The sequence below is a fragment of the Perissodus microlepis genome, chromosome 6 (genome assembly GCF_051167445.1).
Source record: "Perissodus microlepis isolate ML-2025 ecotype Zambia chromosome 6, ASM5116744v1, whole genome shotgun sequence".
NCBI lineage: Eukaryota > Metazoa > Chordata > Actinopteri > Cichliformes > Cichlidae > Perissodus > Perissodus microlepis.
The window spans coordinates 17,508,868-18,085,583 of NC_140466.1; the positions used below are offsets into that span (position 1 = coordinate 17,508,868).

The window sequence follows — 576,716 nt, forward strand, 5'->3', positions numbered from 1 at the left end:
CTTGTTATTCGGCATCCTTTGTCAAATATATTGCTCCTCTGCACATGTCCTCTCTGACTTTGTCTCCAAACTGCTCAACTTGAGTTGTCCTTCTGATCTACTCACTTCCATTGAAATTCTTAACCTCTTTAGCTCCACCCATCTCTTTTTTTGTCAGCACCATCATCTCCAAACCATACATCATAGCATGTCTCACATTTCCCATTTATTCTTGCTGCTATTGTTCTTTCACAACTCACCCCTGACACAAATACACTCTCTCTTGTACACTATCCATGGTTTTGGCTGGTTGATCCCGGGTATTTAAACTGGAGTCCACGGAGACTCCATGGAGATATGCCTGACCTCATCAGTCAACCTATCCATTGCCACTACAAACCACTACAACCCAGAAGAAGCTTGTAGGACCTTATTCCCGATTTAATCCCAGCCCCACCATGAACCTATCTGTCACTGCTACTGCTCTTGTTTTGTTCATCCATCAGCTCCTCAAAGTACTCCTTCCATCGTCCTAGCACACTCATTAGCAGCTCTGTCCTTAATCACGCTAACCAGCTTCTTTGCCAGTCAACCTGTACAAGTTCTCTATTCTTTAGTGTCCAGCCTTGCATACAACTCACTATAAACTGTGTCCTTTGCTTTTGTTCCAGTACTGCTGCCCCCCTTTTTCTTTGTCATCCTCTTCCTTCAAATGCATTCTTATACCTTTTCCTTCCACCACCAAAGTCTCATTGTCTACTCTCCTCAGTCCAGGGGATACACGAAATAACCTTTTTGTACAATTATTCACAAATTACTAATTCCGTACTAATTCTGGAGCATTAAATCCCAACCTAACAAACCTCTCACAACCAGGCAACCCAAAAGTTATTTTCATCAGATGCCTAAAAGAGCCTCGGCTAAGTTAAGCTACTATTAAAAAATCCTTTGGGATTTAACTTAAGCTTAATTGTTTTAGCCCTTGATATTACAAATTGCACAATTAACTCCAGATTTATTTTTTTTTTTTAATTTATTTATAGCTTTAAAAACAAAAATAACTTTCACCTCTGGGCCTCAAGGTGCAGCTATAGAAATGACAAAAATATTAGACCAGCACTTTTTGACTTTTTAGCGCTGGGGATGCACGTGCACTTACTTCCTACGTCTCTGGCTGCGTTCCAGTTGACGGGCTCGCCTCCCGATCCGCAGATCTCACAGCGCCTGGATAGGTTACTGCACCACGGCCGTGCCTGTGGAGGCGGTGTGGGACACCGCCGTTCTGCACGGCACGAATCAGCAGCAGCTGTCATGTGAATCAGCTGTACGAACAAGGAAGGGGATAAACAACAACACGACCCGAGTCTTTCTAAATCAAGGTAAAACAAAACAAAATAAAACCCTGTACACTTTAATGCGGACATGATGTGAAATACCGGCGAAAATTGTGCAGAGGAAGCTAGCTTTGCGCCAGTTTGTGTGAAAGCAGGGTGCATTTCGTGACTCCTGTGCAGAATTAGCCGAGCTATCAACAGCTAAGCGTTAGCACTGCCACAAACATAAGTTGGCACGCTCTCATGCCACTGGACTTCTCGCGGTGTATGTTTTGGCTTTGTTTGTTGGTCTGTTGCTAAACTTGCATAACAAATAACAGTAGAGAAGTGCAAGATGAAATGTTCTGCACTACATAAAGTGGCGAAGGAGGTAGCTACAGGCCTGTGTGCAGCCTTCTTGTGAGGGGCATTTAAATCCCATTGACTCGTGCAGTAAGAAGTTAGCTAACGCGATAGGTGGCTTAACTTAACACTTAGTAATGCTTTTCCCTCTCTAACTGTTAGCACCAAATACTGTTGAGCCGCAATGTCCCACGAACACACATTAAATTAAAGCCGGCAAAGCCGGTGGGTATCATTTAAATATAAGCGAGCTAGTCAGCCGAGCTAGCAAGCTGCGCTGTTTGTTCAGCCATTATTTGGCATCCTAACAAAACGTAGGCTAGTTGGCTAGTTAGCTTGTTGGCAGACAACAAAGATCAGCAAAGCCAGAAGCGTTCATGCAGTGTTATTAATACGTAAGTACAATTCTGCTGTGATTTAATGGAGATATTTATTTATTTATCCCAATATATATATTATGCCAGACGGAGGTTATGCAGGGTTTTAAAACGATTGTTTTAACACCCTGACAAAGAGTAAGGATGTAAACATTGTGCTTAAGCATTTTTTAACTCCCCTCCCAGAAAACTTGCTCCAGCCTGTGATTGCCTATTACATAATTAGGTTGCATACCACTAATTGGGTCGCATGTAATGTGGATTGCAGTGAAGTAGCCTTATAAAGAAATATAAGGCCAAACAAACACAACAGCTTCACCCGTTGATCCTTTGTCTGGATACACAGGAACCTCAGAGTTGGGAGTGGGATGGGTGGAAGGGACAAAAATCTGAAAAGGGTTGTTGGCATGAGCAAAAGGATCAATAGATCACATCCACAGTTGTCGAATCTCTATCTCCATCTAGTGGCGAACCTGTCAGTTACACGCAAGTCAGTCACCCTGCTAATGAGCACAAGATCTTCTAGTAATGCGATTTGTATTTTTTGCAATCGTCAGAAAAACTAAAGAATTTCTAACATTATAACTATAGTGAAGCTGTTTGAAATTTTAAATCATTGTGATGAGTGTGGAAAAAGTGAAATGGGAGGTGAACAATTGTTAAATGGAATTTTGCATTGTATTTTGCATTTGTAACAAGACTTGGTGCTGGGGGTGCAAAACCATCTGTCCCCTTGTTGCACCACTCTTGAAATTCACTCTAAATAACTAATACCCTGCATTTTCACTAACCATAGACAGTATAGTATTTTGACAGTATTTTGACAGATACAGATACTTTTAATGTGAATTTTAAAATTCATACAAAATTCACATTAATGTTGGAACATCATCAATATTTTCTGTTTTTCTTTCTCCTCAGGATTTACCTGGTAAGGTGGCAGGATGGCGGGAGCAGAGGTGCATACCGCTGCAAACCCCACCTGCAAGATTATGACCTTCAGGCCCACTATGGAAGAGTTCAAGGACTTCAACAAGTATCTGGTTTATATGGAGTCTCAGGGTGCACATCGGGCAGGCCTGGCTAAGGTAAGTAGTGAGTTGAATCAGACCTTGGACAGTTATTTTTTTTAAACTTATCATATTGTTACCTTATCTTAGTGAGTGAGTTTACATTTTTATACGTAGTTTGAACCAAAGATGGATTTAGTCAATCAAAAGAAGGAAAGGAAGAATGATGTATAGTGTGACATGTAAATGCACAAGGAACTGACTTTTTCTTTTGAATAAATTTCCTACATCGTTGTTTTTGATTCCTCTGTTTATCCTTCAGGTAATTCCTCCTAAAGGCTGGAAGCCCCGTCGCACCTATGATGACATAGATGATTTGGTCATCGATGCTCCAATTCAGCAGATGGTGGCTGGCCAATCAGGGCTCTTCATTCAATACAACATCCAGAAAAAACCTCTGACGGTGCAGGAGTTCAGACGATTGGCCAACAGTGATATGTGAGTTTTAACTAGCTGGTTTACATGCTTCGTTAACTCTAATAATCAGGAGGAAGAGTTCTTAATTTCACACAAATGTTTCATTTTGATGTTGTCACAGCCAAAACCCAATTTCTTCAGAGTTTATGAGTATTTACAAACCTTTGTAAAAGGCCTGTAAGGTTTTGTCTTATACTAATAAAGAGAAATTGACCACAATCTGGTAAAACAGTATTAAACATGACCATTAACAAAATATAATAAAGGAGAATAGCTCAAATATGATAGAATAGAATGAAATGAATGAAAGCTTAATAAGGTTAAAATTACATAAAAAGGAGGTCAAGTAAACAGAAAGAGCAGTAAATAAACATGAATCCAACAAAGAAGCTCAATATGTAAAAAATTACGCACATACCATAGAAAGCAATGTAAAAAGCTTAATATACAAAAAGCCATAAATAAAAATAAAAATAAAAAATACAATAAAAGTGAATTTTTAAAAAAGGTAAATGTTTAAATTAAAGACTATGTAAAAACTGAATAGAGAAGTAAGCATCATGTAAAGAAGCTCACAGTCAGTAAAGTAAAATAAAAATAGGATACTAAATCTAGCAAAAAAACACAAGCATAGCAAATATTATTAAAACAAAGTTAAGAGTAGAAATAAGTTGCTTTGGTGTTAGTGTCAGTAGCTCTGATTCTGCGTCTCCGGTTTAGACCACAGCAAAGTACTTGTACAAGGATCGTTGTCTAATGTTAAATGGAATTTCTTTCTTTTTCTCACAGGTACTGTACGCCTCGCTACCTGAATTATGAAGACCTTGAGAGGAAGTATTGGAAGAACCTCACTTTTGTTTCACCCATATATGGTGCTGATGTCAGTGGCAGCCTCTACGATGAGGTAGATGGATCTTTCTTCTCTCTGTTTTTGCTTCTTTTTCTTTCTTTTTTTTTTAAAATGCATGCTGATGCTAAAGCCAACCTTTCTAGTTTAGCTTTCTCTTATTACATTCCCTGCTGAGTTTTTACAATTCGTTTTATCATAAGCAAAATAATAGTCAAATTAAATTGACTGACGATCAGGTTCATGGCCTGTTCCTTTGTTATTTCATGACGAATGAAGCAGATAATATTTGAACTTGATGAGTGTGGAACATGTATTTAGTGACTTGTGAAACAAGTGTCAAAGTCTACCTTCATGAATGGAAATGCAGAGAGTTACAACAAGGTGCAAATCACTGGTTACACTCAAAAGCAAGAAGTCTGGATTAAACTTTGACAGAAAACATCTAAAATAGCCAGAACAGTCCTGGAAAAATCATTTGGACACATGAAATGAAAATAAACTTTTACCACAATGATGGATAGAGAAGAGTATTGAGAAAGGAAGAAACCGATTCAGGCAAATACTGCAAAGCTGATTAGACAGCACTTCACAGTCCACGTGGATAATGACAAAACATACTGCAAAAGCAATGGAAAAAAATGGGACGTCATTCAATGCCCAAGAAAGTCAATTAACCCCAGCACAATAGAACAGCTTTTCACTTATTAAATATACAACTGAATGCAGAAATACCCAGAAACAGGTAGTAAAGGCTCAGCAGAGCACCTCAGTGGAGGAAGCACACTATTTGGTGACATCTGTCAGATCGAGATTTCAGGCAATGATTGACTCCAAAGGATTTTTGGCCAAGTGTTAAAACCAATCCTTATATTTAATAATGGTTAGTTTTTTTTCACCGATTAGTTCTGAGCCTTTAAAAATGAGGGACTATGTATACAAATAGCTGCAATTCCTAGTTTGGTAATGCAAATAGTTTTGTTAAATAAAAGCTGAAAGTCTGCACTTTGATCATATCTCGATTGCTTGATTTAAAATCCACTGTGGTGGAGTACAAAGGAAAAATTGACATTTTAAACGTGTCACTGTCTAACAACTTACACTTTACTGTATATCAATATTGGAACTGTTTGACATTTCTACAAGCACACAAATACACCAGAATAATGAAAGTAATCAGAAGGATTTTCTACACAGGGACTTCAATAGTCATTACAAATCCTCCAGTTTTGCACTGCATTGTTGACCCCCAGTAAAATCAGTGAATAGTGCGGTTTCTATTAATATAGAGTGATTGGAAGCCTGAGTAGCATTTCTTCATTGCCTCTTGAACAACTGAAGGTCAAAACATGTCGAGCAGCACTTTAGCAGCACAGCGCACTTGTCTCTTTGTGTAGCTGAGCTGATAGTGATTGGATTTAAAATGCCATCATCAACTGCGGTACCAATCTGTAACCCAGGTCTAAAGCCTGTTTCTCATTTTCTAGGATGTGGATGAGTGGAACATTGCCCACCTGAACTCTATCCTGGATGTTATAGAGGAGGACTGCGGTGTTTCCATTCAGGGTGTCAACACTCCATATCTATACTTTGGTATGTGGAAGACTACCTTCTCCTGGCACACCGAGGATATGGACCTTTACAGCATCAACTACCTTCACTTTGGAGAGCCCAAATCTTGGTGAGTAAGGAACAGTGATTAGTAGGAGATGGAATCATTTTTGTGTTTTCTATTAGTCACTGAGTTATAATCTGACTCCTACAACAAGAAGGTCTAATCTAACAATGTTTCACAGATTGTATCAGTCCTTTTTCTCTTTTCTATTAACCAGGCAGACAAATTAGACAAAAATTAGAAATCTGAAGCTAAAGGTGACTACAGCCCTTTAAAAGCATTATATCGAAGTCCTTAAATAATAAATGCAATCAAGGTTCAGAGCACAGAAGGCGTTGATCATTAAAGAATAGTCAAATTGGGTTTTTTTTCCAGTCGATCTTTGTTCCTACCTCCACTTATGGCCAAGGGCTGTGTCTTGTGAGACGAAAGGATGGCCTCATGGTTACACTGAGCTTCCTTTGAGTGGTGGCTGGGTTACTTTCGAGACAGGGTAAGGACACTTGGTCATTCAGGAGGAACTTGGAGTCTTTACTCTTCCACACTGGAAAGCAGCCAGTTGAGGAGAAAGCATCTAATTAGGATACATCCCAAATGCTTTCCAGGCGAGGTGTTTCAGGCACTTCCTACCTGGAAGAGGCCCTGGGGCAGACCCAGGACTGGTTGGAGAGATGATATCTCTCAACTGTCTTGGAAGCATCTCAGCATCCTTCTGGATGAGCTGGAGGCTGTCCAGATAGAACGGGGTCTTGGCTTCTCTGCTTAGACTGCTTGCTCCATGAACCCAAACCCAGATAAGTGGTTGAAGGTGGATGGTAGATGGTTTGGAAAGCCAAATTCTAGTTTTCAGTAGAGGAACCAAGTGCAAAAAGAATAGAGAATTCTGCTGTGCAATAATACAATACATTGAACACTTTAACTCTGTTAACAAGTCTCTCCTTTAAGCTAGAGGACACTATTATAAATACTATTCACAAAAAAAGCGGAAAGTTTTCGTCTTAGCTTCAAATCATGTTAAAGGAGTTTGGTCCCACTGAAAAGTGGCTGGTTTGCAGATAATTGTCTATACTTTTTTTTTTGCAAGGTAAAGAGTTAACTCAAGTTTTGTGGATTTGTGAATAATCAAAGAAACAATTTTATGTGACATGTTTAAACAAATACAGGGCATAGTGGGGACTATTTTAAGGCTGAGAAAGTATAGAGGAGGTGCGTATCCTTTACATTTCTATCAGAGCTGGAAAATAGCTTTTATCATGTCCAAAGTGGATTTAAATAGCAAGTATTTACAGTGTTACAGGTTTAATTTGATTTACATGCCAATTCAAATGCATAGAGACCCCAGAGGATTCTTCCTGTGGTTGTTTTTGGCACACAAAGAAATAAATGAGTGTTGAGTCTCTAAGTAGTGGTGAGAGCTGTAAAGGAACAACAGATGAAGCAATTAGGCTACATGTGCAGGCAGGGAATGTGCGGCAGCTGTGCTATTCTCCACGGGTGCAAGCATTTAAATTGACTTCTCGGAAGCTGTCTTTCCTGTATGTACAACAGACCAAGGTGAAATTTGGCATTTTAGCAAGTCAATCAATACGGTACACAGTTAGCACAAACACTTAACACAGATCAAAACCATAAACTCTTAGTAGTAGTAGTAGTTTGTTAAGCCTGAGATTTCTCATTGTCTTTGAATTGAACGGAACTGCATTAGTACGGACAATTAGAGCTCCAAATCGTCCGTGTTGGAGGGTTTTGTCTCATACTTTGAAAGTGTGGCATCCCAGCAAGCATCATTGATTTTTTTTCTTACAGATTAATTGGGGTCTGGGGATATAATTACTGGAATTTTCTCTGTTGTTACTCTTTCATTGAGCCAGCTTAATGAACAGATTTTTATTTTTTTCAAACTATCTTCTTCATTTTAGAGAACGTACTTTATTGACCACAGTGAGAGGTATCATGATCCATCACAGAGTGCCTGTTGCACAGGTCTGATTGGTATTTGTGAAAGGAATTATCAGAGCTTTAGTCATTAGGAGGTTAGGACTAGAGTAATAAAGGTAAAGAAGAAGTGGAAATGCAGGTAGATCAGAATGAAGTTTGCTTTTCATTTCTTTGTCAGCTTGGTTGTTCCATTTCTCTCTCTTGCCCTGGAGGGAGTTTTGCTCATTAGAGCAGTGAGCCCTGCAACCCCACAGGGATCAGTGTCACAGCCAGACAGCCAGACACACAGAAACAGTCATACACACTCAGAAAGAGCAGCCTGGTGTACCAAATACCCACACACATGCATACCCTTATCATCTAGTACTCTCTCATACACACACACACTCACTGACGTAGACTCTTTCATCTCACTGATGTGTTGACATCTTGTCCCTGGAGGGGAGCAGCTTAAAAGATGCACTTCTCTCACCTCTTCTCAATCCTGTATACCCTCCCCCTCCTCTCCCAAACTCCCCGTGTCACCTCTACCTGAGGTTTGCTTCCTTTTCTCACCCTGTCTCTCACTGCCGTGTTAAACTGACAGGTGGTATGATGATAGAAATTCCACACACCTGAGGGCGGATGGTACTAGTCAAATGGAATGCCTAGTCAAACCTAGAGGGAATCTTGTCACGCTTCATGGATTTCTTGCAGGGAAGTTTGAGAAGATTATATATTCAGGTTGCATCAGCAGCATGAACGAGAAGACACAGAATAAGGTCATCTTGAAATTCTGCAAACTCATAACTCAGCAGCAATCACCGATGGTTACTGTGTCCTTATCGGACACATAACTGGGCTTGAATTTTGAAATATTATAGTGGCCAAGATTTAATATAATATGAAGACCAAACCTTAAATGGTCACATATGCTGGAAAAATATGGGTAATTGTAAAGGAGTGTGAGCACAGCTGGGGAATTAATGATAGGATCATGCTGTATGTTGTTAAGATTACATATAAAATAACAGTGCAGTGTATTAAAAGCTTGATCCACCTTTCTGAAGTTTTTCACTTGTCCACCACTTGATGGCAGTCTTGAAACTGCAAATGCTCATTGAAAGTTTGTTTGCAACTGTCAACACATGGTGCCCCGTAGACATAATTAACAGAGCATGTTCATACACAGTCAAAAATAACTCTCTGCTCCATATCTCTGTCTTTAACAGGTATGCCATTCCCCCCGAGCATGGGAAGAGACTGGAGCGCCTGGCTACAGGTAAAAGATTAAAAGGAGTTGGGTTGGGTAATTTAACAAATATTGAATCGTGATCGCAGCATACAGAGGCAGGTCTGCATTAAACAACAACATCCAATTCATAATTAATCGGAGTGCGCTCGAGAGAACAACCTAGATGTAGCATGCTAATGAACTCTGGCTGCAAAGAGATGTAACCTGACAAATCCATAAACACATAAGCCCATGTAAAGTAGATGTAAAATGCAGTTGAAATGCCGATTGGCTCGCTCAGTAAGTTGAAAAACAACTAATTTGAGAAGAAAGACAAATACATATAGTTCAGGGTTCTCCAGCCTCCTTTAAACTGAAAGCTGTATTACAAAATGAAAGCTGCTGATAGATACTCATGTCCTACATTTGTTTTTTTGTGTTTATTCATGTGTCACATCAAGACATTCAAACAAATCTCTGAACCAATCCAACCAATCAAATGCACTTTTTTTGTATCAGCACCTAGTTTTAATGAAAAACCACACAATATTTGGTTTAGCCATATGTCCATGTCTATACATTTCGGTTTCAGTATGGCATTTAAATGACTTAATATTAGTTTCCAATTAATTATTACTGATGGTTTTTGTTATGTTTTTCTTTGTCTGCATATCTCACTTTATCTATTTAATAAATCGTTGAGAGTACTGATGTTGCTTGGGGTCTCAGCGACTTATAAAGCTGGATTGTATCCTGGATTGTATTGTATGTATTAAGGTCACCCTTACAAATCAGATGTGCTCAAATTTAATCTGTTAGTCTTTTTTTTTTTTTTCTGCTGAAATGGTGTCTGAATAATTAAACTTGAAGTCATTGTCTAGTTTACCATCTTTACTTTGTCAGACTATATAGACCACTGTAAACAAAGCACTGGTTGTTGCAATGATCTTCTTTTTTGACTGGATGAACAGAGATGAACAGACACAGAGATCTTTTTGTTTTATTGTTCCGTTAAAGCCTGCCATCCCCAAGACACCTCGATACAGCATTTTCATGGACGTTAGTAAAACTAAACAAAACTGTCTTTTAGTAGAATGTATTGCATGTGTTTGTTTTGCAGCTAGAACAGCTTTTCTAAGACAAACTGTGTCATTTAGTATTTGCACATTACAGCCATGGTTTGCACATGAAACTGCAAATCCAAAAGTGGTTTATGACCCAAAATAATTTTGTTACAGACAGCCATTTCCAATTTCTTATATATGAGAGTCCAGTCCACTATGCTAAATTGTAAAAAAAAGAAGAACATAAATAATTGCAGTTCTTTCTCTAGGATAGATGGTACTGACGTGACTGCACAATGCATCAATGAATTGACAGATATAAAATTAATTGCTGACTGTTGTTTAAGTTTAAGTACAATGTTTTAGGGTTTTTTCTGGCTGTAGTTGAATTCTTTCTAAACAGAATACTGCTGTATTTCTTTCACCATTTATCAGGGAAAGTAATTATGTTTAAGATAAGCTAATAATTGAAATAATCTTTGGTTTCCATTATGGAAAAAAATGTCACTCTACTCGATAAATATTAAAAATGTAGCAGTCGATAATAAGCCAGTTCTCACACAGCTTTTCGATTTGGCTTTTTCATTCACCTGTTTTTGTTTTGTTTTTTCTCTCTGACAGATTAAGTCTCTCTAATGGTTTTTTTGTGTATGTGTGTATGTGTGTGTTTCTGTCAGGTTTTTTTCCCAGTAGCATCAAGGGGTGTGAAGCTTTCCTTCGTCATAAGATGACTCTAATCTCCCCTTCTGTACTGAAGAAGTATGGTATTCCCTTTGATAAGGTAGGTTCTCTGTCCCTTTGAAGAATTACTCTCAGTCTTAGTTCCTTTATTTACCACCTGTTTGAAAACAGCTTTTGCTGCTTCTAAAATAGGCAGTGTTAATTTGTATTGGTTGCAGAAATCCTCAGTGGTTTATTTTAAACTTGTCATTTCTTTTCTGTGTTATTATTTTTTTGAAAACCACGAGGACATTTAAAGGTCAATCACTCACATACACACATATAAACCAATCTTTTGCTCCTCTTTCTTTCCTTCTTATATGACAAATTGCCAGATTACTCAGGAAGCCGGAGAGTTTATGATCACCTTTCCTTACGGTTACCATGCTGGGTTCAATCATGGATTCAACTGCGCAGAGTCAACCAACTTTGCCACTTTACGTTGGATAGACTATGGAAAGGTTGCTACACAGGTAAGAGTGCACTTAATTCAGTATAATCATAATTTAGATCTCAAATATATGGATTTAAGATCTAAATTATTTACATTTTAAATAGCATCCCAACTTTTTTGGCAATGTTGTTGTAAAGTTTTGGCCAAAGATCATCACAAAAAATGAATATCTTGCCGTTTAGCCTTGAGTCTATTGTGGAGTCTTATGCTGAAAGAAATCTCTTTAATATAAATCTAAACTAGAGATCTCTTTTTTTTTTTCCCTCCTGTAGTGCACGTGTAGCAAAGACATGGTAAAGATATCAATGGAGCCTTTTGTGAAGCGTTTTCAGCCTGACAGATATGCTAACTGGATGCTGGGTAAAGATTCAACGTCAATTGACCACACACTTGCCACTCCCAGTACAACACCAGAGCTGCAGAGCTGGTTGCAGAGGCGCCGCAAGACCAATTCTGGAAACAAAGGGTACTTTGTTTATATTCATGCAATGTTTATTCTCTTTTCTTTAGTTATTTTCACACCTTCACTGAAAACCTGAACTTTTCTAGATATTAACAACAGGAGGTACACGTGAGTTTCTAACGTTCCAGCTCAGTAGTAGAAAGTCCGTGTAATGTCTGATTGTACATATGTCAGATAACATTCACAGCGAGAAAGTCGGTGGCGTGTGTCCTGTCTGCTGCAAATACTATCCATGCTACACGCTTGTCTTAGCCAAATGGGCTATTTTCAGTAGTGATAATGTGGCTGACAATTTCAGACAATGTCCCTACATTCTTCGCCCAATATTGTCCTCTTGAATTCATGCGTAAACAGCTTGTGGCACATTATTACATCGAGTAGGGTTAATGGTGGTAGTGGGCAGTTCATTTGGAGTAGGAAAGAGAGAGTGCATATATACATTGGATTGTGATAATTTAACGACTGGTAGCTTTGGTGCAGTCATTGGTGATCTAGTATTTGCCCTCTCAAAAGGCACATCTTTCTACATTCGCTTTTAATGCTTTCATTGCTTTTCAGTTTCATTCAGGGTTTTGAGTTTTAATCTTCTTTGATCTCTTCACCTTCTGACAGCAGCCACTCTCGTATGCGCTCCAAGCGCCTCAGGACCACAGAAGAGCCCGTTGACTTGGATGGCACCTCAGCGCTGAAAAGCAAGAGGAAAAGTTCGGCAGGTCCTCCCAGCCCGAAGGTACGAAGGTCTGAGGCTGGGACAACCGGCAAAAAAGAGCAGAAAGAGAAGAAAAAGGAAGCTGAGTCAAAGCACAACCAGAGTCAAAACTCTGTTCAGCTCTCTGGTAAGAAACTGACAGATGATAAAGAAGATATTTGAGATATTACTTAATTTTTTTTTTTATGTACATAGCTGTCTGTGTTCCTGGTTTCTTATATTTGTAAACTCCTTCATGTGAGGTCTGTAAAAACTTCATATTTTAGCCAGCCATTCTTTTATTCTCAACAGGTCCTTGCAGACAGATGTGTGTGGTCAAGGTAAATCGTGTAGAGAGTAAAAGTTTGGGGGTTTCTAAAGACCACTCTCATGACTCTCACGATAGCCCCCCTGCCTCACCTTTGAAGGATGACCTTAAGGCAGAAACAGACACTCATATTGACCCACAATACCTCTCAGGGCCAGGTCTCACAAGCAGAACTGCTGAAAGTCTCAGACAAAGGCCCGAGGCTACTCAGGCAGATCCAGGAATTAACGAGCCAAGGTGTCCCACTTCTGAACAAAGAGACCTCTCATCTCGTAAAGACTGCTCAATCAGGATGCCTCCTGTGGAAGCCAGTGAACACAACTCAACTTCCCACACAAGCACTGCTGATGAGACTGTGGTGAACTTGTGTTCCCCTGTTTCTAAAGCTCACACATCTGCTTCAGTATGTAGAGAAGACACTTTAAGTGAAATATTCAACACTGATTGCAGCATGGACACAGGTACAGAGAGTTACTCTAACAACAGCTTTAAAGCAGAGAGAACGGACGCAGTTGTTGATTCGAAGCCTATCAATCCACACTCCACTACAGAAGCACTTTATGATCTAAAAAGTGAGCCAGTAGAGGGGGGTAGCTGCACATCATGTAGCTCCCCTTCTACACACAATCGCATTTTAAAAAGCAACACTGAGGAAAATCTCCCCCCCCCTCTCCTGCAGAGGAATGCAGTGGATATGCCACAACTCACTCCGGAGCCTGCAGATAAGGTTGGAATTTGCCCTTTGCCACCTGTACTGACCCAAGAGATGCCCTCGCTTACGCCTGCTGATGATGGCCTGACTGATTTTTCAAAATCTCGATCGTGTAGTCACCAGATTGCACCTGTGCTTCAAAGGGAGATGCCAACTGGCTCTTCATCCTCACATGGAGCCAGACAAGAAGAGAAAGAGGCTGATTTAGTGATGTCAGCAGGACTTCATACAGGAGAACATGCCAACAACTGGCATTTAAATTCCCCATATAGTTGTGAAGGGGCAGCGGTGTCTGGTTCAGAAGGAAAAACGGCTCATTTAACTGCCAGTGGTATGCACAAAATAACATCTGGTGGTGTCCATGAAATGATGATAATGCCTGCAGTTGCTGCTGACAAGGATCACGCAAAGCTGGAAAATCTTACTGGACCGAACAATGCCTCCCTTGGGCAGCTTGTTCAGAGCACTGCACCTCAAAGAGAGCAGAAACCCAACTTACAAGAGTTTGCAAATAAAGATAATTCCAAAGATCCATTTCAAAGAGAAGGCGGATTCAGTACCTCGAACAAAAACATCCCAGCCCCCGCCCCTCCATTATGCACTCAAAGTGACAGCCACTCAGCATTACAACTACAGCATCACACTACATACTCCTCTTCCTTTTGTACACCCCAGCACCCATACACAGAGCCTAAAACATTTTCCAGTAGTATCTGGAAAAACTTTAATTCCCAAAATCCTGCAGTCCTCATCCAAAGTCTGCATCCAGAGCTCCCTTCTGACTTTACCCACGACCCTCTACCTTACACCATGTGGACTGAACCTCAGTGCAAAGAGGTCACTGACCTGGAAAACCCTGAGCAAGAACTACGTGAGTCCGAAAACCAGGAAGGAGAAAGTGGGCCTCTCACCTGGGCTCAACTCGAGCCCACTTCTCTAGTTTCAGTTGGTGCTATGGAGCCTTTGGGGCTTTGTGGAGAGTACGAGTTGCAAAGAGATGATGGGGCTGACGCGCTGTCCCTGTGCAGGGAGCTGGGGAGACAAAGGGAAGCTGAGGAGAGACTCCATTCGGATACTGCTGTTTCACCTCTCGGAACGGGAGATGGAGAACAGGATAGGGTGTCTGATATGGAAGAAGGAGGATCTGATGACGATGAGGCAGAGCAGCACAGTGCCAAGAGAGAGAGCAGTAGTGACTCCTCTGATGACGACGATGATGATGAAGAAGAAGAAGAAATAAATGATACAAATAATTATGAGTGCAATGAATCAGGCCTGGAACCTGGGGAGGTTTGTGCTGTGAGTGTTTTTTTTTTTTTTTAAATAGTCAATTATAATAGTTTACACATTACAGAAACTAAAAAAAAAAGTTTAACACCTTCAATCAATCCCTGTCCATGCCAGTGTCCTGCCCTGTCAATGAAGAGGACCACTAAGAGCTGGCGTCACCCACTCAGGAAACCCACCGCAAGGGCTGTACCAACTGCTGTCAAACAACAGGTTGCCAGTGACGACGGTGGGCACACTGAAAAAACACACGCATATATACAGTTAACACAGTTCGATGAAAGGTATTGCTATGGTTGAGCCTTAAAAAAGACATTTAGACAGCGACACATGCACACAGTATAAGCCAAGAGTCAAGCTTATTTCAATAAAAAACCCAGGGACATTTCCTGTTGTGGTTAGTACTGCATGGTGGGTGGCACCGGGCCAGAACCCATGATCGTTAGACTTCTTTTTGGTTGCACTGGAGCGAACAAGAATGCAATCATCACAACATTTAGATGTTAATCCGTTCTGTAGTCCAAAAACAATAACCCATACTTTGTAAAAGTTTGTATTTCTAACACAATATACTCAGAAGTAATAGAACTGACTCTGTTAGCAGCATGAACAACAGTCTTGACAAATATAAAGTACACTCAGGTAAAGGTTGTGTTTTCCCACAGTGAGCCATTCCACCCTGTGGTCCATACTTCCCCTCCTCATTTTTCAAATTTTATGTCCCTCCGAAATGATTCTTTTGACGTCAATGCACACATAAACCAAACACATTTAATTCTCGGGCCTACCACAGTAAAATGATCTAGTGATAGATATTCTATTTGTTTTCATGGTTTTAATGGGGTTTTGGGTGGGGGGAGGGGGGCCTCCATTAACAACCACTAATGTGCATATACACACACAGTCACATTTATCATCTCTGTAGTTGTGAGAAAGGATGAATAATTCAGCAGCCGTTGTAGTTGTTTATCCGTGAGTAAGAAATGACCATGGCTGTGAGAAGCCTGTTTTATGATCATGAGAGTGCTTAATTATTTTTGGGCAATTTTGGAAACTGACAGGCGTCTATTCCGTGAAAATGTTTTTCAAGTCACTGGAGGAAATTGTCACCACAGCAGCTGGATTAGCTCTGACTTCAGCAGCGATTCTGTGCAGAAAATGCTGCAGAATTCACTTTGTGAGAGCAATTTTGTGTTTTGTGTTGCGTTTTTTGATATTCTGGCCAGATGATTATTTCACATTCAGAAAAGGCTTAATTAACAAACTGCCAGGCAAGAGATTCGTGGTTGGAATTGCATGAATCATTGTCCGCGCCCCAGTAAAAGAAACCACCGTTTGAATAGATGAGTGATTACAGAGTAAGTAAGGCTTTATTTTGTCTCCATTTAGAGCCACCTGAAGCAAGCTTGGCAGAAGAAGAGGGGCAGGAAATGGAAGCGTGGGCAAAGCCGCTTGTCTACCTGTGGCAGAACAAAAAGAGCTGCTTCTCAACAGAGAGGGAGTACAATGCTCATGCAGCCACCATGCAGCCGTACTGTGCAGTGTGCACACTCTTCATGCCCTACTGTCAGGTAAAGGGGAGGTCAGCACAAATTGGGAGATGATTGTCTTTAAAAAATGCACAGTTCCACTGGTGTAAATTGAGTGCGCACTGCAACTTTTGTTGCAATGCGCACTCAATTTACACCAATGAGGTTGTTTCAGTATTGCACTGGTCAGTGATTCTTATCCTGTGTTGAGCTCATATGTCTGTGATTTTTTTGTTTTGTTTTAATCCAACCGCTTTACTGATAATTACAGTTTTTCAGCACATTTCCAGCTCTAAATGTAGTTAAAGTTCAGTCTGGAGAGAGTTTTTCGTCTGTCAGAGGTTTTTATACATGAAAATTACAGTCTCTTTCTCCCCTAGGCGGAAGACAAAGCAGAGGACAATAAGCCTATGGTAGCTAAAGACACCTTCCAATCTTCATCTCCAATGGCGGGTCCCTCACCTCATGGTGGAGGGTTTAGGAGAAGCAAGCCCCTGATCCCAGAGATCTGCTTTTCTTTTCGGGAGGAGAATTGCCCCCCTACTCCCACTAACCCACTGCTGCAGGAAGACGGCACCTCCCCTCTGCTCTACTGCCAGAGCTGTTGCTTGCAAGTCCATGCAAGTATGTATGCACAAGGCAACAGTAGCACATATATTTGAGTTTTTGTGTGTGAGAGGAGGGGGGTAGAAGATACAAACTGATGTGTATAGTTTTTAAACTTCATGCCATCTGTTTACCACTTACCACCAGGCGACATTCTTCGTTTTCACATGTTGTGCTTGTGTTACTGATGTCATTGTTAGAGGGTCAATGGGTTTAAATCCTGACTCATTTCTTCTGTATGTTCCACCCTCTCTCTGTTTCCCTTTCTCCACCCTTTCTTTGTGGTTTGGAGTATTTTATTTCCCTCGTCAGACTGGGGGTGAATCCTCTGTTTCCGCCACACACAGTTCCTGTTCAAAATCCCCAAGCCAGTAACAAGCTCTCACACATTTTCTTAAAAAAGGGAAGAAAAAATCCCTGGAGCTTTTCTTTTCCAGGCTACTCAGACACGATACATTGTGCATTGTCGTAATCCCTCATTCACACGGATCTCTGTCCCAATCATGCACATTTCGATATCTTAAGCCTCCAGCCGGCCTTACGCACGCGCGCGCACGCACGCAAGCAAGCACGCAAGCGCAGCTACTTTTAAAAGACTTAGACAGCAGTATGCCCAGCTTTCAGTCAGTTCGAGTCACTCTTACTAACGTTCACTTTGCCATATTTTTAGTCTGCTTGGTCTAGGATGTTGTGCATTTATTGTGTGTATGTCTGTAAGTCTGGTGGGGTGGGAGTTAGAGATGAAGTGTATGTCATTTGACACTGATGAAAAAGCCACAAGTTCGGTTTCGAGCCCCAACAATAAGTACATGTTGATGTAGCTTTCTGCCCGTTCTGTTATTTGAACTCTGGAAAGGAAACAGAGGTGGGCTTAGATTTTATTTTTGGTTTTCTGATGGATAATGCAGGAAAAGAATAGTGACATGCACACATATACAGACTTTAAGTGTGTTTTTTCAAATAAAAATTCCCAACCTACGTGTCTAAAGCCTCTAGCTCATGGATTGTAATCAGCTGCCAGCTTTGAATAAGATCACGTTTGTTTTACTAAATGAAATTCCAGTGTTTTTCTGTTCAAGGCCATTTTTTATTTTGGAAAAACATTTGGATGCGAGGACTCAGACCAAAAAGCAAAGTTGCTGCTGTGAAGTGTCTAAAATGACAGCGTGCTACGACACACGTTAATATGAGATAAACCCACACAGACGGACGCCTTCGTAAACAACGATGCATTGTACACCAACTCTCTCTTTTGTTGTGACATTGTTTTTCCTTAATAACATAAAATTATCTTGCCATTTACTGTCAAGTCTGCTGTTTCTCTCCCAGCCCATTGACACAACAGTTTAATAGCATTTGAGGAGTCAGTGAGTATTTTTGCTACAGATTTTTGATCCATACCTTCTTACTTTAGGTTGTTACGGTGTTGCTGCAGATGACATCAGTGAACAATGGTCATGTGATCGCTGTACCGAGGGAAACTTTCCAGCAGTAAGACAATTTTATACCTTTGATTCAAGTATGACTGTGGTGTATCAGGAGAATAGCAGTGCTATCCTGAAATTTTTAATGTGAACTAGTGTTAAAATGATTATACGTTATAGCTAATGATGATGGCTCACCCAAAGATCTGACCCTAGTCAGAACAGTCAGTAATATCTTAAAAATATAGATGACCATATTCATATGTGGTAGTTGACACACTGCAGTGTGATCACTGTATACAATAAAGACATAACTATTTTTTTTCTTCTTTCTGACTATTTAATAAGCAGAAATATCTTCCTCTGTGGCACGTGTATAGATTTTGGTGACTAGAAGAAAAATATCTGCATTTTGTCTTTCTCACTCATTTTTCTCTTTTCCCAGGAATGCTGTCTCTGCAACCTCAGAGGTGGCGCTCTAAAGAAAACCCAAAACGACAAGTGAGACGAGCTTTTGTTCTGCGATTAGCTCTGCACACTTATCCCTCATCTCTAGAGCTCAGCCAAATGAATTGTCTGGGTATCTTAATCATCACAATGTATTAATTTGTTTGTATGTATATGTGTGTATAGATGGGCTCACGTGATGTGTGCAGTAGCATTGCCAGAGGCGAGGTTCAGCAATGAATCCAAGAGGAGTCCCATCGACACCAGCAGGATCCCCATGCAGCGATATAAACTGGTGAGAACACACACCCGCACACCACACACACTCCTTGAGGACTGTCCTGGTCTAATTAATGAAGTGTTCACAGTTCTAATTAACAATGTGAGACGAACATGCCCGCAATCAAAGCTAGATAATTAACCACTGGTGGGTGGGAGTGGGTTTTTTTTTTGTGTGTGTGTGTGTGTGTGTGTGTATGTGTGTGTGCTGATGTTTGTCTATATGTGTGCAGGTGTATGTCTGCCTCCCTGAGTGCATGTGCATGTGCTTGTGCATTTATTAAGTGTGTATGTGTTTGTTTAATGAGGGAGCTGCAGTGCGTCTCAGCAGACCTGACATGTTGCCACTATACTTAGCTTTCTGCTGCAGGCACTGTGATAAGTCAGCAGAAAGCAAAGTGTTGGAGAAGCACATCCTCACATAAGATGGATCACAGAGATGTGATAAGTTCAATTCTTCTTAGAAGCATATGTAATAAATCACAGTTTAGGACTCAAAACAGCTCATGACAAAAGATACATTAATAAATCAGTTTATTGTTCAAAATGGGTTGCGTCAGCTGAAAGTAACAATGATGTAAATACATCATTAATATATATGAGCTGAGATTACAAAGTTATACAACAAAAATTAAAAGCCATGCTCAATTTAACACTGGCCGTTGTCCCTTCCAAAGTTGTGTTTGAATGCAGTGATGCACCACTTCCAGCCCTGCTGCTGTTTTTAGAAGTCTTGTTTTGAGCTTTTGTTACAGCACAGCACAGCTGCGATGGCCTGAGGATGTTACAGTAAAAATCCATGCCTACACAGTCACAAAGAAGGAAGAATATACAACACCGTGAACGGTATTTAAAAGGAAGATGAATCAGGTCTCAGGGGTTTCTAGCTCATAGCCAGAGAACTAGATCTCATTTGTCCCCCGACATAAAATGAAGTTAATTTTTGTCCATAGTGAAACTGCAAATGCACAGATGAACTGGACAGATCTGGGCTTCTAAGAAGGGTTGTGAAAAAGGTAGTATAGGCCTCGGATACAAAGGCCTAGAGACCTGTCAGCAACCATCTGGCAACCTCTGGTCATGAGGGAAAAAGAGGTATTCCCTGATAACGTTGCACGTGGTTGCTGCAGGCTGCTGGCAGATACATTGAAATTGATTCCTAAAGTCACGGCCATGCAGGCCTAGAAACGGGTCGGTGACCCCCTGCTAACCACCAGTCACTTGGGAAAGGTGTGTTTTCTATACCTGGCGGGTGAGTGGTTGCTGGAGGTTGCAGTGAGGGCAAATGCTAGTGACCAAAGCAATCCCAAGGAAGTTTTGGTGCAGCATACTCTTTACAACCAGTTTCACCTTGAGACAGCCAGCAATCACTTGCTAACCAATTGGGGAATGCACCCTTTTCCCCCGGTGACCAGAGGTTGAGAGACGGTCACTGACCAGTCTTATGTGACTGAGGCTTTACTTTCACTGTTAAGAGAAAACCTGTTGGCCCAATGATCTCAAACTATAACGTTGGCAGATAAAGTCCTTTGGCTCTTATCATCTGCCCTTTCTTTCCAAATTAAAGAAATGGTAAGAAGACTTTTCAGTGTAACACAATGATATCCAGTTTGAGTTTAGTTATCAGTCCCTCAGAAAACGACATCTGAGTGAATAGACTTCAGTTATAACTAAAATGTCATACTTCATCACAGGGAACCAGCCAATTTAGGTTTATATATGACTGCTTACCCAAAAATAGTTCAAGGAATATTGCTGCACTGAATGGGATGCTAACTCTGTGGACACAGTGACATTACCCATAGGGTATTTACAGGGATATGGTTCATATCTTCTCACACCACATTGAAATTAAGCTCATTTGGATATGAAAGCACAAACCACAAAGTCAGTTTCCATATCCACAGGCTGAAATCTGAACAAAATGAAAATTATAGTCCAGACGGGAAGAGGCAGGGTGCTCATAAAAGCCTCTGACATGACCTGTGTGATGGCCAAAATGTAAGTATAGGAAGGACCTAAATTCCTTTTAGAGGAAGTGGCACTTCCTTGCTTTAGATGTTAAATGCTTTCTTTATCACAGTGCCAATCAATGCTGGATACCTCCCATGGGTCTTTGTAGCTATAAGTCTTAAAGTGGATTATTTGAGAATTTGTTATATGTTAAAGTGTTTCCTACGTAACACAATGACACTAAATCTTTAGATTTAGTTTTCAAGTTTTCATTAATTAGCGCAGTCACAGAAGTACCCATACTTCATTAGGTGGTAAAACATGAAAAACTGCACAGTATGCATGAATAACCAATATGTCCTTCACATGTACACCAGTAGAAAGTGTGCGCCTGTGATGCAGACTTTCTCTCAAAGTTTCGAGGATGGCGTACAGACTACCTTTCTGTTTTGTCTGCGTTGTCATTTGTAGATTCACTCCCCGAGCCACGTGTTCTGAAGTTCGCATTGGACCCGTTGCCCCTGCAGCAGCTCAGTACATTCATAATTTACTATCATACAACACACACACACCGATGTGCACACATACACATTTATAATTTACTGTGGGAATGTTCTTAACGCATGGCTCAACACAGGCACCCGAATACACCCTGCAGAAGTCAGAGGGGAGAAATTGGCGAAGTTCACACACGCATTAAAACATACAATTATTCTTACATGTTTATATTACTTTGTGATCTAATTGGCATTATTTTATTTTGTCCCCCCCCCCCCCCGGCAATATATGTACATAAGTGCTCATTTGCAGAAATACGAGCACAGCATGCCAGCTAGAATCTTGTTATGCTGGCCTCAATAAGTGGACTAGACAGTCGGGCCAGTTCATCTGTGCAGTGCTGTCCATAATGTAGGAGGTATGGGAAAAGGCTTTACGAAATGTAGGCCAAGTTAGTCACCGAGAAAAGCACTGACTGCTTCTCCCTCAGCTCAGGAACAGAAAGGACAAGAAACTTCATTATTAGGGGGGTGGGGGGGGGAGGATAAACTTAGGATTTTCATCCCGTTTTAAAACCAGCATTTATATAGCCTTTTGGTTTTTTACACAAGCGGAAAAGAGGGTAGTCTCTCACTATACACAATACCTACTGATCCCCAACTGATATCTGCATTAAGAGGGCTAAGCTGATAATTGTAAAGACGAAGCCAGCCCTGCTGTAGAGGTTAAATTTAATTAATGCTGAGCCAACTAATTAGATCAGTTATTGATTTGTTCAAATAAATGAACAAAGGGCAGTGGCTTAGCTGATAAGGACAGAGACTTTAAGAAAGGTTCGTACTTGCGCAGCGTCACCTTCTTATTCACCTCTCAGATGCCTTGCTCTTGTTTCTGGGCATCATCACATCCTATTATATAGAAATATACACGGGGGAATTAAACTGTCATAAGGTGCTTTTGATATTGTATTTTCTTAATATTTCAACACGTGCTGTTTAAACAATATGTAAACAACAATATTATGCACAAGATATAGCAGTGATATGGTAATTTAGAACCTTTTATAGAAATAGATATTAAAAAACCAGCTAATTCCCACTTAAACTCACTGAGGCACTGGAACGTGTCTGCGTATAGACGTATTACATGTCGATATTATAGCATGGATTTCCGGGGAATTAGATTAATGAATAAATTACTTTCAGTAAGATGTGAAACCAAGCTGCAAAGACAGAAGCCAGGGCAGGGAAGTGAAGCGAAGAAGAGAGCGTAGATGGGTGTTTTATTAAGAGCAGACTAGAGAAAATGGAGTGAGATGGAAGGCATGCAAAGGGGGTGAAAGAGGAAGAGGGAGCGAGTGGGGTTATAATGGGAGGCATGTCGTCATATTTTCCCTTTCGTTGGAGAGGACAGACAAGAGAGATGCCACAGTAGAGGGAACTGACTTGATGGGCTGTTTAGTGCAGAAACCCGAGAGATAGTCTTTCACAAAATTTCGCTTCAAGTGTGTTTGTGCATGGATGCATGGCAGTGTTTGTGTGTAGGATGTGTATGTGTATTATGCTTGCCAGTGTGCAGTTGTGTACTCTTCACAGAGCTTAAACGAGGAAAGAAAATACCACAACATACAGATTGAAGCACTTTTTATTTGTGGAAAGTGTAAATGATGTCATCTGATTGGCTTAAGTTGAGGGTTTCTTTGTATTGCAGCAGTCCAATAACATGTTTCTGTTGACTATTAAACTGGGGTCTCTCATTTTATTTTCTGCTATCAATGACTTGTTTACACTACCGTATCCAATAACAGCAGATTTCACAGATATAATTTTTTTTGGAGCACATATTGGCTTTAAATTATGTTAGAGGTTCACGGCACAGCTGAGCGGTGATTCACTTAGCGGTCTATTGTCACTAATTTGCTGTTTTTCCTAGCCAACCTTTAAAGTCTGGAGTGGAAATGCAAATGTTAAATTACTTTATTTTATTTTTTTTGCTTTAGTGAATAAGGTCAGGTTTCCTCCACAGCAATAAAGGCAGTCACTGGGAGTAGGTGTATTGTGCAGTAGTTTGCATTTGAAATTTAAAAAGGAGAACATCCAACTGAAGGGCTTCCATTTACAGTGTGAATTTTTATTTATTTATTACCCTTGGGGTAAAATGATTTACCCTTTGTGTAAATAATATCTTCAGTCTGCCCTTTTTGTTATACAGAGCAAATCAGCCACTCTAATTGTGTGTAGGATGTTGCTGTCCATCACAACTTCCTCCTTTCATCTCTGGAAGCACAGTATTTCATGTTTTCTATCAGTGTCTTTTGATTTTCTATATAAAAACAACAACCACAAATGTACTAATTAACCAAAAAGTTTGATCAGTGTTCATCGTTCATCAAACTGATGCCAGCAGTGCCAAGATCCAAAAGTGGTGTCGTGGAGATATCCGATATGACGGTCCAGTATCAGTCAGCAGCTGCTGTTGGAAACTACTGCTATATAGATAATATGTTACTTGTCCTGGGTACTGATCAAGAAATCTTTGTTAATATAAAGCAACACAGAGCTGTTTTGGTCTTTTCATTCATTTCTTCAAAGTAACTTTGGTCAGGATGGTGATAAAGCAACAGGAAGATGGAGTAAGTCTGGTGCCAGACTGCCACTGACTGGCTGTTACATCCAGTCTGTCATGGATAATACAGCATTTTACTGATACACTGGTGAAAATCGCAAATCTATTGCTGTCTGTTGCAAATCTGTCGCTGTCTACATATACAGAAATGAACTACTTAAATTCACAGTCCAGCTAGAACATCAGTTTTGACACTGTTTCAGTAATTCTTTCACAAATAGTGACATCAATTTGCAAAATGATATAAACATACTCAGTGGCATTGCTTTTATATAAGAATATAACTAGAAAATAAATCAGCTGGCAACCAGTTGAGTTGAGTCCCCATCTGCAATTATAAATTAGATGGTAGTTTTTTGGAATCCTTTGCTAATCTGTCTGAGAGTGATTGCAGTCAGTCTGAGCTGTACTGGGATTGTTGCCTCCCACAATGTGACCTGTGCAATTATCTTGTGTTGTCTACAAGTTGAGGGTGTTGGATCCTTGACCTCTGGGCAACAAGTTTTTCACAACATGTACTTGCAATCAGTTTCCAACAGCAAAAAAATTCAATGCAATCACTGCAACCACCAAGTTTTCTTGGTCACGATGAGCTTGGCCATCCTATTCATACTTTAGTGTTATTAAACTGTTAGCAACATGCTTTTAAAAAGACCATATATTCTAAAAGCCAAGAGTGGCGGCCCAGCTGTTGTTTTTATGTGTCTTTAGAACGCAAGCCATAACGATATAGAGGACAAATACTCCTGTTGTAACGATAAGGCTAGAGATTTTATTTATTCGTTGTGTATATGTGACATCGTTTTGGATAATTTCCAGTAAGGCTTGAAAACATTTTGGTAAAGACGTACTTAAAGAACATGCTTATTGTTTACATAAAAATGTTTTTTGAAGAACACTTTGACAGCATTTTAAATCTAGTTATATTAAAACAAAAGAAGCTGGATACAGTCTAAAAACACCTTTGGTTTGTCTAAAAGCAGCTGCTGATCGTTCTAGACCACTGGCCATTTTTTGGTTCTTGGCGTCTCTCAATTGTTTTTATAATTCCTTTGCAGTAATAACATTTTCCCAGCTTTTCGTGTGCAACCTAAGTTAATTCAGGCCTATTGACAGTTTGGTCTGGTCCTTATGTGTTTACAGAAGTGCATCTATTGTCGTAAACGCTGTGCGGGAAAGCGGCACTCAGGGGCTTGTATCCAGTGCTCATGTGGCCGGTGTCCCACCTCCTTTCATGTGACCTGTGCCCATGCTGCCGGTGTTATCATGGAGCCCGATGATTGGCCGTATGTTGTGTCAATCACCTGCCATAGACACCAGTCGCGGAGTTCGTCAGCTGTAAGTTATAGGACAGGTGTTTGCTACAGCTGATCTGAACAAGTGCCCGGAATAAATAGACATATTATTGTTTTTGACACGCTTGAAATAACTGACTCAATTACAAGCACTTAATAATTTGTGTTAATGTAATTAAGGAAGTGGCGCAAATGACTACTCGCCAGATAATTGAAAACAGCTTGTTAAAGGGGCCCCTTTATGTTATGCCTTTGTCTCTGTTTATCTGTTGCAAATACTACAGCTGAACTGCCTGAATCACCTTGTTTGTAGTCGAGTCTTTCTTCCATGACTTATACAGGGCACTGTGTAACAACACATCGGCGTGATGCGTGCACAGTGGCTTGTTTGCACTCAAACAAAGAATGAACAACTACTATTTCCTTGCTAGAGCCTTTTTCTGCCAACTCTAACTCTATATTCTATTAATGAAGCACACCAAATGTTCTGTTGTTGGCTGCAAGAATGAACATAAGCATGTTCATTTACTCTTGGCATAAAAGAAGATGAAGATCCAATGGATTACTTTTATTTTTGATGTGAATGTCTCTGCAACACCAGAAAATCCTTACACTTTATACTGTGTTAGCGTGGGATCGGCGTCAGTCTCCTCCTTCTCTAATGTACATGTTCTGTATTTTAATACAAACAAGCTCATAATAAATCATTCAATATTTTGTTTCAGTTGAAACAAATAAAGCGTAAGATAGTAACACAAATGCGACCCATTAGGACTAATGTCCCCACTTTACAAACTGCTGCTCTGCACTGCTCAATTTGTGATGTCTGATTAAAATCTCTATTAACACGTTAAAGATGAAAGCTGTCATGCGACTTTTGGCCATTTACCTGTATAATTGTCACTCAAAAATGTGTAAAGCGTGTTAGAACATCTAAGGACATAAACATATTCTCATTTGACCCCAAATAAAATTGAACTTGTGGAATTCCCACAAAATGGGGATGCTGTGTAAAATGTAAATAAAAACAGAATGAAGTGATTAAAAACAAATTAATAAGTTTATATTTCGTTCACAATAGAATAAAGAAAACATATGAAATGTTAAAACGTAAGACATGGTAATATTTCATGAAAAATAGCAGCTCATTTTGAATTTGACAGCAGCACTCTAAACAATCTCTTAAAACTGGGGCAAGGGGCAACAAAAGGTTGGAAAAGAAGGAGCTGGATGAACAATTTGCAACTAATTACATTAATTGGCAGCTGGTTAGCCGCATGATGGGGAATAAAAAGAGCATTGCTAAAAACGATGTCTATAATTTGTGGAACAATTTCAGAATAATCCTCTATAGTTCATAATACCAAAATATTTAGAGAATCTGGAGAAATCTCTGTGGACAATGGACAGGGCTGAAAAATCAGATTATGTTGGATGCTGCTGATGTTTGGTCCCTCAGATGGCACTTCATTTAAAACAAATGTTTCTGTCATGGAAACACTGCTGTCAGAAATCATTGTCTGTGAACACAGTCATTGGGCCATCTATAAATGCACGCTAAAGCTCTATCATGCAAGAAGAAGCCGTATGTGAACATGAGCCACATGACATTTGGTAAATCATTCTGGTTATAGTCACATTTTAAACGGCGTTCCAGCAGCATTTTTTGTTTTTTGGGGGGAATTGCGGTAGTAAATTTAGTTTCACGTTAAGTATTTACTGCAGTCACTTGTAGGTTCAAGTTCAGCTCGTTGCTTTGTTCACTTGCATCATCTATAATAATGCTGGTAACTGAATTAAACGTATAAACTGAAACATTGTCCATGACAGTGCGGTTAGTAGTGCAACATTATGCTAGAAAAGGAGGAGAAAAGTGTGCAGTAAGTCTGGTTTTTTTTTTTTTTTTTTTTTTTCGTTGTTGTTTTTTTTTGGGGGGGGGGTGGGTTGTTTTTTGTTTTGTTTTTAGTTTTAGGGATTTTTTTTATTTTTATGGATAAACCAGCTCAAGACACAACAGATCATTATTATTGAGTTCAGTTATTTAACAGTTATTCTACTGGAACAGCCGTACAGAATTAACTGCTCGTTTAGAAGACTAATTGCTGTTTTTAGAAAGTTCCTGCTTTCAGTGAGCGCAGCATACATTTGCACTGTGCCACAGTGGTGTGAGTGAATGCCAGTATCTAAAATGTCAAGGATGTAATTTCACAAATGAGTTCTTTGTGCTGGTACTGAAGAAAAGTTTTCTTTGGGGTCTTGTTAGAGCTGATGCCCAACTTACACTTAAACTTACACTAATTTAAGGTTTGTCTTCACTATGCTGCAACTAACTTGCATGGTGCAATTTCTTCCCTTCTAAATGCAAAGATAACAACCATACTCTGTTCGTACTGAGCTTAATTAAAAGTAAAAGTTGTACCTCGGTACAAGAAGCTGTCAAGATGACTTGAGAGACAGATCTATAAACCTGATTGTATTAAAAGCAGAGATTTGGGTATCAGAGCCTTTTATAATGCAAATAAATCTAACAGAACATTTCAGTTGTCACTAATTATATAACATTGCTGCACTCCAGTGGAATTTAGTTTGACTTTACTTTGTATTGCCATACATTAGTCTAATTGCTACTCTCTGTCTACACTAGAAGCAGCAAGCAAACCAAGCTTCTATCTCACTTGGCCAGACAGTGATCTCCAAACACAAGAACCTGCGCTACTACAGCTCCAAGGTCACGCAGATCACCTCCCAGATGTTCTACGAGGTCATGTTCGATGATGGCTCTTTCTCTAATGACACGTACCCCGAGGACATAGTGGTGAGGATATGTTTAATTAGACGCACACTCAAGAGGTCACTGCGTAGTTGTATGAGGTCAAACCAGTTGTTTAAATCCCCCTCGTTAGAAAGGAACTTCTTTTTCTCCTTTGAAAATATGCTCTAGTGTTTCTCATTGTAAATCTTTCAGCGGGTTTCTGAAAGGGCCTTTCAGAGAAAAATACAATATCACACACCAGGGGTTTCCATGGGAGTATGGAAACTGACAGCTAAACGTGTGTTTCTATATTTAAGAGCACATTAAAATTAAGAGCATTCAGTCCTGAGCCTCAGCTAGCTACCAAAGATATTGTACATTACACCAAAATAACTAAAATTCCATTTGAATGTGTATGTTTTGAAGCCTTGTGCTTGTTTTGTTAAAAAGCTATGTACACCTTAAAGCTTGTTGATTGTCTAGTGTTGAAGCCCCTTACATAGAAGACAAGAAAACAAGCTTCTCGGGATATTCAGCGTGTCACGGTCCTGCTGTCTGAACACTGAAACAAAACCATTTGCTCTTTACATTACCATAATGTCTCAACCATTTTGGGCTGAGAAGTTTTGTATGCAGCTTTGAGTTTAGATCTCAACAGCACTCGACTGTCAAATTCTCGACTATAGCAAAAGCTGTTGTCAGTCCACTTGAGTTTTTTCTAGCAGGTAAATATATCGAAGGGAATTACTCTCTTTAGCAGTTATCCTGACACCCACTTTGAATGACTTCTTCTGTCTTTTTGAAATCGTTTTGAAACACTCAGGCACTTACAGACCATCTACTACTCTCTTGTATTTCAGAGCAGAGATTGTGTGAACCTGGGTGCTCCTGAAGTGGGGGAAGCTGTTCAAGTAAAATGGCCTGATGGGCTGTTCTACAGTGCCAAATACCTGGGATCCAACGTCTCCTACATGTACCAGGTACCTGAACATGCGATCCATCTGTAAACTACTCAGTCACGACAGCAGTGAGTGAGCATGGGAGAGAAAAACAAATGGCCACGTTGTGCTGAATAGACTTTCAGGCATAGTTGTAAGTCAAAGCGGCATAGCAGTAAATTTGTTGAACTCCCTCAACGCTGACGTTGTCAACGTCCCCTGGTCTACGCGTGGACAGAAAAGACAGGGGGATTGAGGGAAGCGCTGAAGTCACGATGACTCAAGAGGAGATTGAAGATGACGGGAGGGTAAAAGACAGACGTAGGAAGCAAAAGCTGTTTGGACATAGAGATAGAAAATGGGGAGAGGGGGAAAAAAGACGGAGAGTGAGCAAGTGAAAAGTGGAGGAGGAAGAGAAGGAGGTGACAATCTGCATTATTCAAACTCACTGAAATATTAACTAAGCTAAGACTCATGCAGCTTCCATTTAAGCTTTATTTAGGCGAGCTGGGCGTTAACCATTACTTATGCACAAATGCACCTGTGACGCAAAGACGGTTTAATATAGGTCAGATTAAGATGGGAAAAAAATGGCTAGACAAGAACTTTCCATTGTCAAGGTGTATTTTAGAGATGAAGCCCCTGCTTTTTTCCAAGAACTCCAGCGTTAATGTTTCAAGAGCAGAGGTAACATGAAGATGGTCTTTATTTGATCTTTTTTTATTAGAGCTAAGGGGTAGAACGGCACACTTGTGCATTCTGGCAAAAATGTTGTTAAAGTGAGGGGAAAGAAATTCTTTGTGGCCTCTTATAGTCTGTAATAATGGTAGCCTGAAAAACACACAGAAAAAAGCCCGTGTTATATAAATGCCTGTGTAGGTTCTCAGCTATCCAGGTCATGGTACTCTAAGGAGCTTGGATAGAAAGCGACTGGACTCCCACTGTGAATGACCATCATTGAGCAGAGAGGGTGGCTTATGACACCAAGTTCAATTTTAAATTCAATTTCATTTATATAGCACCAGTTGCCTGAGGGTGCTTTTTATTATAAGGTAAAGACCTACAATAATACAAAGAAAAGAGAAAATCTCAAAAATCATATGACTCCCTTTGAGCTAGCGCTTTGTTGACAGTGGGAAGGAAAAACTCATTTTAACAGGAAGAAAATTCCAGCAGAAACAGCCTCTCTGAGATGCGGCCATCTGCCACAACCAAAAGCCACTAGCATCTGCTCTCTTTTGGATTTTCTATTAGGTGTTTTTAGTACCTGCTTGGCCAGGGTTCCAACTGAGCTGAGCTGGAATCCAAACTCGGACTCCTTCACAAGAATGAAAACCGCCATTTTTGAAGCTCGGCAATGAGGGAAATGCTATTTTGACACCTGGGCTCATGTGACAAGGCGTATGATTAATAGTAGGGTTTAAATACCGGGGAGACTCCAGCATTTGGTTTTAGATCTGAAGAAGCCTCTTGGATGAGAGGTGTAATGTCTTCAAGAAACTTTAAGAAGCTCAGTTGCCTTCTTTCCCAGCTCCTTAGACTGTTCTGCATTATTAATGCAACAAACCTACAGATACCACCATATGTAACTGCTGTATCAAAGATGATTAAGTAAAAAATATTTAGAACACAGTTAAATGTAAATAGGACGGGGTTTTTTTGGCTTTTTTTAAGCGAAAATGTGCAGTAAATTTGTTGGTAAGATTTTGAGTGTGCATGTGCATGGATAGTATCTAAACTGTATAAATGCAACACATTTATTTAAAACCTCTCGGATAGCTGCTGATTGGTTTCACCTTATCTCAGGTGGAGTTTGAAGACGGCTCTCAGGTGCTGGCCAAAAGAGAAGATGTCTACACCTTAGACGAAGACCTCCCCAAAAAGGTGAAGCGCAGACTTGTAAGTATTAGATTTACAAGATTTACACATAAACTTTAAAAGCATAAGTTTCAAACTTCATTGGCATAAACAAACAGAATATTCTCATGCCATGTGGAACATTTTGCTATTACTCATTGGTGCTTTCTGATGTCTTGTTTTCTAGTCAACGGCCTCGAGCATGCGTTTCCAGGATGCTTTCTTCACCACGCAGGGGGAGAGGAAACGACAGAGAACGCCAAATTCACGCTTCCAGAAAGACTATGTGGCCCTGCCAGGCCTCCGTACAACTGCCAAAAGCACATGGGAGCAACGCAGCCACAAAGGAAAATGAAGTCATGGAGAAGCATCAATGGCAAATGAATGCACTGAGTTAACAGTGGATGTAGAGGGGAGCTTGTTTGTGTGTGTGTGTGTGTGTGTGTGTGTGTGTGTGTGTGTGTGTGTGTGTGAGCTTGTAAGTTTTGGGGATTTGGGGATTGCTATTTACATCTTAACTCTTGCCCACACAAGTTTCCTGTGAAAAGTTCTGAGGAAATGATGTAAAGGGGGGTTGAATGAGGTGATGTGTATTAGGTGGATGTTGACTTGCGTGTGCTTCTACATTTTACATCAGTGACTGGATGGTGTAACAGGCAGGGGAGGAATTTTGATTGGACTCTTACAGAATGGGTTAACAGAGGGCATTGTTGCCTCAGTTGCCTAATGCTCACAACCGTCAGGGAAATTAATTGTGACTTATAATGGTCACATCACCCTTTTTTGGAATAACATTTTTTGCTTTGTACATGAAAACTTCAAAAAGCGATTTTTCTAATTAGCGCACATACGGTAGCCTTTTGGGTGATCTTTTAAGTTTTGATTTTCAATGTTTATGTTCTTTGCCTGTAGTATTTTCCTCATGTCTTACTGCATGTTCAGCATCGTCTCTTAACTGCTTCTGCCGGGCCGAGTCCAATTACGCAAGAATGGCTTCCTCTCTGCCCATTTTTTAAAAATTCCCTTACAGATAAAAAATAAATAAATAAATATGTGAATTGTGTAATTTCAAGTTTAAAAGCATTAAGAAAAATGACCACGTGCTCATAACTTCCTGTGGGGAAAAACAGACAGGAAGCCATAGCTTTGTGTTGGACTTTTCGTCCAATTAACGTGAAATGCTACTGTTGCCCTCTTGAATGAAACACATTGTTGAAATTATTTAAAATTTGTATTTATTTTTGGCTTGCTATAGTTAAGCTATTGCTAACTGCTGTAAGGAAAACAATAAAACATTACATATGTTTTTCTATTCAGTTTTCAGTTATTTTAACTCCAAAAGAAATGATAATTTAGGAGCCACTGAAAAGCTTTTCAAAGCTATTATGAACACAAATACTGAAACAATACCTGGGTGTTTAATAGTATATGCATTAGAGTATACAATGTAAGGTTTTAAAACTAGTGATAGATTACGGGTTTGTGGGCATTGCCACTAGGTACTGACATTAAATCATCTACAGTTGGGGAAAAATAAAAAGCCCACCCCATGATTCATATGTGTGTAGAAGCACCTTTAGCAACAATAACCTGCAGCAGTTGTTTCCTGTATCACTTTATCAGTCTCTCACATTGTTGTTGAGGAATTCTGGTCCACTCTTCTTTACAGTGTTGCTTCACTTCATTGAGGTTTGTGTGCATTTGTCTATGACAGCTCTGTTAAGGTTCCACCACAGCATTTCATTTGGGTTGAGCTCTGGATTTTGACTGCGTCACTGCAACACCTTGATTCTTTTCTTTCAACTCTGTTATAGATTTGCCGCTGTGCTTGGCATCCTCCCCTATTGCATGACCCACTTCTGGCCAGACTATCAGACAGCTGGCCTCACATTTGATTCTAGAATACTTTGGTATACAGAGGAGTTTATGGTTAATTCGGAGACTGCAGGGTGCCCAGGTCGTGTGACTGCAAAACAAGCCAGATGCAACTTTGCAAACATAAGCTGTGCTGCCATGTTCTTCTTAAAGAGAAGAAGCTTTGTCCTGGCATCCCTTCCAAAAAAGCCATACTTCTTTAATCTTTTATACTGCTAACTGAGGGCTGTACACTCTGAGATGTACTTCTGGTGTTTTTTGCAATTTTTCTGAGCATTGCACAGTCTGACCTTGGGGTTTATTCCCAGGAAGACTGGCGAGTGCCTCGAATGTTTTCCATTTGGAAATAATCTTTTTCCTAGTAGAATGATCGTCTTGAAATTGTTTGGAAATGGCATTATAACCTGTCCCAGATTGATCCGCAAACTTCTGCTTTGCAGAGGTGCTCACACTTGCTGACAGTCAATTAAGTGCTGCTACTTGCCCTTTTAATTCCAGCACATGACTGCAAAGAACCATGTGAAACTTTCTTTTTCACACAACTGCAGAGTAGATGAAAAGAGGCTGATGTCAGGAAGTCGTCACATGATCAATTATTGTCTTCAGTAATATCACTGAATTTATTTCAAACCATTATTTTTGTCATACTCTCACCTCTTGGCACAGTGGTTTAAATTTGTTATGCTTTCAAAGATATAACAGTAAATTATGTTTAAATATTAAACTTTTCTGATGTGTTCAGGTTTTCATAAATGCTTTTAGAAACCAAAGCTTCAAGTGCAAGTCAGAAGTACCGGTTATATATTTTTAATCTGGGATACTCTGAACTATGGGGTCAGCCCTTGCAGGTACATACTGTATAAGGGCGCCTCACGCTGAACGATAAGGAGCAGAGTGTTCCCAGCAGCTTGGCAGAGCAAACGGGAAGTGAAATCCAGGCGGTATCTTAACTGGCTTCAAAAAGCTTTGTACTCCCAATGGAAACCACGTCACAGCCAGCTTCAGATGGCTCTTTGTGATACTGAAGCCAAAGCAAGAAGACAAGTCAGCTTTGATGAAAAATGCCAAAAAAGAGAGAGCTAAACATCCTTTTAACACCGTTCTTTTGTGTGGACATAATACCCAATCACGCTACCCCTGCTGTTCTTTCAAGTCCTGTAGGACTTTTTTTCTAAACCTTGACAAAAACATACCCGAGCAGGCCTTTTAGCTGCTGGTAAATATTCAAAGTTATGCACTGGGTGCTGTGCTATTGAAAAGGTTTACTCCTTTTACCAGGGTAGATTTTGTTAGTCTAATGTTTTGGCCAGCTATATTAGAATTTTTGGATCCTTCTTGAGAATAAAGAAGAAAAGTTAAACTGAAGGTTTGAACAGAGAATTCAAATCTAATTGAAGATACATTTCTTATTTGCATAGTTTGAGTTGTGCCAGTTATCGTTGTCGTTGTCACTATAAAGCTTTAAAAAAAAATTAGTGCATCATATGTCAATCTATCACACTTAATGAGTCGATTATTTATTATTCTAACTAATCTGTCAGAACTCACAGGTCAGCTCAAACTTTAAGCTATAACCACAGCTGGACTGGCCATTGGGCCCACTGGGCATTTGCCCGGTGGGCTGATGGTGATTTTTCATTTTTATGTTTGTTTGTTTTTGTAACGTATAAACAATGAAAGGTGGTGGATTAGCCAACAATAAAAGACACAAAGCTGGAGTTATTCTGTGTCTTTGCTGCACAGCTGCCTCTCCTCTCATTCTCTCCCCTCCCTCTCCTGTTGCTACTCCAATCATGAAACTGATCAATGATCAGCTGATCGTCTCTCTTGTCTGTTTATCGCCCACTTTGCACCAGAAAGAGGAAACCAGCGGATGTCGCGCTAAACAACAGCAGCACGTTTAAGCTTGATCAGCTGTTGTTTGAATTTATTTAATATTACTTTCTAATATCAGCTGATGTTTGCTGGAGCCACAGCTGTAAAAGCTGCTGGTCATGATATCGGTTTGGATATCTGGTGAGAGGGAAGCATGAAGATGATACACTGTATACAAATCATACATATATACCAACAAGACAGTGTACATCACTGTCACAACAGCGTTTGTTTTCGTTCAAAGGCTTTATGGTTTTTTCTATAATACCTGGTGGTCTAGTCAATACCCGGGCCGATTTTTTGTCCCAGTCCAGCCCTGGCTATAATTATTTAGCAATTTCAGTAACATGCATTAATAAAATTTATGCACTCAGTGCTTTCTCTTTACAATACGTTTCACAGTCAGTCAGAAAGTGCTGAATTACTTTTCCTCTATTATCACACTATCAAGTGTGACAGGATAATGGGCAGGGTTATTTAGGTAAGCCAGACCTCTATTTGCACTTGCTTAACCTCTCACAAAGATGGAAGTTTATTTTAGCTAGACGGCTTGGTTTGAGTATTTCATAAATTGCTGGGATTTTCCCACACAACTGTCTCCAGGGTTTACAGAGAATGGTCAGAGGAAGATGAAAGACAAAATAAATGGCTGTTCTCTTGGTGAAAAATGCCTTGCTGGTGTTAGAGGCCAGAGGAGAATGACCTTTGAGCTCATAGGAAGGCAACAATAACTTAAAATAAATGCCCAAGGTAGGCAGAAGCACATCTGCAAATGCACAACATGTTTTGGTTACAGCAGCAAAGACCACATGTGGTGCCACTCCTGTCAGCCAAGAACAGGAAACTGACCTACAACTCACACCAGCTCATCAAAGTTGGACAATAGATGATAAAAAGAATATTCCCAGGTCTACAAAGTTTCTGTCTTGAAATTCAGATACTGGGGTCCGAATTTGCATGGTGCAACAAACAACATGAAAGTATGGATCCTTTCTTGTATCTTGTATCCATCCAGTTCAGGCTGGTAGTTGGGGTGTAACGGGATGGGGCATATTTTCTTTTGCCTATCAGTTGAACAATGTTTAAACAACACAGAAAAAATTAAGGCAGTTCTGAAGGCAAAACCCAGTACAAAAGAGGCTAAACAGAGAGCATGGGGATAAGTGTAATGATGTAAAAGGCCAAATAAGGGGAAGTGAGATGATAGTTCATAGCAAATGCAAACATTAAAACATTGGTGATTTAGCAAAAGACAGCTCTCAAATGTTCCCTCAGAAAAAAAAGGCTAATTTATTTTCTGTGCCTATACTGAAGTACCACGAGCCAGACATGAATAAGCATCAGCTTCAGCTTTTTCCACTTATTGCCTGAATCTGTTTTCTAATATGACTTTAACAAGACTAAAAGAATAGCACAAAGTCCCGTGAGGCTGCAGTGCTCATTGCACATCCAAACACATTATTGCTGATAAACTGCTGGATCTAAAGCAAGGAGATGAAAAAAAAGAGAGAAAAAAGGAGAAATAATGTTGCTATTCTGAACATTTTTCCATTAGCCAGGGAGTAAAATGTTTTTGGTATGACCAGAGGGTGACATGAAAGGCTGTCTGTCTGTACAATGACCATATTAGTACACCAGACTCAGCTCTGCAGTCAGAATAAGTTAAGCTGCTGTAAAATATTGTGATTTAATTACTATATTATTATTATCTTGGTTTTAGAAACGCCTCAACAGTGGCTTATGGCTGATAAGGGCTTTGTGCCATTCACATAATAAGAAACACATTAGTTTAAAGAGGAAATAAGAAAGGAATCATTTCAAAGAAGCAGTTAATTAACCAGCAGTAAATGAAGCTTTCACAACAACCACAGTAACTACCACATCACAGTTGGCCTAGCAAAATATAACATCTCAAAAGGAATCAAATAAATCAAAGTTAGTGAAAGAGAATCGTTACAAGAGCAGAGCAAATGACAACACTAGTCTTGGATCAGTATTTTTCATCAGTCACAGGTTGCATAACTCACAGGGAAATCCCCCCCCCCCCCCACACACACACACACACAGACACAGGAATATTCCACAGGGTGGAATATTGGAGTGAGGGGGTGCTGTCCAGTGGTTATTTCAGTTACTGCTGCCTTCCTCTCACTTTTGGCATCAACGAGGCATTTTGGCCCAGAGAACTGCTGCTTGCCAGATATTTTGCCTTTTTCGGCTTTTTTCTTTATGAACCCCAGAGAGATGCTTGTCCAGGAAAATCGTGGGTGGGTAGATCAGCAATTCCTGTAATACTCAGGCCAGGCCATCTGGCACCACTTAAATCACCTTTCTTCCCCATTCTGAAGCATGGTTTGAACTTCAACAGGTGGTCTAAACCATGTCTTCATGCCTAAATGAACAGATGTATTGCCATGTGATTGGCTGATTGTAGATTTTTGTTGGCAAACAGTAGAGCAAGTGTACCTAATAAAGTGGTGTATTAACATGAAATGTAATTGTCTCCACGTACGATGATATTATTGTTTTGACTGCTGCCAGCGTAAAGATGTTTTGAAGGGAAAAACTATGGAAAATCACGTTTGTTATGAGCTGTAAAGGCACCTTTGTTTGCCCTTTTGTGGAGATTGAGTTGCTATTAGCGTTGCTGTTTTGCTGAAAATGTGTACAAGAAAATACTCACCTGCATCTATTTCCTGCATGCTTTTGCTGGAGCCCATTTGAAGGTGCTCACATTTATAAAAAATAATAATCGTTTTACTGTTTGTTAATTTAGTTTTTATGACTTAGCTTGCTAAGTCTTGTCGGTGGAGTTTGTCTGAATTTGGTTTTCTGTTGCTCCTGGAATAACAGCCTGTAAGCAATATTTTATTTTCTTGTAGCCCATAGACAGTACAGACAACAGTTCTCAACAGTTACACAGTGTATTATTAATTTTTTATACAGACATCTCATAAAATCTACACATTATGCATAAATTACTGAAAAGAATGGGACTTAACACTGCATACTCACATTGCTCAAAATAATTAAAGGAACACGTTCAAAGCACATCAGCCTTCAATGGGGAAAAAAATCATGCTGGATATCTACACTGATATGGGCTGGGTACATCGTTAGATGGAAATGAAAATGGAGGATCTCCTACCTGACTGAGCTCCTGGGCAGTCTGAGGTCCAACCTGGCTGGTGGTTGAACCGAAACATAACATCCCACAGCCACAGGTTTTCTATTGGATTTATGACAGGCGAGAGAGGGGGCTGGTCAGTGGTACCAAGGCACTGACTGTCAGCACCACCATGGGTTCTGTTAATGTGTCTGAGGATTTCATCCCAATACCTAATGCCTAGCCTATAGAGGTCTGTGTGTCCCATCATGAATATGCCTCCCCATCCCATCACATCAATCGATCATGCTGAACATTATTCACAGTCATGTGTCACATGTGCTCAGGGTGAACTTGCTGTAAACAGCACAGGACAACATTCAGGGTGCCAGGCACAGGCCTCACTAGAGGACATCGGATCCTTAGGTCACCCTCATGAACTTCCTATTGCACTGTTGTGTCTGCACTTTCTTGTGTCCGTATTGTTTTGTTAAGTCTGCTGTTGCACTGTTTTTTGCAATTTTTGCACACTTTATGTAGTCCTGTGTTGATCGTCTGTTATATGCAACACCATGGTCTTGGAGGAACACTGTCTTGTTTCCCTGTGTGAGGTACCACTGAACCACTGATTGAAATGACAATAAAACCACTTGACTTGACTTGAAGTCTGATTGTTTGGTCAAACACATTCCCACTTGTGGCCTGCTGGAGATCTTCGTGTCATTTTTCACTAAAATCACCATCCTGCAGTAGCTACGTAAATCTATAAATAATATCAATCCCTGTTTCAGGTCTCGGCAGTTCTGACTAGATTCTGTATGTAAGTGGTTAATTAAAATTTCCATGTACATAGACACCAACAGGTGTCTGTGAAGGTTCTCAGTCATCCAGGTCATCGTAGTCAAAGGAGCTTGCAAAGAAAAGCGTCTGGACTTCTTTAAGTTGCTTGAAGACGTTTCACCTCTCATCCGAGAAGCTTCTTGAGTTCTAAGGTCAAATGGTGGAGAGTCCCAGATTTAAACCCAGTGGGAGTATCCCCCCACAGAGGGACAAAAGGACCCCCTGATGATCCTCTAATCGCCTGAGCCAAGGTGTGAAACTGGGTGTGGGTCTCAATCAGCCAGGGTTTTGGGTGAGCTCATTTTGAAACCTGGCCCCACCTTATCATGCGAATTCCTGAGGTCAGATGGCCCAGGATGTGAGTGGGCGTTAGGGCGTCTGGGGAGGGATCTCAAAACTGGATTATAGATGGCAGACAGTTGGTGTTGTAAACCACTGCCTCTGTTCAAAGATGGTCGTTCACAGTGGACATAGATGGCTTCTTTCACTCCTCTTTCAAACCATCTGTCCTCTCTGTCCAAAATGTGAACATTGGCATCCTCGTAGACACCAACAGATTTGCTGTTTTTGCTGATTTATCACAGATAACCTTCATTTGTAGCTCAAATTTTGAATTCAAAGGTTGACTCAACATTTAAAAATGACAGCGGTAACAGTCATTTTCACTTGAGTTTATTTGTAACAAATGAAACTTGTGTCGATAAAGAACAGAAATCCATACAGACCTGTTTTTCAGTTTTCACGCGCTCCGAGAACCAATGTAAGAAAATAAAAAGCACTTGTTGACTCGGAGCAGAAAACGGAAACAAAAAGGTTTACATGTACAGACCAATTGGAGGTAACTGATCCCAATAACACATCATATTTTCATTTTTTATACAATTTATAAACTCCAGTTTAATCCATCTACATGATACATCAGGGTAAAATAGAACACTTCGTTTTGTGAAACTTCTCTTTTGTGGTACAACAAATCCACAATGTGATGTATTGCACATACTGCTGTGCCATAAAAACTGTGACTTGTGGTGCATCCTTTTATTATATCGCTCTGTATATCTGATAAATCTCTATTCATTCTTTGCCGTTATCATCAGTTAATTCATTTACTTTTATGTAGTCATCTATTTATGCATTTCAATTACTCTCTGTGTTTTGTGTTATTTACATATACACAACCGTGTGAGCATTGCAGGGTCCATCTTTGCTGAGTTCAAGTAAGACTCCTTTTTTTGAGGGGGGGAGGCCGGGGCTATCGGAGTTAACAGGATACTAAATATTAGTGCATAGTACAAAGAGAGAAAGTGCAAGTCTTCCCGTAACAGGTGCGACCAAAGGGGCATCTCGAAAGTGGTACCATGCATACAAACAACAACAAGGTTACTTTAAGATGGTGGAAAACTGTCAACAATCCCTCATATGGCCGAGAGTTAATGGGCTTACAAAAAAATGAGTATATACTGTAGGTTCTGTGTCAGCGGAGTCATAGCACCTGAACTTCTCTCAGCCTTCGTTTTTGAAAGAAAAGGAAAAATGCGGAACAGCAGAATGAGGAACACAGATGACCTACTGTGACTGATTTTAGGTAAATGGCTTCAGCTGGGATACTTAAGCATACTCTTACGGGCTGATGCTCCTCCTTTCGAACAGACTGACAAAGAGCCATTCAGCTTTTACAGATTTCTATACAGCCGAGCAAGTATGACTTGTTCGAGCCAGCTCAAAGTCTGCACCAAAATTTCACGGCGGGTCAAAGAAAAGTGTCCGTAATGACAGTATATCCACAAAGCCTGTGTAAGGAAAAGATGGAAAGCTTGACGTAGAACCTTTAAAAAAAAACGATCAGTCTGTCTTGCTAATAACCTACTTTAAAACCACATTTTTTCTGCAGTCGAGTCTCTTGTAACATATGCTTATTTTCTTTTGAATGAAAAGAGATATGATGATGCAGTTGCTGGGTTTAAAATGTGAGTACAACTGTCCAGCCTACACAAACCCTTCCATTCAAAATTTCACAGCCAAAAACAACAAAACAACAACAAAGAACAAAAAAAAAAAAAAGAACAAAACAAAACAAATCCCATAAAATACTTTTTCACATACTGTAACATAACAAAAACACACACACACATTCGGTTCACACAAGCATACATAAAATACACAAAAACCCTTTAAAGTAACTTTATCAAAATAGGCGTGTAATATAAGGCACTAGAAATCTAAAATTAAAATACTTATTAGATGCAGTTTGTAATATGACTTCGATCATTCGTTGCTCGCCGTGACACAAAGAAGGATGACATCATCTACTGGACATGTGACTTGATTTAAAAAAAAATCGACTTCCTAAGAGGTCAGAGGTTATTTCTCTAACACTTTTATATGGTGGAGGGAACATCAAGTGTAACATCCTTGTGTCTGGAAAATGATGCACCATCATCAGTATTATCGTCGTCATCATCACCGTCATCATCATCATGGCATATAACTGCAGTTAGTGACTTGACACAAAAATATATAATACATCTACTTATTGCACACTGAATCAGACACAGAGAAAAGTCAACGGTGAGCATTCCAGTAAGAAAATTGTTCTCCTTTTCCCATCCCTTTCCTGCTCGCTCGTCTCGCTTTCTGCTTAGGAAATCTTAATGAAGCTTATTTGGACACCTAATATTTCGTCTGCTCTCTGCGCTTACTAGCTTCAGTCGTGGTCCGCCCAGCTTTCTTTCGGGCTACGCGCAGAACAACGTGGCGGGATTATTCTCGGGACTTTCTGGTAGCAGCAGTGCTAATACTGTACCCCGGCGGGCCCTCGGGAATTGAGAAATTACCGTCTTCGTGTCTTTAAACGTCGCAAGTGAGACAGTAATGAGGCTGAGAGTCCTGTGTGCATGCGAAACGTGTGGGTGGAGAATACAGGAGAGTGACACTCGATTTTTTTTCATAGAACTGTGAACATTTTCCACACTAGATTTGATTGTACACTTTAAAACAGTACCGTATCACTTTAACAAAAGAAAAAGAAAATGGCTACAGCTCATTGGATTACACAGAAAAAAAATGCAACTTTGCCCATGTATGGTCAACGGTGACAAAATCATAAACCTATAAGAATGGAAAAACAGAACGTGCCATATGGAATATCCAGTTTTTAAAAAACAATATAGTCACATATTTTTTCTAGAAAACTAAATTAATGTTTTACTTTGCAGTATGCATTTTTAGACCTCAGTAAACCTTCCCTCATCTTAAATCGTGAAGCATAAGGTTGAACTGGTGGTGTTTATTACTGTATGGTAGAAATGTCTTCTTTTTCATTCACAGGAAACAAGAGTCTGTTTCCAAAATAAGACAGAAAAAAAACAACCCACACTTCTTGTGTCTTTTTTTTTTTAAAGTTGCGTGTTCTTGGTCTTTTTAATACTGTGTGCTCTGTGTTTTCAGGCTCCTGTTGGCAATTCTCTGGTGCTTGATATCCCAGTTCTTTCTTGTCCACGAGGTTTCCATAAAATGGATTTGTAGCTTCCTTCTGAACTGTCCTCGAGATAGAAAAATCGAAATTTCCTGTGACAGAAAAAAATGCTGTAGCTGGGTCCCGTATTTAGGTTGGTGATGCTACACTGGTGGTGGAGTTCCGCACCCAAACAACAAAAAACGCAATCTGGGTGCTCGGAAAAGCACTGAAACGAATAATAATAAAAAAAAAAAAATCTATATTTGATCAAGTATTCTGATTGGAACAGTGGTTGAAGTTGCTGCTTCAGACTGACCAATGGGTGTGTTTGGGCTGAGGGTGGCAGGAAAACACCCTTGTCAAGCAGGTTGCTATGGCTCAGTTAGAGGTGCTGTTTCTGGGTACGGATAAGCCGATGGTCCCCCTTCACTCTGCATGCAGTGGCAAAGTCTTCATACCTGCACATCGCAACCTAGTGCATTTATTCTGGCTGTGCATAACATGAGAAAAATGCACTCGGTTGAACGTGCGCATGATCGACAGCCACTGGGTTTATGTTGCATAGTGATCAAAGCTTCCCAGGTACTCCAGACTGGCGCGGTAGCAGAACTGGTACTGGTCCTAGAGGGAAGCAGAAGAATTGTGAAGAAGAGAAGAAAGACTAAACGAACATTCAAGTGTTCTTTGAAGACGTGAAGTGGTATAGAAAGCTCACCTCTGTCTGAACGGTGGCTGGTCTCTGGGTGCGCAGCATCTTGACAGTCTGGAAGATATCCACCACTCCCTCGTACCTCATCCTCTCTAGCACGATGCTGAGGGTGATGAACACACCGGTCCTTCCTACACCAGCACTGTTGGAGCACAGGTGGAAACGTATTCAGAGCTGGAAATACATCTCCTTATGTATGCATCATGCACTAGCTCAGTTTGCTACTAGTCGTGCCAAACCGTTATTCTGAATATTTGCTCACACGTGGTGCAGCAAGCGGTGGTGGTGCTTTATTAGCGTATCAGCAAGAAAAAAAGTCCAGTGCTGTGAAAAACTATTTCCCTCTTCCTGATTTCATATTTTTTCCAATATCGGTCACAGCTAGGTGTTTCAACCATCAAAGAAGTTTTAATATTAGACAAAGAAAACCAAGTAAATACAAAATGGACTTTAAAAAAAAAAAGTTTTTGCCCAGTCTCTTTCTTACTTTTGAATCATGAACTCTGACCTTAACTAAGGCAAGTGAGGCTTACAGTTGTTTAGATGTTTTTCTGGGTTCTTTAGTGACCTCTAGGTCATCAGCATGGTAATTCTGGTAGCCCTGTCATTCCTAGGATGGTTCACTACTGCTCTGAGTTTTCTCCATTTATGGCCTTCACTGTGGTTCCCTGGAGTCCCAAAGCCTTAGAAATGGCTTTGTAATCCTTTTCAGACTGATAGATGTTAGTGACTTTATATCTCAGCTGTTTCTTTAGATCGTGACATCATCTGTTGTTGTTTTTGTTTTTTTTTTAGATCTTTTAGCAACATCACTTTGTCCGAAAGGCTCTATTCAAGTGATTTCTTGATTCAACTGGTCTGGGAGTAATAAGGCCAGAGTGTGGTATTGAAATTTAACTCAACTTAGCTTCCCAAAAAACGGATTTTTTCACAGTTAATCTATCATTTAACTACTTTTTCACATAGAAGCAGGAAGGTTTGTTTTTTTCCCTTATTAAATGAAATCATTATTTAAAAACTGCATTTTTCATTTATCTTTGTCTGATATTAAAGCACTGTATATATTTAACAGAGAAGTGGAATAAATTTAACGTAAAAGATTCCCCAAGTCTTTACTCAAGTAGAAACAAAATGTTCCAAGAATCTCTCACAGGTCATCTGATACATTTGTAGGTATTCTTTTTTATCGAGTCTGCACAACTTAATGAACAATATGTGAAATGTTGAGGTATTTGTAGGCAGCCTAGACCTTACCTGCAGTGCACAGTAATTGGCCCGTCCTGGCCAAACTGTTCTTTAGTTTTATGCACTTGGCCAATAAAATCAATAAATCCTTCTCCTGACTTTGGCACTCCTTGCTCGGGCCAGTCTGTGAACTGGAACTGACGAACTGTCCGTGACTGGCCATCCTGGGTGAAAGAAAATATGGTAATTTGAAACTCAGAAAATTCTGGAAGCCAGTACAAATTAGCCTGTCTTGCTCACAGGCTGACGACTCACCCTGGCATCAGTGACTTTGAACTCTCTCAAGATGTACTGGGGCATGTTGTACTCAGCCATGGGATCCACCACAAAGTACTGGTACCTGGCTGAGCGCTCTGCAGGCCAGTACTGGTGACACTTCTCCTGTAGAGTACAAAGGCTTCTCTTCAGAGCGCTGCATCATATTTAAAGTACTCAGTGTGTGAGGAGAACCATTTCTAGGCAATTTATAACGAAAATGTCACCATAACTTGTGATATTCATTATTCATTTCAAGACCATCTCAATGCAGATGAGATATTATGTTCACTGAATTAATACTGAAAGTCATATCACTCTCACTGTGCCATGCATAATGCTTCATAACGCCCAAACATTTATTATATTTAATTCATTATATTAAATTTTTGATAGATCCCCCCCCCCCAAAATTGCAAATTCTTAATCACGAAACATTCGCTTTTTTTCCCCTGTTGCAGGCATCAAAAGCTATTCTGCTGCCCATTTTAAGAGGACATTGTTATTCACAGTTCAGTCCTCTCCTGATGTAAACTTCTGCAACAACAACACATGGAGCTGCTGATTATGCTGCTATTCAGTCAGCCCTTCAATATATTCTTTTACTGAAAATAATTAGCTCAAATGACAATATATTGTGTGATGCTGCACGTTATAGTACACGCTTAGGCACTTAATCAATGTTGTTGTTTTTATCTTTAACCATTCTATCGCGTGTGAAAATCAATATTTGTAATTACCACCTTTATTCTTCAACACAGCCAGAAGACTCCTAGGCAAGCTTTGTTGTTATTTCTTTAAGTAGTCTTCAGGAATGGATCTCTGGGACTCTTTGGCATATCTCAGTCTTTTCTTTCTCTTTTCCTCCTTAAGAGGAACTTCTTGACAGCAACCCTTTCACTGAGACCATCCTGATGAAGCTTCAGGTAACAGTGGGTGGGTCGACTGAAGGGCCAGATGCGTCTCTCAGGCCCTGTGTCAGGTCTTTGCTGCATTTTTTCCCCCTATTTCTCCAGGACATGACTGTCAGGTACTAACAGATTTTCAGTTAATAGCCCTTTGAAAGTCGCCTTGTTAGTGCAAAAAAAGCTATTTTATGATAATGGGCTGTGTAATTTTTTAGAAATTGGAACAAATTGTGTTTTTGTGATGGGTTGTTAGTAGCAAAGTGCCTAAAGCTACAATTTAAAATTGCTTCTTTGCTAAGCTGCTTTGTGTAGACCCAACACTGGTTCATCTCTTGAGTTCAGTTCCTTTTTATCCTTGAACGGTTCATAGGTCAATGTTAAGTAGCTCAACATTCCTCTGAAATGGTCAAGCACTGGACTGAAAATGAGTAGAAAAGCTGCCAATGTCCAAAGGAAAAAAACCCAACATGTAGCTCAAGACTTTTGCACAGTACTGTGATACGCTAATTAAAAAGACATTCAACCAGTAGAGCTATATGTTTTTATCCTGTAAGACCAATGCATGTATTACATTTGAGTGTGTTTGAGTGCATTTATCCGTACCCGTCCCATTTCTCTCAGTTTGGTTAGCATGACAACAATGGTTGAGTTATGTTCCCACAGCATCCTCCAGTAGTCCTCTGTGGTCTCAGCCAGTGGGCCCTGGGTTGCTATATAGGCCTTCTGCTGCCTATAAACGCAAGGATAAGTATAAATGAAAATAAATTTCTCCCCATGCGTGAGAACATTATAAAGTGACTGATGTTAAACTGACCTGTATCCATCAATGAAGCTGGCATTGATGTAGTCGGATCCTTCCACTCCTCTGATTGGCTGCAGACACACACGCGTGGTCTCGTAGGGCATGATGTTCACCAGCCGGTTTTTGAACTTGTTGCACGGCAGATTGGCACTCACAAACCGTGATGTGTGGGCCTTGGCACTGGCCAGACGCTGAAATATAAGAAATAAAGGAAATATGCTGTAATATTGTGCAGATGAAAATTACAGAAAAAAAATTACAAGCAGCACTGATGAGAGCACTAAAATGATGGCGAAATAAAAAAGAACGGATAAGCAAGGAAGTAAAAGAAAAAAAGAGTACTCTTTTAAAAAGCACAAGGCTTGGTTTTTTATTGGACAAGTGGAATTAGAAAACCATCTTTAATCTGCAGGCCTCAGGATATTTAGTCAGACATCTTCAACTGAATCAACAAAGCAGGGCCGATATAGGGGACGAGGGCAGCGGTAGGGAATGGAAGAGGGAGAGGAAGGAGAAAATCAAAAGTCAGGGGGCAGGAAACCACAAGGCCCCACACTGTCTCAACACACACATGTGAACCACAGTTGATCCAGTCAAAAAAAAAAAGAAAAAGAAAAACTGGAACACACACATTCATATGTAGATATGTGCAGACAGGCAGCCGTAAGTACATGCCGTACACTCGCTCACACTCGACCATTGGATGACACGGTTTAAAAAGAAACACAGAGAAACAGAGAATAGGCAGAGGGAAACCGCAGACTCAGGGGGAAACAATGGGGTCTCATGAACCCAACGTCTACCATCAGCAGCTACCGGAGTGCTGTGGGAGAAACAGCAGTACCTTATTTTCTTACAGACAGACTGAGCTGGAAAATCCCCACTAACCACAAGTTCACCAGTTCATTCTGGGTACTCTGAACCCAGTTTCCAGCATCAACAATAGTAATTCTTCATGTCATTTGGTTTGAATTTGACGCGGTCTTATCAATAAAGCCTGGCAAAAACAAAGCTTTTCACCGCTTCGATACATGCCAATATTTTTCACCAAGGAGAAAATCATGCCCTCCTGGCAAGCTCCGAGAACTCCACCAATAAACTCTCTGTGAAAGGAAACAAAAACATGGCGTATTAAGGTGTTGGATTACCAAAAGCAGCCAGAAAACATTCACCTCTCCCTTTTCCTCACACGCTTGCTTCAACTTTGTGATTTTATTTGAGGGACATGACGCCTCTCTTACACGAGAAGTTCCAACCTTATGGTGTTTTGTTGACGGAGGTGGAAAGTAATCTTTCAGACGGTGGGCTGTGATATACCACGCGAGTTCAAGTGAGATGAAATATGGTGAGTGGGACAACCCCGCCATGTGTTTCACATCAATCTAAGGCTGTGAAAACAATACAGCGAGCGCTCAGTTCATTGTCATTCTGAGGGGAGCGCTCCTATTAGAGGGAGGGAGGAAAGCTGGGGCATAGGATGAGGGAGATTGCTCAGAGTCACTTTGTGTTTACCTTGCCCTCTGATTGTCTGAGCAGACACAAGCCATTCCTGGGAAAAATTAAGCCACCTGCTTTCAATGTATACCTGTAAAGCTACAACCGATTCTCTCTTTTTCACCCAGCCAGGCCAGTCAGCTCTGCAGAGAACTCATCTGGCATGAGGTAAACAACACAGTAAACAAAATAACAACTAGAATATAATGAAAATAACACTTCCCAGCACCACTTTGAATCCCTTATGTTCTCACTGCGATTGTTTATGATGCCTACATTTGCTGTTCTCACTTTATATTCTAATCGGCTCCCTAAAGTTTTGAAAAAGCTGCTATACCTTCCTTCCCCCTAAGATTTTATTACAAACTTCAACTTTCTGGCCTACATTATTTGGTCTTTACGTGCATGCCTATCAAACTTCCCAAACTGCGATGCTTTCAGAAACCCTCAGAAAAGCTAACTCTCTTACCTTAGATTCAAAAGGTGCAATCCCATAATCCCCTTCAAATCCAACCATCTATATGAATCTCTCAGAGGGGGATTGAAACTGTAAGAACCACTAATAGCCCTGGGAAAGATGCTCAGGGGCTATCAAAGTCAAAGCTTCCTGAATTAAACATTCTGTATGTCATTTTAGACAACGTTCTTCCCAAGCTTTGGTGGTAAGAACCATCTTCCTATGAAAACCCTCAGCATGGGACCTGAAGTGCAACTTTGTTTTTTGGTCAATTATGACTTTCAAGGTCAAGAATTAAATATGAAATATGAACGTTTGCTCTATTCTTTATATGGACAGAATGGCCAGTAGGTAAAGTCTTCAGACAGTGATTTATCCCGCTGGATATCTCTGAGCAGGCCCTAAAGATCTGCAGTGCTTCAACGATGCTTTCACTGGCTCTTACTGTTAACCTTTTAGGTGGCAAAGGGCATGAAAAAGACAACTCGGCCTTACAGAAACCAGTGAAGTGTTACATTATTATCATGAATCGGTTTTATGAACCACCATAAATCTGTAGGGCTTAATTTTATAGCCTTCGGGGGAACAAAGTGAATCCTCCTCACCTTGAACTCCAGCTCCATGCCGGTGACATTTTCTCCTGGTTCAATCTGCGTCAGCCTCTGGATGTAGGAGTACAGGTTCCTCGCAGGGACTTCGGTGTTCCCGCAGGTCACCGCCTCCAGCAGTGCATCGTGAATGAAGATGTACTGGTCTTCCGTCTGCACCATGTAGTTCCTCTCGGAGCGCATCAGCGTGACATGACCGTAGATGTCGATGGTCTTCTCATGCTTGATTCGCTCTGTCATGGCATCAATCACAATGAAACAGCCAGTGCGGCCCACTCCAGCACTGGAAATAGGAAAAGAGAACCAGATAGTGAGGTTATTTTCTCACATAAACTGCAGTGTGTGCTCTGTGTCCTAATACCTGGTGCAAATCTGGCCCCGCGGAGCTCAAACATAACATGCTTTGCCTAAATCAGCTAACTATCATCGAGATCCCAGCCAGCAATATTTCCGTCAAAGCAGGTAAAAATTGACATCAGCGATGAGTCAGCAACACTGTCTCGCTGGCATTAAGAAGATATCCTCCCTATCGACACACAATCCGGAAATATAATACCGTTATCTGCCCACCCAAACACTTCACATTTTTGCTGTGCTAGTAAACGGTGAGACAACCTGACCAAGCAAGTTTGTGCAAGTGAATAGAAAATTCTTTATGTGGTTAAATGAATATCGGTGTGCATGCGCGGGAGCGTTGTCGAGGTGGAATGAGATTTGGTCTGTTGTTTGATACAGAGGTTGGTTGAAATGTAAAAGCACATTATGATGGAGTCTTGCCAGGATAATTAAATTTGACTGATAATCCTGTTAGATACTCCATCTGACTGCTACGGAAGATTAGGAAGAGCTGCTCTCCTGCCAACCTTTTCCGCTGCGTCCCGCCCCCGTCGCTCTGCCTCTTTTTCTTCTCGATAAGTACCCTCTCACGCCAGCCCCGACACTTTTTCACACTCACATTTGTCCTTTTCTTCTTCTTCTTGGAAACCATTTTCTCTCCATCTTTCCTTTTCTTTAATTCATCATTTTCATTCACTGTGTCCTGGATTTGACCTCACCTTCTTTTTTCTCACTCTGCACACATCTCCTCCTCTAACTCCCAGTCCCTCGCTACCTTTCCCTCTCCATCATTGTCTCAGCCTTACCCCCTTCCCCTCCTTCATTCTCCTCCGCATCTATACCTCACTAATTTTTCCTCCTGAGAGTTTCTGCTCCATATTCCCACTGCCCTGCTCTATCTTCTTTTCTCTGCGATTGCCGGTAAGAGCAAACAGAAGCTTCATTCGAGCTCTGGAGCTAAACGCTGTGCCAAGCCCGTAATGACAAGCTCCCAGAGTCTCTTCTCCAACCAACACATTGGCCTCCTGCTGCTCAGACAGAAGCTCATTTGAATATAAACTTGTGAACCCAGATGTACCCCCAGCCTAAATGGTATATTGTCAACTGTGAAAGCTAATTATGGAAAATAGGGTCAGCATGGTAGCTGATGATGGAGACGACGGAGGTTGTTGTGGGAGGAATGTGGGTGTCTAAGCCAGCCAGGATGTTTGGGGTTTGCATAATCGCAGGTCAATCTTATTTTACTTCAGCGCCTCTGAACTATTTTATACAAGCACCCTTGGACTCTTGTTGATTTTCACCGACTGCCAGGCTTTTGAAAATGTTGTTAACTCATAAATGCCAAAATAACGCATAAGTGTTTCATGCAGACTCACAAACACACAGTCACGGAGCAGACCTGTTTCCTTTATGGTCGTGGATGGATATCATAAATAATTCTGGTTCAGTGAATAATAAGAATGGATGAGACAAACTGAAAATACACAGACAGATACCTGCAATGGACAACCATGGGTCCCGCATCTGGAGGATTGCAGGCCTTGACCCGGCGAAGGAAGGCCAGGAAGGGGGTGGGATGTTCAGGCACCCCGTGGTCTGGCCAGGCTGTAAACTGGAAGTGACGGACTTCACGCTTCTCATTTGAGCCGCTCTGGTTGAGCAGATTAGACATGGGGTTAAATATAAAGACTTAGTTATTCTGTAATTTTTGTAAATGTCCACAAATCCCATTAAAAAAACGTAAACAAGCATGTCATGAGCTGCCCAGGCTATCAGGTTTAGTCTAGTTTATTTTAAAAGAAAGGGCACTATAGTTTTTGGCAAACACTGCTCAAATATAAAGAAAGTGTATTAGTTGGCACTCTCTTCAGCCACTGATTAATACGCTGATGTGGTTTGATCACTCCTTACAGCAGCAGGATGGTTTATAGTGTGAGCTCTCAGAGCTAGCTCTAAAAATATGCTGTCCAACCATGCTGGGAATGAAATTTTGTTTATAGACCTGCAACGAAGTATGTATAAATATTTGAACAGATCAATTATGCACACTCCATTATACATGCCATGTTTCAGTACCTTGTAAAGAGCGAAGGTCCTGACAGAGTAGGTGGCCAGCTCCACCGTGTCAAGCAGAGTGACCTGGATCAGGCCGTAGGTCTCTGTGCCACGTGTTGGCCAGTACTGATCGCACTTCACCTAAAATGGAAGAGGGGAGAAGCTGTGAGAGACGAAGAGGTTGAATATTTCTTTGCAAAGATTTTGGTGAAAGAAAAGAGAAAGAAAAGAGCTGACGTGACTTCGAGTGCATGTGTAGAGGGAACAGAAAAAAAAAGAAAAGAAGGGGGAGAGGAGTGCTAAAGCAGATCAGTGAGAGAATTTGAGAGAATCAGACAGTAATGTACATACAGAGACAATCCAGCATATGAAAAGGGGTTTTAGTAAGTGTGTGTCTGTGTCGGGTGGGGTGGGCGTTTGATCATGCTAGTTAACTGCTATAGGTTGGTGGGCTCTCTCAAAGATCCACACCAGTGCTCAGAAAAGCCAAGAGATACCGAAAACTCATCCTTCACATATTCGATGCTGTACGTTGCTAATACATCGCAGCCTCACAAATCCCTACATAACCAATCGTAGCACACACAAAATCCCAGCATCCCTATCAAGTAAAACACTTTGATTTCCCCTGCACCTGGCAGTCATATTTGTAGTTCTTCGATTCGGCTTCGGAGACCACAGAGGAGGGAGGAAAAAAAAATCCCAGAGGAGATGAGGGGGGGCTTGGCAGAATCAGGCCAAACCAAACGTTATGTGCTGATCCCTCCAGTCCTCACATCAAAGACTGCAGGGAGCTCAGCTCAGCTTGCTCTGCATTCCACTGCTCCAGACTGGGGATTATGCGTTTTGGCCCGTGATGTTCAGGCTGTAATTACAGCTTTTCAACTGTTGTTTTCCCACCAGACCTTGAGAGACTGTGGGGACAGGAACGGTTGCCTGTGTAAGGAGGAGGGGGGGCTCACACTGACAGAGCATAAACAGGATCGCAAAAAAAATAAAATCCCTGGTGTGAAGACTATATTATCCATTGATTTATGAGGCTAGCAGCATAACTGTGCCCTGTTCTAGCGTGGTTTGATTGGTGCTAAAAGGAAGGATGCTGGCATCATTCCCACAGTGGGACCATCTGTGATCATCTGTGCGCTTAATGCGTAAACACATAATGGTATAATGTTGAGAGGTGTTAAATGAGATTAAATAATTTTCTCCAACAAGCAGCCCACTACTCACTCAAACAGTACGTGCAGAGCTAGTGGGCTGATAATAAACAGCTAAATATCTTCAAATTGAATGTTTTCATTTCATAACGCTGTTTATTGAATTTTGACAATTTACAGCTTCACAAGCTCAACACAAACTTGCTCTGCAGTGGAAAAAAAACATAAAAAACCCAACCGAAAAACAACCAAAAAATAAACCTTATGACAATGTAGCCAGAAAATAAGGACTACATAATGTACTACACAGTCACAAGACAGGAAGTGGAGGAAAATGCCCATTGTGGGTGCGATCATGCAAACCATAAACACTTATGTGCACTCTTTATGAACTGTATTAAAAGTAAAAAATAACATTTTTAACTAGTTAACTATGTGGTCAGTTTACAATACAATTTTTGCATTATCATCCGATGCATTATTTGCTATTGCTTGGAGAAAAAAAAGAGGAGGTGGGGAGGGAGCAGAAAAACTATAACAAAACGGGGGATAAAGGTAAGGAGAAAACCATGAGAAGTGAGTTTGCACTTATAAAGGGATTTTAGCAAAGGAGAGAAAGAGAGATCTTGCCTTAGAGAAGAAATAAGAGGGCATCTGAGGGTCAAACAGACACAACAGAGACAGTTGGAAAAAGTTGAAAAGGAAACAGCGTTTTAACACAAGGCACAGGTTAATAGGAAAAGAAGCACAAATGGGAAGAAAGGATAATTTTCTGAAAAGGTCTTTGGACATAATTGGTTAACACTTCAGTCATGATTTATACCTCAAGCCATTCATGTTCATTTTACTCTGACATGACATTCTCATTACACTGAATTTTTACTCAAGTGCACATTCTGTTAACAATAGCAAATGCCTCGAAGCCAGATTATTTTCTAATTCATTACTTACCCCAATTTAGCTGTACTTGTAATTCCTCCAGGTCTGGTTCATCAATCCACGCTATTATTTTTGCCTTCTACTCTGATACACTACATGCCCATTCTGACTTCCCAAGAACATTTAGCTTGATCGTCATTCACTAAATGTTGTATTCCAGCGATTCCTCGCGTGTCCTCTTCTAGCCTATTCTGTTCACTCCACCTACAATCTATTGTCCTCGCGCATTCAAATAAAATAAAATAAAACTCGTGTCTTTTTCTAGTCTCTCTGTATCTCCTCACAACATGCCACAACACCTTAGCTGTAATTTAGCTGTTTTGCATTTCTCACTCATTATGTCACTCTAACCATCAGTTATATATACACTCCTCCATCATGACAGCTTATGCATTAGTCGCACGTTGCACATAACTTGCTTTCTAATGTAAAGGAAAAAATACTGACGATACCGATGATGAAAAATGTTTGTCCGTCAGCATGCCTGCTAATGCTGAAAAATATTTAGGAGCTCACTAACAATATTTCAGTACTTGCCTAACAACTAAATAGTAACAGTAATTACCAACAAAACGACTCTTTTCCCCACAAACTTTAAAAGTTAATTCAGCCACAGAACATTAGCTTCCAGTTCGGAGTGACTGGACAGCATTGCATATGGTATAAAACAGCAGCTTTTGTTGGCCTACACAATCTCACTAACAAAAAGAGAAAATATATGAGGTAGCCTTTTGATGTTATTTAGTATTTTTAATTATGTGATTAATTTAAGTTTCAATGATTATGATTTTGTGGATACCAATTTAGACACAATTTTCATTTGACGCTATCCAATGAAAACACCAGCCAATATTACTGTATTATTATCAGCTTATTGCCACAATAATTTAATAATAGTAGAAGTTTTAAGCCAAAACATTTTCTTGTTACCACCTTAACACGTGGCGACCAAAATATTTCTACAACGCTACCAAATAGTTCTACCTCACTGGCATCCTTGGTTAATAAATGTAAATATTAAGTTTACAGAGATATACAAATTGTTAATACCTTTGTATTACTTGCTTAATATCTTGGTTATTATATTATTGTCTGATTATGTTGTTATTATGAAACTATTACCCTACTATAAGAACATTACTGAGCTGTAATGGAAACTGCTATAATATATTTATTGTTGCAGATGAACTCTATGTATCATATTCTTTTCAGCTTGTGAAAAAGTAGATGCTTCATAATCAAAGGCAAATAGATAACCTCATTAATTTTAACCAAACGTGTAACTTTTCTCCTATTTTATGCAGTGGACCTCACAATAGAGCTTACCCAGTTCTTATACTACATTTGATACATTTAATCCAATAATAAAACCACAATTTTTCTCATCTAGCCTTATGCTTCATCATGTCCTGCTCTAGTCTTTGGCTTCGTCTGTAATATTGTATTTGTACTCATTCTCTGTGATGCTCTCTGTATTCAGCTCTGCAGTCGTGCACACTCCCACCTTATTCCATTTTCTTACCCGTGATTTCTCTTCCAGCTTGGTCATCATGATGATGTTGGCTGTGTGCTGCTCCCAGACCATCCTCCAGAAGTCCCCGAAGGTCTCGGGAAGGGCGCCCTGAGTGGCAATATAGGCATTCTGACGGCGGTAGCCATCAATATAGTTAGCGTTGATGTAGTCACTGCCCGGGACACCTGAGTAATAAGAGAAAAAGTGGATGTTATTTAAGGTGGAGAAAAGAATAGAAACACATGTGTGCAAGTTGAATTGGAGAATGGATTAGATGGGAAAAGCAAATAAGGGAAAAGACAGAAAAACAGATGGGAGCAAAAGATACAGGCGGTGATGAAACACTCAATTCTAAGTCTGTATGCTGAGAGTATGGGAATGATGCATGGCACTGATTGCATCAAATTACTGTCTGCAGATGAACCTGATTCTTATTCTGTTCCATGTTGAAATAATCCAAGTCTACTACTATAAAGGCAGGTTTATGTGCAAGTAATAAAGGGTGAGGATCATCTGAGGTCATGGCAGGGAGATTAATGTTTTCACAGGGCCCAGAGGCCTTTGGTGTTGGATTGTTCAGCCGTCTTGTTTTATAATACATGCTAAGACGATCACGGGCCTAATCTGAGTATACTCTGGATGTGTCGCTTTGAATGGCAATATGACTGTAAGGCCGTCTCTGTGTAAGACTCGGCTGACACTGCTTGTCCTGGAAGGGATTGTGTGTGTGTGTGTGAGAGAGATGTGAAAGACTGTCTGTGTGTGTTTGATTTAGGATCAGGCCTGCTCATCTAGGGCCTAATACCATAATCCCAAAAATCACTGAGTCACAGCTCAAACATGCACACATACGCCAAAAACACCAAAGTACACACACACACATACACTCAGGCACACATGCGTACGTTCAGCTGTGACCCGATTCTGCCGAAATGGGACCTAAAACTCCTTTTGAGCCTTTAGATGGCAGTTTACGTTTAAACAGATTGAAATCAATGAAAAAACAGCGGGATGCTGACAGGAAGAAACTCCTGCAGCCGAGTCTCCTCCCGCAGCTTATTTTACGAGCACGAATCAGTCCCATACAGTTGTAAAATCCCACGCCAACATCGCAAACACACACACACACACACACAGCAGACACACACACACTCAAATGACAGAGGAGCAAGAGGAATGCTTATACAACTTACTTTAAATGGGATGTGGACAGACGGTAAGAAGAGCTTCTAACATATGTTTATCAACCCCAGTCTTTAAAAGACAGCTTGCCTAAATTCTTTGATGCGCTACAACTTTACTGCAATGGACTACAACAGAAGCAATCTGCAGATAAAACACACACTCGCACTTTCCAGTCACTTGGTGGGAATGCTGGCTTGGCAGAAGGTCTGCGTTCAGCAACGCGTGGAAGCGGCTGCGAGGAGAGTATATGTTTGTGCTCGTCCACATCTGGGCATATATGTTTTTTTTGTGTGTGTTTAATGCGTGCATGAAAGCGCTCGTGTGTGTGTGTTTGGACATGCTCAACAGTATTTGCATTTTCTTAGCTGGAAGAAAGACAGACAGCCAGGGCTCCAGGACAGGCGGGGGCGGAGGGGCTGCTCACACATGCTCTGCCCAGATAAGGCTCATCTGTTTGGGCTTGGCCTCCCACTGCCTCCCTCTCTCCACATTGGAGCTGCCAGTTTCTCTGCCTCGGGTCTTTCCCAGCTGAGGTGGGTGAGTGCGCTTCAAAATGCACACTGAGTACAGAACTATTTGTTTCTTCTCATTTTAAACCATTCAGAAAGCCCAAATCCAGGAAAATGGGCACACCATGAATAAATCGGTAAACAGTCTAAATAAAGCACGATTGCACGCTATCTCCTCAGATATTAAATTGGTCAGGCCGGGTCCAAACCAGTCATATGATGTGGTAAAACAGTGGGGTAAGACACAGCAGTTGGTTAGATGGGAAAAAACGATTGTTTTCATTGTGTTTACGTAGGCTCAGCACTTGGTTTGTGATGCATGGGAACAGCCGGTGCAGAACAGCTTCGAACTATTAACATCCCATCTTTTACGGATAGAAGCTCTCACGCAAAAGTTCACACAGTCATATACACACATGCACAGTATGACATAACGCACTACTTTGCCTCCACACCCAAACTCAAGAATCACAACTTCATGCCCAATTTAAAGCCTAGCCCAAACCATAACTCTGCAACCAAATCGTAAACCTTAAATGGCCCTGAGAAAGTGACCAGAGTGGCCTCATTTCCTGAAACCATTACTGTAGCCATATAAAGATGGAGGTAACAGGTCATGCACACCCACACACGCACACAAACACAGCGGAAGTGTGTCCTACCCTCGATGCTGGAGAGTATAACTCTGGAGTGATCGTAGGCAATGACGTTCGCGTAGCGGTTCTTTGGTTTGTTGACCTCCAAGTTGGAGTTCTCCCACGTGAACTGTTGACCAGGATCGACTGACTGCAAGACACGCAAGCAAAGGTCAAACAAAGAACAAACATCAACGAGAAGCTGTTGCAGTTATATCGTTTCATGTGGCTTACCACAGTTGTTCTGTGCTCAATCATGTTTTTGTTACCAGAAATATTTTGGCATTATTAAAGCAAGTGGGTTTCAGACAGCGAGACTAGCATGCAGTCTGTCAAAAACATTAGATTAAGATAAATGGCCGTGGCACGAATGATTCACAGGACTTGCAATGAGGAAAAAACAATCTTGCTACATACCACTTTTAATCCCCGTATGATTGTAAGGTACGATATGCAGATTATGCGTGCACAGCTTTGGCTGATTCTCTAAAATCACACATAAGCACCCAAGCATTAGCACTTAAAATTTACTGCTGGCATCGATATCGCTATCTCTTAAACTGAACCTCAATGTGCAAGAAATTGGCATTCAGAACAGGAAGATTTTAACAGTTCCAAGAATCTGAGCTCACAGGCACCGGGCAGGATCGTTGCAGCGAAACCCACTGTTAAAACCAACAAAAAACTGAAAATTAAGAAGGTATTATTGATACTGTATAGGAACGTGGGCAACCATGATATCCCTTTTCAAGAAAGACTTTCCACTTTTAAAACTAGCTAAAAGAGAAAGACGATAAAAGTGCAACCAATAACCCTGGGAGAGAGGGGATGGTTGTGTTAGACCAACACATTAAGTTCCTAGAGGGTAATTACAGCAACCATTGCTGTTAGCTGGGAGAGGCAGACATGAGGTCATTATAGGGCTGTCGATGGAGAGGGACGAAGAGGAGAGAGCCAGAGCAATTTAGCAATTCTGAATATTTTACGACACATAATTATGGTTTGGTTGAGGAAAAAGTGGACAGGAGCGGTACTGGATATGTGCACGTATCTGTGTGTGTGTGTTTAAGACTGCTTTCCATGAGCAGCCGACATCATGTGTGCCTGATTATTACACCGCAATCATTTCTGGCCTCTCTCTCGCTCTCTCTCTCAGTCCCTCTTCCATCCATCTCTCTTGTTCCTTCGTTAAAGCTTCAGTACCGAACAAAGCACACAGTCATGCAGAGAGAATGTGAGGCTCAACAGAGTGGTTCCAGCTCACACCACAATTGCATACAGCTTCTCCCTCAATGTCTCCTCCATCCTCCTTTATCCTCTCTCCCAACACTCTCCGCCCCCCAAAAAAACATTCTTGCTCTGTTTTTCTACTTTTTGCATAATGTGTCCTTGTCTTTCTCTATATACGTACTATATATCTGTCACACACAATTTGTCTCTCTTTTGCGGCAACCAATTAGGGCCTTATGCCGTCTCCTCCACCCAGAAGCCTAAACACATTTTTTTATGCAGGGAAAAGAAAACATTTTTACTCTTTTAACAGCTCTCCGTGGAGCTCATTGTAGCGCTATTTGCAACACAGCCATAATATTTCTGCTAATGTCTTTTTTTTGAGGGCCACAGTTCAGCACGACAAGTTCAGCCACACTGTTATCTCCAAGCAAATGGCTTTTCTGTTATTGTTCCACATTAACTCTTCTGTAAGTTGAAGGAAACTAATCAAGAAGTGTCTATTTTACAGAGAACATTTGCCTCTTGCATCTCTTGGCGAGTCTGCTCTCCGTGGCTGCCGCTTTATTTCTATCTCCCCTTTTCTCCACCAGAGTGTAGAAATGAGGGCTTGATAACCATCTGGCTGTAAGCAAACTCTCTTTGAGCTTGCAATTTCAATTTTCCTCTTATATTTGTATAGATAACAACAAGACAGCAGAGAGAGGGAGATGCACTCGATTTTGTATCGTTCGACGGAGACGAATCCAAACGTAACTTAACTGTATAGTCAATGTGAGGCTTTAAATCTACTCGCGCTCGCTATCAGAACTGGAACTGAGCAAGAGCAAGAAACGGCAGGTCAATGATAAATATGCGAGTGTGTGTGTGTGTGCTTATGTGCATCAGATAATCAGCATTCGTACCTCGTACTCTTGAGAGAACTTGAGATTGTCATTTGCCTTGAGGCGCTCAATGTGATCTGCCAGCTCAGAGATGGGGACGGGCGGGTGACTTGCCATGCCTGCCGAGCACAGAAACAGAAAAAGAGGCGGTTTTGATACACACACAATTGAACTCCTTTGGAGGAAAATGTTAAGAGTTAGGATTCTCAAAGGAGGTGTTGTTTAGTGCTCGGTCCATGGACAGTGGAGGAAGCAAATGGAAGTGTTGTCTTTTTTTTTTTTTTTTTGGTTAAGTGACCGTTTTCTCTCCAGGCAGACAGAAGGAACAATGTGCATGTTCATAAAGTTACTGAGGCACAATAACGCGTCTTCAGAGGATACGCACACTGCTGGTGAAGATTAAAAAAAGGCTATGACACAGGCAATAAAAAATTTAGCATGATTTTAATTTTGTTTTTTTTCAGTGGAAGTATTCCGGAGGCGTTTGATGAAATGTCAAGCAGCTTCATCCTATACGGGATGGATGGTTAGTTAGCATGGATATGGAGAAGGAAAAGAGTAGAAAAAAATAGAAAGACAGAAAAAGAAAGAGAAAGAAAGAAAGAGGGGGACAAGGACCAACTAACTTGACAGACGCCGATAACCGCGGTACACTGATACACGGTAGGCTGAAAAGGGAAACAACACCACAGTTAATCTCATCAACACTGGCCACATATAGCATATTTTGCGTGTGGATATTTCTCCCCAATCTACCTGGAGTCTGGAAGTTGATTCTGCGTAGCTCCACAGGATCAGTGGGATGGTGGGAGGACATCGCTTTGCTGCAGGGAAAACTGCCCTTTCTTCCTTCAGCCTCGGCTCTTTTCCTGGAAGAACAAACATAATTTACCTCAACCTGATCTACTTAAAATACACTTAAAATGATGGACATAAACCAGCCGATGGAGTGCAGCTGTCACTCTTCCCATACATATCTTTATCCAACACACTGAATAAAGTGAGCTTGGGGGGATTACAAATGTACAATTCAGCCAGTATACTTCTAGTTAATATATTGTCAATAAAGGCACACGGCAATAATCCTGACTCTTCTGGGTTCAATTTTCTAAATGATTCTTTGCAAGGAAATTGTCCCCGTAGGACAGAGGAAATGGTAATAAGCAGTGTTTGTTTACCTGTCAGGTTTGCTGGATCCACGTAGGCAGACGTGTAGATAAAAGCAGAGACAAGGATGAATAACATTAGTGTCCAATCAACAAACATCAGGGACTAAAGCATTGCTGAACTCATCATTCTCTTCCTCTCATTTAAATGGATAGGAATAGTAATATGATCTTAAATATGCAAAACAGCACCTCCTGTAGCTATAAAAATCAACAGTAAATCTAAACACAAAAGCTTCTTCACACAAGGACACTGCATACATATCAACACCTAGCAACTCTGGCCTGGAATGGTACAGCTTAAGAACAAGTGTGAAATGAATAGCTAGAAATCACCAGGAGTTACACTCTAGGGCTGTACTGAGTATTAGATTGTTACCATCAAGGTTAATAATTTTGCTGAGCAGCATCAGTCACACTAATTATTCATGTGCATTAACTAACCTCTAGCTAGAAGATTGGCTGGCGAGCTTATCGTGAATAGTGCTAATGGGTGATAATGTTATCTTTCACTTTTCTCTCATGCTAGCTAACACTGCTCCCTATATTTGGCTTTAAATGGGCGTTACTGTGCAAATACTTAAGCCACTGTTCATTTATTTGCAGTTTTCTTCAAAAATGGGAAATTGGTGCAACAATTTATTGAAAGTATATAAACTCAGTATATAAGACAAAAACAGACTTTGCTTCTAATGAGCTTGAAAGTCATTATTTGGTGTTGCCATCTTTTTTCCTCAACACAGTGGGAAATCTCTTAGGCAGCTTTCTTGTAGTTTCATTAAGTAGTCGTCAGGAATAGTTCTCCAGGCTTCTTGAAGGGCTTTCAAGTCTCTTGTTTGGATGTTGGCTTTATTTTTGTTCCATTCTCTGTCAAGAGGATCCCGCGCTGCTTCAATATTGTCAATAATGTTGACGTTCGGGCTCTGGGGAGGCCAATCCATGACTCATAGTGCTCTGTTGTCTGTTTTTCTCTCCAGGTTTGTTTTTGTTGCACTGGCAGTGTGTTTGGGTGTCATTGTCACGCTGATGGTAGTTTTCATGATTCCATCAATTTTGACATCACCAGCGGAAATGAAGCTCCAAACCATGACAGAGGCTGTTTATAATGAAAGATGGCTGAAAACAGTCATTCCTGTCACTCCAGAAGACCTGTTGCCACTGATTTTAGGTCCAGTTCTTTTCTCCACTTTTCCTTCCTTACGAGTGGCTTCTTGACAGCCACTCTTCAACTGAAGCCATTTCTCATAAGGCTTCAGCAAACAGTAGATGGATCGCCTGAAGGACCAGATGCATCTCTGAGGCCCTGGAAATGTTCTTATTTCTTAAAGACATCATTTCAGATGTTTTTTAAACTTGTACACTTCTCCAGTTTTCTCAGTGTTTTTAAGGGCAGATCGTACACCATTATGAGATATGCAAAATGTTCAGCTAATAGCTCTTTGGGAATCACCTTAGAGGTGAATGACCTTCAGAAAGCCTGAAGAAGCATTGCTCATGACTTTTGCACAGTACTGATGATGACAGAAAAAAATACATATCTATGAAAACCTCAAATTTAAGCTTAGCTATTATTAGTATAAATAATTATAAATATTTCACCATACATTTACCCACTGGTTTAACCTTTAAAGCAACAAGGAAATGCTGATTTTTTTTATTCATTTAGAAATATAAATGATGTTCACACAAAATGATAGATCTGACAACTGATGTAAACTATAATAATCTGTATGCACATCTCTGAAAGAAAACTGATAATGTCTGCTGATTAGGATCTTTTTCTGTCACACACTGCTTGATAACTTGTAGGAAATATTCATGAAATGAACAAAAAAGATACATTAAGTGATGGAAATGGATAAACCCCTGCAGAATAACTGTTGTCCCAACTATAAAGACTTATGTGAACCTTTAAATTCTTTTCTCCATATTCAGCAAAACTCAAAATCTCTTTTGTTTACAGCTTTCTTTGGCTCAGCATTCAAATGTATTACTGAACAGCGTTTATTTCTGTTTTCCTCCATCGTGCTGATCTTACCTCTTGAAGAGGAGAATGGCAATGACGATGCAGACAATGAAGATCACAGCCAGCACAGGCCCCACCACCCACAAAAGACCCTCCTCCTCATCAACAATTGGTTGAGGATCCACATATGATGATGTCACAGGATCAGAGTAAGGGCTGGTTGAATACATAGTCTGCAAGAGGCCAAGGGTTTAAGCAGTTACACGTATAAATTAAACACCAGTGTACTCAGACGGTAGATTTGTTCGGGCGTGTTTGCATCTGCACTCACATTCTCGGAGAGGTCGAGCAGTGCCAGCACAAAGAAAACATAGTCTTGTCCGTTCTGCAGGGGACGGTTGCGAAAGTCGCCGTAGTTTCGGCCGTCCCCTAATGTGAATTCAATGGGCAGAGTCTTGAAGTGAGCTGTGACATAAGCCCTGGGATCTGACTGGCTAGCCTGTCTGCGGATGCGAAGGGCTCGGCTGACGCTGGTTCTGTTGATCTCTCTGAGGAGCTATGAGGAAAAACAAAACAGAGAAAATGAGCAGGCAGGTTCAGAGTTTAGAGGAGATGGGGAAAATTGACAGAAAGGAAACAAAGAAACAAAAAAAATGTCTGACACAAATACGTGACAAAAAAATAGGACAACAACCTGCAAATGCTGGTTGCACCAAGTTCAAACAAAGGGCATGACCAGATCATCAGTCTGCTTCAAACTCCCCCCTCCCATCCCAACCCACATACAAAAAACCCTTCAGAAAAAAAGGTCAGTTTTGACAATTTTACCCCACACAAAACCCTCATTATTGTAGAAACAATGGACTGTACAGTGCAATATCACCTTAGCCCAAATTTGTTCATCAACTGAATTGCTGCCACATTTATCCACTGACACAGTAGGCGCCATAAAACTCTATTGACTCAATTGCTTTCAGAGCAGAATAATGAGGTAGTGAAGTCTTTAGAAAAAGGCAGGAAGTGGAATTAGATGGGAAATGGCATGTGAAAGCATTGTTTAGAGTGAGCAAGCAATGGATGGTTAGGCCGTTTGCCTTCACGTAACAAGGCACAGTCTGATAAGTCTGATACAACAGACAAAAAATCTGCATCGCATTTAACAGTTATTACCCCCATCACCCTGATTAACATAATCATTCCCCCCCAGCATCGGTATTACCTTATAACAACCGTGACCATTATTTAGCTTGTTATTTTTCCTGCCTGCTGCACGTCTCACCTCATCCAGGTTCATTTGGTCAGGGTCCTCCCAAGGATTCAAGAATTTTCCCCCTCTCTGCTTCTTCAGCGGCACCACTACCACAAAATAACCCCTGAAACACAGCATGCAACTGGGATCAGGCCTGAGGAAGCACACTCCAAACTGCAGTTTTACAAGATTTCAGTTTCTTAAGAACCGTCAGTGTTCTGACATTTAACAGAATACTTTAAAAGGATTTCAGACACAAAAGTATGGAGGCATTTGATGTTACACTTTATTTATTCTTGATATGTATGGAACATGATGGACACACCTGTCTATATAAAGACCCATAATTCACAAAAACAAGCCATTAAGTTAAGAAACTCTAAAGCCAGCAATTATAATATTGTTTTAAAGCACAGAAAACGATAGGGGCATAAAACTTTCTAACGCTATCAGTGGTACCACGGGCACAAAGGCCATGTACAATTTTGGAATAAAAGACTGAAATCATAAGGATGGTCAAGTGGAATAACTGAGCAGGAATAGTCTTGGTCTGGAAAGTGACTTAAAACCACAAGATCATTAAACAGAACTTCAAAAGTGCTCTTCAAAGATGAAGGAAACTCCCTGGAAGTAGAACTCCATTAAACTGGCCTTCATGGTAGAGAAGCAAGACAGAAGTCACTTCTGAAAAATGCGTATCAGAGCCTACTTGGAGTTTGCCAAATGGTGCACTGTGAAGTCAGATCTCCAAGCATCTGGCAAACACAATGCACTGACTCATATCATCTCTATAGTAAAGCATAGTGGAGGCAACATTATGACATTGCTTCTCTGTAGAAGGAAAAAGGAGAGAGGACAGAACTGTAGGGAAGACGAATGCAGCCAAATTCAAAAGTACAAATGTGTTGTTCACAAGAGCAGTCGTAACTTTAATTGCATAAAAGGGCTAAATAAATGACCTGGACCTAAATTGTAGCCATTTAAATTTTTTCATAGATTTTTTATCCATTTAATTCTTTCAAAATTAATTTTATGAAAAGTTAAAAAAAATTGTAGTTACTTTCTGAGCATAAGAAAAAGTGGTTGGCAATTTCTATTACAAACAGACTCAGGCTGTTTCGAGTGCTTAGCTAAGCTAAGTGGCTGCTGGTGACAGAAAAGTGCTATTGATCCTCTCATCTAACTCTGGGTGTTATCTCTACTTTAAAAGAGTATGCAGTATCTGACCATCAATATGATATACATTATACTAATATACATTAGTATGTTGCTGTAGTTGTAGCTGCTGTGAAACAGTATAGTACGTTGAAAGTGTGTGGCATCTGCTGGGAGAGAACTACTAATACAGTACGTGGCCTCATGTTGAATCTGACAATAAGAATTTGTAAAGAGGGAATAGTATCCAAATCGATACGTATTTAAATCCAGTTTGTGTTTTTGGATTATTTTGACATTTTGAGTGACCATCTTGTATACAATAAAAGAGTGAAAAAACCCCACCCCAAAACACTACTGAAGTGACAGACAAAGACAGACTCCTGGAAAATAGCTGTGAGAAGCAGTATACATATTTAAACATGTATGGCTATTTGGACTTTGTATCTATATTTATTATTGGTGCAAAAAAGCAGATAAAATGTTCAGTAGTGGGGATTCGTTTGGCCTGTTGAGGGAGTTCTCAGACTTGCTGTCAGCTCCGAGACATAGTAAAATGACCTCACAGGGTCCGTAGATAAATTGATACAAAGTAATAATTTAAAGCTTTCACAGTTGGTATTTAGGATAACAAATCCACTCTGTCTACATGCTTTAAGTCTTTCCTACCTGACTTTAGCTGTGGTCTGTACAGTCGGTAGCTGCACAGTCACCATGCCATCTGCATTAGTCTTTCCCACTACAATAGGTTTGGTTTTCAGGATGTCTGGAGCGGTGGTAGTAGTGACACGGTGCTGCAGGCCCCCAGCGCTGTTGGCTCGGTTGGTTAGCAGAAAAGAGTACTGAGTGTCTGGCTCCAAACCAGTGATCAGCTTCTGAGTTTGTTTGCCATCCACTTCCACAGACTGGCCCTTCCCATACAGGATCTGAAAACACCACAAATGCACATAGAGGTCTAAATAGGAAGCCTAGTTTTGCCTTACACTTAGCTGATTAGAATAAAATTATGCTTATATTGTGCAGTTCCTCCAATGGAAGTAGAAACCACAAAGGATGGATTGCACTTACAATGAAGAAAATCAAGTTATGATGCTATTTTGGTATAAAAAAATACCAGTTCATGAATATTTGTTTACCACAGACGTGAGAGGTTTTGATGTCCTATGAATTTTCTCTTCATATTTAATCTGTAAATATGTATCACATGTCTGTGTATTTACATTTAACTACGTTATGACTCCAAGATGGAGTGAAAAGATTTTGACATAAATTGTGGCAATTGTGAGATAAAAGTAACAGTATCTTCCTTTGTCTGTTAGGGAGCCAGACTTCATCATCTTTTCTTGACAGGAAGAGTGAAGTTTCATAGATAATGAGTGGTTGGAAATATGATACCTCATAATTAATCTGCCATATACAACTGCAAAACATGCAATTCTGAATTTAATCTCAGGCTTTTATCAAGGTCCTGCTTTTTCAGCTTATAAACGTTAAACTGCATGAGGCACGGCTACTTTTTATACCTACTAACAAACAAATATACATCTCCTTACAGTGAATGGCTGGACAGGGTTCTTATCACGGATCTCCCAGGACAGCAGGACAGAGTTCTTCATGGATGCTTTTACTCTGAAGTTGGTGGCAAAAACTACGGGATAGAAAAAGAAAAAAGAAAAAAAAGAAAGGAGTATTAATGTGGCCCAGCATTCGCAGTTACGGTCTCTACTGTCCAGTCCTACTGGTCTTACCTGCGTATCATGCTGCGTAGCCTCATGCTAGCTATTTGCTCTTATTAACACACAGGACTGTGATTCCTGCCCAAGACCCAAAACTCTTACCTTGCTTTAGGAAAAAGATGTTGGGTCTAAGGCTACAGTGACAAGACAACGAAAAAGGACACTTAGGATGCAGCCACAAGATGTCTCATGTTCATGTGGGACTTTGCTTGATTTACTCTCAAATGTGCTTCTTTGGAAGTGTGTCTAGCATCCTGAGCCTGGTGAAGATGGGTTGTTAGAATGTGAGTGTGAGCCTACCTTGGTCTAGCCGTTGGGTCCTAAATTGGACACTGGGGCTGTAAGGCCCAGGACCGACAGCTGTGAACGCACACACCCTGACATCATACACAGTATCGGCACTCAGACCCTCCAACAAAACACTCGACCTTTGAGTGGGCACCACAACCTCTGTAGCGTTTCCCCGACTGTTTATATCCTTGTATAGCACCGAGTATTTCAAAATTTTCCCATTTTGCTCAATCAGCGGGACTGTTTTCCACGCCAGCCGAAGCGAGGTGGCAGACGCCTCTTCTGAGATAATATTTTCTGGATATCCACTCGGGACGTCTTCTGGAGTAGTCACCTCTTTTACAGCCTCTTCTCCATAGCCCATCTTGTTGCGGGCTGACAGTCTGAACACATAGTTAGCACCCTTGTGGATATCCTGGGCAGTGTAGCGGTTTTCCTTGGGGGGAAACTCAACCACTGTAAAAGGGAGAACGTCAACGCGGCCGAAGGTGAGGCGGTACCCCAGGAGCGGGGTGGCTGGACTGGGAGGGGGGTACCACTGAAGCAGGGCCGTACCCGAGTCAGTGGCACTCACTAGCAGTTTGGGCTTCTCGGGCACTACGAGGGAAAGGAAAGAAACAGGAGAGAGGGAGAGAATAATGAAAAGATAATTAGACGGTAATTACAAAGCACATTATTCATTACCTCGAGCAAAACCGCACAATATGATTAATACAGCACCCGTGGCTTCTTGTGGCACAGCAAGGTGTGAGACCATTTCAATGGGCAATAATTATCATTAGTGATGCCAAACTCTCAAAGACAATCAACTACGCGTGTCGTTTATTTCAACCTCTGTGTCTTTGCGTATGGTTGGGTCTGTGCAGACACACTTACATGGCGGGGCGGTGCACACAGTAACAGGTTTGCTGCGAGCGCCATCGCCCTTGGCAGTGTAAGCCCCTACTGATACAGAGTAGGCAGTATCTGCCTTCAGGTCCCCAAGCACCACTTCCTGCAGAACAACAAAAAGCATTGTCAGCGGCAAAAGGCCACTAATTTTTGTTTGTCCTCGGGATAATGAGCAGTCACTACTCAACAAAAAGAGACTCAAGGAGGGTGCGGTTAAAGCAACACAAAGAGGTACAGCAAAAGCGTACAGTCGTTTTGCCTGACAGTGTGACTGTGCAGTTATTCAGCTCACTTCTGCACAAACAATATCAAGACATGTACGGATACTCTTGTTTAAATCATTTTTTTTAACTCAAAATATCGTTTACCTACAAAGACATTAAAAACTGATTTGTCTCCATATAAACACATATATTTTGTTAATTTCTTAGTATGTGTGTAAATCGTATATATAATAAGAATATTTTGGTGATACAAAAAAATGACTCATATTATCAGTCATCTGTGGGTTTTTTTTTTTAGGTCCCTTTATTAAATATATTCTCTTTTCTTTGTTCCTGGTGAACACGCAATACAGAAATAGAAATGTGTTCTTGCACGATGTTTAAAGACTTAATTTTAAAGCTCCAGTCTCATAAATATGACTCATCTACTTTTTTTTCTTTTTCTAACATCAAATAATATGCACAAATAAATGTTTACTCACATATACTGTTGAGTCATCGTATTCCCACTGAATGATGAAGCAGCAGGAGGAAAAAAAAGAAGAGAGAAACACATTATGAGTAATAGTCAAAAGGACTTTTTTTTTTTTTTTTTTTTATCTGCATTTAACAAAATCTCCAGTTTAATTTAAATAAAACGTAATAACACACATTAAGGCTGTTTAACCTTATCAGATTGTAAATCTTATTTTAGGAATTCTGTGAGTCAGGCTGTGTTCACATTATTTGGGAGTTGCGATGGGAAAAATTCTCACACTTACCAGAAAACTAAATAAGAAGAAACAAATGCTAGCTCCACTTACTTGAAAGAGTAAGAGTCAGAAAATAGTTTACACTTACTGAAAAAAGCGCATTTTTAATGTTGAGTTTAGATGTTAAAGATGCAAAGTACGATACTTAACACTGTGGTATTTTCTCTACCAACGGACTTTGGCTGACATGAGATGCTGGCACATGACATGAGTTACTAGCTGTTATTACTACTTGGACATTAGTGGACTTACATAACATGTGATGAGAATAATGATTTTTTTCTCACGTCTGTTCGCTAAGTGTTTAGCTACGGGTTGTGGACTGTTGACTTAGCACGATCAGGAGAAAACACTGATTCTCAAATACAAGTAAGCCCACAGCTGGGTGAAGAGATTTAGACAGACAACAGAGAGGGTGCATTTAAGCAAAATTTAATTTGGATCCTTTTTAGTTGATGTCTCTATAACTGTTGATTCTTTAAAATTGTGGTGAGGGTTTGAAGGTTTTTTGGTTTCTAAAGGGTAGAAAAAGTCTGACATTCGCCGACCTGCACAAAGATGGACTAGCTTGTTTCCCGTATTTATGCAAAACTAAGTGTACTGGTTGCAGGTATGAGATATTATACAGACAGATATGAGAGTTAGCTTCTTATTTAGCAAATGTGTAGTCACTAATTCTGTTGTCATAGTGTTGTTTCCTGCCATTTTAGTAATATTGGATCCCTGTTTTGTTTTTATTGTTCCAGTAAAGCTCAGCTTTAGTTTCACTATTTTATTTAAGTTCTAGCTCTCATTTAGTTTTCTGAATACCTGTGAAGTTGCTGTTCTAGTGTTAGTTTTTTGTGTGCTTGGTTCATATTTAATTTGAGTTAAAATTTGTAATTTTTTTCCTTTCTAACATGTTTAGTTTCTTCAGTTCTATAGTAATGTCGTGGCTCACCAGTGCTACCTGGTCTGATGTCTTCTTAGGTTTTAATTGTCTTCTAGTCATTTCCTGCTTTGTTGGGTTAATTTTACTTCCTTGGCCTCTGTCTTGTTGTCCTTCTTTGCTCTTCTTTTTTTTTTTAAACTAACAGTTTAAAAAACGCATTTCCTGTTTTACTTTAAAAGGTTGGTCCTCTCATGTGTTCTTTTTCCTCCCTACTTGATTGTCCTCACCTGTGCTGATTATACACATCTGAGTCCTCACTGACCTTTCTTCTAGTCGCCCTTTGCTGTTTCTTATGGTTCTCTTTGTGTTTCTGAACTTGTGTTAATTTATTTTGGACTTAAACAAAAAGCCTATATTGTCCTATATTTGGGTCCTAACTCCAGCACAACACCTTCTATGACAGATGGTGTTTGCACAATTGAAATAAGATACTTTAATGTCTTAATGGCCACATCGTGGTTTTTGACATCTGTATAATATGTCCAAGTAAACCCACGTGCTGCTGAACTGAGCTGACTATGCTAATAATCAGCATTACCATGTAATATAATTTATCTCATAATGTTTTATATTGCATTTATAGATTACTTATTTACAGATTACCCATTAAAGTAATATCCTCGGGTTACCTGTGAGTCGTCTATGAGGATGTCCTTGATGAATGGCTGACCCTGAGGTTCTCCGTAGTTCATCCTCACATAATGGACTTGGTAGCCTCGGATCAGACCGTGCTGTCTTTCAGGTGCAGGGGCTCGCCATTTCACCCTAACAGCCGAGGCGTTCACAGTTTCTGCCTCCACCCCTCGTGGAGGACCACTTGGAACTACAAATGCATTTTTGGATAGAAGTCAAGGGTCACAGATGATGGGCAGTTAAACCTCTCAGTTAAAGGCCTTCACTTTAGTGAAGTTTCTTTCTAGTAAAAAAAAAAAATGCTTTCAGGGGCAAAAACAGCCAAAAGCTTAAAAAAAGGTGAAAAACTACAACCCTACAAAAAGTCTAAAACAGCTTTGATGTCAGGGAAAAAAAGTCAAAATAGTAAAAAAATGAGAGCGCTTGAGGAAAAACATGGAGGAAAAAAGCAGTGGAGGATAAGAAGCAAATGTAGAAAAGATAAGAATGGCAGATAGAAAAGGATTTGTTGCCAGGGGCAGATAAATAGTGGCAGGCAGTCAAAGAGAAAATACTGTTATCAAGAAAAACCTCTCCTGTACTGCCAAGAACTACACTTCTTTCCCCAAAAAGCAAAAATATACAAAAAGAAGGAAAAAACTGCAGCCACCTTTATCTATTTGACAGACCCACCCACAAGCACAAAGAGTGCTGGAATCAAAAATATAACAAATTACTCTAGATACAATAAGACACCGCACTGGTTTACATTAGATGTATCAAAATAATTGTAAAGGTACTGGAAATGATTTGGTAGGACAGATTACTGGTGAGAAAAGCCAAGGTGAGGAAAGATTGAGGTACACCGACAGCCTTGTTATTGTTAGAGGGGACTATTGCTCGCTTTCGACAGGAAAATCTCAGCATTCCTTTTAGTAAAAAGAGGGGCTTTTAGAAGAAAGGGAAAGGTGAGGAAAAAAGATGCCGGTTCAAAAAAATAAAAGAGGATAATGCCAGCTGCTGCAGGAAAAAAGGGGACTGCTGCTGACAAGAGAAAGCAGTGGTGAGGGGGGGTTGCAGGAGGAGATTCTGTATGTTGGCAGATTCTGGTGGTTACAAAGGAAAAATAAAGAGGAGGTTTTCACTGGAGGGTCTGACAGTGGTTCACAAATGCATTGTCCATTTAAATTGCAGCTCAAGAACAGAATAAATGAGTTTACTGGCCAGTAGAACAAGCTTGCTGTTAGTTTAGGGTGCTGCTTGGTTAGTAAGTTAGAGGTAGCGACTATTAGTAGGGAGGACCATCCTATTTTTATTTGTATCTTTTGTTGGGAACATACCATCTTCCTCAGTGCGGATAAGAAGCTGTAAACTTTCTGGTCCATCCCCAGCTTCCGTCTGTGCCCTCACGGTTATGCCGTACTCAGTCCATTTCTCTAGGTTTTCCAGGAGATACGGAGAACTTTCCGGAGAAATTCCATCAATTCTTTTTGATGTTTTGTTGCCCTCTGTAGTGGCATACTGGATGGAGTATCCTGTAATGATGCCGTTCTGAAACTCCACAGGTGGTGGTGCCCAACTTACCAGGACGCTGGTAGAACTGGGACTGGTGCATTTGATGTCCTGGGGAGGTGCTGAAGGAACTGATTGGCCAGTTTTGAGGAGGCACAATAGGGGTTGTTTGGGTAAATGTTATTTGGTTGTGTGTACAAGTTGTTATTGGTGGGTGGAGAGGTGAGTGGAGAAGTGAGGTTTGCCATGGGGGTGAAATTGAGCAGATGAGAGACAGAGAGCAAAAGACAAAGAAACACAAAATGAAAAAGAAACTCTGGAGAACTGAAGCTCTTTTGAAAAATGACCATAGAAATTAAAAGATGGTTGAACAGAGATACTGAAATGATGGGTGTCAACTTCTGTTTGGTAGCAATGTTTGATTAATGAAAACGAGTGAATGACAAAAACACTGACTAGAGCTTGAAACACACATACCTTCCCATAATTTGTCCTTACAGCCTACAAGCCTCTGTGGTCCATGTTGGACTTCTCATGTCTATCTGCCAACCTCGTCTTACCTTGTTTTACTGAGTCTCTTACGGACCTCAGATTGGTAGCCAACAAATGAAGTTTTTCTGGCAATCTTAAAAGAATTGCTTAGTACTGTATGCAAAATACATCAACTAAAGCTAAGTTCTTGAAATAATTATTGGTCTTTTATATATTTGTTGAAATATCAATTCTGAGGTCAGCTCCAGCTATGGTCTTGATTCATGATGGCCCCTTTTTGACAATGCAACAATGCCACATATGTGTCTAATTAAAATTGCAGCAGAGAAACCTACGTGATTTAGCATTACATGTATTTGCGTTTGCATTGTCAAAACTGGATCTTGTTTCTCTTTCGCTCTCACAAACACCTTCACACTTTCACACACTGCAGTCTGTGCAGGTAGACCTACGTGTCTGTGGTGTGTCAATGGACACTTCATTGGTATATGCCCCAATTCCATTTTTGCTTTTAGCAGCTAGCTGGAAGGTGTAGGTGGAAAAGGGCTTCAAGTTCTTGAGCAGGTAGGATGTGGCGGGCTCAAAGCTGACTTTTTTCTGAAGGGACAAAAAGACAAGAGTTAACTTTTTATAACTAGATCAATAATGATATCAAATTATTATCACTTTACACAATCGTATTTGAATTTGTTATTGTCTATCCACCTACCAATGTGTTCAGAATTTTAGGGACACTCATTAAGGGCATGGATGTCATGGTATCTTGGAGCTTTTAATGATTTCTTTCAACTTTTCATTTTTTCAGGTGCACTGATTTTACAGCATACATCTTTAGTGACTGTTTGCTGAACTGGCAGAATTAGCAGAGTTTGTTTGAAATGGTTGGTTTCCTGAGACAGAACTGGCTGAGCCACAAATTTTCAAGAGTTGAGGTTGGGGCTTTGGGAAGCCCTTCCAAAAACGTAACATCAAACATTTCAAAAACGGTTTTGATGTGTGTTTGGGATCATTGTTCTGTTCAAATACACAATTGTGTCCAAGTTTCAATCATCTAGCTGTTGATTTGAGGTAAAGTTAAAGAATCTGGAGGTCCTCCTTCTTCATCATTCAATTCTTGCAGTGTACCAGTACCACTGGCAGCAAAACAGCCCCAGAACATGATTACCACCGCTATACTTGACAGCTGGTAATGTGTTCTGGATTTGAAAGCCTCCCCTTTAATCAAACCAAACATACCTCTTATGCTAGTGGCCAAACAGCTCAATCTTTGTCTTGCCTGACCATAAAACTTTTCTCTACAAAGCATGTGGCTTCTCCACGTGGGTGACAGTTTGGGTCTCCTTCCTGAATTTGGCAATGACAACACATCCGAATAACTTGTAATTATGTCCAGTTATTTGAACTGATCTTAGAATCTGCAGTTTACAAATGGCTCCAACAGATCTTCCCAAATTGTTCGAATCTACAATTCCCCTTTTTATAGCTCTTTACTCGATTTTCCCATTGTTTTAAAAAATTGGTCAATCCAACAACTGCTGTGAAACTAATCCATGTTATGCGGGCAAAGAGAAACTACCAGTTGTAATCAGTCACGATCACCAATGATTAAAAGAATCAAGATTCAAATTGAGCCTGTTTGCATACCCCGTTGAGCCTGTGTGGACTCGAGAAATAAATAAATCATTAAATTCAAACTTGTGCACTCAATTCATGTTTTTTAAAGTCATTAAAGTTTTCTTTTCTGTACAATCATACCACCCTGAAAACTGAACAGTTCAAAGAAAACATTCAAAGTCCAAAATGATCATGACATTCATACCAATGAGAGGTTTAGGTAAACTTCTGACCACAACTTTACCTATAAAATTATAAATCTATGAAAACAGCCCATTTAGTGACAAATTTTTTTTATCTCCCCATCTTTACCTCTTCTGTGTTGTCGGCTCGTCGGTAAACAAGTTCATATCCTGTAATCTGGTTATCTGGGCCACCCTGGGTCGTTGGAGCCACCCAGGACAACAGGATACTGGTTTCAGACTTTGCCTCACCCTTAAAATCTAATGGTTGAGAAGGAACTAAAGGGGAAGAGGATTGTTTAAAGAACACTAAGACTACATAATCTTAACCATTATATGCCATTTGCTTCTCTTATTTTACCTCCAGTCTTGGCTATAATCTGCAGGTCCTGGGACAAGGGGCCATCTCCTACAGAGGTAAAGGCCAGCACTCGGATGTAATAAGTCTTGTTAGGAGTCAAATCCTGGATGGTGATGAAGCTGGATCCACGCACCATCTGCTTCTCCCACTGCACAACACCGGTGCACAACACAATGCATGAATGCAAGCAGGCACACAGATACACTCTCATACCTTATACATCTTGGCAACACAAGTTATCATCTGTTATGCATAAATAGTAACAATAACATTAAGCCAAACCACGCACACAGGAATACACACCTGGTTGACTGGCAGCGAATTGTCAGAGGTGTAGTACACTCTGTAACCAACCACCTGTCCATTAGGTTCCTCAGGCTCATCCCAGTGGATCATTGCTGTTGTGGCGCTCAGCATCCGACCTATGACCTACAAATAAAAAGAGTAAAATTAAACACCAAGTGCAAAAGTGACACAAATGTGGAGAAAGTTTAAACCTGGATTCTGCTAATAGGCAACAGGGGAGAATTTATGTGGTTGCCAAACGGAGAGTGATTGCATTTAAGTCTAGGGGGAAAAGACCCTTCATCTACAGAAGGTGTACGTTGACATGTCACTATTGCGCGTGTGAAAGTGCCATCGCACTACCACCACCATGTTTGACTATTGGTAAGTTCTTTGTATTGAAATGCTGTGTTAGTTTTACACCAGCTGTAAGAAGATTCAGGTCTTCAAAAATCCAACTTTTGTCTCATCAGTCCACAGAATACTTTTCCAAAAGTCTAGGAGACCAATAAGATGCTTTTTGGCAACTGGGAAACGTTTGTGTTCTTTTTGGTCAGCAGTGTTTTTTCCTTGGAACCCCTCCATGGATGCTTCGCCCCCCCCCAATCTCTTTCCTAATGTTGAATCTTGAAGACTGACCTTAACTGAGACAAGTGAGCTGGCAGTTCTTTAGATGTTATTCTGGGTTCTTTTGCGCCCTCCTGGATAAGTCATCGATGTACTCTTGGAGTAATTTCGGTAGGCTGGCCAATCCTGGGAAGGTTCACCACTGTTCCAAGTTTTCTCAATTTGTAAATAATGGTTTACATCAGGGTTCAATGGGGTCCTAAAGCCTTAAAATGGCTTTATAACATCTTCCAGACTGATAGATGTCAGTGTCTTTGTTTGTCAGCTATTACTGAGTTGTTTGTAGATTGTGGCACGATGTGTTACTTTAAAAAAAGATCTTTTGGTCTACTTCATTTTGTCAGACAGGTGTCAGATATGTAAGGGGTTTCTTGATTCAGCAGTCCTAGAAGTAATCAGGTCTGGATGTGGCTAATTCAACTGAACTCTTTGCAAAAACATGATTAATCACAATTAATTAATAATTGAAAAAGGAGGACTGATTACTTTTTTGATGCAGAACCTCGGAAGTTTGGCATGTGTTTTCCATAAAGAAATGAAACCATTGTGTAAAAACTGCATTTTGTATTTACTTATCTTTGTCTAATATTAAAAGTTGTTTGATGATTGGAGAGATGTAAACATGACAAATATGCAAAAACAAAACAAAAATAAAACTAAGAAATCAAGAAGGGGGGGAAACTTTGTCACAGCACTGGAAAACAGCACACACTGAAATGCATTAAAATAGAGGATAAATGCATCCACATATTGAACCAGAAATACCAATTTTTATTTATATGCCTAACTAGTCAAGTTGCATATTACATCCATATCTCTCTACATGTAAAATGAAATGTTATGATATGTAAAATGTATAACATGTGAGGTGAAGCCTTAGAAAATTAGGTGATCACCAATTTGGTCTCCACATTTTTGTATTCCATAGTTTGCAATAATTAGTGCAATAAATCCTGGTATATGGCCCTTTGAACAAATTCTAATCATTCCAGTATGTATGCTTGTACCAAATTTGAAATTCCCTCAAAGCTTTTATGAGAATAGAACAGGATGGACAGACAGCTCCAGCAACGGCTGTCTCAGAGTCAAAAATAGCCTCGATCCATATTTGGAAAGAACATTTGTATCACTGTAAAAACTGCTTTCCACTTTGTCAAATAAAGGCATCATCCTGACCTGGCGAGGAGGCGAGGAGGGGGCCTGCTCAGCTGTGCGAGCCTCCACCACCTCGCTGGAGGGGCCCTGACCAATGGTGTTGACAGCTGCCACCCGAAAGTCATAGTGAGAGTAAGGGCTCAGGCCGCCCACACTATAGCGTGTTGTAGCAATGCCATCAATCTCTTTATAGGGGTCCTCTGAGCCTTTGGCGCGATGCTAGATGAAACAAGAGATGAAAAGGGGAAGAAGAAGAAGTACAGACTGAATTCAAGCTGCAATAAACAACTTTGTATTGAGTTAACAGCTACAGCTGTGTCTGTATACATAAATACATCAAAACTATGTAAAACCATTACTTGAATCTACTTATCTAGATTTACATTGAAATGTACAGAGTGAAATTTGGGCAATTCATGTTTCATGCAGGAGTCCTGCAATTTAGAAAGTGAGTATTTCAATACTACTGTTAACCATAATACTGTTAATTCATTCTCTTTTATGAATTTACCACTGTCAGTAGGGAGTATTCACAGGACACCAGATTTACTTTGAACACTTCGAGGGAGGTTATTAGTATTGGGAGAAACAGGGATTCCTGCCTTTGCAGCCATACTAAGTAGGCTTGAGGCCAACATAATAACAGTTTATATTGATAAATCCTAGTGCTCTAAGACTCTGGGTATGCAGAGAATGCAATAATTTATAAATAGCATTTTTTATTTACAACAGAACATAGAAAACATGACATTTTCTAAATCCTTTAACGATATTATTTATTCTAGATAACGAGTCTTTACGCTTTTACATTGAAGAACATTATTGCGAAATTGTTCCACGATTTGTATTTTTAATAAAATGATAAAATGCCTCAATTCAAACATTTGATATGCTTTCTGTGCATTGTTCTGAAAATATTGGTTTATGAGATCTGGAATTCACTGGATTGTGTTTTTATGTATACATCATTATACATCCCAGGTTTCTTGGAATTCGAGTTGTATAATGCGTGTCTCAGCAATTTGTGTACATATAGTGCTGTGAGGTAGGTAATGTTTACGTGCTTACAAGTCTGTCATACCTGTATGATATAGTAGGAGACGGGTTCAGGGTTTCCAGAATCCCAGGTGAGAGTGATGCTTGTTGCAGTTCTCTCTGTCACCACAGGGATGCCAGGAGCCTTTGGCAAAGCTGAAGTGTGGAAAAAAGACGAGACATATTTTATTGTTTATTGTAATAGACAGCTGGACAGAGACATGTTTAGGACTCTAGTGCATCACCTCTTTTTTAAGCGCCCCAAGCAACGTTTTCTCAGTGTTTCTTGGTAGGATTTAAGCTGCTCAGCAGATCAGGGCCTTCTTTGTCATATATATTTTTTAAAATTAATTCTCTAAATATTTCTAAATATTCACGCAATGAATTTAAGACCACTTAACAGCATTTTACTGCAAAAGCTGTGCTAGTTTAATGTATAGACATGGCTTGGTATTGTCTTGCTGACAGAAGTAAGATAAGACAAGTTTACTGGTAGCCCACAGGATGCAGTTCTTGATTTTTTTAAAAGAAGAATTTCATATTATTGACTGAGTCTTACAATCTTACATGAGTTCAGGCCCAGAACTCATACAGTGTAACTCGTGCAGCTCTTTCTGGATTTTTGTCTTACATTTTTCATGTTTATTTATTCATTGCATGGTGAAGTCTTACAGTAGAAACCATGACAAACATTGTTCATTGAGCTCAAAGAGAGATTTTCACAAACCCATTAGGTCAGTTTTTAATGTAGTGCCACTTGAGGCCATGAAGATCATAGTAATTCAATATTGTTCTAGGTCTTGTCCTTAGAGTACATAGATTTACCACCAGCTCTTTAAATTTCAACATTTCTTTTTAATTTTTGTGATGACAATCCCCATTTTTCCTTCTGAAAGACTTTAAAAGTCTCTATGGATGCTCTTTTCATACAGTATATAATTACGTTAGCTACCTGTTACCCATTTGCCTAAATAGCTGAAAGATACTCCAACAGGCGTTATTCCTAAGAACTTTCTTAAAACACAAATTTTCTTTCTTACCCCTGTTCCAACTTTTCTGAGAGTTACAGGTACTCAATTCAAAATTAGCACATTCTTCACAAAGTAACTATAACAGTAAAATCTCAGCTTCAGTATTTAACACGTTTTTCACTCAATACTGAGTTTAGATTTGCACATCACTACACTGCCTTTTGATTTACATTTGCTTAAAGCAGCTCCCCAAGGAATAGAGTTGTATTTGAAACCAAATTAACCCTCTTGAAATAATTAAGTATCCAAACTGATACAGCTGTTACAGCAATAAGAAGAGCCTTTTCCAATCTAAACCATAACAAAACAAATCTAACTAAATCTATGCTTTGTCATAAGTCCATGTTACGGCCCTAGCAGGGCCTCCTCCTGAAGTTGCCTGTGTGGGCGTGTCCTACCATCTCTCCTGCCTTAGGTGCCACCTTTTTCTATCGTACAGCTGACTCATGTCAGCAATTAAAGGTATTTAAGGGCAGAGAAAGGTGAGCTCTGGCGCCAGAGTGCCATGTGAGTGGTTGCAGCTAGTGAGCTGTGTGTTTGCACTAAGTTATCTGTGTGAGTGTTTGGAGGTTGCAGCTAGTGACATTGTTTTTTTGTGATTGTTTGCTCCTGCTTGGTGGAGAGGAGTGTTTGGTTACTAACCTTTTTTCTGGCTTCCAAGATAATAGTTTCTTCTTAATTTTAATTAACTGTAAAACATGTAGTTGTCTTTGTATCTGCTTCAAATGTATTCAGTGACTATTTGTCTGCGTCCATATAGTACAGAACTGCATCTTTAGTGTGTTCATTAGATGCACTCATTACTTTCCTCTTCAATACATATTTTTAACATCTGTATATAAAGGAGCTCTCATAGAAATAAGTTTCTTTACTGTCTTACTTTTTAATTCTTTTGTAATAAAAATACATGTTAAACAGAGAGAAAGAGAGAGCACTGCAGTTCTGCCTTATTACAAAGTCATAAGCAAAAAAGTTATCCTTTCCACTACTCACCTTTAACTATAATCTGTGCCACTGCCTCAATCACACCTAGCGTTGACATGGCAACGCACGTGTAATTGTTGGACTGGCGTACGTCAGTCAGTTCTAGTACATTGCGGCCAATGGGCATGTCGTCCTCTGGCGTCAGGTCTTCTGCTCCCAGCATCCATTTCACATATGGCATGGGTGAGCCTACCGCCACGCAGGTGATGTTGACGTTCCCTCCTGGCATGATTTCGCTATCCGCCGGAGGAATGGAAAAGCGAGGGGGGACACGGCGCACTGGACCGAATGGCAAAGAAGGCAAGAGAAGAGAAACAATTACGATTTAATGATTGTGCAGAGCGGCGGAGAACAATCAGGAGGTTTGAGCTCTGAGATAAAGTTTTATGACATTCAAGTTAGAGTACAAGCATTTGAACAGTCTGGTACACTACCATTAGGGTGCATGTGATATCAAGATGTTTTATTAATGTGAACTTTAAAATTTTATGAACACAAAAGACAGAAAAAAGGAGAACAAAAATCACAACACACACACAAACACACACATGCATTCACATGGAAAAACAGCACATGGTATATTACTCTGGAGTAAAATGTACAGGCGGGTTTAGACTTTCAGTATTGCACACAGCCCACAGCTGAGCCACACAAACAGAAAGTGTCAGTTTAATGGAAGAAAAAAGGCAAAAAACAACAACTCAGGAAAGACTCGAGAGAACCACTCGGTCGTTACAGTACCAACCTTCTCGCAGCTCTGCAGTGGGAGATATGACATGGCGGGAGGAGGAAGAAAAGACAGGAAAATGCAAAATATCAGAAAGAGAATACAAGACAAAGAGGGATATGTTAGACAAAAAGAGCTTTGCAAGGTGGCAAAAGACAGAAAGGACAAGAGAACGAGCAAGGAAGGGCAAGAACGTGTGAGGGGAGGACAGGAAAGAAAACGAGGCCATACATGGCCAACGTTGGTGAAAGCGTTCCTGTTTAAGGCAGGCTCCTCTGCCAGCTGTCTCCATAGACTGCCTGTCAAACACTCACTGAGCAGCTCTGCAAGATTTCCCTGGCCCTGCAAGCACTGTTAGACACACATCACTGACTGTATGCTGTTTGTGTTTATGTGTATGCGCATGTGGATTTTATATATGACATAGGTGTGTATCCTAATGTGTGTGAATTCAGTGTTTGCTTTGTATCCCCATGAGCCATGTTGGAGTCAGAAAAAAAAAGAAAAAAAAAAAGATGCTCCACTGTTTAAGACCTTTTTTAAGGGGTGGGTTGAAGGCAGACAACAGAGCAAAAGGCCCCAGGAATAAAAATGTCTCCGAGATTAAAACATTTCGTGGGTATGCGTGTGAACGTGCGTGTGCTGAAGGAGCAGAGGGGAAGACAGCGCCTGAGGAGGTGAGATGCCTGTCAGATTCGGAGAGAAATACAAGTTTTAACCAGACAATGATTTGGTTTTTCTCTGAGGTCTAAAGGCTAAGAAGGCAGGGCAAAGAGATAAATGACTCGAGTGAAACATTTAGAGCGCCTTAAGAGCGCTCATTCTTAAACCATCCAGTTTCATTGCTCGATAGCTAAAAACTATAAAATATAGTCTATTTAAAAGCATTGTATCATGTTAATAAATTAGATATATTCCTAATATAGGTCTATCTACTGATACGTGTGTGTAAATTTCATCTCATCCACACATAATCATTAGAATTGTTGCATCATCATAAAAAAAGTGTTCAAACTCTTACCTCTTACATAAAGGTTAGCTGGGGTGGAATAACGTGTCCCATCCCTGTTGGTAGCAACACACTCATACTTCCCCTGGTCTGACTCCTCACTCATCTCTATCTGGAGGGCACCTGGATGCATGGAGGGATGGAGAGGAAGAGCAAAAGATAAAGAGAGGACAGAGAGTCACACAGACAGACAGAAGAAAGAGCAATCACACAGAAGTGGAAGACATTAGGAAATTTGATATAGTAAGTATATACATTAACATATAAATGGTAAAAAAAAAAACTGCAGAAAGAATAAGAATAAATGAGTCTGTGGGCATTTTCAGGAAACAAACAGGCTGAACTCATTCTGAGGAAAGTAGGGGTACAAACAGAGCCAAATCTATAGAGCAACTTTAACAAGTTTCTACCACTTTCAGCAAGAATCTGCCCAAAACAAGGGTCAGCTTCCTGATTTCAAAATATGAAAAAAAGAAAAAAGAAAAAAAGAGAAAAACAACCCAAAAGACCAAAACAAAACCTACAAAAACGGAGAATGCGGTCTTCATGCAAAGCAAATGAAACAAACAGCTAGAATGCGCAGAAATCCGTCACTGTATTTTGAGAAGAAAAAAAAAAATGCTGAAAATTGAGATGCAGTTACATTAAGCAACAAATCATGTTTCATTTTCCAAGGATAACGTCTGACAAAAGATATTGCCATGGCAATAAGATTTCCCCAACCCTTTCGGATCCACCAATGGGATCAGGAGTGTGATGTCAATTTAAAACACACCCAATAAGGAGGTAAAGACATCAACCGACCTCCGTCAAGGCCAACAGATGGGAAAAAAAAAGAACGACATACGCAAAGCCTTGGGAAGGGACCGATGTTTTCTCGCTCCCTGAAAATAGAAAAACTGTCAAAAAAGGAGTCAACCAGAGGTTCTTTAAAGATGGTGTGGTAAGGCAAAAAAGCGCCCATAAAAACTTTATCAAAAAAGTGGTTGTTTGGGGCTTTTTATCGGTAATGAGAGAGGTAAAGAGAGAGGTAATGGTAAAAACCATGAAAGTATGTGTGTTTCTGTGTGTGTGCGTGTGCGCGTGGAGATTTGAGAATTTATGTGTGCGTGTGAGCGCACTCATGTTTGCAAGTGTGTGTCTGAGTCTTTGCCATCTGGACTTTTCAGCCTGAGCGAATAACAGCTGGGAGGAAAAACAAAACTGGGACGTTTGATTGGGCAAATAGAGATAAGGTAGAAGGAGAGGCCAGGCCAAGCTTAGGTCAAGACCTCTGAGAAAAAAAAAGAAAAAAAAAAAAGAAATTCAGGTCACAAAAATTTAAAAAGCAACAAACAAACAAACAGAGGTAGAAGTGAGTACGCTTTTTCACCTCAAACTAAGCAACAAAGAAAGAAAACCAAGTTGTAAACATATCATGCGTTTGATTGGAAACACGGTCGATGTGAACGGTGGTTAAACTGATGGGTACAAAAGAGAGATCACAACATGACGAGGAAGGAAGCAATGGACTTCTTTGTTACAGAGTGAACGCTGAGGCTGAGATGGAAAAATTAAAGTGTGAAGAGGGGATGAAGGATGAGAAGAGGGGAGGTGACAGTCATAGTATAATGAGTTGCTTGCTCAACTCCAATTCCTCCTCTTGCACCTACTGCAGATCTGAAGCAGTTGGATGAGTTTTACCAATGTCACAGAGTCTTGAGTCTTTTGGACTAAACCCCATATTGATTAACCCACCCGGGGCTGCTTTTCAGATCTGTGAGACAAGTAGGAACCAGGGGTTGAAAAGGAATCAGGCCACTGTGTCATGTTGGTCCTCCCAGCAGTCTTACCTCGTATGGGCGTGCCACCTGAGTGGGCAATGAATGCACGAGATTAGAGAAGGAGAAGAAGAAGAAAATGTTAGTACCACAGAAGGAGAAGGGGATAAGGGAGGGAGGGACTGGGGGAAGGGGGTGGGGGGTGGGGGGGGAGTAACTTGGCAAGGAGAAGAATCAAATTAGAGAGAAAGACTCAAAATATAGATCCTTACAGAGCGAGAGGAAGAAGAGGCATAAAGGAAATAGAATAAACTAAGACAGAATAAGCCTGAGAAGAGGAAAAACTGACCTGAGATAGAGCGATAGACAGTGACAGAGCTATAAGGAGATGGGTTATTGATTGGACTTTATTGACTTGTAGCAGGGGTGGATGTGGCTATAGGAGAAGGGTGTCTGCACTACACTCATCTGGGTGTCTAAAAAGTGTACTGGCGAACTCTAAGTCCATTAACTACTATGAGCTTTTAACTGCTCTTGTCCTCTAAATGGCTCGAAACCAGGTTTAATCCTGCTAGTTGCAAAGTGTGTTAAAACCTCTATTAGATAATGTGATATTTGCCCCATGCAAGGCAAGAACCCGCTATTTTAGTTCGTGGCTTCTGAGTTCATCTGAGCAGTGACTTACTAGTAATTTCACTCTCAGCCAGTCACATCACAGGTCTCTATTCTCTGAAACAGCTGTGCCAATTACAGTGATGCATGATGACAACAGCTCCAAAAACAGCAAGAGGCTGATTAAAAAATGTTATTATTGTCTGGGTGGTGCCGAAAGGCACATCCTAAACACACAACACATCAAATTTGCAGCCAAAGGCAGATGGTGTGGGTTTTTATTCAAGTTGTGGAATAATACCAGAAACAAACAATAAAAACGTGGCAGAAGCCTTTGATGTGCCCTAATCTCTCAGAACTACCTTAAATGATAAATGCTGACATGCAGCTTTGCACAAAATAAACATTTTTTATGGTGATTTAAAAGACTCAACTGTCTGGAGAGCGATTAATTAAGGTGATGTATTTGCATAAATCATAAATACATATTTTCATACTCTGTCATACTTCATTTGCTCTCGCTGATGAAATCACAACAGCGTGGTACTCAGATAACTTTTCCCAGCACGTCTATACATATTTTCCACCAAAAATGCAGACACCCCGCGCGGCGCTGACTTATTTGAATGAACTCACACCTGTTTGTGTGACGTGCGCACAGTGTGGTCGCACGGCGAAGTAAAGTCATTTAAAGGTCAGGAAATTACCAAACCGATGAAGAGCAAGCTTTTGTGCCACCACATAAATAGGGCTTATCACATCAGAGCGCTTTCAGCAGGGCATCAACTGTCAGCCGAGAAATGCTCAACTGAAATCAGACGCATGTGTCGAGCTGATGTCTCTTAGGCTCATCTTAAGGTATCTAAATTGAAAATGTATTTTAAAAAAAGTATAGCAAAGTATTTTAAGGTAATACTACCTAAGAAAAATGAAAGCTAAAGCCAGCCTCTACTTTCCCCCCCCTCAGTCTTATAATGAAATTTTAAAATTTATAAACTAACATGACAAAAAACATCAGTTTTAATCAGATTAAACTATATGTCAGAAAGTAGACTTGCAATTTAACAGATACAACTCTGCCTTTAAAGGTGTAACATGAGGAAAAACTAAGGTCTGAGTCCTCACATTACAGGAAAATTTAAGCTGTAGTAATCGCATATTTGGCCCACTGTGCATTTATATGCCAAAGAAGGTTTTCTAAATCAAGTAAATGATTCAAATGTCTAAAACATTTCACGTGATTATTGGAAAATCAGTGGAAATTACAGCATTTAATCACTAAATTTTCAACTATCCATAAACTGAGCAGACGAGATTGTTTCTTCTTCTTTTTAAAACAGTTAATCCTTACTAAGCTCTTTTTAACACTAATGCAGTCTAACATCTGACCACTACTTTTACACCACAGCAGCTAGACTTATATGTTTTCATATATGCCTATCACAATGCACAGCTAATGTCTAGAAGGCTGAAACGTGGTCTCGATTGATTTCTTTATCCTGGCTCCACCAGTGGCCATCTAGAGCTCATAGCTATTGACTGGTAACTTTATACAGCAGACTGGAGATAGTAAGTGGATGAGTGAAAGGCAGGGTGAGTGAGTGAGTGAGGGAAAGAATATTTGAATTAGCAAAGGAGTGGAAAAGTAAATAGGTGAGTGTGAGGAGAAAAAATATTATTCTCTGGGCGTGGAAGGGCTGCAGGTGCACAGATGAGGGTGAGGTCAGCTACATCTAGGTTGACAGAGTGTGTGTGTGTCTTTCTATGTGCATGTCTGTGTGTGTGTGTGTTTGTACGTCCTCTTTGTGGCATCTACCTTTAGCCAGTACAATGTACAGGTGCTTTGAGAGACAAGTGCGTGTATTACAGTGGGTGTGTGCACATCTATGCTTCGTGCTGTGTAAAAACTGTTAGTATGCCATGCATTTTAATAACACTGCAATAGTTGTAAAAGTGAGCAGCAGCAAAATCAGTAGCAACATTAGTGAACAGTATATAGAAAAGTGGACAGTGAGGGTGTGGGCCTTGGAACAGAAGCACTTACCAAAGGACTCTGTAGTTAAAAAGATACAAAGAGAAAAGAAACAGCATAGACATTGCATTACAATCGGACCATTAGTTACACAGAGGAGTTGACTTAGTAGAAACACCTTGAAAACTCCACAAAAAAAAGTAATGGATATGGAAATTTATACTTTAAAGAATCATACAAGTCACGCTATTTTTCATCATAATAATAACCATTAAAAAAGCTAACATGGCTAATTACCAAGTATTTTACATTTTAAGTTGTAACAATTTTTCTACATCCTTTAAATGTTTTTTTTTTTATTTCTTTATAAATTAAGATAAGAAAGAATCCAGTGCAGGGTCTTAGGGGTTGAGCCAGATAATAATATTAATAATAATAATAATAATAATAAAAAAAGCAGGGACACAAACAAATAGGTTGGTATGTCCACACAGAAGCCAGAGACTTGGGTGTCCAATCACAAGAAAGGGGGTTTTAGGTCCAGAGTCGGTCCCTGAAAGCAGAAGGAGGACTGAGGAGGGAGCGGACTTACACACTACTGTGGCTCAAGAAAAAAACAAAAATATTAAAAAAAAATATTGACTGAAATGGATTAATGATTTGATTGGAACAGAATAAACTGTCCTCGTATTATTCAATTTTGGTTTTTGAAATTCTGTTATCAGATTTTCTCAGATAACACGAATACATGCTCTTGGGCTCAGTGTCACATCCACCCAGGACGCTCTTTCCGACAAATCAGGAAAAACAAAATGTTATTCAAGTAAGTCACAGCAGTGAGCTCTATGTTAGAGAGGCCATTCAGTCAGTACATGCCACCACCACTTGGTTTTGCTAAATCTTGTCTGTAGATACAGTTTTTGAGTTTTTACTAGAGATGTAGCCCACTGATGTCTCTCAGGGGCATTTTTAGTATTCTTTTACAGAAACTTTAACTGTCTGTGATGGTGACTTGCACAGGAAGACCTCAGAGTTAGGAGAAAAGTCGGGAGTCCACTTTTAAAAAGGCTTAGAAGAGTTTAGAAGGGTTGGCAACCGTATACAGTCAACTCATAACAACAGCAGCAACAGCAGCAGCAGCAGCAGAAAGAGAGGCAGCTGAGAAATACAGCCAGTATCCATAGCAGGAGTGTGGAGTAAGAAAAAGGGTTAACAAGGGCAAGAAAAACAGAAACTTTGTAGGAACGGGAAATAAATAATGGGTTTAAGGGGCAGATATTAAGAAGGGGACATAAAACGAAATGGTGGAGGAAAAACCCTTAAGGTGGAAATAAAATCTGGGATTGAAGAGAAGGCAAAAGAATGGAGGGATAAAAGCACTGGTTACCTGAGCGGAGCTGCTTGATTCTTCCATTGTTATTGGACGTGTTGACCGGGAGGAAATCCTTGAACCAGGTAATTTCTGGGTCAGGGTTGCCGCTAGCGGCGCATAGCATAGTGGCAGTCCGAGAACGCTCCACCACTTTCAGCTGGGGGCCCATGTCAATGGTGGGAAACCCTGAGGGCAGCTGATCCTCTGGAAGGATTAGGTACACAAGTAAAATATTTAACCTAGTAAGACAGAGAAGCAGTTTTCTTCTAACATCTTCCTGCAGTCTTTTCACCCTCACTTACACGTTTGTCATGTTTTGATTGTACTGAATAGATTTGAGTCCATCGTTCCATGAGACAGGTTGTCTCTGATTTTTGTCCGGTTCTTCTGTAATTTGGAATACCTTGACTATTTCTCCCAGTTTCCTCAACTCCTTAAAAAACACCCTCCCACTGAGAGCCACTTTGTTTGTCCTCAGCTGTCCAGTTTGCTCAATTTTTCCAGCTCACACTGCAGACCACACAGAGATATGCCTAGTTTGTACTAATAACTCTTTGGGAATGACCTTGTTGGTGCAAAAATAAAATTTTATGCCTGTAAAATTGTGTTATCTTTGGCATTTTTTGTGGATTCAGCTAAAGAAATTGGAACAAATTATGTGTTTTTGTTACAGGCTGTTAGGCAAAAAGCCTAAAGATACATTTTAAAACTGTTTCTTTCCTAAGTTGTCTGTTATGTGTAGACACAACACTGATTCATCCCTTGAGTTAGGCATCATTTTATGCTTAAATGAGATCAGTGTTAAGTGGCTCAAGAAACAGACAAACAAACAATCCTCTTAAAATTGTCAGGTACAAGGACGTGAAGTGAAAAAGCAGCCAATCATCCCCCTTACTTAAGTCTTTGGGAGTAGATCTCGCCAAGAATTCAGCATGAAGACAAATAACTGTGTTTCCCCAAATGTCAAACTAATACTTGAGATTGTCCCGCCTGTCTGCGAGCAGTGCAATTTAGGCTATTAAGAAAGCTCTCACACAGTGATCAGTCTGTGCTCAATATAAGAAATTCCTGAGGCCTGAAGACACACAGCTTAAGCACCGAAATGACATCGGGGAGGTTCAAATGCTAGTCCAGTCTCAGAGGAACTTTCAGGGGAAAACTTGCGAGCTAAATGGTAAAAGACTCTAATTTGGATTCAGTTTAAGTCAAAATATGTTTCATCAGCCTTGAGTCCAGAGGCAAGACTTTTGAAGAATCCAATAGTGAGGTCAAATAGCATAAGTAACATTTCATCCTACCTGACAAATTCACTAATGCTTTAGGCAACAGCTTTTTGAACAGGAATCAGGTGAGCTACAGTTTCTGTAGCGCCGCGTTTTGTACAGCATGAGCAGGTTGCATAAAGTCAAATGTGTGAGCCCTATAAAGACTTATCTACTGGGACTTGCACTCTTTTGGGATGGAAAATCAAATGTAATTTCATTAAATCAATTAAATCAAACATAGAGAGTCATTTCACTGTGAGAGAGGAAATCAAAGGCAGCGAACCAACTTCATTCAACTGAAGTAGGAGATTTAAGAGAAGGGGGGGACAATGGCTTCGAGGAAGTAGGGGATCAAAGACGAGTGAACCCAGCTCACTAAAAACTGAAAGGATACGGTATCCCTCCTTTGAATCAAAAAGCTACAGAGCAAACCAGGTTTTTAAAACTTTGTTCAAGGCTACACAATGAATGCCACATTTGTGAGTCATCTATAATACAGGGAATAAAATCGTTAAATAAAGTCAGACGAACAAGGAATATTTATATAGAAGTTTATTTTAAGCCCTCAACCCTCCACAATCCCACACACACAAACACTCACATACATATATTTTTTGTTTTACCCAGAATCCCTTGTGACTTTATCCCTCTACGCCAAACAGAACCTCATTAATGGGAAATCCTAGCGCTGAACCTCGCCAAGGAGATGCTAATTCTGGTACCAGCCCATCGAACCATGGCTGATAGGTCGTGAGACGCCGGTTTCATGAGTGCGTGTGTGGCCTTTTAACAGCTCCGGTTTCAATCAATCACCACGGCCGACAAATGGAAACACGGACATAATAAACCAAGAGAACAAGATGAGAAGGTGTTTGTGTGTACGAGCGTGCCAGCGTGCACGGGTGGCGAAGAGGGCGAAAGTGTGAAGAAGAAAAAAGAGAGAAGGAGAATAGACCAGAATAGATTCAAACAGACTGGGAAAAAGAAAGAGTGACAGAAAGGAAAACACAGCGAGAGAGAAAGAGAGAACGAGAGAGAGAAATAGAGAGGGAGAGAGAGCACAAGGGACCTATACAGCATAACAATCATGATTCTCTCTGCTTTCATTATGCAAACGCTTACTTCAAAGCCAGCCCCTTGTAGGCAGGAATAATGCATTCTATTTCATCTACCTGGGGTGGGACACTGCACTGAACATTGAGGATGCACAGTCAGAATGCTACTCCCTGAGAACGTGCATCTTTTTCTGCCCCTTCCCTACAACCACTTAGCATGTGCGCAAAGAAAAAAAAGTAAAAGGAAATGTACCACTGCTGGTTGAAGCGTTTAAAGCCTTGCAAAACACACAAGTATGTTCATGTAATAGCTGAAAATATCTGCACACACATAGAAATACACACCACAAAGACAAACACATACACACAAATTTAAAGTTGACAAGGTGGAAAGTGATGTAAATGAAAGGTTGAGGGAGGTTTCAATTGGCTAAAGCACACACTCAAGTTAACGTGCGCACACAATCAGCATTCCGCCATCCATGATGGCGACAGGTGTAAGCAACACCGCAGTGTGTTTGGGTCAAAGCCGCTGCAGCATGTGTATTTGAGACTGGGCTGCTGAATGGTAACAGCTAAGAACCCCCTGAGGTCAGGGTAGATTAGTAACCCTACACTCCCTTGTTGGCGTGGCCTTGCACACATCACATTGTTTCATTTGGATGTGCTCCCTACTTCACCATTTCCACTGAGAGCCACCCAGATAATTTCACAGCTCATAGAAAAAGCCCCGCTCTCGCAATCATGGGAACCACTGCGCGAACACTGTCCCCTTTATATAAGACCTCCAAAATGAATTCTGCACACATTGCTTTCTGGGTTTGTCATCTGTAAATTTGGAAGTCAAGCCTGGTTTTATAATCATGGGAAGAATGAGCTGGCTGCTGTATCAGAACCCAGAGTGCACCTGCAAACAAGCCTGTTTCTGCCATTCACAACTGCTGCACAGCATAAACAGTGAATGCTTATAAAACAGCTGACTTTAGATTTTCTAATAAAATGTTGTGTTTCTGACGTGTTAACCTCTTCCTTCTGTCTGTGATGGGTTTGTCAGGTGTGCCTGCAACACTCTAGCACTGTTACAAGTCATTTATTGTTGCAAAAAGCACCACATGACAACAAGAAGTTGTCACTGAACACAAACAGAAGAAAGTAAATAAGTTGGAACTACAAAACTCCATCATTAACTTTATTTTTTTGGGCTCAAGTACCTAAAATAACGCACAAGCTTTGTCTTCAACCACTAGTTATACAATACCTGATTGTGCCACAGATACTAAAGCACATAATTGCTCTCAGCTTCATTATTATTTCAACCACTGCCAATCACAGCCATTTACTGGAAGCCCAGATTTCAATTAGCCTGGTTCTAATCCTCAGTAATTAAGCCAGCTGACCTTAACACCGGATCCCTCCTGTCAGAGAGTCAGTCAGTCAGTCAGTCACTGGAGCTGTGTCTTTAGAGAGCCAGAGGGGAGGCATGGAGACATGACTGACAAGACTGCATGTGTGTTTGAGTGCTTTTGTTTAAGTGTGTGTGTGTGTGTGTATTTGTGTGGGTACATTTGGACTGACAGTCTATCGGGGACTATTAGCTGCTCCCAGGTGGCCTTTTATTCATCCACAACACAATGAGTCCTCAGAGGAACAGAAAGAGGCTAATCACTACATAAAGGCTGACTGTTTTAGATTGAGGATACGTTTGTATGTCTCTATGTGAGTGTGTGTGTGTGCTTGAGTGGTTATGGTCTTGATAAGGAAAAAAAAACCTGGAAATGAGTGTATTCATCCATCAAGAGTAAAACAAAAATCAAAAATAGACGCAGACACACACAAAAGTAAGCATGCCTGCTTGCACTCAAATGGACAAGTGCACAAACACGCACAAAGACGACCATGTGAGACAGGAAAAATTCTGGATGGATGGAGCGGAACAGCACAGAAGATGCAAAGAGTGGTCTGATGTGAATAATTTAGAGGCAGCTGTGTAGTAGACCTAAGAGCATGAGGAGAGACAGAATGAGCGAGAGTTTAGGAAAAGGAGGAATGTTTGAAAAGATAAAGAGAGGAAAGGGAAAGAGTAAAAGTAGGAGGGATGGACTTGGAAACAAACAAAAACAAGTATAAGAGAAACAGAAAGAACTGCAAACTATGCTATCACCCATCAGACAGACAAGAGGGACACAGAGAGAAAGAGAAAGACAGAAGGGGAGAGAAAGCATGAGAAGACAGAACAATAGGCTGAATGTCCGTTCCCCATGAGCATGTACTGTAAAGACAGGCAATGTGATTATCCACACTTGAGCAACTTCACTCACTAAGACACTCTTGAGCTTCAAACAACTGGTACATAATGTTCTCCTAATGGACTGTACTAACACTAACATCACTATCTGCATTAATGGACTCTTGCGAACACTAAACCGTCTACTGCAGCGGATCCAGGCTCACACTTGAATATATAGCCGCATGCGAAGAATCCCCCAAGCCTCCAATTTCCATCCATTCAGTCAGCCATCCATTAGTTACACCCACTTTATCCTGTTATTCTGGGTTACAAACAGGAATAGTCATTTGCAAATCATTGTCACTAAATTATCAGAGGAGCAGTTAACCATTGCAACTATTTCTTTTTAAATAGTGCTTCAGTTAGTTAAGAAAACCTGCAAAAAACAATGATTGTTTAAAAAAAAAAAAAAAAAAAAAAAAAAAAAAAAATATATATATATATATATATATATATATATATATATATATATATATATATATATATATATATATATATATATATATATATATATATATATATATATATATATATATATATATATATATATATATACACACACCTTACAATACCTTACAATATAAAGTGCATTGAGGCAACTCACCTTTATTTTATAAAGGTGAGGTGATGTATATACTGTATACGTATATACAAATATACTACATGGACAAAACAGGCACACTACTTAATCTTTGCATGTACATATTGTCAGCCTTATTGCCACAGGTGTACAAAATCAAGCACATGGGCATGGAACCTGCCTTTATAAAGAGATTGCAACAGACTGGCGACCTGTCCAGTGTGAACCCCGCCTCTTGCTCTCTGGCAGCTGGGGGGACTGGAGCCTCTCCCAGCTACCAGGTTGGATGAATGGATGGAGAATTTTTTGGCATAGAAGTATTACTAGGAACAAAAGGATGGGGTTTTAAACAGGGCCAATCCATCCAGTAAAAAGCCACTGAAAAGCTGTTGAAAAGATGACTTTTGCAGTAGTCTAAATGACACTGACATTTAGTTAAAAAAATGAAACCCTTGTTTCTTTAGGTTATTGAAGAAATTTGGTTGAAAAGTGAAAAGAGCATTTCCTTTCATCTTTTGAAAGATGAGGAGCAGGAGATTCAGACCCACACGCCTCTCACTGTGAGGCAAACTTCTTAACACACACACACACACACACACACACACACACACACACACACACACACACACACACACACACACACACACACACACACGTATGTAAATTGCATAATATACTTCAGCATTCCCCTTCCCGCAATCCTGAAATGGATAAGCAGAAGAGAATGGATGGATGGATGAACTACTAGTCTGCATACCTAGAGTGGATGGCATGTTGCTGCCTGATCAATTCACAATCAAATGAAATGGCACAGCTAGGTGTGATGCAGACGCTTACTAGACTACTACTAAATTCGGTCGTTTTTAGAGGTCTTTCTAAACTCCTGAAAAGACAAATGCTTTTGTTTTTCGTCAACAAAAATTCTCATGTTACCCTCAGAGTGAACCCTCAAAGGATAGCCAGGAAAATCCCATTTGTTATAAAATGAAGTGTGTCATAAACAATTTATTAGCTGTTTATGTACAGATTATAAACGCCACCTAAGATGTGAGACAGCTGGATGGAAAAACTGTGTGGGGGTGTTCACACTGACCTCGTAACACAGTGAGTCTGGCAGTGGCAGTAATCTCTCCTGCAGAGCTGGAGGCGTGACATTCATAAACTGCCTCGTCTCTGGGGGTCCTCAGCGGCTGGATCCTCAGGACTGAGCCGGATCCATCATCAAACTCTATAACCTGTTAGTGGGGGAATATGTTAAAGCAGCTAAAATTTCTATTTCTATAATAGATTGGAGAATGTGCAAGGTCAAAGATTTCCTTAATGAAGGAGTGCATGACGTGCAGTTCCCAAAATTCAGTGGCAGCATATTTGTTTGGATCATTTGTATTTGCAAAGGAAAAGGTTTTTAAGGCTTTCCCCCCATTTTTTTTTTTTTTTACTATGGAAAGCTGAATCCAAAGTATGACATCGTTGAAAACACAGCTTAAAACACATCTCAGGTTTGGAGAAAAGCAAAGACCTTACACTTGAATATCTCTCATGTTCTTTTTCACATGTAATGACCGGATTTTTCAGATCTGCTGGACTGCACATTATAACTGCTGTTGCATAAGTCTAATACATGCATGTAATTGATCTGGATTCTGAATTCTGGGAATGTTTCCACTGACTGAAATCCAATAAAAATAAATCCCACAACAAGTCCTAACCTACAGGACGTCAATGGGAAATATACAGCAGGTAGCCCAAATGTTATATAGTCTGGATTAAAAAATAAAATATCTCCTCAAGTGATTTAATCATGAACAGGAAGATACTGAGGTGAACTTGAACCTGGAAGGAAACTCCACTTATTAAAGTGGAAAAGCACCCTGAGCTGAGGGTGACACTGGCTGAGCAGGACCAAGGCTGATTCAACATCTCCATCTAAGAGTGACTTGTGGGGTGGGGAAATAAAGCAAAGGTTAGAGCCTACGGGAAACCAATAAGGCTGATCATATAAGAATCTCATATAGTGTAGCCCCAGGCATCAACTGACATATGAAAAAGTTGAAGCATTCCAGACATCTGTATGGCAGTATAAAAAAACAGTTCAAATTGACAGTTTTTGTTGTTGTATGCAAACAGATGCACTGGATTATATATATGGATTATATATATATATTAATTGAAATACCTGGCGTCAGAGAGGTGAAGGGGTGAGTGCAGGAAGAGCGGGTGGAGACGAGTTTTGGGGATGATTTGTGACAGAGGGATAACAGCATGAGTGAATTGGAAGGATTACAAGATGCTGGTGAGACCTGCTGTGATGTATGTTTGACAAAAAGACAGGAGGTCGAGCCAGAGGTGGCAGAGTTGAAGATGCAAAGATTTTCAATGGGAGTGACTAGAATGGACAAAGTTAGAAATGATGAATATATCAGAGGGACAGCTATGTAGAGGAAGGATTTTGGTGAATATTAGACACACGGTGTTGAAGATGGAGCTCTCAGGCAGGAGGAAAAGAGGTAAACCACAGAGAAGCTTCATGGATGTAGTGAAGGAGGACGCTAGAGATGGGGTGAGATGGAGGCAGATGGTCTGCCATGGTGAACATCCCAAAGCAGTCTTTTTACTAAAATAAATAAATAAATCGTGGGCTGTGGGAAAAATTATAAAGAAAACAAGACAGGAAAATGCTAACAAGAACTGACAGTAGCAGCAGTCATCTTGCCTCAGTGCTCTGTGTGGCCACTCCCTGCAAACACAGCTGCTTCCACGCAGCCAATAAATCTCTGTTGTTGGACACTAATCTATTTTCTTTCACAGCACTTCACCACGGGAAAAAGTTAGTTAATGTTACAGGAGACACAACGTTTCAAATCCCATTAGTATCTCAGCTTCTTTACCTCAAATCGCTGGTTGCTGACTTTTTTGCCTTTCTTGTTCCAGACAATCTTGGGCTGTGGATCTCCTGCGGCCTGGCACACAAAGGACGCGACTCCCCCCTGGACTCCTGTCTGGTCCTCTGGGGTTCGTGTGAATCTAGGGGGTGCTGTATGAAAAAAACATAAATCAAACATCAGGTTCACACTGACCGTGTTACTCTGTGTGGATGCACATCCACATGCCGCAAAGCGAAACGATAAGTTGTGACATACAGTTACAATCTTGATAGAATTTCCACCACTACTATTTACAGGCACTCCTATAAATATTCTCTAATAGATTATTATGTTTTTCCGTTCTCTGCTGTGTTGCTTCGCACCCAAATATCCCTTCATATAAAACCACAAACTTCTGCTTACACATCAGTAACAGTTAAAGTGTGATTGTGATCTGTGCTGCACTTACACAGAGTGGGAAAGAGGGACACCAGCTGTGTATGTGTTATGCAGTTTAAGTAGGAAAAATTAAGGACAATGATGCAGCCTGGAAACGATTTCAACAATCCAAATGTGTGTGTGTGCGTGTGGTATAATGTCAGCTACTTCTTGAAGTAGCTCTACACCTTCAGCACATCTTTCTGTTGGATGTTCACGAGGTTGGCTTTGTCTGTGTGTCTGTGTGTGTCCTTTTTTCTCTGTACATGTGTGTGTGTGTGTATGTTCCGCCATGTTTTTCCCTCTGTCCCTGTACCACCAAAGAAGCTTAATATTTATATGCCATAAAGGATTTATGAAGACTTACTCCTGACATGACCACTAAAGCCCCTCGTTCCAGGGACGCCAACAATATCATAACCGCAGCCTCCGCTGGATTGTGACATCATGACATCAAATAGATTCGGCACGTCAGTCACGGCACGTCACCACCAGCTTGCCTAATGGCATTCCAGCCAAACCAGAAAATCCCTACTTAAGGGCTTACCGCCAACCGCCCTGACAAAGGGAGAGAAATTGCTTTTTGCTGTTTAAAAGGAGGGAGGGAGTAAGGGAGAAAAGCTAAGCTCTTCAGAAAAGGGAAGGAAACAGAGAGCGAGAGAGAGTGAGTGTGTGTGTGAAAGAGTGGGAAGAAATGAACAGAGGAGTGAATGAGATAAAAGGAACGAGTGAGAGAGACAGATGGAGAGCAGTAGAGGGAGCGAGCAAGACACCGAGGGGTGAGACGGAGCGCGAGCGAGCCAGATGTACTGGCAAACATAGCCGGAGAGCCCCAAGCTGCCCAATCACCTCTACACCTCACTGGCTCGCAGCCAAATCTACCTCAATGACTGACTAAAACAATGTGTGTGTGTGCGCGTCTGTGTCAGAGAGCCAGAAAAAGGTAACGTGTGCATGTTTCCGGGTTCTTCTTCATCCTCCGTGCCACATTACATGCAAACCGCATGTTTCGGGTTACGATTAGGCTACTAAATGCTTATCGACAGGCTTGCTGTGACTGCCAAAAAAAAATTGACAACCTATTAGTCGTGTATTTATTTCAGTCAGCTGCGAGGCAAGAAATACCTTCATCAGGCCAAGCTTTTAAAATAAGAAAACTTGCAGATCCTCCTGGTAAACATGTATGTAAAACAAAAATATAAGCAAAAAAAAAGTATCTTAGTATCTTAGTTGACAAATCAGTCAAGCAGAAAAGCAGTCTGCAGATTAACAGAGAACAGAAATAATGACCTGCCTGCAGCTATAACATGTAAAGTATGTGCAACACTTTTTGCGTGTGTCATTATAATGCATGTGTGTGTGTGATGCATGAGCGAGTAGATGGGTGTGTCCCTCTGAGAGAGAGAGAGAGAGAGAGAGAGAGAGAGAGAGAGCATGAGAGAAAGAGAAAGAATGAAGAGCAGGAGAATCTCTCTCTTAATCCTCTTGCTAATCTCTTCCCCACAAAACAAATGAAAAGTGTAAAGCCAGCAGGGCCATACTAACGGTAGATCTTTCCAATTGCTTTTTTTTTTTTTTTTTTTTAATCTATCCCCCTCTTCTTTTTTACCCACCCTAACCCTGATCATTCTCTTCATATATCTCGTGTTTAATTGTCTTACGTTATGCTTTGCCTCTCTATCTCTCTACCCCATCCCAGTTTTTTTAACCACTGAATCCCTTCTTTCTCCCGCTTCACAGCTGCTCTCCTTCCTCCATCTTTCATCCTCCTCCTTGTTACTCTTTCCCCATCTCCTCCCTCCATCTCTGGGGTGTTACATAAGTCTTCCTGTCACATTGACTGACTTTATGAAGGGAGGTGGGGTTCCAACCGTATGCTCCACACTTCTCCCAACTCTCTCCTCGCAATTCCCCATCTCTTCTCTCCTCCCCTCTCTTTATTGGCTCTCATCCTTATTCTCTTTTCTTTGATTTCCCTTTCAGTTACTTCACTGTATTTTCTCTGAATTCATCTTCACTGTTCTCCTCCTCTGGTTTCCTCCCTCTGGGTGTCTTAACTGGTCTGTCTTTTGCCTTGATCATCAGGGTTTTTTTGTGACTGTGCCACTTGGTGGGATTAAGCATTGACATCTGGGCCAAAGGAGAGAAGCTGAAACTCAAAAGGAAACTTAAATATTTGTACATGTTTTCAGGAGGGACAGAATATGTACAGGTTGATTGTTTTGCTGATGTAGATGGACTCGGAAAAATGAAGAACAATTACAGTGAGAAGGTGCTCATGAATGTTACCATATGTTACCACATTTCCTCACACCATCCTTCAATGTGATCCAAGATGGAAGTGAAGGAAAACTACTAAGTGGTCCACAGAGAGAGATTTAGAGGGAATTAGACGGTGCCAATCTTTCCACTCTGGTGTGAGTGTGTGTGGGGGGGTGGAAGAAGGGTGGCCTACATAGCAATCCATATAGTGGGACCTAATCTACACAACAGATTGCAGAAATTATTCGGTCAGCTCCTGTCCCTGCACCACTTCTGAGTCATGGCTAAAGATCTACGGTAAACAAAAAGATAATCTTCAGATCTTCCCTGTAATTAAAAATAAAAGAAACATAAGAATTTGGTTACCACCAAGTAGCACTGAAGATCTATAACCTGAATAATTTTGACTTCTTCACACATGCTTTCACATTTAGACATTCTCTTTTCCGTCCAATTTTTAGTTTTAATTTTGTAAATGGTGACAAATATTATGCCGTTTTGGAATTAACCGCAATGGGGTGATGGGGGATCAGAGAAGAAGCACTTTGAAAAGACAAATAGCCAGACTAAAGGAAGCTAATGGCACCGTGTAGGAGACTATGGGGGCATATTATAGCTGGCAGATGCTGTCTTAACCTAGAGGGAGGGAGAGAGAGAGAGATCGGGTTTGTAAGAACAGATGCTAGAACAAACCTTCAGGGAGCATGATTTACGGATATAGTGTACTAGGATTGGGAATGTGATTAGATATAAGAATGGAGAGCTGATGTTTGGTAGGGAAAACAGATGGAAAGTAGTGGAACTTTAAAGGTTTGATAAATAAAAGTCTACTTTTAATGCGCAGAGAAATTCATGAATATGTGCCGAGTAATGAACTACGACTGAAATGTATATTTTATTCTCAAGACTCATGCATTTGATTACAGAAACCTAGGACGACTTTTTCATTCATTTGATTACATTTTCTACTAAAAGTAACCCTTAAATAGCAATATATTTTGGACAGGCTAAGGGCTCTGAACTCATTCCTACACATCTTTTAAAATGCTGCAAATTATGTGCCCTCATGTCTCATCTTGTGTGCCCGCAATCACTTAACTGATCCAATACGAAAAAGCCATAAAGCAGACAGGCGGATCCGAACAAATCAAATCAACAAAAAGCAATGGATTGAGCAACACGAAATGGGACTATTCTGCCTGATACTGCAGATATCAATTGGAAAAGAAAAACTAATATAAACAATATAAAAATATAGCGGGAGTAAGCTGAGTTTTCATTAGTGAAAGACTAAGGTTTCAGCTAAAAGGAGCAGACACTGAGGTCAGCTTTTCCTATGTGCTGGCTAATGTTTGGAAATGAGGATCAAATTGGTTTTAACCTTTATGATCACATCAAAATCAGGGGCATCTTCATCTACGTACTCATAGATAATCCTGGGTGTGGACGTGTAATCATGCGTATGAACAGGTTATGTGAGTACTTGTGTTGGAAGTTTTGATCATGTCTAAAAACGCTGACTAGATCTTACCAAGCATCTGTGCTGCACCTGAGATTCATTAGTATGTTAGGGATAGAGAAAAGATCTAAATGTGGCTGGCTGATCAGTACCCAAAAGAGGACTGAATCAGGCTTGTCAGACAAGTTGAGGAACGAGGCCAATATAGAAGACTGAGCCAGGGCCATGATAGTCAGGCGAGAATGGGTGGGCAGCTGGCCAGAACCATAACTTAAAACACATTAACATCAAACGGACACATTAAGAGCAAATTATCAGCTGCTCGCTTTCTCCTGGTAATGAAATTGGATTGCTTGGGCCAATAAACACAGAAACACAGAGCTATCATCCTTCTGCAGAATACAGAAGCATTAATTGGAAATTATTTGGCAAAATGAGCAATTTCAACTTAGCAAAATTAAATTTTACACAATAAAGTGCCGTAACATTTGGAACTATTTCACATTAAAATATGATGTTATTCAGGTTGCACAAAGTTTAAGTGTCTATTTGAACCAAGCCAAAACAAACATCTTTCTTTAAACTCAAAGCCCTGCAGTTTTTTGGGTGAATTTATTATTTGACTTATTTGACATAGATTAGGAGTTTTTGAGCAACTGTCAGCTGATGTTAACAAGCATTAATGAAACATTGTGATTTTTACACTAATGCAGGGAAAGACAAAATGCACTTTTATTGCTGATAGTTAACGCACATCCAATTAGCATGACACTTACCCACCCAAGCTGCCGCAGGGTTTGGCTAGTGCCGAGTTAATCAGGGTTAATTTGTTAGAAACACAAGGGGAGGAATTAATCAAACAGGATCTCTTTTTATACACAGGTCATTAGAAGCACATGGGCTTCCCACTGGGTATACTACTTTACTGGGTCAGAGCTGGCTTCCCATAAAGAGGAACAGAGGGTTTTTTCAGTGCTGGTCGCACTGCATTAGTTACAGACCACTGGTCAGTTACGTTACAGCAAAGCTAACATTATCCAGGCCTCAACACAGATGAGTGCACCTGCTAAGCTAATGCTAAGACAAGGTAGTCAGATTCTGTTACTCACAGATGAGCGCACAGCTATGCTAGCTGCTAATAGCTACAGTGCCTGTGATAGCACAAAACTGAGAAGCTTCATATTTCTTCAGTTTCACATGCACTGTCCTGCTCTCAGCCTATCACCTTACTCAGGGTTGGACATTAATAACAATAAAGAACAAATTGAGGGATCACAAATAGTCAATTTAACAATAATTTAACAGGCTAATTTCCCAGAAAGTTAATAGTAAGGCCCTTAATCCTAGCGTGAGCTAGTTAAAATAAAGTAACACAACTTTGATTGCCATTTTAGTTTCGTGTGTTAATGACTTTGGAAATTGTTTGTGATGTGGCCCATTTCTGTCACCTTCTGCTGCACAGATCAAAGATTTAAAATGAGCAGATGAGCATGAGGTGACACATCATCACTGAAAATGAATTTTAATACAATATAATGAATTATTTCAGAAAACATACCATGAATTATTTGGATAATGACTAAAATTACTTAAGTTGATGGATGGCATTTTCATTTAATAATGAGCTGCACACATTTCTTATAACCAATCCTTTCCCACTATCGGAGCAGATTTCTGAAAACTGTTAACCCTTCTACTCTCCATGTGTCCATAATTTCATAAATCCTTTACTTGCCTAAAAAAAATGTTTATATTGCCTTTTTCATTTTTAAGATACAGGAGCAGAGGACCTAATGTAAACAGATCGCCTATTGGTCTATACTAATTTTCATTTTTTAAAAATGTATTATATATAAATGTAGGTATTAGTAAAGAATTGAAGTCAGTTCTAAAGCAAAGACTTTATCCATTAATAACCTGTTTTACACTTTGCTTCCTTTGATAGCTCTGAAGTAGAGTGGAGGACTGGAGGGGCATGTACTTTTTTGATTTCATGTGGAGACCAACAGTGTCAACTCAAAAGCAATGAAAGATCTTTTTTTTTTTTTTCTTTTTACAAAAGCTCAAATGTAAAACTAAACCATTGTGATTGTACAGAGAAGGGTTACACACAACGAAGATAAAATTAAAAAGATATATTATGTGTTAGATCTGCCTGTTCAGTTTATACAAAACAACTGCTGGATCTTGCTTAATACTGAATAGGGAGCTGTTATATTTATTTCTACAAAAATCTTTGTATACAGTACAAAAAAGTGTCATTGAAGGCAATGAATTCACACAAAAACTGTATGTTAATAACAAACTACAGAGAGTTTCACAAGCGTGATCATACCAACTTAATTTCTTGGACCTCACCCAATAATGAATGACATCACTCATTCATATGTCAGCTACATACCTAAATAGGTACAAAGTTTAAATACATACATAAAGTTTGGGGCTATACTTTGAACAGTTGGACACTGTTATTGATCGTGCGCCAGTCATTTGAAAATCTGAGCCTACAGAGGAATTCAGCAACTGTCTGCATCATGGCCCAAACTGCGTTGGGCAGGTGCTGACACTGTGACATTTTTAATGGACGTTATAACCAGTCATGTCAACCAGGTTCGGGGCTTTACTCTCCTCTTTCAGTGAGCAAAGCGATACAAATCACAAAAGAAACAAGATCCCTTAAAGTAAATTGCTTGTATATCTTTCACGCACTTAACAAATTCTTTGGGCTCAACCCGCTGACCCTGACCTTTAGGCTAACCTGACCTCTGTGACCCTGTTTCTTCACCCTGATCCAATGAATCCTAACTATGGCTGCATCCACACGTATTGGAATTTTCCATGTTAGTTTTCTAAAATATCTCTGACCATTTCCATGAAAATGAAAATGCAAAAAACGATGTCAGTTGTCATCAAGTGCATGCCAAAGCAACAGGTGGCAAAATAACCTCAACTGTGTCGAAATGTCAGCGATTCGGGAGCCTGAAAAAATACTGAACACGCAGTCTGCCAATAAAAAAGGAGAGAAAGGCACAAACATTTGATGTTGGAAAACAAAATCTTCACTCTGGTTTTTCAAAATCTCCTTTCATAGTGACCTAAAATAAAATTTATGTGGATGAAATGTCAAAACGGATAGGAAAAGCTACATTTACTTATTTTCTTTATGTGTGCATGTGTGTGTGAAAGTAAGAAAAGCTAGCTCCACTGTCACTGTAGCATTCTGAGCCAACCATCTCTCACTTTAAGCTCGTCCAAAAGGCCAAGTAAATGCTGGCAATGGCAATGTGTTCAGAGGGTGACAGGTCAATCGGTCACCACATGAGCAAGTTCTTTGTTTCTAGTGTTGTGCGCTTGTCTAATATGAATGAAAAGATTATTTTTTCTAGTAAAAAACAACAAGAACAAAAAGACTTAGGAGTTTATTGAATCTCCTGTGTTTTTTCCCTTTATACAAAAACCTTTCAAAATAGATAAATCGGAGCTGCCCAGTTTTTACAACACATTAATGAAGTGACGAAGCTGAGGGAAAGTTTCACATTACTGAAATCTTCCTCAGGCAAAATGTTAAAAAACTCTTGCTTGGTTTCAAAATGTACAGTCCCCTTACGAAAGCACATGGCTGCGACTCGATAATGCCATCCCTACTGTAAGCCTCTGAAACATGAGCTGTTTCTTTGTGTTGTGTTTCACATACTGCGGGCTGGAGTTTTCACTGATACATCCAAGCCACATGGGGAAGCATGGCAACCCGGTGGTTTTTGGGGGCAAATGCAGGCCAGCAGAAAGAAACCCTGTTGTTGTTTTGTTCCCGCTCACCCTGAATGATACGCAGAGAGATGGAGTTCTTGTATCTCGATGCGTACGTGTGGCAGTGGCCTAGATTGTGACAGGATCAGGGCATTACTCTTAATCCACCAGATAGATGTCATATACATGCACGCGCACAGAAACACAGAGAAAGAAAAGTGTGTGGGGGGAGAGGTGGAGAGTAAAAGAGGGTGAATTAAAAAAATAAAAACGTGAAATCACATAGGCAAGCTCAGTGCACTGCTTGCGCAGTCGTACCAGCGCTTGTGTGCAGAATGCACATATGGTGAAGTCATGCAAGGTTTCCAGCTATGCACATGGGATACTGTTCCATTTGATTGCGTAATAATACTCTAGTGTAACTATACGAGTAACTTGGGTGTCGAGCAAGGGCGTCGATGTCGTCGGGATTTCTAGAATTTAGTAACATTTTATGCCACATATACATAAAAAAATCAAATGTGGCCTCTTTTTCTAGAAAACCCTATTATCCTTCAAATGTGTTTCATTCCTTCAGCATTAAGTTTAAGGAGAGATAAGCACAACTGAAAGCAATTTTTAGAAGGAATTTAACATTTCAAAACATGTCACATTTTGAAGACCAAAGATGTCAGTGTGTCCCAGCACCCCTGTTTGAATCCTCAGTATTCAAATCTCAGAGTCCCTACTGTTGATATTAAAAGAAGCTCTGAATGTCATACACAATGAGATAAAAAGGGGAAGAAACATCCCACCGCCCCCTTTCAAGCCCTCTGTCCCTTCTTTCTCACCAGATTACATGGATGTGCTGAGAGGAGGCAGAGAGCGAGCGCGAAAAGAGCAATGGAGAAAGTCACAACGAATGAGATGAGGGCAGGAGAAAAGAAAAACAGACAGAGAAGGCAAAGTATGAATCCTTTCCCCCCTTGTCGCATCTGTGCTGCTCCCCGAACTCTCATAGAGGAACTGTGGGAGCATCATTGTTTTGATGGATGACTGGGCCTTAACTGGCCGACCCTGGAACTTACACGTGGGACAAGAGGGCAGGAGGCTGAAAGGAAAACAAGAGTGGTTTGCGGATATGTGTGCGTGTGTGTGCTATAACTGTGCCCTGGGTGACTGTGTACTTTTAAAACATTGCAGGATGGAAATGGCTGACTGAAGCCTGCACTTGTGTGTCATTACAGCAGCTTTGTGCAAATGTATGCCTGCTTTAGAAGGTGATGTTGAAAAATGTGCTCTATTCTATAACCACAAGCTTGCTACACTACATTCTCCTTCCAACAAACAGCTATGCATGCTTCATGTATTATATACTTATGCAACAAGCATTTCAAAACAAATACACACAATGAAATTTCCACTAGATACCATTTTGACTGAAAAAGTATAACTCCTGGATGTTTAAAAGACTCCTAACGTTTGACTAGCAGCCTTTTCCTCTTACATTATTCCCTTTCTGAGTATCAAGTCTTTTAGTACTCCCACATTCCTCTTATGCCTTAATGTCTTTTATGCTTAGTCTCAACTCAGACCGGAGCATTTCATCATCTCTGCTATAAGATCCTCATTGCTAATTGTCAACCTGAATAGTCAGACCTGGCCATGTCTCTCTCTCAAAAAGTCTGGATATGTTTCCAAGCACATCAACTTAACACGACGTTTTTGGTTTCCAAAATCTCCAGAGCCACATTTGTCCCTCTCAACAGCTCCCGGCGGTCTGTCAATCTATACAGTCTCCAGTTATTTAAAAAAGTGTAGCCTAAACACCAATAAATGAAAACAGAGAAAACAAAAATTTGTCACCTAAAAATTGTGTCATAATCTAATCTATTACCTTGTGTGTTTGCCACTTAATTCGGTAGAACCTCAATAGCTGTGTTTAGCATCGATGTATACATATTAACGGCTCTTTTAGTTTCCAAATCCAAAAAAAAAGAGGAGAAAAATGGAGAATTCAACCGTGTGTGGATATGCGACTGGATTGTACTCCAAATTTAACTGAAACTGGCCTTTTTAAGCTTTTGTTATTAGCCTGCGATATTTTCTATTTATTATCAGAGAAAGCTGCTTTAATTTTTGTTTCATTGGCACAAACAGAACTGACCTTCCTCCATATCACAAACATTCCGTTTTGTTGATAATGAAAAAATTTACAACACTGAAATGTAGCTTTTTTGTCTCCACAGTTTCATAAATGCAGATGAAAATGCTCATTTAAAATACCAAAAATTTTGTGAACAATTACTGGAGACAAGAAACACCTGGTAAAGATTTTAATTCTTTACACGTATTAATAATGTTGGTGGGCTATTTTACACTTAACATGCATTGACATGTTCTTCATAAGATCAAAAATGTGTCTCAATACAGATTTTTGTACAGATTTGATCTTGTAAATTAATTCAGTTAAACAAGCTAAGCTTAAACTATTGGTAAATTAGCTCATGCTTAAGAAAATGAATCACCAACTATAATGTAATCATTAGAGCACAAATTAAAAAAAAAAAAAAATCAAAATTTTAAAATTCCAAAACGGACTATTAATTTCAGTTTTAATTTAGCCAGTGGTTACACATAATAAGCATTTTGATGACATCAACTTAGGCTGTGGGAAAATCCATCTTTTCATAAACAAACAAACAAAAAAGAAATAAATAAATGAATAAATTCTTTTTTGTTCAGTAACAATAAAAGTAACGATTTGCAGTAATTGCAGGTATAGTTTCGGCCAGGATGTGACTATACCCAGTATGCTAATCTGCATGTAAATTTCCTTGACAAATATATCGGATGAGGATTGGATGATGTGATGAGCCACAGGGATCACACATGGATACACACAAACACACACACACACACACACACACATGCACATGGTATAATCACAATTACACAAGCAGTAGGGAAATTATCTGATTTGCCATATGTGGTCTGTCTATCCATGCCAAGTAATACTGGGATGGACAAAAACATCTGGCCTTGTATCAAACCTGCTACCAAACATACACTCATGCACAGATGTACAAACTCACACAAACACACGAACACACACACACACATATAGTAGGGATGTGATATCTGGAATAGTGGTCTATGAAACACAAACAGCTATATATAACATATACAATTAGCTTTAGCAATGACACAATGAATCACAATGTACAATAAATTACAGCAACAGTTTATAAAAAAGCATTTTATTATATTTTTTACACTTTACATACTTTGGAGGTTTGTTGTCATGTGCATCTTGAAGAACTTCAAGTAATCTCAGAGTAGCTAAATGTTAATGAGATCAGGGCTCTGTTGAGTCCAGGGCATCTACTGCAGATCTGTTTGTTCTGCTTTCATGACTCTGGCTGTTTGTTTGGTTTGATTTCATCAGAATAAACCAAATTAAATTCAGACTCCTCAATGTACACAAATCCAAACATATAAAGGTCACAAACCTCTGCACAATATTATATACGTGCGTGTGTGTGTGTGTGTGGCTGTGTCTGCACTAGTGCAGAGTGTGAAAGCACTCACTGTCAGCATCAGCGAGGAAGAGGAAGCTGAGGAGGAGCAGGCCTGGACAGGAGTGCATCATGGGATATGTCGACACATGCATGCTGTATCAGCCGTGAGCTCACTGCCTCACTGTACAACAGGACAATAGAAACAGGCTCTCACAACCTGGGGAGGGAATCAGGGAGTCAGAGAAAGAAAGAAATGGAAACACAGTTATTAGTCCAATTTTTAGAGAATTTCAGACATTATATCAACTGTGGCTACACACACACACACACACACACACACACACACACGGGCACACACAGACTTGAAGTGTGTGAGTTCCCTCTGGGCCTCACACTCCAGTTATGCAGCTGCCTCTCCCCTTCTCGCTTCATTAAGACCATACACTCATTGCCAGAGGTGTGTTTTGATGTGTGTGCACTTGTGTGTGTGCTTGAGAGAGAGAGCGTTGACTAAGTAGCTGATGAATTTCAACTTATGGCAAACATTTGGCATTAAAAAAAATCAGCAACTTCTGAAGTTCAGTTATGCTTTTCTTTCTTTTTTTCTTCTTTTTTTCAAATCTCCCAAGCAAGCAATGGTCTGAGTTTTTCTGCTTTATTTTTTTGCCCATTATATAATCTACAAAGCTTTTAAGTACTACAAAGTACTTCAGTAATGGATTTCTTCCAAATGTGCGTCATATCGTCATGATTTCAAATTGATAAAAAAGGAATGACTGGCTTTAAGATGGAGGGGTGGAAGGCTAGAGCAAGGGATTGATGGATGATGGGCAGATTAAAGTGGGAGGAGACTGACTAGTGTTATCTGCTGGCTATGTTGCACACAGTGTTGGATCAACATACAGCTCAATGTCTCTATCCCTTCATCTTAAGCCTCCTTCCTTCCTTACACTCTGTCAGGTCCTTTCCTGCTTTTAAAGTCTTTACTCTCCAAAACGTTCCCTCGTCACTTCCTCATATCCTTTCTCTTTAACTTACGTTCCTTCCCTTTTCCTGTCATTTGTTGTTACTCTCTCCATTGCATCATTCTTTCTCCTTTCCATCAGTCGATTTTTTTTGTATTATTCCTAACTCTCTGTCCCTCTAACTGTCTGTCTGTCTGTCTGTCTGTCTTTGTGCCATCTGCAGTGCCTGGTGTGAGTGTTTGGCATTAGAAGAGACAGGCGTCAGTCTGTGTGTCAGAAATCTCACAGCTCAAATCACATGACACAATGAGACATGGCAGATCACTGCTGCTGTCCAGAAGCTGACAGTGTTGAATGAGAGACACTGAAAGTGAGCAGAGGCAGGAGAGGGATGCGTCCGGGCCTGTGCTGTAACGTACATGCGAGCATATGCGCGGGTTCATGCTGCTTTACGTGAATTCCTGTGTTCGCTAACTCTGACTGCAAGTACCTGTAACTGAACTGTTTCTGTGTGTGCATCTACATATGCATCTGTGCGTGCCTGCAGCTGTGTCACTGAGAGGGTATGTGCATGTGTTTGTGTGCCTTCCAAAACTGGACAGATTCATCAGCGACGGCAGCAGTCTTAATCCCCTCCACTCGTGAACAAGCCATCTGATTAAAAAAAAGACAAGGGGGGTGGGGTGGAAGAACACTGGAACCCAGAGCTCTTTGCATCCCTGCAGCTAAGGCAGCAAACAACTAAAACCCTCGCTGGATTTTCCACTTGGTTTGGTTTGGAACAATTGCTTTGGGATAACCTAGATCTCTCCCTGCACAAATTAAGTCCTGCACTGATTTACACTACTCTAGTACAGTATGGCCAGGCACAATACTTATTGTGTTTCTTGAGGATCTACCCAAAAGAAAAACATGTTTTTTTGTGTGTGTTCTTACTAACTAATTCACAAGTTATTTTGTTATTAGCTGTAAAAACTGCTCTCAATTACACAAACTCTACTTATTGTAGTAACTACAGGGTGACTGCTATTGTCATTCTAAATGCATACTCATAACAGACAGAGCATTCTTCACAGAGCATTCATATGCACATTTGTGTAATTAAGTCTAATTTGCAGAAAATTCAATATTGGTAAGAATGGATCTTTTTTTTTTATGTGTGTGTGTGTGCTGTGTATGCCCACTAATCACTGCAGCTTATTCACTGTCACTGGAAAAGCCTGCATTATTTAGTAACTCACTTCACAGCGTGTCACGTTAATTAAAGAGCTAACTCGGGGTGGTTTAGGGGGTGGCAGTGATGGAGGTAGTGATAAATAAAAAGATATGAGAAAAGGTGTGTGGAGAGAGGAGAAATATAATAACGTGTAATGGAAAAAAGACAAAAAGAAGCCCAAAATACAAACTTACACACACACACACACACACACACACACACACACACACACACACACACACACACACACACAGCCAGGTAGTCACCAGATTGTCATCTGCTGGCTGTTGTTGCTAGTATTACTGACAGCCTAACAGAAAGCCTCCCTCTATGCCCGAGCTTCTGCTGCTGCTGTAGATCACAGTCGGCCCTAAGCCATTCACTTACATTAGTCCCTATCACTCAATTATACACTGTCTGTCTGCCTGGGCCTGCAGCTATCTGTTACACTTATCGCTGGAATAGCTTCTGACAGAACAAAGACTAACTGAAGAGTGGGAGACCGGCTTATGCTTCTACATCCGGGACAGACAGACGGACGTAGAAAAGTGAACAGGATTAGAAAATATGTCCGGAGCCTTGTTTCAGTAATAATAATAATAATAATAATAATAATAATAATAATAATAATAATCAAGAAAACAGAAAAAACAAGGTTAAATTCATTTAAGTGCTATTTATAGTATTTATTTTAATCTATTGCATTCTTCCAGTTGTTACAGTCAATTTATAACAGAAACAATTCATTAAGAGATCAAAAGGTGAGAGCTGAGGAAGTGCGAGTCAAAAGGAAAAAAAACAAATTAAAAGAAAGTGAAAATCTGATCCAAAAACAGAAAGAAAAGGAAAAGAAAGTGTGGGCGGATGATGAGAGAGAGGAAGGGAGACTACAAAGCGAGAGCCTAGTACAGCTGGAAGGGATGTTGAGAAAGATAGAGACAAAGACAAAAGACAGATCCTAAAAAGCATAGCTTAAGGCAAACCGTGTGCCATGGAAGAGAACACTGAGAATCCTAATTTGATTTGATATTCCAAAAGCTGAGCCACCAAATGCAATTAGACATACTAATTAACTTATTCTATTTGCCCTGTTGAAATGGTGGCAGACTGACAGAAATGTCAATGAAGAGACAATTTGTGTTTGTTGCATCATAGCGCCGCACGAGAAAAAACAAGATAAGCTAAGTGGCAACAACAAGGTTTTTGTTGCACTCCTCAGCGGTGAGCTCAAGTTTTCTCAAAGACCATATTTTGATTATCTCGGGCTGCTTTCACACATGCAGTAAGTTTTATGGATCAGCTCATACGAACTCTGGAGTGAAAGCTGTCAGCTCATCTCTGGTGCTTTTATTTTATGAAGAAAGTCATCTTACACAGCAAAATCTCCAGTGTTAAATTAACACTAGAGAGTGTCTATATGGGTCCACACCTCTGAGTGTTAAATACAACACTGTTGAGTGTTAAATTAACACTTTTGACAGTGTTATATGTTTAAAAGTAACCTAGTCAGTTTTGAAGATTAACAATGGCTAACACTGAGCAGTGCTGATTTTCTAACACTGGAAAATAACTCAAAATGTTAGAAATATTCCAGTGTTACGTGGCTTTTTTTCTTCTTCTCAAGATGACTAACTTAATTCCTAAAGGACTTCAATTCTCAGCTTTTCCTCCTTCTCAGTGTAGGTGGTTTTGACGGCAACATGTCGTTTGATTATTTAACAGCTCCTTAAACTAATACCACGGCTTAACGGCGAAGTGGAAGATGCTGCCTTGTCACTAACACACGATCTGAAAGCACTCACTGAGATAACGGATAGATAACAAGCAGTATAAGATAAGAAAAAGAAAAAAAAGGAGCAAATTGTCAAACTGTCTCCTAGCACAACAAAGAAAACACAGCTGGATATGGCTTGAAGGGAGAGTGTTTGTTTGATGTATATGACTACTGAGCATGTGCGTGCACATAAACTCATACGCATGCTGATTACCAGTTATCCGTCATCTTCCCAAGTGTACACAAACAAACTCAAACAGACTCCAGAAGTAAGCCCTCAGCATTTTTTTAAGAGAAATTATGATCTTTAAAGGCACAAAACTTAACGTTGCGCTGGCACATTTTAATTGCCTCTGCAGAGGATAACTCACCCACCTTTGAGCGTTCAAGAGCAGCCGCTGTATGCAGGTAGATACATCATATGCCCGTGTGTTATTATTTGTCAGTGTGAGAAAAACACAAGACAAGAGACACAGAGAAAGTGGTCTGCCGAGCCACCTCGCTGGCCTTTTCAAAAGTGACTCAGAGGGTGGTATCGTGTGGGTGCTGAGACGCACGTAAACTGTATACATCAGCTGCATATCCCAAAGATCCAAATGCTTATATTCAATTATTGTTTTTCATTACTGATGACATTTTCTCAAAAAATTAAGGCCATCTGTGCCTCAACTTTTTTCAATGTTTTCCACATTAGCCATGCACGACAGAAAAACCACATACATTTGTGAACTTGCTGCACCTCTTGCACCAACATTTTAAGCCTGTAAATCTAAATTGGAGCAATACACATGAAACCTGACTGCTGCGTGACTTATTGACCTCACCGAGTATAATGACGGAGAAGTGAAGAGCAATAGATTTTAGATGATGAATTGAAATCACATGTATTTGTGATATTAATCTCCACATTTTCAAAATAAGCAAGCTTTACATCTCCATTTGTTTAAGAGGACATATGATTTACTTGCTCTTAAAGATACAAAGAGACGCCCCAATTTCCTCAGTTCACACCATAACACACGTCAAGCACTTTAATGTGAGTGCAATGTGGAACAGTGAGCTGCTGCACATATAGCTATATATAGCTATGAGAACAAATGACCAAATACCAGTTTTCACTGGGAAATGGAGCCCCCCCAAAACTCTGAAAAGTCATTTGAGCTGGCTTTCAGGACACTGGCAGCAACAAGAAATCAATAAGACAAACTGAGAGGGGAGGAAGAGAAAATGTGATTGATTGAGATGAGGATTTAGGCTATCTGGCTGTACTCAACTTATCACTTCCCCCGGTTCACCAAACACTCTGTCCTCCTCCCCTCACGACATGCCTCTTATCCTTTCTTTCTGCCTCCCTTTATATCTTTCTTCAGCCTGGCTGCTTCTCTCTCTGCCTCCCCTTTTCGTTTTTTCTCTCTCCCTTCGCTACCCTGAACTTTCATCCAATCCCAAACTCTCAAGCAAACTATCATTTTCTTTTTTGCCTTTGTAAGACGGTTTCACCAACATCTTACCTCTCTTAAGGAGCACTGCAATGTCAATCAAGTGTCTTATCAGGTGGGCGAGAGGGGATTTTGGATTTTCTTGAATAAAAATAAGAGCAAATTTCATACTCAAAGAGGCAAAGAGTACCTATTTCAGATTGCGAGACGGGCTTCTATTTCATTTCAGAACACATTTTTATTTTAATTTGCAGACATTACCCTTTTTTCCTTCCTCCTCAGTTCTGTTTCCTTGATGTTAGAATAAAAGCTTTTGAGTTGGTTCTCCCTTTTCAGCAGCTCCTTGCGTGAAACCAGTCTGTTCTTAACACCTGAAAGATGAAAATCCATACTGCTGCGACATTGCTGAATAATGTGGAGACCTCGAGAACGGCAAACTTGCCTGACTGGCTCAATACTGTTTAATAGCCATTTATGTATTATGGTAAACACTGTTATCACTGATGTAACAGATGACAACTCAAAGACAACATGGTTGCAATTATTTATTTCAGTCGCTCTGAAGCTGATGAATAGTTTGTTTCTATTTTTTGGGGGGGGTTTTTTGTGCCTCGGCACAATAATACATCCCACAAGCTTCACCGACTGCCTGTGGACTGTTGCCTTCAGGCAGGCGATTTGATTGCTTTAATAGCCGTTAGAGTGCTGAGCCAAAGCGAGTGCTTTTCTGATTGTCAGTCTCACAAAAACTGCAACTATTGCTCTCCACCGCTGACCATTTATGTCACCTCTTTCTGACGAAAATACCCCGGACTGCATACAGTCTATTAGCAGGCAAGATAGTGTCATCATTTAGCCGGTGGGTGGTTCCAGTTTTCCCATTATGATTATACATTTCACCAAATAACAGGGAGGAAAAAAAGGGGGGAAACTGTGCACTAAGCAGACTGCTGAATATGGCCAGTTCACGGGTTAAGCCAGCTGTGACTAACAGACCCACTCTTGAGTTTCTATTGGACCATCTCTGGCAGCCACCCATGATATCGAGAGAGCAAGAGGGAAAGAGAAGTAGACAGAGAGGAGTGGAGTGAAGTTCAGTGGATTAGCAAGAGGTGGGGGGATGACAACATGTAATTACCTATTTATCCAGCCTTTAGTGGAAGCCTCATCGAAGGCTAATTGAGCGGTGCATTAGTAAGAGGGCTGTAAAGATAGCAGCAGGGAGGGATGGAGGGAGGAACTGGGAAGAAGATGAGAGATGAGCACCAGCTGAGGGCCATGAAGGTTAAAGAGAGGGATTTCAGTGGCACACAAACCAAGAGCTGGAAAGAGACAGAGAAAGTACAGCAATGCGGTTACTTCGGTGTGGTAATTTTATGTCTGTGCCCGTGTAACTGGAGCTCAGATGCCTTATTTTAAGTAGCGGCAACACAGTGGAAACATTTTCAGCCATGTTTTACACGTATCCTGTTTTCATTAAATGTCTTTTTTTTTTAAAAAGCGCAGCAGGAGCTGTAAAAAAGAAAAAATATTGTGATTTAAAATTGACATTAGAGCAAAAACTATAAGCCAACTAACTCATTAGACAACTGAAAGAACTGGCAACGTCCCAGCAATGTAGCAACTTACCAGGACACTGCACCACCGTCACCTCGGTTATAGTGGAAACTGCGCACACCATCTCTGAATTACACCACTTCTCATTTTCTCAATCAAGTCTGGTAAACAACAACAAAATTGTGCCGCAGTGCACTGGACAGTGATAAATCTGCAATGAGCCTCAGAAACAGTCAAAACAGCACTCGTGTACAGTACTTCAAAATCTAGTTATGTCATATTTTTCGTATTCTCGTGCTTCCAAGTGTGCTTCCTCCGGCGGCATTCACTGTACAGCGGAAAGCCTTTATCGCTGGAGGTAAAGTGTCACATCAGAGGCAGTCATCTCTGTAATGTGTTTTAGTATATGGATGGACGGAGAGAGGATAGATCTATGGATCGATGGGCCCGCAGTATGGTTATGGTGTGACTGCTGCTGCAGCCCTGTGACATGCTACACATGTCTAGCAGAACTGGATACACATCAGGGGGAACATGAGTGCTAACACAGGCACACATCCACAAACACACATACAAATATCTATCTAGCTGCCAGGGTGACCTCTAAAAGCAGGAATATGGCAGTAATAATTTACAGCCCTTTGAACGGCTCTCACATCAAATAAAATATGGATTTCCTCCAGAAGTGGGCTAACCCTTCTGTAACTGGACCTTTTATCTACAGCTATAACCTATCTCCCAAATCCTCTTCTTTTATATACTATCTAACCTGGGTGCTCAATAGGTTCATCAGCCTGAGAGCTCACTCAGCGCAGTCCTTTGGATTCTGCTAACTTCCCCTGAGAGTCCATTGAATGCACTTACAGTACCTGTGGTCTCAAAACATGCAACCATTCACAGAAACAGCCACTCAACAACTGAGCGAACCTCCTGTTTTCTTTTGACACTGAGGAGGACGAGAAGGAGGAGGAGGAGGTGGCGGCAGTGGAACCACGCAGCAGCTCATAAACTCTACTTCACACATTCACTGAATTCCACGGTGCACCACAAGTCAAGAGATGGCCTTCCTATTGTGAGAGAAAACCACTTTCTTCGTCAATGAGAGGAGTGACTGCTGACAAGATAAAAGTGAGCTCCATTTGAATGTAAAAAGTCATGCTTTTTCCACTGTTCCCTCCGGCTGATTTCATGCAAAGTGGGCAAATTAAATCAATCTAATCTCTCCTTTTCAACTATTCATCTGCACAAGCTCAGGGAAAACTTTGAAGAAGGCTGAAACCTACTGATTACTGGAAAAACACAGACACACAAATATTCCTAGCAACAACGAAACAGAGACAAAGGGGATTTTTAAAAAGTCGTACAGAGTAACTACCCTCAAGGTCAAAGGGAGTCCAAAAATACATTTCTAGATCAATCTTCTCCAATGTCATGTTACAATGTCTGAACGAGAAGGATGGGGTTACCAAAGCTTTTTTCCTCAGATTGATTTTGGCCAGCAGAGTAGTGGGAGTACATGGGTACGACTCAAAATAACATGTAGGGAAAAGCAACGATGTGAACACCATGCGTGGATTTTTAAATGTGTTTTTTTAGCACGTGGCAGCATCTTGAAGGATTCTTTCCAACTATATAATCAACCATAACTATTATAATTAGGAAGGAAACGTGCCAGAATCTTGATTATGTCTTGCATATGCTGCTGCCAATTTAAAGAAGGTAAAGAAGAGCAGAAAGACCAAGTTGTACACATGCAAAATTGCTTAATGAGAATTAAGAAATAGCTTTGCTTCGAGCTGTGACACATGCAACATCACACACTTGTCACATGTGTCAGTTCCATTGGTTTTCTGCAGGAAAATTCAAACATGCTGGGTAACTTTCCACAACACAAGCTGCTGAGACTACAGTTTACACAAAACCTCATATTTTCCATTGGTGGTTACTTTATATGGATATGAAGTTACATAGTTTGAAAGGACAGAGGTCTGACAAATGGAGAGATGGGAGAGCAAAAAAAGACAGGAGAAAGAAGATCTGATCGCTACGATTTAAAAAGAAAGACGGGAGAGCGAGACAGAGAGAGCCTGGCTATATATCCTTTGGCTCAATAATTAAGAGTGGGGACAATAAATATGTAATGGGGACTTTTTCCACCAAGTGCGGCTGCCTCTCCTTCTTGGAGATGGGACTGCGGGGAGACAGGCCCGGGAAGAGCAACTAAGCACATTGGCTATTAAAAATGGATGCAAGGAACCCTGACTGGCCCTGTCGACCAACCTCCCTGAATGTTGTGATGGGAGTTGCTGTGGTTACAGGGTTCCCAAATGGTCCTTGGTTGTCAGGGTGAATCAAATCAGACATCACAGCACCTCCGCCCTTCGTTGGGCTGCTGCCGCTGGGGGCACCGCAACACAATGATGTCACCAAGAAAGGAAGTTTGGACCTGCAGTGTGTGTGTGTGTGTGTGTGTGTGTGTGTGTGTGTGGTTTGAAAAGCAAGAAATCCAAGAGGCAGAGAGATTAACATGATTTCCCAACCAGCCCTTAAAAAGTTCTGCTTGTTAGTATCAGTGCTCCATTTGTCTCAAGTGGATCCAGGGTTTTATATAACAGCAGGCTTGCTTGTTTGAGTTCCTAGAGTAAGATTAATACAGTGGAGTGTTAAACAGATAAGGATCTTATTGCACCATGACTTCAAAATATGACTTGCGTCCCAGATCTATCAGTGATGCATGTTTATCCAAACTCATTGAGACTTTTCAGAGAAAGAAAAGAATATTTTGTTTTAGAGAGAGCGACAGGAGAGAGGGAGCAGTGGTGGAACTCGGAGACTTTCCTAAAAGAACTAGGATATTTGCTTATTGGCTTTCTGGTGGACATTTTGAGAAGATTGAAACCGCCCTCATATCTGACCATTAAATATGAAGTAACACCCAGCGGCCAGTTAGCTTAGCAATACGACTGGATGGAGGGGAAGAAGAAGGAGGGGCCTTAAGGGTGCTGTTAGCTCAATTTTGTTATCTTTCTTCAGAGACAGGTGAACTGTTTACTGTTGTTTTCACCTTTAGTGATAAACTAGCTTATCATGGGAGTCATAGTGAGCAGTAATAAAGTGCTTGAGTGTATTAATTAACATCACCTTTTAGATACAGACTGACTGTGTTGTTACACAAAGCAGGAAATCTGCACCCATGATGCACCCATAAAACAAGCAGCATCACTAAAAAAAAAAAATCAGTATGATGTAGCATAAGCAAAAATACTCAAGTAAAGGTCCTCAAAACTGTGCACACATCTATACAACACTAGAAAAAGTGTACTTAGATACTTTTAATAATTGTTTTGGAGGCAAAATTAGAAAAAGACATGCAGAGGGTTGGTGTGACAGAGGAGGATGCTGGGGATAAGAATACAGGGAGGAAGATGAGCTGCTGTAGTGACCCCTAAATGGAGCAGCTGCTTGTATGTGAGAGTGGATAAAAACTGCAAGATGTGAGCTCAAACAAGAGCAAGAATCTATGATGTGTGTGATGCTGTGCATGTATAAAATATGGAGAATATATGCATGTGCTTCCTTCTGTGTGTTTATGTGTGTGTGAGTGTTGGCCTGTGAGGAGAAAAGACCTGTATGGTGGTGTACACTTTATAATGGCTAGTGACAGCAGTGCAGAGGTTGTCTTACAGCAGAGGAGAATAGGCACCATGAAGAGAATACTGCAGGTGCACAGATATGTGACCTGTAGTGCTTTCTCACAGGCATTAACACAGCAATAATCTTGGTTGTTTGGTGATAACGATGAAGGCAGCGATGGAAAATCTTGCATGTTGCAATCTTGCAGCTTCAGGCTTGTTAAATGGACCCTAACACCTTCACATGATAGGGAAAGATGAATGTGAAAAGCCTGCTGTCTGTCAAGGCATGTCCTAGTTTCTATGAGCCATTGATGCTCAGAATGACATACAACTGGAGAGGATTCAGAAGTCAGGGGTCAGGGAGAAAGCATTTGGCTGAATGAAACGAACACTCACAGAGTAAATATGTACAGTACATACTCTCTACTATATAAACTGTATAACAAAACCTTCTTTGCTTGTGATTGCTGGAGACACGCATCACTCGATGAATTAATTGCAGGGTTGGTTTACGTAAAACAGGGCTCATGGGGGATGCTGTTCAAGTGCTGAATCTGAGAGCACAATAATCTGACACTGGGTGCATTTTTTTTATTGCTAGCGCTAGTTTTTCAGGGCTAGAGCTGAAAGAAAACACCATATATGTATAATATTTTATGCTGCATGTTGTACCGTAAGTTAAGGGAGCAAGCTGTCTGATGTGACGGTTATATAAAGTTGTAGTCAGAAGATGTTGTAGAACCTTCAGCACTGCTTATTAAAAGATTTTGTACACTTTGGTTCCATATGAGCACAAAGCAGGTAGAAGTACATAAATACTTGAGCACATATTGCTCCTTTCACAATGTGGTTATAAACTACACACATCCAATGCATTCAGTCTCAACTAACTCTTCTTATTCAAATCACAAATTGAGGGTACAGAAGTTTTCCAAATATAGACTATTTGGCATTGGACCGACAGCATAATCAAGGTTTATTACAGAATGTGTTGTTTCCATATAAAATCAATGTTGTCCTTAAGATCCAAAGAGGAAGAGCTTCCCTCTAGAACAACGAGCATTCGGCACTGATTTCTGCCTAATGCGCTGGAGGGAAATCACTTTGAAATAGCCACCGATACCAAATTTCTCTACTGCTTAGATTGGTTGTGAAATTTTGAGTCCACACACAGAGCATAGACTTCAAGACTTTAAGGCGTTTTCCTTGAAAGGCTTTTCTTTAGAAGAAATCCTGTTTTATGTGCACTGGCTTCTTCCACTACAGTCCACCTTCATAAACACCCAGCTCATCTCATCTCCTTCTTTCACCCTCCTTGAAAACGCTACGGTGAAAAAATGAATCTCATATAACACAATGCTAACTTACACTGGATAAACACCAACGTATAGAAAACAACAACAACAACGCTCATATAATCATAAAGAGGCATAATGATCTAATCTGTCATTTCCTCAAAGGCTGATAGGCTCATACATCAGCACGTGAAAAGTAATTTATCATGGGGCAGCGGCAGATTATGGCAGTGTGCTGATGGATAGGAGCTGTGGATGGAGAGGATGGCTGAGTTGCCCTTGTCGAAGTTATGAAAAGGAGAGGTGCGGGTGGAGGGGGGATAGGATGCAACGAGACCTAAATGTGTTCTGAACAGACTCGTTTGTCACGCGTTGCCATCGAGGGACATCACGGCAGTCAACAGCTTCTGCACCTATACAGTAGTAACTGTGTGCGAGAGGGTCATCTAGTGCTCTGCTACATATGTGACTAGGGATGGGTATCGTTTAGGTTTTATCCGATACCGGTGCCAAACCGGTACTTTTGAAACGGTGCCGGTGCTTAAACGGTGCTCAAACCGGTGCTTAAAGAATGGAGAACACCAACTTTGTCCAAAAACCTCTCATGTTCAGCTGTTTTTTTGTAAAAAGATAACAATGTTAGCCTTTTCTGCAGCTATGGGGCATATATGGTATCACTCTTGGCTGGAAGCAGTGCTTAAACAATGGAAGAAACACAAACTTTATCCAAAAACCTCTCATGTTTAACTGTTTTCCACTTTTTCTTTGGTCATTTTAGCCTTTTTGGCCAGGGTGAAGGGAGTATCTGCCATCAAACAAGAAGACAGCCGCATGTAGCTATGATGATGTTTGCTAGTTCACCTTACATGCATTAATTTAATAACGTGGTTAGCCTACTCAACGTAAATTACACACGAACAACATTACGCTACTCACGCAGAGAAGAACGGCTGCTGCTGCCATCATCAGTCGTCATCATTTCTGCTACACTGGCAGGGCTACAGGCCAGGACTCTATTCTTCGGGTTTTTGGGGGATGTTGCTCCGGGTCCGATAACTGGCAACCCACCCGCAGTAGATGTGCACGGAGTGAGGTCTCGCAGCAAGCTATCAAATACGGCGCATTTCTCGGCTTTTAAAAAAAACGCTATGCGTCGCCAGGTGTTTCATCGGATTTGAGGTGTTACCTCCTTTGCACAGTATCACAGTATCAGCTTAAAGCACTTGTTGCAGGCTGCTGAGTTTGCATATTTTGCTGTGAAGTACAGCCATACATTTGACCGGTCCTCCTTGGGCATTTTTAATCTGTAGCTCTGCTCTAAAAGAACGTACGTACCTGGACCCGCCTACTATCCTCGGAAACGTAAAATGATTGGCTAGAATCTAAAGTGTATCACAGCTCAGGAAAAAAAAGCACCGAAATAAAGCACCGAAATGTGCGCTGCTTTTCGGTCTGGTTACTACCGTTTATGTTAGAACCGGTGCCATCATGGCACCGGATACCGGTACCCATCCCTATATGTGACACTGTGCAAGTGCACTTAATTACTACACTGACTGATCACTGGGGAATAAATTTTGCCCTTAACAAAGAAAAACACAATGCTTTATGTGATCTGCGAAATGTGTGCACGTATGTGCATAAGCATCCATTCAGCGATATGTGTTGTGGAATCCAAAGCATTTGACCCCAATCTCTGTCTCTGCATTATTTATAGTCTGAAGCCAGCTTCCCTTTGTTTGTTTTTCAAAGCTTGTATAAGGAGCTGAAGTGGTGGAAGAAAGTGAGGAAAAGGGAGGTGAGATGACAGTGAAATATTGCAGAAAGCAGCACTTTTCGGGTAAATCTGTTCTCTGAGTAAACACAAGAAATCACATCAAAAATATTCCAGCTAATTGATCACTTTGGACTTTCCTATAGTTTCCCAAAGGGATTTAAACAGTTCAGACCATATAGTTACTGCAGCCTTGCTGCAGAATAGGATTTAGGAGAGTTGTCGTCACAAACTGCACCAATGTACACTTGAAAATCCCTTCTCCCTTTATATCTGACACACACACACGTACAAACACTACAGTTCCCTTCCCTGGGCCTAGCCGGCAGGGCAACAGTGTGCATCCACAGAGACCTGCTGGGCCAAATCAATAGCAGCCAGCAGCCTTCCACAATGAGCGCCACCATTTTACTGGCTGCCACCCAGGGCATCAGAGAGGCAGCTAAATTGTCTGTGAGGAGAGTAGAACGGCATAGCTAGGCTGCTTAAAAATGAGCACACGTCACAACAGGAAAACAAAACAAAAAAGAAAAGAAAATATCTCTGTGATGCAGTTGTGTCTGTGCTAGGCAGCCAATTTGAGCAAGCTTAATGTATGCTGCTTGTGCAGATGGAGTTGTGTGCGCATGGGCGGGGAAGCCCATTTGGGGTAAGCAAGCTTATCATAACTCGCTCGCTTGTATGTGAGCATGTGTGAGAATGACAGAGTGCGTTTTGCCCGAGTGAGTTGATGACAATACAGACGTTTCTAGTTCTAATCAAAGAGGGATGTAGTTTTACAATTGTCTTTTGGATGATCGCTCTCTTTCATATCATCTAGCCGAAAAAGCTTGCCTACAAACACCGCATACCCATGCACACACTTTATCTGTTATTATGTCTCTGTTTTTACCCACAAACACACACACTCACCCCTGGCATGGCAGACTGGTTTCTAATCGGTGAATCAGCATATCAGCCAAGAAATGTCAGATTATGTTATAATCCCGCGTTTTAGTGCCTTTAACTCCATACACATATATATTTGCGTGTTTGTGCCATAGTTTTTACACTGGCCTATTATGTCTGCCTTTCTGTGAAAAGGGAGGCAACACAGATGCCGACACAGAGACTCGCACACACTTGGACATGCACACACCCGCTGGGGAGCACAGACAGTCTCAGGCTCAGGCGGTGACAGAGCTGTGCAGGAGGAAGGGGATCAATCTGTGACGTGACTGATTTCTGAACCCGACTCAAGTGTCCCTGTGTTGCTTTAAAAAAACCGCACTGCTGAAACAACTGAAGACCAGTTGTGCAATTAACCTATGTGATGATCAGCAGCTGCTTGTAGATATATATAAATTATCTTATCCAATGCTTTGAGAGTTGGAGTATCAACACAAATAGATGGTATTTATGTAGAGAGGTATGTTTCACAGCTTCTTATACACAAATGATTAAGAAAAACTCTGAATAAAACTGCTTCCCCATTCAACTTTGCCCTTTTATGAACAATCTCAGGACGCTCACATTTCTCAGCATTAGGCTGGATACCTTGGTAAGCAGTCGAAACGCGCCTAAAAAAAAAAAAAAAAAAATCACTCCATTGAAAAAAAAAACGCTCCACAGTTTATTGATGTTCGAGCTGAGACAGTGGCAGAGCCCCGTCTGTAACTCTAGAAGACAACCTTGTTATTTTCAATAAACCTATTACAGGAGCTTTTTATGAAAGGCCGCAGTAGGTTAGGTGTCTCTTTGCTTTGGCCGAGAGATTCAGAGTATGCAAAGGGAAAATGATGCCAATCTGTACACCAAGGGATGTATTAAATGACCAGTCTAATTTAATATCGAGATATTGAGAAACCTGCTAAGGCACTTCCTGTGTCTAAAGGGCATCCAGGAATGGAGTAGTTGGGGATCGCTGAGTAGGTGGTTTGGGATACATTAGAGAGGAAAGGCAATGATTTCATAGCACATGTTTATAAGAAGAATGATGAGCACAGTATGCAAACCTTTTCTGTTGGTTCAGTGTTGATCTATTTAAAGATAGCATCTCCTAATGTTGATATTGATATCAGTGTTATAGCTACTATATATATATTTAAGGTATCACATCTGATATGGCAAAATCTTAGGTCATGCCTGCAACATTTGCTCCCTGGTGTCTAAGGTCTTCTAAGGACAAAAAATGCCACGTAATTTCAAATGTTTGGTGCATGTAAAGAGATTATTCATCCCCATCCCCATGCACACACACACACCCAGACTTACACATGCTCCCACACACTCAACGAATCCACAATCTACATACTTTTAGAACACCAAAGGTGAGTCTTACTGTGGCTGTTACACACAGAAAACCCACACATCACATATCACGCATCATTTAATCCCAGGTGCCTTAGGGAGTCTGAGGGAAATAGCACGGCTGAACGTAATTCCTGAACATGAACAACAAGAAATAGGATTTGTGTTGGACTTTCAGCCCCCCAGAGAGAAGCCGAGAGAAAATGAAAGACAACAGGATGAAGAATGATCATGAGAACAAAAGAAAAAGCTCAACTCAAAAGACCTCTTCTGATTCAATTGGCATAAACAAACAACGAAGACAATCAAAGTTATTAATTATAAATCAACAGACAAGCAGCGATGAAGGCTAATCCTGGACAGGCAGGAGAATTAGGAGCTAAGAGAGACTAATAGAATTAATGAGCTGTGGGTGATTGGTGGAAACCAATTTTAGGTTCCTAGTTGCGGTTTGGACTTTTGTTTGAGAATGGAGAAGTTGTGAAAGTAGGTAAAGTACTGAAACCCTGTCATTGTGGTTAGAACAACAGACTCCGGAGGACAGAGCAAAGACTACGCCTTCATATATGTAATGACCTGGATAATTACTCACTGTAGAATGGAATAGTCATCTGTGAGATGTTCGTGTCCAGTGTGGACTTTGCTGCTCTATTTCTGATTTATATAAAACAGCAGTAACGTGTATCGGGTTGACATTAAAAACATATGATGGGAAACATCTGCTTGCAAGGGGAAAAAATGAGAAAAAAGTGTGTGACTTACAGAAAATGTAAAATGGACATAGCCACTGTCACCTCACAAATTGGTTTGTGCCATCCTGAAATCTTGACTTGAGCATTTTTTTAAACATGACATGACACTGTAGCCTCATGTGCTGGTAACATGTCAGTACCAATGATAGTCACACCCATGTTTACCCTACTTTAGTTTTTAGTTTGCTCCAGCCAGATGTGGCGCCTCCTGCTGGCCATTAGAAAGAATGTATGTTTAAGGCAATCCATCACTGACTTCACTTTTCAGACTCAGGGCCGTGCCCATCTTTTATTTACAATCAGTGGATAAATTCCAAGACAGAGCGGTGCCAACACTGTCTGACTGACAAGTAATCTCTGGGAAAATACCACAGCAGTAATGGATGACTGCCAAAGAAAAATAAAGGAAGAAAGAACAAATGTTTAGATGACAATCAGTCGTCAAAGTTATATATTCAAAAGTGGATCAAGCAGTGGTTGGAAGCCCTGTCTTTGCAGCTATATGTGGTGCAAAAACTCATAGCAGTGATTTCACAGACATCACCTGAGTTTTACCGCTGTGTCAACTGAATAATGGCTAAAGATAGAATAATGTTCTAATGCAAATGCGTGTCACTCAAGCACTGCTGTGAAGACAATTTCTGAGGAAATCTAAAAATGAATAAATGATTAAATAAATTCATAGCTCTAGAGGACCTAAGGCAAAGAGGGCAATAGGGAAAAAACAGAAGTAGATTCTCTGGCAGCAAAAAAACGAAGTGATGTGGAAGTCCTGCAGCCGTGCCACTAAGCCCCCACTGCAGATTAAACTGTACAGTAGTAAGCAGGGGAGGGAAGGAAAGGAGGGGAGAGACAGATAAAGAGAGAGCCAAAAAGGAGAAAGAACTGTAAAGAGAAAATAAAGCTTTGTGGTCTGGCACCAGTTTGCTATGTTAAACCATCATGCGCACCACAGGGATAGAAGATGAGGAAGAAAGAGCACAACACACACACACACACACACGGAGGAGACAATAAGTGAAGTAGAGGGCAGGGAAAAGAAGACAGAAAAAATAAATGTGAACCTGAAAAGAGTGCGTAAGAAACACGTAAGTCTTGACTGTGGCCGTTTGGCTCGAATTGTGCGCTCATGTGATTTTATGTGCGCAAGTGTGGTTGGAAAACAGAATTGTTGTGGTTGTGCCTGGCTCCTTCAGGGTGTCTCCCTGCCTCCCTGGGATTGGTACATGAAGGGGATCTGTAAAGGGATAACCCCAAACACAATCTCTTTCGCTGTCTTTCACACACTCTCTGAATCTCTCCTTTATTTTTCTTTATTCTTCTTTATTCCATACACTCCATATCTCATACCCCTTTCCTCCTGGAAAATCCAACACAGATACACAGCCTCCCTCTCTCTCTCGCTCACAGACACACACACACACACACATAGGGAATACACAATCCATGTAATAAATATGGAAATCTGATGCCAGTGCTTCTCTATTATGGAATAATAAGCAGAGCACTGCTAAAAATGTCCATGAGCAGAAAAAAAATCTTTGCTTGCTTTGATTTAAAAAAAAAAAAATCCAAGTAAAAAGGGGATACAACCAAACAGTTTTGTTTTTCAGTAATACAGAAGCACGAAAAGAAGAGACATGAAGAAGACGCCCACCTGAGTGGAGAACAGATGAAGCTAGGAAAGTCTTAAGTTAAATTTTTAATATCTTGCCATATGCTCATCTCCACAGGTGAAGACATCTTCGCTATTAATTAACAATTCACAGGCTGTATGTGGGTGTGATTGCGTGATGGACGGATAAACACAAAAATAACGAGGCAAAGTGAAGGATGAGTGAGCATGGAAAAGAAAAGGGGTGATGAAAAGACAAAAATTAGGTGTAACATGAACAATCAGATCAAGCAGAGAACAAACCAATTAAACAGAGACATGACACGTAGAGTATCGATTAGCCTCAGATGCTGGGAGGAGTGTGGGAAAGTGAAAGCAGGGGGCAATCTAGATATCAGACATAGAAAAAGAGGGGAAGGCTGAGACAGGGGGGTGAACCGATGGACAGATGATAGGGAAAGCCGATATAGATTGGAAGCTGTCCCCTCCAACTGCAAAGTAAATCAATAGCATCGCTGTGCTTCTTCCACTTGTCTCAGCTGCTCGTCCACCTATTCCACTCCTCTCGGCTCGTCATCTTATCACTGTTGCAAGCAGCGGCACAGCTGGATGCTGACTAACTGTAGCTGAAGCAAGTGCCTCCTGCTCATCCCTTTAGACTTACGGCTTCCTTTCACCACAAGCGTGTCTCTCAAAATAGCCTCTTCTAAAACATTTACAGATCATGAGTGAAGGGGAATATAATTGTAGGCACGCTTACTTTTTCACTCTTCCACCACACCAGGCAATAAATATAAGAAATATCTAGCCAGATATTTTTAACAAGAACCTTTTTTCCTTATAATAAGGCCAGCCTGTCATCTTCTTCCTCTGTATAACTTTTTTTTTCATGACTCTGTCTTTTGTTATCAGCAGAACAGCTTGACTTGGGCAGCAATCTGGCACTGTTGACCCGCTCATGTTTTCCTGGTTTAGACTGTGTAGGCTGGGGTGTGGGGACCAATAGCACAGCCACTATAATTACCAGCCCAACTCATGAGATCCCTGACCTTAACGTCACCCAACCTGGCCCAACATTTACTGCATGTATAGGCAATCATGTCACAGCTTAGTGCATATGTGTACACAGAAAAGTGCTGACAAGCATGCAAGATACACACACAAACACATGCACACACACACCTGGCTCTGCAGACACTGGCATCCATCACATCTTGTGAAACTTAATCTCTCCGCAAGGTGGAACAGCTGCAGAGCCACGCATGTACACGTGCACACGCACCCACATGTGTGCACAAACACACACAGCTCAGGAAAACAGCAGAAGATCAGCTGGAGTAAACTTGTTCATCTGCAGACTGGCATGTCACAGGGCACCTCTGACCCGACAGTAGCAGCCTGTGGTCGTAAAAGCGGTAGCAGTCACTGCTTAATGTGCCCGAAAAGTATCTGCAGAGAGCAGCGAAAGCAGGTCTTGTGATGCATGTATGTGTGTATTCCTTTTCTTTTTAACAGTTCAAATCAAACAGGCAGCTAATCGTAGGCATCACAGTGTTCATCAGTGTTTCGGGAAGGGAATTATTTGGTTTCAGCTTTCAGTTTTAAGATACACATTAGGAAGTGCTCACACTTATGTGTTAAAAAACCTTTCACAAGTTCTTTGCATAGCATATTAATGCGATGAACACCTGGTCATTAAATTAAATATAACTTGGATGCATCATTAAAAAAAAAGTATGTGTAGTTTTTTTTTTTCATAGCATGCGGGGTTAGAGAAACAACTGCATATGTGATATCAGTCAAGCACATGCAGACACCTCTCTTACTCACCTTCTCTATGTACATCTCTCTCTCACATCCTCAAACCTAATTGCTGTAAAAGCACTTGCATGATTGATTTGTAAGCTAGTGAGGTCTGTAATGCTGCCATAGACAGTGTTTGAGCAAGACTGCTGACTGCTGTCAAACACGCATACACAAAAACACACAGCCATCAGCACATTACAGCACATTAGAGTCTTTGAGTTATGGCATAAATACAGGAATATAGCAGCAAAACTGTATGCGGTCATTACATCTCTCACAGGTGAGAGCATATTGCAGACTTGATAACCTGGACATGCTTCACGAAGATCAGCTGTGTTTCGAATTACCTCTTATATGTGTCCAATGGACTGGATGCAGGCTGGCAGTGAAATCCACAGGCAGAAATTCGCCCTCTATAATCCACTGTAGCCTGCTAGAATCTAAAATGTTCACGCAATTTTGCATAAATTCGCAAGGATCCAACTCAATACAGGTTGAGGTGACTGACAGCCATTAACAAGTCCTGTTGCTTTGAGTCTACACCATTAGCAGTCCATCCAGTCTCCTCTGTGCCGGTGGCATCTGTCCAGTCATGGGAAAATACCTCTGAGCATGTTTAGAGGGGGAGCACCAAAACCCAGGCAGGCATCAACCCCGGTGGAAACCAAGCGGTTTACAGCCTCCTTAATCTCTAATCAGCATTAAAAACCTCATTTCATGGGCCGCCCTAAAGCGAAAAGAACTGTGGTCATCTCGCAGCAAAACAGACAGAAATGCAATTCTGATTAACAATCAGTGTAAATTTATATGGCTGTGACATAAAATAAAGAGCACAAAGATCAATGGGCAACAGTCATCTTGTCCTGTAAAGCCCCTATAGGAATAACACAGCGAGAGAATAGCCTCCCACAGAAAAGAACAGGCTCTAATAAACCGATCACAATTAATAAAATTGATCAGGACAAATTAAGATGAGCACTAACTCTCCATTGACTCTCCACGACAAGCTCCAAGTCCTAAATATAACAGAAATATCACAATGATTTCCCAAATGGTGCGAATTCAAAGCCAGGGCTTGCACCTGAAACACCCATAAAACAAGTACCTGCTCATGCTGGACAGGACGGATCCGCCAAAATAGTCTGATTATATCGCCGGTCATACGTGTTTAACGCCGGAGGACGGACGCGCACGCATGCACCCACACGCGCACACACCACGAGCGGAAAGATGCGAATGGACGCTTTGCAAAGGGAACGCTTAATGACAAGAAGTTAAGGCTCGGCTGTGCACAACAAAAACAACAACAAGAAAAAGCAACTACGGGCAAAATGACGAGAGGCGCGCTCACCATATCAGCGTCCTGCCAGGCGCCGTCGTTGGGAAAAACTCACAGTCTGAATAGATTGAAGCTCTCCGTCACTCGTCTCCCTGTGTAACATCCACCGTGGCTGCAGCCGCTTTGCCCAAATAATCCAGCGCCGTGCGTCTGCTCTCTCTCTCTCTTTCTTTCTCTCTCTCTTTCTCGCTCCAATAATTTCCTACCCGGTGTGTGTGACTCGGTAAGGTAGCTGCTTAAGTCCCCCGGTGTGGTGGCTGGAGTGAAGTTGGGGCATATTTAAAGCCGCAGGCGCCGCTCATAATGTTTGCGACGCTATTTCTGGGGAGTCCGTTGCATAGTTCCATACAGCGATTTGGAATCGCCAAAAGGCTTCAACTCCCGTTATCGTCACTCCCTCCCCCGGCAAGAGATGAGATCGTCCAGGCAAACGAGTGGCGAGAAAGGGCTGGTGGATAAGGAGCTCGGCAGTAGTCACATATTCAGTTTCGGTGTCTTATCAGATTGACAGGAGTGAAATAAGCAGTGAGCTGACTTTTAATGCAGTTTGTGCGTTACGTGTTATATCACAACAGAATGAAGAGCTATGGCATCCATCATCTCCTCTGCCTGGGGGGGGGAGTGATTATGTCAAACACTGGCAATGTCAGTGTTCTCAATTATTTTGGGAAAAATTAAAACTTCATGTTTAGATTTAATTTTTTTTTCTTCTTTTGTCAAAAGGCTGTCTGGGATAAAATGCAGAATTTTAGAGGGAGGGGTGCAATCACAGGAGCAATTTATCTGTGGACAAGTGGTGTTGATCTTATCTGCAGCTAGGAGCAGTTCCCAGATAAACTCCGGCTATTGCCTGAACATTTCATGGTATTAGGCCAACAGTCGTCAAATTGTGCTATTATACAGACACAGAAAAGGGAGTCCAACGGGGTGATTTCAAGGCATAGCAGAAACAAAATCATCTTCACCTTAATTTTGCCAAACAGATGAACTGCTCTGACTACAGCTTAGTTAACTGTATGATGAGTGCAAGATCAAATCCAAAATCTTACCAGATGGAACTGCTTACAGCAATTACATGCTTCTAACAAGATTATGCCAGTATGGATGTTAGTGATTTAGTTTGGTGTTAATTTAATGGACTGCTGTTTATTCATATGCCAGAATGGTCATAAAAGAAGTCATCCTCGCAGGCAACAACGTGTTCTGAGCAGCTTCAACAAGTCACTCTAATAAGGAGATCAAATCAATAATTATGTATAGGCCCATAACAGCGTGTGAGGCTAAACACAGTGTGGCTTACAGTGTTTCTACATTTCATTTTTATGATGAGCTACAGAGCAAGTTTTGTGTGAAAATAAATATAGATGGCGTGTAAAAAGCTAACAGTGTCAGGGCTGACAAAGATAAAGAAAGTCAGCAAAGTCAGCCGGCGAGACGGGCCTTAAGACAGGCGTGCGCCACTCACACACATAGGGAAACACTTAGATGTACACAGACTTATCTGTGTGTGCTGACCTAGAACACCAAACACAATCAGTCGTTCAGCAGATTCCCATCAGCACAATGTAAATGAGATGGAGAGCCGTAAACGTGCTTTTGTTGCAGAAACTCCTCAGCTCACTGGGTGAAAGAAAACACAACCTCAGGCAGGGCTGGGGCATACACGGACACACACCCACACAGATGCAAAGCTCTGTTTCTCTCGCAGATGCACACGGGAGAACGATGTGAATGCCCATACGTGCATGATGATGCACAGGCACATGCAAGGACACTCAAAAGATAACAACTCAGCACATAGGAGATAAGGGGTTTGCCATCAAGATAGCGTCACTGGCTAAAATAGAATTCAGAGCTCTGTTTTGATAAGCTTCAAGACACAGCACCACGTTTGCACAATACACATGTGCTAATGTGTCAGTTTGTTTCCTATACTATTCTTTGCAACTATTGTTGCTATTGTTTTGCTTCATTTCACCCCGCGCTCTCTATCAAGTCCATAGTACCCTCAAACAGCTCTTGATAAAATAGTCAGCTGATCCTCTAATAAATATGTATGGATTTGTGCGCTCAACGTTCAGTGTGTGTTTATGCATGGATGCTTTCTGTATGTGAAAACGCAAGATTGTGTACACACACACACACATGCACTGTGGTTCACATGCTCCCCACAGGCACTGTGCACACTTTGAGCCAATTTATTTATCAGCTTTAAAGCCATGCATGAACCATGCCTTTTACTGATTACTGTTTAAATGCAGTTATTAACCCCTATGAACATATCAGTGCTCCACTGTGGCAAAAGCTGGAACAATAATATTCTCTGCGAAACTGTTAAGAAGCAGATAGAACAAATTAAAATCCCATTTTCCAAAAATTGGGGACTGTGAAATGCAAATAAGAACAAAATTCAAAGTGAGGATAAGAACAATAATAGTTTAGTTTTCGACATTTCATATCTTGTCTCTGTACCATTTCCAATTAAATATGGGGCTTAAATGATGTGCAAATTGTTCCAATATGTTTTCATTTTCATTTTACGAAAAGTCCCGACAGTTCTGGGAAAGCTGGTCGTACTCCAGGCTGTAAGGGTGGCAATTTTTCTTTTTTAAATAAGTGATTGTAATACAAAGTGTCCTGCTCACTTATGGATTTACTCCTGTGGTGTAGAGATAGTAGCGAGGTCCATAAATATCGGGATGGTAGCACAATTTTTGTACGTTTCACTCTGTGCGACACCATGGGATTTAAAACAAAGTAATTAAAAAGAAGTGTGAGACTTTCAGCTTTAATTCAAGATGTTTAACAGAAATATTTATTTTGCCATTCAAGAATTAAAGCCATGTTTTCCTTTTAACATCATCCCTCCATTTTCACAAGCTTATTAATAATAAGTTCACTGACAAAAAGTCTCATGGTCAGGTGCGGCCTGCTGCCTCATTACTTCATGACAAATTAAGGCGATAAAGGTCTCGAGTTCATTATTATTGTGTAATTTGCATTTGGTAGCAGCTTAATGAGAAATCTCAATAAGCTGTACAAAGAATAGCAAGTGCAAGAGGGCGTAATTAGGCTGTAAAAATAACAACAACAACAAAAAACCTATCAGAAAGATAACAGGAGCTTTAGGACTGGTCAAAACAACAATGTGGTCCACACTTTAATAATTCCTTGACTACTTCGTTTCAAGTCCAAGCTAAAAAGGCAAAATGAGAAAAAGTATCAATCTAAAGCAGTCGATTGCATCACGCCACCTGCGGCATGTGGTGCTTTCATCTTCTAAAAGATAACATAAATGGGATTATTTCATTAATTATATTTAGAAAGCAGTCATCATTAATTCTGTTGCTGACACGCACGCTTGATGGGTTGAAAAGGTTTGCCAGAACACAGCCTGCGAGAGAAAGAAAACCACATAAATGAAGGTAAAAGGAGGCTACAAAGGAACAATAGAGTATGCTAAACAAAAAAGCATTTAATAAACACACAGCGTCGCAGCATACGGGCTCTTGTTTCATCACTTTGAGAGTTCAAGTCATGACTTATGAGAGGGGAACAGAGCAGAAGCCCATTAAAGCCATGACATTTCGAATAATTGCCTCCAATCTCAGCATCACAGAGAGTCACAGTACCACCCACTTGCACTACTCGCACAGACACACACTCACACATTCTTTAACCTTAATGATCTTAATGATTAATGTCCCCCTCCCAACACACTCGACTCCCACATACACACACACACACACACGTGCTGTACAGCATGTACATGCTATGCAAACTGTACGACTCTAGATACTGAGAAGAATAGTTTTCAGAGATTGAGATTTTGACACGTTTACATCATCAGGTTGACTTTTTCAATTTTTTAAAATTGCTTGATACATTTTAAAGGAGTGATCTGCAAGAAAATGTCTGATGATATATGCAAATTTATATTTAATTGATTTTTTTCTTTAATTTCATGGAGGTTCACTAAACACAGGAAAATGTTACAAGGTTCAGGCTTGAACTTGCTCAAGGAAAGCCTTCCACTTGTGTAGTGGATTCTTGGTCGCTCCTGTCTCTTTCTGTACTCCCAGATTCACTCTATGATGTTGAGATCAGAGCTCTGTGCTCAGGATATTTATTATCTGTTGCAGGAATCCCAGTCCTTGTAGCTTAAGATTGTGTTTTTATGACTCCAGCTGCGTGTTTTAGGTCATTTTTAGTACGGTGGGATTGCCAGATGGATCAGAAGCTAAACACTGACAAGTCAGTGACACGCACGGGCATCTTTCTCTTAGTGCACGTGAAAAATTAGTTTTGTATAATTTGCACATCTATGACTGCATAACACATCATTATCTCTTCCTTCCTTTAGGCACCAACTTGACATTTGCTAGTGCTCCCGTCATTTGTTTTCTGCACAGACATTAGAGGCTGCAGTTGCTAACCGTTAGCGACTTCGGCTGGTATTGGAGATGGCACCTTCTCTAGTTGCACCTGGACAATTACGACTATAATTTCATAGCGGGAGACACTAATGCAACTAATAAGGCAGGCATAAACAGTCAGGGGGATGTCAGGGGAAATGCTGTTGACTTGTTTATTGTAGTGTATGAAAGCTATATTCTTTTCTGCAGTCATATATCGGAATCACGCTAAAAGGATAAACAAGGATAACAACACATTTGTATTGTCCAATTCACTCTATACCTACCATTTTCTTTTATGAATTCTTTGCTATCAGTCTTAAAGGGATTGAGCATTTTTTTTCTTTTTTACTACTGTAAACATGTTGATTTAGCTCTGACGATGTCAATCCCCTCTGAAATAGCTGCTGGAAAAGGTATTTCAGAGCTTTCGCAACGGGAATTGATCGATTTCTGAAATGTGTTTTCATTTATATATAAATGTTAAAACCTCCATAACTAGAATTGATTTTTGCAAACACATTGCAGATGAGCTTAGGTGGTCTCAATGACATGTTACAGGCTCAGAATGTTGAGCAGAATTACAAAGAAGCATTCAGGCAACATGCTATGATACACATTGTAACCGTGCACCTGAGACAGATCTGTTTAACAAAGGCCACAAAGGTATGACACTTCAAAGTGTGCGTGCGTGCACATGTGCTTGACTGTGCACGGTGAGAAAGACTGAAAATGAAGGCGTGACAAAATAGGAAGAGCCACAGAGCGAGCAGCCTGGCAGTTCTAAAGAAGCTTTTATTGAACACTAAGAAGGGAGTATAGAATGATGAACACCCAGCCTGAGCTTTTCACATTGAGGAAATTGCATTTGGGAATATTGAACTGGCTGGCATGATGAAGTACACAACTCCTCCCCCACACGCGCACACAAATGCTCACATTTTTATGGTACAGTGTATTAGCAATACAGAAACAATCATGCTCACAGAGCTACATGCACACGTTGCACGCGTACACGTTGCACGCGCACACGCACACAGGATCTCATTTAGTCTGTGTGCATGGGTTGGATCAGCACTTCCCACTATTGAATGAGCGGAAATGAGAATCGGTGCAAACAGGGAGAGAGATAGAGTGAAGAGACAGCAAGAGAAGAGGAAGTGGTAGAGAAAGAGAGACAGAAAGCAGGATTGAGGAATAGATGAGCGAATCACGAAAAAAGGAAAAAGAGCAAGATATCCTTCATCAGCACCACTGTAGGAGCTAAAAGTGTTGCTGTTGATGTGGTGACAATTCATTCCAGAGTGAAACACATCAGAATTGTTTTTCACCCCCCCCAAAAAAAAGAAAAAGAAAAAAGAAAATCATTATTCTACTGTTAGGAACAGCTGGATTCAACAGGTTCTATACAAATGTCAAGCAGACAGACCATTACCCATGGATGCTGACTCAAAATGAGTGGCAAATGATCACAGTACTGATGGTTGTTGGCAAGGCTGCACTGTGTTAGGCTGTAGATTCTCAAGTTGGGTGTATAAACCCTGAAAATGTAAAACGAGGAGCAAAAGAAATTTGTGCTATATAAGGAGGCTGTACCTGCATATTCACACTCACACAATCAAGCTCCCTCCCGCACACACACACACACTCACACTGTCACACAAACTGCTGCCGCCGAACAGCTTATTTATGTTTACATAAATGCATTACTGTGAACTATAAAGAGAGCTGTCAGTTACTTGCTGTACACACTCGACAAGCAATTACTTCTATGCACGGAGGAACAAAAGCAGACAGCAAAATAAAATACTATCAGCACTTCACACGCACAGAGACTCACACTTGCATGAACGCACACGCTCGCGCGCATGCACGGGTCACAGAGAAGTGGCTGTCACTGTGATTGGTTCCTGCTGCCGAGGGCAAACCCACAATAGCCAATTATCTGTCATTATACACCACAGAAGCTCTTGCGGTCTGGATAACTCTGCATGTGTCTGTGTGTGCATGAGCGTCTGCGCGAGCGTGCATGTGTGTCATAGGGGGAGAGATTGGCAAATTGCTAGTTATATATTTCAGCATGCTGAAAGAAGAGAGGAGAAATGTGGAGGAGGAGAAAGAGGAGGAGGGTAAGAGGGGAGAGTTTGAGTAGACCAGGCAGAAATATGCAGAGTGAATATAAAAGGAAGCAAAGAAGAGATTGATTATTATATTTGACAGTAGTAGAGAAGATGGGATCACGGAGGAGCCACAGACCTCCGCTGAGCTGCATGCTGATGACAGATGTCTGGTGACCGACATGCCTGATGCGGCAGGGCTAAAGTTTAGATGGCCGCAGATTGAGGCTCTCAGTCAGCATATGACTGGTGCTTCATCATATATGAAGTGTGTGACTGAGCTCTGACTAGTGCGGACAGAAGGTACCATCGCAATATTAGGATGAGTACAGACCTGCCTAACTGGAAGCTCTATGCTTCAATCGCCATATCAAAGTGCCCTTGGGCAAGATCCTGAACCCCAAAACTGCCCTTGATATGTCACTGTGTGTGACAAAGCTTTGTATGTATTCAAGAAAGTGCTGTATGAAAGTGTGTGGTATTTGTTGAATGTGGCTTAAAGTGAAAAGCACTTTCAGTAGTCGATAAGACTAGAAAAGATAAATGCAGCCCATTTACCATTTACTTTGAAATTCATCAGAAACAGCACAAAGTATAAAGCTCATATGCACTCTGATTCACAGCAGTGCACAGAATCAGAGACTGTTACAAACTAACAAGGTGAGTGGTTGAGAGCTCTCATTTTCTGATAATGTGAGTTTGTGTCTATGTCTTCCACGCTCAGCATGACAACTTAAGTCAAGATTGGTTACAAAGTCCACCAGCCACCATTAAAGATGCAGCAATCAGCCTGCTGAAGACCAGAACTGAACACATTTTCAGTGAGCTAAGCTCAGACCGTGGTCGCTCTCACCTATATCCAATAACGCGCCAGTCTGTTTTATGCATATGCAATACACGCACAGTGGCGCAGGCAAACAGTCCCAATATGCTATCATGTGGTTTGAATGCAGCCATTGGCTATTAGCAAAGTTTTCACTGTTAGTGAGCAAGCCACACATTTAGCTTTAGTAAACTGTAGGTGAACGTCACCATCACCCAGCTCAACATGCCTCGTTTGAAGACGCTAAAGCTAAAGTCAACAGCTTCATTATGAGCCTGGGTATCAGCAGTGAAAGGACCAAAGCAGGTATAAGCAAAATTATGGAGACGAGAGAAAAAGGTTGATGTCCTGTTATCTGGTGAAGTATAAAACGTACTCTAAAATTATGTAAGTAACTGAGGCTTGTTTTGTTGCATAAATCGGCTGCACCTGCTTTTGTTTAGTAAGGTAAAATCATCAGATAAAAGTACAGCAGCTCATTTTCAGTTAATTATCTGTACCTCTTTCGAGAAGCAGAGAACTTTGTTTTCTGTTATTTTAGTAAGAGAAGAAAATTTCATTTTTGTTTGTACATGATGGCAGTTATAGTTCTTTGGAAGAAAAGCAGGTCAGGCTCTCAGAAAAATCAAAATCAACCATGAAAATTACAATGATTGTATGTCTAGCTGTTATAGATGTTAATCAGACCACAGTGACACAGAAAGCATTTATGTCTTTAGATATAGGGAAAATATTTTTTTCTACTAAGAATCAACAAAGTGACTAATTAGATGACAATCGTAATAGCCTGTACAGCTATAAAGGTAGTGATTAGGGACTTGAAGAAGACATATCTCGTTTTGACATTCCAGTTTAAAGGTAACCATGATCCTGTCTACCCAGAGGGTCAAATATTATCTGCTTGGCATTCATTGACTTTTTGTCAGACTTTAGCTGCATCACAGCTCATCATCTGAGGTTTTTTCTTTTTAGGGATGTAATAGAAACATATAAAGCTCTCAAATGTGTGCTTCACTGTAATTTTTCACTTTGGTCATTTAGTAGAAAGTAAAAACACACATTGTAAAATGCTTCAAGACCCAGACAGGAAATATCTGCAGCTTTATGTTCCCTCCATTCGAGCTCTATAGCTCCATAATTAATTGCTAAAGCTTCTCTACTGTTAAACCGAACTGTCCTCCTATTTAAGCTTGAATGGTGCTCAGTCATGATGCGTGAACCAAAGTCATCATACCATCCACCTCAAAATAAATCCATCTTACTGTACACTCTTAATACACACTCAATGTGTGTGTGCGAGTGCTTATGAAGTATGACACTGATCTGTCTCCGCCTGTTTTACAGCTATGCTTTGCTAATCCCCATCCTAATCCACTGCCTGTGTGTCTGCCTGTGTGTGTGTCTGTGCTGTCCTTTTATGATTGTGCATGTTATGCATGGTATTTAAGCTCGTGGCTTTCAGAGGGTCTCTCTTTCCCATGACTTCAACACTATATGTAACATCACAGATAGATAGCCCTCCAGTCATCCACTCCACTCCATCGAACCACTCAGCACAATGGCCTAGACACAATCGCTCCGCAGTCAATATCTCCATTACCATTTCTGTCAACAGAATAAACACAGTGGAAATTGAATGGTTATGGGTTATATTACTTTTAAATGAGCTGATGAAATGGGTGCAGTGGCGATGGGAGAGAGGGCCGAGAGTGGCTCAGATGAGGAGAGGTTAATATGTCATTTTAACTAAAAGATACATGAACAGACCAACAAATCAGTATTACTTTTCCTCTCAGTCATATCTTTTCTGTTTTGGTTTCATATTCTTATTCAAATGTAAGGATTTTTTTCATGCATCACTTTGAGTAGGAAAACCTGTTCAAGTGCCTGTGCACTTTTGCACAGACTATGTTATGCAAGTTTACACTAAGTTTAATTAATTTCATTATGACACACATGACTATAAACCAGTAATTCCTAGTCTGGTGTTCAGACTGTCCAGGTGGGTTTATGGCAATAAAGCATAAAAATATTTCTTGCACAAAACATTTTCCTCTTCCTATGTTTTCTGGTTAAATACTGGATTGTTTCAATTCTCAGTGCCTCTAAACAGATTCAGATACACAGAAAAAACAAACAAAACAGTCTGGTTTAAGTGGTCAGAACTGCATATGCAATCTGAGATAAGGGTTTGTACAAAAGACTCTTTGTTTGCATGGAGTCACTGACCAAAACACTTGGAAAATACTACTATATAGTCATAGATAGAAACTAATTTAGATCTTATTGTGGTGTTTTAGATATTTTGTTTAAACCCAACAGTAGAAACAGACAGGGAATGATGAGAAAAATAATGGAAAAAAAACAGAATTCAATCATTGAGAATCATGTTTCTTTAAAAAATGTAAGGTCATTTTAATCTGATCCCAGGAACACTTTTCAAAAAGCAGAGATGGGGTAAAAAACACTGAAAAAGTTGTGTAACTGTAACAATAAAAAATAAATAAACAAAAAAACCTACTTGATCACAATTCAGTAATGGTGCATCAGCTTAAAAGATCATCTCAGAGAAGCTCAGCCTTTCAAAATAAGAATTAAAGATGGGTGCATGGAAAAGCAGTTCAAAAATTTTAAATAAAACTATTAAGACTTGGAGACTTCAGTATATGCTGTACATAAAACAGTAACACAGACAATCAGCTAATGCAGGCTGTAAAAGCGCTTCTATTTCTCTCTCAAACACTCGCTCTCTTCTGGTGGGCCAAAAAAAGCTCTTGCATGGACTCCCTGCTTGTCAGTTTGTTAGTACAAGTTTTAGATAAATGGGGGTTTGTCCGGGACAATCAAACCTATCTGGTTATGTTAAAGCTTCCTGTTATGAGTGATTTATAGTGACTACCAATGAGCCACGTGGCATTTGCAAAAAATGACTCTAATAAAGTGCCTAGTAGAAAGTCAATGCAATAGATTTGGTTAAGTCAATAGGAATTAATCTCAGAAGTCAGTAACATCAGTGATATAAGCATCGATTGTGTGTCATATTTCCTGCAAACCTGTTGATGGTACAAACAAAACATAAAAAGGTGAAATTTAGGTGGATGGAAGCCAGAGGGAATTTGAACATGCACACACTGTTTGTAATTCATGTCAGCCAGCTGCCCTTCAGGCCAAGGCTGCCAAAGACACTGGGAATGATGTCACAATATTATTGAATGATTATGAGCTGGATAAATCTTGGACATGGCTGAAAAACAATATTTAGGTGGCTGTGATTTTTAAAATTTCAACTAAAACCAGATGAAATTCTGTTGTGGAAATCAGAGAATGGGGTCAATAGCTTTAGAAAATCCTTATGAACAAAAACTGTCCCTGCAATAACAAATACAAGTTAAAACTGCTATTCAAAGAAAATCCATGCATAAAAATGAAAAGGGCATGGTCTGGGCTCAAGTTCATTTAAGATAGAGACCAGGGTGAAGTAGAAAATGATTTTGTTCCCTGACAAATCATGACTTGAGATTCTTTTTGGAAATTATGAAGGCTGCGTCCTTCAGGCTAAAGAGGAGAGGGACCATACATTTTTTTCCAATGCGCAATTGAAAAGCCAGTATTTGTGATGCTGTGGATGTGCATTAGTGCTCTTGGCATGAGTAGCGTGCACATCTGTGAAGGCCCCTGTGCTGCCATCCATCCATAGAATCCATTGAATGAACTTTCATTAAAATGTCCTTAAAGGTAATGAAGAAAGAAACACGAAAAAGAGAAAGAATTACATTGCATAGAAAGCACTGAGTCTTCTCATTTTTTGAGAATCCTGCTTGATGATGAGTAGAGAGAGGAGTGAGAGCTTGATGAGTGGAACCCTTAGCAATGATAATCCCATTAGTACTGTACTGCATGTTAAGCTCTCCACTAATAACTCACATGTATGAGCATGAAGGGTGTGTATGCGCACGTATGGCCGAGTCCCGCTTGGACCATCCTAATTATCAGACGAGGCTCACGTGAGGGTAATTACCGCATCTGAGACAGTGGGAACAAGGCTATGACTGACCCAGAAATCCACAGGCTAATGAAGCGATAAGACACACACACACACACACACACACACACACACACACACACACACACACACACACACACACACACACACACTGTTTCTCTCTATGTGTTGGTATTACCTCACATAGAGACACAAGGACAGAGCAAAAGAAAGAGAGAAAGCCAAAAGACAGAAAGGGGAACAATGTTTCCCTCAGCCTGCATTAGAGAGAGCAGAGAGATTTGGGAGGAGCTGTCAAGAGACGCTCTGTCAGGCAGCTTCCAGCTCAGCCCTTTTCCTAGTATGAACTAATCTGGCTGCTCTCTGTTCTTTGTCATATCTGGCCATGGCTCCACAGCACTGTGGTCTGCTTCCACAGCCGCGGATTAAGCTCGGCTACCCGAGACTAAATTCTCTATTGAAGAATCATCTAGGTGTAATCCCTGTGTGAAGCCAGCCCTGTATGGTACAGCACATTATATCTCTCACAATGACTATTATTCACATCAGGCTGTGCACTCTGGAGATTCTGGAGACAAGCACAAGGGTGGTTTGCTGTACATAGGCAAGGGACCTTAAGGGTTTGTTATGTGAAGTGAGATTGGCTCACTTAAGGTGGGCCCTCCTGGGAAGAGATCAGCTAATTCTGGCAAGTTGTTTTTCCACACCTAGGTGATTAAAATATTAACATTTTAATACACTCTGTCACATATTTCTTTAGTAATCCTGTCTCCCATTTTCTACATTTGCATGAACATTTAACATTTGCATTTTTCCATTTCCCTTTCTGTTGAATGTGCAGGGAGAAAAAAAATCAAGAAAGAAATAAAGTAATAAGGGCAAATAAACCGAATGTGCCTATAAATCAAAAACAAACAGTTGAATAACAGAAATAATGACAAACTTTACAGACAATCAGATATTTATAGAAGGAACTAATATGTATAAGCCAAATTCCATCTATATGTGAATTAAATTGCATTAAGTAGTTAGTTAAATATAATGATAGCTTATCCCAGGTGTCCTAGGGTGAGGGTTGGGGAACAACATGATCACCCTTCCATCATAAGGGGTTATCACCAACCAAAGGAAGTCTATTGAGGTAAGAGGAGAATGTGCAAACTCATAAAAGAAAGAAGACAGAACCTTCTTTCTGTGAGGAGACAGTGGTAACCATCAAAAATCTGCTCTGACAGTGGAGGGTATGTGAATTCCCCTGGGTAATGTCAGACTGGACTACAGGTGAGAAAATACTTTATGATGTGACAATGACCTTTGACCTTGAAGATAAACATCAGCAGTTTATTATATTAGACAATGGTGTGGAATTGTCTTGAGTTATCCCCAAACTCAGCTCTGTAAGGTCATAGTGACCTTGATCTTTGACTACAAATTTCTAATCCGTTCATCCTTTGATTAAAGTCATGAAGAATGCTACAAAGTATGGAAGTAGTGATGTACAGATAAAAACATTTTGTATTCATCTACTGCTTGAGTAGTGAGCAGCTGAGTCAGTTTTTATTACCAGAGAAATCCCTCATGTCATGACACCTTACATACAGGAATACAGATTTTAAGATATTTTAACATGCTTCCCTACTCATATTTTAGACAAATCTCGTATATGGGAGTATGTTTGGTTTTGAATATCATATCTTAAATTATTCACTTACTCTTTATTTATTTTCAAAATCAAGAAATCTGGGATCAGAGATTGTGCACTCCATAAACCTACAGTGCATTTTAAAAAGGGCAAAGATTTAGTGGTTTATCCCAAACCAGAACTGTATTTGTATTGATAAGTGCACTGTAGCTGACAGAAATACCACTAATTTCTTTTGGTTGCTCCCTTATTTCCCAAGTGGTCGCCACAGCGGATGCATCCACATGTTTGATTTGGCACAGATTTTATGCCGGATGCCCTTCCTAACACAACCCTCTCAACTGTCTTGGGACTGGCACTAATAGGACACTAGCTGAGGCTGAGTTTATGTGTCCTTCTGGAATCAAACGGGGGAACTTTCATATGTACGGTAAACATGTTAACCACCACAACAGTTTATTTATAAAGCGCTTTCACAGACAAGCAATCACAAAGCGCTGTACAACAAGACAGAGTAAAATAAACAAGAAAATCAAGAGCTGTAATAGCAATACAAAATGGGAGACTTGGTGCCACAGGCTGTCTATTGCCCTAGTTTTTAATCTTATACAAGAAACAACTAACAAATTCTGAGCCTGTGATCGAATACTGCGAGGACAGGTTTGTTTAGTACAAAGTTTATATAAATACTATGGATCCTGGCCATTTAGTGCTCTGTATCTAAGTACAAGAATTTTAAAACAGATCTTAAAATCTACTGGTAAAGAAATAAAATAAAATAATAAATAAATAATAAATATTATATTATATATATTATAAACATTAATAGTCTGGCTGCAGCGTTTTGTGCCTGTTTGAGGCCCCCAAAACATGATTTATCTGAGTCAGTAAACAGGGAATTACAATAATCTAAGCATGATAACACAAACGCATGAACAATTATCTGTGGTTTGGCCAAACAGACCATATGTTACATTTTAAAATGTTCCTGATACGAAAGAAACAGGAACAATAAATAGAGAGGAATCAAATATTATGCCAATATTTCAAATACCGGACCTAGCAGATGAACAAATAGAAGCATGAGCCTGACTGATTTTCATATATAATAGAGGAGAAGCTATAATCATAGCCTCAGTCTTGCGCTGTTTAGAACAAAATAATAGCTTGAGAGCCAGACACTAATGTGGGTTAAAGAGGAGACTAGAGCGAACAGACAATTCAGCTGGTGAGGTTTTAAAGACATATCCAGCTAAACGTCATCTGCATAGAAATGTTAAGAAACATCAGAAAAATACTTAATGGTGCCAGCTAGGAGAAGAATGTAGAAAGAAAATAATAATGGACCCATTACTGAACCTTGTGGAACCCCCACAGGTTAGGGAGGCATAATCAGAGAAGAACTTGTTCACCCTAACAGAGAAAGTCTTGTCAGAGGAATATATAAATAGGAAGAAAACCAATGTAACACAGAGCCAGAGAGACCAGCCAGAAACTTAAGCCTATTAAGTAAAATTTTATGATCAACAGTATCAAAGGCTGAACTGAGGTCAAGTAGAATGAGTACAGTACAAATCCCTGCATTAGAAGCCACGAAAACACTGTTATAGAATTTCAAAAGCGCAGTCTCAGCGCAATGCTGCTTTTGAAAGCTAGACTGTAATAGGTTGGGAAAAATGTAATTAGCATAATAAAGGATCTGAATAGACTTTCTACAGCTTTTTCTAAGAATTCCCTAACAAATGGCAATTTCAAAATAAGACGAAAAATTACCAATGCAGAAAAAAGAAGAAACTAATCATGAATTCTTTCTTCATATGTTGTAATTGAAGATAAGATAACATTACTCAACCTTTAAATATACTCTCTAAATTATTGCTTCTCCACCAGATCAGTAAACATGAGCGCAACAAAACCGTGAACCTCAAACAAGGGTTAGGAATGCACAGGTTGTGGGTCAGTACTCAGAATCAGCATCAAACACAGAGAGAGATCAAGTACTTGAAAGTGTATCAAGTAATAAAAAGTTGATCTCGCTATTGTTATCCCTACAGATAACAATAGAAACACAAAAATGATAAAAGAGTTCACAATCATCTCTATGTCTATAGGTGGCTTTTGAGCGCCCCTTAAAACAAACCTGTAAACCATGTCTGAGTTTTATGCAGTTCAACCAACAAGATATGTTTCAGAACTCCCAAACTGTCTCTTACTTCACAAAAGGAAATGAAAAGGTTACAAAACATCTAAAAGTCAATCTTGGGGATCCCCACTTTGGTCTGACAAAGCCTCATAGAAGATGGTACCCTCAGGGTAATACTGTTGATACTGTCCTACTCTGGAGCCTTACATTTAAGTGCTTCAGACTAGTGTTGTACAATCTCTGTGCTCACAGAAGCAGAGGGCATTTCTTTTGCTTGTACCAGTTTGCTAAACAGCTTCATTGACGTGGCAGTTTAAGTGATAAGTATGACCCACTCATAGTGTTGGTCTGTGAGGCAGAACAGGTTACCCCAAGCCCACGCTCCAGCCATCACAGGATCCCTGTCTCTGTCGCTCCTACGCAGAAAGAAAATGTGTGTGCGCACATGATAGACTGTGTATTCGAGTGAGTTATCTTGATCAAATTCCCAATTACACAGATGAGTGTCTCTTCAATGCTGTGCTCTTTATACAGATACACAAACAAACAGACATAAACATCACACAAACACACCCACTCTCACATACAAAACAAGAAAAAGAAACACACGCAGGCCGGAGGCAACAAGCACTTCATTTCCTATTCCACCCCCTCTCCTCATCCTCAGCACCCCTTCTATTCCACTCTGGCCTCCCCAACACTCAACCCACAGTCACTATAGCAACCTCACACACAGAGGACTAATCATGCCATTGCAACATCTGTCAGACAACGGAGACACACGCCCTTAAAATGTGCATGCCACTGCATACACTAATGAAGCACACAAGCACAGAAACAGTTAAAGAAAGCAAACTTTATTACCTTTGCTCATGGTTCATCCTGTCACATGAAGTTTGAAAGTGGGAGCTGCAAGAGAAGATTATTGAAGAATATTGGTTTTCTAGGACCGGAAGAATGATCTGTTTGAAAACTTGCAATGATGCCACAGAGGTTTATGAAGGCCCTACTGTACAAAAGCCTTAGCCGCTTAAAATGAGCAAATAAAGTCTGCTCCAGAAACATTTCTGCTGGGTATGCTGCTCTGCTGCCACCTGTAGATTACACCTGGTACTCCACAATATAAACATATAAGTCTCAGGACTCTGGCCTCGCAACATCCACGGAAATTCACCATATTAAATATTAGAAAAAAAGGAACTAAGAAAAATGAGGTGTCTTAGATCTGCCGTATTCCACCTGCTGTTGAGCAGCAAAATCAATCCCCTTCCTTCAGCAAACAGTACATACGAGTCCCAGTGAAGCACTCATCGTGCTTCAGCATACTCTATGCACCATCTAGCCAGCTTTCAAGGAGTTTGATGATATCTATTTTGGTTTTTGTAAAGTTTGCTGAGGCTTGGTACCAAAATGAGTCACACACAAACTCAACTCAAACTCCAGCTATAGCCTCAGAAAAGGAAAGTGGCTCTCAGAGCAACACACAGCCTACGTGCAGCCTCTGCATCTTTTAGCAAAAAATAAAAGGGGGTGAGCGAATGCTTTATATTTAGAATGGTGACGCTATACAAACTTGAGCACTAACATGAGAGGAAAGCTCAGCGATGCGTTAGAGAGCCGCATATTCAATAATGTATCAGAGGCAGGATTTTAAAAACAGCTGGGGATCGCCGCTCTGTCTTGTCCTGTCTGTCAGTCTGTCTCTTTGCATGTCTTTCTCCCGGTCCGTCCACTGCGACGGCAGCAGATTTGCTACTCCTGTGGGGAGCTGATGTTTGGTTAAACTTTCATCCTATCAACGTCTTCACTTGATTTTTCTCTGGGCCTTATGATGAATCTCCCTCTGAGTTTTCTTTACTCTCTCAGAAGAAAGGTTCCATTCCTTTCTTTATCTTTGTGTGCTCCCTTGCTGTTTCTTCCTTAGTGGTCATGGTGCAGCCTTTTAGCAAAATAGATCATACACAAAACACCTGGGGAAAAGGGGGCTTCTGACGGTAAATGTTCATGTGTGTGCATGTGTCTGTCTGACGTTCACTGTGGTAATCATTGCCTACCTGTTTCAGTGCACAGACACACTGCGCTGCTTCATCCTTGAGGAATGAAAGAGTAAGAAATCTCCCCAGAATTCTCCTGCAAGAGAGAAGAGAGGATACTGTGAGAAAGCAAAGGGGTTGGGGAAGGAAAGAGAAGAGAAAGAAGGAGAAGGAAAGGAATTAAGAGCAGAGCTTTAGCTTTAAAGAAGTCACTGATCTTAAAGACAACTCTGACTTTCAGCTAAGTTCTCCATGTTCTTCTTGCACTCATTTGTTTATATCATTGCATTCAGATCAAAGCTTCCAATCTGAAACCCGAGTTCAGCTAGTGCAGCTCAGTCGTTCCAAAAGCAGTCTGGGTCAAATGGACAGCCGCGGCTCAACTTCTACACTGGGAGCTTTTAAGGCTTTTAAGGCTTCCATGCCAGCAAGATGTACAGGCTTGTGAGTGGAACAGGGGCTGAAATGCCCAAGTGGGAAAAGCATGCAGCACCTCGGTATGAAAAGTACACACTCGCAGATCAAAGGTCCATGTGAGAATACTAGCAAGGAGGCATGTTTAGTGTAACAGACCATACATACATGTGCACACACAGACCTGCACACAGATATACAGATGTCACTCTTCTATGTTTTGTGACACCAGTGACATCAAGATGTAGCAAAGAAGCAATCACTGGTGGAGGGAAATCGGTGTGGATCTGAAAGGATTACAGGGTTGTTTCCAGAACTGCTTGTGTTGATGATGATATTTGTCTTTTATTGAAGTTAAATATTTTGACCAAAAGTCCTCTATACACATGCTGTGAATCAGCCACTTAAAAAAAAGAACATTTTGAACATTTTCAACTTAAATCTATAATTATTCTTATTATTCTTATTATTTTTATTATTTTCTACAACTTCTGGTGTATCTGATGGGATGGCCACTGTAAGCACTGTGAGTTAGGCTAGCCTATAAATTTTGTATATCACCAAATAAATAATATAATGTGCAATAAATATATTAAAATCAAATTGAAAGAATGCAATAGAAAAGCCTATTAATAATATCAAGATGATTAGAATAAATCAGTCCCTGGCAAAAGATGCCATAACAAAGAGTCACCACTGGTCTGTGCTATTATACCACTCCTGTGTTTGTGCTGCTGACCGACTTACCAAACAAGGGCAAAGACGGTGATGGCAGCATACATTAACTGCAGAATCTGGTGATGTAAATATCAAGATTGATTTGTTTGCAAATCATAACCAGGTCATGCTGTGCGTTCCTTGGCCTGTAATCACCTGTTGTTTTTAGGTTATAAAGGTGAGATCTTCAATGATGCAAAATTCGAAGAATGTGATTCTTTGTCTGACTTTGACAATCTAAGCGTGTGATCTGAGCTCAGGCTTGTGTTCACTTACATATATGTGCACTATTGCAAATGAACGTGCATCACGTGTGGAGGCAAGCTAGCATTTTATTTTCAGTCGATGACACATTCCTCCCTCGATTCCCATCCACTCGCAACATGTTTCCTCTGTAATGATCTTACAGTGCTGGTGAAATGAGTTGTGCAGAGGATTATTATAAGCATCGGTTACCCTCTATTGCGGGAACTGGTTTCCCCCTCAATCATGTTGTTTTCCTGTTGGGTTTCAGTACTCCCTGGTTGGAAACCACCTTGTTAGTGAGAATGTGCTTCACCTGTGCTGGCCCAGCAGAAGTAATTAAAGCCTCAGCAGCTTTGTGCAGGAAAGGGAGAGTCTGGAAACTAGATCAGTGAGAAAGCTCGCGTTGGTGCAAGCAATTCAGTTTACAGATCTTGTACAGCGACATAGGACAAGTTATGTTTGTCCTGCATTGGTGGACACGGCGTTACTTTAGATTCTTCTGTGACTTTTATGCAATGAAGTGGCACCCACTGGTGAAAGCCTGTCTGCAAACCTTTTTTGCTGCTTTGAAACTCTGAGAGGACTCCCATGGGAACCCTTCAGAGCAGCCTTTGAAGCCCTTTTATGTTAATGGCTGAAAGTGATTATTCAGAGAGAGTCAAAATGTTGATAGTAATTTGAAGGGAATTCATCTCTAGGTGCTACGTCTGGACGTCACCTTAAAGGTTTCTGCTGGTGGTGGAAATGGTTCTGGGCATGGTAGCATATTATTTAGGTCACTGAAGTGCTTTCACATGGCCCTTTCACACCATGAACCAAACTATTTCTGCACTGATCTGCACAGCAATGGCCCAGATAATTTTTTGATGTCTAACCCTAACCAGGGCAGCTCAGTGGAACTCCGCTTACTTTGGTTTGGCTTCACTCAGCATGTATGAAACACTCTTCATAGGCTTCTGTCAGTCAGACTCAAAATCAAGGCAAGTGGGGGAAGCGGGGCAGCAGAGTGGGCATCAGATGTCTCTTAAGCCTATTTTAAATGCAGTGTCACAGTTAAGCCACGGACAACACTGACATGATTACCTACAAACTTTATCTGCAGACGCAACCATCCTCAAGCTGCACCATCTCTTTTTACAGTGTCAGTAAAGTGTGAAATGTTTCAAGATCATATGTTCACCAGAAGTGTCATTCCCTTTTAGAGAAATATATTTCAGCAGCATATTTCAGTTTGTAAACATGTTTACTCTTTCGAAGTGTATGTGCGGCACTGATCAAAATTGGCCCAGAACGTTAAGGAGGTTGTTGCAGGTCAAGCTGGCAACAGGGACTCTCAGAGTGGAATGGCACAGTCTTGCTTCAACAACTTCTCCAACTTGTTTACAACTTGTATACTTGTGTGTGCATGTGTGTGCATCTCTAGCGTTTAAGAGTTTACACAAAGGGAATAAACTGGGTGAGGATTAAATCTGACCCCACAAGGATGATCAAACATCTTGAGAGGATTCAAGATGCCTGCATAATTCAAATGAAACTTCAAAACTGACCTGCTGCTCTTGAACTTTTTAAGCTGAAAAGGTATACAGTATAATAATAATGAGTCAGCTACATTCAAAACCCAATTGTTCCTCCATCCATTGAACAACCTGTATAAGAAGAAGCAAGATGACAGGTAGGCAGTTCAGACACACACTCACTTTAATCCTAAACTTAAAATTACCACTTCTGAAAAATCAAAAGTAAGTACAGCTGTCTGGCGTTTCAAGTTGGATCGGATTACAAAGCTCCAGTGTTCCTTCACATCTCGGTTTATTATAGCAAATGCAGCTGGGTCTCTTGGGATTTGATTCAAAACAGTGAGTTAAAATTCCTCTATTGGCATTTTCAGACATTTATCCCCACCGTACATCCAGAACAATGAGTAAAATCTTTAAGCATTTGCTTTAAAGTGAGGATATTTTTAGTAAGAGCTGATCATTATTCAATAAAAATGCAGAAAAGGAAAAACATAATCTCTATCAACTGCAATTAATTCTTTTGTGACCATGGTTTTAAAAAAACAAAAAAACATGAATTTTCCCCAGGTCCACCAAGGTACAGTTTTTTAGCATCCCTGTGAACCTGCTACAGTTTTTGCATCTGTTTAGGGACTCTAAGTCACTTCTTCCTCTTTGTGAATCCCCAGACTGACTCACTGATGTTGACTGAAGGGTTCTGTGTTGGGCAAACAATCTATTACACGACTCGTCTCTTTTTCATGCCACTAAAATAATTCTTTATGACTCATTTTTAAGGTTGGGGACAAACAGATGCCTCTTTGGTGGTATTGGACGACAAATGAGATTTTGTCTATATTTCTTATTAATGAGAAGGTCACTAATTCTGACCAAGCCCCTTGCTCCATTTGCAGCAATGCAGTCCTAAAGCAGCAGAGAACCTCTACTGTGTTTCCTGGTTAAAGCATGATTCTTCAGCACTTTGCCAACGAAATTTGCACTTTGCCAACGAATAACAACACCTACGCCAGAATGCTGTTTAAAGACTTCAGTTCAGCGTTCAATACAATCCTCCCCTCACAACTCATCAGGAAATTGACAGACCTAGGCATCAGTTCCCTCATGTGTAAATGGTTACTGGACTTCCTGACCAACCGCCCCCAACATGTCCGGCTGGATAACCGCTGCTCATCTACAATCACAATGAACACTGGTGTACCACAAGGCTGTGTGATGAGCCCTTTCCTCTAGTCCCTCTTCACCCACAACTGCAGACTTGCTGATGGTTCCAACACCATCATTAAGTTTGCAGATGACACCACGGTGATTGGCCTCATCCATGACAACGATGAGGCCGCCTACAGGGAGGAGGTGGATCGTCTGGCTGAGTGGTGCGACACAAACAACCTGCTGCTCAACACAGAGAAGACCAAGGAGCTCATCGTGGACTACAGGAGGAATGCTGACCCACATCCACCCATCTACATTAAAAGGACGGCTGTGGAGAGTGTGAGCAGCTTCAAGTTCCTGGGTGTCCACATCTCCGAGGATCTCATCTGGACGACCGACTGCTCCAAGCTGGTCAAGAAGGCTCACCAGCGCCTCTTCTTCCTGAGGACTCCTGTCCTCAGACATTCTGGTGAACTTCTATCGCTGCACCATCGAGAGCATGCTGACCAACTGTATAACAGTCTGGTACGGGAACTGGAACGGAAGGCGTTGCAGAGGGTCGTGAAAACTGCCCAGCGCATTGCCGGAGCACCACTTCCTGCCATAAATGACATCTACAGGAAGCGGTGTCTGAAAAGGGCTGGGAAAATCATCAAAGACCCCAGTCACCCATCACATGGACTCTTCACCCTCCTGCCCTCTGGGAGGCGCTACAGGAGCCTCCGGACTAAGACCACCAGGTACCGGAACAGCTTCTTCCCCACAGCTGTCAGACTCCTGAACTCTGCCTCCTGACATCTGACCCACATTAAACTCATGGACTGAACATACACACACCCACAACCACTAGCACTTTATATAGCCTCTGTAGAAAGTAGCCACATATTTCTTTTCTCTTAACTGCACTACTGTATGATTCTGTATAACCAATCATTCTGTACAATACGATAATTATAATTCTACAACTGTTTATAACTTGCATATTTCTGTATAGCTTTATATTTCATATTTCTGTATAGTTTCATATTTATATCCTGTTCATAGCCTGTACATAGCTTGTATACCCACTACAGCCTGTACATACTTATAGCATATTCATAACATACCTTCATACCGTGTACATTGTAACATACCCATAATAGACCCATTTTTGTACCCTCATACCTATAACAGACCCATTTCTGTAATATATGTATATACCTATATTATTGCTAATATATATTTTGTAATATATCTATATCATGGCTAAAGCACTTCTGGATGGATGCAAACTGCATTTCGTTGCCTTGTACTTGTGACATGTGCAATGACAATAAAGATGAATTCTATTCTATTCTATTCTATTCTAAATTGCCTTCAGTTAGACCCAGTTTTTATATTTTCAAGTGTCACTTTTCTTTGTTTCCACATTTATAAATACTTCCATAAATACAACTTTAATAAGCACTGATTCAGTAAAGTCTACTTATGACCAGACTGTACACATTAGATGGATGTACCCACTTGTTTCTGCCAGTTCTTTGCTGATGGTGCTGCCGGGCATCTTTTAGATTCAGAGAACAGTAAGTCAGCTTTTTGTATTTTTCATCTGCCATACTCACTTTCATTGAACAACGCTTTCTGCCTGTCAGAGACCTTGCTGATGCAAGAAGCCCAGCTTAAGTTTTCTTCTTATATAAACTCTTTCCATACGCTTTAGATGAAACTGTCATTGGCTGTCATTTCAGCAAATGATCTGGTTCAAGCATTACATTGTGGGTTATAAGCACCCCTTCGCAATACTTGTTTAATTTTCCACTCGGCTCAATGCATACAAATGATTTCCTTTTCTTCTATAAAGTGCTCTGTTACTTCATTTTCTTCAACAGGATGCAGATATTGTAGTTTAGTATTTCACTCAAAAAATGGCTTGGAATTTAAGGTCAATTTCAAACTGTCACTTTAATAGAGACGATACAGAATAACCTTGGACAAATGACAAGTTATTGTGAAGCACACAGAGAAACAAAAAAAATGATATACAGCTGCCTTTATGTTAGATCACAGTAAAGGGGTTCCACATATAAAGCTTTTCATTATATGGTGAAAGGTTTTTTTTGTCCATTTTAACTGGATTTTCTGTGCTAATATTTATTTTTAATTAACAGAAGTGGTAGTGCCTGTGTACTTAAGCAGCAACCAACCTTTCTCAGTTCTACAGCATATTTTATTATATTTTTCTGCTTTTTAGATTTTCAGTTTTAGATTAATCATGTGACTTTTATAAACAGCCTGTGTAAAATTTTGTGACTAAAGCGTTCCATCAAAAGACCAGCAAGAGCTCAATCTACATTTCACGTGTCAGGCTGCACAGCCTGTGTGGACACTTTTATTGACTGAAACAGGAGCACGTCTTTCAATCAAATGCACCTGACAACCGAAAAAAAACCCCAACAACAACAACAAAAAAGCAGACAAACTAGGCTTTGTTTGTGGTTCCGTCTCACAACGTTCATCAACCTTCTTTCAGATCATCAGGCTTAGTATAAATTAGTGTCCAGTCCAAGCCTTCACACATAAGCCTAAGTTTGTCATCCGGACAACTTCAAAAGCGATCTGATCTTACGTGAACCCAACCAGACACCACTTAACGAAAAGCTTTAGGTTCAAAACAGTAGCTTTCATTAATAATGTAATTAATAGCTGTGTACTGCCACACAAACTAAAATAATTAGTTCATATGCTTCAAGAGGAATACATATACAAAAAGTTAAATCTTACTTCCACCTCCTACAACAAAAAACATCAATACAGGAAATTAATAAAGAAGATTATACTGCACAGATTTTGGTCCAGTTGTATTACAATGCGGGTATGAACAGACTGAAAAAAACAAGAAACAAAACAAAAACATACCTGACCTGGGGCCTGTACTACTGTGAAGTGAACTGAACATATGCTGGGTACCTTTCCCTTATCTGAATTCAGTTACACCAACACTGGCAATTGGTTTCCTCTGCGCATTCACACAAAAGAGGTGACGCTGGAAGCATCAGCCCAATCACATATATGAATAAGTGCACTGGCAGCCTACGCTATGGAAAACACATAATACAGACTGAAAGTAGCACTGCTGCTGCAGACAAAGTCTGTAAAGTCTGAGAGCACAAACACTGAACAGTATGACAAAAAAAAAACTGTAGCGATGTGTGTGTGGTTGAAAAGTTTTTGATTAGTGAGACTGGAAAAGACCTCAGATCAATAAAATCTAGCCTATTTGAAACCTCGAAAGAAGTCTGGCAAAAGTGCAAACTTTGTACTGCAAGTAAAAAACAACAACTTTATCTTAAAGACACAAGAGAATCTGACAGTAAATTAATGTTTAAAATACAGTTTTAGTTTTTTTTTTTTCAATTCAAGCATAGACTGTCTCCAATTTGATGTAAGGTCAGAAAGTACATCATATATTAATGCATACAAAAAGTAAAATAGTTTAAAAGTAATTGTTTGCAGCCACCAGGGAAAAAATAAAGAAATAAAGACGCGTCTACGAATCTATATTTATTACTGAAGCTCATCATGGAAACACAAAAACTTTAGCCAGTCCTACTATCCACCAGCAAAAGTTCAATCTTTCATGAATTTTGATCATATTTTGATTGAACTGACTGGCAAATAGGTGTTAATTCCACACATGTTGACCTCTAATGTGCTTCAGAGCAGTAACCAGGGTGATACAAGAAAGTTGAAACCTGGTGATCTTAAAAAAGACGCGAAAAAGAGAGAAAATCGTTCTTTTTTTTTTTTTTTTGCCTGTCCCATTTGGTTCTTAAGCGTCAGAATTGTTATCTGAAGACCAACAAGGATACCCAATGGATTTACTTTGCCAAATTGATCATCACGGCCTTGCCGTATTGGTCCATTTGATAGACCTTTGTTGTTATTATTTATTTTATTTTATTTTCAGTTGTTACAGACGGGACAGACATGACTCAGGGATAGGAAAGGGGGAAAGAAAGATGAAGGAAAAGAAAAACAGAAGGGAAGAGGGACAGTGAGAAAGGGCACTTAAAAAGAGAAAGAAGAGAAAAAATATCTCCTGGATCACCTGTTGAGAGAAAAAGAAGAGAAAACAAGCCAAAAAAAAAAACAAAAAAACATACTAAACACAACACCATCACATTAATCTAGCTAAGTGTAAACAGCAGTAAATACTAAATATTGAATGTTGTTGTGTAGCAAGCAGGACCGACAGCGCACAATGTTCTTGGAAGTAGCAGCCAGTAAAGGTGTAGTTTATGTCTATGAACAGTGAACACCCGTGTGCACACCTGTGTGGATCAGCGCACTTGTATTCAAAAGGTTTCCCCATGTAATGATCTGCTAGAGGGTGTAGAGAGCCATAGCCCTTTCCCCCAGGGCATGAAGCAGGCATGGAGGAGATCCAGGCTCCAGACATCCAGAGGCCCCAAGGAGGACCACCGGAGGGGCATCCGTGCCACCCTCCTGGGAAGAGCTGAGGAGAGCCCCAGATGAGGGGTCACCCAGTAGCCACGGAGCAGAAGCCAGAGGGGGCTGCAGTGGCGTGCCCGCCGGCTCTGCGGGCAGCCAGCTGTGCCAGCAGCCAGCTGTGCCAGAGTGAACCGAGCCGCAGGCCCAGAGGCCGGAGGCCTGAGGGCCCCCTTTGCCCTGGAAGAGGCCTGACCGAGCAACAGGCACCAGGCCCCGCCAAGTAGTCACCGGGAGTGAGCTGGTACATACCTGAGCGCCCAGCCCCGGACACCAAGAACCACCAACGCACCCCTGAGGGCATCAGTTACCGGCAGGGAGTGTGGTGAGGGGAGATAGGCCTTTGGAGGGCCTGGGAGTTCCCAGAGAGGTGGAGTGTAAGACCCGACCTGACATATAGACACAGACAAACAGGCACACACAGACACAAACATGCATTCCCACCCTCATGCACACATATACAAATACTCAGCACTCACCCAACGTAGGGATAGACATACATGGACACTGTACACACAATCACGCACAATTTTATCTCACACACAAAGAGATAAAATCTTGCTTCACAGTGCAGGCCTTTGATTGTTTAACACACCACATTATGTGTGATCTTTCTAGAAAGCAGTATAGACAAGGGATTAAGAATAGCTTGAACACAGTGGAGTGTTTAGCCATTAAAGATGAAGATATGTCCATTTAGGGAAAAGAGCTGGTACGGAACAAAGCACATCATAAATAGTGCAGGGTGTGATGGCGTGTTACTATAATCACACACTTTCCACTTACTGTACTACAGTAAATGCATTTCATTTCATATGACGGAATAAGCAGAAATAATGTAACGAGTAGCATAGTACCATATAAATTACTTTAATGGGGAGTAACAAATATTATATAACAGACTGTATTACCTGTAGGAAATGTGCAATACATGACTTTCTTTGGGTAATGATGGATTGACAGCGTCAACTTTTGTTGGGCGAGAACATGCCAGGCTTATGTTGACAGCCTGTTGTGCTGCATCTTGGAAAAAAGGTATTTAAATCTAAATGTATGAATGTGAGCTTAAGTGCAATCCTGTGTTTCAGAAGCTGTAACAGTAGGAACACTCCATTTATAGACTTCCATAAGACTAAGACGGCAGACTGAAAAGCTTTTACTTTTACAACTGCTACTATGGGTCAAGGCGACCACAAATGCTATTGACCTGCATCTGTATTTGACTTGTAAATGTCTTTTCCACCCCCTTTAAACTGTACACTAACAAAGAACCACCGGAACCATAAAACTGACAGTTAAATAATATAAGTAATATTATTGTTTACATATTGCTGATACTAATACTAATGTTGGCATTCAGTCTCTTGAGAGGCCAAACCTTGTGAAACTGCTTTCACTAAGCCTTCAACATTAAAGCATAAAAGCTTAAAATTAAGGCAGATATATTTTCACGCTTACTGCTAGGAAGAGCAGCTACAACAGAAGGTGGCTGTAAGCAATCGAGAACACAGCAAATTCCATGTAATGGCAGTGAAATGACACAGCTTACACAAAGGGTACAAACATCCCTGCTGTGAAATGGTGTCATGCCTTTGTGAAATAATCCTATATTTTCAAATTCAATTCAGTAATATAATGACGAAAAAAAAAGCACAATGGCTGTTCTCCTGAGAAGCAGTTGCTATTGTGTGCTTGGGGTGGCCCTGTAGTCATGGATATATGGTGACAATTGTGAATTATCATTTGCTAGGTGCAACAAATTACTCAGTGGTGTCCTACTTTTAAAGACATATTAGAGTCTACTGCGCTCGGGGCCAAGAGAGCGCTGACTGAGGGAGTGAAACAAGTGAAAGGAAGCGTCTACAAGCGTCTATCGGGTGAAGAAGAGAGAGGGTGATACGGAGAATTATAGCTAATGAGAAAGTGCAAATGGTATGTGAGAGGGAGGAGGAACTTCTGAAGTGCAGAAACTTTGACAGAGCTTTGCCCTATTCCATCTGCTCAGCTATCATATTTGAAAGGCAAAATTACATGGTACATCTAATTCCCCTGCACAGTTAAGATCAAATTGTCTCAGCGCTAACATCCTAATTCTTTCACTGACAAAGACAAAGGCTGCATTTTTTTTCATTTCACCGAGAACCTGCAAAGTTTTGGATTAGAAACAACCTGACATTTTTCTTTCCAAGGCGAGCGAGATGAAGTGCTAATTTAGGCAGAATAAATAGAAAGCGGTGGCAGGATGTCACAACTGTGGTGGTGGGTGAGACCGGCGTGACCTGACTCCTGGTTATTTCTTGTTTTTGACGAGGTCACAAATGTTAGGCAGATATTGGATTCCCACGAGTGCTGAATGGGAATGCTGAGGCAGAATTAGAATGACCACAGAATGACTGCCACGGGTATCCTAATGAAGCCTCTCAGTCCCTCTGTTTAGGTGACCCATTTTCTCTTCCTCTCTCTTTTTCTTCCTTCTCTCGCTAATACAGATGCCCCAAATTCTTCAGAGGGAAGAATATGCATAAATTTAATTAAAATTATTGGGTGAGATTCGTATAGCCTCCCTCTAAACCATTAGTTCTTGGGCTTGCTCGGACTATGGCAGGTGAGGAGTCTGATGGGGTCAGTCCTCCTTCTTGGGAGAAAATGTCACAGTGAAAATGGTAAATTACAATAACACAAATGAACTTTCACTTTAAAGGACAAGATGGGATTGAAAATGTGTGTTTTTTTATGTATGGATGGATGAATTGATTTTTCCTGATGGGTTTCTGCAAAACTTTTAGAAATAAGAAACAGATTTTGGAGGGTTTATGAAGTAAAAGTGTGAGGACTAGTCCAAATTGCAAACCATTGCAAGATAGATGGGGGTTTTGTTAAATATCTTGCAATTACAAAATTCCCGTGGGCAACTGATTATACAGTACTCAGACACCCAGTGTAAGTGAACACGGTTGTTAGTTCAATAAGAGATGCTCTATTTCCATGCTTGAGCTAGACTGTGCTCTACCAAGGGGCTTGGACAGCATGAAGAGGATGGTGTTTTTAACTAGTTTTATAATTTCCCCACCTTCTCAGATAAGAAATGATTCAATATCACTTTACAACTGCCTTTTTTTTTTTTAAATACATACACATACAAACAGGGGGAAATGAACAGGGAAAGAAAATCACATATTTAAAACATAAACAAACCAAAGGGAAAACACAGCTCGATTCACATACTTTACCTTTTCTCCTATAAGTATTTTTAGCAATGAAGTCCAGTAATACGACTACTTTTTCAGTTATGAGTACTGAAGGAACTGTATTTTAAAATTCAATAATTAAGCCACGGTTTGCTAGTACCTATTTTCTTATGATAACTTCTTCAGCACTTGTACTCACTTGTCTTATCCAGGAGCATACTATATTTTTGTCACACTTTCGATTACAGCCCACAGTGTATTGCACTAACCCTAGCCTCAGTGACTGAGGCTTAGTCATTACGGATACATACAGTAAGGTTTAGTACGAAATTACTGATAACTACCTAAATCATTTTCATGTTTCTGAAATGGTTAGTTTTTTTTTTCTTCATAAGATTTATTTTCATTTTTAAATTGAAAAACAAACAAACAAAAAAAGAAGAAACAAACAAAAAGCTCACAACTATGGCACACAGCAAACATCTACAACTAACCACAACATGGCAGGCCATTGTGACCACAGGAGCACTCCAAGGTGCACACTCTTGTATCCATGCCATTCAAGGATAACCTCAGACATCCCAAAACCAAACACAAAAAGTAATAACATAATGAAAATAACAATAATAATAACATAATAACATTGGTAATTACAGAAAGAATTAGGACAAAAAACAAAAAAAACCCCAAAAAACAAAAACAAGAACTCAAAAAAGTCAGCAAAACAAAAAGCACAGAGCACATCATACGAACCCCCTTCAGTCAATGAGCAGCCTAATTAAGTTTTGTATTACACTAGGCAGAGTAATACAAAATGCTACAAATCATAAATAATCATAAGTAATGCCACTCTGCACAGTTGTTGTTGTTGTTTTTTCTTTTTAAAAAAACCCAAACTTTCTCATCCCCGTCACTCGTCCATGATGTAACTATAATGATGGATGATGATGGTTCATGTCAATAAAGTTGTGCTTTAGGAGCTAGTTACCACTACAGTGAGCCTAAACAATTGTGAGAACAAAACCATTTAAAAAAATGTATTTATTTTTTAAGTAGTAGGGTTTTTTTTTTTTCAAATGCAACCTTTCAAACAGCTCACCAAGTAGCACCAAACTGTTTCTGTGCAGCTTGATAGTAATTCTGTCTGGTAGCTTAAACTGTATGTTACAGAAAGAAAAACAATATTAAGGTGTGTTAACTCCACTCTCAGATTTGGAGTAAGATAAGAGAAAGAAAGGACACGAGAGAACGCAAGTTTAAGAACTGCTCAGCAAGTGACATGTGGCTTTTTCCCAAACAGCAACACTGGCAATACCTGGGCCCAATGTGTCACTGCTCTAAAAGTCCTGGGAGCTCGGCTGCTGTGCACCTCTCCTTTATAAGGCACCCAATTAGACTGCATTTGCTGCTTCAGTTTTCAATTTATTGCATTACACAACACTGCATTTAACACTTCTCCACTCATATGTTCACTTACCCTGCTAACGTCACCCACCCTTGAGTGGAAAGATTATGCAATGGTTAGTATTGTCACCTCACAGGAAGAAGGTTACAGATTTGAATCTCCTGGTTGGCTGGGACGTTGCTATGTGGACCCGTGCCCAGATGGGTCACCTAGATTTCTCTGGCTTCCAGAGAAGCACAGTATGAATGTATGATTAAATGCAACTTACAGTCTAAATCACTTTGAGGGATCAAGTCGACTAGAAAAGCACTATATAAATACAAATAATAAAATATTTCTTAATTGCCATTTGCATCTCCCTTATTGACATCTCTGCAGTTTTAACTTTTTAAATTAAACATTTGATCATGTCATGTTCCTGGAGTTCTCTGGTATTTTCATGCACAGAACTGTCAATCATGTTGTATTGTTTAAATTGTCTATTTTACGGCAGTACTAGGTAGTGCAGTCCAGCGTAGTGCAGGCTAAATTTGTTAGCTTGCAGTGTTACCTTGCAGGTCTTTAAAGACGCCTACAAATAAAATGTATTATTATTATTGTTATTACAGTTGTTTCTGTTATCTAAGATAATTCTTTTTATCCCCCCACCCCCCCCCACCCCCGCCCACCGGCATAAGCTGTTTTTTCTCTGCACTGATGGCCTTCGCATCAGCAAGGAGGAGCAGATTTCACGTGTCACTGCTCCTGTAGCTGCACAATTCTGCTTGTGTGTATGTGCTTACATGTGTTTTTTTTTCTTCTTCTCAAGCATCTGCTGTCAACCAGTTGGTGAAAAACGAGGTGAATATAAGTCATCTGGTGAGAAGTAGTCACTAATAGGATCGAGCCTGCTCCTTCTTCGCAACATAAGCACACAGACACATAACTTCAGCACACATGGAGACTGTTGGAGACATTCACACTCGCAGACACCTCCACAGGAATGAGCTATGGCCTTATTACCCACCTCACTTCCTAGCAGCCGGTGTCCTCCCGTAAAAGCACAACAGTGTTCCTATCCTCTCTCCTACACATCATCCATCCATCCATCCATGCTCCCTCCTCTTTTCAACATTGCCCTAATGTTTTCCTGGGACTTTTTTTGCCTTCACATTCTGCTTTCTTTCTACTATTCTCCCTTCCTCCGCTCTTATTTTCTCTTTACCTCATTTACTCTTTTGCTCCACATCTCCCCTCCTACCTCTTTTCTTTGGCATCCCACCTCAAGCACCTGATTTCTACCCTGAATTAAAATAGCCTCTTCCGCACCTCTTTCTTCAGCATGGCACCTACCTGATTTAGTCAAAGCTCTTCTTTCCCTTTACACCTCCACTCTTGCCTCCCTGCTCCAATCTTAACCCGTTCCTTTCCTTTCCTTTCCATCATATACCTCTGTGGCTGATCTACTTACCTTTCTGCTCTCGATCACTCTTCCCTATTCCCTTGACTCCTCTCCTGCTTTCTCCTAGCCTCCTTCCTTCCCTGCCTCCCTCTTTTCTCACCCTATTTTTTTCCTCCCAGCCCTAACACCTGCTGCTGAAGATGTCTAGACCAGGAATGAAATGAGGATGGAGAGAGGGGCGAGGAGGTGGTGCATATGTGCACAAATAGGACGATAAAAGACAAGAAAAGCATGGAGAGAGAGGATAAGGGGCGAAAATGTTTGAGTAAAAACAGAAAATAGTTTGAAGAATGAGTAGATGTCATGAGGAATGCAGATATGTTGTAAATAGGTTCGCAAATTTAAACCGAACTGATTGTTGTCCATTTTTAGAAGAAAAAAAGATTTACTACTTCTCGGTGGTTTCTTTTCAGCTGTCACTTTCAGATTTTTCTTTTCATTCTAAATTGTTTGGCTTCTTCCAGACAACACAGCAGCAATCATTTTTTATGGTTCACTGCTTCACACCCACTGAACACCTCTGTCTACCCATCTGTAATTTCATTTTTGATCTGAGAAACCTACCCAAGTCACACATTGTATCAAAGCGAAGGAGCGTGATCTAAGAGGACTTTTCTCCGTTTCTTCCTTATGAACAACATGAATGAAATTTGTGCCATCAGTCCAGGCATATCACCACGCATAGAGTCCGTGTGGTGGGATTAGAAGAAAGGATGAAAAATAAAGAAAAATACAAAAAAAAAAAGGGCCTCGACTAAATGATGAAGGAAATGAGGACAAACAGATGCTGGATTACATCTTTATATGGCAGTTACACACTGAGAGAGAGTTTTGTTTGATGGCTCGCTTGTTTGTGTGGTTCAGAGTGTTATGTGTGTGTGCTTGACAGGAGGAGGTGTCCTGTCTGTAGCAGGATGTGATAATTAACCTTTCTCCTGCTGAGCGCTGCTATTAAAGCTAGGGCTGTAAATGAATCTTATCACGAAAACAACATATTACACAACTTCACTTGTTTAGAGCTGTTGTACATTCAGAGTGAAATTGTAAATTGGACTGGTTCATGCAGAGGCCATTCTGTCTACTCATGTCTATCTGTGTTTATCTTTATGTGAGCTTACTTACCTGTCACTTCAAATTCATGGCCAGACCCACTGGAGAAACCTTTTACTTTAAAATCAAATAGAATTATTCAAATTTCTGTATTATCTGTTGACATCCAAATTTATGATTTGGCTTTTCTTTCTTTTGTAACCTTTTTTTCCCCTCTTACCTGCTGCTTGGAGGGATGAAAACTACTAGATTTACTGGCAGCAGTTTCACAACATAACACAATCATGTGCTTAGATTTAAATTGCTGGGGTCAAAGTTAATATAGAAATGTTTTGATTAGTTTCAAAATTACTTTTTTCTGTAGAAAATAATTATTTTTATCAATGCGTACAACTTTAGTTAGGGGAATATGTCTGTGTAGGTTCTCAGTCATCCAGGTCATGGATGACTGAGCAGCTTGGAAAGAAAGCGACTAGACTTCTTTGAGTTTCGTGAAGACGTCTCGGATGAGAGGTCAAACATCTTCAAGAAACCAGTTGCTTTCTTTCCAAGCTCCTTCAACTTCTGTTAGTGGAGTTGAACAGTCCTTCTGGTCACAACACAAGAAAACTAAATACGAGGGTATTTTGGAAATAACAGGGTCACTACTCTTCCTCCCTTAGCAGGTTTAATGGCAGTAGACAGCAGTGGGTTTAAGTTAAAATGCTAGCTTGCATTTTGCCCTCTCTGATATTTCTGGTTTGCTAGTCTAGCTGGGAAGTGGATCTCTTTGCTTCCCTGAATCTGACTTAAACTTCCAGAGCTTTAAGTCACAGTATAAGTGACAGTGAAATATAACATGGGTTTTATAGATTGGTGCTCAGAAAACTACATAAATATGCATACAACTGAAACAAATCAAAGTCGCAAAGTGGCAAACCAGACTCTGGAGAGTCTCCAATGCTCTACAGAGCTCCTAATGCTCTGCCGAGTTTTTAACCCCCTCTAGCATTAACATCAGCATAAAACTGTGAACCAGGAGCTTGATGGCACGGGTTTCCATGGCAGCACAGCTCCTGCAGGTGTAATGTTTAGGTGGCGCTGTACATTTGTCCATATTGTGTATGTTCTCAAACACATGCATAATATTAACAACCTGTGCGTGAACTACTTTAATCAATATACCAACATGATTGTGCTCCTGAAAGACAGATCATTTTGAAACAAAATATTGATTGTCCACTGTCTCTGCCAACGTTTAGCTACAACTCTATGCAACTAAATGCAGGTGGAAATTAATGGATTGATTGGGTATAGTGGGCAATCCAGAGATGCATCTGGATTGCCCAGTATACCCAGAACTGTATATATGCATAACTGTCAGGTTCTTAGATGTAGTCTATTTTATATTTAATGCTAATACTAAATGATTTCAGTGTGCTAGAAAAAACATTATGCCTCCATAAATTCTACATTAATATGATGATTTTACAGTTGAATATTGCTGGGTACAAGTTTCTGTCTGAAGAATAAAAACACAAATGAGATTATGAAGAGATGAATTACTGATGACAGAGAAAAAAAAAAACAGGCGAAAACTTGATATGACAGCAGAGATACAAATCGAGAAATATGGAGAAAATAAATGAGGAAGGAGGAAAGAGACAAAAACACACTTCAAAAGCTTGGGTTAGGCATGACACATAAAACTTAGAGGTTAAGGTCTAAGCACTGGTTTTGACCCAGGACTGTGACCTTCCAAAATCATTGATTTGGCTCAAATATCTGGATCGCCTAACCCAATGTCACTGTAAATTAATTTTTTTATTGGATGTATCATTTAACACCAAGGCAAAGACTCATTTGGATCAAATTGATTGTAACCCGTTCGGGGGCATGTCTAGTAGCCATGTGAAGACGTGTTGTACAGGGCTCCTCAATGGACTAACTTTTTTCATAATTCCATTGCTCCAAAACTAACGAACTTTTAACAACAGTACGATAACACGCTCGTGTGCTGCTCTGAGGCACTTTTTACATCTTCAAGGCTACGGTGTACGAAATATGAGCAAAACTAGATCGGGGAAAGAGCAGGCCGCAAAAGCCTCGGACCATGCTGAGGACAGACCGGAGGCACCACCCCCTGACATGAGTGAGATTATGAGAACTATTGCTAGCTCTGAAAAGAGGATATTGGACCGTATTGATTCAAGCACGAAAGATTTAAATGATAAAATAGACACAATCAAAGAAGATCTGGAGAAGCAAGAGACCCGTTTGGAAAGTGTTGAGTTTCCTTTGAATACTTATTCAGACCGGACAGTGGAGTTGGAAAATGAGGTTAGCAAGCTGAAATCGGACGTTGCTAAGTTGACCAGCAAGTTGGACGACATCGAGGGGCGACAACGCCGGTGCAATGCACGCATTGTAGGGGTGAAGGAGGGCTTTGAAAACACCGGGAAACCTACGGCAGTTTTTGCTACAATGCTGAAAGACATACTGGGCCTCAACTTTACTCCGATGCTGGACCGCGCTCATCGAAGCTTGGGTCAACAGGGAAACTCCCCCAGGGCAATCGTGGTGAAGTTTCACTATTACCAAGAGAAGGAAGAGGTGTTCCGAAGGGCCGCCAAGTCGCAGCCGTTGCTGCTGCAGGACATGAAGATAAGCATTTTTCCTGATTTTACAGCAATGGTGGCAAAGAAACGAGCTGCTTTTATGGAGGCTAAACGTTTGCTCCGAGGCTGCGCTGGCGTTAAGTTTGGACTTTTGTTTCCAGCTGTTCTCCGCATTACTTCACCTACGGGACAGGACAATCGTTTCACCGACCCAGCGGCTGCAATAGACTTTATCAAAAAAGACTTACTACGGCCGTGAGAGGTACAGCCGAGTGAGAAAAGATAAGTTGGACTCCACATGTGCGATTGCTTGAACTCAAGGGACATAGTTATACGTCTGTGTTGGGGAGATGTCAAGTAAATAATTGGGCCATAGTCATAAAAGGCCGGAAGGTAGAATGATTTTGATTTAATTTATTATGAATACTCTGCCTTCCTTCTTCGTTCCGATTTTTGATATGTTCGAGATATTGCTGTTATTCTGGGGCATTTGATTAGAATAAACACGGGGAAAGTGGAAAATATAAGTTTTGGAGTTTTGTTTAGTTATTAAATGTTATATATTTGCCCAGTTGAGGGGCTGTTTGAGGGTTAACAGTACGTTTAGTCACTGTGCTATCCTAGCCTGGAGGGTTGCGATCTCAGGGATAATAGTAGATCAGCATGGGGTTTTGAGGCTCGTTTTATTTATTTATTTTTTTCCCTTTTTTTTTTTTTTTTTTTCCTTCTCCCCCTCTTTCTTTTTTGGGGGGGGTCCAGAGGTTGGGACATATTTTTTCTGCACCTGCATTTTGGTACCTGAATGGCAAGCTCGCAAAGTCATCTGCCTCTTCGTTTTATAAGCTGGAATGTTAAAGGTATAAATAATCCGGTTAAACGCACAAGGGTTTTTACTCATTTAAAATCATTGAGATCCGATGTTGTATATCTGCAGGAAACACACCTCCGATCAAGTGAACAAATTAAACTAAAAAAAAACATGGATAAGCCAAATATTTAGCTCAAAATTTGAGGATAGATCACGGGGTGTGGCTATTCTAATTAGGAAGGGGATTCCATTTATTCCACTATCAACTGTGGCGGATACCAGAGGGAGATATATTATTATACAGGGCAGGTTGTATGGGAAACAAGTAATTCTTGCTAATGTATATGGACCAAACTGGGACGACCCAAATTTTTATTGTACCTTTTTAAAACACCTGCCAGATTTAACAGAGTCCCATTTGATACTGGGTGGTGACTTTAACTGCGTACTTAATCCTCAACTTGACAGATCAAACCCAAAACCTGATAGCAAAATTTCAAAAGCGGGTAATGTTCTAAAATCCTTTATGCAATCTTATGCGTTTTTTGACCCCTGGAGGAACAAAAATCCTACATCTAAACAATTCTCATTTTTCTCACCAGTGCACCGGTCATACTCACGGATAGATTTTTTTGTTGTAGATAATAGAATTCTTCCCAAGGTTTTAGATTGCCAATACAACTCTATTGTTATCTCAGACCATAGTCCAGTACAATTAGATGTAAATTTTTATGAACGCTCAAGTCAAAAACCGGCCTGGCGACTTGATCCTTTACTCCTAACTAAAGACTCATTTAAAAAAATGGTCTCTGAGCAAATACAGTTTTTCTTAGAGACAAATCAAACCCAAGGGATGAAAATGACTGTTGTATGGGAGGCATTAAAGGCCTATCTTAGAGGCCAGATAATTTCATATGTATCATTTCAAAAAAAGAAATACTTACAACAAATGAACAACCTAGCCAACAGTATAAAAGAGATTGACTGCTTATATGCAGAAAATCCAACACCAGACCTATATAAGAGAAAATTATTACTAAATTCAGAATACAAAATTCGGTCCATTCAGCAAACAGAATGTTTATTTTTCAAATCAAGGCAAAAGTTCTATGAACATGGGGAAAGAGCCAGAAAACTTTTGGCACATCAAATTAAGCAATCCATATCAGCTAACACAATTTCTGAAATCTGTAAAACCTCTGGAGAAAAGACGTCCAATCCGAAAACCATTAATGACCAGTTTAAAATGTTCTATTCCAATCTTTATACCTCAGATCCGGTTGATGAAAAAAAGATTGCTGAAACGCTTGATAGATTACCGATTCCACAAATATCGGTAAATGACAGAACAGAAATTGATAGAGAGATAACCATTAGTGAAATTGTCGAAGTAATTAAATCAATGCAAAGTAATAAGGCACCGGGACCTGATGGTTTCCCTATTGAACTATATAAAATGTTTATAGACAAACTAGCACCAATACTCAAAGATGTATACCAGGAAATATTCTTTCAAGAGAAATTACCAGATACTATGAAACAAGCCATAATTTCTGTTTTGTACAAAAAGGGTAAGGATCCCTCACAATGCAGCTCCTACAGACCGGTGAGCCTCTTAAATTGTGATTACAAAATTCTCACAAAAATCTTAGCTAATAGAATCGATCTTACACTGCCAAAAATTATTAATCCTGATCAAACCGGCTTTATACCAGGGCGACAGTCATTTTATAATATGCGCCGCCTATTTAATATTTTATATGCATCAGAACCAAAAGAAAAGTCAGAAATAATAATTTCTCTTGATGCAGAAAAGGCCTTCGACCGTATAGAATGGCCATATCTTCATGCGGTCCTAAATAAATTTGAATTTGGCCCATTGTTTCGAAAATGGATTAAAATACTGTATTCCTCTCCAGTTGCAGCAGTGAGGACAAATAATGTAACCTCTGACATTTTTCAGCATGGTAGAGGCTGCAGGCAAGGCTGTAGTTTATCTCCCTATCTTTTCAATTTAGTAATTGAACCTTTAGCTATCGCTCTTAGGGAGGACGGTCAGGTTGCCGGAATCTCTAGGGACGGGACAGTACACAAAGTATCATTGTATGCAGACGATTTATTGCTGTATATATCTAACCCAACGGCATCAATCCCTAAATTGCTTAAGGTATTAGACCACTTCGGACGTATATCTGGATACAAATTGAACTATTCAAAAAGCCTACTGTTCCCTATTAATAACATAGAGCAAGATTTCTCTGCCTTCCCTTTTAAATTAGAAAAAGAAACGTTTAAATATTTGGGAATAAATATAACCCGTACAATGAACGAGTTGCGGATTCATAATTTTGACACTTTGTTAGAACAAACATGACAAGATTTTAAAAAATGGGCAACACTTCCAATCTCATTAGCAGGCAGAATAAATATAGTTAAAATGGCAGTCTTACCAAAATTTCTCTATGTTTTCCAAATGGTTCCTGTTTTTATAACCAAATCAAGTTTCAAAGATTTAGACAGATTAATAGCAACATTTATTTGGAAAAATTCAAATCCCAGAATAGCAAAAACATATTTGGAAGTACCAAAAGAGGCTGGTGGGCTAGGGTTGCCGAATTTTATCTTTTACTACTGGGCGGCTAATATCACCAAATTATTGCACTGGAAATATGTTTATGAGAACCGCGAGGGTGAGGCTTGGGTAAAAATGGAACTGATGTCGAATCCACTTCCCCTCCTAACCTCATCCCTAGCTCTAAATCAAAAACAGAAAATAACAAATCCAGTTGTAAGAACATCTATTAAAATATGGCTTCAATTCAGAAGGCACTTCTGTTTGCAACAGGTTAGTAATTTTTTCCCTGTTGCTTTTAACCCTTTTTTTTGCCATCCATTTCAGATAAAGCATTCCAAATTTGGCATAATAATGGTTTGAAGTTTTTTTACAATTTATTTTCAGGAGAAACTTTTAACACCTTTGACGCTCTGATGAGAGATTACAATATACCAACCTCACATATGTTTAGATACCTGCAAATACGAAGTTTTGCAAAAACATGGTTTCCTTCTTTCCCCTACCTACCTCCTAAAAATCAAGTGGATACCATTTTGGAAATGGATCCTTTTGGCAAAAGGAGAATCTCCGCCATATACAAACTGATACAGAGCTTAAGGCCTATTACTTGGGAAAAAACTAAAAATAATTGGGAAAAAGACATTGGGGTGGATTTATCTGATGATGAGTGGAGATCTTGTTTGAATCGTATACATACTTCCTCCCTTTGCATTCGCCATGGTTTAATTCAGTTTAAAATTCTTCATCGTCTTCATTATACAAGAGAGAGGCTTTCAAAATTTTTCCCAGAAGCCGATCCTGCCTGTCCCAGGTGTGGACATAATCCAGCAAATGAGGGTCACATGATGTGGTCTTGTCCGAACCTGGATAATTACTGGGGAAATGTATTTAAAGTATTATCTCATATCAGTGCGCAGAATTTAGTGCTTGATTTCCGCATTGGCATTTTTGGAGTTATGCCATCTCAATACAAAATTAGTAAATCTCAGGAAAATGCCATAGCATTTGCTACATTGCTTGCCCGTAGACTTATTCTATTCCACTGGAAGTCTGATAAGGCTCCTTCATACATACAATGGTTAAAGGAGGTGCTTTTCTTTTTACCACTGGAAAAACTTAGATACAGAGTTCTCTCATCACAACAAAAATTCTCTGCGACTTGGAACCCATTTATTGACTATATAAAAACGTGTTTTCCAGATGTGTGACATACGTTTTTTGTTTGTTTTTGTTTTGTTTCTGTTTACATGAGCCTCGGGTGGGGAGGGAGGGGGGGGGGGGGGTTTCTCTTTTTTTTTGTTTTTGTTTTTTGTATAATGGCAACGTTTTCATTATGTATTGTGACCATGATTTGTGAAAAAAATATATAAATTTAAAATAGAAGTTTAAAAAAATAAATAAATAAATAAAGATATATAAATGATATAAAAAAAAATTTAAAAAAAATTGATTGTAACCCTCAGAGATTTTTTTTCCTTAAAAAAAAACCAAAAGCTGTAAATAAAATATTTAACAGGTGTTGTGTGTAGGTACATGTACGATCACAAATTCAAAAATGACTTAATGCACGAAAAGCCATTCATTATTTCATGAAAACCTCATTAACTGCCAGGAGTCTCATTCTCTCAAGGACCACTTAAATTCTAATATACTGAAAGGTTAATATAGATATTTTTTTAGCCAATGAGGCAAAACATGTTGTCTACTTCACCTTTAATTATTTTTTTAATGCATGAAGTCATGGATAAATTCATTATGATTCAACTTCCCTTATCGTGCAGTGTAACCTTTTGTCTCAATAGACAAATTGTTTCCATTCAGTATCAGTTCTGATCAACTGAGAAAAACTAAATAATGGTTTTCCATTAGTATTACAGATCATTTAACCTTTTAAATGTATTTTAAACAATACAATTTACATCATTAACAATGATTCTAGCTGGTGAGTGCTTGGAGACAAGTCACCATCTTCCACAAATTATGTAACTAATTTGCTAGTGACCAAAGACCAAACCTTCTCTATCGCACAGAAAAGTCAAAATCCTGTTTCAGCATAATACTGAAAACTATTCCATGGATTTGTTACTTCTAGGCTGGACTATTGTAATTCCTTATTATGAGGTTTTTCTAAGATGAAAAAAACTTGAGTTAATCCAAAATACTGCAGCGAGTGTACTATCCGAGAGTAGAAAGAGAGATTATATTTGACTCATATTAACTTATTTTCATAGGTTCCCTGCAGACCGTGTCATTTTCAAACTGCAAGCTTACTTATGGTTCCTAGAGTTTCCTCATGTAGAATGAGAGGCTCCTCACCTGTGAAACCAGCTCCCATTTTGGGTTCAGGACACAAACACCCTTTGTTTTTAAGATTAAGTAAAAATGTTCCTTTTTGGATCAGATGACCTTAGCATAAACCATAGTTATGCTGCTGTGGGCTCAGGCTGGGGGGGACTTCCCATGATACACTGAGCACTTCTCTTTTCACTCAACATGCCATTATTGAATGTCACTAACTTTAGTCTACTCTCTCCTTTAGCTTGATGTTATGGTGTAGCTAAGCTCCTCCTTTTCTCTTGTCTTGGTAAATGGTTGATGCTTACTAGGCCCGATTTTGCTGTGGGTCATCCTTATGAATATAGTGCAATACCTTTCCTATTACATCATGATTAGGGAGGACAGGGTATTCAGCTGACCCAAAGCCGTTGATTTTGAACATAAAAGCAATGTTAAATAGAAATACTGTAAAAAAAAAACACCTTTATGAAAAATGCAAACAAATATCTATATAATTATGTCTACAATTAAAAGAAAAAATCATTTGCATGATGTCTATTAGTCTATCATCAAAGTAATCCTATCATAATTATTTACACGTCAGTGCATGTATGGCATATAATAGTTAATAGTTTAATTTTAAAGGTGCTAGGTTACTGAAAATACCGAAAACAAACACTGATTTAAGAAATACAGCAGTGTTATAATATGCTTCCTAGCAGGACAATGAATTATTAACACAGATGTTTATTATCTTACTTTTTAAACTAGAAGGGCTGACATAGCAGAGGGGTACATGTTTGTTCCAGTTTTGTTTTAGGAAACCCAGTATCAAATGTTCAAAACATTTGTTCCATAATAATCATATTTTATTACATTTTTTACATTTAATAGTGCGTAAGGAGCACTTTTTCCTTTTGAACTGTATTTTTTTTAAAATACATGTAAAGCACCAATACCTCATAACTGTACTTAAGTACAGTGCCTGGTGAATTTTTGCTTACAAAGATTTACGTGCACAAAAAAATGTAACAAACCTCAAGAGTATCAAGTGAGGGCCAATGTGGCAGATGGGCCAGCAGTAGAGTAACATATGACTTTGTGCCCCGAGTATCTTCAGTAGCAGCACGCCAGCCAAACCTTAGCCACTAATGAGGCTCCACACAAAGTCCCAGCAGAGCCCACTCAAAACACTGAACCAGACACAAACACAAGGAAGACACAGAGACTAAGATGTAGGCATATGCCCTCCCAAGCACACATACACACACACACACATGCTTTTTCACACTACCTCGGGTAACAATAAAACGCAAACACACACACACACACACACACACACACACACACACACACACACACACACACACACACACACACACACACAAATAATTGAGGTTTGTACCAAAGATTAACATTGCACCTTTGGTAAAAAACCTTCTTAAATTCTTTGTTGGACTGGCATCCCTCTCAGCTTGTCCTTCTGAAGTAGATGTGACATAGCCTGCCATGATTATTAGTATTTTATTCCACTGTTACTGACACGTTCCAGTGTTAAGCATTCAAAATCAAAGAATAAACCTTTAACAACCTTTTGTTCTTTTCACTGTTAAATCTAAAAATTCTTTCAACATCTTTCAAATTATGCTTTTTTTTTGGTAAAACGCTGCTTTGTCCATTTTCTGTAACTATGAATAACTTTCCAAAAATGATTTCTGCTTTATCACAGAGAAAGAATACCTTTGAACTGTAGTTTACCCAACACACGCTGCTTACTTTAGCTGAATATGAATGTACACGTGCACTCTGTACAGAACTCTGGACTGATGCATCGTGACTTTATTTTAGTTAACCTATTATTACCCATTTTTACCATGTTGTTCAACAGAGTGAAAAAAAGGAGAAATTGCACGATGTATGATTTACTTACTCCTCATGTTTCAGATTCTGTACAGATGCTCTAATTGCAATTTTCTTGGCTTACCAAACAGGAGCATCATTTACTTGCATCATTTTTCGGTATGGTTATGAGTTAGAGTTATGAGTATGGTTATAAGTTCAAAAGATAACAGAATATTAACCATTTTGTCTTTTTCACCTGTTCCATCATCTCTGCTTTCATCCTTTCACTGTTCAGACTGAGGCTGCTGGCTGAGCTCTGGATAGCTTTAGCTTTAGCAACTTTGCCTTTGTTAGCATCTTTAAAATGTTCATATTCAGCTGGATGATAGTCATTTCAGTGTCTTATTAAGTTTGTTATTACAAACATTTTCATGGTAGTCCCCCAATGGTTTATTTGCAAACATTCCATACTGTCTCCACTCAAAGTGAGGGGCTTCTACACTAACAACATGTTAGCATGTAGCTGTGGTGCTGCTGTTCCCGTGTTGCGCATACATGAAAAGGTAATGTGACCTTCCAGGCCAAGAACACTGGAAACTGTCTGATTCCAGTTGCATCCCAGTTGAGCGTTGCATCTCTAGTCTTCTGATTACTTTGCCATTTGTCTTTTTTTATCAGCGTTATCTGGCCTTTACAGCTTTTGTTGCTTTTGCTAGTTAGTTTATTAAAGTTACTTTTCCTATTCATGCTGCCTGAGTGCCTGTGCTTGGTGTCCTCTTACCAGAACTCCACATAACAGTGACATTGCAGATATTACAGAGACATCTTTTATGCCCAAACACAAGGTCAAACCCAGCTGTATGGCATTGAAGCACATTTAATTTTCTTTTGAAAGTATTGTGAGTCTGCTGATATTATTACAGAACATTGCAGCCTGAAAGTAATAAGTTTGAGATTTACTAAAGCTGAAACCTGTAGTCTACAAATAAACAACAATATTGGCATTGCCTTTTAAAAACTGTAAGGTATTTTTATTTTTTTATTTTTTATTTTTTTTGCTCTTGTTGATTTGCAGACGGGTTCAGATTCAGTCGTAAGATGCCTCAAAAGAGGACTTACTGTGTTTTATTATAGTTTGTGTACGGAATTGCCAAACAGCTTTTCATTATATGTTGATTTAAAAATATTTATTGCCTAATACAAGGATGAAAATATATCACACGTGCTATAAAATCCCAATGGAAAGTGTAATACTGGCTGCTGATTCTGCTCTGTACATTTCAGACCATGGCTATACCAGCTGAGTGCAGTGGGAGTGCTACCCAGAGTGTCTCTTTGTTATCTTAACACAATTTCATTGTGTTTCAGTGAGCAGAATACTGAGCCAAATAAATTTTGAGGACGCAGACTGTTCCGTGAAACACACACTGTGCCAAGTGCTGATGGCATGCTGTGTTTTATGGGTAGAAAATCAGACGAAGAAAAGTACTGAACAAGAAAAGGAAAACATGAAATGAGACACTCTTACCTTAAGAAGCACTTCAGCACTTCAAACTGCAAAGAAAAGGAGCGAAACAGGGGAGAGGCAGAAGGAGAGAGGAAGGGAGAAGAGGGGAGATGAGAGGGGGAAAAAAAGAGAGAATGAAATTAGATTACCATAGGGTGCAACAACTTTCCACTTTACAGGAAAACATCTGAGATAAAACTACAGACATTTTTTGAAGGAGTGATTTAATTTCACAAGCAGTGCTCTTGTGCATTTCTCTGCAATTTCCCTTGCCTTCGGCAACACATACAGTACTGAGCATTTATAGTTGACTGGCCTGCATGCATTTTGAAAAATAATTCTTTGTGAGGATGTAAAGAGTCATTTCAACAATTTCCAAGAAGTCCAGTAAAATTCATTTGGACGTAGTTATCAAAAGCACAATTACCTCTTGAGTTCAGTTTTGAGTATTTTTAATGACATCACTTAATCAGTGTTTTACACTGATAGATTACATGAAATTAAAAATACGATAAAATGACTGTGATTTTATTTAAAGTTTTAAATGTCGAGCAGGTGTGCTTTGACAGGTTTGACTAAGAATATGGAGAAGATTTACAAGAGGAAACAAAGTAAAACCATTTCTGCTGCTCCGAATGTCACTTGACAGTTGTTTTCTTCAAAAAATAGAAAATAAAAGAAGCTGCTCTTAAGTTTAGTTTTGATGGGGCTGCTCAAATGTAAACAGAATTTAAACAAAGAAAAAAATTGTAAGGCATTATAAATAAAAAAAAAAAAAACTCTGTACAGTATGTATTCTTCAAACCTGAGTTTAAAGCAGAAAATACTACTTTGCTAGGTATTGTTCTTCTCTCTTATCCGTTGCCAACTACTGACTTTCTCTACTTCACACTGTCACATTCTCCTGGCTGCAATTCATGAAGCTTTGGAGAGAGATAGCACACACATTCACACTGCTAAAACACACTGACATGCCTAAAAAAAAGAAGAAGAAAAAAAACCAAAATAAACAAAGACTGACCAAGAAAACTGCTTCCTAATTAAAAAACTGTAACAAGCAGATGCTAAAGTAAGAAATGCTGACATAGATATTATAAAGGTTGACCAAACTTTAAAAATCATGTCTGTGCCTTCTAGCTGAGTTCGCAACATTAAAATAGATTACTAAAATAGAACCCAGGTTTCATTTTACTCACTTAATATGAAGAGAAGTTGTGTAATGAATCGTTAGCCCAACTGTACAAAAGAGTATATATATATATATATATATATATATATATATATATATATATATATACAGTCACTTTATTACAGTAGGTGCTTTGAATGTGGCATGGCTGTTGCTGTGAGACCAGCTGATCTGAATATTTCAGAAACTGCTTTTCTACTGGGATTTTCCCACACTAACATCTCTGGGGTTTGCAGGAAAAACAGAAAATATCCAGTGAGCAGGAGTTCTTTGGGTGAAAATGCCTTGTAGATGCCAGAGGTCAGAGGAGAATGGCCAGACTGCTTTGAGCTCATAGGAAGACCACACTAATTCAAATAACCACAACAAAAGTATGCAGAAGATCATCTCTGCATCAAACATTGAAGCAGATAACCTAAGCATCAGAAGACCACACTGGGGGTCTGTCAGCTAAGAGCAAGAAGTTGAGCCTACAATTCACATGAATTCACCAAAATTGGGCAGTAGAAACCTGGAAAAATGTTACCTGGACTGATTTCTGTAGCAAAATTCAGATGTTAGGGTCAAAAAATGGCATCAACAACATGAAAGCATGCATTCATCCAGCCCTGTACCAAAGATTCAGGGTTATGGCAGTGGTGTAACCGTGTCAGGGATATTTTCTTTGCACACGTTGTGCCTTTTAGTACCAAATGAACAGCCATTGTTGCTGACCATGTATGACTATGTGCATTATCCTGCTGGTAGTAACGATCAAAACGGGGTACACTTCTTGAATAGGACACAGTTCACCATACTCAAATGGCCTCCAAAGACACCAGATCTCAATTCAGCAGGAGATTTGTATCATGGATGTGCAGCCAACAAATCAACAGCAACTGTGTGATGCTATCATGTCAGCATGGACCAACTGTTTCCAGCACGTTGCTGAATCTCTGTCACAGAGATTTAAGGACGTTCTGAAGGCAAAAGGGAGTCTAACCAGGTAGCAGCATGACATATTTAAAACACGGCCACTGAGTGAAGAGTAACAAAAAAAGAAGTGTGGCTGGAATGTAAACCAGAAGAAATAGTTCTTATACTTGCATATTATAGTTTTCAAAACCCGGTTTTATATTGAGTGCTTACCAGTGAAACAGAGTTAGCAAATCAAAGGCAATTTTACGTTGGTACTCATACTAATGTTGTTTTCCTTAAATTAAATTAAATATTCATAAGAACATTGACAACATACACACATATACATGATGGTGCACTCTGTAATTAACCTAAGACTAAGCTACATGACTCCATATCCATATAATTTAAAATCAATCTTACCAATGAGTGCATGCAGACATTCAAACCCACACACACACACTCACGATCAGAGTGTTTCATTAGTGAGGAGCAGATAGATAACCCTCCCTAAGGAGACATTGACCAAGGGGCCATTGATCTACTGAGCTAAGCCATTCTGTGTGTCTCTGTGTGTCTCTGTGTGTGTGTGTGTGTGTGTGTGTGTGTGTGTGTGTGTGTGTGTGTGTGTGTGTGCGTGCAGAAAGTGGCCTACTGATGGAGTCTTTAAGCTGTTAGAGTAAGCACAGTAAATCTAATCCAGTTGTGTTTAATGGAAAGAGAAAGAAACAGTCTGTTGACATGTTCATTAGAACCAATTACTCTGTCCAATCACTGCCATATCACTCACTCACCAGAGAGGGTAGAGACACAAAGAGAGAGAGAGACCATCAGCAATATTTATGTCTTGGCAGACGACCATGAGAAAAGATTGATAGTACTTGAATGATAAATAAAAAACATATTTATTCCACTTACTGAGTGACAACATGGTGCATTTTGAGGCATCTAATTTCATTTGATCCCATTCAAGCCTGGCAGGGTGCTGAAGTGTAAATCAATCTGGCTAAAACTGGAATCACTAAATTATACAGTCTTATTGATGATTCAATAAAGCTAGTTGGGCTCAGAGGTTGTATCATGACTTATGCTAATGATTCAATGTCACAAACATATTTCCCATAACAAGCTAACAACCACAGACGAAAACAAGAAAATGCTATTGCTGGTCACATATCACGGGCCTAAGTGTGTGTGTCTGTGTGTGTGTAAGAGAGAGCTTGAACGGTTTCCATCTACATGTGGGGGACTTATAATTAGCTTTCCAGCTTGTTCTCTTACATTGGATGTGAAGGTAATTGGCGCTTTTGGACACTCACTCTCAATCTCTGTCAATGCAAGTGTGCGTGTGTGTTTGTGTGTGTCTGAGTGTATGTGTGCGCTGTAGTGTCTAAATTCTGGAGGATGGCCAAACCATTACTGTGTGCTCAGCCTGCTCTAAAGCAGCTTGTGATTCATTAGTAATGAGTCCATTTGCAAACTAAATGAGTGTCTGAGTGTCCGAACGGCGACGTGTGCAATGATTGTGTCCACTTCATCTAGTCAACACTGTGCTGCTATTTTGTAGTAAAACACACATTCTCTCACACTACTGTACATTCAGAAGCATGTTGTAATGTTTCTGTATTTGTGCGCGCACGCGGGCGTGTGTGTGTTGAGCCAGGATGAGAAGCTCATGTGGAGATAATGAAGTCAGTCAGTTGTGCCATTAATTACTGTTTTACACCTGCATGTCTCAGCTAATTAGACATGCTGACACGCACACATGCTGTATACACATACATTCTCTTGTTTTCTCAACTTGCACACACACACACACACGCAAACGCACACACTTAATATAATTACACATGTCTGAGTGCACAGAAAACACATATTTTGTAACACTCACTCCCAAACACAAACTTCTAGACTTTTTTTTTTTTTTTCCACCGATGAGTCAAAAATACATTCTCATTTTCACTTTCTGGAAGGTGAGATGGCACTGCTAAACACAGCGTGGTTCGGGGATCTCTCTCTCCCCCCTTTCCCTCTTTTAGTCTCACTTACGAACAAATCTCTGTACACCTCCGTCTCCCTTTCTCACTGTCATTCTCTCGTCCTCACACTCTTCCTTCCTGCAAGCGTTCAGTTCCCACTGTCTCTTGGTACAGTGTATAGTCTATTCACTTCTTCGCATCCAGTCTTTAAACTTCGCCTCGGTGTGTGTGTGTGTGAGACAGAGACAGAGAGTGTGTCTCTCTCCTCCTAGCCCATTTCCTCAACAAAGGCCACAGCTGCTGCCGGTTTGCTGAATAAAAGATGACAGAGCCATAATATCAGGAGATTACCAGCTAACGAAACAATGATTTTGTCCAATTTAAATAGTGACATCAGTTGCATCACAACCACTTTGCGTGTCAACTGTGATATGATAATGTTTGCTACCAAATGAAAACAGCTTCATCTGCACACACGGAGACTCCGTGATTTCATCTCCTCCTTTTGTTCTCTCACTCCCGATCTCACTCTCTCTCTCCCCACACATTTGCTCTGGCTCTCTGGCACACACACACACACACACACACACACAGCAACACGAAGAGCATATGGCTATTTCTCTCCTCTTTGAAGGGTTGCTTTGAAGCTATGGCACCCGTATCGATTGGCGCTCAGATGAGCTCGCTTCACCAGAGCCCTGCGATTATCTGTCGCTTTATTTCAAACAGAGCGCAAGAGAGGGAGGCTTACACACCCATCACTCACTCACACTCTCACAGTCAGTTATACACTCATACATGAAGTGCACGCGCACACACACACACAAACACATACACACATACACAAACGGGGATAATGAGATGAGCTTACATGTTGAACCCCGATACTTAAGGCAAGCTGTGCTTCAGAACTGACAAGTGAGTGGTGAATGTTAAGAAAGTGAGGACATAGTGAGAGAAAAAAAGACTATAAAGTCTGGCAAAGTGATGAAACTTAAGAGAAAAAAATTCTTCCTACGGTTCTGCGCTGATTAAAAAAAAAAACACCTCTTTTTCCATAGGCATTATGCAAATCAGTTTGTCAGAATGAGCATTTACTGGAGTGCAGTCGGTGTAAAAAAGATTGTGCTTGGGGTCAATGCTTAACACTGATTGTCATCTTTTTAAAAAAAAAAACTGGAAAAAACACAGCTGAGGTCCGATAATAAAAGTGTGGTCACCATGGTCTGCTTTTAAAGTCTGTAGGGATTATACAAAGAGGGAATTTCTGCTACATGCCCATGGGAGCAACATAGGGAGTGAGCCAGGGTGATATGAAATGTTAATGGTCTGCTCAGGGCAGCAGAACTTCATAAAAGTCTTGATTTAGAAACAGAGGCTTTCAGGAACAACGAAAATTGCCGTAGCACACAGAGAGAGGCACACATGTGGCCATGGCTTGGGAGATGGAGGGAGTTGTCTACCAATTGGAAGGCTGGTGGCTCAATCCCCGACTCCTCTAGTCTGCATATTGAATTATCCTTGGGCAAGTACTGACTTCTTAGTTTCTTCTGGAGTGTGAGTTGGGCTAAAAGTGCTCAGGCATAGAGGAATAGGTGAATGAACCCTATAAGCGCTCAAACATTTATGTTTATATGCTCCTAAAAAAATTAAGGGAACAATTGAATCTTTATTTTTGGTGGGATTTTGAACTCTGCTCTCGACTCCGCTGACTACTCTTACATCATTTTGTTCTCAAAAGGTTACACAATGCACGCCGGTAAAGATTTTCAGGTTGAATATTTCATTCACAATCCAATGTATGATGTAAGTGTTCCCTTAATGTTTTTGAGCAGTATATTTGAGGGTGAGGTTTGAGTCAAGATTATCACTCTTGGATTGACACCAATACTCAAGCATTTAGCAGAGTCTTTTCACAACATCTCACATTTTCTTTAAGAATATCATTGAATTCTATTACATTCAAAGGGGGCATCCAAAATCTCATATTTCATGCATGATATTGCAAACAGTTACCAAACCACAAAACTTAAAGATATCCTCTAACCACACCGCTGAACTCTACACAACAAGTGCTCCCATTTGATTTTGTTCACATTCTTCATAGTAATGATTTTTTCTTTCTTTCGTTTTTTTTCTGCACCGCTCCAATTCTCTGAGATTAAATTTTTCATCTCAAATCTTTCACCCATTACCTGCACACGGTTAACTGTCACAGCATATCTGCCGGGGCACACTTAACAGAGTGGACGTTACACGCAGCTGTTTGGTAACAAACACAGTTTTCTTTCGGCTACACTGTATGTTAGAGTATGCACAGAATGGGACTGAGTATGGATATTGCACTTGGAAAACTAGGAAAAATAATGAAATGACTGATTAGTGCACAAAACACTTGCTGCCTGTCTGGTTATGCAGAGCGTGATGTGCATGTCTAAATGTGTAAGCATGCGAATATTTGTATGCGTGTGTGTGCAAGAACAAAGGGGGTCTCGAGAGGTTGCGAGGGGGATGTCTGGGTGAGTAAGTTTATTAGCTGAGGTGGAAGGTTTATGTGCATAAGTGCACCTCCGAGAACCTGAAAAAATGAAAATGTGGGTGTGTGTTTGTGTGTGTTCGTATGTGAGCAAGAGGCAGAGGGAGGGAACTGTGTGTGTGTATGTGTGTGTGCATTTATGTGTGTATTTGTATACTCGTTAGGTCGGTATCCAACCATTGCTATCAGCAGTAATCTTGACTCAGCATCAATAATGACCCCATTAGTCACAAACCCCTACTGGTGCACACTCATACACACAAACTTAAACGCACACATACACAGACTGCCAGATGGACACGTCCTCTTATTACTGTTTGTGTGTATGTGCATGTAAATCACATGTGACATTTTCTAAAGGGACACGAAAGCTATACAGACACAAAATTCAACGTATAACACTTGGTTCGTCTCATTTTTACCCATGAACCAAATGATGCTTGGAGAAATCAGTCGTTTTCACACCATCGACAATGCAGCCACACAGATTTTTAAAAAAACGTGTCATGTCATTTCAGCAGAGTTATGTCACTGAATTTCAGCAAGGTCGGAGTCTGTGGTAAAACTTATCCACCATTAGGTTTTAAGTCCTCAGTTCTTATTCAAATCTGACCTTGAACCTTTTTTCAATATGATTGTGGGATGTTTTTTAATCTATAGCAGTGTACATCTCATTAAATATGCATAAATGTGTCTTTTGTTTTGATAATATCTTTTATGTATGCACTTAATTGTATGCATGCACAAAAGAAAGTTTCCATTTGACTTTCACGCTGTAAGAAAGGACATGGAAAAAAAAACACAGGACAAAAAAGAAAACACCCTGAGTGTACTTGGAAGGACGTGCAGAATCATATTCAAATGTACAGCAATTTCACCCAGTTTGACACCTTGTTATCTTCTTCGTACTACGGTGCAAGTAGTTAAAGTACAGTTTCATGCATGTTAATAGAATCGTCGTTTGCTGGCATGAAAGAGAGAGAGAGAAGGATAATGTGAGAGAAAGTAAGGCAGAAGGAAAACACAAGGGCAGGAAGCTGAATAATAAATAACATAATGGCTGTATAATGATCTTAAATATAAAAACACAAATAGAGCCTGGCTAAACGCACACAGACAATCTGGTGAAAAGAGAGAGATCTGGAGAAAAGCTGCATTGCTGACAGTGTAAAGGTCAGAGGTCATGTGTCAAGAGTTAAGACCCAGTCAGCGAGACCGAACCTCGCAGGAGACCTCACCTCTGCCAGCCCTCCGCCTGCAAGGGTATGTGTGTGTGTGTGTATGCTGGAAGCGCATGCGTGTCACAGTCATACATATGCACATTTACATCACATTTCAGTTACGGATGTGTGTGTGTGTGTGCCAATCACAAAGCTCACAGTAGGTATGTGATCCTTCCTTTATATGTCGCATGTGTGCGCGTGACCCCATGCCCTACATCCTGACAGGAAGAGCCAGCAGGCTACGTGGGGAATGTTGGACCCCGAGGTGTCAATCACAGATTTAGATTGACAGACGAGTTAGCTAGCGCTGCTCTCACATTCACCCACACACTCTCCCTCTCAGGACTGCACTCTGTCACTCTCTCAGGCTGACTGTCTTTCACTCCCTCTTCCTGTCTCTGTCTCCTCTCCATCTCTTCATTTCTCCTTGTCTCTCTTTTTTTGTCTGTCTCACAGTCCACGTCTGTACACTCACATGCTGTTTTTCAGTTTGTGAACCCCCCTTCCTGCCCTACCACCACCACCACCACCACCATTCGCAGTCACTGCTTGTCTCTCAGCTTGCCTCTCCTCTTTTTCTATGACAGATGGGTGCCTCAGAGGATTTCTGTTTCTGTTTTCTCTCTATCGCAGTGCATGTCCTTTCTTTGGTTTTCTAGTTTTCTTCAAAGCACACGATGGTGGTCATTCATGCATGCACACATTTGTGATGAATGTGTGTCAAACATCTGTCTGTTTAAATGTGGCTTCATGACTGTAATTGTTTTGCTGTCTCTGAAAAAAATGCAAAAAAAAGGTATTTTAGACTTCTGACTGTGAAATACGTGCATGCTGTTAATGGTTTTAAATGTTAAAATGAGTTTTAAGATGTTAAAAAGAAACCTCAAATTACTGCTTAACAAGTAATGCTATTTGTTCAGTTATTCAAATTGGTGCTGGATTAAACCTCCTCGTATGTGGATGCCAAGTTTGGGTTGAAGTTTTTTTAGGTAACGTGTTTATAAGTGGAGTCAAATATAACATATTTGATTGAAACTAAGCAGAAAGTAAGTGTCTCTCTAACTATTATTCCACAGTTTTAAAGAAAGTGATCTGGATCTACGCGAAAATGTAACAGGTTTCCTTTTTTGCCTATCCTCCACGTCTCTAAACCATTTTCATCAGAGTGATAGTTTTTGAATCATCTTGCTAACAGACAAACGCAAATGGTATCAGTCGTACCGATGCCTCTGCACTGGAATTAAAGTAACAACAACGGCACACAGAGAGTGATCCAAGGACAATGTCCTGCTTCCTAATGTTCACATAAAGGATTTGGAGGTGTACCAAAAGTTAATGAGTACTTCAGTGCCCGAGTTCCACCTTTTCACCAAGATTTTTGAAATTTGGCTGTGTAGTTTATTCTTATCCTGCTGACAAGCAGGCAAACACACTGGACACTTTCTTATCTTGGAGAAGGAATAAAAAAGCAAGCAGGTCATAATCTTAAGGAATTGTGCTTTCAACCACTTTTAAGAAAGCACTGCTGGGCTAATGCAGCTCCAGTCTTGAGATGACATCACAGAAGAGAAAAAGTCCTTGAGCTCCAAGGACCATTAGATAACTATATTATCCAAGCTAGAAATATGGATAATTATATAATATTGTATAACTCAATCCTGTCTGGTTCTTTATATACAGACGAGATCTGAACACTTGGTATGCATTTTTTTAGTAAATCAAGTAATTCCATAATAAGTGAATTACTACTATTACTCCTTGGAAAATAGTTCTCAGTGTAAGCAGAGTGTAACAGGTCTAAATAGTGCAAACATCACTCCAAGTCAGTGAACACACTTTACAATAAATGCGTCCAGGTGTGATCGCAGATTAAGTCACCTGAAAACACAACTATTACCAGTGGTGCACAAATAATCATGTGTTTCCAATGTATTGAAGACTCAGTTCTACAGAGTGCTGTATGATCTGCAAATCTGTTGCACTGAGCTAATAGCTGTATAATAATCCTACTGCTTATCTCTACAAACATCCAGAAGGAGCAAATATCTTCTGATGTTTTACCTTTGCAGAGATGTCAAATCTGTCCTCAAAACAGGATAAATTGCCTGCCACTTCAGGCGTCAGTGGTGACTTCCTTGTTTGCATCTCATTTTCTCACTAGTACCTGTAGCCGCTCGCCCATTCCTCGCAGCCCGTTGTGCTGTTATGATGTAGTTATTTTTGGATTTGCAGGATAAGTTGCACTATATGAGAATTTTTTTCATGGCACACTTGTAATATATTTATATATCTGAAAAATAATTACTGTATGTTTAACTGAACTGATGTAATATCCCGCATGCTTCAGTTTAGGTGAGTAAAATGTTAGTATTTATGTTACTTAGCACTAATTAGCAGGTGTCCGTGTGATACACCTGCACAGTCTATGGATGAAGTGTAACCCTATAACTAAGCACTGTAGCTTTTCATTCACATATGATCGCCGCTTGAGAGCTCACAAGGTGATGGTAGGTGACGTCATCCTTAAAATAAAATGTATCTGTGAATATATGTTCTGTTTTTCACTATGGCACTCAGCCAGATCTTTAAAGATGTATCCGTGTTTCCTCTTTGGGGTCAGTATAGTGTGTAACTAGTCTATTAGTGGGTGAAAAACATTCACAGTGACCATTTAGCCTCAACTTTTGCCCCTCACAAGGCCCTCGGGGCTTGACTGTTGAGAGAGTTGGTTTTAAATAAAAATGAGACATGGGGAAATCTTTATGCTTATCAAAGAACACAAATTGGTTTCTGGTCAGCGTGCGAATGCATGTTTCTCCTGAAACTGACAGAATGAATTCCGGTGTCTGCGATGTGTTAATGTGAGAAAGTGAGAAAAGGAGGGAAAGTAACGGAGAACTGCGTTCAGTTACATCTGAGCACAGGGCTGATCTGTCAAAGTATATTCAGAGACTCTTTTAAAAAACATAGTGTAGCCTCTCCTTCTATTCTATACTCTGTTCACATTTTTCTTATTCTATCTCATTCTATGCTCCCCTGCATAATCTTCTCTGTCTCATCCTTTTCTTTGCCTTCATCCTCTGATTCCATTTCCCTCCCTTCTCGGCCTTCTTCATCTCCCTGTGTACTGCTCTATCTTCCATCTGCTCCCCCCCACCAACCCACCCGGCCCCCTCAGCCCCCCCCCTCGTCATCGCTTTCCTTTCGTCTCGACACCTGACAGAGAGAGGATCCAGCAGTAAATCTCCTAAAGCACAGTCATCCACCATTGTTCACACCACAAAGCTGGAGAGGTAGAGAGAGAGTGAAGAAAGATAGTGAGATGGGCGAGGGAGACATTGAACGGTAGTTTGTTGAGAGGGAGAACAAAAGATACAAGATAACAAAAAGACAAACAGACACAAAATGGCCTGAGACGCAGGCGGTGGTGAGGGGGAAACAGACACTGATGGAAGTGCTAAAAGAATGATGGAAGGGAAGAGACAGTGCGGGAGGGAGATAAAGACACAAGCTTTCACTTACTGTAACTCACACAGAGCAGACAGTAGTCCATCCTTACACACACACGCACACACACAGACACGCAGAGTGTGGCACTTAGCAAAATGATTAAAATTCCCTTTGGGTCAGAAGACATCCTTCCTGCCCAAGCAGAGAGGAATGTCTTGGACTAAGCTCCTTGGGCAAAAAGCTCAAACTTATGGAGGCCCACCACTCAGCTCTCGATGATTCACTTAAAGCTGCGAGTCTGCGCATGTATGTGTCAGCATGTACAGATTTGCGTACATGCATCTCTCGTCTGTGTGCTTTCATTTCTGTTTACGCACACAGATCTGTCCTTGTGCATGAGTCTACACTTGCATTCGTTTCTGTGTACTTGAGATTGTGTTTCTATGCGTGTAAGTGTGTGTGACAGCGGGCTGGGCAGAGTGTCCATAGCCGGTGGTTTATGGCTGCTGAGGTCTGATTACATTGGTGTGACTGGAGGGGTGAGCAGACTGGTAGTTCTATCTGTCTTCTGTGTGGCTGACTGAACAGACATACAGCGAATGGAGGCGACTCAGCCAGAGACACTTGGCCTGCCTCCCAGAGATCTTGCAGAGTTACAGCCACATAATGGATTCACACAAGAAAACACATCTGATTCATACTTGATTTGCAGGTTCTGTGTCTGTCTATGAATTTGATAATTATTTAAGTTGAAAGTGTTGACCCATAGTGACTGGGGAGTTCGACGCTTGTGTTTCACACATGCAAATCCACGCGTAACAATATTAAAATAACTACCTTTTCTTTAATGCTTCACACTTGAGTGGGTCCAGTGATCTCTCACAATCAAGTTGGGGTCAAGTTAGAGAAAATATTTTTATACAATAATAATTCATCATTCTGCTCTTACCTGACTGTGTTAGCAGGCAGGCAGCACTACCAGAAGCAGATAACCCCCGATTTATGACACTGAATCGTATGAATAAGATCTGAATATATTTACTGGTGAATAAAATTTCACAAGTCAGTTCTATGGGCAAGCACACAATATAATTCAAACAAGCAAATGAAAGAAACACTTGATTATCTTTCCTCTTCTGCACATGCAGAACATCTCTATTCTATTCTAGATGATACTGGCTTGTCATAGATATATGGTTATAAATGTTTAGTCGAATGATCATCTTACCTAATAATCTCTCATTTACTGAAACAGTTCTAATGTATAAAAGCAGCAAATAAGTGCTTTATTGAAGATGGAGATAGGAAATGCATGCAAATGTACACTAACTTTTAACTAACTTATTAAAAGTCAAAACAAACGCGCCTAATATTTTGTTTTCACAGATTTTTTTTTTTAACTTTTCAGAATTGCTCTCGCTACATTCAGTATATCATTTTTAATTAACAGCCAAATTTTTGTGCCAGCAACTGCTTAAGTAAACTCTTCTGTAGCAACTTGTATTACTGACTCAACAATGTGAGCCTCCACTCTCCTTTTAAGTCTTATGTTAGATTTTGGACCAGGGAGTTTGGTTCACTTTCACTTTAGAGCAGCCTGAATGTTAAATTCAGTGCAGTTAAATTTTAGTTAGGAAAAAAAAAAGACTGAAACATTCTCAGGATCGCAGCGAGCCAAGCTAAGCTGTAGTAATGACTGCTAAAGCAAAATGTTGGTAATGTTGTACAGGTACCTGGAACATTCCAACTATGATTTTAATTAAGTTTCAGAGTACTGATGTGAGGGTCGGTCTGTTTTAACTTTGCTTAAAATAAAGGCAAGAAGTTGAAATTCCCTGCAGCTGTTAGTTTCTTTTACATTTTTAGCGCATTATGATCTAAAAATATATATATTTTTGTGTTATTCTTAAAAAAAATTTCTATTCTATTCTATTCTGTTCTAATTAAGCCACTTCAAGTCAATTTAGTCCAAAGAGTCTGAGCTTTATATGGAATGAGGTACTGTTTGGAGGTGGCCTTGCTTAATGATACCCATGGTGGATTTATGTAATACACAGAGGGATAAGACAGAGGTAGCATGTTTTATCTTGCGACTATAAGTGTGCACTAGCAGACTGCTGAGAGAGGTAGAACTGACAGAAAGAGGAGAGAGGGGCTGGTAGAGATTGTGAAAAGGGGGCAGGGGGGTGGAGGGTTGGGGGAGTGTTGAACAGAACAGAAGGCTAGATGTTGTTACATTTACTGAAAAACAGCTAAAAACCCTCTGTGCTCCGGAACTTTGAAGAAGAGAGAGGAGAAGGGACAAAGATTGGGCCAATAGATAGGCGTGCATGAGAGAGCGAAGGTGAGAAATGAGAAGGAGGAAAGTAAATAGACATGAAACCAAGAGCAATTGAGATGGAGGGAGGGGGTGAAAGGTAGAAAGATGGACAGTGATGTATAGGTGTGCCGAGCGGTTGAAGCGCAGGTTTACTCCCAAGTGTGTGCAATGTATGAAATTAGAAAGAACAATGTGACGTAAAGTGATGAGGGAGACTCGGATGCCTGATGTTGTTTCTGTTCGCTTCCACTGCATCGGAAGGGAACACCTTCCACTAGTGTGTTTGTGTTTGACAGAGCGAGAGAGGAGAAAAAAAGACAAGTAGGCAGCAAGAGAGGGTAATAAAAGGAAGATAATGAGAAGGGAAACTTGTGTGTGCATGCGTTTTGCGTGTGTTAATGTGCAATCACATGTGCACGTGTGTATAAGTGAGTGCACGTGAGTGTGTATATTCGATTTCATGTGAATCCTAAATGTGGATGAAAACCAAGGCTTTAGGATTTTAATCAGCCCCATCTGAACGCTTTATGGCGAGTCTGAAAAGCTTTCATGTAGAGTTTCTCTCACGCTCACACACATACACACGTAGGCATACACAAACACACATAGCATTCCCTCATGCCTTCTGTTCTAAATTTACACCTAACACGAGCAGGAGAATGGGGGAAGAGGAGAAGCAAGGTAAGAGAGCGAAGAAAGAGAGTGGAGGAAGAGTGGTGGACGAAAGAAGTATGGGGGAGGGAAAAGGACACGAGCAAAGAGAAAGTACACAGGGGAGGTAAAAGAAGTGTAGACAGAAATAAGGGGGGAAGCAAATCTAAAAGGAGAGCAGAGGGGGGAAAAGAGAAAAGGAGAAGAGCCAAATTTGATTTAGACAGCGGCCAGGAGACATGGAGAAAGGGAGGGATGGAGAAGTTCGATAGACTCGGGGAGAGAGGAAGGGAGAAGGACAGCGGTATATTAGTCAAGGTGTCCAGTCTATGTATTGCCTGCTGTGCAATACCACCCCTCTGATTTACTCTGCCGGGTGACTGATGAGAGGGAGGAAGAGAAGGAGGGATACAGAGATGAAGGGATGAGAGTGGAGGGAGGTCTCGCGTCTCGCAACGAGCGTTTAGGCCAAATTAACGGCACCTCATAAATTAGACTAACAGCCAAATCGGAGGGGCTGGATGGGAGGGGCTGTGTTTGCGTGTGTGTGTGTGTGTGTGTGTGCAAGCGTGTTTTTGTATACACAACTAAGTATGCTTTGTGCATGTATAGTATGTGAATGATGACATGTCAAAAGGGAACAATTTGAACCAGTGCAAACAGATTACTCTGATAAAGCAGTGATATCCAGCCGCTTACTCATGCAAACACAATCTTCCCTTGATTACTGAACACACTGAAGCCTTTTCTCCTGCACGGTGCGCTCGTAAACTGAAACACTGTTACACATCGAGGATGCTGAATTTAAGTTGCCCACCTTTTTCACTAATAGTACGTTTTACCGTAAAGCAGAATTAATGTGAGATGCATTAGACTAAAAAAAACAAATTAACCGAATTACATGAATTACGTTTCGTTAATAAAATAGCAAGGACATATTAAATGTAAACGAAACTCAGTGCCTGTGCAAAATGTTCATAGACAATTCAGTTTGGTTTTATTTATATGGCACCATATTGTAAGGTAAAGATAATAATGTACAATAAAACAGAGAAACAGAGAAAACCCAACGATCAAGCGACCTCATTTGAGCAAACACTTGGCAACAGTAGGGAGGAAAAACTCCCTTTTAACAGGAAGAAACCTCTGACAGAACCAGGCTCAAGGAGGGGGTGGCCATCTGTCGCGACCGGTTGGGGGTGATGGGAGGAAGACATGTTGAAAAACACTCTGAGGGAGAGAGCCAGAGATTAATAATAACTAATGATTGAACGCAGAGTGGTGTGTAAGCACATAGTGAATACGTAAAGATGAATACATCAGTTAGATGTTCACCTTTTCATTTCGTATAACACCTTCGCTCCTAGCAGCTAAAGAATAAAAAATGCTTTCACAGGCTTGTTAAGGTACTCGATCAGGGGGAAGTCGAGTTCTGGGTTGAATGTTGAAAATTACGATGATTTCTCGAGAAATCAACATTAAAATCAACGTTAACCATTAACCCAGACTGTGCTCTCAGGTCTCTTCTGTGTCTAGTTATCTCCCCCCTGCCTACTTTTTCTTATATAGTAGTACGACATCACACTCCAACGTTGTTATGACTCCAGTGAATCAAATAAACACAACGGATACATTTAGTCCTTTTCAAAGCTGTTAGAAGTATATTTTATGGGTGATGGGGGTTACAGTTGGGGATGTTCACCTCATATAAGGCTTGGTGCAATTTTTACCCCCCGTTATATAATATATGTTTTATCCTACCTTTCAAGCTACACACAGCATAAATCCCACCTCGTATACGTTATTTATGTCACTCCCTTTACATTCTAAAGAAATGTTAACTCTGTCAGAAGTGCAAGCACTTGCCGATCGTTGTGTGATTACAGTACTGCTGGACAGAGTGAGATACTAATACAAAAACACACACACACGCACTTATGCACGCACACTAACCCACCCACACACCAATCTTGGCAGTGTAGAGTTGATGTTCAGAGTGATTAAAGTGGCATGCTTCTGAGTGTGTCACCTGGGTGCTGCTGTATCTTAAATCAGGACAGTGGGGCTCAGATTGGGTATTGACTGGCCTGCAGAAGTCTCCATCCATCACGCTGAGAAACGATAGCAGCGAGGCCGCCCTGATGTAGCCATATACCACTGATGTTGCTCGCTGGCTGGCTGAGGTGACGTAAGGTTAGGGTTATGGCACAGACCCTTATTTATACTGCGTGGTGCGCAGGCAGAGAAGTGAAGCACACGGCCAGATGTGGACTGACAGGCAGTGCGTCTGCCGTCAAGATACGGATAAGCACATGTTCACAAGCTAACGCGAAGGCAAGCGTACCTGTGACAAGCACAGGCTGACAGACACATGCTCAGACATGCAGCAGTTATAAGAGATAAGGCTTCCTGTTCTGTCTCCATCCTGTTGTCTCTCACTCTCAGTGACATAAACATACACGCACAGACGAGCACATGCACACACACATGCACAGACGTAACTCTCTGTCTTGAGGGTCTGAGCAGCATCTTTTGACTATGTGCCTAATGATAATAAATGAGCCATCATGGGTGGGGAGGGAGGCACTAAGTCATCCCCTTCATCGACAGGAGGAAGACTGGGAGCCCCAAGGTCACCCCACTGTCAGCATCACTCTCCCTAATGACTTCTCCTGCTCCAGCACATACACACATGCATGTGCACATACATCGGCACGCACAAAGTGCACCCCACCATGTTCACAGTCATATACCTCTCACCTACACATGTGCATATAAACAGAGATGTGCACACACAAAGAGTGTTATAGTAGCAGGAGTTGTATAGCAGAGCTGAATATCGCAAGGAAGGGTATTAAGCATGCAAGTCCGACATGAGGCTTTTATTTTGAAAATGTTATTTTTCTTTCATTACTTTCATTTGGGATTAAAAATATCATTTAACTTAAACAAAGTTAATGTTTTGATACTAGACGTACCTGGGACATAGTGTCAGGCAGGGCAATCATTTCAGCCCGTGAGTATATGTTAAAGGAGAGTCTGAAGAGTTTTAAAGATGTGAAAAGTTCATATGGTCACAAAACAGGCTAGATTAGAACATTTCTGAGAAGTCAGAAAAGGTCAGCTGAATTTGCAATATCAAGATGTGTGTTACTAATCTTGTAATCTTGTTAATTACCTAACACTAAGCCCCCCTACCCCTGATATTTATCTTCTGACCTTTTGGATTGTGAATCCCCAGGCTGCAAAACACTCCTCTAATTTTCTATAATTTCCTTAAAATGCACAAATATTCTTCTTTTTCTACTCAAAAACATTTTTAACAGTCTATCAGTCCATTACTGTGTTAAGTGAGGCACATTGTACCACTGCCCTCATGGTGCAATGTGTACAGAATATCACCAAGCAGCTTTCCCCTTTAGCAAAACAGCGCTCGATCAGATCAGGAAAGAGGAAGACAAGCAGTGGATAACTGAAACATGTCTCTATAACCTTCCTGACCCTCCTGACTTCCATCCCTCTCCCTAATGAGCTGCCATGCACTGTCATCTCTCAGAGGCACAGATCAGAATTCAAATCCATAGAGGGTGGCCAAGTGAATTCTTCCAGCCAAAAGAGACGAACTGAAGCATTCCAAACCAGCGAACGTTATTAGCGCTGTACTAAAAATGTAAATTTGTGGGAGAGATGAGGCATCAGTAGACACAATGGAGAAATGAATAGGAACGTATAACGCCTTCACTTTTAACCGTGGGAATTTTTTCACACACACGCACGCGCACATGCACATGCATGCATACATGCACGGGCACACGCTTACATACGTTGCAAGTTTAGGCTGGAGCTGTAGAAAGCTAATTTGCACCACATTGAAATGCATCTCAATTAAAGAGAAACACATCGAGGTGCCAGGGGAGGAGAGAGATGTGAGAGAACGGGAGGGAGGAACGGGGTGTGAAACAGATAGTGTGTGAGAGTATGAGAGTAATAGAAGGCTGGGTGGATTGGGGGGTGGGGGGTGGATGAGCTCAACTGGCAAGGGAAGAAGAGAGGGAGAGGAAAAACAGAGGAAGAGAGAGTATTTTCATCTCCTTCTCTTGGAAAAACATCTCATTTTGGGATGAATCAGATTTAGAAAGGGTGTTAGGAGGTTCAGGCGCAGCTAAAATCCTAACTAACTTCAGCCTCGTTATCACCACCTCTTTGGTTTGGTGCCAGTAAGCCAGGGCTGTCCCTGCAAAAACTGTGTGTGTCCGTGTGAGTATGACTGTGTTTGTACTCAGATATTTTTAAGCCCAAGGCCATGTTCTGTTTGACAGAATGGGTGGAGGATAAGCAAAAGACACAATGAGGTTTTACCTAAGTATGTAACCAAATGTGACTGTGGGCCTGCATCAATGAGTTTTTGGTGTTAAATTCTTCATTCCTCATTGTCATATTTGTCCACACTGAAAATTAGATAATGCGCATAAGTACATGTGTGTGTGCGCTGTTATGTGTGATTTAGTAAGTGTGCATCCGAGAGAACAAACAACATCCGGAGGAAAGGAAAAAAAGAAAAACATACCCAATCTGTCACATGGAAAAAATCAGGATTTGCTTTGTATGCCTCTACCATTTTGCATGGGTTGTCATGTTCTAAAAAACTGTGGTGATGCTCTCAGCCCACCATCTTAATAATGCCACCAAATACAAGCAGGGACATTTGTCTTGCTGTCAAGATACTTAACTTCTTCCTTTAACCTGGTGTTTGCCTCTGCTCAAAGACACTAGAACTTGCACATATCTCAAAATGAAAAGCACTGTGGGAAATGAAGTGCTTTTAATCTTCTTCTGTTTTAAGATGTAGTGCATTACCATCACAGCATCATAACCGTGATGTAATATACCTACCTCCTTCAGCGTGAGCGATAATCAACTGGTCAGCATTATAGCTATCATTAAGAAGAACCACAATAGGACTGCCATCATCATCATCATCATGACTGCCATCAGCGGCAGCATATCAGCACATCATCTGAGACTACATCTCATTTTCACCTGACGAAAAAAAAACTGATGGGGGTTATAAAGGCTAAATGTTTGGCTCGTTGCATGATTGCCTGTCCACGTCTACAATGAGGTTCAAATTCTCCACTGAAACATCTGTGTGAATCCCAGAACTGAAACTCATCTAAACAGAGTGCAGGAGGCAAATTGAGGAGGTACGACAGAGGACACTTTCCCACTGAAATGAATTTTCTTTGATACATTATTACTGTTACGGTAAATGTAGCTAGACAACACGAAATAAATTCTGATTATTGAATATCCGGCGGCAAGACGGTGGCCTTCGTGCGTTTTCACCTCGGCTTTTCGGCCAGTGCAGCGTAAGTGAACCCCAGCACTTTCCACTCATGTCACCTAAGTTACAAGCTGCCTTCATATGTGTTTAAATCTATGCTCTTGTTTGGTCAGTCCTCTTAGCCTCTTCTTGTTTATGCTTGCAGGTTGTATAGCTAAAATAAGCAGTGGCCTTCTTTCATATACACCTCAAGCTGGTGACAAGCATGTCAAAGCCAAAAGAACCAAGTGTGTTTCAGTGAAGACCCTGACAGCTAAATATATAAATATATAGGCTAAAAAGAAAAACTGCTTACATGGGTTTTCTTTTTTCCTTCAATACTTTGAGTTAGCATAATCTCTCCCCCTCTCTCTCCTTCTCTCTGTCCCTCTTTTCTTTATGCTCACTTATTCTTTCCTTGCACACACATGACTGAGCAGATCCGGCTCACACAAACAGCCACTAAGACCCACACACATCGGGGCACACACATTCTGGGTCGCATGCTTCACAATGACAGCCCCATACTGTACTCGGACAATAAACCACATCAGAAAACTACTCAGACAACCTCTGAAGGCACTTTGTCTTGTCTTCGGTGTCTTTATGGCCTCTCAATCTGGCCTTGATGACACCGCTTATGAGCCTTTAAGCAGCCCTCTGTTGTGCATGGCCTGACAGATAGAGTTGTCATTACATTAAGTAGGGACTCTCTATTAGTGCAAATGGTGGCACATAACCAGATAATCGGCTGTGGACAGCAAGTGTGGCTATGTGGGAGGTGAGATGCTAACGGATGGTGTGTGGGAGAGTAATGTTTTATGTTGGAGGAAGTGTGATATTTCCATTATAGACAAGCTTAATTGATAAACAGGACAATAAAAGCAGAAAATGGCCTCATAGATTTGTGCCTACAGCACAGGCAGTTGTACTGTAGGATGTCACTATATATATAATGAGTAGTAATGGCACTGACAATAATAGCATATTAAGTAGAGGCTTTAGAACACTATCAGATAATGTCATCATTGTAGGGAATAAAAAGACTAATAAAATCCCCCTCATAAAAAGGAGGGAAGCAGCGCTTTCCCTGAGGGATCCCTGCGTTCCTTTCTTCTCACACTCCTCACTCATCTCACCTAATCTGCCCCCCACCCCCCAACTCCCTCACCCGGCCGGCTGTATTTTACTCTCACCGCCGTCCGTGAGTGGAATACTGACACCACTTCTAATTGTCACAAATAGCCACGTTTAAGTCCCATGCATAATAAGCGAGAAGTTAAAATGTAGAGGGAGCAGCGGAGGAGCTGCGCTGCACACGCTCGTTTTCCGCTTTTGGCACAAAAAGACAATTCATAAAACACTTCTTGAAGTATCTGATGGTGATTATTAAAAGAATAAACCAAAAAGAAAAAGACAAAAGTACTCGGTGTTTCAACACACTGCCGATATGGACCATTACAGCGAACCAGAATGGGGCACTTTGGGATGTTTTCCGCAAAAAATGAGGAAGGGAAAAAAATCAAGCAACAATTCCGGTCAAAGTGTACTCACCACAATATCCAGATCAGCGCACGGTGTATGGAGAATCCCGAGGAGTTTCCCGTGTCTTTCTTCGCCCCAAGTTGAAGACAGCGATCAGATGCGGTCCCACAGTCCCGACTGAACTGCAAAGAGAAAAGGTAAGACCACATTGACAAAAAAGCACGTCAGCCAGATTCCCACATCTCGGGCGGCAATCGAGGTCAATCTCCCCCCACCTACCCACCCGAAAAGTAGATCAATAATTACACACGTATAGCTTTGTAATCCGGGGCTGTACCTCTTAAATGAGGCGGGATGACCACCAGAGAGTAAAAGAGACCGTTAAAGGACCGGGAAAGGCAGCGGCTGTCAGATTTGACTTCAAACTGATGCTGACGATGCGCACAGAGATAAGCTCCGGAGGGGTGAGAGAGAGAAAGAAAGAGAGAGCGAGAGAGGGAGAGAGAGAGAACGAGAGAGAGAGAGAGACGAGCCCACGGAAGTGAATTATAAAAATTCACCACTTGAAAGTTTCTCTAGTAGGTCGAAATATGAGCACAGAACATCTTTGCTCCAGAAATGATATCACAGGAGCCGATGGAAGGCTTAAAACATTATTTCCAATTCGACTCGGGCATGTTTAGGGTTGCACTAAAAATGCTACAAGAATAATAATAGTAATAATAATAATAATAATAGTAATAGTCAATATGCACGCTCTAACCACAAGGGGCTGATGGTCTTGCCAAACACACACACACACAGACACACACAGACACACACACACACACAGATTAGCAATAATTATACAGCCTGCCAATTATTTCCCTTACACAGAAAGTCTGACTTGGATAGGATAACACAAAAAGGGAAAACGAGAGAGAGATAAAGAGTAATAACTATATTTCATACACAATTCATGTTCTACAAGGTACAAATGTTGCTTTAGAGAAATCTGGGATCTTTCAGTAAACCTTTTGTACCTCAGTTGATGAAAGTTCTGGTGTCAAAAAAAGTTTTAAAAAAGTAAAACACAAATCACAAATGCACTGTTTCAAATATTTACATATACATTATGTAATCATGTGAAACAGACAGTACACCCTCTTTCTGTTCTAAGACTTTATCTCTCAGGACACAAAAGGGAAAAATTATCTGAGTCTTATCAGGTTATCACACGTTCCGTTTATTTAATCAACAAAAACTAAGCCAAAATTCAGAAGGGGGGACAGAGTGCATGCTATGGTTTGTAGAACCACCTTTAGCAGCAATAACTTGAAATAATGGGTTTCTGTATGACTTTATAAATCTCTCACATTGCTGTGGAGAAATTTTGGCCGACACGTCTTGACAACATTGCTTGAGTTTATTGAGGCTTGTGGACATTCATCTATGCACAGCTCTCATAGGGCCCTGCCACCGCTTGTCAATGAGGTCGAGTTCTGGACTTTGACTGGGCCATTGAAACACCTTGATGCTTTTGCAGTTGTCACTGATTTGCTGCTGTGCTTGGAACCATTGTCCTGTTTTGTGACCCACTTTCCGCCAAGTTTTATCTGTCAGGCAGATGGCCTCACATTTGTGGAGCTGTGCACTATGGCCAAGCATCTCCACTTTGGTCTCGTCTATCCAAAGGACATTGTTCCAGAAGTTTAGTGGTTTGTTCACATGCATCTTTGCAAACGTAAGCCATGCTGCTGCATTTTGTTTAGACAGAAGAGTCTTTCTCCTGGCAGCCTCTCCAAACAAACCATACGTGCATATTCTTTCTAATTGTACTGTCATGAACTTTGACATTTCACTTGCTAACTGAGACCTGTAGAGTCTGAGATGTAGCGTTTGGGTTTTTGCAATTTCTCTGAGCATTGCTGCGTAAGACCTTGGGGTGAATTTGCTGGGATGTCAACTCCTGGGAAGATTGTCAGCTATACTGAATGTTTTGTGAACAATCACTCTCACTGTAGAATGATGGACTTGAAATTGTTTGGAAATGGCCTTATAACCCTTCTCAGATCGATGGACAGCAACAATTTCTAGGATCATTGCTGATGTTTTTCATCCTTGGCATTGTGTTAACACACAGTCGAATGCTCCAGACCAGCAAACTACCCAAACATTGCAGGTGATCAGTTCAGATGATCAGTACAGCATCTGACTGCTGCTTACCCTCTTAAATCCACCAAAATCTATAACAGGGGCATTTCATTTTAACTTCATTTTGCCCTAATTTTCACTAAATAAATAATAACACAGTGTAATATATCATGTGTTGATGTTCATCAGAGGTTGTATTTACCCAGTTCTAAGACCAGCTGAGGGCCAGATGATTTTAAGACAGCTTGAGGGCCACAACTACACATTTTACATGAAGGAAATCCTGTGTGTACATGACAAATGCAAGAAAACAAACATATGGTGTCACAGCCACAATGTATATCAAATGCTATATATGCTTAAATTATTCACACCCATTATTCACACCTTCATATAAGCTTAAAGTGATTACTTCCAAAAATGCCCCATGTAAAAATGTGTTTCATTTATCTGACTGTCATCCCCACCCCACAGGTGATACTTTATATCTCCCTCCGGGCTTGACTGTTGTTCCACAGCCAAAGGCGGGATCCCCAGAGAACAAACAGATCTTTGTACTGTGGTCAAAAACGGCAGAATTATTACAGGGGTATAACAATGATAGCAGGATATAAAAGCTACAAAAATATGTGTAGGTGTATTATTTCATTTTCAAACAGATTCTTTTTTGGTGTGAGACAACAGTACCAACTACTGTTATGTATTTTATTGTACTAGCACTATTTTTTTATTTGACTTTTGAATTACACTTTCATATATTTTTTAAAAAAAAATGTGCCCGCAGATGATTTGTCTCCTGCTATATCTCGTGAACATTCTTTTTTTTTCTGTTTCTTTTTATAAGAATGCACTGTGACAGCTGCTAGTCACAGTAGTAGAGTGGCAATGTAAATAAGGATGAAATGAATAAAAAAAGAAAAAGGAGAGAGAGAGGATGGAGAGAAAATGGAAAGAAGAAGAGGAAGAGGAAGAGTTGGGTCCAGGATGAGATCCATGACCCTCTCATCCTACTTTTCCTGTCTAAAGAAAGAATGGGAGAGGAGAAATGAGGAGGAGGAGAATTATTCCAAGTGCTGATTCTTGTTCTTTTCATATCTCATTCCTGACTCACCACTTCATCTGTCCACCTACCCCAGCTCGCTTTTCCTGTTTCTCTCTCTGTCTTGATTCTGTGTGCCTCTCTACCACTCGCTCTCATCTGTCCTTCCTTCCTTGCGTTCTTACTCTCTTACAAGGAGCATCACTTGTTTGTTCATACACCCAAATGTCTGCAACATCCTGTTCTCTATTTACAGAGCATGTGGGATGAAATGTGCGTGTTTGTGTGTGTGTGTGTGTGTGTGTGCGCGCGCACATGTGTTTGTGTATGTGCGAGTCAGCTTTGTACTTGTATAACTCTCTGTATTCTTACGTATAGGTTCAGTATGTGGATACATTGTACTGTTGTTTTTATTTATCTTTGCCTTAACGGTATGGCCCATCCATCCATCCATCCATCCATCCATCCATCCATCCATCCATCCATCCATCCATCAACACCAATAGTAGAGTATGAAATACAATTAATAACAATTTGGTTCCTTTTATTCAAGCTCAATCCATTTAATTTCAATTCAGTCGTACTTTACTGTTCATTCAACATCCCCGAGGGTCTAGCGTGTGGATGCATACCTACATACATATGTGCAAGAAGATATGAGGCTCCATTAGAAGTATTTAAACTTTTGAGACTTCAGCTGTTTGAAATCTCAAGTCACAGTTGAACTTGTTAATAAAAGTGTTCTTTGAGCAGAAATTGTATCCGTGTCTCCACTTTACCTGTCTGACGGTGACATATTTCTATTGGTTGTCATGATGTTTTTGGCTTTGCTATTGCCAAATTGTGCTCACTGAGCCTGCACTTGTTCAGGAGCTGTCTCTGTTGTTTGCGTTTTTTTCATCCCGGGTAGTAGAGAGATGTTCAGCCAATTTATAATGTTTTTTGGGGCAGATAACATTGTGATCTGCTTTGCCTCTTAGTTTCTTCTTTCGACTATTCTACTTATAATATTTCTTTACATTACACTGTAATTTGGTTTCATTCCGATAGGTGTTTTTTTAAAAGCAGTATTGTGAGATGATTCAAAGGGGAGAAAGAGCTGAGATAAGGGACTCTCCTGGGCTCAGGTCTTGCGTTAGGAGGGGTTTTGAAAGTGATGTGTGTGTATAAGGTGATTAAAACATCCGAGTGCTCTCTTTTGAATGAAAACTGTCAGTGTGTGACTGCATTATTCTGCTTTTTTAAACATGTTTTTTGCATTGTACAATAAGCAGGAGTGTGAAAATGATTCTGTAATTAGAGCTCTGTAGGTTCCACAGCATATGTACAGATTTCTGTTTTTAATTAAATTAAACTTTACCAAGAGAGACAATAGTGTTAAGATATATTCCCTGTAAGTGAATCAAAGAGTCAAGTGATTGATTACATACTTGGCTAATCAATGAAGTCATCTTAATTTCTCCTTGAAAGGACACGCAATGGAAGTCGTACAGAAGGGCAGAAGTGCACATTAAAAGCTTTTACTTTTTGGATTTAGAGTCTAAGACTCCTTCTTTTCCTTGATAAAGCTGTGTTGGCTTCAGAGCGGTTTATTTAAGACACTCTGGGACTCAACTCTTCGGTAGATTTAGGTCTAAACCTGGATTTTGAAGGTGAAGAATCTTATTGCTATGCGTCTACTGTTGCACTCCAATCCATCAGTCCATCTTCTTTCTCTTTCATGAAATACCCAAATAATAAGCGGTAATTCGTTGCCCATGTTTCAGCTTTAGTTGAGTATGCAATGAGTGTGCGTGTGCTATATGTTTTGTATAAAAATAGGACAAGAGCAATTTCACCTTTTGGGTTACATAAACCAGTATGTGCGTTTTGTACATACAAAACACTCTTAAAACAATTTAATCTGCTCAGTGAAGAATAGTCTGTTATAGATTGTTTTTTTTCTATAAAGTAGCATAAATAGGGTCAAAATTTCAATTTTCTCCACAATACCTTTGAATAGGACTCATTGGAAGACTATTAAAGCTGTATAGAGACAAACTCCCCATCCCTCTGCCTTAATTATCCATCCCCTGGGCTTCCATCATTAAGGCAAGCCAGACACTGGGACATATTTGGCATTATATTTTTAATGCTACAACAACCGGCTCAGCAAAAACCCACCACAGATTATTCACAGTGTGTGTCTTGGCTCGGCTCCATATACTGTGACACATTATTATACTTTATTCCCCCTTTTCTTCCTTCTCCTTTTTCTTTCCTCCTCATCTCCTCCCCTTCCTCTACATTCACCTCCTCCCTTCCTCCATCTTCCCGTTCCCTCTTCAGATGCTTTTCTTGTCCTCCGTGGAATCCAAAAAGGAAAGAACAAAGCCCTGTCATACATGTTCTGTCGATTCACTTACAACGTCTGTATTGCTGTGCGCGTGTATCTGTGCTGTGCGAGTGGGGCTGACGGTGCATTGTATGTGTGCCAGTTGTTTGTGTACCTCTCCGTGTGCAGCAGGAAATTCAAAAACTAGGCCATATCGACCACCCAGGGGTTTGAAAGCTCAGGGGGTACCAAAGCAACATGGTTTAAGTAAGAAAAAAATGTTTCAAACGCCATAAAAGGGGAAAAGAGACAACGCATGTGCACATTCTCGCGCACGCGAGCAAATATGCGCACACACACACAGAGAAACGGGCACCCCTCCCATCTGATAGACCTCTGGCTTATGTTGTATTCACAGTAACATCAAGCATGTTATCACACACATATCGAGATAAGCACCTTTATATATTTATACGTTACCCTTCCAGCTTCAACTGGTGGCCAGCCATTTTTTGTATAGATTAGGGTCTCTCCTGCTGACAGCCTTTGAGGAATAAGCAGCAGATCCTGTCACTATTGATCCAATTCAGAGTGTGTGGGATATGAATGGGACCAAGCCTTTTGTGGTTGGATGGGTTAAGTAAAAAGTTTTCATGGTATAAAATTCTGGCGTATTTTTCTTCTTTTTTTGGCATTTGTTATTTTTTAAAATATGAAATATTTGCTGGGAGGAAATTTTGCTTTGGCAAACATTTAACCTCTCAGACAATTAGTCCAAACCTATAATGCCAGAGGTTGTTTATGTGTAAGAAGGTGAAGTGGGGGTGAGTTTTAAGAACATCTCTAGATGAATCTGAAAATCGATAATGCCATTAATATGAGCCCGTATCCTGTGCTGCCACTACAGTTCATCACCTCCCAACTGCTACTCCATTTAGATATTGATTATGTCATTTCACTGTTGACCTTAAGACCTTAGTCAGCAGAAAATAAAAGCCTAATGTGACCTTAGACTGTAAGGCCAAGTCAATCTGTTGGATATAGAAGATTAAAGTAAATATTTACAATACCGTCTTTCAGCTGAGGAAGAGGAGGGAGCACCTTAACACCATAAGTAATCCTGAAGATTGCAGACTGTACTTTCTTTTCACCAAAGATTAATAAGATTTATAGTATTTTGTTTCTTGTGTACTGAAATTTACTGCAAAGAACTTGATTAATAAATCCAAAAATACTGATTGCTTTCTTGATTTTCAACCATACATACGTTTCGGATCAAATCTGACCCATTTTAGCATTTGATTTGAAAATTAATTTTGATTCCCCAACTGTGTGTGTGTGTGTGTGTGTGTGTGTGTGTGTGTGTAGCACATGAAATATAACTAAATAATCTAACAATAAGCAAGTTAAAATTATTACAATTTATTAGAAGCTAACTGAGTTTAAACTAACTGAGATTCCAACAGAAATAAAGAGAGTATAAAGGCAACTGAGCTGCGATTTCAATGAGTGTGGTAAATACAGATACATGTCTAATTTCCACACATGCAAGGTTTCTTAACACAGCTTTCATTGCACATACTAGTTAGAAATATTTATTTTATGTTTTATATTTTAGGTGTAAACTAATGTAAGAGTAATAATTGTATATGTAGTTCTGAGGATTTCTGGTAACAATAGTGAGGAGAATATTCATTCAGGTCAGAAAGGCTATTTAAATGTTCTTAAGTGATATGTAGCTTAGAGTGGCAGCAATTTGTCTTCTGTACTTGTTATCATAAGCAACACAAGCCTTTAGTCTATATCTTTTAATGTTCCTAAAACTCCATGCACATGCTACAGTATTATTTTATGGAAGCCCGCTTCTGCCACTAAAAAAAATTTCAACTTATTAACTCAAAATTTTGAGAAAAGCAACTCAAAATTTCCAATCAGTAATGAATGACATCATTTCCTTCCTTCCTCAGCTACAACTGCTACAGCTAAGCTACTAGTATTACAGCCGGTCATGAATGCACAAATTGCTGAGTATTTTCAGGGTGGCTTCACAAATGATGAAATCCTTGTATTATAAGCTGAATCACATGGCGTTACAGTGTGCATTCCTCTGCACCATATCCTTCTCGGTAACGAGAAAGTGACATCGTTCACGTCATTCATTGGCAGCGCTAACTCGAAATTTTGAGTTACTTTTTTCAAAATTTTGAGACAATAAGTCAAAATTTCAAGGTGCTTTTCTCAAAATTTTGACTTATTAACTCAAAACTTAGAGAAAGATAACTCGAAATTTCGAATTATGGATACTTTTTTTTTTCATGGTGGAAACGGGTTTACATATTATTTGGCCTATTTTTTGCAGTGTGGCCATGAAATTAAAATTATATTATAGTTTTATAAGGTGACATTATATCATATATAATTCAGCTTTTGTGGATATAAATTAGGTGTTATTGTTGTGAAGTTAAAAGAATGATAAGAGTGCTTTTATAAGGTCTAAAGCTCTATAAATGCTAAGAAACGGGCAATTTTGACTTGTTGCTAAGTGGCTGCTATTCAACCTGACAATGTCATAACATCTGAGGTATGTAAGAAGCTTCAGGGCCCTAAGATGTACTTGGGTGCCAAACTTGGTTTCTCAACTCCTGATTGTGTAGGAGTTGGTGTCATAATCACAAGAATGACTGAACTCAATAGTAAAACACAAGTTTAACTCTTCTACCGACACAAGCAAGGAATATTGTCTGTATACAGGCGAGTATAATGCAGGTGAGCGTTTGCAGCACAGGAAGGGGCTGAGCAGCGTAGCGGCAGAGCTCTGTGACAGAGGAGATCACGGGTTAGTGATGTTTCAGTAAGTCTGGGGATTGAATTGTGTATTTTGGAATTGGCTCGAGTTCTTACTCGAGTCCTTTTATTGAATTGCTCATAGGGGAGTCAGGTGACTGTTCGGGAAGACTGAAGTGGCAGAGAGTGGTCATACTGGTGAGCTTTCCAAGGTGAGTATTGATGAGGGATTGCAAGGTTTTGGTCTGCAGGTAAGTCCAACTTGAAGCAGAGGGTTTTGAAGGATTTCTTCAAGTTGCAAGAAACTTGAATCCAGCCAAAGCCCACACACTGGAGAAAAACATGACAAGGGTGACAATGATGTGGCAAAGAGTAAAGGTTTCAGCTGGCTTTTCATCCAGAGGAGTGATGAGTATACAGGAAGCACGTCTTTAGACTAGATCAGATTGTAAGGGAGCCCCTCCCAAGGATGGAATATCCCGAAACTATAACTGAGAGCGACAGGTAGAGTGGGAGAAAAAAGCAGGAAAGTGGGAATTAAAAGAACAGGGACAGACACCCAGAGATTTCATGTATTGAGAAGATGGCCAGTTAGCTTAGATCAAAAAGATGCATCTTTAGCAATGATAAAATTATATTGTCTAAACAAACTATGACTCATTTTTCCTGGATTTTTTTTGTTTCCTTTGTTTTTTAAGTTGTAAAAAGATAATCAAAAATGTCACTCCAAGATGCAGGGGTATTCTAGGCCTTGTCCTGTAGAGTTGCGATCTTCTGCAGCTAGCTCTTCTTCCCCTGAATGAACACTGGGGAACTTCCCAGTATTAGGCAGGTGGTTTTAATGTTGTGTTTGGCTGTTATAGATAATATCTTTTTTGGTCCCAAAGACAAAACAAAGGCCAGTAATACTGAGTTTTAGCTATCTAGCTTCAAAATAAGTTGGTAGCTAGCTTATCTAAACAACGTGACAAAGTGCTTACTCAGAAATTAGTCCACCTCAGTGCTAAAGCATTTGTCCACTGCCTGTTCTGTGTCTTAACTTGAGGTCACAACACAAATCAAACTGACAGACATGTCACAGGACAAGATTCACGGGAGTAAATAATACATTTCATCAGCTGCTTCAGTTCCATGGCCCTCATATGGAAATTTATCACAGCAGACATTTTGACTTGTCACAGCAGGAAAAGCGCGGGTGGAATTAATAACACTACTGCTGACTCAGTTCCATTAAGGATCGCAGTACGGCATGGCAGTAAACCAGCATGCATGAATGCAGGATCTTCCTTAACTAAAATACTGTAAAATACACCTTCGACTTCCCTGCTATGACATGTCGACAAGTCTGCAAGTAAAGAAAAAAAAGCTGGCACGGTGTGACACTACCGTATCTTCCTGGGAGTCACCTAAAGAATATTTTTATCTGTTTTCACCCGCTTCTCTCATCATAATACCCGGTGAGAACAAATGTAAAGTTTGAGGGTGGTTTCATGTCACGGTGACTTATTAATTTATTTATTTAGGTTTTTACTTTTCCAGCAGATGCACAGTAGACAGAATGTGGTGTTTATGTAAAGTCTTGGTGCGAAGGCCCGGGTTTATGGTGGGTTTCAGAGCATGGTTTCTTCATACCACGAGCCTCCTTCTTTTATAGGAATAATTAATCATAATGTATGGGAAAAAATATAAAAACTGTTGGACTGAATAGGCTTTAATAAATATCCTTTTTTAATGCTCTCTTTGTTGAGTTTGCAGTGTTCTGGTGCTGATTTCTGAGCCAACCACAGGCCTCTCTCTAGTGTCCTTTCTCTGAATTTTGGTGCAATAGCTGACCCACTATGAGTATCGTCAATATAATGAAGTTATTATTTCCATTGATTTATCCCCCCCCCCAAAAAAAACAAAAAAACAAAAACCTTACAAACTTACCTTTTATTTAAAATTGCACGTTCCATTCTCATCGATCATTCATCACATACTATCTTCTTCAGGATCCTGTTCTCACTATTTTAATGCAAGGCCCTTAGAGTCATTTTCCGATGCACCAAGACAGCGCTTTAGCATAATTTTCCGGCACGAGGAAGAATATCAACCTGCAAACCTGTTTTTACTTTGACCTATCTCTTACCTTTTCTGTCACTGTATTGTTAGGTGTAAGCACTAAAATGAAGTGGTTAAATTGAAGAAAATAACATGGTTTGGTTTAAAACAAACTAGTTCATTAATTTGACCATGCAAAGATAAACAGGATCTGCAACGTTAATCTGCAACAAGCTTCTCCGGTAGATAATTTTTGATCATCTATTTCTTTGGCATCTATTTCAGCAGTTAAAGGAATCCTACTGAACTCTGTCAGACTGGATCTATTATCTTGAAAGCTTCCCATTCAGCCTTACATTGCATTACATTTTAAGCTATAGATCACTATATATAGCTGATTCTCACATGTGTAAAACTGAAATCTAAGACCCTAGTCAGACAAGCCTAGACAAGGGTCAGTGACCATCTAGCAACCACCATTCACTAGGAAAATGTAGCAACACATTGATGAATGGTTGCCAGAGGTTTCTGGCAGTCACGAGGTGAAACTATTTCCAAAGAGACATATGGTTCTGCACCAAAAATATCCTTGTGATTGCTTTGGTTGCTAGCAGAGTGCAGCTAGTCCTGTAGTTTTCATTGGAGACGTCTGTAAACACCTGTCAACCACTCTCCAAGTGGGAGTGAAACTGTGAAAAGTGTGACTACTATCTGCCAACAACCAAACCATTCAAAAGGTGTTTTTGTTTTTTGTGGAACACCCTCTTTGCAGCTAATTTCACTTTGTGACAACCAGCAGCCTCTCTACAATCGTGTGACTGAAGCCTAAGCTATTTTGTTCAACTCAGGAGTATTTCTACCATGTGTGTTTACAGCCGCAGGGGAAATGGCCTCGGTAAAAAAGAAAAAAAAAAAATCATAAACACCTTAAATTAAACTTTGTATCAATGCAGTCCTACTAGGAACAAAATGGAAATATTTATTCTGTTCTTCAAGTAATTTTATATTAAAATTATAATTATAAAATATTTTTTGCCTTCACTGCACTCATGCATTCTAGGCCATTACCTTAGTTCAATTTCAACACCTGCCATGTTGTTGAAACACAGTATAGGTTTGCAACACACTGAGATAGGTGTTCCATCTTGCTCGCCGACCCCTGCCAAATGATGAAAATGTGACATGAAACTTTCAGCTAAACAAGCCCAGAATGAGTGCTCGCAGAAATATTTTTTGTTTTGCAGAAGCAAAGCATCATATAAAAAATTGAAAGAATGGGGGGAAAAAGAAAATGTGCAGGAGAGCAAGCGCTTTGGAGGCTGTCTCTGTGGTTTAAGATGTTATGCATTAATTCTCTAAGGGGCCTTGAGGTCCCAGTTTCTAATGTTAATTGATATCCCCATTAAAGAGATAAGTAGGCTTGGGGAAAAGAAGAGAGCCAGAGAGCAGAGAAGTTACTGCAAGGTGTAGCCGAAAAGAGAACGGAGATGAAGAGGAAGATGAGATAGAAGATGACAGGAAGTTTAGGGGAAAAAGAGAGAGCAGGAAAACAATGCACCAGTCAGCTGCTGGGAGATGACCCCAGACGATTAGTTCTGGCGATGGCTGTGCAAGTGTCCAATAAATGAATAATACTTTGCATTGTGAGTTTATGTGTCTCTGCATGTGAGAAAGCGAGAGTGACATAAAGAAGAGAGCACAGAGAGGGAAAAAGAATGCGCTTATTGGCTGACAGAGCTGCTCTCACCTAGTTCGGGATGAGTCACAGTTCGCAGAGCTGTTAATTACGCCAACGGCTGAATCAAAACTCGGGGAATGAGAGCAGCTGTCTGCGCATTTACATATCACAGCCTACAAGGAGTGGAAGGGAAGGAGGGATGAAAGATAGAGAACAGAGGAAGGTAGAGAAAGTGGAAGATGGAAGGGGAGTTGATTCAGAGATAGAAAACTAATGGAGGAGTAAAAAGCTCTCAAAAAGAAAGTGAAAGGTAAAGAATTGGGACAGGGAGGAAGGTAGCGTAAGGAAGTGTGAGATGCAAAGAAAAAGTGACAGAACTCACTTGATTAGAGAAAAATGCAGTGACGATCACTTCATCTGCATCAGCCGTCATGGGACTTTGTCATTATTTTTGTTTTGGAGTCTTATGCTCTAAATGTCTTGTTTGTGCATGATGTACTCACTTTGCCAAAACATTTATGACTGGAACCTCTGTACCTGAATTAAACCCAAAGTTTTAGCATATACCTGGCATACAGTTTCCCGAGTGTTGCCAGAAATCTCCATTTTGTTAGCAACTACATTTGTTTTATTCTGTTTGCTTCTTTTCCCACTAGATTCGTAAAACTGACAGCCTTAAGGCTAGCACTGACCAGAATAAGACTTGCTTTGATTTCAAAGTCACAAACAAGGCAAGCCATTAGCATACAGCTGCCAACAGGCCAGCCTGCAGCTGCACTTAAAGCCTTTAGTTTCCTTCCAAAAATAAAGCAACAAAACAACGCAAGAAACACAAAACCAAGTGACTGCTTTGCATTGCTTTACCACTTGAATACCAAATACATAGCCTAATACAAACGACCTGGGTATGTGGTAATAATACGTACATCTACGCACCTACAAGTACTATATTGCAACCGTCTGAATTACTAACACTAAGAAAAAACTGGATTTAAATAAATAGTACAACCAGGAAGATACAGTATGTTTTATTTCTAATATTTATTAGTAGGAAAGGTTGAAAATGTCAAGCATACAGAGTATTAATTATTGTCAGTTAAATCAAATGAACCGGTTCCTTTATTCCTGCACAATGCGCACATGATGATGAACAATATGAGAAGCTTATGATGTTTTTGTTAATATTGGTTTGAAGCTATATCTCACACCTTGTCATTGTGGCATGATACTTTGTGATGCACGGTGCATAGCTTGACATATAGCTTATTGGTGTGTTTGTAATTCTGTATCCTGTTTGAAAGAGTAAAATACACGGTGTTGTTGCCAAGTACAGAATAGAAGCTTTCAAAGAAGGGCAAGGGCGTGAAAATGACTTTGAGATATTTCCTATGTTTTCAAGGAGAACTGTGAGTCAATGACAGCAGTTGTAATTTGCCGATTTAATTGAGATGATTTCCAACTCAAAATGAAAATGAAAATGCCATCCCTGGAAACACTTTACTATCAAGTTTATCATCTGCTTTCATCAAAGAGACTAGGTCACTGCTTTTTGGCCACGGTGTTTACCGGACGTGAGGAGAAGGCAGATGAGGGAGTTGTGTCAATCACAAAGACTTCGTTCATGACAAGCAGGTGGCTGTGGTGGTGGTGGTGGTGGTAGTGGTGGTGGAGGGTTGTGAGCAGGGTCTCGAGTGAACAGTCTCTCTCAGTCTTAGTCATCAGAAACTGCACTCAGCTGAGTTACAGAGAAAGAACCAGGCAGCTCTCTGTAATAACAGACCGGCAGCTTTGAATGTGTCCTTCATGTGACAACAGATTTACAGTAGCATCTTTTCATTCGCTTGTAACAACATAACAGTCACATAATCACAATCATCATTAACTGATCTATGTCTTAACATCTGTAAACCTTTAACACTGTGACAGAAGTATATTTAATCCACTCTTTTAAGATGCAAACCTACACGTAATATGTATTATAAAAACGCATCGTCATACATAAATGACAGAATTGGTTGATTGCTAATGACTCTTCAAATGACATTCATTCAGAAATTCATTATACTGGATGCAGTAATGAATGTAATGTCAGTATAATGTGTAATGTCAGTGATGTCGCTGAGCGGTTTTTCCTCCCACTTTAAGTTGCAAAGGCCTATTTTCTCAAATTGTTATATTGTTTTAAGTGTTCGTGTAATGAAATGATCAGTTGTGAATGTGTTGCTCATACAGCTAACGTGATTCATCCAGTCTTAAAACTAAACAAGGCTCAAGTTGTAGAACCATTCAAAATGAAAAAAAAAAAAAAATGGAAAAAGTAAAGTAGAATAAAATGGCCTGTATTTGTATATACTGTGGCAATCGTGGCTCAAGAGTTGGGCGTTCGTCTTGTAATCGGAAGGTTGCCGGTTCGAGCCCCGGCAGTCTCGGTCGTTGTGTCCTTGGCCAAGACGCTTCACCCGTTGCCTACTGGTGGTGGTCAGAGGGCCGCCAGGGCGGCTGTGGCTACACTGTAGCTTGCCATCACCAGTGTGTGAATGGGTGGATGATTGTGTATAGTGTAAAGCGCTTTGGGGTCCTTAGGACCAAGCAAAGCGCTATACAAATACAGACCATTTATTAGTCCCAAAGCGCTTTACACATTCAGTCATCCACCCAACTACATCACATATGACATCTGCACTGGGTTATACAAGTCACCTAGAAGCTACACCTCTGCTGAAAATGGAACAATCAGAAGCCAACAGCCAGTTTGGTTCATTCTACTTTTCCTGTCATTGCCGCTCACAGTTGGTTACTGGACACCAGCTTTTAGGGACCAAAAACTAACTCCCTGTGATTACAGCTCTTTCCAGTTGCTCTCTGATTGAAGTTTTAAAGAGGACTTCTTTGACTCCATGTCATGCCTCTGTCCAGACATGTGAAAAGCATATGGGAAATGCTTGTAAAAGAGGAAAATCCTACTGATCAATTAGGATTACTCAGCATATTGACATTATACCTCATCATACTGAATTTTTGGGTCTACCTTTACTGCATATCTCCAACTTTATAGTTTATAGTTAGTTATAAAATCTCACATCTGACACCAAATACATGAACAATAATTTATGTAGACCAACACACAAGCCTTGCTTATGCTTAATTAATAATAAACACCATGCAAGTATTCGAATCAGTAATGTTTTAAGCTTGTGTGTTTGGCTCACACTTACTGTAGATGTGGTGAAAAATCTGAAAGAATCAGTCTGTGGCAGTTTAGATTAGTGTAGAGACTCAAGAGACTGTTGTTGATAAATTCATTTAAACAATTTTAAAATGATGGGTTTGAATTTGCACACCTGGAAAAGTGGAAAAATCAGCTTAACAACCACACCTCTGCAGTACTGGGGTCACTACTCAATAAAAGTAACATGTTACACATTACTTGTTACTTTTCTTATAAGTAATGTACTGCTACAGGCGTTAGCAGTACATTACTTAATTACTCATTGGCGAAAGTCATTGGTTACACTTATCATGACTTTACCTTCACGCTGGTCCCTAACATGCTGTGAAATGCGCTGTCACATAATTACCAGTTAACAACTTAAATCTTGGGCTACAACACAAACCTGTAACCTAATGAAGATACACAACATCTGTCTTTTAATGTTAAAGTTTGAAAACAAAAGTGTATAAAACCAGCCCAAAGAGATGTCAAAGTGATCGCTATCATGATTCTATTTTAGAAACATGAAGAGGTAGAAATGGGGGCTTCAGTGCCACAAGTCTGACTGCTCATCATTGCTTTGGTTACCTGTTGAAGTTCAGTGTCTCACTGCTTGGATTAGGTCAGCAAACACTGAGCTTTAACATCACTCTGGGTTCTTTGCTAGCTTTGTCTTAGCATGCCATCTGCACAGATGCTTGCAAAGAGCCAAAGCTGCATTAGCAGTATATTGCAGTTGTTTCTGTCCTGGTCAAAGTTTGTACTTTACCATCATGCACTTGTCCTGCATAATATTACTACGTTACTGAAAAATACACAACTTTTGCTGTTGTGTAGCTTTTGTGTTGGTATGTGGGACTGGAGCCTATGTTTTTATTGTTAAGTGATGTTTATAAGACAATGCATTTCAGGTCATTTTATGGAGTAATACAAATAACTTTCACTGGAAAGTAATTCCTTGTATGAAAAGTCATTACTTGTAAGAGAAGCAACTTTTTAAAGTAATGACACCAGCACTGATTATAGTAATGTGTTATACTGGAATGTGGGACACCTAGCAATGCATCTGTGTTTACAAATTTCATCCATGAAAATTCAAATGTAAATTGTCCAGCAAGAATTTGCAAGAACAATGACTTGCACTTTAGTGCACATGGTCTTCAAAGGGAGCAAAAAACAAACACTCTGTGTATAGCTCTGGTCAGAAGTTTACATACACTCATCAGGAGCATGGATAAAGATAATTTGTGGCTTTTTTTGTTTGTTTGTTTGCTTGCTTTTGGTGCACAAGTTTAAATTCATGTTGGATTTTCTATGATCCAAATGGTCAAAAGTACGCACACAGGCTTAATATTTTATTCCCAGTAATATTTGGTTAAATGTCACTTATAGGGCTGCACCACGACCAGATGTCCGCAAATTTTTAAAAGGGTTGAGATTGGGCCTTTGGGAAGGCCATTCCACAAGCTTTACCCACTCCAAAACTAGTTGTGAAGTATATTTGTGTCACGGTTCTGGGTCTGTGACCCAGTATGTGTAATTCCAGTTTAAGTTATATTATTTGATTTGTTGTTTTTTATGGTTTTGGTTTTCTTCTTCTTCTTCTTCTTCTTCTTCTTCTTATTATTATTATTATTATTATTATTATTATTATTATTATTATTATTATTATTATTATTGTGTTTTACTTGTGTTATATTTATAGTTCCCATTTCTAGTTTTCTGTTGCTATGCCTTTCCTGTGTTCCACATTTAGTTACTCTTGTCTCTGTGTGTCATGTTCCCTCTGTTCCACTAGTCAGTCATGTCTCTGTGTCTCATTGTCAGGTCTGCGTCTTTGTGAATGTGTCATGTTCCTGTTTTATTTTGATAGTTCCTTGTCCTGTGTTCATTATATTCAGTTTTGCTTCCTCCCCGTCTCGTTATGTCAGATTAATCCCAGCTGTGTCTGATTCCCTTGTTATCCCTCTGTGTATTTAAGCCCTGTGTTTTCCTCTGTCCATTGTGTTGTACCATCATACTACTCTATGTAGCTATTTGCTATTTGAGTGTCTCTGTGTTTCTGGCTTCTCAGTCTTCCAGTTTCTAGTTTGAGTTATGTTTTTCTTGTATCTGGTGTTATTTCATACAGCAAAAATAAGGCTGGCTTTCTTAGTTTTTGAGTCCTGCATTTGGGTACTCATCGTGCCTGCCACACAGCCGTACTATGGCAGTTTGGAATTAGTATAAAACCTTTCTCCAGAAGGCATTTGGCTTGTCCATGTGGCCAGCTGCAAATTTTATTTGAGTTTGAAGGTGTCAATTTTTGAGCAGGGACTTCTTTCTTGGTGAATGGATATATAAAATTCGCTTCACTGTGAACAGTGACTCTGGTGTTCCAGTTAATGATAGGTTTGCATCTTGGTATTTCCTGGGTTGTTCTTGAACATCCTGCAACCAATTTCCTCTCATCTGAGAGTGACAGATAGGCTTTTCTTCCAGACATTGACAGTTGTTCTCAGTATTGTTCAGTCCAATGAGTAGCGTCAAGCAATTTTGTTTTTGTAGTCAGTCACGATCACTAAGTTAATATGCCTCAGCCTGGTCAACATTAGATATTGTAGAACTTCAGCAAATGAATAAAATAAATAATTAAAAGCCCGAAATTACCGCGACAGCCATGTCCATAATGAGTGTGTGTAAACATCTGACCAAAACTGTAGTTTCAGATTTGCATGTATACATAACTACTAGAAAGTTCAAGCAAGAAGAGAAGAAGAAGAAGATAGGAGACACAACTTTAGATGAGTAGCGCAGCATTCGCTAACATTTACAAAGCACCCACTTGTTTGGCTTAATGGATGAACAAAACCTTTGGGACTTTGAAGAAGAAGGCTTACTCTTTTTAGGCCTCACTGATCACAGTGATAGAGAATGGTTTTCCAGCCGTTTTGAGGTAGAGGAGAAAATACTCAGTATAATAAATGTAGGGAGTAAGTCTCTTGAAATTAATGCCCCCATAAGAGAATGAGTGATCACAATGTATGGAATGTAATTAATCAGTGCAACAAGGGTTATTGAAAAAAATGAAATTGACGAAAATGTTGTTAATCACACCTGTCCTAACTGCCTGAGCAGAAACGTTTGAAAGCTCTTTCAACAACAAGGCACCCGCAAACTTATAGAACAGTAATTAATACAACAAATATGATCAGCCATAACAATAAAACCCCCTCCTTAATATTGTGCAGCTACATGCCACAAAAAGCTGCATCTATCTACTTATCTATCTTAGAAAGTGCACCTGTTGTATGAGGGGTAAAAGTTTTCATGAGTATACTGACAAAAAACAGACATCCAAAGTCCATTTTGGCAGCTTGCAACATCTCCAACTTCACCATGCACCTAAACATCAACATCTGGGTCCCACTGACTCAGTGCGTCTGTCAAAGATTATCAATGTTTAAGTGAAAGAGCCTACATCGTTTTGTAGCCTGTGGCCAGTGCTTGCTTATTTTTCTTGTGCATTACCATTGGCACATTTCTCCCAGGTCGGACCTTCAACACAGGGTTCAGTATCAGTGGCAGGAGCATTCCAGAGGTGCACGAGGAGACACTCTTTAAGGGGAATTTTAGCAGTGAAGAAAACCAGCTTACTCCATTTACTATACGGGAAAATGAGCTTGATTAAAAGCCACAAACAGAAGTTGATGACACTCAGTGCTGCTGTTTGTTTTTTAGTTTTTTATTTGTGCTAGTAAATAAATAAAAAAAAAGATTAATGATCTGTGTTTACTTCTTACTTCTGTACGCCATAATAATCACATTGCAACTGTGTTGAAGCATTTCCTGCCAAATAATTTATGCACGTATCACTGCTGATGTGTGAAAGCACGTTTTTAACATCTCCAGTTTTGGTGTACTGTGCTGGCATTACTTTTCAAGGATTACAAGCATTACAAGCTTTTTATCTTAGCTACTGTCACTTCTGCAGCCACGATGTAGCTGAATTCATTGCTGAATATGCCTAACGCGGATTAGTTTAGCAGTCCTACATTACAGCTGCCATTAAATCTTCGATTAGTTAAATGGTCTTGGATTGCCAACAGCAAAGTTGTACTAAAATTATAATCCCATTGCATTGAAGAGGGAAAAGATAATATGAGCGCTGATATGCTTGTGAAAAATATGGTTAGCAGTATGACATATAATTCCTGCTCTATGCAGATAACTACAAAAATACAGAATCATGCAATGCTCTACTTTTAATAGTCTACTGATGTGATTTAATGTTTAATATTGTTTTCAGGCCTCAATTTTTATGCTCTGAGGAAATCCAAGAGGATTTGTTTTTCCCAAGTCTGGCACAGATTTACAAAACAATACATGACACAGTAATAGTTTGGCAGATAAAGTCAGAATGAGTGTGAACTCATGCTTCACACATCTTTGTCAAATAAGAAAATTGTTCTTTACACTACAAGTGATGCTGAATATTTAACCACATCAGACTTTAACCTCTCCTCTGTGCATTTTGAAAGTAGGTGACGTACCAGTAACATCTACTCTTTTTCTAAAGATCTGACTGTGGATTGAATGGAAGGAAATGTTTTAAACATTACATCACTAAAAGTGTGAAACACAGGCCAGACACCAGGATTTTGCTATCAAATAGTAAAGAATACATTTAAAATAACCAAATATAGTGTATAAACATGCAAATGTTTCGTGTGATTGCCAAGTTGAAGAAGCAAATCAACACACACATGCTGAGTGGGAAGAATGTGAAAGGCTTTCTCTTGAGGACAGCAAGTTTCACTCTGTTCACTATGTTCATGATTATTATTATCTTGTCATGATTAGTTACCCTCTCATCTTTTTTCAGATGTCACCAGTAATTTATTGCTATTGCAAAGCCGTTAGTAAAATTCTATTTGATATTTTGCCTTTAAATTTCTCCAAAAACCTGCAATGTAATAACATGATAGGAGGATTGTAGATATTTAATTAATGCCCTCTAATTAAAACCAGAAAGGATTCCCTCAGAATAGCAAAGGGTCACAGTCAAAGTCGAACTAAAGTGAACTCTGATCTGCAAGACTGTCTGGACATTGCACAACAATTGCAGACTTGAAATGTTCCTCTGAATGGGCTGTAATAGAAGGCAAAAGGGAATTCAGAAATTCATGGCAAACCTGGACCTTGAAGCAAGAAAACCACAACCAGTTTACCTTCAGTTGAGTTGATCCCATCTTCTCTCACTTCACTCATCTCAGTGCTCTCAATTTTATAAGCTAAAGATGCTACAATATTAAAGACATGCAACGAGTATGCATAGAAAGCATAAACAAAAGTTAAAGAGCTGCATGAGGTGACATGAGGAGTGTAAAGGAGGGGAGTGCAGTGTGCTCAGTACATTACTGCAGGTCCCCCAGCAGACTGAGCCTATAGCAGTAGAATTAAGGGATGGTAAATTGTCACCCGATTCAGCATTAACTAAAAGCAAAAAAGAAAGTTTTAGCCTAATCTTAAAATTAGAGGGGGAGAGACTGTCTCTTGCAAACCAAACTGAGCGCCGGTTTTGCAGGATAGGAGCCTGATAGCTGAAGGCTCATCCTACACTGTACCTTTGGATACAGCACAATTAAGCCTGCACTCTTAGAGCCAAAAGCTCAATGGGGATAATGAGGGTTTAAGATAAGATGGGGCAAGCAGTCTCTGTTTGTGAAATAGTCACAACCGCTAATCCACTGATTTGTGTTTCTGGGCACAAATGTAACATGTTCCTAAACATGAATTTTCCAATGTCATTTTCATGTCCCTGAACAAGATTTTTCATCTGTCCAGTCTCATTTGTACTGATTCGTGTCCATGTACACGAAATCAATATCTTCCACTGTAAAAAGGCAAAAAAGTTGGGATGGAGGGGTCAGTGGTGGAGCAAATCATTTCACCACTCACACCCGAGACAAGTTTGACCCGTACATGTTACAGATATTCACACATCATTTATATTATCTTATTTTTAGGTATTAAAAAGACATTTGATTAGGTTTAGGACTAAACATGACTTGGTTATGATAGGTATAAATACTGGGTAAGTTTATAACAAAAGACTACAACTGCTTTTTTTGTGGTTGCCATGGTGACACTGTCCCAATTTTGTCTAGCCAACATAGTATGCATGAACTATTTCCTGGTGTATTTGGTTAAAATTTGACTCGTGAAGCCATAACTACTGAGTTGAAGGAATGCAAGGCTCAACAGAGCCTAGAAAGAAGCCAGGGTTTATTTTTGTTTACCCCCATCAATAATAGGACATTTAGACATAGCAACAACATTATTATTATTATTAATTATTCGTCTATCATTCTAATAAACAAATGAGTAGTAGTCTTAGCTTTAGAGAGGATTGTTTTGATGTAAATAATTTAAGTAGTGTATTTGGAAAATCAGATGCTTTCATGGTGTCATCTTTAGATTTTCATTGGTGAATTGCACCACGAGTCAGACTTCTCTGATAATTGCTTTATTTCTCAGACAAGATGATCAAGCTGTGTGGGATTAACATTTACTGAGAGTAGCTGCTCTCTGAAAGAAGTAATGATTTCTTTCAATTTTTGTTAATTCTAGGATCATTTTAAAAAAATCAAAATAATTAGGTTTTTCAGGAAATACCACTAAACGGGAACAAGATCAAGGGTATGATTAAAACAGTCAGTGTTTTGTTTTGTTTTTTTAATTTTGAAAGAAGCCGCTCGGGTCTAATAATGAATAAAATTCAGGGTTGTGGCTCCTTTTGTCAACATAAACATGAATGTCATTTTATTTAAACTTTGCACTAAATTATATATATAAAAAAACAATCAGAATCAGTCAGACAGTTCAGATAAAAACTAGACAACAACAAATGTTGAAAAACACACATAGCTCTTTATAAGAGATGACAGATTCATCTGAGTCTGATTCTATGAATGTAGTTCATTTATTTTAAGAAATCAACTCTTTTTTATTGTTTTGGGAGATAACGTTGTGTCTCTCCTCTATAAATCAGGAAGACTGTCTCTAAACAAACCTTTCTGGTTAGAATCCTGTGTATAGCACCTGCTCTGGCTGCTGAACAGACCTCATACCTCTTGTGGTAAGACTCAGAAGTCTGTCATTGCTATTTACTTGATAGAGATGCCTCTTCGAACTAAGTCTAAAATGTGTCAGCCACAAGGATGTCACACCAAATGTTCTGTTGGTGGCTACAAGACCCCTTTTGCAGAAGAGGATATTTAGCCTTAACAGATATGGCCAAAGTTATTATCATCAGCTTATTTACATATTTGTCTTCTGTTGCCTGACAACAGTATGTTGGACTGAAACACAACCAGTGAAGGCTGCATGTTCTTGCCACAGCTCTGTGATGGTAAAATCCAATATAATCACCATACAGTGAAAGAAATGTTTAATGTTTACAAAGGTATAAATACATGCAAAGCTGTGCCTTGAAAAGTTTTATGTTTTTAAGTTAAGTTATGTTTTAAGCTGCTGTGCATCATTGCTGTTCTGCTGCTGCTGTCTGCATCTCAGTGGAGTACAGGGTGGGCCATTTATATGGATACACCGTAATAACATGGGAATGGTTGGTGATATTAAAGTCCTGTTTGTGGCACATTAGTATATGTGAGGGGGCAAACTCCTCAAGATGGGTGGTGACCATGGTGGCCATTTAGAAGTCGGCCATCTTGGATACAACTTTTGTTTTTTCAATAGGAAGAGGGCCATGTGACACATCAAACTTATTGGTAATGTCACAAGAAAAACAATGGTGTGCTTGGTTTCAACGTAACTTTATTCTTTCATGAGTTATTTACAAGTTTCTCTTTGTTCACAGCCATTGACATGTCGAAGAGGTTAACACGTGAGGAGCGGATCAAAATTGTGTTGATATCTGGTGAACGCAGTAACCGGGTCATTGCAGCAGATTTCAATGCAAGGCACCCTACGAGACCACCCATCTCCCATGCTACAGTTAGCAAACTGCTTGCTAAGTTCGTGAAACTGGTTCAGTGTTGGATTTGCCAAAATGTGGACGCAAGAAAACTGTCAGTAATGAAGAAACATCAGTGGCTGTCCTAGCTTCATTCAGCAAGAGCCCACAGCGTAGCACTCGCCGCATGTCACTGGAGAGTGGCATTAGTCGAACATCCCTTCGGCGGATATTAGCTGCTCACAAATGGCACCCTTGCAAACTCCAGCTACTGCAGCATCTCAACGAGGATGACCCAGATCGGACACTGATAGAAACACCGCAGTAGAAACGCCAGCACAGGCATCCAGTATCCGTAGTTTCAGGTGCTGCACATCTCGTATCTTCACACCATAGACAATTGCCTTCAGAAAGATAAAAGTCTAAGGGGGTCAGATCGGGAGACTTGGGGGCCATTCAACTGGCCCACGACGACCAATCCACTTTCCAGGAAACTGTTCATCTAGGAATGCTCGGACCTGGCACCCATAATGTGGTGGTTCACCATCTTGCTGGAAAAACTCAGGGAACGTGCCAGCTTCAGTGCATAAAGAGGGAAACACATCATCATGTAGCAATTTCAAATATCCAGTGGCCTTGAGGTTTCCATTGATGAAGAATGGACCCACTATCGTTGTACCCCATATACCACACCAAACCATCACTTTTGTTGTTCCAACAGTCTTGGAGGGATCCATCCAATGTGGGTTAGTGTCAGACCAATAGCGGTGGTTTTGTTTGTTAACTTCACCATTCACATAAAAGTTTGCCTCATCACTGAACAAAATCTTCTGCGTGAACTGAGGGTCCTTTTCCAATTTTTGTTTTGCCCATTCTGCAAATTCTGTGCGCCGATCTGGGTCATCCTCGTTGAGATGCTGCAGTAGCTGGAGTTTGCAAGGGTGCCATTTTTGAGCAGCTAATATCCGCCGAAGGGATGTTCAACTAATGCCACTCTCCAGTGACATGCGGCTAGTGCTACGCTGTGGGCTCTTGCTGAATGAAGCTAGGACAGCCACTGATGTTTCTTCATTAGTGACAGTTTTCTTGTGTCCACATTTTGGCAAATCCAACACTGAACCAGTTTCACGAAACTTAGCAAGCAGTTTGCTAACTGTAGCATGGGAGATGGGTGGTCTCGTAGGGTGCCTTGCATTGAAATCTGCTGCAATGACCCGGTTACTGCGTTCACCAGATATCAACACAATTTTGATCCGCTCCTCACGTGTTAACCTCTTCGACATGTCAATGGCTGTGAACAAAGAGAAACTTGTAAATAACTCATGAAAGAATAAAGTTACGTTGAAACCAAGCACACCATTGTTTTTCTTGTGACATTACCAATAAGTTTGATGTGTCACATGGCCCTCTTCCTATTGAAAAAACAAAAGTTGTATCCAAGATGGCCGACTTCTAAATGGCCACCATGGTCACCACCTATCTTGAGGAGTTTGCCCCCTCACATATACTAATGTGCCACAACAGGACTTTAATATCACCAACCATTCCCATGTTATTACGGTGTATCCATATAAATGGCCCACCCTGTAGAATAGTTGTATTTTTGAAAACCAAAAATTATAGCGCATAAAAGATGATCTCTGCCAAGGATAATAATGACGCCAACATTATAAACATGGCCTATTAGCCACATGTCTATTTTTGGTGTATATTATGTAGTTTTTGGTTTTAACTTCTAAAAATTAATGAACGCAAAAAAAAGTACTAAACTTAATGGGAAGAATTTCTAAAAGCAACTGCCATGATGCTGTGGTAAAGATGCCTTTGTAATGTGTTGCAGAAATATCTACTGTAGTTAGTAGCATGTACTTGTACCCTGTTTGTAGCTCAAGATGAGATACAGCGAGTCAATGCAGTGTCTGCCCTCAGTCTAACATGAGAGGAAGAACAAGCAGAGCAGAGCAGTCTTTGATTTTGATCTCTTGTTAATCTTTTTGAAGGACAGGCAATTAATGAATGAAACAAGACAGCAGGATTAGCAGAGCCAACAAGCTAGAGGGCTTATTTTTAGCATGTGTACTCCCTTGCACACTGGCTAACGGCATTAAACAATGTAAAATGCTTCAACTCTCCAGCAGATCATCAGTAGATCAAGTTTGTTGTTGTTTAATTGCTTCTGTGCTGTTGCTGTCTGAGTTTTTATGCACAGTAAAAATCAGTGAAAGTTGGGCTAAAAAGCAAAAGCAGCACCACTGAGGATCTCAAGTGATTGATCTGTGTTATCACTTTTTAAGAGTAAGTTATGCTATGTTTTGCATATTTTCGGTGTCTCCAACTTTCTTTTACTGGAATTGAGAATGCCTTCATTTCCAGCAGATCAGAAAGAGAAACTAAAAAAGTGCCAACAGAGAGAAAGTTAGCAGCTGTGCTTTAGCAGATATCATATGGAATAAAGCACATGCACAGAGAGCTGTAGGGGTGCCAGTATAACAGACACCATTATGAGGCCATAAGTGTCCAGATTAAATTTAAAAAAAAAAATGCATGTGAGTGGATTAGCAGAAATGACTGAAGAAATGGGAACCTCATTTGGAAAACAACAACCTTCTGCAGATGGGGGAGGACACCTGCTGTGTAGCAAATGTGATTTTAGCAGTAAAGATATGACGACTGTATGTGACAGCTCACCCATATAGAGTATGTAAAAACAAATGGCATTTAATGTTAGGACCAACCTTGTCCTCCATGCTAGGACTCATTAATGGCTTTCAATAAACAATTCAGTTACAAGTGTTGTTTCTTATTTGTAAATGAGATTGTGCACCTCAGCTTACACGTGTAAACTGTGTGTATTGTGGCCAGTTTGATATCACTGGTGGTGAAATATGGAATACAGAAAATTCTACTTTTAGCTATGTAACTTTTTTGTAAATGAAGGAAGGGCTTTTAGGTTTTTTACTGTTATAGTATGTGTGTTGCAGTTAGTAGTGTTTTGTTGATAAGTGTTAGGTGACCAATATCTCACTCATGCCATGTGCACGCACTGTTGCTAAGCTAAAGTTACATATTGAAGAACTCATGGCTATTGATCCCAACTCATTGGAGCTATTAATGCAACAGAAATGTTTGAAGATCTGTATGGAGACTTGTGTAAAAATATTTCAGTTTATTTCTGTGAAATATGATTTACAAATGTGTACTGAGATTTGTAAATTGGGAGTTCGCTTTGTAATCAGAAGGTTGCCGGTTCGAGCCCCGGCTTGGACAGTCTCGGTCGTTGTGTCCTTGGGCAAGACACTTCACCCGTTGCCTACTGGTGGTGGTCAGAGGGCCCGGTGGCGCCAGTGTCCGGCAGCCTCGCCTCTGTCAGTGCGCCCCAGAGTGCCTGTGGCTGCAATGTAGCTTGCCATCACCAGTGTGTGAATGTGTGTGTGGATGACTGGATGTGTAAAGCGCTTTGGGGTCCTTAGGGACTAGTAAAGCGCTATATAAATACAGGCCATTTACCTCTTCACCTTTATCTCTTTTAGTATGCACAGAGCTATGTCAACCAGCCACAATGTTACAACTACTAAAAGATGAAGATAGAAGTATTTATCATCTAGTTAATATGCAAAGTTTTGCACTATAACCTTGGTTCCTGGCATTCATGAGGCTGTACTGTCCACATATAGTACTCTTTCCATTTCTATTACTATAACTTGTGTGTAATTTTAATAGTTTTGGTCAGTAATGTTACTATAAGGTACAGTGTGAAGTTACAGTAATTATATCTGTTTTCAATTGTAAAAAGTAGATTTCCACAGTTTGCTGATGGCTTTAGATGTTATACACTTGTTAAAAATGTATTTAACATGTTGTTTGTAAACCTCAAAATTAGACAAGATATGTGTTATCTAACCCCACCTCTCGCCCTATGACAGCTGGGATAGGCTCCAGCGCCCCCCGCGACCCTGAAAAGGAGAAGCGGAAGCGAATGGATGGATGGATGGATGGATGGATGTGTTATCTAACAAACAAATTTACATAAAATTACAGAACCTATACTTATTTTACTTTTTGTTTAAAGTTTTTTTTCACTTCTTTAATGCCTGTAGATTGACATAATCTCCATAGGGATTATCAAATTGTTCTGATTCTGATTTACTTATTAAATAAAAATCACATAGTTATAAAACTATGCCATATTTTCTGATTTTGTTTTTGCAGTTTGTTTATGTGAGAAAACATTTTACGGTTATTGTATATTTATTGGAAAGCCATGCTATAAAAACATCTCAGGAAAATGGCCTCCAGACTTGTAGATCTCAGTCCTGATTGAACATCACTGTGGCACACACCACGGGTGTCCCCAGAGACTCCATCTATATGCCCCAGTGGGTTGCAATTGCCTTCGGCTGCACAAGGTGAACCCGCATAATATTAGATTAAGGTTATTGTACCAAGGCTAATAGGTGTATATGCAAATGGGCCCTTGCCTCTAACGCTACATCTAACAACTCTAACATCTCCAACATTTGCTGGAGGCTTAAGTATACTTGTTCATCTATGTCTCCACTCAGATGCTATAAAGCTATGCTACACCACAATGACATTATTTAGCCAATCATGTTTAATACTACAGGGATGTCTGCATGACCAGAGGGGTTCTTTCATGTTTGTAGTTTTGAAAGAGGACACTCTCTAACAATATTATTTCAGGCTACTTTCTAAGCTGTATGTACACTATATTGCATTACTGCCTCTACGGTGAAGGGTCTATAAGAAGTATAAAACACCACAAAACCCTAAAGATAATTAAGCAGCAGATGGTCTTTGAGGTAGTTCCAATGAGAAGAACTCCCAGCTCTTCTCCACTTACTATTAAAGACAGGATGTGGGCATCGGTGGGAGGACTGTGCATGAAACAAAGAGAGTAAGCAACAGCAAAGAAGTACTTGGTGGTTTGGAGGTAATGCTCCAGGAAAGTTTCTGAGTGGGAGAAAGTTGAGTTGTTGCCTAAAGAAATGCTCATTTTGCACCCATTAAAATCCTCCTCAGGGTCTGTGATCTTTAAGTCTACAGAGCTCCTCAAGGGGAGATAGAGCGAGAGAACTTAACAGTTAGGGAGCCCAGAGGCAAAGCAACAACCAGAAAACAGCGTAATTAAATTAATCCCATTATATGAGGATGTGTTACACTCAATGGCCGGAAAATCATTATTAATTGTTGTAACTGTTGCAGAGATTATTCTTCTATCTTGAATTTTTCTTTTCATTTGCCTTAGAAGAGGTCCAGTCAAAACTAATAGGAACATTGTATAAATTAGTAGAAAAACAAGTTAAAAAGAATTTAATGTGTGAATAAAATTATCAAGAATGTGATTTTTATCAAGAATGCCACCTGTACATAATGTTTTACATAATACTGATATACTGATAACTAGTTGAAATGTAATTTTAGCCATAAAGACTGCTGTCAACAAAGCCTTCTTATTCAGTCATGTACAATCATAGCTATAGGAACTATGTTATTAAGTAACGATAGGTTTCGATACCCCAGTGCCTCCACTCCCTTGACATTTAGTAAAGCAAGGACTAGATCCCAAGTATGGATAACCCCAGCAAGGGAGGAATGATTCTTAAGTGGTTTAATGAAAAATGCAATAAACAGAAGCACTATGAAAGTCCAGAAAATTAGCAGGCAAGTAGAGAACAGTATATAAACAGGGGAGGTAATTGGGGAATTATAGGTTCCCCATGTGAGGGGGCTGTGCCAGGTAAGGACAACTGAGGTGAGGACATATGTAGGTGGAAGGAATGATATACAGTACAAAGCTGAACTGTGACACCTACCACATTTTAAGAAGCACTGGGTACAAGGACTTTTGCAACAGGCTACTCTTGGTTTGTGCTCATGGAAGTGTTTGTATCTGTGACCCTTCAACGTCAAAATAAAACAGTGAAAGCACACATTTTCCTAAAACTACATTATCTTTAGCTATACCATCTTATCAGCAGGGTATGTATTTGAAAAGATGCAGAGATACTGGTAAAACCTGTAGCCAACATAAGTTTTTGTAATGTACCAATTTAAAAAAAATGTCTTTCTTTATACAGTGGCCTATTATTTTTTTCAGGGAGGAACACTGCAGAAAAAGTCAGCCACCTGTCAGACTATATATTTCTGTCCTCTTTTCTGTCCTCACTTCCCTGTTTCCTCCTTTGAGCTTCTGTGTTTCCCCACCCTTCTTAGCATAACAGCAGAATTGCTACTTTAATCCTCCTCACGCCTAGTGTCTCAGAAAGCACTCATTTTGTTAGCCAATATTATTCTAATGACACTTTATTTGAAATGTAATGTCAAACATGCATTTGTGTATTTCACAAAGTTACATGTGTGATCTGCCTTTGATATGCTGAAGTTGTCATCCAAGTAGAACACACACAGACACACACGCACATTTACAAGCGCAGATACAACACGCGCACTGACACGCGCGTCGTGCCAACGCTACGCAACAGCGAGGGCTGTTGTGAGGAGAGAAAGTGACTGATTACTTTTTTTATCAGAGGAATTTTAGAGAGAAAGAAAGCAGAAAATGAGAGCGCTGTCATCTTTCCTCTGCTCGTGACGGGATATAAATAGCAAGTAGGTTCTCTTAAAAGTCGAGATGAAAACATTTGCTTTGTTTCCAGTGCATAGCTGTAACACTTCTTTGAAACCTGAAGCAGGGAGAAGATGCTCCTTCATGTCTCCCTCAGTAAGCTGGAGAATAAGGAAAAACAAGAAGGCTCCTCTGAAATGCCTGACCTAATATTTGACAGATAGTCAAGAGATATGTATCCAGGGACCAAAAACAGATTTGCAGGAAAGATGAGCTCATATTGTATTTTATTGTACAATTTTATTAGGTTGCTGTGACTGAGCTGCTGTTGCAGAAAGGAAACTATTTCCTTTCTTCTTCTCCTACGAGACGAAATTTTAGTTAGCAATTATAATGCTTTGAGATTTTGATTGCGAGAAACCTTGTTTTGATTATTAATAATAATAATAATAATAATAATGCAACTAAGGAGCATTGAAAGATGCTGCTGTCCGGGTTATACCTTCCATACCTGTTTATAATTTACCTATATTTTGTCAGTCTTATTGCCCATGCTGTCATATTACTACACTGTTAATTGCAAAGCCGCCTGGGGCAAGTTTGTTAATTGTGATATTGGACTACATGCTTAAATAAAGCATGACTTGACACTTACAGTACTATCCAAACACAGGTTGTACTGTGTAAAAGTATGGGAAACCCTCTGAAGAGAAACAGTTGGTAGAGGATATAATGAGGCATTATATTAATGAGATCCACCAGAGTTTTCTTATCATGCTCCCTGTTGTGTAATTGACTAATCAACATCACCCAAAGTACACAGTCTTTGTTCTCTGGCTAATGCATTCTGATGGGTTCAAAGGCATGGAAAACAGAATGAGCAAGTTAAAGACCAAGCATATGTGTGTTTGTATGCAATTGTGTGTGTCGGGAAACCAATTACATTTCCAAGTTGTACTTCAAATGAGGCACATTGAAATACTGCCCTTCCCTGATTTGGCTCTTGCAGAAATGAGAGCAAACCTTGGCAATATGCATGTGAGCACATGCATATACACAAATATATTTTTGTCTACAGTAACTCATCTGTTCATTTTGGCGGACTCCATGAGTGGTTACATAAGGTCTTTTCCCGGTGATGGCAGCTGCTTTGCTTAGCAGGTGAGGATGTAACAAAAATATTGATTCTGGACAAACAAATAGCCACCGACTCACTGACTGGGCAGAACTTACAAGTAAACAGAATAAAAAATAGCAGTATTGATTCTAACAAACAAATAGCCACAAACTGACTGACATGGGCACAACCTGTGAGTAAACAAAATAGCACAACTCAAATAAGGAACGGAGGAGCGATATCGCAACGGTTTGTCATGTGTCGATTTAGATTTGCTGACTAATCCTCCTGCTGTTAGTTTCCACACTGGAAAGGCTCTAAGTACCCCACCTCTCTGCTGGGGTAATCTCAGTGCAAGTAAGCAGCATGAACATGAAGGGAGAAGGCCCTTGCTTCGAGAGTATATAAATTTCATAACATAAAATGCATGCATCCATTAATCCTTGGTAGTGAGTAATCCCAGAATGTTTATGTGCTGGGCTAATCTCCTTCTCTTCTGCTGAGGAACTGAGCACTAGGCTCCAACTTGCAGGTAAGCCTCATTCCCATACCTCGCCCAGAAGTGCTAATCCCAATTCCAGATACAGAGACTAGGGAAAGAAAGAGAGGGGGTTTGGCACTGTCTGTGTGTTTGTGTTAGTTTGCCTGTGTCGGACCAGTAGATACCACATTAAAACCATGATATAACTGTTGTTGACTAATGTCGCTGACTTCTTTCAGCAGGTCGAAATGTGGGTGTTACAGAAATTCTCTGTAAACAGAGTGTTGTTGATTATTTTGAAATTAAAAGCTAAACTTGGTGAACATCGGTACACTTTTGAATTGTTTTCTGTATAAGTAGTGATTAAATCACAATTTAATCCTTTAAAGCCTGAACCATCAAGCATTTAAAAGGAATGTTTATTGCATTATTGCATGTTTTTAATTTGTATCATATTTGATACAGCTGCCTTTTTTGCAATTTATTATTAAAAAAAAACAATAAATTTTATTATTACTATTACTATTATTATTATTATTATTGCTTAAAAATGTCTTTAAAACTCCCACGGATGATATACAAGTCACAATAACTCACAAAAAAGTTTTCTATCAAATATGATACACTTGACATTAAGGGGTTAAGTTTCTAAGATTATCATTTTAAACTGCCACAAAACCACAAGTTATTGACTTAAAGTTAAAAAATGTATTTTTGGATTAGATAATTACATGAAAGCATGATAATGTGTTGCAGTGGTTACCACTGGTGAGCCGGCACACTGGACTTCTCGGAAACTAACCAAGCGTAATATTCAACCAAAAAAATACATTTTTCTCTTCAAGAACGCAAGCAAATAACTGTAATTTTGCATTTTAATAAATAACAACACCAACAACAACAATGTGCTTCATTTTTGTATTTTGATTTTTTGTTTTTTTCAACTGCAAAGTTTATGGAAAAACAACAATAAATATATTTTAACATTAACATGTTTGATTTAAGTGCTTAGAAAAACTTATTTTGTTAATTGTCAATGCTGTTAATTCCAGAGTGCCTCTCTATGTTAAGCTTGTGATAGACTGGTGACCTGTCCAGGCCGATCTGTCCCTACCTCTTTCTAGTTAGTGGTTAAAAAATGGATGGATGGATGGAAAAATACACAAGGAAAAAAAAACAAAAGATTGCAACCAACATATTATACTTGATACACTTGCAATTTGTCTGTTCACAGGTATTTTCAAATATGAATCCTGACACCGAGAAGAGTTGTTTTCTTCCAGGTTTCATGATTTTTTACTTTATCAGTACACATGCTGATAAGAAAATCATATTTTTATCATTTTGTATTGTTTTATTTTCATTCAGCCATTCTGTAGGCTGTCAGGTTTAAATGGTTGTTCCAAAGCATGGGTGTGTTTGCCCCACTGCGAGTTTGCAAGTATGGCTAGATTCTTTTCACTCATATACTTGCATGCAAATTGTATACTTACTCGTGTCATTAGTTTGTATAACCACATTCTTTAATGCAAATCATTGCAAACCAGGTCTCCTGATGTGACATATTATTTAACATGTTTAATGATAACACAGTATTTTTATGTTAATTGTATTTTTTAACTGCCAATTTCAGCCAAAAGCCTGTAATTAAGCAAAACAAATCCTTCTCCCACTGGAATATTAATAAGTAATAATATTATGTTTGCAGCAGTGACAGGTACTTGACAGGTAAGGGGCTGTGCTTATATGTTTTGTATTGCCTTGTGATGAAATTGTCACAGTACTTACTGTATTTGTACTTACATTTAGACCTGACAGGTGGCAAGCAAATAGTAAATGCACGCTGATATACACAGGCGTGCGTGTGTGTGTGTGTGCAGATGACGAGGATTCCTTATCCGGCTGCAGAGACAGTGATGGAGACAGTGAAAGGACACAAGGACAGCATGAGTGCAGTTATGGATTTTGCATCCAAATGAGGGAGCAAGTTAATTTTGTATACTTGTAAGCTGAGTATAATTTACACTTTGAGCATCCTGATGTAACGTGTGTGGGAGCGTGCATGACGTGGACAGAGCTGCAGAAAGGGCCAGCTTTCCTTACTCTAGAGGCCTTGAGGCTGTCTGACCTATTTTTGCCTGGGAGTAGATGGTTCATCACAAGCAGACACCAGCCACTGCACCTGGACTGTGACTGTAGGTGTATGTGTATTCATGTGTGCCTGTGGAACGATGCACCATATGTAACTCAAGCATTACCGCACAGCTCTGTTAAGTTCTCAGTAGTGAATGCACTCTCATTCCCTTCTCCTATCCTCTTTCCCCACCCATCACCTTTTCATAAAGCAGCCCTTTCCAACCACACGCACTCACACACATGCATCCACACACTTTCTCAATCTCTCTCAGGTGCTGCCTGCTGTGATGTCCAGTGCTGAGTGCTGCTGTACTTGCGTTCACAGCAGGACCTTCACACATGTGCGCACTCACTCAAACCCACATACACACACATACACCCACACAGATCCTGTTACACTAAATGTGTTCACAGCAGGGTAAACTTGATTCAAACAGCCAGTGAGAAAGTCTAATGATTGATGATAAGACCGGAATATCCGCAGCCACAGCAAAAAACACACAAACAGGTTATCTGGGACCTCCAGGCACTAAGCTCCTTTCACAAAGGAAGAGTGTTTGGAATCATTAGCTCACACATACGGGGGCTGTATCACTCCCCCAACCACATTTACATGTATGTGTCACACCTGTGCTCATAATAATACCTATATGTGCCATCACATTCCCCTTTGCATATCAACTCTCACTTGTGCACTCTGGTGCTGCCTCTTTTTTCCTCTCCCCTTCTCTCTGGTACTTTGAGACAAGTTTTTGCTGAACTGCTGAGGAGGCAGGCAGGTAAGCAGGCACATCAGCAGTGGGGCAGAGGTGCTGTTAGTCTGATGAGCAGTAAAGCTGTCAACACCAGAATAGCTATGAGGAGCTGCATTTGCTCTTATGTTTACCAACCCTGCTTAATGCAGTCCTTTAAGCGACACTATCCTTAACATCTTTATGGATTTTGAATGGCAAAGCACGAAATCTCACAAGCATAGAAGGTGTGCCATACATCTCCTCCACTGGTAGGTCTGTAGCTTCAGCAGTCTAGGACTGGATTTGTGACATGATGAAGGTGTTGCTCCTGTACCAGAAGTGTGATTGGAGTCTTTCCCACTGACGTAAGCTAGAGAGGAGTATTCTCATAGAGAACAGTGATGTAATGGACTGTGAAGGTACTAGTCAGTCTCCTTTTTGCTTCCTCTCCCTCTCTGTCTCACTGTTTCTCCCTCCCTCCCTTCTCTGTTCCCATCTCTGTTTTTTTTTTCTTTTCCTTTTTGTCTTGGCAGGCTAGTCCTGCTATTCCTTTGGGATATGTGAAATCAAACCCAACAGCTCCCTCGCTTGGTGACAAAAGGGAATTACATCGAGATACGTCTGCCGTTACTTGCCTAGTCTCCATGTGCACACATAATAACGCGACACAGTGCTCCTCCCTCCCCCTTTTCCTTCTGATATTTCATTCGGTTGCCAGCCACCACTCGGTGTTACGCTGTACCTAGATCAGTCCTTAAATGGTTTGTCAGATACTTTCTAAACACAGACAGTTCTTTTGTCACATTAGCTGTCAAGATTGTGAAACATTAATTAGACTCAAGTTCCCACTAAGGAGTCCCATGCTAGTGCTTCTCCTCCTCTTCTCCTCCCCTTTTTTTTCTTCTGTCCTTGTTCTCTGTCTTCATCAAAGAAGAACAACCAGCTTTCTCTGCCCCCGGGAGACATCACAGTGAGACAGACAAACCTCCCAGTCCTCTCCTCTACTTGACCATCCCAGCGTGAGCAGAAAAAAACAAAATACACACACACACACACAGAGATAGAGAGAGAGGCACGCTCTCTCGCAGGCTTTGCTTTGTCTTGCCGAGTGGCCTCCTTGACTTTACCTGTCTAAAATTACAGAGAGTTCAGAGTGGCATAGAAACAGATGCACAAACATCTGTACCCACACTCACTTTGCAGTTGTTCTTTTCAATGAATTCACCACTAAGTCAACCTTCTTTCCACGAAAACTCCAAAAGCAAAAGGAGGAAACGACATGCATGCACACGCCCACACACAACAACAACAACAAATATATGCTTGCTGGTGCATGTTGGCATGCAGACACACACATGCATTATACATGAAAACAAACACACACCTATACAGTGCAACTAGAGATGTACTATACGTACACGCACGTGCACAAATACCAAAGTGCAATGGGGAGTTTGAGAGAGGAAGCCCACAACATAAATATCCAATTACTAAACACATCAAACGCACAGAGGATGAAATATTGATAACTTTGAGATATTTATGTAATCCACAATGGTGCCTTATATAAGTGTTCCATTTAGAAGGAGAAGCAGAAGTGTGCAGGGAGGTATTGTTTTTCTTTTTTTAACATCACAGAAAGAGAAAGAAACTCTGTTGTATGTTGGCAGACAATGGTGTGAGCATATGAGAGCACTGGCTGAAAGCAGTTGAAAATGAACTCCCTCTTCCTCCCTGCAGTTCTCTCTTACCCAAAGTGCTCACACTGAAGATACATGTGTGAGCACTTTGGGTGAGATGTCTTAACCACGAGTGTAAACCACATTCGAGTGAGCTCCAGTCAGAGATCCCCCTCTCAGAAATAAGACAACAATTGAAAATGAAAGCAAAATGAGTGATGACTTAATCACTAGTGGGCTCTACTCTGCTGTTGGGTGTAAATTTATGAGGGGGAGTGACTGGGATGTTTTATTTGGCAGTTCATATTGGGCTGTCAATCTTTGGGTGATAAAGCACGTTCCAAGCATATGGAGCTGACGGGGGAAGGTTTTGGGCTTCTGTCTTCGCTGCTCTGCTTTGAGCTGCAGATCATAGAGCGTTTGCAAAAGCATAAACAAGCAAGAAAATATGGATTCTCTAATTAATTGTAAATTGTCACCGCTTGAAGTGGGGATGCTGAGTGATGTGTGCATGTAGAGTGTGTGCTTGTGTTTTCATGAGTGAGAGAAAACGAGAGGGGGAAAAAACAGAGGGGAAGGCTGAATAATTTGACTTAACTTTCGTGCCTTATCAACAAGGCACTCTTCATGGTTTTTCCTTTGAAACTGCTGTTCCCCACTAAGGCCGAATAAATTAGAACTCTAAATAGGAATAATAATGAGAGCATACATTATTTCTGTTGTTGGTACTGGTTGATGTTGTTGTTGTTTGTGTTGGCAGGAAGGCTCAGATCTCCATATATGCAAAAAGAAAAAAAAAGGTAACTTCCCCACATGCTTTACAAGTTTGGAGGATCATTTTAATGGTGACCCAAAAAGATGTCCTAGATATTTGGTGAACATCCTTTTGAAAAATTCCTGAAACTACAGACAGCGAAACAGAGGGAAGAGACGGAGACAGAGAGAATGGAGAAAAGGCAGAGAAAAGATAGAAGAGCAAAAGATTTGATGAAATGGAACGCCTCCCTGTGTCGTGAATGACTTAGAAATTCAAACAATTCCCTGCAATGTCAGTCAAAAGCATTGTTCTGTTTAAACTACAAAATCTTTGTTTATCTCCAGATCTGTACTTGGTATGGTAAGTACTTCCAGACCGAGTGAAAAATCATACGGAAGATTAACTATGACTAACCTGTGATACACTAACCTATGATTCAAGCATGACGCCCTGCTCTGAATGAGCATCTAGTCTCGGTGTGGTCCTGCTGGCACTCCGCTTCAGGGAAGTCCCTGATGTAATGTGGAAAATATATTCACACAAGAAAGCAAATCAAAGCTTACATTCCCCAAACAGCTTGAGTCTTTTTAAGTTCAGTATATTGTTGTCTTTTGTATAACTGGTGTTTTTTTTACTACTTAAGATCAACTTTAACGTTACGTACTTGAACCGTTTATGACATTTAATTCAGATTTATTTGATACTAGTCATTTCACATGTTATCCATTTCTTTGTTGTTTAGTTTGTCTTCCATGGGCTGGGACAGATGATGCAGGAGTCAACTATATGCTTAGACTGTGTAGCTTAATGGTGTAATAAATGAAGTACTGTGAAAAATCATGGGCTCTTTTTTTGTCTTAATTTCACTTCATTGTTTTCAGTTATTCTACCTGCTTAAGGGCAAGTGCATTCCATTTTTAAAAAATATTTTCTTTGACCCTGACCACATATTTTGAAGAAGAGTAACTAAGTGCATCACTCCAGGAAATAAGGGAGGACAAATCCTTTCCCACAATGACATAAAATATTTGTAAAACACACACACACACACACACACACACACACACACACACACACACACACACACACACACACACACACACACACACACACACCACTAGCAGTAGGGATGGGTATCGAAAACCGGTTCTTGTTGAGAACCGGTTCCCACTGTTTCAATTCCTTGGAATTGTTTGCCATTTTTGCAAACGATTCCCTTATCGATTCCAGTCGCCCCGAATGACGTCACCACGTTGCGGAGCGTCATTTACCTGGCAGGAAACATGGCGGCTTAAACGCTCAAAAGTTTGGTTATACTTTACGAGAACGGATGACAACAGGGCAACTTGCAATACTCGCAAAGTAGATATTTCATTTAAGGGAGGAAACACTACGAATATGCAAAAGCATTTGCTCACAAAACACGCGATGACCTGAAATGAATGTCGTAATTTTAATTCCGCTCCGGACTCGTGAATCTCAACGCAGCAGCAGCGGTAACGTTTGCACGTCCTCTCCCGTTAATGCGGCAGGTAAATAATCAACTAACAGTGCATATTATGTTAGCGCGATCTGCCTTATCACAAAACCTGCCATTACTGTGCATTTAGGTGACCATGATGAGAGAGACAGAGTCTGGCTGGCTCAGATGCTGGCAGTTCTCGCTGCAGTTTACCGGTAGCGTCTCCTTTCAGGCCAGGATAGACGAATGTCACCGAGCAGTGACTAAGTTTGTGGTCAAAGGCTTGCACCTATTTGCCACAGCAGATGCCCCGATTTTCTGTAAGTGAATGTGTTTAATTGTAGGCAGGGACATTACTGGATATTCTTGTGTAATTGCTACAGAATAATTTATGTTATACTTTGTTATTGCTACAGAAGAATATTTATTTTATTATTTTACATTTACTATTTTTTTTTCCTGGGGACCCTGTGACACCCCATGGAAGAGCCATAGGCTGGATCTCTTAAGATCTCACTGCTGGGTTTGTAAGGCCATGTTACTCCTAAATTTCTATCTTGTTCAAAGAGAAGATATAAAACAAAGTTCTAAGCTAATCGACCTTAGTGTTCTCCTTTTTTAAAAAGAATCGATAAGAGAATCGATAAAGAATCGAATCGTTAAACAGAATCGAAACTGGAATCGGAATCGTGAAAATCTTATCAATACCCATCCCTAACTAGCAGACATAAAAAAGAAAGACACAAATTAAAAAAAATTGATCATGGATCGCCTACATGTGGCAAATGTCTCAAAACTAGTAAATTCATTGTTTTCCTTCTATGTGCATGACACTCATTAGGGAGTCTACAGTGCTGCTGTTGTTTTCTTGCATAAAAATGATACAGCCTAGAGTGGAGCTACATCTATCTGAAAATATGGACCTGACAATAATGACCTTATGTTCTGATCGGTCTTTTATAGAAGTGTCAATGACTCAAGCCTAAAACACTGTTTTCTTAAAGAAAAAGCTTCTTGAGCATTTTTGTTAATGTTTTTGATGCAAAATTAATATACATCTGTGAATGATTGAAATCTGTAAGTCTTTTCTGTTCAAATCAACAATATAGAACCACATAAAACTGCGTGCTATGTGCTTAAAGTGATTGTTTTCTAGTACTTCTGCTGCTAACAAATAGGTCATGTTAGTGTAGGTAAAGGCTAATGTTGGTTTCCTCACCTCCACTGCCCTTTCTTCATAGAGACCGCCTCTGAAATTCCAACACTGACATGCAAAATACAGACAGCAGCTCTTATGCACTCACAGCACTGCACAAGGTGCTGCTGCCCTCAGCCCTAAACACAGAGCAGCTTCAGAGGCCATGCACTTTCTAGAGTTTCCCTTTAGTAAGATGACAGGAATAAGATAAAATAATAGAATAAGGTCTATTTTATTCACCTTCGGGGAAATCCGTTGCATAAATAGGGACAGTGTCAACTATGGGTCACTGACCATTTACATTAATAAAGATCTAATTTCATTTTTTTGCCTTGTCATGGTCCCATGTTTTTGCATTGTTTTTCTTGTGGTTTAGTAAGACAAGTTTGTGTTCCTCTTGTTTCATGTGTGAGTTAGCTTTTGCTTGTTATCCTTTTCTACATTGTTTGGTTTCATTTTAGGTGATTGCTTTCACCCGTGTCTTGTCTGTATTTATTTGTCTTATTTTAAGCTGTCATCAAACTTATCAGACATATGTGTTAGGATGCATACAGTATGCATCTTGGTAATAATCCCCCTCTCCCAGACTTAGTCACAAGCTAAGTATGAGGTGCTACTGCCTGGTAGCACAAAGCACAGTGTGAAGCTCATGTGACTGTATTAACCTTTCAGACCAAATCTCCTGGAGTCTCGAATGAGAGCGAGCGAGATCAGAAAGTAAAAGTTGAAGAGACTTTAAAAGCATGAAACAAAGAAAGCAGAGAACAAAACAACTGAGTTATGTCTTGTTGCTCCTCTGAAGCAACCAAGTCTCAGTTTCTATCTCTGGTTTGTTTTGACACAGAGTGTCTTTAATATGCAGAAGTGCAGATTTGGCAGTGAATTGTCAAGAAAATCAAAATGAAGCAGGGAGCACTGTGCAGCACTACAAGTGGCTTCAAAAGCAACACAAAGAACTACAGAGAATTCCACTGACACATTCTTATAATAAAATTGATGTGTTGGTTTTTTTTTGGTTTTTTTTTTTTAAAAAAAACATGATTATATCCATATTTGGTTTCATAACTCAGAACAGACCAATAGACTGATGAGTCTGAAAGATAATAAACTTGTAGATGAAGGAATCTTGTTGGTTTGATGACAGAAATTTATCATTTTGCCATGCTGGTCCTGTGGTGAAAGAATCAGTGTAGCCTTTGGTGAGGATCAGATGATTCATTGAAAAGCAAGATACAGTAAAGCTTCCCAGAAGTCTTACTATTATTAGGCAGATCACAATGCAGCTACGGTATGAGCTATCAAAGGCACTACTTTTTCTTACAGAGGTCGAGGAATTTGGGGGGGGGGTGTGTGTGTGTGGTTGCGTCGGGGGTGGGGTAAAAAAAATGTTACATTCCAGTACACACTGACGTGGGGGTGAATGAATAGAGGTATTTATGTTTAGTGAATGGCTCTAGTCATGCTACCAAAGTTGAGATGATAGCGAAAATCTAGCATGACGATAAATTGTGCTAATGAAATTACTCAGCTTATTTTAAAGTGTAAAGATGGAAAGTGCTTACGATATAATCCATATAATCCAAACCACACTGAATATGCTCCATAGTGTGGTGTTTACACATTTGCCTGGAAAGCAAACGTTGCTGGTTCAATTCCAGCCAGAGATGCAAATCCCCTTTCGGGTTGTGTAAGCAAGGAGATCTGGTGTAAAACTGCTGTGGTGACCATTGTCACAGGGTCAAGAGAGCAGCAGAAGGTTTCTTCATCAAAATCTCATTGACTTGGATTTGCTGGGGTTTTTTTGGTCATGTTTCTGTCTTCTTAGGCAGTACATTGGTCTTATTTCTTCAGCTAAGATTACTATTTACTAATGATTGATCTCAGTTTGAAACTAACAAACTTCACAGGCATAGTGCTGTGTGCTGTTTTTTGAGCTACGACACTGACATCAGCATGCTACAATCAGAAAGTTTGACCGTTTTGCATTTAGAGTTTGCAAAGCACAGTTTGCAAGCATTTAATGCTTGAAAAAATTCAAGCATTAGCAAAATTTGATGGTCATCCGATAAATTAGTTGGTCACTGTAGATTATTTGTCTCTTTACTCAAAGACATAAATCTGAATCTCCTAATGTCAATAGAGAACATCAGAGGCACGCAAAGTCATTAGGATGCATGCATGAATAGAAAGACACAAATGGCTGTTGATCACCACAGTAAAGCTTTACATGCATCAAACCATCCAAAAAGTCCTGAGATATTGCTGTCTGTAACATAGAGGTGGACAACCTTAGCCCTAGATATATGGAGGTAGCATGTGATAAACTAGGTGTAGTAACAGAACAATGTTTGGTTACTTTATTCGGCTGTTGTACTTTTACAATATGGATATGCATGCTTGCTTCAATGACTGTATCCATATAAAAAACAAAACTATCCAAGTGGGTGTTTGGTGCTCTTGGAGTGCCTCTGTGATGCTAACCTAGACATGAATATAAATAAACTGCAGCAAAAAAAACCCACCTAGGGATTTTTCATTGCCTCTAGCCATACAACCCAATTAATGAAACACCTGCTTCCAATTTCCTTGGATTTCCACACTAATCATGCAATCAAGAGGCATCACTGTGCTGTTCGACATCCTAGCTGTGCACATCGGGCTGATAACAGAGAAGTGGGCATCTTAGTAGAAACAAATGCTTTATATAATAAAAAACCTGGTAACATAAGGGATTCTTTTCACTCAGTAAACTAACTCATTAAATATTTTTAAATATTGTGAAATTTTGTTTGTAGTCTTTTGGGCTCCAACTCAGCTCTGCTTTCTCTAGCACTGTTTCAGGCCTAAATGGTTGCATCACTCACACTCTCCTTATAATTGCTCCTCCAGAGTTCACTGTGTGTGTGACATGCCGTCCATGCTTCACCACAACCCTTGTAAGAGTCTCAAAACCATTTAGCACTGCGGTGCTACTTCATCTAACGACACCATAGGGACACCTGGTGGTACAGAGAAACCTTGAGGTGACAATATTTAACATGGCAATGTTTGTTTTCCACCCTCCCTCATTTCTTCGTCACCTGCTGGGATCACACTCCATTGGGTATTTGCCGTCCAACCATCCGGAGTCTCAGTGTATGTCTTGTGGTGGTGTACACACTCACACTTGGCATTTTGAGCAAGATTTCTAGAAACAAAAGACATTAAAAGGATCTTCCTGGAAATTACTGTGATTGCTTTGGAGTACACATTTGGAGTACACATTTGGAGTACACATGGAGTACTGCGCTTTGAAAGGATTCCTAGTGGTTTTAATAATACAAGGTAGGGAGGTAGTAGATAGGTGTGATTATGTATACAGTGATGTTCTGATGAACGAGTCACAACTGCTTACTGATTCCAAACCACTAGTTTAATTAACTATAATCTACAAAATGAATAAATAATAGTATGACAAAGTGAAGGAACAAGTATAAATAGATGTGTTTAGATTTGATTCACTGGCAATCTGAGATAATGCTACCACATATACTTTATATGTTCATTACATGTGAAAATGTCATGCATATTATATACAAAGATGTAGTAACTAGTCCTTAGGTATGTTAAATTATCAATATTCATCACTATCAATAAAAAAATTAAATGTCATTAAACGTACTATATTCCCGTTTGTTCACTGTGTCCTTAGGTCTGATGACGTCTATCCAGTCCTCCACTGAGGGCACCCACTATGGACGGACCTCACCACAGGAACCAGAGCTAACCTCTGCAGGGGTGGCACCAGCAGTACTGTCCCCTCCTAGCCTGAAGGAGGTGCAGCAAGCTGTGCAGGAAGCCTCAGAGCAGGTGGAGGGTCGTAGGACAGAGGAAGTGCTGAAACAGCTGCTGGAGAAGGTGGTGGAGGTCGCTCTGGGACGAGCGGATGGAGGGAGTGATGCAAAAGTGGATCCGGGCACAGTCCAGAAAGCAGCTGAGGAAGAAGCTGACTTTGAGGCAGAAGTGCTGGAGCAGAAAGTGGAGGATGAAAATATGGGCATCAGTAAAGAAGATGCTGGTGTTGAAGAGAAGCAGGATGAAGCAGGGGTGGATGCATCTGAAGATGTATCTGATAGAGGAGTTGTCATGGAAGAGCATGAAACAGCAGCTGGATCTGTGGAGAAAACCACAGCAGGTGTAGAAACTGGAGTCAGAGAAGCAGACACTGTGAGGGTTATTGATGAGACTCTAGGAACTGAATTCAGTGATGAGGTTGTAGAAGGAGTTGGAGCCACTTTAGACGAGACAGGAGAGGATTCAGGTGTAATGGCAAAAATTCAGGAGGACAACAAAGATCAGGCTGTGCTGTCAGAAGAAAAAGGTGCAACACTAACAGAAATACAGGAGACAAAGGAAACTCTGGATGTTGAGGAGGTAGCAGTACACAGAGAGCCTGAACTCAATCTTGGAGAGGCTGATGTGGAACAGATAGGAGATAAGGAAGAAACTCGGCTAGACAAAACAGCAGGTGAGACAATAGCGCTGCTTTTGGACAATTATCAGATAGAAGCCACACAAACTGCAGTCAGAGAGCCAATACTTGAGGAGGAAGATGTAAACATAGCTAAAGAGCCAGATGGACCAGAAGAAAAACAAGAACAAGGTCATTTAGTGGAGGAAGGAGCTTCAGTAGAGGTAGAATTAGGAGGTACAACTGTGGGGGAAGCAAAAGTAGATGACAGAGATGGAGAGAGTGTGATCAAGAGGAAATCAGTGGTGCTCGTGAATAAAAGAGATGGCCAAAAAGAAGAAGCAGAAGAGGAGCAGCTTGCTTCGGAGACTTCAATTGACAGTACAAAAAAGGATCAAGGTGAGGTGGAGTTGCAAAAATGTGGAAAATGCACAGGAACTGAAGTGTAACCTACACTAAGAAATAAGGCTTCAGTCTATAATCTTTCATCTTTTAGACAGAGTAAGTTTTATCTGTCATATTAACTTTAATCTTAGTTCATCTGTCTCTGTTAAATATCTGAAATGCAGAATATCTAGAACCAGCTCATAATTTGGGTCACAAAAACTTAAAACTGCAATGGTCTTTAAAATTGCATTTGCATAAGACTCAGCAGATTTGGTTGAGCATTGCATTGTGTGCATCATAACATACTTAAAGACCTTAAATTAGGACTATAACAGCTTTTAGTGCAACAAAAAAGGCTGGTTACTAGACTATGTCCGAAAACCCCTATAATGTAAATAAGAATATTTAACACTGGCTAGTCCTGTTCTGTTTGCTCAGAAACATCTGACATTTCTACTCTGAGTACATTGATACAAACATGAATCCTTTATCAGTTTAATCCTCCATTCCTGTACGGTCATTGGTCATTGAGACCTATGCAAAAAAGAAAAGACACTTTCTGCTACAAATGCATACAAATTACGACCCACCAGGGTCTTTTAGCTACGGCACATCTGTACTTTATTCTACATTCCACTGCTCCACTTGACAAAACCTTAGTCTAGGCCTCTACTCTTCATTTTCATGTGTGTGTCACATACCAAACCTCACTTCTAGATGTGGTGGGGATCTCTGGCCCAGAACCTGATGGTGGTGCTGAAACCACCATATTGCAGAGCTCTGAGAACCAGGCTTCCACTGTGGATTTATTCCTCATTGATGTGGAGACTGAAGAAAGAAACCTAGATGATGAGAAATTTAACAGCAATGAGATCATCACCCCGACCAATGACCTTTTCCTGTATGACCCAGCTGATGCCCATCCTACACTGGATAATTTTATGAATGATGATCTAGCCGAACACCCCAGGACTGAAGGAGAGGCATTGGGGGAGACCAATGAGCTAGTTAAAGATCCAGGTAAAAGCTAAACTTACAGTATAGATAACTATGTATTTTACACAGCCCAAAGACATGCATGGTAGATTGATTGGTGATTGCAATGTGGTCTTTGCGTTTGCCCTGGGACTGACCTCTCTAGGCTTTGTTGCACCTTTTTGTCTCTGTGTGTGTGTGTTTTTACAGCAGTCTTACAATAGCAGCTGTAACTTTTCCCTCCAAAAGTCATATATTAGATTTGCTGTAGTTCTCAAACACTTTTAGAAACACATCCTAGGCTATAAATAGTTTGGGAAATATTCAACAGGAGATTTTTTTTTTCACATTAAAAACTTGGGCAGAATAAAGAAGAAGAAAACAGATCATTATCATGATTCTGCCAGCAAAATATGCAGATGGCCAGCTTGATGTTTTTCCATTCCACTGAGCAATTGTGCAGGCTAACTATACCCTAACTGGTGGGGGAAGACCAGAAAGTTTGGACCCTCCTGTCACACAGGCTACAACATGCTGTTTTCTGCCTCTTGTATTTGCTTCATATTTTTTGTAGGAGCCAGTGCCATTAGACACATGCCAGTTTGGGCTGGCACAATTTTACTGGCAGATTGTTTAAAATGACGTAGCGGTAGCAAAAAACAAAAGGTCTTTTCTTCTATGAAAAACCATCATGTATAATTAGACTGCACATATTCATATAAGAGCTTCCTGTATGTACATTTGCTGGACACTTTGACATACTTGTGGCTGCCCATCAGCCACAAGTATGTCAAACTTTGTATTAAATCTAATGCTTCCACCTGCTCTGCCCTGCAATTTATCTCTCTCTGCCTTATTGTATCTGTTTAGAATCAACTGAATTAGGCTTGGAACCATGGAAAATCGGAGCTGTTACTGCTGCAGTTTTCCTGGTTTTGCAGACCGCCGTCATCATTATCTATATTGTCAAACGTCGTCACAAAAACAAGTAAGTTGCACCAGCTTCTGTGCACTTGATCTACAGGAACATTGATTCAAAACAGTTCTTTTATAGCCCCTGAGTTCCTCAAATTACAGCTCTAATCTTTGCTTGTTAGCAAAAATGCTTTGCTTGTTAATCTCTGGCCAGCAGTATTCCTTTAAAGCCTGCCTTCCATTATTATTCTTTGATTAGGTTAGACTACACATCAAACAGCCTCATTTTAAAGCACATTTCTTTTACAACACAAATTTGTACAATACCATTGCATGAATATCTGTCTGACTCTGTATTTGTAAAGCAGCACCTTTTTTAATTACTTTTGTGAACATGAATGCAACTAACATTTATTGCATTTGCACTAGTGTCAGCCACCTTCCACTTCTTTTTCTCTGATATCCGAAACAAACCATTTGATTGCTACCTGTAACAACAAAAGTGCTACAATCACAGATGGGACTCAGAGCAGAACTGGCACATGATTGCTTTAGATGTTGCCTGAACTCAAGGTAACATTTCAACACTGATACATGATGAAATCAGACCACTGTATCCAGTGTTGGGTCAGAATTTCCTCCTCTGTTCACAAAAGAGAATGGTCTTGCTTCAGTTATATACTTGGCTACTTTTTTATTTCTCTACATGACTCATTGCAACGTGCAGTTAATTTGTAGAAGGTCAAGAGTAAGCAAGAAGAGCAATAATAGTGATAAAGGGATATTGTTTATGTGTTTGTGTGCGTGCAGCAGCCTGCCCCGACAGCGTGCATGTGAGGAAGAGTGTGTTGAACCAGAGGCAACTACAGGAGATGACTACAGTGATGATACACTGCCTGCGGGCAATGGTGACCCTCAACAGTATGTTCTCACCAGTGTTTCTTGCAGTGTTATAGATGCGTACAGCACACATGAGAGTATCTGCAAAAATAAAGGAAAGGGACAACATTAAGAGTCATAAAATGCTGCCAGAATTGCGTCATTTTGCAATCTAACACAACCTAACACACAATCTTCCACAGGTGTTTATTTGACTTGAGATCTGCTGACTGCAAAGTCACATTCAAAACATTTAATATACAGTGTTCACATTCTTCTTTAAGCCTGGCCTTTTTCTCTCTTCCCAACCTTTTTGTTTTTTCTTACACTGCTCAAAAGAAAATTAAGGTAATGCTTCATTTTCACAGTATAACACAGAGCCAGTTAAACTTCAGGGACATCAATCTGTCTTGTTAGAAATCATAAACCATTGTGAATCCAATTCACTTGCTTTGGTGCAAATGAAAATGACAACAGGCGTACTGCAGAGGCAATAACAAGACTCCCTAAAAACAGAATGGTTTTCTTATCCCTCCCTCCTCCCTTTTTCCTAGTTTTTCTATTTGTTAGTGTCCATGTTACTGCTAGTAACATGAGACAGTACCAGCAGTCAATTCAGGACACATCCATGCTTTCCACCATAAGAAGGTTTACTGTGTCTCCCTGTACAGTCTCAGAACTGAGAAAGACCATTACACAAGAACAGCTTTGCAGAGCTTCGACCCAGTAGCATGACTGGTATCTGCTCTTTTGCATGATAGGAGCACTGCGAGAGCCCTACAAAATGATCTCCAGTGGGCTACTGACCAGACTCCATGGGCATGGCATGCATTAAGTGATCCCTTAACTTTTTTGAGCTGTGCATTTATACAAAGTGACATCTCTTAAACTATTTTAGGACTGACAAGCAAGCAGAAGGTGCAAACAACCTTCACAGATGTTGAATTAAAACGGAATCTTAACTTTAAACTTTAAAAATAATCTAATGCAACAAAGCTTAAATTTTATTGGCAGCCTTCGCTAGGCTTCATCACAGATTACAAGATACAAGATTTCACTGATTTCTTTCCTCAGCTACACTTACTTACTTTTCCATTGTGACCTGCCTAAATATCATGTACTGACCTGTATAGGAGGTCAGGAGCCACCAGTTGTGTGCTTCTCAGCTGATTCCCTCTTGGCGCTTTTATAGTGTAATAGCCCCGGGATTCTGCTCAAAATGTCACATGAGAATGTGAATCCCGTGAACCAAGAGCATTACTGGCTAATACCACTGCTTTTGCTAATCAGACCGGTGGGCTTGGATCAGTAATTAAGCTACAGTTGTGTGCTTGCAGTGAGAGACCATGTGAAAAATATGCATGTGGTGACAATCAACTGTAAACAAAAAATACTAAAAATTCAGAGATTTTAGAAATTGAGAGTCTGTGTATTTGTGTGTTGCTTCAGCGAGTGAATGTGTATAAGACACAAGTAGAAATGTGATGCCTGCCTTGCACAGACAATAACAAAGCAACACTGAATTATTAAACAGTCGACACAGTAATTTTGAAATGTGTCCTTGTTAAGAGTCTTTGCAGCAGCAGTGACAATCCAGTCGTCATCAGAAGAACCAAAATTCCTGTTAATAGAAAACAAAATTCGCTTTTTAAATACTTTTTTGGTTTTTAAACTCTTCTTTAGCAATAAATGTTTCCCCCCAAAAAAGTATTTCAAGAGTCAAGGTGGCTGTAAACAACTGTACCTGAACAAAAGATGCTGGGATTTACAAACTCTTTGGTATTGCATTGAACTTGGTGTCCATGAGGTTTCACTTGGAAGGACGGTATCTGTCTTTGATGCACAATTCAGTGGGTGCTTGGCTGAAATCATAGCCGCAGAAAAAAGATCGTACTTCATTATCCTTGGAACTTCAAGCAAACAGCTCGACAAAAAAACTGTTAGGTTTTGTATTGTTGATTGTCATTTATGCTTAGAAATATCTACTTATATATGCTTAGAGTTTTATAATTAGTTTTAGATTGGTAGAGGTTTGATCCTTAATAGTCTGCAAACTTTGTGTGCACACCTACATCCTGGGAGCATGGGAAGAGGTCGTACCTTGTCTTATTGTTTTATGGTAGGATAAACGTATCTATATCTGTTTTAGGCTAAGTGCCTTTTGTTTAGATGAACTGCTGGACTTCCAGACCAGCAGGTTTAGGGAAGTCTTTATGGAGTCACACTCTGACCCCACACACACACACACACACACACTTACACAACGCACAGGCAAGGTACTCTTTGTTTGTATGTAGACATCATATGTTAATGAACCTATGTATATTCATGTAACCTCAATAAAAGAGCAGTGTTACGGGGGAGCGGACGAGAGCAACTGGGGTCAAGCGAAGGAACGGCGTTTGTCCGGTTCTCTCCCGTGCACGAGAAACATGAAGAACTTTGCCTACTTCGTGTCTTGCTTGCTGTGTAATTATATTGTCTTCAACGTTCCAGCGAATAGGTTCAAGCTACAAACCTATCAAAAACAACAACAAAAAAACCTCCACAGTGCTCTAAGATTATTTTTCAGTGAGCTTTAAACTGTAACCAAATCCAGCTCCCACCTCCATCACCTTTAGCCTAGCTGTTTCGACCTAACAGGCCCCACTCTCTTATTAAGTCTTCCCATCCATATTGAATGTTTGCCTGCCACACTTAAATGCATGATGCACATCGCCTTGAAAATCAGAGACAAGAGGACAGAAATGTCTTAATATCCATTTGACAATAACCAACGTAAACCTCACCCGAGCCCAACACAAAACCCAAAGCAGCTGTGTGAACATTAAACTCATCAGGCATTCTGGGTAACGTGCAAATATTCAGCACCCAGGCAACAATGGAAGTGCTCTTAGGACAGCCGCATTGTTGCCCTTGAGGGGTAGTCTACTAGGACATATTAAAAATTTCAGCCAGGACGGTATCCCCTGCAATTATTCAATAATGTCAAGTGATCTGTTTGTATCTAGATGTGTCATTAGCTCCCAGGTATCTCATTTCAGCACAGTTCGTAAGCTTCTCCATCTGGTGTGGAAATCATTAAATAAACAGACCTTCCAGTGAGAATATTAGCATTCGCTTAGAGCGGCATACTTAACAGCAGTTTGACAACCATTACGAACAAGCCATTTGAAAGTGTGTTTCAATTTCATCGCTTGAAAGGTGCCTGTCTTTGTTTTTGCGTGAAGCAAAATAGATTTTCTCATTTGTGTGAAATTTATCCCATTTTCCTGCTAGCACTAACCTAATATTATACCATTGTACAACAATGAGAGCTGTTCCTGTTATCAGACGGCTGTATATTTTCTCCTTTTTTCCTGTTTCAACTGGTCTAATCACTGCCAACCGCTCTTTTGTCCTTTCCACCAGGATGGCTGCAGTTGACCCAGCTAATATGGCTTCAACCCTGGCCAAAATAAATGCCCAGCAAGGAGATAAGCATGCAATAGCTATGTCAGACCTCCCACCCAGCTCTACAGATGAGTGGGCCAATATTGGATCAGGACAAAACTCCTCACAAGACCTCAGGACTTCCTTTCTCTAGGGGGTCCAACTGTTTCCTCATTCATGCTATATCTAAATTAAGCTCAGTGAGCACACAGCCAGTGAATTACCTAAAAAGTTCACACCCTAACCAAACCCAGTAGTGACTGTCTCACATTCCCAAGTGTATTAACTGCTGTATAATCATCTTACACTTAGTGCATATGACTTTATTTGTGTTTTTGCATGTGTAAATTAAAAAAAAAGCCTAACAATTTTGGATTTTGGCATATATGACTGTGTGACTGAGTGAACAGAAACGTGTGTTTGAAAATACTGTGTACATGTGCAAGTGTGCAAATGTGATAAACCTTTTATGTATCTACTGCTGTCTTGTGGTTTGATGTCTATAAACACTTTAGGCTGCACTGGAATTGTTGAGCAACGGTTTTAAAAGTGGCCACATCGCTCATGCTGTATAAAGCTGCTGAACTGCCACGAGCAATCATCCCATTTTATCAGCAAGTCTGAAGTCTGAGAATGCTGGCTGTAACATGAAGTGCCTCATCTGAAAAGTCTTTAAAATGTAAAACGATTTTTTTAAAATGGATTTGATTTGTATTCTGCAGAAGTCTTAACTTGTGTATCATAAGTTTTGCTTTGAGTAGAACAAAATTAAGTGTCCAAAGAAGCAACTAGATCCATAAACTCCAGTGCCGGGTTCCACTGGCCACCACACACCACAACCATGCCCCTATCATATTTTTCTCTTCCCGTCATTCTTCTGCAAGTTTATCATCTGACCTTTTTTTTTCTTAGAACTGTGCAGGCTCTTTCAGAGGATTTCTAAAAAACACTCATCTGACCTTCATGTTCTTGAGTGTAACCGGTGGTTTGCACCTTGTTGTAAACCCTCCGTGTTTTATGTTTGTAGACATTAACAATGATATCACTAATATTTTGAGAGTGTTCTCATCTTGGTTAGATTTTTTAAAGCTGTTTTTCTTAACAGTTGAAATAATTCTGTCATCATCCATTTTAGGCATGGTCTTTCAGGCCTCTTGAGTTAGCTGTGTTGGCAAATGCATAAATCCTTTTTAGAATGCACCAGATTGTTGATTTGCTGTCGCTCTGTTAGATTTATTTAGATTTTTTTTCAGCTTACAGTTTTGTACAGACGCTAGGACACATTTCTCAATACTTAGGTCACTTTTGCAAAACTCCTCACACAGTGAGCACAACAGAAGTCTATGTGGGCTAAACTGAGGATCAGTTATCATTGTTTTGGCACAAAATGCATTCAATGACTACATCTCTCAAATTTCATGAATTATTTTCTCACTCAGACACAACAACTGCCAAAAATCTTTGTACGTACAGGACATTTTGCATGTACTTACATGCTGTTTTCAAAACTGTTAAACTTATGGTCAAAACAATAACATAATGCAAAACTGAATAAGACAGCAAAATTCAACAGCAATATTTTAGTGAAACATATTTTAAATCTAAAAATGCAGTTTAACCAGCCACAGCTGATTCTCATTGTAGATGAACATCTACACAGGTGTTACTCCTTCAATTTCATTACAAAAGGAGACAACTGCTGAATAGGTTTGTTTTGTGATGTAAACATGGACCCAGCCAGAAATGGAGAAGTGGCTGAAAGAGGAAGAAGAGTGGCTGGGAGGGGGCGAGGAATACGTATGCGTGGTGGAAGAAGAATAAGAGGAAGATCAAGAGCTGTAGTCTCAGATGAGATCAGAGCTACTGTAATTGATCATGTAGTAAATCATGGTCACTCAATGAGAGAGGCTGGTCAGAGAGTGCAGCCAAATCTGCAACGCTCTACAGTGGCATCTATTGCTAGAGTTTTCCGGCAAACCAACAGGTAACTTGTATTCTGCAAGGGCATTTGCACATTTCAGAAGTAAATAAGCTTTTTTTTAATTGTTGTTGCATTTCTGCTTAGGACTCAACGGTTACCTCACACAGGAGGGAGAGGAGGGATGTTCACTGATGTGCAGGAAACTGCCATTGTTGATATGGTCATCAGAAACAATGGGATTAAACTCACTGAAATTAGACAGTCTTGGCAGACAACGTTACTTTCGCAAATATTTACAGTGTAAGCATAACAACAATTTCTAGAGTCCTGAAAGAACATCAGGTCAGGATGAAACAGTTGTACACTGTGCCTTTTGAGAGGAACTCTGAACATGTCAAGCAACTCAGGAACCAGTATGTCCAGGTAAGATCACAATAAAATACAGATCTGTTTTTGAACAAAACCAAACACACACAAAGACAATTTTTACAAATTTACTACTGTAACAGCTTATGTTGCCTTGTGGATTTATGTTAGAGAGTCATGGAGATTGAAGGCAGGCAAACACACCACATTTTCATCTTTGTGGACGAGGCAGGTTTCAACTTGGCCAAAGCACGGCGACGAGGGAGGAATGTGATTGGGAAGACAGCCACAGTGAATGTCCCGGGCCAGAGGGGTGCCAACATCACAATGTGCGCAGCAATATCCACTGATGGACTGCTGTTACACAGACCACTAATTGGGCCATACAACACTGAACGGCTCCTTGCGTTCCTGCATGATCTCTATGGAAGGGTTGTGTTAGGTGAGGAAAGGGATGCGGAGAGAAGGAATCAGCCAACATTTATAATTGTATGAGACAATGTGGCATTTCATCACTCCCGTGCAGTCACCGAGTGGTTTGCAGCCCATCCCAGAATGGAGTCTCTTTTCCTCCCACCTTACTCTCCATTCCTCAACCCCATAGAGGAATTCTTTTCCTCATGGCGGTGGAAGGTTTACGACCATCATCCACATGATCAAATGTCCCTCCTGGATGCAATGAATGCTGGATGCCTGGAGATATCAGCAGAAGATTGCCAGGGATGGATCAGGCATGCCAGAAGATTCTTTCCTAGGTGTATTGCCCTAGATGACATAAGATGTGATGTGGATGAGAACCTGTGGCCAAATGGAGAAGACCGAGTAGATTAGCATTACTATTGTATGTGTATCAGTGGATGGTGTGTATACAAATTCTTGTATTTTGGGATTACTTAGTGCAAAAAAATAAAAATACATAAACAAATATTAACGAATTCTGCATGATGTCTGATTCATTCCAGTAACATATATTGAAACTATAAACAGAGATGTGTCCTTGTTTTACACAAGAAAACACTGTGTAATGCTACATGTTGTTAGTGTTTTTTATTTTTAGGTCATTGTTTTGTGGGTGACAAAGTGTGTTTGTCGGCTGTCAACCTTTGCTAGTGTTCTGGAAGAATGAGTTTATTTGAGACCTGAATAAAGTTTTTTGGTAGTTGTAGTGCATTTTGAATGTGAAATGAACTGCTTTGCCAAGCTGAAGGTCAGTTAGGGGAATTGTGTGAAGAGTTTTGCAAAAGTGACCTAAGTATTGAGAAATGTGTCCTAGCGGCTGTAAAAAACTGTAATAAGTACCTCCCTGTCTACAGAGAAAAGTGACAAAAATACAAACTTAAGACTTTGAATCAACTTCAGATATTATGTTTGCTTCATTTATCATGAAATAACAACAAGGGACCAGGCCTCGTGTCACCATGAAACCAATTGTCCAATTATTTTTAAGCCTTTGAAAACGAGGGACTGTGTATAAAATTGGCTGCATCTCCTAAAGTGCTAGTGTAAAAATACTGTAAAACTGCTGGAATTAAAGCTGACAGTCTGTACTTCAATCACGTCGTGATTGCTTAATTTGAAAATCGTCTTTTGGAGTGTACAGAAACAAAATGAAAACAAACAAAAACAAAACAAAATTATGGAACTAACTTCTACTTACGTCCATGATTTACATAAATGTAGAACTTGGCTAAAACCCCAGAAATTTTATCTTGTAAGACTTCAGCATGAATGTCATCAAATAGTTGTGTGAGTATCCACAGTCTGGCGTCATTTGGTCCATGATCACAAGGTTCATGAATGAGTTTTTGAAAAAACTCAAGTACCCTCAAGTGTACACGTGTGTACGGTGTGTGTGTGTGTGTGTGTGTGTGTCTGTGTGTTTCTCCTTGCACAAGCTCCACAAAGGCTTGCTCATGTGCTCAATAGCTATTTAAGACAGAGAAGGGCAACGGGCTGATTCTTGGGGGGGACTTCAGTTCTGCAAACAGAGGAGCAGCATGTACAGTCAGAGGTAGGGGAACAAATGATACTGATTCCTTTTTCACCAAATGAACTGTAGAATCCAAAAAGTCATACAACTCAGGGGTATGACTGACTGCTTTAGCGCCTTTACAAATTAAAAGTGTATATTGGACTAATGCGCTACATCTTTGCAGATGAAGTGAAGTTTTGTCTCATATGATGTTACAGAGCAGATTTCCACAGAACCCAGCAGGTGATGCACCGACTCGTTAAGTCGTGCATTCGAATATTTTTAATATGCTCAAACATGTGGAGCTATTCCCCCTTTTATATTGGTAACATTTCTTAGGTGCTGTTTTGTTGTTAAATAATTGCTCATAATAATTGCAAATTATTAGCCACTCCTTCATTCATTTCTAATCAACAAACTTCAAAAGGCACAAAAGGCAAGCAAATCTAACTGCAAAAAAAAGGAAGAAAAAAGAAAAAAGGTTCAAGCAAATCATTGCCTGCTGTCTATTGTTGAAAGCATTTCTGAACTTGTAAGAGTTGAAAGCTAATGGCTTTGTGAATTATAAATAATGACTTGTGCTGCCTGCAGGGATGTGTAAGAACTGAAGTTTTGGAATAATGTTAAGACAATTGGCTTTAACAAGAGAACACATACTGAGTAAGTTGTTCTGGAGCTTAATTTCAGTGGATGTGGCGTGTATGTGGGGATGTTTTTTTTTAATCTTCATCTTGCTAAATGTGTTCTGGGACGGTCACTGGTCCTTCACAACCGTGAACAAGACAAGTCCTTTAAAAAAGAAGGAGGCCTGTATAACAGCAATTCTCAACATGTAAAAGATTTCCACACACTTTGTTCTAACCTTGTTCTCACATCTAAATTACTGCATGGCCCTAAAAAACTCCTTACTTCACCTCATTCTCTACTTTATCAGCTTGTGGAGTGTGGGTTTGGTGGGGACCTTGTGTGCCACGCTCACCTTGGCCCAGTTCCCGAGGGAGTGTGTCACTCCCGAGGGGCTGCAGAGCGGCCAGTGCTGCCCATCCCCTACAGGGGTAGCAGGAGACGAGTGTGGCTCCAGCACAGGAAGAGGCCAGTGTGTGACCATTGAGGCCGACAGTCGGCGCCATGGACCTCAGTACCCTTATGCCGGGCGCGATGACAGAGAGAGGTGGCCGCTGAGATTCTTCAATCGCACTTGCCGGTGTAATGGGAATTTCACCGGCTACAACTGTGGGCGATGCAGACACGGGCTAACTGGACCAAACTGTGATCAGAGGATCTCTGTGGGTAAGAGAGCAGATGCTTTTTTACGACCTAAAAATTCACGACGACTTAAAATTTCTATCTTCTACCGTGTCCTTCACGATTTCACAGGTCTACATCAGCCTGGGGAATGAAGGCAGCATTTATTGCTAGGAGCAGGAAAAAGTGTTAATTTTTAATAGCACTTTCTTTTCTCTACTCTTCCTTCGTTTCCCCCACACTTTAACAACACTTCATTCTCTCTCTTCACCCCATTAACTTCTCCCCAGTAAGGAGAAACATCATGCAGATGAGCACAGCTGAGAAGCAGGCGTTTGTAAATGCTCTGGATCAAGCTAAGAGGACTGTCCACCCTGACCTCGTCATCTGTACAAGACGGTATATTGGAAAAAATGACATGATAATCAAGCTGAATACAATTAGAGGATTTTAAAGGGTTGATTTTTACCTTGTGATTCTCTGGTCAACAGTGATTCTCTGTAAAACACAGCATGTTTTGCCCAAGGACCTGCACGCTCAGACTAAGCTGAGTCTAGCAGTTGAAATAAATATATGTGCAGTATCTGTGGCTGAGCCACATGCTGTGTTTTTGAAATTATTTGTAAAATCAGAGAATTTCTCATGGCAGCTTTCTTTAAAAGCTGTAGAAAGTTGAGCAAATGATCACTTTTGGCATGAGTAAAGGGAATTACAGTCTTCTGAATCTGTGAATAACCTCCTTCTAAATCAGCTGAGGACTGCAATTGGTTAATTTTTGAAGCCATTCTTGACTGCAGCTCAAAGAAAATCTCTTAACCTCTGGCTCAGACAATTAAAATTCCCCTTGTTATTAATGGTCATGCTCAAGATTCTTAGTTACATGCCACATAATGCATTGCAGCTACAGAGAATAAAATATGTATTAATATCTATATATCCATACGTGAGTTATTCACCAGTACCATCCCCAAGTTCTGAAGCCGTGTTTGAATGGATCAGTGAAAACAAAATTGTGAAAAACACTTTGTAGAGCTACTAAGATTACAAAGCTTTATGCAACAGCAGAGCATTTAACACATGCATAGTTCATCTAAGGCCACACACTCTCATACTTCAAATCAATCAGGGTGAATTTGGAGGATTCAGGCAGGGCAATGTGGAGGAAAAAATACAACGTGACATTCATCCTTTATCTTTAGGTACCAGGAGTTGTTTGGGCCTGATGGCAACACCCCACAGTTTGAGAACATCACCATTTATAATTACTTTGTTTGGAGTCACTACTACTCTGTCAGTAAGACGTACCTGGGGCCAGGCCAGACCAGCTTTGGAGGTGTAGACTTCTCCCACGAGGGCCCAGGTTTTGTCACCTGGCATCGTTTTCATCTGCTGCAACTGGAGAGAGACATGCAGGTGAGCAGAGAGAAGGCAGGGAGAAAGAGGGGTGGTAGTGGAAAAGAGGAGAGACAGCAAGCTTCTGGGCTGATAAAGAAATGGATGAGGAGGTTAGGATAGGAGGAGTGGTGATGGAAAAAAAAAAAAGTAAGTAAGTAAGTTTATTTATTAAGCGCTTTTCATAGACAGGTAGTCACAAAGCGCTGCACACAGAGATTAAAATAAACAGTACGATAAATAGCAAAATGCACAATATACACAATATAGAGTTTAAATGTAAATTAAAAATATAAAAATGTTAAAAGCATTGGTCAACAGAAAGCTTGTTTAAACAGTAAAGTTTTTAACTGTTTTTTAAAGGATTCCACAGAGTCAACCAAACGTAGTTGTAGAGGTAGACTGTTCCACAGCCTTGGTGCCACAGACTGAAAGGCTCTGTCCCCTTTCGTCTTCAGACGTGTTCTGGGAGCAACCAACAAACTCTGAGACTGTGAGCGGAGACAGCGAACAGTAGTGTATTTTGTGAGAAGCTTGGATAAATAATCTGGGGCTTGGCCATTTAGTGCTCTGTACGTTAAAACAATAATTTTAAAACGAATTCTAAAATCTATTGGGAGCCAATGTAAAGAACATAAAATAGGAGTGATGTGAGCTCGCTTGCTAGAGCGAGTTAGTAGTCTGGCTGCTGCGTTTTGTATAGCTTGGAGGCGAGAAAGAGATGATTTATCCAAGCTGGTAAACAGGGAATTACAATAATCTAAACGCGATGACACAAATGCATGGACAATTTTTTCCAGTTCAGCTAAGGAGACCATATGTCGCAATTTAGAAATATTCCTTAAATGAAAGAAACAGGAACGAGACAGAGATTTTACGTGTGAGTCAAGGCCCAAAGAAGAGTCAAATATTACTCCAAGATTTCGAATATTTGGCTTAGCAGAAGAACAGAAAGGGACAAGAACCTGACTGATTTTAGAATATAGATCAGGAGGAGCTATGATCATGGTCTCTGTCTTGTTCATGTTTAAAACAAGGTAATTGTTAGAAAGCCAGTCAGAAACCTGAGTTAAGCACTGGACTAGGGTGGACAGCCTATCCAGCTGATGAGGCTTAAAGGACATATACAGCTGAATGTCATCGGCATAGAAATGATAAGACAGGTCACTAAAAGACTGAATAATGCCAGCTAGAGGAAGCATATAAAAAGAAAATAATAATGGACCCAATACTGAACCCTGTGGAACCCCGCAGGTTAGGGCAGCAGTGTTAGAGGAGAACCTATCAGTCCTAACAGAAAAAGTCCTGTCTGATAAGTAGGAAGAAAACCAGTCTAAGGCAGTTCCAGATACACCAGCCAGAACCTTCAGCCTGTTAAGTAGGATTTTGTGGTCGATGGTGTCAAAGGCAGCGCTAAGATCAAGCAAAATGATCACGGAACAATTTCCTGCATCAGATGCCATTAGTAGATCATTATAGACCCTTAAGAGAGCGGTCTCCGTAGAGTGCTGCTTTTGAAAGCCAGACTGAAAAGGGTCAAAAATCTGCAATCGGCATAGTAAGGACCTGAACTGATTTTCTACAATCTTTTCTAATAATTTACTTAAAAAAAGATCTGACACTGAGTGAAAAGCTAGCCTGAAGGAGAATGGGTTAATGCAAGGAGGAAATAAAAAAGGCAAAACAAAAGCAGGAATATATAGGAAGGGGACAAAAAATAGGGCGCATAAAGGACAAAAAGAAAAAGGACCAACCTGCATATTTTTCTAATAAACAATTCAAGAAAGCAGTTTGTTTACAGACAGTCCTTCCCTGAACACCTGCCTCCTTCCCCTGTTCGATCTTCACAGGACATGCTGGGCAACCCCACCTTTGCCCTGCCCTACTGGAACTTCGCCATTGGAGGCAGCGAATGCGACATCTGCACAGATGACCTGCTGGGAGCCAGGAGCACATTTGATATGAGCTCCATCAGCCCCAACTCTGTGTTCTCACAGTGGAGGGTCATCTGCGAGAGTGTGGATGACTACGACACTCTGGGCACCATCTGCAACAGTAAAGACAGTCACGGAAACACACGCTATACCTCGCCGTGCAGCCGAGCGCTGCTGATATACAGCATCGTCTCAGCTGCATCAGAAAAGAGGGCAAAGAGCTCATAAAGAGAGCATGTAGAACATAGGCTGCTATAAATAATAGCTCACAGCTGTTGTGCTAAATTCGATATTGCTCGCTATTACTTCAGTTTGTTTGAAACTGCTCTAGTTGTTAAACATCGCCTTCTCTGTTGCCGTGTGTAACTGAAGTACTACACACTGCATCTCTAAATACTGCGGTTTGAAAGATTTTTTTGTTTTTATTCAATCAGCCTAGTTTTTCAGTGTTAATTCCTGATTAGTCACAAGATTTAACCTAGAATAAGGGAATTCTTATTCAGTAATAAGATAACGCTGCGTAACCTAGACTTTAGGTGATCAGATTTGCAGGGATTGGCTCTCATTCCGTACTGGCACCAGATTACAAGCCTAATTCACTACCTTTCTTTCAGTGTTCAAATGCACCTAATTTATAAAGGATTTGGTTTTCATCTGGAATAGGCAAGTAATTGGGAATGTCAATCATCTTTCCCCGTGGAGCCTCAACAACAAACTTATAAAAAGAGGTCATAAGAAAAAAAAGTGTTTGGTAACAGGTTGAACACGTGAGTGGCCAACATGTGAGTGATCTATCTTGTTATTCCCCCCAGAGAGTCATGACAGGCCTGGTATTTCCTGCGTCAACAAGCAACATCTCCTTAAATGGGTTAAGGGGGTTGCCTCATTTGTGCATGTGCTTGTTGAAGACAGGAATCTAACAGTCTACTGGTTCCTTTGATCTGAGGGAATAATCTTCAAACAGACAGACAACTCGGTTATGTAGCCTTCTGTTTATGTGCTTGTGTGTAGGAGAGAAAGCCTGAAAAAAGAGAAAGAGATCATACATGCAAGAGAGACAAAAAAAGAAAAAAAAACTTCTGTTCAGTCACAAAGCTCCCACTCACTACTGTTGACTTTTATTGAATAATTAAAAAAGAAAACTGCCATCCTGTCATGTTTAAGGCTGATCAAACTAGTAGAGTCTCCCACACAGAGTTAGAAGGTGGTTAAATAATACATTTTCAATCAAGCCATATCTGTAGGGACCTCTGGCTTGTGCCTGATCTTAGGTCTTAGTGTGCCAGTAATCAGAAGTTATCTTTATTTTAAACTAATTATATTTCACTCAACCTAGTTTTATTGAGTCTTTTCTTCATCTCCAAGGCACAGAGAGCAGTCCCATCAGGAGGAACCCAGCAGGCAACGTGGCGCGGCCCATGGTGCAGAGGCTGCCGGAGCCCAAAGATGTGCTGGACTGTCTGGAGATCAACACCTTTGATACCCCTCCTTACTACTCCACCTCCTCCGAGAGCTTCAGGAACACCATCGAAGGTGATCCACATTCAACATGACTCATAGGTTAGAGCCAAAGCAGTAGTTGAGATTTAGCATCCTCCCATCAACCCAATCCAAGGAAATATTCAGTTTCACTTGGGCTCAGCTCAGAAAATAAAGCTGCTGAATACTGTGTGAGTGTATAGATGAAACACAAAGCCAGAAAAACACTCACTCAATCCTCCACCCACATGCACATATGGTTAGCTCCAACACAACATTTGTTGTTCCTAATTTTGGTAAATCAGAGCCTTCATTAAACGTTTTCCTTTTTTTTTTCTCCTTTTTGGTTCCATAATTTCAAGGCTACAGCGCCCCCCAGGGGATGTACGACCCAGTGATCCGCAGTCTTCACAATCTGGCCCACCTCTTCCTCAACGGGACGGGTGGACAGACTCACCTGTCGCCCAATGATCCCATCTTTGTCTTGCTTCACACCTTTACCGATGCAGTCTTTGACGAGTGGCTCCGCAGGCATCAACCGGGTACACCTTTGCGAATATTCAAACAACAAAATTCACTTTGGAGAATGAATAGATGGATTGACATATTCTTCACTCTCTCAGGTGACACTGTTTACCCCGATGAGAACGCTCCCATTGGACACAACCGCAGGTTCAACATGGTTCCTTTCTGGCCGCCTGTCACCAATGCTGAGATGTTTGTGCCTGCCCCAGAAAACCTGGGATACTCATATGAGGTCCAGTGGCCGGGTGAGAAGCAGAGAATGTGTAAGCATGTGCAGATCCACAAAATCCAGGAATTGCTCATAACCGTCCGCTCTTTTCCCTCATAGCTCGTACCTTCACCCTCTCTGAGATCATCAGCGTAGCCGTTATTGCTGCAGTGCTGGTTGTGGTGGTGGTTGGTATCGTCATAGCCTGCGCTATGCGTTCTCACTCTTACAATTCTGCCGAGGCCCTGGAGCCGCTGTTGGCAGAAACTTACCGACGCTACTCAGAGGAAAACCGCAGGCTGGACAAATCACAGTCCGTTGTCTAACATTTTTGATTATCTTGAGAGGACCCAACATTTGCATACATAAATTTGTCTTGTTTTCCTTTTTTTAATTATTCCTCCATTTCTTCTAATAAAGGTGAACTGGTTTTGAGCCCAGGCATAACTGTGTGTCTGCATTTATGAATTGAAAGGCGGAGAGGGTCTGGCGGATCTTTTGTTGAGCACATACAGCAGATTTTCGGACTGCAGCCAAGATTATAATAACTGCAAGAGCTAATATCCAGTGCTCAGATAAGTACACAGCAAGCATAGGAGCAGCTAACCCTCCAAAGCTACATGTCAGAGCTACACTATTTAGTGACTCCACCTCGCTGCCCATTTTCAGCTGACAAATATATGTTTATCCGTGCAGATGAAATGATCTCTTTCTATAGGAATATTCTTCTATTCCTTTTCATTTTTTTTTAAACTTTTAACTCACTCTGTTTTTGTGTGAACAAGCAGTATTTTATGAAAACACCACTGCAGGCCTTTTTGCCTCAGGCATAAATTTGCTTGTCTCAAGCCTCAGGCCAACTGGCAAATCACACCACTTAGACGTAATGTTACTACTCAAATTAAGCCCATGCAAATTTCCATGTGTTCAAAACAGCAGATGTACCGCCCTCAAGTGGATCTAAAGGATTACTGCGAAAGGAGGAAATCGTTTTTTTTTCTTCATTTACACTCGTATCCTAAATTTTTAACTGCATGTAGGGAATATCAAAGACAAAACTTAATATGACTTTAAGCGCACCGTGGAATTTTAAATCTTCATGACACCATAAAACTGCTAGACTGTCCACACCTATAAGCTATAAAAAAAAAAGCAGCGTCCAAGTACCCTCGAGTTGTAAGACTAGTTTGCCCTTTTGGCACAAATTTATTACTTTTATTTTTTTATAACTGTGGCTTTTTTGTGTGTGTGATTTACATACATAATATCGTTTGCCTTGAATAAATAAATAATCCTGTCCTGTCTGTCACAAAAGGCGGCCACCTGTCACTGCATGCCTAATTACCACGAAGGCGCACAGTATGCACAATTTATGATCCTACGTTGCAACTTTGGAGGCTTACAGCAAGTCTTCAAGCTCGTACCTACAGCAAGGGCGTCATGGAGGTGGAGGGTGGAGATGCTGTCTGATCTTTTTGATGTGAAGCTGCATTTTCAGCAGAAACTCCCCACCCCAAAACAAACACTTACTTAACGACAGTGTCCCCAAATTTGAGGATTTTTAAGCCGAGGGTGATCAACGGACATTTAAAAACGGACATGTTTTTTTTATTATTCAGAGTATCTAAAAAATTTCAGAAATAAGCTTTTGTGAACCGTGAGAAATTCAGTGGTTTATTGAATAAGCGTTAAAAAGATTTCTGTAAAAACTACACAGTAGACTACGGAACTTTCATCACTTGAAATTTACTTTATTTCTGGATTAATTTATTGCTAAATTAATCCAAGTACAGATGTGTGTAGATATGATATGTAGAGAAAACCGTTGTATTTTAACATCCGTATGTAAAATTAATAGCATTATTCATTAGCATTGTTCAGTCGGTTTTCAAACTCATAATCGGATGACGTCATCCAGTGTTTGCCTGCTGTTTCATGATTAGGTCTAACTATGTCTTGCTCTAGGCTATGTCACTGAATATAAGCCACACCACCGTGCACGCTTTTTTGTGTCTGTGTGCCAAATGTCAACTCAGCCCTGCTCATTCGCTCATTTAATGGGAATGACGTGGACTTAGTGGCACCTAACTCTTCCTTTTGGGATATTTTGGGACATCTTGCTTTATGGGAATCAAGATTTTAACACTCCGCACTGACTGGAGTGAATTTCAAAGGACCGGTATTTTTGCAGTGCATGCTGATATCTTGAAAAAGGACCTCATGGGAAAGGATGGAGAAGAAGACTTTTTGGACCCCTCATCAGTTGGCTGTACTTTCTGTATCATCAGGTTACACTGACAGCAAAAAGACACGGTCCCCTATGTTTATGAATATGGATCGATGTGACAGTCACACATAGAACAATCATTTGGCCACTGCTATCCTCCAGAGAGAGAGGCTCATTAGTGCTTTTCAAGCATGCTCTCATGAAAGTCATCTGCAGAAAAAAATGCATTGCAGTTTCTGCAGCCAAAGAAGTTACTGTGCTACATGGTGTATGACTAAGGGTAGGGAAAAAAAGTCCTGTTACCTGTGGCTGGACCTCTTCCCCTTAAAAATGTTTGTCATAAAATTTGAGGCTGGTTTTGAAAAAAAAAAACAAAAAAAAAAACAACCCGGCAGATAAGTCCTTTTGCTTCCTCTTAATGAAAAAGGAAGAAAAATAGATGTAATTTCACCTGCTTCCCTGTCAGTTATTTGTATGGAACTGGAAAGCCACAGGGGTCAAATGTTTGTGGATGTGAAAAAAAATACCAAATATGATGTTTATCATTCTTATATTACAGCAAAGATCCAAGTGAAATGCAAAAAAAAAGAAAAAAAAAAAAGCATTACACCGCTTCTCCATTTCTCCTTGGGCCAGCAGGGAAGCAATTGTTCATCTGGAGAAGGATAAAGCAGACCGCGATGGCTGGGTTTCAATAAAGCTTGCAATGTGAACAGATGGCTTTGATTAATGCCGAGGCTCCAGACAGGATCTCCCTAGATGCCTCCTATTTCCTAAATGAGACATTTGTGTGCAAATGTATTGTTTATCAAGTTGTCACCAGTAACTCTGGTAATTAAAGTGAAAGTACTGAGGATTTTTCTTTAAAAAAAAGTCACAGGTTTCCTCTTCCTCTGTGATTGTTGGACCTCAGGTTTAAAACGTCTTTGTCCAAACTTTAGACTGATCTTCTCAGCCTTCTATAAAATGTTGCCTTTTCTCTAATCTAGCTCATCCCCCTTCTTCTCTCCTCTGCTCACGACTCCTCCATAATTCAGAGCTGCCTGTCATTCCAAGCACGACACGCACTTCATCCTGTCACCTTGACTAAACGTGAGTGATGCCGCATATGTACTCATGGCAGACAAAGATGGAGAAAAAGTGCGAGAGAGGGATAAAGACAAAGAGCATAACCGCTACAGGAAAACACCTCCAAGGCGAAATTCAGTTCACTGGTTTGGAAACATGCAAAAAAATATGCAAAAAAATATGCAAAAAAATAAAATAAAATAAAGAAAAAAGAAAAGAAGACTCTTGCTTCTTCTATCCATTAAAAATGTGACTTTCAGCTCAGTTGTCCTTGTTTAACAGTTCAGAGATTTTCTCAGATACTGGTGTGTGGTGTGCATGTGTGAAATTTGAAAACTGAAAAAAAAAGAAGGTTTATCCTACTCACAAAATATAACTTGTTGGTATTCATTAATAAAAAAGATGGGAAAAAAACTCATCATATAAAACGTCTCTTTCACTGACATATTGCATCCGGAGATAAATCAGAAGGTAAGAAAAACAAGGTCCTGAACTTCAAAAGGTTTTGGATACAAAACTTTAACAAATAACATTTAATAAGATCACTTACAGAACATTTGGTTACACAATACCAGTGCGTGTGTACCATGTTTATATATCTTTGTGAGGACCAATACAAATGGTCAGGGTTAGGCATTCATTTTTGATGGTTAGGGTTAGGGTAAGCAGCTAGGGAAAACATTATGTTAATTAGATGTCCTCACTAAGATATGAAAACGAGTGTGTGCATCCATGTGTGTATGTAAGTGTGAAGTGACTTCTTATATTAATGAAATTAATTAAAGCGACGAAAACACAAGTATCACAGCCGTGTGAAGTCAGGTAAATAAATTTATATAAAACGGAGACGGTGTCTAATTTCACACTGAACTATTAACATCAACAATCAAGTCCTAAAAAAAACAGCTGCTAAAGTTGAAGACTATGAAAACACTGATTAATACTACACTGGTAAATAACGGTGGATACTCAGCAGCTGCTTCTAACAGATGCAGCAAAATGCATTTTTTCCTATTCTCTGTCCCGTTTAACATAACATGGTTATCATTGCTAATTATCAAGATGCCACTTAAGACATTCAACATTCATGAAATCATGACACATTTTTAATTATTCGAACACAACAATGAAAAGAAAAGTACAACAGTCTTTCAAAGCAGACATCCTATTGCCATACAAAAGATTGGCAGAAGCAGTTGGCATATTTTGAGTCTTGGTAGCTGTTTGTTTGTTAAAGTAATAACCAAAATCCAGCACTAGGCTGCTGTCAATTGAGGCTTCAATTATATATATCAGTATGAACACGTAACGTATTGATGAGTGTGTTTACATGAAAAATAATGCACAACAATGCTAAACTATCCATCCAAACATTTTCTTCCACTCATCTGGGTCAGGGTCTCAGGTGCTCCTTAGCTATTTCCTTCTCCAGCTCTTGTTGGGGCTTTCCTAAGCCACCTGAGGCATAAAATCTCTCTAGTGTGTCCTGCGTCCACCCTGGGGGTCTCCTGCCAGTTAGACATGCCACAAAAAGCACCACCTAGAGGGCATTCTAGGCCTTCTGGACTGGAGGAGTAGCGTCTCTACTCTGAGTCCTTCAAGAATGACTGAGCTTAGTGGTCAGACTGGACTCAGGCATCCAATCCCCAAAGCCCAAGACGGAGGCCTTGGCAGCCCAATACCCGGCTCCTTAACTGGATTTAACTGGACATGCTCTGCTATATTTTTAAATACTGAGTGTAAATACAACAAAGCTGTGTTTGCAGTTGGAGGTAGAGTTCACAAATTAAATGCAATTTAATTTAGACTTAAAATAAATACTCTTCTTATAATTATATGCCTTGTTTTGACATGTAGAGTGCCCTCTACAAGAGGAGAATCACTCTACAGCTTTATAGGAAACAACCACAGCCCTCCAGAGCTGTTTTAGGAAGATGTCATTAAATTGAGGTACAGTGGGCAGTTGTCTCATGAGAGCACGGTGAGGACGACAGTTCCTTTGGTCTTTTTCAGAATGTCCACAGCTTCAGCGTGGGTCACACCTTCCAGGCAGTGTCCATTAACAGCAATTATCTGATCGCCACGTTTCAGCCTGCCATCCTCAATGGCTGCACCCTGAAGTACAAAGTCAACAAGAGCTTTTAAACACTAATATGGCAACACATATGTTAGGAGAAAAGAATGAATGTGAGATTAAATGAATGTTTGTAATGATCACAAAGGAATTGGTTGCAACAGATGCTCAGAAATAGAATCAAGAAACAAAACAAAGGAAAGCAATCATGCAAAAACTGACATAATGCAGTTTACTACAGCATGGCACTAAGAGTTTACCACCTGTTACAAAACAAAAGCTATTTAACAAGTTATAACTGTGGCCTTTTTGCTTTGTTTCTTACATTGAGCATTGTAGTTAGGGACAAATTGCTATTTTTGGTGTTGAATGACAAAAAAGGCACTATAACTTAAAACCACACAAGAATCTCTGTCTCTTATGTGGCTTACATAGGTAGTCACAAAACAACAACGCATATAAAGTAAAACCACACACGGTGAAACTGCCTGCTGCCTGCTTTTTTACCCGAATTGCTGATGATCTGAGAAAGTTTTGTTTTGAACAGAGAAAACGCTATAAGAAGATGTGAGGGAGTGACTCAGTGAGTGACATACAGACTGCTGCTAAACTGTCTTTACTAACATTAAAACTCTTTGGTTTTCACAACAAAAGGAGACCTGGCAGATGCTTTCTCACCTTGTCAAAGACAGTTTTGATGTAGATAGGCAGGTCTCCGTGAGGGCTGCCAAAACCTCCTACAATGCTGAAGCCGAGACCTGAGAAGCCTCTCTCCAGAGTGATGGTCTTATACATGCGAGCGCTGTAAAGAATACGATGCGAAACAATGGATGTTGGCTTCTGAGCGCGCCGATGTGCATGCATTTAAAAATAAATGTTGCACCAACTGTTTAGCAAAGTTTGAGGCCTGCTTTTGTCTTTATTCATTAATTAAAGTGGAGAGAAGAACAACGAAATGACACTGTTAGCCGAACCTATTCTTACCAGAGGCTGTTGTGAAAGCAGGGCAGGCTGCTCGGCTGGCCTAATGACCATGCGCGCACATCGCTGTTACCCTGTGTGCTGCATCCCTGAGAAGCTGCTGCCACCTAGACAAACATAGATCCACACAAACAGCATGTTATGAGTGCAAAGTGTAAAGGTTTTAGCCATTTAGGACTACACGAAGAGGCCAAAGTAAGCAGGACAGCCTGAATCCAAGAAATAGCATAACATCTACAAATAGTGACAGTAACATGTAATTAAAAATATATCTCATTATTTTATGCGATTACTCTGGAGAACAGTGGGTTTCTCCTGACTGACATCAGCAAGACAGGAGTGCTTTTCTTCACAGCTTTCTTTTAGGAGTATGCAGAGCATCACTTTGAAAATGCCTATTTGTGCTGAGTAGGCAATCTGGCAGACCACTCTACATGAGGTGCCAGTTTCACTTCAATAAAAGACAATGAAAGAACAATGAAACCAACACAGGAGAAGTCATTATAACAGAACACGTGTAACATTTGAGCTAGTGTATAGTACATGTCTACTAAAAATACAAGCTTCTCAGACAAATCTGCAAAACTGATGCATTGCAAACAAACAAACATGTTTCTATCCTGTATTTATCCAGAAGAAGTTGTGCTAACAACAGATTAATCAGGATTTCTGCAAAAAGTTAATATTTCTATAGTTGGACAATGATCAAATATCTTATTGATGCAACAGCGGTCTTATGCCCATCCAAATATTACCAGAGTAGGAGTGATAAGTCTAAAACCTTTTGATGTTTATTTTAAACACAAAATACTTGCCAAAAACAAGCGACATGCGCTTCCATAGATACAAATATAGTTTTTTCCCTTACAGCAGAAGTCTTTTTAGAGGAGATGGTGTGAAATCAATGTCATAAACACTGTTGTCTTGAAATTAACATACACTGACTGTGCAAAATGCTGATAATGAAGGGCCTCCTTTTTGTTAAAGACTTCTTTTTTTTTAGTTGTCTGTATGTAAAATTATGTCTTGGGGAAATATGGAAGAAGATAAAAAGCCCTACGGGGAGCTGGCTGTGAACCATTACTGTGTTTCTCTGACAAAACAGAACTAAAACCTGCTGACGTTATCGCACAGAAACTTACTGCCTTTACAGGCATTACATATCAGTTACTGGATGTCTCACTGTGACAGTACCTGCAAAATGATGGTTCCAGTGGTGTTCTTGAGCAGGGCTTCAGCATGGACATGAGTCATTCCCTCAGTGGAAACATCATTGATACTGAGGATCCTGTCTCCCGTCTAGATGATGCACACACAAACACAAACACACATTTGTCCTAGACTTAACACTATCCCCCCTTTTCCTTTTTGCCTACAAAGTCTCCTTTTCTTTTCTGTCCATATCTTTTTTCTTCGGGATTTCATAAAGGTTTACTTTTGGTATGTCACTCCATTTTCAATGTTACATGTGTCTGTAATTTGATCATGGAGAAACATTTATGTCCTCTGCCCCTTGCATCCCGATCTATTCCAACCTTTATATTTGTTTTATGAGATGTATTTCAGGAAGAAAATGATGTAAAAATATCGACCTCTATTCCAATAAACATGTAACACAGTCAAGGCAGTCCATATATTTGTCTCAGTGTTGGAAAAGTTCATTTTGGTAACCTTTAGTTAACCAGGAAAAACGGCCTCTTCAGATTCTAAATGTCTCCTGCACTCTGCGATTACAGAAGAATACACAGTAAAACAACAGTCACCTCTTAAGAAAAAGGCATCTTGTGCCTCCTTCACCTTATTTTTTATGATTCCCTTAAATTTATCAAGGCATACCAGAGAGTCTAAGTTTACAGCTTTTTGCAGATGTTTCAGCCTCTAAGGGACACAGTAAGAGTAAGAAAGTGCAATTTTTCTTATTTAAGGCCCAGTCCACATGCGACTAGTCACAATGTGAAGCACACATGAGACACACATGCATGCGCGCACTGGTGTATATACATGGTCACTCCCCACCTGTAATTTCTGTGTTTTGGCAGCAAGTCCATTGGTATCCATGGTAGCAATAAAAAGAGGAAGGTTGCCATGGGGACTGCCCACTCCTCCAGCTACGCTGATGCCCAAGGAGTCGTATGGACCCTGGAGTGATTGCGCACAGACACACAAACACACACATTTGCAACCTTTCCAAATGGCAGATTCGAGCATAAAATAAACACCCAACGTTACAGGAGCATGATATCCAGTCAGGAAGCAGGTTGTTTTCAGTATATAACTAATTTATACTAATTTGTAACTTCTAAAAATAAGTAAAATTATCACTACTCAGTTTCTCCAGTACAGTATGGGGTCAAAAAAGACATTGCTTTTATTACTATAAGAGTGTTTTACCTTTTTTATTATCACTTTTCTGATGTCAGAGTCTTTGAATGCTGCAGAAGAGAATGACACATAAATATGGATAAAAAGATGCAAGAGTATATTTTCCATTCAAAGCAAATTGTTGGACTCAACATTGTAACTCAGACGATACTCGAGAACTTAGTTGACACTCACTGTAGCTCTCTATTTTGTTATCTGTCTCCCTCTGGTGGCCAAAAGAACCATCGCATACACTTGAGGGTGTAAGCGTGGAGCAGTCAGAGTCTTCGCTCTGGATAAAACACAACTTAAGGTACTCCTACGTTCACAGAGTAATATTGTTAAAATAGTGTATAAATGCAATAGTTGACCTACAAACTACAGACTGAACTATAATTTTACTAGGAATCATATCACTAAAGAAATACGTAGGCAAGAGAAACAGTTTACCTGACTCCGCAGTGTGTACTGCACCCCGGCTTTAAAACGAGCCACCTCCAGGTGGACTCCTCCACTGCAACTCTGAAAGCAAAGTGACACATCTCACATAATGACGCGGCCATAAAAATGCCTACCTATGTGCATTTGTTTATAAACTGTGAATACAGCAGACCTGCAGAAGCGTGTGTGCACGCTCCTGTGATGCTGCACGCACGTCTTCCCCATTGATTGACAGAATCTGGTCACCTAGCAACAACCTGCCATCCGAATCTGCTACACCTCCTCTGATGATATCTGACACAAAGATGCCAGTGTCATTACTGTTGGAAGAAAACAGAGGTCAAAAACTGTGCCTGCCCCAGGCTTATAAATAATGTGACCTGTGCACCGGCTGTTTTGCATAATGTCACACCTGATTGTGCAAAAACATAAAGCTGCGAGAAAATTGGCACCCAAGCTCTTTGGAAAATGATGCGTCTTGCGACTTCTTTGCAGTGAGACCCTATCTAACCTTTATGGTAATTATCGAATGCTGGAGAGATCTGTGAAGTAGTTACAGAACATGTCAAAGGAGTTTGCCATGAAAACAGTCAATCTACTAGGGTCTATAAAGGGTTTTTGGTTTTTTTAGAATATAATTTTTGGAATTATATTTAAAAGGAACAGGTATTCTGCAATTTAAACTAACTAACCAGCCTAACTACAGCTTACAAACAAAAGTTGATTAAGAATAAAATTGTGGTAAAAATAGGCAACAAGACTAATCACTCACTAATAAAGTCACATTTATTTATTTTTAACCTATTTCTCATCTTCAGAAGTTGCGAGGAGGAGTACTCCCACTTGCCATATGTTATATTTGAAGCCGATACATTAACAACTTCATCAGCCTCTTAGACTTCAGGCTCTTTCAGCAGGTGACATCACCTAGGTTGCGAACACGATGGTTCTGAACAAAATTTGATTTTGTCTTTGTTGTACTTGAAAGCACAGTGTTAGATAACACAGGCTCAAACCTGCTGTGAACATACCAAGTTGGAGGTTTCTAACTTGATAAAAGCATCCTGACTGTACCTCTTCCCCACAGTAGTGAAGCCCAGTCCTTCTCCAGGACGAGGCCTCAGCTCCAGGCTGAACACATCCCACAGGTCCTCCTCCCTGTAGGATTCCTGGTGCCTGAAGACGCACAGCTGGACACGCTGGGTGGTGAGCCGTAGCACGGCAATAGCTTCGTCATGACTGGCCTGCCGCATATCTATGCCATTTACCTAGAAGACAGTGACAGTGAGAGAAACAGGGGAACAGATAAAATACATTCTGTTTGCTCAGGAAGTACAGGAACAAGTCTTTCAGTGGATACAAATCAGGCTGTGCAGTAGTTAACACTGACAGAAAGAAGGTCTGAGGTGTGGCATTTGTACCTATGTCAGTTTCTCTCTCACAGTTCAGAAATGATTGTTAAATTAACTGGTGATTGCGTAATTATCTGTAAGTGTGGAGATGAGAGTGTGTGGTTGTTTTTCTATTTCTAGCAGCTTCCTTTTCCTTACGCAGCTTCACTTACCCTAACACTGCCATTAGGCTAAGCAGTCACATGATGGTGGTTATGAACTCGACAAGCTAACCCGTGGTCTACCAATGTAAGTAAGGGTGTGTTATACTGGCAGTAATATATGACCAATCAGAAATATCGAAGAGTCTGCTGGTAGAAAAGCAACTGATTTTACATAGTAAGATAAAACACACAATACAGACTGAAAGCAACAGAGCTGCTGCACTCAATACAGCGTTAGTGTGTGTGAGAAAAAGCACTGAATAGAAGTGCATCATTAAAAACACTTCGTGAATGTGTGTGCTTTAATGTCTAGACTGTTCGAAACTGAAAAGAATGCAGGAAAAATGCCAATTATGCAAGTGAACAGACGTATCAGTATGATAGCTCTATCATTAAATCACACGCAAATCTGATGGATTACAGATATTATTATAGCGTATAGTTATAAAAATACAAATGCTCTAGGTGCTCTGTTTTAGTATCATATATTAATCTTTATATAACAATAAAATTGGTGTAAAATTGGAAGGAGGAATAAAGCTGCATAGAAATAAAGACTGCAATGCTTGTTAGTCTACATGGAAATTCCAGGAATGCTGACACTATTTTCTTGGTGGTGACTTTATTGTGAACATAACCTAAACCGTAGCAGGTTAGGCCTGCAGCCATGGTGATGTGCCCAGGTAAAAACGTATACCTTTACTATGCACTTCGTATCCCTGAAGTTGCCTGGAGAAATCCTGCTTATCCTCTGTGTACTAACGCTTTAATTCTATGACAGCTGAGACCGGCTCAAGCCTCTCCGCAAATTCTAATTTGGATAAGTGGTTAGATAAATAGACGATTATTATTAGAATTTTGTATTTATTTATTTTATTTGCTCTATTTAACTAGGAGAGATGACAGAAGCTACCAGAGCTTTACAGTCTCTCAGTTCAACAAGTATCTCTGTAAGTGTTTCTCGAGTCGTACTGCAGTTTGTTTAGTAGTGATGCGTACAGGGCTGGAAGCCAGTTTTCCAATTCAGTGTTTGTGTGATGATCTCTCCAATGAGCTGTTATCAGGAAAATGACCTCTAAACAACAGCAAAGATGTTAAATATCCTTGCATAGATGTTATCTTTATAGTTATTCGTGCACAACATGCTGCACACTGAATATCAACATTTGTCTGTTTTTTGGTTTGTTTGTTTTTTAAAATAGTAGGTAGTGTAGTGGTATAAGAATCTAATTTATCCAGAATCCAGTTTTTGAGCAAGATGTTCATGTGTTTTGTAGGACAATCTGTTCTCTAACATTTGTATATATATATTTTTTTCATTTTGGAGTTTAGTACAAACTTCAAATTAAAGACTGATATTCTGAAGTGACTGAAAGCAGTCCCCTGGAGAAGGTTTTAGGGGGATCAGTAGCATCCAAGATGGTATTATTAGTGTAAAAGCATCACAGCCCAGTTTCATTTAGATAAGGAGCAAAAAGTAGTGGACCTTAAATAAAACCCTGAGGATAGGTCTTTATTTTTAACTCCTGGGAACCACATTTTCTATAAAAACAGGTTTTTGAGCTTGTAACCAGCAGTAAACCTTAAAACCCTCGCTTTTAAATCATGTGCGTAAACAATTTTTAAGGCAGATTTTTTTTTCAGGTTTTCTTTGTTTGTTTGTTTCATTTCTGTGACTTTCTGGTTTTCACTATAAACTGAAGCTTGATTCTGTTATATGTGGCAAAGCAATCTGAGTTTGAGTTCCGAAAAAATTAGTTTCTGAATTGGAAAAAAATAGTGCATAAATAAAAAAAGAACACAGATACATCACGGCTGCGTTCTTCATACTGAAAAATATTGCAAAAACAAACAGAAATAAAAATAAATGCTGTGCGGTTAGAAATAACTTATTCACATGCACTGCTGTTTGTTCTGGTGTTTGTGTGCACATGTATCACTGCTATACCTCTAATATCTGATCTCCAGCCTGCAGTCTACCATCTCTCTGTGCTGCTCCTCCATCGTTCACTTCATGGATTATTACTGCCCCCTGGTGTAAAAACCAGAAACCACTTCCATCATTACACAACTCCACAACTAAATATTGAAACAACAAACAAACAAACAAATGCACAACTTTTTGGCCTAATTCGAGTACAAACTTTGCTTCCATCTATGGATTTTTTTATTTGCAAACATAAATAAAAATTATATAAAGTCACCTTCATGTCACAAGGACAAATAATGAATAACGAAATCTTTATGTTAAAAATCATTTAGCTGTTCTCACCAGCAGAGTGTCACATCCACCTACAATGCTGAGACCCAGGCCTACGTTTCCTTTATAAATCTCTATGGTAGTTTCCTTTCCTGCAACAATTGGACAGCTGACAGGGTCGGAAGTTGTGGGAGCTGATCCTGGCCAATCAGACCCTTCCACTGGAGAGGTCTGCATGGGTTTTAGAGACGAAGAGGAGGAGGAGGCGACAGGAAGGCTTAGAGTGGACACTGGAGTGAGTGAGCGGGGACTGGAGAGTGATGTAGGGAGAGGGAGAGAAGAAGAGGAGGAGGAGAGACTCTTGGAACGGTTGATGGAGAGCTTGACAGTGACCCGGTGTTTGAGAATCAAACTGGACACCTGAATACAAAAAAGACAGCTGAGTCATAAATCATTAAATCAACTTGACCTTGAAGAGCATATATTTCACAGCCCGCATGTGTGCTTGCACCTTTTTTACTGACAGTCCAGCCACGGGTTCATCACCCACTGCTACGATTCTGTCTCCAACCTTTATCCTGCCATCCTGCATAAAGAGGCATGAATAAAATATGTAAGATAAGCAAAATGTATGAAAGTGAGTGTGTAGAAGAAAGATGGTGGGGGAGTGTGATTAAAAATCAAGCACACCCTCTGGACAAATATATGAATAACTGTTCCCTTAGGCCGGACATGAAAACGTATTAGTACATGATGACATCACTTGAAAAAATGGCAACCATCATCTGTTTCACATAATATTCATAATGCCAAGATGGCAGAACCATCACATCAGACTTGTACAAACCCTTTATAATTCAAATATGTTATGAGACGAATTCTGCCCTGGTGAAGGCCAAAATTGCAATCGATTCTACTTTTTGTGGGTAAAAAAGGAATAATACATATTTATTAATAACAGCATTTTTATTCATTAAAATTTTTTTTTTTTTTTTAAATTACAGAGTAAATTTGCTCAGAGAGAACCAAAAAGAAAACTGAAAATGATTAAATTACTTAAAAGGCTTACATAGTATAGATACTTATAAATAGTATAGATGATATGATCCTGTTGACGATGTCATACCTTGCTGGCAGTGCCGTGCTGGATCAGGGACGTGACCACCAGTCCTCCCTTAGAGTTGTCCTCTTCCAAGCAAAGGCCAAGACCTGCATAATCCTGGAATGAGAAGCAACTATGTAAGAAAACAAACTTAAACACAATAATACTCATATGTAAAAAAATGACTGTGCCAGTTTTAAGAGGTGTGCTTTAAGATGGGATTTTTTGGCTTTATTAGACAGACAGTGAAGAGTGACAGGAAACCAGAGGAAAAGGGTCAGAATCGGACCCGGGCCAGCCGCTCTCAGCCATGCAGCATGTGGTCGCCTCATCCAAATTTGCTAAACCGGCACACTTAAGATGGGATTTGAAAGTGTTAAGAGAGTCAGTGTTACAGATGTCTGGTGGGAGGGGATTCCAGAGGCGAGGAGCAAAGAAACTGAAGGTTGTAGATCCCAGTGTAGTCAAAAGGGCAGAAGGGACAGTGAGGAGTTCAGAGAGGTACTGCGGAGGGAGGTTATGGATTGCCTTAAAGGTGAGGAGCGGAATCTTGAAATCAATACGACATTTAACCGGGAGCCGGTGAAGCTGCTGAAGGACAGGCGTGACATGACTAATGCAGGGAGGTCTGGTGATGCTCCAAGCGGCAGAATTCTGAACCTGTTGAAGTTTATGAATGAACTTGAGAAGGGAGTTAGAGGATGGCAGTACTATTGGGTATGAGAGATGGATGGAGGCGAATATTGGTACGGAGATGGAAATATGAGACTAGTGAAACCAATAACAGCACGTCTGCAAAATGTGTTTTTGTGATTAAAGTTACATGTTGTTCATTTTATACAATTACACAGATACTCGTCTATCTATCAAGATTTTGATACAAAAGTACCTGCTATCAGGCTGCTTTTGATACACAAAAATGTGCAACTGCAGTACAGACAACTGACAGTGGTTAGCCAGAGACCTACTGGATGTATTGTACCTGAGGTAGAATAATGTGTTCAATGTCACTGGAGATTTGTCCACAGCCTCCAGTGTCAGTCTGGGAGTCGATCGTGTCCTCACAGTCTTTCCTGAGTCCCTGGACCGTTTCACCTAGAGCTGCTTTATTTCTGGTAAAACAACACCAATTATTCCAGAAGCAGGTTACAAAAACCTTTAGTATGTAAAACCAAAAAGCAATCATGTTACCTGATGAGAATGATCTTGACTTTACATGGAGCATTACTGATGATGGCAGAGGCATTCTGGTGACTCCGGCCGTACAAAATCTGACCGTTAATCTAGAAGAAACACAGCGTCATGTAGTTCCTATCCAACAACGCCTTTCCCCCTCTATTCACCTCTACATTAATCTTCCTTTCTGTCATCTCCTTCTAACCTCTCCTCCCCCGCCGACTCATCAGCTGCTCCTCTCCCACTACTGTCCTCCTCATCTCTATTACATGGTTGTTCATTACAAAAATCCGGCCCAGCACCAACTATCATTCAAATGGTAATTTGCATGATAAATCTACTGTGCAGGTACTCAACGCTCTCATCCATGTCTCCAACTCCCTTCTATTCTTCTCCTGCTTTAATTTTTGACTTCACTATTTTGTCTCTCTCCAATGGCTCAACCCATTCTTGGAGTCTTCAATCTCACACCATTAATCTGTTAATCCCTACTCACTCATTCTTCCATATTGTTCCCATAGCCTGTCTTTCTTACCTCTAGAAGCTCATCCCCGATCTGTATCCTCCCATCTAAACCAGCGGGGCCTAGAGGGTCTATAGCTGCCACATAGACACCCATACGGGCCCTAGAGTCATCCTTGTTGCCCGTGAGGCTGATTCCCAGGCCGTGAGCTGCAGGGTCCTTCTCTAGCTCAATCATTTGGAGCTTTCCAGACAGACTGCCATAACGCTGAAGCATCTTTTCTAGGACACAGTTAGCAGACAGAAAATTGTTAGGAGAATGATATGATTGTTAAGCCAAAAAAAGTGTGGCAAACTACATGTAATGAGTGACACATGGAGACATGGGGAAAAGCATTACACCCTGGAGGAGAATGTGTGTGGGCTGCTGCATTTTGCCTGGAAGGGACTTGTTGAGGGTGTTTCTGACTATATACAGCATGATAGTATGCACCTTGTGTGCACAACTGTGCAAGGAAAAATGAATATAGAGCCACGACTGTGATTTATATATGCATACAAAGTGTTTCAAACCACTTGTAGCATCATGGGGCAACGCTTTAATGAATGGATTCATATTTTCTTTGCTTGTGTGCATGTGTAAGACACACACAGTTTCCTTCTAATAGTTTTACACTATTTTACTAATCAACAGTATAAAGCACCCTGAAGCTCAAACACACTAGAGCCAGCTCCAGAGTGGGATCCTGGTAACCCTAATCCAGGCGAGGTAACATGTCTCATAGTTACGCTTGTAAGAAATAAAACAATAGATGCAATTTGAATACAGTTTTTTTTTTCTGCCAAAAAAGAGACAGAAAAAAAATTACTTAGAAACTAAAATGTATTCATACAGAGGAATGTTACTCTTTCAAATGATGCTATACTTGAATAATATTTCTAAAATGTTTTTTTTTAGGCTTTAATCTGTTCTTGGTACATTATTCATGCAAACTGGCTTGAAATGCAGGTGGTTTAAGTGTCATATGGCTTAAAGTATGTCCCAGAATTTGACAATTCAACTGGGAGTGTCAGAAAATGTTTATCAGTATTAAAATCTATAATGGATGAGGATGGTACATAGGCTTTTGAGGAGTCTTACTTCTGCCAGAGTCGTCAGCATCTTCAACTGCTCCTGTGACTGGTGTTGTGAAATTCGTAGGGCTTCTCTGATCCATTCTATTGGATGCTGGTGAAGGTACCTTGGGACAAATTTTGCATTATTGAACAAGCAGAGTTTGAGATGCCTCAGGGGTCCTTCAGGCATAAGTTGGACTACCCCTGAGGCTTGTTCAGTGCGCTTGATAAAGCACTGGGAAATAACTGATGAAGAGGATGAATTAATGAACGCTGTTTTAATGTCAGCTAAAAATAACATGAAAGATGACCAGAATCATGCATTATTTTGCAACTAACTTACAAGTGGATGGAAAAATAACTTCAAAAGAATGCGCTGACTCTATTTAGAGTCATGCATCTCCATCAAAGGCAAAAAACAAAGGGTTTAAACAAACAAGGTAGCTGCGAGGGACTACAAGGGTTCTATGTACAAAAATGCATGTTAAATAAGTTTCTGGAAGTTGGTTTGATGTAAATGCAAGAGTGCTTTTACAGTGTGGCACACTTGTGGTAACACACACACACACACACACACACACTGTGCACCAACCTTAAACGGGGTGGGAATGAAGGGGTTTGCAGGGGAAGGACTAAGGAACAGACCACCAAGGTTCTCTGCTTCCTAGTATCATGTGGGGAAACACAGACATAGCTCTATATCTATGAAAAAAGAAATCCCTGTCTCAAAAAAAACCTCTTTGAAGCTTCCCCATTCTTTTTTGGATTGCTGTGTAGGTGTTAATGACTCATCTATCTATATATAATATAGTGTGCACGAAACATTTTCTATACACTACAGCAACACACAGCCAAATATCAGTAACTGTGTAGGAACACAAAGTGAGAACTTCACAGCTTGTGTTCTCTCCCAGCGAAAACTAAAGATGTGGTCGCAACCTTTAAAAAACATGAAAAGTAGCTACTGCTCTTTAGCTCCAACGAGCAGTACTTCATATTCTAATGGACACGATTGTCTATACTAGAAAAGTAGTGGAAAGCACTATTATATCAAGGCTGGTGTAAATTTGAAATAAGATTTACGTATGCCATTGAAACAGGAAAAACCTTAATGCGAAGCTTAAAATAGGAAGTAGAGCGGTGTTACCCTGCTGCTGTGTGAGTTGGACAGCAGTGTTGGAGTTAGTCTTTCATGGTTGATGAGAGCAGGAGACTGTGGGCGAAACACAAGACGCAGAGTAGGCGTATTATTTTCTATAAAACTGTACACGTAATGCTGAATAATTACTTATTCTGTCAGTCAAATGCATTTTTACCTAATATGCATTGTATCCACAAGACATAATAATGCAACGCCCATGCACAACGCTGCTGCAACTTCTGGTGGGGCTTTCCAATAGAATATGCATTGCACCTTCGCTTTACTGAGTGTTGAGATTCAATGTGAAAGAATCTGAAGCCTCAGGAGACTCAAATTCATGCATGCATGCATGCCAGAATATACAGAGTCTGCAAGATGCATAAAGCTACCAAAAATCTGCAATTTTTGGTGCTGTACCTGAGATCCGTCTTGTCCAGACTGCACTAGAAAGGTCACAGTGTCTCCAGCTCTGCGGATGGCCTCCACTGCTTGCTCATGGCTGGCACTTCTCAGGTCCACACCACATACCTTAGCAACATCAACAAAAATGCACGTGAATACAATTTTCAGATCAGATCAGTGTAGATCTGTTTTTAAAGAACACATTGATCATCTAAAATCCAAGTTGCCTTAAAATAGCCATGCCCATTTATTTGCAATGCTGTCGGCTGTCTTTTTCAAAGAGACGGCTAGTGAAAAATTATATATCAAAATTTCTGACAGTTGACAATTTCTTTTATCTTGCAGTGCTGTACACACAGCTCAAACCTAATACAGCAGAATGGCATGTTTTCCCAGTCTTCACTTCACTTTGGTGAGTGTGTGCCCGCCGCTGCAGCTTCAGATTTCTGTTCTTGGCTGACAGGAGTGGAACCTGACATTAGTCTTCTGCTGCTGCAGCCCATCTGCCTCAACATGACATGTTGTGCATTCTGGTGCTATTGTGCTTACAATGTGTGTTTTTCTTTAAGGACAGAGAATTTTTATTTAAGCTACTGTTTTTCTGTCTTTCTGTTTCCTGCAATCAGTCTGACTGCTCTTTTCTGACCTCTCACATCAACAAAGCCTTTCAATCCACAGAAGTGCTCATTGAATGCTTTTTCAGAAAAAAAATTTCACACCATTCGCGATGAACTCTAGAGACTGTCATGCACAGAAATCCCAGGAGATCAGCAGTTTCAGAAATATTCAAACCAGCCCATCTGGCACCATCAATCAAGCCACAGTCAAAGTCAATTTGACTGTGTTTCCCCATCTGATGTGCCATGTGAACATTAACTGAAGCTCCTGACCTCCATTTGCATGATTTTATGCATTGTACTGCTGCTACATGATTACCTGATTGGATAACTGCATGAATAACCAAGTATGTTATGGCGGAGGGGGGGGTATAACTGCATTTTATTGTGCAGTCCTGTATTATATAATGACAGTGGAGCTGAACCTTCAATCTTTGACCAATAACAAATAACAGGCTGCTGCGAATAACATTTTATGGGCATTTAAACAACAAATTGGCCATTAGTGTGTCATATTACAATCAAATTGGCACCTTTTAATACAGCAGAGACCACAAACAATATTGAATTCCAGTACCGCATACACAGTATGTATTATATAAATGCATGCTCATGCAGTATGCACAATACCTTCTCTCTCTACCACACACAAGCACCACTGGGTACCCAAACACACACACACACACGCACCTCTTTCCTGCAATTTCTGATAACTGCGCCTCCTTCTCTGCTACACACCAACACACATGTCAGTTCCAGGCATTCGCATACCTCCAGTATCCTGTCTCCAGCCCGTAGGGTCCCATTACGTGCAGCCGGGCTGTCTGGGCTGATGTTCTTGATGAAGACTCCCCTCATCATCTCACCGCTGCTCAGTCTTCGGCCCATGCCTCTACCTCCCATTATGCTGATACCTAGGGACTGAACTGGTGCTCGCGTTAGTCGCACACTGAAACACAGAGTGTAACGCAAGAAACATTACTTGTTAGATTGTTCTAACATTACTTTACGTATTTTAAAAACAGTGCTGCATAATTTATCCAATGTGTATTTTTGCTTTTTTCAGTCTCTGCTGCTTAGTGTTGCAGATGGAGATTCAATGATTTAGTCAAATAAAACTTATAGGGAAACACAGAATAGTTGTTTTTTTTTAATGAATTTCTTTCTTCTTCTTTTTTATGCAGTGCAATTTTTGTATCAAAGCGGGACGCATTCTTTAATGCAATAAATGAAAGCTGAAAATGAAATTCTGTACTGTAGTCGCTTTCTCTAAACCCAAGAAATATGAGCATGTAGAGTCTGTTGTGCACCATTAGCACTGCTGTTATCATGACCTGAAGTTGCCTGAATAATCTGAATAATATCTCATGATAATTATTAGATGACAAATTCACTAACCTTTTAGGCTGGTCCCAAGACACTGTAGAAAGAAGCTCCTCCTCCTTTCCTTCTTCTGCACCATCCACCTTTATCTCCACTTCTGGCTTTGATGCCATTCCACCTGTATTAACATTGTCCCTTTTCTCTGCTGTAATGTCTCCATCTTTGCTCTTCAGAGGTAGAGATTTTGCTATCTGCCAGCTGGGGATGAACAAAAAGATTACTTTATATAACAGGTTTTAATGTATGTTTTTGAATGATTATTTTTGTGCTACAATGACTTAAAGTATCTAAATTTACAGGCACCTTTCTGAATATAAAATACAATAGGAGAAGAACAAAATGCCCAACAAAGAAAGAATCCAAATCTGTGGTATAATTGACACGTCTGGGACTATTATCCATGCAGATTTATACCTCTTAAACTACACACTGTGAATATTTATATACTCCATAATTCATTTTTTCACATCCATGTGCCCAGTGTATAGCTCCATACCTTTTAAAAAGAGACATATTTTTATTTACATACATTATACAACATTTTCTAATTGCAAATGTTTCTATTACATGTTGTTGTTATGTTTACTGTGACTGTATGCACACAAACACAGGCAACCAAATTATGTGACTTTTTGATAAGTGATCTATTGATATAACATGGATTTATAGAAAATGAATGAATTATTCAGTTTATTTATTCAGGAAAAATGCCAACTGTTAAGTTGTTATAACTTTCAGAAGTGAGAATCAACATTTTTGTGTTGTGTTATATAAATGTAAATGTTATTTGCTTTTAGTCTGCTTGGAGAAAAAAAACTTTAAGTTTAAGATAACTCCCAATCTAACAATCACAAATTAATAATCTAATAACATCACACAAGCAGAACTGGGGTGCACACTGGTGAGCTTGTTTTTAATCAATGACACACTGAGGCATTTGGCCAATTGTCACTTGTGTTTGAGGGCCTTGAGAAAATAAACTGATTTAGATGAGATCATGAGGTAGTGCCTCTATGTTTGCCATATATATATATATATATATATATATATATATATATATATATATATATATATATATATATATATATATATATATATATATATATATATATATATATACACATACATATGCACACACACATATACTGCAAAAGTGGAAGAAAAAGGTACAAAAGCAGAGAATTTTTCATGAATATGTTTAACAGTGGAGGGCTGTAATAAGCCCATGGATGTGAGTGATAGTGGTGCTATCTGCACAGCAGGAGCCTATAGCCAGTTAAGTTACAGAAGAGGGCAGAACAAATGGTTCCACCAGGGCTGAAAGAGGAGCGAGGAGAAGGGGGATAGACGCCAGGCAGGGAGGAGAGGGAAAATGAGGTGAAGAGAAAAACACCAGTGCAAGATGACTGAGAGTGCGAAAGAAATGAAAGACAGATGTAAGCACACACAGAGAAAGAAACAAAGACAACACATTGAAAGATAAGAGCGAAGAAAAGGCTGCAGAGAAAAATGGGAGTGAGGGAGGGAGGAGAAAGGCAGAGGTACGAAGACAGAGTGAAAGCAGGGACAGACAGAAGCGAAACAATTCATTTTCGCTGACAGTCAGCACTGAGATCCATAAGCGAACAGCTAAATATAACTCAGAGATTCAACAGTGAGAGAAGCTTTTGCCTTTACAACACAGAAGAATGGAGAAGAGAAAATACATGCTGGAGGAGACTCACACTGAGCTGGCTGCATTCTGAAAACAATTGTTTCCTCATGGATACGGTTAATTAAAGTGTCAGATCATAATTCAGATCATTAGCATGACTTAAGCAGCTGGGTAACTGAATGATGTGTTACAGTAATAAAACCATAGCTGCTACAGCAATCAAAAGCCTATGGTTAAAGTGTTAAAGAATGTATAGCTATTTCTTAGTCTGAAGTCCCTGCAGCAAATGTATCAACTTGTAATAAAACTGGAGCCTTGAAGTCTAATAAACCTTTAGACAGGTTTATCTTGCACTCTGGGAACTGGGAAGGGATTAGGTGACCGTAAATAATAGGCTAAGACCTCTGGCTCTTATATTACCTCGTGTCTGAGGCTGGGCTGATGGTTGGAACTGTGACCGGGTCTTTATGAGGAGTTCTGAAGGAAGCAGAAGATCTGATTGAAGTTCGATCTGGAGTTGTGGCTTTAAACTTGAGTGAGGAAGAAAGCTTGAGCATAGACAAAGCCGGGTGACTCGAGGATCCAGCTGGGTCCGCTGCTGGCTCCGGAGAAGCAGTCGCTAGAGTGGGTGAGGAAGAGGGGCTTTCTGTTGCAACTGATGCCAGAGGGGGCAAACACAGTCGAGTACGGTGTTCATCCACCTGGTGGGCTGGGACATAGGTTATACTGGGGGTAGGGGAATGTGGGAAAAGAAGTGTGGGAACGGGGTGAAAGCATTATAAACATTATTTACTTAAGTTTTATCAACACTGTTTTCTCAGCAGCACATTTGCTTTACTTCTTCACCAAAGAATGAGCAATGGGTTCTTAAGGAATGAAAAAACAGTCCCAGTAGTGAGAAATTTCTATAAATCATAAATTAAATATCAGTTGAATAAGACAATAATTGCATTTTATCCACTGAAGTAATGGCAAGTTTTTAAAATGACTCTTATTCACTGCCTTATCAAGATAAGATGAGTTTAGTAACATTTTCATTTCTATAAAGAGGATTTTTAAGCAACCTCCAGCTTAGCTAAGCATAAAGCTCATGCAGGGGGAAACAGTGTGTCCAAAATCCACACAAAAGATAACAGATAAAACAAAATGTGTCAATTAGTTAAGTTATTAAAAGAGATTAAGTTATAGATTTTTTTTGTTTTAAGTTTATAAAGAAGCTAGATGTGGTGACTTCCAGAAGTCTTTAGTTTATTTTCCAGCTTTAAGTCTTATGTGATTGCTCAGTGGTATCAAAGCAGGACACGCAAACCAGAGCCAATAAAACTGCAAAGAAATGTGCTACTCGCTGTTTCATCCTTTGCCAAACAGAAACTGACAAATCATGGCAGTCTTCATGAAATCACTCACTTCTCTCAGGATGCAAATTAACTGCTTCTGCTGTCAAGTAGCTTGGACTATTAGCCAGCTAGCTTGCCTACAATCATGGAGACATGTCTGAGTCAATTTAGGCTAAAGAATATAGGGGAGAGGGGCTGTTCTCAGAAATTTTGCTTCCTTGTAAGGTGTCCATTTTGTCAAAAAACACTGTACATCCATCATTTTGCCTGGAGACTATCCTGGTTGTCATAGGGAAAAAGTGGGGTACCTCCTGGACAGGTCATCAGTTTATCATAGATAGAGGCTAACGTGGAAAGACGGACAAGCATTCACACTTGCAATCACCTGTAGCTGATTCAGAATTTCCAATTAACCTAAACCCATGCATGGCTTTGGACTGTGGGAGGCAACTGGAGACAAGAAAACTCCCCACAAACAGGTCCTAGCTAGCCAGTGAATTCAAACCCCAGACCTGCTTGCTGTGAGGCAACAGCACTAACAACAAACCCCCCCCCACTATTATTCAGACAGTTTTACTTGTTGACAATTTAACATTGAACTGAAGACAAATTAAGCCATATTGATGGACAAATACCACATAATAGCTAAGCAACTAAAAACATACCCTTTTTGTATGTCATACATTAATATTTTTTCTCTTTTACAAACAACCTCTAATCCACAACAAAAACTGAAGTTGTCAGTCAAACGATATTTAGAGCTCTGAAAATACGGATGTGTCCCGTTCCATCTGAAAAATGGAAAAATCTTCTCAGCGTTTTTGTTTTACATAATCCCAGATCTGCCTAAGCCATGCTGTAAAAGATGTCAAGGACATCATTCAGCCCCCTCCTCCCACTTTTATTTTTCTTCTTTTTACACGGTGTGATGCTACTAGCAGACATGCTTTTTGAATCTGCTGAAAAAGCCAATTTCTATGTTTCATTCAGGGTGGTAGATTGAACACGGTAGTCTACACTAAGCTGTTGTGACTGAGCCATGTGGACAGCCTGTCTTGTCTGAAAGGAGGCAGTTTGATGGTGACAAGCCCTCACCCGTCTATGTGTCTTATTCTGAGGCTGCCAAAGCAACTCATCTGCCTCCACTCGCTCTTAGTTTATCTGAAGTGCTGTTTAGGAGTAGGCAGTGTGAGCACACGGTATGTGTATACTGATGAGTGTTTTTGTGTGTATATGATAGAGAAAGCCAAAACGCGTGTGTGTATTCGTCCGCGTGTGTATTGTGTGCGCATCTATGAGAGGCCCTTTAAAACGTTCTTTTATTCAGAAGCACACTGTTCAAGGTGAGATGAGTGATGAATTATTCAGAGATATTTCCCATAGCAGGAAAAGGTGTTTTTGGAGGTTAGACCATTGAAAGGCTGGTATGTGTGTTAATGTTTGTATGTGTGTGCCCATAAATGTAACACAGAGCGGAAGAGAGAGAGGGAGGGAGAGAGAAAGAGAGAGAGAGAGAGACTGGGAGAAAGTGAGTGGGTGTTCTGCAGGGCAGTGGGGTGGTGGGGGTGGAGCACATCTCCAATCAGCCAAACAAGCATTGCCAATGTGGAGCCATAACTGCTGATGTTAGAACAAGTAATAATTTATCCAATTTCCCCTTAGGCAATCTTTAAAATTTCATCACCTAATCTAATCTAACATGACTGCACTGCCTCAGTCAGCTATGACTGCAGTGTCAAAAAAAACAAGGTGGTAATGGAGATCCAAAGTGAGACGAGATCATTTATAGGTGATGATGCGGTCAAAGTCATGTGACTGCAGAGATGATGATATTGATGACATGCTTGTACACATTGCAGATGCAGGCTGTTACATTTGGGTAGATCTAACAAATATGCATGGTATTCAATTACTTTTTCAACAGTTGGTTGTTCTCAACATTCCCAAAAGACCACATTCTCTCCAAACTAATACCTTTGGTTTTCTTGTTTCTCAAAGAAAACTGTCTTTAAACTATGACAGCACGGAAAGTGCACATAAATGCAACGCAAATAATTGCATTAAGTAACTACTGTAACCCGCTAGGGTCTCTTCAGTTGGGAAAAACAATCACTTTATAGTTTTGGTAATTGCCTGAGGCCTTGAACCACAAGTTTTAAGTAAACAAACAGTTTTATTTTTTTTGTGGTGCCTGAAAAACTTTTGAAAATCCCCAAACCTAAATTGTGCATCTGCCTTGTTTAACGAATGTATTAAACCACCTATCACAAAACAAGAAAACACAAATAATTCAGAAAGTGTTTAAAACTAATAATTATATTGTTATTTATTTGGCAAATAACCAGCTGAACACACATTTTTATACCAAAATCTGAGAACACTGGACTTCAGTCAGAAATGTATCAATTCAAGCATCACATGTTTTCTCTTTAGAAATGCAAGTAAATAAATGTAATTTGGCATCTTAATCAAAAATAATATTGAATGGTGGATTAAGCTTTACAGAAACATTGAGGTAATTAAAAATACTGTTAATTACGGGCAGCTATGACATAAAACTTATATTGGATGGAGCATTGTTTATATCATTAATATACTCATGGGCATTAATAGGTGTTTGTTGATCAATGGTCATGACAATTTGCATATTAATGATCGAGGAACTGACCTCACAGCCCATTGTTCAGTCAGTAGGCTGGTTTCAGTTATTGTGCAAATGTACTGTTCATAAGGTTGGGGAAACCTGCAGTCAGCTGAGACTGAAGAAGTCATGAGTAACGAAACTTTCTCCGAATGAAAACGTGAAAACACTACGTCCAGATGAACAGAATGGGATTTACTTACCTGGATGATTGAGCATGTATCAAGATATATTTTAGACATTTTTGCAAACTGAAAATCAAAAAGTGAAAAATATTAAAGCATTCTGATCTTTAATTTAGAACTATGAATATTCCCTTTGGCAACAACTACAGCCTCAAGTGTTTTTGGGTAAGTCTTTAGTCAGCTAGTTTGCTACACAGCTTGATCTGGGCAGTTATCCCAATCTTCCTGACAGGGTTCTCAAGCTCTTTCAGTCATCTTCAATTTTCTACACAAATGCATATGTGGGCTGAGCCAGAACTTTGGTTTGATGATTCAACGACTGCCCTGTACTTGACCTGAAGCCATGCTAATGCTGCCTCGGCTGTATGCCTCCGTTCATTGTTGTGCAGAAAGGTAAGTCATTGCACCAAACTAAGATCACTTACACTTGGAGCCTCTCTGTTGTGTATGCATACACTACATACTCAATAACTGAGAATGATAAAACTATAAAACATATTTTAGACATTTTTGCAAATGGAAGATCAAAAACTAAAATCTTGCACAAACATTTTCTGATCTTTAATTTAGAAATATGAAGGAATCCCTCTGGCAGCAGTTTATAGCCTCAAGTATTTCAGATTTTAGGGTAAGTCTAAGTTGTACGCTGGATTGCTACACAGCTGGGTCTGGGCAGTTATCCCATTTTTTCTGGCAGATTTCTCAAGCAACTTCAGTCGTCTTGAACTTTGTCCACAGATATTGAAGTGGTTTTAGGCTAAACTTAAAGACTGTCCTTGACCTGACCTGAAACCACACTAGTGCTATCATGGCTGTCTGTTTCAGATCATTGTTGAGCAGAAAGATGAATCACTGCCCTAAACTCAAGTCACTTACATTTGGAACATCTCTGTATTTAGCTGAGAAGCACACGCAGCGTGTTGCCTTGTCACTGGTTTTAGACAGGTGATAAGTAATAAGCAGTGTCTAGTGCTCAACAGAGATGGTGCTTAGAAATGTGCAGGAGAATCATCCCAGAGAATCTTGTTCTTTTAGTCCTCTAAATACCCCTTGTGGGAGGTTGTATGCGTTTTAATCAAGAGTGGCTTCAATCTTGCTGCTGTATCATAAAAGCCTGTTCTCCACAAAGGACTTCTGAAGCTTTGTTTGAGTGACTTTGGGATTCCTTTTATCTGTATGACACTGACACAACTTTAGGATGAAGCAAAAATAATCTGCTGTACCTGACCACAATTTGGATGTGACGGTAAAGATTTCGTAAATGCAGAAAAATTCAAATGTAATTTAAAAAATGTACAGTTCTAAAAAAAATTTTTTGGTCATTGTAGTTTATGGTCATTATGATTTATGGCATTTTTTAAAATCAAAATTAAATCTACCAGACAAGTATGAAAAAACTGAAAAGGTTTTTTTTGTACTTTTTGTACATCCCAGAAAGATGATTCTGTTCATCTGGACGTATCAACTTTTTGATATTTCTTTACCTGGATGATTGAGCAAGCATCAAGACTTTTTTTGTGCCTTTTACACTGTGCAAAAATATTAAAACATCAAAATAAGCAATTCAAAAAATACAGTTATTGTAATTTGGAGTAAAATGAAATAAAAAGTAATCTCAAAAAGCTGTACTGAATGTAAAGTAAAAAAAAAAATAAGACAGCTAAATCAAGTAAAGCTAGCTGCCATGATTAGCTTTAGGCTTTAAAATAAAGTGTAAAAAAGTGTGAAAAACTAAACATGTAGTTATTGATTTTTTTCCTGTTTTTTTTTTATTATTTATAGACGTTATAAAACAACGATGTAGCTTCCAAACCTGACAAATGAAGCCTGTGTGAAAGTGTGTTAAACCTGCTACCTGAAGTCTACAAGATGACATCAGCTGTAGTTGCAATACACTTTCAGTCTTATTAAAGTCTGCAGGAAAACTGTAGAAGCTCATTTCTGTTAGTGAAAGAAATAAGCAGAACAGCAATGTCTGTATTTCTTAGGTTTTGTGTATACTTAAAAAAAAAAAAGAGTAGCACTGTCCACTCAGGTGTTTTTAGTTCTCATGGATGACCTGCACTGGGGACTGTGTGGGCATGTGTACTAGAGCATGTGCTTGACTATCGTAATGATCTGACAGTTTTGCTACATTAAGGTTGAGAAGCTACATCTTCCTCAATTTCAGAGGTTCTTTTGCGGGGACTTAGCCCAGTTTTAACTTGAATAGAGGTCTAATTAGCCATATTGAATATATTTTTGTGAGTGCTCTTTAAAATGAGATAATTTGGCATTTCACGAGAACAATGGCTCTTTGTTTTTATTAAAATGTCCCAGTAGGTCACTGTACCACAAAATACCTAACACCCCACCTGGAGCAAGAAACTGAGACAGCTTGATACAAGTAGTTCATTTTTTCATTTGCACCTGGGATATTTCTGCTTTTTTTGTCAAGAGACCTTCAGAAATGTAATTAATTTCTTAACATACTTACTCTACTCGAGCCACAATCGTCAAAATAATTTTGCAAGCACAATTACTAAGTATAAGAAATCCAAAGGTTCAAGCAGCACTTGAAACACTGTAAAGGATGTAAACAGTACTGCACAGCCAGTCAAACAGTGTTTGTTTAGGGATTAAGGATTATCGAGAAAAAAGGGGCTCTGTTATGTACAGTAAAAACAAAACAAAACCCTAGAGTGCTTTAGCACTTTTGTTGAGCTTGACTATGTTTTCTGGGGGGCTGCGGGGATGTGACTGTCTCCTTACCTCATTTCTGGACCTATGACGGAGTGCCTGCGGAGCATGGCCCTGGCCTTGGCGCTGGTCAGGTTGGAGGTAGATTCTCCATTGATGGCCAAGATGGCGTCCCCCACCCCGAGCCTGCCATCCTGGCTAACAGCCCCCCCCTGGACCACACTGCGCACCAGCATGCCTGAACCGTCCTTGATAGCACTCACTGTCATCCCTGCCAACACGCACATTAACACACACACACACACACACAAGCACACAAAAGCACAGGTGAACGGAGGGCTGGCTAAGGCTGCTTTGAATGCATGCCAAACAGAGAGACAGTCGCCCAAACAAACACCTGACAGTGGTATAATCAGCATAATCAAGACAGACACTAGGCAGATTAGCACACAAACATGGCTACAAATGCTTGACATTTACACAGCATCATCCCTCACAGTCACACCCACAAAAGGTGCACAAAGAGCGTCATGCGCACTCACATCCACAGAGGGCAGAGGGCACAGGTGACTGACGAGTAACACATGCCTGTCACATAAACACCCGACTTTGGCATTATCAGTTTGGACACTAGGAGGATTACACAAACACTTCATTAATACAAACAGACAGAAGCAGGTAAATCAGGCGTCCACACACACGCACGCCTCATGCACGCACATACACAAACCACAGAAAGGGAAGCCAGCCAGCCTGCAACGAATTAGGCAGTCTGGTCTATAGCTGCTGGCGTACTACGTTGCTATCTAACTACAATCCACAACACTATGGTCGTACATAATTTGAAATTCGTCAAAGAAATGACTTTGTGCTTATTTTTCATCATATAAATAGTTTATTGTCTTTTTCTTATTACATTCAAATTACAATACAATCATAGTGCATGGAATACAGTCAACAGAAGACATAGCTACCGATTTTGACAGGACAAACAGAAGACACATGTTTTAAAGACATTCAAAGAAATTATGGTGAATGTTTTAAATGTGCTCAATACTATGACACTGTAACCAGACAGATTTAAACATTACAAACTCTGCCAAAACAATGCTTAAAATACGTTACGGTTAAATCCAAATGAAATATTCTACATGGAAATCTAAACCTCTTCAAAAAGTAAGTCAAACAAATTCACACCAACTGGTTCACGCCAGGAATAAGCAACTACTAAATTAGCTGTTTATAGTCATGTTTTAGATGAGCAAGGCAAGAAAAAAACCCTTTTCACACCATCAAACCTTTTTCTTTGACAACCTGCTCTAAAGAATATCCAAACTCTAGCACGAAGCAGCCATATACGGTATGTGCATGTCTCACTTGGGTAAAAAGTCATAGTCATCGATCGCATTGCACATGGCACCTATTGGAAAAGTTGGTAAAGTAGCACAAAAAATGTTGCACTACATTACCATTGCTCATAAAAATAAGTCCATATTCAAGCCTTATGGGTAAACACTGTAACCCCGTCTATGCTGAGGCTTTTGCCTCAGATCAAACATATGTAAATTCACAAAACCAGAAACAAACTAAATATGCAAACCCTCAATACTTGGATATCCAGAAGACAGAACTTCAATAAATATCTCAGTAAGAGGATCTACAATATTTTTAAACAGGTAAAAACCAAAGAATACAGTGGTGCAACACACAGACACAGACTGTAGGTTATGACCTTGATATTCTCTAATTGTGAACATTTGCATAATTTCAAACTTTCACACACACACTCACACACATAGTGTGGTGCCTTATTAGCACGTTTGGAGAATACAAATGACTTTGTTTCCTTATACTTTGCATAGAGCAGAACTGCCTTGCACTCTTTGTTCGCCTCCTGTGTTTGAAGAGCCAAACATCAGACTTTCTCTTGGAGCAGTTAAGACAATGCAGTCTCAATACTGGAGTATAAAAAATATAATCATATATTAGGATCAACATTCAAATTAATATGTCATTTTTTAAAATTAATGTTACGTTTTCATTCTCTTTTATGTCACTTCATTGCTTCGTACCTCAAACACACACACACACATGTGGTACACACACGGATCATATTTTTCTCAGGAATGAGGAACACATTGCTTCATCATTCCTCTTCAGGGCAGTCGTCATCACCGCCTCCTATTAGTGTCATTATCGCCATGCCTGCGATGTACACACACCAAGACAGCACCACCATGAGAAAGACGGAGAACATACCAAGGCTACGATTGCCCCGCACAACAGTGATTGTCCTCTCAAAGCTGGTGCGGGGGGGCAGAGGTGGCGGCTGCTGCATGTCGTCATCGTCCATGTTGGTGAAGCGATGATGCAGCTGGTGTTCCAGAGAGAGAGAGAGAGACAAGGGGGCATGGGTGAGTGAGAGCATAAAAGTGTGTTTTCATGCTAGTGAACAATAATGCAGCACAGCTCCACTTTGAGTTCCACGCTAACAACGACAGTGTTAACAGATTTATATTCAACAACTTTTCAGTGTTCAAGTTTGGCACACTAGCAGTCTAACATCTTTTAAAACAACTAAATACAAAGTGAAGTGGAGGCTGATCGAAAGGTCAATAATTTTGCAGGCGTTTGGTGAATGTTTTGTCCTAGACACCAAATTGTTTGGGTGATTCATCCAGTAAATGGGTGAAAACTGACCTGCTGGTGGTGTTAATGACATAGTCACACAATCATCAAATCATCTGAATCTGTCATGATTGTTGGTGTCAGACAGGTATTTAGGAAACTGCTACTACTGGGGTTTTCCCACATAGCATCTCTGGGGTTTATAGATAATGGTCAGACAATGAGAAAATATATATATATATATATATATATATAAAATATAAGGAGATATAGGAGGAGTGGCAGTTCTCTGTGTGAAAATGCCTTTTCAATACCAGAGGTCATAGGAGAATGGCCACGCTCATAGGAAGGCCACAGCAACTCAAATAACCACCCATTACAACCAAAGTATGCAAAAGACAAGAATGGAGAACATTTTAAACCTTGGAGAAGATGGCCTTCTGCAGCAGAAGGCCACACTGAGTACCCCTCCTGTCAGCCAAGAACAGGAAACTGAGACTTCAGTTCACATAGGTTCACCAACAGAAGACTGGAAACATGTTTCCTGGTTTAATGAGTCTCGATTTTTGCTTTGACATTCAGATGGCAGGGTCAGAATTTGGCGTAAACATCACGAAAGGTCCACCCTGCCTTGATTAATTGAGATCTAACTGTATGGGGTATTTTTTAGTACCAATTAAGCATCATTTAAAACTCACATCCTTCCTTGAGTATTATCACTAATCATGTCCATCCCTTGATGATCACAGGGTAACCACCAACCAACCTGGTGCTGGAAAGGTTTACCTAATATAGTGTCCGTGAGTATCTGCAGCACCTTTAATGGGACTCAGTTCAGTAAAGACACTTAATATCACTAAGAACCGATGTCAACCTGACAGTGGTGTCAGAGAAGAAATGAAATGGACCCTTCACAGCCAACACCATCAACACTTCAACAAGGAATTGTGTTGCAAAGATAACCTGGCACTGAAATGTGAAATTATCATTACCACTACCAGCATTCTTGTATGTAATTATTACAGTAATTATTTCAAAGAGCTATTACTGTAACTCTCTGTGGTTGAGGCCTTTGGAGTTACTCTTAAATGTAAAACACGCATAAAGTTCGAGTTTTAATGTCCCCTCGGGCACTTCACAAAGAAAAACGGCAACAAAGACATCTTCTTTGAATCTTTACATAAAGTAAAAGCAGCACTGAAGTTCTGAGGCTACCTTTTGCAACAAGCCCATCTTTGATGAAAACACTGACACTTGCTCCAAGTCTCTTGTGTGTGTATGCGTGAGCCTGAGACAAAACTCTATGTCCTTGTGTTCGACCATGTGCCAAAGCTGTGCAAGCAGTAAGCACTTTTCATTGAGAGGCAATTGTTGGTAATTAAGCAAAGTAGAGTACAAAAGGCCAGCTCAATAGGACTGAGCTGAGGCCACAATGCAGGAACAACTTTGTGACACCGAGTACTTTTCTCTATCCCCAACCCAGTAATACTGATACAGCCAGGTCTAATCTCCCCACTATAGAATGTGAATGAAGCGAACACACACTGACATGGTAATCTCCTTCAGAGCAACTAAAATGGCTACCCACAGAATCTCAGGTTTGCATGGTAATGAGCAATGTTTCCTCTGTGACAGATTACAGATCCAGACCACCGCAGTTTCACTGTATGTGTCACTGCAAATATGCAAATACTATGCAAATACTGCAAGTATGCAAACACTTATTGACAAGCATCCTGAAAGGATTTTGCTTATGATTATACAAAATATTATTAAGATCAAGGACCAAATAACACATTTTAAACTTTATTTAAAATTTATTTAAAATCCAGACACAGAATAACCAGACAACCTGTTCTGCTTTCTGCTGACAAATAAATAAATGTGCAAATACCCCAAATATAGACAAACTCTACCTCTCTATTATTTTTCTACCCCATAAAGTGTGCAAAAAGCATTTATCAAGTAGTGTCCAATGGCAGAAATATAATTTTATGACTGGTGCTAATTTTGTTTAGCTGAACATACCGTGTTACACAGCTGACTGGTGCTGTTGTCCTCTGAGTTTGAAGCGGTGGTGTTGACGTTAGCCTCGGCTGCTTCAGCTACCAGGCTGACCTGAGTGTGGCTGTCATTGTCGTCGCAAGAAGCCCGTGTGCTCCTTTCTGAGATGGGAGTTAAGCCACCGCACAGTTCCAGCTGAGAATACAATATTCAAAAGTTGAAATTTAGGACTTTGAAAAAATAAAGGCAAAAGAAGCTGTGTTGCTTTGAAAGTAAATTTGGATCGAAGCAAACAGGCTAAAGGGGGTGACTATAAATTAGACACCCTGTACTCCTCTCCCCTTCTCTCCATCTGTAGAGTGGTCGAGCATTGTGTTTATCTCTCAGCAGCATTAAAAATTCAGAAGGCCTGTAACTAGATTCTCTGTTCCTTGTTACTAAGCCACAGTCCACAACAAAAAGGAGAAGACATAAAGTGCTTATTAAGAGAAAACATACATGCAAGTAATGATCTTGCATATCTCTGTAAATTATAATACATTTTATTATACATTGCCAAACTGATAAAGATTTAATGAAGTCATAACAGTAAAATAAAATATCTTTTGAACTGAAAGTATGTTTTGAACGTGCAATGTGTGATAATGAATATGACTCAGAATACAAGCACCTAACCATGCAGCAGCATCACAAACATTTGAGAACGTAAAGAGCTCAATGAATTTGAGTGTGGAACTGTAATGAGATGCCACCATTGCAACAAGGCAGTTTGTGAATTTTGTGCTCTCCTAACTATTCCACGATCAACTGGAAGTGGTATTACTGCAAAGTGGAACACTATATACAGTTACAGAGTTGCTTTGCCAGGTACTGAGACTCATATTATGTAAAAGTCGCCAAGGTTCAGCTGATTTAGAAATGTCAGACTTCCAAACCACCTTGTTCATTAACATCAGCACAAAAACTATGTGCTGGAAGCTTCATGGCATGGGTTTCCATGGTCAAGTGGCTCCTGTAGGTGTGATGCTTTTGTGTTTAATCTATGTAGGTACATCACAACCACAAACCTCCTAAAATCCTCTCTAAAAATGTAAATACACCATGCGTGGATGCAGCATGCAACGATTATGATTGGTACCTTCACTTAACGTATAATGGACCATCATACACAAACATACAGCCACCTGTGTAGGCTACACTAAAGACTCTGAATATAAATTAGCCATAATGTGTAGGTGGCCCAATACTTTTGTGTATATGCCATGTAAGATGTACCATACCATTTATTATGGAAGGCAACATCTTACATGGCACACTGTCTGGTAAACTTCCATATACTTGGACCATTATGATAAATAATGTATAATAAAGTACTGTTAGTATTTGCAGGATTAGCTGTAGGTGACGATCTAATAAGCCGTTTATTCATACACAGTTTACTTTTTACTTTATCACAGCATACAAGTTAGCTCCAATGCAATATTACTAAACATTTTTAGCAATCAAAATTTTAAAATCTTCCAATATTGCTGTCATTTTTATATCAAATGATAGGGTATCAAACATTATGCACAGTATATTTAAAAACAGGCTGACTACTTTGAGAGGCCCAACAGTAAAACCTTAGTTAGGCGTTTTACTTATTTTGCATATTTTTATTATGTTTGGTATATCATCCTGGGCACAAACACAACTTGTGCGCAAATATGTGGCAATCCTGAGAACAGACCATTTCTTTCCATGCAGTGTCATGTTGAACTGGACATTATAACCCAGGATTAAACTAAAAAAGCTTTAGTTTTGGCAGGTAGTATTTAACCTTGCTCCTGCTTTTAGCTTTATGTTTAAATCATATATGTAATCAGCTTGCTCAAAATGATCACACTTTTCTTTCACTAAGTTTGCAGTTTGTAGTCTTTTCAGTTGGTTTGCTTTTAAATATACTTAAGATTAAATAGCCTATATTTCATTAATCATTTACTGTTTTACAGGGCAAAGGGGTGTACTTGAATTTTTATGTATACTGTACAGTAATAAAAATCATAAATCCTCATGATTTATCTGCACATACCGGCAGAGGTTTGGCAACACCAATGTGGACAGGGCCATAGCCTGTGGACTTTAGGACATGCACAGCATAATCCAGGCTGGAGCCTTCTAGGTCAGTTTCATTGACAAACATGAGCCGGTCCCCAGGAAGGAGGCGACCGTCCTGATCGGCTACACCTCCAGGCACCAAAGACCGGATTACCAGAACTGTTTTAGAAGCATCTTCTGGATCCTAGAGTTAAACCGAAAGAAGAAAGATTTGCTCAAATATGCATAGAAAATTAAAGTTAAACTAGAAAAATGAGAAGATGAGGCATGAATGCAGGTAAACAAAGTGACGAGGGCTTAATTAACACATGAAAAGCAAAAGCATTGGTTTGCTTCACAGAAGGGAAACCAGCTACAGCTGCTTTTTCTTTATAGCTTGAAAGCTTTTGAAAGGATTGATTTTTTTGTTGTGTAAAAAGGTTTCATTATCTAACATTTAAATAGAAACCGTCAGGGCACTTCAATGTGTTGGTGATTTAGAGTACAAAAACACAAAATACAAAAATCTTCCCTACAGAATACAGAAGTCAACTCCTCCATTTTCTTAGTATTCACTGAGAAACTCGAACACTGATATTCTTAGACTGCAGCCTATTACAGCCAGTTCTATTTGTAGAAAGGCTCAGAGGCATGTCTCTGACCTGATAGTCCAGGATACTGAAGCCCAGGCCCGACTCTCCTTTCTCCAGCTCGACCACCTGAGCCTCTCTCTCCCACATGGCCAAAGGAGGTGACATGGGGGGCACGCCACGCTTGGTGATGTCCTCAGCTGTAGGACAGGGAATGACACAACCCTGGTCCAACTGGAACAAACAGAAAGAAGAGAGAGAGAGCAGAAAATGTAGAATGATTTACAGCAGTAGAGCACATCAGTTTCTTTTTACATGCTGATCTACTGTTATTCATGCTGTTTTCAAGCTAAAGGATTTCAATATTAAATCTACTCCTCTCAGTTTACCGCCTCTTCAGGCTGTCCCTACCTTATCATTGAACCCAGCCAGCAGCTCTTTCAGGCTGAGACAGACATCATCATCGTCTTCCTCATCACTGTTGGGAACTGAAGGGGGTATAATGCGAGCGCACACAAGGTATACGTGTACTGGCAGCTCCTTCAAAATACTGACCACCTCCTTGTGCGTCTCTCCGATAAGAGGAATTCCATTCACCTGCCAGCAAGATACATAAAAATTACACATTATTTCAAAAATACACGTTCTCGAAGTCAGGGATTGGTTGAGTCGTGTTTGTAGCTTTTAAAAAAATGTGCTCTTTACTGTGCTGTGTACCCAAGGTTAAAGATGCTGTGTGTGAAAATGTTTTCCCATAAAGCGCTGGCTGCAAATCATCTGACGTTTGTGTATATCCCTAACTGCGTTTCTCTGTGCATCTGTGTGAGCATACTTGGCTGAAATTTCTGTTTTGTGAATCAAGGAGAAATTGCTGGCTGCAGTACATCGAGTCACAGCAGAAACAATTAAAGCTGGAAGCAATAACCCAACCGGGTGAAGCTCATTTAAAAACAGAGATGAACAATGGCTTTGGCATCACTTAAGCCATGGGAAGGAGATCAAAGGGTCGAGCTGCGTCACAGATGTCTGTTTGTCCCCACAAAGATATGAAAGACAATCTGGAGTGTGTCTATAAAGCGAGTAAAGCAGCTATAATTCATCCAAGAGTTCATCCGACTCCTCATCATAATGAGTGATACATGTGAGTGAACCTGTCCCCTGAGAAGTGGATATGCCGTGTTTGGGTTTACATTTTCGTTTTAATTCCTAGATTCATTCCTTTTTTCTTTTTTTTAATCCGTTTGCCTTTCCCCCCAATTTGTTCCAGATTGCAGGTTTCCCCAAGTCGAAGTCTGAGTTAATTAACCCTGAGATGGGAAACTCAAAAGTTTCAGGCAGCTGATCAATCAACTCTGACTATGTTGATCCAGATTTATGTGGGTGTGTGAGTAATGAAAGACAAAAACAAAAAACCCTCATCAGTGAAGGTCTTATGCATGTTTTACCATGGCAACATGCAAAGAAAGAGTAGTAAATTTAGACTGTGACATTTATCTTAAGGAGAAAGGAGTTAATTAGTTATATTTATTAGATTCTAGCCAGTATAGGCCCGTCGTTTAAACATTTCTTCACTTTTCTTAATGGATGGCATTGCTGAAATCCTTCTTGACTACTGTAGATTACATTTAATACATGCTTTTTTTAATTGATGTATTTTGCAGTAACCTGATGAGGATAAAATGCAAGTGGCAGCAGCTGACAGTGAAAAACACTGTGGCACTGATACTAGTGTTAGTCTAGTGCCTGGCTGCACACGCTGCTGATTGGACAGGAGCCTGCCAGTCCAACCCAGCAATAAGGGGATCTACGTGGTTGCTGAAGTATTTGTTTTAGATTTGAAGAGCAGTATAATGTGAGCAGGTGGCCTTCAATGCCTTTTGATTTGGTTTATGTATGCTACAAGCAGAAACTCGATTGATACAGTTTAAGGTTGGATGCAGATACTAGTTACAGTTAATGTTCAAGGTGCTTGTTACTGCCTGAGGGTTTCACACACACACACACACACACACACACACACACACACACAAACACACACACACACACACACACACACACACACACACACACACACACACACACACACACACACTTTAGTTGTCCTTTTGTTTAGAGACATTCACAGCAAAATCTCCAGTGTTAAATTAACACTAGAGAGTGTCTATATGGGTCCACACCTCTGAGTGTTAAATACAACACTGTTGAGTGTTAAATTAACACTTTTGACAGTGTTATATGTTTAAAAGTAACCTAGTCAGTTTTGAAGATTAACAATGGCTAACACTGAGCAGTGCTGATTTTCTAACACTGGAATATTTCTAACATTTTGAGTTATTTTCCAGTGTTAGAAAATCAGCACTGCTCAGTGTTAGCCATTGTTAATCTTCAAAACTGACTAGGTTACTTTTAAACATATAACACTGTCAAAAGTGTTAATTTAACACTCAACAGTGTTGTATTTAACACTCAGAGGTGTGGACCCATATAGACACTCTCTAGTGTTAATTTAACACTGGAGATTTTGCTGTGTAGAGAAAAAGATGTGGTTTTGGGCAGAGAGTTGATTGTGTTCACTTTCTATTTTCTTTTGCTGATCTGGAAACACCTACAGGCCATGTTGTCCCTGTAGTTTGTTTCCAAGTCATTTTTTGATTCTTATATCTTGTGGTTGAGCAATAAATATCCTTAGTGAAACTGACAACATCTGGTTCTGTGTCGCTTCTCTCCAATCTAGCTGAGCCATAGCGACCATAAAAGAAGGTGGTGGTATTCCTAATTCAGAAAACACTTTTAAAAGTAATGCAATTCACTACACCCGGACTACACACCGTGACCTTATAAAACAGCTAGTGAGTGTATGTTATCATTACCACTTTATTAATCTTTAAAAGGGAAGTCAAACTCTAAAGATTAAGAATTTCTTTTGTTAGTGCTTGGGCCCAAACAAGCAACACTAATCTAGCATGTGTTTGCATGGCAGGAGAAAATCTGTGCAAACAAGTGGAAAACATTCAAACTCCACAGAAAATGACATATACCTCTCACTCCAGGTATAAAGTCCAATAGTGCATGTGCATAACTAAAGCTAAAAACACTACATTTACTGTGCTCTCTGTTCTGACTGGTGATTGGCTGGTCAGCCTCATGTATGTTTAATTACAAGCCCATCCATTTTATGTGCACTATGTCAACAGTAGCACATGTAAATGAGCGTGCACACTCACAGATGCACTCCAACATGTCATTAATGTAGCAGCTCTTCACAAAAAATTTGCCAACTTTGTGTCTTTGCAAAGTGGCAAACGACCTAATCAGACACTTGAATCACCTTCACCCAGCCGAACGTGGACATTTTAAAGAAATAACTGGCTAAAGCTATGCAGAGCTTAGAGACAATCACAAGCCAGAAGAAAAGCCAGAAAAAACATGGACGTAGCTTACGGGTTTGAAAAATTAAACCATTGGAGAAGGGCCTAAAGCCTGCATTCTATATGAGGGTCACTAAGTGGTGATAGATATGGTTTCAAAATACTTCCTGACCAACAGAAGTCAGTGGGAAAATGGTTGTCAAGATCAATCATTTGGTCATACTATATTTAAAAATGGAAGATTATCTGTGGTATGAAACCATATGATATGAAAACATATCAATGATGGAACCTTATATAATAAGTAGTCCAGAAATAACTCACAGCTGTGACAAATCAATCAGTTCCACACAGATCGTACTATAACCTGGTTTGCATAATCTCATATTGTTATCAAATGAGAAAATGATGAGTTCCACATACGGAGGCTGAAAGGGCCTGAAGTATCAGAGTTACCTCTAATATCTGGTCTCCTATGAAGATCTTGCCACTTTGGCCAATGGGCCCCTCGGGTAAGATGGAACACAGATAGTGATGCCCTGCCCGAGCCTCCAGACTGATGCCCAGACCGCTTGTCTCACTGAATCGCTCCAGCTGGCAAACCTGGTGGAGATTGTGGAAAATAAATGGCAAGAAAACAAAGAAAGCTACGTTTAAAGCTAAGTCTGACGGAGAAGACGTTTGAGCATTGTTACGTCAAAAAACTGTGATTTTCCAATGGTTGTTTTTCTGTGTACTGATGCACAAATATTCACAAATGTAAAAACACATGTTTATATATTAAATTTAGTCACGTGACAGTTAGTCAGCATTACAGTGACACTTACAACCACTTCATATCGCGGTCCCACTGCTTGCTGCCACCTCTTTCTCAGGTTTTCCTCCTCAGCTGGAGTCAGTTTCACATCTGTAAAATGTGCACACACAGAAAATCTGCCTCACCCCACATATGTAGAGATATATGAACCCGGGCACATACACACCAATTCAAATCACCTCAAGCCCCCAGATGAAACAATCAATAAATAATGGGATCCTATATGAAAGAATCCACTTGGCTGTATTATAGAGAGATGACAGCATCCTTCTACTTGTGGCAAGGCAGGATGTCAACATACACCCACAGCTCAGGCACATAGGATGTGCATATTCACATCCACCATCTTGTGATTTCTTGGCAAACCAATGTTTTCTCATTCATCTAATAAAGCCTCACAGCAATCAGGGCTTATTTAACTGTGCTCTCTAATCAAGCCCAAAAATTCTTGTCTAAATAAAGCCATATATACAGGCGGGGTGAGAGACAAATCATCTGGAATTAGCTGAATGAGTTGGATAAACACATGATTGCACAATACTATAAATAGACTCCCATCAAAGAGCACGCTTCACTGGCACATTGCTGTTCCCTGAGTCCAATCAGCATATCACACCAAGTCCCATGATCTAGTTCCAGACTGCAGTGCAGTACGGGAAGCGGAGCTTACCGTTTTTGGAATCGTGTCTGGGTCGTCTGCTGGCGTATGCTGCTCTCCTGGAGATTTCACGCAGAGAGCAAATGCCTGGGAGACGTTTGAGCACACGTGCAGGGATCCAAACAGACATAACACACAAACACACAAAAGAAAAGGTCTGTTTTTCCCCAGCAATCAAGCAAGCAAGTTCAACATCAGTACAGAGATTCAATATCATATTCCGATCCAATATTACAAAGTTAATTAGGTCACAGTTTAACTCAACTATGAAGGTAGCACCAGTGAATCAATGATCCTTTGAATTATAGATTAATAATTAACACGTTCTTGAGTTTCTCGGGTACAACAAAAATGATTCGACCGCAACACCACTGAGCCAATGTGTTTCCCCTTCACAAATCACCTGTCTCTTGAATCTTGTTGAGGCCCCATTTGTAGGGATTCCCTTCATGGAAGCTGTGGGAGTGTCGGAGGCGCTGCAGAGGAGGAACTGGAGGCAGGATGTTACTAAGACGGACGGCTTTTCTCAGCAACCTAAGTCTGACCAATGGACCTGTCCTCCTCAGCACTTCCATGGCACGCTGTTCACTGCAGCCCTGCAGGCTCACCCCATCGACCTGAGTCAGGTGACAAAAGATGTGGATGGAGTAGTATAGATGTACACAACTACAAGTAGATTTAATGGCAGTGTAGGTTAAAAGAGAGAGAGAGAGAAAGAGAAACTCACAGACAAGATGATGTCTCCAATGTGTATGCGTCCATCTTGATCAGCAGTGCTGCCTTTTACTATGCTCTTCACCATCACGCCAGCACTGTATACTGAGGAAAGAACAATATATGAAATATATAAAATCTGAAATGAAACTGAGAACTGATTGCATAAATGTAGCACTGTATTTTATTTTTTATTGGATAAAGATGAAACTTACCTGAGTTTAGGTCACCTACATAGCTAGAGATGCTGAATCCCAGGCCCCGATTGTTCTTAGTGAACTGCACACTGAACTCATAGTCATCATTCAAGTCACTGACCTGGAAAGAAGTCCAGAAGAAGAAAAAAAACATAATTACCACCTTGCAGTTGTATGCCTTCACCAACCAGTCAAGATGACATTTGCAACCACGTCTGTCCAGACTTATACAGCCTAATATATAGCGTGATATTTAAAGAAGTTTAATAGGTGGGCACCAAAGATTAGTGTCAAGATACGGTCACAACCTCATCTTCTGTTCCTAAGTTACAGCACAGCAGAAAGGAAAAGTGTTTTCAAAGAACATTTTTATATCAAAGTGACGTTCACTTGTGGTCCTTTGGTAATAAATTCTAATCTCATCATCATTTTACCCTATTGCACATGTGAGTGATATTTTGTCATATGAATTTTTGAGCTATAGCCAAATGACCTATTTTAAATTAGTTCATAATTGAATAATAAAAATTTGTGCATGACGTAAAGAAATTACAGATTTTACAAACACATTACAATCATCAATTTGGGATGGACATGAGAAGACACAGAGAAACTGCCTTTTGACCATTACATCTATTATATGCCTATTCAGGTCTTCCTTGAGTCCACGTACTAAAGGAAGAAGGGACAGAATATCCAAAAACATCAGCTTCGCTGGCACAGATGCATAAAGATATTTGGGCTTAAAGAATATTTGATTCTTATATTTGATTTTGATACCCCTCCCCTCCCACCCCTTCTCTTCCACAGGCACACATACACACACACATACACCCACCACGCCATCCAGGTTTTCCTGGTTGAAGACAGGGGAGGAACAGTGGTTGTCCTTAGGACCATCCCGGGCAATGAGCAATTTCACCCTGGTACCAGCATTTCGCAGCACCTAGGCCAGGCGAGCATAAATGAATAAGATGAACAGTTAAAAGCCACCTATTCTCAAACAGGGAAAACAGTGAAACCGCAAAAACAGATTAAGCAATGATTTAATCACCAATTTCACAAAGCGTTATTATAATTTGAAATTACTCACCTGTGCCACCTGCTCGCTGTTCATGCCCGCCAAATCCGTATCGCCAATGCGCAGGATCTGATCTCCGCTGTGCAGGCGCTTATCCTGATGAGCAAAAGAAACTTGTTTTGATAACAATGCTTGGCTAAAAAACATCATTCCAACACTGTGCTGATTGAACCATTTTATTTGTGTACAAATTAAATAAACGAGACATAATGGACTAATAATTCATTAATTGATCATAAGAGGATTCATTGTATTATCGAACAAGCTAGCATTCCCCTCTGCTTCCCGTCTTTCTAATCTTTTTATACCTTGCAGTTGTATGTGTTTGCATACAACTGCAAGGTGGTATTTATGGTTCTTTCTGTGCTTCTTTCCAGTTCAGTGACTTGAATTATGAGTAGGCTAACCAAAGCTTGACTCTCCATTTGATTAGTCTTTTCATCTAAGTAAGTCGCAGGCACACTTACCCTTCCAGCAGCTCCTCCAGGGAGAATGGTCTTGACCATGACCCCTGTGCTCCGTCCTCCTATGATGCCAAAACCAAGTCCTTTCCCATCATTGGTCAGCTCTATCATCTCCACATGACGCCTCTAACAGGGCAAAGGTTACAATAAGTGGGAGGGAGACAGAAAAGGGGAAGTGAATAAATAATTTCTCATTAAATGCTTGAAAAAGGAGAAGAGTATTAGGTGTTTCATTCAGTTATTTTTTACATACATAAGAGATACATAAATATTATATACAAGGCTTTCTGTACCTCGTATGCAAAAGCAGAAAGGTTTCTCCCCATGGACATGGTACGGGAGATCCGAGGTGGAGTGCAGTACTAAAAGAAATGCCGTGTGTTAAATAAAAGCAAACTGGAATTATATTAAGTGAACTGATAAGTCTTCTTATGATCAGATAAGACTCTCATTTGATGATAGCCAACTGGGCCTGACTTACAAAATGCAAAGAGATATTCTCTAATGTGAAATGTGACATTTCAAATAGTAATGTGCTCCTTTTTACAACAGAATAAAAGAAATCATTTGATTGATTCGTAGTCTGTGCATGTTGAAAATAAAAGACTCCCTAATACTAAACTACTCCTGACTGAATGACCTTTCTTTTATCGTGGCTATTTTTATATACCTGAGATTCAGTTGGAACATAGTTATCTGGGTAGATGTCTGAGAAGGACAGCTCCTGTGAGCCATGAGAGGAGATGCTGCCGTCCCTGGCAGAGCTGGGCCTTCTGTTCTCCACGGCCCATGTGTACGAGTCACTGTGGCTCAGCGTCTTTGTGCCCAGTGCTTCACCCTGGCATGGGCCACAGTTCATGGACACGGACTTGGAAATGCCCTTCCCCTGGTTACATTTACAGAACAGGAAGGAAGAGTTTAAATTGAATGCATGAAGCAACAGAAGAGAATGCATGCAGAAGAGATGGATTGGGTGGAGTGCATGGAGAGAGGATATATAAGAGAAGGATACGAGGGAAAGAAGGAAAAAAAGATGGGTGACAGGAAGATGGGTAACGGGGTTGACACAAATTGAAGAATGGAGACATGCAGTCAGAGAGGAACAGGATGATGGTAAGAGAGCGATGGAGGCAAATTAAAAAGCATAGAGCAATTGAGAAAGGAGGCCAATGTGAGACAATGGAGAAAGATGTGAGAAGGAGAAGAGGGAGAGAGAAGAATGGGTTGGGTGGGGTTAATGTGTGTTAACTGAAAGGGAAAAAATACAGAAAGATGTAAAATGGAGCAGAGAGGGAAAAGATTGCAGAGTGGAAACTTAAGGATCTGAGATAAAGGCTTATTTTCAATACCACATAACCACAAAAGTGTTCTCTTTTGTCTGCAACGTTTTCTGTTTCAGAGTTAAAAAGCAAGTTTCAGTGGGTGCCTATTTGTGATTTGTATTCTATCCTAACAATTTTGACACCTGTTGAAATGGCAGAAAGAGCGTTAAAGAGAGAACGCTATAAAAAAAACATACCAACAGGAAACTTTACCCTCACATTCCAAATGCTATGCATAAAAAAAGAAATGTGCAAAGAATCTCAACTAATAAAAACCATGTCAGCATCTGTCCTGTTAAAAATATCTAGAGATCTTTGACACACTCCAGTGCCGCGCTTCCCAGAATGCAAAGATGCCAGAACGCTACAAGCCCAAACCACATGGCAATCTAATATTCCCTGTGTGTTTAAACTTTGCCTATTAGAGGATGTCACAACTGGTAGACACCAAATGAGTACGCAGATACATGCGCCGCGGAAGTGCAGGATTGTATGCATAAAAACTCTTGGATGAGTGGCATCCAGATGTATACCTCACAACTCAAACACACACACACACACAAACAGACACACACATCAGCTCAAAACTTATGACAATGTTACAGACGACTTCTGTAAACTCTTCAACCTGATATATCCACTTCTTCCCTCCTCCTCCCCTCTCTCCCTCTTTCTCAGGGCTTTAGTGGTAAGCTTAGGTAAGCTGATTACTCATCCAGTCTGGTTCCTGCATTCAGTATTTTGGGAATGATTCCGGGCTCCTTCCTCACCATTCAAATGTACCAAACGCCCACACATTCTGGCTTTTCGCTATACCTTCGCCGCAGGCTTCTGTTGAGCTTGCTGTAAGCTCAGTATATGAAGGAACAGTGGGCTCTGCAGGACAGTCTTCAGCAGGGATAGCTTCTCCTGAGTGGGGGCCTCTCCTCTTTCCTTCAATTTGGCTTGCAGTCTCTCCACCGCCGCCAAGGCACACTGGGTATCTGCGAAGAAATTGTAGATTATTTGTGTCATTCAGAAACAGGATTTATCCCATTTGGCTTTGCATTAGTTTTCGCATGCTGTGGCAGCTGCTGAGACCGTGACACAAAGCCAGGTATTTGATATTAAGCTATTAAATGTCAACACTTACTAGTACCGGTGGGAAAGTAAAAGAGTAAACAATAAAAACAACTGTGCTTTCGAGGTTCGAGTGCTTGTCTGAAAAGAAAAATCTATGAACCAAGGCTGCCTGTTTGAGTTATTTTGATTTAAAATCTGTGGCTTGATATGGAGGCAGAAACTGAATTAAAGTGGTTACACACGCACACACAAACAACAAAAACCTATACTTCATCATACTAAAGGAGGCGTTCGACTTTACCGCAGAGCGAACGATGAAGCGTTTCATCAGGTCATACTGCCCTTGTTTATTTAGCTGAGTAGAAGCTGATGACCACAAGCCACAACTGCAGTAATTGTACTTGGCAGAAGGTTAAAACCCCGTAACTCTTCACCGCAAAGTTTTGACTACTGACCAGATTGTGAGTTCTTTCGCCACCTGCACGTGTAACTGTTCCCTTAATGTCTGGCTGAGGCAGACATGCCTGACACCTTAATTGTAAGAGCTTAATGACGGCAGCGGTGTGCAGTCTGACAGCGGTAACTGAGAGTGCTCTACATCTTCAGCTGTTTGAATTCACTTACCTATGATTTCCATCGTTGCCTCACAGATCGGTACGAGTGAAGATTTCCTCCCGCTTCTTCCCTCAGTTAAATGTCATACTTGTCTGTTTGACAACTGCAAGATGAATAAAAACAAAGGTGATTGTGCAGATTTTTTTAATGTGTTCCTTTTCACATTTTTTATGAAACTGAAAGGGATGAAAACATAGTTTAGACAATTATGAATCCTGTAACAATGTAATATTACTTCATTGTGTCTTTTTACACCTGTTTAGCACCATGTATCATTTTTACCCTACGTCTTGTAGGCCCGTGCCATGCTTGCTTGCAAGCGCCTTGCTTGTCACCTAATGCTCTTTAGCGGGATTTAAATCTTTTCCAAAAGGCTTTATCAACCAATGATGCTAATTAACAGCGACACATAGCCTCCATCATTCTGACTTGAGGAGGGGAGGAGGGGAGGAGGGGGGCAGTCTGTATGGCTTACAGCATGATACCAGTGGCATGATTTGATTTGCAAAACGATCGACTAGAAATGACAACGACTCATCTTAAATCTAATTAGAAGCCATTGATAGGCAAGAGGGGTATGCGCAGTAATACATACCCTTCACGGCAGGGTAATTAAATCTTTAGCTTGTCCCTGCTGATATTAAAGCAATGCTGACAGCTTCCAAATATTACTAAAATATATTAGAGATTAATGGTTTACAGTAGAATTACACGTCCCCATTAGCATTTCACCTGATGTTTAATCGAATACACTGGTAATTTCTATTTATTTATTTTTTAAAATTTCTTATCCATAGCACTGAAACGCCATGTGCAGAAAGGTTCATCTCACCTCCATTACAGCGCCTGTGGACGATCAACAGGTCCCCACTGAGCTCCAAGCACAGCACATACACCACTTTCGAGAGTACACGGGACAGATTTGCCTTTGCCGAGTAGAAAAAAATTAGTCTGTCCTAATGGAATAAGTCATAACAGCTTATTGAGAGACGGGAAAATGTCAAGAAGCGAGCTCTGGGCTTTATTTTCCTGCATTGTGTCCGCAGCTTGTGAGCGCTCCGTGCAGTGCGCATGTCACACCCTCTGATCTTCAGGCGCAGAGGGCTCATCCCTACTGATAAAGAGCTAGCCATCAGTAATCCCGTAGCCACAGGTGGGAAGTAATTAAATTAGCCACTCAGTATAAATGTGAGTATTTATGTTTTCTGCTACTTTCTACGCTATTAGCTTTATTCGACTTTCTTTGACAGATTTAGCTTCTAGTTACCCCTAAGATGAAGATTTTACACAAGCTAACACGTTTTAATTTTTGGTTTAATTATAAAGTCATGATTGACATTATATGACATAACAGGATTTTCAAATACAACACTGTGGTTTCCAACTTTTTTGGCATCGCAGAAACAAAGCGGTGTGTGGCCTCAGTTACATTTTGGATGTATGTGAGGCTGTTTTTAAAAAGCCTTTACATTATTTCAATTTTTAACAGATCCAATTGGAGATCTCGCCAAAAATGACCGGAAACGGCGTTTTCCTCCTTTTGACTTCCTGTCATCATATCAAGACCCTCAGTATCTGTCTGCTGTCCCTGTAGGCTACGTGAAACTGTTTATGGGGAACTTGAAATCGTTATCACACGCTTATTAATAACATCATGATGTTACATACAGTACATTTGTTAGAAGAATCAAACCACAGGCTTTCCCCCAAACCTAGTATCTACTTTAATACTTTAACCACGCTTTCATCTCGTAGCTGTTCTGTCGCGCTTTTCATTCATATAGAAATGTTACGATAATGCGTTATGTTAATTTAATGTTACCTTAATTTATTAATGGATTTACATTATTATGCTACTACTTTTCCTTTTGCAAAGAATCTTCTGTTGTTACTTTCAGCACATTTCAGTAGGGCACATGCTTTTTAGAGTAAATCCTTTTGAGAAAATGAGGGTTGACGTTGTTGTAAACCAGTTTACGTTTATGTGGGCCTATACGCCTTGTGGTGAAGTAGGCCGTGGACATTAACCATATTTGATTCAATTAAGAAATGTTTTTAAAAATTAAATAAATTTACAAATTTATTTGGAGTTTAATAAGTTTTAATAAGTTTTTGCTGTGCCAAAAATTTCAGGTTTTCCGCTACAGGGAAAACCCGTTCGGATTGATCTGTAAAACAGCCCCCCAACTCATAGCCTGACTTTCTGTAGGCATATGGATAACTTCTGCAGGTCACCGTAGCAAAAATCATTTAATGGGTTCCATGGTGCAATTAACCGAAACCAGCCCTGTGGTTTCCCCCCTTGTCCCTCTTGATTAGCTAACAATGTGGAATTTGTGGGAACGCTTACGTGTCCTCACACGGCAGGTGGAGCTCTAGGTCCAGAGATTTAGGAGCCAGATCCAGTTCCTTGTTTTCCACCGCACACCCTAGTTCTCGTCTCCCCATTTCTCTCCCTGCATCCCCAAGGCAAGAATCATCACCCTCTCCCCAGCCCTCCATCCACCCTGCTCCCCGCCCGCCTGCAACGCAACGCTCCTCGCGCCGGGCTGCGCTCTGATCAGCCGAGCATTCACCGCGCCTCCAAATTGGTTTGTCATTTCTGACCCCTCTCTCTCTCTGCGCCGACCACGGTCCTCTGCTCCACTGCGCTCTGTGCCCGTGGACTTCAGCAGAAGTCACTAAGAACATAAAGGCAGCCGAGAAAGATAAAAAGAGAGAGGGAGGGAGGGAGGAAGGGATACAGACAGACGGATAGAAAGAGGGAGAGACAGAGATACGCCTCTGTCCTCCTCCGGCGCTCCGCCGGACTCAGTGCGTTTGGACGGACTGACGGACGTGATACCTCCTACTGTGCGAGCGCTGATCGGGATACTAAGCACGCAGCTATTGGTTTGTTACACCCTCGGCTTCTTTATTTCGATACCCTCTTTCAGGAACACTTGCCAATGTCGTTCTGCTGCCGCGAGAATTAACTAGAGCCGGAGTCGAGGCACAAACAAGCCACTGAAATTTATCGACTAGGAAGATACGTTTGTACACAAGAATTGCGTTCTGGTGACTGTATAGAGCAAAGAAGGAGAAGAAGGAGAAAGGTTATTCCCGACTCTTCTCTGCGCTGGATGTGTAAGCTATATATGCGCCTATACTGCTGCGACTGGCGATAAGGTAAGAGCCCGCTCTGTGTACCGACACAAATGATGGGAATTTTTTCCAGACATTACTGGTAAACGTCTTGGCTTTATGTCAACCCGTGTCACTGAATTGCTCCGAAAGCGCTGACTTTGGATGTTACTGGTGCCCATGGGAATGTGGCCTGCCATTATTGTACTTACGGGGAGCGGAAACTGGCCTTAATGGACGATTGGGTAAAATGTAATATAGTGCCAGCATTTGTACAGATGATGGTCCAGAGGCTTGTGGCTGCATGGGCGTCGCTAGGATGTGAGACGTCGCTAAGGCGAAGTAATAAGCAGTGATACCCATAACCGCTCCGGAATATAATCAATGCAATCACATTATCCCATGACATCTTCTCGGCCAGGGTGTACACATAATTATTATTCTGTAGCCGCAAGTACCTGCCTCACTGCAGGGCGTAATGACAAATCACATGCTCTGGCATGATAGATGACAGACAGACCAAGTGTTCACCTCATCAGTATTTCCTCTCCTATTTTATGTGGTTGTCATTTGAGTACAGCTAGAGCTTATTTGGGGGTTGTGCTGGTTTGATCAACCGCAGTCTGAAATCCAGAGTAAATCCAACGGCTTTGTAAGAGAAGGAATATCCAGCAGGCCAGTGCACCTCAGGATACGTCAATCATGCGGATATATGAGTGAAAGCTTTGGCTCTTATTTACAGAAGAGGCGTCCGGGGTTGCAGATGACCTTGATGTGAAACTGTGAAGGCGGCAGAATCCATCGATGTTGACCTCACGCTGAAAAAATAAATTTAAAAAATATATATAAATATGAACTTGTGTCAGATTCGTGTGACCGCAGACGTGTACTCTCCCTAAGAAAAATGAAGTAGTAACATAGCCTAAACCTTAAAAGAAAAAAAAAGCCACACTGATAATAAACAACATGGTTCATTGTAAGTTGTCTGCCTCCCAAATACTTGCAGGTGTCTGACAGTTAAAACAGCCTTAATAGTCATTTGCGTTCTGTGTCTGCTTGGGTAGCTGTAGGCTCGCCCTTTTGACTTTCAGCACCCAAATGGCCATCAGCAAAGAGATTCAGTGTAAACTCTTTGTGTGGATCTCAGTGTTTAAACAAAGGGTGGATAAAGTGTAGGTTGCTGGTTGACGTTGTGTTGAGTCAGTGCTGCGGCTGAGATAGGTGTCTCAACAGAATCCACCAAGCAGGTGAGCAATAGTCAGCGTTGGATGATGTGCATCTGTCTACAGTGAAGAAATTTTTGCCATTCTATCTGTTAAAGGACAGCTCTGTCTCAAGGACTGTGAATGTTGTGGATATCATTAATATTTCTGCTTATATCAAAGTGTTACCATAGTTCTTTGCTTTGCTTTTATAGACTAAAATGATTATTTGTTTTACAGTAAATATTCATCAAACTGTTGTAAGAATATAGCTTTCTCTTCAAATATTGCAGTTTATTGTCGGTGTCTGCTAAGCTTTCGTTGTTTGTTTTCAGATTAGTTGTAAAACAGTGAAGAAAGATGGGGACTCAGTAGTGTTTACCTGTCCAAAATCACACCTGCTGCGGGGGATGTTTTTGGTTTACTTTTCTGACGGTCTCAGTCTGCCTCTCTGGAGAGAGAGCCACATCACACTGTGAATGCGAGATGTGTCAAAGAGCATCTTAGGTCACGTTCAGTAATGGCACTCACGCAGCACTGATGTTGTGAAGCACCTGAAGCTGTTTAATGTGCAACCGCAGCAATCAAGCATTCTGCTGACTGTGGGTCTATCTGTCTTCTTTTAATTAGGTCACAGATTCCTTTCTGTTTAGATGCACAAGACATACTAAGCTCCTTGCTGGGAAAACATGGAAAGAATTAGGAGGGTTGTGCTAATTTGGTTTGTTCTGCTTGAATGACCAGGGCCTCACTTTCTTTGTTTGGCACTGTTACCGTAACACAATATTTGATTTAGATTTGGAAGGCTCCAATAACAGTGTCTCACCCTGCAATGGAAGCAGCCTGTAATTTAAATAAGGGATCGTATGTTAAGCATCTTCTGCTCACATGGAAACCTCGAGAAATGAAAACACAACTTGGCAGAGAATATAATCTGTTGCAGACAGACAACAAGACACACAAATACACATGGGATTATTAAGACAAGCAGGCATATAATCAGTTTTGTAATAAGTGTTAGCATGCTTGCTTACTAAAGTCTCTATTTATATTGTCAAGGGTTAATAGAGAGTCTAACTTAAGCACTTGTGCAATTAATTCCATTTAGTAGGCATGCAGAATAAAATACTGATTTCCCCAGAAGCATTTTAACAAGTGATTCTGCAAAAAAAGAATCAGGTTCTTGGATTCGGCTCTCTATTTAGTTAATTTATGCATGGCAAAGTAAAGGTTTGTGTTAGAGAGCCTTGTAGATAGAAGGTGATGTTTATTATGCTCAGCAAGGTTGACAGCCAGCCTTCCTGCAGAAATAAACTGTCGCTTTCCTGGCTTGAGCTGTAAAAAATAACAACAAATCCTAACGCTGTAATAATAAAACATTATTTTCAATGATAACAGAACCATAGACTTTCAGTGCTCTGTTTCATAACGTGATGATGATTCACATTCCTGGTTTCAGCCCCGCTTTGTGTGCTGAGCTTAACCTAATTCAAAAGCCCTTTCCTGCACTATACGACATCTCCCATTTTAAAACAATGAGACTAGGTCCTTGCTTGCCTTCCTCTGCCATCTAAACCTCTGGCCATGTGTTAACACATCCTTCCTCCTACCCTTTCCTTCCCTCAAACAATAACCCTAGTTTTCTGCATTTTGCACCAGACTACCAGCTCTCTTAATATGTGAAACACACCTCACATAACATCGAACCCTAACAGAGTTTCACTATGAGACGGGCCCACAGTTACTTTGAGCTCTGATTAGATATGTGCTCGGAAAACGGGAAAGCTAATAGCAGACATAGCAGACGACAGTCAGATCTCAGAGCATTCACAGACTCGTTGCTGCTATGATCTCCTAGAATAGTCCCGCAGACATAGATGTCTTATTTTACCTAAAAAAAACCTCTTGAAATATGTTCTGTTTGAACCACCACAGCTTATTATCTGCCTGTACCTTCAGGCTGAAAAAAGGCACACTGTTGGCCTGCTTGCTTATACAATGTGCTATGGGGCTGTTAGTATGGTGCTGAAAGTGATACATTTTGTCATTCTGCTCAGTGGTTTTTGCATTGTTGAGCACTCTATTATAATCATACCATTAAACTGCATCAGCACTATGATACAGAATCATCTAGTGATTGTAAAGCGCAGGCTTAAAACAGATGATGCACATGGTTCACTGTAACTCACTAGGATGAGGATATATTGATCATTCAGATATAGAGGATATATTTGTAAAGTTTGTGAAGAAAACCAGAATTAAATTAGAATTAATATGTATTATTTTTGGTTTAGATTTTTCTATTGAACAAAAATAATAAAAAAAAAATAGCTGCACATTTTGTTTTCTTTTTGCTGATTTGATAGTGAAATAATGAATTTGGGCTTTTTGTAATGTTTGGTCAGTTGAAATAAGGTGAGTGAATGAATACTTGGAAATAATACACAAAATAAATAATATCAGTGGGCTCACTAGATAGGAATCCAAGTTATCTAAGTATAAAATGAGACTAAAACATGTAGAATAGAATAGAATAGAATAGAATAGAATAGAATGCCTTTATTGTCACTATACAGTTGTACAATGAGATACAGAGCATCTCCTACTCAGTGTAAACATGCTGGGGGGGGGGGGGGGGGGTACAGTTCTGCAGCGCTATGTACATATGGACAGTATTAACATAGGGAAAAAACATATATATATATAAAATGTACAATATACAAGCCGTAAGTAATATGTAATAAATAGTGTTATGTATATACAGTTGAGTTATTGCACATAGAATTGGTATAAATAGTGTTATGTATATACAGTTGAGTTGTTGCACATAGAATTGGTATTGCACAGTGGTGGTCCATAGAGGAAGTGGGAAGTGGGGGGGCTGTGTTATCTGTGCATGTGTGAGTTCAGGGTGGTTATCGCTTTGGGGAAGAAACTGTTTTTTAGTCTGTGGGTTTTTGTGTTGATGCACCTGTAGCGCTTCCCTGAGGGAAGCAGGCAATACAATAATAATAATACAATAATAATGTACAATAAACAAGTGTGATCCATGGTCATGAGAAAAATTCACCTTATGTTATCACTTTTGTTTACTTTTGAAAAGTGTTTTTTACTTTTCAAAAGAACTCTATTTTTGATTTAATTAGGAGCTTTGAAAGACAAAGGAGGGTCTATAGCAGAATAGACAACATGTTCTTTGAAGCACCCCTGAACTATTTTAAAGGCTTGATTACTTAGTTTTCAATCAAAGATTTTTCAAACAGACAAATCAAACAAGATCAAGGGACTTAGGTTGTGAAACGTCTTACGTGGAATGAAAGTAGTTGAGAAATCAGTCGGTGCAAATCCGTTTTGAGAATGATTACACCTCCGTACGGGAAAAATTATTAAGCAATATTTTGATTGACTTATTATGAAAATAAAATGCCAAACATTATTTAGATCTAGCTGTAAAAAATAAATTCAGATTTTTATTAAGTTCCAGTCAGCTGAAATAACGTCAGTGAATACTTGGAAATAATACATGAAAGAAGAAATATTGATGGAATCATTTGGCAATACGTTTTATGGATGTTGCAGAGAAAGTGAGACCAGAACATATTGACAGGGAGAAAGTGTGATCTATGTTCAGGAGAAAATTTTCACCCAATGTTAATTCTTTTGTTTTCCTTTTTTAAATAATACAACAATGCAAAAAAACCCATTTTTTTATTGAGGGCTTTCACAGGACCATCAGTAGTAGACACCCGGATATTCTTCAGGGATTCAGGCACGATTCTTCGAAGCATCTCTTAAAGCTTTGATTACATTTTTAATTTTAATCAACAGCTTTTTTTTTTTTGATAACAGACAAACAAGCCCAAGGACCTTAGGTTGTGAAATGCCTCACATGGGTTAAAAGTAATTGAGTCAGTGTAAATCAGTTTTGAGAATGATTACCCCTCAGTAAATGAAAATTAATAAGCATTATTTTGATTGTTTTGATTGACTTATTATGTGAGAGATTTATCGAGAAAAATGCCCCAAATTACCGAGTTCTAGTTTTTAAAATTCAGTTTCCCTTTGATTCTCTTTGCTAATATGATAGTGAATTAATAAATGTGGGTTTCCAGTATGTGGCGGTCACTTAAAATAAGGTCAGTGAATATCAGGAAACCAGAATCAGTGTTTTCTTGCAGTTTCCAGTCTCTATTTTCATACATAAAATATGTAACTTTGGTGGAATCATTAGTGAGGAAGCTTTAAGCTGCATATAAAATGAGACCCCAACGTGTTGCAAAAGAGCCAGTTTGATTTATGTTCCAGGGTAAAAAAAAATCACCTGATATTATTGCTTTTATTATTTAAATTTTTATTGAGTTAGCAACTTTCAGAGACAGAGGAGGGTCAGTAGACGCGTGGATAAAAAAAATGATGTTCTCTGATGCACCTCTGAACCAATTTAAAGGTTTGATTGCATTTTGTTTTTAATCAAAGTTTCTTTTTAACAGACAAACAAGCCCTAGGACCATAGACTATGAAATGTCTCAAACGGGATAAATTACTGAGAAATCAATTAGTGTAAATCAGTTTTGAGAAAGGCTGCCCCTCAGTAAAGGAAAATTAATGTATTATCTAAGATATTTTTCAAGAAAAATGCCAAACATTGATATTTTGACTATTTTCTGGCAGTTTCAAGTTATTTTCGTACATTAAATATGCATTATGGTAGAATCATTAGTTAGGAAGCTTTATGGGTGTTTCCATTTAAAATGAGACTAATATGTTGAAAAACATCCAGTATGATTCATGTTCAAGAACCACGATGTTGCTGCTTTTCTTTTAATTTTCAGTTTTTATTAAGTTGATAGCGTTCAGAGACACAGCAGGTTCCCTCGTCGACATATGGATAAAAAGTGATATGTTCTTTGATGCACCCCTGAACCAGCCTTAAGGTTTGATTGCATTTTGTTTTTAATCAACAATTTTATAACAGACAAACAAGCCCAAGGACCTTGGGTTGTGAAAAGGCTCAAGTGGGATAAAAATAATTGAGAAATCAATCAGTGTAAATCAATTTTAAGAATGATCACCCCTCAGCCATTTATTATGATAATATAAATATGTGTTGTGGTAATGTTTTCTGGCTCTTCCCTACCTTCCAAACATAAAGCGTTTGAAGCGCCATGAGGCGACAATTGTTGTGATTTGGCGCTATATAAATAAAATTGAATTGAATTGAATTGAAAAACTCCTAAAGAGATTGAACATTACATAAAATAGCCTACGCTTTCCATCATCGTTATAATAATCTAAACAGGCTGATGGCTCGCACTGCACCATCTTTCCTTTTAAGCAATCAATTTCAGGTGCTTAAGTGGGCAAAATCAATGTCAGATTTTACAGTTATGTTTTTTCAAAGCCAGATGTGTATACGTTTTTCTGACCAGTTGACTTTTTTTGTCTTGTTTGTTGAGTCAGTGTAAAATCTATTTGAGACCCAACTTTTATGTTGTCACAATTGAGTTTTATTTAACATGGTTTTATTGGTTGCACAATATAGTGCTGTCTTGAAGAGGAGAGAGGAGGCTGTTCATGGTACATTTATTCAGTTTGTGCACCGTTATTATGGGTAACAGTCTGAAAATTGTGTTTACAATGACTGGAAATTTAGTAACTCAAAGAAGAATAAAGAGAATTAATGTTTGTGTTTATGTCTTTGGGCTTTTTCTGCTTTACTCTCCAAATTTTATATAAGCCGGCAAACTACAGTTCTTTGAAAAGATGAGCACAGCCCTTGAAAGTTGTTGACCTTTTGAACGTATTTAGACAAACAAACACTTGAAACAGTATTAATGCATAAAATAATGTGAAGATGATGCTTTCAGACAAATTAAACATAAACTTGACATCTAGATTCATGATTCATCACACAAGGTTCAGGATGAGAATCAAGATTTCAGCTTGGATCCCAATTTGGCCGACCTCTAACATGTAGAGTCTTTGTTATAGTGTCATCACTCAAACTCATCTATAGCTGGCTCAGAGTTGTTAGAGTTTGTCCTGTATACTGCAGCCCTAACAAACAGATCCCAGCACTGGAGTGTTCATGCAGAAAGAAGCTTCCAAGAAGGCCAAAGATTCATCTTATAGGCTCCACAAGTAAGTATTGATGTCAAAGAGGGTGTGTTGCTAATCATATTTTATGGTTTTCCTAAACTAGAAAGGCAGTTTACAACTATGTTCTCTGGACAGATAGAATTGTTTGGCGTTATTAGATTGCAGTAAGTAATTCAACTATGAATTCTGCATTATATCAAAGACTGAAGATATGTCTGAAAGTTGAAGTTGAACAGGACAATAGAGAAATCATCATGGCTTGCAAAGATGAAATTGAGTTTTATAGGATATTTATGGTGTAATCAAACCCTTAAACATATTTCAACTTAAGGGGGCAATAGTAGGATCTGAAGACATGGATATAGTTACTTTTTCCATGTAATGATATCTGTTGTGTGGTAAAATATTGAAAAAAACAGTATCGACATTATCTGGAAGAACTGAGTGAAAGATGCTGAAACCTTTGGTCATGTCAAACAAGTCAATAGCTTGCAATAAATGTCTATGACTAAGCTGTTACTTTTTAAATGTGTCCACAGCCCACCAATTTTTAAAAGCTTGCATTCACTATGAAGTTGTTATTATTATTCTACAAAGCGAGAGCTTGTCCTTCCAGTCTACGTATCTTCACACATTTCCTCTGTGTGTTTCACCTCCCTGTGCACCACTCAGAGCTGTCACCACTCAACAGAAATGCACACATACACATGAATTTCTTCCTGCAGATACTCTGAACACACATTAATAATGTACACATCAGCTCCGACCACTTTCTCTGGTTCTCTTAAACACACGTACGTTTACATTTGTATGCAAACACACGCATGCATAAGCTCACACACTCACACAGAGACGTCCATAGACATTGCCTGCAGCTGTATATTTAGTGACACACACAGTGCCATTAGGGAGCCGAGCGGAGAATCAGTGTACAAGGCCAGAGTGATTGTAAGAAGCCCACTCAAAGGTCTGCCGATTATTTTGGTCTCTGCAAGAAATCATTTACAATAGCACCCATCACCCATCAGTTCATTTAAACACTGTTTGCTGTTGTGTGCGTTAAGTGTCAAGCCAGTCGCCACAGTATTGATGGGAACTTCTCTGCTTTGTTGTTTGAGTGGTTGACTATAGCGTGCTGAGGAGGCCGTGGTTGTTTAGAGAATAGGTTACATGGAAATGAGTCATACACAATGTGATGCAACACAGCGGATAGATTTGAATTATGGGGCAATGAACAATGAGGTCATCACAATGCTGGGGGCCTAAATCTCTCAGCGCCATCGTATAACACAGCATTTCTTATCAATGGAGGAAACTACAGCAAGTAGGATTGTTTAAAGGCTTATTCATTGGTGTAAATAAAGGACTGGTTGGTTCCCTTCATTGACTCAGGTGCTAAGACAATGGAAGGGGAATTCTGCTTTCATTGTTTTTTGAGCACTGTTTACTGTTACAAGTAACATTTACACTTTATTACACATTTAAATGATTTCATATTGTTAAATAGTTGCAGTTCATCCTTTTCGAGAGGTGCCAGTCTCTTATATCTACAATACTGCATGCAGTGATATTTTCCATATCTTTTCCTTCTTCAGCAGATTGTCCACAATCAGCGTCTGCTGTAATACCATCATCCCCAGGCCCCTCTTAAATTTCCTGCTTACTGAGCTTTTACTTTAACTGCATTACATAGAACTTCCACTCCCTGTTCATCTGGTTCCTTTCAGCATAAACCAGGCTGAAAGATCTGACTTGAAGCACTTTGATGGGACTGGTCATCTGATGGTAAATAAGAAAAAGGGAAAAGGAAAGACAAAACCGTCATTTCTTGTGCTTGTTCATTGGCACGGTTCTGATCATGATTGATATCGAATAGCATATTCATTCCAAGTCTTTGGGAGTGTGAATGAAAGGGAGTATTGATCTGGAGCTTAGCTGCTGGTGTAGTATGATAGGCTGAAGAAGGGCAAGGATGACTAGATAGTCATTCTTGATGGAACAAAGATATTAGCAGATGTAGCAATGATCAATGCCTTGATAATATATGTTTACATTATTTGCGGCATTTTGTCTCAGTCCCAGTGTTATTGAGCGGGCGGAATGTGAATATAGCCTTTTACTCTGTCCAAGGTTGAAGAAGAAAAAGAAAATAATAAGAAGAAAATAATCAGGAACTGAGCTTAAACCTACTAGGTTACTTTCACACATCGTATATGAGCCTAAAATAATCTATCCAGTTCAGTGCTACTCATCTGACATATAACCACCACACTTTTTTGCCATGTCTCAGTTTTACATGATACATGGTAGTGTCACGAAAGACAGATGACTACCACTACGACTTACTGGCCTGGAGCAATAACGTCCATGCACCGCATGTCTATTTTCTAACCATGTGAGACATTGTACTCTTAGTCTCTTTAAGTGTGCTTACATGCATTTTGAACCCTCTGATTGGTTCTCACTCAGACTGTATGTGTGATAAATGAGATGACATTCAGTACATGGACCTAGAAGAGTGTAAGAGGATATTTAGAGTAAAGGAAGTGTTTGATAAATTATATTTGGTCTTTTAAAACCAATCTCTGCGTGAAAACACATGTCTGGGAATTACTCTAAGCTATGTATAATGGTTAAAATGATGTATGTGGTGCATGCAAGTCCTGAAATGTCTGAATGTGTCTGTGCAATCATGTATTGAAATATCTCATTGTCCAGACTTAAGCAAAGTTGATTACAGTTCAGCTGTTCACAGTATCTGGACAAATCAACCAGTTTTATTTATCATGTACACCTACGTTCCTGATTCCCTTTCTTTCTTTCCCTCCCTCTTTCAAAGATTTATGTGGGCCACATAGAGAAGAGTCTTTAATTTTACGCCTGGATAAACCATATACACTATTGCTCCACATTCCCCGTGCTTATAGAGAGTCTGCTGAAGGACAGGAAGAGAATTGCGGTTTTAAAATGAATATATAGGGGACTCCGCCCTTTAAAGAAAGGCCTTGGATAGCTTGGATTTGCCATAAATCTCCGCCAACAGGCATCAGCACAATTTCCATTGTGTTATGATGCAATTGGTCGCTTAAAGCATAATTACAGAGCGTAATACATGAAAAAACACATCATGAAAGCATACTGTAGCATCATCCTAATTACATACGGAGAGCTGATGAATAATGGGGATGACACTGGACATCAATACAGCCACTACCTCTCATAATAGAAAACACAATTGTTTTACTGTGGGAAAATGGGGATCATCTATCATGTAGAATCTACTCTGTTTTTTTTTTTTTTTAGAAAGACATTGAGCCTTGAGACCTTAAAAAAAACCTCATCCATCCATTGTTCATTCACCCCCTCCCCAGAGTCCTCTTGATCAGTTCCCCTGCTTAGCCTGAAGCTATAGCTACAACTGTTCTCTATCTGAGGCCCCTCTTACATTCATTTGATCAAAGTCCTGCATTTATCACCTTAAGTGTACTCAGATTGTTTTAAATCTTTTCCCTTTCCCTCTTTTCTTGAAACACTCACCAGCAACTAAAGAGAGAAAGTAGAAATTTTTCAACTGCCCTATATTTGTCTAGGTTAGGCCTGTTACTCTGAGGTATAAAGTTAGCATCATTACATTAGCTTAAACTTAGCCTTTGGAACATGTTTGACTTTAGGGTGATGCCAGCTTTCTCTCCTTCTCTCTCTCAAAGAAAAAAAAAGATGAAATAAAAGAGCTATTTCAGGATTGCGTAAGAAAGATGAACTGATTCCTAGTCTGATTCAATTCTTTGGTTGCTTCCCCAATTTACAATTTACGTGCTTCCCTAAAGTGGAATCATTTCTTCCCTTGGTTTGAAAAGCACAATAGTATTGTTTGTACAGTTCTTTTTGTGAATGAATTAGCTTATCACACCTTGGTCATTTGCTTGAACGCAAAGCACTTCCATACTCAATTCTTGATGGAGCTATCACAACAGCTGCATTAGTCTCAGTCTTCTATGTCGTTTTTCCTCTGCTATCTGCAGTTTTTCTTGTCCTTGTGGCAGCCCTTCTTATTCAGCATACAACGATAGAATACAATGCTTGTAGCCATATGCTGCCACCATTAGTTTTGTAACAATACAGCCTCTGTACTTACGTTGCCTAAGGTAACTGCTACAGAAAGCAACTGTTGCATTTTTTGAATTTTGGTATAGTTATCCTACGTGTTGATTCAGGTACCAGCTCTATTATGGGCCCATCAGCAAACACATACTAAACATACCTACTTTCCAAATTAAATAAGGGAACATTACTTCTTATAATGGCACTGGAAATAGGAAGTAAATTACATTCAGTGTGAATGTAATTCCAGTGTTTACAGGGTTAGTGTGATTGCAAGGAAAAAATATACCAAAAATATACTTTATCTAGTTGTAGTTTTCCCTGTGTGTTTCATGGAAACTTAAATTAGACTTTATTTAAGACTTCCTCTGTAGGGATGCAACAAATTGGTGGTGTACCAGTGTTGTGTGCTCTCACTATTGCGCTGGCTATATCTTTGTTTCTTTTTCCTCTTTTGCACTTGCTACTGTTTATGAGTTGTAATGAAAAAATCCCTTCCCCTGTTTTGCTGCTTACACAAACATGGTCTTTCACTACTTCACATTTACATTCAATCCCATTTCTTTTCGATCCTTCTTCCAACACTCCTTACTTGCTGATTCCACCATTCTTGATCATCTCTGCTGGTGCTGGATAGTCGAAGGAGCTTAAAACCAAACGTAATTTCACTAGTTCTCTGTTGTCTGTAGCACTATTCCTGCACTTTAGTCACACGAATACATAGAGACACATGCAACTACATTAACAGAGAACAGTGAATCCATCTTTTGTTGTCTTTGCCCACCCAACCATAGAGACATTGCTCATGGCCTGCTTTACTGGCTGATAAACCCAGTTCCACAGCCCTGCCTGAGCGCTCCACAGAGGTTTCACATGTTGCATGGATGTGTGTTAATGCGGCTGACAAATGTCTTGCATGACAGTGAAAATGCACACAGATAAAGACTGTCTAAAAGAAAATTCAAGTCAAAACAGTATATACACTGTTGCTTTTCGTTTTATCAGCCTCCCCATGCATAAACCATGTGCGATTTCAGACACTGTACACAGAGTAATAACACACACACACAAATACACACACACACACACACTGAGGTTGGTTATACTGGTACAAAGTTTATCTCGAAAGAAGTTGGGATTATAGGTGGAAATGAAGGTGGAGAGCAAGAGAAAGAGAGAGAGAAAAGGGAAAAAGAAAAAAGGTTTTTCTAATCTTAATAATAATAACAAAAGAGAGAGAGTGTGAGAGAGAAAGATGTGAAAACAAAAATACAAACAAAGATGCATTGACAAATACAAAAAAGAACAAAAAACAAATTAAAAAAAAAAGATATGTAACACTAACCATGCATAACTGCCTCTCTGAATTCTGGAAACAGAGCTAACAATTTCCCTTTCTGAAAAGTGTCTCTGGCATTTGGCTGTGAAATGCCACCCATATAAACCAGTTATCATGGCATGAGAGAGCTTTTTAGCTGTAAACTGCCAGCGAGCGCATAGACAGACCATTATAGACTTTGATACCCTGACACTTAAGAGGTCATTATGAGACAGAGTACACACGCACACACACGTGTGCACGTGTAGGCACATACAAGGACACACGAATGCTAAACAAGCAATCAGAAGTAAAAGTGGCTTGTGAACTGTCTGGTTCTTGTGTAGAGTGGGTTATGGCTATTCACACAATCTGGAGGGGGGGGGGCATTATTCACATTGCACCCCACATTCACCACATATTATAGCTATCTGTCTCTATTGTAAAAAAATGACAGGGATTTCAGTTCACTGAGCTCGAATAACCCCCACCGTTTTCTCTCTCTCTCTCTCTTCCTCTCTCCTCCTTTCTCCCTTTGTGTCCCTCCCTCTTCTCTCCCCCGTGTCTGCAGAACTGGAACATCCGGCTGGCACTGAGATGTGATTCTCACCAGTTTCATTTCACTTTGACAAAGCAAAGTACACCAGTAACAGGTAAGAAAATGGCACGTGTGTCTGTATTTGTGCATCAAGATTGAATGCACACTATTTCACACTGTAACAATTTTTAAACAGTGGTTAACCAGGGATGTTGACTCAGAATTCGTTCTTATTTACAGCAGGCTTTTTTAAGCCACGGGTATAGTCACGCATATGTACACACACCTGGTGCGTTGTTTTTGCCGACTCTACAGTATACATTATGCTTTTTTAAAATCCAAATATGACCCAGTGTTCTCCCCGGAGGTCTCATGGTTCCATCTGTGCCAGGAAGTGCTCTAATTGGCCCAACAAATGCGTCCTCTGAAACTGCTAATCCAATCAGTTTTAACTAAGCTTTAAAAAGAATACAGAACAACACGCAATATGCAGTGAATGCAACAGGAATAGAATTAGATATGTAAAGATAGTGGGTTACGTTAGCCCATTGGGAATAAAAGTGAATTTGAATTAATTGCAGTCAGCCTGGTGTTCATTGAAGGCATCAGCTGGAGTTTGCCACAAATCCAGACCTTCAGCTGCCCATGAAGCCACTCAGCATGGGTTACTTACAGTGTATTTACAAGCTGAGCAGGACCTGTAAAATGTCGAATTTACGAGCTTCCTTTTAATTAGAAATACTGTCTCCTAGAGTTGGGCTGATGAATTGCACATTCAGTTTATTGGTAATCGAGGAGGGTGCAGTTCCTGGGTACTGACAGCTTATCAGAGAATCCTGGTTGCCATTAGTTTTTACATTTTCTTTTTTTTTACTCAGGGAAAAAATATATTGCATCCTTGCTGTAAAAAAGCCCTGAGGTCATGTTTACATGTGGGATCCTATTTGTTATTGATTGAACTGATGAGAATGAGGCTAGTTTCTCTCTCAAACTCCTTCTGCTTCCCTTATTTTAGGGTCTCTGTGTCACATTGTTAAGTTTAATCTGTCATTTCACTGAAGTTTCCGACTGCATGGATATGAAATAAAAGACAAGCCATGATAACATTTGTGTAATTAAGAATGTTATTGTGTGCACGCCCGTTTGAGTTTTGATTGTGTAGGCAGCATATGTGAGTGTGACCACCTCAATGCCCTTCCTGTCTGGTCTTTGTGACTCTGCATGCTTGCCTTCCTTGACTCTCACATGGCTCTGAATGCTTGCTTTGAAATCTAATTCTGTGACAGCAAGGCCACATTTTGTCTTTATTTCACTGAGACAATAAGTAAAAAAGAAAGAACAACAGGAAATGGGATACATCATTCTTCGTATGGGGGATGTGCTTTTTTTTTCTCTGCGTCAAACAGGTGTTTCCTGGTCCACACGAACAAACACACAACCTTCAATCACCACATTTCTAATGAGAGCGCACACTGAAATGAAATCCGTGAAGTGTCATTGGTTAAACAGTCATTACATGTATACTGAGTAACACATCAAAGCAGTACACAAACAGAATGCTTGGATAAACAAGCAGATGAATGCAAGATATGGTGCAGTCATGCACAATATAGTCACTCATTACAAAGTTAACAAAAATTAAATATCAAGTGTGAAACTGAATTTAAGAAAGGTGACAGTCTTGACAAGCTTTGCACCTGTAAACCTGACACAGAAAATATATTGTGGAAAGTTTATGATTGAAGAAAAAAACAAATTTGAGAAAAATACAAAGATAATTCAAATTCCAGCTGTAATACCACTTACACAAATTAGTCTCTGTTCTCTCTTTTTCTCTCAATCTCTCTTACACAGATCCATACGCACACACACACACACACACACACTCTCTCTCTCTCTCTCTCTCTCTCTCTCTCTCTCTCTCTCCTCTCCCTTGCTGCCACCCAGTGAGTGCAGGCTCATTGTCTTATAACGTGACCTTTGCCTTGTGTTGAGAGGCCTTTATTCGAAGACAATAGGGCCCATATTGTAAACCATGCCAGTCAATGCGGTCCACACAGCTGCCATAAAATGGGTGCAAATTATCCAGGGTCCAAGTTGAGGCTTTGAGACAGGCACTTGTGGCACGCGCGCATGTGTGTTGTCTTTGCTTGTGTGTTTTTGTCTGTACCATTTGTGTCTGTTAGATAGAGGCCATGTTTCCAAAATCAGCAGATGGACTTGCGCAATTAGACTCAGCCTTGTTCTGTGTACACATTGCACACAAACAGACACACGAAAACTCACGCATCCAATGCATACTCAGTAATATGCACAGGGCTGGGTGTGACACAGATGTCTCTGAAGCTCCAGACCTGGGAGATGAGGATGGAGTTCTTTCTCTCTAATGGGGCTATATAATATATATTATTGAATTTCATCAAGATTATGTAAGATTAGATAAACACATTTTTGTTTTCTTCGTTGAATTACTAAAAATGCTAAAACAAGCAAAATTAAATCTAATTATTATTTGTAAATGGATCAAATGAGCAAATCATCAAATAATTAGGCATATTTTTTGTTTCGTTTTGCACGTATGAAGTGTTTTCGTTGAATGCAACAAATTACTCAGCATTATTCAGCATATATTTTCATACTGTGAGAATTTATAATCTGCTTTTCTTTAACAGAAAACGTATTGTAAATAATTGATAATGAATCATCATTAGTTGCAGTTCCATTCATCTATTAACAAAGAATAAAATGTTACAAAAATATGATAAAAGACTGCGTGACCATGTCTACACCATCTCTGCATTTATCCTCACCAGCCACGTATTGACCCGCAGTGACAGATAGGCTCAGAGGAAATGAGCTTGTGACTGAAAGGTCACGGTTTAAAATCTGTATGGGTACAGTAGCTGGAAAAATCCCGGCAGTTTAAATCCCTCAACAACTACCATCAGGGCTGCAACCTATGGGCATTAACCTTTAACTGTTTCGGTGGAGCAGCTCCGACTCTGGTAGTGTGAGACTGTGTGGCTGTGTTGAACGAGCTCCCAGGTGTGACTGAGTTAATGCGTGAATGTGGTCCACCCTTCTTTCCTGCTCAGCCATTGAGGCAAACATGAACGAGTTCTTTCCCAGTCAACGAGCCAGGCTAAATGAAGCGCATGACTTGATAGCTTACAAACGTGGTACATTTTCAGCCATCATTTCAGCTTTGATTGTTTACAGTTTCTTTGCTGATTTGGTGTATTCACATCTGACAGTCTGGAGAAATTCTGTTGGACTTAGTGTTTGCTGTCTGATATTTGCCACTGTCTGGTGGCTCTGCATCCTGTTTACTGTGCTTAAAGTATCATTCTTTCCTTTATGCACTCTTTCATCCCTCCTAATCAAGCGAGTGCACCTGGGGCGCAAACACGCACACACCTACAGAATAATCAAATACACATGTGGTTTTGACGTAAATGCACAAAGACCCACATGTATACCCCTCACAAGCACAAATACATTGCCACCTGAGTGGATTGGTACAACCCCCAGCACACCCCGTGCAACACAGAAGTACATGCACACACACACACACTTGACAACAGGGAATAGCCCACAGAGATGCTCTCAGTCAACAACTTGGAAAAAAAAAGGCAGCTATTTAAGGCCACCGTATTCCAGGAAGGATAAGCCGTCTTATTTGTGCGAAGAAACAAAACAAGTTATGGCAGTTACTATCACTGTTTCTTCCCTACTGTGTCTTCTCCTATTTGGGATGTTTTGCTTATGAGTCAGTGCTAATTGTATAAAGTAGACTATATTGAGAATGCAGATTTCCAACGGGCTTGGTATGATGATGAGCAGATGCACTCGCAGATGTTTTCCTTCCATGTGTGTGTTTACCAGTTCAATTATCCCTATCGTATACTGTAGAGATTTGTTGTTCTATTTGGATGCATCAGCATGGATTCCAACAAAAAACACGAGTTATCGTAACTCTGTTTGTGCAAGCAGACTTGTTTGATACCTTTGGGAGCGCGACAACGGTTAAACACACACACACACAGACATCTAAACCATGAAATACGCTTTATTTCACTCTAATGCGTTTTGAAAGCAACAGCTGGAAAAGACGCGTTGGTCAGAGATTAAAATCTTACTGTTCTAGTTAATAGTTTAAAAGCAGACCTGTTGCTGTGTGCCAGTGTTTCACATTTCAAATCTACATATCCATTATCATAGAGGATTAAATGCTGTGAATGTGCTCTGTGCGTGTGTGTATTCAGTTATTGTAAAGAAAGACGCAGACCTCACAAGGATCCAAATGTAATCCTCACATTCAGTTCATGTTTTAGGAACGTGGATCTCTCCAGAATGACTACAGTTATGAAAGGGAATCGATGCTGAAGACTTCTAGCTACAACCGGAATATAAGATCTGAGCAGCATAAGATAAATTTTTGATCATATATTTCTTACTGGCACAATAAAGCATTGATGAAACAAGTGAGAATAGTTTTGCAGACCCTGGGTCTTTGTAACTCTATAAAAATAACTTATTCTGTCACTTTGTACTTACTAATGTGTAATTTTTTTTAACATAAATGGGCATTACATTGTTATTGCACATACTCAAATGTGTCGATTATATTGCAGCGATAACAAATAAAGTATATGTACATGTAGATTTGCATATTACATGTGTTTCAACAATGCCGAGTGAAAATAATAGACATTTATTTCAGACATTGCGAACCACCCACCAGCCTCATTGAATCATTCTATTTTAAATGCATCTGCTTGCTCTGGTTTGTTGATTGGAATATATCAGCACACCAGGGATATGAAACTGCAATAAGATCCAGACCTCTACCCTGCGTGATTTGAATATGAAATGATTAGATTATTGATTTTGGTTATTTGGGTCTCCCGCCCGAGGTGATATTGTGGCAGCGCAATCACCATTGCTGACATTTAGCACTGTGTTTACCTTTGCTGTCCCCATTGATTGCTTCAAAATCACCACCCATACATCCTGCTGGAGCTCATTGTATCATCAGTTTTATGCTATTTTGGAGAAGTGATGGATGCAGCTTATCAAAAATGCAACAGCTGTGGTTTGAGTCAGTGCAAAAAATATCCACGTCGCCCTGCAGTCACGAAACACTGGTTGCATTTCATTGAATGGAATCTCATTGTAAAAATGGCAGATGCAATTCACGTGGGTGCAGATCTACTCCAGAATAAGTCTTTAACATATGTTGATAACATGAAGGATTATTATAGCTTCCTCTGTGAAACTGATGAGGGTTAGGATTCAAACCATTTTGCCCTGCAAACTGAAAACTAAAGCTCAGCCTCAGTCCTGCAGAGAACAGTAATAAGTCTTGATTTTTATGTAATAATGTTCCAGGTAATGTTCTAGCACTGAATAACCACCACTGTGCTTCCTCAATCCCAGTAAACTTTGAAGAGAATCTCTTCCTCAGTTCAGATTTTTTTTGTTTCCAGGGAGAAGTGAAAATGTAATATCTAACAAAAGTGTTTGCTGACAAATACTCCCATATCAGTGTGGACATCTGTCATGAGACATTTTATACGCATCACGGCTCTGAGCAGCATTGCAGTCATAGTGACTCAAAAAGACTGTAATGTTTAATGTGTTCCGTGATATGTGAAGGGAGAAATTTCTATCTATGTCCACCAGCGCATTTTCCTACACATAAGTCAAGGTGACAGTCTGCAAACGGATGTACTTTTTCTCTTAGGTAGATCTTTCTGTGCTTCCGATGCCATTTTCTCAGCAGTCAGACAATCCAACATTAAGTGCCTCCTTTTATATTTATACACCAGTGTTGGTGCTTATGCATTTTTAATTTATGAACAGCACTGTAAGCACCCCAGAAAGGCCTTTTTGAATAAATATTTCAAGACTCTGATATACACAGTTCATATCTGCTCTATAATGCAAGAGCAAAGGTTTGGTCCTAATGTCTTATGCAAAAATCACTTTTTTTCCCCTCCTAACTGAATCAGTGGAAATCACAGAGTTTTGAAGTTTGCTGATTCTGAACAAATCTTTGAAATACTTGAATGCACGTGTTTCTGAAAGAGTATTGGGATCTAAAATTAGAGTAGCAGGAGTCTCATTATTTTGGTCCTACCAGTCTCTTTCATGTGAGCTTACGGTAGTTTAAAATGGAAAACAGTGGGTGTAGAGCACCTGAGCATGATGAGAATATTAAATGTTCATAGAGCAGCACGGCGAAGTGGATGGCAGAGGATAGAAAGGACATGCAAGCATGTAAGAAAGAAGTAAACAAGGCTGGATGGAGGATAGCAGTCGGCCATGAAAATAAATGGATGGAGAGAACAGAATTGAAGAAAAGTAATTGACAAATGGATAATAAAGCTCAAATGTAAGATGAGGTTTTGAGCATTTTCTCTTGCTAACCAAGCCCAGCTTGTTCACGGGGGTTTAAATCTAGGTCACGAGAGTCATTTGCTCCCTGTTTGTCTGCCTCCGCTTTAATGCAGCATCACTCACTGCTGAGGTGGCTGTTCTCTGTACTGTACAGGACAACTTTCTCCCTTCCCCTCTCTCTCTTCTTCACCCGCGAACACAATCACACGCATACACAAACTCTGCCGCGCGCTGCCTCTGGCTTTAAGGCATGCCTTTGATGGATCCGTTATGACAGTACTGGGTTTAGAGCAGTGACAGGGAGTAGGAGAGGGAGACGGCAATGGGGGAGCAAAAAAAGGTAGTATGAAGGAGAAGACAGATGAATCAAAGGGAGGAAAACAACATCAGTGGTGCTGGAATCAGCATCACTGTGTCTGTAGTTGACATAATTGATTGTATCAGAGGAAGTTTTGTACACTATTAACTCCGCTCTTATGGGGGAACTCAGCTGTAATGCCATGCAAAATTGAATGGCTACATGCGCGTGTGTGCACAGGACTGTGTGCTTGTTATCTGGATATTTGCATGGGGCACAGCCATTTTTGGGGTATGGATTCTTTTTTTGTTTGTTTTTTTCATTAGCTAAGCCTAAAAGTAGGCCAACCATAAACTGGACTTCTGCTCTATGCATTGAGTACTTTGATATATTTTGAGTGTTTTGAGTATTTCAGTGAACTAACCTAATTTGCTTGTATGAGGTGGGAGTCAAATAGTATTCCTCATTATTCCACATTAATCTGTGGGTTGTATAAAGCAGATAAGTTATGAAATCAGTTTTCACTGATAATTGTGTTGATTCTGCGTATTCTTAGCATTGAATGAGCAAAACTCTAACTCATCTGCAAGCTAAAGTATTGCGTCAATAGCGTAAATAATGAGTGAAAAAAGTGTAAAAGCATAAAAGCTATTAATTTTTTTTTTTGTAAATCAAAACTAACAGGCGCTAAAAGCTGTCGAAAACTGAGTAAACTGGCTCTTCATGACTAATCTGGTGAATCTCGACACCGCCAAGTGGGCTGTTTAATACTTCTCAGCATACGAGCTGCAGTTCCACATATGTGAGAATATACTAGTTTGAAGGGGTTAGCAGTTCCCATACTCAGCGGTCTTAATAGAGTGATCACTTACAGTGATGGCAAGCCCACAGATTGCCTGTAAATGATGGATATCGCCATTGTGATTTAACCCATTGGTTTGTGAAATCCTTTTCTGGAGCCTCAAGCTGAGCATTTTTTGCCATTGCGATGTTATTTTTTAAACCACATCTGGATCTGACTGGGAAGCCCAGGATGCTATGCGTCCAACTTATCCCAACCTAAACCCCCGATCTGTTCTACCTTATGTTTTTCTTACAAGGAAAGTGCTTCATGGTGCTCTGACGTCCCTTTTTTAAGGTTATGTGGACATGTGAACACTAACCATGTGACCTTAACTTGTCTGCTATTTTAGATGTGTGACAGTCATGGTGACAATGTAGGGTCAAGTGAATAAGACTCCAGTCATTTAGGCCTAGAGAGTGGTGAGCATCCACTGACAACCACCAATCGTTCGGGAAAAATGAGTTTTCCCCGAATGGCTGAGAGTGGTGGCAAGAGGTTGATGGGAGTCACTGGGAAAACAATTGCTAAAGCCCTCCAGTCATACAGGCCTACAGATTGATCAGTGGCCCTCTGGCAACCACCTATTGCTAAGGAAAAATGTGTATTCCCCCCTACGGTAAGACGAAATCCTCCTTGTGACTGCTGAAATCGTGGTTTGAAAGGAAGTGATGGACTTGTCTATAAACACCATCCATCTGCAGACAGTATATGGGTAGATTTTATCTCATTGGAACATATCATGACCTAGCTATTTACTGTACAGTTGTTACTCAATTATGAAACTTTAAATAGCTTTTACAGTAAGAGAAAATCTGTAAAGTGCATATCTCCGAGAGACATTATAAACAAATCTTATACAGCCTGGGTGTGAAAGTCTGAAACCAGAATCGCCTCGAGGGTTTTGGCAAAGACTAAAATCTGGCCAATGGGTGGCATTGGAAAATGTGAAGGATAGAGGATAAATTTAGGACTTTTAAATGTATTTTCATAAGTTTTATAACTTTTCCTGCTCATAAAGACCTCCCCCATTAGCTATTCTTATTACACCAAAGTAATTAAGTAATAAATAAATGATTAGATGACAGAAAAGTTCCTTTCACTATATTCAATAGAAATGTCTGTTTTGTACAATGGGTAGTTAATGTGTAGTTAAACACTGTTAGACTGATGTAAAAGCGAGTTTCTTCGGTTCGGCCCACTTAACATCCAAATAGCTTGTATTTGACCCCCGATGTAAGATGAGTTTGACATGTTCTCGAGAGTCTTTACAAAAAGACTTTGTTGTAGCTAGGCTAGCTAGTTACCTTTCCCCCTGTAACATTATAGATAGTAACAGCATCAGTATCTGTCTCATAATGATTTAAATATTTTAAAGTGATTAAGCATGTCAAAAAAGTCTACTTTGTCTTAGCTAGCCTTAATTTGCTACTGTAATTGATTTGATTTAGCCTGCTTATTTTTCCATGGCATGATATTGTGTTTCTTTGAAATTCTTTGAAAAGATGGTCTTAAAAAAGTGATGTTATTGTGTTATATTTAGTTTTCACCCATAGTTATTGTGTTTTTTCTTTCAGAACTGGTGCTGTTTGAATTTTATGTCTCTTTTCACATTTGACAGTTGAACTTTTTATATCACTATCTAGTGTCAGAGAGCTGTGTTTTATGAAACCCGAATCTTTTAGGGCAGAGTCTAAGGAGGAGAAAAAAGATAAATGCCTTATGTTATTAACTTGCTTTAAGATTCTGCTCAAATCGCTATGATCGCTTTTGGCACTCCCCCTCTCTCACTGCCTCCTGCCATCCTCTCTGTCTCCATCCCTGTGTCACTCCCGCTTTATCCCATCTTTCTATCTCTATTTCTCTTAGCCGTTTTCCTTTCCGACCTTCTTCACGAATCTCCTCCTCCATCTTCTTCCCTCCTCTTTAATCCTTCGTCTTTTTCCTCTCTCCACCCCTCCCCGCTTCTCCACTTCTCCTCCTATCTCAATTCTTGCTTGCACGTCTCCACCTTAGCCCGTCTTGTCTCATGAGGGAGGGAGGGCATATAGAGTTGATTAGATTGGAGCATTAGAAAGTTCAGAGCAAAGCAGAGCAGAACAGAGCGTGGTATCTAGCTGCCAGGCAGACAGAATCAAAATGCCTGTGCCTTACAGACGAGGTCATTGGTGGTGGATTTTCAGGCTGGTTTTGGTGCATCAGATTTCTGTGAGCGTTCTCAGAGCAGCCAGAGGCAGCCATGCGGAAACTGCAGTGGTCCGGTCAAAGCCAGAGACTCCCTAGACGCAATTTTCTGACGGGCATAGCATGTCTAACATGGATGGAGAGGATGAGGTGCTTAGCCCAAAGCTTTGAACTCTTATGAGTGAAAATAATTTGAAAAGAAAATGTAGCTTTTAAAAAATAAAAATGTACTTGTGGGAAAAATCTTGAATCTCCTTTGAACAGCAACAGAGGAAACTAGTCTGTCAGGGCGGCAGCCTTCTTTGCATGTTTTTTTCTCATGCAAAATATAAAAGTCGCTTGAATTAGCCATGATCTGCTCTGCCACAGGCCATTATCCCTGATCATGACATGTTAAAACAGAGTAAATGTTGCAGTTAAATTAACAGACTTCTCTGCTGCTATAAAAAAAAGAATAAATTGAGCGAATTGAAAAAAAAATCATACTAAACAGCTGTTGTTCAACTTCACTGAGGATGTCAAATTGAGACCACAGTGACCCATACTGATGTAGGGGTGACCTATACCTTTAAGGCGATGCTGAAGCACTCTGCAGCTCTTTGCTACTGACATACAAAGGATTTACAACTGGCACTGTATAAATTGCTAGCTAGGCCACTTGTCTTCGGGGCACTGGTGACAATTGTGCACATTCCTACAGTGAAGCTGCCCTTCATCCGAGTACTGACATGTGTGCACTCGACTGCATGTATGTACCGTGCATGCTAAAAACAAATGTGCAGTGGTAGTAACCATACTGCATCTGGCTGCAGTGGCCAAATGTATAGATTTAAAAAAAGAGACATGAGCTGACATGACTGTTTGTCACATGTTAGTAGTGGCCAGATCTAAACTCAACGAGACACTGACTTAATTTTAATTGTGATTTTAATGTGGTGCGAGGGGCTTGTGTGTGAACTCCCCCTTTCTCTAAACATGCATGCACATGCAACAGTAGGAATACATGTTGTGGTTGAGATGTCAAGACATTCACATTATTGGGAGTTGACAGTATGTTTTTCCTGAGCCTCTGGTCACACTGAGGGTTCACTCGCTGCTAATCAGTATCTTAGGCTTCATCAGCACCAAGCAATTATGAGGGAGGACCTTCTATTCACAATCACTCATGCTGGTCTGTGTTTGAATGCGTGCGTGCCTGCTGCATGTGAATGTCTTTTGTCTGTTTGCACAGTGCATAATTGATATGTGTGTATACACGCGCCTGTTGCTTGAATGTGTGTGCTTGTTTCTTATGTCTCTCATTATAGGCCACAGGCCAGACTCCCACCAGGTTCTATCCTGATTAGTCATCTCTTCAGCTCCACACTGCCAAATTAGCTACCTAAATGTGTGTGTGTCTGTGTGTGTGTGTGCATGGTCACTCTAATCAAAATTCTCCCAGCCTGTCTACCTGTGCTGATGATAATTTGAAACACTACCTATACCGACTCACACTCTATCACCCACACAACCTTATTCCAACCCTTTCCATCACACGCACAGACACACACACGTAGAAATGGTCCATGGTGGTTACCCTAGCAAGCCAACTGGAGGTAATTTACCGTAGCTTGGCGGACACATGCCATTTTACTGAACATGGTGCATAGCCCCCTGAGCTTTGTTCCGCTCAGACTTCTCTCCAACAGAGCAAAGAATGAACAAATGAAGAAACTAAAAAGAGGGAAGAAAAGAACAGGTGAAGAAAAACTAAGTGAAGAAAAAAGGAGAAAAAAAACACAAGATGTCCTCTTCCTCTGCCGTTATAGCACACCAAATATATGTATCGATAGATAGATAGATAGATAGATAAGTACAAGAAGAAAAACTCAGCAGGTTATCCATGCATTTATATTTTTCTCCTATTCTTTCTTTCTTTATTTTTGAACCATTTTCTTTTATTCTAATTATGGTGAATGCAAAACTACAGGTAAAGATAGATTACAAAATACTGATTTTAGTACAGTATCTTAAACGGGTATTCATTTGCTCTCTATGGTTTGTTTTTTATAACTACTGCAATCCATCTGTTATCTGCTAGCCTAATATGATGCACATATACTCATACTTCAACACGGTATTCTTTAAGGCATGCTCACAGGATAAGTGCAACATGGACACATTTGAGACTCTGCCTGGAGGCTGAGGGAGTAGGGCATCTGGTCTCCTAGTGATAAGCATGTGTGTGTGTGAAAATGTGTGTATGAAGGCGCGTGCATGTGCGTGTGACGCGTGTTGACAAGGTAGCCCAGTCCGGTCAGCATTCATTAGTGATAGAGAGAATCCCCGAATGAGGAGTGCTGTGACAGGCAGGACTCTCGTTAGGGAACTTAACACACACACACACGCACACACACACGCACACACACACACACACACACACACACACACTCAGTAGGGTCAGGCTGCCTTGTGCACAGAATCAGCCCAACATCAATTAGTTCATGGATGCATGCATTATAGACTGTGTGAGTGTGGCGGCTTTGGCAACAGCTATGTTAATGCCGACCCTGTAGGAAATGAAGATTCAGGGCAGAAAAATATGGGACATCGAGGCCATGTCACACATACATGTAAGACTAATGTGGAGAAGATTGTCTTATTGATACGGTAAATAATACAGTGTTGTTGAGACTGTTAACTGCATTAACGGTGCAGTTATAACATACATTATACATTTATTTTTTTCTTCAAGACGTTGGGAAAACTGCGATGGCAAAATAGCCAAGGTTGAAAAATGTAGTGTGTGTTTATATTTGTAGCATAATTAGCAGGTGTCTGCTGAGCGGATATGACTAAGCAGAGATGGATAGAAACGGCAGGTACATCCAAAGACTTGGATCCAGTCTGATCTTGTTTCTTTGTTGATGTTTTTCTCAGTTTTATGCAGATGCTGTTTATCTTCTAGAGAGCATCTCCAGTGAGATAGAACTAGTTCAGGATTGGAAATATTGAGCTCATTAAAAAAAAAAAAAAGATTTGATTATTTTCATAATTTTAGCAGTGAGCAGGTTCAGGTGGGGCCTGTGATGTTTGCAAAACCTTATGTGCTCTGATGAATACAGAGTGTAAACACTTCACATATGTCCTGATAATTAGCACCATTACTGTCTGTTTACTCATTATATATTAACCAATCAACACATTAGGATAATTAAAGGAAGCAGGTTAGGAAAACAGGGCAATGCTTTGGGCAATCATTATTGTCTATGCTCTTGTCAGACTTTGTAGAGGGAACAGTTTTTTTGTCATTATCTGAACATATGGGCGCATGCAGCCCTGTTGAATTATGAACATAACTTGACTGACACGCAGCCATTGTCTGTGTAGCCACCGTGTGCTTGGAGGAAATGAGAGGGTTAATTAACTGATGGGTGAGATGCTGGTGGAGCATACGGGGTGATGGAATAGCTTTTGAATTATGAAACAGCGGAATGCTGTGGCTGGTGGCGTCCAGCCATATGTCAGTGTATGCCTTCTCTGTCTAGCTGGGGACAGCTGGTCAGATTGCTCATGTTCAACTGAGTTAGGGGCCAATCAATCAAAATGGGGCAGTTTGTTAGGTCGTTGTAGTGGAGGAAAGAATAACACAAAGGAGTCTATTGTGAGTCTATCACTTTAGTGCCATTAGGGATTTGTCAAGAACTGTTAACAGATATGCAATCACACTCCAATGAAATCAGTTGCACCGCTTGGTATTTAGAAAGCTGAATAGGTTTGTAGATTAAAAATAAAAATTGAAGGATTAGAAGTAGAAGGATTAAGTCGATTATAACAGACAGTTTTGAGAAATCAAAATTATTCAAACTTTGACTTTTCTTACTTAAATTAGTTGTTTTGCCACCTATTGTCAGCTGACCAATACATTTTATATACTTTTAAAATGCTTTTGTATCGCAAACTAGAAATCACAAAAAAAACAACAACAGTTTCTTACAGTTAACAATTAGTTTCTTCTGAATGCAAAAAAGACCAGTTTGTAGTTAAGTGCGTCTGTTAAGTTTTTACAGACTTATCAAAGGGAAACTTAAAGTCTCTGCCATTATCCAGAGCTAAAGAATTATGCTCCATAAAAGTAATCTGATTGGATAAAATGCTTGACTACTTTATGCTGGAATGCAAATTGAATTTTCTACAACTTTTCAGACTTCACTAAATTAGGTTTGGCTTGTGTTTTTATCATTAGTTTTAGTGAATTTTCAATTTAAAGGATTTATTTTGACATACAAAAAAGAACAGAACCAATAAAATGCCAGATGACTACACAGGCCTCATCGTCTGTGTGTTTCTGCAGTGTGTATGTGCCTCTGGGTGGCTGTCTGTCCAATTTGCAGGTCTGCGATGAGGCTTTTTGTCATTTCAGATGCTCTGAAGATACGTTATACATATGTTGTGTGATTCTGGTAAAAAAAAGGGCATGTGTGATTCTGGCATTTTCTATAAATTAAAAGACTTTTGATAACATCAGTTATAAGAAATATCAAAGGCAGAGGATTGTGCCAAAGCAGATATTGCCTTCACAGCATGACATGATGGAAATAGCTGGCTATTGTCTCAGTCTCCGCTGGACAAAAATGATATGGTCACACTGATCAATAGTCTCTGTTACACATGATGTATCTCCCATGGCTGTGGCTGTCTGCTTTGCTCCATCTGTCCCCGGCTGTTGCATATTTCTCCAGCCCCTCTCGCTCCCACTTACAAACTTGATGTGCTTGTTTTTCCGGAGCTGAGTATGAGTTCCCTTGAGAACGGTGAACATTTAGGCACAAAGATGGCTTTTGCTACCTTAGAACTACTCCCCTGATGAAATTGATGTTTGTTTGAAAAGGATGATTGTGTGAAGATTTTATTATCCTTTATGTCATGCACACTTTAAACTTGACATACACACATAATTCTGCAAATTAAATGTAAATGTTGCAGCTTTTCCTATTTAAAACGTGAATTTTGCAGTGCAAAAAAACAAAGAGAGCCACTGAGTTGAGATAAGAGTGAGTGGGCGGTGAGCAAGTGATTGAACAGTGCTGGTCTTTTTAATCTGCTCAGAAAAAAGACGGAGAAATGATGCTTACCAGTCTGTCACTGCTATAACTTATCTCAGAGACCATCCCTGTATTAATTGTTTGTTGCTGATGGACCATGAAATGAACAATTAGGTTGGGACATCAATACATTTCACACTTTGATGCTGATGTGTAATACCAAGTGAAGTGAATCCTAATAAAAGCATCATTATGCAAACATTAAGCGCCATTGTATTATTTTACTATTTCTTTTAGACAGGGTCTGCATATAACAGTAGTCTTGCATTTTCCAGGCAGATTTGTGTTATTGTGTATGGATTAATTGGGATATGGTTTGTTGCCATGTGAAATATGGATTTGCACAAAATATCTTGTTCTTGTTGTGTTTAACACACTATGATGGCTTTTTTTTAGCTTAAAAATGTGATTTTAATTCCTTTAGAATCTTTTAAAGCAGATGAGATAGTTTGAGAACTCGAAGAAATATTTAGTATGACCTAATGAAGAATATATTAATTTGTAGAGCTTAAAAATAATCACATATTGGACAGAAGTTTTTAACTCCCTAAGCTATTTAATTTAATTTAATTCAATTCAGTCTAATTATACAGCACCAAATCACAACAACAACAGTTGCCGCAAGCCGCTTTCCATTTGTAATAAAATAATAAAGAGAAAATCCCAACAATCATATGACCCTGTATGAGCAAACGCTTTGGAGACAGTGGGAATGAAAAACTCCATTTTATAAGGAAGAAATTGGTTTGCAGAAGAAGGCTCAGGGAGGGGCGGCCATCTCTGTGACCAGTTGGGGGTGAGGGGAGGATGACAGGACAAAGACATGCTGTGGAAGAGAGCCAGAGATTAATAATAAAAAACTATACAATAAATGTTATCAAAGTGTTTTTATACATTCATGATTAAATGATCAATTTCAATTTTTCACCACAATCTTGTAGTTTTATGTGCTTGTAGGTCCTCTCTGTGTGTCTGCAGAATATCATTTACTTACCAAGCAATTTAATTTTCATTTTAATTTTCTGAAAATATGATTGAGGTACAAGTGTTTGTCATTTAGTCCTCTCTTTCTTTCTCTCATTATTGTTTAAGGAAACGATTTTTGTTATTTTGAAGTTTGTTAAAATGTCCATCCACTATAAATCAGTTAAATGTTTTGAGGAAAATCTGCTTCTTTGCTGGATAAACTTTGTCAGTTGTTGTTTACTTGTTTATTTGTTGTTAGAAAGAAAAAAAGAAAAAGAAAAAGATCATATTTTGGAATAGTTAGTAATATGTGTATTGCGGCCCACATAAAGCATCCTAATGTGTATACGTATGGCAAACCAAGTGAGCAGATTCTCTCTGTGTGTCAATTCTCAGGTCTGTATGGTGACAGGAAGACTGAGCTGTGACATATAAACAGCTCGCCACAAGACCGTCTGGGCTCAGCAGGAAGTACCTCCATATCTACTTCCAGGTCATCCTCAGACGTCATGTGGACCAGATGCCTGCTCTTGATCTCAACCTTCTTTTCCCCCATAGCCATTGGTAAGGGACACACTACTCATTGCACTGCCCTAACCAAAAAAGTAGAAAAAAAAATACTTTTAATTTGTTAATTGAAATATGTTGTATTGCTCAATTATTACTATTGCTACATTAAAGATTTTCAGTCAAATATCTATGTGACTAAAGTCCATTTGGCAAAAGCAAGAAAAAAAAATTGTGGACTAGTTTTGGTCATATTACAGAAGGAAAAACACCTGATTACTGACTTGATAAGGCACTACCGTGGCTTACTGGGCTCACTGGAAAACGTAAAATAAAACAGCTGTTGATTATTTTAAGCTATAGTCTGTGTTTTTAATAACTGTATTGATAAGAGCAAAAGGTAATGTTAGTTAATTTTATAACACTCACAATTGTCTGCTAAAATAAAGGCTTATTGCTGGACTTCTTTCAAAAAAGAAATAGCATTTGTTGCAAAGAGCTGTTACTCAGCAGGCACAAAAAAGCAAGGATACAAATGAGTCTTGAAACAACACAGATGGGATAAAGGAGGCCGACACACAGCGGATAAACAGACAAACCAATAAAGCGATGCACAAGACTACATACAGCATGGGCTGATTACAAAGCAAGGTGGCAACTGTTCAATTCAAGTTTACTTATAAAGCACCACATGACAGCAACAGATGCCTCAAGGCACTTTATATTATAAGGTAAAGACCTTGGAGTATTCATGAGAGAACCTTAACAATCAAAGGACCCCATATGAGCAATTAGTTTGCAATGGTGGGAATGAGAAACTCCCGCTTAACTGGAAGAAACCTCCAGCAGAACCATGCTATAAGCTTATCAAAAATGAAAGTGATGAGTAGAGTAGAAAGAGCGTAGGTCTCCCCAATCCAAAGAGAGTTAGTTTGACAGGAGAGGGACCTGATAGGCTCTGCCTCCCATTCTACTTTTAAAAAGTCTAGGAACCAGAAGTAAGCACCGTCTGAGAGTGAAGCACTCTCTTAGGATAATATGATATGAGTCTTTAACATATGATGGGGTCTGATTATTCGAGAGTTTGTGTGTGAGGAGAAAGATTTTAAATTCAGTTCTGGATTTAACAGGGAGCAAATGAAGAGATGCTAATACAGAGGAAACGTGGTCTCTCTGTCTATTCCCTGACACCTGATAATAATGAATTAAGATTGTCCAGACTTGAAATAATGAATGCATGAAAAATAGACAAGTGAAGATATATAAAACAAGAGTGAAACTAATCAGGATAGCACAGACAATCATAAAGGAGTGAAGAGGCAAAGGCACAGGAGACACACAAGAAAAAGCAATTACCAAAATAAGACAGTAAGTGGAAACCAGTAGGACAAATGTGTAAACACATAGACAGAGATGGGCAAGATGGGGAGACAATGAGGACACCATGAAAATATGAGCATAAGAAAGAATAACAATAAAACCAAAAATAAGAATCAAAACTCAGGGCAACATTTTATTGCACACACAGAAATTTTTCACACGTACAAAATGTTCAGTGCAAATGCAGTCCAGTAGGTCAACTTTATATTTCCTCCTTTCCTACATGACTATAGGCTTAAAAGACTCTGAGAGGGAGCTCTGGCCCATTTGAACTCGGTCCTCTTAATAGCTCCTGTCACTCACATTGTGTAACTTTGTAACATGCACTCACGCACAAACACACATATGTATCCACATTTTAAATAGATGTAGGTCTCTACAGCAAGTGATTCCTGGACCACACACACAAACACACCATCTAGCATGTACTTGCACCAACGTTGCCAGAAATCCCACCTAAAAACTAATGGATGCAATTAAAAGGCACACAGGGAGTGCTTATAGTCAGGCATATAAACACCAAGGGCTTGGTTTTGCAGGAAGAGATGAGTTTCAGTTAAATATATTTGCATCAATGTCTAAAGAATGAGTTAACGTATGCAAAGTATGTTCCTTTTGCTTTGTGAGGAAACCTGTACAGCTGAAACAAGGACACCAGCTTGAGGGCACACAACAGCAACCACTCAGTCTTCTCCAAAGACCCATATTATTTTAGGATTGTTCAAACAAAAAGAAATGTAAACGTGAATCTGGGAATTATTTTGTTTTTTGTTTGTTTGTTTGTTTGTTTTTGGGATTTTTTTTTGGCAGGGTTTTACGGGTTTTTTATATGCTCTATTGGGTGGAGGTGACTGACTGAAGAACATCCAGTTTCTTTCCTTTAAGGAACTTGTGTTTGAAGCATTTGCATTGTGAAGCTCTGTCTAATCAGTTTTGCAGAATTTGGCTTATTCTGAGCAGAGAGTCTAGGCCTGTACACTTCAGAATTCACCCTGCTACTTCTATAAGCTATCACATTATCAGTAAACAGTAGTGACCCAATTCCACTGGCAGTCATACATACTCATGCCATAACACTGCCTCCACCATATTTGACAGATGATGCGGTATGCTTCGAATCATTAGCTGCAACATCATCAACATCTGCAAAAAGCAACTGCTGTTGCAACTAGAGACTGAGGTACAACACATTGAGTGACCTACAACACAAAGACGTCAGGTCTGAGGGGGAATGTCATCATCCCCACTCTCCAAGACTGGGCACCAAGTCCTGAAAACAACTGGTAGATTAAATGCTAGGGCAGCTGACCTGAAACAGAAGACCATGGCTAAGCTGGGAACCTGGACCCTCTATAGCTGATTAAATGAAGTACCTTCTGAAAGTCTACTAGAAGATGTGAATGCGACATTACGCACAACCCCTACTGCAACAATCAACGAAACCAACCAGATGATCTATACCACAGCAACATATGAGACATATAACTCTATAAGATTAACAACAGCCACAAGGAGCGGTATCTTCCATGGAGAGAAAGACTTGTGGCCAAGATCAAGGCAGAACAAAGGGACGTTAGCCAACTATCTGCAGGAAGGAGTGATGAAGTGTGATGGCTTTTAAAGCAATTAGCTTGAACAGTTATACCAGAAGCTGGGAAAATAAACCAAGTGTTCTCCACTGAACCATCCAAGTTATACTCTTGTGCTTCACAGGTAAAGGTGTGGCTGGTTGGGATTAGCTGAGTATGAGTTATTGGCAGTCCGCGGCAGTGTCATCATTTATGTCATCTCCATTTAGGTAACCAATCTGTATCTGTCTGTCTTCTGGGTTTACTAGTCACCATCCAAGAAATATAAAGAGTCGGACAGCACCAGACTCTGGCATGATCCACACCTACTGGCTCAAGGATTTACTTCATTTTGTGAGCCCCTGGAAGCACAAATTAACCAGTTGCTAATGGATGAGGTGTACCCGGAATGGCTAACCGGAGGCTGAAAAGGCCTGATCGCCATGGAACCCCAGAAGAGTACACTAAGCGGAAAGAAGGAGGCTGAGGACTAGTGAGTGTCAGAAACACTATCCAGGAAAGAAAGAACAAAGATCCATTAGCACACAGACAGATGGCCACAACTGATCATGTGCTTAGTAAATACCTCAGGCAGCAGAAACCCAAGAAAGAAGAGGCGTAAGAAGAGGAAGCATCATGGATGGACACGCTACTGCATGCCATGGTCTCACTGGCAGGTAGAAGAAGGGTGTGATATTAAAAAATCCTAAATGGCTAGACAAAGCTGGACTGAAAGACAGCATGGAGGCACTAATTGTGGCAGCACAGACACAAGCTCTAAGCGCAAGATTGATGGAGGCTGGGGTCTACCACACCAGGCAAGATCCCAGGTGCAGGCTGTGCAAAGATGCCCCGAGATAATCCAGCACATAACAGGGTGTGAGATGCTAGCAGGCAGGACATACATGGGACGCCATAACCAAGCGACTGACATAGTATACAGGAACATCTGTGCCAAATATGGCTGGAGGTTACGGAGGTCAAAATGGGATACACCCCCTGGTGGTTGACAATGATCAAGCTAAGATATAGATATATATAGATAGATATATGAATATATCTATATATATATATATTGATGAAACAATGAGGGTACTGCTAGCCTTAACCTTTAGAATATCTTATGCACTTAAAATAAGTTGTTTTCCCTGTAACTCAAAGCACCCCACATTTAAGACATCAGCATTGGCCAAAAGCTTTGGCAGTTCAAGTGAGAGATCACCTTTTAAATCTCTCTCCTCTTTCCTTTCACCCATTCCTTCTTTCCATCTATCCACCTCTTTCGCCACTCTCTTGTTCTTGGCCCAAATGTAAAAATCAATATCCTTTTGTTTCAGCCCCCCGAGGCAATAAGAGTGTCTGAATAAGACTGTCCGTACTGTCTGTTGCTGCCAAGTTTCTGTCACCACTTACACAACTAATGACAGACACATTAACATGGACTTGCCAGCTCACACATTATTACATGTAGTCAAAGACAGACAGCTAAATATGTGCGCATAGTGTGTGTGTGCGAGTGAATGCATGTGTATCAGGTGACAGAAATATGTGTAGAGGGTCCTTTGGAGACAGGTTAAGCACAGCAGCTTTATAGGTGAGGCAGCTGATATAATAAGATAAATTAAAATGTGACAGACGAGACAGGATGGCATGTACGAGTCAGTTCATTTACTCCTGCTTACAAAGGCAGAGTGGCTTTTAATGGGAATACAGATAGACCCCTCATTTGAATAGTGTGTGTATGAGTTTGTGTCATAATGCTTGCTTCATACCCAAAGGGGACCCTGTAAGGCAACACTGTAAGACATCTGATCCAAAGCTAGTCTAGACAGCTGCCTTACGATGCTGTTTATTGATCCCCACATGCTCCAATTAACCCTCACTTCAGAATTTATATTCATGCTCACAGAGTCATGATGCAGCCATTGAAAAACTAATAAACTGACACTTACTTTCACACAGTAATGACCCAGTGCACTAAGACCCCCTGCTTACACAGACAAAACTGCATGATGCCCTGTTAAATCCTCAGCTACTTTGGAGACACACATCCTGTCTGAATGTGTGCTTAAGGTCTAATCATAGCCTGCAGTGGTATACATACGTGTGTGTGCATGTGTCTGTTCATTAGAGAAGACATTTTCAGTAAATGCCACTTATATATCAGTCTTATCTCTAAGCTACCTCCTGCCATTATCAATGTTTTTCCCTCAGGTACCAACACCACACTGATATTGGCTGGCTGTGAATTTCCACCTCTACATTCCATCACTCCGAGCATTTGTATGCATGAGTGTGTGGGTGTATGTGTGTGTATGTGTGTGTGTGCGTGTGTGTGTGTGTGTGTGTGTGTGTGTGTGTGTGTGTGTGTGTGTGTGTGTGTGTGTGTGTGTGCGTGTGCTTCCGTGCTTGTGCGTCTGTGATGTGGTGAAGGGCAGTATTAAGTTGAGCCCGGGCACAGTGTCATTGAGCTCATTCAGATTCTTTGCTGCATTTATGTAACCATGACGCTTCTCTAACCAATGAGAGAGCCAAGGGAGGGTGGACGGGGTTACTATGGTTACCATGACAGGGAGCGTTGCCTCGCTTTACACAGATGTTGTATGTCTGTGTCTTTTTAATTGCTTTTGTATCTGTACATTCATGTGTGTATACATGTGCTTGTTTCTCTGCTTTTAAGAAATGATTTGACAGGATATGTTCTTCCAAAAAGAGCGCTGGGTCTGGCAACCTTCCACATTAGTTTTGTGTAGATTTAATAAATGTTATTAGTTTATTCAAGTGGGAAATGCATAATATGTATATTGCACCCTGTATAGCAAAAAATCTCAGATGGTCTAGATGGGCAGTGCTATATATATATATATATATATGTAATAAAATCTGCATTATTATTATGGAAGGGTTAGGTGGATTCAGACATGGGCAATACAATTGAGCACCTCAACTGATAATTTGTCCAGGGCTGATAACAGCTGCTCTAAGGGATTGCTGCACTCATGAACCAAGAATAATCCATGCGACACTAACACCCAGAACCACACCATTATTGTCATTATTGGAGGTATGTATAAGGTGTTTTAGCAGAACATGAAAATAAAGAATGAGAGAAAGGGGAGAAAAGTCCAAACGCAGTCCAAATGCTTATGAGCAAGGAGAAAACTTTTTTTAAACTATTTGTGTGCGTCAGGCATTGGGGGGCTGGCTGGCGGGGACTAACTGGAATCCACAGGAAGCAAGGATTAAAATAAAAGAAGCGATGGAATCGCGATAACAAGAAGAATCCAAAATCATGACACTGTTAAGAATACTTTTGATGAGAAGAGTTTGCCTTTCTTCTGATTTTTGCTCATTTTGTTTTTAGATGAAAGGGAGTTGTGTGGCACAAAAGCGTCCGCCAATGGAGTAAAAAAATATCGGGAATGTTCAGTAACTTCAGACTCATTGAAATTAATGACATGTTCCCTATTACAGTACCGTCCTAGTGGATGTTTGCATCACATTTGCAACTTGTGAGAATAATTAGGCATTGCCATCTTTGAATATTATCTGCAGCACTAAATATCTGTTGAAATTGCCAGGCAATTACTCTCTATCTAGAATGATGTCCAATACTGCTAACTGCAAAGCACTAATTACCAAGTCAGTTCACTCGCGACAGTGGACGTGCCCTTATAAGAAGTCTTTTGTTATGCTATTGTTTTCATATAGTCTGAATAATTACGTCTATATGACAAGGGTACAAATGCAATTTCAGTTGAACACAGTCTATTCTTGAATAATTCAGGCCTTGCAGTCCAAGTAAATTAAAGATGGCTCTACCAAAACGTCTGGAGTATTTCACCAAACAAAGACTTAATATCAATACACATGTCTTTCTGTCCAGTTTATGGCCGTGCCCCCATCCCCATGGCAGTAGTCCGCAGGGAGCTGTCCTGTGAGTCCTACCCCATTGAGTTACGCTGCCCAGGCACAGATGTCATCATGATTGAAAGTGCCAACTACGGCCGCACTGATGACAAGATCTGCGACTCGGACCCCGTCCAGATGGAAAACACGCGGTGCTACCTGCCTGATGCATACAAGATCATGTCACTCAGGTCAGTTTGTATGTACGTGTTTGAGTGAATGTGTGATGTGTCTGAGCGGAACATTTTCTAAGAACTGTAAAACCAAAACTGACAACCACAGTGAACATAATTAATTCTTTGTGTTGCTTTGTTAATTAAGTTTGTCCCATGGTATCCTTTTGGTGCGTGTTGAAGGCTGACTCATGGCACAAAGACAGAGCCAAGACAGGAACAGTCTGAATTGCTTTACTTACTCTAAACCCCAGAGATCCTATCTTTAGTAGGTGTATTGATCCTCATTAAGTGCAGTGGTATGAAAAAGTCTTTGCCCCCTTCCTGATTTTCTATTTTTTGTATGTTTGTCACACTTAAATGTTTCAGATCATCAGATCAACAAATGTAAATATTACACAAAGATAACAAAAGTAAACACAAAATGCAGTTTTTAAATCAAGGGCTTTATCATTAAGGGTATGGCCCTGTGTGAAAACTTGATTGCCCCCACCTTGTTAAATCATGAATAAACTGTGATTAACCACGTCTTTTACAAAGCTAAGTTTCCCTCCCACTTTAAGGCCTGATTACTGCCTGTAATCACTTAAACAGAACCTGTCTGACAAACTGAAGCAGACTGAGAAATGCAACACAACATGTCACAATTGAAAGAGATGAGAAACAAAGTCACTGACATCTATCAATCTGGAAAGGATTACCAAGCAATTTTGAAGGCTTTGGGACTCCAGCAAACCACAGTGAGAGCCATTATCCACAAATGGCGAAAATATGGAACAGTGGTTCCCAGGAGTCGCTGGTCAACCAAAAAGACCCCCAATGCGCAGCGACGACTCATCCAAGAGGTCACAAAAGGTCAGAGTTTATTATTCAACAATAAGAAAGTTACTGGGAAAAAATACCACCCATTGGAGAGTTCAAGGAGAAAACAGTTACACAAAGACTCGCCTCACATTTGCCAGAAAAAATCTTAATGATCTCCAAGACATCTTTGAAAATACTCTGTGGACTGAAGAGAGAAACGCGGAACTTTTTTGGGAGGTTTGAGTCCCGTTACATGTGGCATAAAACTAACACAGCATGTCAGAAAAGGAAGTTCGCACCAACAGTAAAATATGGTGGTGGTAGTGTGATGGTCTGGGGCTGCTTTGCTGCCTCAGGACCTGGAAGATTTGTTGCAGTTAATGGAACCATGAATTCTGCTTCTACCAAAACATCCTGAAGGAGAATGTCCGGCAATCTGCTGTTGACCTCAAGCTTAAGCGCACTTGGGTTCTGCAGCAGGAAAATGATCCAAACCACACCAGCAAGTCCACCTGAATGGATGAAGATAAAACAAAATAAAGACTTTGGAGTGGCCTAGTCAAAGGCCTGACCTTAATCCAATTGAGATGCTCGAAATCCCCCCTTGTGTTTTTTCCCACACTACACTATACATCAAGTTCTGAATTAACTATGAATTTACCCACTTTCAAGAAGTTTACACCAAACAACAGAGGCATAAATTGACAGAACTGCTAAACTGTAATGGGGGAAAAGGACAATTGTGACAGATTATTTATAGAAACCAGTGTAGTCTTATCAGACAATGGAAGCGACTCAGGTGACACTTCTCCTGCACATCTCTCCGGTGTGCCTGCCTCCTCCTCTGAGGGTGCTGAAAGGAACACAGCAATCTCAGCGTCTGCTCCATGGAAAATTATCATTGAACAACAGGCTGTAATATATGGATAGTTTAAAAAAAACATTATAATGATATATTATGTCATACAGCATTTTATGCCATAATACATGGAGCTCACAAATTAAGGCTTCAGCAAATTTTCTTTACTTTGTAAATTTTAACAACTGATTTTTCCACTTTTTCTGTGTTTGTGAAAAATACAATATTTAATATTTGGGCTGCAAAATAATAATAATAGATTTTCATGTCTCCTTTCCTCACTTGAGACTATACTTATTAACACGAGTGAGTGCTGTTTTAGTTAACATCTAACATGTTCAGGTACTTTGCTCTGATTATCCTAACATTTATTTGGTGAGTAGCAGAATAGAAAAGAGAACCCACCTTGTGATTTAGGGTTACCGGAAATGGTTTTTAATGCTGTTGTGGTCTCTGCACTTTACATATATTTTGTATTTGGCAGGTAGTTAGTTAAAGCTAGTTGGCAAATGATAGCATGACAAAAATAGCAATAAAGGGAAAGCACCGTGCTCTGTAATGAGAATGTCTGGCTATAAATAATTCATTAATGTCACCATTAGTATCTGGATTTTCCAGGTCCTGCGTTAATCTCACTTTCAGTTCTCTTTCTTGCTGTCCTATTATTTTCTCTCATCTTTTTTCCATCTCAATATTGCTGTCATCTTTCCCCGTCCGTCTCCCTGCTCTGTTTCTCTATCAAACCACCTGTCTGTGTCATGTGGTGGTGCTCTGATTGCGACTGCTTTGGCCTAGCTTGGTCTCTCTTCTCGCTCTGGCAGCTGAAGCTTGCGTGGCCACTTTCCTACAGCCCTTTCCATCCATAATTTATACAGAAGCGCGCTCACACACACACATGGCTTCTACCACACACAGCATACACTGCCCAGGGGCTACACCAGACTTTAAGCTCCAATTAGCAGAGCCAGAGGCCATACTTAATCTTGAGGGATTCTCTGTGGAGGTGACTCAGACCGGAAACAACTGTTTATCACATATATTTGTGGTGTACGGTTTGCGAGTTCCAAGATGCCGCGAGTGGGCCTTTGTGTCTACTTGCACAATACTCTGCAAAGCTCGGATATGCTCTTGCATACGTGTGTCCATGTTTGGCATAAATGCTGACAGTGAATCTTTTAGTGTGTGCTCATGCACATGTTCGTTGTATGTGTTTTTGCATGTTAACGGGTATTGAAGGCTTCAATTTCGACTTTGACCGGGGATGTGTGTATGTATATACTTTCAACTCTTCCCCATACTCTCACATCCATTTTCTTCAGTCTGTTTCAGCCTGTCTTGTTTCCACTCTCTCATTGCCTCTATGTCTGTATCGTCTCTGGCTTTCAAGCTCCGCTCAACTGGCTGATAAAATCAGAGCATGTTCCGCCTGCCCAGTGTTTCCTCAGTATCACATTCTCGCTTTGTTTTCCTCTCCACCACTCTCCAAGGCCAATGAGTGTGTATGTATGAGTGTGTGTATGTGTTTGTGAATGTGCGCATGTGTGTGTGTGTGTGTGTGCTAATGTTTGTGTGCGTGGATGTGTGCGCCTATACCACATAATTGGTCTTGATATCAAAGCCTCATATCTCCAGAGGGTCTCACAAGGCTTCTCAGGCAACCTAGAAAGGACCTGATACCGCTGCATTTCCCAGATTATCTCCCCATTGGGATACACTGGGTTGAAGGGGAAACGAAGCCGTGGCCATGAAAGTTACGCTTAATCTGTTTTAGTGATACAGTGGCCTCAGTTCAGTGACTCACTCTGTTTTATCAGGGTTTGAACAGAGGCACCTTTATTTGAAAACGACTACTGAAAATCCTTTGTTTTAAGGTCTCTGCAGCTTAATTATTTCTTTTTTTAGGTTTTACCTTTGATATTAAATTAAGGCATTGTGAGTATAATTCAATTTTTCATTCTTTGTTAGACTCACCCCACTGGCACTGCACTTCAAACTTATTTTCCGAAATGTCAAGATGAATTTCACAGTACCGGTTAGTGCTAGGGTGTGGCTGGGTTGCATGCATATGTGTCACAAGTGACTTATATGAGGAGACATTTGATGGTTGAGTGTGCAGTTCTACACCGGGAGAGAGCTGCAAGCCAAAATGCCGAAGTGCCTTCGGGGATAGTGATTTATTCACATAAAAATGACTTGATGAGTTCTCTGGAGATGCTACAGAATTGGACCAAGTACCTTTCAGCACATTCTCTCAGATTTTCCCTCTTAATCTCACACACATGCATTTGCGCACTTGAGGCTGCAAGTGTCGATAGTGTGAAGAATGTGTGGACGTTACACACGGCCACACAAACTCTGTTTTGTTGCCTCTGCCACAGCTATCGTGATAGAAAATTACTTCTGGACTTCAAACAGACTTTCCCTCGATACCTCCATACCACCTTTCCCACCTTGTCACCTTGTTGGCCCTTCAGCCTTTTTTTTTCGCTCTCACCTCTCTTTTTCTCGATTGCTCTCGTTTTCTCTCCCTTTCCATGCCTATTGAAGACGCCTCTCAACACAAAGGGAAGGCACTTTGACAAGAGAGACAAGGGTGGGGAGTTGTTCTCCCTTCTCCTCTGTTCCCCGTCTCTTTTGGATGTGTTAAATAACAACATGCTTCATTTATTATTCTCCCATCTGTCACCCTCTTGATATCTCAATTTTTGTCACTCCATTCTTAGTATTTTTTTTCTACCCTCTCCTCATTCCTCAAATTGCTTCTCACCCCCTGTTTCCCACCCTCACTGTCACTCTTCCTTTCTCACTTACCATCTGTTTTAGCTTTCATTGGCTTTCCTGTTTTTCCATTTGCTTTTTTCTTTCCTCAACTCTGGGGAGAGATGAGGTTGAGGCTAAAATGCAAAGCCTTATAGGTTGCATGTTTCCTGTCTTTTATAGTGAATTCTATATTTTGTCCCTGTTTTGAACCAGGGTGCTAGGGTTGACGGCCAGAGTGACAACCCAGGTCTCCAGATGAATCCTTCAAAGATTCTAGGTGCACTATGGCTGTAAAAACACATATTAACACCACCACTGCGTACTAACATGCAGATGAAGGCACGCACATGCATATGTGAATGCACGCGGCAGCTGTTAAATGCATACTCACACTCTCTCTTGCCCACACACATACTGTGCTCAGAAAGAAATAGAGAGTTTCTTCTTAGTTCTTAAGCCTCCTCAACTTCTCCTTCTCTTTAGAACTGCATCTAAGCCTTCAAAGCTCCAGGCTAGTAGTGTAGCATGTGAATGTATTTGGGTGCATATGTACTGAATATGTGGTTGTGTGTGAACATGTCTGAGTGTGTTCATCTTTAGCTGTATGCATTTGCATACGAGTCCATATGTGTTATTGAGCATGCACTAGCAAGCTTGAACTACACACGTGGGAGACTCTAAAGCAGCCTCTGAAGTTCTTTTCCTTTGACTCTCTGAATTATAGAAAACCACTTGAATCGCAGACTGCAGTCTAGTGTTAGCTGTGTGCTGCAGTCTCAGACTCTCTAACCAGCAAACTATGCCATTTCCAGGCATACCTGCACTTCATGTTACTTCTCCATTTGAATAAAATCGATCTCTGTAAAAGCTGAAGGATAAGAAGAGAGAGGTGGAACAGATAGTGACAGAGGGGCAGATAAATAAATGCTCCAAACATTACATTAATCTAAAGCCCAGTGATTCTAAGTCCAAAAACAATATGCTAAATTTAAGTTTTTCACCACAGAAACTGAGACTGTGACTGTTTCTTCTCTGGGTGTGAGATTTCTTGCAGAGGTGGACTCACCAGGATATTAACAATTATATCTTGTTATTATATCTATCTCTGACTTACTCTGTCTCAATCTGTTCACTCTTCTTCTCTCCTCCCTCCATTAACTGTACCCTGCTTCCCACTGAATGAGGTCATATCTGGAAATGTCCTACTTAATGTGTGTGTGTGTGTGTGCATGTTGGTGTATGAAAGTGTCTGTGCTTGTGCTACCACCCTAACATAGTCACCACGGCTACAGGAGATGCCCTGCGGCACCCTGGGGGCCCAACTGTCACCCTTGCTCAGTGTGGTAATTAGGACCCACACACATACGTACGCACACGCAAACACAGATAGACGAATAGGAAAAGTCGTACTTAAAGACTGACTGATTCTGGCACACTGAAACACTGACAGAAACTTTCCCTCAGATATGTGACAGGAATGAACACACGGGTCCTTTATAATCTTAACAATGATCTTGTTCTTTCTATTGTTCTTTATATATTCCTCTCCGTCTACCCACGCAAATATACTTTCACCCAAACTGACAACTGTTCTCTTTTCCCAAAACCTCTGTATTTCCACATGTCAAAGTCTCCACCATCTGACCCTGTTCTCCTTTCACCATAGCTCTGCTAACCTTCGTTATCGTGCTTCACTGAGCACCAAAGCTGCATGGCTGCCTGAGAACGGCCTGAGACACCACACGCTTTCTCTTTTTCTCTCTTCCACACATGCACACAAAGTCTGACACATCCAGAGAGTAGCATGGCACGTGAATCAGTGCCTCAGACATGCTGGCGTGCTGTAGACATTGACTGACTACCTGACTGACTCGATACTTTGACGCTGACAGTGAAGCACAAATCCAAACCAGGACACAAGGAACAGCCCTCGTCTCCCCTGCACAAGCACAGCATCCCATATTTTTTTATGAGGTGAGGCTGACTAAATTCTACTAGTCAGTTACTTGATGTAGCATTGCTCTATCGTCTTGATGGTGATGGTGTCTTGCACGCTCCTCTGCGTCTCACCAATCAAGAAGACAGCACATCTGTCTGAAACACGCTCATCTTTTAGCTTTTAGGAGGATTTGGGGTTCGTGTAAGCAGGTGGTTTGGATTAAAATGTGAAGTTGGAGGTGTCACATTTAAATTTAGAGAGATGCAAGGTTGGGAGAGACATAGGGATATCAGCTAAGGAATGTTACTAGGTGGAATCAGGAGAAAGACTCTCCGAGTGTGTCCTGGAATCGGACGACGTGGAAGTTGCCATGGCTACCAGTGGAAGAGGAAAGGAGAGACGGTGGAGCTCAAAAACTATACTTGGCAGTCGGCCTGCTCAGAAGCTAGAAGGGTAAAAGGGTTTGTTTGCCTCTGTTTATGATAAGACATACATTATCATCATTGCTATTATTATTAAACAGTCTTTTAGTTGTAATAATCATGAGTTATCCACACACATAACATATATCATACACTCCCAAACTAGGCCACTTCTAAACAATGAATTAACATGCTTTACACATTCAGTCTCGTTCCACTTGGAATTATACTCATTTCTTTTTTTCTGACATATAAGAAATGGAAAAAAACTAATATATGACATCTCTACCTGCCATACTGAAACCTGATAGTGTTGTCATCGTTTATTATATCATAAATTATCTTAACAATGTCACAGGCATTATGCAGACTCAGAAATGTGTGTGCCATTTGTCATTTGCATACAAATGGCTCTCTGTATGAGAGCAAGCTTACAACTACTGTAGCTAATTTTTAAAGAATGTTTTATCTGTTCACAGAAGTGTGTCAGTGATTTTGCTGACTTGAATGCAGGTTGTTGGATTGCACTGAGAATCTAAATTGTATTTAATGTTCAAGCACACTTTACATCCAGAATTAAAACAGGATGTTGAACAGAAGGCTTACTCTCCAGCACTTTTTATTGACTCTATGGTTCAGTCTTTCAGCTTTTCTCCTTTCGATGTAACAGATCTGTAGAGCTTTAAAGCAATTGAATGCTAATAAGACTGCAAGTCCTGAAAAACTGGATCTAGATTTTCTCAAGTTAGCTACGGATATTATAGCAGAACTATTATCCATCCATGCATCCATTTAGTTCAGGGTTTCGCGTATTAGAGCCTGTGCAGCTAGAACAGGGGTACACCCTAGGCAGGTTGCCAGGGTATTGCAGGCCTATAGCAGAAATACAGAAAATATTAACTACTAAGTTTTAGAAAACAGCACAGCACAATAACCACAGCTATTTAAGAGGTAAATTACATTATTGAGGCAATGGACTGCGGAACATACAACATTTCTGCTTTTCTTTATTTGCTGAAGGCTTTTGACACAGTTGACTATGCCACTTTGGTGGATAAACTACATAATAATGACTTTTCTGGGAATGCTGTCAGTTGTTTTTAAAATTACTTTAAAAGTAGGCCCACTTTGCTGGATCTTCTTCCTCTTTTCTTCCCGTATCAAAGAGGCGTGCCCCAGGGGTCGACGTTAGGACCACTGCTCTTCATGATCTTTGTGATACTTATCAAATGCTGCATTTATTTTTTATGCAAACAACACAGTTATCTGCTTTCATTCTCCTTAAGTGGTACAAAAAACTTAAATTTGCAAATCCAAGTGCATGCTGTTTTTAAATGGCAGAGTTAATATCTAATCTTCCTAAGATCATAACTGCTCAAGGGGCATAAATTAAAATGGTACTAAGTGAGCTGAAATTTAAATTAGGTTTAATTTTTAGGAACAAAACCTGTTTCTAAGATAAGAAGAGGTTTATCTGGTGGAAGTATATAATATTATGTGTAAATAAAGTCTATAATACTCAAGTAATTAAAATTAGATTATCATTTTTTATCAGGATACATTTCATATTATATCCTGTTGTGCATGGATGAGAATGACAGGTAAACGAGCCGGTGCTTTGCATTTACAGGAGCTACACACATACAGCATACAGTAATAACAACATCCCATATTATGCTGTGCATTGAATATTGTAAAGTTAAAAATATCACATGACACACAGATATAGGAGAAAACAGGAGAGAGTGGCATCCTCCAACCAAATATTAATAATGTAGCACATTTCAAAGTTTTTTCCCAGTAGGGAAAACAACGTAATTTTACCTGTGGCTTGTTTGACAGGCTGTTCGAGAGCTGACAGAAACACATTCGGGGACTGCCGAGGAATGTTTGTGTCTATGTGTGTGGGAGAGAGACAAAGAGAGAGGCAGATCTGTCATTTCTTCATAAGTGTGGTGTGGCTGGCAGAGGATGTGCTGCATCTGCTTCACGATACCCCATGGTACACATGTGCTCAGGCTTGCACTAACACATATATAGGCGCCTTCTTTTGCTCCCTTACCTCTGTCACTCACAACACTAGCATCATTTTTCAATTATATATTAAATCACATTTCCTGTGCACCCCTCCACACTTCCTGCCTTTTGTGTTTGTCCTTTTAGGCATCCTTTCCCATCACTCCATTTGTCCATCTCCAAACAGGCCCGTGTATGTGTGTATAACCACATCAGGGAGCTAATAAAGTAGAAATGAGGCCAGTAGAAGAGGAATCTCATATGTGATGTGTGAGGGGGGCAGAGTGAGTGGTCAGCCTAACAGGTTTTTATCCTGTTGTGAGATATAGTGAATGGGCTCTATCTGCTGTCAAATGGGTTTTCCTGAACTCGCACAGGAGATGAAGAGCACTCTGAAATCATCTTCTGGGCTCCCCCCCCCCCCTTACTTTCACAAACACAAGACTGCTCAACTCACACTGATTAACTTTTGCTACTTTGTACATTTCAGTTGAATTTCTTTATATTTTAAAAGCTCACAAAATGTATCTGATTTATTGCAACAGTAACCAGTGTTACAAATCATAGCAATAGATAAATTTGATGGGGTATTTAAGAACAAAATGCCGCTTCCTATGCAACAGGAACTGGACCATTCTTGGTAGATTTCTATATTTTTTTCTATATTTTTGTGTTGAGCCATATCAGACTCTTCTATCATTGAATCCACTAACTGCCTGATTCTGGGTTTGTGTAGCTGTCCAGCTGTCAAAAAAGGAAAAAAAAATAAATCCAGTCTTTCTGCAAGTTACGTCACAGTGTGGGTGAACAAGCTGACAAAAATAAAATGGTGACATTATGCAGACCACGAGTCCTTGTTGCATGCTTCAAGCTTTGCACAGCACTCCTAGGCAGATCTACCAGGAGATGTCTCAGTATTCTAAACCATCAGTGCCTCTGCAGGTGTGAAAAGAAAGAAGGAAAGATGCTCAATAATGCAGTTATGAAACATGTTGCAAAATCCTCCAAGAATATGTAAATATAAACAATTAGAAATTAACATAACTTTATAGTTCTCATTATTTAACAGTTTTTTCTGTATTATGTAATAGTTTTAGTGTCACCACTGAGAGTTCGAGTTGTGTCTATAGTTGCATTAGGGACAAATGGATGCTACAAAAAGGCCGTATTAAAGTTTCTGAAATAGAGCCTGCTCCTTAAAAAGGTACTGCACCCAGTCACACCCTGTGCTGTAAACAACTGTGATGAAACACAGTACTGGTGATAACTGTGATATTTTTACCAATTTTATTACATTTGGCATTTAATGGGTCGAAATTACATTAACACACCATCTCCTGTTTTAAATCCCTGAGCCTTGCAAGGCCAATGCTGACACAGAATCATCCATTTGAGACTCATCTATGTCCAACCTCCCTGAGCCACCACTTTTGAGTGGTATTCATTTTCAAATATGTGATGATAGAGAGAAGAGTTTATGTCATATTTTGCTAACTCACATAAATGTTTTATTCTTGGCACATAATTGTCCTTTTGAGAGCACAAGATACACCACCTTACTGTATTCTTTTCTTTGAGAAAATTGTATGGCTTTGAAGTGGCTGCAAATGAGCACTTTTCCACGATGGCAACACAGCTGCAAACAAATGTTACATTAACACTTAGACATCCACTGTGAGAGCTCCAGCTTTTGGCATTATGTGTGCCAGAGGCATGAAGGGATACATGAGTCTTATCATCTTACTGATCTCTTAAACCTGAAATGGTCCCTCAGAAACACAAGGTACCTGTAACATGTCGTCATTATTTGCGAATGTTTGGCTCTTTCCAATATTCTCTTCCTTGTAAACATCCTAATCCTTGTACCTGACCATTTTCAGAGGAATGGGGGCTTTACTGGTTAAGCCACATAACACTGACCTATGAATTATTCAAGCATAAAAAAGGCATCTAACTCAAACGACTAACCAGGGTTGTGTCTACACATAACAAACAAGTTAGCAAAGAAGCAGTTTTAAATGGTATATATTGTCACTTTGTCACTAATAATCTATCACCAGAAACTTATTTGTATTTCTTTAACTGAGTCTGAGAAAAGGGCATAAAATAGCATTTTTAAACCAACAAGGTGATTCCCAAAAAGCTTTTAGCTGAAAAACTGGCATATCTCAGCATGATGTGCAGCCTTAAAAAAAATGAAGAATTTGAACAAGTGGAGAACAAAAGAAGACGTGCCATCCCTAAAAAAAAAAAAAGAAAACATCCTTAAGACACAGGGGGAAAAAATGACTGTTCACTGAAGGGTATTCAGAAATAGTCTCAGTGGAAGTGACGTGGTCAAAAAGAAAAGACGCTTAACCCTGGACAACCCAAGAACCATTGTCTTCTTTGGAAAATTATGAACTACGCATTAAATGACTTATATAAGTTCACTGAACACCAAAATATCCACTTTTTCAATATTAACCCTTTATTCCCTGATTTAAGATTTGGGTCAAATTTGACCCATTGGGCTTTAGGCATATCATTTTAAAAAATCACAATAACAAACACTGTCAATGTAAACTATTTTAAAGTTAGGTAAATAAATCAACCACACAGCTACATTTAACAAGGTTTTTTTTTTCTTTATTTGTTGCATGTCAGAACTGGATTCAGTTTGAAACAAAAGAACACCAGACACAGTTTTCACAGTCACTGCATATCAGTTTTGAGGTCCTTGCACACAGTTCAGTGATGGCAATGTTCCTTCTTGACAGGCCAATGGGCGATTTGGTCGAAACGAACATCTGCACTCTTGTAAACTCGAACAAATTTTTGTGGTGAAAAAAAACCCCCAAACCACGGGCATTTTCTTATCCATGAATTAACACTAGACATTGTGGTAGTTTTTGAAGCAATTTCTTTTTTTGTTGATGCAGAGTGGAACAGCACATTTTTCACAGTGCATTTCAGTTTTGAGGTCCTTGCACACAGCACATCGACGCCGATTTTCCTCCTTGACAGGCCAATGGGTGATTTGGTCGAAACGAACATCTGCACTCTTGTAAACTCGAACAAATTTTTGTGGTGGCGGGGAGGAGAGGCCAGAAGTTGTTGGCCTACCCCGACTTCTTGCTGTTTCAACTTGAACCAAGCCTTCAGCAACCAAACCCTGAAACTTGCGAAGTTTGAGTACTTTCGATGTTGGGATTCCCTGGGCCTCACAGTCACGCTGGTAAAGAAGCCATGCGTTGATCACCGCAACAGACAAAAAATGCCAGAAAAGTATCATATACCAGCGACGGGTCCTGATAGGAAACTTACAGCGTGCAAGATGTGCATCCAGCATGTCAACTCCTCCCATGGAAGCGTTGTACTCCTTGATGATGTTTGGCTGATCAATGTTGATGTACTCTTTTTTGGACTTGTCCCAGCGGCGGGCTTTTCCCAAAGTCTCTGGTCCAGCATATGTTGACATCAAAGTGACTGCTTTTGTGTCTTGCCATTTCAAACACACAGTATTGGTGTTGGACTCGATTCGATGATCATATGATCCACGGCCTTTCTTGGACAGGTCTTTGTCTGTCATCTACAATGTCACTCAAAAAAACCAAAGGGTCATTTTTGACCTGACAATTTTTAACCCATACACCCGGAGGGTCATTTTTGACCCATCGTTTTTTTAACTAGCTCAGAGTGGCTAATTTTTACAAAAAGAACATAAAACATTTTTCTAGGCATTCTGCAACTTATTACAAAGTAGATTAACAAATAAAACACAATTTTACCAACATTTGATTTGCTACGAAGACGATTTTTTGGGGGAAAGTTTCCAGCTCAACAAAACAGCATGTGGTCAGCCATCTTCTAACTACCACTCTGGCTCATGTCAGTTCAATATGCATCCACTAGATGTCTCTATGCAGGGGTCAGAGGTGGCACTTTGGGATTTAGAAGATAAATTTGACCTTTTTTTTTTCTTTGTACATTTTGAGCAGCAGCAATTAACAGTGGCCAAATTTGACCCCATGGGTTCTCTAGGGTTTTAAACAAGAAATGGATGAAAATGAGTGGCAACAGGTTTTGTGGAGAGCAGAATCTAAATATGAAATGTCTGGTTCATATCATCAATATGTATGGAGGAGATCAAGTAGTGTCTACAGCCATCTGTAAAAGAAGATGGAGTCTTTGTCGTGGTTTGGAGTTGTATTTCAGCCATTGGTGTTGGGGATCTTGTCAAAGCTGAATGAATCATGAATGCAGATATGAAATACAATCTGGAAAGCAACTGATTGGCAACAACTTCATTTTTCAGCATCACAATGATCCCAAACACACTTCCAATGCAGTAAAAGCATACCTGGATAGAAAAACACACAGTGGAACAGTCGGCTTGGCTTTCCCAGAACATTACTGAAGCAGCGAAGAATCATCTTGACAGAGAATGAAACAAAAGGCAGCCAACATCCAAATATGAGCTCGGAAGGTCCTTCAAGGAACCTGGAAAACTAATGCTAAAGAAATTACAAGAACGCTTGTCAAAGAAATTTCAGGCTGTGTTGAATAATAAAGGCGGTCGTACAAAGTATTAACTTTCAAGACTGTTGGAATAGTAGAAAGTCAGTTTCTATTTCCCATTTTCCTAGCAAAACATAAAGAAATGAGTAGTTTCTATACATGTATGTCTATATTAGTCCAGTTCAAGTATCTTCAAGTTCATTTAATTGTTTTTTTAAGCTCAGTGAACACAGTTGATGTTTTGGTTTTTTTTTAGATTAATGATATTCAGAACGTTTGTGTGTGTTAAGCATGTTCACAAACAGTTGTAGATGACTCACAGAGTTCTCTGGAGTGGTTTCACTGTATTCGAACACTGATTCCAGAGGACTTTGGAGAAGCTTTATGCGTCACTCACTCTCAGACACTTCTTTCAACTCACGAGGATTAGTTCCCAGCTCTCTCTTGTTCTGTAATTATATAGCTCTTCAACACATCTGCATTCTAGCACACGCACACACGCACAAACGCGCACACACTCGCAGACAAACACTCAAATATTTATTCCATTTTGCATCTGCTCACAGACATACATGCGCTTGCACATATGCATAAACATACCCCACACACGCTCCAACAGGCAGCGTCAGCCTCATCAAATCATCAGTCAGTTATATGAGGGATAGAGACAGAGATGGAGTGAAGGGAGGTCTGCCAAACAAAGTGAAAAACATCAGAGACAAGAACAACAGCAGCACCCACTGCAGCATAGCAGCTTTCTCTTTCCCTGCCTGCCACAGCTCGGCTTTGTTAGTGAATAGTTTGTTCGTGTGCATGCGTGTGTTGCACGTTGCAAGGAAGAAAGCCAGCGGGCCAGGCGGTATCCAGGCCACTGCCTTGTTTTGATGTGGCCATGCTAATTAAAAAAAGGAGCTATTCTGCCAACTCTAAGAAAAACACAGAGAAAAAAATATATAGAGCCATTTTGGTGTTTGGGAAAAAAAATAAATTCTAAAGGTGCGCGCGTGTGTGTGCGCATGTTCTGCATCTCCTCCATTAATCATGGGTCACAATGCAGAGAGGACAGGAATTGTAAATTTTTGCTGATGTTCTCGTGTTTTGTTAGGCTTCTGGATAAACACGTTGGCAGTGAGGAAATGAGAGTAATGTTGACAAATAAAGAATGAGATGGAGGTACTGGGAACATAAGGGAGTCTTTTTTGGACCTGACTCAGACTACTGGCTCAGACAGAATGGTGACGTCAGCAGAGGCTTTACTAAGGATGGAGGGATGGAGGGAGAAACAGGGGGAGGCTGGAGATGACGCCCTGAGGGAGGCGGGGATGAGAAAGGTATTAAGCAGGGAGAGAGGAGAGAAAAAGAGAGAACGGCAGCAGCAATAAGCGGCCTACCACATATATCTGGGTGTGACTTAGGAAACTGCAGCTAAGTGGGTTTAAGACAGATAAACAGACGGAAAAAACAGCCAGTTGGAATGAGAGACAAAGAAGGAGGAACAGTGAGGAATAATTCCTAGGCGGGAAGGATGAGGACAAAGGCTGAAAAAAGAAATTGGTTTATTATCTTGGCTTAGAGAGTGTGGGGAGGAAGAAAAAAGGTAGTGCAGACAAAAATAGACAGAGAAAGAAGGAGTGATAGCAGAGAGATATAGCTCGCAAGAGAAGATTATGCCAAATCTTTGCTCGATAGCTTTTATTTAAAATAATAGTCAATAACCTTCAGTGCTCATGATTCAGCCATGAGAGTCCTGAGCCATTTTTTTTTTTACCTGAAGCGGAAATATATTGACAATTACATATACCCATGGCTACTGCAAAGCCTAACATTTCTCTCAGTTTTTCCTCAAACTCATTTTTATCTGTTGTTTTCTTCAGCCCGTGTTCCCTGGATCAGGCATACATGATTTAATGTAATTTATTACACTATATAGTGTAATAAAATACATATATATATATATATATATATTGATTTCAGTTGTTAGTTTTAATAATATGTACAAGAAACAGAAAAAAAAAACTTGTTCGATTTTAATGTTTTCACTATTATGTGTTTTCTATAATATTTGTGTCTCATATTATGGTTTACTCATGAAAGTGGCACCTTTTTTGCACTTTTTGGCACAAAATAATTCTACAGGTGATCAAAGGTGATGTCACTTCCATGTGTAAATCATCGTGTGAGATATGGAAATCTTACAGGACTTAGACATGAAACATAAACATTTATGGGAATATTTTACTCCTTTTTTTTCAGACGGGTTGTCACTTCAGTGAATCGGAGAGTTCAAAGCGCCGCAGCCCACGATAACACATGCAAACACTCGAAACATAACATAAGAAAATTCATCAAGTTGACATCTCTAGCACTGCAAATATTTCCAGACACGAGCTCTAAGTTGCCCAAGTGATAAGAAGATAGATGTGTTTTGTGACTTTTTGAAGCTATTAAAGTTGGCTATTCATTTGTGCTTTTAGCAAATAAGCTTAAATTCACAGCAATTCCTGGCTGGCTCTATCACTTTTCTTATATTGAGCTTTCTCAGCCACTGTGTCTCTTCAGTGTGAAGACATCATAACTAGCGGCTAGTTGTTGGTTTTTTTTTAACTTTAGAAAGTTATGTGAGGTCGTTAAAGGGAGTTTTGTGCTCTGATTCACCAGTGAGTGCCAGCCATTCGTGACCTTTGGTGGGTGCTGTGAGCAAAGTTGTGGCACTGTGTCAGTTTTGTGTCCCCTGCCCCCCCTCAGCCCACAGCTCGCACTGATGACAGGTGACCGATGATGAAGGTACCAGGGCAAGAAATTAAAAAGCACAGAGGCGAGAAAAAAGAGAGGAGGGAGAGAAGATGGGTGGGTATTGTTAGAATATGACAGACTTCACAACACAAAGAGTTTGAAACCATCACAAATTCCAATAAACCCTCACGTGATCTGAGACACGCTGGTCAGCGAGAGACGCCGAGCTAAAAAAATTAAGGGAGTTAGTTCTGTCTAGGCTACATTAGTTCTCTGTGTTACATGTGAATATTGAACTAATAATTAAATTAGCTCCTATGAATATTTCATTATGCGAATTGTTGAATGGTATTGTAGGAAAAGTGACTTGAGGGGTTCTGTATGCTCATTAAAAATATCTCAATGGGAGAATCTGAATGTTTTGAATGTAAATGTCTTTTGTATGACAGGTGTGCACAGAGGGAAAGAGAAGTTGTGCTAATTAATATGAAAGCATTTTAAAAATAGCTTTTTCTCATTTGTCTGTTGTTGCTATTCTTGTATAAGAAATATGTTTCAGTCGTGTGCTTTTGTAGCTCATTTAAACTTGGAAGTACAACTCAGATAAAGTGTGCGTTTTATGTTATTACATGCATGCATCATCATAACATATGCGCTTCAGTCATGCACCAACAACTTTTTTGTGGTTGTGACGAGCAGCTTTGAAATGTTCAGTGACACGTAAATGTCATGTATGTATTTTCACAGGTGCTCGTATACACGCCTGTAAGCAGAAACCCTAAAAGACACACAGGGTATATACTACATCGTGTGCTGCCTTGCATAACCTGTGTTAATAAGAGTGAGTAATACTTACTTTTTGTGTGTCAGAGGAGAGGGCCCCCTGGTAATTAAAATTAATTATCTAAAGTCTGGGGCAAAATAATCTTAAAGGTATAGGTTATTGCCGTCAGTGCTTCACACACTCGTGCAGGTACACACAGACACCCACATACATTCAACGCAGAAGTGTCCTTGTGCCACAGCTCTTCTGTATCCATTGTGGGCCACCTTTGTGTACAAGTGAACTCGGTGAATCCATTACTGTTATGTTCACTTCAGGTACCGGGTGAGGCCGTATCATCTGCTCTAGTGTCAACATGAAGGGTCCTTAAGCACAGAAGACTCTCGAGTGTTAGGATGACTCGGCGGATAAAATAGATCTCGCTCTACATTATATCACATGATATCAGGATATGCGTTTTGCGGCGTAGCGTGCTTGGGCTCCAGCTGAAAAAAAAAAATGATGCAACTCCAGTACAACAGCCCTCCAATAAATCCCCACTCCTCGATGGCTGTGGTGTTCCGTTTTTGTTTTAAACCTTTTAGAGAAGGCTGATTCAGCTGCGCGATCATTTTGGAAAATGTAGTTTGTGGTGCCGCTGAATTGTATCATGTTACAGGTCTTTCAATTGATTTGTGGATGTTTTCAACTGACGCTATCCATCTATCCCATCTATCTATCTATGTAGATGCAACAACCGTACGCAGTGTGCTGTGGTGGCCGGCCCCGACGTCTTTCCCGATCCCTGCCCCGGCACATACAAATACCTCGAAGTCCAGTATGAGTGTGTTCCTTACAGTAAGTACCCTCTCGCTCTCTCTTTTTTTAAAAATAGTTCACTACTCTTCAGTATATGAATAAATTGCAGTTTTTGTTATGCCAGGCAGCAGCACTCACAGCAAAAACTTCAGCAGCTTGATGCCATAGTAACTTTACATGGAAGTTATAATATTATGCCTCTCCCCCCCTCCGGGAAAGTCAAAGGTAGCAAGGATGAGAAACAAGGGCAGTCTCAGATGATTACAGATGGTGATGTGACCTTTGACCAGGTGGTAAGAGACTGAGAGGGGAAATTCACTAGAGTGAAACAGTCGTGTGGCTTTTTAAAAATCTTTTCCACTAGAATGTGGGTTACAGCTCGCTTCAGAACAAATGCATAAGGGATCAGCGTGATGACTTAGTGGATTAGATTTTTTTTTTGTCCTTGATGTTTATTTTTCAGTACATTCCAGCAAAGTTAGAATGCAGCTAATTGTGTCTGTTTAATGAAAAAGTAAAATCTCATGCGAATACCAGCCCCTCAGTCATTTTCCCATCACAACAGGCATCAACAGGTACTTTGTTCAGGCTGCGGTTGCATATGTGAAAGCCACAAAACCCGACAGAAGTTAGGTGAAGCATAAAAGATGAAAAGGGAATGCGTCAAAATTACATTGCACCTCCAATGAAATGAGAAGAGGTATGTTAATCATTAAGTAAAAATTTCAGGTGAACAAAGTAACGATGCCAAAATATTACTTTATCAGTTAGCAAACTCCGCTTGATATTTTCAAACATTGCTGTCAGGCTGGATTGGAGATTCATTTTAATTTTTTTCTTCTTCATATTACCTGACTGTGATACATGTCTGGCTTGTAAAGCTATAAACATGACTGTGGTAGAACAGTTCTAAGCAATAGAGTCAAGAGGACATACAGAGTTGGAACTGAAAAGCTTATTTCTGCATTCTTTGTATCAAAAAGTCAATTTCCAAAGAGATGTAAAGAAGTTTAATTCTGCCCTCATAACCCACACATGCTTTATGTAAAAGCCCTCCTAAAGTAAGAAATAACAGATGCACTTTAGATTTGTCTACGGCCTTGGCACCGCAGTCCATACAGACGGCCAAGGTGATCTCCCACACTGAAGCATTCAATTATGTCTGGCTAAACGGCTCTTGCCTGGCGTCTAGAATGACCAGCAGATTAAATAATAGGACTATCAGAGCCCTCTCTGGAGCAGATGGAAACACAACCTGATACCTGCTTAATGCCCCACCACGCACGCACAGCACATACACGCAGGCATCAAAAAAGACTCTGTAGCAGTGTGTGTTTTCACTCGTCTCTCATTCATTCAAGACTTGCCTGCATGTTCCGTGTTTTTATTTGATATAACCGCACACCTGCTTGAAAATACAGCGCTCCTTATTTAATGGATTTGTCAGCGTAAAGAATAGTGATTTAAAAAACGACCGAGTTGTGTTTTTGGATCTGATAAACAATGGGTCAGTCAGAGTAACAGTGTCCCTGCAAAAATACACAGTATCTGAAATCAAAGTCATTAGCGAGCTCAGCTAACAGAGGGAGGGATGGAGAGAGGGAGGTGATGCACTGGAGAAAAAGATAGTGAAGGAGAGAGAGCTTTTGACAGTACATTAGCATCTGCTGTGTACTGACTGAAGAGTTCAGGCTGGATCAGGTAGCTGTGTGATACACTACCTTGCTCGCGTGTGTGCTTAGCCATGGGAAAAGTCCAACAGGGGAAAAATGTGATGTATAAAAAAAGTGAAACCTTTCATATAACCTTGACACAGAATGGATCAAATATTTATAAAATCAATTCTTTTTTAAAAGTCATAATATTGCTTGTAACTTAGAAGAAGGCACTCCTGACATTTGGGCTGGAGTTTCAGTCGTCAACATTCACACTGGCGCGTTTGACACGGCAAATCAATGCTGCCAGCGGCATTGACGTGAAAGATGCATTTTGTTAGACAATAAGTGATGAAATATCTGCAAAGTGTTGTAAATCAAGATGGCTCAACAGAGGAGGGGCTTTTATGATAGATACACTATATGATAGTGTAATGAAATTTGTTCTGAAATGAATACCAGCTGCATTTTTAATATGTCATCATTTATAAGCAGGCTTGGCTTTTGTGCGCTCAGATAACTATAACGTCAAGGGATCCACTCGAGCAGATCTCCCCTGACGCCGAGCTTGCTGGTGGCGGTGCTGTCTGTTGAGTGTAACCACCTGAACCCTTGCGGTCATCTGTAAGGCCAGGTGTTGCTTATCACAGGCCAGCCGCACGGAAAGGAAATGAGCCGATCGACTTTAAAGCGCAGGCATACTTTTCCTGAGCGCTGCCAATCGAGTAGAGTAGGTGCGTTTCCCTCTGCATAGATATAGTAAACAATTCTCAAAGTGGGTTGTAAAACAGGTAATTTAATTATGTGCGGTTCAGTTTTCAGTGAGATTTTGCTCCTCCATCTCGCCTCCTTTTATTTAATTTATTTTTTTTCCCAAGGATTTTTTTTGGCTTGCGCTACCCCTCAAAACTCCTCATCTCTCTCCACTGCACTGTAGGTTTTTGGCTGTTGTCCAAAGCTACAATCAAGTGCTGTCTCTTTCTCTCTCCGACTCTCTGTGGTACGAGTGTGTGGCAGTCGTGTGCCAAACTAGCCAGCTAGCTTTGGCAGTAATTAGCCACCTGTGTATACTTGCTCATCGCACTGCAGGCAGACTATAAATATCCATACATTAGCACACCGCTGTACAAAGTACTTCTCCAAGGCAACTCTGGTGCGTGGACAGATTCAATCTCAGCAAATGTGTGCTGCTGAAGAGCAGACACATGATACGTATTGTTTCATTCATGTTCGTCCGTTAAAAAAGTCAGGAACACTTAGGATTATGTCTATCCGTTTCCTCATCTTTATGTGGTATACCCTGGCTCTCCTGGCTGCTGTTATGAAGCAATTAGCCTACTCCCACATTTAGTGTATTAATCAGAAAAGCCAGTGATATGTTATGCAATACCCGTGCAGTCTATTTTAGACAATAGAACTTGGCTCAATAGGAAAGCTAATTAAAAGATAAAATCACCTTCTTGTCTGTCCAATTAAAGACTTCTGTCAGATTGGACCCTTGGAATAACTTCATCACAGTGACATGAGAAGCCCTGTTTGTGTGCATCTGTGTGTGCTTCCTTGTGTGGGTGTGTGTGTATACGTGCATGTTTTGTGGGGGGGGACTGCTTGTGTGTTTGTGTCTCTCTCTGTACATGCATGTACAGTATATGGGTGTGTGTGTGTGTGTTTATGTGGGCACATATGCAGGCATTTTTTTTGTTTCCCAGAGAGAGCAAGGGAAGATGGGAAAGGAACCAATGAGACAGAAGGAGAGACGGCAGAGCGACAGCTGAAACAGAGATAGAGAGAGAAATAGGTTAGACGAGGCCAGCAGACAGGGAACAGAAAGAATGAATTAACTGATAAAAGACACAGGGTGAGAGGTGGACAGGGTTTGGTTTGGGGGAAGTAGGAGAGATACAGAGGAGGTACTGGGAGAGAATGAACGAGGCGAGTGGGAGGGGTGAAAGAACAGGATGAAATAATGCAATAGAATAGCGGGTGAGGATGAGAGGACAGGAGAAAAAGAATAGAATAATGAAAAAGAGAAAGAAAGTAGAAAACGTCTGCGCCCATAAACGACCTTGGGCTTTAGCCGGCTGAGCTGATTGGAGATCAGAGATGATAGTGGTAAGGCTGCTGTCGCCACTCGTTGTCTGTAGAAACACGCACACGGGCATGTCGGCGCCCCCCCCCCACGCATACACACACATTACACACACTTGTGAGCACACACTGTCTTCCCTCCTAGACGAATACCTACTTAATAAACCATACATTTTCAATAAAAATGCTAATTATCTTTACACAGCAGCACAGTTAGGTTAACACAGCTTCTGTGTGTGTGGGTGTGGGTGTGTGTGTGTGTGCGGTGGGTGTAGGAGAAATAAAAACAAAACAGAGAAATGAACTAAAACGAAAGGCATGCAAGGTATGGGTGTAAAGTTGTTTGTATAATTACAGATTTTTTCAGACCATTTTACTGAAGATATTAATGAATAATTACATGATTTTTATTAAATCAAACTAGTCAGGCGACACATCCTCACAACACACCGTTGCAGTTTGCGTTATTGCTAATATTCATTCAAAGCCATGCTAGGAATAAATTAGTTGTTGTTTTTTCACAGTAGCTGCATTGCTAAATATTCAATAGTGCAGTCCTAGTGGTTTTTGCAAATGATCAGTCAAAGATACTGGATAGATAAAAATACGCCGCCACCTCTACAGAATTCAATTATGAATAACACAGTGTGAGAGAAGATGCTTTCTTGTTGACGTTTTCTTGGAAACAAGGACGCGTTTCTGGCAAGTTGTCATAAGTCCATATTTTTCCCTCCTCTTTCTCTTTTAGCTACACTCAGCAGTTTAATTAGCAGTAGCACAAAAGACTTTTCATCTCTTGCATCATCTTGCATGCTCGAGCTGCCCTTGAGAAAACCTTGAGGTTTCAATAAATATCCGACCACCCTATATTCGCTCTGTTAGACCGTCTGCACTGGAGAGGAAAAAAAAAATCAATGACTGTTATGACAAACTTTCATTTCTTACCCTTGTCCTCAAGATTAAAAGAGAGATACCGCAGAACAACCCCGCAATGAGCTCACCAACAGAGATATCCATTAATCTGGTGAAACAACGAGCAGCAGTACAAATTGAATGACATTTGTCTGACATTTTGTGTGCCATTTGGTTTACTTGTTGCTGCCACACTTTTTCATTTGAAATCTATTAGTTGCTGGCAACCTTGAACTCTGTGTGTTTTCCTCTGTGTCTGCGAGGCTCCATAAGAGCCTGAGGTAATGTGAAGGCCTCATTGTTTGGTGTCATTAATCCTCGTCTTCTCCACCGCGATGCCTTTCTTTGTGTTATTTATATGTACGGATGCCGGTGTGAGTGTGTGTGTGTAATATCCGTTGTGCACACCCCTCTGCCTAGACAGACTATCTGCTTTCTTTCCAAGATTTTCTCACAAGGGAACTGTTTTCTTGTGACGAACCTTTTTATATCTTACCTCGCAGGGACACACACACACACACGTGCACACGCGGATGTACACACTTGTTTTAGGTTTAACATGATCTTCTTTCGGAGATTGCTTATTTATCGGGAGTTGTGCTAAGCCGCGCCAGTTACCATGCATTTTTCATGAGCTTAGGATTTAATGGTTGCCTGTGTATGAAGGTGTGTGTGTATTCTGTGTGCCACATGTGTTTATGTATGCCTTGTGGTTGGGGATAAGTTTGGGGTTTAATGTAGTAAAGAATTAAAACATGCAGCGTGCAGTATGTAGTGCATCTGTGATATATGTAAACATGTGAGGTCCTGGAAGTTCTTCCAAATGTTTTTTCCTTTGAAGACTCTGCCTTCCTCTCCTCTCCCCTACCCACACCCACACATACACCCACACACACACCTTTCTCATGGGACTAGTTCCATTCAGCAGGTCTCTAAGTCTTGAAAGACACAAGGGCACTGCCTGCAGGATTAAGTTTCTGCCGTGTTCACATTCCACTCAGTCCCTCTGGGACCAAGGTGGAATAGAATTCATATGTTTAAGAGGTTCCAGGCAATTGTGCACATTTCATTGCCGGGCAACATGAACAATCCTCGCAGATTTTTAAGGATAATGCTTTGAATGTAATAGACTGGGAACCGGTGTTGGGATTGAAGCAAGCCAGCTCTTTTAGTATGCTCCTGCTTGCCCAAGAGATGCCTTCACTCTCATTTTCAGAGGCACACAAGATGACATGACATACACCAAGCATTAGCTCACCCACCGTGCACCAGAAAGCATTTTAATGTGGCAGTTTTGGCTGGTCCACTGAAAAGCAATCCCAGTAATCAAATAAATTTTCTGGTTTTCATTGCGCCGCCGCTATTAGCATACATTAAAGAGCTCATTATCTCAGGTCATTTTGCATTGCTCTGTTTTGTCCTGCACCGGGTTGAGGACCACCGCGGACAGCGTGAACATGTGTGCTTGAGCGTGTTGTGCCATGCTCCTGTGTGTTTGCTCTCATTTTGTCTTCCCTCCCTCGTTCTGTGTCTGCTTGACATGTGCATCTCTGTCTGCCCACATGCGCGTGTGCAACATATGTGAGTTGAATACTGTCAAATAGCTTCCCCATTGCAGTGCAGTCTCCTCAGACGCTTATGTAATGTTATTACCAATCACACATGGAGAGCATCCTGGCACTCTCACAAGGTTAGAATGAAATATGAGGCCGATTATGGAGATCTGAGATTGTATTATCATGATTTCCTTATTATTGCATCATTAATCTATTTTTGTCTCTTGTCTCTATCTCTTTCTTTCTCGCTCTTGTGCTTTCTTTTTTTTCTTCAAATCTTTTGCCTATGGCTGGTGCAGAAGTAGAACAAAAAGGTAAGTCTGTGAAGCAAGCACGCCCACATTCGCACATGCTCAAAATCCAGGATTGGGCGTCACTTTTTGATGCCAGCGCTTGAAGCGTTTTGTACCTCGTGGCAGCATGACATCTCTTTCATTGTCACTGCTGCTATATTAAGACAGCTTGATCTCAGCATATAGAAGCAATTTAGAACTACTGGTTCTCATTAGACACACTCCGCTCACGTTATTCCACGGTATGTGTAGAATGCTTCTTAACGAACTCTCCAATGGGCCAAGCACGTTTTTGTGACGAGCCAATGATCAGAGAGTTACGTGGACGTTTAATATTTAAAATGCTTCCCTCATGAAATGAAAACAGATAGCCAGTGAAAATTCAATCAATAGTCAGAGCCTCATGCGTGGGATCTGGAATTATATTATTTGAGAAAATGGGAAAGCCACAGTGCACATCTGGCAACTCTATGTGGATCTGCTCTGTACACACACACATATATATATATATATATATATATATATATATATATATATGTGTGTGTGTATATATATATATATATATATATATATATGTGTATATATATGTGTGTGTATATATATATATATATATATGTATATATGCTTATGTGACAACATTCCAGTTGAATTACAAAGGTTCCAATGACTCTTGTCGCACTGGCTTCCCAGAATTTACTACTTCTCCCACATCCCTCATAAAACATGACCCCAGTATTCCAAGAGGAGAATAGTGAGCGTGGAGTGGGAAAAGAATTATTGTAACAACTGCAAAAACAGCAGACGATAAAAGATGTGTTTGGTTCTACAGTTGGTTGTTCCTGACAGAAATAGAAAGGGAGAGAAAGGAAGAAAGAGCTGTGAGACTAATGAGGAGCTGAGGAGGGAGGGAGAAATGGGAATAGAGGGAAAGGGTGGAAGTAGAACAAAATGTGCCATTTTCTCTTCATCTTTTCGCTGTGAGAGCATCGTATTATCTGTTGAATAGAAGGCATACTGTTGCTGTGCTTAACAATGACAGTGACTATACAACATCCAAATCACAACACAGTAAGCCTATCATGTCATCATCACTCACCGGTGGTTAAGTTAAAATACTCTGTTATGTTTTTTTAGAAACACGTATGAATGGAGGCAAACATTTCAAAAGCTCTGTCAGGAACTCTACTGAGAACAGTTGACATTTTACATCAGCCGTGTAATTTAAACTTATCTAATGTGAAAATGTTTTCTTTTGTTCCTCAGTGTTTCTGTGCCCCGGCATTCTTCGGGGAGTTTACCAAAGCGAACATCTCTTTGAATCGGACCATCAGTCTGGTGCTTGGTGCAAAGATCCGCTGCAGGCCTCTGACAAGATCTACTACATGCCCTGGACACCATACCGCACGGACACGCTGACTGAGTATTCATCGAAGGAGGACTTCATCGCAGGCCGTCCCACCACCACATACAAACTGCCGCATCGCGTGGACGGCACTGGCTTTGTCGTCTATGACGGTGCGCTGTTCTTCAACAAGGAGCGGACCCGCAACATCGTAAAGTTTGACCTGCGCACGCGCATCAAGAGCGGTGAGGCGATTATTGCCAACGCCAACTACCACGACACGTCGCCCTACCGCTGGGGGGGCAAGTCGGACATTGACCTGGCGGTGGATGAGAACGGTCTGTGGGTGATCTACGCAACGGAGCAGAACAATGGGCGCATCGTGGTGAGCCAGCTCAATCCCTACACCCTGCGCATCGAAGGCTCCTGGGACACGAGCTACGACAAGCGCTCTGCCTCCAATGCGTTCATGATCTGCGGAGTCCTTTATGTTGTCAAAACCGTCTATGAAGATGATGACAACGAAGGCACGGGGAACAAGATTGACTACATGTACAACACTGATAAGGGGAAAGAAATGACGGTTAACATACCCTTCCCTAATTCCTACCAGTACATAGCTGCAGTGGATTACAACCCTAGAGACAACCTGCTGTATGTGTGGAATAACTACCACGTGGTCAAGTACTCGCTCGACTTCGGCAACAATGGTAGGTCCAAGCCAAGGTCTAAGATTCCCTTCTCTACCTCTTTCTCATCACTCCACCTCGTTTTTTCATCATCTCTTAATGATTTCCAATTTCTCGTTACTATATGTGTGAGCCAGAAGAAAATTATGGCGGTTAGAAAATGTCTTTGGTACTGAAAGTGATGGCTAGCCCGTGATGTGATTTCTTTGAAATCTTCGAGTGAACTACCTTGGCTTTTTTAATGTTAACATTAAAGAAAAAAATCATTTTTCTTGTGACATAAGGAATACTTATAGGCAGTAATCTGCCTCCAATAATTAATTGTTCAAAATAACTTGAAGAGGAAGAAAAAGGAAAGCACCATCTGTGCTGTCATGATTCTCAATTACGACTGTTCCCCCACCACCCCACTTGTGATATCTGCATGTTTTCAGAAGTCAAAAAAGAAAAACGTTTACAGCTGGTCCTACGTATACCACTGCCACTGAAGTTGTGGATGTCAGATGGCAGTAGATTCCTCTACGCGTAAATGAGAAAGATATCATAAAGGCTACCTTGATCTCTACCTTTAGAAGAATACTATCTCCAATGATGTAATGCCGTAAATGCCTTGTGGCTCTTAATGTACCACTTGCCAGCTTTCTCTTTAGTTTCCCCAACTGCTTAACAAATCATAATGCATTCATCTCGAGTGGAGCCAGGAGTATCTGGAAGACGGGGGAACTGATGGTGCGTTCACATCCATATAAGATGACAATCTGAACACACTTTAAGCCGTTACATGCACTATTTTGTTTGCTTTTTATCCATTCATATGTATCTGCTCCCAAATGTTCTCACCATGCAAACTGACTAAAATCTGCAATTTCCCTGTGTCAGTGCTAAAGCGCAAAGCTAACTATTACTTTTAAAAGACGAAAGCAGTTTAAATTTTAATAGATATATATCTTTAGAGACAGGTTGTTTGTATTACAGCAGCAGATGATTACAGCCTGACACTGGAGTACACAAAAGGACACTTTTTCCAGCCAGTGCAGCTTTTCAACTCTTTGGGCATCGCAAACCTGGTTCATTTTTTTGTTTTTGTGTCAGAAATAACAGATGCAATCAAAATTCTTTACATGATTAAGCGTAGGGGGTGGGGTCATACATGGATCAGGTCAAATAAAGGTCAAAGTATTTCGATACAGGGTCATAAATCCAGCTGATAAGGTGACTCATTAGGGTTAACAAGCAGCACGTGTTTTAAATAGAATTGCTGTATCTGTTTAAAAGCACTAGAAATTCTGTCTATCTAACCGAGGGTGACTCATATAACTCTGGTGTGAGGTTAGAGTACACCCTCCCCTCTTCCTTCCCTCTGGATGGAAGGGCTTAGGCCCCTGGAGCCTGAAGGGCTATTTGCCCAGCGTAATTGCCTTTCAGCACCTTTCTATGGAGTGGTCAAGGCAGTCTGGCGGCGTGTCTTATTAAATGATGTCTGAATTAACGCATGCTCTTACAAGCAGTTAGGAGGCACAGTACAAGAAATTATAGAGAGAGGCAGCATTAAACTTGGTTTCTACCGATCAGTGTGCTGTATGTGGAAGGGGGCCATGGTGTAAAAATATGCTTATGTGTGTGTTTAGACATGCATAATAATATCCATACCCATGTGCTAATGTACTTACAGTACGGGTTTATTTCTCTATTCATGAGCGTGCATTCGTGTTTATTGGTGAGTGTGAATACTCTCATAATAGAGCTCAGGGTGTCTCAGGAGGCTCTAAAGAGGAGATCAATGGGGATTCAATGTGAAGAATGACCTCCAGTGCACAGCAACAAGCCAGACTGCTGACCAGCAGGGGATAAATACATACAATCAATGCTGCTCCGCACTTTTACTTTCCTCCTCGCTTCACTCCGTCACTCCGTGAAGACAAGAAATAATTTAACTGGCTTAACTGCACGAGTCTCTCATTCTTCTTAAAGTGAGGCAATAGCTCATTAAATTTTTATTTTGTTGCATTTTGGCACAGTGTTTTGCCCTTCGTGCCTTCTAAAACTAGAGAAGGTATTCGACCATTTTATTCACTAACTAAATGCATTCAGCATATACTGCTGTGAGTATGATCCCATGTCTCTTAGTCACTCCAGGAAACAGACCAAAGAAAAAGAGCCATTCTGAGGGTTTCCACTCATTACTGATGTGGCTTAATGCGCGCCTTGTTTTTGTTTCGGCTCATATGGACTTCTTAAGATATAAAATGAGGCAGGAAATGGGCCATGCTCGGAGAGAAGGATGAGGTAGGCCACTGAGAGCTGAGTGTAATTGGGGTACAACGCAGAGAGAACCAATTACTTTGTTGTGTCTGGATGACAAAAGGCAAATGGTTTAAAAGAATTCAGTCTGAAGCGCTTGCACTGTTTGCTTTTGGAACACACATTTCAATGTGAACAACAGGGCAGGGACGGTATGCTGAAAGACTGAACTCATGTAAAAGTACTCTTATTTAAAGCAAAAATGGAAAAGATAAACAGACTTGTATTAGGCCGTGGTTAAAATAATAATAATATATTACAATCATATTATTTTAGCATGCTGAATTAGGCTACTCTGCAGTCAGAGGTCATTGTACACTAGTAAAACAACCTAGCAGCTAAACATGCAGTGTGGATTTTTTTTTTGCTCCCTCCACTGGCAGGAAGAACAATTGCAGAAACACTGATGACGTATTAATGACGTCAGTCACGAATAAGAAAAAGACAGCTGCGTTTTCAGACGATGGAGCGGTTGTTGATGTTCTCCTCCAGTGATTGATAGCTGTTATATTCACCTGTTTGGACAAAGCAACAGCAAAGACACGTCTTTAGCCTATTTTTCTTTCAGCCTCGCCGTTTCACTAAACCCTAAAGACAAAAGAAGCATGAACTCTGACAAATATATTTGGTCAAAAGCCACAGAAAGGTAGTGAGGAGGTTAAGTGTTGAAGTCAACATCAGCCACGTATGCTAGTTAGATGCTAGCTTTTGTTAGCTATGCAGCAGTTTGAGTGTGTTTGATTTGATTCACTGGGAAGGATCACAGGGCGGTACAAGAGAAAGATTTATATTATGTGAAATATAATCCCCATATATAACCATGTTTGATTTTATTTATTTATTTATTTGCATTTGGAAAGATTGCCGTTCAACACAGCTTCCATCACCAGTAATGTCCACACCGAACACGTGAACAATGAAACAATGGATATCAGACCTAAACATTTTTGAGTACCTAAATTAATATTTTCTCTATCATATATACATACCATGTCTTAATTTGAGTCATATGTTAGAAAATTATCACAATATGCAGAAGTCTGAAATGTTTGAGGTATTTAAAGGTCATGTTTATTTACCCCGGTGCTGAAAATGTCAGGCCTAGTTTCATATATCGCATTGACGGATTTAAAGGGGATCGCAGGGGAGAAACAAATAAAGCAGGTTTAGTTCAGCTTGGGCTAACATATGATGTGCAGGTTTTCTCTGTCGCGTCATTGATGTAACACGGAGCAGAAATTTTTCTTTTTGAAATGCATATTTTATTTATCCCTTGGTACCTAACGAGAAAGTAAACTGTGCCCTCTGCATTTATTGTTAATGTTTGGACTTCTCTCTGTTAAATCGACATTCTTCCTCTCCCTGCCTCTTACACAAACACATGCCCTCACAATGACAGGAATCTTAACATTTCCTCCATCCTGCTCATACATCTTTCTCTTTCACTCAGTGTTTTTTTCCTCTGTTTTTCACTCTGTCTTCCTTATCTAGCGCCTAATCTGTCCTCCTTTTCTGCTCCCAACCGGTTCCCACATCACACAGCGCTATTTCATTGAGAGTCCTTTAGATCTATATATTATAGAGTCCTACTGAATGCCTATGTAAAGTCAAAGTCACTTGTCTCTGCATCACCCTTTTCTCCTCCCTCACAATCCCCAAACGTTCTCTCATTCTCTACTGTTTATGGAGTTGTTTCATCACGTCTTCTTACATGCATATTATAGAGACTTGCCCTACGCAAGCGGCATGGCTCCGATGAAACATTTGAATAATTTATCACCTCCAGTCTGCCTTGCCACACTTTAAAAAGTTTTCCCAACAAAGTCACAAAATTATTCATGTTATCTGTATCTACGGGGTAGGAGGGAAAAACATGGCTAAAACTAAGAAGCACTGCCTTCTCTGTCTTTGTATTACTTGTCTTCACTCTCTTCTCATTTTGTCTTGTGCAGGGTTTTTTTTTTCACCTTACTGCACTCTCACAAGTGCTATATATACTCTTTCTAGTGCTCTTAAGGATTGTGATCTACCCGAGGTCCTAATTTCATGTCTGACAGTCTGATTGCATATTCTATGGGATAGATGCAACACACTGAAATCGGTTTTAAAAAAAGAAACATTGCGCGAAACTTTCTGGAGTAATCCTGGTGGATTGTTTTTTGTTCTGGCAACTGGAGAGCAGTGCTCCAGAAAAAAAAAAGTTAATTAGAAGACAAAAAGACAGCATATTGTTTGACAGTTACTTCCAAGTGTTTTACTAATAAAAATACAATTCTCACATTGGCACGTTGCTTTTAAGCAATAGCTAAGTAGAAAATAAAATAAAATGTGTGGTTTAACCATTAAGCAACACAATATACACCGGAGAGTCAAAATGATCTGTCCTTGAGAGTAATTAAACACTACTTCTGTTATATAAAGATGACCTTGCTTTCAATACTGTCAGGTTAACAAGATGTAAAGGTTCACCTTTGAACTCTTAATGGCTGAAATTGCATAGTTATATTTCCTAAGGAAGTCCAGCTCTTTCCTCTCGTTTCCTTTCCTTTTCTCTCGTTTCCTTTCCTTTTCTCATTTCCCTCTCCTCTCCTCTCCTCTCCTCTCCTCTCCTCTCCTCTCCTTCCTCTTCCCTCCTCTCCTCTTCTCCTTGACACCAGATTGCAATCAAGCAGCAGTGCTTAGCAGTGCAGGAAATGTTGGAAGTCAGCTTAAGGGGAGAAAGAAAAATACTTAGCGGTTGAAGTGGAGACCATCTTCCACCAGGTCACTGATTAGACTAACCCTCAGAACATTTTTGGCCCGTCAAAGCAAGCTGTTTGTGTGTGTGTGTGTGTGAGAGAGACTCTGTGTGCAAACTCTCTTTGTGTTAGGTCCTTTAGTTATTCACATCACACGATAACACAGCTCTGCAAAAGTGAAGGGAGGTTACTTAGTTTGTTTTATGATTGTTTAGAAAGGGACAACTTTATAATTTAATATCTTTTGAGCCCATCTTTGTAGAAAGATTTGTAAAAGTAATTTACAACGCAGCTTTCAAGTGAAAAGTCCTAGCATCTAAGCATTTTCAGGTATATGTCATTTTTACTGAATATAACTGTTACTTATGTCTACGTAGTTTTAGATAGTACATTGTAAACCGATCATTTCTGCGCTCTCTTCATAACACCGTTCTTGTACACCAATATCAAATGCTTTATTAGATAGTAACTTTCAGGAATTTGTCCACTCTTGTCTTCTACACCTGCATCTTTCACCGGCTGCTCAATCGCTGCCTATCTCCCTCACTCCCAAAAACATTACAGCACAGCCATCTCAGCAGAGACTGAGCTCTGCTTCAGAGAGTCTGCTGCACCTGTTCCTTGCCTGGAGTGTGTCCTTATCGATTGGATAGCCTCTGCCAGGCCCTCTGCGTGCATTTGGCCTCAGCACTGCTTTCCTCCTGCCAAAGAGCAGATGCCAAATTAAGCAGGCCTAGCTTGGACAATAGAGTGGAAGGGAAATCCACAGCCCAGCAGAAAGTAAACAGAAACAATAGCAGTTATCGGAGCATGTCCCCATATGTGCATTAGGATTTTACTTTTGACATTTTGACATTAAATGTGCAGGTCAAAAAACAGGGTACTGAGACTGGTTGCCGTGTACCATCCTTTAGAAAGACTGGTCCCCCTCCCGACCCCACTGCTGGCCTGCTTTCACACTGGCCTCGAAGATCTAGGCCCAAATCTCCATCAGCTTGGCTCAGCGTATGGATTCCTGTCTTGTGCTTGTTTTCTCTCTCTTTGACAAACACAAATGCAGGGCTGAAAAAAAATACGCTTTTAGAGTACAAGTTTCACGACCTTATGTGCTTTTTGTGCTCATATTTGTAGTTAACAACAATACAGCCATATCGAGGAAGCATTGTAGATCCATGTTTGGGCTTGGATAGCGATCACGCTACATGCATATCATACCCAACATGCCCAGTTGAACTGTGCCTGGGTTCACCTTTGCAAGCCAGCCAGGGTTGCCCTTAATTTTGAAAGATATGGGGCAAAGCAAACAACTCCCATTCAAATATATTCATTGTATTTTACTAGATGCCATATAGATAAATTTTCATCGCAGTTCTCATATAACTGACATAAGTTTATAGCCTGCCTGGAAAAGGAGCAATCGAGGCTCTAAAGGAATGTGCTGATGATTCTTTATATTTTAAAACTTTAAAAAAAAAAGGGTTTAAAAAAGACAATTTGGTCTGTCCCATTAGCTTTTTGCTTTGAACAAGGGAGCTTCCTCTGATTAAGAAAGAAGCATGTAATTGGAAAACTTGCTGCAGGTGCCTTAGAGCTCAGCAGAGGGATGGCATGATTATGCAACTGGAAAGCCAACAGGGCTGAGCAGGGATGTGTCTGCATGTGAAGCATTAGCTGTAGATCGTGGTGCGGGTCCCTGGCAGCCATTTTGAGTGAGGCTCCATTAGTGGGGGTTGTTTTTGTGTATGTGTGGGGTTTTTTGTTTTTAATCTTGAAAGTATCGCTACTTTGAAGTGCTCCATTCTGTCTTATCAGCAGACTTGAGCCACTCGCCACAAGCTCTGGTTTTATGTGTGTGTGTGCTCTTCAGCCATAGGGGTGGCATGTTATCGCTGTATGCAGTTCCATTTAGCGCGTGTGCTACCATCAAGCCTAGAAAGCGTTTGGGCCCCCAGTCAGACTATCATTTTGCCTTTACCCCTCTAGATTCATCCTTCCCCACTGCTCAGAATAGTGTTTGCATGTGTGAGGGCACGGATGCAGTAGATTTTCGCTAAGTCGTCTCACATTCTCGATAATGTAATAGACACTTCATTCAAGTTCTGCAAAACTTCTCCCTTAATTCATGTCCCTCTTTGCTTCCGTTTCACTCTGCCTCTCCTTCTTGCCACCTGTCTGCCATTTTTTTCCTGACAGTGTGGGAAACTTGCCAGGGGAAGTTCGTTTTCCCTCTCCTCTCTCCTCCCTGCCTTCTACCTTTTGTGTTGTGGATTTACGATCCCTCTGTTTACCAAGTGAGAAGTCAACAAGAGCATTCTCTGCAACAGAGCAGAGGCAGCGACAGGCAGTCTTACCCACACAGAAAAACATCACGGCACACACAAACACACTCGCACACACAAACACAGTGCCTGTCTGCATGTCAGATGATCATGTGCTAGCATCCCAGGCTGACTGACAGCATCTCTGTGGCCCCTCCAGTGTGGTGACAGATGACAACTTCAGGAACAAGTTTACTGCCACCCTGCCATTGTCTCTGTCTCACCTTCCCCTGGGCTTGCTACAGGTCAGAAAAACAAATAGAATAGAATAAAATAGAATAGAATAGAATACCAAATGTTCCTCAGATGGAGTTTGGCAATTGACATGAAAGTGTAGATGCACTTCAGGCACTTCTGAGATTAAGTGTTTATTCTTGTCCGAGGAAGCAACAGAGAGCACAACTACGAGCCCACTGGGTCCATTAGTAACTGATCTGTTGCTTTCAGTTATATTACGCGAGCTTCCTCATCAGATGGAGTTTGCACAGTAGAATTGAATGAGATTAGAGCTCGGCAATTATTTGATCTTATTCATCAGCGCAACTGTAATCGCATTGTTGCACAAATATGTATTATTTGAATGAATGATTTAAAGAAAGTTAATTCAATTTAAAAAAGGAGCGATTGCAGACCAGGCTTCAGCAAATTGGTCAGTTTAAGACGCTGAAGAAAATCTTGTTTCTTTTGCACAATGTGGCCATTTTTCATCTCCTCGTATTCTAAGGCAGGTAAGGTAGTGACTCAGGTTTGCCCTAAAAATATATATGTGTTAAAATATGTCACCCACAAGCATGTGCAAGGCTTAGATACGTGCAAAATCCTTAAGTGACGAGCTTGTACTAAATTTGTCGGCGTGTTTTTGTGGCACCAGTTTTGGCAAAGAGCATAGTGTTTAGGTTAGCTGACATCATGAAGTTTTCACGGAACATTTCCTCAAGGTTCCCTCGGTTTCAATGCGGGGAGATATGTCAGTCCCCACAACTGCAACCTCTAGCCTTCTTTCTTCATAAATGTTTCATGGACCTGTTATGTCATGCTCCTATAGTTCCCTACGGTCTCTTACACAGCATCCTGAGTGATGGCGGTGATGAATTCATAGCATTAGAATGTCGTTTTTAGCCAAAATGCTGCAAAACAACAAGGAAAAGGAGGAGAAAAATAAAAAAAAAATAAGAAAACATAGTGCAGTGCACATTTAAAGTAGTGCTGAGAAAGGCTACAAGATGTCTCAGATAGTGGAAGAAAGTTATGAGTGAGAGATAAGATCGGGTGAAAAATGTTAAAAGAACAGCTGAGGAAGGAAGGAAGGAAGAAAGGAAGGAAGGAAGGAAGCAAGAGAGATAGAGAGCGATGTGCTGTGGCCCCTTGCCTATGATGCTTGCAGACTTTTGTGTTACCTCACCCGGAGCTGCCAGCCAGCGTGTTTGCTGCCCTGTACTGGAATGACAGCAGACATCAACCTCAGTCACGCACACATGCACACACACCATTACTCTTCTATTGTTGTGGCAGAGGCCCTAATGGAGCTTCCCGTTTGAGTCCAGATAGGCACACACACATACTCTGTCTCTGCTTCATAAGTACACACACTCATACAAACACACGCAGATTGACAGCTAGTCCCTAGGCCACTGCCGCCACGCATGATTGATGGCAATGTTCCGTGGAGAATGCATGAGGCAGGGCGGCAGTGATTCAGGAACGGGGAGCAGCACAGTTTAGGTACGGAAACACTCCATTGAGTTGTGAAGGAACAGAACAGAACATACAGGAGGAGCGGGATGTAAGATGGCTGTCAGTCAAGCAGACAGACAGAAAGGGAGGAAGACGGAATGATGGAGAGAAGCACAGCCCGGTGTCTTTTAATTAAAGTGAGAAAGAAAAAAAATCCACAGGAAGGGACAACTTTAGTTCACAGGAAACAATATAAACACCCACTCCATTCAACAACAACCCACACACTCGCACTTTATTCTCCACTCACATCTACCCAACAACCCCCCTACCCAAAAACAAGGAACAAATTAAAATAGACAACATTTATTAAAACAATGCAAAAAGTAAAGCTATTTTTTTGCACAGTCCATTTATAACTTAATGGGTTGTTTCACTTGTTATTACGTCTATCGCGTAAGTTCACTGTCTAATTCAAATCAGTGGAAAATTAATGTGAAATTAAAATCAGTAAGAGCTAAACACCTGCCACACACACACACACGTGTGGAGTTATATTTAGGCTCATGTCAGACTTGCACGTCTTCAGTGAAACATCTGCAACCCTACAGTGTCAGTGACCACCGTGTAATACGTATTATGACCTAAAGCAAACCAATGAGAAACACAAGTCTCCTGAAAATTGTGAAATCAGTCATTTTAGCACGAAGGCAGTTTTTAAGCTTATTGTTATTATTTTTTAAACTGAAAATTTTTAAAAAACCCTGTTAACCAGAAATCAGAAATACGAAATGTTTGAAGGCACGTGCAGCTCAGTCTTCTCTAAACAGGTTTTTGGTTATCATTGCTTTGTGTGTTAAAAAAAAAAAGTCTACAAGCTGACTCAGAAGAGAAAGATTAGAAAATACATATTTGTGTTGAAGAAAGTAGCATAACGTGAAATTGAAGAGTTCATATTTGAGTTGCCTTGTGATCTGTGCTGTGTGTGTTTGCGTGTCACACACTGTGGGATTTGAATAGCAGGGTGAAGCCAGAACACATTTTTAGAATCTTCTATTGATTTTTGTTTAGTAACTAAGTTGTAGCTGAATCTAAAAATACCAGGTGCAAAAGTGCAATATTATTAAATTATTACAGCGTAGTTTGGAGACAAGGCAACTCACATAATGTGGAATATGTAAACTTAATAGACAGATGTCTGTAATTACAATCTTCTAAAAAGTGCTCTTGTGTATATTTTACATATATAAATATGCTCAGCTGTATAGTAAATGTGCGGCAGATGAGACTAATCTGTGCTTTTGTAAAAGGCAAGTAACAATTAAGCTTTAGAGACTAGTCTCCTCCAGTGTACGGTATTTAACTGTAAATCAAATTTAAAAATTGTTCATTTCTTCATATCGTTTTTTAATCGTGTAAGACTGATCTTGCAAAGAGAGTGAGACAGACTGGTACAGCCTCTGCATCCACGATGGCACAGACACCAACATACTGTATGCTTCCCATCATCTCATCCATTCATTCTTTATTTTTGTCCCCTAAACAGGGTCAATGTGAATAATTGAACCTCTTTACAATTAAATATTGACAATAGAAGAGTGTGCCGTATGCATTTAAGTGGCCTTCCTACCTCTTGTGATGTCATAGTGCTATGAATCATGCATGCCACTGAAAGAATGTTTTTTCTGCCAGGTTAAGCAGCAAGAACCATTAGTTTCCCCAAAGGAAACACAGATGCAGGGAAAACCAATCACTGGTCATGCTTTGAGCTGGAGAGTTGCAGTTTATACACTGAAACTTTTTCACAAACCCAACTTTACCACACACGTTCAAGTTTGTTCTGTTATAAGTGTTGTTGGCTGAACTGTTTAGAAACATGTCATGCAATTGATGGTAATAAATAGGACTCGATAGTAGGAAACGACCCCACAAAGATCTGGCGCATGACCGCACTGACAAGGATGAAACACTAACATTGGGAAGTCATCAGAAACATGAGCTACTCCCTGTCAAAGCTATTTGGCACCGTGTAAACAAATCCCTGCAATGTGTTTGTGTCCGTTGCTACATTATTTATGCTTATTTGATTGCTCGAATCATTTGGTGCTAATGCGGATGGGTCTTTTAACACTGTACATCTTACGTTTTTTATCCCAAGGATGAACCTTGAAGGCGTAAGCCCTAGCATCCAGGGCTCATAAAACCACCTGTAATCTAATACTGTGGGGATCCACAAATGTGCACAGCACATATTTTTCCTTCTGGCTTTTCATTGAAGAACTCAGGCTTTGTGTGTTTTTGTGAATTTAACCAGAGTCTCCTCTCTCCTAGACTTTCGCCCACCTCCCATAATCCCCCCAAACCGAGGAGGGGGACCAATTGGTGGGGGAGGTTCCTCTTCATCTACCAGCCGTGCCGCCACCACCACACGGTCTCCCCCCTCCTATACCACTCCAAGGCCTCTACTGACAACATCCCCTGGTCAGCGGTATCGAACAACAACCACTCTCCGCCAGCCCATTCTGGTTCCTCCTGGAGGCTCATCGTCTGACAGCAATCAGATTCCTGACACCAATCAGAAAGTTGGGGGTCGATCCCCTCCAGTGCAAGTCCCTCCAGCACCCCCACAGCCCCCAATCCTCCCTCCTCAAGACTTCTGTAATCCAGTAGTGACAGCCGACATATCGTGGCCTCGCACACAGCAGGGCCAGACGGCCAAACAGCCGTGCCCTGTAGGGACACTGGGTAAGGAGGCCAAATAGTTTCTATCGCATAAACAGTTATACATGGTAACAGTGTGTGTGAATAATCTATATATTACTTTTTTGTTATTTTCTCCTACCAAGTAATTATTGGAAAAATGATATAACACACACACACATACACAACACTTTGTCAGGACAAATATTCGTGTTTGGGTCAGTTAATACCAGTGTTGGGTAAGTTACTTTAAATTAGTAACTTAGTTACATTACTAGTTACTTCCATCAAAAGTAACTCAGTTACTTCAAGTTACTCTTGATCTGTTATTGTATATTTTACACATGTTTGTATGGGATATTGTATTTGTTTTAAATGTTATATACCTATGTGGTATGTGACTTTTGTTGCCATGATGCCAGGTCTCTCTTGGAAATGAGATTTTTAATCTCAATGAGATTTTTTACCTGGATAAATAAAGGATTAATAATAATAAATAAAATACTCGTTACTTTCAAAGTAACTAGTTACTAGGGAAAGTAACTTTGGTTTTACTCAGACTTCTCTTGTTAATGTGTTGCTAACTGGATACCCAGCAAGAGTGCCAGTCTTCTAGCTTGCTTACTTGCCACAAGTGCACTGTGCCACCTACAAAAGGAAAAAATAATGTGCATATTTCCACGAGAGAAATCCCACGCCTGGACCGTCGTTCACCGCCGCCATGATTCTAGCCTACGTCACAGCGTCATGTGTGCTTTTTACATCCAACACAAAAACTGCAGTCGTGGTGCTTTTGATTGTACTCAGAACTCAGAAATTCTGCCTTCCGAATAGGAATATGTAGGTAACACCAGACTGCAGATGAGCTGCATACAGGGCTGGACTGGGACAAAAAATCAGCCCGGGCATTTTGACTAGAGACCGGCCCGCCATTATAGCAAATATCATAAAGCCTTTGAATGAAAACAAACACTGTTGTGACCGTGATGTACACTGTTCTGATGGTATATATGTATCAATCTATCAATCGTTTGTTGTAAGACTCAGATAATTATTTATTAAAAGCTAGACATTTTAAATGAGAATAAGAAAGTATTTCTTTGTGCCCCCCTTTCCCTGTTAATGCCCTACCTGGCCCCCTGGCAACACTTTGCTAGATCCGCCCCTGCACAGTTACCAGCTGTCAGCTACTTAGAAAAGGATCCTGGTGTTATTTGTCTCTCAGAAACAGTTCATAACTTCAACTCATTCATGTCACCTAAAAGGTAAACCTGTTTCTCCATCACCTGTTCAGCTCTGATGATTCAGTAAGGACATCTCCTGGTTTCATCTTCATGTTTCCCTCTCACCAGATATACAAACTGATATCATGACCAGCAGCTTTACAGCTGTGGCTCCAGCAAACATCAGCTGATACTAGAAAGTAATATTAAATAAATTCTAACAACAGCTGATCAAACGTGCTGCTGTTGTTTAACGCGACATCCGGTGGTTTCCTCTTTCTGGCGCAAAGTGGACGATGAATAAACAAGAGAGCCGATCAGCTGATCATTGATCAGTTTCATGATTAAAGTAGCAACAGGAGAGGGAGGGTGAGAGAATGAGAGAAGAAGAGGCAGCTGTGCAGCAAAGACAAAGAATAACTCCAGCTTTGTGTCTTTTTCATTGTAGCTGAAGTCCGGGACAAACTGTTCCTTTTCACCTAAATACGAAATGCGTAATAATTTCTCTGAATACCAGACGATTCCGTTTTTTAGGGAACTGTTGGCAACTCTAATAATTAACCGTATGAACAAAATAAAGTTCAACATCAGTAACATAGCACCACCCAGCTGTATAGAAACCCCGTCATGCTAGCTAGCACGCAGTACGAAAAAGTCAGCACAACGAAAATAAACTCCACCTAAACTTGGTTCATATCTGACCCAGATAGACTGCAGGTCATAACTTCTTACCTGAAGTTCAGTTCACCTGACACTCGGACGGGCGGCCGCTTCGGGTCTCTCCTCCTCTTGCCTCCCCTTTCTCTCATCCACCTGCTGGCCTCCACCACTTGCTAATGTTACTGAATCTGTGGAAGCTCCGCGATAGCCACCACACGAAGTAACGAATAACGAGCTAAATCCCAGTAACGAGTAACGCGTTCCTGATTTTGGCATAATAACTAGTTACCGTGCTCGTTACCACAATAATAACGTAGTTACTGTAACGCGTTACTTAATAACGCATTAGTCCCAACACTGGTTAATACACACATCAGTAATGATCCACCAATTACACACACACACAGGCAAACACAAAATGCTTAGCGAACCCTAAGGAGCTCAAGAGTCTTCCTTTCTCCTTGTGAATGTCAGTGCTGTCATATTATCTTCCCTTTGCTTATCTTGCAGGCGTGGCTACATACGTGTGCGTAGCTCATTTGGGCCACTGGGATACCCAAGGCCCTGACCTCAGCAATTGCACGTCACCCTGGGTCAACCACATCATGCAGAAAGTAAGTCTGAAAGCTACCCCAGACCTCGTGGCTCCTATCAAGCCCCAGTTTAAGCTTAGCGCATGATGAACATAGTTCTGGAGCAATTTTTCTCACGCATGAAGGGGCACTGGTCACAGGGAAAGATTTAGGCCATGTATCCATCCTCATTTGTTAACCCTAACTCGTGTTAGAGATTTGAGGGATATGCCATAGCTGTAGGAAAGAGGAAATGTTCAATAGCATCCCTAATTCACAGTGGGCTCTTATCTTAAAAGGGTAGCAGACCTCATGATAGGCTTATTTACATACAGTGCATCATTTCTTTATGGAAAATGCATTTGGTACTTACTTATACTTTTGCTGCCCCATTTTTTATGATAAAACAGAGAAAATCTGAGGTGCTAAAACAGGAGTTCTCTCTATAACATAATGCTTAGCTTAGTATATGCTTAGTATATTGCAAATGTATTATTTTTTCTATTCCTTGTGTCTTTTTCAACTTCCACTCTTTTGCATATACATCTCTTCCCTGCCGATCCATCCTCTCCCCTCCTGTTATTTCTCCATCCGTTGTTGCCTTTTCCTCTGTCTCACTGTGTACTTGTAATGCCCTCGCAAACTTTTTCTACTTTCTCAAACTTTCCCTTCACTTCTCACCTTTTTGTTTTATTTGTTTTTTTTTTCTTTACTGTCATCCATCTCTTCTTGCACATTGTGACTTTCCCATACCCTGTCATCCACTCTGACATGCAGCTTCGGTCGGGCGAGACGGCAGCAATTGTAGCCAGGGAACTGGCAGAGCAGACCAAAGGACTTCTGCATCCTGGCGATGTGCCATCTACAGTGCGGGCCATGGTCCAACTAGTCGAACTGCTGGACGTCCAACTCAGAAATCTCACGCCTGGGGGCAAGGACAGTGCTGCCCGCAGCCTCACCAAGGTACTGTCTTGAGAAATAAGAGGTAAAAGAGGTAAATGTAGGGCGAGTGAGTGAGTAAAATCGACGTTTTCTTGCAAGCGTTAGGATAGAGGGGTTTTGCAGTTTAAATGCAAGTAAATTAAGAGAAAGAGAATTGAGAGCGAGAGAGGGGAGCAGATAGAGGGACTCTTTGATGTTAACAGTAAGATGAAAAGCAGCAGTTGTTAGTATTTTTGCCTTACGCTCATTCTCAGGGGTTAGGAAAGTCTCTCCGTGCAGAGTTTGATGAAGAGCCATACATAAAGCTGTAGATTTCAAAATGATAAATAGCTGCTTTTAGACAGTATTTTATCTTCTTCTGTGTGTGGCTCTTTGTAACAAGTTTTGCTCGACATTATGGCTGATAGATAACTGCTTTTAGTCTTTGGCATAGTTCCTGAACTCTTTTCAGGGCAAGACCCAAATTTAATAAAAGTCCGTCTCAGGCCACGAGGAGTTATTCTCATTAAAACATACGGACATGTTTTACGCCGTAGCTCGTTGTTCTAATGAACTTCAGGCTTTGAGCTACAACTCCGAAGACGTTGTTGACAATTAGGCTCGAGCGCTCACTTTGGGATTACGTTAATGGAAACTCGATTCCAAGTATGCAAAGGATCTGTTTTGTTATGGCTGTAGATAAATTTAGTTCTGCGCCATGCAGGCATGTAGGCATTCAATTAAAGTGTGTTAAATTACGGGGGAATGGTTGACTGGCTGGCTTGGCTGGCTAATTGACTGACTGAGTGGATGCTGGACTGTTTCTTGATTGTCTCTGCTGAGGTCAACGGTGATAGGCGGGGTTTAGCCACCGGACTGACAGCTGCTGCCACCGCTTTGGCAGCCACTGCCTTTATTATTTAGCTTTAGCATCCGAGTCCCTCTGTCGGTGTTGTCTTCCACTTTTCCCCGTTTACCTCTTATTGTCTCACTATCACACACTTTAAATCTCTTCTCCTTCCTCTAAGTAATTCATTAACATGTGGGAAGTCGATACATACTGGAGCAAGTGTAAGTGGAATCAATTAATCTGTGTTTTGCTGTTGACCAAATGGCCTGTTAACTGTTAGATATGTAGAGAGGAAAAAAGCCCTCCATTGAAAAGGAAAAGTGTTCCTCCTGATTTCAATAATGGACCAATTACATATAAATCTAACTGAGTAATACGCTAGCATATTATGCAAATATTTGTTTGGAAATCAAATATGACCAATGACGCACGAGTGGCACAGTAATTAATGCCATCAATTCACTTGACAGTAGATGCACAGAATGAGTAGGGTGGGGGGGAAGAAATGGAGGAACAGAGGAAATTATTAAGACAATCTGGAAGAAAAGAGGAGAAGAAGAATAGAGGGGAAAAAGCATGAAAGACAATTAGAGTATAAGGAATGACAAAAGGAGGCGAATGAGGAGAATAACAATATATTTTAACCATCAAAGCCTTTTCCGTGCAGTGGTAATGAAGTGGGTGTAACTGTCTTTGTGTGTCTGCGCGTGTGTATGATTGAGAGGTGTTATATCGCTAACAGCTGAATTGTTTGAATTTGCAGCTTCAGAAGAGAGAAAGGTCCTGCAGGTTTTTCGCACAGGTATTTCCGTTTCCCGGTATGGTTGATTACTTTGCCACACCACAGTCCCACATGTTTTTCTTTTCTTTTTAACACTCAGCATGTAATCTAGCAAGCAAGCTTTTGTGTTTGCGTGTGTACGTGTGATCACACATTACAATGCTGCAGCGTAGAATTCGAATTCTACGCTGCAGCATTTGTCCAATGGTTTGCAACCCAACCCTTTGAAGAGGGCGGTCATTTTAACAGGGGAGACTACCCACTTGTGTCTCCCGGTAAAGTTTTAGTCTCCTCAAAGGGTTTGCTGACATTCTTTTGTTTTCAGCTTTAATTTTTTTTTCTTGCAGTCAGAATCGATAGTACTGATAAGAGGCCATGATCAATATCAATAATAGCTCATCTATTTTGCAGTTCTGTCTGCAGAATTGTAAACAGGCCCGCCTGAAACCAAACGACTCGCTATCCATCCCCATTCAATGAAATGCCCTCTGTGTTGGTGCATCAGAAAGAAAGAACTGAGTATGATGGATATGCTGTTGCATATTTGTTGATCACGGCCTCACTGCCTTAGAAATAATAGAGGCTTTATGTTTGTGGCTCAGTATTCATTTCATGTTTCATTGCTGGTCTGCTTGTATTGATGTTTGTACGTGTTGACGCCATGGGCCGACACCGCTAACAAAACAATCTACCATCATTTAGACATGTTTCTGGTCAGCTAAAATCACTTTTCAGAACATCAAAAGGACCCCACCTTCCTCATCAATGAGCTGTAGACTAGATAGACTGCAGTCTCTCGTTTTCTCTGTCGGCACCCCTGACAAACACACACACACACACACACACACACTAGTGATGGGGTAGCTCTTTTTCTCCTGATGCAGGCTTTTTTTCCCACTCTCCCCCTGAAAAGTCTTAACGTCAGCACCAGTCAGCAATGTCACATCACAGAACATGGTTTAGGACTATATGCAAGCTGACACACACAACTCACACATGCACGCACACGCAATATATAAATATATTTTCAACAATGATCTTGTGCTGTCACATCACAACCGTCAGACTTTTTGATGTGTCTCCTTAATCCAATACAAGTGCCATGTTTCAGAGAGCGGCACCATTTAGACAACTTGTTACAGGTTAAAATCAAAACCACCACACACTTTGGGTTCTGCAGGGGGCTGGGAGTGATCGATTATATAATTAGCCTTAGTAATGTGAAACAAAATTATACCAACAGTCCCTTACTCTGCCAGACAGAAATGCGCGTGATTAGGGATGTGGTGTGGTGCTGCCCTCTTCTCGTTAATTATCTACAGCACTAATTGCCAAGTGAGGAGAGTGGGCAGGAGGTTTGGGTTCTTAATAGAGACAAAAAATAATTGAATTCTCTCTCTCCTTTTCTTTCTCTCTCTGTCGCTCTCTCTCCTTCGCTCTCACTCTCACACTCCATCTCTCCTTCTCTCTCACTTCGTTTGGGGAACTGGGGACTCGTTTCATGTATACTAAATTGGCAATTTATTCATGATGAAGTTGGTGGTGTGGAGAGGCTTTGATGCTTTAGGGTGGATTGATGGAGGGGGGTAGAGTCTGTAAGGTAGAAGGGAAATGAGAAACAGGGAAGGAGGGACCAGAAATTAAACAGAAAAAGAGAAGAGAGTTACAGAAACAGCAATGTGAGGAAAAGAGAAAAAAAACAAACCCCAAACAATGAAGGGGGCAGTGAGAAGACAGCGATGCTCAATGACAATGTCTAATTTGCCCTCCATTTATGGATGGCAGGTCAGAACATGGCATGCTGTGAATTTAAAGCCTGATTTAGCTGCAAACTCATCCTGTCAGGGAAGACAAACTCAAACAACAACTGACAGATAAGCCTGCTTCTCTGATGAAAACATTTTCAAAACATGCACCTTCTCAGAGCTCATCCAAGCGAGTAAAAGGGAAAAAAAAAAATTCCATTCTTTTCTCTAGTCTCACATCTTTCCGTGCTTCAAGACGTCCTAACTCTTTCAGGTTACATGTTACCGTGCATGAGTGTGCACATACTGTACATCCACGCGCACGCGCACGCGCACGAGCGTGTGCTCGCGATCCCCTTGTGTAGCTCGGAGTAGGAGACCAACCCAGCTCTAGTCTGTCTTGCTGCTGCTGTTTACGCTGGATTACCCCAACGCTTCAAAGCATTTCGCTTCTGCCCCATTTACTGGTGTGTGCATGTGAGTACGTGCATGCGTGCTGTGTATATGTGTGCACACATGCACTCGCCTACCCTGCAAATACGTGGCCTCACACACGCACACATTCACTCATACACACACAAACGAATGACACTCTTATCTGTCTCTGCAGAGTCTCTCCCCTCTTTGAAGACCCCTAAAAAAAACCCTGTCTCTATTTTAGCCCTCAAGTCCTTATACTTGTGCGGATAGAAATGTCACCAGAGCTTACAGGCGCGCACACACACGCACGCGCACACGCGCGCACCCAAACATATATTCCATCTCTGACTTTCTGATGCTGAGATGTCTGGACCTCAAGGAAATCATACCCCTTCTTCTCCTTACCTATCTTTCTCCTCTTCAGATATAATCTCGGTGCCAGCGAATTAAATTAAATTTCATTGAAAAAAAAATTATATGAAATTGAAAATGCACGATAATCAAAAGTTCAATAAAAAGCAATGGAAAGTTTAATGAGAGTAGAAAAATGGGGTTATCTGAAACACATCAAAGTGAGCGCTTGGGAGAAGCACCAGTCGCGTGAATGAATGAAAAGCTGCGCCATTGCATTCATATCTGCCATGTCTACAGGACATCCTCTCCACTGAGCATCTCTCTTTGCCTGTTCGGCTACTGTACAGCAAGTGGAGCAGAATGATGCACTACAAGTCTTCTCTTAGCTACTTGTGCACACACTCAACTGAACACACAGCCATGAGAACACATACGTTACATGTATCTCACTCCCTTTTAATGTGTTTCTACACCATATATTTATGAGATATGCACATACACGTTCCCACACTCGATGCGACAATAAGGCAGCTGAAGAAGTTGAAAATCCTTTTCTCATAAAGCACAGATCAAATGAAATTCTGATTGTAAACAAACTTCATTGCATAGTTTTGCTGTCGGGGCAGCACAGCAGTGTGGTGGTTAGCACTGTCGTCTCACAGCAAGAATGTAATGGGTTTAAATCCAAGCTGGGGCCTTTCTGTGGGGACGGTATGTTTTCACCTGTGCCTCCATGGGTTCTCTCCAGCTATTCTGGCTTTCGTCCACAGTCCAATGATATCCTAAGGTTAATCTGTGATTCTAAATCGGTGTGAATGTGTGAATGTGAGTGTGACTGACTCCTCTGTGCTCGCCCTGCCTGTTCCGGGTGTACCCCGCCTCTTACCCAGCAACAGATGCGATAGAAAATAATACAAATAGGCAAAAGTAAATAGCAAAGTATAAAATCAATCACAGAAATAACTAACAAAGTTATTAACCTCCTAGGACCTGGCATCCACTTATGTGGACATCACATTTTGGGTTGTCTAGACCAAAATACTACATTTTGCTCTACAAGGGCCTGATGTCCACTTACGAGGACATTATGCTGGCACTGTTCTATCAAACTTTAAAACGAATGTCCTCATATGTGGATCTCATTTTTCTCAGAGACAAAATCAGGTTAAAAAAAAAAATCTGGTAATTCTTTGTTTTTACATTCATCAGGTCCCAATCAGCCCAAATAGCAAAGAGAAATTGAAAATGCATGCCATGAAAGAGTACGGGTCTCAGGAGGTTAAATAAGAAAATGGATGGATTGATGCATGAAATTTCAAATATCGTTTCTGTGGATATGCTAAGATAGTTTGTTGCAGATCATGGCAGTATCCCTAAAAAGAAGTCAGATGGAGCGGGAAGAATACACTTGGGAGAGAAAACTTCCTGCTTTAGCTATGACCACAATGCTTAGTGTAAGATAGAAGTGCATCTGATTTTTGTTTGCACAATGCACATGCATTTTTAAAATTTTTGTCACTGCTGTTTTAGATATGCTATCCAAAAAGGAAGAGTCTAATCACTGAGAGATGTTTGAAGGGTCTATCTGTCGATATTTGCAAGTATCCAACAATTTTAAGATTAATCGTTTAATTAACAAACTAATAACATTTTAAAATGTTAGAAAAGTGTGAAAAACTGAAAAGCTGAAACCAAAGAATGTTTTGCTTCAAAAAACGGCTCGAATGATTCATTGATTATTGAACTACTTGCTGACAACGAGTTAATCGTCTCGGTATTAGCTTGATTATAATCAGCATCACAATCATTTAGTTGACTGCTGGTGTTTTTCCCCATCTGGTTGGTACCAGATTTTAATACTTTAATGTCTTAAATGTGGATTTCATAACTATTGGGAATTAATGGGCAAAATAACTAAGAAATTTCTCTTTGAAAGGAACTGAGGCTTGTAGTTTCTTGTCAAAGTATCAATGAGTGGATATAGAAATACATTTGCTGGTTTACACAGATGACGTGCACAATGTGAATCAAACACAGTACAAGACAGCGTAACATTGGTTGAGTCTAAAAAATGTATTTAGTTTTTTTATATATAGGTTCAATTTTTATTTGATGTCACCAATTTACCATTGTTAAATCGCTTGTTCTTAACACTGTATACATTTGGGAAATGACAAAAGCAGTACCTGCTTTGAAAATAAAACGTTTCCCTGTCTTGCTTGATAAATGATTTCTGCTACCTCACGATTCAGATCCTCCTTTGTTGTATATTTCAAGTTTTTGTTTTGCTGAATTGGCCTTCCCTTAAAAAAAAGTCTTAATACATCATGTCTTATTCTCTAGGGCACTTTTTTTGCCTAATCGTGTTACTCATAAACCTGATCAGCTGCAAGATGTTTCACATTTCCTGTCTTCTTTTGCTCTCGTCCATTTTTTTTACTAGTTGTTGACATTCAAAATGAGTATTTATTTTTTTTAAAAAGAACATCATGAAACGTTTTCAGCTCCAATATTTAACATGCTCTCTTTGTGTTACTTTAAATTAAATACAGATTTGAAGTGATCTGCAAATTATTACATTCTGTTTTTATTTGCGTTTTACACAGTGAACCAACTTTTTTCTTTTGGATACTGGTTTGATTGTTTTGCATGTGTGCTGCATATCCTCTCCTGCTTATTCTGGTTGTTTGCCGAAGCAGTGGATTAATTAGTTCTTGTTTACATGTAGCCCTCCCAAACTCATTCAATATGCATCCCAGCTAATTAACTGCTAGTGCTAAAAGAGGACATAATATTATCATATTAGTTTGTTGGCTAAGCACCAGTTTTTCTTGCGTGAGATATACTGTAACTACACGTGGATAAAGAAACAACAGGTAGGATTAGTTTTAATTCAAAAAGGCAAGTGTTTTGTAGCGCATGCCATCAACACTCGCATGAGTCATCATCTCCACTGTTTCTTTAGGCTTTACTTATCCACCGCGAACACAAAACACATCGTTTACTGCTTCTGTCTCCTCTCCTCCTTCCTGCTCCCTCACTTCTCCTTAACCCTGAGTGAAAGGGACAAAAAGGAAGTCAAACGGTGGATGTGTGAATGCCAATAAACTGATGTCTTTCACTCTTCCTCCCTGCCCTTGCAATTCCCCGCTGAAGTCCCCCTTAGCTTGTATAATCGCACCTGTGTTACTTTTCCCACTTTGCCATCCACGCTTCTCAAGAGAGAGGAGCATTGAAAGAGTGAAGGCAGTTTCTTTGCAGAAAGGCTGGTTTACAGAGCGAGCGAAAGAGAAAATGAAGAGACAGACCGCAGTGTGAGGTGTGTGTGTTTGATTGTACCCGTAGTCGCTTTTCCACCTCTCTTGTTCCCAGTGGAGGCCTGTCACCATGGACTCACTGGACTGTTTTATCACTCTCACATGGCCCTCCCCTTCCTGTCCACCTCTGCTCCAGCTCTCTTTTCTCTTTTGTTTCTTTATCTCTCCCAGAGTCTTCTAAGATGTGTGTGCGTGTCTGTGCTGTATGTGTGGCGTTCATGTCTGAAAATAAGGAGGTGAACTCTTAAAAGCATAACAAAAAAAAAAAAGTATGAGCTGGAGACAAAATAAGCATTGTTTTATGGGGAACATTTCATCTATGTGAGCCAACACTTTTCCGTTTAATTTGGTCATATTTTTGGATTCAAACCCGTTCTGCACGGCTGGATATGACCCAGCAGGCATTATCTGATAAAACTCTAATTTCTTCTCAGACCCTCAAGCACAAGTTTTCAAACTTGAAGATAACACTTTGGCTGAAAAAAAGAAAATACAGAAAGGGAGAAAGAAACTGAACCCGGTTTGGGGGTGTCGACACATGGTGATTGCAATCAGCTAATTAGCTTAGCTTGATTTTCATAACATCTGTGATGGCTTTTCTATCACAGCATCCTCACACAAAGAGAAGAAAAGGGTGTAATAAACATTAAAAAGTGTAGAGTTCAACTTTGAAGATGTACTTTAGATTTAATAACTGTTTTTGTCTTTGTTGTGTCTGCATGGGAATGCCACATTTGCATTGCTAACAGTTTTTTGGTCTTGATTATCATGATTTATTAACATGATAAATGAAAATCAACTGCATTCTCGCTGATGCATTCAGCTGACTTCAGTAGTTGGTGTGTAGCAGTGTTATTTGCACCACGAGTGGATTTGCATTCCTTTAATAAATAAGTGTTAAATATGTTCGTTTCCTCTTTGTGACCTCTGTGTCTCTGCTGCTGCCCCAGGCCATGGTGGAGACCGTGAATAATTTGTTGCATCCACGAGCTGAGAAAGCGTGGCGAGAACTGCCCACCAGTGAGCAGCTTCACTCGGCTACCCTGCTCCTCGACACCGTGGAGACCGGGGCTTTTATGTTGGCTGACAACCTCCTGAAGACTGACACTGTGCAGGAGACTAATGACTACATCCGTGAGTACATTGTTAGGATCCTTCCTGTCCTCTAAACTCAGTTGGACCTTGTGAGTGCTGACGATTGAGATAGCCTGTAGTCAAACCTCCAACTCTTACAGTGGATCATAAGAGTTGAGGGAGCCAGTCAAGTCTTAGGTTTTGGTGCTTGGACAAGGTCAAAGCAGGATTTGACTGGAACAAAAGTATTTGTTCATCGGCTTTACCTAAATACAAAGTAAGAGAAGAAATAACTTTTTTTTTTAGAAAGAAATTGTTAGATTTCACTGTTTTTTCTTCTTTTTTGTTTTTTCCTCTTGCAGAACTTATAATAACATGAAAGAGCTCAGTCTGCTGAAGATCTAAGAACATGATGTAATATCATAGTAAGAGGCAACATTGACAGCAGGCATTATCAAACCCAATGTCTGAGATCTATGTTTCATAATACAGATTAGAGGCAAGGCTTAGTATCTAGCTTCACATTATGTCAAAAGATGGCATCTTTCTTCACTTAATGAATGTATACTGTTCAGCTACGACATAAAAACCACATCCTTGTTTGCTCTTATACTGCCAAAACAGTTCGGCCCCTTCAGGGCATGGATACAGCTGGGATCTGCTGGGATGTTCGCAGCAGATCCGTTGGGTCCTGCGGATTGCTGTGATGCTGTTGCATTGTGATTTGGGAAGTTTGACAATGACTGCAGCTCTGTTGCTGAGCAGTTTTTGAGATTTGTTGTGTTGCACTGTCCTTCTGTGTATCATGGAGTACCATGGCCACTGCAGAACATTTCCTTTGTAACAGTAGTTGTACATATGAAAATGAAATCAATCTAATTGTCAGGGCCCAAGGTTCTTAGAGCAAAAATGCCTTGCTAATACCAGAGGAGAATAGCCAGAGTAGTATTTTAACAAGGTGACAGATTATTCACTTCACCTGTCTGTTTGCAGACAGGTTTTGATGTTTTGGCTGACTGATGTTAACAAAATGTGTGTTATTTCTTAGAGTTTTGAGACAAAAGATTACATGAATACTTGCACAAGTGAATGTTGATGTGAATTAATACAGTCAAAGGAAAAAAATATTAATCTAATAACATTAGGTTTCTATTCTGTAAATGTCCGATCACAGAAAACAAACAAAAAAACCACGTAATAAAAAACCATGGCAGGCTTTACAGTCGATAAATGTGCTAAACATAAACATATCACATAGTATATGAATTCTGAAGTACTGCTTTCTGTAGTGATAAAAAGGGGAAACAACAGTGCACACTTTCTTTTTCTAGGATAGGAGCCATTATGCTAAAAAAAAAGTGCTGAAACAACACTGAATTTTGTGTCAGAATTTTGGGACACTGAGTGTTGAGGGACTCCTTGAAGACTCAAAATGGTATCACTGATATGTGACTATGTGACTGGACTAAGCATAACAACCTGTTACACTGATCCCACTGTTATAGTGCTTAATCCTCTTAATACTGTAAGTAGACTGTGTACACATATATTATTAATTCCAGCAAAGCAATTACAATTCTGTGCACAAAAGGGCACTACAATCTTATACCTGCTGCTGAAGCTCCTAGTATGGATTTCCTTTGCAAGAGATTAAATATATTTTTGAATGTCTAAATATTTTGATACAGAGCAACATGTACAACAGAATACATACAGCTTTGCATGCTAGCTTTAGGTCATGGTGAAGACATCAACGTGAACATCTCATTGAAAAATATTGACTTCAATGCAGAGATGAATTGGTTTCCATATATTTTTCTTTGCTGAACTTGCAGACAGAATTGACAAAAACAGAACACAGACAGTTATTATAGCATTGTGTCCATCACTTTCCTCCTTTCTCTTCTCCTCTTCTGTCATATTCTTTTCACTTATCTCATTATCAAACCTTGGAATAAGCGCGTTTTAATGGAGAGTAAAAAATGTATTTGATTTTCATTTCTTTACATGGAATATGTACTTAGAGGCATCGTTTCATCTTTGCTCAGATCAGCGAGTTGCAATCTGTTATGTTTCCCTTGGTTATCCTCTTGTTTACACTCCCCCGCCCCGCCCCTCCACCCAATTTAATTTTTTTTAACATTTCCTCTGCACCATTCCCCCATTACCAACATTCACCAAGTCTGTATGTTACTCAGTCAGAGATAAAAAGCCATGGAGGAGGAAGAAATAAAGATGATAACGAAATAAGAAGGAAGACTGGATGAGCACGTGCTTGAGGGCGGCGGCGGTGGTGGAATGTCAAATGATGCTCTGAGGGGTCTTTTTGCTCACTTTCACATCAGTAGGCAATGAAATTACAGCTATTTCAGTCACAGATAATGATGATAAAATCACTGCATTTCCAATCAAAGACCGTTAAGATTCCTCAAAGTCACTCCTCACAACACGACTTTATGCTCTTGCTTGAGTTTAAGTACAACAGTCCATTTCAACAACTGCCATCCTACACAGTTTCACCTTGCATAATTTCAAACTTGCATCTCCTCCAGTGTTTCCTTTCTCTCCTGATCACACTAAATAAATGTGATTACGTAAACAGTCGTGGAGATGTAGGCTACTGCATCTCCGAGGAACTTAAAAAACAGGAAGTGATCTTTTTCCTGCGAAATTTCTGCTTTTTTTGTGTTGTTAATCTTCCCTCACAGCTAATCCAGTGGGCAGATCCACCATGATTATCTCTCCCCTTTATTCATAACCAGCCTGTCATTTCTCTCGTTCTCTCCCTTCATCCTCACTGCTCTCTCTGAGTCTTTTCTCCTCCGCTCTCTCCCGTGCACTTTTTAAGCTCCCTCTTCCTTTTTTTTTTCTTTTCTCAAGTCTTTGAGATGAGAGTGAGTGACAAGAATAAATTATTTGACGCATTTTAAAGGAGCCACAGCAGCTACTGTAAGTGATATTATTGTGTTAGATTGTGTGTGTGCGACTATGAGCCACAGTATTAAGCAGATGAATAAATAGTGTTATTATTAGAACCAAAACAGTGATTTGAAAGGATAATGCAGCGGTAACAGCGTGCGCGTGTGATAACGATAATGAACAAGTGTGTTTCTTAGGAGGAGGATTGTCTTGACAAGGATGCTTTAATTAGATTAGACTCAGCGTGTTTTGATACCCCGCTGATGTGTGTGGGTGTGGATGCGTGTGTACATGTGTATGCATGCGTGTGGGTGGGTCGACGTAGCTCATGTGGAAGTGGTGGTGGGGGTGGGGGATGTCTCAGCCAATGTTTCTCTTTCTTTATGCATACCCACGTCTATGCTTATGTCCATCTTCCTCACTCATCCTCCATTTGCTCGTTTCTATACGTTAGTATCTCTTGCCTGTAAAGCCTTATCTATCGTATGCCTGAGAGAGAACATAGTCTTCTTTCTATCTCTACTCCAGTCCTCTCCTTTAAGTGTATCTGCTTATCTCATCCATTCGGCTCCTCTGATTACCCTCTTTTTTTACCTCTCTAAACCACTCCTCCACGACCTCTTCGTCTGTCTGCCTTTTCCACCTTTTATCCCACTCTGCCTCCCATTTTTACCCTCATCTCCATCAGAGATGTCCTTGTGTTGTTTATTTGATCAGAGAGGTAGGACTTTTTTTTTCTTTTACCATGAAAGCATCAGTCTAAATCACCAATTTGCTCAGAAACACAAGATAGCAACACACCAAAGGTATAATTAGTTCTTAATTAGAAACTTTATCTAATACATTACACAGCTGTAATCAGGAATGTGCTAACGAACCTGGACGCTGAAATAATTCCTACAATACAGAGGAGGCTGGATAATCTACCTCAAAGTGCTGGAGCAGTTGCCTGGAGACATTGTTACCTATTTTAGCAGGGAAAAAATGTACATTATTTCACTTTGATATCTGTCAGCTTTTTCATTTTCTTTGTTTAGGAGAAGCTTGAAACTGTTTCGGGACTCATGCCAGTGCTGTGCTGTGAAGCACTTAGTGAGAAAACATGGTTATTACAAGAGTCTGCAAAACAAATCTGATGTAATGCGCTATGCTATAACTTACCATTAGGGCGTGCGTGTTTTGTGTGCATGTGTGTTTGTGTGTACGTATTTCAGTGCTGGAAGTAGCCAGGCTGAGCACGGATGGGAACCTCGCAGACCTGACATTCCCTCAGTCGGAACAACACGGAAACTCCATCCAGCTGTCAGCCAGCACTCTGAAACAGCATGGCAGAAATGGTAGCAGAGAAATCGCATGTTTTGCTCCTTCCACTTACTCTCACTGTGATCTCTGTCTCTGTGTGCTTCTCAATCTTCTTTTCTCACCCACTTGAAGTGTCAAATTTCTGTCATCATTGCTTTACAACAATTATCGAGTGCACTATTCGTGTCCCTTTCGTACAGGTGAGATCAGGATGGTGTTTGTCATGTACAAGAACTTGGGCTCCTACCTGTCCACGGAGAACGCCAGCGTCAGACTGAGCAGCGATGCCATCTATCCTAATTACTCTGTTATCGTCAACTCCCCGGTCATCACCGCATCCATTAACAAGGAGAGCAATAAGGTTTACCTGTCAGAGCCTGTGGTCTTCACTGTCAAACATCTACAGGTCAGTAAAAAAAAAGATTTCACAAAAGACCAAAAGCAGCTAGAAATTGAAGGTTTGTAGCCAGAAGTTTAAAATGTTAATTCCTCTGTTCCATAGAAATCCACTGTTGTGCCAAAAAGTGTTGCTTTATAGGAAACAATATGAGAAATGTAGTTTACACCATCAAAGCTTCGCATGTATAGTGTTCTGGTGCTGTAAATTCTGACTGACCACAGCTGGAAACACTTACCGGAAAATTGACTACTTACTCCGATTTGAGTAATGTTTGCTTCAACCTACAGACTTAAGCAATTAAAAGAAAAGAAAAGATTTATTTCCAGTCAATTCTACTTTATTCATGTAATGCCAAATCATACGTCATTTAAAGGTTATTTTAAGGTCGAGACTGACAATATTTGCAGAGAGACCCTGCAGTTCTCCAATATGGGAGGAAAAAAGAAATATTTTTAGCAGGAAGAAACCTGCGACAGAACCAGACTTAGGGTGGGCGGCTGTCTGCCTTTACCAGTTGGGGTAAGAGGAAAGTGAAGAGTGAAAAGATGAGCAATGAGGAACAACAACCACTCAGCAAGTAGGTGAGGTCAACAACATACTTGCTGAAAGGTACAGGTAACAAGAGTATAAAATGGATAAGTGCAGGTTAGGCTTTAAAAGAGGAATCAAAAATATTCCCTGGATGCTTTATCAGGACCACTTGTTTAGCTGCTCATTAACGCAAATATCTAATGAGCCAGTTACATGGTTTGATCAAGCCGGTCTGCTGCGGTTCAAACTGAACATCAGAATGGAGCAGAAGAAAAGTGACTTAGACGTTGAATGTGGCATGGCTGTTGGTGCCAGGCGGGCTGGTCTGAGAATTTCAGAAACTGCTGATCTACTGGGATTTCTCCACATAGCCATCACTAGAGTTCACAGACAAAGGTCCAAAAAGGAGAAAATATCCAGTAAGCAGCAATTCTCTGGGTGAAAATGTCCTGCTGCTACAGCAACAGAAAAACACCACACCTGTCAGCTGAGAACACAAAAACACAGGCTCAGGCAAAATTGGATAAGGGAACACTGTGAAAATATTGCCAAATGTCAATTTCTGCCAGTACATTTAGATGGTATGGGTTGGTGTAAGCAACATAAAATGCATCCTGCCTTGTATCAGCGTTTCAGGCTAGCGGTGATGTAATTGTGTGGGGGATCATTTCTTGCACACTTTAGACCCCTTAGCTCCAGTTGAGCATCATTTTAAATGCCACAGCCTAACTGAGTATTGTTGCTGACTACATCCATCCCTTCATGACCACAGTGTACCCATCTTCTGATCACTGCTTCCAGCAGGATAACACGCTTTGTTACAAAACTCAAATCACCTCAAACTAATTTCTTGAACACGACAATCCACAATCACCAGATTTTACTCCAGCGCCTTTCAGAGCTTTGAATAATGGATGTGCAGATGACAAATCCGCAGCGACTGGATGATGCTGTGATGTCAGCATGGACCAAAATCTCAGAGTAATGTACCAGCTCCTTGTTGAATCTGTAGACAAAACAAAGAGTTATGGCAGTTATGAAGCCAAAAAGAGATCTAGTTCGGTACTTTAGTTTAGTTTAGTGCATAATTCCACAGAAAGTGAGGGAAGTCTAAAAAGAACAACTGAAGAAAACTTGTTGTTTTCAGACTTCTTCCGTATTAAATCATTGCATATTGCATGTTCCTGGGTCTGTGACTCAGGGTTAGCTGATCCAGCCCTGACTATATGACTAAAATAGTTTGAATAAAGGCTAGTTTTTTATTAACCTCTAGTTCACCTCTGCAGTATGCATTTGGGTCCAAACTTCCTACATTTAATGACAGTATATAGTAGCAGTAATAGTAGTAGTAACCAGAGCAAAAGACATAAGGCGTGAAACTCGGGCCTGATTCAGACAAAAACATGACGTATAGAATCCCTGGAAAGGCTCAAATATTAAAATGTTGTTTCTGTGTCATTGCAGGATGATGTTCAAACATCGAAATGTCTTGCAGCCATTTTTGATCACTTGTGTACTAACTTGGCTCGACTCGCGTTGACTTGCCCCAAATGACCAAATCATAACATTAGCAATTACTGCAGACTGAATTCCACATAACTTTATAAGAAAGAAAGTAGAATTAGGGTGGTCAGTAACACGGTTTTATTTTGTGTTTCACATCCAAAAAGCAAATACTTATCCAGTTGGTGATCCAGCTAGTTGGCAGTAAAAAACAAAAATCCTCACTGTTTCTCTTGCTCTTTTTGAGAGTAGCTTTACCAACCCAACGCACACAGCTTCATCAGTTTACACAACACAAACAGCTCCTACACTCCAGAATCTCACACAACAAGCATGGACGCAGCTCTGTCACCTCCTCTCATGCCTCTATGTTTATTTGTTGCTGCAATCTCACATTCTGTCCCTTCTGTTTGTTGTTTTGTTGCTGTGTGTATTTGACTCTGTCTCTGTGTTTCTTCCTCTACATCCTTTTTCCACCAATTCCTCCCACCAGTTTCTCACTTTTTTTGGCTCACCGACCACTCCATGCTTTCTGCCTCCCACCTCCCCATGACCGAGTATCTATTCTGTGTCCCCGTGTTCTCCCAACCCTCCTGCTTTTTTGTCTCTCAGTTCCTTCCTGTCTGTCTGGGTTTCTCTCAATCACACTCTGCCTCTCTTTCTCTCTCTCTCATCTTCCAGCATTCAGAAAAGAATTTCAATCCCAACTGTTCATTCTGGAGCTACTCCAAGCGCACCATGACGGGATTCTGGTCTACGCAGGACTGTCGTCTGCTGGCCACCAATCGTACACACACCAGCTGCTCCTGCACCCACCTTACCAGCTTTGCAGTGCTCATGGCCCACGTGGAGGTCAAGGTAGGCATTTTTCTCTGCTTGTGCATGCCAGAAGGGGGTGGGCGATATCTAGGGGTCAGTTATTTATTATTTGATTAGCAGTGGTTGGTCAACATATTCTGAAAATAGAAGGAGAGGAAGAAAAGAAGAGAGAAAGACCACAACATCTGAAAAGTAAATTATGAATCTTTCGAGTCTGAATAACCACGTTGGCAGGGAAAATCTTTACAATTGATTTGTCAAGCTGCATGATGACATTGATTTGAGGGGGAAAATGTACTTCAAACATCTCAGAGTTCTGGATTACTAAAGAAGATACAAAAATAAGCTTCAGGTCTTATTTTCATTCTAAAAGTGATGCTTGACAGATCAGACAGTGAAAACATGTTTTTGTTTTCAGATTTTGGTTTTGTTTTGGGTTTTTTTAGATATCCATGAGCCTTAGTGGGTGGTTAATAAAAGCATTATTCTCCCGCCATGTGTGGGATAAGTACTTTTTGTCTCTCTCTCTCTCTTTTGTTATGTTAAGACCAAGTTTCTTTACACAAATCAGCCCTTGTAACTCTGGATATTGCACGACACCTATTCCCTCCCCGTGGGCTAGGATGTGTGTTACTTCCAAAGGGGTCATGGTCAGAGCCAGCTCGGCTGCTCTGTGTGAACGCAGTGTGAGGGTCTGAGCAGTAGATCCATCACAACAGCGCTAGGTTGAACATTGCTCTACCTGCCAGCTTGCAGGACACTGATGGATAGAGCCAGCACACCTGTGCAACACAGCGTAACGCTGTGGCCCTGAACGCTCAACGACACACAGCCAGACTCACATAAGCCAGGGGTGGGGGTGGGGGGGTTTAACTGTCTGCTCCTACAGTTTGTTTCACCTTACAACAGTATGACTCATGTATGATGTTAGCATACCAAGGCTATGCATAGCTATAGTAGCTGTAAATTACATTGTTATTATTGAATTACCAACTTAAACGTGTCTCTCTGTTTGCACATTTCACAGAAAACAGACAGCATGCACGACGTGCTCCTGGATGTCATCACGTGGGTGGGCATCCTGTTGTCACTGGTTTGCCTGCTTATCTGCATCTTCACCTTCTGCTTCTTCAGAGGGCTTCAGAGCGATCGCAACACCATTCACAAGAACCTCTGCATCAGCCTCTTCATCGCTGAGTCTCTGTTTCTGTATGGGATCAACAAGGCCGACCAGCCGGTGAGGGTCCAGTTCCCCTGTGTGAGCTTATGCGAGTGTGTGCAGTATACGCGGCGTATGGAAGAATATTACTTTGACCATAAATTCAGACAAGTCCACGGCACATGTTGGCATAACTATCCACTGACCAATACAATACCAATCATCAGACTGTTTATTAACTTTGTGTCAGTGGTTTACCACACTTGTGCTACTACTGAACAAAACAGGAGATGTTGTACAGTAACAGTGATCTTTGGAATAAATCAAAGCCGTCATTTCTCATAGCGATTGTGAAACAAAACAATATTCTTACTATTCTATGTAATGGTTTTGCAGAATTAAATGTATTTATTTTTTCTTCAACATGTTAAGTAATCCCATCATCAAAATCATGTACGTACTTGTGCGTATGTAAAAAGAACCTAATTTGCCTGCTTTGCAATCCATTCATAGTCAGCCATGATTTACAATGCAAAGAGCGCCCACAAAGATCTGCCATATAATGCGTTAAACCTTATGCAGCTCATATGAGGCCTATTTGTGAATATGAGTTCAGACTGCCTTTGATTAACACCTCAGTGCGGTTGGATTTCAGCTGTGACCTCAGTCTGTATGCATCAGTACCCAACAGTAGAGTTACCTTGTACAAAAGCAAGGTAAAATAAAGACCATTAAAGATGGCTATTTTGAAAAATTTACTCTTGACACTGAAAGTTCTGGGCAAGTGGTGTTATGTATTTTCTTTATTTTCCCTCCTTATAAGTAGGCAATTTGTATTTGTCAAATACCCCTGAGACTGAGTGAAGCAGAATTTATGTACGATATAAGATAGAATATATTATATATATATTATAGAATATATTATAATTTTAGTTATTACTAATTATCTCATTATTAATAATAATAATAATAATGGATTGCATTTATATAGCGCTTTTCGGGACCCCTCAAAGCGCTTTACAATACCACTATACCACTAGATAATTTCACTTGTTTTAAGCAAATCTTCACCAAAAATAAGTGTATTTTTCTAGTATTAAGGAGGTGGGTTTTTGCAGTGTTCATTCACTCTCACATTCATACACTGGTGAAGGCAGCTACAGTTGTAGCCACAGCTGCCCTGGGGCAGACTGACAGAAGCAAGGCTGCCATATTGCGCCATCGGCCCCTCTGGCCATCACCAGTAGGCGGTAGGTGAAGTGTCTTGCCCAAGGACACAACGACCGAGACTGTCCGAGCCGGGGCTCGAACTGGCAACCTTCCGATTACAAGACGAACACCCAACTCTTGAGCCACAATCGCCCCCATTATTATAGATGTTATTATAGATTTGTTTAGTAAGATTAAAACCTAAGCATTACTGACTATTTAGCAGTTATCTGCTCTCGACCAGGCTCAGAGACAGACTAGTCCAAGTGAAACATCTAGAGCAAAGCTGGGAATTATTTGAAACAGATTCCTGCGATCCAGGTAAAGATTTATATAGAAGCTTTTCAGGATGTCACATCTTTGTGGGCAAAAGTGCTAACTTATTGAATATGCTCTATATGCTATTTTAAGAATGGTTCTACTCTCCGCAGGCATAATGGTAGCTCTAGCCTAATTGGTCGCAGTGGTACGTTTGTCAAATGTAGTGTCATTTGCAACATCATTGTGTTTTTCTGCATGTGGAATAGAAATGTGCATTTTCAGAGCAACAAATGCATCATTAACTGCACAAGTCCTTGTGACACTCAGAACAAATAGCCCTTCCCTCGAGAGCGTGGAGGCTTTTTAAAATCATGAGACACAATTTGCGAAGCATTTTCTTTACATATCATTTAAGCAACCAATCAAACTCTATTCCTGAAGGAATTCAGTGCAGTGCAGTTTTTTGGCTCAACAGTGGGGGATCCACATGGTGTGCATTCCAATCATAGCCCAAGATGTATAATCCATATGGTCCGCATTCAGTACGCCAGTCATGGATTAGAACTTTAAACCTCACTTGGGTACAAGCGTTTTGCACACAAATCTTATGGGACAGATTCTGAGAGGGGATTCTCGCCTTTATTATCTCTGCACAAGGACACCTAAATAATAATCAACACACAGGAAAGGATGAGCTTTTTCACCACTTCTCTCTGTAAGTTAGGGCTCAAGGCTGTATCCTTTACCTCCCCCATAGTATACAAGAAGCCTCAGAACACCTTGAAGCATTTGCATCCTGCTGAGCTTTCAGTGAGAAAACCTTCTCACTGTAAATGAAGAGACAAAGCAAATTGGATGGAGAGCGCGTTTTGATCGTGGCGCTTGTGCGTTTCTCTTTGTCTGTGTGTTTGCGTGGGAGGGATCATGTTGTTTTGTTTTTGTGGGGTTTTTTTTTTCTTTTGCATGTATGTGTGCTGCTGTATTTGCGTGTTGTTCTCCCGTTAATTACCGGTGACTATTCGTGACCTCCATTAACATCTTCAGCGTCACTTAGCTCGAAGCCAGTTAATCCAGTAATTCCAGCAGGAAAACTAAATGACTTTGCATAAGCAGCCACTTTTTTTTTCTACCTGTGTGTGCATGCATGTGTGCGCCTTTGCCTGTGAAAGCTACACTCTGCGATCATCAGAAATGGAAATGAGTGACTCCCTCACCCCCTAAACTCATTGTCTCTCAGACATTAGGTAATTGTCTCTCGTTGCAAACTCCTCTATTATAAAAGTCTGTCTGTTAGCGCTTCCACTGAGTGATTTAGGAGTGACTCTTTAGATTAGAACATTGGCATGATTGACCAAGTTTCAGCGCTCATTCGTTTTTCACCTTTCTTTTTCTTAATCAACACTCTTTCTTTGCCATCGACTTGCCAAAATTATTAATGTCTTTTTAGGTTTGATCCCTGGCTTTTGTTTTTTTATTCACATTCTTTGCACCTCTGTGTTTTTTATTCTCTTCTTTGGAATGAGCAGAGTCTCTCACAGGGTTTTCATCTATCACTCTAAGACTTTTACATGTCTTTCATCCGTCACTGTTCACTGGCACGTCATTTAAAATAGATTTACTCACTTTCAGTGTATAAAACGCAGAGTTAGTTCTGGTAGGTGCAAAACGTTCTAATTTGTGTTTTGTGTTTGATAATTGCAATTCTCTAGGAAGTACGTTAACAAGCACAGTGTTTATCGTATGTAAAACATTTAGTTCTGCATTAGTAAAAGCGTAAAAAAGCCGTATGTTTTCACAACTTTTCAGCATCCAAACCGAAGTTAGTTATGGGCTTTTTTTTCTTTTCCAAGCTCCAAAATCTGTCAGATTTTATGTGATTTTTGTTTTGTCTCTTTCAAACCAAGATGCTGAGTCATTTTTGCAGCAGTTCCACTTATTTTGTTCATCCTTGGCATTGACAAAAATCATACTGTATTTTCAACAGCGCTGGCAAGTAATTCGCCCTCCTCAACAACTCATTGTCAGCCCCCTTTGAAAGTGCTTCGCTACATCTCTTTGAAATGTGGTCAATCAGCGCGGGCTGCGGCGCTAACATGTCACTTATATTTTCTCATTTATCTTCCTGGACGACTTGTAGATTGTAGACTGTGAGTGAAGTGTGAAAGGGGTCTCCAATAATATTGCTATTTTGAAGTGATTTTTTACTTTTTTTGTCATTCTGCCACCTGAAATTTCTGTCATAGTACACTATGATTGTGACTTCTATTTCATGTTGCCTTGTTCTATCCCCTGCCTTGCCTGTTCAAGCAGTGGCTGTCCAATATTTAATCACTTACGTGTTCTTCCTTAACTGAATATGATACATTATTGCTTTCTAAATCTGACTCATACCCTTACTGCCTGTACTGTTTGCATCTTTTTTTTTCTGCCTCATCAGTGCAAGTGTCCAGCACAATAAATATTTCCTGAGTTTAATGTTACTGTATTTTTAAACCCTCTCAATCCTTTATTTGCCTCACCAGATTGTCTGTGCAGTCTTTGCGGCCCTGCTCCATTTCTTCTTCTTGGCAGCGTTCACCTGGATGTTCCTGGAAGGGGTACAGCTCTACATCATGCTGGTAGAGGTGTTTGAGAGCGAACACTCCAGGACTAAGTACTTCTACCTGGCAGGATATGGAGTACCTGCTGTCATAGTGGCCGTCTCCGCTGCCGTGGACTATAGGAGCTACGGCACCGACCGAGTGTAAGGATGCTGCTGAAGAATGCGTGAAGGAAGGATGGATTACAGGGCAAGGGAGGGAAAGGGAGGGAGGCTGGAGTGCCTGCTGTCATTTTGGCTGCATTTGCCACAGTGGACTCAACAAGCTGTGGCACTTCTGAAGAGTCAATACAGAGAGAACGAGTGGAGAGAGAGAGGCAGAGAAGGATGGAGAGTGGTAGAGAAGTATTGGGGACACGCAGGGGGAGGATGCACCACAGAGTGCCTGCATGAGCACAGCAGCAACAATGTGTGAATATGGAAGGATTTAACAGGCGGGACAGAAGGAGGGGGTGTACAGTGGAGTATGCCGAGGGAGAAAAAAAGACTGCTTTAAGTGTGAGAAAGGATGGGATGGGATAGGAAAAGATTGTGTGTGAGGATGTTCACACATCCACACTGGCTTGCGCTTGCGCATTAAAATAAAACCAGCTTCTCTGGAGAAGAGTAGTGGAAGATAAGCACATACATTAAAAGCACATACATTAAAAGCACAAGGTAACGTATTTGTGCATGCTTGACTTGTATAACCCTAGAAAAAGGATGAATCCAAGAAAGGACAGCCGGCATCTCATTACAGGCATAATAGACAAACTACAGATTCAAAGAGAGTGAACGTAAGAGTTTCACCTGCACACTTCATTCATGCTTTGACTCTGAAAAGAGGCCAACATTCTAGTTATTAAGTACATATGCATATGAAATGTATATTGCATATATAATATATATAAGACACAGTCATGTTCATAACCTGTTCTCCATTCAAATCATAAGACTAAACACTAACAATGTGGACTTTGCGCTGAAAGGCTACAGCTTTAGAGGTGTTTCATCCCTCAGCTGCTTATAAATGAGTCGCTCCGTGTTGAGGGTGAAAAATGACGTGTGGTTATAGATATAAATGATTCACCTTCTAAAATGCTCCCAGTCGCTGGTCATTTGGGGACCTTTCGTTGTTCTGACATTGCAGCTTTCCACAAGCTACACTCTACTCGACCAGCTCTGAAAGACGAGGGAAGGGTTGAATTTAGCAGCGTTTAACCATCAAGCCACACCAGTCCTCATGCCACTTAGATCAATATTTCATTGCCTGATGATCATTAAAACATGAGAGTCTCAGTGCCAGGCTTTGGGTGAATAATCACAAACAGAGTGTCGTAAAGGACCTGAGACAACTGCTGTGAGTTTAAATGCAGAATGATGTGAAATATTTTGGGACAATGAAGCAGAGCTTATATGTAAAAGGTGCACATAACCAAAAATAAATGCATGAATATATCGATATTTTCTTTTGTAATGTTGCATCCATGCCATTAATGCTCTTGCTCGTCATGTCCTCGTGCCCCATGGGCCTTGTGGATCTGAAAAGTAAATGAAATTGGAAATTTTTAAAAAGCAGAAACGAACATACACGATCCATTTATCAGCCCAGGCTTGAAAATGACACTGTGTATCATTTTTGACATAACACATTGAGACAAAACCTTTGAAAATATCATCTGCCATTCCTGCTGTGTCACCTTGTCACATAACACAGACTGTTCTTCTTCACAGTAGCCAGTGGCACTGAGTCTCATTCATGTACCGTAATGAAGGTGGCTACGAGTTAGCAAAGGAGCCCTAATGGAGGATACTGTGACACAGTCAGGGACCCATAATGGAGGGTTCTCTAATGTGGTGGAAATTGAAAGATTAATAATTCAAAAGCAGCTGGTCATGAATCAGTTGGCCATTTTGCTCCAGCCGTTTTTCTCTGGCACCTTTTTCGGCAACTAGTTGGGTCTGACCTCAGTGGAGGGCACTCTTTTTTTCTTCTTCTCCTTCCCCTGCTTGCTGCAGTTGATGAGTCAAGGTGTTTTGGGGTTATATAATTTTGCATATAGCAGTATATCTTTTACAACCAATCCTAACCTTGTGGTCCAAAATGATTGCCTGCGCGTACGTGTGTGTGTGTGTGTGTGTGTGTGTGTGTTTGTGGTTATATGTTCATGCGTGTCTTCTGAAAGTGTGCTTGTGTGCATATACACACTGAATGTGCATGCACTTGTGTCCCTCCTTTCTCCTTTAACCTCAACCCAGCCATCCGCAGACTCCATAAATAGCCTCGTATGATGTCTGCATCCATAACTCAGTATTCAAATGAACACAGTCATGTCATATTTTTGCGACTGCAGGATGTGGCCATGTCATATATCTGTGCCCTTAGGGAGAAGTAAAGCTTTATTTATCACAGGTGCTTATCCCTCGCTGTCTCCCCCCTCTGTGTGTGATGTATGTTCGAGGTGTGTGTATAGGCTATTTTCCTCCATCCTGCAACACCTTTCTTCCTGTTCTTCATCTCTTTCACTTTTTACATCCACCCCAGTTCGGTTTTGTCCTCGCTCTGTCGTGATGCATTTGATATAATGCGTGTCATAATGTGCTCCTTTTTTTTTCTCCAGCTTGCGTCCTGTCAGTGATTATGTGTGTGCAACCATGATGCATGTCCTATCCTCTGATTGCTACCCTACATCCATCTAAAGAACATGTTTTTTTAACCCCTTTATTCTTCCCAGCGTCCCTCGTGCGTGACGTCTCTCTCTGTCTCCGTCTCTCCCTGTCTCTAGGTGCTGGCTGCGATTGGATACTTACTTTATCTGGAGCTTCATAGGCCCTGCTACACTCATCATTATGGTGAGATGGACACACGTGCATACTCACACACCCTTGACATAGCACTTCATCTATGAGTAGGTAGATCTATAGGTGTTCGTGCAGCAGTGATGGCTCACATTAAGGTATTTGTTAATCTCCTACAAGGCTTGCCTGAGCTCCTCAGAAGTGCAAGTAAAAGTGGAAGCAACTCTATATGTCAACTTAATAACTCCCATTCACGGATTAACTCTCAGGCGGGCACGTACTCCTGCAACCTGGAAATCTTCGAAGGGGATATGGAGCGCAAGCCGCCGTGCGTCACACAGATTATGATAAAAACTCAGCAAGGTTATGTTGCTATTAGGCACTCATTTGTGTGCTGTTTTTCCTCCTGATCTAGCTGTTTTATTGCTTTGCCACCAAATTGAACATTAAACTGGACAACAGAGTCTCCCGGGAAGTTTGAGCAATGCCAATGATTGATGTTTCATCAGTCATCAAAATGTTCAGAGGAGCAGGAACAGGCATCCTATCTTGAACAAGTAAACTACGACAGGAATAGAGTTTGATGATTAAGCAGACACACATACAAAGACATTTAAAGCAATGAGACATATTCCCAGTAGCCTGTGAACCAATCCACTGTACTCATTTTTGAAATGTCAGGCAGGCTATCACAGATCTTGCAGGACGTGCATGTGGGGAGCAGTTCAGGTGGGACTGCACTGTTATGACACCACACCTAGTGGTAATGTATACAGCCTCTGAGACCCAGTGTATCGCTTCAGACAGTCATTATTAAACCACCCTCTTTATGCGTTAGTACTCCAATAGAACAGAACACATCTATGAGAATTGGGTTACCATTGTTACAATGATCCCGAACTGCTGAAATTTTCCCTGATGTTCAAGCTGCTGTATTTTGAGAACATAAAGGCTTGTTGATTGAGGGCCTGATATGGTGTCCCTAAGCCAATTACTGTTGAAGAGGCAAATAAAGAATCACTCTTTGTGTGAGTGAATGGCTGTGGTGACATTGTGTCTTTAATTAGGCTACTTGCTGCAGAAAATTACCTTGTGTGATTTTATGTCTGTGTGTTTCAGCTGAATGTAATCTTCCTCGGCATTGCTCTTTATAAGATGTTCCATCATACGGCCATTCTCAAACCAGACTCTGGGTGTCTGGACAACATCAAGTAAGTTCTTCAATCCTGCTACTACACTTGTGCATCTGATTTGTGATTATGCATGCTTGTGTGAATAAAGCAGAAGGAATAGTTTGACATTTGGGAACTGTGCTTTTTTTTTTTTTTTGCAAAAGGGAGGACTAATAGAAGACAGATGTCTGTACAGTACAATCTATAAGCAGTATTGTGAAAAAGACACAGCAGTATTGCGAAACTGCCCTTTTTTCTTTATATTTTAAGAAGCCAGACTTTCTTGCCATTTTTAAGGGGTCTTGAGCAATAGTTCTCCAGGCTTTCCAAAGGTGTTCCAATGCTTTTACACTCATTTTCAATGCAGTCCTTGTACCTGACCATTTTCAGTTAAATGTTTAGTTTTTTTTAACATTGACTTATGAGTCATTTGAGCATAAACAGACTAATTCAAGGAATGAAATGGCATTCTCAAGATGATTCCCAAAGACTCCCAGTGGTGTGCAGTGTGTCATGAAACAGGAAACTGGACAAGGGCAGAACAAAAGAAGTAGCACGCCTAGAAAAACTATCTACAGCAAATAAATAGTAAAGTCAAGTCAAAAATACACCTGGCTGTTCATTTGATCCGTCTATTATTATTTAAAGCATGATCAGAAATGGTTTTGGTGCAAGGATAGTTTTCAAGAAGCAAGTCATAAGGAAAGGAAACAGAGAAAAGGCAGAAATTCGAAACATTAAACAATAACTGGACTGAAAATCAGTGGCAACAGGTCTTAAAGTGTGGTGAATCAAAATTTCACATTTTTTGTTCTAATCTTTATCAATATTTTCTGAGGATGTTCGCAGAAAAGTACAACAGTGTTTCTACAGTATGACCTGATTTTGATCCACCATCTGGAAAACTCCTGATAGGAAACAGCTTCAGTTTACACCATGACAATGATCCCAAAGATACTGGCAGTGCATTAAAAGTATACCTGGATAGAGAAACACATAATGAATGCTGTCAGTGATGGATTGGCCTCCCCAGAGCCCGGACCTCAACATTATTGAAGCCGTGTGTGATCATCTTGACAGAGAACAGAAAAGAGCCAAAATCCAAAGAGCTTTCAATGTCATTCAAGAAGTCTGGAGAACTATTCCTGAAGACTAATTAAAGAATTAAAACTTGCATAAGAGAGTTCAGGCTATGTTAAAGAATAAAGGTCGGCGTAATGGATATTCACTTCACTTTGTACAAACGTCGTTTTTTGTCTTTTATACTGTATGTGTGTTTGCACACGTTTCATTAAATCACTTCAACTATTCAACTTCTTCCTATTTCCTAGCAAAATACAGAGAAATGAGGCATAACTCTAAATTTTTGCGCAGTACTGTTGCTGCAGATGGTTAGCTTAGCTTAACATAAGACTCGAATAGGGTTGAAACACTAAGCCTGGCGCTGCCCAATGGTAACAAAAGCTACAAGTTGATACCTTTAGTTCAGTTAAAGCCTTTATGTTTTGTTGTTTGTATCATTTATATATAAGTGGAAGCATAAACACAAATTATGGAGGTAAGGTGCAATACTATTTCTCAGCCAAGAGAGACACAATCTCTGAATTTATCCTCTCGCATTGTTGGTTTCAGTTTGTTTTGTTTATGGAGTCAGCAAAAGGCTATAACATGGTAATTAGTGAGCATTAGAATGTTACCTTTGGACAGAACCAGGAGTATTGTTTTTACACTAAGCTCATTAGCTGCTGGCTCCAACTTCATCATGGCTGCACAAACACAAGAGTGGCATCAATCTTCACATTCATCTCTGCAAGAAAGTGAGCACATTTCCCAAAAAGTCGAACTATTCAATTAATTCGACAGTTTTATGCTACCCTGTCGCATGGAGCGCCTTTATCACCTTTATCTTACATAATTTTGAGATGCTACCCTCTAAATTCTTCAAATCATTATTCTCAGGCATGTCCCTATTATTCAAGAGACCCTTAGAGAGTGCCACTGAAATATGACTTCACTTCCATTAAATACTGAAACTCTTTCTACCAAGCTAACTAATCGGGATTGTGTCATTTCTTGTTCGAGTTCAGCTCAAGAAAAAAAAAAGGCTCAGTCTAATTCAAACAATATGCCTTGGCTGAGAGTTCAACGCGTATCCGAGCTCAGAATTTATAACGTAAATCCCAAAAATGACTCGGTTCTCATATCATTTAAATATTACTGCCAATGGAGGCAGTTTTTAAGTAGGACTTCAAGCAGGAAGTGTTTCAGAAGCAAAGGCGAAGCCAGCTGATCTTTGCTTTACTGCAGTTCAGGAAAAAGTACTCTAATAAGAAAAAACCTGATGAAAGATGGAAATCAAAGAATTGTTTAAAACACGATGCTTTGGATCGTTCCCCCCTCTTCTTAATGACTTTCCTTAGTCTTTCTGAGAACACTGAAGGCTGTCTAGATTTTAATCTATTTCACTTCATTAGTCATGTCTTATTGTGGTTCATTTATTCGTTAATCACCATCATGCTCTTTTTGTCTTATTTTTTTCTTCCTTTTGTTTTCTTTGTCTCTCTAACTCCAAGCCATCATAAGTTATCTTTGTTGTGGATTGGCTCTGGTAAGGCCACTCTCCAATCAGTGTTGTCTTCCTAGAGACATTTTGTTTGGTTTGCTTGTTATTCATGTGTCTGTGGAGTCTTCCTGTAGTCTATGCACACACCTAAATTAACCGTGAACCTGTCTTGTAAAATTTCTTGTTCATGTGTGATTTGTGAGGTCCTGTGACCTATAGACCTAATGTGCTATTGAAATATTATAAAGAGATGTGAATTCATGGAAACAGAGCTGAGAGAGAAACCATGACTCAAGGGAGCGCTGGAGGAAGAGGTGAAATGGTGGGATGGAAAAGAGAGATGGGTATACCCTTTATTGAAGAGGGTCGTCAGATGAGCTTTATTGGAGGTTCTGTCTCGCCTGAATGGTGCCACAGAGGGAAACATCGAATCAATCACCTTAGTCTCACTCACTTACTCTCCTCCTCTGTCTGTCTTCCTTCCTCATGACTCTCCTAATATCTCTCCCGCTGCGTTTTTTCGCTCTATCTCCATTCCTGCTCTTTCTTTCCTTGCCGGTTTTCTTTGTCTCTATCACTTGCGTTAGAGGTGATCACTGCCCAGTCAGCCAATCAAATTAACAGCTATCATCTCAGCTCTGGCAGACCCAAATCTATGACCTTTAGTGGGAAATGTCATTTATAATGGCTGTAATGTTCCTCTGCTTACTGCCCGATGAAGACACTCACGTGGACACGCGCACACACACACACACACGTGCGCGCACACACACACATTCTCAGACAGGACTTACGATGCATACACATGCCTCCACATGACCAAGTTTCTCTGACATTTGGCCTTTATGACTCACTTCTTCATAGCCTTTATTTGAAATGAAGGTTTGCAGCCTTAAAAACTTTTATCAAATCTACTCCCATTAAACTGTTATAGTCACAAGTGCGCTAACAGACTTCAGGACCTACTTCTGCCTGAAAATGATTTTTTTACCTCCTGTCATATACTTTGACTGAGAAAGTTTGGCTGCAGCTTGGGAAAAGTGTGCTCGGTGAAGAATGCTTTTCTTCGTGATACCCGTGGCTGACGTCAGCTCGCTTATAACCTCTCCTCGCTCTCTGGAGATTGGATCTAAATGAAAAGATCCACTCGCACTGCCTCCTCTAAACCCTTTTATAAGGCTTTAATTCTTTTAAGCAAAACTCCCGCTGTTTTCTCCAGTCTACTCCTACAGTGTTGGGGCTCATAATGAACCCTTTCTAACCCCTCTACCGTCTCATGGTCCCTCATGCGTCAGCCTTGACTGATTAGTTTTTTCACCACGGGGGGAAAAGACAAACTTCACATGTTTGAATTTCATTTGATAATGACACAGTAACAAGACGAGCATTTCTCATTTTTCACTGTTTCTCTTCTCATGTAGGTCCTGGGTGATCGGGGCCATAGCTCTGCTGTGTCTGCTCGGTCTGACCTGGGCGTTCGGGCTAATGTACATCAACGAGAGCACCGTGATCATGGCCTACCTTTTCACCATCTTCAACTCTCTGCAGGGCATGTTTATCTTCATCTTCCACTGCATACTGCAGAAAAAGGTGAGGCACAAAGGTAGACAGAAGCTGCCAGTGTGACAGACAGACATACAAACACACACAGAGGCACACATGCGAGCCAGAAACGATCAACAGGGACACCAAAAATATCTGCAGAGCTGTCACAGAGGTTTGATTGGTCATTCAGTATCCCTACTGCTCAATTCTCTCACCTTTTCATTCTTGCTACCTAACACTCTCTTTCGCTGTCACTGTCTGTCTTGCCTTGAGGCAGCAGGTAACAAACCGAGTTGCTTGTCTTACTTCTTCTCGCAGCAACAAAGAACGTTTTCCATCATCAGGCAGGGTCATTGCACCTGAAATAGCATGTTATACACTTTGATAATATTCAGCTCTAATTGTTTTAAATATTGGACCCAGGAAGAGGACATGCATGAGTGTTTTAAAGTCTAATTGGCTGAAACTTTAAGTAATTTCCTCAAGTGAGTTTTATGATTTTATTACTCACATTAACACACAAAACAAAACAAGCTCTTCAGTTTTTTGGGGGGGTTTACTTGGCCTAAAGGATTACTGGCATTTGTGAGCACATGTGTGTACTTTTTTTTATACTTGAGTTATGTGTGGCTTCCAGGAAGAGCCTACACACACCGGGATACTTTTACAGTCTCCCACACACTGTCAGTGCCTGGGACTCCAGAAGAGGAGTAGGATATGGAAAGAAGATTCATCAAATGCTTAATACTCTCATCTGTCTGCCATCCCACAGACAATTTTTAGTTTCAAGTGCATGACCAGTAAACAAGTGTGGTGTGTGTGCACAGTATACTTAGGTATGTGCTAGGTCACGGGATCAGGTATCCAGAGAGATGTCCTCAGAACAATGATGAGGTTTTCTTTGGCTGCGACCCAACTTGGTTTCTCCCAAGATGCATGGAGCAACTCACCACACAGCTGTTCAAACAGAGCATGTGGCAATATATGCCTGCCAGTCCAACGAGCTTGTTAAAAAGCAATTACAGTCGTATTTGTTCTAACTTGATTGGGATCTAAATGCAGATGTTCTGTGTGTACAAGTGCATCACATGTCCCCCTAAGGAATATGTCCATTTTAGATGAATATGTGGCAGCTTGGGGAGGATGTTGATGGGGGAAAGTTTATGGAGCTAATCTTCTAATGTCTAAATTTATGGGTTTAGTGTTTGCACAAGGAAGTTGAGTAGAAGAAGAGTTTGTCTTTTCTTTCTCGCCCTGTCATCTTGAAAATATGCATCATTATGTGCAACGTCAAAGTAAAAACATCAATCAATTCCCCCTCTTTTGTACACGCTGGCTGAGAGTGCATTTACAGTTTCTGCCGCTTTTTTCCTCCTCCCACCATCTGGGGCCCAGGTGCGTAAAGAGTACGGCAAATGTCTGCGCACTCACTGCTGCAGCGGCAAGAGCGTGGAGACTTCTATATCCTCCTCCAGTAAAACCACCACCTCGCGGACCCCGGGCCGCTACTCCACAGGCTCACAGGTGAGCTTACCTGCCTGCACACCTGGACGCTACAGCACAGCAGATTCTCAGGTGAGGCCAGATAACGCCATGAGGGTTTTGGGTCATCGCTGTTCACTTTCAACTCGTCTCATATTTTAGGCAAACACATTAAATGCGACTTTAAGTTGGAATGCCATTCGGTTTATTTTGGGGCTTTAAATTAGAGATGCACCGATCAATCGGCTAGTATATCCGATCAAGGGTATAACCGATTTCGTTGCCATCCACCACAGCCGATAGTGCACCTTAGACAACAAAAACAACTGTAATTGCTGTGCAGATATATTACTTCTGTGAAGCAAAATGTAATATCTTATAAGCTGTAAATGTATCTGGCTTCCTCATACTGCTAACTCAGTTGCCAGTAATCTACCAGTGTAGCCATCTGCCATGTACTCTTTTTCATAGTTCTGCCAATCCATTAGTAATTTCAGAACTCTCTTTTCTGCAATAAGAGCAAAGTCAGAGTAACTTTTGTTTTGCATCTATTAGCTCCAACTCTGACACGATCTGCCCAGCTCAGTTGGCATCATATACTGTTGTTGGCACTGTTTGCCAGTAAATGAAGAAGCTCAATATTGTGTCCAGTAACCTGGAGCACTTGATTATGCGTTTGTTGAAGTGGGAGTGATAGTAGGTTCGGTAACCTGATGTTGTACTGGAAAACATTGACTGTTTCAAAAACTTTTCTATGTTTTATTATGAGCAAAAATGGAAATTCTCCACGAAAGAAAGGTTAGAAAACATAGCAAGTAAAGAAAAATGCAATAGTCCAGTAAAATTACATTCAGTGCATCTCTACTTAAAATATGGATGTTTTGTTGAAAGTGTGAGATCCAAAACCCTGACTGTGACAGACAATGTTGCTTAAAAAATGTATATGGAGTACAAAAGACACTGATATATGATTATTTTTCCCTGCCTGTTTCTCTTTTGTCGGATGTTGCTTTGGGTTTTTTTTCCCATTTACTGCCTCTCCTGCACTAATTTGATCCTTTTTTTTTTTGCCAATCGCCTCCCATATATTATACTTTCTCACTATATTTCTCTCCCTTCTTTGTTGTCGTGTCCTTTCTCCCTTGATCTGTTGCTGGCTCTTCCTTTGATTTCTTTTCCCTTGCATTTTATTGTTTCCCCTCTACGAATTTGTCCATACCGTCTCTACCCTTTTCTTTCTTTCTCGCTTCTTTTCTCATGTGTATAGAGTCGTATCAGGCGGATGTGGAATGACACTGTGAGGAAACAGGAGTCCTCCTTCATCACTGGAGACATCAACAGCTCTGCTACGCTCAACAGAGGTAACCACGGGATACCTACAATTTGCATCCTCATCACTGTCACCCTATCTGCTTTATTAATAGCAGGAGGCACAGGCAGCATACGCTGTCATTTAGCAAAGTAGCTGCGGTCCAGACTACCGATAATGGTATTTTGTTCTTGAAGATCGGACGATTAGCAGGATAGTGTAAATATCGCTTACTTATTTTTGCTGCTTCAAAAGCTGCTTTTTCGCAGGAAGGAGAGGTCGGGGCAGGCTCCTGTCAAGACTGAAACTACTTTATTGTCACAATATTAAATCTACAGAGTGAAGCGCTAACTGTGCTGTAGCACCAATCTTCTTTTTGCAAGGACAGATGTTTGTTTAACTGCTGTAGGTTTGAATCCTTTAAGTTAGTATGTGTTAAGGACTTAAACTAAACACCATAACACCTTTGTTATAATACAGTGTGCTGTGCAGATTAATGTTATATTTTAGATGAATTCACAGCATCACACATCACATAGCATCCCATTTCATTTTAAGTAGAGCGAAACTTTTGCACCTGAGAATTTGTACACTATTGTAGTCTCAAACCTTTTAAATGAATAAGCCCAGTTCAGTGTATCCCTACTTTATTTAGAGCTGTGTATTGCAGTCCCTTCAGAGTAGGACAGCGTAATGGACTGTAGGAATGAACTCAATGGGTATGGCTATCTGAGGGCTAGGGTAATGAGGGCATAGATACCCAAATGGCCACACAGTTTGAAATACGTGCACACACACACACACACAAGAGAACACATGCTGCCATTTGTTAGACTCTAAGCTGAGGTGTGGCCCTCACTTTCTTCAGGCCACTAATAAGCTGTTAGCATGACAGATTGATACTAAAGCAGACATGGTGCGTGTCAGCGCTTGAATTATCACACACTTAGTGAGGCAGGGCTTAAGACTCCTGCACCTCCTCCTTCCCTCACACTTTAAAGAATGCAGCACAGAGCTACTTAGCCAGTAGATGTTGAAATAACTACATACTTTGACTTATTGGATAACGGTGGAATGGAATAAATTGGATTGTCAGATAAGAGACCGACTTCTTGTTATGCCCAGGTCATTTAAGCTATAATGAAGAAGAGAGACCTACACAGCAATGACCAAAAGAAAGGTTCTGTGGTATGCTCAGGAACATAGGAGTCAGTTGTTAGTATGTGGCTGTATTTCATTTTAGTGAAACTCAAACACTCTATGATATTCTCAATTAATTCAAAATGTAGCTGTTACTTAATGTAAAAAAAGATTAAAAAAAAAAAAGGGGGGGGGGGTTGCAAATCCAAGGTATGCACTTCATCTGGAACCCTAGCAGTAAAAGATAATTGTCTATCAGCTAATACTGTTTTCTCATATGTGTATTTAATAAACTCTGACAGTACCAGCTTACAATAACAGTCAGACTAAAGAAGCTGTACACTGAAAAAAAGTGATTGGCCATCTCTTGGATTTATGTAAGCATCTTGTGTGTATTTAACACAATTGCCTCATGCTTTAAAGTGAAGTGTAACTATATCGTGTAGGAACTACATTATATGCAGAGAGGGTAGATTAAATTCTTCATATCATGTTCGAGTGAAGTAAGTCAATAATATAGCAATGTTAAATCTTGCGACACTGCACAGGATTTCATGACCCAGCCCCCCTGCAACCAGGATAAAGATAGGAAGATGGTAGTTGTTGTAGATCCATTCAATTTTTATGGTAACCAGACTCTAGACTTTGTTGAACATTATGTAATATGAAGGCAACATGTAGTATTTAAGTGACCAAGTAGTATTGGGGTAAAAGTTATTGAATAGTGTTGAAATAAAATGACAAAATTGTGAAGGATTAAAATATTCCAAGAGCTCAACTTACTTCATCTAAACGTGTTTCAATCGTGTTTTATCAACACAAAATGCACAGGTTTATTGAATATGAATAAGTTGTGTTGATTTAACTCAGTTGTTTAAGTTTCTGCCAAAGCAAAACATTTGTGTGCAACCAGTGTCCACTATTGAATTAAGTAAATCCAACATGGCCTTTTTTTCAATGTAGTTATATTACTTAGTGTATGTGGCAACGCTTTCACAGAGTCTGTTGTAAAACAGGCGCATCACTGAGCTACATGCCACATTGATTGTTTGGAGGCTTGACCAGAAGGAGAAAAAAAAGGGAATCATTTTCTCTTTGGTTCATTTGTGCAGTAACATTAGGAGATGCTATACACACATTTTCAAGCAACCTAAATTTTTTGTCATGGCCAATTAACCACCTTACGTAGCCAGAAACTAGGAAGGTTAAAGTGAGGCAATATATATATATATATATATATATATATATATATATATATATATATATATATATTGCCTCACTTTAACCTTCCTATATATATATATATATATATATATATATATATATATATATATATATATATATATATATACGTGCTGGAAATCTACAGACAACATCCGCAAAACTAGCAGTGGCTGACTTTTGGCAGCACCGAGAAAAGGAGGGATCAGTTCAAGTAATTAAAGATAACAGATCCTTAACGTGATTTTCATTTCAGTTTCATACATTTGAAAGGATCTAGAATGCATATATTCCCTTTTTTTGAATATTATGACAATATTTGACTTATGTAGTTCTTAAATGCTGGGTTATAATGGCATAGGAATCATAAGTTTATAGTTTACATTGTGTAGAAATGAGAAAAAAATGCCTTAGGGAAGTGAAAAGTTGCTGTGCCCCTATATTTTTCATAGATTTACTAGCCTTTAGACATGATTTTACTGGGTACGGGATGCATCCGTAGATGTAGCTAGTTTACATAACCATAAGTTCAGATCCCACACAGTCAGTGACAACTGTGTAATATTAGCAAGATTGCATTTGAAGCCGCTAGAAAGAGCAGAAAAGAAAAGCAAAAAGAAAAACTGCATGATGCAGACTCTCCACTAGGTCGTCACATACACAGTGGTTGGTCATGTATAATAACATCTCTGCACCTCATTAGTGGTGCTGCTAACGTACTAAAAGGAAAAGGAAACTATGATAAAGATAATTATTTCTTATCATGTTTTGCTTTGAGTTTATGCTGAAACCACAGAGATATTTGAACCTGTTTTCCCCTCTCTGTTTTAAAGCTATATGACATGCACAGACAGCAGTAGCACAGCCTGCTTCATACAGTGTCGATAGCATCATGAGGATGAATGCATAAGAGCTGTCGTGCCCATTTGTTGCCTGTATTTTTTGCATTGTCTTAATGTGTATATGAGCAGTCTCTCAGAAAATGCACTGAAAACACTTTCTGTGGCCCCTTTGTCCATTAACTGTCCTGTAGTCATGCTTCTCTGCTCAAGCGTATTGAACTGCAGCACAGTCTGCTCCAAGCTATGGCACTCTCTCTTTGTCTCTCTCTCTCTGTCTCCTTCTCCCTTTCCCTCCCTCAGCCTGTATGCAATGGCTGCAAGAATGACTTGTCAAGCTTTTTCTTGCCTTTCTCCCTGAACTGTTAGCCTGTTTGATTTACTTGTCCTCTTCTCTCCCTCTTTCTTCCACACACTCACTCTCCATCTCGCTTTACCTTCTTTTTTCCTTCTTGCTTACTTCCACTCTGCAATGGCTACATGTTCTCTCCTTTAACCTCTATCTCCACTCTGTTTTTTTTTTCTCCTGAGTGCTTCTCTCTTTTTCTCTCTTGACTTGGCTGTTGCTTTTCCTCTCTCCTCCTCTCTCGACTTGGCTATTGCTTTTCCTCTCTCTTTCTCTATCTGCCTGTACCAGGAGCCATGGCTAATCATCTTATAACTAATGCTCTCCTTCGTCCCCATGGTACTAACAATCCTTATAACACGCTCCTGGGGGACTCGGCAGTCTATAACAACCCAGCTGTGGGCATGTACAACACCCAAGGTGTGGCTGATGTTCCATTTATGAACATACAACATTTTTAAATGTAGCATAGAGTTGATTTATTTTATCTATTTATTGATTTAGTTTGCATGGTTCTTTCAGTTTAAAAGGTGCTTTCTATTTTGATGCATGCATGTTATGGTTCGCAAGTGAGATGATCAATGACACTGAAATGTACATATATACATAAAACTCTATTTAAATTACTATTTGCAGATTTGCTATATCTTAAAAAAGCTACTTGGGAACCATGAAATATTTCTTATATATTACATTTTATATGAATGTTAGAGTTACTTTTATTTTTATTTTTACATGCATGTGTCATTTTGGCCTTGTGTTGCTTGTGCAACAGCATGTGTCTGCGTATGCTTAATATCTACTTATATAGCATTTTAAATGTGATTCTTATGCTGTTTCTTTCTCTGTCTTTATAACAAAGCACAGATATTTTGTTCTGTAATCATTATGTAAGATTTTTGTGTTTAAAATTTGTCAACTTGCCTTTAGTTGTTGAGCAATTGTTGACGTAATGGTGGCTGAAATGTGTTTCTGTCAATGTCTAAATTCACATCTGTGTTTCTCTTCTCTCTCTCTCTCCCTCATGCTGTCCATTAGCACCATACCGAGACACAAGTATGGACTACATTATTACTCAAACTACTTCAGCTACATAATTATTTTCTTGACTTTAAAGCAATTTAATGTTTTAAATCCAACCTATGCAAAACCTTTTTTCCCCAAAAAGTTTTGCAGTCGATATACAGTATCTATAGTATTAGTCGACCAGCAGGGAGATGAGATGTGATAATAACTCCTGTGTAATTACTAGAAGTTCTACTTAAAACATTTTTCAGTGAAATTTTAACTTTTCTTTTTGTATTGTTGTAGCGCTAGCAGCAATTGAAAAAGAAGAGTACTTATGAAGATTCTCCTTAATGAATTATGGATGCTTGAAGCATTTTTCTTTCCAAGAAATGTATCATTGCTAATTTTTAATCCTCAATTCACAGCACCCACTACGATGTGAAACAATAATTAAAATCTTTCATTTGTAAAAAACCACTTGGGAGTTGTTTTTTTCTTACATCTTAATAATTAGCACTTTTTAAAATTGTTTCTCAGAGGGCATCCTGAACAACGCAAGAGACTCCAGTGTTATGGATACACTCCCTCTTAATGGTAACCATGCCAACAACTACAGCATGGCAAGCAGTGAGTACTTGAGCGACTGTGTCCAGATCCTCGACCGTAGCGCCGGCTACGGCACCCACGGCAACCACAAGGAGACAACTCTAGAGAAGAAGATCCTCAAGGAGCTGACGTCCAACTATATCCCATCTTACCTCAACAATCATGAGAGAGCAACCACGGAGCGCAATCACAACCTCATGAACAAACTGGTGAACAGCAGCATGGCCAATGGAGGTGAATGTGGTTTGATTGATATAATTGAAGGTTTTGATAAACAGATGTAAATATTTCGATTTATTAAGCGGCACTGCTTGTTAACTCACTACAACAAAAATAGTCTTAGAGTAATTATAAATGTGTGTAAACACTTTTTATTTGTTTCTGTTGGTGAATGAGTAGAATCTGGGTTTTTATCTGGTTACAATGATTTATGCAGACAGGTGATTATTAAACTGAATTAAGTAAAAGCCTGTCATTTATAATGATTTGCAGTAACCCTTCCTTCTGAGGGTTCAGGTGAACTCAACAAAACAGCACAATAGAAGTGGTGAGCAACATATTAAAATCTACAATAATTATTATTTCTAACCGTTCGCAGACAGCTTAAACAACTGCGACATATTATCACAGCTGATATGTCAATACCAAACTTTTACACTTTTGGCAGCTATTGTGAAGCGTAGATTTACCTGAAGTTGATCCTTTTTCCTTTGCTTTGCCTGTCTGACATTTGGTAGTGGGCCGATCTAGCAGACAGTAGTTTTTTGGGGGTTTTTTTTGTTTTTTTTTACTGGATAACAGACATATGATGCTGGCGAAAATGGCACTGTTGAAAGTGGTGAACTCAAGTAAAACTGTAATTTCAAAAGCAAGACAGCCTGGACAATGACATCAAAGGAGCTGACATCCTTTAAATCGCTCTCTTTGGGTCAGGTGTCACATAGCAGGACTAATTTAATCTGTTGTTAATTTCTGAAAATTAGAGTGGGGACTTTAAACTTCACAGAGTGAATGGGTTAAATGCAGAGAGGAATTTCCCCACGGGGATCAATAAAGTATACAATTTAAAAAAATAAATACATGTTTTACTAGTAATGCTAAAGTTTCTGCCTTGGGTAGCAGTGGCAGTGCTTTTTGTTCAAAATGATTTAACGTCAGTGGGCTAACATGTTGAGATGTGTGGTGTAATATGATTCTTGCCTGGTTCTTCCAGGGAGCCTAGCAGGGGGCAGCAGCAGCAGCAGCAGCAGTGGAGTTGGTGGATGTGTGGGAGGCAGTAAAGAGGACAATGGCCCCATGGTACTAGACAACTCTGTAGCCTTCCCCCATGAGGAGAACCTGGGTTTGGAGATTATCAGAGAGGAGTCCAATGCACCTCTCCTGCCGCCACGGCCTCCTCCGCCAGACAGCCACCCCCCGCCGCCGCCGCCTCCTCACAGTTTCTCCCGGCCACGGCGCATTCCTCAAGAGACCAGCGAGAGCTTTTTTCCCCTGCTGACAAACGAGCACACTGATGAGCACACGCACTCACCAAACCACAGAGACTCACTCTACACCAGCATGCCAGTGCTGACGGACCTCCCAGATGGGCAGATGAATGGTTTAACAGACGGAGAGGAAGACAGCTCCGGGGAGCTACAGCCCTGTAAGAGTGCTACTGCTCCTGAACTGGATGATGTCTATTATAAGAGCATGCCAAACTTGGGCTCCAGGAATCACCTTCACGAGCTGCAGAGCTACTACCACATGGGCCGTGGTGGCAGTGATGGATATATGGTCTCTGGGAGCAAGGATGAGTCCGATTCATCACCTGAGGAGCCGCCTGTAGACCCTTCTCACCTGGTTACCAGTCTATAGAGGCAGTCGAGACTTCTGTCCCTCCCCAGCCCACCTTTACACTTTCAACCTTTCAGTGAAAACATTCTGTGTTGTTGACTGACAGACTGAGCTGGCCCGACCCTGGATTGAGGTACTGTGTGTAACATTAACGGCGGCCCATGACAATATGATTGAGACATCACTGGCCAGTTAAAAGCAGGGATTGAATGTACTGTCATAAAAAGTGCAGACTGAGAGGGCAGCTCTAAAAGACTTTTTGTGAACATCAAGCCAGAATGGAATGTTTGAACTCAGAACAGAAAAGGAACGGGGAGGGATTCTGTAATTTTACCGTACCTGTTACTTTTATTTGGAATCTTCGGATTGACCGTAGCCCTACAAGTTTACCAATATGGACCTCTAGCAGATTATAGCATATAGTCTCCACTACCACCACAACAGGGCCAAGGCCCCCAGCCCTGGGTGAAAAGAGCTGCCTGTCTGTTTGTCTGTATGTCTGTCTATCTGTCTAACTCTTAAAGACGCATACGTTGGATGACGTTTCCACGACAATAAAGGGTAGAGCAGGACGTCAGACTCTGGTGTTCACAGCATAAACTGGCCCCAAAGAAGCACCGCTACCTGCCAATCAAGTGAAGGATGTATGATATATGCCCTCACTAACAATCACCCAAAAAAAAGTAAAAAAAAACAAAAAAGAAAAGAAAAGAAAAAGAACCACTGATATTATTTGGGCGGCTGAACTGTAACCATATCAAACTGATGTTCGAAGTTCTCTTCCTGTTCGTATCTGCTAAACTGGAGTTGTGTCTGGGCTGGTGTAACATTCCTGCAAGTCGTAGTGACAGCGGCTACTGTGTATTTCACTGAAAACAAAGAAGGAAGATCATATTACAACAGACTGAAGTGAAAAAAAAGAACGAGTTCTGTTTCTTCTCCTTTCTTCTGTAAAAGTTTTCCGTTATCAAAGGATTATGAAGAAATCACAAACTGTTTCTATGTATTGTACAGAATCCAGATACAGATACAAATGTTGCATATGACCAAGTCTTTTATTTTATAATCCTAAGTTGCAAACCTTTGGTGTGTGAAAACGTTCTGAAATGCAATGATATGTTCTGTTCACGAGAGGACTGCAGAACGAGCAAGAAACAATCTTTCATGTCACTCTTTCGTAATGCAGAGGCGGTCAAGCACTCCTTAATTAATACGCATATACCCTACGCACACTTCATCCTGGTCCTTTTTATAGCAACACCACTGTCACGTACATTTTGCAAATTAGTTGTTACTATATACTTTGCCACTTGTGTAGATTTAAACCAAGCAGGAAACTGAAGTAGTTAAGAGACGAAGGAAGTGATTACTATGGAAATGCTACATTTTAGACTTTTGATGGAAGAGGATCTCATCTCATTTTGACCCTGCGCGAGGGGCCTCGGTGTGAAAAATTACAAAGACGCCAGATTTAAGACGTAGCACAAAAATAGTTTTTAAAAACATATCCTCTGCCAAATATTCTAGCAACTGATAATACCTTACAGTGCTGTTTGAGATCTTATTGTACAGAAAAATGCTCAGAGAATCTACTATTTTACAAAGGGGTCAGTCTTACCAATGAAATATCATGGCTACACCATATTTGTGTACTGAAAATGTGAAAAATCTGCACACAAGAGCACTGTCCAATGTGGAAAGCCAATGTTTACTTATTTAGCAGGAAAATGAATAAGTGTATGAAGTGTAGCTTGCACATGTATTCCACAAACCCCGCCATGTCCCCAAGAGAGAAATTATTTATTTATCTGTTTATTGGTTTAAATACAGCAAAACAAGCTCAGAGGAAAGAAAGCTGGCAGGAGTAAATAAAGTGGCACTGGGTTTGTTTGTTTTTTAATTTTTTTTAATTTTTTGGGTTTTTCATTTCTTTTTTTAAATTATTATGATCTTGATTATTATTACAATATTACTGCTAATTATTTATTCTTTTTGTATGGGTTCCACGTTGAATGATCTCATAACTAATATTTGTTGTAACAGTGAAAGTTGTTTGCCAACAAATAAATTACTGACATAGCTTTGCGGGTTTCTGCCTCTTGAGTGTTTTCAGTGATTATGCTGAAATTAAACACAAACACAGAGTTAAACCCATCACTGTTTTCACTTCAGATGTGTGTTTCTGGCCATTTGGTGAGACTATGAGTGTGCAAACATCTCGCTGCATGCATTTGGGTCTGGTTCTCAGGTGAAATTCTGCTTTTTCGATCTGTCAGAACAGCTTCTGCCAGTTAAAGCTTTTGCGTGCCATAGCTGAGTTTGTGGGAAGTTTACAGAATCATATTAGGCAATTTATTTTTGAAGACTTCTTTCTGTCAGTGAATACATTAGTTCTCCATTGTTTGGAGATTAACATATATTTACATATTCTATACATATAAAGGACTGAACCTCAAGGGTAATGTGATTGATGAATAATTACTTTCACAAAAACTAAGTGTGATATGAACCTCTGCAAGTAACCCATGGTGATCACGCTACCAGCAGAAACTCACTGCTGCACATTTTTTCTCTCCCTGTCTATCAAAGTGGGAATCAGTTAATATTTTAAATTGGTCCAGCTTTCTTCCAAGTTTATTCAGTCCATACACAATATAAACAAAAGTACTGGATCACATACACAATACACTTGCAGTTGCTTCCTGGCCTTGGATGCCACAAAGCTCCCAGCACACAGCTTTTGTACTGATGTTAATGCCAAAGGAGGTTTGGAACCGTACATTTACACTGGAAAAAAAATGTTTGTTTTGTTTTGTCACTCAAGGTCATTGAATTAACCTGTCAAATCACATAAAAGATATTTCTCTACATTGTCAGTTTTAAAGAGTCCTCTGTAGTTTCTTTGATGTTATTTCAGTAAAATTCTTTCAGGTTAATTCAGTGGCTTGTCATTGAATCAAACATTTTAGAGTACAAAACAGCCAATTTCTTCAGAGTTACTTTACACACTTGAGTGCAACAACTTTTTAAACTAAATCTAATTTTTATGTTTTCTTAAAATAGCACAAATGACTCAAGTAAACCTAAAAAACCTAATTTGTTCAGTAAACCCAGTTTGGGTTTGAGTAGCTATGGTTTCTGAAAGCCTTCACTTTGTATAAATACCAGTAAAGTTGATCTTAGAATATCTAGAAAAATATCTAATATAAAAAATAATAAATCTAATATTTAAGGAAAATTTCCCTTATTGAGTTGTTGACATCCTTTTATTATATCACGCTCAAATTCATTGTGCTCTTTAGATCAATCTATTCCTAGACAAATGTTTTTAAAGGCAGGCTGCATGGCTAAGTACTCAATTTTATAAGCCTGTGGCAATGGCACTGGATTCAAAGATTCCCATTTAAAAAAACAGACTACTTGTTTGTCTTTTGCAAACTAAAGTTCAGGTCTTCACATTACATTTTGGATTTTGCTAAATTGTCAAGGTCCTTGCCAGTAGCTGTATCATAGCCAGAATTGTGTTGGTCTACTTGTATATGTAGTTTTTTCCATGTAGTCTGTTCCCTCTACATTTACACAGTTCCACCCACTTAATGTGGTGAAGTTGCTAACTTGTCCTTAGGGCCCATGTGCTTAGTGTTGCCCAGCAATAGAAATTCTTAATGATTCCCTGGGTGGACTTTGGTAAACCCCACTGAGGAATGGCTAGTTACCTTCTCCAGCTAGTGTAGTCTCTAGAGGGCAGGAGTGAGAAGATTCAACATCCTCTAATTTGGCAACAGGCCTAAGAGTGTGTATGAAGTTAATTTGTAAACAACCTGTTGGCTATGTTCTGCTGTTCCACACACACACTTATCAGGAGTACATATAAGTTGGATTGTTTCTCTCTTTACTTTTTTTTTTTTTTACACACAAGTTATAATCTACGGAGCCCCGGAGGGGACATGGGAGAAAAAAAAATTAAGACGGACTTTTGCGAGATCTCGCAAAACTAACTCGGGATCTCGCAAAACTTTTGCGAGCTCTCGCAAAACAAACTCGGGATCTCGCAAAACTTTTGCGAGCTCTCGCAAAACAAACTCGGGATCTCGCAAAAGTTTTAGCCGCATTCTTCCCGTTAGCTCGAAGCTAACGGGAGGTCTCGACCTCCCGTTAGCTTCGAGCTAATGGGAGGTCGAGACCTACTACAGCCGGGAGGAACACCGCTTTCCCGGCACATCGTGCCTCGACCTCCCGGTCGGCTTCGAGCCGGCGTCCGAAGAATGCGGCTAAAAGTTTTGCGAGATCCCGAGTTTGTTTTGCGAGATCTCGCAAAAGTTTTGCGAGATCCCGAGTTTTTTTTTTTGCGAGAGCTCGCAAAAGTTTTGCGAGATCCCGAGTTTTTTTTTTTTTTTAACTGGGCGCTAACCTTTTTTTTTTTTTTTTTTTTTAATTGAAACAAATTTTCATATACAAAACAAGTCAAAGAAACAGACCAGAATTGTAACAATTTACATTATAAAGATGGTGAAGCAAGTCATCATAACTTTACAGGGAGAAAATAAAAGTTTCTAGGGTAAAGTAATAAGGAACATAGACCTTTTGACACAGGCAGGAAAATTAGAATAGCAAGTATTTTGTGATTTTACAGTATAGTACAGCAGTTTTTTTGTTCATATTTGAAATAAGCTTAAGTGACTTAAAATATTGACAAAAGTAATTCAAGAAGACGGTAAACATAGGAGAGGCATTCTTCCACTTACATAAATGAATAAAAAACTTACATAGCACTATTACAAAATTGACAACATCTGAGATTTCAGAATCCAGATTGTCCATAAAGTAAAGAATATCCTTAGATGTGAAGGCAGGTACATTGGAAATTCTGAGTGAAACCCAACAGTGTATTTCAAACCAAAAGGCATTAACATACTGACAAGTGAAAAATAGATGCTCTAGTGTTTCTGGATCGGAAGAACAGAAAGCACAAGAGTCGGCCTCAAAATTAAACCTTTTATGCAGGAATTCTCCAACTGGATAAATGCCGGATATGATTCTGAAGTGTGTTTCTTTCATTTTAGGCGCAAGTGGGTATTTTAGGTAAAAAGGCGAGATCCCGAGTTTGTTTTGCGAGAGCTCGCAAAAGTTTTGCGAGATCCCGAGTTAGTTTTGCGAGATCTCGCAAAAGTCCGTCTTAATTTTTTTTTCTCAAATGTCCCCTGCGGGGCTCCGTAATAATCTGATTTGTATTGAGTGAAATAAGTATTTGATCTCTTAGAATTCTGGCTCTCCGAATTAAAATGTATCAATCAATCAACTTTATTATGTGTATAAAGCACGCCTGTCCACAGAATCAATTTATTTTATTCCAAACTCTCCACCACCATAAGCAAGACCAAAGAGCTGTCAAAGGACATCAAGGAAAACATGGTAGATCTGCTTGAATGGGATACAAGGGTGTTAGCAAGAAGCTTGAAGGTGACAACTATCAGTGTGATTATTTAGAAGTGGAAGAAATATTAAATGACGATCAATCACCTTCAGTCTGGAGCTCAATGCAGGTTCTTGCTTCATAGAGTGAAGATGATTATGGGAAAGGTGTTAAATTAACCCATACATACATGGGAAGAGCTTGATAGTTATCTGAAGGCAGTTGGAAAACCAGCCACAGTACACAGTTGGTAACACACTACACTGTAATGGACTGAAATCCTGCAGCATCTGCAAAGTCCTCCCCTTAAGAAGCCACATGCAGAGGCCAATTTAAAGTTTGCCAGTGAACATATAAATTATTTAGAGAGGGCATGGCAAAAATTGCTGTGATCAGATGAAACCATAGTTCTTTGGCATTCGTGCAGCCTGCCATATCTTGAGGAAGCGCAATACTGAGTATGACCCAATGACCACCATCCCCACAGTCAAGCACGGAGATGGAAACATTGGAGCTGCCAAGCAGCAGCCAAGAAACCTAAAGGATTTAGAGCGTTTCATCCCTGATGAGATGTGTGCAAACCTGGTGACCACCTACAAGAAACATCATGTTTTACTTGTGGATCAAATGCTATTTTCACTCAAGGACATGCAAATCAATTTATAACTTTTATGTAATGTGTTTCTTTGTAACTGATCAAACTTGCAAACTCAGCAGACCATGTATACGTATTATTTCAACACATACTGATGGTGTCTCCTAGTGTCACATCATGTATCACACCCATAGTCACTGTACAGGCTATGCATCTTGGCATCCTTATGCATCCTGGCAAAAAGACATCACAGCTGTCTATTGCATATTGAGTCAAATTTATAACCATAGCTGTATAATTTATTTTATTCCAATGAGAGGAAACATTTTGGAGCAAAATTTACTGCATAAACAGATCTGAAACTGTTATTCTTCACTTGTGTATACTTAAGATGATAAAAACTCAAACCACTGGAGGTGCTTCGCCAGCAATAAATTGGTATTTTCTAAATGGCTGCAGCTCAGATTGCAGAACGGTTGGTTACTAATTGGTTAGGGTGGGTGTTCTTGGTTTAGTATTACTAAACAAATCCTGTGAAGCCACAACAAACTACCACCATGATGTGGGTATATTTACAATGGTGAAGAAAAACTAACAGCAATTAGTGTAAAAAGATTCCAGCCTATACTAACAATATCTCGCTCACACTGACATCAGCTTTGTTCTTTGGTGTGTAGCTAAACAGACCATTTTACGAATATATGGAATTTAAAATAACAAAATAATTGTTTGTCACATGTCAAACAGTTAATAATCTGCATTGGCCTACAATAGAGTCCCCTTATTTTTGTAATAATAATAAAAAAAAAACAGTTATTTAATTTAAAAAAAACTGCACTTGGGCCACGATATGAAAAGCTTAATGAAATGGTTACATGCCCTTTTATTTGTGGCACTGCCCCCACAAATGTTTCTTGTTACTCAGTTGGGTGCAGTCCCTGCACAGCATCTTTATATTATTTAAGACTTTTGCCATCTTTTATCTAGTTTGATCATAGATTCAGTTCATGAGCAGGAAATAAAAGAAAATAATACAGCAACAGGAGTTGAAAAATAAGAAAAGTAGGGAGACCAACAATAAAGGAAGGAGCAAAAATAAAGGAAAGTGTGAACAAGTAGAATGGAGAAAAGATACATTTTTTTATAAATGTATTTTAGTTTCCTTAAAACTAACTAAAGCCACCTAACACTCAAATTCCCCCTGTTCCTCCCTCCGATTCCCTCTTTCCTCTGCCAGTAGCAGGCTGATTAAACGAGTATTGGGCTATGTGGGTCATATCTCTGCTGGAGTGCTCTGATCGGTTAGTGCTGCCTGGCTGTGTTATCTTCCTGCTCTCTCTGTTTCCCTCCTTCAAGGGAAGGCATTCAGAATGTCTTACAAGGTGACATGTCTCTCAGACTCAGCTCACACACCAAAGGCATAAGACAGCAAGGATGAGCAGGAATATAAATTAAAGGGAATCATTCTGTTTATTGTATTTGTTTATGATTAATTAATGTCTTTGGCAAGCTGAGGGAATCTAAATGTGGCAACTGCAGTGCACAGACTACCAAAATAAATAAATAAATAAGGAGAGGGAAAAGTGTGGAATAACTAATGCTTTCTGGAAAGATACTTATAGCCTAAAATAGTTGCTGAAATAGAGTTTTTTGAAAAAATGTTCAGAAATGTTCTTTCAGTTCTTTATGACTATTTGTAGATGCAGCAATATGAAAATTCAAATTACATAAGGTAGGAAGGCAAAAGAAAGAAAGAAAAAGAATTAGAAGTCATGCTCAAAGGCTGTGCCACTGTGCCACATAATTCTGGATAAAGTGTAACCATCCTGTAATGTGATCACACCAGTTGCATAGCAAATGGATTCTCACACCACACAAATCATCAAAGGGGTTTTGGGGAGGTTTTTTACACAAGATAAATAATTTTGTTATTACATATACATACAGAACAAAAAGACCATAGGACAGTGACGTATAAGGGGAAGAGCAATCCATTTCTGTCACTTTTTATTCAGTACACACCGGTCATATCCATCTTTGAGCTCTACCTTTAAATTCACATTCATTCATAACTGACTTTCCACTGAAATAAAATATATAAATAAAGGCATATAAAAGTAAGCCAGTCAAAGTTACTTCTACATTTAAAAAAAAGAAAAGAAATATGGCTTCATCTTAACCATTATCATCTAATTTTGTCAATAACCACAAAAGAAGCACTCAAAACTTTACAGCTGTGGAAACATGAAACATTACATTTATCAAGGCTAACATAGACAATGAAGCCCTACTCTATAAAACTGCCATAGGTTTAACTCTGTCTGTGAAGCTTGATTTAAGAAATAAATGTTTAGATGTTTTAGAGCATGTTAAGTGTCATCTTTTGTGTAAGTGTTATCACTTGTTTGGTTGGTTGGTTAGTGCTAGTAGACTTACATTAGTTTATGTTAGCTAACCAGTGACTGAACTAATAACTCAGTGGAAAACAAGGTAACAAAAACTCTTAAAAGCAGTCTAAGGGAGTCACTTTTGTAAGGCGGCTGGTTTAAACAATAGAAAGTGGTTCTTTGTTGTTGGTTAGCTGAACTAAAATGGGAATATCCACGTGTTAGCATTACAGCTAACAGGTAGATTTTCCCATTTCACAAGCACTTTATGCATGAGGACAGTGTAGAGAGAGAGAGCTTGTTTGTGTCAGGTCCACTGATGGAGTCAGATCAGGTCAGGTTGGGTGTACCGAGAGGCACATTCATAAACTTCTCTACAAACCCAAACATTACCGCTAACAGGTGGAATTTCCTGTTTCAGTTTAGCTAGCCAACAAGGAAGAGCCAGTTACTGCTAAAGAAACAGAGAGTGAAAGTGAGCAGTACAATTAGTTTTCTCATTGTTGCAGAAAGCGGTAATACAAAAATGTCTCCCTCAGACTGATTTTAAGTTTTCTTGTCTAAGGGAGACATTTTTGTATTACCGCTTTCTGCAACAATGAGAAAACTAATTGTACTGCTCACTTTCAGAGAAGTTTATGAATGTGCCTCTTGGTACACCCAACCTGACCTGATCTGACTCCATCATTGGACCTGACACAAACAAGCTCTCTCTCTACACTGTCCTCATGCATAAAGTGCTTGAGAAATGGGAAAATCTACCTGTTAGCTGTAATGCTAACACGTGGATATTCCCATTTCAGTTCAGCTAACCAACAACAAAGAACCACTTTCTATTGTTTAAACCAGCCGCCTTACAAAAGTGACTCCCTTAGACTGCTTTTAAGAGTTTTTGTTACCTTGTTTTTCACTGAGTTATCACTATCACTAGTTAGCTAACATAAACATATTGTGTAATCTATTAGCAGCCACCAACCAACAAAACCAGTAGTCATATTCTATATTGGTACAAGACGTCTTTACACAAGCTCTAGAAACTTTAAACATGTATTTCATGAATCCAGGTTCACAGACAATGTTAATGACAGTCTATGACAGTATTTTAGAGTGGGACTCCATGGTGTAAGCTAGCCTTGATACATGTATTGTTTCATGTTGGCTAAACAGCTGTAAAGTTTTATGAGTGCTTCTTTTCTTGTTACTGACAAAATTAGATAATAATAATTTAGCCCATCATCATCTTTAATTTTATTTATGTAGAAGCAAGTATTTCAGTGAAATTTAGTCAGTTATCAATAAACGTGAATGAATGGTATGGCAACAAGCAGCGTCCATTGTGAAACTGGTGTTACATTGTGGTGTCTGTTAATTAAAGCAACTATGACATTTAAAGCTGAATATGAATTTGATTAAAGATGGAAATTTAGCCCATCCATATACGGTATGACATTTTAATGTTTCCATCCCATTTCCTTCTTCTGCATTGTTAAGCACAAGCAGGACATTTTCCAGCCACACTAGAATCTAGTTGAGGTTCTGATGAAATAAAGCACATCACCTCGCATTCCAGAATTTCAGATGTCACTGGAATTTACGGTCTTAAATTACACATTTTTAATTGTGTCATCCGCAGATTCATTTGTCATTATGTAGCCATTCTTTAGTTTATTAGAGGCTTGCTGTGATAGAAGGCTAATTAGTCTTTCTCCAAGTCACATCATATTAACTTCTGAATCACTAGCCTCTCACTGACCTCTGGAAATACATCAAAATGCAAAGGGGTCCGTCCACTGACCTATGCTGGTGCGGGCATGCCTATGCCAACTCATCTGCTTCAGTTGCCCAGCCTGTGTGCGGCAGCATACATGCTCTTGATCATCTTCTCCTCACCTCAATTTTCTGTGAGAGTGCTCATTGGAAGAAAAACACTTAACAGGTACACATAGGCTGCCCTGAATAATTCACTTTAATTGGTAAAAAGGGAAGACGACAAGCCTCAGCTGAAGAGTGACAGAGGGTGAGCTACAAAGTGGAATGAATGGGGGACAGAATGGCCATCCACGGGCTTTTTTGAGGTCACGTACACCCCCATGCATGTTTAATTGGCTTTGGGATGGCATGGTGTTTCTGCTGTCTCTGCTGTGAGTCAGACTCACTATGCCTTTTCCGCAGTGTGCCTTTTCACAGAGGCTCAGCAATGGAGACACTATTTTAGGAATACATTAGGAGCACAGAAAACACTGACAGTCTCTGGAATGGTGGAGAAAGCGAGAAGGCTATGAAAGACACTGGATTACTGCCAGTGTGTTTTTGTGGAGAGCTAGTACAGTAGGCCAGACTCATGTCAAGTTACTTTCTAAAAAAAGATTCATTTACTTCTTCAAACTAATCGCAATTCACTAAGAAAAGAACTGATTTGATTGCCCCAAATGTGGAAAAATCACACCTAATTGTTGTAAATAAAAATAAAAAAAGCAGTTTGAAAAAGGAATCACATTCAATTAATAATTCCACATGTTTCCACAGGAAGAAAACCGTGCAAAGATGTACCTTTAAACCTTATGACAGCCATGAATATGTTCTTGCACTGTAGTGCATTTTAAAGCTACAGTGTGGACTTCTTGTAATAACATACAGTCTTACCAAAGTAAGATCTTACTAACTTGGTAAACCTGCATTAGCAATGATTATCTGTATGTTCAACTGCATATTTGTACCTTCTTAGTTATAGGTTAAATGAAAGGGGGGGGGGGGGGGGGGGGGGGTGCCGCTCGTGGGAGTTATCACAGAAGGCTGTGAGAAGCAGGTTGTAATGTAAAGAAAAATGTGTAAATACAGTGTCTTGTCTATATAAAATAAAGTAAAATAATTCATAATTTCCTCTGGATGCTAAATGGAACCAGTGGCCTGGCACAAGGTGCTGCTTTCACCTTGGTCCTAATCTCTAATAATATCCGTCATATGATCAAATTAAATTACAGATAATATGTATCATTTGAACCCCAATCCTCAGTAATTGCATGTGTTACTAAGTTACAAGCGTTAGATCTTGTCTACAGATTAGTCATTAAAGCTGTAATGAAATTCTCCACCGGACAGAAAAGTGGCTCTGGTTTTACTATGAAAGGATAATTGAGCTATCTGTGCACAAACAAGCAATTATGAAAGGTTGTTGATCTTGCAAAAAGAATCAGTAAAGGAAATATGTGCTTTGCTTCTAGACTGTATTGTGTAATTTTGTAGCGTAGAGACACAGCACACAAAGCAAAGTTACACTGATAACCCGAGCTTTCATGTTTAATATAATTTGGAATTTCTTAAAATTATACTTCTTTGTATTCATTGTTTGACAACCAGAGTATTTTTGTACAGTACTCCACCTCTAACTTATAACCTATATTATTATTTGTTGTTTGAGTTTCTTCATGACCACAATTTAAACAGATTTCCTGAAAACTTACTCCAGTTATAACTCCCAGAGTACTTGCCTAACACCAACCTTTAAACAAAGTTCAAGTCATTAACATGAAAAATGTAACTATACAGCTTTGCAGCACATATTCACATTTATGTTAGTCAGCCATTGTTTCCACCAAGCAATTCTGTCTCTAAAAGCCTCCTAAAAGCATTTTTCCAAACTAAATATATATATACATAATTAAGCAAGACACGAAGAAAGAAAAAGGATGTTACAAGCATATGACAGAAGTAATTAAATGTGTACAATCAAAAGATTTCTGATGCAATTAAAAACCAGATGCACTGTGTGTCATACAGTCTCAGTAACTCGTTTTCAAAATAACCACCACAAACCTGCATACTGCATGAGTACCCAACGCTCTGTTCCTTTCACATTCACTAAGATGCATTACATTAAGCATAAGTAGCAGCATGATTCTGAGACATAACAATAATTGGGTTGTAGGCATATCTGCAATAGAGCAGACAGAAGTGACTTTCTTTTTTCACGAGACGCAAACTTATTTTTCAGTTTACACATTTCACAGTGCTAAGGGTTAAAGAAAATTACAATTGTGGGTGTTTTTCACCCACAATTTATTGTTAAGTCTGTAGAAAGAAAGCTAGAAACAAAGAATGCTAAGAACGAGAGGAAACAAAGCTACCTAGCAACAAAGCAGCGAAAGAAGCAAGGTGTGAATGGCATGTAGACACAGATAACATGAGACAAACAGGAGAGAGGATAAGCATCCTCTGTGGTTTATCTACACACAACACCACAGTCAAAAATAGTGTATCCCAGGGGCCCTTCTTGCTTTTTCTTCTGATTGGTAATGAGGCACAGCTGCCTTATAGTGGGCACAGCAGGCTGGGCCTTGATTGTTACTGCTTACTTAAGCAGGGAAATTGTGGCAAAAGCTACTGGATAGCGATGCAAGTGCAAGAATGGGGACTTTTGGTAATGAAGAGATCCCAATCTTGGTTATCATGATTCAGAACAGTATTTTCACTTCTGCTAAATATGGTCCACAAGTAGTTCTGGCTTGCTTATTATGTTTTCATTGGCAGTGTATGTGGTGGGCTTTTTATTCTTCCCTCCCCCCCATGAATAGTGTAAATGTGGCTGTGCTTCCTGGAAAATGCTTTTGGAGCAAAAATAGACAGTTGCAAGCCTGAAAGTGGACTAAAAAAAGTGTAACTGCATGTAATATTTTCATGTACTTAGAGAATATGAAACACTGGAGATGCCTTTTGGTAACAAGGACTCTTCTTCTACAGGCAGCTCATGATTTTGTCCTTTTAATTTAAACACTTTTTTTACTGGTGAATTTAAAAGTCCTTTGGTGTGTATCCACAGGAGCTGACTCACTAGCAAAGCTGCCAGTCTTACTTTTCTCCATCCTTCTGGCATGAAAAAGTTATTACTTTTTACCATCTTGCGATTTGTCAGTACAAGTCAACATGGCTGAGACCACAACAGGCAAACAGAAAATAATGACCACGAGTAAGCGAACAGAGGATGATTGTGATTGTTTTTGTTTATTTGTTTTCTACTTGGCCCCTCCTCCTCACAGCTGTCAGCCTGACTGTCTGGGGGTGGCAGTTTACCTCAGTATATTTGGATTCTCAGGCTGTTGTTGTTTGGATATGAATCATGAATCCTTTTCTCATTCCCTTCAGGAGTTGCTGGGTGCCAGTTGCTATGGCTACAGTACATCGTGGTTCAGAGAGACACCTTGTGAGATAAATTTGACCAGTGAGACTTATTTATTTTGTCTGTCTTTCACTTTTTCCACAGATGCCGTCCAATTTAGCTTCTGGTGAATAAATCGTTTTTAACACATTTGTGGTGTTAGGGTTCAAGTGAGTGATGAGTAGGTAGCATTTAGAAAAGAGTGTTTGCACATTTGGTTAAAATATTTGAAAATTCCGCTATGAAAGCATATTAGAACGTTTTTTGGCTTTTTTTATGATTGAATGAAAACTGTTTATACAGGCAGCACAATGACTGAATAGAGTCATTTTTAAGGAGATTTAAGAGAAGTTTGTTCACTGAAGTCAAATGAATGCAAACTGAACGCCTACACAAAACTCAGCATTTGCCTCAGTAGTTTGGGCGCAGTGCTTATGAAGGACGTGGGTTGAATCTTCTCTCGTCTGGTCCCTTTAGGGGTCGCCACAGTGGATCATTTGTCTCCATCTCACCCTATTCCTATCCTCTGCATGTTCTCCTTCACAATATCCATAAATCTTCTGTGGTCTTACTCTTTTCCTCCTGCTAGCTCCATCTTCAGCATCCTTGGTCCAGTATATCAACTATTTCTCCTCTGCATATGTCCAAACCATCTTAACCATGTCTTTATCTCTATCTGAACCTTTGTCTCCAAACTGCTCAACCTGAGCTACCCCTCTCATGCACTCATTTCTAATCTTGTCCATTGTGGCCACTCCTAGTGAAAATCTTGGAATCTTAGGCTCTGCCACCTCCTGTCTTTGTGTCAGAGCCACCAAACTATACACCACAGCAGGTCTTGGAAACCTTCCCATTCACTCTTGCTGCTATCCTGTTATAAATCACCCCCACACTTGTCCTCACCCACTCCACCCTGTCTGCAGGGAGGACCATTATTGGGTGGCTGTAGCTCAGAAGGTAGTGCAGGTCATTTATTAACTGGAAGTATGGTGGTTTGATCCCTGGTTGCTCTGGTCTTGCCAAAATACTAACCCCAAGTGGCTCTCCAATGCATTTATCTGAGTGTGAATGTTAGATAGTAAGTGCTTAAGTATAGAAAAAAAGTGATTGTATGAATGGGTGAATAAGGTATGTTGTATATAGTGTTTTTAATGCTCAGCTAGAGTAGAAAAGCACTATATAAGAACCAGTCCATTTACCATTTAAGTTCTTCTTCATCTCTCTTGTGCATTGCTCATTGCATTGAATGATTGAGCCCAGGTATTTAAACTTGTTCACTTCACTACTTCTGCTCCTTGCAGCCAGCTTCATTGTTACACCTCTCTCCCTGTCATTCACACCCATGTATTGTGTCTTGATTCTACATTCATTCCTCTCTTTTCTCTAGTCTCTACCTCTCCAGGCTCTCTTTCACCTGCACCCTAATCTCACTAAAGATCACAATGTCATCTGCGAATGTCATAGTCCACGGAGACTCCCGCCCGACCTCATCTGTCAGCTGGACCATTCTATCACTCCAGCCACAAACCTCACCACTGTCTTGGTGTCCTCATACAAGTCCTGCACCACCCTCACATACTTATGTGCCACTCCTGACTCCCTCATGAAGTAACACAGTTTTTCTCATGGCACCCTATCAAATGCTTTCTCTACGTCCACAGAAACACAGTGCAACTCCTTCTGACCTTCTCTGTACTTCTCCATCAACACACTCCCATCTTTCCTACACATCTCCATACCTCCACAAATATGTCACTAGACCACTGTTCATCCTTGTTATAGCTGTCCTCACTTCTTCCTTACAAATCCCCTGTACTCACTGATTCATTAACTTTTCTACATCTGTCCTCCTCTCTCTCTCCTTACACCTTCTGAACACACTCTCTACCCTCATTAGTATATTTCCATCTCTATCCTCAATGACTCTCTTGCATTCCCTTTCCAGCTTGATCTCTCTATCTAGCCAATCGATAAGTTTTTTTCCTCCTTCCTTAGTGTCCAGCGTCACACACAACTCACTACAAGCCTTTACCTTTGCCACCTCTCTCTTTGCTGTATGTCTAAGCCTCCCAGTACTCCTGTCTACTTTCATCTCCCTTTGTCACTCCCTATGTCTTTACTAACCTCCTATGAATGCTATCCTTTACTTTCTCATTCTACTACCAAGTCTCCTTGTCCTCTTTCCTCTCTCCAGCAGATACACAAAACAGATATTTTCAGTTCCCTTCAATACTACAGCAGTACTTTACAAGTCATCTGGTAACTGCTACCATGCAGCCTGTCTCAACTCCTCCCTGAACTCTGTCCAATATGCTTCGTTCTTATCCACCATTTAAAGCTTGCCTACATGTTCACCACAGTTATTTCCACTGTTTTTGAAAAAGCCACTACCATCTGCCTTAGTGAATTTCTCTCCATGCCTACCCAATACCTCCTAATTATGTTGCTTTCACCCATATATCTATTGAAGTCTGCTCCAGTCTTCTTCCTTCAAGATTACGCCTACTCAATTTCTCTTCGTAACTTCAGCGTGATAGAATATTATGAATCCACTTCCAATGCTCCTGGCCTTGGTCCCTTCTCCTCTGCACACATTATACACTGTATAGCCCAAAAGTATTTTCTTGTCCTTTACATGCATATAAACTTGAGTGACATCTCCTTAAACCATAGGGTTCAATCACTCTCTGCACTTTGTGCAGGCCAGTCAAGTTTTTCAACACAAAACTCGCTCATCCATGTCTTTATGAACCTTGCTTTGTGCACTGGTGTACAGTCATGTTGGAACAGGAAAGGGCCATCCCCAAACTGTTCCCACAAAGCTGGGAGCATAACATTTAAAAATGTCTGGTAGTGCTGAAGCATGAACAGTTCCTTGCACTGGACCTAAGGGGCAGAGCCCAACTCCAGAAAAACAGCCCCAGACCATAATCCCCCCCCCCTCCACCTAACTTAACAACTGAAACAATGGAGTCTGACATGTACCTTTCTCCTTGCAACCGCCAAACCCAGAATTGTCCATGGGATTGCCTGAAGGAGAAGCGTGATTTGTCCCTCCAGAGAACATGTCTCCAATGCTTTAGAGCAGCGGTCCCCAACCTTTTTTGCGCGACGGACCGGTTTATGCCCGACAATATTTTCACGGACCGGCCTTTAAGGTGTCGCGGATAAATACAACAAAATAAAACTAGTACCGGTACCGAAAAAAAGAAGGTTTATTCATAACACACGTGAAAAGACCCAGGAAAACAGAGTTAACGATAAAAACGATAACAAAATAACGCTGAAAACCGATAAAAACCCTGAAAACTATACATTTCACACCTGAGCCTCAACTCTCGCGGCCCGGTACCAAACGACTCACGGACTGGTACCGGTCCGAGGCCCGGGGGTTGGGGACCGCTGCTTTAGAGTCCAGTGGTGGCGTGCTTTATACCACTGCATCTGACACTTTGCATTGTCCTTGGAATGCAGGTGCTCGGCCATGGAAACCCATTCCATGAAGCTCAGTGTGTAACTTTGCCAAACCAATATTAGTCTCTGTAGTTTTCTCTGGTCCTCTCGTGACATGTTTAGCCACATGTTCTCCTTAAATTGTCTGAGTGGTGTTAAACAATTACCTGGGCTTTATAGATAATTAGTTAACCCTCTGGGGAAAACCTGGTCTTGTTAAAAGAGACGGCACCCATCCTACTTTAGATGGAGCAGCTCTCATTTTTAAAAAATCTTTACAAAATTTTTAAGCTCAGACTGCAGGCTAACTTTTTCTTCCCAGAGTATTTCAAAGTAGAATGGGAGGCAGAGCTTTCAGCTTTCAGGCCCATCTTTTGTGGAACCAGCTTCCAATTTGGATTCAGGAGACGGACATTGTCTCTACTTTTCTATAGTTAGGTTTTGATCAGGTGGCCCCGAATCATACATTAGTTACGTTGCAATAGATCTAGGCTGCTGGGGGGGTGTCCCATGACGAACTGAGTAATTCTTCTTCAGTCACCTTTTTTACTCACTATGTTTTATACGCCTCTCTGCATTTAATTATCATAATTAATCTCTGGCTCTCTTCCTTTATCCTATCATCTTTATCCTATCTTTATCCACTCACCCCAACCGGTCATGGCAGATGGCAGCCCCTCCCTGAGCCCGGTTCTGCTTGAAGTTTCTTCCTTTTAAAGGCGAGTTTTTCCTTCCCACTGTCACCAAAGTGCTTGTTCATAGGGGGTCATATGATTGTTGGGGTTTTCTCTACGGTTGTTTTGTATTATTGCAGGGTCTTTACCTTACAATATAAAATCCCTTGAGGCAATTGTTGTGATTTGGTGCGATATAAATAAAACTGAATTGAACTGAAGCGAGTGAATACTTTTGGCATTATTGTGTATTTACCTTCCTCTTCTCCATTGTCTCAGCCAGCTCCCTCTCTTTACTAGCCATAGTCCCTACATTTAATGCACCTACTCTCACCTTCATACTCCTGCCTTTCCTTCGCTCCCATTGTCATTTAACATGCCTTCACCCTCTATTTTTTCTTTGTTTTGGGCAAACAGTGGCACAGTTTCCACTGACACCTTGTAGGCCAACAGCACTGGAGGCAGTTGTCGTCAACCTGGGTTCTGACCAATCCAGTCTGGAAATCTTGTTTCCGGCCTTCTTGATGCAGCCCTCCCCACTGGCACTGGCTTGTGGCCCCCCTCCGTGGCTGGATTTCGTGTGTTGACTAGTGGGTGCAAACATTTACAGGCTCATACTTTCATGCAGCATGTACCTGCTTGTCATTATTTGCATAGATTATGGATATTTATACAGAGTCAGTGGGAGAGCCGAGTTGGTACAGTACACTATTGACAATAACCAATAGGTATTTTGTGTGAGAAGGGGGTTCTGTAAATGCTGGAGTTTACATAAGAAATTGCAGAAGCATCATCAAACATTCAGTCTGATTAAATTTCTGCTAGCATGATTATCTGCTTTAATGGATATGCTTGATTGAAAGACAGTTAATTATTTTTCACAGAGGCTATGGATAAAAAAAATGTATAACACACACACAGGCACGATACACCTCTCAGCTCTCTGAAAAGGGTGTGTGATTATCAAAACCAAGCATGAGAGCAGCGCACAAAAATGAAGTGAAGTGCATTTTGATTGGCTGCTTGTTCCTTCCTGAACTGCCTCTGCAGGAACTAGATGCCCTGAGCCCTCCCTCTGCGAGCAGGACAACACATTTGTCAGTTAACTGAAACAGCTCATCTAAATTTAAAATGTAATTTAAGATCCATTCAAATGTATAAGCTGCAATGCACGTTGCAATATTAACAATTTACCAACACGCTCACAGCATGAATACAGGTCACCTGGGAAGATGTGTGAGTGTGTGCGAGTTACATTGTGTACATCACTGTGTGTGTTTTGATGAACTGAAGCCTTTTTCTTGCACTTGTTTAGCATCAATTCTGAGATCTGGCCAAATTCAAAAACCCTGACACTTCTATGTGTTGGTAGATATTCAAGCCTCGCAGGCAGAAAACGGATTAAAAAGCTAGCTGCTTGCTGTAGCATCCAAGGACTCTTATTATGTATCTGCTGCCTCTTTTTAAATCACTGATACAAAAAGTATGCTCTCATATGACAGAGAGGGAGGGTGCAATGTTTGTATGTGTGTGTGTGTGTGTGTGTGTACACACGGGTGGTGCATATATGCATACTGTGTGGAGGAATCCTTGTGTCCTTGTGCTGTTATATTCAAACAAAGGTTTCCACAGCAACCACATGCACCATTAGTCCCCTTGTAAAAACTCAGGGATAAAGCACCTCAATTACCCCTCATTCTCATGTACACACAGGCACACGCGCACACATGCACTCTCACCTTTAGATCTGCAATAGCATGTCAACTTTTGACTGTGGATAGCTTTGTACAAATGGTACCACAACATCCTATAGGACAATATGGAAACGAATGGAAGTGGCTGGTTTATCAAAAAGCAATGCTGTGAGAAATTAAAAAAAGACTAGAAAGGGCAAGTAATTTGCCTTTTACAACAATTATCAGCCTTATTGCAATTAAAAAAGATTCAGTTCTTTAGACTCCTAAAGAATAGTGACTACAGCTTGTCATAAAATTCCCAGTGATCTTGACAAACTAATTGTGCTTTACTCTGCTTTGATTTGAAAATGTTAAGAACTCCAGTTTACAAATTAAAAGTAACAAAACTCTATTGGTACAAAGAAACTGAAGGGAACCCAGTTTATGGAGAGAACTTTAGTGCTGGAATTTTTTAATTAAAAGCAACAATGCCAAACATTGCTTCCAGCAACTGGCCTTCAAGAGTTGAGTTTACTCTCATGCCTACACAACATAACAAGACCCATTGTTACTGAAGGGTTTCTAGAAACTTACAGCCATGACATACACAAATGCTAATGCTAAAGCTGTTTCTGCATGAGCTGAGTAGCATCGCTGTTCTTCTTGTACATATTGTCTCATGCCAATGCAATACTGTTTTTCTGATTCAGAGAGTTGTTGTAAAAGCAGTGTATCTGTCTTTTTTTGCCTGTGGTTTAGACTGACAAATGTTTCTCATGTGATTCAAGTTTTGTTGTCTAACATACTTTTTTGCTACATTTTTCCTGTTGTTGTTGTTTGGTAATGAGCAGTGCATGTATCTCTTTCATTTTAATTAAAATGTCTTCCATTTCTTACCCTGTGACAGTGCAGTAAAAGTTTTAGCATGTCAGCTCAGTCTTGCAAGGCAGTGTTGCCAATTTGCTAGCAAACACCAGACCTCTCTCCACCAAATGCCATAATTTGACTGCTTTCACTCTTGTACCAACTGCCTCCACCACCAATTTTTCATCTTTTACAGACTGCTGCTGTTACTTAGAGCACTCCCAAGTCACTATGTCTCTTTTAACATGGCACAAGGCTGACCGCATGGTCACATTAAAAGACAGGCGCAAACAAACATTAGGACTGCACGCACATTTCTTCTACTGCATGTCTGTTTCACCATACCCAAACTAATCTCACAAAACCCTCAAAGCCACTCTTTTATTTTAAAAAAATGTTATGTGAATAGTCATAACAAGGGTGAAGACAAGGCTGTTTCAATATTTTTTGCATTGTAACTGGTCCACAGAAACTCAGTTTGCATGCCATTATTTGCCAGAGGTGCACGCAAGCCTCTCAAAATCCATCAAACACACCTGAGTTTTCCCTCATCTGTTTTTTTGCTCCACCAGTTTTACATATATTTATTAGGTAAAATTTTACAGTTCACTGATGAATCTGTGACAAATCAGATCAACAAAACTCAACAATAAATACACTGACCAGCCACTTTACTGTTGCAGGGTGTGTAAGAAGATGGTTGGACGCTTCAATCAGAAGATGCTTACACTGTGGTCATAAAAAGATGGACATAGTGGCTCATATTTGTCATGGATTTGCTGTGTGGCAGGCAGGATGAGGACCCATGTGCAGCACTCAAGACGAAGGAATAAACTCAGAACGCCAGCTTTATTGCTGGATTAACTTCATGTCAAATACAAAACTAAACTAGAAAGACAAAATCCAAACTAAAACACTATAAACCAGGAACTGAGAGCTAGGAATTGACTAGGAGCACAGACGGGAAAACCACAGCATAGTGAGAGGACAACACAACAACAGACAGGGGAAAACACAGGGCTTAAATACACAAGCAGGACAATGAGAGGATGGGGAACAGGTGGGAGCACAGCTGGGACAAATCAGACCTAACGAGGCAAGAGGAAGCAAGATTAGACACACTGCACGCAGGACAAGGACTATCAAAATAAAACAGGAAACACACAGACTGAAGACATGCAAGCTTAACACAGTGACTGGGGAGACAGGGAACATAGCAATGAGGGTGAAATGAAACGTGGGACACAGGAAAAGCATAGAGTAGACATGGGAACAGAGACTAAACAGAAGCTGAGAAAAATACTAATGGGAGGGAGAACAAAGATCACTGAGAACTAAAGAAGAGTAAAACCAAGAATAACAATAATCAAAGAAAAGAATTATAAAGTCTGAAACACAAATACCGTGACAATATTCATAAAGGTTCTACATCTTATGTGTAAAGAAATGTTCTTGTGCATCCCATACCATAGCATACCATTTTCCTCTGACCCATGACACCGACAAAGAATTTTCACCCAGAGAACCAACTATCACTGGGTATTTTCTCTTTTTCAGACCTATCCCTGTAAACGCAAGACATGTGAGAAAATCCCAGTAGATACGCAGTTTCCAGATGGTTGACTCTGTTCATCTAGAACATTTTTCAAAAGGCAATGGAATACACAGCGATGGTTCATCTAGCACAGCATGAAAAGTCTAACACCAGGCAACAATGGGAGTTTGTTTGCTACTTCGTACTTGTTGTGTGTTGAAAACACGAGGATTATACAGAAAGTGTCCTAAAAGGCCAGAAAAGAGAAGGATAACACACCGAGGATGTGGACAAGTGGGTGAAAAATTTGTCTGACAGACAGAACCACAGAATCAGCAATTAGAAACAACAGCATTGCAGATGTGGAAGCGGAGCAACTGGCGGTGAAAGTTTTGGCCTATCGTAGAAATGCAAAGCACCGCGCATCTAATATCAGCATGCAGGAGAGGAAGCCACTTGCATTGCTGAGTAAGGACAACAACATCATCATCCTTCCAGCAGACACGGGTAGGTGCTCAGGTTTGCTAAACCAGTAAGACTATCGTGAGAATATTGCGTCCGCTATTGACCGGACCTGATACAGGGTATACCCAGGGTAAGCTAAGCCAAATCTGTATGGTTTACCAAGGTGTATCTTTAAGAGCTCTTGTCTATATGATCAACTCAGTCATCTATAACATCACAAAGTTTCTGGCTTTGATCCTCAACCCGTTGATAGACATCTCTAAACACCACATCCAGAACAACTTGGATTTTGTTGAGATGGTGAGAGATGTCATTATGGAGGCAGATGAAATGATGGTCTCCTGTGATGTAACATCTCTCTGTATTTTTGTAGAGTGGTACTTCATAAGAGATTACTGGATGACTCCAACCTCAGCAACAGGAGCACTCTCAGCACCGACCAAGTTTATTTTCTCTTGTTTTCTCTTCTCGTGGCTTCATTTCACATATTTCACATACAAGGGTCAGGACTACAGGCAGTAACATGGGTGTGCCATGGGTTCCCCATTTTCACCCATTGTGGCCAACTTGTATATTGAGTAAGTGGAAAAAGAGGGCTTTGCTATACTACCCTGAAATACCACCAATTTATTGGTTCAGGTATGTGGATGACGCCTGAATGAAAATAAAATCTTAGGATGTACCACAGTTCATTTATACCATTAACTCTGCGGACAAACACATCAAATTCACCAGGGAGGATGTGACGGGCTAACTTCCTTAGACTGTGAGATCAACTGTGAGATATTTAAAAGGTGATGTGTGCCATAAACCATCACAAACGGATCAGTATTTAAGGTTTGACTGTCATCATCCACTGGAGCACAAACTGGGTGTCATTAGGACGCTACAACACAGAGTGAACGCCATCCCCACAGACACAGCGGCCAGGGAAGCAGAAGAACATCATATCAAGAAGGCCCTGAGGAAATGTTGTTTTCCCAGCTTCACATCACGTGAGCTTTCCAAGCTGGGAAGGCACCTAAAGGAAAGCTCCAGATGATCCAGGAGAGAAGAAGGACAACTGCTGTCTAAGTGATCCCTTGTGTCTGGAGTATTGAAACAGCTGAGACACATTTTCTCTAAACACTGTCTCTTTTAAACTCTTAAACACGCTGCATCAAAAACTGGTCCACCCCAAGGATCGGTCCCCCAGCACACTGTACACTGTTAAGTGCCAGAAGGATTGCCATGATATATACATCTAGGAAAGTTAACAACCTCTGGCTAAGCAGATGCAACACAGTAGAGTTAACTCATTAGGCCAGGACTTCACAGCCTATTTACACCTATAGGCCAGCAATCACTCTTTCAGCGATGAGGATGTACATATCCTGGACAGGGAGGAACACTGGTTTGAGCGAGGAGTCAAGGAGGCCATTTATGTGAAAAAGGAAACCTGATCTCTGAATTGAGGAGGGGGCCGAAGGGTACATCTTTCGCCATTTTACAATGCTGTGATTGCTGCCATTCCCCAACTCTCTATGAATCGTATGAATGACAATTTGCATATTAATGATCATGAAACTGACCTCACAGGCCATTGTTAGTCAATGGTGCTGGTTTCAGTCATTATGCAAATGTGCTGTTTATAAGGTTGGGGAAACGTGCAGTCAGCTGAGACTGAAGAAGTCACTTGGATGAGTGACGAAACATTTCTCCCACTGAAAACGTTACATCCAGATGAACAGAATCAGCTTTTTGGGACATTCCAATCAAGTCAAACAGATCAATTTCACTAAGTTCAGTAAGTATTTGTTATACATTATCAGTAGCACTTATACAGTGTCAGTCAGGATCTATACGTAACTAACTTTATGTACTTTACTTCAGGCGGGTAGGCTGACACATAGTGTCACAATTTATAAGCGGTTTTAGAATTTTGAGATAAACACTACCTCCTGCATGTGTGCCCAGATGTAAAATGTCTAATTTTCAAGCAACTTTCAAAATATAGCCAACATGCCAAGCTTTAATGTAGTGTCAAATCACATCCACAGTACATGACATCACATTTGTATTGTTGTATCACTGGTGTGGATATGTTGTCATGAAACACTGAAAGTCATTAACCCTCTCCAGGCAGACGTTGCAGATTTGCAACAGTTAAGAACTAACAGCCTGATTACCCCACATGCATATTTTATGAGTCCTTTTTTACTCAGAAGTACCACTGCAGGACTTGGTTGTGCATTAGCAACAAAAAACTTAATTTGGACCTGAGAGGGTTAATCTAAATGAGACATATGTCTGAATGACAGAATGTCATCACAGCAGAATTATGAAGCCAGTAATTGGCTTTTGTCATCCTGAATCTCAGAAGCTCCAGGGTGACCATGTAATCCTTATTAACTTTGCTGTGAATGTGTTTACATTTTCTAATTACCAATGGTTGCATGATTGCAGCAGGAGATACCCTAAGTCTGTCTGTTTCTTCCTCACAACTTGTTTAGTAAAAAAGAAATAACCCGTGTCACAATTACTAAATGTCCGACAGCATTAAAAAGATCTCAAAATTTTTTGCTTTATGAAGTACTTACTCACTTGTTTAGTTTAGGGGCTTTTTTTCTTTTATAAAGATTGTATGTGCTTCCAAAAATTTCTCATGAGTGCGACATTCTGCAGTCTCCAATCTGAAAAGCAAACTAGAAGAAAAAAAAGGCCTTCATGATTGCTCCATTCACCATCCTTCCAGTACTTACATTTAAAGCTATAGGTCCTGGACTCTCAGAAGTAGCTGTGGGGACATTCTGTCTGAAGCTGCTGGAATTTAAAAAGGCTTATAGTTGATTAAAATGGCAAAAAAAAGTATGAAAAGTGAGCCACAAGGGAGGCAGATGTAATTAAAAAAGAGAATGAAAGTGTACATTTTCAGATTGCTTCTCTAGATAGACTTTTATTGGTTCAGATGAAATTACCACAAATATATGCATAAATAATGAAAGCAGAGAATTAGAAAGAAGAGTATGAACTGTGACTTATCTCACCTCCATTTATATGAATTTTGGATAGCTGTTTTGATAAAGTTACAGGTAGATGATGCATATACCTTCTTTTCAGTGTCAAAAAGGAGTTTGAACTTGCCTGACTGACAGATGGATAGACATTCTTTCTAGTGTAATAAGGTATACTTTATTGATCCCTGTGGGGAAATTCCTCTCTGCATTTAACCCATTCACTTAGTGAATCAGTGGGCAGCCACCAATCTAGCACCCAGGGAACAGTGTGTGGGGATGGTACCTTGCTCAGGGGTACCTGAGGGTAGCCATTCAGTGGATTCAAACCCCTGACCTTCCCATCGTGGGGTGACCACTCTACCTACTGAGCTATTCCTGCCACATTTAGTGCTTTTATGCACATATACTAGAGTAGTGATCTACAAACAGTGCTAACATGTGATCGTGACTCCCCAGTAATGTTGCTATATATCTGAAATGTAGACTTGTTTCATATACAGGTAGCATCAGATACTTCTTCCTTCCCTTACTTCTTCTATTACAAAATGTAATTTCAATATAAAACATACAGTAAAAAAAAGCCTGTGAGCTTTCTTTTATTTGTTTTCCTCGTCTTTTTTTCATGTTCTTTCATAGGTTCATATGTAAAATCTAGAATGATCAAATGTAAATAAACGTACAAAGAAACCTTGTCCCCTTATACGGTTCACTTATTCCCATCTACTCCACTGAGCTCAAAATACTAAAATTTTACGTTGATAAAACAAATGGGTCCATTGCTCCATAGGCTTTAAAAAATAAATTAATAACAATGGTTAATTGATGGAGGGTCAAAAGTATTATCAGCTTCACCCCAAAGCACTTTATTAATCTGGCCATAGGAAAGAGGCATCAGTGGTCTTGAAAGCAGGTAATAGGCCCATGTTAATTAAACTATGGTTGATATGATAAAGTCTTTCATCAATAAACTAAAGAGCTGCTTTACTTGTAAATTCATCATATGAGTTTTCATTATGAACCATCTCATATTCCAGCTAACAGGATAAATGCTCTATTAGAATCCGAATTTCAGAAGTTAAGAGAACATACTCTAATTGTCATGGTCCTCCAGTCCCCCTGTGCTGGCTCACCCATTCACTCCATATCTATCTTCTCTGCATTTTCTCATTGTTTCATTTGCGCTCTCTCTCTCTCTCTCTCTCTCTCTCTGACTTTGAGGCTTCTCCTCTTTGCCCTCACCTTACCTGTTTGTTATCTGTTTGTTCTCCTCTGTACGTGTTTCCTGGACCAATTATGAGTGAGTTATTGAGAGAGTATTCCAGTTGAGAGATTATTCAGTAGACCTGTCTGCACTGGAGCCTTGGATCCACTAACTATAAATCCTCCTGTCAAACCTTGCCTTTTGCTGCATTGTAAATACATTTTAAGTAAACTTCAGTTAACTTTTATCCTCTGAGTCTGCGTCTTCAGTCCCACCGGTTTCATTAGTTATGACACTAATGCACTACCTGTTAAAGCACAAGAGGTACACAGGCATGTAGAGTAAACAGCAACGTACTTGTTGCTCTAACTAGTAAAGTACAGCACATTTATGTGTAAAATATGCTGAATTTTGGTGTGATTTCTTTTTTTAAATCAGCCATCAAATTGTCAGTGATTTTGACTTCCATTTCACGATTGTGCCATTCACCATCTTCTTGTAGATCTATTGAGCAATTTAAATGTTGCCTTATTTCTTTCCCTTCTTGAAAAACAGTGTAGATTCCTTGTGATGGGAGTATCTTGTTCCAAGGAAATTGCCATATCTTTCTCGGTGCCATTCAAGTGGGATAGGCTGTCTACCAGTGGGGGAGAAACCTCAGCAACATGCTTGCTGCTTAAATACAGGATGGCTGATCACAATGGCTCTTTTGTTTCAGGGGTTTTAATGTGCTCCTTGCTAATACTTAATAAGCAGGAAGCAATAATTTTGTTTGGGGGGATTAGCCCACTCAGCAGAACTGTTGACGTTGATCGGATTCATTGAGAGCTCTCTCTAATAGCAGAGGCTTTCCTGCTTACTTTAACTGCATAACCATTTCCAGTAAGTAATGTGACATAAGTGTCTGAGTGAAGTAAAGCAAAGCGTAATTTAAGCTGTACAATGAAGTCTTCAGCTGATTGGCATTAGTCATCCCATATCATTAACGTATTGTTGCAGGATATGTCAACCTGGACAAATATGATAGGTTAAGGTTGCCAATTATTTCCATTTAACAAGCATCTTGGGTAATATTTTAAATTCCATTGTGCTGATCCTCTAACAGGAGTGCAGGTTGCCACAAAACTCCCTCCAATATCCTGACTCCGCCTTATATCATGAGCTTAGTGAGATAAGACTCTTGTATTATCTTGCTAAGCTCATGTGTATATGTTGTGCTGTCTAACAGAGTGAGGAATTTGCTTTCTCATGCAAGGTTTGTTGTTACTCATATTCTTTCAGAGGTCATTTAAGCAAAGTTTATTTTGTCAAAACTAAAAACTAACCAAATAACCATTTATGATGCTCGTGTCAATGCCTGAAACTTAGAGTATATAGTATATGTTATATTTTTATAATATTTAAAAATGAAGGCAAACAATTAATGGAAAAATATACGAGATGAAACTGCAGGAGAAAAAAAAAACAAAGGTTTTCAAAGGGCAAAGCTTTTATTTTCAGGTCACACTTACACACACATACATGCTTGGTTATCTAATCACAGGGCCTGGCATAGGATGGCAATCTGGGGACTGCACCATCATCAAATCCTCAAAGAATCCCAGCTCTCATGTGACTCGACAGCCTTCTCAGCTCATCAAGACAGGAGCAGCAGAACTGGGCTGAGTACCGATACCCTGATTTCAGACTGCTGTACTGAATGTGAACAGGTATTTGTTGGATCCCCGTTCAGTACATTGGACTGAATAGCTGACTTGCCTGTGATTCATTTATGAATTCAACAGTTCAAGTAAGTATTTTTAATGTGTAGTTGTTGTTTTTTTTACGTGATTGATATGAGACCATAAATTGCTGTTCCCAATTCTCACGGTGTTCTCTTGGAATTATTAAACTTTTTTTCTTTTATTTTCTTATTTTGGCAGGTGTAGGGCATCTAACATGTTTGGCCTCACACTGACCAATCAATCAGCTTGATTAGCTGGTTGGCCAGTCCATCTTAAATATCTAGACAAGTATAATTCAAAAGGAAATGCAGTAACGATAACTGTGCCCCCAGAGGATGAAGCCTGACTTTGATTATCCCATTACTTCACCAAAGACAATTTAATTTGAGCATTTTTTGAGTTGAGAAAATTTCTTGGCAACCAGCCACAAATGAAGTTACAGATATCCATGTTTCTAATTTTATATTGTGGACCACATGCAACCCAGTTTGATCTTAAGGGGGCCAGACCACCAAAACGCCCCTTGTTGTCAGTTAAAGAACTTTAACAGCCCTTTTAATCCCTGAGACATTTTAATATAAGGAAAAGAAATGTATTTTCAAGAATACTATCGGTTTGTCTACATGATAAAGAAATGCTGTCTTAGTAAATGAAAGAGGTCTGCCAGCATGACTCTTAAATTGTAAGAAATAAATGTGTAAAATTAGAGAAAAATTCTTCTGATAGCTTATTGCTCAGACTGTTCTGTAATTATAAAACAAAGATTTTTTTTTTTTGTTGTAATTGTAATTGTAATTGACAGGGCCAATCTGATCCCCAGCCCTTATGTTTTAAACTCCTGCTCCAAATTGTAATCACAATGGTGAGCCCCTCATTGTTTTTCTAGTACTATCATACAGTCAGTGTGACAAAGTGGGTGAGAAGACCATTTGTCTATCTTCTTAGTTAACATTCTTGTTTTGATTTAACCATATTTCACATGTAATCTGCAATAGGCAAACATCTACTATCCCGGGTTTGTTTATGTTTTGCACTTTTACAGATTATATAATATAATATCTTGGTTTAAATCAATCCCTACAAGTTTGTTAAGTTAACATGTTCTTTATTTCAACTGTTAATTTGTATTGTTTAGAACTTACCTTACCTACCTGTCTTCCAGAAACAAAAGGAGGAAATGTGGTTTTACTTCCTGCTTTATACCTTTTGGGTTCATCTGAGGTCACAGGAAGAGACCAAGTGCAGAAGGGGAAGAACTCTTATAATTTAATAGAGCTGATTTTAGAGGGTTTATAAAGAAATAATTTATTGTTGTGATATGTATTGATTACACCAGAGTTTATGTTGCCAGTAAAGAGGAGTAGTAGAGATTTGACTATAATCATGTTCATCTTACCTACCTACTGAATGGAATAGTCCAGAGGAGAAATTGTGTGATTAAGTGGACTATTTAAGCAGATGAACTCGGGTGTTTCGGGAGAAAGGTTGAGGTCAGTGTAGCTGTGTGCAGTTTGACCTTAATTTCTGTTGATTTAAGTTCAGTTATGTTTATTTGAACTGAGTTAATTATGGAGTTGAGTTTCTTATTTGTTTCTTTGCAAATATTGTTTGGGTCACAAAATGGTGAATAAATCACTTGCTACACTGGACAGCATCAGTCTCCTGCACTTCTTTGACCGCTTAAGTCGAGTCCTACCACAGTCAGAAAATCTGTTTAAGCAACTTATTTGTTACCAAAAATCTACATATTAAGGAAAATGCTAACAAAAAAGTATTACTAAACATTGGAAAAATTATTAATTATAAAATTATATATTTATATATTGGTCAGAGATTGCTCTGCTTAATTGCAGCCTCACATTAGTCCAGCAGTAGACTCATAATGAACTAGTAACCACTTCTTCAATATTGTAAAGGCTTGGAAACCATCTGCCAGCACAACTGTGAATGAAGGTGGAGAATAAATCACTTGCCTTCTTTTTTATCACACCACCATTTCTGTCATTTTTTGGTCTCAGTTTCAGCAACCACATGCAACTGCGTGTCAGGGGAAACTTTACAAGCACGAAAGCACCTGTTGGGGTATGATTTTCTGCTACATAAATCAATTTGACCTAACTTTCAGATGGCAATAGATAATCGCAACAATTAAAAACAAACCACACAGTAGCAGTGTGTATTGTGTAACCACTATTCCACCCATGAATATGAATCACCTTTCTGTTTGTGTTTTTAATGAGCTTGTGTAGGTGGACAGTAGCCTTAAGGAAAAACCCAAAAACACAGCCAATACATCACATCGATCAAGCCGTGGACCTGTTGGCCTTATAGCATCTTTGTTAGAAGATCTACACGTTCCCTTTTTGGCATAAGGATCATTAAGCTAGTATTGTAACAGAAAGACTCTTTTAGAGGTATTTTCTCTTCAGAGCTTTAAAAAAGACTGAAAGAATAAAGAGTATATAGAAAATTTGCCATCATGGTGTACGAATCTATAAAAACATGCATTTGCAAACTGCTAGATTTACGCACGCACGCACACACACACACACACACACACACCATCAAAAACACTTAGTATCACCATGGAATCTACAGATTGATTGATGGCTCAGAGATCTGCTGTGCAAAGCTTCAAATATTTATCATACACACTTGTGGTCTCTCATCTACTGCCATGTGTTCATTGACCCAGTGCCCCTACTGACATGAGTGTGTATGTGCATGTGCATTTGTGTTGACTTTCGTTGCTATGTTTTTATGATTATCAAGATAACATCTGAAGCTGCTGACTTTCTATAGTAATACTCTAAACACTACAGATAGCTTAGGTTGTGAGATATGGTGAGAAAAGAACATAGAAGACAAAGATGTATATGGTTTGAACATGTATAAAGGAGGAATGGTGGATATACTGGACAAAGGATGTTGAAGATGGAGCTGTCAGGACCACACTGTAGGAGGGCATGCAAATGATTGGTCTAACAGGAGAGATGGCAAGAGGTGGGGTCAGAGGGAGGGGTACAATCTGCTGTGCTAGGTTAAACAAATTAGCCCATTAACACATGAAGTCTTTTTGTCTCACATGACTGAGTTCTCTAAAACATGCTAGTTTGTTTCTACAGGTTTATCTGTATATACATACATACATACATACATACATACATACATACATACATACATACACACACATATATATATAGAGAGAGTAGCAAGTGTTTATTTTCAGACGTGGCTAAATAAGGGAATGAAAGAGATTACTGTTCACCATCTCATTTTTTAATGTTGTTTACAGGTTAAAATTATTTTTTAAAAAAAACAGATCCAACTCATATCCAAAATAATTTCTGTTTGTTGATATGATAGTTTAATGAGGTTACTCTGCTAAAGCTAGAGCACTGTAGGGAAGCTGAGACCACCCAATGAGCTCTCAGGGTCTTCATGAGTTTTATTCATGATGCTTTTTATTTTGTAATATAAGAAGTTATTAGAATGTGCTTGTTAGTAAATCCTGTTTGTTTGTATCTATGATTTAGATATATTTAGTTATAGAGTTTTAGTATTTTGTTTAGGAGATTTGTTGACAGTATTTATGAAGCTTAGTAGCCCACCAACTGCAGACTGGTAAATATACTTCCTTTGCTTTTCATGTAAATGATTCTGACATGTAACCTCTGTTTGTTCAGATGAATTTTTGAGTGAGCAATGCGGTCAGAGTGCATTCAATATATATATATATATTTTGATAGCTGGAAGAAATGGAAGGAACCACTGACCACTGTTGCCTTTCCCATGGTTTTTTTTGTTGATTACAAACCTAATTTGAGAAGAGGCCTCATAACTGAGGTTTGTTGAATTATAGGAACATTTAACTTAAGTATGTCACACAATTTTTGAAGTTTTGCCTCTGTACACTAGCACAGTGGATATCAAATCATTTGTAATCAGTGACTGCTTGAAGTGTAGAAGTCGTGGACATCACAAAATGCTGTGTTTCCCCCTTTTGAGATGCTCTGCCAGGCCTTTATTTTAGCAGCCTTCAGCTGCTGCTTGCGTGTGGCTCTCTCTGCATTCAGTTTTGTCTTCAGTCACTGTAAAACATGCTCTGTTTGGTGGAGATCAGGTGACAGACTTGGCCATTGAACAGTATCCCATTTTGTTGCCTTGAGAAAGTCTTGGATTGCTTTTGCAGCATGCTTTTGGTTATTATCCATTTACAGTGTGAAGCTCTGTCCGATCACTTTTGCAGCATTTGGGTAAATTGGAGTATAGATTATAGCCCTGCATTATCCGACTACATTCATAGAAATAATTTAATCACTAAACACTTGTGTGTTTCCACTGGTACCCTTCCATGCCAATGCCATAACAGTGACTTCACTGTGTTTAACAGATAACGTGTTATAGTCCTGGTCATGGGTTTTTCCTCACACTTCTTCCGACTTTTCTCTTCCTATCATTCTAATACAATTTTATCTTGGTTTCATGTTACCAGAAATGTGAACAATGCTGGCTCTTTTTAGATTTCTAATTCTCTGAATGTAACCAGTGGTATGCACCTTGTTGTAAACCTTCTATATTTAATTCACGAAGGCCTCCTTCACAGTGTTCTTGGCTTGGGTAGATGTTGTGAAGTGATTTTTTTTTTTTTACCATGCATATAATTCTTCAATCATCAATTTTAGCTGTCCTATGTGGTCTTCCAGGCCTTTTTTGATGGATGGGGGTTAGGGTTAGGGTTTTCATTCTTTTTAAACATTACAGTAGATTGTTGTCTCAGAAAATCCTAACGTTGTTTTGTCTCTCTGATAGGTTTGTTTTGGATTTTCACTCTACTGATGGCCTAACTCGCTTGCACTAACATCTCTTTGCACCACATGTTTAAAATCACACTGTTAAGATAAACATTCAAATTCACTGCTATCATTTCTATTTCATTTGTCATGAAACATTACAAGAGAACTAGCTTCACCTGGCAGTGAAACAAGATGTCAGTCAATTGTCCAATTAATTTTGAGCTTCTGAATAAAGGGAATTGTGAGTAAAAATAGCTGTAACTCAGTACCAACAGTTAATGCAAGCATTTTGAAACTCTGAAATTAAATCTGAAACTCTGTATTTGATTTAAAATTGAATGTGATTGTGTACAGAGAGAAAAATTGTGTCTTTGTCCAAGAAGTCAAGGACTTGTACATAAAAGATTGTGTTCTAATCATCAGCTTGTATGCACCTAGCATGGAGGTATTTAGTGTGTTTGCTGCAGTGCCAGCTTTAGAGACTCCATGCTGGTCGCGACCTGTAGCGCCAACATCTGCTGACTGCTGGTGGAAGATGTGCAGATAAATCTTTGGTCTAAATGTCACTTTACATCTTTTTAACAATCTTTCTTTAAATCCGGATCTGCCTCTTGTGTTCTCTTTTTTCGTCTTTACCTTCCCATGAACCCATAAGTAACTGTAAAGTCATTTTGTTCCTAATGACACCATGTGAAGGTAAAGAATTGGACATGTTAAAATCTAATATCTGTTCATCAATTAGATGGTGAAGCTGACCTGATAAATTTAAAATGAGAACTGGTGAACTTGATTTAACAGTTACCAAATTCTGTATGGAAATTTGTTTCAAGTTATTTTTATTTAATTATTTATTTTTTGGAATGTCACTGTGGGGAACACCGTGCTTATTTGTTATGTTAATATAAACCACAGGAATAACTATTTAGAGAGAACTAAAGTAGTTACTTAGGTAGTAGTAGTAAAAAAGTTTATGTTTTTCAGACTGTGGCTGATTCTTTCCAATCTCAATCATTCTTTACTGCCTGTTTAGAAGGCTGAATAGACACAAAGCAAATATAGCACATTTACATCACTGGATGCAAAGTCAGTAACAGCCAAAAACAGACCAGTATTTTGAATTGTTGGTGATGCAAACTGATCCTCATCAGTGTATTAGTACGTTTTTCTTAATTAAAAAAAACTGTCTTTAGATGTAATCTGAAAATGAATTCACAATTTTGAAATCACGTGGAGTTTGGCTTTGCATACTACAGAGTCCATCTGGCCACCAGTCAGCTGGATGCATGCTGTCTAAATAAAACTTAATCAATCTTACCACTTGAAATAAATTTAAAGACTCTGACTTATTTTACCCTGTATTTTCCTGGCATTGTGTTTTGTGTCAACTGTCTCCTTCATTACTAACCCGCTATACTAAAATGTTTCCCTTTGTATTTTGTTATTTCTGGCTAAATTATATGACCTTGGATGGTAGAGCCTCCTATCAAGAACATGCCAAGTTAAATCTGGCAAGCTTGATTTGTCACTGATACCACATGCCTGAAATTCTTATTTATTTATATATTTATTTATTCTTGTGAATAACCGCTGTGTCCTCTTAATCGGTTTTACTTTCTTAAGAACTTGTACAAATTTCTCACAGTACTTTTCTAATAGAATATGGACAGTACAGTTAGGTACATACGTTTTTCGACAACAACAAGTTTTTGTAACTGTACACCAACACAAACAGTCAAGTTGTGTTTGAAGTGCATACTTTCAGCTTTAATTTAGGGAGTTGAACAAAAGTATTGGATTAACTATTTTGGAATATCATTCATTTTTATACAAAGTCTCCCATTGTCACAGGCTCAAATGTAATTGGGCAAACTAACATAATTTTAAGCATTCCTGTTAAACTTCTTTGAAGTCTGCCCTAAAGGCACATGCATAGTTGGTGCTTTGTAGAATTATAACATGTAGTGTTCTTTAAGGTGAAAAATTACTGGCAGGGTGTTTGCACAGACCCTCATGCCTCTCTGATCCTTGCAGACAGTTGGTGGACTGAGGTGGCACCAGCAGATTTAAAATCAGCAACTGGGGAAAAGGCTAAATTTCAGACCCCTTTTTCACCATCCCAGCTAGGAAGATGTTTCAGCCAGAAGAGGTGTAGGCCTCCAGAAACAAGGGTGACCCAAGGCCTATCAGCTGGAGCACTGCAAAGTAGTAAGAAACTGGGTTGGGAAGCGCATCTGTAACCGGAAGTTTGCCGGTTCGATCCCCGGGCTCTCTGTCCTGGTCGTTGTGTCCTTGGGCAAGACACTTTACCCTACTGCCTACTGGTGTTGGCCAGAGGGGCCGATGGCGCAATATGGCAGCCTCACTTCTGTCAGTCTGCCCCAGGGCAGCTGTGGCTGCAACTGTAGCTTGCCTCCACCAGTGTGTGAATGCAAGAGTGAATGAATAGTGGCATTGTAAAGCGCTTTGGGTGCCTTGAAAAGCGCTATATAAATCCAATCCATTATTATTATTATTATTTATTTTTTTATTTATTTTCTCTCTTTCTGTAGGGATATCAAGTAGGTGGTTCCAGAGCATCATCAAACAGGAAACCCAACTTGTCCTAGCTGACTGCAGAACAGTCTGGTATTCAGGAACGCGCGATCCTGTGGTATATGCTAGCAATCTGGATACGATAAACGTAAGGCTTCTAGCTAACAAAGCAGAAGCTAGTTAGCACAGAAGCAGGTTGAGGCTCACTAAAATTTGACTCAGGAGCAGAAACAGCCGGGACGTTAGCAGGACAGTAGCTGGCTGACTCAGGTGCTGGAAAAGGTGAACAGCTGCCAGGTAGACTACTGTGAAGCAAGAGCTACCAGAGATGTTGCATTTTATGAAGAGAAGCAGGCCCCATGAGAGGAAGAATAAATGAATGAAGGAAGGAATGAATGAGTGAAGCAGCCATTTGAATTTGGGTAAAGCATGCAAAGCACTGTTGAATCTACCATGTGTACATTAAAGAACCGATAGAAACAAAGGAAAACACACTTGGCTAAATGCAGGATAAAGTCCTATGAATAAAAATTCCAAATGAAAAAAAAAATCCTTTTTGGATGCTGTGCATAATGTAAATAAAAACAGAATGCAACAATTTGAAAATTTCATAAACCCACATCATATTCACAATAGATTATAGAAATCATATCAATCACATCATATCACAGAAAATGTACTATTTTGAGGAAAAAGACTGGATCAGCAAGACCAGGTGCTGAACCTTTAGGTGAAGTATGTTGCCCTATCATTGTCTGATATATGTGCAGACTTTTGAAATAAATGCTAATAACAGGCTGGGTGGTCTCTCTCCCCTTTAGTCTGGAAGACGTGACGTCCATGTTTTCCAAAAAGAATTTCAAATTTCGATTTATGCAGCCATTAGACAGTTCTCCACTTTGCCTCAGTCCATTTTAAATTAGCTAAGACTGCAGTACTTCTGATCATCTTGACATACAGCTTCATTGCATGACAGCGCTTTAACCTGAAAGCATTCTGAGCCCATGCCATGATTTCTGTGTAAGAATCGTAGCGGGTTTTACTGCAGTGTTACCTTGGGCCCAAAGATTATATGCATCCACTATTGATTTTCGGCCTTGTTCCCTGCACACAGAGATTCTCTCTGAATCTTTTGATGATATTATGTACAGTAGATAATGAGATATTCAAAGTCTTCACAATTTTACATAGAGGAACATTATTCTGAAATTGTTCCTTGATATGTAAATGCAGTTTGGTTGCATCTTTACTTTTAAGAAACTAAGATGCGCTTTTTATACCCAGCCATGTTACTGACCTGTTGCCAGTGGAACTAATTAGTTGCAAAATGTTCCTCCAGCTGTTTCTTTTTAGTGTCACTGACTTTTCCAGCCTTTTGTTCCTCCTTTGTTCAACTGTTGGTGCCTTCGGATTCAAAATGAGCTAACATTTTTGATGAAATAGTAAAATCTCTCAGTTTAAACATTTGATGTTGATGTATTCTGTTTTCTGTTGTTAACAAAGTATGGCTTTATAAGATTTGCAAATCATTGCATTCTGTTACACAGTATCCCAACTTTTTTGGATTTGAGTTTATAGATAGAAAGAAGAATTAATAGCGGCAGGAAGATAAACAACAGACAGCCAAATCCAAAGACCAGGACAGTAACAATATGTAGTGAACAGTATGTACATCCTACTCAAAACATGTCCACATTTAGCCCCTGACTAAAAATGGAATAGATGCTGATGTTTTGGTAAAGCATGCACCAGCAGCTAGTATGAGCCACAGCAGTAAATCTATAGCTCATAGCTGTGTCTGTGTCACATATAAGCTTAAGTAGGCTTAACAGTCTAGGTGGCCATTGCAATACAAATGGCATTTGAATCGAGAGTTTTGCCAACACCAGACACTGTTGTCTGCCCACATATTCATTTCATGTCACTCTTTAAGTCAGAGAGTCCACAAACAAACAAAACAACACCTTGGACCTGAAAAAGTCACACCTACAGACACCATGGATCTCAGCAGGCACATGTGCATTTAAGAAAAAATAAATAAATATTTATACAATGGTAATGTAAAACTGAACTTTACCATTGCCACCTCCTACTCTTTGTCAGTAGTGCCACAGAGAGAAAATGGACAAGACTCATAATTTATAAGGCCAACAGATGGCTATTTAAAAAAAAAAAGATTCTCAGACAACTGGTACAGCTGTCTCAAATTAAAAAAGTAAAAAAAAAAAAAAGAACTAAAAATCTGAATCTAAATGCAGAATCAGATCAGCATATAAGTGACGAGTAAAAGAACCTGATGTGAGGTCATCATTTTAGTGCAACCCCTCTGCCGTCTAGTAGACACATCTATGGTATCACCTTCAAAATCTTACATCGGCTTGTTCCTGAATTGTCACATTCACAAACTTGTGTGTGATGACAGGATGATGACAATACCCTACCAGCCATCAGAAAAAAGTAGATGTAGATCTTTTTTTTTTTTAATATATAACAAAAAGAACATGCTTTGTTTCAGCAGCAGGCATGGGAGATGTTTATGAGACTTCCTGTCACACCTAATATTAAGGGAAGTGGCCACATGAGAAACTGGGAATGTTGTGGAGGGCTGAACTCCTGTAATCAAATCACATGGCTTCCATCAAGACACACCCTATACTATAAACATTCGTATCTAATTAAGGATACACAATAAACTATAAAGTTCATTGTGTCTATCTTATTTATATGCTATAAAGAAGATACAGACACACACAGTTACTCAAAAGAATTTGATATAATTTACACAGATGGCTATGTGAAAGTCTGTCTCGCCCTGTCCATTCGTCCAGCCTCTGTTTCTCACTCTCTACCTCTCCTTTTCTGTTGTGCCGTCTTTTCTATTCATTCTAAAACACCCACACAGTACCGCACTCTCCCACCCACTGAGAGTTTTCGGTACTATACCACATAAATTTGCTGCATGGTTAAAGAGAGAAGGAGGGATGACACAACATAGAGAGAAAGCGTGAGAAAGAGAGAGATGCAGGTAAGAAGGACTGAACGCCTACAGCAAATGCATACAGAACGGCATCGGCACAGGCTGAGATATTGACACCCACATCCCATCTGTCAAATGAGAACCTTACACCGATAATGACATTTTTCTCTTGATATGACAGTTCTCATAATCCTTTGAAGGGAAAGTTTTGTTACACCATGACCAGGCACACGCACACAAAGACACAGCATACACATTATCAGTTTAATAATAAAAGCATTTCTGTAGCTGTCATTGTTGCTGTCACAGCGGCCACTTTATCTATACAGCTAGCTAGCTAAGTTATGCAATGACTGCAAAAAAAAATAAAAAATCACAGTCACAGTTTAGTACATTTTTAGCACAGCAGGGAAAGCAATATATAAAAATTCCCTTCTTGCTGCTGTGGGCGGTCTTTATCCTTCAAGTTTGGGTCCTCAACCAGAGCAAAAGCATCCTGCTCCAGCATCTTCGCTGTTCTAGGACTGAGCTCTTCTGGACAGAGATCCTGGATGTTGTTTCTGGAATCTGCAGGAGCCACTCACCTAGCTTGGGGCTCACTGCACCGAGAGCTCTGATTACAACTGAGGCCACTGTTGCCTTCACCCTCCACATCTTCTCAAGTTTGTCTTTCAGCCCTTGGTATTTCTCGAGCTTCTCATGTTCCTTCTTCCTGATGTTGCTGTCACTCTGCGTAGCTACATCTATCATTGACCCCAGGACTTCCAGGCAATACTCAGCACAGATATTTCTGTATACTATGCCAGCCACTTGGTTATGGCCATCCACGTGCTAGCATCTTGCACCCTGCTGTTTTACACTGGATTGTCTCAGAGGCACCTTTGCACAGCCTGCTGGGGTCTTGCCTGGTGTGCTAGATTCCAGCCTCTATGTATCTTGTACTTAGAGCTTGTTCCTTGCTGCCATGATTAGTGCCTCTGCACTGTGTTTCACTCCAGCTTTTTCCAGCCACTGGTAGGATTTCTGGATGTCAGCCACTTCCTCTATTCGCCGGTGGTACATACTGTGCAGGGGCCTGTCCTTCCATAATGGTTCTTCTCCTTGCTCTTCTTCTTTGTTGGGTTTCTGCTGCCTGAGGTATTCACTAAACACACAGTCTTCCTGATGTGCTCATGGACATTAGTTGTCTCATTCTAGACAGTGGTTCTGACACTTACCAATCCTCAGCCTCCTTACATTCGCATAGCATACAGTCTCAGAATGCTGGGTTTGGGATGAAACCCTCCATACATTGTCAGGAGCTTCCTTCTCTTAATGTCAGTGGCTTCTATTTCCTCCTTTGGACAGCTTATTATCCCAGTAGGGAACCTGATCATCAGCAGGGCGCAGAAATTGATTTTGTGCTTCCCATTTAGCTGACTCCTCAGAACTTGGCTTGCCCTCTGCAGGTATTTGATGGTTGTGGATTTCCTAGAACCCTTTTTGTGGTTTCCATTTGCCTGTTGGATTCCCAGAACCTTAATTTAGACTTATGCAAAACAACAGTGGTGACAGGGTATCTCCTCGGTAAATTCTGCACTTGATGATGTTAGCCTCCAGTGTTGTTCGCCACATCCCACTGTGTTCCTGATGAAGGCTCTAAGGGTCCTGTTGATATTGTACAGTTCGAGGCCTTTCCAGGATCCATGTGTGGGCCATTGAGTCATAGGCTTGTAGCCAATCCAAGCGGTGCACAGGTTGGCCAGTCTGGTCTTGCAATCTCGACTGACAATCAAGTGACTGCTTTATCTACCAGTAGCTGGTGTGTCACCCGTCTTAGCTGCTATGATGCCTGACTGGTAGCTGGATGGGACTGGTCCCTTCTGGGTATCTGTGGGGATCAGGCTTTCAGTTGGCCATTCTGGGTGTTTCTTGTTGACAGTGCTGTCCAACTCTGGCACTGTGATGGTTACTTGATCCTGTTTATTTTTTTCTCTGTCTTGAAGTCTTAGTGAGGAAAATGCAGTATGATCATACTACATCAAATCCTAAAGAATGAGTCAATCAGAAATAAATAACAATCACTTAAATATCCTATTTTTCTTTCCAAAAAATCACCAAAATATTATAAAAATCATACAAATAGCTAAGATGACTAAAAAACTACAAAAAAAGCTTATGTTCTCCTTGCCCAGTTTTCCTGTCTTCTCTCCACTATCATGATAAAGGTTAAAAACCTAAAATATACTAATAAAACAACAGCAACAACATGCAGGCCCTATTTAGTAGCATCTTTTAAAGTCCTCTTGAGTACATAATTACAGTTATTTTTTAAATTATGGTTTCATGAGGACAAAAATAGACAATAAAGCAGGGAATGCTTGAGAACAGGCTCACCTACAATTTTTGTCATATCAGCATGGACTGTCCTCTGTTGCTCCGGAGATGTGCTTTCAATAGACTTAGATCGCAACACGGACGCAAACCAATAGCTGACATGATGCACGGCTATATTCATCTTTTACATATGAATCTAAGACTGCGCCAACATGTTGAAAACTTTAATTTAAAGCTTAGTGCTGTTTGGCAGCTTATGTAAATGAAACATTGTCATTAATAATTTCATTTCTTTTTTTTTTTTATCAAAAAAAAATATATAAATAAATAATCTTCCTCCACTGTTTGTTTGGAGTGTCAACAAGTTAGTCAGAGTAGAGAAGAAGCAGATGGTAATAAGTAATAATTGCTGCTAAGAAGAAAAAAAAAATATTTATTACATTTTTTTAAACCACTTGTCTGCATTTCCTTACGGGTATTTATTTTTGTTGTTTTTTTGACTATAGCAGCTTTAAACATCCACGACCCAGCTCACAACACACCACCTACCTACAATTTGTGTATCCTCCAAAACATCTTGAATATCACACAAAAGCCAATCTGGCATAGGATAACAGACACAGGCTCAACATGAACTCACTAAATATATACACACAAGTTTGTCATGCATTGTGTGTGTGTGTGTGTGTGTGTGTGTGTGTGTGTGTGTGTGTGTGTGTGTGCGTGCGTGCGTACACACACACACACACACAGTTACATTAAATAACTAAATAGTGAACTTGTAACTTTTAGGAGTCCTCAGTGCTATTTTTCCAACTTCAATATTTCAACAGAATAAAATGCTGTGAGTTTGAAGCAGTGACAAATAAATATTCTATTACAATGAAGTCTTAAATATCAGAACGCTTTCATGGTGGACTTTTTCTGCTTTCTTGCAGCTTGTCATCTGCATGGAGGCATTAACTGAGATTAGTAGCAGCCTTTTGGAGTTTTTGTCAATAAATATTTGAAAATAATGTGGCTCTGTAACTAGTTCTACCGACTCTGTTCTACTTGAATGATGCAGTGAATGAGTTCAGGGTTGTCAGCCCTATACAGCAGCTGTACCATTATTACAAAGACATGAAATTGTGCTTGTAATTTTTTTAGAGAAACCCTTCATTGCTAAGCTTTCTAACTGGAGGATGTCACAGACAGCAGCCTTGGTGCATAACTGCAGTTTAACAAGCTGAAAGAACAAGCCGCACATCTCACCTTTGTAGGAAATTCTGACGTCAGCGATCAAGCGATCAAGTAGTTCAAAAGCAGTAGGAACATTTCTAGGATTTTTTCAAGTCTCCTGATGCTCTGAATCTGGTTCATTTCTCTTTTATTTAGTTAACCGTAGTTTTCACTGTGAAACAGCAGTGCTTAGTGGCTTTATGAGAAATTGGAATTGAACAGGATTTGGTTCATCTCCCTTCTACGCAGTGTCATCTCTACTATCAGGGGATTGTGAGTGCTGAAAGCGTAAGTCTGCTTTTGATTTGATTGCTGTTTGCATTGTACACTGAACTGTGCTCCCATATCCTTATGTTATTTAGTTGCCAAGGTAAAGGGGCGAGGAGAGAGGTGTGTGTGTTGATTTTAACAACAGTGGCAATTCATGAAAGCTGAAGTTCAAAACATAGAAACTAAGCTTTGGGAGGCTTTCTGCTTGTCAACAACACCTTCTTCACCTCAAACTAAGAGACAATCAGAAGCATATTTGCATTACTGAGTGCCTTCTGGAATTTACAAAGATCAACATAATCCAGTGCTGTATGTGTGTGTGAGAGCGAGTGTGTGCACATGTGTGTGTTTGTTTGAAGTTTTTCGCTCAGAGTGTGTGTATTCACTTGTACATTAAGTGAGTTTTGCAGTGTGTTGCTTCCCCTGACAAATCCCCCAGGTGGACTGCTTTATTACACTCCTTCTCTGTTTCTCATGCGTGCATGCGCGCACACACACTTAAATGCTTTCACAAATGTGCTCAAACACACACAGCATGGCGATAGCTGAGTCACTGATCATCCCTGCTCTTTTGTTCCTCATACACCTGCTCAGCTTACCACCTCCCACTCATATGTATGGACTGACACAAACACACACACAAACACACACTGGTAAACACTCAACACCTCCAAAAAAGCTCAGGCAACTCAGAACTTAGTTCCCATGAGAGGAGCAGTGGGGGAAATAGAGACTGAATCAATGTAAGAAAAAAAAACAAAAAGCAAAAATCCCTTTATTCTGCTTTTCTCTTCCTTTTCCTACTTCCTCTCCCCTGTTGTATGCTTCCTCTTCTCGCCTCCTTTCTGCCTCACTATTCCCAGCTACTTTTATGTCTTTTTTTCCTTTCAAATCTTGTCTTCTTTATTCCTGAACATCCTATTTTCAAGTTGTTGTTTTTTTTTAAATTGGATTTTAAACTCTTATCTCTTCTCTCCCAAACATTGAGTTACTGTTTCTCTTCAGGTAATAATAACAACTTCCTTCATGACAGAGATTTTGTTTACCTTTTGTTGTTTACCAAATTTAGCCATTTCTCCCTCCATTTCTCAGGATAATAGGACCAGCATGAACACACAGAAAGAACCTGCTACAGTGAGACATCACCCTTTTTACATCTGCCACTGTGGCTTGCTACTTTAGAACACACATGTGTGTGTGCGGTCACTTCATTGCACATGCTAGCTTGCCCGTTCGCTTCATTGGCTGCCAAACAGTTAGCTTTGCTCTCTGAGCACAGACGTTTTCCCCTGCCAGAACAGTTTGTCCCAATTTCCCACTGAGAAACTCTTAGAGAATTTTTAGGGAAATGTGTGTGTCTGTTTGGTGTGTATGTTGGTATGGAGACACATTCAAATAGCTCCATATTACCTACAAAAAAATGAAAATGTTTAAATATAGCATATTAGCTGCAAAAGATCTGAAAAACCTTGGACAATTTTAAGTGCCAGATTGAGGGAATTCAAAGAAATATTGCTATGCCTGTAGTTTCAGGTTTAATCGATGTAGGAGAAATAATTGTTTTATGCAATGCTGTCCCTTTCAGAGGAGACTGTACCATCTACCTGAGGGCAAAAAGGGCAAGTGATGATTTAGAGGATGAATGAATTTTTCAGCTTCTTTGTTATTACAATTTCATATCAGGAGCTGTTTATAGTCTAAAATTGCATCATCCTGTTTGACTATTCTGAGGATTTTTTTTGTCCTTTTGACGATCAGCTATTGAAAAGATGCCACCTTTCCACTACGTGTAGATGGGTACAGATGGATGTTTACGAATAGGTTGTGTGTTCACATGGGATCAATTATAGAAGGCAAGTGTCATCTTTTGCCTGTAGACAAAAACAGAATCTCAGAACATTAGCACTGCTGTTGTTTATTGCCTGTCTAGGCTTACAATTAGGTTTCAGCTCTTACAAATCCCATCTTGTGACACCGCATCTCTTTACCTCACTTATGCTTCTCTTCCTCACATTACTCTCTTGCTATATTCTCAACATACCTAGCCTGTAGGGAAATCAGATTTGTATAGTTTTATAACTGATTATGCAAAATTCTTATATAACCTGACTATTTTTCCATCAAAATAGTTTTATATGGTTTTTGTAATAAACTGCGATGAAACGCTTCCTGGTGGCCTGTCAGAGAGATTCATAAATGAGTCTTTAGGGAAAGTATGCAAATGAAAAGCAGCAATCTTAACTACTTAAAACTTACTTATCTACTTAAAAGACTAAATATGAAAACAAAAATAAGCTGCTCTGGTTTTGAACTTTATATATCCACATATTAATTTTACAATCTAACAAGGAAATCTAACCACTAACTACCACACAGACAGACACAAGGCATGAAAAGAAACACAAACAATCAGCACACTAATTGGGAGTGTGATTGTCAGAAAGGAAAACACAATATTACACTGTAATATTGTGTTAAATTAAACAGAGGAGAAAAGCTGAACATTACCTGAAGCAGCCAGTAATTGAGGAGGTAAATTTGGGATTTAGTGAAATCCAATTTCGCCGAGGAGGAGAAATTAGACTTGCACCATGTTATCAGTTTATGGAAGGCACTCATGTGCCAATGGGTTGCAGTAATGGTGAGGATGCCATGATGAATCTAACGGTGAATGGTTTCGCTGAAGGTCGGGTCAGCCTGTTGGAGAGGGGCAGCTGCTCGACAGAGTGGATTCTTTCTGTTCAAGGTAACAAAGGAACATGTGGTAACAAAATAACTCAACATTGTGTATTGGGGATTGGACTTTTAGTGGAATAAAAAATGTTACTGACTCCGTGATTTCGAGCATTAGTTATGTCAACAATAAGAGGTTAGGTCTAAGAGAGAGAGTTTTTTTTTCTTTATGGAAGTCATTTTCTGCCTTTAAGGATTTTTCTCTCTCAAGGATATGTGTTTGTGTGAGGTTAATGTGAGAGCTCCCTTTTTTTGTCTAATATGCATTAGCGATTAGGGGGAACAATACGCATCTAATAAACCATCTCGAAGCTCTTGGAGGTATTAGTTACCAGGGATCTGCCTTTACACAGGAGGGGAGCTTCCTGGTAACTAGTGATTACACAATTTGCTCTTCTGACCACTAATCACTTTTTAATTACCAGAAGGGCTCTAGAGTGACTCTGGTTTTTTGTGTCGATAAGCTGATGTAGGGTTGAAAAGCGTGAATGGAAATGGGTGATAATGTGCAGGTCAAAAGTCTTGTAGCTGACTGTCTTCACTTATGTTGTTGTTCATAAGTTTAGTGTTGCTGGTTTGATGCCCAGCTGCTTCTGTGTCCTTGGGCCAAATAAACCCCGAGTTGCTCTGTGATGTATTCACTGGGGTGTGAATGTATATGAATGTTAGAGAGAAAGCACTATTATTGTAAAATGAGTTATAGTGGGTGACAAGATGGACTTTTTAAAATTAAATTTGACAGAAACTAGAAATATGTTTTTTTGGAGACGGTAAGCAAACACAGTTAGAGTCTAATTAAACACCATATTTGGGGTATGACACCTAAATTCTCTAATTAGAAACTATATGTTACACCACTCGTTCAAAGAAAATATTAAAATTAAATTCAAGCCACATCTGGTCTTTACAGCTCGACTTGTTCCTGCCTGCATGTGTTCTCATATAGTTTGTAGGAAGTAGTACCAACTTTTTTACTGTGTCCTGGACAAGTTAAAACATCTCACACCAGTAATATTAGACAAAGGAAATGACAGGACATTATTGAATGTTATTCTCAAGTCGCTCCAATATCTCTATCGAATAAAGACACAGGTGTCAATAAGATAACATTCATTTTTAATTAGCAAGGAAAAATCTTTGACTTGATACATTGTCCTCACTTTCAGGAGATTAGGATATTACTATTATTTCAGTTTGCACACATAAGGGAAAAATACCCCCATTGAAAAAAGAATCCCAGATTCCACTGTAGGTCTTGCTGGAGATCTTGGGATTTAAGATGCTGTGAATTCAACTTCAGCCTCCATAGTTTAAACCCATCTTCTTTTTCCAACTCATTAAAAAAAAAATCACACTTTTTTGCAGTTACATCTATGAGTATTTGTTACTTAGGTTTTTTGTAATTTTGCCTCCGTATGTTACTACAGTTCATTTTAAATCAACCAGACCATCAATACTCAGCTATGATTACAGGCTTTTTACAAAAAAGGTATAGCATTATTAACTGTTTGGGAATTACTGCCATTTCTATATATACCCTGTATGCTTGTTCAGAGTCTCTCCCATCTGCCATTAGGCAAGAGTCAGTGACAGATGGATGGACAGGCCACCAGTCCATCACAGGGCCACCTTTACACCTACAGACATTTTAGAATCACCATATCACTAAAATGCCTGTCTCCGGAGTGACGGGTGGAGCTGGAATACCGAGTTAACCCACACTGTGACAACAGAGACACAGGAAGGCCCCAGCCAGCTTGCAGGTTTGAACTCATAACCTTTTTGCTCTGAGAAAACAGTGCTAACCAACCTTGTGCCACCTTAATTAGTATGACTGCTTTGTTTCTCCAAACGCTTGCTTGGTGCTGTAACATTTTCTGGCATTCTTGCACTCTCAAGCACTGCTTACTGATTGGTCACAGGAAATCTAGCTATGGAAGCATTGTACTTACTGACACAGGACTGCTGGATGTGCTGGATGTGGAGATATAGAGTTATATTTACATTTTTTTTTAAAAAAATAAAGGATCCATCTGTTATCACTGACTAATTTGAGAGTAGGAGCTGATGTTGATGAAAATGACTTTGACTGAGCATCTAAGAAGGAGGAGTGTTTGCAGTAGATCTTTTGAATGTTCTCAAGACATGTTTGGTCATGCAGGGGATACACAGAAAAGACCACAGGCTTTCAGATGATTCACCTACGACTAAACTATACCTGGGTGCATGTACAAAGTTTGAAATATGTGTAGACATTCTTGTTGTTGCATTAACAAAGATATGGTCTACCAATCTCAATCATGGTAAATATGTGAATTTTTTTTGCCACATTTTCACTTTTTCATATCTTATCCACCTATAAGCTGTAGATATTCCCTTAATTCAGAGTACTCTAAAGTTGTGTGTTTGGCTTTGTTGGCAACCCAATATTCAGTCTTCGTGAATAATATGTCTTGCCTGGCTTGGATGTTCGCTAACATTACTATGATCTCACCCTCAAAAAAACATCGCCTTTTCTCTTTCGATTCACAGGTATCCCTGACTAAACCCTTATTTGTTCTCTTATATGAGGGGAAATCTACCATATTTAGATAGTAGTACCAATTTAAGTAGATCATATGTGCTTAATTCTTTGACTTCTCAGCACCTTTTTTGAAGTCAGCGCTACTGGAAATTGCTTTAACTCCAAATTCAAGTATATATATTTTTTATCAATATTTTCATAAATGCAGTCCCTGGCTTTTGGACCTTGATTTGGAGATTAGATGGGGGCAGGAGTTTGAAGTAGGTTTAAGTGACCTCTGCAATCTGAGGTCATGTCATGTTTTAAGTGTAACAGAATGACAGCCACTTAGCATAGCAGAGAATCTTTCCTTGTATCATTTTTCAGAAGTTCAGTGATTTTTGTGCCATCTTGACAGGACTTGACACAAAGAGAACCAGTTGCAGAAAGCCTGATATTTTACATGAAATCAGCTTTGGTTTTGAGCATACTGTGAGTTTAATAGTGTTAATGATTTGTAAACATTTGCTCAAAATAACAGTTAACAATCAGACAAATCTCAGCAAGATGCCTATTGCCTCAGCTGCACTTATCTTGGTTGGTAACTCCTTAATGTGACCTAAAGTATGGTTCTTGGATAAGGTTGCATATGATTTCTTTGAAATCACTTACTACTTGGCTATAATCCCTGTGACTTAATTATCGAGAACATGATCACTAGTATTATGTTCCTTCAGAGAACTCTTAAAAAATAAAGCACACTTGTTAAAAAGAAAATGTTTATTAATATTTACTGCATCTGTGAACTGAGTTTAATCAGAAGATGACTCTCATCATTCATCATGTCCACCTTGTTGTGTGTGTGTGTATGCGGTATATATGCTTACGGTATATACAGTAAGCATATATACATAATACAATAAGCAGTAGCGGTGGAACAAATATCTGATCCTATGTCAAGTGGCTGGTAATAACTCTTGGTAAAGGAAAATAGCCAGCATGGTTTAGAAATGCAATTTAGAGACTGAAGTATTTCTACTTTTGACAGTGGTGTGACCATATGCTCATTAAATCACCACTAATATAAGTTATTGAAAAGAAATGAACAGAATTCACTGGAAGTAGGAAAAAAAAACAAACAACAAATATACAAAAAAACATTTTATTTTTATTTTGCAGCCACAGGCAGCACCAAAATGTGGAAACAACACTGACTGCAGAATGAGGCATTTCATTTAACTACACCAATACGGAAACCTTATAAACAATGTGACATTCCTCCTATTAAGATGCAGCACTCAATTATTCACCTTTGGTATGTGATGTACTTCCCCAAATGCTAAAACGAAACTTGATTTAGTTGGATATAAGACAATGAATATGTCACAAAGTGATACAAAATACACACAACATGCAAGCAGACGTGATAAAAGCTCCACAGAATGATACTCTTATTAGGCCGACAGTGTGTGTCTGTCTCAGCAGGATTCTTTTCCGTATCTCTGCACACTTCATGGAACTGAATCTCATTGTGGGAGATTCAAGATATAGATCTTGATATATCCATCCATCCATCCATCCATCCATCCATCCATCCATCTTTCCACCAAACTGTTTTTGTAGTTTAGGATTGCAAAGGGGCTGGAGCTTATCTGGTTAACTGGACAGGTCACCATTTATCACTGGGTGACCTTGATTGACCCATTCAAAAGGTACCTTACCTTAACTGCTGAAATCCCCCACCCTTAACACTTATCCATACACATGTGCCCCACAAAAGCACACATTGTCATCAAAATGCACACTGATAAATTGTCTATGGAGAAAGGAAGAGAGAGAAAATCCTATGTGTGCGTATTCATCCTCCTTACTCCCAACATCCCTGCACCTGACCTTCAGTGTTATTAGGGAGCCTTCTTTATTCCTGACACTCTCACAGATCTTCCCTGAAGAAAGCAATTCATCCATTTTCCAATAACTTACCACCCAAGGCAATTATGTCTGTTTTTCTGCCACCTCTCCGCTTCTCAATAAAGTGCTCATAAATGGGGAGGGCAAAGATGTGAGAAGTGATTTTGAAAAGATTGCTCTGTGTGTGAGGAAATGAGACAGTGTGAGTGTGTGTGTGTGTGTGTGTGTGTGTGTAGGAGAGAGGGTGAGAGAGTGTTCTGTTAAGAGATGTGTGAGGATAGCAAAAGTGAAAGTGATATTAAAAAGCAGAAGTTAAAAGGAGACAATGATTGAAGGGTTGGGTGGCAGAAGTTGTGAATTTGATATGTCTGAAGTACAGAGTTTGTGTTCAGCTCAGCTGGGTTCAGGCATCGCTTCAAGGCAATACAGTCACATGAAAATAAAAACTTTGGAAAAGGGGAAAAAAGCTACATAGAAATTTTATTGGTTTCCTATTAAGAGTAAAGCATGTTTTTATTTAAGTAGTACTCAAAAACAAGTAAAGAATTTTCTTTAGACAAATATCCAATAACATACTGTACAAGTTTCAGTTTAATCTCGATATAAATTTACTTGTCAGTGTCTTAAAATATAGAAGCATTTCGCATGCAGTGACTTCCACCACGCAATCCTGTGTGTTTTTAATGCCGTGCAGCATGAAAGCCTGATGATCATGTCTGTACAAAAGTGGTTTTCTGTCTTGTCTCTTGTGTACAGAGGTTATTCCAGATTCCCACAATCTTTAAATGATATTATGTAATACAGATGATGAAACTCCCAAATTCATTGCAACTTGAGGCTGAGAAGAGTTATTATTAAATTATTAAAGCATTTGCAGTTTCTCACACAGTGCTGAAAACCTCCCCGTTTTTACTTCTGAGAAACTCTGCCAGTCTATGATGCTCCTGTTATACCCTATTATGTTACTCCATACAGAAAATGTGTACATCTGTGTGTCCTTGAAATATTTTTCAGTTACATCTCTGCTTTAATGATTTACCTTTGTCTTACTTTTGTTTTGTGTGGCTTATTTTATATTCGAAATATTGGGTTGGTGCTGATAAGTGTGTTTACTGATCTAAAAACATTATTCAGTTAGGGTCAATAGCACAAACCAAACACTGGATCTGCATTAAAAAATAATAAAAATAAAAAAGAATAACGGTGTGTTATTCTAAGCAGTTAAACAACAGTGTTAAACAACATAATGAAGAAATGAAATACATATTATTCATCCGTGATTTCCCAAATTGTACTTTTCAAGCTGTTATGATGGCCTGTGGGCACATTTTAAAGTCACTATTGGTTGTCTAAACAGATATGTAGAACTAGGAATCCCAAAATCCTTGCTGTAACTCAGCTGCGTTGCTACTTTAGATGCTGTGTGTAACCATGTGTGTATACACTATATGCACACATGAGAAACCCCATTTTCTCATTCTTTAAAGGTGAAAAACCCCCAAAATGCAACTCGTTTATTAAACTGATCGTTTTATCCTTTTAAAAATAGAAACTCTGTTTAGATTTGATGCCAGCAAAACGTTCCAAAGCGATGATGCAGGGGCATGTTTACCAGAGCGTTACATCACTCGTGTAAGTGTTTGGGAACCAAGCAGACAAATTGCCACGGCTTTGAAAGTGAAATGTTTTCCCATTCTTGCTTGATATAGGATTTCAACTGACCACTAGTGTGAGGCCTTGTTTATGCTGTGTGTGCTTCAAAGAAGGACCAAATACAGAACGTGAAGAAACAAAACAGCTAACAATAATACAAAAGAAAAAAGGAAAAAAGCAAATTATCTGAAAAAGTCATCTGAAGGAAAGATGCAAAGAGGAGATGAGAAGGGAGTAACACAAGAATGCAGGTAGGTGAACAGAAGAATTTAGTAAAGGAAAGGGGAAAAACAAAGAGGCAAATACACAAAAGTCATTAGGAAAGGTTCAAGGTTATTGTTAGTGTCCCACTTGGTAATAGTTGATCTGCAGCAAGAGTTTGCATAACAGAAGACTATAGACACAGGGGCAACATTATCAACAACAGCAACAATAAATCAGAGAAGTAATGCAAGAAAAGTAGATAAGAGCAAAAGTGCAAGTGTGAAACCATTAAGTGCAGCACTTAGGATGAGACATGCCCTGAAAACATGACCTGAGGGCAACAGCTCACACTCACTATAGGGTGGATGATTCAAGCACCCTCATATGTCAATAGTCATCCTGAGCACTGTCTGATATTAATGGCCTTATAATTTCATAATTATCAAGCAAAATAATGATATGAAATCTTAAAACAGATATTCTGTGAAGCAGCAGCGACATTCATAATTATTACATAAAAATAAATGTAGCATCAGCATGGGAATGAACAATACCCAACATTGCTCATTTTTTGTGTTGTCTTTTCATTATTTTAATGTCAATGTCAAAACCTTTGGTAACAGTTTGTAGCAATCTTGGTGATTTTTAGATCTTTTGATAGATGGAGGAAAGCATGCTTTCACCAAGCCACTAAGTCATCCGTCATATATATGCATAGATCGAGACATGGTTAGATACTTAAGCATACACAGCTGTGAGCGTATAAATGAATATTTACTGGATCGTCTTCTGAATGATCTACAGCTGCATGTGCTCAGCCCCGCAGAGGCTTCAGCGGGGCGAGATGAAGGGGAGAGTGGGTGGAGTTAGGAACTCTGGACAGAGGCAATCATCATCTCACGATGACTCTTAAATCTAACCCAGAATCAAAGATAGCTTGATCCTTTGCATTCAGCCTCCAAGGCCAGAGCACCAACTTCTTTGAGGACCGCATTCATTATGCAACAGCACGAACTTTGTTTCTATAACTACCTATCAGATAAACTAAATCTCATTGCTTTGCTCAGGCTGCAATTTATATTTTTTATAGTATGTAAATAACTTTAGGTACTACTCAGTCAGTATTTTTAGAAACGTTCTAGTAATGACTCTGACTACGAATGAGCAGAGAGTGTGTTGAATTATTTATTTGTCTATTTTGCAGTTGACCAAATGAATAGCCCCATTTGTAATGTGAGGCTGCCGCTCACAGTGACAACCTCACAGATACAGTAATTATCACCAGCTCAGTGTTTCACCTGCTCCTTTCACTGCTTCTTTTTTTTAGCCTCCTTAAGCTAATTGTTTAGCCCACCAATGCTTATCAACCTTGTTTCAAGCAGCAGCAAGCACTTGTCTTCGCACACACACAAAAACACACACACAGGCACACGCAAAGGTTTGATAAAGCCATGGATACTACTTGCAAGGAGACAAGATGTTAGCAACCACTTAGGAGAGCATCGAGGGTAATGACACGTATAGTATTTATTTTTTCTCACTTGTGGGTGGAAACAGATAAAAGGAGAATGACTGTTGGACCCACATTTACCAGGTGGATGGAAAATATCTCCAAATGACTTTAAATTGTACATTCAGTATATGTTATAGTCATTTTATGCTCTTAGCAAAAATTATTAACGAGCACACAGAAAGCTACTTTTGGCTGATTTCTTATTCACAAGGGGTCACCACAGCAGGTAGTGCCGCATGTTTTGATATGGCAGTTTTTACACTGACACAACCCCAAAGGGACTGTGTCAGGAAGGGATCTAATGCTTGTAAAGCGAATGTGTAAACCACTAAAGTAAAGAGCCACTCTTAAGCATAAAGCAAATAGCAAGGTATTGTTTAGAAAATGAATGTGCCTATTCTACTGTTTTTATACTGTTTTCTTTAACCTTAATATCACAACTAAACAGTGTGTTAAGATGCTCTGTTTGCCTTATTTGCGAAGGGAAAATATGTGATGTATTGTATGAGATTATACTTCATTATTCAATTGGTTTTCCATTTTGGTCTGGGAAACACTTATAAAAAGGGAAGAGGATTATGAGAGAGGCTGGGAAAGTAATGTGTGCCAGCTGATATCCAGGGAATTCCTGAATAAATTAAGCACACAATCTCTCTTTCTCTCACAGAATAGGGCACAGAAACACATGCGAGCACACACACAATCACAAATACACAAATGGCTGACCCTTAGTGTTCCCACGACATCTGTTACAACAGAGTTCAGCTAGTTGTTGTAGAAAAGCCAAAGTGACCCACCCCAGAACATAAGAGGACTTCACAAAAATATTGTAGTGGTTTGGCACACAACAGAAATAGATGAGTGGATATGAGAGGCTTTAGTGGGACTGGGCCATTTTTGTCGTTTTATTAGCAAGTGATTAGCAGTACTTTTAGTATATTTATACCATGGATGACTCAGGCACTCTTAGCTTATAAAATACCAATTTCTCTCATTTAAAATATAAAAACAGGGTGGGTCTTCTCTATTCGCATGAGTTCATCATAACATTAAAACAGCCTTTCCAATATTGTGGAGGTCACCTTCCACTAATACCTCTGGCCTGTCGGAATGAACATTGGACCTCTGACACAGGGAAATTGGCAACAGATCTTTGAGGTCTTGTGGATGTTTGACCTGTGATCTGGGGTGTTATGGAGGTTGGGTCACCTTAGGCTCATTGGCATGTTCTTCAAGCTGTTCCTGAGATGCACGCGATCCTAATGGGGGAAGCCCCGATGTCTAAGCGTGCTGTTGCCACGTGAAGCATAAATGTGTACGTGTGTGGTCTCTAGCAATGTTTACATGGATGGTCCGTGTCAAAGTAACATCCAGATGAGTGCCAGGTCTCGATCTTTCCCAGCAGAGCATTGCGGTGTAACACGACGATCAATGTCATTCACTTTAACTGTCAGTGGTTTTAATATTGCAGCTGCTTCGTGTCCTTTACTCTATAATCAATAAATCCAATAAAAACCAAAAGCCAACTTCACTACCCAGTTTTTGGCACTCAGCACCAAGCACATTAGTTGTTGTAATGAAGATGTACAGTACATCTTTAAAACTGCACATCACAGATAGCAGCCAGCTTTTGTCAGGAAGCTTTTGGGGGGGTTGGGTATTTTTACTTCTTTTTTTTTTGCCTTAGTTGAATATTAGGTGAACAAGCACATTTTAGGTGCAGGTGAGGTTAACCTAAAAGTGACAACTGAATGATAACGTCTGGACTGAGCCAGACATGCAGACACAAGTTGTCAATTAGGAAACGTTTTTATTGTAATTACACTCAAGTTAGATCAGAGGAAGATTAGATGGCTCTTTGGAGCGTGAATAAGCACAGCAGTAGGCTCAGCTGGCAGAGCTTGCAGGTGGACTGATTTGGTAGCTGATGGCAAGCAGGTAAATAGAGCTGTACACAAACGAAGAAGTTAAGACTAGGAAGCAGGCAGACAGATGAAGAGAAGTTGCAGCTTGGCTGGGCTGGGAGTCGAGGAGGTGGAGTAGTCCAAGTACAAGAAAATAAAATTACTTCTAAGCAGAAAACACAAAACAGACACACCTGAATAAGAGTGACTGGAGGCCTAGCAATAGATATACTGCTGGTTTGATTGGCAACAGTTGTGCATGTTAATTGGAGCAGAGCTGTGGGAAGATGAAGGGTTTGCTACACCTATGACATTCAAACAGACAAGACAGACAAGTAAAGAAAACAAGAGTCACAAGGAAAGGGAAAGCAAATGCTGAGAGGAGAAGGTATGCAACCACAGCTGTGACACATGAATGGACCACCTATCCAGTGTATCTGTGTAATGTTATCTCATAAAATTCAAAGTGACACACCACCCAACCATAAACAAACCCCAATGATCATCATTGCTAACGGGTTATATAAATCATCGTGATAATTACTGTTCTATTTATCACTTGTAAAATGTAGTCCAACTTAAGTTTGACAAGCTTTAGTTGCTATAATAAAAGCACATGTCAAACTGGATCATCTCGTCAGCGGGAAGAGAAAATAGAGAAACTATGCTTGTCCACTTTGTATAAATTACACAAAACGACACAGTAAGAACACGCAGGGCAAACCGCTAAGATGTGATTTTTTGTAGTCCATCTTTGAAACATTATTTTTCCACAGCAGCCCCACGTAAACAACATCTGCTGTTGCATAATTAAGTAGTCTAGTGCAAGTGCAGTTGGATTTCTCTGTGCACCACAGGCTTTTTTTTTTTCATCAGTCCATCTGAATTCTCCTTCACATCTTTCTGTGACCTTATGGTGTTTTCCATGGAGGTTAAGAAAAAGTTTTTAGGAAAAGGTAGAAAGGTACTTTTAACTATTTGACCACAACCTCTCATTTCTGTTAGTGCCACAGTGTTGTCTCCCACAACTCTGTGACATTGAAGCAGCCTACAGAGTCTAACAGCCCTGAAACTGAAGCAGCTCAATACAATTAAGAAAGTCTTAGTGGGTGGCTCAGTGGTGCTGTGGTTAGCACTAAGATCACAAAGGAAAAGGTTGCGACAAATAGTATAACGATGAACACAACTTCCAGATCAGTAAAATCACACCAACCCAGAAGCTGTTAAACTTGAAATAAATCATCATTTTGAACATGTAACAATAAGACTAATAATGTAGAATCAGGTCAATAAGGTCCCACTCCCACAGGCCTAGAGAGCAGTCTGCAACCATCTGGTAGCTGTTGGTTATGAGGGAAAAATGCATATTCCCAAACTAGATGTGAGTGGTTGTTGGAGTCCCAGTCCCACAGGCCAACCACTGGTGGCTAGGAAGAAGCATGCATTTCTCAACTGGTTGGCAAAAACCTCCTTGGGATCGCTTTGATCGGTAGCATATTGCTAAAAATGTGTGACAAAGTTGATTGGTGTGTGATTTTGGACCAACTTGCTTATTAGGATGATGGTCAAGCTTAAAAACTGTCTGGAATGTTCCCTGATGGTTTACCTTCACTGACTGAATGCCAAAAAATGAGGGAGAAGCAGTGGGAAAACTATCAAAAAAACAAACCAAACAGCTTGCACATCAACATTTCTCCTCAGCCTGCATCTGAGATCCAAATGAGTGCTCCTCAAAACATGGATCACGTATAAGTCAATTCATTCAAAAGCGTAGATTCTACTGAGAGACGTTTGCATACTGAAACTACATCGCAGTTTGAATGGAAGTGAAGACCTTGTCTGAGAAAATGTCCAGCTATTCTCTGTAGAGTAGAGAAACAGTGAAAAGTCTAGTGCAGACAGGAAATGGAGACCGTTTGCCTTCAAAGTAAAGTTGTGCCTTGTGAAACTTGCTGGCTGCAGCTCTGAGGCACAACTTTTACTTGGAAGGTTAAACTTCTCTGTTTGCAAATTGTGACATGCTTCTCTGAAGTTGTTCAACTGCTTAGCTAGTATTTGCAGAAAAACAACACGCAAGTGTGGCAATCTGCTACCAACCAAAGTAATCACTAGGAAGTTTTTTGGTGCTGCATGAGCCAGCAAATTCCAGGAACCTCTGCCAGCCAGTCAGAGAATACACATATTTCCCTAGCAACCAGTGATGGTATCGTTTCAAGCAAACACTCTCTAAACATACAGGGTTTTTTTTAAGCAAGATGACAGTGACCCCACAACTCGGAATTAGATAAGTGGAAGATGATGGATGGATGGATGGATTTTTTTAAACCAAGCTGGCGATGGCCCTACGACCCTGAATTGGATAAGTGGAAGAGGATGGATGGCTGGCTGTGGTGAAAACCAACGGATGATGTCGCAGTAGCAATGGCCATCTTTTACACCATCTATTTTCTGAACCTGCTGGTTGGGTGGGGTCGTTCTGTGTTTTCAGCTTAATCTGACTTCCTCCGACAGTCAAGCGTCATGCATGTTAGGTTAATTGGTGATTCTTAACTGGTGATTCCAAACTAGCCATAGATCTGACTGTCTCTCTGTGTTACCCCTGTGATTGAATGACAACCTCTCTAGGGTGTACCCTGCCACTTACATAAAGTCAGCTGGGATAGGTTCAGTCGATAGCTCAGCAACTCTGAACAGGATAAACAGTTAAGAAAATGGATGGAAGAGGGTTTTCTTTAATCACTTACATCTATTTACAGCTTTTTTGACTGTGACATGTAAAAATGTTTCTGGTACAAAGGAAGAAGATATGGCACAAAAAAGGTTTCAACTTTATATGTTTGCAAATGTTGCTGGGATCAGTTTGTTATAGTTTATTTTAAATGTGTTAATTTACTACAAATATAGAACATCACCAGCCTTATCCTTTAACAGTTCCACCATTGGAATATTACAAGTGAAACATAGTCCATTTGCTTTCCACCTGCACTTATAAACCATTAGTACCACATTAGGTTATGTAACATTATAACTCTGAAGGTATTTTACTCCCTTGGTAAAGCCTAAAAGTTTTAGCCTCTTTTATACTAATGTAGCAATTGCCTGAGGTGGAACTTTTGTTGCTGTAATAATTACAGTATTGTGTCATTGTGGGAATTCAAAGGGTAAGGCAGCCCGCCGTGTTGTGATTGTCATGGAAACAGTTTTATAAACTGCACTTTGGCTTTATTTGTGCAGCCCCCTACCATCAATGCCACTGCCAGTCACAGTCTCACACAGAGTTTGACTCTAAAAGCTGTAAATATGAACCTTTTATCAGGATGTCCCATACACGGCATGTGCCGTAGAAGCATTAGAGACATTTAAATTGTTTTCTTTTTTATCTAATGTTTTCCAAATTGTACAAATTGTTTTGTTTTGCAAAAACCCACCTCAGGTCCTGCTCAGTTTGAGACGCTGACAATTTTGTGAAAGCTGTATTTTAGTGTGGTAGCTAATGGAAAAATCAATCTTGTATTATACCTGTAATTCTGGACAGCTTAATGATTGTAACGACTCTTACTCTTTCTCTCTCTCGCACAGGCAAAAATAAAGGGAAGGAACAAAAATGAGAAAAAGCAACGAAGAGCAAAGAAGGAATGTGTCAACCAGTGTTTGCTTGCAGTTTTTCATTGTTTGTGTCTCAACACTCCCAGATGGCGAAATTGGTATGCTGCTGAGAAGTCCAAGCCAAACGTTAGTATTGTAAAGCAAAGTTTGACACATACATTTTCTGTTTCTTATTGGCAGTGATGGTCAGCAATTCTCAAGAAAGCTCTGCAGCTCTGTTAATTATTATTATTTTTCTTTCTTTCCTATTTTTTAATGCAGCAAGAAATAAATGAGGACCAACTGGTGACAGACTGTAGGCGGACAATGCTAGCCCGGATCCACCAGCATGAAGCGTTCATTTTTGTTTTTCACCCACATTAGTCACATGGGGAAGGCATACATCTTAATCAAAACATTAATGGGAATTCATGATGCTTCGCCAGGCTTGTGGATTTCTGAGTACCTGACGGTGTTTAATACTCCACATGTATAAACTGAATTTTTCATAACAGCCTCACTTCTGCATCATAAAACATTGGGAAAAAAATCAGTTAGGGTTACACAGCACTGTAAGAAAAAGTCAATTCACTTGATAAAGTAAGTACTTGAAAGCCAGACAGAATATATTTTGACTTTTTTTTTTCTAACTTTAGGAGTGGCTCATGAATATAAATCAATGGTTAACTCTAAACCACTGGGGAAAGATATATGAAAATCTATTTGAAATGCTGTGGTAAGCAGATGTTGTTTTGAAGACTTTGTTTGTGAATTGCACTGTGCTGCGGACGATGGGTATTAAAGATGCAATAAGAGAATAGAGAATGGGCTGCAGAAGAAAGAGTTACACACAAGCGGAAAGCAAACATGTTCGCGGGCCTTTTTAGTCTGCAGATATACGCAAACTTCAGTGGCAGTGATACGTTTGAAGGGCTTAATAGTGGAGATTATCATGACACACACACAAACCCATAAGGTGTGGGTACACATTATGGGTCCGCTCCTCAGGAGTTGGCCCTTCTGTGACATTTGGAAAGGGCAGGAGGAGCATTACTCACGCACACACACACACACACACACTGCTTTGACCTCCACGCCATCAGGTGTCAGCATGGCCCCCCCGTACAGAAGCTCAATACTCAGATTAACATCAGGAATCAGGATTAGCTTGCCCCTGCAGGGTTTGGACAGCACACACTCGTTTCACCTGGCTGTCCTATTGCTCTCAGGTGCCACCCACATAACCCCACACACACAAACACACACACACAAACACACGCATGGTAGTCAGACACACAGATATATAGCATGTGCACATACACGGTCAGATTAAGAGTTATTGTTTGACATTTGCCGATAAAGGTTAATATAAAAAACTGCTTTGGCAACATGGGAATAAATATAGTAATTTAGGGACCTCACATTTATAGCAGTGGGCATGAGTTTCAACCTTTGATTCATATTCATCAAAATATAGCTTTTCCAGTTAATAAAAGCAGAAATAAATAATGCAATAAGTCTGTTTATTTTCTGACATTCATAAGCCTATAAGACCCTTTGTGGAACATTATTTCTGCTACAGTGAACAGGCAGTTGAAAAACTGCCTCTAAAACATAACTCTGTCCCATCCTTGAATGTGCAGTCTTACATAACTATACCTCACCAGCCACCTCACAGCAAGTGAGCTTGTTCAAAATCGTTAAGGGGGCATCTCTTCCGCTTTTAAAATTGTCAGCTATAGCAATGGATTGCCTGGCTTGACCAGTGCACTTCTCACTAGTCAGTCAAAATCAGATCATTGATTTCTTTGATGCAAGGTTTGAAGCAAGGGCAAGCTAAAAAGTGTCTGAACAAAGATATAGACCGCTGGCCTGGTTTAGAGCATGACAGCATGTCAGACCTCTACGTCTCCTCTATTAGAGATGCTTTGTCCCATGATCTCTTCTATTTATATTTAACAAGTAAATCTGGATGCCTCTGCAGCCACTGTGTGCTTTCCATTCTGAAAGGTTAGCAGATAAGATATTGCTCTGAGACTGGGGTCAATACAGCAGGTTTGGTTGTTTTTATCTCCTCTGTCTGTCGGAGAGGCTGCAGCTTCTCTCCTTCGATGAGTCACTCGCTCGACTGCAGAAAATTGAATGCTGTTCTACTGCCACCTTGTGGTCACTCCAATCCCCCCTCCACACACACACACACACACACACACACAGAGAGAGAGAGAGAGAGAGAGAGAGAAATGTACTTTTACTGTTGTAATACAGTGTATGCTGTGTGGCTTTTTGTGCTTTTTTTGTCCCGTGCTGTTTTAAATGGTTTAAGCTTTAGGTCCTGTTGAGCTAAATCTTAATGCCACAGCATACAGTACTAAAAGCGGGGGACACAATCTGCTGCTTCAGCCATTTTTAACAGGATATGCGTGTACAGCCTGGTCCATAAAGAAATCATGTTCAGAGTTCAGAATGGAACTTGCCCTTATCAGTTAAGGTAAGTAAGACCTCACTTAAGGGAAGCAAATCCCTTAAGTACATTTTACTACAGGTGGTAGCGAAGACGCTGACACTGAATGATTTTGGAAAGAGATTAGAAAAAGTTACTAGTGGGTAAGGATGGGGTTTGTACACATATTTATTCAGGTGTCAGAGTACTCTTGCCATTGTCAGTCAGGTCAGTATATAGTGCCTGTTCAGGTAGCTGCACACTTACTGAACCAGGACTGGAAATTAACTTCAGCTAGATGACACTGAGTATATTGACTGTGCCTATTGAATTTCTTTTCTTATTCCCAAAGTAATATTTCTTTTTTCAATAGAGTCATTATTGGATAAACAAATAACTAAATCTGATATCATCCCTTGCTGTCACTGCTTCCTGAGTAAAGGCTGCAGGGTTCCATCTTGTTACATGCTGTATGTGTAGTTATAGGCACAGATGTTATACACCTACTTTACACATGTTTTGCAGTAGTACATGCCAGTTTGCACCTGCCTTTTCTTCTTCTGGTTTTTTAAGTGTCCAACAACAGTTCGACCCAGACACCTGAGAATTCAGTGCAGACAAATGTGAGAAGGACACAGATAGATAGAAAAAGAAGATGAGAGAGAAACACAGTGTGTGTGTTTGTGTATGTGTGTGGGGTTTTTTTGTGTACAAGAGCTACTTTCAATTCAGAAGCTGTGACATGGAACTGTCAGTGAAGCCTAGAAGTGCTGACAGGTAACACACACACACACACACACACATACACACACGCACACACACACGCACACACACACGCACACACACACACACGCACACACAAACTTTGTTCACACTGTTGTAATTGAAAGCTGTCACTTTGAGATTTTCTCCTCCACAGGGATTTGCACTTGGCTGCGGCTCTGGGACTTCACTCATCTCCTCTTTTTGCTATTACTCCTCACCTTTAGACCCACTCTCTCCCTCTTTCTGCCACTGTAGTACATAATACACAACCCCCTTTGCTGTTTCCTTCCCATATACACTCACTCAACCAAAATCTGCCAAAAACAAAAAACAAAAACAAAGAAGAAGCAAAAACAACCAACTACTGATCCTCTATAAAGAGAGAATATTGACTGACTGCACATATTTGCCCAGGTTGTAGGCTGGAGAGCAACTGCAGTTGTTTGGTAATGGTGTGATTGAGTCATCTGAAGCAGAATAGTTTACGCGTGTGACTTCACCATCCTTAATATTCCCAGACGTCTAAATCGTATCCCTCGCATTTCAATTCTCTCTCTGCTACGACTACACGGCGTAATTCATTAATTATGGATTAGGGCCTAAATTAGGTTAGCGCATCTTTAATCATTTATGTGGACTCACTTCTTTGACTGGCCCACTAAATCATTAAGTAAGAGTTTCGGAGATGCTAATTTGTTCTATGATCGGCATTGGACAACTTAAAAGTTTTGATGAGCTAATGTACGTGCAGATATTGTTTGTAAGGACCGAGGGGGGGGGGGTAATGACACACCAAACCAAGGACTATGTTGAGATTTTGATATCAGCAACTCAGGTTTTCAATATTATGCAGGAACAGATGGAGGATAAGATTTTTCTTTACCGTAAATGTCCACCAACACAAAGTTCACAGACACATACACACATACAGTACACCTATTCATATTTCCCTATCTCCATGTAGCTGCTAGTAATACACTTTTTATATCTTGTATTTTTTTTCAGCATATTAAAACATCTTTTCTGTTAAAAGACATCATTCTGACAGAGCTGTTGATCCCTGCTTACTTTACATGCATTCTGATAACAAACACATGAGATAACAATACAGCATGCAGTTTGCCAAGAGGAAGGCAAACCGAGTCTCAGTATTGTGCATTTTCTCTCACTCAGGGGTTAGAATACCAACAGTCAATAAGCTGTACAGTATGTCAGTGCAATACACAAATGAATAGGAATGGGTTCTTATTTTTTTCACCTTTCTAGTTGATTTTGATTTTTCTCATATGGAAAATTCAGCATGACTTACACGAAGACTTATGTATTAAATGGGCCTAAAGTCAGCGATTTATTGTAGATTTTAAATGTTAGAAAAAGGCACAACAAGTATGGCTTGAAGTTGCAATGACCCAGCCAAAGTCCAGATATTAACCTGACTCAAATGCTGATGCAGGACCTTAAGGGAGCTTTGCATAAACAAAGTGCAAATGTTAATGAACTGAAACAATGATCCAAAGAAGAGTGGGCCAAAATCCTCCACAATGATGTGAGAGTTGTAAAAGAAACAATTACTTTAAGTTAGTGCTAATTCTACACAGGACTGCACAGAGTCTTGTGAAAACGATACTTTCCCCCACAAGATCTCCTTTGATTGTAATCATCAGCTTTTAATCTAAGTGACTATATTTACTTCAGAATTGGTTAATTCACATGAGAGTTCACTGCATTTCTTTCTTCCGGCTGTGTTTGTCTTTTAAAAGCATGTTTTAGTCGATTTAAACCAAACAACCCACACATTCCCAATGCAGAGGATAAGCTGTGTTTTTTAACTTGATAAAATGTTGTAAGATCTGAAACCAGATCTTTATAGAGGCCTCAAGCTGACAGACAGTGTGGAACACAAGTGACACAGTAATGCTGTGGAACAAAGATCCCGATGCACTGTGCTGCACAAAGCAGCTGAACTTACAAAGAAAGCTCTCTGACACTATTTTCAAGCCAATCAAACTAAAAAAGAAAACTATGAAGTGCTTGATTTTAACATCCAAGGAACTTTTGGATTTAGACAAGCTCCTGCTTAACTCTTGAATAAAGCAAGGAGGCACCCTTCCTTTGACATTGTGTCTATGTATAAAGCTAATGCATGTGAAGCAAATGAGCACAAACTCAGAAATACCATCTTTTATTCGACTGCTTCAGTTTGAGCTGAACACTGTGGCCCAGCTCTGTTTTATGGCTTCCACACTCTGCTGCTCCTGGGTGCTTAGCTCTCTCATTTTCTTTGGTGACTTGGTTGTACAGCATACTGCAGCCTTATCTCACCTCTTCTCACAACTGATTACCCACTAGTGGAGTCCCCTTCCTTCCTCAGTCAGCAGTCTGGCTTCAGTCATATGAACCGATATACTGAGTTTTATTTAATAACAAAACCAACAAAAAAAGCAGGGGGGGACATGTGGCCTTTTTAAGTTTGAACCGATTCAAATTTTCTCTCTAAATACAATGAGTGGTGACAACTAAGGCCAAATCATGTTTTATTCATCAGGGTGCAAGACAAATTGTGGCCACAGGCATAAAAAATAGTCAGCTTTGTTGCAATAACAATGGAGGTAAAGTGCTGCAAACAGTCATTTGTTTTTAACTCCTGGATTGTTTTTCTCTTTAAATTAATCCTCGGAAAACTAAAAAATCATTCAATCTTTTATTGCATTCCAGTTTTTATGCACTCGGACATTTTGTCACTTGTCTTATGTTTTGGGTAACATTTTCTCCATACTGAATTAAAGAATTGTGATCAGAATATTTTATTTACACCAGGTGGAAATGGTTTTGTTACAGACATTCACTTAAAGTGTTATATTAAATTAAAGTTAAATACTCCGAAGTTAAAACAATGAATCATACAGTATATACAAGATATTGCAAGTGTAAATAATACAGGTGTCATAAGGAGGTGCCCAAAAGTTTGATGGTCACACATAGGAATGACTTCCTGTGGTGTTCTTTTGTGCATTATGGTTGAACCTGTTCCTGTGATTCCCCAGCACAACAGAAGATGGTACAAAGTGCGGTCTAATATTCACCATAACTCAGAAAGCATCCTCCTTTCTAAAACGTCTGTCACAGAGTCAGTTCTGGACCCACAATATCACTGGCCTTTTAAATCGGTTTATCGAGTCTGTTGTTATCTGTACCCCATCACACCACAGCACAGAGGATGGTCATGGCGGGATCATAAAACATCCTCTGTAGCTTGTTTGTTTTAACATATAGGTAATGCCATTAAAAGGTAGGCAGCATTTTTCTTTCGGTTTGATACTATTTTTCTTACTAATTACTTGAGTCATTCACACTGAATAACGTATAAAGGCAGTATCTTAAGTATGAGAAGCAGGAGTTTAAAACAACCTCTAAGTGGCGATGCTGAGCCAATAATCTCTTCCCAAAATAACAAGAAGTCCAATGATTTAAAAATAAATAAATAAATTACACAAAACACACTCAAAAATAAATTAAAGTAATAATATCCTGTTTTGTTGCTTTTTATTTTTTACTCAGAACTGAAGAACAGAAGAAGTAAAATGAAAGAAGACTTTAATTTGTCCATATAAAACAAAAAAATTATTTGTGACACATAAATTTAGATTTGGTGCATATCAGGCGATAGCGTATTGGTTATATGAACCCAATTCACGAATAGACTAGCAGCTTTATATGAAAGTTTATTTAACTCCCATTTTTATTGAACTATCATGCAGTGGAATCTGTGAGCTAGAAATACTTTATGTTGATATATATTTTTATGGCTTGTCCTGTTTAGCGTTTCAGTAGTTAATAAGAATATGGATGTAACAATTAGTATAAATCCCGAGTAATACTATAGCAAAATAGCATAAAGGTGAGACCAAACTTTTGCACAAACAAAAATTACTGCGTGATCTTTTTTTCTTTTATATTTTGTCTTTTATAGTTTATTAAAAAACGTGTAAATTGATGTGATTTTCTGGTGGATTAAAAAACAAAACATTTAATCTGTCGAGAGGGACCCAAACAAATAGAAGATATATTTCGAAAATTGTTGTCATCAATATTTTCTAAACGTGTAGTTTTTTATTCATCGTAAATCATCGTTTTGTCGTACGTACGTAATGACGTCATACAGGCTTCGCTGTCAATACCGGAAAAATCGAACTAGAAACGGAAGTGCAGCATGAGTTTACAAGTTTACTTGTGTTGTCTCCGAAAGAACGACAAAAAACAGTGATTCGGTGGAGGACGCATTCTGTTTTACATCTACAGCATATAGTTAGTGCTCTTGGACTAACCCTCTTCTTTCTCTGAGTGAGAACAGGAACAAAGTGTCAGGTAATGTTGAATTAATCGGGATGCTAACGCTAGGTTAACTACTAAGCTTCTGGTACAGTGTTTTGCTACGTTTGTTTATTTATCCTGGTTTCCCCATAATACTCAGTAACGTTCGCTTATGAACATAATGTTAGTTGTAGTTATTATGGGATTTACATGATCACAAAGTCAACTGAAAGCCGTTTGTAATCGGAATTGAAAATAAACTAGCTATTGTTAGCTAGTTTAACTAGCTTTATATTTGTGGCTCTGGGGTAATGACTGTTTTCCCTCTAACGCCATTTAATTCTAAAAAATTTAAGAACTATGGTTCGTCTCCGAACAGTATTTGGCTGTATGACTTTTCAGCTTAGTTTTTTTTTTTTTTTTTTTTTTAATATGTCAGTTGTTTTGTTGGTATCGGGAAAAAACCGTTTCTTGATGGCTTTATTACAAAAAGATAAACCAGGTGACAGCTCATAAGTCCCTGAAGCTAAAGGCCACCAAAGGTTCTTGCTACTTACACGTATACTTACATATATTAAGAATGTGATTCCTTGAATCCATCAAAATGAGCTTTGTTGTTTTGCCTTTTGTTAAATGAATCTTCTTTTTTTTTTTAAAAAAAAAAAATCTTTCAAACAGGATGGATCCTGCTCTACTGAGAGAAAGGGAGCTTTTTAAGAAAAGGGCACTTTCCACCCCAACTGTAGAGAAGAGACAGGCTGCGTCAGACTCTGGATCACACAAAAAGAAGAAACCCAAAGTTGACAAGGAGAGCTCCTCTAGTTCCAAACTCAGTAGTGGTAGGTGAAAAATATTTTCTTGAAAAGGATGATGTTTGTTGCTGTAAACCACTTATTCTTGTTTATTAGTGTTTTAATGTCTCTATAGGTTCACATCCCCACTGGCTAGCATCTGTAGATATACAGGGAGTGCAGAATTATTAGGCAAGTTGTATTTTTGAGGAATAATTTTATTATTGAACAACAACCATGTTCTCAATGAACCCACAAAACTCATTAATATCAAAGCTGAATGTTTTTGGAAGTAGTTTTTAGTTTGTTTTTAGTTTTAGCTATTTTAGGGGGATATCTGTGTGTGCAGGTGACTATTACTGTGCATAATTATTAGGCAACTTAACAAAAAACAAATATATACCCATTTCAATGATTTTTTTTTACCTATGAAACAAATATAACATCTCCACATTCACAAATATACATTTCTGACATTCAAAAACAAAACAAAAACAAATCAGTGACCAATATAGCCACCTTTCTTTGCAAGGACACTCAAAAGCCTGCCATCCATGGATTCTGTCAGTGTTTTGATCTGTTCACCATCAACATTGCGTGCAGCAGCAACCACAGCCTCCCAGACACTGTTCAGAGAGGTGTACTGTTTTCCCTCCTTGTAAATCTCACATTTGATGATGGACCACAGGTTCTCAATGGGGTTCAGATCAGGTGAACAAGGAGGCCATGTCATTAGTTTTTCTTCTTTTATACCCTTTCTTGCCAGCCACGCTGTGGAGTACTTGGACGCGTGTGATGGAGCATTGTCCTGCATGAAAATCATGTTTTTCTTGAAGGATGCAGACTTCTTCCTGTACCACTGCTTGAAGAAGGTGTCTTCCAGAAACTGGCAGTAGGACTGGGAGTTGAGCTTGACTCCATCCTCAACCCGAAAAGGCCCCACAAGCTCATCTTTGATGATACCAGCCCAAACCAGTACTCCACCTCCACCTTGCTGGCGTCTGAGTCGGACTGGAGCTCTCTGCCCTTTACCAATCCAGCCACGGGCCCATCCATCTGGCCCATCAAGACTCACTCTCATTTCATCAGTCCATAAAACCTTAGAAAAATCAGTCTTGAGATATTTCTTGGCCCAGTCTTGACGTTTCAGCTTGTGTGTCTTGTTCAGTGGTGGTCGTCTTTCAGCCTTTCTTACCTTGGCCATGTCTCTGAGTATTGCACACCTTGTGCTTTTGGGCACTCCAGTGATGTTGCAGCTCTGAAATATGGCCAAACTGGTGGCAAGTGGCATCTTGGCAGCTGCACGCTTGACTTTTCTCAGTTCATGGGCAGTTATTTTGCACCTTGGTTTTTCCACACGCTTCTTGCGACCCTGTTGACTATTTTGAATGAAACGCTTGATTGTTCGATGATCACGCTTCAGAAGCTTTGCAATTTTGAGACTGCTGCATCCCTCTGCAAGATATCTCACTATTTTTGACTTTTCTGAGCCTGTCAAGTCCTTCTTTTGACCCATTTTGCCAAAGGAAAGGACGTTGCCTAATAATTATGCACACATGATATAGGGTGTTGATGTCATTAGACCACACCCCTTCTCATTACAGAGATGCACATCACCTAATATGCTTAATTGGTAGTAGGCTTTCGAGCCTATACAGCTTGGAGTAAGACAACATGCATGAAGAGGATGATGTGGACAAAATACTCATTTGCCTAATAATTCTGCACTCCCTGTATGTTGGCAAGTAGGAGATGCATCGACTGACTGGCCAGGGACTGGATTCTGCAGATTTCCAGTGCTTAGCTCCGCCCAGTGACTGGCCAGTCAGTCTCCCATATAACGGATTGTATAGCGGTGTAGGCAAATATTCACATGCACTCTCACAGCCTGACATGGTGTTAGTGTGGAAGCGTCTCACTGTGAGTGAAGAGACAAAGTTCACCAAAGTACACTGTAGGGGTACCAGCGAGAAAACATTGATAAACAAGAAATCTAATTAGACATTTAAATATGAAAAGGGAATGTGGCTAACGCTAAAGTTTCACAAAGCTCAGAGCCAGACACAAATGAGCACCCTCAGTATGGCTCAAAGCAACTATGAGGGAAAATTATGGAGACGAGTGAATAAAAAAAACAACAACTAAAAACGTTTTCTATTGATTATTTGAAGATCACCTTATTTTCCGTTGTTTCAGAAAATCCTGTAACTTAATACGATTTGGGGAAATAAATATTAATAATTTCTTTAATGGAAAACATATTTTTAAATGAAGAAAAGTAGATTTTTGTTTATCTGTGCCATTAGTTATAGTTCTTTGAAAATCAAAATCTATTCGCAACATAAGAGGCTTATTCTGTACAATTGGATTGCTCATATTTGGACACCAAAACAATTTTCACACATCCAGCTGGTTAATATCTAATCAAAGGCCTAAATATGCACCAATGCTAGTTGCTTTAGTTTTGAATAAAATAATCTCATCTCATCAGTATATAGCTTTTTATATTATGAAAGTCTAACATCCAAGACAAGTGAACCAAAAGACATTTTAGAGCGGATGAAGGAACTTTCAACTGGGTCGATACTCAAAATTAATCTGCCCTAAAGACTTGATAGTAAATTGAGGATCCATGTAATTAAAGTTGTGCATGTCAGTTTACTGTGATTCAACAAGACAACCAAGACACTGGAATAATACACTCTCCTGGTTGTTATTTCTAATAAGAAAGAACCTTACTTCACAGGTTAAATTAATCAGGTGACGATCTTTTCTCATTCTAAATCCTTAGCTTAACCCAAAAAACTAGAATTCTTACTGCTCAGTCAAATTTAGATAAAAGAAAATTGGATTACAAGTGATACTTATGACACTTTTGCATTTAAAATGTTCTTTCAGATGAATTAAAGCAACACGCATAAATATATATACAACATAAGAATTGTGAGCAGTGGCCTCTTGGCATCCCTTCGAAATTGCAACGTCACTCCATATACTCTTAAAGAAAAAGCTACTTCTGTTAACAGAAAAGTGAGTCAGCTTTTATTAGGCATTTTGTGGTAAGGCATGAAATTACACATAGTGCTCAATATAACATTTTACCGTACATCACTGTGCAGCATGCGAACTTGTCATGAGATAATGTTGCAGTGCTAAACATGTTGACAACACTGGCTTACAATTTACTGAAGAACACCAGCTTTATCCTAAGCAATGATTTCATCTGACTAGGCTTGATCAACAGATATTGTTGTAATAAGATTTGGACGGCAATTTCAGAAACAGCATGTCTCGAAGAAGCTCACTGCATCCAGTAGGTCACAAAAAAAGCACTCACACAGTAGTTGTTTTTTCTGAACAGGTTTTTTTTTTAACACCCATATAGCAGGGTAAGAAAATGCTTTTTTCCCCAACGTTTTTTTTCCCATGCAACTTAATAATCAGTTTCCAAAATAATCAAACTAAGAAAATGCTCATTTAATGCAACACATTCTGCCACAGCCTATATTAAAGTCCCCATGTCATGCCCCTTAACAAGCCCATGAATGTATTTTAGTGGTGTACCAGGATAAGATTATTTACAGGGTTTCGTCCAGGAAAACTGTTCGACCCAAAGGCAGAGTGTTCATAACAATTAAGCATTACACTTTATTGATGTAGCACTAGCCACCCTCTATTTGACATGGATAAAAGAGCTGAGCTGCTTGTGTAGCATCGTACACTGGCAGGCAGAAGAGGCAGATCTGGAGAAACGAGGAGTTTATTTCACGTCTATATCAGCAGAAAATAACTGAATAACAATTTGCCTCATTTATATATGATGAAGAGTAACCTTAAGAGATGCATCAGCTAACTATTGTCTTGGTGCTTAGGACTAGCTGAGTCATCAGCTTAGACTTTGTGTGTCCCATGCTTGTAAAACACACGGACATGCATGCATTAGTTTTGTTATACTGTACACTGCTGCAGCACCTCTTTTACCCTTTGTTTTGCTCATGTCTCTTTCAATGTAATGTAAAGTAGAGCCGTAGTCTTTAGCTTGTTTTTGTCAGCCAGTGTTGCTTTTGTGAGGACCTAAGCTATGCAGAGGAGTGGGTGGAAAATGGCTTAAAAATAGTATATGGTTTATGGTAACAGGCTGTTTATGACTATTTTATTGAGATTATTTGCTTACACCTGAAAAAGAATATTATGTAAATGAGAACTGCTGTATTGGAAATTCTGCAGTATTAGATAGAATACAATTTCTGTGAGCAAGAGATGAGTACAGAAGCTCTAGCTGTATTAGCACTAAACATAGGGGATTTTCTGTTGTTCTGGCAACATTCCCATAAAAATAAAGGCAATGTTTTCTCACTAATAAGTTATTTGAAATGGGCTTCGAATAAAGTTGTAGGGAATAATTCAAAGGGCATAATATGGGTACTTTAAGTAGTGGAAATTTGTGTTTTTAAGCCATGTTATAAATACTCAGGTGATCTTCTTTTCTTCTGGGAGTATTTCAGAAGTGAAATATGGCTTTCGGGGTCTGCGGTTGATGTGGGAAGATACATTTATATCGTTCAGTCACCAGCTTTCACCTCTAATTGTGAACAACTGAATTACTTTGAGTGTTTTGGGGGGTTTTTGGGAGTTCATTTTTGCAAACATCTTAGTCAGTAGTGTGGTCCTGTCCAAATGAGTAACAATATCCAAATTCCTATTATTCTTTACTTCGTCCTTGTTGCCACTATACCACCTCAGTGTGGGATTCTGGCTCCTTGCACATGCTACTCATAAGCTTGCTGCAGCTTCCCGGCCCTTCCTCCTGTAGCTGGTGGTGTGTTTTCCCTTTGGCGCAGCACCCACAGTCCAGCAGCTCATAGAGCACAGCCAACGCTGCCAAGGACAGGACGGTGAGAATAAAAAGAAGAAGGATGACGAAACAGGCCACATTCCAGCCATCATGAAATGGGTAGACTTCCTGGACCTGAAAGGAGACGAGGGACAGAGGGACTCCCTCTTCTCGCAGTGGGAGATTGTTTGGATGAACAGTAGCTGTGATGTTGGTCATGATTTCTGGTTGGAAACAATAAGACACAAGGAAAAAAAGATTGTTAATGCTTATGACAATGTTTGGGTCTTGGTTTTACTGCAGATCAAATTTCAAAATGAAAGCAGCGGTTGTTAAATTCGTGTTTTCATGGTGTGAGGCTGATTAAAAAATGACAGTAATGGGAGAATTTGTCTTCAGGGCATAACACATTTTGATGCAATGCTTTTAACCAGATGTGCCTGGCTCTATTCCAGGATTTTTTGAAGCATTTGCTCCTGATTATTGTGATAATTAAAAACAAAACTAAAACTCATTATCTTTGTGATACTGATATTGAAAAAAGAATTTGTTCCACTCGAGACAGCAGGCAGACATGGAAACTCATTTACTCTCATAAAACTATCAAATACTCTTATAGGTAATTTGTTGTAATGAATGTAACGCTTCGTTATCAGTCACGAAGGGGATCATGTTGTAAAAAGATAAATTGCTTTGTATGTATGTAAACAAAACCTAGTCTACATCTCTCATTACAGACATATTTTTTTGTGTGAAATGAGAAGATGGTGTATTATTAGAGCACAGGTTATATTGCAAAACACCAGAAACCCTACTGAGGCCATCTGCTCAGGACAAAAATAGCCTTAAAAGGCTGGTAATAAAGGATGGCTGTGTAGAGAACTGTGCCATCTATGCTTGGTGTGCAGCTCTTTGGCCACAATGCCTTATACAAATGTAGTAACGGAACTGTAATAAAATAATGAACTTAAGAGATCCTTCAAGTGCACATTTGCCTCACTTCAGCTGTTCTTTCCCATTTTTAGCCAACACCTACCATTTTAAAATCCTCGGGGCACACTGTGGAGTGTCTCTGCCCACACAGCCATGCACAAAAGTGCACATACATGCTCTTAACACACACTTGTATGCAGACAATCACAGACATTTGTGCATGAAATATTGAGGCGAAGGCAGATGACCCAGTTGTAGGAGAGGGGCGTAAGTGCATCTCTTTCCACCATCTCTTCCTTTAGAGATTTAATAAGGCTAAATGTGTGCACACACATGCCATCGTGCATAGACTTGTGTTGTTTTAATATGACTTGTTTGTGTGTTTAATTTAGTGGGTTTGTAACTTGAGTCTCAGGTGTCCTGGGAACTTAAATGTGAAAAAGCTTAGTGGCTTGTCCTGGTGAGACATTTTCATTGGTTGCTTCATCTTAGTCTGAAATTCTCTTGACACCTGATGGAAGTGCATGTAAGAATAGAAATTGGACATTCAAAGTCCATGCAGTGTGCATCAGTGTGCAATTGAGAGTAGTCAAGGTAATTGTCATTTGAGATCACAGGCAGCACGTGACTGCTGGACAGGCTGTCTCCTTTATTATGCTCTACATGTGAGGAAGGGCAGCTTTGAACATTGCCCTCACCAGATTCTCCCCACTTTGTCTGGAAGTTGTGTGTACAGTATGGGTTTTGTGTTGTTTTCTTTTGCGTTGAATCAACTGTTTTGATCCTGTTGTTACAAACCCAGCTCCTAATATCAGTTTCACCTCAACTCATGGCTTTACAACAACCTCTGTTACTAATTTATACCCCCCTTTCACCCTCCTTTCTTTTGTCAGAGCAATTATACAGACAGGGACAGATTGACTCCTGTATCTGTTATCACTCACCAAAACAGCCCCACCCCAGCCAGGCTCTGAAGGTGTTGTAGAACTGGAGGTTCCTCTCTACACAGTGGCTCTCTCTCTCTCTCTCACACACACACACACACACACACACACACACACACACACACACACACACACACACACACACACACACTCTCCTAATGCCCCTGGCTGGCTCCTCACAGCACTCAGTCCCTCATTGATTTGTCTTGAGTCATGCATTTAAACAAACACATACATGATATCCATAAGTACACACAGACAGGTTCTGATGCTTGGTATTCAAGTGGGTAGAAAGCAGACAGATCCATGTATATTTAATCCACTGTTTGCTTATACAGTCTAAATGTTGTAATTCCTACGCAAAAGGACCTGGCTTTGTAAATACATCCACTGCATTTAAAGATGCATGACTTCATCCTGCAAATATTAGAACGCTCTAAAAAAATCCTCATATTCATATCTTCATAGTGAAAACCCAGTGCAGCCTGTAGCCTGTAGCTTAAATTTATGTTGTGGATTATTATGATCTGTTGATGTCACGCACATTATTCAGAGGATGGTGTTCAGAAAAACATGCAGACTCACCTGTGTGTCTGGCTCAGTTTTTAGAAGATGTAAGCCGACAAATGTCTCTCCTCTTTTTGGTGCTCCACCTATCTCTTTCGTTTACACTCTTTCCCTCCTCCACATTCACTCTTCAACCTGCTTTCCTCCTCAGTGCTCCCGTGCACTTTCAGTCGCTCTCCTCCACCGCCACTCCTTGCAGCTCTTCATGTCTCAGCTGAACAGCACAGGATTGTCTACATCATTGGCTCCTTTCTATTAGCCCTGCCTCTGCACCATTCGTTAGCTGGTCTGTCACAGTTTCACCGTCCTGCCTACTGTGCAGCTCAAAGCAACAGAAGCTCCCGCCTACACAATGAATCATTCATGAATCAGTGTCTGTTTTCAGCTTTGATTGGTGAATGCCGAGTCCAGACCTCAGTCAGTCTCTGAGGGGAGCAGCATTATTGGACTCCAGCAGAGAATAGGACCAGCTGGCCGGACTTCAAGTCAAACTAAATCAGATTGGCTTGATATATGACTTGTGTAGTATTTTAATGTTGCAAACATTTAAATCTGCCACATTTTTGCACTGCGTGACGTGTTTCTGTGTTACCCAAAATACATACCCTGCAGCTGTAAATACTCACTAGCTTCCTGGAGTGTTACTTTGTATCTGGAAGTAGTCCCCGGCATTAACTCTTGTATGAGTCAGGTTTGCTTAAAACCTGAATTAGCCTCAATGTCATTGTGTTCCTTTGACCTGTTTCAGATGATAGCGTCTTCAATAGGAACAAATGAAGGCTGACAGGCAAAATAGAGAGTGGCAAACAAATGCATTGTTTGCTTCTGTCTTTTCACTGAATATTGACAATAAGAAAATGTCAAATAATGAATGCAGTTAGGATTTTAATGACCTCATTAAACACTCGCTGCTCATTTGACAGGAGCTGACATGACAGTAGTCAATTATCTGAAATACATTTTCAGCAAAGTGTTCTTGCACAAATATGTCAGTCCATGTAGTTCTCAAATCTCACTGTACATTCAGTATTGCGATAATAAATTGGTTAAACTTAAATGTTGTTGTTTTTTTCCACAGAATCTAATGGCAGCTTCAACATTAAGACGAGCTCTGGGTACAAGTTTGGTTGCCTGGCCAAGATAGTAAATTACATGAAGGTAATGAGGATTTTGAAGGGGACATTAAAACCTTTTTTTTCAGCAGCACCAACACAAATATTAAGATTTTATCTTTTCACCAAACTGTTTAATAATAAAGCTTGACATTTGTCTGTTGTAAAACATGAGTGAGTCATTTGTGCCCGCTGGGTTAACATTTGGTCCCCAGTCTTTCTTTTGGTATGTTAACAGCTTGTTTATCATGCTGTGGCTCTGCAAACAGGCAGCCAGGCCTTGTCACACTAGCTGTTTGACTCATTCCTCTGTGAAGAACTCACACTCATATTGACAGATTTTCCTGTTAAATGTGTGCATTTGTGCCACCTGTTGAATGCACAGTTCTAAATCCTGTAAAATTACTGTAGATGTTTGCCTAAAATCTTCTCCATAGTGCAGAAAATAAGAGGGCTGTGAATATTGTTTTGTGTGTGTGTGTTTACCTAATGTCTGCTTTTCTGTCCTTAATCTCTCAGACGAGGCATCAGAATGGGGACACGCACTTCCTGACCTTAGATGAGATTCTTGATGAGACCAAACTTCTTGACATAAGCATGAAGCAGAAACAGTGGCTCATGAATGAGGTGCTTTTGTGCTATTTTTAATGCCATACCTCTATCTTTTATTGTCAGTAGTACTAAGGTCAATTGCGTTTTCTCTGAGCAATTTCTTTTACGAGTCTCACCTTAAATCTACACAATACTTGTTTTTTCCCCTCAAGCTAATTTGTAAGTTATTCTCATCCAAACATATTCGGTATGTTGCAAAAGAAAAAAGCCATTGAAAGTAAGTGATGAGAAATTAAGATGATAATACATCGTATGCCATTAAGCCATCTTTTTACATTGGAAGGCTACACTTACCGAAGAAGAAAAAGCTACTGTACTATTTGTTTAGTCTTTTCAAGGTGTCAGTTTTTATTATATTTTATTTTTTATTGGAGGGGGGTTATATATAATCTTGTGCTTTACTTTCACCTACCAATCTCAGGCCTTGGTCAGCAATCCAAAAATTGAAGTCCGGGATGGAACCTATGGCTTCAAGCCTAAATACAACCTGAAGGACAAGAAAGCCTTACTGAGGCTGCTGGACAAGCACGACCAACTGGGCCTGGGAGGAGTCTTACTAGAAGATGTAGAGGAAGGGCTGCCCAATTCAGCCAAGGCCATCAAGGTATTAAACATTATTCAGTTTTTAGTGAAGCATGTATCACCACTAAGATGCCACTCGGTGATGAGCGAACACTGTGGCAACTAAACAATTAAAGCATGGAAAAGACTTCTTGTGTGATCGTTCACAGGCTTTGGGGGATCAGATCATCTTTGTCACAAGACCAGACAAGAAAAAGATCTTGTTCTACAACGACAAGCATTGCCAGTTTGCGGTAGATGAAGGTGAGTATTGGTATATCGGTATTGGTCTATCCGTAAATTGTACGGTGACATGGCTTCCTCTTTCTCTGTGTATCCGTCTTTGACCTAAACTGACTATTATGCATGCTATGCATACCCAGTTGGCCCTCACTCTGCATTTATTTCATGTAAGAATTTTCCAAGTGTGAAATTATCACCATAGAGATAAAAAAAAAAAAAAAAAAAAAATGGATGTAGCTTATAAGTAATAAGCTAGTGAATTGTCTGAAAACCTGCATTCTAACTGAATGCCACCAGATGGCGATAGCTGTGGTTGCAAAAAGACTATCAGTCCTATAGAACAGCGGTCCCCAACCTTTTTTGCACCATGTTTATGCCCGACAATATTTTCATGGACCGGCCTTTAAGGTGTCGCGGATAAATACAACAAAATAAAACTAGTACCGGTACCGAAAAAAATAACATTTATTCATAACACACGTGAAAAGACCCAGGAAAACCGAGTAAACGATAAAAACGATAACAAAATAACGCTGAAAACCGATTAAAAACCCTGAAAACTATACATTTCACACCTGAGCCTCAACTCTCGCGGCCCGGTACCAAACGACTCATGGACCGGTACCGGTCCGAGGCCCGGGGGTTGGGGACCGCTGCTATAGAAGTCGAACTGAAATCAGCTAAAACTCTGTGAACATTTTCTTGTTGTTTATGGATTCAGTTATACTATGACTAAATTTTAATCATATTAAATCAAAAAAGTATATTTTGTAAATCCTGGTCAAACTGTATTTCAAAACGGAGGATTATCCTTGGTACACAACCCCACACTCATTGGCTAACCACTTGTGTGACCAACAACCAAGGTCCAGAAATTCTCAAGGCTACATGCTTCAAACCGGTGGGCAATCTCACAATAGCTACGTTTATGCTATCAATTTTGACTTGGGTAAGTTGTTAATTGAATTAACATCAACATCAAGGAAGTCTTCGTCATACATTTTCGCGAGTTAGAACTGGAACATTCATAATGATCTGAATTTCTGTCCTCTGATGTTACTTGTGGTCCATGTTGGGGGTACAGCATGCTTTATATTGCCTTTGTCTGCAAATTAAGCTATAACGTTTTTGCCAAATTTCAATGCTATTTGGAGAGGTGGAGCATGTGCAAAGTGAAAACCAATTTGGCTTTGACGAAGATTCAGGCAACTTTACTTCAACTGTGAAATGAAATGTTTGTTGTATTAGATCTATATCAGAAGTGTTTTGTAAAACTCATATTGTGCATTTCATTCAGGTCTGTGACTTGTTTGGTTAGTTAAGATTATGTGTCCGGCTCTTCAAGTGTAGCTGCTTTCAATGTCAGAATTTCAGAAGCTGTGGAGGAGTGTTCCAGTTGACTCTATAGATGAGGACAAGATTGAAGAGTACCTGAAGAAACAAGGCATTTCCTCCATGCAAGAAACGGGACCAAAGAAAGTGGTCAGTGTCTTTTTTTTATTCTTTTATTTATGTATGTGTGTGTGTGTGAGATTTGTTTGTGATTTGTTAGAAAGAAATAAGAAAGTCTTTAATATGCAGTTCTTACGGTTACACCTGTTCAAGGAAATGAATGAGAGCTGATTATCTTTCTGTGCTCTTCACAGTTACCAATTCAAAAGAGAAAGAAGCCAGCCGGACCGAGGAAGAGAAACTTCAAGACGCACAACAACCATTTGGCTGGATTACTGGAGGATTACTCAGATGGCGTGCCTGTAAAGAAGTGAAATATATTCATTCAGTCCCATATGTAACACAGAAATGCATGGAGATGGTTATTCTAGACTCACTATAACATAAAAACTGCTGATGAATGTTATTTCAAAAAATTAGCTGTTTTTCTCCCCCCTTTCTTTGCATTCCTCTCAACAATCTCTGGTTTTACGTTACATGGAGTCAGTAGTTGCTGTGTTGTGGAAACCTTTTGAGTATAAGTCAGTGAAGGACATGAATACGTGGATCATTGGGATAGCTGGCGCCCTCACCAATTAAAGGGGAAACCACAACTTTACTGTTAAAGTAAATAAGGTTGAATTGTGTAGCTTTCTTTCATATTGTTTGTATATATTTAGTATAGTGTGTGGAAGGTTTTTATTTGAATGGTTAGCAATGGTTATGCTTTTGTAATAACTGCAAAAAACAGCCTTGTGTTGTGCAGTGTATCTCATCACACTGAAAACTCATCCAGCAGGAAATGTCTTCAGCTTTGTGGAACTTAAAATATTTAAATGCGTTTTACTTTGCAACACCGTGATATAGTGGTTTAAGAAATATTAGCATTTTTGAACCAACTCAAATAAATTATACTGCTACACAAAACTGCTTTGATTAGATCAATAAGTTGGCATTGTAAGTGTCAACATTATGCGTTTAAAAAAAGTCAACATTTGAATCCATCTAAATATTTAAAATGTTTCATTTATTGTTAGTGTAAATTCTTTATCAGAATGGCAGAAATTACCTTCTACAACTTAATGATAAAAATACTGGTAACTGCCATCATAAGAAATGAGCAAATCTAGTACAGCTTGTGTACCTTATAAGTTAATCGTAAAAAACAAAAGGTACATCGGCATAGCAGGAGAAAGATGAGAAGCTTAATCTTCTGTTGCAGATCAGAGTAGAAAATATCAGTAATTGAAGAGCAAAAACAGGGTAGGTACATAACTATATACATTCATGCTTTCTTCCAGCAGGATCTAGTTAAACATTGATATTCTCTGCATGTCAAAAGGTATAAAGTGTAATTTTAGCTAGCAGCATGGCCTGCTTTAACAGTTTTCTTCAAATGGTGGTAGTTTGGCAAGATCTTCATCAGAAAATCGAGCTGAAGAGTCTGTGGCTGAAATGAGATAACAGACATGATGAGCATAATGCACAAAAGTTTTCTCTGCACACAAACTTTTAAACAAGTGGGCATGTATGAAAATCTTACATAAAAACATTAAATATGAAATGTCACTTCAGTGTTTTCTTGGTGAATGTGACGGAAATGAGAGAAACTGAATATTTTACACATTTTCAGACAGTCTGTTGATGCTGAGTTTTTGCCCATGGTGTTACTGTGTTTCTCAGCTCTAATGCTGAATGCTTAAAAACAATTATTTGCATCATAAATGTGACCCAAATCCATATGAAACTCAAGTGTGGCTAACGTAGCATTTGTCTTGCACTTGTACGAAATGCTCAGAGTTGTAAAATATTAAAAACTTTCTATATAGATCCCAGATACAAGTTAGAGGGAGAATTAGTTTTAAAAATCTGAATCTAATAAAACATCAGATTTTTAGTTTCATCAGGAAAACATACATGTGATTAGCCCACTTGGAAGCTCAAAATATAATGCCTTGATATTCAATTTGCAATGCTAATGCTACATCTAGGTTATTTGTCTACACTGACGATGTTTTCCAGTCACAGATCTCCATACCTGGGGTCTCTCAGTCTGCACCCTCCTCATACATCCAGAGCCGTAGATGACCGTGTTCTCGGGTATGACCTCACAAGTGTTGACCTGACAGAAGGCTCCAATTATACAGCCACTGGTGAGGATTACATTCCTGCCAACATCCGCTAGTCAACAAAAAAAGATATTTGGTAACGTGAGTGGCTTCATTGAAATTATACAGACTTGAACACTCACTGAAAGCCAAAGAAACGGAAGGCAATATCCCACCTTTAGATTCAATCACATTGTTGTCTCCAATTTTTAAAGCTTGCGATACTGTTTGTTGTCAGTTGAGGCAAAACATGATTTTTTTTACAAAGATTTATTATGTTACAATTTAAAAATCATATATGGAGCAGTACTGGCCAGATTAGATAAAAGGATACCACAGCCAACTTCAAAGACGTTGTTGATACCGATGGTCATTGTTTTTGGTTCCACCTCAGAATCAGGTGTAATATTTTCTGGGTAACTGTGGGGAAGATCACACAAGCTCGCATGTAAGAACAGTGACAGATCACCAGAGATGGTCAACGATGGTTAACCTAGTGGAAAACATGGTACACCGAGGCCTTAGATAACCTGTTAATGATCAGAGCTTGCTCTTCAATCAAGTTGCCTTCTCCGATGACAATGGGTCCTGCCTCAGCAATGATGCGAGCTTTTGGGTGGACCACGGTCCTGGCGCCTGGAGAAACAGAGGTGCAGCAAGTAATCAAGCACAGTGATAACAGCCATTCAACTCCTGCCTTGGGACTGATCTGCTGTGAGAGAAAAGCAAGTTTTCTGAACTCCGATTACTGGGCATAGTCTTACCTATGGTAACGTCTCCTCGGATTTCGCTTTCAACACAAACCACGGCTCCAGCTGCTATCTTGACACTGCAACAGAAACGAGAAATGTTTTTGTACATGCTAGCTAACGCTGCTAGCTAGCTACTTCATTGAGCTGTCTTAACTGGCCACATCAGCATCTTCAATTCGCTGTAACTAATTCTTCTTTACTTCTATTATTTATTCTAATGGATTTTATGCTTAGCTACGCCGCTAAAAGTCATGTTCGCAATAATGTACACATTACCTCTTCTGAGCATTTTGTTTGTCTGCCATTGTGAACGATGAAGTCCGATGGGAGGCACCGCTGAGCCACTCGATCATCGATTTAGAGTCCTTGACGTTTCAGCGTACGTACAAGCGTAAAGGGAGAAAAAAGAACAACAAAACCCAAACTTATTTATGTGTAATTTTTTATATAGCTTATTTTTTTCTCTCTGTTGAAAGTGTTTCCTGGCTTATGGAGTTTTCAGATTGTGGAAATGTGTACAGATCTCCATATATTTAGACAGACAATATCTAATTTTTATATTTAAACATAAAATGTAGGAACAATTTCAATGTTTCTTGTTACAGCTTTACTTTTCTTTTTTCACACAATTAAATGATTTGATCACATTTTATTCACATTTATTACAAAAAAAACCCCACTGAAAACAAATGTTTAAACTGAGACATTGTGATAAGATCAGGAATTATATACTCATTTCTTATCTTGTCCATCTTGGTTATTCCCAACGAAAATCTCAACATCTTTAGCTCTTTCACCTCCATCTCAGCCTCCTGTGTTTTTGTCAGTGCCACCGTCTCCAAACATACATCATGCTACCTGCTCACATAGATCACAATATCATCTCCAAACACCATTGTCCACAGACTCCAGCTTGGCCTGATCTATCAGCCCATCACCACTGCAAACAAAAAGGGGTTCAGAGCCGATCCTTCATGTAGTCCCACCCCCACCTGGAAGCCACCTGTCATTCCTACGGCATACCTCACCACTATCTCGCTGTCCTCATACATGTCCTGCATCACCCTCACATATTTCTCTCTGGCACTCCTGACTTCCTCATCCAGTACCACAGTTTTATTGGGAATACTGTGTCATATTCGACTTTAGTGCCAATCGCAAACATGAATATGTGCAATAACCATTCCATTACCTAACAATTATCGGGGTAGTAGAACAGGTATGGTACTTTGGCTCTTCTCGCTCCCACTAGAGTGCCAAAACAAGTACACGGATCGGAAGTAACCCTTTGCCATGGCAAAAAGGAAGCTTAAGAAAAACAATACATATCACTCGTCTTCAGTAGCATCGGTGAAACCAAAGAGCCAGAAAGAAATGGCACAAACGGAGAAAAGTGCCACTTTTGCCCTTGCTGCTGTTGCTTTGGTCGTGGCTGTTTGCGTGGCACCACTAGCAGCTGAAATATCTTTGTGTAAGTATCCTGAACTGAAAAAAGTAAACGCAGGAGACTACTGCTACCAGGTTAGCAAGCTAGCGAGCAAGCTAATGTTTAGCAGTGTTTTACACCAACTGCCGTATTTGTTGAAATTATATTACAGCAGCAGTGGTTATGGGTTTTTTGACGATAGCTGAAGGTTTACTCCAACAAACAAGCGGTTTAAATGTTTAATTATTAACCTGCTATCGAGCGGCTAACTGTAAAACGGTATCAACCGAAAACAGCTGATAATGGAAAAGTGAGCTTCAGCGGTTTGAACTTCCCTCTCGGTGGTAAATTAGGGATTAATGCAGCATGTGACCACTGGCTCTATCACATGCTTTCTCCCTCCAGACGCTAGCTTTAGCTTTCTGGCTGTAGCTTGCTGTCAAACTGGGTTTCTTCGCTACCGCACACTGGTATGGAGTAGGTTTGTGGTCCTTAGCATCGGCTGTGGTCGATAGATTTGAGACAAATTACAGAAAGATGGCTTCTTGTGTCGCGTATTAAAACGAAAAGCATCACGACCACCCGTTATTAGTTCTCTGACTTGTTTGATAACATTTGTGCAACCGGGAAAGATGAGATTATTTTGCACGTTTGTGCATTTTGATCGAATAATAACCAGCGTAATGGCATGCACACTGTTATGGTTTTCCGATGATTTTAATTACATGAATAGCGGCTTGGGTGGGGTCACCAATAGAAAACCGTATACTGTAGCATCGTCGTACCTTCATATGCAGAAAATTGATGTGTTGCTGGGTTTCAACTGATCTGCACAATGCCTGCTGCGCTTTCTTACTCACTCTAGCTGATATACATCATCATAAGCACCTGTCCCTGAAGATGGATGAGGCACAGCTGACGGTCAACAATGAGTTGTCATATGAGGTGCAGGTGTCTTGGATGTCACAGCGCTGCTACCAGGTGGGCTCACAAGTGCCAGATATTTCCCCTCATTTGATTCTGTTTCTGTGTGGTTTAAGTTCAATAATGTTCTAATCTTGGCTTCTGCTCTCTCGCCTGTTAGTGTTTGTACCAGCAGCTAGGGGTGGTACCTGCAGGGCTTGACCCTGGTCAGCCCAGTTCAGTAAACTTTGTTGTAAGCACACAGCATGAAATAACACTGCAGATCAACAGCACACCTATCGAGCTGGAGCTCTGCAAGTACGTTTACGAATATGGTCGTGTTTCCAACTTACAAATAGAACAACACTCTGGTTATATAAAATTAAGGATCAGTGTTTGGCTTATTTGTTGATGACATAAATCTTTTTCCTTTGTTTTTTTAAATTCACAGAATTCCTTTCCACTTTGGCGAGCATGGTAACTACTCTCTGTGGGTGAAAACCCTGAACGCATCTTTTGGAGTCAACTGCTCTGTAGTTACTGATAAGGACCCTGTGAATAGCTACATACGTGAGTGTCTCACACAGAGAAAAATATTTTATTTTAACTAATAATTAATATACATTTAATTAATATCTCTCCACACAGCGATCTTGGTTGCTTTTCTCATCTATGCTCTCCTGGCCTTGGTGTTTGCCATTGGAAAAAAGGTTTGGGGGTAAGCCTGATTTTTGTTTTGATGTTCATTCAGTAAATTTCAATATAAAGAAGTGGATATTTTTTGAATGATTTGAAAATGTTGAGAGTAAGCACTGCAGATGCATCAGAAAGAGATGCTCTGTGTCTTTGTGGAAGTATCCTCTGGAAAGAGGAGGACGTCAGTAGAAGCGAGACAGAAAATGTGTGTTTTCCATTGTTGAGCCATTACGAGCAGAGATAGTGAAGGTAGATGAGTGTAAATATCTGGAATCAACCACCTAGCAATTAGAAACTGCATAAGAGAGGTGAGTACGGACAGGGTGGAGTGGGCGGAGACAAGTGTCAGGAATGATTGCTAACTGAAACATAGCAACAAGAGTGAAAGGGAAGATTTACAAGATGACAGTGAGACCTGCTATGATGTATGGTTTGGAGAGAGTGACACTGACAAAAAGACAGAGTTGAAAATGATCAGATTTTCAGTGGAAGCGACCGCGATGGACACGATGATTAGAAATGATTAAATCAGAGGGAAAGCTCAGGCTGAGTGTTTTAAAAACAAAGTTAGAGAGGCAAGGCTGAGAGTGTTTGTGCAGAGGAGGAATTGTGGATATTTGTGATGCTGAATGATGCTTCCAGGCAGGAAGAGAACGTTCATGGATGTAGTGAAAGAGGAGATGCAGAGGAGGATGCTAGGAACAGGGTGAGATGGAGGCAGATGATCCACTCTGGCGACCTCTAAAGGGACCAGCTGAAAGAGGAAGAAGAAGAATGTTTTTCCAGTCTTGTCTCTCTCTGAAGCACACAGTCTCGAGAGTCAACTGAGCTTGTTTGTACTCCAAAAAAACCCTCAATCAAGATCTTGATTGTTTCTTGTCCAGGCTTGATGCAGTAAGAGGTCTGGTCCTCCGACTTGGGAGTTCCATGGAAACAGAGAGACTCATCAATTCTGTGAGTGTTCTGCAATCGTTTGGCCTTGTTTAATTATGAGTGCTTTAGTGACAATGAAATAAGAACCCAGATAGTTTTAATATAGCAGATTTACAGTTACTGATCTGCTTCTATCCTGTGTGTTTTTGTCTTAATAATAAATCAGGTGATAAATCTATACTTCCAGTAGAATTATGTTAATATCCAGCTTTGACTTCATCATCCAGGAACTGGGCCCCACTCGGGTAGTGCCGCCAGTCACTGATAACATCCTCCCTCCCCCGCTAACGAGCAGCAAGAGGCTTCGATCTTTGGATACATTCAGAGGGTAGCTTCCTGACCCCACCCTCGCTCTTGTGCCTCCAGCTTAGTGTCCTCATTGTCTTATTTATCATTATACTGTATCATATGTTTGTTTGTTTTTTATTACAGTGTGGTAGGTGACACTGAATTTGTCCCTTATTAATCAACCACCACCAGCAGTATTAAATCTAGATCCAGTGCTTTGATGTTTTCATATTTTTGCCTATTTTTATTCATCAATTAATATAAATAAACATGTACTCCTAGCTTGATGCTTTTCAGTAAATGTGGCATTTTCTGTGTTTCTGTCAGTATCTCCTTGGTCATTATGGTGTTTGTGAACTATGGAGGGGGGCGATACTGGTTCTTCAGACATGAAAGCTGGAATGGTAAGCCCAGTGTGGTTTCTTTGTTTAGTTTTTTTTAGCCATGTTGCAGTTTCCTCATTATTTACAGATCTTTGCAGCTCTCCTTGGTATTTGCAATGTTGTTGATTTTAAACCAGGCCTTCCCCATTTCTCATCTTGCAGGCCTTACTGTTGCCGACCTAGTCTTCCCTTGGTAAGCTTAATTTAAAGATTCTTATAAAAAGTTGTCTTATATGCAGTTGGATTGTCTTTATTTGTACTCGCACGTTAATATAAATGTGCAGTATTTATATTAATGTGTATTTTTATTTTATAATAGTGATAGAATTATCTTCAGAAGGATTACAGGGACCATTAACAAATTCTGGTCCAGTTACATAGTTGAATGTGAACAAGAAATAAAGGGTGTTTTCTTTAAAGTGGTCACTGGACTAAAAGGGGCTTTAAAATTGTATAAAAAAGGAAAATCAAACAGAATGAATAAAAAAAATAGAAATAATAAAGTTCCATTTGTTCCCTCAGCAAATCTTTTAAGTATAGAACCAGCGCTCATTTTGTCCCTTCTTCCACCAGGTTTGTGTTCATAATGGGCACATCCATCGCACTCTCCATCAATGCCTTGCTGCGTGCAGGCGCGACCCGTTGCTCATTGCTCAGAAAAGCTGTGTGGCGGAGCTTGCAGCTCTTCATCATTGGTGTCCTAGTCATCAACCCAAACTACTGCCAGGGAGCGTGTAAGTATGAACTCCGTCTTTACAGCAGTATTCCAAGCTCTTTAGGTGGATGATTAAACCATATACTATAATACTGTTTCAAACTTTGAACTTATGTGGTTATTTATTTTCATTTGCATTTTTATTGCGTGTTTACATCTTCTCCACAGTGGCTTGGGAAAACTTGCGGATCCCAGGTGTGTTGCAGCGCCTCGCCTGGTCATATCTGGCCGTAGCTTGCTTGGATTTACTGGTGGCCAGAGGACAACTTGACGTCCTCCCAGTGGTCAGCCTTGTTTTTTTTGTTTTTTTTTTTCATCTGCATTGTTTAACAGTCTGTGTTGTTTTATGCTAAATAGGTTTATGTTAAATTTGTGTTTAAGGGAAGGAGATGTGTTTAATGGAGTGGGTTTTATTTTCCAGGATGCGTGGTGGTCCCCAGCTATTGATTTCTTGCTGTATTGGCCAGCCTGGCTGTGTGTGATTCTTCTAGAAGTACTCTGGCTCTTCCTCACATTTCAACTTCCTGTGCCAGACTGCCCAACGTAAGTCAAAGACAGTGAAGTGTAGTGCTTCATTATGTTGCGTAAGTTTTTGCAATAATTGAACTTTTAGCAGTAAGTGCTAATAAACTGGAATTTCTAACCTTCCTCTTGGTGCAGTGCTACATTAACAACACTGACTACACTAATTTCTTTGGTACAGAGGTTATCTGGGTCCAGGTGGGATTGGGGACATGGGGCTGTATGTGAACTGCACCGGTGGAGCTGCTGGTTTCATTGACCGCTTGCTTCTGGGAGAAAAGCACACGTACCAGAATCCATCATCAAGGGTTTGTAACCACCAAAACATCCCAAATATAGCTTCATGATAGTCTTTTGTAACTTGAAATGTTAAGGTTATTTTAATGTGTCAGATTTCTCTCCAATGGGCACGTACACACTTGTTAACCCCAATAATGCAAACACTGATAGACTGCATCTGATGTTGATAAAAATCAATCAGTTTACATTTTATTTCAGGTGATTTATGCAACTCGTATACCGTATGATCCAGAAGGTGTTCTTGGCAGCATCAACTCTATCCTCATGGCCTTTCTGGGATTACAGGTTTGTAATTTATATTTGTCTGGTGTTGGCCTCCTTTTGTTTCTTGTTTATTCAAATAAAGATATAAAACAGTTTGAAAGGTTAAAGGAAGTAAATGGTTGGCTTTCATTCTTTTTGTATTTTAATTGTCCTCAGGCAGGGAAAATAATCTTGCACTACAGAGAACGCCCCAAAAGTATTATGTCGAGGTTCCTCATATGGGGTCTTTTACTGGTAAGCACATTGTTTTGATTGATTAATTGAATCTTTATTTTGAACATGTTGAAAAAGTACAACAACATAGAATTAAAAAGAGACAAACAAACACAGCAAACAGAGAGAGCGAGATCTATATAAAGTCATTTTTGCGTCCATGATTGAATAATAAAATGTCTTCTGTCATTCAGGGTGTCGTATCAGCATTTCTAACCAAATGTTCCACAGACCAGGGTTTCATTCCTGTCAACAAAAACTTGTGGTAAGGGCCATGTTTTATTTATATCTACAGTTAGAACTACATTTACTCAAGCAATGGGCACTTTGGGAAATTCTAATTAAATATTTTGGAAACTGCTGCAAAATAAGCAGCACTAGTAATATTTTTAAGTTTGGCAAACGTTAGATTTTATAGTCTTTTCCCACTTAAAATGCGTAAAATATTTTATACAGCTATAATAGAATACCTAATGTCACATAATTTGTGTTATGACTAGGTTTTCCACATTTGCTCTCCACTCCAGCATCTTACGTTCTCACAACTTTGTGGCCACAGGATTGTGAAATCAGACAAAAGAGAAGTTGTAGAATATCTCATAAAAAATGGAAACCAATCAAATATACAGCAATACCCTTGGCAAATATTTAAAGTGGTCTATCAAGCCAATATAGAGTTTATTTACATAGCCCAAAATCACCTTAGACATAACGGGCTGTACCAGTAAAACTCATGCATAAATAGTTATAAACATCGAGATTACACACTCTCTGACGTGCATAGTTACATTAGAGAGTTAAACATTAAAGGTATCCAGGAGTGCATAAACTGAATGAAAAACGGCATGTTTTTAGATGTGATTTTAAGTTAAAAAAATTGGCAGACCTTCAGCTGGTGCAGTGCTGATAAATATCTTTTTTTCGCCCTTTTTTGAAGTCCTGTCCTGTCTGGACGATTTTGCAATCAGAATTATGATCTGAATCCACTGTTGCGCGCCAAGAACATTTTGTTTTTCCCGGATCAGCTCTATAAATCATCTACATGATCCTCTTGTTCAGGGTTTATCTGTTTATTTCTGCCTTTGTATTCGTGTTATTTCATTTATTACATTATATGTGGTATACAGTATGACAATGACTAAGGCTGGACAGGCAGGTGGGAAACAAATGGGGGGAGACATAATAAAAGGATGGAGTACAAATAGTCTTTGTCATAAAATGAGGGTGGAAAGCTGCAATAACGACCTCCAGGAGCCAGAGGCAGACAGAGATGGACATTGACATTGACACAAGCACCCTGATGCTGCATAGCATATAAATGTTTTTTAAAAAATGTCTTAATATTTCACTTCTAGGTCTCTGTCTTACGTGACAACACTGGCCTGCTTTGCCTTTGTGCTCCTAATGCTGATCTACTACATAGTGGATGTAAATAAGTGGTGGTCAGGGGCACCTTTCTACTATCCTGGTGAGCATTAGAATCACACAAAAACTTAATAGACAGTTTTTGCCTAAGACAGCTTTTGATTGCACAGTTACAGTTGTACTTTTGGGGTTTGATGTGAATGTGGAAGTCTGCTCTGTCACAGTGTGAATTAGTATGGTCCGTCTTGTAATTGGAAATATAATCTGCCAAATATTTATTTTCCTTGTGAATTTCTGTGTAGTCATTGTGTCCTCTACTTCACTCTCTCTTGTGTGTTTCATTAAGGTATGAACTCCATACTTGTGTACGTGGGCCACGAAGTGTTTGAGGACTACTTTCCCTTCCGCTGGCGCATGTCCAACAGCCAATCCCATGCTGAGCATCTCATTCAGAACCTTGTGGCCACTTCCTGTTGGGTCATCATCTCCTATTTGCTTTACAAAAAGAAGATTTTCTGGAAAATTTAAACACAGGACAGCAAAAGCACAGGACATTGTTTACATCATAGATGCTGGAGACACAACAAGAATGCATTTGGTTGGACACAGAATGCAGATTAATTATGTCAAGGTTGTATCATAATTATATGAATCTCTGTCTCTGATCATGTATGGGGTTTCTTTCATCACATAGCTATTCTGTTAGGTTATTTACCCTTTCTTTCTTTTTACATTTTTTCCATAAACTAGGGCTGTTCGATATAACGATATATATCGGATGACAATATAAAAACGTCTATCGTTTCATTTTACGCTATCGTTTGTTGCGTGGTGTCGCAAAATAAACTGTTTACGGCAATATTTTTTCATCGTTTTGATGGTCACTGTAGTGGCTATATTAATTTCTTAAAGTTCTCGCTTTCTCTTATATTTAATATAACCACACTACGGACGGACAAGCGCCTGTTTTTATGTGTTGTTGTTAGCAGCAATGACAGTAAAACCATCGCGTGTCCGCTTGTTTATTTTCCACATAAACCTTTCACAATAAAGCTCAAGATCCTGTTGAGACTTTTCAAAATAAACTGAATCACGTGAAAGAGTATGCAGAGTGTTTACGGATGAGAAGAAAAAAAGAGCCGTCAGGTGCTAAAAAATAAACCTTAGACTCAAACATTAGAACAGGCTTTTCCCCGCAGCACGCCGTGTAAGAAATACTCACAAAGAAAACGGCGGCCGTTACAACTTACGTCTAAAAATGTGTAGTTTCATGCATCGGTTAAAACACTCGACTCCAGCTACACGACGCCCAGCCGGAAACACTTCACGCAAGTCGAGATTCACAGAATTTACAGAAAATGTTAAATTTTTGTGATTCTTTTTTTCTTTTCTTTTCTTTTTTTTTTTTTTGGTGATTTATATCGTTATCGGGACGATAGATGTCTTATATCGGGATATGAGATTTTGGTCATATCGCACAGCCCTACCATAAACAGTTTGTTCAGTTATGCACCAGCAAAGTTATCCTTAGTGATTCAGGAAAAAAAAGTTGAAGAATAGTTTGGATTGCAAATACACCATCTTTAATGTGTAGTAGTTTACACATCCACCTACAAACCTGGTTGAATCCTGGCAGGAGACACAAGTATAATGGGGGTTGCATAAGGAAGGATAAAAATGTGCCAAATCAAATATGCGGAGCTACCACTATGGTAACCTCTTGTGAATAAGGAAGCAGCCCAAAGTAGCTTTAAATAAACTATTTTTGCTATACCAGCACATCTTAAATGGCAGAGTATTTAAGCAGGGTGTTGCAGTATTTCTTTAACAGGCCCTATTGACTTCTCTGTTGTCATGTGAAGTGCTGTGGTCTTACCCTGAAGGCTGACGTTAGGTTTTTGGGGTTTTTTTGCTTTTTATCAGGTGGACCCTAAAGGCAAAACATTTACCAACAATTCACTGTAATCTTTAAATTTTTTTTTTCCTGCTCTACATTTTAAGATGGAATTGGTGTTCAAATGAGGGGGATATCATAAGTAGATGCTTCATATATCCCATACCCCCACCCAGCACGTAGTGTCTGTGCTGCTCAGAGCGTAGCACTATAGCTAAAATGGAAATGCTCATGTTCATCGCTCCATTCTGTTTTGCGAATATAATGAATAACTGCTGGCTTCACTGTGCTCCTATTTTATGTACATCTCACAATCAATGTGGGTAACTGAGCAACCGACCAACCAAACATAAGAAAGACACGAGAAAAACCTCCAAACTGTTCTGATTTCCTTTTCTCTATTGCATTTAAGATGACCTGTCAGATTAAATAAGCTGCAAATGTTCAGGGGAGTTAAATGAGGGCATGTTAGCAATGTTATGTATTTGGTTTCATGTGGAAGCAGCACGTTGTTGTTTTTTTTTTTATGGTCTTCAAAAAACAGAAGTCACAGTGCTGCTATTTTTTGTGTGTTAGTGTTACATGTGCATTTTTTATCATCTTTAGTTTAATACTCCCCAAATTTTTTGCTGCTGTTTTGCCAAATGTGCTTTTTTTCCTTACACAGTAATCTGAAAAAGCACCATAAATATATTTGATGGAGTCTTATCATAAGACTGTTCCCATTACTCCCACCGTACTGGGTAAATGTGCTCACTGTTACGATTGGCAGTTGATAAAACATTTACCACCTGTTTTTGCAGAATCATCTGTTCAGTCTATAGAATATATTACTTCGATAAACTTTAATCTAATTTCTTTTATATACACTATTTGAAAATACATTTATATAATAAAATCTATATTTTAAAAAATAGTTCGAGATTGATTTCCTATAATGTGGTAATTTCTGTTCTATATGTGAAAGAATTCTAAACAAAAAAATGTCATATGGGGGATTTGTGTATGTTACGCCCCTAGTCTAGGCGTGTAGAGACGCACATAAGGTTGGAGGAGAGAGAGACAAATACCCGCCCTGGTTCCCAAGCCAAACATCCAAAACCAGTTGTGAGTAAAAAAAGGTGATTTTATTGAAGGTAATGAAGCATAGCTCCAGGGTGAACCCAGGCCAAAATAATAAACAAAACCAACTAAGTCCCACCAGAAAACTAACTAAACCCTAAGAAAGAAACAGAACAAACAAATGACAATCCTAACCCTCGCTCCCTAACCCGGAAAACAGGAGAAAACTGTTCCAAAGAAAAAGGCGGCTCACCCCTTCCGCTTCAGCCTAAGGGTGCCTAAACGCTAAGTTAATGCACCAGGAGCGGCTCTCACAGATCACGCTCACACAAATACACAGTAAAAGTATAGGCTGGAAACCAGGGTCAGGACCGCATCGGCTGCCAAGCTGCTCGCTCGCTCCACTCTCTCTCTCTCCGGCTGGAGCTGTCAGAGCGGCTTTTTGAACGTGGTCACCTGTTCCACGGTCCAATCAGCTGCTCGCTACTCTTCATTAGGGGAGGGACCTGCAAAGAGTCTTAAGCACAGTAAAGAGACACAGAACAAAACAGCCCACACAGTGTTCTTATGGCCACAGCCGTAACAGTGTAGCAACACAGTGACATGTCACAAAGAAAAAACAACAGTGGGTATCCACCACATGGCACTAGAGCAGCTTTAATGCTACAGGTCCTAAAACTCTACTTGAGAGCCATTCTTCCAAAAGATATTCCCTCATTTGGTGTTACAGTGGTGATGAGGAGGAGGTGAAATTTCTCTCAGGTGGTCATTTTTACCCCTCACTGTAAAAGGCTGATGTCATTGGGCAAGCAGGCAGGTGATGTGGACACCCAAGTTTCTGAATGCAACAACTCAATAACCAGGTGAACGTAGGACTTTTAAACAGATTAAATCTTGGATAGGTTTGAATCCCAGTGACATTGACCTCAAATTCAGAGGTCATCTTTTTTGAAAATCATTTGGGATTTTCAAATTTATACCACATGTGCATCTAATAGGAGGATGAGGGTGCCAGTATTTGTTTTAATACCTGATTATCTTTATTTCAATAGTGGCAAAAAGTCAAGTAATTGGTACAATGATGTATTTATTTGAAGTGTGCCCTCTTTCTAAGAGAAGAAGTAGACCCAAACAAGGGCAGTAACAGTGTAACGGAGCCAACAGATGTTGTCATTGAATGGGTTCAGCACTGAGGCCTGTGTGGTTGTCTTGATCTATGAAACACATAGATAATAAATTGGACTGGGTTAAAACACCACTGCACTCTACAGAAAGCGCCAGCGTCTTCTCTATTTTCTTAGGCGGCTGAGGTCTTTCAGTATCTGTCAGGACAATGCTCGGGATTTTCTGTGAGTCTGTTGTGGCCAGTGCCATCCTCTATGCTGTTGCATATTGGGGCAGCAGGTTGAGGGTCGCAGATGCTAACAGACTCAATAAACTGATCCACAAGGCCAGTAATGTTTCCATGGTGGAGCTGTATTCCCTTAAGGTGGTGTCAGAGAGGCGGATGTTGTCCAAGATAAGGACAACATCATGATGACCTCCCACCCAGGCCATGATGTGCTGGGCAGTCACAAGAGCACGTTCAGTGAGAGACTGGGACTACCCCAATGCACCACTGCACGACAAATCATTCCTCCCTGTACAACCTGCACAGTACACACTGCAATAGTTACAACCTTTTACATATCCTCTACATTGAAAATAACACGGTTTTACAATTTCGAGTAAAATGTCAGTCATCTATATTTTATCTGTGTAATATTCTGGATATTTATTATTGAGCTCTTTGTATATATTACAGCTATTTCTTATATTTCGTAACTTTGTAATATATTGCATTATTTAATTTAGTTCAGTCTGTTACTGTTCTTGTTGTCTTGGAGCAACACTAACCACATCATTTCCTTAGGGGTTAATACAGTATCCTGATGCTCAAATGCATTTGCTCTCCTTTTTCCACATCCACCACTGATCTCCCACATGTGAACTCATCTTTTGTAATGATGCGCTGCCAATCTACTAAAATCTATATTATTCTATTAATGATCCTGCATTAAGATGTAACTGAGGAAGAGCTACTCTTCTGTTTTTCCTGACACTTTACACAGTGTGCCTGAGAATCATAATTTAAATGTGGTGATGTATCCCATATATCTAAATCCAGCTGCCTTACTCGCTATTACAACACAAGCCGTTTAAGCAATCTTTGACCCTCCTTCTAGACTACGTTATTGTAGATATTCCCTCTTGGCCTCTTTTACTTGTAACAGGCTCTGTGGAAGCATCTGCATTCACTGTGATTCTCCACTCTTCCCATTTAAGGTCTGTGCTTTAATCTTCCACTCTCCCATATATTTCCAGTGCTGTAGTTCATATAACACATATCTATCCCGCGGCCGTGTTTCTAGCTCCTCAGCACAGAAAGGTGCAGCCTGCTTCGTTGCTCAATAAGCGTGGGAATCGAGTTACAGCGCGCGCGCCCTGTGGGAAAAAAAACAGCGAGTTGTGAAGGCGCTAGATCTCGCGATAAAACTACCCTTCCTTTATGCGTGTGTATTGTGAGAGTTTTTCCGTTCTCGCGCGACGTTGCAACTTTCCCACGCCTGTTGTTGTGGCGTCTGCCCTCTGCCCGTCGCCCCTCCCTCGCCCTCTTCTCACCCCCTTTTGCCCCGTCACTCTCCCCTCCCTCTCTTCCCTCCCTCTTTCTTTCCCTTCTTTTCCTTCCAGTCTGCTTCTTCTTCTGTTGTGCCGTTGGCTTTGGTCAGGGAACTGGGGGAGGGATCTCGCGATTGTTGGGACTTTTTTTTTTTTTTAATTTTTTTTTCCGGGGGGGGAGAGTTATTCGGAAGATGGCGCCCGTTGTAACGGGGTAAGTGCAGAAATTTAAAGCTGTATGTTTTCAAAACCTGACTGTTTTTATTTGGGGAAGATATTGGCAGTTGGTACTACTTTTTTGGTGGGGGAGCGATGTTTTTCGGTGTTGTTAGTAGGCATATCACACATAATAGTACTACCTTGTGGCTCGGTGCGGGCTCAGTTGTGCAAAACTATTCTTCGAAGTATCGCCTGCTTTCTATACAGTTTATTGAACTGCCCTATCAAGAAAGTTTCAAACAATTTCAGAAACTTTTTTTTGCCAGTTTAAGTTTTTTATTTTGGCTTAATATCTTTTAAGAGTTGACTACATCAGCATAACACCCTCAGAGAAAACTGCAACTTTGTCAGATACTGAAGAAAGAAATAAAATTTGTCTTAGCTAATTAAAACAAACGATTCCCGATTTCTTTCTTCAGCGTTTTGCCTAATTTTCTTCTAATCCAAAAAACGTTTAAAGAAAATCACATCGCCTCTGTTAAATCTGTTTTCTTACATACTCTCCCTCAAGCTTATTTTATGTTTCTGCTGCACTAACCCCAGCACTAAAACCACGTGTCAAAGACTTTTCCCCTGATGTTTTTGTTTTGCAGGAAGTTTGGTGAGCGACCTCAGCCACAGCGATTAACAAGGTGGAGTGTGAGAAACACAGCCAGCTGTTCCCCGTGCAATCTTAGACTTTATAATCTAGGGGAAAAATGATCATGTCATTAAAAAGTGCTCTAAAAGGTTTAATGCGTTTCTCCACATTGCAGGGAAGCCATGAGGAACTACTTGAAGGACAAAGATGATCAAACGGTGCTCATTCTACACGCAAAAGTCGCACAAAAGTCATATGGCAATGAAAAAAGGTTTGTGTGGCACTGCTAAGTTTCATTGTGTTTAAAGAAAAATGTCTCACTTTACTTCTTCTTGTGCCACTTAGGTTTTTCTGTCCTCCACCGTGTGTGTATCTGATGGGCACCGGATGGCAAAAGAAGTTGGAAAAAATGGAGAAGGAGGGCTGTACTGAGCAGGAGGCCCAGCCTTGTGCCTTCATTGGAATTGGCAACAGTGAGCAGGAGATGCAGCAGCTCAATCTGGAGGGCAAGGTGGGTAGTTATAATGGCACTACAGATGCAGTGATTTAGAGGCCAAACATCAGTGTCAGATAGTTGCCTTGTTGACTGCTATCAGGAGTTTGCTTTTTCTGAGATAAGATGACTTCCATCGATGGCAGTGCCTGATGTTTGTCTGCTGTCTTATTAATTTTCCTGTGTGGGATCCAGTTACAATTTGTATGATTAAATTTGTGTTCAGTTTGTGATAAGAGGTTGACAGATGTTAAAATGGTTCTTTTAAGTGAAGATTTATTGTCTCCCTGACAACACTCTTCACGTTGGATCTTTAAGATAGAGAAGAAAGAGATGTTATCTCTTTAGGTCAGCTTTTGATTATTTTCTCAGCCGATGAATAAGCAGATTGCTTGCCTTTTCTCAGTGCTCCATAAGTGCTATGCTAAGCAAAGTAACAGAAGTAACCACAGGGGTCAGATATACAGATGCTTTGCTGTGCAATTTCCCCTGTTTGCTGCTGCAGAAACCATAAAAAAACAAAAACCAACCTTATTAACCATGTTCACGCTGTAGCTGATATTATTGCACATCGGCATGTTTTCGCATTGCACAGATGCTGCTAATGAGCCTGTTCTCCAGTAGGAGATATGAGAGAAGCAAAAAGCAAAGCAAAAATAAAAATCCCCTAACCTTTGTCTTCTCCCCGGGTAGCACTTCTGCACAGCTAAGACGCTGTATATCAGTGACTCAGATAAAAGGAAGCACTTCATGCTATCTGTAAAGATGTTGTATGGAAACAGCGCCAACATTGGAGTCTTCTTCAGCAAGAGGATCAAGGTCATCTCCAAGCCCTCCAAGAAGAAACAGTCCTTGAAAAATGCTGATTGTGAGTTGCTGGACACACATAAATCGAAGAGTGCTGAATGGTTTCACAACAGCTTGATGTTTAAGTTGGATTTGAAAATGATTTTCTTTTTCCAGTTTCACTTTCTGTTTTTTATTCCCCTCCAGTATGTATAGCATCTGGGACAAAGGTGGCCTTGTTTAACCGCCTGCGTTCCCAGACAGTCAGTACCAGGTATCTCCATGTGGAGGGGGGAAACTTTCATGCCAGCTCTCAACAGTGGGGTGCCTTCTACATTCACCTCTGTGAGCTACACTTTTTTCTTTTATATCATGTAAGATTTTAAATAAGAGACATTTAATCTTTTTTTTTAATTGTTATTTTCTTTTATTTAGTGGACGATGATGAGTCTGAAGGGGAGGAGTTTGCTGTAAGAGATGGCTATATTCACTATGGTCAGACAGTCAAATTGGTTTGTTCTGTGACTGGCATGGCCCTGCCAAGACTGGTATGTGGCACTTTTTTATTTCTGTTGTCTGTTTGTGAGAAAATGAGCTGCTTGTAGTAGCGTCCAGGTGTCACTGTATCATGCAAATGAGTGATTTCTATAAAAGAAAACACACAAAAAAGGGTATTCCCTGTAGCCTTGCTATAAATTACAAAATTAAATATAGAATCCAAAACTGTAAACAAATTTAATTTCGCTGAACAGCTGGCCAAATTCACATCAGAGTCTGTTGACTCACCCGTAGAGCAAGCCTCAAGTGGCCAGTCAAGGAACTGCATTTCTATATTGGCAGAATAACAGTGGGGATTTGAGATTGATTGGCTTGGGGGGGAAAGAGAGCAAGGACCAGAGAGGTGATGATAAAATGAAGAATGATGCAAGTTTGACAGCATGGGAAAGCAGAACTGACAAAGAGATTAATAATAGCAGTAAAAGCCCACACAGTCTAAATCAAGGTTTCCTAATATAGTCTGACATTCATGTGTGTGGATGATTTGAAGTATGCAATGTTTCCAAATGTCTTTGTGATCCTTTATACACGTGACCAGTAGGGCTGGGTATCGTCACTGATTTCTAGAATCGATTTGATTCCGATTCGCAAGGTCCCGAATCGATTCGATTCGATTTAAATCTGGGAAATTTTGCCTCAGACAGTCAGAAATATTATAATTCAGATCAGTACAATTACATATTTTTGTATCTATAAAAAGGAAGCTGACACTCGCAAGACTTTATCAAAGGTGTGAGCATCACAGCAGATGCCTTTGTGTCAAAGTAGCTGAAGATAAAACACAGAAAAACATGAAGGTGATTTTCCTGGCCTGGGATTTTATAAAAATATTCTGTAGTACATCAAAAACGAAAGAAAACCATTAATCAACACATGAACATTACCTCTAAAGTTACAGCGGTTTTATTACAGACACATCTAAGCGTTTTGCATTTTGCATAATTTTAAAAAGTTTACATTTGTTCAGAAGCCTATTGAACAGCAGAAATGAGGCTTTATTTTCGGAAGTAAGTAAAAGGGAAAAAAACAGCGGCCGACAGCGCTGTAAACAACGGTAGACTTGTGCGTAACAAGCAAGCGAATAATGCAGAAAACAGATTTTTAGACGGGAAACTGTTCTTGAAGTACAGAGAGAAAGCGAGAGAGAGAGCTGTGCATGAAGTGTGGTGGAAGCAAAACAGCAAAAGTCAGAGGGAATTCATGACGATGTTTTTGTGAAGCGTAACTCTTTTGCTGCTGGTTCGGTCAATAATGCTTGGAGAGAGATAAAACTAACAGCTTTAGAATCAGCGCAAAAAGGGCGTAAATACAAAGCGCGGACCCGCCGAAACATCGGTATCAGCGAGCTGTCGGCTTTCAGCCCCGACCGTGTCCGTGCCGTCGGGTGAGAAAGGCGACATCTCACTGATTCTGGTCCGTCGGCGGGTCCGCGCTTTGTGTTTACATCTTTGTGCAGAATCTGTGTACCTGCTCTCATTTACTGTTTTAGCTGTTTGGTGGTTCTTGAAATTTTGTGAGGTTTAACCTGAGATTCTGGCGTTTCGGGCAAAATAAATTAATATTAAAAAAATCGATTCAAGATTTTAATGAATCGATATCACGTTATCCAAGCCAGAATCGATTTTAATCGATAAATCGATTATCAAAACCCACCCCTAGTGACCAGTACTTACAATAAGTGTGTTATGATCCCCAGATCATTCGAAAAGTGGACAAGCAAGCAGCTTTAATGGATGCTGATGACCCGGTGTCCCAGCTTCACAAGTGTGCCTTTTACCTGAAAGATACAGACAGGATGTATCTCTGTCTATCACAGGAGAGGATCATCCAGTTCCAGGTGTGCAAAGTCTGACACACACAGACATGTATATATTCAATTATTTCAACTTTGTTTTTGTGAAATCAAGTTATATTAGATTTTTTGTGATGAGCAGGTATCAAAACAGTAATAAATTGCTGCTGTTGCTAAGGAGAGGAAATCTGCCAGTAGTGCCGTTTGGAGTATTTTCTTGTTGAAGGGTGACTATGGAATGACTCAAAATCCAGACTGATCCAGAATTAAACAGGTTTGAAGTATGTCTAAAGCAGAAGTAAACATATTTTTTGAGTTTGTATCACTAAAGAAAAATGCAATAACCACATGAATTATTCAGCTGGTAAATGCAGCTAGTAAATCTGAATTATTAAAAAAAAGAGAGAAGTGCACAAAATTAGGTCTTGATATTAAAATTAGGATTGGAAATCAAGAAGAAATAATCAGCATTCTGTGCTCTGAAATGTTTAAGGCATATCTGTAGTGCTGACTTGCAAGCTCTCATGTCAGCTCCACTGGAGTGTGCTGTGCTACTTACATTAACATAAAATCGCAATTTATACATAATAATTTTATTGATGTTCTTAAGGAACAGTTACTATGGGCTGAATTGCCAACTGCAGTCTGTATTCTGTGACTAGTAGTGCTGATGTCGATGGGTCAGGATGATTCATTCCTCAGAGAAAGTTAGTCATGTGTCCTAGCCTATTTCAATAAATATAGTTTTCTGGTGTAAAATGATAACTGCAAAGGTTGATGTTGGTGTTGGTCATCAGGTCTTTGTCAGTGTGGATCTCCTTAAAATAAACCCCTTCTTTAGTTCTTCATTCTTGGGAAGTTTAAAAAAGTAGGCTGAACTATTTTGCAAATTCTGCAATCCAAGGAAGAGCAGCTGCAGTAAAGGTTTTGAAAGCTGAAGGTGTAGCAACTTCAGATACAGGAAGACTACTGATACTTATCCCCTGTAGCATTTATAAGTCTTAGGTTTGGGGCAGGATTCATGCTAAGGCTTGGTGAGTATGTTGCTGCGATTCTGACTCTAAAAACTGATTAAATAATAGAAACAAGCGACTTGTTTTTGTTGTTATTATTATTTTTTATTTTTTTATTATTTCTAACAGTATAATGACTTAAGAAAACATATTTGGTTTTGCTTTTCACAGAATTTTTGGAGCATTTCACTACCTGTAAATATTTGGGTTGTGAAATGCAGCCAATAGAATAGTCAGTAAAATGTTTTATGAGCTGAGTAACATCTTTTTAGTACTTAAGAGAAAGTCCTAACTGTTTTACCAACTCCTCTCCAAGCCCTTTGGTTTTTTGGTAATGTCGCTACATAAAGCAGAGTTGTATCATACTGTACGAAGGCATCAGGAAAAGCACAACCTATGACCGCATTTTATAATGTAATGTTGAACTTACATTACCTTTTTGACCAGGACCGTGAATACCAAATGTTGTCAAACATTTTGACAAATGTTTTAATGACTGTGTGAATAATATTTAACTGCCACGTTTTCCTTCATATATTTTGTATATAGCAGGTAAAATGAGAACTGAACACGTCATCAGTTTTCAAAGTAAATATATTTCTAAAAGTGCTGTTGACATGATATTTTCACCAGATGTTGGTAACAACCCATCCAGTCTGACACATGCGGAGAAATCAAACCACAGATGACCTGCTGTGTGTTATATGTGGCATATGTGGCTGTTCCTACTTTTTTTTTTTTTTTTAATGTATCTATATACTACTGCAAAGAATCAGTATATAGTTCAGTTAAAAATATAGGTAATTATTACTGAAGGTTTTTTTTCTTTACAGATAAGAGTTTGACATTTTTATTTTCTTATCCAGAGAAATTGCAATTTAAAAATAAAAAAATATGTATGATTTTATTTGGCATGGGGCTACCTAAGAGTTTGTTATTAGAAACATTTTGGTTTTAGTGTTTTTTTGGTTTTGTTTTTCTTGCAAAGACAGATTTGGTCGTATAAATATAAACAGTGTTGGTGTGTTTGAAACAAACCAATAATTAGAAGAATCTGTTTGTCACAGATAAATATTAATAGAGCTGTTTTAGAGCAGTACTTACAGCAGTCATTTGTATGATTTGAGCACCAGTTTCTAGAGTTAAACAAAACAGTCCGAGCCTCTATCAGCCACCATGATGGTGCCTGGTTGGACATAACTGTACGGAATTAAAATTAATTGTGTTTCTTTTGTTTTGTTTTGTTTTTCAGGCTACACCGTGCTCCAAAGAGACCAACAAGGAGATGATTAATGATGGTGCTTCATGGACTATCATTAGTACTGACAAAGCAGAGTACACCTTTTATGAGGGCATGGGCCCCGTGCCCACACCAGTAACACCTGTCCCTGTGGTTGAAAGCCTGCAGGTACACATACAGCCTTTTCTGGTGAAGATATGCTCTAGTTACCAGCAAACACGAGTGACACTCTTGATACCCAAGTATACGTCTCTTTTGTTTTTATTCAACTATTATGAATCTTCTAAGACTTGATTGATTTTATGTTTGTCTCTGTCCAGTTAAATGGTGGAGGAGATGTTGCTATGTTGGAGCTGACAGGACAGAACTTCACCCCTAACCTCAGAGTTTGGTTTGGAGATGTGGAGGCAGACACCATGTACAGGTAAATATGTCTGTGAGTGTTAACTTTGTTCCCGTGTGTTTTCATTTCATTTTTTTTTTTAAGCCTTGTCCCATCCGCTTGCTTCCTTAGATGTGGGGAGAGCATCCTTTGCGTGGTGCCAGACATCTCTGCCTTTAGGGAGGGTTGGCGCTGGGTGAGACAGCCAGTTCAGGTCCCTGTCACGCTGGTTCGCAGTGATGGAATCATCTACGCCACTGCCTTGACCTTCACGTATACCCCCGAACCAGGGCCAAGACCTCACTGCAGTGCTGCTGGAGCTATTCTGCGGTCACACAGCACCTCTTCATCATCACCCGCATCTTCATCTTCACCTTCATCTTTGATGGGTGGGCTCGGGGATGGCCACGGAGCCTACAGCAGTAGTGACTCTGGCATGTCGTCTGGGACTTCAGCTATGTCGGTGCTGTCATAGTTAAACGTGTTTTGTGATTGTGCTCTCAGTGACTGAGTGAGAAAATGTGAGCATGTTCCCCAAAGAGGCTCATGGACCTGTGAAGAATTGCACAGAAGCTAAGAAGTTCTTTGTTAGAGGAACTGTGAAACTATGAGGAGGAAAAAAAGACAACTTCAGAAGCAAGAGTTGTGATTTCTGACTGTACTGTATCACCCTCTTGTGGATTGTTGTGGATATATCATAAGCTCCACTCAGAGTAACGTGATATCCATGCTCTTCATCTAAAAGAAGGTGAACTATCTAACTCCCATAGCAACATCATTTGTAAAATAACCTTTTTGTTTTGTTTTTATATACTTGGCAGGTTTGGAAGCTACTTTAACTGCTTTCTTACTACCAGCATTATGTTTGCAGATGAACACAAACTTGTAATTGCATTGAGCAAGGGAAAATTTGTAAGAATAACATAGTTTTATGGACCAAGGAATATTATTATATTATTTTATTCATATTGTATTTTATAAGTTTTTTCTGAGGTACATTTTTGTATGATACACTGCATAGTAAGATCAGTTTGTTACCAAGATAGTTTTTCATATTGTTGCCTCCCATTCCTGTTTTCTCTCAGTTGAGTCAAGATGAAAATTGCTTTTCATGTGTGTAATAGTCAGACAACAGCTTCTCACCTTTTTCTTTTTTTTTTTAAAGCTTACTTGCTGTCGTTAACAGTTCAGTGTGTTGCAATGAAAAAGAGTCAGTCAGTCTTTGGAAGCACTTTAGAAAATGAAGATATCTCTATGTCTGCTTGCAGTTATTGGCTTGGCTGTTTTATGTTTTCCAGGCCACTGAACAGTTTTGGTTTCTTTTTTATATCAAAGATGAAATTTTTAATGAATGTAGAGAGTGTGTGTGTGTGTGTGTGTGTGTGAGAGAGAGAGAGAGAGGGAGAGAGAGAGAGAGAGGGAGAGGCCTGTAATACACTGTCAGAGTGTTCTCAAATCTAAACAAGCAGTTCCTCCTGTTACCATAGCAATGCATACAGCAGCAGTCATTTTTTTCTCCCACATATAAGTGAAGCCTTTTATAAAAAGTGTCTTATCTCTTGCATATTTTCAGAGAAAGTCAAGAAGCAAAGGAGGAATGTCAAAAATGTCTTGCTTTCTTGAAGAGCTGATCTTTAGTTTGAGCTGAGATTTAAAGGGTTTTAAAGTGAGCTCATGTACTGGGGGAAATAAATACTATCTCTTCCCAGTAAACCAATTTATCATTAGTGTCATACTGCTGCTGACCTTTTGTTGAATTTAGTTTTTTTCAAACAATGCCTGAACAAAAGTTCAGCAGAGCTAATAGTCATCTTTGGCTGCCCTTTGGGTCATTAAGTGATGAGGTACAGGATAAAAGTTTGAACAATCATACCAAGGTGGTAACATCCTAGTCCTATGGGATCTGACTTGCTTAATTTTGTACAAGCTGACAAGATATTATTGCATTATGCTGTTATGCTGTATAAGTTGTAAATGCGTTTTCATGGCAATAATAACTAGTTTAGTACCAGTTATACCAAGAATAAGAGATAAGAGTGAGACGATGAAGAGAAGGGTATGGGTAGGAGAAGAATTCCCAGTGTGAATTATTTGTTTCAAGCCCTGCGTGAACAGTCTTGAGTCAAACCTTCCTGAGACTGTTCTATGTGGGCTTTCCTTGTTCTGTCTGTATATGCATGATTCGTTTTTTACTTGGTGCTCTGTTTCAAAGACATGTTAGCTTAAATTGAATTATTACTTATTTCAAAATAGCTGTTGATGTGACAAAAGGTGCTTCTAGTAAAGGGTTAGACTGTAAAACAAAGTGTAAATGTCCCTTCTGTGACCATCCTCTAAGCATACAACAACTGGACCCATCCGGTATGTAAAATAGGTGAATCATCTCTTAATTTCTTCCTTTCTTTCTTTTTCTTTTCTTTTCTTTTTTTAAACACTAATGATGAAATCAGAAGCTCCAACTTTAATTGCCCCAAAAAACTGATGTATTTGATCCTTGTCTTGGTCTGCAGGAGCAGAGGTATTTAAAATATTTGGAAATATACCTACCTGATGAAATATTTAATTGTGAATTACTGCATCACCAAGTCACAATATCCTGACTCAATTTTCCTCCAGTGTCCATGTCTTGGTGAATTGATAATATCAGTGTCTGTGCATAATCTTGAATATGTATGCACTCTTTTCCTGTTTCTGTCTATCATGTAAACCAAACATGCTGTATACTCACTTCCTGCTGGGGCCTGCTTAGACACTATCCACTGAAGCATGCTACCCGGGATAGAGGTCAAATCTGTCTGACTTATTTTTAAACTGGGAGCCGTATTGCTGGAATGAAACCTGACACTTTGTTGCTGTTAATGTTTGTGTGTTTGGTGTGTATGCCTGTGTATCTGTGTGGTCTGCTTTAGTCCATCTCTCTTTATGCTTCTAGCAATGCTTTTACTTTAACAAGAGTGTGCATCTGAGCATTCCTGTAAGCATGTAATAAATGGCATAGCTACATATAGACATCATTAATGAACAGCTGTGCAAACATTGGCAAAACCCTTTCAAATAGCTCGAAGAATTCCAATCACAGATACGACTCCCTCACCCAGACAGTCAGGCGATGATATCAGGACAGCCAATCATTAGCTGATCTCAGGAAATACTTCCAATAGTGAGATCTATGGGATTTAATTGATCCTCATCCAAACATTAAGGGTTACACTCGACAGTGTACAGTGTATTATAGCGGTTGTCCCTACCTTAACGAAAAGGAAACTAACTCTGACCCCCGTTTGTATGGCTGGGAAATATGTTAGGAAAACTAATTAAGAGGCCCCCATGCTGCAAATGGAGTGAGGGGGTGGAGTTCTGAGGAGGAACATGACATCTCTGGGAAAGGGCTGCAGGGAGAGAGAGGCCAGGGAACCTTTTGTACGACTAGTTGGATTATGAAAATCAGAAAACAGATCAACCACCATTTAAACTGCTGTGCCTTTAAGTTGTAACTGGATTGTTTTTTTTAAAAAAAAATTGTATCTCACCCAGGACCATTTATTCTGATGATTATATCACACTGAATATGGTTTTATTATATCAGAATCAGATGTTTTGATGTTGTTTTTGTCTTTTTCCTGGAATATCATGCGCAAGTTTGAAAAACTTTGATTTATCCTTTTTGTGTTTGAATTACGCTTTGATTAAAACTTTTTTATATATCATTTTTACCCACCTAAACTTTACGTTTCAATCTGCACACCAGTGCCACTGCCAGATTTCTCCAGTGAACATCAGCAGCCTATCACATCTCCCTTCTGGATGTACCCATAATAGCAACGCAGATCGCTTAACACTTTTTCGCAGACTGTCGCTGGTGCCTCCGAAACGGGGGTTTGGTTATGTATACGTTCTTTATTCGTTTATTTTGAGAACTTTCTCAGCTTTGGACGACAACATTGCCATCCGTGTGAAATGTTCCCTCCGTCCCCGCTACTGCTCGTTTTCCCCGCTGCGCTCTTCTGGGCCGCACAAGTTGCCGGGGACCTCGAGGGTGTTACCATCCCCGGTGAGAGCGCAAGTTTCGACCCGGCGCGTATGTACTGAATGATGCATGGCGCCAACAAAAGAGAAAACACGAAAGAAAGTAAAGCATGACTAAGTATTTAAACTGGATCTTAAATCTGCACTATCACTGTTGATGTTGCGCCGATTATAGCGATGATAGTCGGCGATTTGACACTTAAACTTAAGGAAAGACTCATTTTTTAACATTTAACCTGAAAATTTAACCTTTATCATTTATTTGTTTGTTTATTTTAAAAGAAAACCATCAGGTTATCAGAGCATCTGTTAGTAGAATTCCGTTTTGGGGTGTTTGTGCAACCTGCACGTGCTGCCAAAAATATATTTAGGAAACAGGAACTTTTTGTTTGTTGTTTTTGTTTATCTGTTAAAAACAAACAAACACGTGCCCATTAATCGGGCACAAACTTGTTACAGGGGTTAATAATAGCGTTCTGACAATTTAATCTAAATATACATGTGCCACAATGTGCTCCACTCTCACAGGATTCCAGCAGCTTCCGCTCACCTGTGGAAAGTTTTTATGTGGAGGTCCTACAGGGACATCTTTAAACCCACACAATCCCCTGCGCACAAACTCACAGTTGTGTTTCCCATCGCTACAGAGGACATTTACGTCGTCCTACAGTTATTTCCTGGAGTCCTTTTCTACTCGTTGCTGCCCCAACCTTAACCCTGGCAGTAATTAATTAACTTTAATTGTTGTCCCTAAATATAAGTGATTCCTAACAGCACCACACATCAATTCTCACACAAAGTGAGCAGTAAAGGCACAAACACTGTTGTAGGTCCCTTTGTTTACACCACCTTGTGAGGCAGAAGAAGCTCCATCATCGAAGCAGCTTCTCGTTATTCTGGAATTCAACGAGGGATAAATATCTTTGCTTTTAAAAAATATGTCGTTACTGTAGATTCTCCTGCCTGTGGTGATGATAAGAAAAAAAAAACATATAGCCTGTAACTGTCATAGATTTCTGTTATGACAGCAGCAAGTGAAACATCGGGTTACCAAATGTTCTGCTATTCCATTTTAAATGAGTTTCCCCTCCTACTTATCACAAAAAGAGCACATTACTTGTGTTGAGTAAGAGATGCCTACATCATTCAAACAGTTAATAATCTGAAATCATTTTACTCCTACTTTCTGCTGTTCTTCCTTACTTGAGAAACCTTCTGAAAACACACCCTGTGTTTATGTATCTGTGTATGTTTTAAGATAATCTTGCACAGGAAAAAAACATATGGCTCATATGGTTGTAACTGTCTAAAAATGCAAAAATTCCCAGAGGATTTGCTTCATATGAAAAAACAAAACAAGAACCTTCAGAGATAAATGCCGATATTTTTGTAAGAAGATTAAGGGCAGGATGCAGCGAAATGGGAATCCTCTGTTTGTTTGTTTTTTCCATAGAAGTCTCTCTCCCTCTTGCTTTCTCCCCCCTCTCTCTCTTTACTCATGGATTATTTCTTCATTACATTTTTGGCACAGAGTGGTTAGCATCACTGGAGGTGGCTCAAGGTGGGCTCAGCTAGCAGACCTTTGACTCTCAGCCTCTTGCCCCTTGAAACACTCAGACTTGAGAGTCACTGAGACGAAAATGGGCTGTGACTCAGCAGACTGACAGATGACGGAAAGCTATGCGTCATCTTCTAATGCATCAGTGTACTTGTACTGAAGCCAGGAACTCACTGTACGATTTAAACCAAATTACAACGGTCAATTTGATTATAATGACTCCACTGAGTCATCATTATGATTCAATGAAATGTATTTCCTGCACATTTTCTCATAGTGTGTTGCTTCATGGAGTGAAGGCTTGATCCTAAAACCTTATTTGTTTGCTAAAATTTGTTAAAGCTGTTTTAAGCCCATTTAACTCTAATAAATTCATTCAGAAAACTGGAACTTTAGACTTTGGGTAGTTTCCTAATGTCATAAAAAAGTACTAAAAGTACCAAAAAAGAATTTGAGTACAGTATTTATGAGATTGTTTATATTAGAAACACCACATAACGACTAAATTCAATGATTCTTGACATTGAATGCAGCCAGTGACAAAACCACCTCCGCAGTCTGTTTAACTAATAAGTAGATTTTAAAGGGAAACTGTTAACTCTCAGCTAATGTATTGTACTGACTGGGCACTTGGTTTAATTTCCATTTTGTCTTCCATTTTATTCTAATTTATCTGGGTTGAAATGGTGTTGCTTTTACTTTCGTTTTATTTTAATAGGTTGATAGGATTGTATTTTAAGTATATTGTTAGGAAAAAAGGGATACATACACAAAACAAAGCAAACATTAAGAATGAAAAGGATGCAAGTAATGTACCTCTCCAGAATCAGACAGAGGACACTGAGATTTATTGTACTTTACTTCGGGACTCTTAACCATTTTTAAACAGAACAGTGTAATTCCCAGCGGATGAACATGCAATTTAGAATTGCTATTACATGGGATTTTTTTTTTTTTTGAGATATAGTGATAACTACCAAATGCACAAAGGAGACAGTAAAATATCCCAGGCTCTCCATGTTGATCTTGTGGACATTATAGATGATGCTATGTGAGCCAAAATAATGAAAAGCTCTTATAGATCAGCTTAAATAACGATGTAAAGTTGGCAAATTAAAGTTCTTTTGGAATAAACTGAGCAAAATAATGAGATGTATTATTATTGCCTTTCCCACCCATGCAGACCCCTGCGCCGTAGTGTCTCCACCATGCATGAGCGAGGCTGATCGCTTCAGCTTGGAGGCCCTTCGGAGCATCCATCAGATGATGGACGATGACCAAGATGGGGGGATTGAGGTGGAAGAGAGTGTGGAGGTAGACACCTTGCTCTTCATGAAATATGTAACCCATTTTCTTATTTTATTTATTTATTGAATTATTTTACTTAATCCCTGTGCTTGTATGTTTTTGCATGATTGATGCACACAGTGTTTAGCAGTGCAACAACAGGTGTCATCACTGCTGCTAGAGTCAAATGCTCCTTCAAGGATAGCAGTATAACTTTGCCTTTGGCTCAGTGACAAAAATTGGTTTGCACAAATAGAAAACCGTTACACTGGTGACCTTTGTAGTCATTCGTAACAGTAAGCAGTGTGTCATGACAATTTTTTTCCCCCTCAGATTTCTTTGAATGGTAAACTACCTCAACGTTAATATGCTGCTATACTGTTTGTAAGTGCGTCAGGTAATCAACCTAGACTTCTCTAATGCCTTTGCCTTCCAGAATGCAGCTCAGGGATACAGTATCCAGGGTCTCAGGTTGCAGTTACCATAGAGATGTCAGAGGAGGGGTCTGGGCTCATCAAAGTCCCAAAATTCCTCTAGCCATCATATGAAGCCTTCGTCTAGAGCCAAGCACACATTCCAAGACAGCACCAACACACACACGCAATCCCTGAAGTTTGCAACACACACTTATGGTTCTGCAACCATTCTAAATAAATGCAAACTAAAAACAACCGCTCCTTATTCCTAGATTGAAATCTAAGCACATGACTCACACCAGCACTCACTCTATTTATCCTGGACATAAAGTTCAAACAATATGATGTCCTTGTGACACTTATCTTCGCATTTTAGTGTTGTACCTCATAATAAAATTTTAAAAAGTCCTATTTTCACTCTGTTGTATTGTTTTTCTCCAATGTCGCAGTTCATTATTGAAGACATGAAGCAGCAGCAGACTAACAAACACAGCAACCTGCACAGAGAAGACCAGCACATCACAGTTGAGGAGCTCTGGAGAAGCTGGAAGTCATCCGAAGGTATCCGGGTGTAACAGAGTGTGTGTGTGTTTGTGTCCAGTATCATGTTTTATCTGAAACTTTATCTTGTTTTCTTTTAGTACATAATTGGACTCAGGATGACGTGCTCCGCTGGCTGAAGGATTTTGTTGAATTGCCACAGTATGAGAGAAATTTTAAAGAGTTTAAGGTCAATGGAAACACACTCCCCAGGTGAGAATAACTGAAGAGGGTGTACAGGCAATTCGCCACATAAACAAGTTGGTCTTCTAGAAACTATATTCTCAGATTAAGTTTTGAGGGAACCACATTCTCTCCCGTTTGTTTGATTCACAGTGATATCTGTAGTCAACATGTATCGCCATTGTTCTTCTGCTTTTGCTACTGTTAACTCTCTTCTGGCAACCATACATATGTTATACAAGGCAGGGCTCATCACCCTGGAAACCCTAAAAACACACATGTATGCATATTTTCGTAATCCCAAATAAGGCATTAAAATAAAAACCATAAAATCAATTTGTAGGATTGCAGCTAATGAGCCTTCATTCCTGAGTGGCCAGCTAAGAGTTCAGGACCAGAGAGACAAACAGAAGCTCACCATCAAAGCTCTGGATGTTGTTCTGTTCGGACCACCTACACGTAAGAAGAAATCCTCCCTTTATTCCCTCAGACAGTATCTTTGATGTCTTTGAAGCAGGAAAGATACATTCATGTCCTGTTGCCATTCTTTACATTGCATAACTACTTTTGTATGACTTTTCCTCTTAACCTTTAATCTAAAATCAGCATTAAATGATGGATCAGGCAGCAAAGTTGCTAAATCGGTTTACATTTAAGGCCTTTCGTTTCAACTTACTTAATGTTCATATCGTTATTTCAAAACACAGCTGCACATCTCTTAGCTGGTACTAGAAATTATGCCCACATCACATCAGTTTTAGCCAACCTACATTGGCTCCCTGTTGAATATCGCATCAATTTCAAAATTCTCTTGCTTACCTTTTAATTTACCTTAAATTTTAAACAATTTGGCTTCCAGCTATCTATGCGAACTCCTCCATTTGTCTATCCCTAATAAGGCACTTAGATCTTCCAATCAAATGGTCCTGACGCAACCGAGGTCTCGTCTGAAGTCCAGAGGTGATCAGGCCTTTGCTGTCGTAGCTCCCAGACTCTGGAATAACCTCCTTCCTTATATTCGTTCCTCAGAGTCCAATCTTTTAAATTACGTCTTATTATTATCACTTATTATTTTAGTCTGGCTTTTGATTCAAATTAGTATGCTATTTTGTGGCTAGTTATGTGTTTTTTTACCCATAGTGTTCATATTGTATCCTGCCCTCCTTTTAACTGTTTCTTTTATTCTGTCTTATGCTATTGCTCTGACCGAGTGTGAAGCACTTTGCTCAACTTTGTTGTATTACTATGTGCTATAGAAATACATTTTGATGTGATTATTATTTAAAGCGATCTGATGTCCATTCAATCATAGGGCCCCCTCATAACTACATGAAAGACCTGCTGCTCATTGTGTCAGTTGTGATGGGAGTCGGCGGCTGCTGGTTTGCCCAGGCTCAGAACAAAGCCAGCAAAGTCCACATATCCAAAATGATGAAAGATTTAGAAAGTCTCCAGAGGGCTGAACAGAGCCTCATAGAACTACAAGAACAGTAAGAACTGTGATTTTTTTCTTCTTCTCTCTGTCAGTCTCTTAGCTACTGTAAGTTACCGGATTGCCTTTGCTTTGTGTGATTGAACTAAACACGCTTTGATTTACTCAGACTGGAGCGAGCCCAGGAAGAAAAGCGTAATGTGGCAGAAGAAAAACAGAGCCTAGAGGAGAAGATGAGAGATGAGATCATGGGGGCACAGGAAGAGGCTCACCGTCTGCATGAGCTGAGGCAGGGAGCTGTTAGTGAGCTGAGCCGCCTCAGATATGCAGAGGAGGAGCTGGAACAGGTAGAAATGCTGCAGCGAGAGCAAGCAGCTTCACAAATGCAAGACACTCATCATCCTAGTTTGGCAGTCCTGAAGATTTTACCCTAAATTATTTTCTGCATACTGATGATTTTTAACATTTGCCACCTCTTCAGGTCCGTGGAGCGCTGAAGCAGGCCGAGAAGGACATGCAAGCCAGCTGGACTGTCACAGAGGTGCTTCAGCAGTGGCTGCAGCTGACACATGAGGTAGAGGTGCAGTACTACAATGTTAAAAAGCAGAGTGCAGAACTACAGCTTGCCACTGCCAAGGAGGAGGTAATGCATAGCAATATAAGAGTAATAATGTTTATAGTGACTATCCTTCATACGTAAGTGCCCAGACTCATATGTATGCTTTTTTCTAGGCAGAGAGGATTAAGAAGAAGAGAAGCTCTGTGCTGGGGACACTCCACGTGGCCCACAGCTCCTCTCTAGACCAAGTAGACCACAAGATTTTGGAGGCCAAGTGAGTCACAAAGTTACCTCTGTGCAGGTATTTGTTTCTGTCAATATAAAGATTCAACAAATTACATCACAAAGCTTTTTGAATCTCTTAAAGGAATGCCTTGTCTGAAGTAACAGCCTGCCTGCGGGAGCGTCTTCATCGCTGGCAACATATTGAGCTCCTCTGTGGCTTTCCCATCATCAGGAATCCGGGTTTAGCAAAACTCACTGCTCAACTCTACTCCGACTCAATTGCCCTGGGGTTGCCTAGAGTGTGCCAGTCATCTTGTTCGTGCCACAGCTCCATTCATGGCTCCATAGAGGATCTTTTAGATGAGCCTACCTCTCCTATTTTACCTCAGATACCAGGTAAGAAACAGGAAGGAGGAGCTTTTAAGGCTTTAGTTAAGTCCTTGTTATTGTCAGTGTCACACAGCGTTAGATTTGATTGGAATCTGGAACGTGATATGTGATTTGCACACTTCCAATCAATGCATTCAGAAGTATGCAAATAGGTGTTGAATTTAATATTTTGCATTAAGTTATATGGTTTGTATTGCCTGCAAATATGAGTTTAATGACAACCTGATATATGACAAAACTATCCTCTGTCTCAAAAAATATTCCAATATTAAATGGATCCCAGTTACAGCACATTTAAAACTTTTTAGAATGAAAGATAAATAACTCTAGTAACTGAATTTGTGATCAGAATCAAAGTACAATAGTGTATGCAGTGTTCAACCTCAAAACTCTGAAATATTTCCAAAGTGAAGGATTTGTTAAGTAGCTGATAAGTTTGTGTTTTGCTAAGAATACACAAACTCATTGACTGAAAAAGAAAAACAAGCACTCATAACAGGTGCTCAGATTCCTTCCTTAATAACGCTTCACAAATAACAGAAATACTAAAGAGGTAAAAGAAATTGTTAACTATATTGTTAATGGGTGTTATTAGTATACGTACACATATATGTATATACCATCCTTGTTCCTACATCACCAAACTTCTCTAACCGTACATTTACTGCAGCTTCACAGACAAAGTTTAATTAGTAGTGTTCTGGAATGAAAATTAGGGTACATATTAATTTCTGCTCTTACAGGATCTGCTCTGCATAGATTCTTCATTTTTAATAATTGTTTCTCACCAGTTGCAGTTGCACCACTTAAACGGTCTCCTCGGGCACGGGTATCCATACGTCGGTCACGCCGCTCCGGGATCATTCCTCAACCATCAGCCGCCATGATCTCCCCAGACCCTGACCTTCTTATCCCCATCCGAACTCCCTACTCTTCCTATGACGAGGAAGAGGAACATTTCCGAAAAACACTAAAAAAACAGTATGTCTGCCTGTTCCCAACTTTTAAAAATGCACTTGCTGTGCATTTTTAAACCACTTTCTTACCCTACCTTTATACCAGCCTTAGCTGTCCTTTGATTTGTTTTCCTTTCCTGTTTTCTTTGCTTATGCTTCTTTTCCTTTCTCTCACTAATAGAGATTCCCAAGAAAGGTTCTCAGATTCAGAGTATATGACTTCTCCTCCTCTCAGCAAACTGTTCCCTAGTTCTGCTGTTGACATCTCCTCTCGAAAGCTCTATCACGATGACACTGAGCTGCTTGCTGAGAGCCCTGTTACAAAAACTTTAACTAAAGAAGTAGAGGCTCTTGTTGAATCGCCAGCTCACAAAATATCAGTGGAAGACCTTGAAACTTCTGTTGATATTGCCTGTAGCAAGATGGTTAGAGACAAAACCTTGGATACTTCGTTGGAAACATCTTCTTTAAAAATGTCTGCAGAAGAGTCATGTATAGATTCAACATCAAGGAAGATGTCACGCAACAGGACTGGACTTTCCACTGATGTTGCGCTTAAAAAGGGAATTTCAAATGAGACAGATGCAGAGTTTTCACCCAGGAAAGTAGAGAAGGACACAGTGGGGGATTTGACAGAAGTTCCCTCAAAGAATACATTCAGAGAAAGAAGTGATTTGGGAATAGATGTGAGGAAGATGATATGGGATGAAGTAGAAGCATCAGCAGATCTAGCAAAAAGGAAGATATCAAAAGATATGATAGGCGCTTCAACTGACACTTCCTCAGGAAAGATGACAAGGGATGATCCTGAACATCTATTTGACTCCAGAAGGATTACTAGAGATTCAATGGGAGTTTCCCAAGACACAGGTTCCAGGAAACATGCGTTCCATAAAGGGGAAAATCAATTTGATTCCTCTGTGAGGGGATCAGCAAAAGACAAAATAGTTGAGACAACCAGAATACCAACAAGAAAAATATCTAGAGATGAGCTGGAGTATTATACAGATGTTGCTGCAATGAAGATACTGCCCAGAGAGAGACTCGAAGCACTTGTGGACACCTCATCCTCTACAGAGATGCAAGAGTTTTGTTTAGAGCCATCAACAAGTAAAGGTTTACTGAGAAATGAACTTGAAATATCTGCTGGTTCTCTCAGAAGGAGAATGCCAAGAATGCCGAGAGAGGATGCTGAAAGCACCATAGACACTCCTACTGGAAAAATCTCTTGGGATAGAGTTGATATCCCAAGGGAAATGCCTAAACAATTCATCTTGAGGGAAGAGTTATCAGAATCAAGTTCATTGGCAGCTCACAATGTGCAGCCTGATCTCATGTTAACTTCCCAGGTGCCATGGAAGTCTTCATCAGACTTTTTTACTGTTGGGCCGCTGAGCCAGCTTGTTTATGATGGAATCCTTGAAAAATCATGCAGCTCCATGTCTTCAGCAACAAACCTCTCTGCTGGCAGGCTGCGAGCAGAGATGGACCCACCTCTGCCAAAACCAAGGGTTGTCCTCCCTGCTCCCTCATTGCCTTCGGAGGCTGCAGATGACAGGAACAAGGAAAAGGAAAAGAGCAAGAAACCTTTAAAGCTCAAAAATCTCTTTAAAAAGAAAAATGAGTCGAGTCCAGAGAAGCTTTAAAGTGCTCTTCGGAAACTCTGGCAATTAGCTGATTTCCTTCTTTCTTTCTTTCTTTCTTTCTTTCTTTTGAACAATTTATAGAAACTGAGTTTCGAATTGTCTTTGATGACATTCAGTAGTCAAGGTTTTACAAACCTTTTAGCTCAAGGGGTTCAACTATAGTGTTGCATTAGTTGTTAAGGAACTGGAGTCATTATATTATTATACACGCTATCCCAATTTTAGGGGTAACCAAAAATAGGTAAGGGCTGTTTTTAATGCTTGGATGAAAGTCCTTTTTAGTTAATGACTTGCAATGAAATATAAAACACATGTATTTCACCAAATTTTACATTTAATCTTTTGAGATGCTCTGCCAAGCATTTACTGCAACCACCTTAGGTTTCTGTTTGTTTGTGGGTCTTTACATATATATATATATTAGGGGTGCAACGATACTCGTATCGATATTGAACCGTTCGATACAGTGCTTTCGGTTCGGTACGCATATGTATCGAACAATACAAAATTTTTAATTTATTTGATCAACTTTTCTTCTGACGATGCTGTCTGTGTTGAGAGCTCAGTGGATCTGCGCTCGACAGTGCAGCCTAGGCGGAGTAGTCGAACGCAGATCCACTGAGCGCAGCGCGCAAGCTAGCAAGACAGAAGCTAAGCCCGTTGCAACATGGCAAATTGAACCTCCCCCACCCTAATTCAGATCTGGCCAAAGGCCAGAACTATTTTGGTTTTCATGTGAAGCATGACCTTGAAGGTAAGCGCGTCATGGACAAAAGTAAAAGTGTTTGCGTGGGTTCCCTCCGGGTACTCCGGCTTCCTCCCACCATCCAAAGACATGCAGCTTGTGGGGATAGGTTAGACAGGTTAATTGGATAATCCAAATTGCCACTAGGTATGAATGTGCGAGTGAATGAGAGTGCGAATGGTTGTCTGTCCCTGTGTGTTGGCCCTGCGACAGACTGGCGACCTGTCCAGGGTGTACCCTGCCTCTCGCCCTATGACAGCTGGGATAGGCTCCAGCGCCCCCCGCGACCCTGAAAAAGATAAGCGGAAGTGAATGGATGGATATATATATATATATATATATATATATATATATATATATATACCAGAACTGTTTAAGCTCTTTTATATGTTTTCTGAAGCTGTATATCAGACATGTATCCAGTTACTTTTGACCATCTTGTTTATAGAATAGCTGTTATTCCTTAAAAGAAGACTCAAAGCCAACCCCATCTTCTTTTATCTAAACTCCTACAGAGTCAAAATGACAAAAAACAAACTAACTAGTAATTGGTTTTACTTTCTATACTAAGTCTTATAGACACATGGTTGATATAGTAGTTTAGATTTTTTTTATAGTTATCTGTGGTTGAGGATTAAATGTTTTAACAGATGCTGCTTTCCAGTATGACAGTGGCAATCTTAAATTCATTTTAAACATTAGAAACTCAATCAAAACTGTTTAATACAGTGCTAACGTTAACACATTCTTGTGCAAAAGAAACTGAGTTAAACTTTGTGATGTCCGAATTAAATTTACCTTCCTAAACTTATCCAAATTTACTAGTTAGAAATTTTTGGGAAATTTTCAGTACAGCTGCGTAATGCACATATCAACATTAAAGGACAATTTAAATGAACTGGAATAGAATTTTGTGTAGGGTTTAGGGGGTTAGGGTTAAACTCCATGCTTTTAAATTAACATTAAAATAGAGACCGTTTTTATTTACCTATTTATTTATTTATTTATTTATTTTTTAAATTTTAATTACCACAGCAATTGTTAGAGTCCTTAAACACGTTTGACAGCTGAATAGCTCTGGACTAAAAAATATGCAGCACAATAAAGAATCATTTATTATACAACAAATATTTGTAATAGTTTCATACTATATTTTTTTCGTAGATGGTTCAGTATTATTTTCTTTAGCCCCTTTGCAATTAAATGGCATTTACAGTCGCCATCAGCACTTTTGATGTGTGGTTAAACAACGGCCTTCAGATAGATTTAAACAAAGTAGACAAAATGATTCCCTGATGCACTGTCGCAAATGAAAGTGCTGACTGTTTGCACTGCTAATATGGAGGATTTTTGACTACTTCTGTGTTAGGCAGAAAAAATTAAGTAGATAAGTGAGTAGCAAGATTTGAAATGGATCAGGATTCACAAAGTAGATAATCATAGTTTTTATTCTTTAAGAATTGTCCCTATGTTTTTGTTGTTGTTTTGTTTTTTTTGCTTTGATAGCTTACAAGCATACAGATTCGTTTCTTTTTTGTAAAACAACAAATGTAAAAAAAAAATATTATAGCTGTCTTAGTTTCTGAAATTAATGTATCACAGAATCACATATTTAATTTCTAAATTGTTTATGTTATTGAATGATTAAAGCTCATTAATTGTTTTCAGGCATTAAATCATTTTCTTGTTTTAACTTAGTTTTTTTATTTAAGCGCTTCAGATATGAAGATTTTTCTTCAATAATTAAGTATTTTTTATACCAGTTGTAATCAGAGGTGCAGTGCTGCTGAGTGCAAAGGAACAACACTGCACCGCTATTTTCCCAAATGAGAAAATAAAATATTCACAGTTGGATTAATTGGTTGAAATTTGGTCTAATTCTTGCAAGAAAGCCATTAATAACAAAATGAGTGGTCACAGCTGTCATCATGATATTTAGAGCCAGATTTGGCAATGGTGTGCAACAGTGCAAAACACTCTTTTCGCATTAGAAAGCTACCTGATGATGCATTCACAAAAATGCAAACAGTGCACTAATTAACATATGCCACGAGCAGTCCAAAGTACTGGCTCAAAGTGAGCAGACCTGATGAAGGGGGTCAGTGATGTCATAAGAAAAATAACAATCTATAAGTTGAGGTTTTACACATGTGTTTCTCTCTGAAAACTGTGGAAATGAAAATAAATAACAGGAGGCTGAATGAGAAACAATGTGTTTATGATATAAGAGATAACTCTTCTGAAATTTCTAGGGACTGTGTTAGGTCCTGATGACTAAGATTCAGGTAGAATGTATCAAGAGGGGTGCATTATTATTATTATCATGCGAACAACAGCTGACCTGTTCATGTATAGAAGAACAACAAAAATTTATTTACCACCAGAACCCGAGGGACAAATAACTCAGATTGATGCTACAACAAAGAGAACCGCACTTTTGCTTGTAAGTTGTTTCAGTGTCAAGTACCATGAGTGTAAAATGTTTTCCCCTGTCTTAGAAAAGAAAAACTGATTAACTGTGTCATGAATAAATGGGCTGTTATTTACTAATTTATATGAAATTGATGATAACTCAGGTTACAAAATTGGTAAAATTTAAAAATGCTGTCCATTGTGTTAAAATAAAATAACTACAGCATCTTAAATGTGTCATTTGTGAAAAAAATACTTCAAAATTGTAGAATATTGGTAATCCCCACTTGCATAATAAGCAGACCTGCCTTTAAAGTGAACTGCACTTCCTTGATGTCAAGAAGAAAATCACAGATATGAATTTTGGAAGCAGACAATGACCTCCTAATTTTTATTTTTAGTGTTTAGTCTTTTGAAAACTAAGTGTTTCGGAATAGCCAACAAGACTTCTGTCTCCTGAATATTTTATTTAATTAAAATTCAACAGAATAATGTAAAGATCCTCAAGTTCCGTTTTGTGGTATCAAAGTATATCATGGTCAGGACACATCATGATTATAAAATGTTTACCTGAAACCTCTTAAAACCATTATTAAAAAGCAGTAATCTATGGTCCATGGAGAGCACCGCATAAAAACAGTCAATTCTGTAACTGAAGTAACTGCAATGGCTCAAAAACACTACACTAAAATCACAGTCAGTGTAAAGATTGTCACTGCAGCAGCCATACTCCTCTTGCATTTGAGAGGAACCTACATACACAGTTACACGGAAACTCATTAAAAATCATAAAAAGATAAAACTGTACAGTCTGGATTTCCCTACAGTGCATTACAGGTTCATTAAAATGAAGAATATATATCATGATGCAAACTTCCAGCAATCATTTGAGGACAAGACAACAATATAATTTAGCTTTGACTGTTGAGAGAAGTGTTTGTTAAGAAGTTTTTAGTTCATTACCTGTCATCTCCAATAGATGTCAGGATTGTTTAGGTCAGCATGTGATGCTTCTGCATGATGTTGAGGGATCAGAAACCCTCCCTCTCCCTCTCCCACTCCCCTCTTCCTTTTACTCAGTAAAACCTTCCAAACTTACTGCTCTGAATACTGTCTAATTCTAGCTTGTTTCATTAGATTAAGATTAATTTGACATGCTGCATTGTTCTTTCTGTCCACAAACTCTTACTCAAAGAGTAAACAGGTCAGATACTAAACTCACAAAAACAAAGTCATAAAAAACAGCAACTAAAAGAAGATACAAATGAAATATTAAACAGTCAGACAGCCAGAGTTGATCAAAGTAGCAAACTGTATGGCAGTTAGTTTTTACCTTTGTTAGGTGTAAGAGAGTGCATCTGTTAATATTTAATGATTGTTTTATTTTTTGGCATACTTTAAGCAATTATACCAAATAGCAAGATGAGATCAGTGTCAAAGGAGAATATAAACCACACATGCATTATTTAGTTAGTAATTGACTATCATATATTGCATTAAAATAGCACAGACTTTCCTGAAGCTATTGTGCTAATTTTCCATGACTTTTAGTGGTAGTGTTATGTTCTGCAGGGTCAGGACCTACCTGCTCGCTCACCATAAAATATACACACTACTCACAGAAAAAGCTTAAGGTGGTGCAAAGCAGGAACCTTGTGCTGTGATATGATTATCATATTTCCTGTCCACCTGTAAAACTTTGTTGTTGTTTTTTAAAATATTGTTTTCAGAAATCTTTGTAAAGTATATTTCTTATTCAATATGCAAAATTTATATATACACCACGTTCCAAATTATTATACAAATTGTGTTGAAGTGTCATAAAGATTAAATAAGTTGTTTTTCAATTAAGCCCATGGATGGAATAGTGTCTCAGGACTCGTTATATCACTGAAATCAATCTTGGACACCTATGATCATTAGTTTGCCAGGTGAGCCCAATTAAAGGAAAAACTACTAAAGAAGGATGTTCCACATTATTAGGCAGACCACCATTTTCAAGCAATATAGGAAAGAAACATGATCTCTCTGCTGCTGAAAAGCGTGAAATAGTTGAATGCCTTGGACACGTAATGAAAACCTTAGATATTTTACGAAAATTTAAGCGTGATCACCATAATGTTAAGAGATTTGTGGCTGAGTCAGAGCACACATGGGCTTGTGCAGATAAAGGCACAACGATGAAGGTTTCTGCCAGACAAATACATCAGATTAAGAGAGCAGCTGTTAAAAGGCCATTACAAAGCAGCAAACACATATTTGAAGCTGCTGGTGCCTCTGGAGCCCTGCGAACATCAAGGTGTAGGATCCTCCAGAGACTTGCAGTTGTGCATAAACCTTCTATTTGGCCACCCCTAACCAATGCTCACAAGCAGAAATGGCTGCAGTGGGCCCATAACTCCATGAAGACTAATTTTCAAACAGTCTTGTTCACTGATGAATGCAGTGCAAGCCTGGGTGGTCCAGATGGATGCAGTGGTGGATGGTTGGTGGATGGCCACCATGTCCCAACAAGGCTGCAATGTCAGCAAGGAGGTGGTGGAGTCATGTTTTGAACTGGAATCACAGGGAGAGAGCTGGTCGGCCCCTTTAGGGTCCCTGAAGGTGTGAAAATGACCTCTGCAAAGTATGTGGAGTTTCTGACTGACCACTTTCTTCCATGGTAGAAACAGAAGAACTGTGCCTTCTGCAACACAACCATCTTCATGCAAGTCAATGCACCATCTCATGTTACAAGGAATACCTCTGCATCATTGGCTGGTATCAGCGTAAAAGGAGAGGAACTTATGGTGAGGTCCCCATTCTTCCCCAACTTCAATCCTATTGGGAACCTTTGGAGCATCCTCAAGCAAAGAAATATGAGGGTGGGAGGCAGTTCACATCCAAACAGCAGCTCTGGGAGGCTATTCTGACATCCTGCAAAGACATTCAAGTAGACATTTTCCCAAAACGTACAAGTTCCATGGATGCAAGAATTGTAAAACTGCTATCAAATAAGGAGTCCTATGTTAATACAGGGAGTGCAGAATTATTAGGCAAGTTGTATTTTTGAGGAATAATGTTATTATTGAACAACAACCATGTTCTCAATGAACCCAAAAAACTCATTAACATCAAAGCTGAATGTTTTTGGAAGTAGTTTTTAGTTTGTTTTTAGTTTTAGCTATTTTAGGGGGATATCTGTGTGTGCAGGTGACTATTACTGTGCATAATTATTAGGCAACTTAACAAAAAACAAATATATACCCATTTCAATTATTTATTTTTACCAGTGAAACCAATATAACATCTCCACATTCACAAAAATACATTTCTGACATTCAAAAACAAAACAAAAACAAATCAGCGACCAATATAGCCACCTTTCTTTGCAAGGACACTCAAAAGCCTGCCATCCATGGATTCTGTCAGTGTTTTGATCTGTTCACCTTCAACATTGCGTGCAGCAGCAACCACAGCCTCCCAGACACTGTTCAGAGAGGTGTACTGTTTTCCCTCCTTGTAAATCTCACATTTGATGATGGACCACAGGTTCTCAATGGGGTTCAGATCAGGTGAACAAGGTGGCCATGTCATTAGTTTTTCTTCTTTTATACCCTTTCTTGCCAGCCACGCTGTGGAGTACTTGGACGCGTGTGATGGAGCATTGTCCTGCATGAAAATCATGTTTTTCTTGAAGGATGCAGACTTCTTCCTGTACCACTGCTTGAAGAAGGTGTCTTCCAGAAACTGGCAGTAGGACTGGGAGTTGAGCTTGACTCCATCCTCAACCCGAAAAGGCCCCACAAGCTCATCTTTGATGATACCAGCCCAAACCAGTACTCCACCTCCACCTTGCTGGCGTCTGAGTCGGACTGGAGCTCTCTGCCCTTTACCAATCCAGCCACGGGCCCATCCATCTGGCCCATCAAGACTCACTCTCATTTCATCAGTCCATAAAACCTTAGAAAAATCAGTCTTGAGATATTTCTTGGCCCAGTCTTGACGTTTCAGCTTGTGTGTCTTGTTCAGTGGTGGTCGTCTTTCAGCCTTTCTTACCTTGGCCATGTCTCTGAGTATTGCACACCTTGTGCTTTTGGGCACTCCAGTGATGTTGCAGCTCTGAAATATGGCCAAACTGGTGGCAAGTGGCATCTTGGCAGCTGCACGCTTGACTTTTCTCAGTTCATGGGCAGTTATTTTGCGCCTTGGTTTTTCCACACGCTTCTTGCGACCCTGTTGACTATTTTGAATGAAACGCTTGATTGTTCGATGATCACGCTTCAGAAGCTTTGCAATTTTGAGACTGCTGCATCCCTCTGCAAGATATCTCACTATTTTTGACTTTTCTGAGCCTGTCAAGTCCTTCTTTTGACGCATTTTGCCAAAGGAAAGGACGTTGCCTAATAATTATGCACACCTGATATAGGGTGTTGATGTCATTAGACCACACCCCTTCTCATTACAGAGATGCACATCACCTAATATGCTTAATTGGTAGTAGGCTTTCGAGCCTATACAGCTTGGAGTAAGACAACATGCATGAAGAGGATGATGTGGACAAAATACTCATTTGCCTAATAATTCTGCACTCCCTGTATGCAACTTGACCTGTTACAATGTTTTTGATTAAATAGCTTTTGATTTCAGTGAAATTGATCTACTAATGCTGCAAATTCAACAAATGACCATTTTCAATTCTCTACAACCTATTAAATCTTTTGAAACTCTGTGTGCGTAATTATTTGGAACAGTGGATTTTAAGTTTTTTATTTTTGAAAAACATACTGTTTTCATTGGGAGCTTTGTTCAGTAACATTTGAAATATACTCTATTGGTCGATGACTCGAAAATTATGGCGACTGTCATTTGAATTGACTATTTAGGAAAAACAGAGAAAAATATAATTTGCATAATAATTTGGAACGCGGTGTATATATTTTTTTAATCAAGAAGTAGCCAAGAACATATATGACTGCAGGAATGATGACAAAAACACAGTGACAGAGTTACCAAAAATGAGAGATTGAAAAAAAAAACCAATGTGTACTTTTGATTGTAAACCTTATAAATATAACTTAAAGACAAAGCTAGTTATTTATTTCTTCTTTGTCATCTGAATGATGTGTTTGTGCGTCCTGACACAGGAACACAACTGTTGTTAAACACAGATCTTCATCCTGAAAGACAATATAACATTTGTAATTAGTTAGTTAGTTATGCAATGCTAGTTTTCCATTTAACAAGCGTGTTAATATTAACGACCTGTGAACGTGACGCATAAAGTACAAAAGCACAAATCAAGATTATGAAGGGAACCTTGGTTACCATATTTTGCCTTGATTGTCCTTTGATACTCAATCTTTTCTGATGATGATGAGATTTTTTTTCTGCACAAATGAACACAACAGCAGTGTAATATTGAATAGATTAAAAGCATCTATCTATTGGGTTTGTGGAAAAAAATAACAAGTATGACTCTGCAAAATGACCGAATAAAACATTTCAAACAAAAAAAAAGCTATTATGCACAAAAATAGGAAAGAAACTGTGAGATAGTAAGTATGTACCTGTTTTCTGACAAGTGTGATATACCAGAATAAAGGAGAATGAGGTGAGAATGGTAAAGGCTGGAGTGAACACCATCATCCATGACACACGGGTTACACCAACATCCATGACACGCTGTTCTTGCGCGATTAATGGTTTTCCTATAGTGACTAAAACATACATATTGTCACCTTAGGCCCAACAAACAAACAAAAAAGTAATATTGGATAATAACACTGAAACATGGTAATTTCGTAATGGTTTAAATCTGGCATATTTTCGATAAATGACAGACTTTGCTTTCTTTTCAACAGCAACTATTTTCCTATTTAATCTTAATACATACAAATGCAACCCACTGCATTTATTAAAAGAAAAAACTTACCTAAGCACCATAAGGAAACTTTTGTTGTGATTAGGTGCTATATAAATAAAACTGAATTGCATTGAATTCAATTACCTAATTTGAGTCTTGTTGTGGAATTTCCATATGTGTAAACAAATCTGCAGTCTTAATTTTCCCCACACTGTTCTTCTGTTCCACAGTAGTAGAGACCTTCATCGGAATCAGTGATATTTAAAATCACAAGGTCTCGGGAATTAGAGGACTCATTCTTCACAAAGTGCAAATGAGACAAAGGTTCCAAAGGAAACCAAGATGCAGATTTGTACCGTAAAACAACAGTGTTCTCATGAGAACACTTCCTGTACCATATTATGTGTACTCCAATGGTCATTTTGCAGTCACAATACAGAGTGATGTTGTCTCCAGGTTGGGCTGTCACTTCCAGTACTGATACAGAAATTCCATTTCGACTGCAGGAAACAACTCCTACAAAAAAATAGAATTATATGTAAATGTGACAAATAACATAAAACACTGAAAGTCTGTTGATTAAAAGATTGTGACTTCAATGCCAAAATTACCTAAAAGAACAAGAAGAATAACATGCAATCCATCCATTAGTGAAGACCATGGGGAGTTGAAAGACAGCCTCTGAAGCACACAGATATGATGTATGTACAGTTTTCTAGGAAATGTAGTTGATTTGCTAGTTACCAAGTGGTTTATATTGAGGCTGCTGTGCACAATGACTGTGGAGACTGTGACTTTATAGTTAACAGTTAACATTAACTTAGTCAGTGGTACAGCCAGTGGCCTACATTGGTTATACCACATGGTAAATATATATATTTAACTGATTAGTTAAGAGGAGCACTTTTCTACTCTAATTGAGCACTCAAATAGCTTATATAACATGCATCATTCACTAAGTTCTTTCTATCTAACATTCAAATATTCTGTTGTCTGTGGTTTTAGAGGTTTTGTCATGTCAACAAACATATTTTAAGTGCAAAAAAGCAATGAGGCAACAAGCCACTCATCTTTTTTTTTTTTTTTCTTTTTCAAGCCTGTCCCGTTTGGATCTTAAGCCATCAGAATTGGTGTCTGAAGGCCAAAAAAGATGCCTAGCGGATTTACTTTACCAAGTTGATCATCATGGCCTTGCCATATTGGTCCATTTGATTGACCTTTATTATAATTATGTATTTATTTTATTGTATTTTCAGTTGTTACAGACATGACTGGGGGATAGGACAGGGAGAAAGAAAGAATGAAAGAAAGAGAGGTAGAGAAAGACAAAATAGAGGGGAGAGAGAAAAAAGAAAAACAAACAAACAAACAAAAAAGAAAAAAACAAACAAAAAACCAACTGGATCACCTGTCGAGAGAAGAAAAAAAACAACAGAAGAGAAAACAAATAAAAAAGAGCAACATAATAAATACAACAAAATCACAATAAACTAGCTAACAGTAGTTAACAGTAGATACTAAATATTAAATGTTATTGTGCAGCACGCAAGATTGACTACCTTTGAGGTAGCAGCCAAGAAAGTTGTAGTTTGTGTCTGTGAACACATGTGTGTACACCTGTGTGCACACCTGTGTGGATCAGCACGCTTGTATTCAAAAGGTTTCTCCATGTAGCGATCTGCTAGGGAGTGTGGGGAGCCATAGCCCCGTCCCCCTGGTCATGAAGCAGGTATGGAGGAGATCCAGGCCCCAGACATCCAAAGGGCCCAGAGTACGAGAACCCAAGGAGGACCACCAAAGGGGCAACCATGCCACCCTCCTGGGAAGAGCTGAGGAGAGCCCCAGACGAGGGGTCACCCAGCAGCCACGGAGCAGAGGCCAGAGGGGGTTGCAGTGACGTGCCCGCGGGCTCTGCCGGCAGCCAGCTGTGCCAGAGAGGACCGAGCCCCAGGCCCAGAGGCCAGAGGCCTGAGGGCGCCCCACCCCCAAGAAGGGGCCCAGCCGGGCCACAGGCGCCAGGAGGGAGCCGGTACATACATGAGCTCCCAGCCCCAGACACCAAGAACCACCAACGCACCGACGTCTGAGGGCATCAGCCACCAGGGAGTGTGGTGAGGGGAGATAGGCCTCCATACCTTGGAGAGCCTGAGATGTTCCCAGAGAGGTGGAGTCTAAGACCCGACCTGACATATAGACACAGACGAACAGGCGCACACAGATACAAACGTGTATTCCCACCCCTATATACACATAAGCAAATATTCGGCACTCACCCGACGTGGAGACAGACAGAAATAGACACTGTACACACAATCACACTCCCCAAACATACTCTATATCCCAGGTTCAGGTACCCTCACCCCCAGAGGGGCAAACCATATCTAGACCCAGGAGATGTAACCCTTTTCCCTGGGGTGGAGGCAAGCAGACGGCCACCTTATCTGCAGTAGCAGGGAGGCCCCGCATATCTCAGACCCCAATCTGACGACCAACACCTCCTCCCAGCCCCCCAGCCCAGATGGTTAACAGAGAACGGGGGTGAGTGAAGACCCCAAACCTCCCTCCGCTCGCTCATATGTAGTGCTGCTGTGTGTTGTACTAAAGTGCATTTAAAACACAGGAGGGCATGGTGCTTCCTGCCAGAGAGCAGCACGGCTCCTCCCGAAAACCCTCAGTGTCTATATGCATTTAAAATTGAGGGTTGGGCACCAGCACCAGAGGTGGGCTTGAATACACAGACCATCCTCTGGATGCTGTATAATGTGCCCACCCCCAAGGCCCTATATGTATGAGTAATGTGGATGTCTAGGTCATGGAATAAAATTGGGGCACAGGCGGCCAGAAGGGGACAGAGGGGGAGTGCCTCCCCTGCACCCTGGTGACACACCTGCACCCCAAGCCCTGCATGTGTGGGTGGGTGTGGTGGAGCGGGAAGAGGGAGGCAGCTGAGGATGGGGAGGGAAAAAAGGGAGGGGCATGTGGCCCCTCCCTGGGGCCAGCTCCCCCACTGACCCCAGTAGGCACCCCCACACCCTGGAACCCACCAGGGCAAGGGGCCCCCCAGGCCCATCTGGACCGGGGCCCACAGCAGCAGTACCGCCCAGCACCACAGAGTCCGGGGCAGCCCACCCGACCCCACCGCAGAGAAAACTGCACCCACCTCATCATCCACTCATCTCCCAGACTACACAAGACAATAGACACCCAGGTTGAGTTCATTCTCCACCTCTCCAATATCTCTCCCCCACCTGCAGAGTGAGCTCCTGGAGCGAGGAGACCACCTGCAAAGATGTAACAGCCTCCCCACCGGTTGGAGAGCCCTCCAGTTGGGCCAATGCACTAGAGGTCCCCCGCACCAGGGCTGAGTCCCCATGCACCCAACCGCCCACCCACAACCCTGGCGACACAATAACCAGGACCCAGACCCCCAAGCCCCCACGCCCGTCCCGGACCCACCCAGGGGCAACCAGGCCAGTAACCAACGTCCGCTAGCACAGACCCTCCCCCATCTACGCTGTACGCAGCCACAAGGAAAACACCATCTAAGAGCCACCAGAGCCCCTAACCAGGTCATGGCAACAACCCCCGGGTTAGGCCCTCCAGGGAAAACGTCCCTAGGGAATCCCCAGACGCCCTAAGCCTGTCCCTACCCCCATATCAACCACAATAGCGAAGGCAGGACCAAACCACGACCCCCCCCACCCCCACTAGGCGATGAAGGCGATCAAAGGAGCCCAGAGGGATTGATCAAATGTGGTGGCAGAGGCTGTATCAAGACTAATGTGATGTATTAGATGGCTTTTAAATTGCTTAGAATTAAGGGGCGATCGTGGCTCAGGAGTTAGCAGTTCGTCTTGTAATCGGAAGGTTGCCGGTTCGAGCCCCGGCTCGGACAGTCTCGGTTGTTGTGTCCTTGGGCAAGACACTTTGCCTACTGGTGAGGGGCCGGTAGCGCAATATGACAGCCTTGCTTCTGTCAGTTTGCCCCAGGGCAGCTGTGGTTACAGCTGTAGCTTGCCTCCACCAGTGAGTGAATGAAAAGTGCTATTTAAATTAAGATTATTTTTATTTTTCCAGTTAATGAGGATTGTGGGCTGTGTTTATTTCTGTAGTGACCTCATCCAAGTTGCCCAGCAAGCACACTAAAGGGGAGGCTGGAATGTTACATTTCAGACACTTTGATAAGTCTTCACATATCTCACGCCAAAACTTCTGAACTGGTGGACAGAACCAAAGAGCGTGGATGTAATTATCCGGTGCATTGCCTTGATAGTGTGAGCAGTTGTTGCAAGACATAAAGCCCATCTTGAACATCCTATGACCAGTATAGTGCACTCTATATAGTATTTGTATTGTATTAATTGCAAACTGGGATTTCTGATCCATTGAAAGGTTTTTAAGCATATCTGAGACCAGAAGATTTGGTCTAAGCTGATCAAAAAATCCGCTTCCCATTTTGCAATAGGAAGGGATATTGATTCATCTGTTTTAGAAATTGTTCTGTATATTTTAGACAATAATTTGGGGTTTTTTTAGATTAAAAAATTGTACCACACTTTGTGGCGTTTGTAATTCAGCTTCACTGGGTTTAAATTTCTTTTTTCTCCTTTGTCCTTGGTCCTTTGTAATGTTTTTAAGCTGACATGTGGGGGTTTATCTTTCCAAAGGAATTTAGAAATATACGAGTCTAGAGATCTGAGCCAATCTTGTGATGGCTTACTCGGGATCATTGAAAATAAATAGTTTATTTTTGGCAAAACCATCATTTTTATAGCGGCGACCCTTCCCATGAGTGATATGGGTAGAGATTTCCATCTAGCCAGATCGCCTTCTACTGTCTTTAAAAGTGGGATGTGGTTTAATTTAGTTAATTCTGCAAGCTTAGGAGAGATATTGATACCTAAATATTTCATATTTCCAGATTGCAGTGGGGTAGATGAAGAATTATAGAAGGAGCAATTAATCGGAAGAACTGTAGATTTTGACCAGTTAATTGAATAATCTGAGACTTTTGAGAAAGAGTTTATCAATGCAATTACCCCAGAGAGATTGGTTTTTGAGTTTTGGAGAAAAAGCAACACATCATCCGCATAAAGGCTGATTTTATTTTCTACATTCTTACATTTTATGCCCTTAATTGTTGTAGCCTGTCTAAATGCTGCTGCTAGTGGCTCAATAAAAATTGCAAACAATGAAGGGGAGAGTGGGCATCCCTGTCTGGTGCCCCTTAGGAGACAGAAGCTGGAGGATGTTTGGTCATTTGTTCTGACACATGCTGTTGGGGAATTATATAATATTTTTAACCAGCTTATGAAAGAGTTTCCGAAAGTTGCAAATAGAAATTTCCAGTTAACTCTGTCAAACGCCTTTTCTGCATCAAGAGACAATATTATGATTTCAATGTTTTTACTGCACGAGTAGTCTATTAAATTAAATAATCTACACGTATTTGTTGATGAGTGCCTGCCTTTTATGAAACCAGTTTGGTCAGGATGAATTAAAAGGGGGGTTATTTTCTCTAATCTCTTTGAGAGAGCTTTGCAGATTATTTTGAGATCTACAAGGGATCTCAAAATAATCTATAAGGGATATTGGACGACAGCTGGAGGGAAATAAAGGGTCTTTGCCTGGTTTTAGTAAGAGATTAATATTTGCAGAATTCATATTTGGTGGTAGTCTACCATTTTCCTTGATTTCCTGCAGCATTCTGTGAAACATTGGTGCCAGAGTTGTCCAGAATTCTTTGTAAAATTCTGCAGGAAAGCCGTCTGGACCTGGAGCCTTATTATTGGGCATACTTATCAGGGCTTCCTGGAGTTCACCTGGTGTCAGTGGCGAATCCAGTGCCATTGCTTAGGTGTCTAATAATTTTGGAAGAGTTACGTTGTCGAGAAATTGATCAATTTTGTTTTTAGATGGGTTTATTTGTGGTGTTTCATAGAAATCCCTAAAAAAATTGTTTATTTTTAAAAAATTGTTTATTTTTTTAGGGTCATATATTGTATTCCCAGATAAATCTTTAACAGCACATATGGTTGTTTTTTCTTTATTGATTTTTAACTGGTTAGCTAGAAATTGACCGGATTTGTTACCGTGTTCAAAATTTTGCAAGCGAAGTCTTTGTACTAAGAATTGAGTCTTTTTATTAATAATTTTATTTAATTCTAGTTTTGTTTTGCGTATTTTGTTCAATATTTCATGATCTTGGTGTGACTTAGGCTTCTTCTAGGGATTTGATGGTTTTTTCTAGTTCCTGAATATTTTTGTTTTCTTCTTTCTTCTTATGTGATGAGAAAGAAATTATTTTACCTCTCATCACAGCTTTCCCTGCTTACCAGAAGACAGATGCTGATGTCATTATAGCCTAAATAAAGAGTCCATTCTTTTTTAAAGTATTTGATGAAGTCTTCATCTTTGAGTAGTGATGTGTTAAATCTCCAGTTTTTACTTGGTGTAGCGTTCTTCTTATGTTAAGGACACAGGAGCATGATGGCTGACAGTTATAGGGTGAATCTCAGTGTCTGAGATATCACTCAGCAGTGAGCTACTGACTAGGAGATAATCCAGACGAGAGTAGGAGTGATGGACATGTGAGAAGAAAGTATATTCCTTACTGTTGGGGTGAAGGGAGCACCATGCATCGCAAAGACCAGTCTCATATACTGTTTGATTATATTTGTGGACTGCCAATTGCGCTGAGTTCCTGCTGCATTAAGCCTATCCATTTCTTCATTTAGAAGCCACTCATCTGGAATTTCATTGTTAAAAAAAGAGTCATGCAAAGATAATCAGTTTACCAAATGAGTTGCCAAAAAACAACTAGTATGACTTATTTTCAAACGTAACGCATAAGTTATTGTAACATAACCGGACATTCTGTTGTCTGTGGTTTTAGGGTTTTTTTCATGTCAACAAACATATTTTAAGTGCAAAAAAGCAATGAGGCAACGCCTTCAACAGTCCACTCATCTTGACCAGCCTACATGTAGGTTTTTTTTTTGTCTCTGTGGGTTTTCTGTTGGCCCGATTTCATGGGTGTAATGATGCATGTTGGTATCTCTTGCAGAAAGCGCTTTTTTTGGTCCGCAAGTGTCTTTTGATTGCAGAATAGGTGCAGATCTTTGGTTTCTGTTATTTCTCCATTGCATTTATGTAAATGAGAGTAGGCCAAATAACAGCAACATACCTTTGTAATCCCAGAAAATAAACCTTTATACTTTATAAACTTTGACAACATATTGTGCAGATAATATCTGGCACACATGCATCATGTTGTAATGCTTGTGGTCTGTTACATAGCAGTGGTCTCTACTACAGTTATAGTTTGACCCTGGTAAGTGTTAGCCATTTAATATTGCAGAGTAGAATGCATATTGAATGGGATTGTTGTTATTATATTGTCATGTAATTGTATTTTTCTTCCCTCCTGCCTTGGCTGTTTCTAAACGAAGTAAAAATAAGGCCGTGACTACAGTGCTTTGTTTCCATGAGTCACTGTTTAGTTTCACAGCAAGAGAAACTTGTTCACATGATAATAACTCGTGCAACACTCTATATATTTTCCATTTGATGTTTTACAATTGGCTTCTGGTCTGACTGTCACTTCCAACACTGATCCACTGATTAAATTATGAATGCAGGACACAACACCTGGAATACAAACAGAATCCCAAAATGTGGAGATATTGAAATGCCTGTTGCTCTTTACAAAAGTAATAAGGTAACCAACCAAACTTGGTTAAATGTATCAAAAAGCAACTAGGGGGTTTTGTAACTTGCTCAAGAACGTTTTGACATGCAGGTTGGAGCAGCCAGCGATCGAGCCACCAACCTTTGAACTAACCTACTAGATGACCTAGATGCCCTACTCTACCTCCTGAGCTACCACCACATCTATTAATGCCATTTTAATTATATCCTTAAACAGTGTTCTAACTTCCAATATTCACAAGTGTAAGGTTGTTCTCTGAATAATTTAATGGATTCTAAATTTGCAATAGACTCTAACTTAATTTACAATAGAACTATGTGTTGTGTAACAAATATTTTGCAGTCACCACAGAGACTACTAAACAGATATGGTGACTCGAAGATGAACATTTTATAATCACAAATACTTTTCTTCATTGTCATAGAATTTATCTGACTGCTATGAAGGATTTGAAGCTATGAAGCATTGAGAATATAATTTTTGTTTTTAAAGTTGAATCTAAAATGTGAGATTTTTAACCCAAAAGAGACAAATAACAATAATTACAAACAAATGTTCAGATAAAGCTATGCAACCAACTTATATGTGATGATGAGCTTTAGAAACAGTGAGAAACGTTACCCTGCATTTATTACTGACACAAAACGAAAGGTGTCAATGAGGTTTTCTTGTTTTTTTCTTTTCTCTGTTCTCTCTGTTTCTACTGTGACTGCACATTAGCAAACGTGCTAAAACCCTGTAGCAAAAAAAAAAAAAAATGCATTGTGCCAATTAGTCACATGATAAGCATTCATTATATTGGTGTTTTTAATTTTTTTTTCGTGTAATGTCTTTATTCATATTATTTTTTAAAAATGGAATTTCATTGTTAAAAAAAGAGTCATGCAAAGATAATCAGTTTACCAAATGAGTTGCCAAAAAACAACTAGCATGACCTATTTTCAAACGTAACGCATAAGTTATTAACATAACCGGACATTCTGTTGTCTGTGGTTTTAGGGTTTTTTTCATGTCAACAAACATATTTTAAGTGCAAAGAAGCAATGAGGCAACGCCTTCGACAGGCCACTCATCTTGACCAGCCTACATGTAGGTTTTTTTTTTGTCTCTGTGGATTTCCTGTTGGCCCAATTTCGTGGGTGTAATGATGCGTGTTGGTATCTCTTGCAGAAAGCACTTTTTCATCTTCTTTCTCACATTTGCAGCACCAGTGGCTTAAGTATTTATGTTTGTTTATTTTTTAAATAATACAGACAGTTTCTGTTTAACATCCCACAGAAGTACACAAGAGTGAGCACTGCTTTATATGTATTTACACATCCTGTATAATATATCATGTAGGGGAAATTATTAATTAAAACACAATGAATTTATATATATTCATATATTTTGGTCCCCAAGTGTCTTTTGATTGCAGAATAGGTGCAGATCTTCGGTTTCTGTCCATCGCATTTATGTAAATGAGAGTAGGCCAAATAACAGCAACATACCTTTGTAAAATGCAACACAGTTCAACAGAACCTCAAACTACATTCTCCAAAATTATCACACAGATGTATCAACCAGTCTCAAGACAATCCCAGAAAATAAACCTTTATACTTTATAAACTTTGACAATGTATCGTGCAGATAATATCTGGCACACATGCATCATGTTGTAATGCTTGTGGTCTGTTACATAGCAGGGGTCTCTACTATTGTTACTGGTAAAGTAACCATGGCACATATTCATTGTGCAAACAGAATAAATGTAATATTTAAATCCCAAATAATGCTGCTAAAGATCTAAATGCCAAACTTCTTGAAAACATTCAGCATGGACTTCCTCACACAACCACTAGAGGTCACTTAACATTGGAAAGTAACTGTAGATCTTCAAAGTGTTTGCACTGAAGTCTTCTTTCTTGCATTCCAAAGAAGTGAACAAAATTCCAACAGCATCATCATGAAAATGATAAAAGTTTGAGAAATTATAAATCTATATGAAGATTAGAAGTGTGAGTAATTTTACTATTTTTATTTTTTATGCTGTTTTCTTATGCTATACTGATACTTTGTGTATCTGTGGTCATATATGGGTGTGATTTGCGCAGCAACCACTTCTGAGCTTTAGGTTTAAAGCAATCCACTTCCCATATATGCATGCAGAGTATGTTATGGCAGTTTATTAATAGGAACAAAACTGGCATATAATAACAGAACTGTCATTTAGGTTTAACTGTTGCGTTTCAGTGTTTACCAAAAGAAATATTTTGTGATTCATTAGTATTTCAACCTCAGACTCCTCATTTCTGGCTCATTTGAAAAGAACATATAGAAAAAAATAAAGCACTTTTCATTACTTCTTATTGTAATGTATGTTATGAGCCTGGCCATCAGTCAAGAATGCACAAATTGAAGGGTGCATGAAAGCATTCAACAGGCCACCGTTGTGCAGATTGTGTTGTTCTGCATGCTGCAGTCAGCTGTCAGTGGGCATGCTTATTCTGTGGTTTTCCTGTGAGCCTGCTGCTCACTAGATGGTCTACATTATGGTTATGATTTGTCAACTCTGTTATCTCGAACCCTTGAAATGCACCATTCATAGATTAAAGTTGAAGATGAAGTGGAAATTTAAAGTATAATCATTGCAAATACAAAAAGACAGCTAGAAGAGAAAAGAGTTATATCATGTCACATTCATCCTCAGACTCATACTCTGTTCTCTGGTTTAAGACATTTCTAGCTCTGCAGCTCTGTTAACAGAGACCACTGAAAGGGCATCTGTGTGTTAGGCTTACAGTGCAATTCTGTTCGATTCACAGTAATTTTTCTGAACCTATAGCTTACCAGCACAGTGCAAGGGACGACGTGTGAAGTTGTACAGAATTTTTAAAAAGATATCTTATAACAACTAAGAGTCAGTGTAATATTATGAAGTACAGATTTCTGCGTCAAAACAAATGGATTGAATTAGAATCTAAAGGGGCCGTGTGTGTTCGGCTGTTTAATGTAAAAAGAAAAACCATATCAAATTAACGGGCTTCTTTCAATGTGGAGAAATAGCGGCTCTACTCTGAGCCCCACCCCAATGGCCAAACTTCTCACGCTATCCCTTGTCTTGGTTGACATGCCTCTTCAATGTCTCATGAAAATCAGGGACAGTACTGCTGAATTAGCAGACCAGGTGGTGGTTCCTGTCTTTAAGAAAGGGGACTGGAGTGTGTGCCCCAACTATGAGTGGATCACACTCATCAGCCCCAGGAAAGTCTATGCCAGGGTGTTGGAAAAGAGAGTCCCACAACTCTCTGCTAATCCAGGGTTGGGTAGCAGGGCATCCAACCCCGTGAAGAAAATATGGTGGAGACTGTTGTTTCACCCCTTCTAATGTCTTGAAGAATGTCCCCTTATCAGAGGGTAACAAGATCGGCATCTGCTGACACACTTTGTCTGGGTCTTCCAGGATATGACTGCTGTCCCATGTGCTCACTCTGTCTCAGTTCCATCTACCTTCTTTTGCATTTGCATCTCTCTCACAAATGAACCATCTATGTATTTTTGATATCGCAGACATCGTCATATTCCAAATCCTGTGAGCTGCTTTGTGTTGCTTTGATTTGATATGATATATTTTGTAATTATAGTTTGCATGCCAATTTATGTCCAAATAAAGGCCAAGGAAAATATTAGAAGACAACATTGGTTTGGTATGAGATGTTATGCTTGTGCATAAATATAAATATCTTTATAAAGTACAACAGTGAAAATATGTTTGCATATTGAGGCTTGTGGTGGTGTGTCCGCAGACACAAAAGATAACCAAAAACTGATTGAAATCTAAAAAAATAGTGATAATAATTTTAGAGAGTAGCTTAAATAATTTCAAGGATTAGTCTAAATCAACAATTAAAAAAAAGGCAAAGGAAGTATACTCTCTAAAGACATTCAACAGACCATGGGTAAGAAAAGATATTTTTTATTTAAAAATTTTAGTTTCCTATAATAAGCGCTGTAATTTACACAAATCTGACAAAATCATCAGAATTCATCACTCTTTTTCTAGATACTTTGTTAGTTTTACTTCTAAAGTTATTTACATGCAACAGTCACCAAAACTACAATTTAAGGAAAACATAAAGAACAATTAAAACTAAAAATTAAAATTCAATAATGACTAACTCTGTTGAGTTACAAATAAATAAAACAAACTACGTATATAATTTTCAGTGGAAGACAGCGTTTTCTCCATCTTGAATCCGTCTAAAGATTTTTTTGTCCATTTTGAGCCTGGAACCAGACTTGTGTTAAACACAAATCTTCATCCTGAGAAACAATTTGACATTTAGAATCATAACTTCTTCTGATATTAAGTAATTACTTAAATGAATACTGCAATCATTAGAACAATATGGAATTTTAAAAAAGGACGTTCTGTTTGAATGCCATATGTCATTAAAAAAGTACTGACACATTATTTGTGTTTATCAGTGTTGTGTGTAATGTATTACAAACTAATAAACTGTTGTGGACAAGAGATATTTTATTTTGTATTCTTATGGTGACAATTTATAATCAGAACTATCATTGATCAATCATTCATCATTGTCGAATCTGTTGATAGAATAATCTCTGAATTATATCTATGGTAATCTGATCACTTTAATTAGTCTATTGTTGTTCTCTATCATTCTTTCTATCTGCTTAAGCTGTTGCAAATGGTATCCATATCAGTGTATTCACACCTCTCGAAGCTGTGGGTCCAGTAGGGCCTTCTACATTCACCTACACACATATTCAGGTCTACACCAACATGCACATAGAGAGTCATGGAAAGTACGCACGTTCACTCCCGCACGTATTAAGAACAGGGAGGTCGTCTCAGGACAATCTCTCGGTTGGACACACAGTCTCACAGAATTGCACAACATATCACACACTTGTTTGTCTCTAAAGTAGTATCGGATGTCTATATAAGGAGAACTTTGGAACTGTTATCATTTCCAGTAAGATCTAGCTGTGATGTCATCAGGGTAATATAAGGATGGGGAGCGGTCTACTCGAGGAAGACTGTAAGATTGTTGTTGCAAGTTTCTTCTCACACTGTACTGTGTGTTTTAATAAAATAATTTGTGTTGACCCACTATGGACTTCCAGTCGTATGTCTCTTCCTCAAAAATTCGAACCACGACACTGTTATAATCACATTATAGTTAGGGATGGGAATTGATAAGAATTTAGCAATTCTGATTCCATTATTGATATCACTTATCAATTTTATTCGTTATCGGCTCCACTTTGAGAGCCAGCACCATCAGTAAGAAGCATATCAAAGACATTACATTTGTGCAAGTTATTCATGCTGTGTGGACTAATGCCTGTGAATGTTGCAGGTATTTCCCCTCTTTGTTGTGATCAGTGTTGCAGTCATTCCTCTAATGAAATAGTATATTACATATATTACACAGAACACTCTTCTTAAAAGTAATGCAGTGCATTACTTAATTAATGAAATTAATTTATTACATTACACTCGCATTTCTCCAGAAATTATCTGATATTAGTGGTCATTTAACAATATAAACCTACGAGCTACAGCCCCCCCCCCCCCCCCCCCCCCCCACACACACACACACAATACAAGTACTTGTGCTAATAAGGACACACAATTGATCTTTCTCTTAGTTTTTAGGTATGAACCCAAAGCTAACAGCACATAGCAAAGTTGAAAACAAGCACAAACAGACTTGATTCTGTTGAAACATGAACAGGTAGAAATGGAGGCTTCAGCCTGACTGCTAATCACTTCCTTTGTTATATAAGTTCAGGGTCTGGCTGTTTTGCTGGGGTCAGCACTCATTTAACTTTAATGTTACTCTGGGATTTTGGCTATCTTAGCACTAGGTAGCGTTGGCATGCTTTCAAAGCACTGAAGTTATGTTATTTGCATAATACAATTGTTTCTGTTCTGGACACAGTTTGCACTTCTGCTCCTGCTCTCATCCTTTTGTGCATTAAAACTAAAAGTAATGTCTATATACAGGCTGCAGACTTCGCCACTATCTTCTGATCCGGGTTCCCAGTAGTTAATTTCCAAGGAAGTGAACTGAATTCCAAGGAACTGAACTACTGAGAAGAGTTGGTTCTTCTCAATTCCCAAGTATAGTAATGTAATGAATAACTGTAATAAATTCAGTAATCACATGAGTAACATCAGTAATTATCCCCCCTTGCATTTGTGGTATAATGAGCTCACTTTAGAGTATGTGGTGGGAAACGATAAACTGTACAGCAGTCTACAGATTTTAAAGAGACTGGATATTTTTATTTCACAAAAAGACATGCATGTGGTGACAGAGTGGAAACTGTGCCCAGGCCACAACAACAATCCTTTTTTTTGTGTAGATACTTATGTAACTTTGCAGAAACTTAAGTCTATTTTATCTTATTCTCCTATCCTAAAAGAATTCGAATCTAAATCTACATGGTGCAAAACTGTGTCTCATTGTTCTTGTAACAGTGACAATAAAGATCTATTCTATTCTATTCTATTTGGTCTGTTTTCTAACGCTGTCAGCTTTTTGTTAAAAGTTTTTTTTCCCTTTCCTTTTCTTTTGGTTAAAAGTTAATCACCTGAGTTCATTCCCATTAGGATAGAGATTATGTTAATGTGTGGGACTTTAACAGAAGGTTTATATAGTTAACTGCTAGCTATGTGATGCAAAAATATTGTAATGACTAGCTAAAAAAAATTCTCCATCATTTTGTAATTTTGTACAGTAATTGATGATCTTATAGTAAGTAATTGATAATAATGTGTGTTACATTACTCTTTTGAATAGTGACCCACACACAGCTGTTTATGCAATAAAAAAACAAAAACAAGTGTAGATAAGAAAATGAAGAAGAGAAAGTTTACCTCATTCTGTCTCCTTTGATTATTGTGATCTGGTCTGTTCTGAAAAAATTGAAGTTCTTTTTCTGCATAAACAAAAATGCACTATCATACTGGAGCATTCAGCAGCAACAGTGCCATTAAGAATTTGCCATTTAATGGTTGTAGATAGTTTTGTGGAGGACTGTGTGTGTGTTTGAAGGTGAGTCAAACAATTCGAAAAATTAAATTCTAATAATTAAAATATACAGTACCTGTTTTCCGACACAACTGATAAATAAAAATAAAGGAAAAAAATGAAATGAGAATAGAAAATCCTGGTGTAAACATCATCAGCCAGGGCACAAGACTGGAACCACAGGTTCTGTTGTAGACAGCACGAGGAGTGGAGTCAGGTCGAGTATTGGAGTCAGAGTGAAGAGTGGAGTCAGGGCAAGGACTGGAATCAGGGCAAGGACTTGTGTGAGGTGAATCTGCATGAAATATGTAGTGTATTAGATCTACATTTTTACTACAATCCAGTTATGTATAGTGCTTTGTATAGTGTGTTTAATTTACACATTATAGAAACACTGTGTAGCAATCTAGTTTAGTACTGACTTTAGTTATTGTACGTCTTAAGTGGCAAGCACACTGCTCTGTTTACTTCATGTAAGATGACTTTCAATCACAAGAAGTATATCCTGCTTTATCGTCTTTTCTACTCTAAACGGACTATTATTTACAAAAGTAATACCATAATGCATATACAAACACTTCAAACCAGCAAATAAAATTATAAACACATTAAGAAACATTTTTTACAGCAAGACTTACCTTTGCATTCCGATTTGAAAAAAATTCAGGTTTAATAATATTAACATCATTTGCAGTTTATTATTTTCCTTTACGTATTTTACTCGATATTAAACATGAGTATTTTTTAACCAAGAAGGTGATGCAAAAAAAAATTAGCCAAAAACTTGGTGTGCAGTGTGTACTTAAAAGTTTGTGGAAACTGGACAAGTGCAGGACAAAAGAAGTGGAAGACCTAAAACACTATCTACACCAAATGAACTGCATTTGAAAGTGATTTCCTTAAGAAAATGTTAAAAAACAATCCACCAAGACTTGCAGCTGGAAATGCAGCTGGCCCTTCAGTTGATACATGTATGGTTCACCTAGGCTAGGGGTCGGCAACTTTCAACATCATAAGAGCAATTTTAGCTCTTTCTACCAAAGAACTGGCCAAATTACCCAAGAGTTGCACTGAAAATCAGGGACAAAATAAAAAATAAATAAAAATGAGGGATGGGTAAAGATTTTTGCTTATGTCAGAATTAAATACAGTAGATGTAATGCACAGAAGCAATGTCTTTGTTAAACAGACTTCAGCAGGACAATGTCCCCAAACCTACAGTCAAAGTCATTAAGAACTATCTTCAGCCTAAAGAAGAACAAGAAGTACTAGAAGTGACGGTATGGCCCCCACAGAGCCATGATCTCACCATCGAGTGTATGAAGAGACAGAAGGATGTGAGGAAGCCAACATCCACAGGAGATCTGTGGTTAGTTCTCCAACATGTTTGGAACAACCTACCAGCCGAGTTCCTTCAAAAACTGTGTGCAAGTTTACCTAGAAGATTTGATGCTGTTTTAAAGTTGGTCACACCAAATATTGATTTGATTGAGATTTATCTTTCATTTGTTCATTTACTGCATTTTGTGGATTGATGAAAATATATGATTAACACTTCCATTTCTGAAAGCATTCTTTGTTTACAGCATTTTCCCTCACCTGCCTAAAACCTTTTCACAGTACTGTATGCATATATATAACAAACCAACAAAAAACCCCCAATCACACATGAGTACTTACTGATTAAGATTCTTGTTGCGATACTGGCATATCTGTGGTCATATCTGACCTGAACGCTTGTGCCATCTACCCACTGTTCCTTTTCAGTTCCACAGTAATAGAGGCCCTCATCAGAATCAGAAATATTCATGATCAGCAGATCATAGGATCCAGAGGACTGATTCTTTTTAAAGTGGAAGCGTAATAGAGAATTCACTGAAATTGCTCGGTCACTGATTTTTTTCCATGCATCTTCTTTTAGTTTCAGAACAAGAGGAGGCTGATTTTCATGGGTACAATTTCTGTACCACACAATATATTCCTCAGGTAATGCTTCACAGTCACAATTCAGAGTGACGTTCTGTCCTGATGTCACTGTCAAATCCACCACTGATCCAGAAATCCAATGACCTCCTGAAATACAAACACAATAACAAATTCTAAGTGTTGAGTACAAGATGTGATGTAGATTTCCAAATAGAGTCGACACATTCATTTAATGTTTTATAATATTAATGTCTAATCTAATTAGTTGTACAAAATATTACCTAAAAGAAGGACAAGAATGACATGAAGGCTGTCCATGTTTGATGATTACCTGCAGTTAAAAGACAGTAAGAATGGTGTGACTCTCGAATGTCATCGCCTACGCATAACTTTTCCACTAAAGGAAATGCAAGTTGCGATCGGGTGGTGGAGTGGAACCTTCTATTCTGTGGTTACACTGTGTCGGTGCAATGTCATGTGATGGTCTGGATGTAAAAATTAAAGTTCTTTTAACATGACAGACTGCTTTTCAACATGCTTTTCAGTCTTAGCCATTATAGACATGAACAAAAACACTTAGGGATTGCATCTTCTCCCAAAGGACAAGAGGTACACACGATTTTTGATGAGCTATGATTTTTTTTATTACAACATCCTCACATCAGTCTTTTATGGCATCATTCTGATGTCATGGAGTATCATATTAAAAAGGTTAAAAGTTTGCTGTACAGTAAAATGATATATTACTTGATATGCATCCTTGAAATTTTATTTAAGGTCAACTTTGACCTTGGGCACTAACAATAAAGGCCAAGGTGAAATGCTTAGCCAACCTAGATACTCATGTACCCCAAGGTCTAGCATACTGTGAAGTTTGAAGGCGATCCATAAAAACTTTTATTGATTTTTACATCTGGTGTGTTCTTGACCCAATTTTCACCAAAATTTTAAAAAACAAACAGACAAACAAACAGAACTGATTATTTTTTATTAAGATAATGACACAGTGTAATATATCGTGTATTCTAGTTCATCTATGTGACCATCTAAGTTCATTAAATGATCACTATGTGACAATTTGGTTTTATCAGCTGTAGGTTACCTTCTGTGTGCCACGCAGGGAGAGGGTTGGGGGAGGTTTACCAAGATCTAGTGTGACACTTGCACAAATCTCCACGTTACAAACTATTTTCAGTGTGCTAGTGTATCCGCTTCATACTTCAATAAAAATTAACAAATCAAGTTGCTAGATGCATATGAAAACAGGTGTAAACTTTATCTGACTCGAAACTACTTCTATTACTACTAAAATGTTTCAGTTATTCTTTCTTTTAGTTTAATGGCCTGTAGATTTACTGCTTTGGCTCAGTCTTACAGCAATGATCGAAAACACGATTTTCCAAAAACAGCATAAAAAGCTATAAGCTGGTAAATTTAGTGGAACATTCAACAACTGAAGAGTAACGTTTTTGTCGTGAGTTGGTCAAACTCACTTAGCATAGAGTTATAAAAATACGAAATATGTCTATAGTGATGGTGATTTCAGTACTTAAAACAACAGAGTGCGTCCCTCTTATCAGAAATCTGTTCTGTCTTTTGGTTTTAGAATTAAAAAATAAAGATTGAATAAAGTATGGGGTTCACAAAAACATGTTGCATTCTGTCGTCCGAGTAGACATTTGTTTCTGTGGTTTTCCTGTGAGCCTATTGCTCACTATATCGTCTACAATGGTGGTGGTTTGTGAGCACCTTCAACTTGTGAGAGTTTCCAAAAATATGGGGCATGCGTTAAAGCTGAAGTGGAAATTTAAAGCGTAGCTTAAAAAAAATTACAAGAAAAAAAAGAGTCTTGTTTTATATTAAGAATCAACATTGTGCAGATTTCTGCCAACCAAATGGTAAATGGGGGATTCTTTGAAAAATACATATCTTGCATTTTGTCTTGTAGCTGTTAGTAAACAGAATTAAAAGTTTGATCTTTACCTCACTCCTACAGATTCCAGACACAGATTTTGATCAGAATTTTTTTGTTTTGCCTTCATGGTGTAGCAAAGACACATATCAGTCAATTCAGGAACATAACACAGTGTAGAAATATATGAGGTTTCATTTCAGATCTTTTAATAATCTTTAATATGAATTTTGGTTTTAATATGAATTATACCCTGGCGCTGAACTGCGTGGTTATTCTCCACCATCATGGTGATAATCAGCCCCTTTTGGTTTGAGATTCCCTTACTTCACCCCTGCCTGCCTGCCCAGCTACCCGTCTTTTCTGCTCATCCATGTCTGGAAACCTTGTTCAGGATTTTTCTGTCCAGAATGCCACATTTGACTTCATCTGCACACCTTCTTCTCTCTGGCACCTCTGGTAATACTTCTGCTAAGCCCATCCTTAATCTACCTGTTTACTCACCACTTGGCTATAATTTGGAACAGTATTGTCAACTGCCAACTCCCCCCACGCTTGTCCGGCCTGGTAAAACACTAAGGCAGAATCCAGCTTAATTTAATTAATTGATTAATGAATTAATGAATTGATTAATTAATTAATTTTGACAGAACTCCTGAGACCACCCTTAAATTGAGCCCTGTCGTGTTCCTCATAACCCTGCCCCTTTACACCTGCCTATTCCACAATAAAGTTGGTTTAACTGCTAGCACTGCTCCGAGCATGCTCCTTGACCCCTGCCTGAACTGAGCTATAAACATCAGACAGATGGCCTCACATTTCACTCCAAAAGCTCACAAGAATAGAATAGTTTGCTATATAGAGGAGTTCATTGTCTATTCAGTGCCCAAATCCTGCGGCTGCAAAACAAGTCCAAATCATCACCTCTCTACCACTATGTTTGACAGTTGAGAAGAAGTATTGTTTTTGAAGAGTAACAGCTGGAACGCCTTTATTTATTTATTTTTTTTATTCCTTTTGGGTTTTGTTTTTGCATTTTTGTTGCAGAGTCTCACCCTTTGGTAAATTTCCTGTGATGTCCACTCCTGGAATGCTTTAAAAACTAATGTCAGCAGAAAAGAACGATTTTAATATTTATCAAGTTAGTTCTGGATTATTTTTCAAATTTCAGTGCTTACAAATTTCTCAGTACAGTGTAAAAGACCTTGCTGTGGTTGAAACTGTGCATTTTGTTATCAAGGACAAGGAAGAAGTGTAGAATTTTTTACAATCACATTTATTATTTATACTACTAATTAGAGAGGCTTAAAAAACGAGCATTGCACCACAAATACAATCACAATTTAATATATTAGCTGCATGAACAGATAACATAATATTTCTGCTTCAGTAAACTTCTGTAAAGGTCTGTATTCTTTGGTATACTGTAAACTACTACAACTGATTTGAAAAAACAAAACAAAACACTCAAACATCATAAACGACAAACACCACTGTTTGTCGTTTATGATACGTTTCTTTTGTCATCTTTTAGATGATTAAGCAAAAATATATAATTAAACATTTTAACAAAGGAAAAGCAAACATGTAATCTAAAAAGCTAAAGCTACTGATTTTGCTATTAAAAATGGCAAAACCCCCCACAAATGAACAATCTTAGAATTAAAACAAAACAAAACAGGAATACAAATGATACTAATTGTTTACATGTATACACCAATCATCCAAACCACGATCATTCACAGATAAGATGAAAAATATTAATTATCTTGCATCAACAGCACTGTGTGTTTGGCTTCCTTGCAGTTTACACCAGACATCATCCTCAGTGATTAAAAGCTCTATAGGCTCTAGAATAGCTTTGCATAGGATTGTGCTAATCTCAATCCTTGCAGAAGTTTTTGGTTTAACCAGCATAATTCATTATGCATTTTTAAATGAAACAATGAACAATCTAGAGCCCAGAGGTGTTGATAGCAGAATAAGTACAGAAGTCAGAACTATGCGTTATCTTCTTCTTTTGTCTTTGTGTGGCTTGACGGGTTTCCACTGTAGCATAAAACACATCTTCATCCTGTGAATGAACATCTGTCATTTACAGTCAATAATCAGATGGTCAAATGCATGACATGATTTTCTATAAATCTTTCTAGGGGCATATAAATCTGGTCGCCATTGTGAGTGTTAAGCATCACAATTAAAACAGCCAGTATCTTCTCTCTGATTAAAGAAACATGGCAGATCCCATGGTTCTAAATGTTCTCACTTTATATGTTACCTCAGGCTCATGCACTATTGCTCCAAAGGCATCTCCTATTATCACTATGTTGGTAAGACAAAGCTGTACTTTTCTCTTAACCACCTCAATAGCTTCTCCTACCTCAGTGAATGCTTCACTGAGTGATTGTGCCTTGTCTGTTTTCTGTGTATTATTGTAGGGCTTTTACATTACAATATAAAGCGCTTTGAGGCAACTGTTGTTGTGATTTGGAGCTATATAAATACAATTTAATTGAATGTAACAGAATGGTCATTTTTAGAGGTTAGCTTTTCCTTAAACTTTCTGGCATTATTTTTTAGCTATAGTTCACATCTATTTATGTAGGAATAAATATAAGACTATTTGTTTGAGCTTGTGTCTGTATGCTGGTACATGTTTACTTTATATTTAATGTGCAGTTTTATCCAAACTGTTAAGCACTTTTTTAAACTGCGTGATGAAAATATGTGAATCTATAACACATTAAGTCATTTTTCCTTATTATTGCAGGAAAGGGATAGGACACTGATCATGATGAGTAATTGTTACAGAATATTTACAATACATTTTTTATAAGATGTGCAGGTACCCCATACCATGTGTCAAATTGTACTTGATAAATATGTTATCAAGTACAATTTCCAAATAGATCAGTATAATTACAAATTCTGCCATTATAAATGCTATATGTCAATTTTAAGGAGAATTAGTTATGAAAATACCAAAAATTGAATATGAATGTGATTTACCTGTTTTTTTCTTGTTTGCTGACTGGTTTTAGGTCGTTGGTGATCAACTTTTGGTCACAGAAAGAAAGGAATACAACAAAATAATAAACAATAATATCAAACATCAGACAGACTTAAATATAGTATGTAATGTGTGTGAAGCTTTACTTGGTGATTGAAATACTTAATACTTAAAATACCAGATTTTGAACAATAATTTGAGATTACAAACTGATTCGATCATAAACCTCAGTGATGTAGTGAACTGATGATAGAATTGATACAATAAACAAAATTAAATAAAAGTACCATTACTAGCAATTACCTGTTTTCTGGCAGTAGTGATGAACAAGAAGTGAGACAAGAAGAGAGGGGACAATGGCAAAAGTTGGACACAGGACAAACAGCAGTTTCCAACACATGCCGCAAGCTTCAACCTGTGGAGTCCTCTCATGGGTTGGAGTTGTATCACTGGCCTCTAAATTGTTAATAAACATGTTTCAGTTATGGCCTGTGTGTATATTCTTGGTACTTCACTATTATACAGATCTCAAAAATCAGTACCCAGTAAATGTAGTTTAAATAGATAAATAGATGCCAATCAAAATATTTTTTCTGCCTCTAAGCTGCAGAGGATTGTTTGGAAAACCATTCTTTGTCTCTTTTGGATAGCCATTATGTGCACAATGCATGTACATATAAATGTATCTAACATTTTATGGCTTTTTAAATTAAAAACTGCCAAAAAATTCCATAATCATACAATTAACTTCAGTATTTTTTCTTTATAAAAATAAAAATGCTTTCTGACAATGATCCCGAGTGTTACTGTTTTTAGGATCCAGACATTTCTCTTACTTAACATTTAAAAGATTAAATTTAAGCAATTGTGTGTGTACAAAATTCTACTCAAATATTTACTACAAAAATAATACAACCTCATAATGGTTGTTTGTGACTCGATCATTAAAATTTATTTTAAACTGAACTCAAGCACACATTCATTAGTTCATCAGTTAGTCATAGTTAAATTCCTTAATATACATATTTATCACACGAGTACTTACTGATTAGGATTCTTGTTCTGATGTTGCTGTATCTGTGAACATATTTGACCTGAACACTTTCATCCTCCTCCAAGTGTTCCTTCTCAGTTCCACAGTAATAGAGACCCTCATCAGAATCAGAAATATTCATGATCAGCAGATCATACGATCCAGACAAGTTGTTCTCTACAAAGTGGAAACGGGCTAGAGAATTCAGTAGACTTTTTTGGTCGCTGATTTGTTCCCATGGATCTTCTTTTTGCTTTAAAACAAGAGGAGGCTGGTTTTCATGCGTACAATTTCTGTACCAAACAATATATTCCGTGATGTTCGTTGATGTTTTACAGTCACAATTCAGAGTGACGTTCCCTCCTGATCTCACTCTCAAATCCACCACTGATCCAGAAATCCAATGACCTCCTGTAATACAAACACAACAACATATGTGGCCAGTGTTTAAAACCACACCAAATGGTTGTAACTGTTGAGTAAAAAAGTTAATTTAGAATGTTATATATAATTAATTAAATAGTTTATTCTATAATAAATTGTATATTTAATTACCCATTCTAAATATTACCTAAAAGCAGAACAAGAACAATGTGAAGTCTATCCATGTTTGATGATGACATGCAGTAAAGAGACAGTAAAACCGGCCTAATTCTCAAATTTCATGACCTGTGCAGACTTTTCCATTAAAGGTAATGCTAGATGTGATTGGCTCGTTGAGTGGAACCTTTTGTTCTGTGGTTGTTTTCTGTGAATGTAATGGTATGCTGTGTTTTTTTTTAAGACGACAGTGTGTCAGACATTCACATTTCAGTCTTAACCATTAGACACGTGAAGAGTCTGATGTTTATGATGCAAAATTAGATAAACTTAGTAGCTTTCACAAAGAATGTGACTGGGATACGTGAAAACATGGCATAATCACCCATCCATCCATCCTAGTCATCAGTCTAAAAAACGCAAGCTAAATTTATTTACATAACTTGTGTTTTTGTCTTTGTAAGAAGATTAGATTTTGTGCTTGTCACCGTTTCTGTGTGTGGAAAAAAAAAGGCTATAGTTTGTCATATAGCACTGTGTTGCTAATTTAATTATATTTTGCTCTAAATGTAGTACATGTCAGGAGCATTGTTACACCTGAGATCATAAAACACAGCTGCATTTGGGTTATAACATTTTTACTAACATTTGATGATTAATCAATTTATTATTTAACATGTGTGTCATAACCAGTCAAATGTTTAGCATAAAGCCTAATAATTACCTGACTTGGGCTTTTATATCTTTACATGTAATCCTAGTTTTTTTTTTTTTACTTCAGAAATAAAACAAAAGAAGACACACAACAACAAAAAAGTGGCACTTTATAGCACAGTTTGGTAATGATGTGGTACTATTGGGAAAACAATGTGTAAATAAGGATATTATTAGCACCATGTTTTTACCATGTCCATCCATCCAATTCTTTGTCCAAGTCAGGATTGCGGGGGAGCTGGAGCCTATCCCAGCTGCTGTAGAGTGGTATTTACCATGTAAGAACCAACATAATATCTGAGTAATAGCTTTCAAAAATAGTACTTACATCAGTTCTTTTGGTATCTATATTACATGTTTTTAATGTTTTTTTTTGTATGAAATTGTTTCAGTCTACTGTAGATTAATCAGTGGCTCCCCTCTGCCACCCCCAGAGGCCATCCTCCTGTCTCAGGAAAAACAAGGCCATCACAGGAGACCAATTACACCTCGGCCACCACCTGTTTGACCTGTTGCCCTCTGGTTTGCACCTCAGGTCCACCAGGTTCCACACCTCCAGACTCACAAATAGGTTCTTTTCCTGGGCCATTTGGACTGTTAACAAATACTATCCCCCCACACCCCACCCCTGCCCACTCACCTCACCAATCTGAGCCATGGTCTGAGTATCCTCATTACTCAAGCCACTCAAATATGGACTCTAAACTCAGTCCAAGTCCTTTGCACTACTTCCTGTCACGGTCAGGTGTGTGGAGAATGGAAAGAGAGGCAGACGAGTTGGTTGATGAGGAGGCAGGTGGATGAGTGGCGTGAAGCAGAGAGGCAGAAGAGTGAGCAGCCGAATATCATCGAGTAATGCCCACTCTCCGCTGTGGAGGCTTGGGTGCAGACGGGGCAGCAGGTGGAGGAGCGCCTGCTTCAAGGACCCCCCAGAGCCAGGTGAGTCCTGTAGAAGATATGCTTATACCCCGGTATGAGTCATGGTTTCCACCTCAGCTTCCCCTCCAACAGGGAAAGCGCTGCCTGCTGCCGCTCATATAGTTTGAAGTCCACTGGTTCCATTCCGTGTTAGCAGCATGGGTCTCGTCGCTCTGTCAAGGTCGGATGTGTGGAGAATGAAAAGATAGGTCCCAAATGCAGGACTGCTAAGAAAGTGCCTGGTGTTTAAAGACGGATGACTGAGTGAACAGGAAAAACACGGAAAAACACATAGACTGAATAAAAAGGACTGGAAACAGGTAAGAACACAGCTGGAATTACTCTAATTAATGGAACACAGGAAGTAAAACTAAACATAATGCACGCGACCAAAAGGTTATCAAAATAAAACAGGAAACATATGGGAAAATAAACAGTGACAAAAGTCCAAACTAAAAGCACTGTGTCAGCGACCCAGGTACCCCGACACTTCCAAGCCCTTTGTTCTCCACTGTGGGCCTTTCTCTTGTTTTTAAATAAATATATATATATATATACACACACACATATATATATATATACACACACACATATATATATATATATACACACACACACACACACACACATATACATATATATATATATATATATATATATATATATACACATATATACATATATATATATATATATATATATATATATATATATATATATATATTCTCCTGTTTGTTATTTACTCCTTACTTTTTATATTTTATTCCTGCACAGTTTGTCACGGCGGGCTGCGCCGATGTGTAGATGAGGTAGACCCAAAAGCACGGTGGAGACAGAACTAAGTTTCCAAAAATAAAGCGAGCCTTTACTGTGGCTGATGGCATGAGAACAACTCTAGAGACACACTGAAACTGGGAAAACTAAGGGGACTAAGAACACTGTGTAAACTAAAAGACTATGACACTCTGTGAAAGAACTATGAAAAACTATGAACACAGAGTAACTAGGAATGCTATGAAACACAGTGAAACAGAGGGAAAACTATGAAATCTGTGGCGAGGATAACAGACGATCTGACAAAGAACAGTAAGAGACAAAGGACTTAAATATACACATGAGGTGATCAGGGGGAGGGGAGACACACGAGGAAACAGCTGACTAGGATGAACATAATGATGCACAGGAAATGTAAACCCAAACACAAAGACATGAAAACTGGACTTTCAAAATAAACAGGAAAACATGACAAGAAGCTGGCATGACACGAACTTGACAACATTAACCAGGCAGGCAAGAAACATGACCAATAACACCCAATAAACAACAAGATGAACTTTAACACAAGGGAAGAAACAAAGGACTAACAGCAACCTAGAAATTGACTGAATGAGCTAAACTGAAACTAGAACACAAATGAATACAAAATGACACACTAACAACCCACATACTGGGTCACATGACCCAGTACCATGACACAGTTGGTGTGGAGCACGCATAATTACATTGTACATCTACAGTACAATGACAAAAAAGGGTTTTTCTATTCTTCTCTAACATTCATAATTAAAAAAAATATACAAAATATGAAACCACAGTTTCATGCACAAAGTATTGTTTTATTTTTCAAATTTCATTACAGTGTTCCCTTGTTTATCGCGGGAGTTACGTTCTAAAAATAAACCACGATAGGTGAAATCGTATCGCGAAGTAGCCAGCTTTATTTATTTATTTATTTATTTTTACAATTTTTATAGATGTTTTAAGGCCGTAAAAGTTGTCACTACACACTTTATACACTTTTAGACAGGAATGAACATTTTCACACTTTTCTCTCTTGCTTAAACGCTCCCAAAGTTCAAACCTTCATAGAAAAGCAAGTCCAGTATTATAGAATGAAACCAAAGAGCAAACCCTGTTTTCAGGTCCAGAACATGGGAATAGAACAGCTGCGAGAGAATTCAACATTAATGAATCAAGTGGAGGAAGCAAGAAGAATGAGTTGAGTAAAGTTTGACTTATCTGACTGTTTTGTTTTGCATAATGCGCCTTATAATGCGGTGTGCCTTATTGTCCAAAAAAATATGGTAACTTCTACCTTCCTTTAGCATGTCCAGAAGTCCAACTTTTTGTGCGATGGTTAGCATCTTCCTTTGCCTTTTTGGAACTACCGCAGGTGCCTTTTTACGGTGCAAAACGTTTCGTTGATATTGTTGTGTTCGTTTGGGAGAAAACTTACAAACATACAGTACAGCACTTCAGAGTCACACTACTAGCGATCGAAGATTTATGTAAATTTGACAAGCTGAGCGCATTTTGTACTGTACAGGAGACACGACACAGAGGAGATTAATTGACAATGGTCTGAAGCCAATCAGGACCCAGAACACAATACGCTGTAAAAAAAAAGCATGCAAAATTGCACCAAAAAAAAATCCGCGAAAGGAAGGGAAGGGACCACTGTACTTATAAATTTCTAACACAGTGTTTATGACCCTGCTCTAGTTGACACAGGGTATTTAAGTGTGGAATTCGTTTACAATTGTATGTTTGTTATTTATACTACTAATTAGACAAAATAAACAAAATAAAAATGAACTACAAGGAGCATCAGACCACAAATACAATCACACTCTAGTATGTTAACTGCATCAACAGATAACATTACATCTCTGCTTTGGTAAACTACTTCTGTTTCTGTTTAAATTGTGTTTTTTGTTTAGTAAATGTTTCTTTTTTCAGCTGTTAAGTTATTCAATTATAATATATAATTACACATTTTACCCAGGGAGAAGCAAAAATGTAATGTATAAAGCTAAAACTATTTAGATTTTGCTATTATAATTGCTTAAAATATATAAATGAACAACAATAAAAAAAAAACGAGACAAATGATACAAATTGTTTTGTATGTATATACCAATGATCCAAAGCATGAACATTCACAGATAAGATGCATAACTTTAATTTACTGGCATCAACATCTAGTACTGGCACCTAGAGATTCTGATATGATGCCTAAACAGGACAGCGAGGAGATTGTGGTTTAGGCTATGTGCACACAGTCGGGTCACTACAGTTTTCACTCATTTATAGATGAGGGGAAAAGCAAAGGACCTACTGTCAATCCTTGCGGATTATTAAAGTTGGTTTAACAAACATAATTCATTATGCATAATTGAATGAAACAAAGTTAAATCTAGACCCTAGAGGTGTTGATAGCAGAATAGGTACAGAAATCAGAACTATGCATTATCTTCTTCTTTGATTTCTGTGTTGCTTGACTGGTTTCCACTGTAGCATAAAAGACATCTTCATCCTGTGAACGGACATTTGTTATTTACAGTCAGGACAGTAGCCAAATGCTCCAGTGCTTGACAGTGATAATGTTCTTTAAGTCTTTATATTGACATTTAAATCTGGCAACCAGAATTTTAAGCCTCAAAATAAAAAGAGCTAGTGTATTACATATTGTTAAAAAAACAGAAACTTTGTTAGCGCCCACAGTGTTAGATAATTACATTTCCAAACTTCCATTCATTTGAATTTTTTTTTGAGAAAGTCATTGCTCATCAGTTGCTTTGACTGGTTGAGCGACATGGGATACTTGCTTAATTCCAATTTAGTTATTGACAGAAACACATCACTTCTCTGTGATATTTAAAAAAAAAATATTTATGTCTTATTTTCTGTCTTTTATGTGAAGCACTTTGGTATACCGTTGGTTTTTAAATGTGCTCTATAAATAAAGTTGTATTGTATTGTATAACTTGGTAAAAAGGTAAATTTCCTTTTTGTCTGAACGCTTTTTCACCAATAATTGAGCTAGTCTGATTGACAGATTTGGAACAGAGTGGGCATCTCTAGCTCTGTTCTCATTTGGTTCTCATCATATTCATCTGACATAAAATTAATATAAATCCCAATTTGTCCTCTCCTGTGCCCCTTGTATGAGGGGTCACTCAAAGCTAAATCCATGGACCAGTTTTGTTCTCACTTTATACGTTACCCGTGGGATATGTAATTATTAGCTGCAAAGCCATCTCCTATCATTGCTATGCTAGTGATACAAAGCTGTACTTTTTTGTTAAGCTTAACAACCTTGATAGCTTCTCCAATCTCAGTGAAAACGTCATTGCGATTTTTTTATAGGTTAGCTTTTACTTAATCTTTTACCCATTATTTTTCTTTATAGTTCACATCTAATATGTGTATAGAATTATTTATGTCAGAATTAATGTATGACAATGTATTTGAATATATATTTGTACAGTGGGACATGATCACTTATATTTAATATGTTATTGTATCCAAACTGTGAAGCACTTTTTAACTGTGTGTATGTTTTAAAGGACTAAAAGTACAAATAAAGTTTTTTTTAATCACTATTATTAATAGTATTGATTAAATAATGAATAAATGTCAGTCAAAAAGGAAATTAAGTCATTGGTTTGGGTTACCATTGAAGGAAATGGATCGGACACTGTTCATAATTAGTTCTTGTTAAAGAGAATTCACAATAAATTTTACATACTAGTGTGTCATCAAGCACAATTGCCAAGTAGATTGCTGCCATTACAAATGCCATATGTCGAATAAAAAAAAAAAGAGAAATAATTATGAAAAAATTATCTGTGCTATTACAGAAATTGAACATGAATGTAATTTACCTGATTTCTTCTTGTTTGCTCACTGGTTTCAGGTCTTTGGTGATCAACTTTCAGCCACAGAAATTATTATACAACATCATTAGGCAACAACATCCAACATTACTATGGGATTAAAAATACTCTTAGATTTTGATCAATAATTTGAGATTATAAACTGAGTATATCAAAAACCTCAGTGATGTAGTGAACTGATGATGGACTAATTGAATAAAAGTACAGTTTATAGTAATTACCTGTTTTCTGGCAGTAGTGATGGACAAGAAGCAAGACAAGAAGAGAGGGGAGAATGGCAAAAGTTGGACACAGGACAAACAGCAGTTTCCAACACATGGTGCAATCTTCAACCTGTGGAGTCCTCTCATGGGTTGAAGTTGTATCACTGGCATCTTAATTGTTCACAAACATGTTTCAGTTAGGTATGAGTATATTTATGATACTTCTCTTTTACACAAAACTCAAACATTAGTACCCTGTCAGTCTAGTTTCAAAAGAATTATGCCATGTCAATAAAAAAATATTTGTCTGCTTGTAAACAATTCTTTTTTCTGTAATAACGATCTAACTTAGCCATTGTGTACACACTGCACAGTATGTCCTATTTGCAGAGTAATCAATTGGATATATATGCAACATGTGTTTAACATTTTAATATTAAGGGATTTTTAAAATAAAAATTGCCAAATAGTTACCAAAAGGTTGATTCTGTTCATCTGAGTGTTACTTTTTAAGATTCAAATTTGGTTTCCTTTTTTTTGGTCACCCTGTGGGTTTCTTTGAAAAATAACCATATTGATCAATCATGGTATATTACTCTTCCCTTACAGTAAAAAATTGAAAATCAAGAGCAAGTTGACATGCTTTTGACTACATCTGACCTCATTATATAACCTGATGGTGATTTGTCACCTCATCATTAAACATAATTATCATTTGAACACAAAAGTACACTCTACTACTTTTAATCAGTTAGTAATAGTTCAATTCCTTAATTTTCGATTATCACCAAATAGTAATCCATAATCACATTTGTCATCTGTAGTTAAATCTGGCTTCTTTCAATTGCATAAGATTTCTAAAGCTAAGCGTTATATACCACGCAGGGACCTTGAAAAACGTATCCACGCTTTTGTGACCTCCAGGTTAGACTATTGCAATTCTCTTTACTGTGGTCTCCAATCCGTCTCTCTTCGAAGGCTTCAGTTTGTTCAGAATGCTGCGTCTCGCCTTCTTACTGGAGCTAAGAAATGTGATCCTATCACTCCAGCTCTTGTTGATCTACATTGGTTACCTTTCAAATATTGTACTGAGTTTAAAATTTTGCTACTCACTTTTAAAATCCTCAATAATATTGCATCCAGTTATCTCACTGATCTGCTCTATCTGTACACTTCTTGCCATGCATTAAGATCTTCAGGTCAATTACTCCTGGCCCAACCTAAGTTTAGACTGAAGACCAGAGGCGATCGCGCCTTTGCTTCAGCTGCACCTAACCTTTGGAATAGCCTCCCCGCTTCTATTCATGCCTCAGACTCTATCCAGGCCTTTAAATCAAGATTCAAAGCATACTTATTTAACCTGGCTTTCCCGACCAGTTAATGCCCCTTTTAAACTTTATATTAAATTGTATTATTTTATTATTAATTTTACTGCTGTTTTTATCTTCTTAGTAGATATTTTGTATTCACAAACTGACCTTACTCCTGAATTGAGGCTTGATAGCTATTTTACTTAACTCTTCCGGTCTATTAGTGCCTCCCTTCTGTCTGTGCTAGTGCCCGATCTGTACTTTGTTAATTGATTTATGTTGGTTTTCTGTATTATTGTGAAGCACTTTGGTGTGCCTTCGGGTTTTTAAATGTGCAATATAAATAAAACTGTATTGTATTGTATTGTATTATTAACTTCACTTTTTTCCTTTATAAAAATGCTTTCTGAAAATGATCCTGACTGTTATTTTCTGTTAAGATACAGATAGTTTGCTTTATATTGGTCACCCTGTTGTTCTCTTTGAAAAAGAAAACTAATGAGCAATCAGATATATTACTCTGACATAATAGTGTATGGTTGAACTCACTTAAATATACCGAATTTGACTTTATAATGGTCATTTGTCACTTCATCATTAATAAATAAATAATTCTCTACTGAACACCTGAGCACACTTCCCTATAATGTTGATTGCTAAGTCATGGATATATTCCTTTAGATCATTGGAAAACAAAAATCAGATGAGTACTTACTGATTAAGATTCTTGTTGCGATACTGGCATATCTGTGGTCATATATGACCTGAACGCTTGTGCCATCTACCCACTGTTCCTTTTCAGTTCCACAGTAATAGAGGCCCTCATCAGAATCAGAAATATTCATGATCAGCAGATCATAGGATCCAGAGGACTGATTCTTTTTAAAGTGGAAGCGTAATAGAGAATTCACTGAAATTGCTCGGTCACTGATTTTTTTCCATGCATCTTCTTTTAGTTTCAGAACAAGAGGAGGCTGATTTTCATGGGTACAATTTCTGTACCATACAATATATTCCTCAGGTAATACTTCACAGTCACAATTCAGAGTGACGTTCTGTCCTGATGTCACTGTCAAATCCACCACTGATCCAGAAATCCAATGACCTCCTGAAATACAAACACAAAACCATGCCAAA

The 576,716-nt window shown here is 39.8% G+C and overlaps 12 protein-coding genes, 2 long non-coding RNA genes and 1 pseudogene across 50 annotated transcripts; 9 read left to right on the plus strand and 6 right to left on the minus strand.

Moving 5' to 3' along the window:
- The first annotated feature begins 1,199 nt into the window (after positions 1-1,199).
- On the plus strand, positions 1,200-32,363 carry kdm4c (lysine (K)-specific demethylase 4C). Of its 4 annotated transcripts, none has more exons than XM_084931185.1 (22): positions 1,200-1,358; positions 2,954-3,120; positions 3,365-3,540; positions 4,309-4,423; positions 5,854-6,047; positions 9,131-9,180; positions 10,874-10,977; positions 11,252-11,389; positions 11,643-11,836; positions 12,446-12,669; positions 12,834-14,860; positions 14,966-15,077; positions 16,238-16,419; positions 16,758-17,001; positions 18,398-18,474; positions 18,853-18,908; positions 19,041-19,149; positions 25,353-25,547; positions 28,149-28,319; positions 29,117-29,236; positions 31,001-31,078; positions 31,239-32,363. In XM_084931185.1, exons 2-22 carry the CDS (start codon positions 2,977-2,979, stop codon positions 31,404-31,406), a joined length of 4,878 nt encoding a protein of 1,625 aa, XP_084787311.1. In that variant the 5' UTR covers positions 1,200-1,358; positions 2,954-2,976; the 3' UTR covers positions 31,407-32,363. The 4 variants fall into 4 exon arrangements, with proteins under 4 accessions (XP_084787311.1, XP_084787309.1, XP_084787310.1 ...); XM_084931183.1 differs by having other exon boundaries at positions 1,201-1,358; positions 31,001-31,093; XM_084931184.1 differs by having other exon boundaries at positions 1,201-1,358; positions 12,449-12,669; positions 31,001-31,093.
- A 7,040-nt stretch (positions 32,364-39,403) lies between these two features.
- On the minus strand, positions 39,404-193,368 carry ptprdb (protein tyrosine phosphatase receptor type Db). Of its 18 annotated transcripts, XM_084931188.1 has the most exons (45): positions 193,261-193,368; positions 172,160-172,185; positions 144,939-145,014; positions 143,749-143,793; positions 106,356-106,502; positions 94,904-95,049; positions 93,109-93,250; positions 86,844-87,032; positions 85,529-85,537; positions 82,945-82,962; positions 81,125-81,235; positions 80,122-80,133; positions 79,386-79,655; positions 77,408-77,517; positions 76,348-76,545; positions 74,563-74,688; positions 74,260-74,407; positions 74,029-74,177; positions 72,555-72,699; positions 71,439-71,741; positions 70,116-70,309; positions 68,286-68,312; positions 67,565-67,682; positions 66,698-67,285; positions 66,215-66,309; positions 65,331-65,587; positions 63,537-63,630; positions 62,589-62,813; positions 62,330-62,490; positions 60,304-60,315; positions 59,882-59,994; positions 59,752-59,793; positions 59,147-59,244; positions 57,039-57,162; positions 54,692-54,867; positions 52,861-52,884; positions 51,095-51,214; positions 50,515-50,669; positions 48,680-48,965; positions 46,136-46,314; positions 45,925-46,051; positions 44,414-44,539; positions 44,168-44,322; positions 42,920-43,055; positions 39,404-42,825 (listed from the first exon to the last, which is right to left on the minus strand). In XM_084931188.1, exons 5-45 carry the CDS (start codon positions 106,435-106,437, stop codon positions 42,757-42,759), a joined length of 5,859 nt encoding a protein of 1,952 aa, XP_084787314.1. In that variant the 5' UTR covers positions 106,438-106,502; positions 143,749-143,793; positions 144,939-145,014; positions 172,160-172,185; positions 193,261-193,368; the 3' UTR covers positions 39,404-42,756. The 18 variants fall into 18 exon arrangements, with proteins under 18 accessions (XP_084787314.1, XP_084787317.1, XP_084787322.1 ...); XM_084931191.1 differs by lacking the exon at positions 85,529-85,537; XM_084931196.1 differs by lacking the exon at positions 59,752-59,793.
- LOC146385469 (uncharacterized) lies at positions 193,299-244,013 on the plus strand. Its single transcript, XM_084931207.1, has 6 exons — positions 193,299-193,388; positions 236,189-237,346; positions 238,052-238,354; positions 239,180-239,297; positions 240,035-240,145; positions 243,515-244,013. The coding sequence occupies exons 2-6, from the start codon at positions 236,194-236,196 to the stop codon at positions 243,687-243,689; spliced, it is 1,860 nt and encodes a 619-aa protein (XP_084787333.1). The 5' UTR covers positions 193,299-193,388; positions 236,189-236,193; the 3' UTR covers positions 243,690-244,013.
- Positions 244,014-247,446: 3,433 nt separating this feature from the next.
- Positions 247,447-255,090, plus strand: tyrp1b (tyrosinase-related protein 1b). 2 transcript variants are annotated; one of them, XM_084931209.1, is made up of 9 exons: positions 247,447-247,833; positions 248,729-249,084; positions 249,330-249,438; positions 250,239-250,452; positions 252,282-252,486; positions 253,731-253,898; positions 254,207-254,386; positions 254,468-254,614; positions 254,698-255,090. In XM_084931209.1, the coding sequence occupies exons 1-9, from the start codon at positions 247,820-247,822 to the stop codon at positions 254,901-254,903; spliced, it is 1,599 nt and encodes a 532-aa protein (XP_084787335.1). In that variant the 5' UTR covers positions 247,447-247,819; the 3' UTR covers positions 254,904-255,090. The 2 variants fall into 2 exon arrangements, with proteins under 2 accessions (XP_084787335.1, XP_084787334.1); XM_084931208.1 differs by having other exon boundaries at positions 247,447-249,084.
- A 3,866-nt stretch (positions 255,091-258,956) lies between these two features.
- On the minus strand, positions 258,957-303,426 carry LOC146385471 (multiple PDZ domain protein). 6 transcript variants are annotated; one of them, XM_084931212.1, is made up of 44 exons: positions 303,336-303,426; positions 300,985-301,078; positions 300,115-300,281; positions 298,647-298,862; positions 298,270-298,338; positions 297,980-298,102; positions 297,525-297,608; positions 297,270-297,377; positions 296,450-296,552; positions 296,248-296,339; positions 295,924-296,137; positions 295,533-295,607; positions 294,873-294,952; positions 294,502-294,648; positions 291,089-291,274; positions 290,750-290,911; positions 290,083-290,292; positions 288,036-288,206; positions 285,639-285,753; positions 283,452-283,650; positions 276,958-277,263; positions 274,899-275,081; positions 274,272-274,449; positions 272,899-273,009; positions 272,488-272,553; positions 271,933-272,004; positions 271,366-271,465; positions 270,298-270,506; positions 269,778-269,869; positions 269,569-269,698; positions 268,611-268,703; positions 267,996-268,070; positions 267,557-267,904; positions 267,233-267,316; positions 264,804-264,997; positions 263,902-264,049; positions 263,739-263,810; positions 263,484-263,607; positions 263,319-263,359; positions 262,944-263,066; positions 262,122-262,226; positions 260,931-261,034; positions 260,625-260,748; positions 258,957-259,987 (listed from the first exon to the last, which is right to left on the minus strand). In XM_084931212.1, the coding sequence occupies exons 2-44, from the start codon at positions 300,995-300,997 to the stop codon at positions 259,841-259,843; spliced, it is 5,763 nt and encodes a 1,920-aa protein (XP_084787338.1). In that variant the 5' UTR covers positions 300,998-301,078; positions 303,336-303,426; the 3' UTR covers positions 258,957-259,840. The 6 variants fall into 6 exon arrangements, 5 of the variants coding, with proteins under 5 accessions (XP_084787338.1, XP_084787337.1, XP_084787340.1 ...); XM_084931211.1 differs by having other exon boundaries at positions 303,326-303,416; XM_084931214.1 differs by having other exon boundaries at positions 263,484-263,580; positions 301,808-303,402.
- A 66-nt stretch (positions 303,427-303,492) lies between these two features.
- On the plus strand, positions 303,493-423,094 carry adgrl3.1 (adhesion G protein-coupled receptor L3.1). 9 transcript variants are annotated; one of them, XM_084931216.1, is made up of 26 exons: positions 303,494-304,143; positions 317,390-317,471; positions 333,528-333,695; positions 340,473-340,686; positions 358,213-358,322; positions 364,794-364,808; positions 366,051-366,839; positions 378,181-378,594; positions 380,943-381,046; positions 381,782-381,967; positions 383,539-383,577; positions 390,343-390,526; positions 394,600-394,722; positions 394,888-395,093; positions 397,803-397,979; positions 398,968-399,177; positions 403,092-403,312; positions 405,934-406,000; positions 407,066-407,157; positions 411,103-411,271; positions 412,622-412,801; positions 413,976-414,069; positions 417,855-417,983; positions 418,602-418,619; positions 419,109-419,411; positions 420,391-423,094. In XM_084931216.1, exons 3-26 carry the CDS (start codon positions 333,641-333,643, stop codon positions 421,032-421,034), a joined length of 4,743 nt encoding a protein of 1,580 aa, XP_084787342.1. In that variant the 5' UTR covers positions 303,494-304,143; positions 317,390-317,471; positions 333,528-333,640; the 3' UTR covers positions 421,035-423,094. The 9 variants fall into 9 exon arrangements, with proteins under 9 accessions (XP_084787348.1, XP_084787342.1, XP_084787345.1 ...); XM_084931219.1 differs by having other exon boundaries at positions 417,945-417,983; XM_084931218.1 differs by having other exon boundaries at positions 303,495-304,143; positions 412,622-412,750.
- A 39,893-nt stretch (positions 423,095-462,987) lies between these two features.
- LOC146385473 (uncharacterized) lies at positions 462,988-480,679 on the plus strand. Its single transcript, XR_014800379.1, has 3 exons — positions 462,988-463,277; positions 479,260-479,412; positions 479,548-480,679. It is a non-coding gene; the product is annotated as an uncharacterized LOC146385473 (long non-coding RNA).
- Positions 480,680-486,641: 5,962 nt separating this feature from the next.
- On the plus strand, positions 486,642-500,378 carry gtf2e2 (general transcription factor IIE, polypeptide 2, beta). Its single transcript, XM_084931228.1, has 8 exons — positions 486,642-486,835; positions 487,460-487,620; positions 495,929-496,008; positions 496,482-496,589; positions 496,996-497,178; positions 497,306-497,399; positions 498,745-498,860; positions 499,025-500,378. The coding sequence occupies exons 2-8, from the start codon at positions 487,461-487,463 to the stop codon at positions 499,142-499,144; spliced, it is 861 nt and encodes a 286-aa protein (XP_084787354.1). The 5' UTR covers positions 486,642-486,835; position 487,460; the 3' UTR covers positions 499,145-500,378.
- Positions 490,587-495,156, minus strand: smim18 (small integral membrane protein 18). Its single transcript, XM_084931230.1, has 2 exons — positions 494,869-495,156; positions 490,587-492,630 (listed from the first exon to the last, which is right to left on the minus strand). Exon 2 carries the CDS (start codon positions 492,623-492,625, stop codon positions 492,302-492,304), a length of 324 nt encoding a protein of 107 aa, XP_084787356.1. The 5' UTR covers positions 492,626-492,630; positions 494,869-495,156; the 3' UTR covers positions 490,587-492,301.
- Positions 499,816-503,986, minus strand: LOC146385476 (dynactin subunit 6-like). The gene is made up of 8 exons (XM_084931229.1): positions 503,881-503,986; positions 501,946-502,034; positions 501,682-501,746; positions 501,448-501,553; positions 501,252-501,337; positions 501,094-501,141; positions 500,848-500,990; positions 499,816-500,259 (listed from the first exon to the last, which is right to left on the minus strand). The coding sequence occupies exons 1-8, from the start codon at positions 503,884-503,886 to the stop codon at positions 500,167-500,169; spliced, it is 636 nt and encodes a 211-aa protein (XP_084787355.1). The 5' UTR covers positions 503,887-503,986; the 3' UTR covers positions 499,816-500,166.
- On the plus strand, positions 502,715-512,487 carry hgsnat (heparan-alpha-glucosaminide N-acetyltransferase). Of its 2 annotated transcripts, XM_084931226.1 has the most exons (18): positions 502,719-503,140; positions 503,961-504,076; positions 504,180-504,316; positions 504,450-504,568; positions 504,647-504,716; positions 505,579-505,648; positions 505,855-505,955; positions 506,243-506,319; positions 506,461-506,491; positions 506,872-507,032; positions 507,182-507,297; positions 507,435-507,556; positions 507,717-507,843; positions 508,034-508,120; positions 508,256-508,333; positions 508,507-508,577; positions 509,668-509,780; positions 510,024-512,487. In XM_084931226.1, the coding sequence occupies exons 1-18, from the start codon at positions 502,963-502,965 to the stop codon at positions 510,203-510,205; spliced, it is 1,956 nt and encodes a 651-aa protein (XP_084787352.1). In that variant the 5' UTR covers positions 502,719-502,962; the 3' UTR covers positions 510,206-512,487. The 2 variants fall into 2 exon arrangements, with proteins under 2 accessions (XP_084787351.1, XP_084787352.1); XM_084931225.1 differs by having other exon boundaries at positions 502,715-503,140; positions 508,034-508,333.
- A 2,782-nt stretch (positions 512,488-515,269) lies between these two features.
- LOC146385478 (recombining binding protein suppressor of hairless-like) lies at positions 515,270-525,357 on the plus strand. Its single transcript, XM_084931233.1, has 11 exons — positions 515,270-515,505; positions 516,104-516,142; positions 516,266-516,361; positions 516,436-516,601; positions 517,277-517,451; positions 517,577-517,714; positions 517,805-517,917; positions 519,624-519,764; positions 521,985-522,140; positions 522,293-522,396; positions 522,487-525,357. Exons 1-11 carry the CDS (start codon positions 515,486-515,488, stop codon positions 522,827-522,829), a joined length of 1,491 nt encoding a protein of 496 aa, XP_084787359.1. The 5' UTR covers positions 515,270-515,485; the 3' UTR covers positions 522,830-525,357.
- Positions 525,358-525,473: 116 nt separating this feature from the next.
- LOC146385479 (stromal interaction molecule 2-like) lies at positions 525,474-536,627 on the plus strand. Of its 2 annotated transcripts, none has more exons than XM_084931232.1 (12): positions 525,474-526,432; positions 529,122-529,252; positions 530,091-530,202; positions 530,283-530,394; positions 530,708-530,823; positions 531,677-531,854; positions 531,966-532,143; positions 532,278-532,439; positions 532,529-532,629; positions 532,723-532,976; positions 533,762-533,951; positions 534,108-536,627. In XM_084931232.1, exons 1-12 carry the CDS (start codon positions 526,312-526,314, stop codon positions 535,570-535,572), a joined length of 3,120 nt encoding a protein of 1,039 aa, XP_084787358.1. In that variant the 5' UTR covers positions 525,474-526,311; the 3' UTR covers positions 535,573-536,627. The 2 variants fall into 2 exon arrangements, with proteins under 2 accessions (XP_084787358.1, XP_084787357.1); XM_084931231.1 differs by having other exon boundaries at positions 525,474-526,405.
- A 7,171-nt stretch (positions 536,628-543,798) lies between these two features.
- On the minus strand, positions 543,799-545,222 carry LOC146385480 (uncharacterized; annotated as a pseudogene).
- Positions 545,223-556,224: 11,002 nt separating this feature from the next.
- On the minus strand, positions 556,225-559,349 carry LOC146385481 (uncharacterized). Its single transcript, XR_014800513.1, has 2 exons — positions 559,181-559,349; positions 556,225-556,587 (listed from the first exon to the last, which is right to left on the minus strand). It is a non-coding gene; the product is annotated as an uncharacterized LOC146385481 (long non-coding RNA).
- Positions 559,350-576,716: the final 17,367 nt, after the last annotated feature.

What these genes read in the sequence shown, in the direction of transcription:
- ptprdb (XM_084931188.1), bottom strand. Translation starts at nt 106,437, where the DNA reads ATGCATGTGTCGACATATCCCATGATGCACTCCTGTCCAGGCCTGCTC. An exon ending in ACCAAATGAACCTGGATGAG is followed by an intron (nt 62,814 to 63,536) that starts GTGAGACGTGCA and finishes TTTTCCTCATAG; the next exon opens with CTCCTCAGAGAGATCAACAG. An exon ending in CGGTTATCGGCGTCTGTCAA is followed by an intron (nt 59,245 to 59,751) that starts GTTAGTTGGTCC and finishes TGTGCTCGGCAG; the next exon opens with GCATGGCAAGTCACCCGCCC.
- LOC146385479 (XM_084931232.1), top strand. Translation starts at nt 526,312, where the DNA reads ATGTTCCCTCCGTCCCCGCTACTGCTCGTTTTCCCCGCTGCGCTCTTC. An exon ending in AAGCTGGAAGTCATCCGAAG is followed by an intron (nt 530,203 to 530,282) that starts GTATCCGGGTGT and finishes GTTTTCTTTTAG; the next exon opens with TACATAATTGGACTCAGGAT. An exon ending in CTCATAGAACTACAAGAACA is followed by an intron (nt 531,855 to 531,965) that starts GTAAGAACTGTG and finishes TGATTTACTCAG; the next exon opens with ACTGGAGCGAGCCCAGGAAG.
- LOC146385476 (XM_084931229.1), bottom strand. An exon ending in AAACAAAATGCTCAGAAGAG is followed by an intron (nt 501,747 to 501,945) that starts GTAATGTGTACA and finishes TTTCTGTTGCAG; the next exon opens with TGTCAAGATAGCAGCTGGAG. An exon ending in CAAGCTCTGATCATTAACAG is followed by an intron (nt 501,338 to 501,447) that starts GTTATCTAAGGC and finishes TCTTCCCCACAG; the next exon opens with TTACCCAGAAAATATTACAC.
- hgsnat (XM_084931225.1), top strand. Translation starts at nt 502,963, where the DNA reads ATGGCAAAAAGGAAGCTTAAGAAAAACAATACATATCACTCGTCTTCA. An exon ending in TCTTTGGATACATTCAGAGG is followed by an intron (nt 505,956 to 506,242) that starts GTAGCTTCCTGA and finishes TGTTTCTGTCAG; the next exon opens with TATCTCCTTGGTCATTATGG. An exon ending in AACTTGACGTCCTCCCAGTG is followed by an intron (nt 507,298 to 507,434) that starts GTCAGCCTTGTT and finishes TTTATTTTCCAG; the next exon opens with GATGCGTGGTGGTCCCCAGC.
- kdm4c (XM_084931183.1), top strand. Translation starts at nt 2,977, where the DNA reads ATGGCGGGAGCAGAGGTGCATACCGCTGCAAACCCCACCTGCAAGATT. An exon ending in CGATTGGCCAACAGTGATAT is followed by an intron (nt 3,541 to 4,308) that starts GTGAGTTTTAAC and finishes TTTTTCTCACAG; the next exon opens with GTACTGTACGCCTCGCTACC. An exon ending in TTTGGAGAGCCCAAATCTTG is followed by an intron (nt 6,048 to 9,130) that starts GTGAGTAAGGAA and finishes TGTCTTTAACAG; the next exon opens with GTATGCCATTCCCCCCGAGC.
- adgrl3.1 (XM_084931216.1), top strand. Translation starts at nt 333,641, where the DNA reads ATGTGGACCAGATGCCTGCTCTTGATCTCAACCTTCTTTTCCCCCATA. An exon ending in CTGCCCGCAGCCTCACCAAG is followed by an intron (nt 381,968 to 383,538) that starts GTACTGTCTTGA and finishes TTGAATTTGCAG; the next exon opens with CTTCAGAAGAGAGAAAGGTC. An exon ending in ACAGCACAGCAGATTCTCAG is followed by an intron (nt 412,802 to 413,975) that starts GTGAGGCCAGAT and finishes TCATGTGTATAG; the next exon opens with AGTCGTATCAGGCGGATGTG.
- gtf2e2 (XM_084931228.1), top strand. Translation starts at nt 487,461, where the DNA reads ATGGATCCTGCTCTACTGAGAGAAAGGGAGCTTTTTAAGAAAAGGGCA. An exon ending in TAGTTCCAAACTCAGTAGTG is followed by an intron (nt 487,621 to 495,928) that starts GTAGGTGAAAAA and finishes TTTTTTCCACAG; the next exon opens with AATCTAATGGCAGCTTCAAC. An exon ending in ATTCAGCCAAGGCCATCAAG is followed by an intron (nt 497,179 to 497,305) that starts GTATTAAACATT and finishes GATCGTTCACAG; the next exon opens with GCTTTGGGGGATCAGATCAT.
- smim18 (XM_084931230.1), bottom strand. Translation starts at nt 492,625, where the DNA reads ATGACCAACATCACAGCTACTGTTCATCCAAACAATCTCCCACTGCGA.
- LOC146385478 (XM_084931233.1), top strand. Translation starts at nt 515,486, where the DNA reads ATGGCGCCCGTTGTAACGGG. An exon ending in TGCCTTCTACATTCACCTCT is followed by an intron (nt 517,715 to 517,804) that starts GTGAGCTACACT and finishes TCTTTTATTTAG; the next exon opens with TGGACGATGATGAGTCTGAA. An exon ending in GCATGGCCCTGCCAAGACTG is followed by an intron (nt 517,918 to 519,623) that starts GTATGTGGCACT and finishes TATGATCCCCAG; the next exon opens with ATCATTCGAAAAGTGGACAA.
- LOC146385469 (XM_084931207.1), top strand. Translation starts at nt 236,194, where the DNA reads ATGACGTCTATCCAGTCCTCCACTGAGGGCACCCACTATGGACGGACC. An exon ending in AAACGTCGTCACAAAAACAA is followed by an intron (nt 239,298 to 240,034) that starts GTAAGTTGCACC and finishes GTGTGCGTGCAG; the next exon opens with CAGCCTGCCCCGACAGCGTG. An exon ending in GGCAATGGTGACCCTCAACA is followed by an intron (nt 240,146 to 243,514) that starts GTATGTTCTCAC and finishes CCTTTCCACCAG; the next exon opens with GATGGCTGCAGTTGACCCAG.
- tyrp1b (XM_084931208.1), top strand. Translation starts at nt 248,682, where the DNA reads ATGGCCCTAAAAAACTCCTTACTTCACCTCATTCTCTACTTTATCAGC. An exon ending in CTCGTCATCTGTACAAGACG is followed by an intron (nt 249,439 to 250,238) that starts GTATATTGGAAA and finishes CTTTATCTTTAG; the next exon opens with GTACCAGGAGTTGTTTGGGC. An exon ending in ATATGAGGTCCAGTGGCCGG is followed by an intron (nt 254,615 to 254,697) that starts GTGAGAAGCAGA and finishes TTTCCCTCATAG; the next exon opens with CTCGTACCTTCACCCTCTCT.
- LOC146385471 (XM_084931212.1), bottom strand. An exon ending in GCGGGGCAATCGTAGCCTTG is followed by an intron (nt 283,651 to 285,638) that starts GTATGTTCTCCG and finishes GCGTGTTGGCAG; the next exon opens with GGATGACAGTGAGTGCTATC. An exon ending in GTGCACACACGCTTCTGCAG is followed by an intron (nt 263,811 to 263,901) that starts GTCTGCTGTATT and finishes CTTTGCTTTCAG; the next exon opens with AGTTGCAGTGGAGGAGTCCA.